General features: G+C 32.7%; 19 protein-coding genes, 2 long non-coding RNA genes and 1 pseudogene across 33 annotated transcripts; 18 read left to right on the forward strand and 4 right to left on the reverse strand.

Moving 5' to 3' along the window:
• The first annotated feature begins 15,654 nt into the window (after nucleotides 1-15,654).
• On the forward strand, nucleotides 15,655-22,742 carry LOC135133641 (transcription factor HES-4-like). Its single transcript, XM_064062095.1, has 2 exons — nucleotides 15,655-16,108; nucleotides 22,018-22,742. The coding sequence occupies exons 1-2, from the start codon at nucleotides 15,834-15,836 to the stop codon at nucleotides 22,496-22,498; spliced, it is 756 nt and encodes a 251-aa protein (XP_063918165.1). The 5' UTR covers nucleotides 15,655-15,833; the 3' UTR covers nucleotides 22,499-22,742.
• An 11,270-nt stretch (nucleotides 22,743-34,012) lies between these two features.
• Nucleotides 34,013-34,772, forward strand: LOC135133680 (10 kDa heat shock protein, mitochondrial). Its single transcript, XM_064062154.1, has 3 exons — nucleotides 34,013-34,163; nucleotides 34,218-34,379; nucleotides 34,434-34,772. Exons 1-3 carry the CDS (start codon nucleotides 34,161-34,163, stop codon nucleotides 34,575-34,577), a joined length of 309 nt encoding a protein of 102 aa, XP_063918224.1. The 5' UTR covers nucleotides 34,013-34,160; the 3' UTR covers nucleotides 34,578-34,772.
• A 103-nt stretch (nucleotides 34,773-34,875) lies between these two features.
• LOC135133679 (NADH dehydrogenase [ubiquinone] 1 alpha subcomplex subunit 7-like) lies at nucleotides 34,876-35,351 on the forward strand. Its single transcript, XM_064062153.1, has one exon. The coding sequence runs from the start codon at nucleotides 34,968-34,970 to the stop codon at nucleotides 35,277-35,279; it is 312 nt and encodes a 103-aa protein (XP_063918223.1). The 5' UTR covers nucleotides 34,876-34,967; the 3' UTR covers nucleotides 35,280-35,351.
• A 5,372-nt stretch (nucleotides 35,352-40,723) lies between these two features.
• LOC135133478 (D-3-phosphoglycerate dehydrogenase) lies at nucleotides 40,724-50,412 on the forward strand. The gene is made up of 5 exons (XM_064061899.1): nucleotides 40,724-40,988; nucleotides 49,331-49,482; nucleotides 49,531-49,750; nucleotides 49,819-49,951; nucleotides 50,007-50,412. The coding sequence occupies exons 1-5, from the start codon at nucleotides 40,860-40,862 to the stop codon at nucleotides 50,360-50,362; spliced, it is 990 nt and encodes a 329-aa protein (XP_063917969.1). The 5' UTR covers nucleotides 40,724-40,859; the 3' UTR covers nucleotides 50,363-50,412.
• Nucleotides 50,395-51,571, reverse strand: LOC135133477 (small ribosomal subunit protein mS22). The gene is made up of 2 exons (XM_064061898.1): nucleotides 51,419-51,571; nucleotides 50,395-51,361 (listed from the first exon to the last, which is right to left on the reverse strand). Exons 1-2 carry the CDS (start codon nucleotides 51,543-51,545, stop codon nucleotides 50,442-50,444), a joined length of 1,047 nt encoding a protein of 348 aa, XP_063917968.1. The 5' UTR covers nucleotides 51,546-51,571; the 3' UTR covers nucleotides 50,395-50,441.
• Nucleotides 51,572-51,591: 20 nt separating this feature from the next.
• Nucleotides 51,592-53,149, forward strand: LOC135133479 (splicing factor 45). Its single transcript, XM_064061900.1, has 3 exons — nucleotides 51,592-51,680; nucleotides 51,753-52,334; nucleotides 52,386-53,149. Exons 2-3 carry the CDS (start codon nucleotides 51,848-51,850, stop codon nucleotides 53,057-53,059), a joined length of 1,161 nt encoding a protein of 386 aa, XP_063917970.1. The 5' UTR covers nucleotides 51,592-51,680; nucleotides 51,753-51,847; the 3' UTR covers nucleotides 53,060-53,149.
• Nucleotides 53,150-61,154: 8,005 nt separating this feature from the next.
• LOC135133506 (zinc finger protein OZF-like) lies at nucleotides 61,155-62,844 on the reverse strand. The gene is made up of 2 exons (XM_064061943.1): nucleotides 62,627-62,844; nucleotides 61,155-62,565 (listed from the first exon to the last, which is right to left on the reverse strand). Exons 1-2 carry the CDS (start codon nucleotides 62,750-62,752, stop codon nucleotides 61,345-61,347), a joined length of 1,347 nt encoding a protein of 448 aa, XP_063918013.1. The 5' UTR covers nucleotides 62,753-62,844; the 3' UTR covers nucleotides 61,155-61,344.
• Nucleotides 62,845-73,077: 10,233 nt separating this feature from the next.
• LOC135133645 (chymotrypsin-1-like) lies at nucleotides 73,078-82,297 on the forward strand. The gene is made up of 3 exons (XM_064062100.1): nucleotides 73,078-73,142; nucleotides 73,192-73,369; nucleotides 81,727-82,297. Exons 1-3 carry the CDS (start codon nucleotides 73,085-73,087, stop codon nucleotides 82,241-82,243), a joined length of 753 nt encoding a protein of 250 aa, XP_063918170.1. The 5' UTR covers nucleotides 73,078-73,084; the 3' UTR covers nucleotides 82,244-82,297.
• Nucleotides 82,298-85,309: 3,012 nt separating this feature from the next.
• On the forward strand, nucleotides 85,310-86,029 carry LOC135133629 (uncharacterized). Its single transcript, XR_010281182.1, has 3 exons — nucleotides 85,310-85,403; nucleotides 85,616-85,835; nucleotides 85,898-86,029. It is a non-coding gene; the product is annotated as an uncharacterized LOC135133629 (long non-coding RNA).
• A 1,455-nt stretch (nucleotides 86,030-87,484) lies between these two features.
• Nucleotides 87,485-88,437, forward strand: LOC135133579 (chymotrypsin-1-like). The gene has a single exon (XM_064062029.1). The coding sequence runs from the start codon at nucleotides 87,922-87,924 to the stop codon at nucleotides 88,435-88,437; it is 516 nt and encodes a 171-aa protein (XP_063918099.1). The 5' UTR covers nucleotides 87,485-87,921.
• Nucleotides 88,438-105,445: 17,008 nt separating this feature from the next.
• Nucleotides 105,446-113,765, forward strand: LOC135133581 (chymotrypsin-1-like). Its single transcript, XM_064062030.1, has 3 exons — nucleotides 105,446-105,503; nucleotides 105,553-105,730; nucleotides 113,203-113,765. Exons 1-3 carry the CDS (start codon nucleotides 105,446-105,448, stop codon nucleotides 113,717-113,719), a joined length of 753 nt encoding a protein of 250 aa, XP_063918100.1. The 3' UTR covers nucleotides 113,720-113,765.
• Nucleotides 113,766-119,280: 5,515 nt separating this feature from the next.
• Nucleotides 119,281-119,805, forward strand: LOC135133582 (chymotrypsin-1-like). The gene has a single exon (XM_064062031.1). It carries the CDS (start codon nucleotides 119,281-119,283, stop codon nucleotides 119,803-119,805), a length of 525 nt encoding a protein of 174 aa, XP_063918101.1.
• Nucleotides 119,806-127,479: 7,674 nt separating this feature from the next.
• LOC135133583 (venom prothrombin activator hopsarin-D-like) lies at nucleotides 127,480-131,436 on the forward strand. The gene is made up of 4 exons (XM_064062033.1): nucleotides 127,480-127,537; nucleotides 127,587-127,764; nucleotides 131,145-131,217; nucleotides 131,281-131,436. The coding sequence occupies exons 1-4, from the start codon at nucleotides 127,480-127,482 to the stop codon at nucleotides 131,434-131,436; spliced, it is 465 nt and encodes a 154-aa protein (XP_063918103.1).
• A 179-nt stretch (nucleotides 131,437-131,615) lies between these two features.
• Nucleotides 131,616-135,067, forward strand: LOC135133584 (chymotrypsin-1-like). Its single transcript, XM_064062034.1, has 3 exons — nucleotides 131,616-131,648; nucleotides 133,433-133,538; nucleotides 134,652-135,067. The coding sequence occupies exons 1-3, from the start codon at nucleotides 131,616-131,618 to the stop codon at nucleotides 135,065-135,067; spliced, it is 555 nt and encodes a 184-aa protein (XP_063918104.1).
• Nucleotides 135,068-142,122: 7,055 nt separating this feature from the next.
• On the forward strand, nucleotides 142,123-146,233 carry LOC135133585 (chymotrypsin-1-like; annotated as a pseudogene).
• A 1,389-nt stretch (nucleotides 146,234-147,622) lies between these two features.
• Nucleotides 147,623-150,704, forward strand: LOC135133638 (chymotrypsin-1-like). The gene is made up of 3 exons (XM_064062091.1): nucleotides 147,623-147,774; nucleotides 147,825-147,993; nucleotides 150,159-150,704. The coding sequence occupies exons 1-3, from the start codon at nucleotides 147,717-147,719 to the stop codon at nucleotides 150,673-150,675; spliced, it is 744 nt and encodes a 247-aa protein (XP_063918161.1). The 5' UTR covers nucleotides 147,623-147,716; the 3' UTR covers nucleotides 150,676-150,704.
• Nucleotides 150,705-160,301: 9,597 nt separating this feature from the next.
• On the forward strand, nucleotides 160,302-162,501 carry LOC135133586 (chymotrypsin-1-like). The gene is made up of 3 exons (XM_064062035.1): nucleotides 160,302-160,359; nucleotides 160,409-160,586; nucleotides 161,985-162,501. The coding sequence occupies exons 1-3, from the start codon at nucleotides 160,302-160,304 to the stop codon at nucleotides 162,499-162,501; spliced, it is 753 nt and encodes a 250-aa protein (XP_063918105.1).
• A 110-nt stretch (nucleotides 162,502-162,611) lies between these two features.
• LOC135133531 (trissin receptor-like) lies at nucleotides 162,612-426,424 on the reverse strand. 4 transcript variants are annotated; one of them, XM_064061976.1, is made up of 8 exons: nucleotides 426,363-426,424; nucleotides 233,125-233,468; nucleotides 215,583-215,727; nucleotides 214,355-214,514; nucleotides 199,725-199,919; nucleotides 190,179-190,316; nucleotides 179,164-179,468; nucleotides 162,612-163,136 (listed from the first exon to the last, which is right to left on the reverse strand). In XM_064061976.1, exons 2-8 carry the CDS (start codon nucleotides 233,321-233,323, stop codon nucleotides 162,953-162,955), a joined length of 1,326 nt encoding a protein of 441 aa, XP_063918046.1. In that variant the 5' UTR covers nucleotides 233,324-233,468; nucleotides 426,363-426,424; the 3' UTR covers nucleotides 162,612-162,952. The 4 variants fall into 4 exon arrangements, with proteins under 4 accessions (XP_063918046.1, XP_063918048.1, XP_063918045.1 ...); XM_064061978.1 differs by lacking the exon at nucleotides 426,363-426,424 and adding an exon at nucleotides 353,690-353,824 and having other exon boundaries at nucleotides 233,125-233,463; XM_064061975.1 differs by lacking the exon at nucleotides 426,363-426,424 and adding an exon at nucleotides 353,690-353,824.
• LOC135133587 (protein regulator of cytokinesis 1-like) lies at nucleotides 304,876-306,904 on the forward strand. Its single transcript, XM_064062036.1, has 6 exons — nucleotides 304,876-304,913; nucleotides 304,964-305,305; nucleotides 305,353-306,066; nucleotides 306,127-306,400; nucleotides 306,448-306,792; nucleotides 306,854-306,904. Exons 1-6 carry the CDS (start codon nucleotides 304,876-304,878, stop codon nucleotides 306,902-306,904), a joined length of 1,764 nt encoding a protein of 587 aa, XP_063918106.1.
• A 1,057-nt stretch (nucleotides 426,425-427,481) lies between the features above and the next one.
• On the forward strand, nucleotides 427,482-482,217 carry LOC135133777 (RB1-inducible coiled-coil protein 1). 9 transcript variants are annotated; one of them, XM_064062296.1, is made up of 13 exons: nucleotides 427,482-427,769; nucleotides 428,107-428,225; nucleotides 452,284-452,498; nucleotides 460,216-460,510; nucleotides 460,580-460,790; nucleotides 460,840-461,022; nucleotides 461,070-461,438; nucleotides 466,626-467,095; nucleotides 467,257-467,296; nucleotides 473,584-474,619; nucleotides 474,675-474,967; nucleotides 480,323-480,738; nucleotides 481,392-482,217. In XM_064062296.1, exons 2-13 carry the CDS (start codon nucleotides 428,158-428,160, stop codon nucleotides 481,447-481,449), a joined length of 3,654 nt encoding a protein of 1,217 aa, XP_063918366.1. In that variant the 5' UTR covers nucleotides 427,482-427,769; nucleotides 428,107-428,157; the 3' UTR covers nucleotides 481,450-482,217. The 9 variants fall into 9 exon arrangements, with proteins under 9 accessions (XP_063918366.1, XP_063918360.1, XP_063918365.1 ...); XM_064062290.1 differs by having other exon boundaries at nucleotides 461,079-461,438; nucleotides 467,257-467,383; XM_064062295.1 differs by having other exon boundaries at nucleotides 427,483-427,769; nucleotides 467,257-467,383; nucleotides 481,169-482,217.
• Nucleotides 482,218-484,411: 2,194 nt separating this feature from the next.
• LOC135133836 (uncharacterized) lies at nucleotides 484,412-485,350 on the forward strand. The gene is made up of 3 exons (XR_010281207.1): nucleotides 484,412-484,484; nucleotides 484,541-484,808; nucleotides 484,859-485,350. It is a non-coding gene; the product is annotated as an uncharacterized LOC135133836 (long non-coding RNA).
• A 6,100-nt stretch (nucleotides 485,351-491,450) lies between these two features.
• Nucleotides 491,451-508,229, reverse strand: LOC135133643 (transcription factor glial cells missing-like). 2 transcript variants are annotated; one of them, XM_064062098.1, is made up of 5 exons: nucleotides 508,088-508,229; nucleotides 500,143-500,483; nucleotides 499,838-500,097; nucleotides 492,699-492,795; nucleotides 491,451-492,649 (listed from the first exon to the last, which is right to left on the reverse strand). In XM_064062098.1, exons 1-5 carry the CDS (start codon nucleotides 508,096-508,098, stop codon nucleotides 491,772-491,774), a joined length of 1,587 nt encoding a protein of 528 aa, XP_063918168.1. In that variant the 5' UTR covers nucleotides 508,099-508,229; the 3' UTR covers nucleotides 491,451-491,771. The 2 variants fall into 2 exon arrangements, with proteins under 2 accessions (XP_063918168.1, XP_063918169.1); XM_064062099.1 differs by having other exon boundaries at nucleotides 491,453-492,649; nucleotides 499,838-500,088.
• Nucleotides 508,230-576,716: the final 68,487 nt, after the last annotated feature.

The following is a 576,716-nucleotide window of genomic DNA, read 5'->3' on the forward strand; positions in this document are numbered from 1 at the left end:
GCTTAATCTTTGTTTTTTTTTAATATATAGTATAGAGTTTTTTTTCAACAACAGGATAGTTAAACATGTTTTCAGTTTTTTGTTGGAAAAAGAAGACTTCGCATATTAAGAAAAAGTGGACAAAATATAAGCCCCGCCCACCCACCCCTTCTCAATTGTGATGAATACTTTATTCATCGTTAGCTGAAGGGCGGAGTTTAATTGTAAAATCCTCATTTCTCTACAGAAATGACCATTTGAAATATGTTCTTAAAAGGGTAGAATTTTTTAGAGAAATATTGATGTTACAATAATTAATCTTTGCCTTTCGGTCTAATTAAGAATGAAAAACTCATTACAATTGAGATCGGGGCGGGTGGGTGGGGTCTAATCTTTGATTTGTTTTTTTAATATATGGAGTTTTCTTTCAACAACAGAATAGTTAAACATGTTTTCAGTTTTTTGTTGGGAAAAAAGACTTCGTATATTAAGAAAAAATGGACAAAATATAAGTCCCGCCCACCCACCCCTTCTCAAATGTGATGAATATTTTATTCATCGTGAGCTGAAGGGTGGAGTTTAGTTGCAAAATCCTCATTTCTCTACAAGAAATTACTGTATGAAATATGTTTTTAAAAAGGTAGAATTTTTTAGAGAAATATTGATGTTACAATAATTAATCTCCGCCTTTCGATCTAATTAAGAATGAAAAACTCATCACAATTGAGCTCGGGGCGGGTGGGTGGGGCCTAGTCTTTGATTTGTTTTTTAATATATGGAGTTTTCTTTCAACAACAGGATAGTTAAACATGTTTTCAGTTTCTTCTTGGGAAAAAAGGACTTCGTATATTAAGAAAAAATGGAGAAAATATAACTGAAAAATCTAAAAATTGGAAAATAAAAAACTGAAAACTCGTGAAATTTCAAATCGAAAAATTTCAAAATCTAATAGTTGAAACGGTAACGAAAACTGGATATTTTAAAAATGAAAACTCGAAGAGATATCATAAAATTAAAGAAAAAAAAAAACGAAAAACTGACGAAACAGAAAATTGAAAAAAGTGAAATTGAAAAAACAGAAAATTATAAAATCGGAACATTGAAAAATTGAAAAACTAAAGAAAATAAAAAACTGAAACGAAAAATTGCAAATGAAGAAATTTAAAAATTGAAAACTTGAGAAGCTCAAATCGAAAAATTGAAGAAATAATTCTGGTCAAATAAGCTACTTTATAGAGGTTATCACTTATCAGAAAGCAAAAATCGCAAAAAGAATTATAATTTTTCAGAGAAGTGGGATTTATTTGGCTGCACTTCAGGGGCTAGGGAAGTTCTGTTGAAATAACCTTCGACCAATTTTTTCTACTGACAAAGTAAAACATTCACAAATATGCATATGTTCAAACTGACAAAATATGATGGACCGTCAAAATCTGCTTATATGTTTTCTTGTCAAACGAAATGATCAGGTCAGGTCAGATGTTAATGGAATATTTAATAAACAAGAAAAATCATAAGGTAATAGTTGTTATAAACACAAATTAGCTTGCTACATTTCAATTTAAAAACAAAATTTTTATTCAGTTATTACGAAACGAAAACATTGTGCTTTTTTCCAACTGCACGAATAAAATACGAAGCTTTATTTTCAAAATATTTTGCAAAATTAATTTGATGTGAATCGTTGCAACAATTACACAACAAGTAAACAACTTTCTGTATTATTAGTACTGAGAGTAATTTGAGCCATTGGGGGGTTTATGAAGTGGCAGAATATAAAATTACCTCCTTTTGGTCGTCGCATTTCCTGTTGATTTATCTGCGAAAGTTAGACCATCAACACTGTGGGGGAACATTAAATGTTGAAAGCAGTTTTAAATATGAAACATGAGATCGATATCGGAAAATATATTAAGCTTATAGTATATTTGAAAAGTAAATTTCACGGATGTGGTGTCAAAAAGTCGGAGACGGCTACTAAGAAGAAATTAATCGTTTTTTTTCTGAAATCTTAACTTAGTAGAGAAAACAAGAGTTAAAATAAAAATTAAATATATTTTCACGTTTATCCATAACGAGAGGTAATGCAGGGTGAGTACATAGGCTGTTGCTATTTCTGACTTTTGTTAATGACCTACACCACAATCAACTATTAGAAATAACGAAACGTAAAGAATGGTTTGACAAAAAACAGCTCCTGTGACGCCTTTTAACTTCGAAGAGTCAGCAAAATTGGTAGTTTTATATAGAGATTCAAAATTAAACGTGAAAATACACAGCTAATAAGATTTCACAAAACATTTTTTTGTGAAATTAAAAATATTAAACACAGAACACAAAAATATTCATGAGGCACTTATTTCTCGAAAAATGAGACCGAAAACAACGCCAAACTCAATACAGTACAATTTTAATCTGTGACTTTTCCTCCCGTTTTTGGCAACAATTGTTAAGAATTTTTTATAGTTACCGGTTGCTATATAGAAAATATATCAGTCTCTGGCTACTTGATATTGATACATCAAAGATTTATTTTATTACACAAGAAAGTTGCAGGCAACCATAAATCATCACCTACTGTTTACCCAGATTTGCCGAACGTCACAGGATACACTGGCCATTGTTTCCAGCGAACGTCAGCCACATTACTAATTCATGCAGGAGTTGAAAACTACGCATGAGAATTAATAACAAATACCACAATGTTAAAAACGACAGCTGCTAACAATGAACCAAACACTTTAGTAAAAAATAACCAGACCCCAGTTCCTCTCAACAATCCACAGGCATGTAATTTAATAGGTAAAAACAGTTCGGAAAAAAATGTTTTCTCTTACAAAAAATTCATTTTCAGACCTCGTAAATTACCCGACCTCGTTTGATGTCGTCCGGCAATGCTCTTGCTTGTCTCAAAAACAGGCACTTTTAACACTAGTGGAACAAATAACTTACGAATTTAATATTTTATTAGCTGTCGTGGTAATGATGCGATTACATCAGAAATCATTAATTAAATACATTGGGCGGGTGGGCTGGGCTAGCACTTGTTATGTTAAGAGTAATTTTTTCAAATGATGTGGTCTCCAAGAAAATAGAGGGCGGGTGGGGGGGGGGGGGGGGCTAGTACTTGCTTAGATAAGACTGAACAATATTAAGAGTAGTCATTGAAATGAAGAGGGAATAGGTGGGCAGGGCTACTAAGATTTCAAACAAAGTAAAAAGTGGCTACCCCTATCCCTTTTTGATCATGCATTCTTATTAGTTCTGAGGAACGGAAGTTGGATTTTAAACTTATAAATAACAGAATCTAGGATTACATTTTTTGTTTTATAAAATTTAATTTTTACAAAATTTTTTTTTTTACAAAACATTTTCAGTATCGAAATTTTTCAATTTCTAATTTTTCTAGTTTTCATTTTAAATATATAAAAATATTCAATTTTATGATTTTAGAATTCTTCCGTTTTTCAAATTTTGGATTTTAAAACTTTTTCGTTTATACGAATTTTCAGTTGTGATTCTTCATTTTTCCATTTTCAGTTCGCAGTTTTTCTTTCGATTTTTTTTTCTTATTTTTAAATTATTGTATTGTTTCGAAAATTCATGAAGGTGTTCAAAATTGCCAAGGCTGCCAACATTATTACGTTCTCAATTAACAGGCCTATACAGGGTGAGCCACTAAGCGCGCGGTCCTCCATCTTTCATTAATTATTATTAGAGATCGAAATAGTGCAACCAAAGTTGTGCGTTTTTTTTTATTATTTTTTTTATTTTGTATATAATATTCAACAATAGTTTATATTCAACAATTGTTTTAATTATAACAATTTTCAAATATCGATATTTCAGTTTTTTTTTTCAAACAGAATAACAAACAGAAATAAAATACAGGCTGTTTCATTTGAAAAAAGTGAAAAATCGATATTTGAAAATTGTAAAGTTTTAGATATTTTTATAAACTTTCTATATGAAAATTTGATTTACTGGATACCACAAAAAAGCGCGTATCTTTTTTTATGTCTCCACAAAATGTTAGATTTTAAAAATAACCCTACTGTCATTTTTTGTGAACCATTTCATTGCTAAAAAATTTCAAGAAAATTGGAATAACATGGCAACGTCGCATTGAAATTTCAAAAATAAACTGTCTAGGAAGAGGTCAATCAAAATATATAAAGTTATACAGGGTGTTTCATTTAAAAAAAATCTGTGTTACGCCTTAAAAACAGAACACTCTGTATGGTTCAAAATAATTTTAGAGAATAGCCCTCAAAGAACCTTATAACTTTGATCTTTGACTTTTTTTTTCTATTTCTAATAAATCAATAAGATATCAAATCGTATCGTATTAAAATAAAAAAAACCTTAATAAAATCCCGAAAAAATTGTTGCCTAAATAAATCTAAGACGAGTTATGGAATGTTCTTTAAAAACTTTTTTTTACAACTCCTGGACGTATCAAAAAAATCAAAACGTGCAAAATTTCACAGTAATCGGTTTCGCAGTTTTTAAATTAAACTGTAATATTCTGATATAAATTTTGAATTTTTTCCAAAAAAACTCCGTGCATAGTATTATACTAGAGGTGGATTAATAATAAATCACGGATAGATTTTAAACAGAATTTACTTAGCAAAATTTAAAGATGACGTCATTAAATTTAGCCGTCTACACAATATTGTTAAAATAGGTATAAAAATTTAAAACAATCAATTCAGTAGTTTCGACTATCTAATAAACAGACAAGCGATAGATGCCAGACAAATAAAAACGGGAGACCTATTTTTTTTTATTCTAGGAGCTATGAAACGTTGATAAAAATTCAAATTAGTCAATATAATTAATTTTAGTAAACGAATAATTAAAAAACATCGTGCCTTTCCTAGATTTCATAGTTTTTATGACTTATAGCGTTACTTTAACAAAGGAGAAAACATAAACCACCAATCCTTTTCGGACAATACCTTGCCCACAACACGCCACCCACACCCACTCCCTCCAATCGCCTAAACGCGAAACTGCTCTTAATTCCCCCCAAGAACTCCCAAACCGCATAACCCCAAGACGAAGTATCAAAAATCCCACCGCCTCGCTTATCTCGCCCCCGTCCTCGCCGCCCCTTCCCATCCATATTCAAGCAAACCCTTTTCCGTTTCCGCGGCTATCGGTCGATCCGGTCCTGACCAATCCTAAATATTGAATATTGACATGATGGAGTATTTATAGTGCACGAGGACGTGCAAACTGGCCAGCACCGGCGGCAGTCAAAACACTCCTTCGAGATGGAACTCACGTCTGCCGCCGCCGCCGCCGCCGCCGCCCAGAAAAACTCCCCGAGACCGAATAATGAATCTCGCGACGTGCATCTATCCGAATTTAAAATATGAGTCTGGGCCAAGGCATATTTAGCTGCAGCGCGCCGCCGACGACGGTGGCCTCAAACCGGCTCAGCACGGCAGCACAGCGAACAGGTTGGCCGGTAAATGAGCAATAATAAAGCTGGGTAGCGTCGCGACGCTGCGGTGTGGACGAGGCGGCGCGTGTCTGACGCGTCTCGTGTCTAACAAGCGACCCACCCGGCGCCCCGCGTCAACCGCAGCACGGTGACGCTCAAAATGTGGGGCCCTGCGACGCAAAAGGGGCTTTTTGGGGGGATGGGGGCGGCGTGGGGCGGCACAGAGCGTCGATTTTGCGGATATGGTTAAGGGTTATTGTGGGACCCGGGTATTTTGGCGCTGTGGGCTCGGATAATCGCTGTAGAATAATTACTGCGTAAATTGCGATATCAACACAACGAAATTCAGTTTTGTAAAAATTTTGCTAAAATTCTTTAAGTAGTGATCATAGTAATATATATTCAAAACGAACTTCAATTGCTTCACCGTTATTTTTTAATTTCTGTGAACGCCGCCCTTCGGATTTTCTTTTAAGTAAAAAACCAAACCTATTAACTTCAGAGATCGTCGTCAATGATTTTTAAATTATTATTCGAAAAACTCTAAAGTTATTAAATAATTTTGTTAATTGCACGCAGATTTCCATAAAATTTACAATTGTCCATATAGGGGGTTTAGACCATAAATTCCCTTGACCACTGAACCGTGGCTGAAATTAAGTATAGGCTAAGGAAGTATTGTAATAAGGTAATGTTTTCTCGAAGTTCTATGGCCCCTAGAATATAAAAAAACAGTCTCCCGTTTTCGTCTATTTGTCATTGTCGTCTATTTGTCGTCTGTCTGTCTGTCGTCTGTGTCGATTTTTATTCGACTGATAATTTCCGAAACTACAGGCCCGATTGTTGTCAAATTTTAGACGTTTGTTAGGAATACCATGAAGGTGAATAATTTAATAATGTCACCAAAAAGTTTGCATAGTAAACGCCATTTAAATTTTATAAAATAACATACTCATGCTAATAAATAACATACTAAGGCAACTCCGTTCTTTTTATTGTTATTACTCGTTGATGTTAATTTTATTGTTCTGTATCTAATAATTTCGTAAAAGTTGAGTGAAATAGATTAGACTTATAATGTCATGAATCCTATGAACGTATTTACTCATGTACTTGTAGTTTATAAGTCAGCCTTCAGTTTTTACCCTAGGCATCCTGATTTTCCGAAAGAAAAATCGAAACTGTATTATATTATAACGTTTTATAGAAATATAAGAGAACAATCAGTGATGCCCCTCACTGCGACTGGTATTACATATCTATATTTATTCAACTTACAGGGGTTATCTTAAAATAAATAAAATTTCTCAAAATCGTATTCGGTCAAGCCAGGTGAGGTGAACTCAAAATATAAAATTTTGTAAAAACAAATTCATAATTCATCAGAGAGGTCACTAAGAATATGTAAAAATAGTAATGTGCTCTATTAAAAAAAAAAACAGGTTTAATAATAGAAAAAAAATACATTTTAGTTAATATTAAAATATTACATTTTAGTTCATATTAATGTAAAGTTTCCACGAAATCCAGAAACAGAGCAAAAACATGAGGATGAAATTTTATTGGTCTTATCTCAAAATTTTTGTTCACTGTGAATTTCTTAATAAAATCAGGCAACATTACAGCGAAATAGACGGAAAGAGAAAACTCGTGTTTTTGTATTTTTCGACCTGTAAAGCTCAAAAACGCGAAAAAACACATCTTGTTAATATATTGATTATTATTATTAATCGTCATTTATTTGTATCTATTTTTACTTTTTACTGTCCAAGCGAAGCAAGCATTGTACTAGGGTCTATGAGGCGACTGACTACTTTCAGGTTTTCACCATATTTCATAACCCTTGAACGCTTACCAAAATGTGTTTGCTCATGACAATCAACGATTTGATTACGGCACCTCAAAAATTTGCGTGATAAAGGGTATTTAAATTTTATAAAGTCACATATTTGTGGATAATGAATCCGTCTTGATTTTTCCCTATTTTCCCTAAATTCAAATTTTATAATTTAATTTTTCTGTACACCAGGGACGAGAAATTTTCTGTCTAAATAACCCTTTGAAAATAAAAGTTATTCATTGTTTTACCAATTAATGATTGTTTAATTCTTACTTACAATCATTAATAATTAACAACTTGCTTCGTTCACAGACTAAATTTGTCGGCTTAAAGATCAATTTTAAGTTGATTTTTAGTCACCAAGAAATAAATTTAACCAAATAGCAACACCAAGTTTCCGTTTATCTGTCTGTCGTCTTTCTGTGTCGATTTTTATTAGATAGACAATCTCCGAAACTACTGCACCGATTGTTGTCAAATTTTATATATGGTTTAAGAACATCGCGTAGATGGTAAAACGCTAACCAAAATTTGTATAATGATCCCCATCAACAATTAAATGGCGTAGACCCACTTTTTAGATAATAATTCCTATTTATATTTTCTACAACAACATATTCCTTTGGTTTATGAATCCGCCTTGAATTTAATCACAATTATTTTGGACGTGTGGATTTTTCCACGGTTTGTGAACTTGAGCTCTGCTCGTGTTGGTTCGAATCCCAACTTTGTCTACATTTTTTTTTTTCTAACACATTGAATATTTGACTTCATAATAAAAGAAATTATAGAAATGGTTGATTTAAAAAAAAACAACACTTTTTAGAGACATTAAATGTCCACTCTGTATCTATGGAAAATTTCAGTTAGCTGACATTAGACAAATTCCATACTTTTATCTTGCACTGTATATTTGTTTTTGTTTTTTTTTTAATTAAAGTAAAAGCATTTGAGTTACCAACATTTTAGAAAGAAATCGTTTCGTACTTTCTAAAATAAAATGCAAAATTTCAATTTTTCAAATAATTTATGTGTGTACAGATTAGAAGTGAAATTTACTGAATACAGATTTAAGCTGACGTCATCAGGTGTTTGAAGGAGATAATAAATAATAAAAATTAAAAATCTTGTTTAGCTAAGTTAATTTTTTGCGTTAACCCCTATATTTTAAAACAAAATAAAAGTGGATGACTAAACAAGCAGAAGAACTTGTAGTAAGTAAAATGTTGTTAATAATTATTGGTTATAACGATGTCATCAACGTTGTGTGGAGACATATAAAAAATTATAAAACACCTTAAACCTTATACTTAACACCAAAAGAATGTTAAAAAATTGGTCGAAATTTTACCCTTTTAAAAATATATTTCATATGGTAATTTCTTGTAGAGAAATGCGGATTTTGCACCTAAACTTCGCTCTTCAACTCACGATGAATAAAATATTCTTTACAATTGAGAAGGGGTGGGTGGGCGGGGCTTATATTTTGTCCACTTTTTCTTAATATACGAAGTCTTTTTTTACCAACAAGAAACTAAAAACATATTTAACTATTCTGTTGTTGAGAGAAAACTCTATATATTAAAAAAAAACGAAGATTAAGCCCCACCCACCCGCCCCGATCTCAATTCTGATGAGTTTTTCATTCCTAATCAGACCGAAGGGCGGAGTTTAATTATTATAACATCAATATTTCTCTAAAAAAATCTACCCTTTTAAAAACATATTTCATATGGTAATTTCTTGTAGAGAAATGAGGATTTTGCAACTAAACTCCGCCTTTCAGCTCACGATGAATAAAATATTCATCACAATTGAGAAGGGGTGGGTGGGCAGGCCTTATATTTTGTCCATTTTTTCTTAATATACGAAGTCTTCTTTTCCGAACAAGAAGCTGAAAACGTGTTTAACTATCCTGTTGTTTGAAAGAAAATTCTATATATGTATTAAAAAAAATTAAGACCCACCCACCCGCCCCGATCTCGATTGTGATGAATTTTTCATTCGTTGTTAGACGGAGGGGCGGAGCGTAATTGCAATATACATATTTCTCTACTGATTTGAATGAATTTGTCTTCTCAAGCAGAGAACTAAAATTATTAATTAAACCGCAAACAAAATGTTATGAACAGAGAGATAGACAGAACCGAAATTCTTTCATTCTTTAGTTATACTATGTGTAAATTGCAGAAAATACAATTATATTTTTAACATTTATTTAACTTTTTTTTTTCAGATAACAGCAAATATCTGGAACGGATAAATGGATCAGTTTTAGTTTGTATTTGGCTAAAACTAATTGAACCTTAGTTCTTGCCTAAAAATTTGATAATATGGTAATTGTCGATTGGTTGAATTTCATTTTAGAAATTCTATTTTTACTACACAAAAAAAAATATTCTTACGTTATTAAAGCCTATATCTCGAAGAATGTTTGAATGACTCTATCAAGAGAAAGTCACATTTTGGTATTCTACATTAAACGTCGGGAAAACACAAAATTGCGGTTTCGTCAAAATGGCTTAACTTCTAAATTTTAAATAATTTTTGACCGAAAAATCTGACATTATGCTCAAAGCTAGTACAATTTAATGGATACTCTTTAAGTAAGCATTTAATTTAAAATTTGCATCGTAATGGACCAGGCATCATTTTATTTGTGACAATTAAAAAAATTCAGACGACGTTTACCAAAAAAAATTAATTAGAACAATTTAGTTAATTTGAATTACTCTAAAAGCTAGTGCAAAATATAAATGTATCTTAGTCACAGTTAGTACATTTTTATAAAACTTAAAGCTAAGTAGCAGTTCTGGCGTTTTTAATTTCTGACGTCAGTCCTATTTTAACCATTCCCTGCATTTACTAAACCCTTTTATCTGTACTGCTCCTGTATTCATAGAACAGATTTTTACAAAGATACGCTTTATTAAAAAATCAATAACGACTCTAATGAAGAGATAACTAAATCTGCCCAAAAATCCCTTTAAACTCATAATCTGGTGCGATAATTCCTGTAAGTTGAGTTAATTAAACAAATCAGCAGCAGAACACTTAAATCAAATAATTAGAAGCAGCGGTGAAACATACATAACTGTCAGTTTAACGGGATTAAAGTTAAACTTTGAAATAATATTAGTAACTAATGAATATTTGCATTCCGACAAAACGAAAACAGGAAATGGGAATCATTTTTTTTAATATTAGTGTTAAATGAAACAGCTTTAAAATATTTTGTAATAAATCTTGTAGGCAAAGAGCAGTCACTCTATTATTATTTATTACTCCTGGATCACAATATCCAGCAGTAGCATCAGGGTGAAGTGACAGCACGAAACACGCGCCAAATATTATTTTCCAAAAATCCATACTCTCGAGTAGAAAGTACGCCGTTTTCCCTCAAAGACGACTCACTAAGGAAGCAACACAAGGATATATTAAATTAGTTGCAGTGCATCTTGCATGCACGCTTTTCTAGAGAAATTAAAACATAGTTGACAACACTGAGGCAGACTAAGCTTAATCTAAATTACACTTGTCATAATAACGTGCTGTAAGATAACAACCCAGAAATGAAATCTGGAATCTTGTTACGAGATATTAGCTGCTGAAATTTTGAGATTTTCATTCAGCAGTTCCTGCCCCGTTTCCACATTCAAATAAGAAGAAAAGGCTGCAGCGTTAATTTTGAAATAATCACGGCGACGGGTACAAACGGCAAACTGTAAATTAACATTTTAAATACCATTTCGTTAAATTTTCGCGAATGATTTGATTGTGCGCTGCAGAAATGTCATTGGTATTTAATCTGTTCGAAGCCTGTTCTTATTTTGGGCGCAGCTAAAAAATATTGCGATTTTCTTGCCAAAAAGTTTCAAGAAAAGTGGAATACCGTGGCAACGTCGCATCGGAATTTCAAAAGTAAACTGTGGTTGTAAATCATCAGAAATGGCCAATCAAAATATAGAGGGTGTTTCATTTAAAAAAATTAAATTGTGTGCTCGCTCACCTGTATATATAAAATAATAATAAGCATTTAATCATAAATTAATAATAATACAATTTTGTGATCTTGTTAGTGTCTTTTACAGACGATGAAGTCTGCGCAAATTTCAGGGTTGTATTTAGGAAGGTATTTGGCCGTGAGGGATTCGGCTAAATACTGAGACAAAACAATTTCATCATGTTAAAATTGAACTACATACGACCCACAAAAACAAGTTAAGTTTCTATTAATGTAAACGATTTTTGCAGACACTCCGGTTAAATTCGTACGCAATAAATCAAATCCGCCCCTGTTCAACATCTGCCCACCTCTGAACTTCCACTGGGGTTATGAAATTTATAGTTTTACGATTATTACAACTTCTAGATCGTAAAATTTTATCCTCCAAACTTCTTTTATTCTCAGAACTTCCCTAACCTTTGAAGTACAATCACACAAATCGACTTTCTAATATAAATTATAAAATGGATTCGATTTAACAGTTTCAAAATGAATTTTTTTTTTCAAAAAAACTGACTGTTTAAGGTAAAAACTCAATACGGATTCATAAACCACAAATAGAAAGAAATTTAAATGACATTTAATAATGTAAATCTGATAGATGACGTGATCCTATTATTGGTGAGGATGATTAGAAAAATTTTAGTTAGCGTTTTACCATCTGTACGATATTCCTAACATACATGTATAATTTGACAACAATCGATCCAGTAGTTTTTAATAAAAATGACAAAATCTAATTTTGCGAATTATTTTTTTTAATGATAACCCCTATAAGTTAAAGTAAAAATATATGTGCATTAGTAAATTATAAATAGAGAAGCATGCTATCTATACGTTTCTAGTGAGTTTTTTCATATACAAATTTTGTGCTGACATCATTGACACTTTATCAAGAACATATGCGTCAATTTGATTGAACAAGTACAGTATAATATCAATAATAACAGTATACTCAAATTTTCGAGAAAACGGAATGAGTCGTTCTTGATTTAGTTAGTAAAATACGTAGATTGCTTCATTTATTAATTTTTTTGTCACCCTGTGTAAGTAATTTTAATAAGTTTGAATGAATTCATAAACCATAAGCATAGAGTCATAATATTTTACATATTTTACGAAGGATTCGATTTAACAGTTTCAAAATGAAAATACAAAATATTGTTATATAATGTTTTTTTCAAAAAATCTGGCTGTGTAAGGTAAAACCTCAACACAGATTCATAAACGACAAGTGCACGAGTATCTTATCCTATAAGATTTAAATAACATTTAGTAATGTAAATTTGGTAGATGATCCCATTATTGGTGGGGATGATTAGACAAATTTTAGTTAGCGTTTTACCATCTACACGATATTTCTAAAGTACATGTATAATTTTACGACAATAGGTCCAGTAGTTAGGGAAATTACCTGTCTAAATTGACACCGACGACAGACAGATAGAATACGGACAGACGGACACGAGACCGACTTTTTCCCCCTTTTTGACGTTTTTTTTTCTCGTCTACTTTTTGTCTCTTTCTTTTATAATTTTTTTTCTACAATATTTTTTTTGTATTTTTGTTTCAATTTTTTTTCTTGTCGTCTTTTCTTTTTGTTTTTTTTTTGCGCCCTTCTTTTTTCACTGTTTTATTGTTCGTTCTATAATCGCTTTTTTTCGCCTTTTTTTGTCGTGTCTAACTTGCCATCTGTTATCACAAAAAAATCTAAAATTTGTAGAATTAAATTTTATATTTATTTAAAAATCTGAAATTGCTTAATTGATTATTCTTTAGGGACAAGGGAAGCTCGATCTAAACAAATTTTGAGACATTTTTTGGTATGTAGTTTTAAGAACTCTTATTTTTACTTACGTTTATTGTGATAATTCATCCGGAGAATAGCTACTTTCATGTTTTCTCGATTATTAAATTAAAAAATAGGTCTTCAGTTTCAGTCTATCTGTCGCCTGTTTGTATCGATTTGTTTCCAACTTTTTTTGTTAAACTATTTTTGTTCCCTTCTTATAGTAGCTTTATTGACGGATTTTTTTATCACCTTTTTAATTAACCCTTTTTCCTAGTTTTTTAGTGAATGATTTTTTGTAATTTTTATACCACTTTTTTCTTTTTTGTGGCCTTTTTTGGCGCCTTTTTAGTTTCCATTTTCTTGTCTCCTTTTTTAGTGCTATTTTGTTTTTATTGTTCGTTTAGTTCATGGTTTTTTTTTGGATTTTCAGTTTTTCAATTTTTTAAATTATATTTTTTTTAATTTTTCCTTTCTTCAATTTTTGGTTTGTAATTTTTCAACTTTTCATCTTTTTGGGTGAATTAATAATTATATTCTTTTATATTTTCACTTTCTGAATTTTTCTTTCTTTGTATTATTGGATTTTAAAACTTTTTCATTCATTAGTTTTTTCAATTCTTCGATTTTTAATTTTCTTGATTTTTCGATCTTTCAATGTTAACAGTTTTTCGAATTTACAGTTTTGACGAATCCCAATTTCTCGGTTCATCTTTTTTTTGCTATTTTCCACGTCTCCGATTTTTTGCTTTTTCGAATTTTAATTGTTCGATTTTTCAATTTTTCGGTCTTTCAACTGTTCGAATAAAAAAAATAAAAAAATCGCAAAATTGCAAAATTGAAAATCAAAAATGAAAACACGAGAAAATGTAAAACATGACTCTGAAAAATCCAAAAATTAGAAATCAAGAACTTGAAAAATTTAAAAATCAAAAAAATAAAGAAATCGGGAAATCAAGTATGTTGAAAAACCAAAAATTGCAGCTTGATCAATTTAAAAACTGGAAAATCGGGGAATTAAAAAATCAAACACTGAAAATTTGAAAAATTGAATATACGAAAAATTAAAAAATCGAAACATTGAAAAAATAAAGGAAATGAAAATTCGAAAAATTGTGATATAAAATCGAAAAAATGAATTTAAAAATCCGGGAAAATGAAAAATAAAGATCAAGAACTTAAAAAACTGAGGAAACGAAAAATTAATTTGTTGATCGCTTTTTTTGGCTTTTCAGTTTTTAGATTTTTCAAATTTTAGATTTTTCACTTCTTCAATTTTTCCATCTTTCAATTACTGGATTTTAAACCTTTTTAATTCTTCGATTTTTAATTTTTGATTTTTCGATCTATCAATGTTAACAGTTTTTCGATTTTGCAATTTGGACGTAGGGTTCATGAAACGGCGAGGAAACATGAATGTAGCCACTCGTCGATTGGACCCAATTACAATACTTCTTAGCTTAAGCTCAAAAAGTAAAAATATTAATTCTTTGAGAAACTCGAGCACAATTTTGAGATAAATTCAATTTAAATTGTAAAATGTTGTTACATAATACAATTTTGATTTTTTCGCCAAATTAAAATATCCAAGGTGAAAAATAAAGGCGGATTCATAAACGACAAGTACAGAAGTGTTTTGTTTAATAAAATTGAAATAGTATTTACTTTGGAAATACTAGACGTCTAGACGATATTCTTAATATACACATAAAATTTTATAACAAACCATTCAGTTGTTACAACAAAAAATATCTATTGAACGCACATAAAACACCTACTTTATTTTATTTGAAAGGAAAATACCGTGTGATCAGAAATGACTGAGTCTGTTGGCAATCCTAGATTTTTAGTTGAAATTGGTATCATAATGTTGTCAACTGTCAAGATTAACAGATTATTGACATTTTTAAGTTTGCAAAATGTGTTCACAACTTAAATTTAACACATGTCACAATTGACATAGCTGTCACAGAGTTATTTAAAAAGTACTACGAACACACTCGATCATTTCTGAGCACACGGTATATCATTTCCGGAATACTGAAAGTCTGATAACTCTAATCGCAAATTCATTTTTTAGATTTCTTGGAGCTGATTAATCATTCTAAACTTCAAACTTCTATCTATTAAAATAAGTGAAAATAAAATAACTGGACCAATTAAAATGAGACACCTGGTATAGTTTGAAAGTCCATATTTCTTCAGTAAGATTTCTTTTTTTTTTTATTTCTTTACATTACGATAATTATCAAAGTATTGTACAGTGTGTTAAAATAACTGAAACAAATTTGCTAAAAAAAATCATGAAATCAGTTTCAGGAAAATGATGGTAAAGATTAAAGGATAAACTTTAAATTTCTTGAATATGCGACTTCAACCCCCATTTCCAGCCTTATTTCCGCGCCCCCAGCTCGCGGATCAAAATCCCACCATCCTCTCATCCGCCCCCGTCGTCCTCCACCCCGCCCCCCCGATTCCCCGCCTCGCCCCGCCGGCCCCGTCCCAAACATTTTGACGTCCACCGATCGGATCCGTTGGTGTGATGTGGCGGTGTCGGCACGCGACTAAAGCAGCGCCCGTCCCCCGCACTCGATCCTCGCTACCGCACGCGCCACCACCCCCCGTTACTGCCACCGCCGCCCGCCTTCCTGCTCGCAGCTCACACAACTCGCCCACTCGCCTCATTGCACGGCTCGTGCAGCACCAGTTCGCCTGATCCTCTCCGACGTCGCACACTCACGCGCCACCCATGACACATTGAGTTATGACTGCCAAGAACAAGAGAGCCTCCGAACCCAGAAGAGCCAACAAGCCCCTGATGGAGAAGAGACGCCGGGCGCGGATCAACCAGAGCCTCGCCGCCCTCAAGACGCTCATCCTGGACTCGGCCAAGGCGGACAACACCAAGCACTCCAAGCTGGAGAAAGCGGACATCCTGGAGCTGACCGTGAGGCACTTCCAGAGGCACCGCAGCCTGGACGTCAAGGGGGTGAACCAGTACAAGGCGGGGTACTCGGACTGCGTGCGGGAGGTCCAAAGGTACGGTAAAGCTTGAGTTCGGTGTGCGTGATGACTTTTTTTGTTTCGGAGTTTTTGTTCCAACGCCCAAAAACAAACTGATTGCTAAGCCGGCTAAAATAGAGTTGACTTTGTTTTTCTTGTCAGTTTTATGTTTCCCTTTTGATCAAAAGTGTGAGCTATTTGCCAGAGTATACATGCGGAGGTGTCAGGGTGCGATTTATGTCAGTACTGTAAACAGGAAATAGAACTGGAAGTAGAGTCGACCCTTGCGTTACTCCCATATTTGCCCCTTCGCGTTCTTAAATACTATTTACGGGATTTCAATAGTCGGAAAAGTTTATTTAAAAAAATCAAGCCCTATTTTACCAACAAATGAGATTTTTTTTATGAAAGTATCAAAGCTACGATCGATTTATCCCTCCACTGCACGGGTGGGGTCTACGAGTCTACGCAAAAATAAATCATTGGTTTAAAGTTATTTAGACGAAACTTCTCTGGCCTCTGAACAAATCCAATTACTTTAATAAACTATAAAATCTGTGCGTTAAAAGTAGAAGCACTCCATTATGGGGTGCCCCAAGGCTTAATCTTTGGCCCTATTCTGTTTTTAATTTACGTTACCGATTTCGATCGATCATAAAATAACACCTCCAAATTAAACAAGCAACAAAAAAGTAGATTTACTGACCCTTGTAGAAGACTGGTTTTTGCCAATTAATTAAATCGAAGTCCTGCACAGTTCATTTTATTTTGGCCTGAATTTTATCGACGTTTTAGTTGTTGCAGTTTTTCGGTGATTTTTTCCAGTTTTCGTCTATTGTTTCGTAAAATCTAATAATAGATTCTTTGATTGAACGCCACTTTTCTGTGAATATTCTCGCCACACTTCATCTATTGTTTCACAAAATAGAATCGATTCTTTGATTACCGCTACCTTCGGCGGCTGATTGGATATTTTGCGCGATTAATTACGACGAAATTATGTAACATACAACTGAAGACTTTCAACCCGACGTAAAGAAATAATTAACGACGTAAAAAATGCAAACTAATATCAAAATTTATGTATAAAACTGTGCACGGAATAATTTTGTGTTTATCCTAATCAAAGAATCAATGACGTCATCGCGAAAAATTGGTAACCAAATCTGTAATAAAACTGTCCGAAAAAATATCGCCGAGGTGTTTGTTATGCTTTCGTGATAAGCGTAAATGTGTTAATTAATAATGATTAATTAATTATTTGTACAGGCTATAAAAAATATGTTTTGCCGATTATCATTGGTATTATTTAATAGCTTTAAACTCCTTCTGGGAAATACAATTACAATGTAATTAGTGTAATTTCTACGACCAAACAGCGAAAAAACATATATAAGTACTTATGTGGGCTATTCTGGGCAAGAAGTACATTTTTAACAATTTTATACGTTTTTTTACTACACAAAATGAGTATAAAAGATTGTAGATCAAGTTGGCTTTGCAATTTTGTAAATTTTGCCACCTCGTCATCGCCTGTCAAATGTCAATCACAAACTAATTTTTTTAAGTTTTACCTTTGGTAAAATGATGAATCGTATGGGATTTTCGGTACACTAAAAAAAAATCCGCAAATTTATAGGAAATTTTGCTAAATATCAGTTTTCTTTTGTATTATTAAAAAAAAATACTTTTAAAAAGATTAGTTTGCTTTATTTTTGGATTTATTTCCAGCTGTTTAAAATTAATCGGAAGAAACACATTTTTCCTTTTTTAAATTCTTATTAACTTTCCAGGTTCTAAATTTCGTATTCTCGGGCTTGTTTCCCAAATCGCGACATTCCAGTTTTCAACTATTAATTTCTGGTTTCGGAATTCTTAAATATCAATTTCCAAATTCTAAATATATATCCCTAATGCGAAAATTTTTACATTTCCAATTCCAAATTCCTAAATTCTGAGTTCTCAATTCTCAGATTACATTTCACACCGTGAATTCTCAATTTGCCGGCTTCACTTTCAAATTCCAAAATTTTCAAGGTACAAGTTTGATTTTTTTTAATTTTAAGGACAACTGTTTCGAACTCCTAAGTAATAAGAAACTTCGTATTTGAAATTCCATTTTTCTGTTTAAAATTCCTATTTCCCGAATTTTTAAGTCTCATTTCCCAAAATCTCAGTTTCAAAATTCTTACTTTTCCAGTGTAAGATTTTTAAGTTGTTAATTTCGAATTCCTGAATTCGCACCTTACACTGCTTAATTTCTAGTATTTGCGTTCCCAAATGCCTCATTTTCAATTCCCAATTCCCAAAAATCCTGTTCTCAGTAATAAGTTATCAGGTTCTAAATCCTAAATTTTCAATATTCAGTTTGCAAATTTCGAAATTTCCAATTCTTGATTCTCAGTTTTCAGATTCTAATTATTGAATTACAGTCAGTTTTATTTTACAATTTCAAATTGCCAGTTACCAATTTCCGAATTTCATTGATGATATCTCTTTTCAGTTCCACAATTTTTAAATTTCAGATTATAAATTCTCAAATTCTCAACTCGTAACTCTTTTAATTTTTCAGGTTCTCAATTTCCTTTTCTCGTTTGACGTTTCCCAAATTTCGTAATCACAGTTTTTGAATTATTAATTCCGGGTTTCCGAATTCTCAAATCTCAATTTCCAAATTCTCATTACATATTCCTAATACCAAAATTTTTACATTTCCAATTCCAGATTCCGAAATTCTGGGTTCCCAGTTCTCAATTATACATTTTTCATTGTGAGTCCTCAATTTGCGCTTTTCCAGTTTAATTCTGGCCTCAATTTCATCAAATTTCCAGAATTTTCAAGTTAGAAGTTCGAATTTCTGTTTATTCCAAATTCTAAACATTTTTTTTTTTATTTTTAGCACTATTGTTTCGGACTCCTGAAGAATACAAATCGTCGTATTTGAAATTCCAAAATTGTGTTAAAATTCCTACTTCCCGAATTTTTAAATCTCAGTTCTCAATTTTTAATTCCCAGTTTCAAAATTCTCACTTTTCCAGAGTGTAAGATTTTTAAGTTCTTACTTTCTAGTTCCCGAATTGACAGCTTACACTATTTAATTTCTAGTATTCGCGATCCCAAATGCCTAATTTTCGATTCCCAGTTCCCAAAAATCCTATTCTCAGTAATAAGTTACCAGGTTCTAAATCCTAAATTTTCACTGCTCAGTTTGCAATTTCGAAATTTCCCATTCTTGATTCTCAGTTTTCAGATTCCAATTATTGAATTACAAATAGTCATTTTTATTTCCGATTTCAAATTCCTGGTTACCAATTTCCAAAATCCACAGATATCTTTTTTCAGTTCCAGAATTTTTAAATGCCAGGTTATAAATTCTCAATTTCTCAATTCGTAACTCTTAATTTTCCAGGTTCTCAATTTCCTTTTCTCGTTTGACGTTTCCCAAGTCTCGATGTTCCATTTCTCTATTATTCATTATTATTTGGTTTCCGAATTCTCAAATCTCAATTTCCAAATTCTAAATACATATTCCTAATACCAAAATTTTTAAATTTCCAATTCTAAATTCCTAAATTCTGAGTTCCCAATTCTCAGATGTACATTTCTCATTGTGACTTTTCAATTTGCGCTTTTCGTGTTTTATTCCGGCTTCATTTTCAAATTCCAAAATTTTTAAGTAACAAGTTCGAATTTCTAATTATTCCAAATTCCAAACATTTTTTTTTAATTTTTGGAAGTACTGTTTCGAACTCCTGAGGAATAAGAATCTTTGTATTTGAAATTCCAAATTTCTGTTTAAAATTCCTACATCCCGAATTCCGACTTGGGAATTGAGAAGTCCCACTTCTCAATTCCCAAATTCCCAGTTTCAAAATTCTTACTTTTCCAGTTAATATTTTTAAGTTCTTAATTTCGAATTCCTGAATTCACAGCTCACACTATTTAATTTCTGGTATTTGCACTCCCAAATGCCTAAATTTCGATTTCCAATTCCCAAAAATCCTATTTTCAGTAATAAGTTACCAAGTTCTAAATCCTAAATTTTCATTGTTCAGTTTGCAAATTTCTCGATATTCCAGTTCTCAGTTATTATTAGTTTCTGGTTTCCGAATTCTCAAATCTCAATTTCCAAATTCTAAATATATATTCCTAAAGCCAAAGTTTTTACATTTCCAATTACATATTCCTAAATTCTGAGTTCGCATTTCTTATTAGGTATACATTTCTCATTGTGAGTGCTGAATTTGCGTTTTTCGTGTTTTATTCGGGCTTCACTTTCAAATTCCCAGAATTTTCAAGTTATTTGTTCGAATTTCTATTTATTCCAAATTCAAACATTTTTTTTTAATTCTTAGCACCACTATTTCGAACTCCTGAAAAATAAAAATTTTCGTATTTGAAATTCCAAAATTCTATTTAAAATACAAACGTTTCGAATTTTAAATCTCAGGTCTCAATTCCCAAATTCCTAGTTTCAAAATTCCCACTTTTCCTGCCTAGGATTTTCAAGTTCTTAATTTAAAATTCCTAAATTCGCAGCTTACACTGGTTAATTTCTAGTATTTGTATTCCCGAATACCTAATTTACAATTCCCAATTCTCAAAAATGTTATTTTCTAAATCCTAAATTTTCATTGCTCAGTTTGCAAATTTCGAAATTTCCAGTTCTTGATTCTCAGTTTTCAAATTCTAATCATGGAATTATAAATAGTCATTTTTATTTTTCAAATTCAGATTCTCAGTTACCAATTTTCAAATTTCAGAAATCTCAATGTTCAGTACAAGAATTTTTAAATTCCAATTTAGAAATTCTCATATTTTCAACTCGTAACTCTTAACCTTTCAGGTTCTCAAGTTCCTTTTCTCGTTCCCAAATTATTCATTTCTGCTTTCATTAATTATTACAAATAGAAAAAACCAAAAAGAACGCCCTCTATTTTTGCATCTTATTCTGGTTTTTGTTCTCTTTCTTTTTGGTTAAGTATTTTCTATAATTAAAGTTGAAAATAAACAAGGTTATAAAATCTAGGGAGACAATATTTAAAAATATATAGGGTGTTCTGTTTAAAAAAGCTAAATTATGGCACCATACAATCGAAAATAAAACGAAGTAGAGTTGGCTATTGCCACCAATTATGTAGGTGGTACTACTACCCTTAATTTAACGTAAATCAGTAGAACCTTATTTCTTTTTTGTCATTGGGTGTTGATAATTGATTTTTGACATTAACAGGTGACAGAATGTTGTACAGTAGTACCACCTGTGTAACTAATCACAGCCAACTCTAATTCGTTTTATTGTCCACCGCACACTACGAGTTTTCAACTTAGGCTTAACCGAGATTCACAATGGAATAATTTTACTTTTATTTTTATTATATTCCTATTTTTAAGAATCTTGGATTCGCCTTGAGCTTGATGAGCCCTTGACATATTTTTTCAAAGTACCTCAAACGTTGCAAGCTTTTTTCCAGCGAAATTACAAATTTTAAATTTATCGTGAATGTTCAACTTTGTATTAAAAGTTTATAGCTTTATAATTCGAATATATTGCAAATTCAGGTCGAGATCGGTCGTTCATTTGATTACTTTTGTCGTGTCGGTGGCGTTATAAATTCGTATGGTGTATTTATCATTTCAGTTGTTACGAAACCAAGTTTTGGTAAACTTTATTTGGTTGTATTTAATTAATGTAAAAATGTCAGCAGTTTCTGTATTAACAAATCAATAACAACAATAATTTTAAACAAAGCATTACAAAAACTTCGTACTTAATTATTAATTATATCATATTAAATTGCCATAAACTCAGCATTCTGTTAATTTTAACGATGACTCAATAATTAATCCACGAGGCGTTCAGCCGAGTCGCTAAATCCCAGGAGTGAAAAAATCTTGTACATTTATTGTAATAAATCTACAACCGTAATTTTCTTACGTTGCAGATATTTGGACACCCCGGATGCGCAGACCATGACCATCATCGACGCAGGAGTGAGACAAAGACTTTTACGCCACCTCGACAACTGCGTGGCTGAAGTGGACATGGACATCCGAAACGCCGCCGTCCCGCCGCCCCCGGAAGAGCGACTGCAGCCCCCCGATTCCAGCACTTTGGAAGAAGTCAACAACAACCAAAACCGCCTAGAAATACCCAAAGAAGCCGAACCTGTTCCTCCCCCGAACAAACTCGTCAAAAACTATGACGGGAATTTCGTCCTGCTGCTGCCGGAACATTACCTGCAGCTTGCGAATGCCTTGGGGGTTAACCTGCGACCGAACGAGGCAGGGACGGACCCAGGACCGGGGAGCTCGTCAGGGGAACCCGAAAATTGTCCGTCCAAACAAGACAGGATAAACAACGGGGAGAAACCTCTGGATTTTAGTAAAAACAATGACAGTTGTGATATGTGGAGGCCATGGTGATTTGGTAGTCGGTGTTGATGTACAAAGTATGTTACCATAGATTTTTTACTTTGTGTGTTGAAATCGTCGCAGTCTGACGGTTGTCCAGTTCTAGTCACCCGATTTGCAATCCTGCTTTGCTGTATTTATTATTACAAGTTGCTTTGTTACTGATAGACTGTATTAATGTAAATAAAGTTATGAGAGAATCGTACTGACACTTTTTTGTCTTTCAAGTTGTAAATTTGTAAATGAATTTATTGTAGATATTATTTGTAATCGAAATAAAATATCCCAAAAATGGATTAGTGTTGTTAATTGTTGCTGTTGGGGGTTTGGTCGATTGTCTATGGAAATGGGCAGGTACGCCATGGTTTGAAATATTAACGAGGATCTTTAGTTAGTTTTCTTTCTTTTTTGAATTTATAGTTACTAGAACAGTAGCTCGATTTGAATAAATATTAAAATGAGCATAAAAAACAGGAGTAATCGATAACTTACAACCTAACGTGTTTATGGTTGTTCGATACTAACCTTCATCTAATATTGATGCGACGTATTATTTAATTTTACGCGGAATTTTACAGAAACCTTCTAAACTCGAATGGAACAATGTAAGTTTAGATATTACTAAAGTTACAAAATTGAAACCCATGATTCATTAAGACTTTTGTGCGGTGGGAGCAACGCATCCAATAAATAAGTTTATTAAAATTGCTGAAATTGCAATATGTAAAATTTCGTTCTAAGTTTTAAAGTCCGCAGAATACGATGTTTTTTCTTGTGTCGTCAGCGTTAATTAGATTTCTTTAAAAACTTTATCAGCTAGAATCTTTCGTTTCTCTGTTGCTGCCTACGTATGTAATAAACCCAACGCCCGAACACCGTGATTCTGGAAATGGATATTCGCCTACGCACCGAAACTTTACTTTTCGCTCTATGGAGTCTTATTTGGTATCCTATAAATAATTGATGGGTACTTAGTTTTTTTTTTATGTAAAGTATAACCAGAAATGACTAGAACGTCAACGAGAAAATTATAAAATAGTAAATTCCATTCAAAAGTCTGTAAATTTGCTAAAATCGAACGTTCCTCACCTCTGACGCATATCTAGTACCACGTGCATCTTAATTGTCTTTTTTAAACCATATTTACTTAACTATTTTCGAGGGAACGTCATCAACTTTTTAGAAGAATGAAACAAATAAAATTTACTTAATATTGTACAATTGTAGACATAATTTAGTTCAGTTTTAGTGCAGTTTATTAAATTTTAGTGACATGCAAAAAAAGAAAATTTTTGACTGTCGTCTGTTTGTCATCTGTGTTGATTTTTATTAGACAAATAATCGCCAAAACTAGTGGACTGATTGTTGGCAAATGTTATATGTATATCCATTAGGATAGATGATAAAACGCTAAGCAAAATGTTCAGCACCTTTTTACTTCTCGAGCGTAAACGACGGAAGTATTGTAATCGAGTCCGTGGGCCGACTCTCTACTTTTACATTTTCTCGACCTTTCATGGCTCCTAGAGTACGAAGAAATTGGTCTCCTGTTTCCGTCTGCCTGTCTGCCTTTCCAAATTTTTATTAGACAGATAATCTCTAAAAATACTGGGCCGATTGTTGTCAAATTTTGTTGAAAAATTTGTAATCAAAATAATTATATTTACTTTTTCCCTCCAAAAAATTGATATCGTCAGCTCAAAGTTTTGCCGAATAAATCGTATCTAAAATCTACAAAATATGATGAGTCTGTACTTGTGATTTATCATTCCATTCATATTTTTAGGGTTTGCTTATACAGGGTGACTGAAAAAAAAAATGAATGAATACGTGAATTTATTTTATTGATTTAATCAGGAACTACAAAACCAAATGCTTTGAAATCTTGGAGATGTTTTAAAGTTATCAAGCATGGTGAATTTTTATTCAAAATGTATTTGCTCATCCCCCCTAAAAATTTGATGACGTCATCTCCAAATCTTAAATGTACAAAATTTGACGAGTCTATACTTGTGATTTACCACTGCATTAACATTTTTTAGATTTGCTTATACCGGGTGTCTCAAAAAAAATAATTGAGTCAATTTATTTTATTAATTAAATCAAGAATTGCAAAACTGAATACTTCGAAATCTTGCAGACGTTTTGAAGTTATTGTAAGCATGGTAACTTTTTAGTCAAAGTGTATCTGTTTATCAACCCCAAAAATTGATGACGTTATCTCAAAATTTTGTCAAGTAAATTCTACCCAAAATGTGCAAAATATGAGGAGTTGTTACTTGTGATTTATCATTGTATTCATATTTTTTAGATTTGCTTAAACAGGTGGCTCAAAAAAATTAATGAATGAGTCAATTTATTTTATTCAGTAATTCAAGAACGGCTCACTTTATTTTCCCAGAAAATTTTGGGAATACAATTCTGTTATTTTTCAAATTTCATTTTGCACTAAATAAAATAAGTCAGTGAAATAGAGAAAGGAGGTGGACGGGGCTAAATTTAGCTTTTTTCTATTTCAATAAGCAAGCAGTAGCCCCGCCCACCCACCCCTTCTTCGTTCCAGTGACTACTCTTAATATTGTTCAGTCCTATCTTGGCAAGTATTAGCCCCGCCCATCCACCCTTTTTTCTTCTCAGAGGATATCTCATTTACCAAAATTAATCTTATCTTAGCAAGTACTACACTGTACTAATCCAAGTTCATATGTATACGTGTCCTTGCAAAAATGTTGAAATAACTTTCGACCAACTTTTCTTACACTGTGACTGGAATTTTCTTCCAAAAAAACTGGATTTGCTTGATTGTACTTCACTAGCGAGGGAAGCTCTGTGTAATAACACAGTTAGATTGTACAGTCTTCGAAAGTTCTGACAAAGCAACAACAACTCGCAGAGAAACGACAGACAGATGAACGATAAGGGGAAACCTGCATTTTTATATTGTACACATTATGATAAGCTTACGTAAACGACATTTAATAAAATATCATTATTTTGACGTTTACCGTAAACAGAAAAATAACTTCAATATTGTTAATTAAGGAAAATTTATAAATCAGTGCGATAAGTGATATTTGGATATAAAAACGGTGCAAAAATATGTTTAAATATTTGTGTGACAATCTTAACTTAAAATTCGTGGAAGACATAGTATGTTATTTCTACTGCAGATTATTAATAAACTTCTAAAAACGCAGCCAACTCAAATTCCTTTTTTTTTCGGTGGCACGATATAAACTCTTATTCAACAAAAAATATTTCTTTACAATTAGGAAAATTTGATATTAGTATTCTTAGTATTAGAAATATGTTAATAACTGATAAATCAAGAGGACTAGAAATAAAAAAATATACAGGATGAATCACTAAACACGCGGTCCGCTTTATCTCATAAAATTAACAGAGAAAAAAATCAGAAAGAAAAGTTGTGCGGCTCTTTGAGTGGTATACATTACATTATTTTCGACTATACAGAGTGTTTTGTTTTTGAAGCATAGCACGCAACTTTTTTTTTATAGAACACTGTGTATATTTTTAAATATTCTTATTAGCCTCTTCTTACACTTTATAACTATAGTTTATTTTTTAAATTCCGATGCGATGTTGCCACGTTATTCTATTATTTTATTCTCGACGTTTCGTGACCCTTAGAGTACGAAAAAGTGGTCTTCCGTCTGTCTGTCTGTCTGCCTGATGTCTATATCTATTTTTATTAAACAAGTAATCTCCGAAACTACTGGACCAATTGTTGTCAAATTTTGTATACATACATGTTAGGGATGTAAATGGTTAAATGCTAACTAAAATTGGGCTAATCATCCCCACCACCAATGGGATGACGTCATCTCCAAAATTTATAATAAAAAGTTTTTTGAAATTCTTAATCTAAATATTTGCCTTTTTTTTTTTTATTTTTTTTTTCATATTTTTAATTCTTGAGCGTTAGCTAAGGAAATATAGTAATCTAGTCCATCGGGCGACTTCCACTTTCATGTTTTCTCGACGTTTCATGACCTCTGAAATACGAACAAAGTGTGTCTGAATTTGCAATAATATAGTTTTTTAATTCATAAAATAAGATACTTCTCCACTTGTGATATATGAATCCGTGTTGAGTTTTCATTCTAGACATCCAGATTTTTGGAAAAAAATCAAAATTGTATAACAACATTTTGTAATTTAACTTTGAAACTGCAAAAACCGTTGCAGACGTTTTAAAGTTACCGTAATCGTTGTAAATCGTTAATCATAATTTATACGTTTATCCCCTCCCAAAAAATGTATGACGTCATCTTAAAATTTTGTAATGGAAAATAAATCACTTGAAACAAACGCGTAGCTTACTTCTTTACAGTTGTGTTAGCATTACGTACATATCTTTATTTTAACTTATAAGTGTTATCATAAAAAAATAAAATTCGCAAAATCAAATTTTACAAGTTTTCGAAAAATCTGGATTTATTTACCATGGACTAGTTTGTTGGTGTTACAGTTTTTCATTTTTCGATTTTTCAGTTTCGCAATTTTTAGTTTTTTGATCTTTCATTTTTTGGTGTCCCCAATTTTCTTTTTCATTTTCCCGATTTTTTTTTATTTTTATGTTCTGAAAAAACGAAAAATTGCAAAATAAAAACGTGGAAAAGCGAAAAATTGCAAATCAAATAACTGAAGAAACGAACAGTTGAAATATTGAAAAACTAAAAATCGAGAACCTTAAAATTTAAAAAAAGCTAATGAATGGAAAAATTCCAATAAAACGAAGAAATAAAAAAATGATTTAAAAAATTGCAAAACACTAGTATTTACTTTGTAAAAGGTTATCAGAATAAAACAAAAATTCCAAACAGTTTTAATAATTTTTCGAAGAAGCGGGATTTGTTGAGCTACACTTCAGCGGTGAGGGAAGGTCTGTCGAAATACCCTTCGACCGATTTTTATATTTTTAAGCAATAAAAGGGTTCACAAAAAATCTCAGTAATGTTATTTTTAAGATCTGTGTTCCAATATTTTATGGAGAGATACGCAAAAGTACGCGTTTTGTTATGGTGTCAATTAAATAAAATTTTAATATACAGGGTGTTTAAAAAATTCCAAAACGTTACGATATTCAAATTTCAAGAAAATTGGAATCATTTGGCAACGTCGCATTGTAATTTCGAAAATGAACTACGGTTATAAGGCCTAAGAAGAGGTCAATCAGACAAGGAAACGTCATTTGTGTCATAATTTTGAGGGGATTCACTTGTAGGTAAGTGAAAGAAAATGTTGCTGCCCCGGTGGGAATTGAACCACACGTTTCCCGCATGCCGGACGGGTGCCCTGACCACTAGACTCCAGAGCGGCTTATCTTTCTTCACTTACCAACCTGTTATTGTGCCGCCTGGCATTGACTTTTTGTAAACATTAAAATTTTTATATTAATTCTATAATTTAATCAATGACTGCTGACAACGCGGAAATGTTAATTATATACAAATTATTAAATACAGGGTGATAAAAAAATGACGTATAAAGGTACGTTGTTAAGAGCGCTCTGAAGAACTCGAAAAAAATGGTTAAAAAATACCTGTGCCAAACTTTTGAAAACATTATTCTGATTTATTTTAATGGACTGCATGTCTAATGGACAGTAAATAATAATTAGTTAATAATAATTTCATAATAATTTGATAGATTACGATCCACAACGTCATGTTTTACTATTGAAATATGTCATTTATGACAATTTTTATCGGAATTTTAGACTGCCAATTAAATTTACATTAAAACGTAGCAGAATTACGAAGTTAATTCTTCAAGATTCAAGTTTAATATTTTCAAAAATTTAGTTCAGGGATTTTTCTATTTTTTTTTCGAGTTCTTCAAAGCCTTTTTAGCCTTTTAGTATAAGCCTTTGAGCTTGTACGTTATTTTTTCATCACCCTATAAATGCGTTTTTAGCAGGCTACATTTTGTTCTATCAAAAAAACAACGTCAACTTGATTTTTTTTAATAATTTGCAGAAGTAAAATTAACTATAGATATTTATCTTACGTGAAGATTAACTAGGTAAAATTCTGAGATGACGTCATTAATTCTTTGAAGGTGGCGAATGAATACATTTTCCAATGCGCTTAAATTTCGTAGTAATCGATACGGTTGTTGATCACTGAGTCACAGTAGTTTCAAAACATAGCCGGAAACGTAAAATCGAGAAAAGAAAGAAAAAAGACAGAGTAATAATAATAATACCAAGAGAATTCAAAACGTGAAAATCCCCAAGTTTTCCCTCATTCTGATAACTTCTCCATCAAACAACTTAAAAGTAAGTAAATAAATAAGTTAATGAAGTCATTTTAGCACCTTTAAGCTTCACGCCTCCCTAACCCCCGTTATGAAAAGTATAGTTGGATACAGACAAATTAAAAAACGATTTATTAGCTAGGGGCTGATCCGAGACCGGAGATGATTAAATTACAAATTTGTTGAATCCTCGGTCGAAGAGCCCTCGCGACTTAATCAACCCCGAGGACGTTCGCCGGGTCTGCCGGCACTGTGCCAAATCAAGCAAAAATTTCGCTGGGGCGTTCCACATCCGAGATTATTTAGATATTTTTAAAAACGTCGACTCGTTAAGGATATGCGTTTATTATTTTGTTTTATTTGCGGCCGCCGCGGCCTACATTGAGGCGGTTTAATTAAAATCGACCTTAAAAGATTCCGGGGGTGTTGGTGGTCGCGTGCAATTAAAATAAATAATGGACCGTCATCTTCTGCAATAACTTAAAATTATAAATTGTGGCGGGAAGTGTTAATATGTTTTGCTTAGGAGCGTTTCATTAAAACGGCGCGATTAAAATGGGAGTCGAAATTAAAAAAGAGAATGATGAAATAGTGTGGTTATTGACGCGGCGTTTAATGGCTGATCTTGAATTATTAAGTGGGTGCATATCGGGCGTTATCAGCGTGAGTGTTACCCATTTATATTTTAGATATGTTTTATTGATGGTGTAAAAGCAACGGTAAATAAAGGAATATCGCATACTGTATTCTACAAAAATCGATAAGGGTAAGATTTTTTCTACGACAGTGCGGTAAGTAGTAGTGCGATAACATAATTATTATTCTATTAATTAAATAAGTAATACGAACGTCACAGAATATTAATATTAATGACGGATTTAAAAACGTTATTTATATTCAAAAGATCCGCTGAATTCGTGTCACTCAAGTAGATGAATCGTCAAATTTTCTGTCTACTTCTCCTATAAATAATTCCAAATAGAAGTATATTTTTCAGTATTTAATTTTAACTAGTTTCGATATCAGTCTTTTTACAAAATTAGAGTGCCATTCTCTGTCAGTTTTAAATTCATAACACCAGCGTCAAGCAAGAGTGTTGCGGATATCCTGCAAAAACAGTGGTCAGTGTACTTATTATGCTTGGAAAGTCCAGGTAAGTTGCTAATTAGCATGGCAGAATCTTTTATTTTTCCCATATATTTTTAACACCTGGCTTCGATGCCGCTTGTCTTAATTAATATGTATAGGATGTCTAAAAAAAAACGGCTGAATAATTGTTCAAACCCCTAACAATTTGTTACCATGATCCCAAAAAATTAAATTACTTCAGATATATAATATTTATCGAGAAAAAGTCCTCTGGCAACTTTTGAAATTCAGTGTCAACACGTTCCTTGTTCCTGTTAATTATTACTTTTTTACAAATAAATAGAATAAACATTATAGTTATACTTGTGGTTTATGAATCCGTCATGATTTTTTACCCCAGGCTGGATTTGTTTGATTGTACTTGAAGGACGAGGTAACTTCTGCCTAATAATAATAACAACATAAGACATTTTTACTTCCCGAACGTATTTTTACTAAGCTAAGAGAGTAGTCGAGTCCATTGTTACTTGCATATTTTCTCAATGGAAGTACGAAAAAACAGGTCTCCCGTTTCTGTTTGTCTGTTTGTCAGTCAGTCTGTCTGTCTGTCTGTCTGTATGTATGTCATTTGTACCGATTTTTGTCAGAGGGATAATCTCCAAAACTTCCGGACCGATTTTTGATATTGATATTCATAATGTAGATAGTAAAACACTAACGAAACTTTATCACCAACAATGTAATGACGTCAACTCAAAATTGTACATAGTGAATGGGTTTTAATTAGTATAAAATAAGATCTATATATGTAGTTAAGAATCTATGCCGAGTTTTACCAGGATATCCAGATTTTCGAAAAAAAAATCAAAATTGTATAACAACATTTTGCAACTTAATTTTGAATCTGCCAAATCTTGCAGACGTTTTAAAGTTGTCGCAGGCATGGTAAATTTTAGTCAAAATATATGTTTATCCCCGCAACAAACTGATGACATATCTCAAAATTTTGCCAAATAAATCCTCTCTAAAATGTGCACAATATTTTCTAGAAGTGTTTATACAAAGTGTCTCAAAAAAAGTAAGGAATGGTTCACTCCATTTTCTCGAAAATTTGGGAATACAATGCTGTTATTAGTATTATTGCACTCCACCTATCCAAATTGATATAGGTGTCGTTGAAAAAATGTTGATGAGTTAGTTGTCACAAAATTTTGTAAAGGAAAAACTCATTTGAAACACACGCATAACATGCTTCTTTACATTTATTTAACATTATGCAGGTAAGCGAAGAAAAATTGCTTCTCCGGTGGGAATCGAACCACACGGTTACCGCTTGCTGGGCGGGTGCCTTTACCACCAGACTACGGAGGAGCTCATCTTTCTCTGCTTACCAACCATTTTTTTTTTTTTTTTGATAAAATACAATAAAAGAATATTTCAATAAAAATATTGCATCTTGGGGCTTAATTTTTACCCAACTTTTGTACTATCGGATTCTAAAGAAAACAAAAATTGATTGACCGTAAAAACACTAGTAATCTGTAATTATGACGTCATAGTTTGTGTTGAAGCGTCCACTATTGGGAGACTCCACAAACCTGTTACTCTATGTGGTGTCAGAAGTGGGATCTAACGAAATGTATTAGAACGTATGGAGGAGAAAAAATAATATTCTATGTGGAAACAAGAACAGTTAGAAAGTGGGTTTCAAAGAATTTCACAAGAATTCTGTTCTCTAGAAGGGAGAGATGAATTTAGAGCTTATTTTGTGATTGTAACATCAGAGACGGACTTGAATCTTGCCTCTGTAGTGTACGCAAAACTGATGTCGTTTAATATGTGGGCTGCCTGTAATGCAACTCTTCGAATTTTTCAAAAAATCCATTTTTCCATTAGCAACTTTTGAGTTTTCAACTTTTGGATTTTTACTTTTGTTTGGAATTTTCCGTTCCGCGATTTTTAATTTTTCCTTTCTCCAATATTTTGATTTGCAATTTTTTGAGTTTCCAGATTAATTTTTGGATGTTTTTAATTTTTCGTTACTTCACCTTTGAGATCTGCAATTTCTAAATTCCACAATTTTTCTAAATATTTTTGAATTTTTCGGTTCTTCAATTCCTCATGTTGAATTTTTTTTTGAAATTTTAAATTTAAAATTTTGCTTTTTCAATTATTCCAATTTTCAGTTTTTTGATTTTTAATTTTCGTTTCCTCAATTTTTTGAGTTTCCATTTTAAATTTTTAAATTTTTAGATTTCTCAATTTTTCGATATTTTATTTTTTGTCACTTCAGTTGTTAGATTTATAATTTTTTGATTTTTTATTTTGGATGTCTCCATTTTTCGAAGAAACATCGAAAATACAACAGGAACATGAAAAAAATTTTCAAAATCGGAAAATCCAGAAATTGCAAAATCGGAAAACTAAAGAATTTTTAAAAACTCAAAAATGGGTTTGTAAAAAAAATGCTCAGCCAACACCAAGTAAAGAAACGCAGTAAAACCATTTAAAAATTAATTAGTTAAATACAAAAATTGAAAAATCCAAAAACTATGAAATCGTCAAAATTTCAGTTTTAATAAATTTGTTCCTTGTGATTTACATATTTAAATTAAAAATAAGAATCTGGGAAAGTAAAACATTAAAAAATTGAGAAGCTGAAAAATTTTAAAGCTAAATTAAAAATTGAAATCTCGATTAATTGAAATAAGGAAAAATTACAAATTGAAAAATTGAGAAAGTGCAAAATTGAAATACTGAAAAATTTCAAATAAAAAATTAAAGATTGAAAACGAGAAAACCTAAAATCGGAAAACTGTAAAGTCGAAAAAGTGAAAAAACAAAATTCACACATGGAAAATCTGAAAATCGAAATATTAAAAATCAAGAAACTGGAAAATCCTAAAACTGATAAACAATCTAAAAATTGACAAAAAGCTAACTGTAAAATCGAAAAATTGTAAATTTAAAAATTGAAAAAATCAAAAATTGATTAATCAAAATTTTGACAAACTAAAAATTGAAAAACTGGAAATCGTCAGTCAATACGATGTAAATAAACGTGGCGAAAACAACAACATTCGAACGACACCGATGTGCTTTGTTAATTAAATTAAAAATCATAAAGTTAAAAACTCTATATACTAAAATTAAAAAAAAAACAACAAAATCGTAACACTGAAAAATTCAAAAGTTTAAAAACCGAAAAACTGAAAAAGCCAAAAGTTGAAAATACGAAAAACTGCAAAACGAAAAATTGAAAAACGACAATTTGAAAAATCAAAAATTAAAAAAAAATCAATATTGATTTATACATTAGACGTTTTTTGACTTATTTAGTGTTTCTAAAATTCCATTTTTTGTCAAAAAATGTCTATTAAAAACGACAATGTATATCATTTTTTCAATATTCAGATTTTTGAACATCCTGTGCTTTGCCTCAACAACTTCTCAACTCATGAATTAGAAGCTAAGAAAAAAATAATAATTTACACTTTTTAAAATAAAGAACGTTATTGGAATTTATCAAGTCATTAGAAAGTTCTAGGTGCAAATGAAGAAAACAAGAACTGAATTTGGAGTTAAGGATGGAAATTAAGAGAAAAAAGAATACATTAAAAAAAATAGACATAGAAACCCGTCTAGAAAATCTGAATTTCCACACGTTTTGTCCTCGAAGTACTTCGTGTTTCTAATTGTAACGATTAGAATTAAGGGCTGGCAAAGGTATTCTAAAAAGGGCTTAAGCAAAAAAAAAAAAACAGTCAAGGCGATTTTGATAGAAATAGCCTAAAAACAAATGATAAGCCACTCAATTGATGCCCAAAATTTGACTTTGACATAAGGATGCCATCATAAAATTTTAAATATGTTACCAATCTCACAAAAAAAATCACAAACATTAATAGTCACTCGGTATATATATACAAATTAGAAAATTAGCAGCCCTTTATCATTGTCTGGGATTTTTAAAAATCCGACCGTCTTAACGATGATGCGCCCTCTCACGAACAATAGATAATTTACACCTATTTCACTAATAATCCCTGCATTACCGACAATTATTCTAGAACGATTCCCGACATTTCATTAATGCTAAAAAAAGACAGCCATATGGACTCCCCATTGTACAAAAAAAGATAGACGAAACAAATACGTTCAATAATTCTGTCCAAAGACCTCGTGCGATTTTGATAACCTCCACATCGGTTACAGCTCGAACTCGTGTTTGCCGGCAACTTCTCGAAAGTTCCACCCCAATATATTTATATCCACTTATTGTAAAACCGACTAAAGCACAAAAATGGTAAGTTCGCGCTTTCAAACGAAATTAAAACACCTTTTGACGTAAAAATTTCAGTCTGGTGCCGCCAAACGTCTCATCCCCCTGTTCGACCGTGTCCTCATCAAAAAGGCGGAAGTTGTAACCAAAACTAAGGGAGGAATTGTCATCCCTGAGAAAGCTCAAGCAAAGGTATTGAAAGGCACTGTGGTGGCAGTGGGACCCGGATCTCGAAATACCGTAAGCCATAATTGTACTTGGTTTAAGTCAAATCATGTAAAGCGACTTTTACAGAACGGTGAACACGTCCCATTGACTGTGAAGGTCGGGGATGATGTACTTCTTCCAGAGTACGGTGGCACCAAAGTTGAACTCGAAGAAAATCAGGAGTACCACCTCTTCAGAGAATCTGATATTTTGGCAAAGTTGTCCATTTAAAAAGACTTTTGTATTTTTATAATTCCGTTACATTCTCTGTGAGAACCCGTCCCGTAATAGCCAAGTTATCAGTAGGCTCGATTTTGCTACTTTATGATCTGTGATAACTTGCTATTACGGGCCCAACATCAGCAACGTTGGTCATGTTATTGCTGAAAGTGTGGTTGTTTTGGTAGTCTGTTAGGTAGGTTACATTGTGTATAATTCAATATATTTGTAAAAAAAAACGTGTTTTTGTTTCAATTGGGTCCATGATGGTCAAATTCCAATAAGACCCACTTCATTGCGCAAACTCCATTATGCAACAAATTCGAAGTGTCAAACCATCATAACCTCACTTTTGTTTAAATACCAGTTTGTTTTATTTGCTTCATGAAGAATTGATCAAGGATGAGTAAAAATATCCGCGATATTTCGCCGTTTCTGCAGAGCATTCGGAATTTTCTGTTCGGACGCCCCCATCATTTAGCAGTGAGGTTTCAGGATGATCTGGCTACAAGATCTCCACCTCTGCCTGATCTCCCCGACGGCCCTTCGCATAGTCTGAGTGCCAACTATTATTGTAGCAGAGATGCAAGACGTGAAGTGGCCCCTCCCGAAGTTGTGGCTGGGGAACCAAAGTTGATTGAGAGTGGTGAAGAAGCCCCAGCTCCGAAACCTGTGAATACTCGTACTCCGGGAAAGGTGTTTCTTTGGGACTAGACGAGAAGCAAGTGTAGTTTAATGTTATGTAAATTATTTTGTTTGAAGTTTAAATAAAATGATAAATATAAATTTAATTTGATTTGATTTCAGTTATTTGCCTGGTTATTTTCGATGGATAGAAACTGCCAGGATGTATAATTATTTTGAAATATATATAAACCCTTATTTGATTAAAGGAATTATAGGGTTTGTCTAGGTTTTTTCACCTAAATGAATTTTCTTAACAAATTTGGCTGAATAAAAAGTAGTTTGAAAATAGTTAAATTTATTAGGATTTCTATTTGTACGTTAAGGAGGTGTATTTATACAGAAGGTCTTATAATATTATATGTATCTGAAAACTGATTTTTTTTATTTCAGCACGTCTTAAACCTGAAACGTGCGATAAAAGTAAATTCATTTTTAATTTTTACATGTTTATTATTATTACCATTTAGTAATTAATTTAATGATAAGAACATTCTTTCTAAAAAATGTAACAAACTCAGGCGGTCACTAGTCACATACTGTGATGTTTGCGATTGTTTTGTCTAGTTGGCAACCTATTTAAAATTTTATGTCTGTTAAAGTCAGAAATGACTCGTGTCAAAATTAACAGTTGTGAATTGACGTACTAACAAGGATGCCAATAATTAAGAATTGCCAACACAAAAATTTGCTTCAATCATTAATAGTCAGCCGGTACTTTTTTTATAAAATCAAAAATTTCAAACACAGAATATGCAACCCTACCTACAGTGCTGCTACTCGTGAAGCATATTCTAAAACTTAAAAATTAAGCCAAATGGCAATTTTTATTTATGTACAGAATTTAAGCTTCTAGAATAAATAATATAAACAATAGCCTACGAAGCGATTATGATTTTTTGGACTATGTTTCTTGCATCATTATTCTATAAGTTCCAAAAGTAAGATATTATATGTACCGGGTGTCTGAAAAATGGCGGGTTAGCTCTTCGCTCCACTATATTAAAAAAAAAAAAAAATTAAGCGCCACCCATCCGCCCAGATCTCAATTGTGATGAGTTTTTCATTCCTAATCAGACCGAAGAGCGGAGTTTAATCGTAACATCAATATTTCTCTAAAAAATTCTACCCTTTTAAAAACATATTTCATGTGGTAATTTCTTTTAGAAAAATGAGGATTTTGCAAATAAACTCCGCCCTTCAGCTCACGATGAATAAAATATTCATCACAACTGAGACAGGGTGGGTGGGCGGGGCTTATATTTTTTCCATTTTTTCTTAATATACGAAGTCTTCTTTTCCCAACAAGAAACTGACACATGTTTAACTATCCTGTGGTTGAAAGAAAACTCTATATATTAAAAAAAACACAAAAATTAAGCCCCACCCACCCGCCCCGATCTCAGTTGTGATGAGTTTTTCCATACCTAATCAGACCGAAGAGTGGAGTTTAATCGTAACATCAATATTTCTCTGAGAAATTCTACCCTTTTAAAAACATACTTCATCTGGTAATTTCTTGTAGAAAAATTAGGATTTTACAACTAAACTCCGCCCTTCAGCTCACGATTAATAAAATATTCATTACAATTGAGACCGGGTGGGTGGGCGGGGTTTATATTTTGTCCATTTTTTCTTAATATACGAAGTCTTCTTTTCCCAACAAGAAACTGACACATGTTTAACTATCTTGTTGTTGAAAGAAAACTCTATACAGCGTGTTACAGAAAAAAGTACATTAATTTTAACTGGTAATAGAACTAATACAAAGCAATTAAATTTGTAAATAACATTTTGTGGTAAACCCTCTCGTGATTGAGTTAAAATTAGTCAAAGATTTAATACAAATTCACCTACCCGGCCATGGCTAACAAAGCAGTTTCTTGCGGAGGGGGATAAGAAATGAACACAACACGGAACAAAAAATGTAAACATTTGAATGCAAGGCTGTAATAGGTAATAGAGGCCTACTTTGAAATCGCCAAAAACTTAATAATAAATGTTCAAAGTGGCCACCATTATTGTCTAGACAACACTGAAGACGACGACGAAATGAGTCTTTGACTCTTTGTAACATAATTTCATTGTTTCGAATTGTTTCAGCAGCATGTATCACTCGTTCCCGCAAAATTTCATGAATATCAAAATTTTTTATGCTTGCACTGCATTTCCCTGGGCTTCTCCATACACTAGCACCATGTGGTTTAAGAATCATAGATTCTCTAAAATATAGCAAGTTTGCAGGATTTTTAAGATCTGTAATAAATATATCGAGTCTTTGAAATTTCTGAATCTCTGGAATTTTTTAATTCTTTATCTAGAATTCTTAGATTCTAGGATTTAATATCTCTGGAATCTTTAAGATGTAACATTTCTAGATACTTTAGAATCGCCAGAATTTATAGACCTTTTAGAATCTCTAAAATTTTCAAGATCTGGATGACCACAAATATATCTATGACGTCTTCTGCAATTTATAGAAAGTAAGAATCTCTGAAATCACTGTTTCTCTAGAATTTTTAAATCCTCTGAAATTTTCGGAATCTTCACGATCTATAAACTCTGTAATATAACTAAGATTTCTAGAATTCCTACGTTTCAAGTATCTAAAATATTTCTAAAATTTTTGAATTTCCAAAATTTCCGTCCAATCGTTGGAATATCTAGAATTCTTAGAATCTCTAGAATATAGAGTCTCAAAGTTCTCAGTGATCTGTGGACTTCAGTTGTCTCGAAAATTTCAGGAATCTCAAAAAGCTTTTCGCTTTCGTACCGCAAATATGTCTTAGAGTCTCTTCTTCCATGATATAAGAGTCTCTGAAATCTTTGAATCTCTGAAATATTTGAACTTTCCACCTAGAAATCTTGGAATATGTATAGCTTCTAGGATCTAGTATCTGTGGAAACTTTAAAATCTAGCATTTCTATGCACTTTAGAATCTCGAGAATTTATAGAATTTTTAGGATTTCCAAAAGCTTAAGGGTTTGTATAATCACAAATATGTCTATAATGCCTCCAAAATTTTTAGATCCTCTGAAATCTCTAAGATCTATAAAATCTTTGGTATAACTAAGATCTCTAGGATTTCCAGATTTCAAATATCTAAAATATTTTTAGAATTTTTGAATTTCTAAAATTCCAGCCGAATCTGGACATCGGTTGTCTCGAGAATTTAAGGAATCTCAAAAAACTTTCCGCTTTCTGACATGTAGAGAAAATATAGAACTTTTAAAACGCGAGGATCACTGAAAACTCCGAAATTACTGGAATTAACAGTTTCTATTTAGAATCGTTGAAATATGTACTTAAATTATTTACGAACTAACGGTATCAAGTATCTGAAAGTTTGGAGATTTTAGGATTCGTAGACTCTTTAAAATATCGAATATTTATACGATTTTTAGGATCTTTAAATTCTAAAGAATTTGTGCCACCGTAGATAGGTTTACAATCTCTACGATCTCATAAGAATCTTTAAATCTTTGGAATTTTCATGATCTGTAAAATCTGTACTGCATCCTTCAATAAACGTAAATACAAAATTTGAAAAAATCGATCGGAAAATAAATGAAATAAGCACTGAAAGGCACATTTATACACATTTAGATTTTTTTATGAAGAATATTCATCAGTCTAAATTTATGCGTAAAAATTAGTCGAAGGTTATTTTGACCGAACTTCCCGCGCCCTTGAAGTGTAGTCTAACAAATCTTAGAAGGAATTTGGCAAAATCAGTCTATCTTAACAAATACCCCACAAAATCAAATCTTAATAATTTTTCGAAAACGCTGAATTTTATAAGGTATACTTCAGGAGTGAAGTTCTGTCGAAATAAGCTTCGACAATTTTTTTATGATAACTCCTACAAGTTTTTAACTTAGTTACTAAAATAAACTGCTTCATTCATTAATTTTTTGAAATAACATGTATAAGCATTTTTTAAAAATGTGGATACACTATTATACCAAGTACAAGGCTAGATAAGTACACATTTTAGATAAAATTTATCTATTAAAATTTTGAGATGCGTCATTAAGTATTTAAACGAGATAAACATAAATTTTAATTATCGATTTCCCATCTTTACGATGCATATCTGTCCAATACGAATGATAACAGCAGACAAGACAGAAACGGCAGATCTACTTTTTCGTATTGCAGATGCTATAAATTGTCTCGATAAAACATTGTGAAATATAATTGTCCACAATATACACCTAAAATTTAAACGATTACGCCAACTTGATGACTTTTTTTTAGATATGACATACTAATTATAAGCTTAAAAAAAATAACGAAAAAATTTTGAATACATTTTTCTGGAAAAATATGGGTTATTGTGTACAGTACTCGTAGGGAAGCTTTGTAAATTCATTTACAGACTTATTTCTGATTAAAATCACCCTATTATTTTTTAAACTTATTTTCACTTTTATAAAATCAATATCTATTTGTACAATTAATGAGATAATAAACTTTGAAACTCAAGTATGTATTTTCAAGTCGTCATAAACATGAAGTTAAAAAATCCTGTTATTCTCATCAGTTTGGTCTCTAATATCCTTTAAACACTTATTTAATGACTATATTATACAACTTATCCTCAACTTTCACTACCTACATAACGCGAGAACAGTTTTTAAAAGAATATGCAGTTCTTTCTTTTTAAATATTGATCAATCAATGTCAGTTATTTATGAAAATTTCGAAAAATAGTTTTCACCACTGTTTTCAGTTTACAAAACTATAGAAAGCATAAAAGAAACATCGAGAAAAGAAAAGAAAACTCATGAAACAGCGACATAAGGCAGTCGTTAACACACTTTCTACTTCGTACAAACAACCAAACTACCTATATCCTATAATCTTGCAGATTTTTTGATAAGAAAATACTCATTAAATGCTTCAGCAATGAATTTTACCTAAATTACTTCCTTTACTATCACTATCAAACCATAATAGCTTCTGCTTAATTGCACACACAAGACCAATTTACTCTATCACAAATCTGATGGAAATATTTCTAATTTAAATGAAGAGTAATTAAAATAAATTAGTTCCGTGTTACAATAAGTGTGTATACCCAAAATCAAAAATCTGCGTGCTTGCAGGTGGCTACAAATGAGCTAAAATTCTTAAAACAATTATTCCGATTACTTGATTGTTTGTTACACATACTACTAAAGTTGCTTAACTTGAGCGTATGTGCGATTGATAAAAATTATTACGAAAGAACTAAATCACGAGACCGTGAGGCAAGAAAACTGCACACGACTAAAGTTCATTATCTCCGATTGTTACAAACAGGAAAATAACCAAAACCGGGACTCCAATTCAGTTGGTTTATTTCGGCAAAAATGATACTTTTTCATTCAGGTACCGTTGCGATGCAACTCCTACGGAAAATTTTCTTATCACCCGAATAATGTACCGATAAACTAGTTATTGTCTTATTTGAATTCAATGAGTTTGAAGCAAACAAGAGTGGGGCAGGAGTGAAGGTTACCAATAAATCCGTGGTGAGCCTTCCTCGGTCTTCAGTTCATTATTTGCTAGTGACCGATTTTGGGTATTATACTATACAGAACCAGTGTCCAACAGTATTCGGCATGGAAATTCAAAGAGTTTTAGTAGCTGATGCCGTAGATTCGGCCTGTGTTAAACTTCTGGAACAGCATTCCATTCAAGTGGACTGCAAGTATAAGCTTCCAGCCGACAAGTTAATTGCAGAAATTAAGGTGAGGGTAATTTTTTGCCTGTCTAGACTATAGCATGCAGAGGAATTTTCTTCGGAATTATTCCTGCACTGGTTTAAGTAAAAATGTTTTGTTGTTCTACGTACAATAAAATCTACTAGGTAGTGCTTTTTTATATCCTCGGTAAAAATGATACTTTTTGATTAAATTTTGGACATTCCATAAAAAATGTATGAAAAATACTTATTTGAAATTCTGAAGTGATATCAGTTTTTTAATAACGAGCCACTTTAAGAGCGCTGATTTCAAACGTACGTTTAAAAACGCATTTGTAAAAAAATTCCAAGTTCTGAGTATCGAATGACTAAAAACACTAGAACTTTGTAAGATTTGATCTTCGCAAAGATAAGTATCACAAGAGGGTCAGCACCTTTTATCAGATCGTAATAAATAAGTGCTATAATAGTAAAAACATATTTTGCTAAACTGATGATTTTGATCAAAATACTTCAGAATTAAGATAATGAAAAATAGGCACTTGACATTTTGAATTGTCTTATTTTTTAAAATCGCATGTTTCCGCATGAATGAGATTCACTTATCAGTACTTACTATTACGAAAAATAAAATTCCACTGACCACATGGAGCTTGTCAGAAGTGCGAAATAAATGAGTTAGGCCTGTTATGACGTAAACAATAAAGAAATTCGCGACAAAATAATCAGCAATCCGTTTAAAAAATTCAAAGCACTGAGGTTTAGTGTTACATTCCAACAACAGTTTGTGGTCAAAGTCCAGATGAGAAACAATTCCGACTATCATATTTGTGCGGGCATACTTTTACTTATCACATGATCGCATTTATAGTTTCAATCACCGTGTTATTTAAATCGGAAAAAACCCGAAACACTAATTTGCTTTGGCTAAAATTGCAAGGCGAAAAATAGCTACAACGGTCTTTCATTTGCAATCATTCAACTTTGATGTGGTACAAGTTCTATAAAATTGGAATTTTGGAATTGAGAAAGCAAAATTAAAGAAGATATATTAATGTGGTGTCTTGACTCTGAAATTTAAATTTCGCGCTGAGAAAAAAATTGGAACTAACTTCCCTCGCCCTTGAAGTCCAATAAAACAAATCCAGCTTTTTCCAAAAATTATAAAATTTGATTATGCGAATTTAATTTTTTATGAAAACCCATATAAATTAAAATAAAGATATGTATGTAACCCTAAAATAAACGTCATCAGTTTTTTGGGACGGGATAAACGAATAAGTTTTATTTAACGATTTACCTTCATTTTGATGATCTTAATCAGAGTGAAAACACGTGTTAAAATTAATGATACGTCTAATTTGTTCGTAAGTCCCACAAAAGTGGATTTTTTTTTAACAAAAAAATTTTTTTTTTTTTTGTTGTATTGATGAGGCTGATACGTGTTTAAACTCCATATTAATTTTAATAATAATGAAAAAACTTTCAGAGTTTAAATAATATATTTGTAGTCACTGCTACACGTGTTTCTCTCCCCAGTTTCTCTTCTGCCTGAAGACGGTACTGTGTACCGAAACACGTGTAGCAGTGACTACAAATATATTATTTAAACTCTGAAAGTTTTTTCATTATTATTAAAATTAACAAAAATTAATCGCGTTCGACGCTACGGTCCCCTTGAACGAGCGTAATTAGTGTAATATCAGCTTAAAGATTTTCGAATTTGTAATCTGTAATTTCAAATTCACAGTTCGTGTTAGGATTTTTAACTGTTTCTAATTCTAATAGTACAATTTAACAATAATGGAAAATGTTCCTGTAAAAACACGGGGCAGGAAGTTCACTATTCAGCCTTAACCCAATCTCTTAACAATTTATCTAAAGGTACTTTATGTTTTTACTTAATTATTATATAATCCATACTTTATAACTTCTCACTCGTGACTTACAATATTTCATCGATATCATTTAAGGTCGATTTATAAACTTACCGCTGACGTTGCCATGGTACGCTAAATGCGCAGCGAAAGCATTCGTCGTTTGTCATCCGTTGACGTTGCCGTTGACATTGGGTTTTCAACCAATCAAATTGCACTAATATTAAGCCATTTAATCACCTGTTCACCGAAACACTCATATTTTAAACAGCTTCCTGTCAGTACTTATGCATTGTTGAAGATAGTTCTCGACGTGTAAATCAACAAGATTTATTCCTATTCGTTTCAAAAACAGATTCTTTTCACAACAAGAAAGGTAAAACATGTTTGAAATGGTAAATTTTTGTAGGAAAGTATCGATTTTGGTATTAGGCTCCGCTCCTCGGTCTGACAACGAATGAAAAATTCATTACGATTGAAATCGAGACGGATGGGTGGGGCTTCTCTTTTGGTTTTCTTTTTTAATTAATACATTTAGTTTTCTTTATATAACACGATTACTTAAAAAGATATTTAACGCGGTAATTTCTCGTAGCAAAATAGAGATTTTTCAATTAAGCTCCGCCCCTCGGCTTACGACGAATAAAAAAAAATCATCAGAATTGAAATAGGGTGGGCGGGAGGGGCTTATATTTTGCCTTTTTTTTTCTCAATATACATAGCATTCTTTTCACAACAAGAAACTTAAAACATACTTAAAATGGTACATTTTTCAAGGAAATATGGATTTTGCAATTATGGGGCGGCGCCTAATGGTAAAATCGATATTTCCTTATATTTTCCGTTTTAAACATGTTTCTATTTCATGTTGTGAAGAGAAGCCTACACATATTAAAATAAAATAGCAAAATGTAAGCCCGCCCACCCTCCCTATCTCAATTGTGATGATTTTATTATTCGCCGTGAACCAAGAGGACGGAGCTTAACTGCAAAATACTTATTTCTTTTCAAGAAATTAAAAACATGTTTTTGAGTATCGTGTTGTTGAAAGAATACTATATCATTAAAGAAAAATGACAAAATATAAACCCCGCCCACCCACCCCATCTCAAATATGATGATTTTTTTTTATTGTTAGAAACTTAAAGCACGTTTAAAATGGTAAATTTTTGTAAACAAATATGGACTTTGCAATTAGGCTCCTCCCCTAGGTCTGCCAACGAATGAAAACTTCATTACTATTTAGATCTAGACATAGCATTCTTTGAACAACACGATACTCAAAAACATGTTTTTAATTTCTCGTATAGAAATAAGGATTTTGCAGTGAAGCCCCGCCCCCTTGGCTCACGATGAATAAAAAATATCATCACAATTGAGATAGGGTGGGTGGGCGGGGCTACGTTTTGCTTTTTTTTTCTTAATATGTGTAGACTTATTTGGACAACAAGAAACTCAAAACAAAACATGTCTAAAATGGTAAATTTTTGTAGTAATCAACTTAAATCCGCCACTTGGCAACGGAGTTTACAAATGACAATTTTCAGCTCTAAAAGCAACGTCAGTGGGAACAGCAACTGCAACGGTAACTTCAACGTCAACAGCGAGTTTGACTCAAGGGTTTAAATATTTTCAGGACGTAGTATCTCTGTTATTAACAGACCTTATGTTATGAAATTTTAAATATAACCTGTCCGCATTTTTCGCTATACTGAGTGTCTGGAAAATAGCGGATTAACTATCTTAACGGTCGTAACAATCAACTGGTGAGTCTGGGAAAAATAGTCAAAAAATTCCTTCTCACATTTTGGTGGAGGTATAAAAATTTTAAAATTGGTTCCTTTGCTACGTTTAACAAACAACAAAACAACACATCTATTATCACAATCACAAATAAACCTTTTAGTTAATATTTTTCTCGCCCAGGACTACGTTTAATTACGATTTCATTTAGAATGTACAAAAATATGGTTGTTGTTTTTGTAATAATTTGATAAAATTCCATTTGGCGACAATGTTTGCCTGATACGCAGTTAAAAATATTTGACGTATCAAAAATTGTCAAAATTTTCAAAACCTTATGTTTAAAAAGTTGGCAGTTAATTTTAGGTCCCCAGGACCCGGTTTATAGAAAGCGAATTAGTTAATACGCGATTAACTTTCTTTTAATTGAGGTCCGTTGCTACGCAACGAGCATGTTTTAACCAATCACGAGCCCAAATTCTGCATTTTAACCCTCTGTTAAATTAATGGAGGATTAATAAATAATTAATTCGCTTTCTATAAACCCGCCCTAGAGGTTCCAAAGCACTTTCAAATTCTTTTCAAAATTGTTTTAAATTAAAAAAAACGGTCTCAAAATTAACTCCAAAACAGGGAAGGCTAAAATTTTCCAAAAACAAAATTCTTTTCAATAATTTGCAAAAAAAATCTCCACTGACTTCCAAAATAATACACCATGGGTACACAAAAATCTCCCGAATTAAAAAAAAAAACACTCCGACAGTGCAGACTTTCAGATTCATAAAAAGTAAAATACTAAAAGCTCAAAATACCCTGATGTTTTATTTCCTGATAAATTTGAGGGAAATCTGGTGTTCTGTTGCTGGATGAACTTGAAAAAATCTTTTGAGCTTTTAGTGTTTTATTTTATATAAATTTGAAAAAGTCTTGTTTGTCAGTGTTTGTTTTTTGTTTAATTCGGGAAACTCTTGTGTACCCATGGTGTATTATTTTGGGAGCCCATGAAGATTTTTTTTGTAAATTATTTGAAACAATTTTGGGAAATTATCATCTTCTATTTTCGGAAAATTCTAACCTGACCTGTTTTTGAGTTAACCGAAACAGAAAATTGCAAATCGAAAAATTGAAAACTCAAAAAATGGCAAATCGAAAAACTGAAGAAACAATAAAAGATAAAAATTCAAGTCAAAAAAATAACCTTCGACAATTTTCGTCTATTGTTTGATGCCGTCGAAAATTGCCTGCAGGATTTGTTTTTTGTAGATTTCGACCTCTGGAGTTATTTTCGGTTTCCGAAAGCTCCATTTTTCAATTTTTCATTTTTAAGAAATTTTCGTCAATATTACGATCACCTTAGAAATTTACCTAAAGAATTTTTTTTTCTATTTCGACTTCTAGAAGTTATTTTCGGCTTTATTGTTTCGAAAATTCTTACCATTTTCCCGAAATCGTCAAAATGAAATATTGCAATACATTATATGTAAATATTTAGAATTAAAAAAAATTGATTATCAGACTGATTATTTCGAAAATATTGCTCTGGGACTACAAACAATATATTTTTACAATCAGTACTCCACGATCTATACACCTGATTTTTCCGTGGATTTTTGGGTAACTTTTCCGAAAGTACAATTTTTCAATATGAAAGTTTCGTCTATTTTTCAATCACCATCAAAAATTACCGGAAGGATTTTTTTTTGTAGATGTTGACCTCTAAAAGTTTTCTTTTTGCTTCATTTCTTCGAAAATTCCTTCCACTTCTCCGAAATCGGTAATATGAAAGATGGTAAATTTTAGAAAAAAAAAAAAATTGACTTTCAAACTGAGTATTTCGAAAATATTGCTCTGCAATTATAAACACGCTATGTTTTTCGAATCAGCATGTCAAAATCTGTAGCCCTTAATTTTTTTGTGGAAGTAATTTTTCCGAAAGCTCAATTTTTCAATAGGTATATTACATTGTATGAAATTTTTGAGGATTCTTCGATCACTTTAGAAAATTACCAAAAGGATTTTTTTTAGATTTCGAATTCTAGAAGTTATTTTCGACTTTGTTTCTTCGAAAATTCTTACCGTTTTTTCGAAATCATCAGTTTGAAATATGAAAATTTTTAGGATTAAAAAAAATTGATTTTCAGACTGAAAATTTCGAAAATGTTGCTATGGAACTATAAATACTATATTTTTAGAATCAGTACTCCACGATCTAGATACCTATTTTTTTTGAGGATTTTTGGGTAACTTTTCCGAAAGTAACATTTTTCAATATGAAATTTTTGTCTATTTTTCGATCACCTTCGAAAATTATCTGAATGCATTTTTTTGTAGATTTCGATTTCTAAAAGTTATTTTCGCTTCAATTTTTCGAAAAGTTCTGGTGTTTTGTTGCTGGATGAACTTGAAAAAATCTTTTGAGCTTTTAGTGTTTTATTTTTTATAAATTTGAAAAAGTCTTGTTTGTCAGTGTTTATTTTTTGTTTAATTCGGTAAACTCTTGTGTACCCATGGTGTATTATTTTGGGAGCCCATGGAGATTTTTTTTGTAAATTATTGGAAACAATTTTGGGGAACTTTGGTCTTCTATTTTCGGAAAATTCTAACCTGACCTGTTTTTGAGTTCATTTTGAGACCCCATTTTTTTTTTTTGAAAAATTTAAAACAATCTTGAGGTTCTAGGTACTCCTGTTGCGAAAAAATTTGGAAGTGCTTTAGAAGCTCTAGTGTCTCTCCTTATAATAATTTATGGAAATTTCTTAGAGGATACCTCATTTGCTAAAATCAGTCTTATCTTAGCAGGTACTAACCCCACCCACCCGCCTTCTCTTTTCTTAGAGGGTATCTCATTTACTAAAATCACTCTTCTCCTAGCAGGTACTAGCCCCGCCCACCCGCCCGCTCTTTTCTTAGAAGGTATTTCATCTGCCAAAATCACTCTTCTCTTAGCAGGTACTAGCCCCGCCCACCCGCCCTCTCTTTTCTTAGAAGGTATCTCATCTGCCAAAATCACTCTTATCTTAGCAGGAACTAGCCCCCCCCACCTACCTTTTCTTTTGTTAGAGGGCATGTCATTTGCCAAAATCAGTTTGATCCTAGCAGGTACTAGCCCCACCCATCCACCCACTCTCTCTTTTCTTAGAGGATGTGTCAATTGCCAAAATCAGTCTTATCTTGACAGCAACTGGCCCCGCCTACCTACCCTTAAAATTCCTGCCTTTTGCATATAAGTAAGCTCGTAATGTTTCCAAATTTTGATCATTTTTTGTGCAAGTTTAGTTCAGTACTTGCTAAGATAAAAATGATTTTGGCAATGGCATACCCTCTAAAAAAAGAAAGGGTGGGTGGGCGGGGCTAGAAGCTGCCAATATAAAAGTGATTTTGGCAAATGACATACCCTATAAGAAAAGAGAGGGTGGGTGGGCGGGGCTACTACCTGCTAAGATAAGACCGATTTTCGCAAATGACATCATATTTTCTTTAGTACTCCCGAAATACCCGTACATAACGTATTGAAGAGTTAATCCGTCATTTTCCAGACACCCGGTGTTACGCAAGAGCATTTTTTTTAACAGTTTATCATCATGTTTTGGAATTTTGGTGAAATTTTTCGTCACGTATCTTTAAAAAAAATATGACTATGATTTATGGTAATTTCATAACGCTGTTTTCAGCTTACAGAACTCTATATATATTTGTTATTCTCAATTTCAATGTTTTTTTTTTGTTTTGTGGGTTAAGTAGAATAGCTTATGCTAGATTTCGCCCATATATTTTTTTCCCTGTCTATCTCTTTTTGTTTTAGTAACGATCTTTATTATTATTATCACTGGGCGGAAAAATATCTTACGGATGCAATTCCCCAGTTGAAGCAAGGTGTGTTTTACGGCGAGTAGCGGGGACGCTTTGATCTGGTCCACAAGGTCGTAGCCAGTGCGTCGCTTGGAGTGTTTACAGCTTGTTAAAAAACTACTTCTATATTACTATATTACTTCAAATAAAAATACTCGATGCCCTTTTTAATTTTTCAAACACATGACCACAGATTTGTGATCTTGAAATGTTATATTATGTTGATATAGTCCAAAAGAAAAATATATTTGTAATCAAACTATCGCCGCGACAGCACTGGATCGAGCGTATGAAACACAATTCCGCGCGTTGATTATTATACGTTACCTGGGAAACGCTGTCGATTTTTTTGTTGGAAATGAAATACACTAAAAAGAGCTTGTGTCGAAAAAGCTGATTCTGCTGTAGGCTCATTTTCAGCAAAAGAAAACGACAATGTTTTCCACGTGATGTATGTAGCTTTATAAGCTGAAAACAGTGGTAAAAATAATAATTCGGATATTGAATTTTTAAAATAAAAAATCATGGTAAACTGTTTTGAAAGAAACTGCCGCTGCGTTATGGAAAATAAGTTCTGAAAAATTTATATTTAAAATTTCATAGCAACAAGTCTTTTAATAACGGAGATATTACATTCTGAAAGTATAATTAACGTCCTGCAAGTGAAAAAGGCCTTAACGTTGATCCATTTTAAGAGAAATGATACGACCTTGGAAATTATCATTAGTCAAGTTAATAATGTTATTACTAGCAGTGTAAAACGACAAAAAAATACTTATTAATCTCTCTATATTACATAAAAACATGATGAAAAAACAGTTCTCATGTGACGATCATTATCTCCGCGATTATTAACCTTATCGTTCCACTCTAATAAAAGTCAATTGATGAAACATAATCGTTTTTATTCTAATTTTAGAACTACGATGGCCTTATAGTAAGGTCAGACACAAAAGTAACAGCTGATGTAATCGCCGCCGGCCAAAAGCTCAAAGTTATAGGAAGAGCCGGCGCCGGAGTAGACAACATCGACATCCCTGCCGCCACCGCCAAAAACATCCTCGTCATCAAGTAAGTATGCGAAGTTTTCTAATTTACAAAACGTAACAAAAAATTTAGCACTCCAGGAGGCAACGCCATTAGCGCGTGTGAATTAACGTGCGCCTTAATTACGAACTTGGCACGAAATGTGACACCGGCTGCGGCCTCCCTGAAAGCCGGAAGATGGGACAGAAAATTATATGCCGGCCACGAACTAAGCGGCAAAGTTTTGGCTATATTGGGTCTGGGGAGAATCGGGCGCGAAGTTGCCCTGCGAATGCAAGCGTGGGGAATGAAGGTATAACGACTTTTTAATAACGCAAAAAGTAACATCGCTGTTATATTTAATTATAATTTACATTGTAGACAATTGGATATGACCCAATCGTCCCCGCGGAAGAATCCAAAAAATTCAATGTAGAGTCGTTAACTCTGGAGGAAATCTGGCCTCTGGCTGACTACATCACCGTTCACACGCCTCTGATTCCAGAAACACGAGGTAAAACTAAACGAAATTTTGATTATTTTTTTTATTATTGTTATTATTTTTGTAGATTTAATTTGTGAACGGGTTTTCAAATCGTGCAAGAAGGGCATCCGCATCGTAAACGTTGCTAGAGGCGGTATTATAAACGAAGTTGACCTACTACAAGCCCTCAAGGATGGTCAGTGTGGTGGAGCCGCTTTAGACGTTTTTGAACAAGAGCCACCAACTAACCCCGTCACTTTGGAACTTATTCAACACCCCAAAGTTGTAGCAACCCCTCATCTTGGTGCCAGCACAGCTGAAGCGCAAGTACGAGTCGCTGTGGAAGTCGCTGAGCAATTTATTGCTCTGACTGGCAAGAGTAAAGAATTTACAACCACACCGGGAGTAGTTAATCATAGCGTTTTAAAAAATATTAAGTAATTATTGTTTTTGGACTTAATAGAATAAACACATTTTTATATTTGTACAAATTTATTCTTAACTATATGGTTTACCTAGTTCAGCTGAGACCATGTGCTCTCTTAATACCCTCCTCTACTTCTCCTTTCCTTTTAGCTGCATTTTTGTAAGCCTGAAACGCCAACTCCAAAGCCGCTTTCTTGCTGGCGTGGTTTTTGATGTATTCATCAATTTGTTGGAGGTTTTCTTTAGATTCATATTTAACTTGATGGATGTGGCTATAAAGCTCAACCAAAGCTTTAGCTTCTTCAATGTGCTCAGATTCAATAATGTCCAGTAATAAGTTGTCAATTAATTTGTTCCAAGCTAAGAAAAAGACAAAACTACCAAAATGTCTGGTAGATCTGAGTTCATTAAAATGATTATTATCATTGACACATTGGTAAGTTATGGACACAATTTTCTGATATAGGGGGTCATTCGGGTCAAACTGTAAGCAAGCTCTGTCCAAAATAAAGTTATATTCGCCCCTTTTCAACAAATCTTCTAAGTTACTATCCTGGAACATTTTTGGTGTCTGAATTTGTCTTTGTGCAACTGGAAAATACAACTGGTTGATTCGGTCCCGCGTTTCCCAGTCTGCTTCTCTCAAAGTGCCGTCAGTCTCTCTCACTAGTATCATACGTTCGGAGTCACGCACCCCATATGATATATCCGTGAAAACAAACGCCGAAGTGTCCAAACCTTGTAAAGCTGGATCTTTTGACAGAACTTTATCTTTAGGTTTTCGTACGGCGACAACTGGAGGTATCTGAAGAAACGTATCTACTTTTTTTTTCGCTTCTTCATACGCTTCCTGAAGCTGCTCATCTGTCATAAATTTGTACACAGGTTGCTGGAGCTGCGTCTCACCGAACCGTCGTTTTTTGAAAACTTTTGCAAGATCTACCCTTGTTAAGGTTCTCAGGAGAGTTTGTACTTCTTTTTTGATAAAAACGGGGCCCGGGTCGGGTTTGCCATCTACAAATAGAAAGTATAACCTCACTTTTTTTAACATGTGTTTTTTTGAAAACTTACCGTAGTGGATTGGCTGGTAACTTAAAAAACGGAGACAAACTGAACAATGGGTATTAATTTGTAGCTTTATGTCTGATTTGAAAGTATTTAAAACCAGTTTTCTTGAAAAATGTCTAAAAACCGACATGTTTAAATTGACATAACACAGTTGCAGTCGTGCCACTACAATTTCACACGTGTTTTATTGGGTGCCTAAATTCACCAGTTTTTTTTTATTTTTTTTTTATTAAAAGACATTAAACAAAAAACCGATTTAATGTAGGTAAGAATAATTATTAAACATAACTTTAGTCACGATATTCTACATTTAACTGTTTTTTGTTTTGCAAAATAGCGCGATTGAAAACATAACCTCACTTTGTTTGTTGACATTTCAAGTTACCGCAGTTTTGATGAAAGGTGTCTTGAATTATTATATTTAAATGAGAAATGTCTCTGTATGACGACCTCGACGTCAAAGCCAGAACCACAGAAAATGTTTCTGGGTGGTCCTCTGGCATAAAACTGCTGCAGTCCCAGCTCCAGCTCAAGAAAGCCACCGTGACACAACCCAAACGTGAACAACAACGTAAAGTGAGCTTAGCCCCTGTCATAGACCTGAAAAGTAAGCGGGACGATGACGACATATATCCAACGTTCACAAAAGTGAAAAACGAGCCCAGCTTACCCACTCTCAGTTCGTCTGTGACTTACGGAGTCGAATACGACTGGAACGTAGACGACGAATATGACCCCCTATGGCCAAACGAGTTCGACAAAGTCGTGAAAGAACTCCGCGAAAACCGGGAGCGAGAAAACGACAAAGAAGAGAAACGCAGGGAACGTAAACGAAAATCGCGATTTAGCGACCCCGAGGAGCCCCTGGTGATCCCTACGCCACAAATAACGCAACCACCTGTGGCCAGCGGTTTTGCAGGTGCTATTGTCGTTGACTTTTACCGTTGTTTTTATTATTGTGTGTTTTTAGGGCGCTGGGCTGATGAAGATGAAGAAATGGAGCCAGTTCAGCCTAAACCGCGACCGTCGGGGGGCGTTGCTATTGCACCTCCCCCAAGTCTGCAAGAGCCTGCAGAGGCATCACCGATTTTTCCACCCAAGCCTGCAACCCCCTCTTCAAATTTCGGGTCTTCAGTTGCTGCTAAAATTATGGCTAGGTATGGGTTTAAGGAGGGGCAAGGGTTAGGCAAGCAGGAGCAGGGGATGTCGAGTGCGTTGCAAGTGGAAAAGACGTCGAAACGGGGGGGTAGGATTATTCACGAGAAGGAAATTTTGGCTTCTATTCAGACACCATTGGATATGAGTCCTGTGAACAGTCAACAAAGCATAACTGACATTATTAAAAATCCTAGTAAGGTTGTATTACTGAAAAATATGGTGGGGCCAGGTGAAGTTGACGACGATTTAGAACCAGAGGTTAAAGATGAATGTAATTCTAAATATGGGGAGGTTACTAGTGTTATAATTCATGAAACTCAGCTGGAGAATCCAGAAGAGGCTGTTCGCATTTTTGTCGAGTTTAGGAGAATAGAGAGTGCTATTAAGGCAGTTGTGGACTTAAATGGGCGGTTTTTTGGGGGCAGGCAGGTTAAAGCAAGCTTTTATGATACTGATAAGTTTGATAATTTGCAACTAATGGATTAGTTCACATTTTTTTTGTTTAAATTATTTAAGTGTCGATGTAAAAAATCTAATAAATGGTCAGATCCCTTGAAATTTTTTATGTATTTATAAGTGACGTGTTTTATTTTAATCTGATCTTTAAATTTCAGGAGTCTACATTTTATTGCCGAGTTAAAAGTATTTTTTAAATGTTGAGATTCAAGGATAAAGGACAATTTTGGGAACACCGCGTGCCGTTGTGTCCTTTTTTCTTATAATTTTTTAAATTATATAATGTAATACAAAAGTATTTGCTATTGTTTTCTATTAATTGAATTGACTATATCTGTCATTGGATCAACAGCCTGACGTCATCAAACTCGAGTACTTGATATTAAATGGAATCATGTATTTTTCTTTCTTTAATTTGGACCACCTTTGGACTTAAGTTTTACTGAAGTTAACTTCAGATTTGGATTTGAATTTATGTTTTACTGACTCCAATTGAGGCCAGTTGCACTGGACCAGAAAAAACCCTTAATTTTAAATTTTAATTAAGAGTTTATGTTTATTAGCGAAGACGTAATGTTAGTTGCATACTTTTTGAATTTTAGCAGTGTATTGATTTTTCGTTTTAAATTTAAAACTGAACAGAGCCCTATTTCAAAGATAAAAAACTCGGTAGGTGTACGATTAGGTCGCACTAGAAAACCGGAAATACGTTCAAAATACAGGGTCATCAAAATTGATTGAGAGAGTTGGTACCCCCTGTTTTTGTCGTGAAGTTTGTCAACCTTATGACAGATTTGTTTAAGGTTATATGGCAATGAATTCAGTGGCGTGACAAAAATTAGAAACTTCAAATTTGACAACTAATGTTTTTACCAAAAAAAAAGTCGAAAAAAGACGCCACTGAGTTTTGAAATTTGAAACTTGAAACTTCAAATCTGACAGCTAATATTTTTATACAACTTAATAAACCAAATTATTCAAGTTCAGGTTTACCAACTCTCTCAATCAATTTTGATGACTCTGTATATTACACACTTTTTACTTCCTCTCTTGTATTTAGCTCTGCTCGGTTTTTACACCTGCCCGAAAAAGATACTGTGTACAACATATTTTAAATTCAAAAAGTATATATCGCACTGTGAGAGCAATACCCACGTAAGTCAAAATTTGCCGAATTCTTAAATTTATCATTAATGCATAAAAAAGTTAATGTAGTTTTAGTATATAAAAGTATAAATGGTTTTTAATAGTTACGCAATGCTCAAAGTCATCAAAATGTTTGTATTGCATTTCCGAACATTACGTGTGCGCTTAATGCAAGACTGCCGTATCTCAAAACTAAGTGAAATGCACGTAAGCTATGAAGCTATGAGATTTCAGTCGATGTTGATAATCTGATACTCCTACTAATTTAGGTACAAATTGAACACAACAAATGGACAATGTCTTCTGATATAGTTAAAAATTGACCGAAAACATGGAAATCAATTTTTCTTTGAATAGGAAAGGTAGGAAAGTTAATTAGAGCGAAATGAAAAAATTAAAATTTGTGAAAAACTCCGTTGGAATTTTGTAACTTCGTATAGAAAGGAAGTATAAAATATATCAGGAAATAATAGTCAATCAATTCCCGAACATTACGACAATGGCGCATCAGACTTAAATGAAAATGATTAAACAATATTTATGAAGGTCCTTTAGCAATACGTAAAAAAATTCGATGGACTGAATCAATTATGTATAAAAAAACGAAATAAATAAAATTATAACACATTTTATAACAATTTAGCCATAATACACTGACCGGCAAAAAAACCGGCCACCCTGAAATTTCGCAAAACGAAGCTTTAAAAATTATTAATTTAACTAGTGCTCGTTATTTTATTAAAGAACCATTCACTATTGACATATAAGGTATAAATTAGCAAAAAAAGACGCCAATTAAACGCAGAATTAAATTTAATTTAACAAAATAACAGAAACAGAGCGACGAAAGACGTCTGTAAGAGTTAACGGAATTATTTTCACGTGAAAACGTTTATTAATTGCCAAATTTATAATCAAACGATGAAAAACACAATTTACAACAACAGCCTCCTTTATTGTTTTTTTTTTTTTAAGAAAATATCGTACTTGGTCTGTTTCTGTTATTTTGTTAAATTAAATTTAATTCTGCGTTTAATTGTCTTCTTTTTTGTGCTAATTTGTACATCATGTGTCAATAGTGAATGATCCTTTAATAAAATAACGATCACTAGTTGAATTAAGTTTTAAAGTGGTTTTGCGAAATTTTTCAGGGTGGCCGGTTTTTTTTTGCCGATCAGTGTAGATGTTGAATTAATTAATACTGTGATTGTTTTGTGTTTTGTTACATTTTTTTCATTACAATGTGTTGCTAGTTTGCTCTTGTCTTAAATTTATTAACACGCAAGCCAAAATATTTGATATGGTGTAGCAGTGCAATAGTCACGTAAGTCAAAATTTCTTGTTTTCTATAACGAGTAGAAGGGTCTACTCTAAAGGAATAAAAACACGATTAATAATAGATTGACAATACGACTATAATGTATTTCGAAGCCATTGGTATTTAAGATACAAATAATATATAATAACTTGGGAATTTTAAATCATCATTACTCGAAACACGCTGGTTTTGAGTTACGTGAGTATTGCTCTCACAGTGCGATATTTTTCTTAATTTATTTGTGGTATCCCAGTTTGAATTCAAATTTCGCGCCGAGAGGAAAAAAAACGTCGCGAAATCGCATTTGAACAATTTGAATTTGAAAAATAAATTAAGAAAATAAGTTAGATAAAGGCAATTTTGTGCAGCTTTAGTTAGGGTGGTAGAGCAGCTTTCAACACAAAAGGGTACAGGTGGTGGGAGTGCGCAGAACATTGTTTTGGTTTGGCCTTACAAATATCGTGCAAGCAGTGGCAGCGGCGATGAATATTTCGATTTTGAAATATTAAAATATTATTGCGGTTAATAAAAATATCACTTTTCTATTTTATTAGCGTTGACATTATAGAAAAAGAATTTAAACAATTATTAGTGCTGTATTTGATGTATGAGTTGAATAAAAAAGTAAGTAAAAGAAGTAAAAAGGTAATTTTTAGTGAGCAATAATTACTGTTAAATTACGGTACAGTCGAAGCTCTAGTTATAAACGAATGCTAGAATACGAACTGCGATTATTACTTCAATGTTAAAGACAGAAAACGTTAAGCCTTATTATAATCCGACTTTACGGTATCGATAAATTGTGCCAGAAAATTAAAAACCATATAATTATAGTCATAGGTTGCTTATTCTCAGAGTTTTAAGCCCGCTTTTATCTAAAGATTTAACTGTTGCTTTAAGACTAGTCGACTATAAAATAGTATATGATACTGGTTTATAATGAGGGATTCGTGAAATTTTTTACTCATGCTATAATCCCTCACATTATAAACTCGTTTAATAATTAAAAATACCAAATTTTGTGTGATAGATTATCATAATTTATTGTTACGTAAGTCTATTTTTTTACCAAACAAATAAATTTATTTTTATTAAATGGTTGTCTGTATTCTTTTGTGGAAATTGCTCTATTTTTAATTGTTTTTGAAAGAAATGTAACTCAGCCGAAACTTCCTTCTCAATACATCGATGTTACGCCACTGCTAGCCCGACTACAAGTGGCGCATCTTAAGCTCCGCCCCTGTACCTTTTCCTGTTGAAAGCTGCTCTACAACCTCGTCTAGGAAATGAGTGAATGTCAATCTTTAAGTTGGTAGTTGGTGAGGGGTTGGTAATGGCTTTGTTTTTGTTTGAAAATTCATTGTTAATGTTAAGATTTTCAAGTGTTCCTGGTTCTAACACAATTTAATAGCCATGAAATTGTTCATATTGTGATAACCTAAAAAAAATTCAAAAATTTGGCCTTGGCTGTGACCGTCAGACAAAATGGAACCTACGTTGTGCTTTTTTTGTGGCGCAATGTGTTCAGATGCAAGTGGTGGACCCCAAGGTTGGAAAAGTACCGCTAAATAAAACACCAAATATATAGAGGATACAAACAAAAAGTTGAAGACCTTCTTAGTACTCAACTAAAAAAAAATTTTCAAAACTTTAAATGAAACCAAATTAAACGTTCTGAATCAATCCAAATATTTGAATATCACAAATTTAGTAAAAACAAAGAAAAATCTGAATTAAAATAACTGGATGCAAATACACAAGGTATTAAACCCGCCCACCCACCCCATTTCAATTGTGATGATCTTTTTTTATTCTTAGAAGCTTACAATACGTTTAAAATGGTGAAAATAACACGATACTAAAAAACATGTCTTACATGGTAATTTCTTGTAGAGAAATAATAAGGATTTAGCAATTAAATTCCGCTCCTTTGACTGTCGACGATTAAAAAAAAATCATTACAATTGAGATAAGGCGGGTGGGCGGGGCTTATATTTTGCCTCTTTTCTTAGTATACGTAGTCGTTTTGTCAGGACAAGAAACTTAAAACATGTTTAAAATGGTACATTTGGAAATATGGATTTTGCAATTATGGGGCGGGGCCTGATTGCAAGATCGATATTTCCTTATACAAATTTTCCAATTTAAACATATTTTAATTTTTATATTGTGAAAAGAAGTCTACATATATTGAAACAAAAAAACAAAATCTAAGACCGCCCACCCGCCCTATCTCAATTGTAATGATTTTTTTTATTCGCAGTTAACCAAGAGGGCGAAGCTTAACTGCAAAATACTTATTTCTTTAGAAGAAATTAAAAACATGTTTTTGAGTATCGTGTTGTGCATAGAATAGTATGCATTTTAAGAAAATGGACAAAATATAAACCCCGCCCACCCACCTCATCACAATTGTGATGACTTTTTTTATTGTTAGAAACTAAAAAACATGTTTAGAATGGTTTATTCTTCCAGACAAATATGGATTTTGCAATTAAGCCCCCCCCTCGATTTGACAACGAATGAAAAATTCATCACGGTTGAGATCTAGACGGATGTGTGGGGCGTCTCTTTTGGTTTCCTTTTTTAATTAATACATTTACTTTCCTTTGTATAACCCGATTACTTAAGAAAATATTTCACATGGCAACTTCTCGTAGAAAAATAAGGATTTAACAATTAAGCTCCGCCCCTCGGCTTACGACGGATAAAAAAAATCATCAGAATTGAGATAGGGTGGGTGGGCGGGGCTTACATTTTGCGGTTTTTTTTCTTAATATACGACATAGCCATCTTTTCACAACAAGAAACTTAAAACATTATTAAAATGGTAATTGCAAAATCTATATTTCCTTATACAAATTTTCCATTTTAAACATATTTTAAGTTTTATGTTGTGAAAAAAGTCTGCACATTTTAAAACAAAAAGGCAAAATCTACATATCTAGTGAAATTACTAAATTATAAAGACTCAAATTCTAAAAAAAAAAAACAAACAGAAAAATTAATAATAAAACAAAATAAAGCAGTGATACACAGAAAACAGTACTTCAGCTAAAACTAAAAAATACTAATAAAAATTCTTAGAAACTTAAAACACGATAAAAATTAATTTCGGAGACTTCACTTTCAGAATCAATACATGATCGTTTTCTGGGTTGGAACCGTGTAAATTGAGTTTTTGGGCTCAACGTTTCGCACATTTTCGTAAGTGGCATCTTCAGGAGCAGGGTTAACAATAAGGCAAAAGAGCACGGTAATTCAGTATGTTAACCATACCAGAGGCGAAACTCTTTTTTTTGAGTTCTCCAATTTTTCAACTCATTAAATATTTTCGCTTCTTAAGGGTCTCGATTTTCCACTTCTTCGATTTTGCAATTTTTCGTTTTTTCAGTGTTTTCCAATTTTTAGTTTTTCGATTTTTAATTCTTGATTTTTCAACTTTTCGAATAAAAAAATGAAAATTTGCAAAATTGTAAAATTTAAAAATCAAAAATGAAAAATGCAAAACGGAAAAAATGAAATTTTGAAAAATTGAAAAACTGGAAAATTGCGGAAATGAAAAATTAGAAGATCTGAAAAATTGAATAAAAGAAAAATTATAAAATCTAAAGAAACATTGAAAAAACAAAGGAAATGAAAAAACAAAAATTTGTGGTATAAAATCGAGAAAATGAAAATTAAAAAATCGCGAAAATGAAAAATAAAATCACGAATTTGAAAAACTGAAAAATCGAAAAATAAAAAATTGCAATCGAGGAAATGAAGAAACCAAACATTTTCAAAATGGAAGTCGAAAAAATGAAACATTGAAAAAATTAAAAAAAACCAAACACGAAACATTGTGATATAAAAAATTGGTCCAAGGTAAATAAATACACCTTTTTCAAAAAATCATAAGACTTGATTTCGAGAATTTTATTTTTTATTATATGATTTTTTATGCTTTCTCGATTTTGCAATTTCTCGTTTTTTCTGTTTCGCGAATCAAAAAATGAAAAATATAAAATGAAAACTTTAAAATATCTAATAAAAAATCAAGAACTGGAAAAATAAAGAAACAAAAAAATTGAAACATCGAAAGATTCAAAATTCAGAAACTCAAAAATCAAAGAAACGAAATATTGAAAAATTTTAAAACTGGAAAATCGAGGAATTGAAAAATTATGATTGACGATTTGAGAAATTGAATAATAGAAAAATTATAAAATCTACAGCGACATCGAAAAAATAAAGGAAATTAAAAAAACAAGACCTGCATCTTTTGTGCAATGACGCGGCCGCCAGCTCGACAAGGAACCGCGCACTCCGCTTCCGCTACGTGTTTCTGTGTTATTTAACCTAAATTCCATTTAAATATTCAACTTCTATAACTCCGACATTAAACTACACCTGAACAAGTATTAAAGTTTCAAAAAGAGCAATAAACAACATTTAAATTCGCCTACACTCTTGTGAAATTTAAAGCGGCAAAGAATTCTTATCTGAGATTAAGATTGAATAGCAGACAATTTTATGATGGAAGCATTAATCAACAAAATATTTACAAAACAAAAAACTAGCAAAGATTTATTATAAAAACAAAAAAAAAATTGGCATGAAATAAAACTTGTGCAAACAAAAAAATTACGCGAGGTTAGAAACTGCAGAGCATGAAAATTTACGTTCAATCTAAATTATACAACAAAGAAAAATTACGGAAGTTAAAATTGTGAGTGTAACGGGCGATAAATTTACTTATTTTTGGAGATGTTGGTATAAATCAGAACAATCGTCATTATCGTAAAAATCAAGGTTGTCCTTGTGAAACTTGGATTTTATGATTTCACACCATTCTAATCAAGGTTTATAATTTCACAGTTAAATATTGGCGCCGTTTGGCTGGACACGATGTCTTTGTCCAGTTTTATAATTTCATGGTTTAAATTTGTTAATTTTAACAAAAAGCACATTTAGCCACTAAAAATCTTCATATTAGAGTTAATTAAGCCTAATTTGGTGGAAACACAAATACTTTTACGACTCCCCAAATAAACTAGTAACTTGTAAACAATTTTGCGAAAACAACTCCTTTGGAGGAGTCTTTACTTATAAAAGATCGAAAGATCCAAAAAAGACCAGAGTCCTCTACAAATAGCTAGTTGCCTGTGTAGTGTGAATTTCATGAAATCTCCTAGCAGGTACTTTTATCTGGTCAAACTTATGACTGCTAAATTGTGTTACAACCAGTTAACGATTAAAATCCTAACATGAACTGTGAATTTACAACTAAACTTAACCTGGATTACTCACCACGTGGTTTTCACTCACAACAACAAACCAAAAGTGAAGGGTCGCGATGCTCTACCAAGCAAAGCCAACTTCTTGCCACCAACCTTCTAACTAAAATTCCCTAGCAGAACTACGAACTACCAAAAAAAGAACTAAATGTGCACATGGTTGCCTATGTTTGACGAATTTTTTTTTCAAATTCAAATTATTCAAATGCGATTTCGCGCCGCTATTAATTTTTTCAGCGCGAAATTTTAATTCAAATTCGGTCACCGCAATTTAAACCAGGCGTTAGGAAACTGACTTATTCAGGCTTCCCTATTTTGTTTATCAAGTTATAACTAAAAAAACTTATTTTTATTTGACAGCTCGCAATTAATAAAAAACAACTTTCGTAATTTTTATTATTCACTCTTCCACTGAAAAAAAATCTATAATCATCTATCGCATGCATCGAGCTTGACCCAAAATTCATTTTTGCTCCAACTAAAATCTCACTGGAAATCAAACGTCCACCAATCGTCACAACTGGGTGGGTAGTGTCACATGACTATACATCTTTGACCATTTAACCCATCCCTCATCCATTAGTAGCCGTCCCATGAATCTTCATATGGGTATTAAGTGTATTGCTTTGAGTAAAACTCATCCCACAAAGTTTACAACTGTAAGGTCTCTCCCCTGTATGAGTCCGAATATGTATCTTCAAGGTCGACGACTCTCTGAAGGCCTTCCCGCAATACATACAGCAATGATTTTTTTCTCCAGTGTGAATCCGTCTATGTGACGTCATATGAGAAGAAGCTCTAAACTTTTTCCCACACAAATCACACTGATAAGGCCTTTCATCCGTGTGTATCCTCATATGGATCCGCACCTCTGCAGGAGTCCCAAAACTCTTCTCACAAACACTGCAGGTGTGTTTCAAGGGCCGCTTTTCACCTGTATGGTGTCTCAAATGATTTTTCAACTGATCTTTCGTAGGATACGCTTTCCCGCAATCATTACACATATACGGACACTCGTGTGTATGTTTTGTCCTCACGTGACTGTCCAAATTCACCTTTTGTGAAAACGACCTTCCACAATCACGACACACAAATGCCCGCTCTCCCCTATGTATTTTTTTATGAGTTTCTAGCGACCCACTGTAGGGGAAAGCCTTATTGCAAATGTCGCAATTGTACGGTTTGTCTCCAGTGTGTGTCTTCATGTGGATTTGGACTTGCGCTGGAGTCGCAAACGCTCGCGAGCACACCTTACAAGAGTACGGTTTTTCCCCTGTGTGAGTTCGGATATGTATTGTCAGTTTGTTGCGTTCATAAAAACGCAGGCCGCACTCGTTACATTGGTGTTTTTTGTCGTTGGTATGCCTGCGTGCGTGTTTTGTGAGATTCCCCGGTTCTGCAAAGCTTTTACCACAGATTTTGCAAGTGTGTGGTTTTACGCCAGTGTGGATTTTCATGTGGCGGCGTAACGAGTGTATGGTTTTCACTTCTTTTTTGCAGATATCACACTGGAAAGTTTGGGGAAGTTGCGGGTCAGACTTGTACAATGTGTCATCGTCGTTTTGATCACAGTCTGAGTTTTCACTTATGTCTTCGTGTTGCTTTTTGATTTGTCGTAACGATTCAGTATTGTCTTTGTTGGTGTGATTGTTGCTACAGTTTTCGTGCTCTTTCTGTATCGAACGCAGGGTTTTGTCGCTTTTAATTACTTGGAGTTTGAAGGAGTACCATCGGTTTACTTCGTGAACACAGTAATTACATAATAAATTAGGCAAACCGTCGTTTTCTTCGATCTAAGGAAGTCGGTTTTGTTACTACACATGACGACTACTATTAATACCAGTGATACTGTACCTGAATTGTTGCTAATTCTTTTAATTTTTCGAATAAACATTCCTCGAATACGTGTTTCATTTCTTCGTTTTCGTTCAAACATACTCGACAGATTCTCTCGATTTGTAAATTCGCGGGATTGTACATTGTTTAGATGATTTCATCGACAGTAGTTAAATTGAATTTTTCGATAATAGCAATAATTGATAACATAAAATGAGGTTAGTTTGCTTTGACAGCTGTCATCACAGCCGTGGCTGTCACTTGTGGCTGTCATGTTCCGTGCGGCGACAGGGTCGCACTCAGACAATTTCTTTAGGGTTCCGGTTCGATAAATAACACATTAACATTGTTATTGTCTGAACGGAATATTCTGGAACATGAGAATGAAAAGTAAGAGCAGTGAATCGAACAATTACTTTTAAAAAGTAATACATTACTTTAACAAGTACTTTTTGCACTTTGAAAAATTTGATGTAAGACACAATTTTAGATATTTGTTGTGTGGGTCCAAAGGGTCAAGAAAAAACGTGTTAGAATGAAAAAGGCAATAACTGATTTATTTTACTGACGCATTTGTTACACATTCATATTTGTAAATAAAATAAAACAAATAAATACTTCACGCAGGAGCACTATATTCTTTTAAATTCAATAATAACTGACATTCAAAATTTTCGTCAGCTAAGGCATGACGTTTTGTCTTAAAAACATCCACTGTGGCGCTAGATGTAGTTGTTGTGGGGCATGTTACATATTTTACCAAAAATTGAAGAGCCGATTCTTTTGAACCTAATTTCATTCCACTCTAGTCACGAATAAAAAAAGTTCGATGTCAACTACAACAACTTTTAAACAAAAATTTGCATTGGTGGGATTGGATTGGATTTCAAAATATCTTAGTGGCTACGTGTAAACTTATCGTAAATATTAGTCCACCGATAATTATCTGCGGATGCAAATGTTTTAATCTTTAAGAAAGGGGATGTTGTTAAATGCTTAGAAGGGGGCTACAAGATATTGTAAACTTAAAAGTCTGTCTTTAATTGCCTCTGACTGAGTTGTGACTTACAGATTAAACTCTCATAAAATTTTATTGTCGGATTATGAGGGGTTTAAAAGGACGGGTTCTAGCGGTTACCTGTTATAGAATTGAGTGAACCAGAAAAATGGCTAAAGTTTGTTTGGCCACAAATTTTAAAAATTTTGCGCAATGGATTTTTTGATACAATTTCTACTAATGTACCTCTTTGAAAATTTAAAATTGATCCACAAGTAGCGAAAACCTGATAATGTCATATATCTCAATTTTAACGCGTTGTAGTTTTTTTTGACAACAAAATTTAAAAAACAGAAAAGCAGTCTGGGTAGGGTTTTTTACGCCCATTTCAACTGTCTGAAGTTTATTACAATCGGACGTATACTTTTGGCAAAAACTTGGGTAGAAGTTGATATGTATTTCCCTATGCTGGAATATGCTTTAGCTCACCCTTAAAATGATGACGAGATTATGTATATTATGTTTACCTGGTTTCTTAACAAATTCTGTGCTAAACTCGTTTTAGATTTTAACTCCCTACTGGGTTAATCTTTTCTTTGTGGGGACGAAACAGGTATAATATGCATTAAAGTAATTCAGTTTAAGTAAAGATACTTGCCCAAATTAATCCTGCATCAATCACGCCAAGTCAAAAATTCAAATTTAATTTTTTATAAATAAACTGGTATGAAAGAAGTTTTTTTTTTCAAAAATCTAGACATCTAGGGTGAAATTCAAGACGGATTCATACATAATAAATGAAGCAGTGTCGTATTTTATATATTAAAAATTATATTGGGATGACCGAATTTGAATCAAATTTTTGCGCTGAAATTAATTAACAGCGGCGCGAAATCACATCTGAATAATTTGAATTTGAGAAAAAAAAATCAATTAAAAAAAATCGTTAAACATAGGCAACCATGTGCACGTTAGCGCTTTTGGGTAGTGTGTAGTCTACTTGAGATTTTAGTTAGAGGGTTGGTTAGAAGAGGGCCATTTGGTAGAAGATGGACGCTTGGTAGAGAGGTGAGAGCGTCATTGTTGTTTTCGTTTCGTGACTGAGAGCATCGTGAAAAGACGCTGTAAGTTAAGTTAGCTAAGTTAAATTGGTTGCCTTGGTAGTTAATAAAAGGGAGGAAGCTTTTGTTTAACGACAATTAATCGTACGACGGCGACGCCACGGTTTTCCCCAACACGCGCAGCTAATTCTTGTGACGCCAACACGTGTAAATTTAATTCATTGTTTGTAAATTCACAGTTCATGTTAGGATTTTAATCGTTAACTGGTGTTAACACAATGTAACAGACATTTGCTAGGAGTTTTCATGAAATTCACTTGGTCAGGATCCGTTTGATTTTGTTTGAGGTATTTTCTCGCAACGTTAAAAATTAAATCACTAAGGCATTTCCTCGCAACGCTGACTGCATATTTTTGTGTTTATTACAAAGCTAATTGTTTTAAGTAACCAATCACCTGGATCAAGGCATCAGTTAACATAACTTAAACTCTTTGTTTGAATCGTTGATGAAATGTGGCATAATTTAACATAATGCAAACTCTGTTTGAATCGTTGATAAAGTGCGCACAAGCTTTAATATCATGTAAATTTGTTAGCTTTGCAATTTTCACCTCAAACAATATTTCTCTATCTCACAATTTTAACTTCAGTAATTTTCTTTGTTGTATAATTTAAATTGAACGTAAACTTTCATGCTCTGCAGTTTCTAACCTCACGTAATATTTTTGTCTGCACAAGTTTTATTTCACACCAGATCTGTTGTTTTTAGAAATTTTTGTTAGTTTTTTACTTCCCGGGCGTAAGCAAAGGAAGTATTGTAATCGAGTCCGTCGGCCGACTCTCTACTTTTACGTTTTCTCGATCTTTCATGACCCCTAGAAGACGAAGAAATAGGTCTCCCATTTCCGTCTGTCTGTCCGTCCGTCTATCCGTCTGTCCGTCTGTCCGTCTGTCTGCCGTTCCGGATTTTTATTAGACAGATAATCTCCGAAAGTACTGGACCGATTGTTGTGAAATTTTGTAGTTATATTAGGAATATCATCTAGATGGTAAAACGCTAACCAAAATTTGTCTAATCATCCCCACCACTAATGTGATGACGTCACTTCAAAATTGTACATAGTAAATGGGTTTTAAATTGTATAAAATAATATAGTCCTAAACATGTACCTAGTTTACGACTTCGAATTGTGTTTTTACCCGAAACGTCCAGATTTTTGGAAAAAAAATCAAAATTATAAAACAACATTTTGCAATTTAATTTTGAATCTGCTAACCCGAATGTTTTGAAATGTTCAGATGTTTTAAGGCTCTAAAGGGCATCATAAATCTTTAGTCAAAATATATTTGGTTATCCCCTCCAAAAACTTGATGACGTCAGCTCAATAGTTTGCCGAATAAATCCTATCTAAAATGTGAAAAATATGATGAGTCTGTACTTGTGATTTATCATTCCATTCATATTTTTTCGATTTGGATATATAGGGTGACTGAAAAAAATTAATGAATGCGTCAATTGATTTTATTCTCTGTTTGACTCTAACGTATGCTGTTACGCTTGTCATCTTAAATTAAGAATGCTTATACATACACGATTTTCAGTTCCCTCTCACATTACACGCCGGCGCCGTATACGTGAGTAAATTGTTTCGTTATTTTATTGATTATAACAAATCAATATTCAAAACGACCCAATTCATTTTCCCGAAAATTTGGGAATACAATAATTTTATTCTTAGTATTACACTACATCTATCCCAACTGATATACGTGTCCTTGCAAAAATGTTGATGACGTCATCGCAATTTTTTTTAAATTCCCACTACAAAAATGTAATGAGAAAAAAAACACAATAGGCATGCAGTCATTGCAGTCGTCAAGTTTCCGACAGCGAGGGAAGTACTGTCTAAAGTCTTTAGACCAATTTTTTTAATGTAAATATTCTTTTGATGAATATTTCGGTCATATAAATTAATTATCTGATGTTCAATCTTAATCTCAAGTAAGAATTATTTGTTGTTTAAAAGTTCACAAGATTGTATGGCGAATTTAAATGTTGTTTATTGCTCTTTTTGAAATTTTGACACTTGTTCAGTTGTAGTTTAATATCAGAGGTATAAGAGTTGAACATATAAATCGAATTGAGGTTAAATAACACAGAAAAACGTGTCAGAAGCGGAGTGCGCGGCTCCTAGTCGAGCTGGCGGGATTTATCGCACCACTTGCACAAAACATGCAGGTTAAAATAGAATTCAGGGGCGGTCGAGATGATGTAACGCTGTCGATAAGTTTTTTTTTTGGAGCTGAGAAGCGACTGTGATTCGGTCCCCATTGGGCAGCCTGAGGGCAAGTTACGAGTCACCCTCGCATGCAGCTTTTTTTTTGTCAGTGGAGGAATAAATAATTTGTGTCCTCCATAAATTTGGTGTTTTATTTTGTACTTTTCCAACCTTGGGGTCCACCATTTGCACCTGAACGCATTCCACCATTTTTCAAAAACACAACGCAGGTTCCATTTTGTTAGACGATCACAGCCAAGGCTAAATTTGAATTTTTGAATTTTTCGCGGGTGTTCATTTTTTTTTTCACATGTCAATTTAAGACGGTATGTTTGGGTTATCACAATGTACATATTATTGTAAATTTTGGAGATGACGTCATTCCATTGATAGTGGGATTGATTAACAAAATTTTGGTTAGGAATCTAGTTACATGATTGCCATTCTTAATATACATGCAAAAATTGACAATACTCGGTACAGTAGTTCTGAAAATTATGTGTCTAATAAAAATTGATACAGACAACAGACAGACGGAAACGAGAGACCACTGTTTTTGTACTCTATAGAGGTCACGAAACATCGAGAAATTTTGAAGGTGGCAAGTTACTATACTTCCTGAGCATAATAAGCGTTGAAGTTGTATTTTTTTTTTATATAAAAAATTTTGTTATTTCTGTTTAAATTCTATATATAAAATATAAACATACATATTTATTAAATGAAAGAATAGGACACGACAGAAGGTGTATATTTGGTTGCATAACCTAATTTATATTTTCTAATTTTTAAAGATGGCTCGCTTCGCTCTCTCGTGTAAATCATTAACTAACTCGAATATATTTGATTTTGTTGAGAATACATTGATTTTTGTGCTGCAGTAAGTTAAAAAAAGAAACAAACAAAGCAAAAACCAGGCAAACGAATCAAGTTTGGTTTCCCTTCGGTGGATTTATTATAATTTATTAAGACAGTCATGCAGAGAGCGATAACCGGTGTGAAGACAGCAACGATTTACCAGCAACTATTTTAGTTCGAACCGTAATTTCATGCAGGCGGCACACACATAGAAATACATATAGGGCTATCCTGTAATTCGCTTATCAGTGGTTGTGCCACGATGTAATTCAGTGTGGGAGATCTTTAGAATTTATAACGAATTGTGGTTTGAAAAAAATTTAAAATTTTAGGGGATGAGGGTGTACACGGTCATACGATACAGGGCACCCCTGTAATTCGCTTATCAGTGTTTGTGCCACAATGAAATTTAGAGTGGGAGATCTTTAGAATTTATGATAAATTATGGCTTGAAAAAAATTTCAAATTTTAGGGGTTGAGGGGGTGCACGGACATACCATACATATAGGGCACCCCTTTAATTCGCTTATCATTGTTTGTGCCACGATTAAATTCAGTGTGGGAAATCCTTAGAATTTATGATGAATTATGGTTTGAAAAAAATTTCAAATTTTAGGGGATGAGGGTGTGCACGGCCATACCATATAAGACACACCTGTAATTCGTTTATCAGTGTTTGTGCCACGATGAAATTCAGAGTGGGAGATCTTTAGAATTTATGATGAATTATAGTTTGAAAAAAATTTCAAATTTTAGAGGATAAGTGTGTGCACGAGCATACCATATGAGATATGAGGCACCCCTGTAATGCGTTTATTGTAATGCGCCTCTAATTGTAATGCCGACGCGTGTGAATGGAAATCACTGTACTTTGGCTGGTGCAAATATTCCCAATAAAGAATTTAAATTTTTTAACCCCGTTAGAACGACTCTTGGGGCGCCTTTATATTTGGTTATTAAATCACATGATTTTTCAGATGAGTTTGTCCCTTCAAATATCATTGACCAGCCCACCACGTGATACTGATTTTTATGTGAATACTTTACACTGCTACAATCCATACTTATGATATAGCTCATCTGAATTGACACTACACAGACAGTATTTACATTTTGGTGACAGTTGATGTTAAGGTTATTTTCAAAACCTTGAATCTTCAGTTGTAAAAAGAGAACACAGCATAATTTCTTTTTGATATTAACTTGTGAACCTATATTTTATTTGAGATGTCGGTAAAACAGATCACAAATATTAACACATCAGAATAGACACCGTTCTATTCCTTGGAACCGTCAACACTTCAACATGATTTTCTGTGTGACTGTCTTTAAGACAAGTTCCTTATGATAAAATCACTAGATATAAACGTAAAATTTTAGCGTATGACAAAAATCACGTGACTAATCATGTGATTAAATCACATAATGTAAAGGCGCCTTTAGTGATATTAATGACAAATTTAAAACATTTTCGAAAGAATATAATCCCGTATCGAATAAAAAATTCCCGTAACCAACTGGCATGCATAAGTTAGTGACAATTATAACAGGCAGTAAGATAGCTGCATCTGCGGAATTATAATAATTCAGTTATTCCATAATTTTCTTTAAAAAAATCTTCTGAAATCACATGCTGGCCAAATCTGTACAGAAATGAAATGAAACAATTAATTATTAAAAATTCCGACAATATGAGTGACTACTGTCTATATCGTGGGATTATAGAAAAAGAACAAACACTGATAAGCGAATTAAAGGGGTGCCCTATATGTATGGTATGTCCGTGCACCCCCTCATCCCCTAAAATTTTAAATTTTTTTCAAACCATAATTCATCATAAATTCTAAGGATTTCCCACACTGAATTTAATCGTGGCAGACACACTGATAAACGAATTAGGGGGGTGCTCTATATGCATGGTATGTCTGTGCACCCCCTCATCCCCTAAAATTTGAAATTTTTTTCAAGCCATAATTCATTATAAATTGTAAAGATTTCCCACACTGAATTTCATCGTGGCACAAACACTGATAAGCGAATTACAGGGGTGCCCTGTGTGGTATGACCGTGCACACCCTCATCCCCTAAAATTTTAAATTTTTTTCAAACCATAATTCATCATAAATTCTAAAGATCTCCCACTCTGAATTTCATCGTGGCACAAACACTGATAAACGAATTACAGGTGTGTCTTATATGGTATGCCCGTGCACACCCTCATCCCCTAAAATTTGAAATTTTTTTCAAACCATAATTCATCATAAATTCTAAAGATCTCCCACTCTGAATTTCATCGTGGCACAAACACTGATAAGCGAATTACAGGGGTGCCCTGTATGGTATGACCGTGCACACCCTCATCCCCTAAAATTTTAAATTTTTTTCAAACCATAATTCATCATAAATTCTAAAGATCTCCCACTCTGAATTTCATCGTGGCACAAACACTGATAAACGAATTACAGGTGTGTCTTATATGGTATGCCCGTGCACACCCTCATCCCCTAAAATTTTAAATTTTTTTCAAACCATAATTCATCATAAATTCTAAAGATCTCCCACTCTGAATTTCATTGTGGCACAAGCACTGATAAGCGAATTACAGGGGTGCCCTGTATGGTATAACCGTGCACACCTTCGTCCCCTAAAATTTTAAATTTTTTTCAAACCATAATTCATCATAAATTCTAAAGATCTCCCACTCTGAATTTCATCGTAGCACAAACACTGATAAACGAATTACAGGTGTGTCTTATATGGTATGCCCGTGCACACCCTCATCCCCTAAAATTTGAAATTTTTTTCAAACCATAATTCATCATAAATTCTAAAGATCTCCCACTCTGAATTTCATCGTGGCACAAACACTGATAAGCGAATTACAGGTGTGTCTTATATGGTATGGCCGTGCACACCCACATCCCCTAAAATTTTAAATTTTTTTCAAACCATAATTCATCATAAATTCTAAAGATCTCTCACACTGAATTTCACCGTGGCACAAACACTGATAAGCGAATTACAGGGGTGCCCTCTATGGTATGACCGTGCACACCCTCATCCCCTAAAATTTTAAATTTTTTTCAAACCATAATTCATCATAAATTCTAAGGATTTCCCACACTGAATTTAATCGTGGCAGACACACTGATAAACGAATTAGGGGGGTGCTCTATATGCATGGTATGTCCGTGCACCCCCTCATCCCCTAAAATTTGAAATTTTTTTCAAGCCATAATTCATTATAAATTGTAAAGATTTCCCACACTGAATTTCATCGTGGCACAAACACTGATAAGCGAATTACAGGGGTGCCCTGTGTGGTATGACCGTGCACACCCTCATCCCCTAAAATTTTAAATTTTTTTCAAACCATAATTCATCATAAATTCTAAAGATCTCCCACTTTGAATTTCATTGTGGCACAAACACTGATAAGCGAATTACAGGGGTGCCCTGTATGGTATAACCGTGCACACCCTCGTCCCCTAAAATTTTAAATTTTTTTCAAACCATAATTCATCATAAATTCTAAAGATCTCCCACTCTGAATTTCATCGTGGCACAAACACTGATAAACGAATTACAGGTGTGTCTTATATGGTATGCCCGTGCACACCCTCATCCCCTAAAATTTGAAATTTTTTTCAAGCCATAATTCATCATAAATTCTAAAGATCTCCCACTCTAAATTTCATTGTGGCACAAACACTGATAAGCGAATTACAGGGGTGCCCTGTATGGTATGTCCGTGCACCCCCTCATCCCCTAAAATTTGAAATTTTTTTCAAGCCATAATTCATTATAAATTGTAAAGATTTCCCACACTGAATTTCATCGTGGCACAAACACTGATAAGCGAATTACAGGGGTGCCCTGTGTGGTATGACCGTGCACACCCTCATCCCCTAAAATTTTAAATTTTTTTCAAACCATAATTCATCATAAATTCTAAAGATCTCCCACTTTGAATTTCATTGTGGCACAAACACTGATAAGCGAATTACAGGGGTGCCCTGTATGGTATAACCGTGCACACCCTCGTCCCCTAAAATTTTAAATTTTTTTCAAACCATAATTCATCATAAATTCTAAAGATCTCCCACTCTGAATTTCATCGTGGCACAAACACTGATAAACGAATTACAGGTGTGTCTTATATGGTATGCCCGTGCACACCCTCATCCCCTAAAATTTGAAATTTTTTTCAAGCCATAATTCATCATAAATTCTAAAGATCTCCCACTCTAAATTTCATTGTGGCACAAACACTGATAAGCGAATTACAGGGGTGCCCTGTATGGTATGACCGTGCACACCCTCATCCCCTAAAATTTTAAATTTTTTTCAAACCACAATTCGTTATAAATTCTAAAGATCTCCCACACTGAATTACATCGTGGCACAACCACTGATAAGCGAATTACAGGGTAGCCCTATATGTATTTCTATGTGTGTGCCGCCTGCATGAAATTACGGTTCGAACTAAAATCGTTGCTGGTAAATCGTTGCTGTCTTCACACCGGTAGAGCGATATAGCTGGAAACTTACATACTTATACGTACTTCATGTTTTATTTTATACATTTCCAAGTGTTATTCCGTGTTTATGGCACTGCAATATTGATTACTTCCAGTCTTCTGGGCCTACTGTAGACAACCTTATCGTAAATCATATTTCAGGTACCTACTCGGAGGCGGATCGTCTTATAGGGTCAATTCGCTTTCAAACTCGGTGTGCAACAAACCAAGGTAAATTAACATTTATGGTTGCTAGGGGCTATATTTTAGAACTAAAGTTGACATTTCTATAAAGAACATAATTTGTAATAGAGTCATCTTTGGAAAGGATTTAGGATGTCGGTGATTAAATCACACTGATGTGTCAAAAATGACAATCGAAAATCAAAAATGGCGGGTACTTTAAACAAGATTTTTAATAAAGTAAGTGTGACGATACAATTATTATAAATAATTTAATATCTTGTATGTTAATAAATACTTATCAAATAAATAAACTAACATTTGTAATTGTATTGCACCATACGTGATATGTTAATGTAGATGTGATTATAATAGAAATCAAAGATACATTGTCTTTTTAGGGTACCAGAACTTATTTAATCACCACATTTGAATTATTTTAAATTTATCAATGCAAAGTAGCCACCAACTGTGTAAATTTCTGGAGCACTACATCACTATCGATCGCACTATCAGCAATTTGTTTGTGATTTATCCATATAAAAGCACTTCTTCGTAGAACAATATTTACAGTAAAAATGAGCGCAACAGGTATTTTCGCTTTCTTTTTCACTTGTGTACTAACTTACTCGTTAGGTAAGGAGAAAAAACTGAAACTCGTTCATTGCATACAGTACACTTCCAGCTTTTTCGCCTAGTCACACCGACGACGAAGGTGAGGCCAGAATTGTTGGTGGTTTCGAGGATAACAAAGAAGATTATCCTTTCGTGGTGTCTTTGAGAGGTGCAAAGAATAATCATTTTTGTGGTGGCACGCTTATTAACCATGAGTACGTCATTACTGCTGCGCACTGTGTAGTAAGGTAGGTAAAAAAAATATTTGTCGTGAAGCCATAAAATTCCAGTGATATATTTACAATGGACTCAAAATTTTAATAACGTTGGGGCGCAGCTTGTCGTTATGGAGAGTGCTATAAAATTTAAATTGGATGAATTGCCAAGGATACGCTGCGTCAGCTTGGAGGTATCAACAAATGTTGGGTCTATTATTGTAAAAATTTCACTCGGAATTTATAGCTTTACTGACGCGATGGGACAGAGTGAATTAGGCTTTATGATGATGTACATACACTAACATTGTCGTGAAATTTTCATGTTTAGTACTCTCTGTACTAACATCTACTAATTTATTTCTTTAATCAGGACGGCTTTCGCCACTAACGCTAAAGAGAAACAGAGAAACTTTATATTAAATTTGTCCCTAAATTATTTATCTTTTTATTGGTGGTTTATTCACTCAGTTTTCTCCGATTCAATAAAAGCTCGAGCAATATTGAATTCTGCACAATATAGCCGTGTTGCAGCCTATATTGCTTGATTTTTTGTTCCCTTCTTCCACAATGTACGTATAGAAACGTAGTTCTCCTTCTTAAATTCTATCCTGCAGGAAATTACCAGGCTATATATTTTTTAAATTTTGTTAATTTCTCAAGGGGTACATTACATTTGAACGGACAAAGGGAACATTTTCTGGGGTTTTCCCATTCGATTTCTTATAGTTTTTTGGGTATTGGAGTATATTTTCAGCTATGTACCTATGTCCGTTTAGAATCCACATACACATTTATCGGACAATGTCATTTTCGGGAGATTTAAATATCAAAAAAATAAATAAAACGAAAATCAGGGGCCTTTCTACAATTTTTGTGGCCCTAGAGTCTTATTCAGGAGGTTCGAATTAGGGAAACTGATTGAAAGAAAAGACCATCTGAAAATTTTCTTAAAAAATAAACATGTTTCAATATTTGTGAAATTAAGTTTTTCGATTCGTATTGAGTGCGTTTTTGGGATCGGTTCTTGAAAATGGAAGTTCCGAATTTTTCACGGTATTTTAGAACTCTTCAAATTTCGAGCACTTAGATTATTATTTGTGGGATCAATATTTTTTTATTTTTGCAAGTTTTAAGTTTTTATAATTCCTGAATTAGAACTTTCGTAATTTTTGCTATTTTTAAAATTGCGTTAGTCGCTGGATTTTTCAGAAAATATGAACCTTTTTTTAATTTTTGGCGTCATGAAGTTTTAGGAATTTGTAGAATTTTTTATTTTAGATTTTTTTTTGTTTATCGAATTTTTGAAATTTCTAAGTGTTAGTTTTTTACTAATTACCACCCTTCGGGAATTTTTATCTATTAAAAAAAATGTTGAAATTTAATTTTTGACACTTCGGATTTCTGCAATTTTAAAGTTTCTAGATTTTTGAGACATTTGGAGGTTCTAAATTTTCTAGAATTTTTAGAAATTTTCAACATTTAGGCTATTTGTGGAATCTATGAAGTGTTCGATTTTTGATAGATTTTTGCAATTTTTCAGTTTTTACAAGTTCTGTATTTTCAAAATTTTTCAAATCGTTTAAATCTCTACATTTTCCGAAAATATCAATCTTTTCGTATTTTTTGGTATTAAGAAATTTTAGGAAGTTGTAGAATCTTTAAAGTTTTTAGAATTTTTTAGTTTATTAAATTTTTGGGGTTGTCAGAATTTTTGAAATTTCTATGACTGACTGGAGTTTTCCAGTTTTTGTTTATTAAAAAAATAGTTTGATATTTATAAAATTTTTAAAATTTTTGACATTTTTGAAACTTCCGATTTTTTGGAATTTTAAAGTTTCTAGTTCTTTGAGACTTTTGAAACTTCTGAATTTTCTAGGATTAAAAAAAAAACAATTTCAAGCATTTGAATTTTTGTGGAATTTGTGGAGTTCTCTAAGTATTGCAATTTTTTGTATAAAATATATATTTATAATTTCTGAATAATTATGACTTATATGACGCATATTTTGAAATTGCTTGACTCTCTGGATTTTTGGAAAATATGAACCTTTTTTTCACTTTTGACATTACGAAGGTTCAGAAATTTGTAGAACAGTTAATGTTTTAGAATTTTTTGGTTTACTGTTAAGTTACAGTTTTTTTTACAATTAAGACGCTTTTCGAATTTTGCCAATTTTTATTCAGAAAAAAATAGTTTGCAATTTTAAAATTCCTAGAATTTTTGACACCTTCGGTGCTTCTGGATTTCGAAAATTTTTAAGTTCCTAGATTTTTGACACTTTTGGATGTTTTGAATTTTCTAAGATTTTTATTTTTTTTTTAAATTTCAAACATTTTGAATATTTGTGGAATTTGTAAGTATTAATAATTTCTGTTTAGGTCTCTATATTTTCGGAAAGTATGAATCTTTTTGTATTTTTTGGCATTATGATGGTCCAGGAATTTATACAATCTTTAAAGTTTTTTAGAATTTTCTGGCTTATTGAATTTTTGAAATTTCTGAGACTTACAGGTGTTTTACTATTTATGACCCTTTTGGAATTTTCGAATTATAATGAAAAAAAAAATTAAATTGTTAGTTAATTTTTGCAATTTTTTAATTTTTATATTTACTGAATTTTCGGAAACGATGAACCGTTTTGTAATTTTTGGCATTATGAAGTTTTAAGAATTGTAAAATCTTTAGAGATTTTAGAACTTTTGTGTCTATCGAATTTACATTCTTTAATAGATTTTTGCAATTTTTCATTTTTTATAATTTCTCAATTAAAACGTCTGTATTTTCGTAGTTTTTGAAATTGTTTAAGTCTATATTTTCGGAAAAAATGAACCTTTTTGTATTTTTTCGCATTATGAAATTTCAGGAATTTGTAGAATCTTTAAAGTTTTTAGATTTTTTGGTTTATTGAATTTTTGGAATTGACTGAATTTTTTAAATATCCAATTTTACCATTTATGACCTTTTTGGAGTTTCTGAGTGTTTTTATTTATTAAAAAAAATGGTTTGATATTTTAAAATTGTTAGAATTTTATATAGTTTTGAAATTTCTGGATTTTTGGAATTCTGAAGTTTCTAGATCTTTAAGGCTTTGGAAAGTTGTAAATTTTCTAGGATTAAAAAATTATAATTTCAAGCATTTAAACTATTTGTGGAATCTAGAATGTCCATTCTTCCATAGATTTTTGCAATTTTTACTTCCCGAGCGTAAGCAAAGGAAGTATTGTAATCGAGTCCGTCGGCCGACTCTCTACTTTTACGTTTTCTCGATCTTTCATGACCCCTAGAAGACGAAGAAATAGGTCTCCCATTTCCGTCTGTCTGTCCGTCTGTCCGTCTGTCCGTCTGTCCGTCTGTCCGTCTGTCCGTCTGTCCGTCTGTCCGTCTGTCCGTCTGTCCGTCCGTCTGTCCGTCTGTCCGTCTGTTGTCACGGATTTTTATTAGACAGATAATCTCCGAAAGTACTCGACCGATTGTTGTGAAATTTTGTACTTATATTAAGAATATCATGTAGATGGTAAAACGCTAACCAAAATTTGTCGAATCATCCCCACCACTAAAGCGATGACGTCACTTCAAAATTGTACATAGTAAATGGGTTTTCAATTGTATAAAATAACATAGTCCTACACATGTAGTTTACAACTCTGAATCGACTTTTCACCCGAAACGTCCAGATTTTTGGAAAAAAAATCAAAATTATAAAACAACATTTTGAAATTTAATTTTTAATCTGCTAACCAGAATGCTTTGAAATGTTGCAGATGTTTTAAGGCTATAAAGAGCATCATAAATCTTTAGTCAAAAAATATTTGCTTATCCCCTCCAAAAACTTGATGACGTCAGCTCAAAAGTTTGTGGAATAAATCATATCTAAAATGTACAAAATATGATGAGTCTGTACTTGTGAACTATCACTCCATTAATATTTTTTGGATTTGCATATACAGGGTGACTCAAAAAAATTAATGAATGCGTAAATATATTTTATTGATTTAATCAGGAACTACAAAACCGAATGCTCTGAAATCTTGCAGATGTTTTAAGGTCATAAAGAGCATAATAAATGTTTAGTCAAAATATATTTGCTTATCCCCTCCAAAAACTTGATGACGTCAGCTCGAAAGTTTGCCGAATAAATCATATCTAAAATGTACAAAATATGATGAGCCTGTACTTGTCATTTATCACTCCATTCATATTTTTTGGATTTGCATATACAGAGTGACTCAAAAAAATTAATGAATGCGTAAATTTATTTTATTGATTTAATCAGGAACTACAAAACCGAATGCTTTGAAATCTTGCAGATGTTTTAAGGTTATAAAGAGCATAATAAATTTTTAGTCAAAATATATTTGGTTATCTTCTACAAAAAACTGATGACGTCAGCTCAAAAGTTTTCCGAATAAATCGTATCTAAAATGTACAAAATATGATGAGTCTGTACTTGTGATTTATCATTCCATTCATATTTTTGGATTTGCATATGCAGGGTGACTCAAAAAAATTAATGAAGGCGTGAATTTATTTTATCGATTTAATCAGGAATTACAAAACCGAATGCTTTGAAATCTTGGGAATATTTTAAAGTTATTATAAGCATGGTAAACTTTTGTTCAAAATGTATTTGTTCATCCCTCCTAAAAAAATTGATGACGTCACCCTTAAATTTTGCTGAATAAATCCTATCTAAAATGCAAAAAATACGATGAGTTTGTACTTGTGATTTATCATTCCATTCATATTTTTTAGATTTTCTTAAGAGGTGGTTCAAAAAAATTAATGAAGTCAATTTATTTTATTGATTAAATTAAAGGCAACACTTATTATTAGTATTACACCCCAACCAACCCAATTTGGTAGACACAAAATTTGTTAAAGGAAAAACTCGGTTGAAACAAGGGTAGCACGCTTATTTACATCGACTTTAACATTACAGACCTGCATTTGTTTTATGCGTTCACTTGATTCCGCGAATGTGAAATAGACATGTTTATAATCAACCAATTGTGAATTTCACCGTCAAGAATTAAAATAAAACCCAATGTTTTATATAATAAGCGGAAGTCGAAGCAATAAAACCGACGGTCGTTTTGTTTACAGTTTCTGTGTTTGGCTCTCACGTATGCTGTTACGCCTGTCATCTTAAATTAACAATGTTTATACATACACGATTTTCAGTTGCCTCTGATACGTAGGTATACGTGAGTAAATTGTTTCGTTATTTTATTGATTATTACAAATCAATATTCAAACGACCCAATTCATTTTCCCGAAAATTTGAGAATATAATAATTTTATTCTTAGTATTACACTACATCTATCCCAACTGATATACGTGTCCTTGCAAAAATGTTGATGACGTCATCGCAATTTTTTTTTAAATTCCCACTACAAAAATGTAATGAGAAAAAAAACACAATAGGCATGCAGTCGTCAAGTTTCCGACAGCGAGGGAAGTACTGTCTAAACTCTTTAGACCAATTTTTTGGTTTACTGTTAAGTTACAGTTTTTTTACAATTAAGACGCTTTTTTATTCAGAAAAAAATAGTTTGCAATTTTAAAATTCCTAGAATTTTTGACACCTTCGGCGCTTCTGGATTTCTAAAATTTTTAAGTTCCCAGATTTTTGACACTTTTGGACGTTTTGAATTTTCTAGGATTTTTATTTTTTTTTTTAATTTCAAACATTTTGAATATTTGTGGAATTTGTAAGTATTCATAATTTCTGTTTATGTCTCTATATTTTCGGAAAGTATGAATCTTTTTCTATTTTTTGGCATTATGATGGTCCAGGAATTTATACAATCTTTAAAGTTTTTTAGAATCTTCTGGCTTATTGAATTTTTGAAATTTCTGAGCCTTACAGATGTTTTACTATTTATGGCCCTTTTGGAATTTTCGAATTATAATGAAAAAAAAAAATTAAATTGTTAGTTAATTTTTGCAATTTTTTAATTTTTATATTTACTGAATTTTCGGAAACGATGAACCGTTTTGTAATTTTTGGCATTATGAAGTTTTAAGAATTGTAAAATCTTTAGAGATTTTAGAACTTTTGTGTCTATCGAATTTACATTCTTTAATAGATTTTTGCAATTTTTCATTTTTTATAATTTCTCAATTAAAACGTCTATATTTTCGTAGTTTTTGAAATTGTTTAAGTCTATATTTTCGGAAAAAATGAACCTTTTTGTATTTTTTCGCATTATGAAGTTTCAGGAATTTGTAGAATCTTTAAAGTTTTTAGATTTTTTGGTTAATTGAATTTTTGGAATTGACTGAATTTTTTAAATATCCAATTTTACCATTTATGAGCTTTTTGGAGTTTCTGAGTGTTTTTATTTATTAAAAAAAATGGTTTGATATTTTAAAGTTGTTAGAATTTTATATACTTTTGAAATTTCTGGATTTTTGGAATTCTGAAGTTTCTAGATCTTTAAGGCTTTGGAAAGTTGTAAATTTTCTAGGATTAAAAAATTATAATTTCAAGCATTTAAACTATTTGTGGAATCTAGAATGTCCATTTTTCCATAGATTTTTGCAATTTTTATAATTTCTGAATATTTAGGAGTTTTGTAATTTTCACAAATTTTTAAATTGCTTCAGTCTTTGGATTTTCGGAAAATATGAATCTTTTTATAGCTTTTGGGCTTATGAAGATTCAAAAATTTATAGAATTAAAGTTTTTAGAATTTTTTGGTTTACTGAATTTTGGAATTGTGTGAATTTTTGAAACTTCTAAGTATTGCAGTTTTTTTATTATTTGCCACCTTTTTGGAATTTTAGAATTTTTATTTATTAAAATAAATAGCAATTTTAAAATTCAGGATTTCTAGAATTTTAAGTTTTTTTAGAAATTTTCAAAATTTCGGGCATTTAGACATTTTTGCAATCTGTAAGTATTCAAATTTCTGTTCTTTAATAGATTCTGCAATTTTTGAAATTGTTTAAGTCGCTGCATTTTCGGAAAATATGAACCTTTTTGTATTTTTTGGCATTACCAAAGTTTACGAATTTGTAGAATCTTTCAAGTTTTTCCAAATTTTTTGGTTTATTGAATTTTTGAAAGTTCTAAGATGTTTTACTATTTACGAGAATTTTTGACACTTTTGGAACTTCCAAATTGGGTAGGAACAGTGGGAATTTCATAAAGATTTTTTAGAAATTTTCATGGTTTCAGGCATTTAGACTATTTGTGGAATCTGCGCAGTTCTCGAATTTTCATTCTTCAACAGAATTTTGCAATGTTTTAATTTTTATAACTTTTGAATTATTAGAACTTTTTTAACTAAGATAATTTGATATAGTCTCAATTCGAAAATTTGCTCAAAATATAAACATGTTTGAATCTTCCTGAAATTAAGTTTTCAAACTAATTTGCCCCAGCTGAGTGCGGGATTTTAAAATTAATTTTTTTTTTCCATGTGTAGCACTGTCATTTTAGTAAATGTCTGATTTCATGTTTTATAGACATTTCACAGTTTATGCAATTATGTCTTTCTGTCTTTGTCGTCTTTCGGTGTCTGTCTAATAAAATAACTGCCAGATAATATTCGAAATTACTGGACTCATAGCTGTGTAGTTCGCAATCAAAATTTATTTGTTCATCCTGGCAAAAATTTTAATTACGCCATCAAATTATGGGCGGGGATAAACAGATAAATTAAAATTAAAATAAAAACTAGCACACAATTTTATGCTAAATTTATGTTGTTTTAAATAAATGTCTATGTCTATATTCATATATGTATATAAAATTTATCTCTTTTGAAGAAAATTAGTTTCATGTGCTTTGACGTATTTTTTTATAAATCAAACAAATCCAGCATTTTAGAAAAAAAAAGTACCAGTCACATGATGAGATCGAACCCACAGCATTCGTGTTATTTTCATAGCAGTTTGCCTTTTTGTTTTAGATGGGTAAAAGCTCAAGATAGATTCATAAACCACAAGTACAGGAGTAAATTTTGAGGTGACGTCATCAAATTATTGCAAAATGTTTGAGTAAAGTTAACTGTGTTTAATTTACTCCTATTTTGAACATTATAGGTTAATGTAAAAAAATAAAAAAGTACAGTTTGGTTGACGCACGTAATGACCTCCTTTAAAACCTTGGTAACTTACGTAAGTCCATGAATACACTTCAGTAAGTGTTTTTATCTTAATTAGAAACAGAAATGCACAGAATAAAAGATAAGTAAAGAACTAGACTAACAATTAGAAAGCCATCAAACTTGGTTTAAAGTGTATAATATGCATGTTATTTTATAAAAATAAAATATAAAAAAATTTAAATAGCTTTTCTATTTAAAATTTTGAGGTAACGTTATAAATTGTTGGTAGAGATCGATATTTCTGGCTAATTCCAGCGATAATTTCCAGTGGACACGAAAAATACGTGGTTATTGGCAGCGACTCCCTGGACCGAGGTGGAACCCTTCACAAAGTAATTTCCATACATGTGCATCCAGACTACGACCCGAAGTTGGTCAGAAATGACATAGCAATACTACAAATAGAGAAAGAAACGACTTATAAATCTTCATTTCCTGCTAGAATGCAAACCAATTTGTCGGATTACGAAAATCCGTGCTACGTAATGGGCTGGGGTTTGACTGAAGCAGGCGGCAACCTATCGAATAAATTTAAAATAGCACCAGTGCAACCTGTAAATCCGAAAAAGTGCGAAGAAGAATGGAAAGAAATGTATAATCCACGTCTAATCTGCACCAGTAGCGAAGGAAACGCGGCGTGTCACGGGGATTCTGGAGGACCTTTAATCTGTGAAAATAAGTTCGCAGGAATCGTGTCTTTCGGCAAACCATGCGCTACAAGGAAACCTGACGCGTTCACAGCCGTCAGTTGCTACAACGATTGGATTGATTCAATAATACATTAGCTTATTTCATTAGAGGAATTTGATGTAGTAGCATAATAAATATAAAACGAAGATAAAAACACACAAGTTTTACTTTTATTACAAAATAATTTTTTTACAGCTTTTTAACAGGTAGGAAAATACATTAGGTTAATATTCACAAATACCAAGCAATATTTCAGCAAGTCCGTTTATTGCAAAAATTTGCATTAGTATAAATTTAATGAATATTTAACAGTTATGGTCTGACAGCACTCTTGTCTTCCCTTATCTCACATAAACATATTTATTGTTTTGTTTTGACTATAATCTGTCAATTTTGCACTATTAAATGGGGGAACGGACACGACCATAACTGTATATTTGGTTGCATAACCTAATTTTTATTTTCTAATTTAAAGATTCCGATCATCGAAAAATATTGTAACAACACGTTGGTTAAAAACTAGTTAAGGACGTCTCTTTGATTGCACTAATTTTTGTGGTACAATAAGTTAGAAAAAAACAAGCAAATACCAGGGAAACGAAACAAGTTTGGTTTCGCTTCGGCGGATTTATTACAATTTATGTCAAGGAAAGAGCGGCAGAGCTGGAAACTTTGAATACATAGTTCATGTTTTATTTTGTACATTTCCAAGTGTTATTCCGTGTTTATGGCACTGCAATATTGATTACTTCCAGTCTTCTGGGCCTAGTATAGATAACCCTGTCGTAAATCATCTTTCAGGTACCTACTCGGGGGCAGATCGTCTTATAGGATCAATTCGTTTTCAAACTCGGTGTATAATAAACTAATTAACATTAGGGTTGCTGCATCGCTTGTAGGGGCTATATTTTATAAATTGTAATCGAGTTATCTTTGGAAAGGAATCAGAATGTCGGTGATTAAACCACACTGATAAATGTCAAAGAATGACAATTGAAAAGCAAAAATGGCGGGCACTTTAAACGAGATTTTCAATAAAGTAAGTGTGAAGATACAATTATTATAATTAATTTGATATTTTGCATGTAAATAGATACTTATCAAATAACTAAAGTAATATTTGCAATTTTATTTCACCACACGTTTTAGTTTAGTTGGTTATAGGGTAATATTCTAATAGAAATGAAAGATACACTATCTTTATGGGGTGCTAGAACCTATTTATTCAGGATACTTGAATTACTTTAAATTTATCAATGCAAAATAGTCACCAACTATATAAACTTCTTGAGCACTAGCTGCACTATAACACTATCGGGTCGTAGTAGCAGCAATTGTTTGTTGCTTATCCAGATAAAACACTTTTTTCTATAATAATATTTATAGTAAAAATGAACGAAACAGGTATTTTCGCTTACTTTTTCACTTGTGTAATAATCTATTCTTTGGGTAAGGAGAAAAAATTGAAACTCCTTCGTTGCTTACAATATACTTCCAGCTTTTCCTCGTATCTACACCGACGACGAAGTTAAGTTCAGAATTGTTGGTGGCACCGAGGGTAACAAAGAAAAGTTTCCTTACGTGGTGTCTCTAAGAGATATAGATGATCACCATATTTGTGGTGGGTCGCTGATTAATGACGAGTACGTCGTTACTGCTGCGCACTGTGCAACAGGGTAGGTATTTTAACAAAAATTAGTCGAAAGTTGTTTCCACATTTTCGAAAAATTATAAAATTTGATTTTGCGAATTTTGTAAATATTTTTAATAATTTCAAAAGTGTGTGTTACAAATCGATGAAAAAAGCAAAATAAGAATGAAAAACGATATTACAAACAAAACTTAGGAGGCACCACTTTATGCACAATCTCGAAATCATATGTGTCAACAAAAGGTCAGTTGCAGACGAGATCATATTTTTGTAATAACCAAATTAAAAACAAATAAATTTTATTTTCCATTACATTTAGGCCAGAAGGGGTTCCTTAACTTCGGGGACCTGATGCTCCAGCATCACAAATATATCCGCATAAGTCGTCTCTGCACAAGTACGGACATTGTAAAATATATTTACAACACATTATTAACGGGAAAAGTGGTCTCAGCAATATGCGTAGTGTTTAAAATGTTTATGTAGACATTTGTTTAATCTGAATGAGTTTATCGCCTCAAAAAAGATGACTAAAATTGTGAATAAGCCGCAATTGAACAAAATATTCTGTTCATTCCCGCAAAAATTTTTATTTGCCCCATTAAATTGTTGGCGAGAATGAACAGATGAATTACAATAATAAAAAAATAGCATAAAATTTTATACTAAATTTATGTGTGTGTTCGAAAATCGAATTTTGTTTTTTAGAGGTAGACACATATATAAAACTAGTGGGGGACTAAATTTTGAAGTGACGTCATCAAATTAATGGTGACATCATCTGTAAAATTTTTGAGTGGAGTTAATTACATAGGTCGTATTAGAAGTACATGGTTTTATTTGTGCGTTAATTTGCTTTTTGAACGTCAAAAGTTAATGTGGAAAAATAAAAGTTTACAATTAAAATTACCTATTTAACTTTGGTAACTTATCTAAATCTATGAATAGACGTCACTAGATAAGTGTTTTTATCTTAATTAGAAACAGAAATGCACAGAATAAAGCATAAGTAAAGAACTAGTCTAATGATTAGAAAATCGTTAAACTTGGTTTACGGTCTATAATATGCATTTTTTATCACGCTTTTTATTAGCTTGGGTTGTATGTATCTATCTATGTATGTAACGGAATCTTTGAGCTTAATTTTCATCGGTTTCTAAAAGTCTGATCATCTTGAAACTTTGTACACGTCTCAAGGATCGATGACAATGCAATAATTTGATAACAGTTTCCCATTATCCTTATTAGGACCGCCAGGATTTATAAATTCTTTTATGGATCCTGTGTAGTGGAGTAAAAGAGATAAAGCTAGCGCGCGATCTGCGCATGCCTGTAGTATCTGGTTTACTCTTCGTTGTAATTATAGTCTTGATTAAAATACAAATAACGGATATTAAATGAAAAAAACAAGAACGGACTTTTAATTAACTAAACGTGTGCAAAAATGGCTGATCCCATCTTAATTAGCCAAATACACTGACGTCATCCGAGGTCATCAAGATGGCAGCGTTTGACAACTAGCTGGTTTCCTCATAAGAGTCAATGCTAATATTTTCGGAATTCATTTAAATTTGAGAGTGTGTCAACTGTGTTTTTATAGTCTGGTAAGTTTGTTACAGTTTCTAGACTGTGTAGATATCTGTAAAACGCACCATAACGTTTAAATATCCTTAAAAAATAATGTTTTCCAATGTGATGTACAGGTTAATTTCGCTGCATCTTATATTATTTGTTTTGCAAATTAATTCTGTGTTAATGTACATCAATGTTTTTTAAATACACTAGCATCTTAATATTATAATGTTTTGTATTTTAGGAGAAAATGCCTAAATTTTGTGCTGTTGTGGGTTGCGCGAATCGAAGCACCAGAAATACGGACAAATTTTATTTTCCTTTCCCAGCAATTAGCAACAATACAGGTAAATATGTACAGGATGGGGAAAAGGCGGAAGCTTTGGTTAAAAGCCTTGAAACGAGTGGATTTAACGAAGCCAAAGTAAAGTATTCCTATATTTGTTCGGATTATTTTATTTTAGGTACAGTAACTACCTATTAGGTTTACAGTTTCTAATAAATTACTACATTGATGCTGTTTTAGGTAAACCTGCAGATTTGTCGGATGTGGACCAGCCTGATTATGTTCCATCACAAAATTTAGGATATCAAAATAAATTCACTCATAATACTTGTAATGTTGAAAGACACAGTCATTTAAAAAAGAGAAAACTGAATAAACGCCTCTAGACTTTTGAATGCACGAATTTCATTGTGGGTTATTTTACTTATTCCAAAAATAAAAAAGTTTAGAATGGTATTCATTGTTATGGTAGGGACATCGTCTAAACACAAATTAAAATCACTTGCACTCATTATATAAGGATTTACGCCGTTTAAATTACCCATACTTTAAAAACAAACCACACATCTTCATTTAAACCCGTTACATTAACCTCAAACGAAAATATTAATTTCCGATTTACCGCTTAAAACACACGGATGTATTTTGGGTGACGAGGAATTCAGACCAAAACAGCGTTCTGTATTTTTATGGTTATTATGTATTTCTAAACTCAAATCGCCAAAAAAAGCACCCTGATACACAGAAAAGATATGAAAGAAGCTACTGACGTGTTTATTTTCTAGATAAATATCCACACTTTTAAATAAAATGCGAAAATGTTAACATTGTCGCTTACGAAGTTTCACGGCGCTTGTCAAACGCTGAGTTCCCGCCACAGCGTGACGTCACGTGTTATTGGCTAATTGTGTCAGTATATACCACGGTTATCTCTCTCCGTGTCGATTATACCGATCTATACCGATTATTTCTGTTTCAAGGACAATTTCTGCATAGCTTTGGTTCTACAGTCGGTAAAGAAGGAATTAATTATAATTAAAACATATCTAATCATGAATTCTCACCAACTTAAATAAAGATAACAAATTTTGATTCAGAAATACAAACATGGAGGAAAATTAACTATTTGGGGGGTAAAACTAACCACAATGATGAATTGTGTCCCGTTGGTCCGTGAGGGCGATTGATTTCGAACTAATTCCCGTTGATCGATCATACGGAGACCACTGAGTGGTTCTTTCTAGAAAAATCTAAATAAGTAATTAATTCCCCAATTTATGAATTTGTCGCAGACTAAAAAATGAAAAATAAATAATAGTTTAAAAAACTAAAAAAACACGCTTTTATTGCTAATCGAACTAAAAACTAGAAAATAATTTTTAATGACAGAGTTTAATATTACAGTAGTAGAAGATCAAACAATCAATCATAATAAATCACCTCAAATTAAAATTATAATAAAATTTAAGTTATTAACAGAATAATTCAATTCAGAGTAAAAAGCGTGGGGTGCATTTTACTGCGGTTCATAACTATCCTCTCATAGATAGTTGCCAATAGAATGATTGTAATATTTAAAATATCAAGCACCCCACGCTTTTTACTCTGAATTGAATTATTCTGTTAATAACTTAAATTTTATTATAATTTTAATTTGAGGTGATTTATTATGATTGATTGTTTGATCTTCTACTACTGTAATATTAAACTCTGTCATTAAAAATTATTTTCTAGTTTTTAGTTCGATTAGCAATAAAAGCGTGTCTTTTTAGTTTTTTAAACTATTATTTATTTCAAATTCTTAGCTTGAATAGTGGCTGAAATTTATTCAACTTCAAATATGTTTTTTTAATCTTTTTGGAGATTATCTCAGGACTTCCTAGGCTTTTCCTGGTCTATAAATGGCGATATAAAGTAAACTAAAAAGAGTATTTTGTCCTAAATTCAGTGATGTGTCATATTTGTATAATTTTTAAATTTTGGTAGTGTTATGTAGATGGTTTGCAATAGTACAAACACAACTTGAAGTGATGCTCTAGAGTGATATGCAACTTAATTTTTTTGCGAAAATCTGAATGTCTAGGGTAAATAATGAAGGCGGATTCATACACCACAAATATCCACAAGTACAAAAGTATGTTATTTGATAAAATGTGAATAGCATTTACCATATAAAATTTTGAGGTAACGTCATCAAATTGTTGATAGAAATCGATATTTTTATTAACTCGTTCTTGCTAACTCCAGTAATAATTTCCAGTGAAATGACAGATTCCGTGATTATTGGCAGCACCTACCTGGACAAAGTTGAAACCCGTGCCAGATCACTCTACGGACATGTGCACCCAGACTACGATAAGCGTACGCTCGTACATGATATAGCTGTACTGCAAATAGACAAACAAACGAGTTATAACTCTTCATTTCCTGTTAGATTGCGAACCAATTTCTCGGATTACGAAAATCCGTGCTACGCGATGGGCTGGGGTTGGACTAAACCACAACCACCATCATCGAATATATTCAAAATAGCGGTGGTGCAGCCTGTGAAACCGAAAAAGTGCGAAGAAGAATGGAAAAGGGCATATTATCCACATCTAATCTGCACCAATAGCACAGGAGACGCGGTGTGTCGTGGGGATTCAGGAGGACCTCTAATATGTGACAATAAGTTAACAGGAGTGGTGTCTTTCGCCAAACTTTGCGGTACAGGGAGACCTGACGCTTTCACAGCCATCAGTTTCTACAACGATTGGATTGATTCAATAATAAATCAATAATAAATTAGTTTGTTTCATTAGTCGAATTTGATGTAGTTACACAATAAATATGAAACGACTATAAGAATACACAAGTGAACTTTTACTTTGATTATAAAATACATTTTTACAGTCTTTTAACAGGTAGGAAAATAGATGAGGATAATATTTACAAAAACCAAGCAACATTTCATGACCGCACACCGGCGAGGTTTGGCGTTAAACGTACAGTCCATTTGTGCATCGAACGCATCACAGCAAGTCCGTTTATTGCAAAAATTTGCATTCATTTAAATTTAAAGCTTCAGTTAATGTATAGTAAACCAAAAGCTATAAGGTTATATGGCTTCTTAAAATTATCCCATTCTGTCGATGTCAAGTTGTTTACAATAGAAAAGGTTTTAGGGTTGTAAAAACCCAAACTTCCCGCCTTTAAATTGACCTTGAAAAAGTTTGAAAGGCCCGCGAAAAATTTAAAAATTCAAAGTTTGGCCTTGGCTGTGATCGTCTAACAAATAGGAACCTACGCTGTGTGCGTTTTTTTTTTGGTTTTGAAAAATGGCGGGAAGACGTTCTTTCATACAAGTGCATACACTGCATGTGAGTTGAGAGCGCAAGAAATTATAGACAAAATTTAGGGAGGGGCCACAATGGGACCCTTCCTTAGTAGGAAAAGAAACGAAGAGCGAAAGGGACTCAGCGTGCCCTTCTGGTGACTCCGCAGGGCCAAAGCGTCATCGGTCTTCATTCCCCAAAACCCCCTAGGATTTTATTCACCGAAATATTACATTTCAAACACCTTAAGATCTATGAAAGAAAACACCCGCGAATTGACAGATATGAAATATATGAAAAACGAACAAACGTAAAATTCTATAGATCTGTTTAGAATCAATGCAAATATTTGAATATCACAAATTTAATAAAAACAAAGTAAAATCTGAATTAAGTAACTGGATGCAAATACACAAGTTATTACAGGTGTGTGGCGGCAGATCTTTTTTTTTAAGTTAGGGCAGTTAACAGGAGCACAACAAAAGTACCCCTGAGGCGTTGTAGCATAAGCGGAGTTTGGGGCTACCGGTCTGGGGCTGTTCTCCCCCCACGACGGTGATTCCATCTATCACAAAGCCTACCCCACATCCATATCTCCATTACGAACGTGCCCTGCGGAACTAGGCCATTACGGTCACCAGACTCGCAAGAGGATCTCGGCTATGGACAGAAGCCGAGAACTTTACAACATCGGCGGCCGCCCCTGAATCTATCCAAACCTGTGGACTTGTACAGGTGACACGATCAATCTCGCCAGCTCGACTAGGAACCGAACTTTGCTTCTGCCATCTTGTAAAATTTTGAACAACAAATAATTCTTATGCGAGATTAAAATGGGACATCAAATAATTTAGATGATAGAAACATTCATCAACAAAATATTTACAAAACAACACTTAGCAAGAATTTATGAAACAAAATATCTGGTGTGAAATGAACTTGTACAAATAGAAATATTATGTGAGGTTAAAACTGTAGAACATGAAATTTACGTTGAATTAATATTATACAACAAAAAAAACTACTGCAGTTAAAACTGTGAGATTGCGAAATATTGTATGAGGTGGAAAATTGCAAATTACCAAAATTTACAGGAGATTGATATTTGCCACACTTTATCAACGGTTCAAACAAAGAGTTTACATTGTGTTAAATTATGTCTTGATCTAAGTGATTGGTTACTTAAAAAAAAAAAAATTACTTTGAGATTTTAAAATACCGCGAACTGGTTACCCCAACAAAACACATAATAAACAAACACAAAAATATCCAATCATAGCTCCGAGGGAAAAAGCGTCTCGGTGATGAAAATTTTAAAATCGTGCCTTGATAAATTAATAAATCTGTAGCGTTGTGAGGGCATGCCTTGATAAATTACTCAATCTGTAGCGTTGTGAGGGCATGTCTTGATAAATTAATCAATCTGAAGCGTTGTGATGGCATGCCTCGATGAATTAATCAGTTTGTGGCGTTGTGAGTGCATGCCTTTATAAATGATAATAACGATGATAACCTTATAGCTCTTGGGCTACTTTACCTACAACAGATATGGTCTCGCAGCACTATTGTTAAATATGGCCATATTTACAGACTTTTACAGAAATACAACATAAATACAAAAAGAGTTCCTATCTACACAGACTTTGGCGATCTGCTCCTTTAACTGTATTTCGAACAGTAGAAACAGGAAGCGAATTTTCATACATAGTGAGAACATTCCGAACTGCGGTCATTGTTCACTACGGTCACAGTGGCTGCATTGGCTTTGACTGTTGATCTTGCGGAAGCGTGTCTCTGGAGCCCTACATGCAAACTTAGATGGTCTCGATTGCTCTGCTGTCTCCTTCAGCGGCACGAACAAAGCAGGATTTCTTTCATGCCCCTGAAAAGATGAAAAATGTTGATGAAACTTTGTGTATCTTTCTGAAAAATGTTGAGTAAGGTTAAAAACTATGTTCTTTAAAGACGTGACTCAAAACGTTCCGCAAACTAGGTGCGTTGCTTGATTAAATTTGATTACGTTTTTTGTTATGAGTTATTTCATCTAAACGGAAAACGCTGGCTTGACGCTAGGTCAAATGTATATCTAACTGACTAAACGCACTATACATTCATGTATGTTCAAGTTGTATTTTTCAAATAAATTGTCTTTCCTTATCTCACATAAACATATTTTTTGTTTTGTTTTAATCCTATTTAATTTGTCAATTTTGTACTTTTAAATGGGAGAATGGGACACGCAGTAGTGTATATTTGGTTGCATAACCTAATTTTTATTTTCTAATTAAAACTGAACAGAGCTCTATTTCAAAGATAAAAACTCGGTAGATGTACAATTAGGTCGCACTCGAAAACAGGAAATACGTTAAAAATATACTACACACTTTTTACTTCCTCTCTTGTATTTAGCTCTGCTGGATTTTTACACTGCTCGAAAAAGGTACAATGTGTATTTACAACATATTTTAAATTCGAAAAATATATATTTTTCTTAATTTATTTGTGGTAACACAGTTTGAATTCAAATTTCGCGTCGAGAGAAAAAAAAACAACATTGCGAAATCGCATTTGAACAATTTGGATTTGAAAAATAAGTTAATAAGAAAATAACTTAAACAAAGGCAACTTTGTGCAATTTCAGTTAGGGTGGTACAACCTCGTCTAGGAAATGAGTGAATGTCAATCTTTAAGTTGGTAGTCGGTGAGGGGTTGGTAATGGCTTTGTTTATTGTTTGAAAATTCATAATTTATGTTAAGATTTTCAATGTACCTGGTTCTAACACAATTTAATAGCCATGAAATTGTTCATATTGTGATAACCTGATAACCCAAACATCCCGCCTTAAATTGACATGTGAAAAAAAATTGAAAAGCCCGCGAAAAAAGTTGAAACCTTCTTGGTGCTCAGCTAAAAAAAAAACTTTCCAAACTTTGAATGAAATTAAATTAAACGTTCTGAATTAATCCAAATATTTGAATATCACAAATTTAATAAAAACAAAGAAAAATCTGAATTAAAGTAACTGGATGCAAATACACTATAGTTATTACAGACGTGTGGCGGCAAATTTAAATTGTGGCAGTCACCAAGAGAACAAAATTGTTAATGAAAAACTATGCAGCGGCAGCGGTACTAGAGCGCTATATGAGTGTGTGGATCGAACTATCTTAATTTCCTTCTAGAGCACAGCAGAATTACCCACAGACGTTGCAGCACGAGCGGACTTTGGGGCTCCTGGTCGTGGCTGTTCTTCCACCGCGACGGTGATTCTATTCTATCGACAAGCGAAGAAACGTGCCGCTCTAGCCAGGCTGTTACGGTCGCAAACTCATCATCCCGACTGTTTTATTTCTAAATATACACATCCATGTTTTCACAACAAGAAATTTAAAACATGGTTAAAATGGTACGTTTTTGCAAGGAAATATGGATTTTGCAATTATGGGGTGGAGCCTAATTGCAAAATCTATATTTCCCTATACAAATTTTCCATTTTAAACATATTTTAAGTTTTATGTTGTGAAAAGAAGTCTACACATTTTAAAACAACAGGGCAAAATCTAAGCTCACCCACCCACCCTATCTCAATTCTACAAATTTTTTCTATTCGCCGTGAACCAAGAGGGCGGAGCTTAACTGCAAAATACTTATTTCTTTACAAGAAATTAACAACATGTTTTTGAATATCGTGTTGTTCGAAGACTACCATGCACATTAAGACAAAAAACAAAATATGAACCCCACCCACCCACCCCATTTCAATTGTGATGATCTTTTTTTATTTTTAGAAGCTTACAATACGTTTAAAATGGTGAAAATAACACGATACTAAAAAACATGTCTTACATGGTAATTTCTTGTAGAGAAATAATAAGGATTTTGCAATTAAATTCCGCTCCATTGACTGTCGACGATAAAAAAAAAATCATTACAATTGAGATAAGGCGGGTGGGCGGGGCTTATATTTTGCCTCTTTTCTTAATATACGTAGTCGTTTTTTCAGGACAAGAAACTTAAAACATGTTTAAAATGGTACATTTGGAAATATGGATTTTGCAATTATGGAGTGGGGCCTGATTGCAAGATCGATATTTCCTTATACAAATTTTCCAATTTAAACATATTTTAATTTTTATATTGTGAAAAGAAGTCTACACATATTAAAACAAAAAAACAAAATCTAAGACCGCCCACCCGCCCTATCTCAATTGTAATGATTTTTTTTATTCGCAGTTAACCAAGAGGGCGAAGCTTAACTGCAAAATACTTATTTCTTTAGAAGAAATTAAAAACATGTTTTTGAGTATCGTGTTGTGCATAGAATAGTATGCGTATTAAGAAAATGGACAAAATATAAACCCCGCCCGCCCACCTCATCACAATTGTGATGACTTTTTTTATTGTTAGAAACTTAAAACATGTTTAAAATTTTTTTGCAATTAAGCCCCGCCCCTCCCCTCGATTTGACAACGAATGAAAAATTCATCACGGTTGAGATCTAGACGGATGTGTGGGGCGTCTCTTTTGGTTTCCTTTTTTAATTAATACATTTACTTTCCTTTGTATAACCCGATTCCTTAAGAAAATATTTCACATGGCAACTTCTCGTAGAAAAATAAGGATTTAACAATCGTACAAAACCCTGGATTACCCAGACCTTTATAAAACGTGCAAAAATAAAAAACAAACTATGGAATAAATACAGAATGTCGGGTGCTCAAGAGGATTACGACCTACACCGCAATTTTTCCAATATGTTAAAAAGTGACTTGAGATTAGCAAAAAGTCGTTTTGAGAATAACGTGGTGAAGAGCGGTCCCAAAGCCGTGTACAAATTTATGAGAAATAAAATTCTGTCGAAAGTTTCGGTCCCTATTATCTGCAGCAACAACTTATTTGCAAAAAATGAACAAGAGTCAGCCAACTTTCTAGCAGATTTCTTTGGGAGTGTATTTACTAGTGAACCCAAAGGAAATTTACCAGCATGTCCTGCACCTCGTGCAGAAGCTTCGTTACCAAATATTGATTTCACTGATGAAATAGTTCTGAAGGAACTTGATAACCTTCCTGATAAAAGTTCGCCTGGTCCAGACGGCATCACATCACATGTTCTCAGGCGATGTAGTAGTAATCTAGCTCGTCCGCTATCACATATCATGGAGCGTTCATTTCAAACATCAAAACTTCCACCAGTATGGCTTCAAGCCCATATTACACCGGTGTACAAAAAAGGTGATAAAACAATGGCGGAGAATTATCGACCCATTAGTCTGACATCAACCTGTTGTAAAGTTATGGAACGAATAATTTGGAGACATCTTCTCCGATTTTTATATGATCACGACATTATTACATTAAATCAACATGGCTTCTTGCCTAAAAGGTCCACTGTCACTTGCCTACTTCAATGTCTTAATGAATGGACGTTGTCTTTAGAAAAAAATATTCCAGTTGATATAATTTATTTAGATTTCGCAAAAGCTTTCGATAGAGTTCCCCATCGTCGTCTTATACACAAACTTGAAAACAGCGGAATTCGTGGGCTCCTATTGCAATGGATTAAAGCATTCCTTTGTGGTCGCAATTTTAAAGTAAAAGTAGGCTCAGCTTTTTCAAATAAAAAAGACGTACTGTCTGGTGTGCCGCAAGGGTCGGTCTTGGGCCCTGTATTGTTTCTTGTCTATATATCTGACCTGCTAACTTCACTCAACTCACATCACGCTTTTTACGCTGACGATGGTCGGATATACGGTAATTCCTTTTCATCTTCACGAATCATCCAACAAGATCTTCATACTATGTATACTTGGACGCACGTATGGTTAATGCCTCTAAATCTCCAAAAATGTTTTGTACTTCGCTTGGGTAAAAACAACCCCAACATTGCATACACTCTGAACAACTATGTTTTAGAATCCGTTCAGCAGATCAACGATTTAGGTGTCATACTTGACAAAGAGCTATCTTTTTCGGAGCATACCGTTCACATTGTAAAAAAAGCCAATGTCAGAAGTTATCTGTTGCAAAAGACGTTTACCAATCCGGACGAAGTTCTGTTAAAAACACTTTTTGTATCGTACATTCGTCCTATCGTAGAATACGCGAGTGTAATCTGGTCTCCTGCCCTAGTAAAAGATAAGCAATTAATTGAGAAAGTCCAGCGTCGTTTCTCTAAGTACGGCCAATCTCTCAGAAATAAATCTTATGAAGATAGACTTTCGACACTGAAACTCCCTACCCTCGAAAAACGGCGTCTCTTCAATGATTTGGTTTGTACTTATAACATCCTCTCCAATAAATTTAGTTTCAGCCTTGCCGACATCTTTGTTCTGTCGGATATTTCCCGTCTCCGGGGACACTCGTTGAAATTATACCATGAAAATTATAAAACTAAATGGCGTCAAAATTTTCTGACCAACCGAGTCTTCCAGATCTGGAACGGCTTAGCCGTAGAAATCGTTGAAGCAACTACAACTGCTTCCTTTAAAAACAAACTGGGTATATATTTGTACCAGTCATCTTAACACCCATCTGACACCGGAACTCTTCCTATGTGAGAAGCAGCAATAAATTGTAGTTGCTGGAAAATTGTTTTCGGCGGATGGGCATAATAGGCTCTGCCTCTGCCCAACGTTTTCAATAATAATAATAATAATAATAATAATAATTAAGCTCCGCCCCTCGGCTTACGACAGATAAAAAAAAATCATCAGAATTGAGATAGGGTGGGTGGGCGGGGCTTACACTTTGCGTTTTTTGTTTCTTAATATACGACATAGCCATCTTTTCACAACAAGAAACTTAAAACATTATTAAAATGGTAATTGCAGAATCTATATTTCCTTATACAAATTTTCCATTTTAAACGTATTTTAAGTTTTATGTTGTGAAAAAAGTCTGCACATTTTAAAACAAAAAGGCAAAATCTACATATCTAGTGAAATTACTAAATTATAAAGACTCAAATTTTAAAAAAAAAAACAAACAGAAAAATTAATAATAAAACAAAATAAAGCAGTGATACACAGAAAACAGTACTTCAGCTAAAACTAAAAAATACTAATAAAAATTCTTAGAAACTTAAAACACGATAAAAATTAATTTCGGAGGCTTCACTTTCAGAATCCATACATGATCGTTTTCTGGGTTGGAACCGTGTAAATTGAGCTTTTGGACTCAACGTTTCGCACATTTTCGTAAGTGGCATCTTCAGGAGCAGGGTTAACAATAAGGCAAAAGAGCACGGTAATTCAGTATGTTAACCATACCAGAGGCGAAACTCTTTTTCTTGAGTTCTCCAATTTTTCAACTCATTAAATATTTTCGCTTTTTAAGGGTCTCGATTTTCCACTTCTTCGATTTTACAATTTTTCGTTTTTTCAGTGTTTTACAATTTTTTGTATTTCGATTTTTAATTCTTGATTTTTCAACTTTTCGAATAAAAAAATGAAAATTTGCAAAATTGTAAAATTTAAAAATCAAAAATGAAAAATGCAAAACGGAAAAAATGAAATTTTGAAAAATCGAAAAACTGGAAAATTGCGGAAATGAAAAATTAGAAGATTTGAAAAATTGAATAAAAGAAAAATTATAAAATCTAAAGAAACATTGAAAAAACAAAGGAAATGAATAAACAAAAATTTGTTGTATAAAACCGAGAAAATGAAAATTAAAAAATCGCGAAAATGAAAAATAAAATCACGAATTTGAAAAACTGAAAAATCGAAAAATAAAAAATTGCAATCGAGGAAATGAAAAAACCAAACATTTTCAAAATGGAAGTCGAAAAAATGAAACATTGAAAAAATTAAAGAAAACCAAACACAAAACATTATGATATAAAAAAATTGTGAAATCGAAGAAAAAGGAAACACGAAAAATTGTGTTATGAAAAATTGGTCCAAGGTAAATAAATACACCTTTTTCAAAAAATTATAAGACTTGATTTCGAGAATTTTATTGTTTATTATATGATTTTTTATGCTTTCTCGATTTTGCAATTTCTCGTTTTTTCTGTTTCGCGAATCAAAAAATGAAAAATATAAAATGACAACTCTAAAATATCTAATAAAAAATCAAGAACTTGTAAAATAAAGAAACAAAAAAATTGAAACATCGAAAGATTCAAAATTCAGAAACTCAAAAATCAAAAAAACGAAATATTGAAAAATTTAAAAACTGGAAAATCGAGGAATTGAAAAATTATGATTGACTATTTGAGGAATTGAATAATAGAAAAATTATAAAATCTAAAACGACATCGAAAAAATAAAGGAGATTAAAAAAACAAGACCTGCATCTTTTGTGCGGATGACGCGGCCGCCAGCTCGACAAGGAACCGCGCACTCCGCTTCAGCTACGTATTTCTGTGTTATTTAATCTAAATTCCATATAAATATTCAACTTCTATAACTCCGACATCAAACTACACCTGAACCCAAAGTTTCAAAAAGAGCAATAAACAACATTTAAATTCGCCTACACTCTTGTGAAATTTAAAGCGGCAAAGAATTGTTATCTGAGATTAAGATTGAATAGCAGACAATTTTATGATGGAAGCATTAATCAACAAAATATTTAAAAAACAAAAAACTAGCAAAGATTGATTATAAAAACAAAACAAAAAATGGCATGAAATAAAACTTGTGCAAACAAAAAAATTACGCGAGGTTAGAAACTGCAGAGCATGAAAATTCAATCTAAATTATACAACAAAGAAAAATTACGGAAGTTAAAATTGTGAGTGTAACGGGCGATAAATTTACTTATTTTTGGAGATGTTGGTATAAATCAGAACAATCGTCATTGTCGTAAAAATCAAGGTTGTCCTTGTGAAACTTGGATTTTACGATTTCACACCATTCTAATCAAGAAATCAAGGTTTATAATTTCACAGTTAAATATTGGCGCCGTTTGGCTGGACACGATGTCTTTGTCCAGTTTTATAATTTCATGGTTTAAATTAGTTAATTTTAACAAAAAGCACATTTAGCCACTAAAAATCTTCATATTAGAGTTAATTAAGCCTAATTTGGTGGAAACACAAATACTTTTACGACTCCCCAAATAAACTGGTAACTTGTAAACAATTTTGCGAAAACAACTCCTTTGGAGGGGTCTTTACTTATAAAAGATCGAAAGATCCAAAAAAGACCAGAGTCCTCTAGCTAGTTGCCTGTGTAGTGTGAATTTCATGAAATCTCCTAGCAAGTACTTTTATTTGGCCAAACTTATGACTGTTAAATTGTGTTACAACCAGTTAACGATTAAAATCCTAAGATGAACTGTGAATTTACAACTAAACTTAACCTGGATTACCCACCGCGTGGTTTTCACTCACAACAACAAATCAAAAGTGAAGGGTCGCGATGCTGTACCAAGCAAAGCCAACTTCTTGCTACCAACGCTCTAACTAAAATTCCCTAGCAGAACTACGAACTATCAAAAAAAGAACTAAATGTGCACATGGTTGCCTATGTTTGACGATCTTTTTATTGACTTTTTTTTCAAATTCAAATTATTCAAATGCGATTTCGCACCGCTGTTAATTTTTTTCAGCGCGAAATTTTAATTCAAATTCGGTCACCACAATATAAACCGGGTATTAGGAAATTGACTTATTCAGGCTTCCCTATTTTGTTTATCAAGTTATAACTAAAAAAGCTTATTTTTTTTTAAGTTTTTTCACCTCATACAATATTTCTCTATCTCACAATTTTAACTTCAGTAATTTTCTTTGTTGTATAATTTAAATTGAACTAAACTTTCATGCTCTGCAGTTTCTAACCTCATGTAATATTTTTGTTTGCACAAGTTTTATTTCACACCAGATCTGTTGTTTTTACAAATCTTTGCCAGTTTTTTTTTATGTAAATATTCTTTAGATGAATATTTCCATCATATAAATTAATTATCTGATGTCCAATATTAATCTCAAGTAAGAATTATTTGGTGTTTAAAAGTTCACAAGATTGTATGGCGAATTTAAATGTTGTTTATTGCTCTTTTTGAAACTTTGACACTTGTTCACTTGTAGTTTAATATCAGAAGTATAAGAATTGAACATATAAATGGAACTGAGATTAAATAACACAGAAAAACGTGGTAGAAGCGGAGTGCGCGGTTCCTAGTCGAGCTGGCGGGATTTATCGCGCCACCTGCACAAAAGAACCGGGTTAGAATAGAATTCAGGGGCGGTCGAGATGATATAACGCTGTCAATAAGTTTTTTTTTTGGAGCTGAGAAGCGATTGCGACTCGGCTCCCATTGGCCAGCCTGAGGGCAAGTCACGAGTCACCCCCGCACGCAGCTTTTTTTTCTTTTTTTGTCAGTGGGGGAATAAAAAATTTGTGTCCTCCATAAATTTGGTGTTTTATTTCGTACTTTTTCAATCTTGGGGTCCACTATTTGCATCTGAACGCGTCCCGCCATTTTTCAAAAACACAACGTAGGTTCCATTTTGTCACAGCCAAGGCCAAATTTTGAATTTTTTAATTTTTCGCGGGTTTTCAATTTTTTTTTTCACATGTCAATTTATGGCCGGATGCTGGGTTATCACAATATGAACAATTTCATGGCTATTAAATTTTTAAAAAACGACGAACTTTGGAAACTCGAAACAACAGTTGTTCAAGACTCGAATTCAAAATTTCTTGTGACTATTAAGTCGTCTTGAAATAAATAAATAGAGAATATTTACAACTGTAAAAAATGAACAAAAGACGGTATTAAATTTAATAAGTCAGTAGTAGTAAATTGCTTTCAGACCTGTTGATACTCCATATAACCGATTTTTCAACGCCTGCAGAAATAATAATAGATGTTCAAGGCAGCCAATTCTAATTAACACATTTTCCAAAATGCCTTGCCAAATAGAGACATTTTTGAAATTAGAGCAACCGCCTTAGTATACTGGACTTTGTTTTTGGCGGTCTTCTACTTCAATATTATCATGGAGGCTGTTGAAAACTACGTACCTATAAAATAAAGTGAAGTAAATTTTGTGATAAATTTCCAGGAGACCTAAGATATAAACTTGAATTTTTTAAAATATCGTGGACTCGCTGATATTTATCTAAACCTTGCTGTACTTTGAAGAACTGTACAATTACAAACCGAATAAAAAATTTTCAAAAAAATTAATAAGATCACACTCATGCTAGGATAGATTTACTAAAGTTGTTTTTTTCTAATAAAATTTTGTTATTTCTCTTTAAAATCTATACAAAATATACATATATAATATTTATGGCTTTGTTTTGACTGTAACTGACTCTAATCTGTCAACTTGGACATTGGAATGGAAGAATAGGACACGACAGAAGGTGTATATTTGGTTGCATAACCTAATTTATATTATCTAATTTTTAAAGTTTCGATCATTCTGGATTCTGGATTCTTAAATTATGGGGGCTGACCGTAGCCAGCCGGCACTTAGGCCTCGCCTTTGGGCCCATTGTACCTTCCCCAAGTCCATATCAGGGTGTTTTTCCGCTCCTCTACTCGTCAAGCCACCCAACTGCTTGAATGTACTTGAGTAATGCAGAGGGTGGAAACTCCCTGATATTTGCCATACTAGGCCAGATGTCCCCTAGTATGGATTCCCTGTAGGAGGCTAGGGCTGGACACTCACGAAGAATGTGCTCAGCTGTTTCCTCTTCTTCATTGCATCCACGACAGATTGGGTCTGTTACCACCCCTATCGTATGTAGATGTTTGTTAAACTGGTAATGTCCCGTAAGGAATCCTACCAGTTTACGCAGTTTGTCCCTTGAAAGTGAGAGATAAAATTTCGTCAACTTACGGTCTGGTGTCGCCATACAAGCTCTACTATGCCGACAGCTGCTCAATTTCACCCATATCTGCTCATGGCGTCTCTGGGTATATTGCTTTACGAGTTCGTTCGAGAGGGCGACCGAAGGCGTGATTGCCGGTTCGGGTCCCCAGAAGGGCATGCGCGCGGCTCGCTTCGCCATCTCATCTGCCCTCTCGTTTCCTTCGTTGCCACTGTGTCCTTTGATCCAACAAAGTTCCACACTATTCCTCTGCGTTACATACTTTAGCATTTGTCTGCACTCCCAAACCAGCCCGGATCGAACCATACAGCTGTCCAGGGCTAGTAGTGCAGACTTGCTGTCAGTAAGTATGCGTATTGATTTGTTGCCGATTTCACGTTCAGCAATGATTCTAGCTCCCAGCATTATTCCCATCAGTTCTGTTTGTAAGACAGACGTCTGGGTGCCGAGAGGTACACTGATTTGTGCGTTCAGTTGTTCGGAGTAGATTCCGGCTCCTGAACCACTATCTGTTTTGGCACCATCGACATAGATTTCTATGTCGGCTCGTCCTTCTGAATTATCATTCATTGATATTCTATATGCCTTCTCATATATTAATTTTGTGCCCATTCGGTCACACCCCATCCTTAACAAGGGTATTCTGTTGAACGCCTCCGTTAAGATCCGAGTGTGCTTCGTTGTGCGGCCTTGCTTGTTCCATACTCCCAGAGAGTGAAGTCTTAGAGACGCTTCCTCTATGTAAAGATTAAGAGGTGCTAAGCAAAGAAGAGTCTCCAGAGCCGCTGTGGGAGTGGTCCTCATTGCTCCTGTAACACTGAGACACGCCATTCTCTGAACGTGTTCAAGTTGCAGGGCTGTTGTTTTTTGTCTGGCTCTGGGCCACCAAACTAAAGCTCCATAGCACAGCATCGGTCTGACTATTGCCGTGTAGATCCAGAGGGCGATCTTGGGATTTAAACCCCACGACCTTCCCACCACCCTACGACATTGCCAAAGAGCCGAGCGTGCCTTTTCTACTTTATCATCTACATGCTTCTTCCAATTCAGTCGCCAGTCCAATACAACTCCCAGGTATTTGACTTCGTCCGAAAGTTAGAGCGTTGTGTTAAATATTTTTGGCATCTGTAGTGTACCAATTTTCCTTTTCCTGGTGAACAGGATTAGTTTCGTCTTTTCTCCATTAACGGAGAGGATATGTCTGCTGCACCATTCCTGGACTATTTTTACTGCAGCTTGCATTATCTCACATAATGTATCTGCGTTTTTTCCTGTTAGCAGAATGACTAGATCGTCCGCGTATCCAATTGTGTGGTAGCCAAGATCATTGAGGCGTCGTATCAGGCTGTCAACGACAGTATCCCACAGTACAGGAGAGAGAACTCCTCCCTGAGGACATCCCCTGTCTACAACAGCCTCGATCTCAGTGCCACCTACATTAATCATTACTTCCCTGTTCCTCAGCATACCGGCCACCCACCTACTTAGGGTAGGGTCCACGTCGTGCTCTATGCTTTTGAAGGTCGTTTTATCAAACGCTCCTTCAATATCCAAAAACATTCCTAAGGTGAAGAGTTTGTTCTCCATCGCCCACTCTATACGGTTTACAACTGTGTGTAGGGCCGTATCGGTGGATCTTCCTTGGATGTAGGCATGTTGGTTCGGATGTAGAGGTTGTTTGCTCAAAGCAGTCTCCCGAATCTCTTTTTCGCTTAGTCTTTCTAGCGTTTTCAGCAAGAATGATGTTAAGCTAATTGGTCTGTAGGATTTAGCCAAGGTGTAATCTTGTCGTCCTGGCTTAGGTATAAAGATAACCTTTACTTTTCGCCATGCATTCGGTATGTAGCTGAAAGCCAGACACGCTCGAAGCATTGGCAACAAAATAGGGCGTAGTCTGCTCATTCCCCTCTGCAGGAGGGCGGGATAAATACCGTCAACTCCTGGAGATTTGTATGGGGAAAAGCTGTCCACTGCCCACTCCAGTCTTGCCTCCGTGACTACCTTTGCAGCCAGCGCCCAGTCCTTCGGGGAAGGTTGAGTACCGACTACATCCCTTTTGGAATGGGAGGTAGTCCTTGTGCTGCCTGGAAACATGGTCTGCAGCAAAAGTTCTGCGGACTCTTCTAAGGTGGCTGTAAAGGTGCCATCTTCTTTCTTTAGGAAACCTAGTTGATGTGTGTGGTCCTTCGAGAGAACTCTCTTCAGCCTTGCGGCCGAAGCAGTCGACGTTATGTCGCTGCAGAAGGATCTCCACGTTTCCCGTTTCCTCTTTCTTAATTCTTTCTTAAACTCTTTCCGGTGCTCTTTATAGGCTTCCCAGTCTTCAGTTTTCTTAGTGTTTTTTGCTCTATTGAAAAGTTTTCTTAGCCCCGATTGAAGTAGGCTGAGCCTTCGGTTCCACCATGGTGTACCTTTGCCCAGACCTTCCTTCTTTAGGGGGCAACTTTTCTCATACGCTGACATTAGAGAGTCGTTGATAATGGTCAAGGTTTTCTCTATGTCTTCTGTCGATCTGTATTCTATTGGTATAGACTGCACGGAGGTCCCCAGTCTGTCGTCCAGTTCTTCGTTGTATAAAGCCCAGTTCGTCAGCAAGTTTCGATCATTCGATCATCGAAAAATATTGTTAAGTAACACGTTGGAAATCATTAACCAACCCGAATATATTTGATTTTGTTGCGAATACATTGATTTTTTGTTACAGTAAGTTAAAAAAACAAACAAAGCAAATACTAGGAAAACGAAACAAGTTTTCTTTCCCTTCGGTGGATTTATTATAATTTATTAAGACAGTCATGCAGAGAGCGATACAGCTGGAAACTTTGAATACATACTTCATGTTTTATTTTGTACATTTCCAAGTGTTATTCCGTGTTTATGGCACTGCAATATTGATTACTTCCAGTCTTCAGGGCCTACTGTAGATAACCCTCTCATAAATCATCTTTCAGGTACTGTTACGATTCGAAAATAAGGGGTTGCCTAGATAATAGAGAGTGAGGCGCAAGTGAGAGACTGCGGTGAACGAGTGGCGTTTGGAGCAGGGATAACGCGATTGGTCGCCTAATCGGGAATTTCCGCAACTCATCCGACGGGATCGTGTTCAAAAAGAGTCGAGTAACGGTCGGCGGCTGACGCACAAAATAAAGGGTTGTGACGTTTGGGGAGCGACAGCCCGGAAAAGTTACACCGGGGGTGAGAGTGAGAGAGAGAACCGTAAGTAAGTCACCCTTGCGAGATCCCGTATAAACCAGGTTTTCCCTTGCCACAGACAGCCAAGTTTTCGGTTTTTTTTTCTTTTTTTTTACAACTTTTTTCCTCCTCGACGTGGAGTGCTGCTTATTTCTTTTTGGAAGAAGAACGGAAAACCTCATTGGGAGGCCGTAAAAATCCCTCAGGCCTCCGCACCTCCCGACTCGTCCCACTGAGCCGACAAGGGGCGTACCGAAGACGAGAGGAGCTGCCGTGCCAGATTTCCCCCCACGAATCCTCCCGCAGGACTTGCATACAAAGGAGGGAGGAAATAACACCGTACCAGAGAACATAGAGAAGCGACATAGAGGCTGATTTTGCAAAACCACCCTTATTGACATTGGAGTCCTCAGCCGCCAAAGGCAAGCGCCAAATTTAAATAGTCGATGCCAATAAAAACCTTGGTTCACTATAATTGTAATTCGTGTGATTTGAATGAAAATGAAGGAAACAGTAAGCAGCTTGTAATATTCTGGTAAATCTAGTGTCAATTTGTCTTTATTCCTAGTTAGAACCAAACACTGCTGCCAACATAAATTGCGGAGTCCTCAACCGTCATTTAATTTAAACTATGGCGCTTCTCTGTGTTCTCTGACCGTACTGTGGTAATCTGTATCGAGAAGGGCGCTGTGTTGCGTCCATCTGTATTCATGTTATATTAAAGTGTATTTTGGTAATCTGTGATTTGAAGGGCGCTGTGTCGCGTCCATTTGTACTTCCGGTCACATTAGATGTAAGAAAGTTACCGTTTTTTTTTTGTATACCCCATCTCCACCAGAGCATAGGTCGGTCGGCACAAAGGGTGCCGTAACAGTACCTACTCGGAGGCGGATCGTTCTATAGGGTCAATTCGCTTTCAAACTCGGTGTACAACAAACCAATGTAAGCTAGCATTTATGGTTGCTAGGGGCTATATTTTGAAACTGAAATTAACCTTTCTATAAAGAATATAATTTGTAATACAGTCATCTTTGGAAAGGATTTAGAATGTCGGTGATTAAACCACACTGATGTGTCAAAAAATGACAATTGAAAAGCAAAAATGGCGGGCACTTTAAACAAGATTTTTAATAAAGTAAGTGTGACGATACAATTACTATAAATAATTTCATATCGTGTACGTAAATAAATACTTATCAAATAATAAACTTACATTTGTAATTGTATTCACTACACGTTTTAGTTTAGTTGGTTATATGTTAATACAGATGTGATTATAATAGAAATCAAAGATACATTGTCTTTATAGGGTACCAGAACTTATTTATTCACCAGATTTGAATTATTTTAAATTTATCAATGCAAAGTAGCCACCAACTGTGTAAATTTCTGGAGCACTACATTACTATCGATCGCACTATCAGCAATTTGTTTGTTGTTTATCCATATAAAAGCACTTCTTCGTAGAACAACATTTACAGTAAAAATGAGTGCAACAGGTATTTTCGCTTTCTTTTTCACTTGTGTACTAACCTACTCGTTAGGTAAGGAGAAAAAACTGAAACTCGTTCATTGCATACAGTACACTTCCAGCTTTTCCGCCTATTCACATCGACGACGAAGATGAGCCCAGAATTGTTGGTGGCGTCGAGGGTAACAAAGAAGATTATCCTTTCGTGGTGTCGTTGAGAGGCGCAAAGAATAATCATTTTTGTGGTGGCACGCTTATTAACCATGAGTACGTCATTACTGCTGCGCACTGTGTAGTAAGGTAGGTAAAAAAAATAGTTGTCGTGAAGCCATAAAACTCCAGTGATATATTTACAATGGACTCAAAATTTTAATAATAATATTGGGGCGCAGCTTGTCGTTATGGAGAGTGCTATAAAATTTAAATTGGATGAATTGCCAAGGATACGCTGCGTCAGCTTGGAGGTATCAACAAATGTTGGATCTATTATTGTAAAAATTTCACTCGGAATTTATGGCTTTACTGACGTGATGGGACAGAGTGGATTAGGCTTTATGATGATGTACATACACAACATTGTCGAATTTTCATGTTTAGTACTTTCTGTGCCAACACCTAGTAATTTATTTCTTTAATCAGGACGGCTTTCGCCACTAACGCTAAAGAGAAAACAGAGAAACTTTATATTAAATTTGGCCCTAAATTATTTATCTTTTTATTGGTAGTTTATTCACTCAGTTTTCTCCGATTCAATAAAAGCTCGAGCAATATTGAATTCTGCACAATGTAGCCCTGTTGCAGCTTATATTGCTTGATTTTTTGTTCTCTTCTTCCACAATGTACGTAGAAACGTAGTTCTCCTTCTTAAATTCTACTCTGCAGGAAATTACCAGGCTATATATTTTTTAAATTTTGTTAATTTCTCTAGGGTTACATTTGAACGGACAAAGGGAACATAATCTGGGGTTTTCCCATTCGATTTCTTATAGTTTTTTTGGGTACTAGAGCATATTTTAGCTTGGTATCTATGTCCGTTTAGAATCCACCACAATTTTTTGGCCCCAGAGTCTTATTCAGGAGGTTCGAATTAGGAAAAGACTACCTGAAAAATTTCTCAAAAATAAACATGTTTCAATATTTGTGTAATTAAGTTTCTCGATTAGTTGAGTGCGTTTTTGTAGTTTTCGCAATGTTTGAAATTTTGAAGTCTATGGATTTTCGGAAAATATGAACCTTTATGTATTTTTTTGCATTATGAAATTTCAGAATTTTTGGAATTGTCTGGATTTTTGAAATTTCTGATTCTTACTGATGATTTACTAACTATTTACTTCCCTTTTGGAGTTTTCGAGATTTTATTTATTTAAAAAAATTGTTTGAAATTGTTACAATATTTAACACTTCAATAGATTTTTGAAATTTTTAATTTTTATAATTTCTGAATTATTACAACTTTCGTAATTTTTGTAATTTTTAAAATTGCGTCAGTCGCTGGATTTTCCAGAAATATGAACCTTTTTTTAATTTTTGGCATCATGAAATTTTAGGAATGTGTAGAATTTTTTAAGACTTCAGAATTTTTTTTATCGAATTTTTGAAATTGCCGGAAGTTTTGAAATTTCCAAGAGTTACAGTTTTTTACTAATTACAACCCTTTTGGAATTTTCGAATTTTTTTCTATTAAAAAAAAAATGTTTGAAATATTAATATTTGACACTTTGGATTTCTGAGTTTCTAGATTTTTGAGACTTTTGGAAGTTCTGAATTTTATAGAATTTTTAGAAATTTTCAACATTTCAAGCATTTAGGCTATTTGTGGATCTATGAAGTGTTCGATTTCTAATAGATTTTTGCAATTTTTCAGTTTTTACAATTTCTGTATTTTCAAAATTTTTCAAATCGTTTAAATCTCTGCATTTTCGTATTTTTTGGTATTATGAAATTTCAGGAATTTGTAGAATCTTTAAAGTTTTTAGAATTTTTTGGTTTATTGAATTTTTGGAGTTGTCTGAATTTTTGAAATTTCTATGACTGGAGTTTTCGAATTTTTGTTTATTATACCAATAGTTTGATATTTTAAAATTGTTAAAATTTTTGACATTTTTGAAACTTCTGAATTTTCTTGGATTAAAAAAATACAATTTCAAGCATTTGAATTTTTGTGGAATCTGTGGAGTTCTCGAATTTCTATTTTTCAATAGATTTTTGCAATTTTTTGTATAAAATATATATTTATAATTTCTGAATAATTATGACTTCTGTGATTTTCGCATATTTTGAAATTGCTTGACTCTCTGGATTTTTGGAAAATATGAACCTTTTTTTCACTTTTGACATTACGAAGGTTCAGAAATTTGTAGAACAGTTAATGTTTTAGAATTTTTACTTCCCGAGCGTAAGCAAAGGAAGTATTGTAATCGAGTCCGTCGGCCGACTCTCTACTTTTACGTTTTCTCGATCTTTCATGACCCCTAGAAGACGAAGAAATAGGTCTCCCATTTCCGTCTGTCTGTCCGTCTGTCCGTCTGTCCGTCTGTCCGTCTGTCCGTCTGTCCGTCTGTCCGTCCGTCTGTCCGTCTGTCCGTCTGTTGTCACGGATTTTTATTAGACAGATAATCTCCGAAAGTACTCGACCGATTGTTGTGAAATTTTGTACTTATATTAAGAATATCATGTAGATGGTAAAACGCTAACCAAAATTTGTCGAATCATCCCCACCACTAAAGCGATGACGTCACTTCAAAATTGTACATAGTAAATGGGTTTTCAATTGTATAAAATAACATAGTCCTACACATGTAGTTTACAACTCTGAATCGACTTTTCACCCGAAACGTCCAGATTTTTGGAAAAAAAATCAAAATTATAAAACAACATTTTGAAATTTAATTTTTAATCTGCTAACCAGAATGCTTTGAAATGTTGCAGATGTTTTAAGGCTATAAAGAGCATCATAAATCTTTAGTCAAAAAATATTTGCTTATCCCCTCCAAAAACTTGATGACGTCAGCTCAAAAGTTTGTGGAATAAATCATATCTAAAATGTACAAAATATGATGAGTCTGTACTTGTGAACTATCACTCCATTAATATTTTTTGGATTTGCATATACAGGGTGACTCAAAAAAATTAATGAATGCGTAAATATATTTTATTGATTTAATCAGGAACTACAAAACCGAATGCTCTGAAATCTTGCAGATGTTTTAAGGTCATAAAGAGCATAATAAATGTTTAGTCAAAATATATTTGCTTATCCCCTCCAAAAACTTGATGACGTCAGCTCGAAAGTTTGCCGAATAAATCATATCTAAAATGTACAAAATATGATGAGCCTGTACTTGTCATTTATCACTCCATTCATATTTTTTGGATTTGCATATACAGAGTGACTCAAAAAAATTAATGAATGCGTAAATTTATTTTATTGATTTAATCAGGAACTACAAAACCGAATGCTTTGAAATCTTGCAGATGTTTTAAGGTTATAAAGAGCATAATAAATTTTTAGTCAAAATATATTTGGTTATCTTCTACAAAAAACTGATGACGTCAGCTCAAAAGTTTTCCGAATAAATCGTATCTAAAATGTACAAAATATGATGAGTCTGTACTTGTGATTTATCATTCCATTCATATTTTTGGATTTGCATATGCAGGGTGACTCAAAAAAATTAATGAAGGCGTGAATTTATTTTATCGATTTAATCAGGAATTACAAAACCGAATGCTTTGAAATCTTGGGAATATTTTAAAGTTATTATAAGCATGGTAAACTTTTGTTCAAAATGTATTTGTTCATCCCTCCTAAAAAAATTGATGACGTCACCCTTAAATTTTGCTGAATAAATCCTATCTAAAATGCAAAAAATACGATGAGTTTGTACTTGTGATTTATCATTCCATTCATATTTTTTAGATTTTCTTAAGAGGTGGTTCAAAAAAATTAATGAAGTCAATTTATTTTATTGATTAAATTAAAGGCAACACTTATTATTAGTATTACACCCCAACCAACCCAATTTGGTAGACACAAAATTTGTTAAAGGAAAAACTCGGTTGAAACATAAGGGTAGCACGCTTATTTACATCGACTTTAACATTACAGACCTGCATTTGTTTTATGCGTTCACTTGATTCCGCGAATGTGAAATAGACATGTTTATAATCAACCAATTGTGAATTTCACCGTCAAGAATTAAAATAAAACCCAATGTTTTATATAATAAGCAGAAGTCGAAGCAATAAAACCGACGGTCGTTTTGTTTACAGTTTCTGTGTTTGGCTCTCACGTATGCTGTTACGCCTGTCATCTTAAATTAACAATGTTTATACATACACGATTTTCAGTTGCCTCTGATACGTAGGTATACGTGAGTAAATTGTTTCGTTATTTTATTGATTATTACAAATCAATATTCAAACGACCCAATTCATTTTCCCGAAAATTTGAGAATATAATAATTTTATTCTTAGTATTACACTACATCTATCCCAACTGATATACGTGTCCTTGCAAAAATGTTGATGACGTCATCGCAATTTTTTTTTAAATTCCCACTACAAAAATGTAATGAGAAAAAAAACACAATAGGCATGCAGTCGTCAAGTTTCCGACAGCGAGGGAAGTACTGTCTAAACTCTTTAGACCAATTTTTTGGTTTACTGTTAAGTTACAGTTTTTTTACAATTAAGACGCTTTTTTATTCAGAAAAAAATAGTTTGCAATTTTAAAATTCCTAGAATTTTTGACACCTTCGGCGCTTCTGGATTTCTAAAATTTTTAAGTTCCCAGATTTTTGACACTTTTGGACGTTTTGAATTTTCTAGGATTTTTATTTTTTTTTTTAATTTCAAACATTTTGAATATTTGTGGAATTTGTAAGTATTCATAATTTCTGTTTATGTCTCTATATTTTCGGAAAGTATGAATCTTTTTCTATTTTTTGGCATTATGATGGTCCAGGAATTTATACAATCTTTAAAGTTTTTTAGAATCTTCTGGCTTATTGAATTTTTGAAATTTCTGAGACTTACAGATGTTTTACTATTTATGGCCCTTTTGGAATTTTCGAATTATAATGAAAAAAAAAAATTAAATTGTTAGTTAATTTTTGCAATTTTTTAATTTTTATATTTACTGAATTTTCGGAAACGATGAACCGTTTTGTAATTTTTGGCATTATGAAGTTTTAAGAATTGTAAAATCTTTAGAGATTTTAGAACTTTTGTGTCTATCGAATTTACATTCTTTAATAGATTTTTGCAATTTTTCATTTTTTATAATTTCTCAATTAAAACGTCTATATTTTCGTAGTTTTTGAAATTGTTTAAGTCTATATTTTCGGAAAAAATGAACCTTTTTGTATTTTTTCGCATTATGAAGTTTCAGGAATTTGTAGAATCTTTAAAGTTTTTAGATTTTTTGGTTAATTGAATTTTTGGAATTGACTGAATTTTTTAAATATCCAATTTTACCATTTATGAGCTTTTTGGAGTTTCTGAGTGTTTTTATTTATTAAAAAAAAATGGTTTGATATTTTAAAGTTGTTAGAATTTTATATACTTTTGAAATTTCTGGATTTTTGGAATTCTGAAGTTTCTAGATCTTTAAGGCTTTGGAAAGTTGTAAATTTTCTAGGATTAAAAAATTATAATTTCAAGCATTTAAACTATTTGTGGAATCTAGAATGTCCATTTTTCCATAGATTTTTGCAATTTTTATAATTTCTGAATATTTAGGAGTTTTGTAATTTTCACAAATTTTTAAATTGCTTCAGTCTTTGGATTTTCGGAAAATATGAATCTTTTTATAGCTTTTGGGCTTATGAAGATTCAAAAATTTATAGAATTAAAGTTTTTAGAATTTTTTGGTTTACTGAATTTTGGAATTGTGTGAATTTTTGAAACTTCTAAGTATTGCAGTTTTTTTATTATTTGCCACCTTTTTGGAATTTTAGAATTTTTATTTATTAAAATAAATAGCAATTTTAAAATTCAGGATTTCTAGAATTTTAAGTTTTTTTAGAAATTTTCAAAATTTCGGGCATTTAGACATTTTTGCAATCTGTAAGTATTCAAATTTCTGTTCTTTAATAGATTCTGCAATTTTTGAAATTGTTTAAGTCGCTGCATTTTCGGAAAATATGAACCTTTTTGTATTTTTTGGCATTACCAAAGTTTACGAATTTGTAGAATCTTTCAAGTTTTTCCAAATTTTTTGGTTTATTGAATTTTTGAAAGTTCTAAGATGTTTTACTATTTACGAGAATTTTTGACACTTTTGGAACTTCCAAATTGGGTAGGAACAGTGGGAATTTCATAAAGATTTTTTAGAAATTTTCATGGTTTCAGGCATTTAGACTATTTGTGGAATCTGCGCAGTTCTCGAATTTTCATTCTTCAACAGAATTTTGCAATGTTTTAATTTTTATAACTTTTGAATTATTAGAACTTTTTTAACTAAGATAATTTGATATAGTCTCAATTCGAAAATTTGCTCAAAATATAAACATGTTTGAATCTTCCTGAAATTAAGTTTTCAAACTAATTTGCCCCAGCTGAGTGCGGGATTTTAAAATTCAATTTTTTTTTCCATGTGTAGCACTGTCATTTTAGTAAATGTCTGATTTTATGTTTTATAGACATTTCACAGTTTATGCAATTATGTCTTTCTGTGTTTGTTGTCTTTCGGTGTCTGTCTAATAAAATAACTGACAGATAATATTCGAAATTACTGGACTGGTAGCTGTGTAGTTGGCAATTAAAATTTATTTGTTCATCCTGCCAAAAATTTTAATTACGTCATCAAATTATTGGCGGGGATGAACAGATAAATTAAAATAAAAATAAAAAAATTGCACACACTTTTTGCTAAATTTATATTGTTTTAAATAAATTAGTTTCATGTACTTTAACGTATTTTTTTATACAATCACACAAATCCAGCATTTTAGAAAAAAGTACCAGTCACATGATAAGATCGAACCCGCAGCTTTCGCGTTATTTTAATGGCACTTTGACTCTGACAATTTAGATAGGTAAAAGCTCAAGATAGATTCATAAACCACAAGTACAGGAGTAAATTTTGAGGTGACGTCATCAATTATTGCAAAATGTTTGAATAAAATTAACTATGTATCAAGCTTCTTTATTTGTGGTTTAATTTACTCCTATTTTGAACGTTATATGTTAATGTAAAAAAATAAAAAAGTACAGTTTGGTTGACGCACGTAATGACCTCCTTTAAAACCTTGGTAACTTACGTAAGTCCATGAATACACTTCAGTAAGTGTTTTTATCTTAATTAGAAACAGAAATGCACAGAATAAAACATAAATAAAGAACTAGACTGACAATTAGAAAGCCGTTAAACTTGGTTTAAACTGTATAATATGCACATTTTTCAAGTTCTTACCTTGAGTGGCTAAAATTTATTCAACATGAAAGATTTTTTTTTTATTCATTCTGGAGAATATTTCAGGACTTCTTAAGCTTTTTTCCTTTTTATTTTTTTTTTTTGATGGTCTTATGTGGAAAATTTAGTTTGGCGTGACGTAAAATTAACTTAAAATTGTGCCCTAAGCCGACATACAACTTAAATTTTTTTGCGAAAACTAGGATAAACGATCAATGCTGATTTATAGACCACAAGTACAGGAGTATGTTATGTTACAAAATTTAAATAGCTTTATCATATGAAATTTTGAGGTAACGTTATAAATTGTTGGTAGAGATCGATATTTCTGGCTGATTCCAGCGATAATTTCCAGTGGACACGAAAAATACGTGGTTATTGGCAGCGACTCCCTGGACCGAGGTGGAACCCTTCACAAAGTAATCTCCACACATGTGCATCCAGACTACGACCCGAAGTTGGTCAGAAATGACATAGCTATACTACAAATAGAGAAAGAAACGACTTATAAATCTTCATTTCCTGCTAGAATGCAAACCAATTTATCGGATTATGAAAATCCGTGCTACGTAATGGGCTGGGGTTTGACTGAAGCAGGCGGAAACCTATCGAATAAATTTAAAATAGCACCGGTGCAACCTGTAAATCCCAAAAAGTGCGAAGAAGAATGGAAAGAAATGTATAATCCACGTCTAATCTGCACCAGTAGCGAAGGAAACGCGGCGTGTCACGGGGATTCTGGAGGACCTTTAATTTGTGAAAATAAGTTCGCAGGAATCGTGTCTTTCGGCAAACCTTGCGCTACAGGGAAACCTGACGCGTTTACAGCCGTCAGTTGCTACAACGATTGGATTGATTCAAAAATACATTAGCTTGTTTTATTAGAGGAATTTGATGGAGTAGCATAATAAATATAAAACGAAGATAAAAACACACAAGTTTTACTTTTATTACAAAATATTTTTTTTACAGCTTTTTAACAGGTAGGAAAATACATGAGGTTAATATTCACAAATACCAAGCAATATTTCAGCAAGTCCGTTTATTGCAAAAATTTGCATTAGTATAAATTTAATGTATCTTTAACAGTTATGGTCTGACAGCACTATTGTCTTCCCTTATCTCACATAAACATATTTATTGTTTTGTTTTGACTATAATCTGTCAATTTTGCACTATTAAATGGGGGAACGGACACGACCATAACTGTATATTTGGTTGCATAACCTAATTTTTATTTTCTAATTTAAAGATTCCGATCATCGAAAAATATTGTAACAACACGTTGGTTAATAACTAGTTAAGGACGTCTCTTTGATTGCACTAATTTTTGAGGTACAATAAGTTAGAAAAAAACAAGCAAATACCAGGGAAACGAAACAAGTTTGGTTTCGCTTCGGCGGATTTATTACAATTTATATCAAGGAAAGAGTGGCAGAGCTGGAAACTTTGAATACATAGTTCATGTTTTATTTTGTACATTTCCAAGTGTTATTCCGTGTTTATGGCACTGCAATATTGATTACTTCCAGTCTTCTGGGCCTAGTATAGATAACCCTGTCGTAAATCATCTTTCAGGTACCTACTCGGGGGCGGATCGTCTTATAGGGTCAATTCGTTTTCAAACCGGTGTATAATAAACTAATGTAAATTAACATTAGGGTTGCTGCATCGCTTGTAGGGGCTATATTTTATAATTTGTAATCGAGTTATCTTTGGAAAGGAATCAGAATGTCGGTGATTAAACCACACTGATAAATGTCAAAGAATGACAATTGAAAAGCAAAAATGGCGGGCACTTTAAACAAGATTTTCAATAAAGTAAGTGTGAAAATACAATTATTATAATTAATTTGATATTTTGCATGTAAATAGATACTTATCAAATAAATAAAGTAATATTTGCAATTTTATTTCACCACACGTTTTAGTTTAGTTGGTTATAGGTTAATATTCATGTGATTTTAATAGAAATGAAAGATACACTATCTTTATGGGGTGCTAGAACCTATTTATTCAGGATACTTGAATGACTTTACATTTATCAATGCAAAATAGTCACCAACTATATAAACTTCTTGAGCACTAGCTGCACTACAACACTATCGGTCGTAGTAGCAGCAATTGTTTGTTGCTTATCCAGATAAAACAGTTTATCCTATAATAATATTTATAATAAAAATGAACGAAACAGGTATTTTCGCTTACTTTTTCACTTGTGTAATAATCTATTCCTTGGGTAAGGAGAAAAAATTGAAACTCGTTCCTTGCTTACAATATACTTCCAGCTTTTCCTCGTATCTACACCGACGACGAAGTTAAGTTCAGAATTGTTGGTGGCACCGAGGGTAACATAGAAAAGTTTCCTTACGTAGTGTCTCTAAGAGATATAGATGATCGCCATATTTGTGGTGGGTCGATGATTAATGATGAGTACGTCGTTACTGCTGCGCACTGTGCAACAGGGTAGGTATTTTAACAAAACTTAGTCGAAAGTTGTTTCCACATTTTCGAAAAATTATAAAATTTGATTTTGCGAATTTTGTAAATATTTTTAATAATTTCAAAAGTGTGTGTTACAAATCGATGAAAAAAGCAAAATAAGAATGAAAAACGATATTACAAACAAAACTTAGGAGGCACCACTTTATGCACAATCTCGAAATCATATGTGTCCAGCCCCGTAGCTAGAACACTTATTCAGGGGGGGCAAGTTTGTCGACAGAGGGGGCTTCATGTAAATATACAGGGTGTCTCAGAAATAAGTACATTAATTTTAACCAGTGGCAGGACTCGTGAAACGGAACAACTTTTTTATATAGCATTTTTTCGAAAATTCAAGTCGAATTTCGAATTTTCCCACTCATATATTCACGAGCCGTCTATGTTCACCTTAAATAATAACTTAAATAATAACAACACTACAACAATGAAAAAGGTAGGTACCCTACCAACCGTTTTGACACTGACGATCATTTTTATGTCAAGTGTATATTATTAAACGTTGTCTCTTTAAAGTTTGTTTGGCACAGATTTCTAATTTATAGCCGAAATGTGTTGAAATGGTTTTATTTTCAAATCTGGAATGCACCGACATCGTTTTAAGGTACGGTGAAACTCGGGGAAACGGCACCCGCGCCCTAAGAATGTTTTCAGAAAGCCTCCCAAATTGTCGTCTGCCAAACGTGCGCAGTAACATTTTCCAGAATCGTCAAATGAATTTTACCATTTTCAGAATTTTCTTAAAAATTTTGACTTTGAAAGTGAATTTTTTGAAGATGATATTCCCAGTTCATCAAACCACCAATATGTTTTTCGATTCAGGTCGTCGAGTTCTATTGTTCAGAAATTTTTGTGGATTTTTAAGAAATTTTTTCAAAATCCAAATTTTAAATACAGAATTGTAGAATTTTTTTGACCATTTTCGAGATTTTGGGTTACATTTTAACTTCCAAAAGTTATTTTCAGCTTCAGTTCTTGAAAAATTCGTAACATTTTCTGTAATCGCCTAATGAATTCAACGATTTTTAGAATTTTCTTAAAAATTTTGTCTTTGAAAGTGAATTTTTTTAAATTATTATTCCCAGGTCATCAACCCACTATGTTTTTCTATTCAGTTCCTCGAAATATTCGTTATGGAATTTTTGAGAATTTTTAAGCAAATTTTTCAAAATCCAAATTTTCACTACAAGGTTTTCTACAATTTTTTAAACATTTTCGAAAACAACAGGGATTTTTTTAGATTTTTGCCTCCAAAAGACATTTTCAGCTTCATTCCTTGGAAAATTCGTAACATTTTCTGTAATCGTCTTTTCCCATTGCTTTTCGATCTATGAGCACCTGATTTACTCATCTTGTCCCGTTTTTTCTGAAACCAGTTGTAAGTGCGATATTTTTTTAGTATTACACTCATTTTGCAAAATTACACACAACAAGAATTTTGACGTAACTTCTAAATGTCATTTAAATTGTGACACATGCCTACTTGACTAATAAATCATCAAATCCGATTTTTTCAACTCGTGTAATAAGGGCAGTACAGATGCACGTTTTATGTGAAAAATGGCAATTTTACGATATAAAATTACGTGTAGCACAAAAATGTGGCGTGATGGAAAAATTTGGAGAGCAGATTTGAAATCTACATAAAAAACTGCATTCAGTGCACACATTTTTATTAAAGGAGTATTTAAGTTGTTGACTAATAGTTATTAGTGGATGACTGAGGATCCATGGGTGGGTAACCTTGAGTGGGATAAAACTTTAACAATTTTTAACTTGATAATTAAAAAGTTCTTGACAAACTCTATTAAAAAAAGTTGTTGAGTTCGATGAGCTCTATGACTGATTAAAATTAATGTACTTATTTCTGAGACACCCTGTATATATCAATAATACACTCAGAAAACTGCTTTATTTTTTCATTAAAACAGTTGCAAACGTCGTTTTTCCGCTATTAAATTTTGGTAAAAACCTGTCCAAGTCCAAAGAATTGGTACGGTACTTTTGAAACGCCAGAAAAACCAAGTTTGCCAATCTTTGATGCGTCATTGCGATCTATTCAGAGAATGTAGATTCACAAACAGCTGTACTGCATCTAAAAATTCGTATATATTGCCAAATAACATACCCTGTAAGAAAATAGTAGTAGCTACGGGGCTGTATGTGTCAACAAAAGGTCAGTTGTAGACGAGATCATATTTTTGTAATAACCAAATTAAAAACAAATAAATTTTATTTTCCGTTACATTTAGGTCAGAAGGGGTCCCTTAATTTTGGGGACCTGATGCTCCAGCATCACAAGTATATCCGCATAAGTCGTCTCTGCACAGGTACGGACATTGTAAAATATATTTACAACACATTATTAACGGGAAAAGTGGTCTCAGCAATATGCGTAGTGTTTAAAATGTTTATGTAGACATTTGTTTAATTTGAATGAGTTTATCGCCTCAAAAAAGATGACTAAAATTGTGAATAAGCCGCAATTGAACAAAATATTCTGTTCATTCCGGCAAATATTTTTATTTGCCCCATGAAATTGTTGGCAAGAATGAACAGATGAATTACAATAATAAAAAAAATAGCATAAAATTTTATACTAAATTTATGTATGTGTTCGAAAATCGAATTTTGTTTTTTAGAGGTAGACACATATATAAAACTAGTGGGGGACTAAATTTTGAAGTGACGTCATCAAATTAATGGTGACATCATCTGTAAAATTTTTGAGTGGAGTTAATTACATAGGTCGTATGAGAAGGACATGGTTTTATTTGTGGGTTAATTTGCTTTTTGAACGTCAAAAGTTAATGTGGAAAAATAAAAGTTTACAATTAAAATTACCTATTTAACTTTGGTAACTTATCTAAATCTATGAATAGACGTCACTAGGTAAGTGTTTTTATCTTAATTAGAAACAGAAATGCACAGAATAAAGCATAAGTAAAGAACTAGTTTAGTGATTAGAAAATCGTTAAACTTGGTCTATAATATGCATTTTTTTCAAATTCTTAGCTTGAGTAGTGGCTGAAATTTATTCAACTTCAAATATGTTTTTTTAATCTTTTTGGAGATTATCTCAGGACTTCCTAGGCTTTTCCTGGTCTATAAATGGCGATATAAAGTAAACTAACAAGAGTATTTTGTCCTAAATTCAGTGATGTGTCATATTTGTATAATTTTTAAATTTTGGTAGTGTTATGTAGATGGTTTGCAATCAGAGATATGTAAAAGACTAGATACAGATATTTAATGTTCTCGTGGACATACGTTTAAGCCCAAGATGTCACTGTACGTTTATATCTCCCTCTTTTTCTCTAACACGTACAATGGTAACCCGATATCTGAAGGTCTCGCTCTGTACGGCGCAACCAATCAGTTGGCGCAACGTTTGTCGTTGATGCCGTTCTTGTGTTTGTGCCGGTCCCTGTCAGACCAATCAGACTGTGAGTGGTTATGATTATTTATAATTGCCGCCATCAGAACGGGCCAATAACAAGACAACCACCTTTTAGAGAGTGATCGATGTAGCCTACACTTGGCAATCCATAGTACTGGTGCTGATATAGAAAAGGATAGGCGACACAAAGTATTGCTACTCTTAGATCATAGATGTTGGCCCTAGATCGGGAAAGCTATAACCGCATCTGTCTTTTACATATCTCTGTTTGCAATAGTACAAACACAACTTGAAGTGATGCTCTAGAGCGATATGCAACTTAATTTTTTTGCGAAAATCTGAATGTCTAGGGTAAATAATGAAGGCGGATTCATACACCACAAATATCCACAAGTACAAAAGTATGTTATTTGATAAAATGTGAATAGCATTTACCATATAAAATTTTGAGGTAACGTCATCAAATTGTTGATAGAAATCGATATTTTTATTAACTCGTTCTTGCTAACTCCAGTAATAATTTCCAGTGAAATGACAGATTCCGTGATTATTGGCAGCACCTACCTGGACAAAGTTGAAACCCGTGCCAGATCACTCTACGGACATGTGCACCCAGACTACGATAAGCGTACGCTCGTACATGATATAGCTGTACTGCAAATAGACAAACAAACGAGTTATAACTCTTCATTTCCTGTTAGATTGCGAACCAATTTCTCGGATTACGAAAATCCGTGCTACGCGATGGGCTGGGGTTGGACTAAACCACAACCACCATCATCGAATATATTCAAAATAGCGGTGGTGCAGCCTGTGAAACCGAAAAAGTGCGAAGAAGAATGGAAAAGGGCATATTATCCACATCTAATCTGCACCAATAGCACAGGAGACGCGGTGTGTCGTGGGGATTCAGGAGGACCTCTAATATGTGACAATAAGTTAACAGGAGTGGTGTCTTTCGGCAAACGTTGCGCTACAGGGAAACCTGACGCTTACACAGCCATCAGTTTCTACAACGATTGGATTGATTCAATAATAAATCAATCCAATCAATAAATTAGTTTGTTTCATTAGTCGAATTTGATGTAGTTACACAATAAATATGAAACGACTATAAGAATGCACAAGTGAACTTTTACTTTGATTATACTTAAAATACATTTTTACAGTCTTTTAACAGGTAGGAAAATAGATGAGGACAATATTTACAAAAACCAAGCAACATTTCATGACCGCACACCGGCGAGGTTTGGCGTTAAACGTACAGTCCATTTGTGCATCGAACGCATCACAGCAAGTCCGTTTATTGCAAAAATTTGCATTAGTTTAAATTTAAAGCTTCAGTTAATGTATAGTAAACCAAAAGCTATAAGGTTATATGGCCATCTTAAAATTATCCCATTCTGTCGATGTTAATGTTGCAATATGTCAGAATTAGATACGCTCTGGCCCAGTACCGGTGCGACACTTGTGTGGTTGAAAGTCTGGACCCTTTTGTCTTTGTCGGCGTTTCACGGCAAATCGACGTCCAGATGTCGAGACCTTTTTTACTAAGTTAGTTTTCACATATTGTACATATCTAAGTCAGTTAATAAATACCTTCGCTAGTGTTAACATCGTTGGCCTTTTATTTTTCGCACTTTAAATACGCACATAAATTAACAGGTTATGGGCCCAGATTACGTATCGAGTATTGTGCAATTAGTATTTTGAAAAAGTGCAATTAGTGGAATATCAGCGATTAGTTCCTATTCGAAGTTGTGATTTGTAGTTGGTCAGTGTTCAAGTTCGGTTTCGCGGCCAATAGTAGCAGACACATCGAAAATGGATAAGTTCGCGATAGCTAAGTTTAACGGCAACGATTTTGCAGTATGGAAGTTTCAAATGCGCGCCTATCTGCGGTATCACGAATTGTTAGACGTTGTCGAAGGTATGAAAGCTCGCCCTGATTCGGGAGGTACGTCCAAGGAACAAGAAGAATGGGACAGAAAAGACGAGAAAGCTCAATTTGCGTTATCGTGCGCTCTAGAGACGAATGTTGTGCGTCATATAATGAATATGAAGACTGCAGCTGAAATGTGGACACGACTGGTGACTATTTACGAACAAAAGAACAAGACGTCGATTCATATTTTACACCAAAAATTTTATAATTATCAAATGGGACCAGGCGCAACAATTACTGAACATGTTGCTGCTATCGAAGAGCTGGTGAGACAGCTGGAAGATCTGAATCAGAAACCCACCGATGAACAAATAATCACCAAAGTACTGTACACATTACCACAGCAGTATCAGCATATAGCAGCGGCTTTTGATATGCTTCCAGAAAAAGAGCAAACCATGGTCAACCTTCTTCCTCGGTTATTAAAGCCGGAAACAATGAGAAATGGAATGGTCGAGATTAAAAACGACGAAGAAGACAACTCAGCCCTTTACACAAGCAACGGCAATCGGGGACAACGCCAAAATTATCAAAGAAATAGAGGTGGTCGTTATCAAAATCAGCAGCGACAGCAATTTACAAAACAGCGATTTAGTGGGAAGTGTTATAATTGCGGTAAAACGGGACATAGAAAGATCGACTGCTACAAACCCCAAAACACTCAAAACAATGGCCAAGCGAATACAGCATCAAACAGCGGCGCATCGAGTGCGATGATGTATACAGCCGAAACGATGGCTGTCGGTAACGCGGGCGAATTATGGGTCGCGGATTCTGGTGCGAGTAAACACATGACTTTTCGGCGCGACATTATTACAAATTATAGGGAGTTTAGTGCAAGTGAGAGAAAACCGATCACAGTGGGCAACAATGAAACTATTTACGCGGAAGGTGAAGGAGATGTAATGATTACTTCGTACGTTAATGGACAAGCACTGGAGCAAGGCATGAGTGAAGTGTGGTACGTGCCTGAAATTGGGAAAAATCTGTTCTCAATAAGTGCAGCTAGTAATCATGGTGTTAACGCATTATTCAGCAAACACACGTTACAATTGTTTAGTCGTGGCAAAGTGGTAGCCACCGGACAATTGGCTAAAAACGGTTTATTCGAAATGAATATTCGCGCGCGGGCAACGGCAGAGGCTATGATCGCAAGTGCAAGTGCTCAAAACGTTCGAGTGTGGCATGAACGGCTTGGACATGTTGCATTTAAAGTGGTTCGCGAAATGGCCAAAAGTGACGCGATAACTGGCATGAAAGTTATGGACTCGAAAGATAGTGCGGACAATGAGGACACATTTTGTGAAGACTGTGTATACGGCAAGCACGTGCGACAACCGTTCCCGTCCTCAAATTCGCGGGCTGAACGGCCAGGAGATCTAATGCATTTTGACACGATCGGACCATTGAATGAATCGTTAGGTGGTTCGCGGTTCGCAGCTGTATTTACAGATGATTGCAGTGGTACGATCATCGCAGTTCCAATGAAAACAAAGTCCGACGTCGTCGACGCGATGATTAGTGTAATAGCTGATGCAGAAGCGAATGGACATAAAATAAAACGCGTGCGATCGGACAATGGGGGTGAATTTTTGGGCAGTGAAATGAAGGCGGTGTTAACCAAGAAATTTATTAAACAAGAACTGACCACACCGTACTGTCCACAACAGAATGGGCGGGCCGAACGATCTAACAGGACATTAAATGAAATGGTGTGGTGTCAACTTGCAAGCGGAAACCTGCCCCAAGGACTATGGGCGGAAATGATTAGAAACGGGGCTCACATTAGAAATAGAATACCACGTGCCCGTCTCGAAGGGAAAACCCCCTACGAACTCTGGACCGGTCGAAAGCCTGATTTGAGTCATTTGCGTAAAATTGGTAGTACTGCATATGCATTAATTGACGAGTCGAAACGGAGCAAATTTGAAAAGAAGAGCGAACGGCTCATCTTAGTTGGATATGAATTTGAGCAACACGCATATCGACTTTGGCGGCCAGGTACAAAAGTAATTATTAAGAGTCGTGACGTAAAAATTGTCGAATTACCACCAAAAAGACCGCTTCAATTGTTACCTGAAATCGGTACAAATGAAGAACAATCAACACCAACACGAGCGGCGTACTCGAAACGCGTGGTACCTTCAGATGAAAACTCCATCGTAAACAACACCCGGTCTAAGACGAAGAAAAGGATGGAAGAAAAAGATGAAATGACCGAAGTTCAATTTGCAGCCCTCCTGACTGAAGGTGAGAAACTAGTGACTAAAACACCTGAAACTCTCGCAGAAGCGTTAGCCACGAATGATTCGAAACAGTGGGAGCTTGCAATGGCTGATGAATTGGAGTCTTTAGCCAAAAATGAAGTTTGGGAATTGGTGGAGCTTCCAGCGAACAGACGACCAATCCAAAATAAATGGATATTCAAGATTAAAACCAATCCGGACGGCAGCATCAATAAATACAAGGCACGGTTGGTCATTAAGGGATGTTCGCAAAAAGCGGGCATCGACTACGCGGAAACGTTTTCACCCGTTGCACGGTTCGAATCAGTGCGTGTATTGTTGGCCATCGCGACGGCCAAAGATTATGAACTCTTTCAGATTGACGTAAAAACTGCTTTCCTTTATAGTGAACTAAAAGAGGAAATATATATGGTGCAACCGGACGGTTTTGACGACGGTAGTGGCCGTGTGTGTAAACTAAACAAAAGTTTATACGGACTGAAACAGGCACCGTTAGTGTTTCATGAGAAAATGGACGGAGTGCTAAAAGAATTCGGCATGAACCCTACTCGGTTTGACCGGTGTGTGTACGCGTCTGACAATAACGAACTTTATTTCGCGCTGTACGTGGATGATGATCTGGTAATCGGTCGTTCCGTGGAACGTGTCAACAGTTTCATAAACAAACCAAAACTGAATTTTGAAGTAACCGGTGACGTGGCAAACTGTATGCAAATAGTGCGCGATCGTGGGACAAAAACGCTACACTTAAAGCAAACTGCTGAACATTTGGTGCGAAACCCTGTTCACCATCGACGCACCAAACACATCGACGTCAAGTTCCACTACACACGTGACGCCTATCAACGGGGAGAGATTGATATCAACCACGTTGGGACAACGGAACAACTGGCGGATATGTTTACGAAACCGCTAAGCCGTGATAAATTTGCCAATAATTTAAAATTGTTGAATTTACATTCAGTTTAAGACTTATTCTCTTAAGTATTATTTTATTTGTGTGTTCTAATTTTTCTTGTGTTTGTTTATTTAGTTCATCTGACCAGAGCGAGTGGGAGTGTTGCAATATGTCAGAATTAGATACGCTCTGGCCCAGTACCGGTACGACACTTGTGTGGTTGAAAGTCTGGACCATTTTGTCTTTGTCGGCGTTTCACGGCAAATCGACGTCCAGATGTCGAGACCTTTTTTACTAAGTTAGTTTTCACATATTGTACATATCTAAGTCAGTTAATAAATACCTTCGCTAGTGTTAACATCGTTGGCCTTTTATTTTTCGCACTTTAAATACGCACATAAATTAACAGTTAAGTTGTTTACAATAGAAAAGGTTTTAGGGTTGTAATAACCCAAACTTCCCGCCTTTAAATTGACCTTGAAAAAGTTTGAAAGGCTCGCGAAAAATTTAAAAATTCAAAGTTTGGCCTTGGCTGTGATCGTCTGACAAATAGGAACCTACGTTGTGTGCGTTTTTTTTTTTGGTTTTGAAAAATGGCGGGAAGACGTTCTTTCGTACAAGTGCATACACTGCATGTGAGTTGAGAGCGCAAGAAATTATAGACAAAATTTAGGGAGGGGCCACAATGGGACCCTTCCTTAGGAGGAAAAGAAACGAAGAGGGAAAGGGACTCAGCGTGCCCTTCTGGTGACTCCGCAGGGCCAAAGCGTCATAGGTCTTCATTCCCCAAAACCCTCTAGGATTTTATTCACCGAAATATTACATTTCAAACACCTCAAGATATATGAAAGAAAACACCCGCGAATTGACAGACATACACATATGAAAAACGAACAAACAGAAAATTCTATAGATCTGTTTGGAATCAATGCAAATATTTGAATATCACAAATTTAATAAAAACAAAGTAAAATCTGAATTAAGTAACTGGATGCAAATACACAAGGTATTACAGGTGTGTGGCGGCAGATCTTTTTTTTAAGTTACGGCAGTTAACAGGAGCACAACAAAAGTACCCCTGGGGCGTTGTAGCATAAGAGGAGTTTGGGGCTACCGGTCTGGGGCTGTTCTCCCCCCACGACGGTGATTCTATCTATCACAAAGCCTACCCCACATGCATATCTCCATTACAAACGTGCCCTGCGGAACTAGGCCATTACGGTCACCAGACCCGCAAGAGGATCTCGGCTATGGACAGAAACCGAGAACTTTACAACATCGGCGGCCGCCCCTGAATCTATCCATAATAATTAAAATTATACAACAAATAAAACTACTGATGTTAAAACTGTGAGATTGAGAAATATTGTATGAGGCGAAAAATTGGAAGTTAACAAAATTTACAGGAGATTGGTATTTGCCACACTTTATCAACGGTTCAAAGAGTTTACAATGTGTTAAATTATATCCAAGTGATTGGTTACTTAAAAAAAAAACAATCTACTTTGAGAGTTTAAAATACCGCGAACTGGTTACCCTAACAAAACACATAATAAACAAACACAAAAATATCCAATCATCGCTCCGAGGGAAAAATCGTCTCGGTGATGTAAATTTTAAAATCGTTGCGAGGAAAAAGCGTCTCGGTGATGTAAATTTTAAATCGTTGGGAGGGCATGCCTTGATAAATAATCAATCTGTAGCGTTGTGATGGCATGCCTCGATGAATTAATCAATCTGTGGCGTTGATAAATGATAATAACGATGATAACCGCCTTAGGGAAGAAAACATTAACTGCCGTAAATGAACTATGAGCAATCTTGTGTGAAGAATTTAGAAGTGTTATAATGTAGCACTTACGTATATGCATCCAGAAACCTATTCGTAACTAAACAAGGTGTTTTTCCTGACTAAGTGAATTTCATGAAATCTTCTAGCTAGTGGTTTATTTAAATAATGCTGATTGTTAAACTGTGTTTGCCCTAGCTGACTATTAAGAAAAACTAACTTGATTGGTGAATTTACAAACAATGAAACAAATTTACAGCACGTGTTTCGCGTTGACCGGAAGTCCACATTTCTCCGATTAAAAGGCTGCAAGAATTAACCGTGCGGGTTGGGGACAACAGAGTGACGTCAGTTACGATTGATTGTCGTTAAGCAAAGGCTTCCTCCCGTTTTATTAACTACCAAACCAACTAATTTAAGCGCTTACCACGTGGTTACACTCACACAAGCACATCCAGAATGAATCTATGCCATGCAGTTTCTGTCTCTACCAATCAATCAACCCTGTAATTAAAAACTCCTTAGCGATACCAAGCCGTCATGTAACTCAATAATCATGCAAAACTACCCCTAAGCGCTACGTGCATTTTTGGTTGTCTATGTTTAACGATTTCCTTTTTGTGATTGAATTTTTTTTTTCTTTCAAATTCAAATTATTCAAGTGTGATTTCGCGCCGCTGTTAATTAATTTCAGCGCGAAAACTTTGATTTAAATTCGGTCACCACAGGGTCGTATAATGTTGCTTGATTAAATTTTATTACGTTTTTTATTATGAGTTACTTCATCTAAACGGAAAACGCTGGCTTGACGTTAGGTCAAATGTGTACCTACTGACTGAACGCACTATACATTCATGGATGTTCAAGTTGTATTTTTTTAATAAATTGTCTTTCCTTATCTCACACAAACACATTTTTTGTTTTGTTTTAATTTTAAGGTGTCAATTTTGTACTTTTAAATGGGAGAATGGGACACGGAGGAATGTATATTTGGTTGCATAACCATATTTTTATTTTCTAATTTAAAGATTTCGATCTTGGAAAGATATTGTAACTAGTTAACACCTTGGTTAATAGGTAGTTAAGCACGTTTTTTTTTAATTCCACACGCTCGTTTCGCTCTCTTGTGTAAATCATTGACCATCTCGAATACATCTGATTTTGTTAAGAATACACTGATTCTTGTGCTGCAATAACTTTAAAAAAATAAAGCAAATAACAGAGAAACGAAACAAGTTTGGTTTCGCTTCGGTAGAATTATTACAAACCAAGGCACAGTCGAAGTGATGGTGAATCAATCAGACAAATATTTAAAACGACGGAGCGACGTCAGGCGATAAATTTGGCTGGCCGACCATGCAGTCTGAACGTCAGTGGCGTTTGGTGCAATTCAGGGATTACTGAAGTTAACTTTTCAATAAAGAACATAATTTGTAGTCAAGTCATCTTTGGGAAGGATGTAGAATGTCGGTGATTAAACCACACGAATAAATGACAATTGAAAAGCAAAAGTGGCAGGCACTTTAAACAAGTTTTTAAAAAAAGCAAAAGTGAAGATACGATTGTTATTATTAATCTAATATCTTGCATGTAAATAAATACTTAAGTAACATTTGTAATTGTATTTCACCAAACGTTTTAGTTTAGTTGGTTATTTGTTAATATACATGTGATTATAATAACATAACCCATTTATTCACCCTATTTGAATTACTTTAAATTTACCAATGCAAAATAGTCACTAAGTGTGTAAATTTCTTGAGCACTACAACACTATCGGTCGGAGTAGCAGCAAATGTTTGTTGCTTATCCATATAAAACAGTTCTTTCGAGAATAATATTTACAGTAAAAATGAACGCAACAGATATTTTCGCTTTCTTGTTCACTTGTGTAGTAACCTATTCTTTGGGTAAGGAGCAAAAATTGAAACTCGTTCGTTGCTTACAATACACTTCCAGTTTTTCCTCGTATCCACACCCACGACGAAGTTAAGTTCAGAATTGTTGGTGGTGTCGAGGGTAACAAAGAAAAATTTCCTTACGTAGTGTCTTTAAGAGGCGAAAATAATAATCATCTTTGTGGTGGCACCCTCATTAAGAATGAATACGTCATTACTGCTGCGCACTGTGTAGCAAGGTAGGTAAAAAAATTGTCGAAATTGTTTCGACAGAACTTTCCTCGATCCTGAAGTACAATGAAACATATCCAGCATTTTCGAAAATGATAAAATTTCATTTTGCGAATTTTATATTTTTGTTAATTTTAAAAGTTTGCGGTACACTTTTGAAATTATCGAACGATCACAAAAGCAAAATGGGAATAAGAAACGATAATGCAAACAAAACTTAGGTCATAAATTACTGGAACGCCCGGAAATTGCCAATTTCGCATTTTGCGCAATCTCGAGATCATATATGTCAACAAACTGTCAGTCGCAGACGAAATCGTATTTTTGTATTAACCAAATTAAAAAACAAATACATTTTATTTTCCGTTACATTTAGGCTAGAAGGGGTTCCTTAAGGGTGCCGTCTGGAGCCAAAATATCTGCCTGGTCAAAGTGAGAATAAAACGACCCGGGAGATGCTGCCTCCTGTTAGTGAATTGCTAAAATGTGAATAAATGCAGCACCGATCCGTAGAATTCTACATTTTACTGTACGGAAATAAGTTTTAGTACACAAGCCGCAGTGCCTGTCTAGCCATAATAGTTGCAAACAAAACCCGGGTACCTGAATTTACCCTTGACCGTTCAAAACCGGAAAGATGTAAAACTCACTGATTCATTTTCCTATTTTGGCTACAGTTAATTCTTTCCAGTTATTTATTTTGTTTCCGTACTTAAATTGTTTTCGGTAAATATATTAAATATATGTAAATATTAAAGTACCTCCTACTGTCGGGGAATTATCTGCAGATATGTGATTTATTCCTATCAAGGATGTGTTGTTTGTCTGAATTACAGGAACATCATGTAAAGCAAAAATTGGTCGCGCCAAGGTACTATTTACGAACGGGACGGATTTTCCACATTTGTAGGCCAAACTTGAAATAAGAGAATTAACAATATTTCCGGTATAAGTAAATATTTTTATTATTTTCCTACTATCTGCACTGTCGGACATGCCCATTCATTACAAATAGAATATTTTTGGCGGAAAATTTTTCTTAAACTTAATAATGTATAAGAGTTTGGTTTTGTTATTTACTTTATCGTTTGCAACAAAACAATAGTAATAAAAATAAAAATATATTTACCAAGTAAATAACAATAAATTGTTAAAATTATTAGCCGCAATCGTTTGAAAATGAATAATAACGTGTCCTTGAAGCTATTAGCCACATAGCAAAATTTTTTACTTTCTTCAACGTAAATCATTAGTACGTTGTGTGCAAGTAATTCTAAGCATTCAACGGTGGTTTTTTATGTAAGTACTAAAATATTCATGTTAATTATTTTGGCGGCTAACTGCATGGCAGAAGGCAGTTTGTTTAAAAATTTGACTTTGCTTAAACTGTTTGTTAGTATATCGTTTTGTAAGGATTTAAATAATTAATTTTAAATTTTTAATAGAAGCAGCTGCTATTTTTTATGCATATTAACTTTGACTTGCATTTTTAATTTTACGTATATCATATGCTTGCGCATCGTAAACCTCATTTTTTTGTATAAGGTGTAAATATTTTTTGTTCACTACATATTTGTCATACTGTTTCGGAAAGATTTAATTTTAAATTTTAGGCTTGAACAACAGCTTGAACGTAATTTTAAATTCGGAAAAAAATTGTTACTCAAATGGAGTCGAAAGCGTGTACAAGGGATAATTTCAGTCCGCAATACCAGTCCCACTTCCGGTGACAAACAAAAGTTGTTAAATTTATTGTAGGTGGTTGTTTACATCTGGCTGGTAGAAATGGTAGAGTCCTATGAATGTAATTGTTTGAAATGCACGTAAAGTACCTTTTTTCGGCAAAACTCAGTTTTGGAACAGTTGCCAATGTTACTACCACTTTGTCAGTGTCTGCCTAAAACATAGTTTCGGTCGTCCACTTACAAATTATTTGCACTATATTTTTGTTGTTACACCTTATTTTATAATAATGGCTCGTGACAAATTTTATCTACGCAAAAAAAAACAAAACGTGCAATTAGTACAAAAAATTGTACAAACAGTAAAAAAACACATAAGTTTATTGAATCCATAATTTCTGAAATTGTAGAAAATGTTGAAAAAAATAAACAATCAACTAAAGATTCAATATCATAGACTCAATAAACTCGGGTTTTAGCGACAGGCACCGGCGGTCGAAAATGCAGCAGCATCTGTTTGTAATAAACCTGTCGCAGTGTCGCAATCCCATTGTAGCAAATCTAACACCCCATGTAGTAAATTACCAATCTTTATCCGACAAAAGTATGACTAATTTATGATGCAAGACAACAAAATACTTAAATTTTGTCCTCAGTTCTACAGTGAAACTTCATGCTGTAATAAAACGTGAAAAAAAAAATCAGTTTCAGTTGTGTTTTATGAAAATTTTCGTATTTTCAAAACTATTTTAATTTTGTACTTGTGGTGCTTTTTTGGAATAATAAAATATATCTGACGTATGTTACAACTAATTTTTTAAGTAGAAAAAAAACTGGACTGGGAAATTATTATAGAATGAAAAAATATCGGAAAAACGGGAAAATTATTCGTCCTTTGACAGCTTCCGTTGCTTACGCTGCGTATTAAACGGTTAAAGTTACATAAAAATCATGTATGATGGAATTGTTCCCTTCTAAAAGTTCTAAAAAAAAGTCCGCGACAGCATACGTCAATCTTTTAAGGTCGACTCAGTATAACCTTTTTTATGGTAAAGAATTTTTTTCTAAAATAATCTAATATAAAATTCTGGTGTCACAGTGTTTGTAACCAATCTCCTCCGAAACGCCTTGACCGATTTTTATGAATTTTTTTGTGTATATTCGGTAGGTCTAGTAAACTATTTTTTAAACCCCTAAGTGATAAGGGTGACCCACCAAACTTTTTTTATTTTTTAGACATTTTTTATTTTTATTTTTTTAAGATTTGCCATCAAAAAATACATATAACCCTAAATTTTGACCCTTCTACCACCAACCCCCATTTTTTAATAACGATATGAGTATCTTTGCTTTCATCCACAGATGCGCAATAGGGTTGCAAGATGACCATTGAATATAATCATTGTCGTACGATAAATTTTTATGTATTTATTTTAATTTAATTTTTTATTTAACTGTGTACCAAAATATTCACTAGAAATGCCAAAACAACGTTTGGCGGGTCGGCTAGTTTCTAATATTGTATATATTTTAATTATATTTCTTCAGGTAATTATTGTATTTTATTTTTTTAATTCAATGTTTCAGGTAGAATGATTTTAATAAAACGTTAGCGCTAATTGCAATCTACTCATTCTTTACTCATTATACTCGTATTGTTAAATATTTTTATTTCGCTGTTCATTAGGGGTCCCACAGTGTTGTAGAACACAGGCCCGCAGTTTGATTGTTACGCCACTGGATGGATACGTTATTTTGTCACTTCTCAAAACCGAAATGGTATTGTAAAATCGGAAATGCGATATCAAAATTTTATTCCGATAAATCGCTGAGTAAAAACAGCTCCCCCTGGTGGACAAGGTCCACATTAAATTAAGTCTGCAACCAAACCAGAATCTAAGTAAACCTGTATTCTACTACGGCATCATAGCGCGTTTAATGGCGATTTCTCGTTTCAACAGATTCTGTCTTTTCGAGAGTTATTTACCTCAGTCGTGAATTTTTTAGGATTATAAATGGTATCAAAAGAAAGCTGACACTTTTCCCCAGGGGACCTCCTATCTCAGAATGCAAATCACTTCAGCACTTCTTCAAAAAATGCATCAATGTACCGGTTAAATCTGGTGTAAAAATTGGTCAACTTTATAATTTTTTTTTGTAAAAACTGCGGACTAGACATGAATATAAATATGGAGGTCCCCTGGACTCAAGTTTGTTAATTCGAAATATAATTTTTTTAAAGCGATATATCCCGTATTTTTAAAATGCAACTCCGGAAACCACGACGATGTTTTCAATGTATTTAGTATAGGGCGAAACCGATCCAGACGCGAGCCTTAACGTGTCTGTACTGACCACGGTGTAAAATAAGTTAGGTGTTCCGACGAGCGCGTGAAACGTGTCCCCAACTAGTCACAGATTTGGAGTGAGAGAAACAGAAGAGGGCGGCCATCATTTAATCGCACTGACGGGAAAGAGACGGGAGAAGTATTTGTTGGAATTAAATCCATTTAGATCCAAAAATCATCAAAATTAATTATCCGTTGTATTAAAATAAAAACTTTCAACATTTTTAAAATAATAATTTATTTAAAAAGATGAATGTAAACTCGTTGTTAAAGATTGTTCTTTTCGCCTTCACATATTATATTAGTTTCACTCACTTCTGTTCGTTTCACAAGACAACTAAAAAATATCCATTAACCATTATCTGCTTTACTGTTTGAGAAATAAAAATTTACCATTATTACGTAGTTTGTAATCGAGACTCTTTTCTTTTTTCTGCACATGTCTTGGTTGTTTTCTCTTGTTCCTGTTTATAAAATTGTTTAATTTGCATAATTGTGTAAAAATATATTGCCTTTGAAAATATTTCCATTCTATGCTCTTCACAAGAAAAAGGAAAGTAAATAGTCATAAAAATTTTTGTTGCGAATAGCTCTTCAATTGTTGCATCGAATACATCCACAAAATCGATATATTTCATAAGTATCCCTTCCACCCATCGGAACATATTAAACATTAACAAATCTGGATGGTTTAACCACCCCCTGGATTTTGTACTAGTAAATTCAGATGTACTAGAACATGGATCTTCTTTGTTATATAACTTATATAACTGTTCACGGCAAATATTACATTTTGAAGTATTGTACAATTTTTTTTTTGCGACAAATCCAGCTAAGTAATAAATGATGTTGTCAACAATTTTAGTTGTAGTGACATCTTCAAATAGTTGTTCGTCTATTTCGTTAATCGGTGAATCTGTATCTAAAATATATTCAATTTTCCTTTTTATTTTCTCAAGATGATTTTTCCCGCATTCTGGTATTTGTTTCAAAAATATTTTTGGAGTCATTAAATGATAACGAATGATTTGCATTACTATTTTCCTGCATCTGTGTGCAATTACCAAATTTCGGAGGTTTTAATAATTTATAAACCGATAACATTCGGTATAGCTGCAAAGAGTTATAGATAAGGGATGTCCATTGGCACAACCTGCTTGTCGAATTGTGCCGAAAAATCTCTGCAAAAAGTATAGTTTATGTGGAATAAAGAAAAAATACATATCGCATTCAAAAACCCTCTGAAAATAAACATAAATTCTGTTTCTTGAATGTTAAAACACAACACATAACCGATAAAAAGGGAGTATGTAATTGTTTTAAGTAAAAATAAAATTCAACATAAAATGCCTACTATTACTATAGCGACGACCATTATTTTTTAGTGCAAAGTGTTGTTCAAAAGCAGCAGTTCACTACTGCAATAAAAGTGCCATTCCAGTAATCTGTCTTTAGGTACCCGAAACACCGACACTTTTTCGGGATTACCATTGTATCCGCTAGAACAATTAGGCACGACACATTTTCTACCCATTTTTATTGATAAATCAAAAAACAAGTAAGAAATCGCAGAGAAAACCTAGCAAAATCTGACACACCTAGAGAGGGAAAAAGCCCGCTAAACAGATCTAAGTGAGAGGTTACAGGCCGCCGCTGTCTCTCTCTCTCGACCGCTCATCGTGACTAAACCGGCGTCAAGTCGATGCACGGTGAATACGCTTCGTCGTAACACCCAACTTATTATACACCGTGGTACGGACATTATAACATATATTTACCCGTAGGAAAAGTGGTTTCAGCAATATGCGTAGCGCTTAAAATGTTTATGTTTATATGTACTTCGGAAGAATGTTACGTAGACATCATCTCAGAAGAGATGACTAAAATTATTAATAAGCCTTGAACAAAATATTCTGTTAATTCCCGCAAATAATTTTAATTACGCTATTAAATAGTTGGCGGGGAAGAACAGATAAATTAAAATAAAAAAATAGCATGAATTTTTATACTAAATTTATGTCATATCTGTTTGAAAATCGAATTTTATTTTTTCGAGGTAGATCCATATACCACTAGTAGAGGAGTAAATTTTGAGGTGACGTCACAAATTATGGTGACATCATCTGCCAAATGTTTGAGTAGAGTTAATTACATACCTCGTATGAGAAGGGCATGCGTCTTTATTTGTGGTTTAATTTGCTTTTTGAACGTCAAAGGTTAATGTGAAAAAATAAAAATTTACAATTTAACTTACTTATTTTTTTAACCTTGGTGACTTATCTATGTCCATGAATAAACTTCAGTGGGTAAATGTTTTTATCTTAATTAGAAACAGAAATGCACAGAATAAAGCATAAGTAAAAAACTAGTCGAATGATAAGAAAATCGTTAAACTTGTTTTAAAGTGTATACGAGTAATATGCATTTTTTTTTATTCTTAACCTAAGTAGTGGCTGAAATTCATTCAATGTCAAATATATTTTTTTAATTCCTTTTGGAGAATATCTCAGGACTTCCTAAGCTTTTTCCTGGTCTATAAATGGTTATATAAAGTAAACTAGAAAGAGTATTTTCTTTTAAATTCACTGATGTGTCATATTTGTATAATTTTTTAATTTTGGTGGTGCTAACTGGCAAATTTAGTTTGCAGTTGTCTAAAAACAACTTGAAGTTATGCCCTAGAGCCGTACAACTTAATTTTTTTGCGAAAATCTGGGTGTCTACGGTAAATAATGAAGGCGGTTTCATACACCACAAGTACCCCCAAGTATGTTATTTTATAAAATGTGAATAGCATTTACCATATAAAATTTTGAGCTAATGTCATCAAATAGGGATCTTGCTAACTCCAGTAATAATTTCCAGATGGAACCAGTGCCAAAGTAACATTCACACATGTGCACCCAGACTACGACAACAAGTGGCTCAGAAATGACATAGCTGTACTGCAAATAGAGAAAGAAACGAGTTACAATTCTTCGTTTCCTGCTAGAATGCAAACCAATTTCTCCGACTACGAAAATCCGTGCTACGAAATGGGCTGGGGTGGAACTTCAAAAAGCGGACGCCCATCGAATATATTTAAAACTGCGGCGGTGCAACCTGTAAAACCGGAAAAGTGCCAAGAAGCATGGAAAAAAGGGTATTATCCACGTCTAATTTGCACCAAGAGCAAAGGAAACGCGACGTGTCACGGGGATTCAGGAGGACCTTTAATCTGTGAGGATAAGTTAACAGGAGTCGTGTGTTTTTGGCAACGCCTGCGCTACAGGAACACCTGACACTTTCACAGCCATCAGTTACTCCAACGATTGAATTGATTCAATAATAAATTAGTTTGTTTCATTAGTCGAATTTGATGTAAGTAGTTACACAATAAATGTAAAACGACTATAATAAAGAACACACGAGTAAATTTTTACTTTTATTATACAATACTGTTACGTTGATAGGTGGTTACAGTCATTTTGTACAAAATAATTCCGGCGCAACTTCATTGGACTCTTTTCACTCAACTGGCTGAATAATAATCGTTCCCGACGGTGACCTCTATTTAAACCGATACGTTCTTGTCGATGCTTCGAGGGTTTTCTGGGTCCGTCGCGACATCCCCTTCCAGGCTTTCCTTTAACGAACGCTGCGTTGCCCGGACGATGAGTTATACTACATACTAGACGAAACACATACATACTAGACGACCCATAGGCGTCGTACCTGGGCGACGGATGGGTTTATTTCGTAACATTGCCCCCTCCTTAGTTCTGATCGTTCCGATCAGAAACGAGCGACAGTAACACCGTTGTACTCCATGAGACGGCCTAAGTGAACAATCTTCATTTTCCTCTTCGACCCTCGTCGAATCCTGTAGACGACATCATTGATCCTCGTCGGGACAGTATAATAATAATAATAATAATAATAATTTTATTATCCAACAGACGAAGGTCCAAAAGGATAAATATAAACTCACAAATTAATTAATTACTAACACTAAATAGAGTTAAAAAGAAAAAAAAACATAACTATGACTTAATCACTCCTATACAACAAAACACGAAAAGACTTAATACTAGAAGTAACAAAAATATCTACAATTGGGGCTACATCATTATAGCAACGACACATGTTGTTCAATGGCGAAAAATAATGTTGGTTGGTCCTACTACAATTTATCATGAAAGTGCCTGAATACCGACAATTTAATCGTGGAACATGAAAATTTATTTGACTAAGTAAGTTTTTGCTAACAGTGTACCCATGTATTAATTTAAATAAAAAGTAAATCTTGGCGAACGTCCTTCTTTCTTTGAGCGACAGCAAATTAAAATCACTTAATAACATTTTGTTAGGGAATGATCGTGGAGGATAAGTATAATATTTTACATAATATAAGTATTTGCAGAATCTACGTTGTATGCGTTCGATTGCCATAATATGGATGCTATAGTACGGGTCCCACACTACAGAAGCATATTCTAATTTTGTTCTGACATATGCGAAATATAACGTTAGCAAAGCATCTACATTTGTAAAACTACTTGTGTTTCTAAAAATAAATCCTAACATTTTTATAGCGTGTCCACAAATATATTGAATGTGAGGAATAAATGACAAATGACAAATGATGATCCAGTATAACACCCACGTCTTTTATTTGGCTAACTCGCTCAATTTGAATATCATTCAATGTATAATTAAAATTAATATTGGTCATTAATCTGGAAAATGTTATTGTTTTGCATTTATTTTCATTTATCTTTAGTTTGTTTAGCGTGCACAATTTACTAAAGTTGTTTAAATCATTCTGTAACAAACGACAATCCTCTGTGCTAGACACGTATTTTGCGATTTTTAAATCATCAGCATAAACAAAAATCGGACATTTAAATTGTGCTAATATATCATTAAAATATATTAAAAATAACATGGGTCCTAGGTTGGACCCCTGTGTTACACCACTAGAAGTACCATATGCATCCGAACAGTAGCCCAGGGCCGGCTCTAAGGGACCAGGCGCCCCGATGCAACTTACTGTTCAACGCCCTTTAAAAATTGTTTGTAAAAAAAAACATATATTTTTGTAGAGAGATACTTTTAATTAACAAACATACATAAAATTATGATGAATCAATTTTAATATATAAAAGTGTTTGTCCTGACTGATAGACTAACTGATTCATCAACGCATGGAAAGCCTGAACTACTGCAACTACAAACATGAAATTTGGACAGTAGGTTCCTTTTGTGTCATAAGCACCCATTGAGGAAGGATTTTTGGAAATTCCGCCCCAATGGGACAAAATAGGAGATGAAGATTTATCTAGGAATCTCGTGAGTTTTTAAGTTAGACGGGGGGCGAATGGGACGAAAAATGATGTGTCCAAACCCACACAAACGAGCAACAACTCTTCTAGTATAAGTATAAAAATCTTTATATTACAAAAATTTTTCAATTTTTAATATTGTAAAATTGATACGATTTCAAAGTTATTTTTAATTTAGACTTACCTCAATGTTATTCGAAATTAAAATTTAACCAAATTCGACTACGAATCAGAACAGTGAAAAATATAATAAAACTGAACAACCACCACAACCAGCCGAATAGACTTGGAAAATAAAATTTTTAAGTTTGTGCCGACAAGGAGTTTTATGGTACAAACAAACGTGACAAATGTTAGAAAAACATCTGGTTTTGGTCATACCGCTGTCTCGTCAAATTGTTACCCAGATAATGGCAATCATAAATCCGGTATTTTTTGTCGGTATTGATCTAAAGGTCCAATCACCCAACCCAAAAGCACACTCTTTTTCAATTATTACAGTCAGAAAGTGCCAGGAATTGACTTCTTATGACCTATTTTGGTGAACCACTCCCCATGGTGGAATGTTAAAATGTATTTTTTTTCTGAAAAGTTTTCGATGGGCGCCTTTGTCTGTTCCGGCTATAATATTTTGTACGCAGTGAGTCAATGCAAATCTAATACTCCTATTAATTTATTTCTATGGAGTTAACACAAAAGCATAGGCGGCGCCCGCCGCCCGGCGCCCCTTGTTATGGGCGCCCCGATGCGGTGCATCTTTCGCTTACCGTGTTAAGCCGGCCCTGCAGTAGCCACAAAACTCAACATACTGGATACGATTAGTTAATAGCGATTTAAAAAGTTTAACTAGATTATCACATACACCAGCAGAACTTAATTTGTTTAACAAAATAGAATGGTTAACAACATCGAATGCTTTAGAAAGGTCTGTGTAAACCACGTCCACTTGCATTCGAGATTCTAAAGCATTCGATACAAACTGAACAAATTCGCAGAGATTTGTGGTGGTCGATTTACGTTGTACAAAACCATGTTGATTAGTATTAATTTTACTAGACATATGACTATACAAGGTTTTGGCCAGTACAGATTCAAATGACTTAGCAAAGTTACATATTATTGCGATGGGCCTGTAATTTTCGATATTATTTCTTTGTCCAGATTTGAAGACAGGAATCACTTTTGCACTCTTCCAGACGTTGGGAAATGTAGCTTTGCGTATAATCAAATTGTATATAAAGCATAATGGCTCAATAAGACATGTGGCGCAATCTTTTACAAAAAATGCCGGAATGTTGTCTGGTCCCATGGTAAAATTTGCTTTTAACTTTTTGATGGCACATAAAATATCACATTTGTTTATCACAAAATTATGAAGAACGGTAGAAATATCACAGTTGGTATCACAGTTAGAGATGTTATCACAGACAGTATTACTAACAAATACAGAACTGAAATATGCTCCAAAGCTATTAACAATTTCCTGAGGCGAAGTTACGTCATTACCTTTATAGGCCATATAGGGACCATCTCCGTCTGATGACAACTTCGGCAACAACCATTCCTTCTTCGGTCAATGGGAGGGGATCCACTACGTCTCCTGCGGTTCTTCTAAAAGGCGAACCGATGTTGTGTGACTGTATCGACCCTGTGGCCTTAATCTTCGGTGCTTTAACCATCGCACAGGTCCTACAGTTCTTAGATCAGCTCGCGACGCCTTGCTGGCAGTAGAATCGCTCCCTAATTTTGGAAAGCGTCTTGGTGATTCCAAAATGAGCACCAGGACTCCTATTGTGCATCTCTCGAAGTACTTCCTTGATTCTGGTGGCCGGAACCACCAACCGCATAGTGACATGCGTTCTACTTTCGGGCTTCGCTCCAATACAACGTTGATTCAGCTTGAACTCTTTATTTTCAAGACGTATGACTTCCCTCACTGGATCAATTGTCAATCCATGGCGGATAATCAAATCCATTCCATGCTAGCCACAAGAACCCGATGTCTTATTTTCAGCTGACCAATACAGATCTCTACCGATGCTTCGCACATGATCGGCGTCGACTCCCCAGTTACAGTTTTCAATCTGCTTGTTTCGGGTATAGCTTCTATATCTTCAGCTCTCACGAGTCCTTTACGCACAATTGATACCTCACTGCCAGTATCGAAGGTGATTGCTGCTGAAACTTCTTATTTTCACTTCGCTGGCGGCCTTATTCTCACCAGCGAACCTATTACTCAGAGTACCGACTTCTTTTATAATTCGGTAAGATCTCTGTTGTCTGCTTTTTCTTGGAACTGGTGACTGAGCACGACAATCCCGTTTGAGATGTCCCTGGCACCCATACCTATAGCATTCCGTGTCTTGCTGTGTTATTCCGTGTTTATAGCACTGTAATATTGATTACTTCCAGTCTTCTGGTCCTAGTGTACATAACCCTGTCGTAAATCATCTTTCAGGTTGTGGTGACCGAATTTGAATCAAATTGTCGCGCTGAATTTAATTAACAGCGGCGCGAAATCACATTTGAATAATTTGAATTTGAAAGAAAAAAAATCAATCAAAAAATCGTTAAACATAGACAACCATATATGCATGTTAGCTTTTGGGGATAGTTCTGCATGTTTTAGTTAGAGGGCGGTGGTCGGCTTGGTAGACAGAGGGCAGCATGGCGAAGGATCAGTGTGGGTGTGTTTTTGTGAATGTAACCACGTGGTAAGTAGCTAGGTTAAATTAGTTGGTTTGGTAGTTAATAAAAAGGAGGAAGCCTTTGTTTAACGACAATCAATCGTAACGCCGATGGCGCGCAGTTTTTCCCAACCTGCGCAGATAATTCTTGCGGCCTTTTTAAATTTGTTTTATTGTTTGTAAATTCACCAATCAAGTTAGTTTTTTTTTTATTCGTCAACTAGTGCTAATACAATTTAACTATCAGGACTACTTTTAAATAAACCACTTGCTAGAAGATTTCATGAAATTCACTTAGTCAGGATAACACATTTATTGTTTAATTACGAATGAAGTTTCTGGATGCATATACGTAAGTGTTACATTATAACACTTGTTAATTCCTCACACAAGATTGCTAACAGTTCATTTACGGCAGTTAACTTAACAAAATTCATTGTACTGTGAACTGGTGGGGGGTTAAAATAATTTCTTCCCTTAGGAAGTTGTCGTCTTTATTATCATCGTTATCATGCTTACATCACTGAGGCATGTCCTCGCAACGCTAAAAATTGATTACATCACTGAGGCATGTCCTCGCAACGTTAAAATTTACATCATGGAGGCGTTTCCTCGCAATGTTAAAATTTACATCATCGAGGCATTTCCTTGCAACGGTAAAATTTACATCATCGAGACGCTTTTTCCTCGCAACGATGACTGGATATTTTTGTGTTTATTTATTATGTGTTTTGTTGGGGTAACCAGTTCACGGTATTTTAAACTCTCAAAGTAAATTGTTTTTTTAAGTAACCAATCACTTGGATGATGTCATAATTTGGCATAATTTAAACTCTTTGTTTGAATCGTTGATAAGGTGTGGCAAATATTAATCTCACGTAAATTTTTTTGCCTTTGCAATTTTTCCACCTCATACTATATTTCTCTATCTCATATTTTAACTTCAGTAATTTTGTTGGTTGTATAATTTTAATTGAACGTAAATTTCATGCTCTGCAGTTTTTGTTAGTTTTGTTTTGCAAATAATTTTGTTGATGAATGTTTCCATCGTATAAATTGTCTGATGTCCAATTTTAATCTCACATTAGAAGTATTTGTTGTTTAAAATTTCACAAGATCGTATGGCGAATTTAAATGTTGTTTATTGCTCTTTGAAACTTTGACACTTGTTCGATTGTTGTTAATATCAGAGTTAAAAGAAATTGAACATTTAAAATGGAATTGAGGTTAAACAACACTGAATCACGTAGCAGAAGCGGAGGGCGCGGCTCCTAGTAGGGGCTAGCGGGATTTGTCGCGCAATCTACACAAAGCGTGGACGATGAGACGTTGTCAGCTTATTGTTTATAGCCGTGACTTCTGATCTCTAGTTTTCGGCCTGTTCGCCATGGAGAGATGCTGTGCGGTAGGCTTGCGCTAGATAGAATCACCGTCGCGGGGGAGAACAGCCGCGGTTGGGAGCCTCAAACCCCGCTTATGCTAGAACGCCCTATGAGTATTTTTTGTTGTGCTCCTGTTAACTGCCGTAACTTGAAATTTGACGCCCCACGCCCGTAATAACTTGAGTATTGGCATCCAGTTATTTTAATTCAGATTTTTGCTTTGTCTTTATTAATTCTTTGTCTTTATTAAATTTGTGATATTCAAATATTTGCATTGATTCAAAACATAAACGGTTCTCTTTCTTTCATATTTTTATGTGTTTCATTTGCGATGTATTATTTGTGGGTGAATAAACCATACGGGGTTTTTGGAACTGAGGAGTCAAGGCGAGATGGCAAGCCACGTGTCGCCCTCGCTCGCCGGTTCTTTCCTCCTGAGAGGGGTGCGATTTCTAACCCCCCCCCCAAAAATTTTGTCTATTATTTCTCGTGCTCTAGACTCACACGCAGTGTATGTTCACTTGTATGAAAGAACGTCTTCCCGCCATGTTTACAAAAAAAAAACACACACAACGTAGGTTCCATTTGTTAGAAGATCACAGCAAAGGCCAAATTTTGAATTTTTGAATTTTTCGCGGGCCTTTCAAACTTTTCCAAGTGTCAATTTAAGGCGGGAACATTCGTAATTGTATTTTACCACACGTTTTAGTTTAGTTGGTTATCTGATAATACAGATGTGATTATAATAGAACTCATTATCTTTATAGGGTCCTAGAACTAATTTATTCACCATATTTGAATTATTTTAAATTTATCAATGCAAAATAGACGCCAACTGCGTAAATTTCTGGCGTACTACAACATCATCAATCATACCATCAGCAACTGTTTGTTGCTTGTCCCTATAAACACACTTCTTCCTAGAATAACATTTACAGTAAAAATGAGCGCAACAGGTATTTTCGCTTTCTTTTTAACTTGTGTAGTAACCTACTCCTTGGGTAAGGAGAAAAAATTGAAACGCGTTCGTTGCTTACAATATACTTTCAGTTTTTCCTCGTATCCACACCGACGACGAAGTTAAGTTCAGAATTGTTGGTGGCGTCGAGGGTAACAAAGAAGAGTTTCCTTACGTCGTGTCTTTAAGAGACGATCAAAATAGACATCTTTGTGGTGGCACACTCATTAATAAGGAGTAGGTACGTCGTTACTGCCGCGCATTGTGTAGCAGGGTAGGTAAAAAAAAAATTGGTCTAAAGAGTTTAGACTGTACTTCCCTCGCTGTCGGAAACTTGACGACTGCATGCCTCTTGTATTTTTTCTCATTACATTTTTGTAGTGGGAATTTAAAAAAAAATTGAGATGACGTCATCAACATTTTTACAAGGACACGTATATCCGTTGGGATAGATGTGGTGTAATACTAAGAATAAAATTATTGTATTCCCAAATTTTCGGGAAAATGAATTGGGTAGTTTTGAATATTGATTTGTTATAATCAATAAAATAACGAAACAATTTACTCACGTATACGACGCCGGTGAGAGGCAACTGAAAATTGTTTATGTATAAGCATTCTTAATTTAAGATGACAAGCGTAACAGCATATGTGAGAGTCAAACAGAGAAACTGTAAACAAAACGACCATCGGTTTTATTGCTTCGACTTCCGCGTATTATATAAAACATTGGGTTTTATTTTAATTTTTGACGGTGGAATTCACAATTGGTTGATTATAAACATGTCTATTCCACATTCGCGGAACCTAGATAGCGCACAAAACAAATGCACGTCTGTAATGTTAAAGTCGATGTAAATAAGGGTGCTACCCTTATGTTTCAACACAGTTTTTACTTTAAAAAATTTTGTGTCTACCAAATTGGGTTGGTCCAATGTAATACTAATAATAAGTGTTGCCTTTAATTTAATCAATAAAATAAATTGACTTCATTAATTTTTTTGAGCCACCTCTTAAGAAAATCTAAAAAATATGAATGGAATGATAAATCACAAGTACAAACTCATCATATTTTTTGCATTTTAGATAGGATTTATTCAGCAAAATTTAAGGGTGACGTCATCAACTTTTTTAGGAGGGATAAACAAATACATTTTGATAAAAAATTTACCATGCTTATAATAACTTTAAAACATCTCCAAGATTTCAAAGCATTCGATTCTGTAAATCCTGATTAAACCAATAAATTAAATTCATGCATTCATTAATTTTTTTGAGTCACCCTGTATATGCAAATCCAAAAAATATGATTGGAATGATAAATCACAAGTACAGACTCATCATATTTTGTACATTTTAGATAGGATTTATTCAGCAAAATTTTGGAGTGACGTCATCAATTTTTTAGGGGGGAAGAGCAAACACATTTTGATAAAAAATTTACCATGCTTATGATCACTTTAAAACATCTCCAAGATTTCAAAGCATTCGGTTCTGTAATTCCTGATTAAATCAATAAAATAAATTGACGCATTCATTAATTTTTTTCAGTCACCCTGTATATGCAAATCGAAAAAATTTGAATGGAATGATAAATTACAAGAAGAGACTCACCATATTTTGTGCATTTTAGATAGGATTTATTCGACAAACTTTTGAGCTGACGTCATCAAGTTTTTGGAGGGGATAACCAAATATATTTTGACTAAAGATTTATGATGCTCTTTATAGCCTTAAAACATCTGCAACATTTCAAAACATTCGGGTTAGCAGATTCAAAATTAAATTGCAAAATGTTGTTTTATAATTTTGATTTTTTTTCCAAAAATCTGGACGTTTCGGGTAAAAACTGAATTCAGAGTCGTAAACTACATGTGTAGGACTATGTTATTTTATACAATTTAAGACCCATTTACTATGTACAATTTTGAAGTGACGTCATCGCATTAGTGGTGGGGATGATTAGACAAATTTTGGTTAGCGTTTTACCATCTACATGATATTCCTAATATAAGTACAAAATTTCACAACAATCGGTCCAGTACTTTCGGAGATTATCTGTCTAATAAAAATCCGTGACGGCAGACAGACGGACAGACCGACAGACGGACAGACGGACAGACGGACAGACGGACAGACAGACGGATAGACAGACGGACAGACAGACGGAAATGGGAGACCTATTTCTTCGTATTCTAGGGGTCATGAAAGATCGAGAAAACGTAAAAGTAGAGAGTCGGCCGACGGACTCCATTACAATACTTCCTTTGCTTACGCTCGGGAAGTAAAAAGTCGAAATTTGTTTCGACAGAACTTTCCTCGCCCCTGAAGTACAATGAAACACATCCGGCGTTTTCGAAAAATTGTAAAATTTAATTTTGCGAATTTTATTTTTTTAGTAATTTCAAAAGTATACAATCTCTAGATCATATATGGCAATAAACGGTCAGTCGCAGACGAAATCGTATTTTTCTATTAACCAAATTAAAAATAAATAAATTTAATTTTCTGTTACATTCGGGGGCCTGATGCTCCAGCATCACAAGCATATCCGCATAAACATTCTCTGCACAAGTATGGACATTGCAAAATATATTTGCAGCACATTAGTAACGGGAGAAATGGTATCAGCAATATGCGTAGTGCTTAAAATGTTTATGTTTATACATCGGAAGAATGTCACATAGACATTTGTTAAATTTGAATGAGTTTATCGCCTCAAAAGAGATGACTAAAATTATGAATAAGCCTCAATTGAACACAAAATTCTGTTCATCCCCGCAAATAATTTCAATTACACCATTAAATTTTTGGCAGGAATGAACAGATGAATTAAAATAAAAAAGAATAGCACATAATTTTATACTAAATTTCTGTTATATCTGTTTGAAAATCGAATTTTAGGTGACATATGAGAAGGACATGCTTCTTTATTTGTGGTTTAATTTGCTTTTTGAACATCAAGGTTAATGTGAAAAAATAAAAATTTACAATTTAATTTACTTATTTAACATTGGTAACTTATCTTCAGTACGTAAGTGTTTTTATCTTAATTAGTAGAAACAGAAATTCCCAGAATAAAACATACGTAAAGAACTAGTCTAATGATTACAAGATCGTTAAACTTGGTTTAAAGTGTATAATGTGCATTTTTTTCAAATTCTTACCTTGAGTAGTGGCTGAAATTTATTCAACGTGATTTTTTTTTTGGAGAATATCTCAGGACTTCCTAAGTTTTTTTTTTGTCTATGGCGATATAAAATAAACTAAAAAGACTATTTTCTCTTAAATTCACTGATGTGTCATATTGGTATAATTTTTTAATTTTGATGTTGCTAGGTGGAAAAATTTAATTTGCAATAGTCTAAAAACAACTTGAATTTATGCCCTAGAGCCGATATACAACTTAAATTTTTTGCGAAAATTCTAGGGTAAATAATGAAGGCGGATTCATATACCACAAGTACCCACAAGTACAAAAGTATGTTATTTTATAAAATTACCATATAAACTTTGAAGGTAATGTCATCAAATTGGTAGGGATCAATATTTTTATGAACTCGTTCTTGCTAACTCCAGTAATAATTTCCAGTGGACATATAAAATCCGTGGTTATTGGCAGCGCCTACCTGGACAAAGGTGGAACCCGTCTACACATGCGCACCCAGACTTCGACAAGAAGGGGCTCAGAAATGACATAGCTGTACTGCAAATAGAGAAACAAACGAATTATAAATCTTCGTTTCCTGATAGAATGCAAACCAATTTCTCCGATTACGAAAATCCGTGCTACGTAATGGGCTGGGGTTGGACTAAAGCAAAAGGACAATCATCGAATATATTTAAAACAGCGGCGGTGCAACCTGTAAAACCGAAAAAATGCGAAGAAGAATGGAGAAAAGCGTATTATCCACGTCTAATCTGCACCAGTAACAAAGGAAACGCGACGTGTCGCGGGGATTCAGGAGGACCTTTAATCTGTGAAAATAAGTTAACAGGAGTCGTGTGTTTTGGCAAACCTTGCGGTACAGGGAGACCTGACACTTTCACAGCCGTCAGCTACTACAACGTTTGGATTGATTCAGTAATAAATTAGTTTGTTTCATTAGTTCAGTTTGATGTGGTTACACAATAAATATAAATCGACTATAAAAACATACAAGTGAACTAGCAGCCATGAAGCGTGCAAATGTCGGCTCATTTAGAGGTAGCAAATTCAACTTTTGCGACTACGGGTTCAAAAAGAAGATTGAGGTTATGTACGCAATACTTGATGTGATTATTTCTTAAAAAATTAATAAATGTGTGCTACTAACATTACTTGAGTATACGCATGGTAGGTGGTAGACGGTAGAAGATAAAATGATTAATTCAGCGTAAACGGTTTTCTTTGTGTTGAAGATTTAGGTCAAGTTTAATTAGAAATCAAAACAAAATCATGGTACGTCAAAAAATCGAACGTTTATTTTTTCAATTTATTGTCTTATGGTTTCTACTAGTGAAAAAAATAGTATATTAACCACGGTTGCAAAGCCACTTCTAGACCTGGCGCTTCAGAGCCCTCGACGCTGCGCCTCTCGGGTTCTAATTTGCGCTCGGTCTAGAATGCTTGGCTTTGCAACCTTGGCCAATAATATACTATTTAAAGTCTTTTAACAGGTAGGAAAATACGTGAGGTTAATATTTACAAATACCAAGCAACATTTTATGACCCCAGACCGGCGAACTTTGGCGTTAAACGTACAGTCCATTTGTGCATCGAACGCATCACAGCAAGTCCATTTATTGCAAAAATTTGCATTAGTATAAATTTAAAGCTTCAGTTAATGTACCTTCAACAAATATGGTCTGACAGCACTATTGTTAAATATGGCCATATTTACAGACTTTTACAGAAATACAACATAAATACAAAAATAGTTCCTATCTACACAGACTTTGGTGATCTGGTCCTTTAACTGTATCTCGAACAGTAGAGACATGAAGCGCTTCCTCATACATCGTGAGAACATTCCATACTGTGGTCATTGTTCATTATTGTCACAGTGGTTGCATTGGCATTGACTGTTGATTTTGTGGAAGCGTGCCTTTCTATTAAGAACATAATTTGTAATCGAGTTATCTTTGGAAAGGATTTAGAATGTCGGTGATTAAACCACATTGATAAATGTCAAAAAAATGACAATTGAAAAGCAAAAATCGCGGGCACTTTAAACAAGGTTTTCAATAAAATAAGTGTGAAGATACAATTATTATAATTAATTTAATATGTTGCATGTAAATAAATACTTATCAAATAAATAAAGTAACATTTGTAATTGTATTTCACCACAAGTTTTAGTTTAGTTGGTTATATGTTAATAGAGATGTGATTATAATAGACATCAAAGATACATTATCTTAATGAGGTGCTAGAACTTACTTATTTACCATATTTGAATTATTTTAAATTTATCAGTGCAAAATAGACACCAACTGTGTAAATTTCAGAAGCACTACAACGCTGTTGACCGTACTATCAGCAATTGTTTGTTGCTTATCCACATAGCTCACTTTTTCCTAGAATATTTCCAGTAAAAATGCACGCAACAGGTATTTTCGCTTTCTTTTTCACTTGTGTAGTGACCTACTCCTTAGGTAAGGAGAAAAAAATTGAAACTCGTTCGTTGCTTACAATATATTTCCAGCGTTTCCTGGAAACGACGAAGTTAACTTCAGAATTGTTGGTGGCATCGAGGGTAAGAAAGAAAAGTTTCCTTACGCAGTGTCTTTAAGAGACGAAAACAATAAACATGTTTGTGGTGGCACGCTCATTACTAATGAGTACGTCATTACTGCTGCACACTGTGTAGCAAGGTAGGTAAAAAAATTAGTGGATAAAACATATCCAACATTTTCGAAAAATAATAAAATTCTCTGCACAAGTACGGACACTGTAAAAAATATTTTTTGCACTCATGACCTTTTTTGATAGCTTTCGCGCATTCACCAGAGTGCGGGAGGTCGAATTTCCCGCACACGTGCATTTAACTTCCCGTTGCCATGGTAACCTTAAAATACTCGGGTAGTGTCAACATTGTGACGTGTTGACGGCGCTGTCAATGGCGTTGTTTATAAATAACTCACAGTTAATCTCTTCAGTTTAAAGGTTTATTCGTCGCAAAAAATATTGTACACAACACGTTCGTGAGCCTGCTTCCCGCATTCACGCAAATGCGGCACTCCCTTCGGTCGTGCCTCAAACAAGCGTTCATGCGGGAAGCAGGCTATCCCGAACTAGTTGCGTAAATTACTATTACAGCTCATTACCAACGGGAAAAGAGCGTATTGCTTAAAATGTTTATGTTTATACATCGGAATGAACAGATAAATTAAAATAAAATAAAAATCAAATTTTATTTTTTGATGGTAGATAAATATACCAGTAGTAGAGCAGAGTACCTGGTATGAGAATGACATGCTTTTTTATTTGTGGTGTAATTTGCTTTTTGAACGTCAAAGGTTAATGTAAAAAAATAAAAATTTACAATTTAACTTACTTTATTTAACTTTGGTAGGTCTATGAATAGACTTCATAAGCAAGTGTTTTTAAATCTTAATTAGAAACAGTAATACACAGAATAATGCATGAATAAAGAACTAGCCTAGTGATTAGAAAATCGTTAAACTTGGTTTAAAGTGTATAATATGCACTTTTTTCAAATTCTTACCTAGAGAAGCGGCTGAAATTTATTCAACGTCAAAATTTTTATATTCCTTTTGGAGAATATCTTAGGACTTCCTAAGCTTTTTCCGATATAAAGTAAACTAGAAAGAGTATTCTCTCTTAAATTCAGTGACGTGTCATTTTTGTATAATTTTTGAATTTATGTGGTACTATGTGAAAAATTTAGTTTGCAATAGCCTAAAATCAACTTGAAGTTATGCCTTGAAACGGTATAAAACTTAAATTGTTTTGCGAAAATCTGGATATCCGGGGTAATGAAGGCTGATTCATACACCACAAGTAGCCACAAGTACAAAAGTATATTCTATAAAATGCGAATAGCATTTACCATATAAAGTTACTAGCTGACCCGGCCACGCGTTGCTGTGGCTAAAGTTTTTGTTATATTACATTATAGTAAACAATCTAAGAGGAACAATAAGAGAACATCAGTCACGGAGTCCACTATGCTTTTTCACACAGATGGTATTTGTAAAACAAAATGGTGATCTCCTTATTTGACTTTCTACTACTATAACCCTTTAGTACAATGAAATTATTTACGAACAAAGACGAAAATGTTGATGTTGGTATACAAATTCACTGGATTGAGATTTGAAGGGGAAGTACGTTGAACACAATATTTCGTTCACTACAAAATAAATTTAATTAATTTTATAGCGTCAACAACACGTGGTAATTATGCTGTTAAAATGTAGCTTATATGACACGTTCGTAGATTTACCATAGCAGCGCCATCTATTGATTACTTACTCAACCCAGTCGAAAGGTATCGTCATCTGTTAGAATCATTTGGAGTTAACAGATAATTGTGACTGTCAAATAATAACAGACACGTTCACTACAAAATAAATTTAATTAATTGTATAGCGTCAACAACACGTGGTAATTATGCTGTTAAAATGTAGCTTATATGACACGTTCGTAGATTTACCATAGCAGCGCCATCTATTGATTACTTACTCAACCCAGTCGAAAGGTATCGACATCTGTTAGAATCATTTGGAGTTAACAGATAATTGTGACTGTCAAATAATAACAGACAAATAATTAGCAATAAATTAAAATTGCGACTATAATTTGAGATTTAAACTATCCTATCTCTCAAGTTGGATCGAACTGCACATGGTGTGCGAATTTTATTATAATCTGTTAAGTGGTTTAGGAGTCCATTGAGGACAAACATTGTGACACGAGATTTATATATATTAAGATAAGGTAATGTTATCAAATTGTTGGTAGGGATCAATATTTTTATGAACTTGTTCTTGCTAACTCTAGTAATAATTTCCAGTGATGAGGAAATATCTGTGGTTATTGGCAGCGCCTATCTAGATCAAGGTGGAACCCGTACCAAACCAATTTCCACACATGTACACCCAGACTTCGACAAGAAGTGGCTCAGAAATGATATAGCTGTACTGCAAATAAAGAAAGAAACGAGTTATAAATCTTCATTTCCTGCTAGACTGCAAACCAATTTCTCGGATTACGAAAATCCGTGCTACATAATGGGCTGGGGTTGGACTCAAGCAAGAGGAGAACCATCAAATATATTTAAAATAGCGGAGGTGCAACCTGTGAAACCGAAAAAGTGCCAAGAAGCATGGAAAAGTGCGTATTATCCACGTCTAATCTGCACCACTAGTAAAGGAAACGCGACGTGTCGCGGAGATTCAGGAGGACCTTTAATCTGCGAAGATAAGTTAACAGGAGTCGTGTGCTTTGGCAAACCTTGCGGTACGGGAATACCTGACACTTTCACAGCCGTCAGTTACTACAACGATTGGATTGATTCAATAATAAATTAGTTTGTTTCATTAGTTGAATTTATTGATGTAGTTACACAATAAATATAAAACGACTATAAGAACACACAAGTGAATTTTTACCTTTATTTTAAAATTTATTAAATAAACAAGTATTATAAAAAAATAGTAAGCACTGAAGAACACCGAAGCCGTTATTGTTTTGTAATTTTGTCAGGTATCTTAAATATTAAGCGTTTTAAAAACTAAATTCGCGTTTCTGGAAATGGCCAAGTAGAATCTCGCCGGACCTGGCGCAACATACGTTGTGCTCCTTTAACAGTGTAGTAGACAAAGAGAACGATGAAACCGTAAGCGGATACTAAGTCGAAACATAGAGCATTATGCATTTGTGGATACGGCGTGCCGAAAAATCTTGCCGGGTATACTGCCACATACGTTACTTTTCTTTATAGTGTGCTTAACAAAGACAACGATGAATTCGTACGGGGATATTAGATACCGAACTGGTCAAAGTCCATCCACCCTCGACCTCATTTTATCTTCTGACAACACGTCACTAGCTAATTTAGATTATCTCCCTCCTATTGGCATCTCAGACCACGTGATATTAACGGTGGATTTGCTCTATACCTTCTAAAAAGAGGATTGACACATTTAAGAGATCAATTACAGATTATAAAGCTATATGCAGGTGTTTAACTGAAGTCGACTGGAATAACTTGTTGAGTGATTCTTCAGTCTCTAATATCTGGAGTGCCTTTAAACATATTCTTAATGTTCAGGTAGAAAAACACACAACCACCTCTTTCGTCAAACGTTCTTCTAAAAAACCTTGGATCAACAATTCCATCCTAAAATTAATTAAAAGAAAAAGAGCTCTGTGCCGTGCATTCAGAAGAACAGGTCTTGAGGCTGATTATAAGAGTCACAGGTCTTTCTCAAATCGGTTGTCAACTATAATTACAGAAGCCAGAATAACCTACGAGAAGTCTATAGCTGATAGTAAAAGCACCAAGCGGTTGTATAAATACATTCGAACTCAATTGCCCGGCGCAGTTGGAATTAATTTACAAATAAAAGATGACACTATTTGTCATTTTTTTTTCTAAAATTTTCGTACAAGAACCGCCCAATGACAATATGCCTAATGTCCTTGGAGTGCCTAATGTAAATGTTATCGACGATGTTCTTTTTTCTGTCCGTAAAAAAATTGACAAATTGAAGGTGTCCAAGTCACCTGGCTCTGATTTAATCACAGCTAAACTTCTGACGACGTGTTCTTCTATTCTTTCGTATCCCCTCAGAATTCTGATGAGCCAGTCTTTTAATTCTAGCTCTCTACCTGCCGACTGGAGAATAGCAATTGTGCGACCAATCTTTAAAAAAGGTGAAAAATTTGATGTCACCAACTATCGACCTATAAGCCTTACGTCCCTGATTGTCAAAGTCATGGACTCCAGTATTTACGACCGTGTCATCAAATTTTTGTTTGATCATCAGATAATACCCTCCCAGCAGCACGGCTTTCTTCCTGGTAAATATATCCAATCAAATCTACTCTGCTGCCTATCGGATTGGACGAAAGAGATAGATGTAGGCAGCCCAACTGATGTCATGTACCCAGATTTTTCCAAGCCTTTCGATCACGTTCCTAAGCGTCGGTTGCTGCATAAGCTTCAACATCTTGGCTTAAGAGGAAACCTGTTAAAATGGATTGGTTCTTTTCTTTCTGAGAGAACATTTCGAGTTAAAGTGCGAGATGCTTATAGCCGTACTTTTTAAGTTATGAGTGGAGTCCCCCAAGATTCGGTACTGGGACCGTTACTTTTTATCGCTTATACTGCCGATCTTAAGAGTAGATGATACCAAATTGTACAATTTAAGCTCACAAAATCAAACTCTTAAACAAGATCTTATAGGTATTCAAAAATGGTCTAGTGACTGGGTTCTCCCACTTAATTTCGATAAATGTAATGTCATTTACATTGGAAACAAGAATCCCAGAATGCCGTATTACATGGACGGACAACGATTAGTCTCTTCTGACTATTGTTGTGATCTTGGTGTCCTTGTAACTTGGGACTTGTCTTGGTCTCAGCACATCGCACATGTCAGTAAAAAAGCCAATTCGACACTGTTTCTTCTGAGACGGGTATTCCAAAAATGTAGCCCTATTATCTTTGCCAAATTCTATAAGACATTTATAAGACCCATTCTAGAATTTGCAAACAGTGTATGGTGGCATATTTTACAAAAAGACATCATTTTGCTTGAATTTGTTCAACGTAGGGCTACAAGAATACCGTTTGATAGAGTGCAGCCTCAATACCATGAAAGGCTCGCAATGATGAAAATTCCAACTTTATCAGACAGACGGGCTAGAGGTTATCTCATCACGACATTTCAAGCCATGTCCAATAAGTCGTCTCCGATACACAGCTCGTAATAATAATAATAATATGTTCTATGCTAAAGGTACATTCAAACTTTGTTTCTTTTTTTATTTTCTAATTTAAATGCTTAAGTACTAAGTATTTTAAAATGCCACTGGTGATACAATTATTATAATTAATTTAATGCTTTGCATGTAAATAAATACTTTATTTAAACTAGTACGTTCCTCTCGATGGATCGAGAACGCCCCTTCGAGGTTTTTCTGGGTTGCCCATCGCGACTTCCGCTTCCAGGCTTTTCGTTTGCGAACGCCGCCCGGCCCATGAGTCATCATTGCCGTACATACTAAAACCCATAGGCGCCGTATCGGAGCGGCGTATGGCTTTCTTTCGTAACACTACCCCCTCCTTAGTTCTGATCGTCCCGATCAGAAACGTCAACGGTGTCATTGTTGTACTTCATGAGGCGGTCTAAATGAACGATCTTCATTTTCGCCTTCGGCCTGGACCTTCCCATTCTGGTGACAACATCGGGCAACGACCTTTCCTTTTTCGGGGATTATAAAGCATTACCAAATTCTGTGACTGGAATTCTGCTGAGGTACCCTTAAGGTCGTAGCTTGTTTTCATTCTGTCACTCACCATCCGGATCTTGTGGCGCACCGTTTTGTGAACGCGCAGCAGCATCTCCTTCAAGTCATCCACATAATCTATGACCTCTTTTGGTTCTTCATTCGGAGAACCGAACAAGATGTCACAAGGTAGACGAAGTTTTCTTCCGAAAACTATCCGTGCCAGTATCTGACCCGTCGTGTTATGGACAGCTGAACGATATGTTGTTTCCCAATCTTTCTGATGTTCGGCCACCACCTTTGAAAGACGTTCTTCCATGGTACGATTGAACCGTTCTACCATCCCATCTGACTGGGTGCAACGGCGTAGTCCGTGTCTTCCGTATCCCTAGGACAGTCACCATTTGGAACAGGTTCCACTGGAACTCGAAACCTGCTAATCTATTTGTCAATCAGCGTTGTTGCAACCGTCGGGGCTTCTTAGTTCCGTATGGCATAAGCTTCAGGCAAATAGCTGAAGTAATCGCTGACGACCATTATATACTTATTGTCGTCTTCGGTCACCGGAAAAGTACCTGCTAAGTATGTTCATTGCAATTATTTCGAAAGCCGAACCGACGTTGTATAGTTGCATCGGCCCTCTCGCTCTAGTTCTCGGTCCCTCGACCGCCGCGCAGGTCGTACATTTCTTGCACCAGCTCTCGATGTCGCGTCGTCTCGGCAACGCACCGAGTAACATCTCTCCTTAATTTTAGACAGCGTCTTATAGATTCCAAAATGAGCACCAGAACCCCCAATGTGTATCTCTAGAAGTACTTCCTTGATTCTGGTGGCCGGAACCATCAACTGCATGTATGTTTCCCATTTGGACTCTCCCAAGCTCGCTTAAACAATCCGTTCTCGACACGCAGGGAGGTCCACTGAGCTCATAACGCTTTGAAAGAGGGTGACTCGTGTGATATTTCCGAGCAAGCTGGTCGTTCTACCCCATCTTCTTTCCATTTGAGCATGGCCCGATATCCACGTCCTTCTCTTGGTCTTTTCTAAGCTGGGCTGTAGTCCATTCTTCTTTTTCTATGACTGCTGTTCTCCCACAGTTGAATGACGTTTTACACTCGTCGATCTTGTCGCAGTGTATGGAGTTCTTACACGGTTTTCTCGACAAAGAGTCTGCATTATTGTGGAGCTTTCCAGCCCTGTGTCGAATTTTGAAGTGATACTGTTGGAGTCGTTCAAACCATCTAGCCACTTATCCTTCGGGATTCTTCATCTGAAGGAGCCATGTGAGGGCTGCGTGATCGGTTCTAATCAGAAATTCGCGTCCATAGAGATACTTATGGAAGTGTTCCACAGTCCTGATAATCGCCAGCGACTCCTTCCTCGTAGGCACTATAGGTCTTCTCGAGTATCGAAAGTACGATGCTGAAGTACTCGATGACTTTTTCTTCCTTGTCCTGCACTTGTGACAACACAGCACCTATTCCGATGTTGCTCGCGTCTGTGTCAAAAATAAAGGTCCCCGATGACTGAGGATAGGACAAAGTAGGACTAGAGCATACATTCAGCAGTTCAATTAAACTGAGACTTCAAATCCGTCAGCCTGTGCAGAGGAGCAACAATATCAGCAAACCTGTTGACAAACCTTCTGTAGTAGGTGCAGAATCCCAAGAAACTCCGGGCTTCGTGCTTATGTCTTGTTCGCGGCCAATCTCTTCGTTCCGGTACTCTTGATCCCGTTTACCGGAACAGTACCTCAGAAATTCTACTTCTTGGAAGAGGAGGCATATCTTTCCCATTACCATGATGTCGTCTTAATAAACCAAACACGTTTTCCATGTTAGCTTTCATAATACCATCTCCATTAGTCTCTCAAAAGTATCCGGAGCATTACACAGTCCAAAAGGCATCACTGCAGATTGATGCAAGCCGCTCCCGGTAGAAAAAGCGGTCTTTTCCTTACCTTGTGGATGAATACCGACTTGCCAATAGCAGCTTTTAAGGTCCAACGTGGAGAACCAAGCAGATCCTGATGATGTTGTGAGCGTGTCACCAATTCGTGGAAGCAGGTAACTGTCCTTCTTGGTTACATCGTTTAGCTTCCCGTAGTCTACGCAGAGTCGCGTCGATCCGTCTTTTTTGGTGACTAACACTACAGGCGAAGACCATGGACTATTTGACTTCTCTATAACGCCTTCGTCCAACATTCTTCGTACCAGTTCCTCGGCTTCCTCTTGGTTTGCCAAAGGTAGACTTCGCGGGGCTTGACGGATCGGTTGCGCGTTTCCAGTGTTTATCTGATGCTGCACTATGTTTGTGCGCCCAGAGGATTGTCCAGATGCAAACATACCGTTGCGTTTCTGTAGAAATCACCTTGCCACTTTTCTCTTATGTATTGCTATCAGAAAGATCTTCGTTGTGATGAAATATCTTTGTGACTGGTTTACAGGGGAAAACATTTGCGATGCGTACAGGTGCGACGAAATTCAGGTGTGACGGACAGTGACGACGTGTGGTGGCTGCGTACTTGGGTGCCAATCTTTGGGCCGACTAGTGTCGCTGATATAACAAACACCTCTGGTCGACCTAAACTTATGCGGCGACCTTCACGCCGCCGGAATTGGCGCTCGAGCGCCAGCTCCTTCTCCGGGGGAGGAACCGCCGGGGTTGCTCCAAAGCCGGAGACATAGATAACAGGTGGTGAGCGCCCGCAAAAACGAGAGAATAAAATAAAACGGCAAGGAATAAATCGGGTTTATGCCCTGCGACCAGCTACACGGCTAAGATAATAAAACTTACGGCTAATCTTAAATAAAATTACAAAACGGTTTTACAAGAAAAATATAAACACGTCCGACACGGTCGTTCCTCCTGGGCTGCGACTTCCTTCAGGACGGGCTCCTCCTGGATTTGGGGGCGGAGACCTTGAACCTGGAAATCGCGCGAAGACGGTACGGCGACCCGGGAGGGGAGCGCGGTGACGGTAACGACGCGTGCACGACGGTTTCGATTTGTGACGGTGACGACAAAAAAAACCCGGTGACGGTGGTACGGTTTTTCGCTCGGGGGCGGCGATTCCAAAAACGGGTACTTAAACGGACAGACGACCCAAAAAGGTACTTACGGTGGTTGGAGGGTCTAACTGTACACTTCTCATTTCCAGAAATAAAAACCCAGCCACAACAGAGACAACACTCCTTCTCTGCCGAAGACTTCAGGCAAGAATCCTCTTTCGCCGCGGCTCTCGCGGTACGCGTCACGGTTCCCGGCCCGCGAAAATTCGCTTCGTTACACAGGTATGTCACAATCGGTATTAACTAAGGCACTCACAATCATGAGGTTCTTCTTGGGGGTGTACGGTGGTTGAATAATGCCGAGGGTAAATCAGGGTTTGATTTCTGTTCTAACTGGAACAATCGTTTCTACATTTCCTCTGACTTTCACATTCTGGCACGCGATCAGTCTTGGATTCAGTACTGCGCTGATTCAGGATAAACTCTTCATTGCCAAGATGTAGGACTTTCTCCACTGGATCGACCGTCAGTCCATGGCAGGTAAGTAATCAAATCCATTCTCAAAATAAACTCGTCTTCAATGTTAGCCACGAGAGCCCGTTGTTTTATGTTGAGCTGACCAATGCAGATTTCTACCTCTGCTTCACCCATGATTGACATCGACTCTCTAGTTACGGTGTTCAATCTGATTGTTTTATGAATAGTCCTTAGATCTTTAGCTCTCAAGAGTCTTCTACGTAGGATTGAGACTTGGGGGCTTTATTCTTACCAGCCAGCACATTCCCCAAATTGCTAGCTGTTTTTAGTTTTCCTGCACATTTCGTCGAGGAGATTTGTGTTGTGTGCTTCTCCTTGGAGCTGGTGATCGAGCACGACAATAGCGTTTGAGATGTCCCTGGCGCTCACATCTATAACACGCCATGCCTTTCTTAGGAGGCGTACCTTTGTCTCGTCCTTGAGCTAGGACATTTATTATTTGCTCTGAGAATTTTTCTAACTTGTCGTTTTCTTCCGTCTCTAATTCTGCAACTCTAACTTTGTGGCACGTTCTTGAAGAATTGTACGCCGCCTCCACTTCCAGCACGTAATCGTAACGACAACATCACAGTTTTATCTAATATGCGCAGTTAATTCTTGCGGCCTTATAATCGGAAAAAGTGCGGACTTTCGAACAACGCGGACACGTGGTATGAATTTGTTTTATTGTTTGTAAATTCACCGATCAGATTCGGATTTTAATCGTTAAGTGGTGCTCACAAAATTTAACAGACATTTGCTAGGAGTTTTCATGAAATTCACTGAGTCAGGACCCGTTACATTTTGTTTGTCTAATGATGAATAAGTTTCTTAATTCTTCACACAAGATTGCTAATAGTTCTTTTACGGCAGTTAAATTACCTACATAATTCGTACTGTGAACTGGCGGGGGTTTAAAAGAATTTCTTCCCTTATCATCGAGGTTTTATCATCGTTATCATCATTACACCACCGAGGCATGTCCTCGCAACGCTAAAGATTGATTACATCTTCGAGGCGTTTTATCGCAACGCTAAAATTTACATCATCGAGACGCTTTTTCCTCGCAACGATGACAGGATATTTTTGTGTTTATTTATTATGAGTTTTGTTTGGGATAAACAGTTCACGGTATTATAAACTCTCGAAGTAAATTGTTTTTTTTAAGTAACCAATCACTTGGATCATGACATAATTTGACATAATGTATCCCATGTAATTTTTGTTAGCTTTGCAATTTTTCACCTCATACATATTTCTCTATATCACAATCTTAACCTCAGTAATTTTCTTTGAACGTAAATTTCATTCTCTGTAGTTTAAACCTCACATAATATTTTTATTTTGCACAAGTTTATTTTACACCAGATCTTTTGTTTTCCTAAATCTTTGCTAAGTTTTGTTTTGTAAAGACTTTGTTAATGAATATTTTATCTGATGTCCAATTTTAATCAAACATAAGAATTATTTGTTGTTTAAAATTTCACAAGATTGTATGGCGAATTTAATTGTTGTTTATTGCTCTTTTGAAACTTTAATACTTGTTCAGTTGTCATTAATATCAGAGTCATAAAAATTGAACATTTAAAATGGAATTGAGGTTAAATAACACCGAAACACATACCAGAAGCGGAGGGCGCGGCTCCTAGTAGGGGATAGCCGGATGTGTCGCGCCATCTGCACAAGGGATGCAGGTTTTGGATAGAATTCAGTGGGAACGGTCTGGACGACGTGACATTGTCAGCTCGTTCATAGCCGTGACATCCAACCACGAGTTTTCGAACATAACGACCTGCTTAGGAGGGCATGTTCGTCATGGAGGTATGCTGTGCGGTAGGCTTGCGATAGATAGAATAACCGTCGCATTACTTTAATTCAGATTTTGCTTGTGTTTCATTTGCGATGTATTTTGTGTGGGTGAATAAACCATAGGGGGTTTTTGGAGTTGAAAAGCGATTGCGATTCGCCCCCCCCCCCCCCATTGGGCAGCCTGAGGGCACGTCACGAGTCACCATCGCTCGTCGCTTCTTTTCCTCCTAGAGAGGGGTGCGACTTTTAGACCGCTTCCAAAAATTTTGTCTCTTACTTGATTTACTCTCCATTCGATCTGCCATACATTCCACTGATTTTTCTAACTCACTTTTTAACTGATGCTCCATTGAGACCATTTTTCGTCCTACAATATTTTCCACATTTTCCAAATTTGTTTGTACGTCCTTCATTTCTTCTGTGATTTCTTCTATTTCATTCTTGTTTGCTTCGGTGATCCATAGCTATCTGAGGTTAAACCAAACTGATACCGGTGTAACGAAAAAAAAATCTTGTTTGCTTCCACATCCTTCTGGAATTTTTCAGTTAGGCTGATTTGCTTATTTATTTTCACGTCCATCATTTCCACTTTTCCGTTCGCTTCTTCTATTGTTGCATTCATTTTACATCTCTTGCATCCATTTTTTGGTCCATTTTTTCCATTCTTGTGCCCATTTTCTCGTCCAATTGTGCGACCATAGTCATCATCTGCTTTACTCGTTTGTCGACTTTAGCGGCTTGAGCTCTAGGCTCAAGAGGTATAAATTCTCCAGAATTCTTGTCCAATTTGCTCCGAAGTTGTCGTAAAACCAGTTATTAATCTCAAATCTCACTTCCGACACCAGTGCTACGACGATCGGTGATTTAAACTCGGGGTGGGTAAAACTCAACAATTAATTTCTCCATAACTCAAAATTACACGACTGATTAGTGATTACACACCAATTATGTACAAAATAAATCCGGACAACTTGGCTGTACTCTCGTGGACTGGACTGAGTGAAAAAAATTATCGTTCCCGACGGTGGCCTCCATTTAAACTAGTACGTTCCTCTCGACGGATCGAGAACGCCGCTTCGAGGTTTTTCTGGGTTGCCCATCGCGATTTCCGCTTCCAGCCTTTTCGTTTTTAGCCGTCGTACCGGGGCGGTGTATGGGTGTATTTCGTAACAATACACTATCTTTATAGGGTGCTAGAATTTATTTATTCACCATATTTGAATTACTTTAAATTTACCATTGCAGAATAGTTGCCAACTGTGTAAATTTCTGGAACACTACAACACTATCGGTCGTAGTAGCAGCAATTGTTTTTTGCTTATCCATATAAAACACTTTTTCCTAGAATACTATTTACTGAAAAAATGAACGCAACAGGTATTTTCGCGTTCTTTTTCACTTGTGTAGTAACCTACTCCTTGGGTAAGCAGAAAAATTTGAAACTCGTTGGTTGCTCACAATACACTTCCAGCTTTTCCTGGTATTCACCCCGACGACGAAGTTAAGTTCAGAATTGTTGGTGGCGTCGACGGTAACATAGAAGAGTATCCTTACTCAGTGTCTATAAGAGATGAAAATAATGGACATACTTGTGGTGGTACGCTCATTAATTCTGAGTACGTCATTACTGCTGCGCACTGTGTAGCAAGGTAGGTAAAAAAATAGTCGAAAGTTGTTTCGGCAGAACTTTCCTTGATCCTGAAGTACAATGAAACACATCCAGCATTTTCGAAAAAATATAAAATGTGATTTTGCAAATTTTATTTATTTTTTTGTAATTATTAAAATTATTAAACGATCAAAAAAGCAAAATAAAAACGAGAAACGATAATGCCATCAAAATTCAGGTCATAAATTACTGGAACGCCCGGAAATGGCCAATTTTGCATTTTGCGTAATCTCGAGATCATATGTCAACAAACGGTCAGTCGCAGACGAAATCGTATTTTTGTAATAACCGCACTAAAAACAAATACATTTTATTTTCCGTTACATTTAGGCCAGAAGGGGTCCTTTAACTTCGGGGGCCAAATGGCATATCCGTATAAATCGTCTCTGCACAAGTGCAAACATTGTAAAATATATTTACAGCACACTACGAACGGGAAAAGTGGTCTCAGCAATATGCGTTGAGCTTAAAATGTTTATGTTTATACTTCGGAAGAATGTTACGTAGACATTTGTTTGATTTGAGTGAGTTTATCGTCTCAAAAGAGATGACTAAAATTACAATAAGCCTCAATTGAACAAAATATTCTGTTCATTCCCGCAAATAGTTTTAATTACGTCATTAAATTGTTGGCGGGAATGAATAGATGAATTAAATTAAAAAAAATAGCATACAATCGTATGACAATGACACGTGTCTTTATTTGTGGTTTAATTTGCTTTTTGAACATCAAAGTTTGATGTGAAAAAATACAAATTTACAATTTAACTTACTTATTTAACCTTGGTAACTTATCTATGAATAGACTTCAGTAGGTAAGTGTTTTTATCTTAATTAAAAACAGAAATGCACACAATAAAGAATAAGTAAAGAACTAGTCTAACGATTAGAAAATCGTTAAAGTTGGTTTAAAGTGTATGATATGCATTTTTTCAAATTCTTACCTTGAATAGTTGGAGAAATTCATTCAACCTCAAATATTTTTTTTATTCCTTTCGGAGAATACCTCAGGACTTCCTAAGCTTTTTCCCGGTCTATAAATGGCAACATAAAGTAAACTTGAAAGAGAATTTTCTCTTAAATTCAGTGATGAGTCATTTTTGTATAAATTTTGAAATTTGGTGGTGCTATGTGGAAAAAATTTAGTACGCAATAGCAAAAACAACTTGAAGTTATGCCCTAAGGCGATATACAACTTAAATTTCTTTGCGAAATTCTGGATGTATAGGGTATACAATGAAGGCGGATTCATAGACCACAAGTATCCACAAGTACAAAAATGTTATTTTATAAAATTTTGAGGTAACGCCATCAAATTGTTGGTAGGGACCTATATTTTTATGAAGTCGTTCTTGCTAACTCTAGTAATAATTTCCAGTGGAAAGGAAAGATCCGTGGTTATTGGCAGCGCGTACCTAAACAATGGGGGGACCAGTACCAAACCAGTCTCCACACATGTGCACCCAGACTTCGACAGGTTGTGGCTCAGAAATGACATAGCTGTACTGCAAATAGAGAAACAAACGAGTTATGAATCTTCATTTCCTGCTAGAATGCAAACCAATTTCTCGGATTACGAAAATCCGTGCTACGTAATGGGCTGGGGTGCTACTACAGCAACAGGATACCCATCGAAAATATTTAAAGTAGCGGCGGTGCAACCTGTAACTCCGAAAAAATGCCATGAAGCATGGAAAGGAATATATTATCCACGTCTAATCTGCACCACTAGTGAAGGAAATGCAACGTGTGTAGGAGATTCAGGAGGACCTTTAATTTGTGAAAATAAGTTAGCAGGAGTCGTGTGTTTTGGCGAACCTTGCGGTACAGGGAAGCCTGATACTTTCACAGCCATCAGTTACTACAACGATTGGATTGATTCAATAATAAATTAGTTTGTTTCATTAGTCGTATTTTATGTACTTACACAATAAATACAAAACGACTATAAGAATACACAAGTGAACTTTTACTTTTATTATAAAATACATTTTTTACAGTCTTTTAACAGGTAGGAAAATACATGAGGTTAATATTTACAAATACCAAGCAACATTTCATGACCGCACACCGGCGAACTTTGGCGTTAAACGTAGTCCATTTGTGCATCGAATGCATCACAGCAAGTCCGTTTATTGCAAAAATTTGCATTAGTATAAATTTAAAGCTTCAGTTAATGTACCTTCAACAGATATGGTCTGACAGCACTATTGTTAAATATGGCCATATTTACAGACTTTCAATACAGAAATACAACATAAATACAAAAATAGTTCTTATGTACACAGACTTTGGTGATCTGCCCCTTTAACTGTATCTCGAACAGTAGAGACAGGAGGCGCATCCTCATACATCGTGAGAACATTCCGAACTGTGGTCATTGTTCACTATTGTCACAGTGGTTGCATTGGCTTTGACTGTTGATCTTGTGGAAGCGTGTCTCTGGATCCCTACATGCAAACTTAGATGGTTTCGATTGCTCTGCTGTCTCCTTCGGCGGCACGAGCAAAGCAGGATTTCTCTCATGCCCCTGAAAAAATGAAAAATGTTGATGAAACTTTGTGTATCGTTCTGAAAAACGTGGAGTAAGGAAAAAAAAACTATGTCTTGATGTTTGGTTACATTTTATTACGTTTTTTGTTATGAGTTATTTCATCTAAGCGGGAAACGCTAGCTCAAATATTTACTGATTGAATGCACTATACTATATATACTATATTCATGTTTGTTCAAATTGGTGTGCCACCTTTTTAAAATAAGGGATCTAAAATTTTGAGCAAGTCGTGGCACATATAGTTGGCATTTAACGATTCTGTAATCTAATAAAGCTCATTATAGCCACTCTCTGTGTATGTTACACGTAAGCTCACGTATTATTATTGCACGCCTGTGATTACATAATGCGACGTTCCTAGTAAACTTTACGCTTAAATATATCACAATAACACTATTATGTCACATGTAAATTAAGTAAATGGTACTCCAGTGGACTCTGAAGTAAGAATAAAAGCTTTACCACATTCGACTTTGTCTGTTTTTTGTATAAAATCTTGTTTTGGCAAGCTTTCAGTTTTCGGTTTTAAAACGTTTTTCCAAGTAAAAATTAATTTTCTTTCGCTAACTGGTTTGGATAAACTTTAACACAATATTATTGATGGTTTTGCGCAACTATCATCTCTAATTAGTAAAGGAGCTTTCCCAGAACTCAAGCTGTCAGTAACATACGGTGCAAAACATGGTATTAATGTTTCATTTATGAGTTAATTTCTGTTGCCCTGCAGACCTTTACCCTGAGAGCTCTGTTGTCTGGACGTGAGATTTTTGTCAAATACGAGTATTTGCGATATAATATTCTGTCGCATAGGCTGCATTTTGGATGTTTTAATTGCGATTGTTATTTAGATATTTTAGTAATAAAACAAAAAAAAAAATGACAGCACTTCCCTTTTTCCTGACGTGAAGCCCAAGAAATCCCGTTTTTTTTTTGAAAAATTATAAAAAGTTTTTGTCATTTTTGTTTTTTGATAACCTCTATAAAGTAAAAACCGTAACTTTTTTGATTTACAATTTTCAATTTTTTTTCTTGAATTCTTCGATTGCAATTTTTCGATTTTTCAAGTTTAAATTTTTCAGTTTTTCAATTTGAATTTTTGAATTTTTAGCTTTTGCAATTTTTCGATTTGAGTTTTCATTTTTTAATTTTTTAATATTTCGGTTTGCAGTTTTTCAATTTTCTTTGTTTCCTCGTTTGCTTCTTCAATTTTTATATTTCCCAGTTTTCCGATTCACCAATCCTTCGTTTCTTCAAATTTTCGATTTGCAATTTTTCGTTTCTTCAGTTTTTCGATTTGCAATTTTTCATTTTTCCTTGTTTTTTCGTTTCTTTTCTGTCCGTCTGACCGTCTGTCTGCCCTCCCGGATTTTTATTAGACAGATCTCCGAAAGTATTGGACCGATTGTTGTCAAATTTTGTATTTATATTAGGAATATCATGTAGATGGTAAAACGCTAACCAAAATTTGTCTAATCGTCTCCACCAATAATGTGATGACGTCACTTCAAAATTATACATCGTAAATGGGTTATAAATTGTATAAAATAACATAGTCTTACCCAAGTAGTTTATGACGTCGTGTTGAGTTTTTACTCAAAACGTCCAGATTTTTGGAAAAAAAATCAAAACAGTAAAACAGCATTTTGCAATTTTTGGAAATCCATTCTTGTTCAAGTGTACTTTATTTGGAGTTGTTTTTCCGTCTCTTGAACGTGTGAAGTTTTTCAGTAGAAAGCTGATTGATTACAACATGTTTCGACTTTATTGAATATCTAAGTCATCTTCAGTTTATTACAAGCTAGGATATGAACAGTAACATGGATATTAAAAACAATGATGAAATTACAATAATTAAAATAATAAAAAACCCAAAACTTCCACAAAGTCGTCCGTAAAAAATCACACCACTTTTTTCCCCAAGAAATCACACGACTCTGTGGAAGTTTTGGAATTTTTAATTATTTTAATTATTGTAATTTCATCAATGTTTTTTTAAAATATGTAAGTTAACACGTTCAAGAGGCGGAAAAACAACTCCAAATAAAAAAAAATGTAACATTTTCCAATTTAATTTTGAATCTGGAATGCTTTGAAATCTTGCAAATGTTTTAAAGTTATGATAAGCATGATACATTTTTTGCTTATCCCCTCCAAAGAATTGATGACGTCAGCTCAAAATTTTGCTGAATAAATCCTATCTAAAATGTTCAAAAATATGATGAGTCCATACTTGTGATTTATCAATCCATTCATATTTCTTGGATTTGCTTATACAGGGTGCCCCAAGAAAATTAATGAATGAATGAGTCAATTTATTTTATTGATTAAATCAGGAACGGCTCACTCCATTTTCCTATATTTTTAGTATTACACTGCACCAATCCAAGTTGATATACGTGTCCTTGCAAACATGTTGATGACGTCATCCCAAAATTGTGTAAAGAAAAAACTCAACTCGAAAATGCTGAATATGTTTCATTGTACTTCAGGAGCGAGGGAAGTTCGGTCGAAACCACTTTCGACCAATTTTTTCTATTTAAAATCTTTCAATCGTTTATTGTTTTCTTTCTTGAATTTTAGAATTTACAACTCTTCGAGTTTCCATTTTTAAATTTTTCAATTTTTCGGCCCTCCAACTTTTGGATTTTTCAGTTTTTAGATTTTACAATTTTTCGATTTACAATTATTATTTGTTTCGTTTTCTTATTTTGTTTATTTTTTCAATTTTTTTCCTTTTCAATATTCTGATTTTACGATTTTTCTTTTTTCCAATCTAAAAATTTTAAGTTTTGGGATTTTTCAATTTTTCCATTTTTAATTTTTCAATTCTCGAAATATAATTTTTCAATTTTTCGATTTTTCATGATTACAGTTTTTCGACATCGCAATTTTGACGATTCTATAATTTTTCGATTTTACAATTTTTGGCTTTTTCAATTTTTCGCTTTCGCGTTTTTTCTTCTTTTCAATGTTTCTTGATTTCTAGTTTTCTAATGTTTCAAATAAATGTTCGTTTCTTCATTCTTCGATTTGCACTTTCTCGATTTTCTATTTTGAGATTTTTCGGTTTCGCAATTTTTGCCGATTTTTTAGTTTTTTGCAAAACTGTAAACAAGAAAAATCAAAAATGAAAAAACGAAAAAGAGTGAAGTGAAAACTTGAATGATAAAAATTGAGAAAGTTAAAGATCGTAAAAGTGCACAACCAAAAAAAAAACGAAATATTGTAAAATCGAAATATTGGAAATGAAGGAAATCCGAAAATCGTATAATTGAAAAATCCAAAAATGGCAAAATTTAAAAAATTAAAAATTGGTAAATTGACAAATTGAAAAATGAAAGATTGAAGATTTGAAAAGTTGAATGAACGAGAAATTATAAAATGTAAAGAAACTTTGAAAAAGGTAAAGGAAAAAACGAAAAATTGTGATATAAAATCGAAAAAATAAAAAGGACAATGAAAGACAAAAATCAGGAACTTAAAATATTGAGGAAACGAAAAATTGGAAAATTTGGAAGTCGAGAAATTAAAAAATTGAGAAACTAAAGCTGACAAAAAAAGAAAAATTAGAAAACCGTAAAATCGAAAAATTTAATTTTGATTTGAATGTGATATCAAAAAATTATGAAATCGAAGAATAAGGAAAAAAGAAAAATTATCATATCAAAAAATCGTAAAATTGAAAACTTGAAAAATTAAAAATCGAGAAAATGGAAAATTATAAATTAAGAATTTGAAAAATTGAAGGAATGAAAGATTGAAAAATCAAAAAATTGTAAAATCGGGAAGTTGAAAAATAAAAGTCAAGAACTTGAAGAACTGAAGAAATAAAAAAAAGGAAAATTGTTATATTAAAAAATTGTAAAATTGAAAAATTTAAAGATTAGAAATCGAGAAAATGAAAAATTATAAATTATGAGAATCCAAAAATTGTAAAATTGAGAAGTAAAAAAATAAAATTCAAGAACTTAAAGAACTGAAGAAATGAAAAATTGAAAAATCAAAAAATTAAAAACTGAGAAACAAAAATCGAAAAAAGAAAGAGCAAAAGAACCAAAAATTGCAAAAGTGAAAAATTTCACCGAAACATTGAAGAAACGAAAAATTGAAAAATTGGAAAAAATAAAGTTGAAAAAACGAAAAATTATGCAACCGAATCATTGAAAAATGGAAACACTGAAAAATTAAAGAAAATGAAAAAACGAAAAATTCGGAAAATTATAAGATTTAATTATTGTTACGAAATAAACCCATATAGCGCCCCGGTACGCTATGGGTTCTAGTATGCACGGCGATGATGACTCCTGGAAGCGGAAGTCGCGATGGACAATCCAGAAAGACCTCGACTGCGGAACTTCTAGAAGGGATTATTCATTCAGTGAATCTTGCGCTGGAATTATTTTGTACATAATCGCTGTGTAATTAGTCGTGTAAATTTGAGTTACTAAGAAATAAATTGTTGATTTTTAAATACCCGCTCAACATAACATTATGTACAAAATTTTGTGATGACGTCAGGAACATTTTTACAAGGACACGTATATCAGTTTTGATAGATAGTAATACTAATAACAACACTACTCCCAAATTTTTGGGAGAATGTAGTGAGTCGTTCTTGATTTAATCACTACAATAAATTGCCTCATTAATACCTTTTTTATTTTTTTATTTTTATTTTTATTTTTTTTATTTTATTAATTACGTCCCCCAACAGGCACTGAGGCCCAATTACAGGGGAACGATACGACGTACTAACCCCTTTTAACTCACTCTGTATAAGTATTTCTAAAAACTATAACTATAATTATAAAATTTAAATAAAATTTACTAACATAAATTTTGGAGGTGACGTGATCCTATTGTGCTGGGGACGATTGGCGAAATTGTATGTTACTCTTTTACCATCTACTCGATATTCATATTATACATATAAAATTTGACAACAATCCATCCAGTAGTTCTGGATATTTTCTGTCCAATCAAAATATGGACAGACGGCAGACGGACAAACAGATAGACAGACGGAAGCTTGCGTTCAGGTATTAAAAAACTTAGGAAAACACTTATTTATATCAGTCTTATGATGAAGGTACACAATAATGCTCCTTAATTATTTTGTTGTTGATGGATAATTTGTGATATGTCATAGCAAATTACCAGTTGTCATAACATTTAACTGATTACAAAAACAGAACTGTATTAAGCTGTCCGCACTGTAGAAGAATTCGTATTTGCAGATATTTTAAAATTCCGTACAGCTTTTATGTCAGCTAAGAAATCAATAAGACAGAAATTACAGAAACCAATCATTTCCCATTTATAGTAGACGCACGTTCAGTAGTAAAAGTTCATAATGGTATTTTCTTGAGATTATCACCACTTATCAAAATTCTTGACAAGAATATCTAAAATTTTAAACAGTGGCTGTAATATCAAATCAAGCTAAATTTTAACACTGCTTTTATTACATGCATGTAACTAGAAGCAACATTATATATAAAACAAAGAACACACGATAAAATGGCGTAATGATATTGTACACGCTCACTTATGCGGGGAAATTTTTTATACATTAATTAACGAAATTAAACAAAAATAAAACAGTAAACATGCAAATATGCGGATTTTTGAAACAATGGATTATACGAACCGGATTTTATTATAAGATTAGAGAAACAATAACACAGTTGAGTTTAAAATATTTTTTACTGGTGCAACATGCTTCGGTACACACGACCCGGAAACATTCAGTTCTATGTAGGTTCACTTGCCTGATGAAGGAAGGTTTTGTGTCCCGAAACACGTGCATGTAAATTCAACTAAAGTTTAGTATGGTCTTTATTGCAACAAATTTACAACAGAAAAAATTATCTGAATAAGAAGCTAAAATTTTAAGCCGCTCAAAATATTTAATACAGCCATTTTTAGGTAGTTATTTAATCCCCAGAGCATGTTTTACACAATTTTATTCTCTCTAAATTTGGACTAAACGGTTAAGAGTCCTTCAAAACACAACTTTCAATACTGCGTCTCCTGTTTTTGAAGCATTATACTCACGATCGGATTTAAAGGAGTACAAAACACGCAGCTGCCCTAAGCACGACGTTTGAAGGACCCTGAAGCTCGCGGGTAAAAAGGCCCACCTGAAAATTTGCTGAAAAATATACGTTTTGTTTTATGTTGTATTAAAATTTTGGTAATAAGCTCTTTATTGCAGCGTTAGTACAAGGTTTTGCGTTGCATTAAATTCAGCTCTGATGTTTATTTTTAGTTGAAAAATATTAACTAAACATCACCTAATACAAAAATATGGACTTTTTAAAAATGATTTTTAACGAAATTAGACACAAGTGGTACTTAATTGTCTACTATAGATGTTTTTGGTTCTTTCAAATTAAAAAAAAAAATGGTTGTAGAGTTATTACAAAAATCACTTGAAAAAAGTTCTAGAGAGAAAAATATATTAACAAACTTTGATAATAATGAGACACTTTCAAATATTAAATTTAAATAAGTATAATTCTTTTTTACATTTGAATAGCAAGAAAGCTCCGCTCATTTCACGAACTTTTCAAACAGTATTTGTTCGATTTTTCGCTGCCACATACTCTGAACAAAATACTTAAGTTAATACTTCGCTCGCGCTGTTTTCAGAATGGAACACTACACGAGTGGAAACTTTTCTTGTAAGACTCGGTATGTAAGTACGGCTTCCATCGTTAGGGAAAATGTTCTTTAGAGGATATTCGCGCTGCGAATAATTGAAGCGTTCTTCAAAATACAGTCAAAGTCAAATCCTCATTGTAAGAATTGAATTTCGGGAAGATTTATGCTCAACGGAATTATATTATCAAACAGTTAAAAAAACAATCAAATAAAATTCGCATCAACTCAGAGTTTAATCTATTTGAAAAGGAGCTCAGCGATGTTTTCGTCGGGATTGAGTGAATGCAGCAAATTTCAGAAGGTAGTCTTTGCAGTTTTTTTATTAATGTCTAAAAATGTTAAATCTGTACAAAGAGTACAATCCAGAAAGGTTGAAAAGGGCAGAAATCTGGGTCGATTGCTATTGAGGCAAGAAATTTTACGTTTCCTTCGATAAGCTCGCACTAATTCCGTCTCCAATTTCAACATCAGCAGATGTAAGCTCAGGAGGGCAATTGACTTTTTCTATCAAGGGGCTGTCATTTTTTACCTATTTCCGTGCTTTGTGTGATTTTGTATATATGTTTATAGCGATATAAAATTAAATTACCTCAAACTAAAGGGACTTGAAGCTGTTTTCAACAAAACACGAATTGTATCTTTCAAATTTTTGATACAACTACCATTATTAAAATTATTAGAGAAATAGTTGGATTTAAACATGTCAATTAATTATACAGGGTGTTCCCACCGTACGGTGGCAAAAGATTCCGCACCCTATATTTTTCTTTTCTTCATGAAAAATGAAAAAAAAAAACGTATCAACTACAAGGTCATTAAATGTATAACGTGTTAGTCTCTCGTCTTTTTCAAATGGAACATCCTGTATTTTATAATATTTTCGAAGTTTGAGTAAGCTTTCACTGAATATTAGGTGTGCTGGTTGTTGGTACCACTGGTACCAACGCCATTTTCTACCCCCACCCGTTTCACTGTTCAATTCAATGTATATTTCGAACGGACTAGGAATCTGTCTGTAACCGCCACCCAATAAACGATACATAATTCAACAAATAGTATTTTTTGGGTTGTACCTTCGTACACTGGTGTTTATCATAGCAACAATTTTCAAAAAACTGGTGAGACAAATTTCAACAAATGTTGGTAAAAAAACTTAGAGGTAGGCTTGACAGTGTTATAAAATACAGGATGACAGATTTAAATAAATATTAGGTTAGATAGTAGGTCATTTGCCAATATCAGTCTCATCTTAGCAGATACCAACCCCGCCCACCCACCCTCTTTTTTCTCAGAGGAATTTCATTACCTAAAATCAGCCTTGTCTTAGCAAGTACTAACCCTCTAAGTCTAAGAAAATAAAGGGCGGGTGGGTGGAGTTAGTGCTTGCCAAGATAAAACTGATATTGCCAAATAACATAACGCTTTAAGAAAATAAAGGGCGGGTGGGTGAGGCTAGTACCTGCTAAGATAAAACTGATTTTGGCAAATCACATACCCTCTAAGAAAAGAGAGGGTGGGTGGGCGGGGCTAGTACCTGCTAAGATAAAACTGATTTTTGAAAATCACATACCTGTTAAGAAAAGAGAGGGTGCGTGGGCCTGCTAAGGTAAGACTGGCTTTAGCAGATGATGTATTGTCTAAGAAATTTAATTAAATTATTATATGAAAAGACACTAGAGACTCCAAAGCTCTTTCAAATTCTTTCCAAAAAGGAATACCTAGAACCTCAAGATTGTTTTAAATAAGAAAAAATGGGTCCCAAAATTAACTCAAAAACCGGTCAGGTCAGCGTTTTAACTTCAAATGTACATTTAATCACTGTGTATAAATAAGTTATTAAAACACTCCTCTTATATTGAAATCTTTTGACGAAAACACTTTTTTTAATAAGGAATTTAAATTTGTAAACATATATAGGGTGTCACGCTTAAAAAAATACACCTATAGTGTGTAACTTTCACACGAAACACTTTGTTTCTAGTAATTGACAGAAATGCGTAATCTTACATTTATATGTATACAAGGTGAGTCAAGAATGGGTTTCTGAATATTTACATTAAAGTTATATAGTTTTTTTGAGTAACATACACTAAATTTTTTTTAACTATGTAGAGGTGTAACGTACAAAGGTTTTTTTTAATGGAGCAGCCTACTCGTATATACATTTAGATACTTTATAACTATAGTATATTTTTGAAATACCGATGCAGCGTTGCCACGTTGTTCCAATTTTCTTGAATTTTTGAAGATATCAAGGATTCGTAAAAAAGTCACAATAGAGTTATTTTTATAATTTGTGTTACAATATGTTGTCGGGAGATATCGCAGAGACACGCGCTTTGCTGTGGTATCAAATAAATTAAATTTTATTGTACAGAGTGTTTAAAAAAAAATCTAAAACAATTCCGTTTTCAAATAGTGATGTTCCAGTTTTCTCAAATAGGGTACCTTGTAATTTATTTCTGGGTCTAACTCTATTTTTTGTTCGTTTTCTTTCAATATATCGGTGTATCTCTTCAAAAAGTAAACAATTATAAAAGGTACCAACTTTAAATAAAGAAAATACTTAACAAAAAAGATATAGAAAAGAATTGGGCGAAAGTTATTTCGATAGAACTTCCCTCGCTTCTAAAGTAAAGTTCAATAAATGCTGCTTCTCTGAAAAATGATAAAATTTGATTTAGCGGAATTTTATTTTTTTGTGATAACCTGTATGGACTAAAAATAGAAGTTATTAATCAGAGTGTAATAGAAAAAAAGAAGGTTTCCCTTTATTAAAAAAATTGGTCTAAAGAGTTTAGACAGTACTTCCCTCGCTGTCGGAAACTTGACGACTGCATGCCTATTGTGTTTTTTTTTCTCATTACATTTTTGTAGTGGGAATTTAAAAAAAAATTGCGATGACGTCATCAACATTTTTGCAAGGACACGTATATCAGTTGGGATAGATGTAGTGTAATACTAAGAATAAAATTATTATATTCTCAAATTTTCGGGAAAATGAATTGGGTCGTTTTGAATATTGATTTGTAATAATCAATAAAATAACGAAACAATTTACTCACGTATACATATCAGAGGCAACTGAAAATCGTGTATGTATAAACATTCTTAATTTAAGATGACAGGCGTAACAGCATACGTGAGAGTCAAACAAAGAAACTGTAAACAAAACGACAATCGGTTTTATTGCGTCGACTTCCGCTTATTATATAAAACATTGGATTTTATTTTAATTTTTGACGGTGGAATTCACAATTGGTTGATTTAAAACATGTCTATACCACATTCGCGGAACCTAGTCAGCTATGTTTCAACCGAGTTTTAACTTTAAAAAATTTTGTGTCTACCAAATTGGGTTGGTCCAATGTAATACTAATAATAAGTGTTGCCTTTAATTTGATCAATAAAATAAATTGACTTCATTAATTTTTTTGAGCCACCCTTTAAGAAAATCTAAAAAATATGAATGGAATGATAAATCACAAGTAAAACTCATCATATTTTCTGCATTTTAGATAGGATTTATTTAGCAAAATTTAAGGGTGACGTCACCAATTTTTTTAGAAGGGATGAACAAATACATTTTGAACAAAAGTTTACCATGCTTATAATAACTTTAAAATATCTCCAAGATTTCAAAGCATTCGGTTTTGTAATTCCTGATTAAATCGATCAAATAAATTCACGCATTCATTAATTTTTTTGAGTCAGCCTGTATATGCAAATCCAAAAATATGAATGGAACGATAAACCACAAGTACAGACTCATCATATTTTGTACATTTTAGATAGGATTTATTCAGCAAACTTTTGGGGTGACGTCATCAATTTTTTAGGGGGATGAACAAATACATTTTGATAAAAAATTTACCATGCTTATAATAACTTTAAAACATCTCCAAGATTTCAAAGCATTCGGTTCTGTAAATCCTGATTAAATCAATAAAATCAATTGACGCATTCAATAATTTTTTTCAGTCACCCTATATATGCAAATCGAAAAAATATGAACGGAGTGATAAATCACAAGTACAGACTCATCATATTTTTCACATTTTAGATAGGATTTATTCACCAAATTTTAGGGTGACGTCATCGATTTTTTTAGGGGGGAAGAGCAAATACATTTTGATAAAAAAATTACCATGCTTATGGTAACTTTAAAACATCTCCAAGATTTCAAAGCATTCGATTATGTAATTCCTGATTAAATCAATAAAATAAATTGACGCATTCATTAATTTTTTTCAGTCACCCTGTATATGCAAATCGAAAAAATTTGAATGGAATGATAAATCACAAGAAGAGACTCACCATATTTTGTACATTTTAGATAGGATTTATTCGGCAAAATTTTGTGGTGACGTCATAAATTTTTTAGGAGGGACGACCAAATACATTTTGATAAAAAATTTACCATGCTTATGATAACTTTAAAACATCTTCAAGATTTCGAAGCATTCGGTTTTGTAGTTAATGAGTAAATCAGTAAAATAAATTTTGCGCATTCATTAATTTTTTTGAGTCACCCTGTATATGCAAATCCAAAAAATATGAATGTAGTGATATATCACAAGCACAGACGCATCATATTTTGTACATTTTAGATAGGATTTATTTGGCAAACTTTTGAGCTGACGTCATCAAGTTTTTGGAGGGGATAACCAAATATATTTTGACTAAAGATTTATGATGCTCTTTAGAGCCTTAAAACATCTGCAACATTTCAAAACATTCGGGTTAGCAGATTCAAAATTAAATTGCAAAATGTTGTTTTATAATTTTGTTTTTTTTTCCAAAAATCTGGACGTTTCGGGTAAAAACTGAATTCGGAGTCGTAAACTACATGTGTAGGACTATGTTATTTTATACAATTTAAGACCTATTTACTATGTACAATTTTGAAGTGACGTCATCGCATTAGTGGTGGGGATGATTAGACAAATTTTGGTTAGCGTTTTACCATCTACACGATATTCCTAATATAAGTACAAAATTTCACAACAATCGGTCCAGTACTTTCGGAGATTATCTGTCTAATAAAAATCCGGGACGGCAGACGGACAGACGGACGGACAGACGGACGGACAGACAGACGGAAATGGGAGACCTATTTCTTCGTCTTCTAGGGGTCATGAAAGATCGAGAAAACGTAAAAGCAGAGAGTCGGCCGACGGACTCGATTACAATACTTCCTTTGCTTACGCTCGGGAAGTAAAAAGAGACTTGGAAGCCTCAAGAAGAAACAATATTCTTAACAGAAGACACTTTGGGCCCCAGAGAAAGTTTCGTTTTCTTAAAAAAAAAAAAATTGAGACACCGGAGAAGGTTTCATATTCTTAAAATAAAAAATTTGAGGCCCCAGAGAAGGTTTCACATTCTTAAAAAAGACATTTGGTGCCCCCGAGAGAATTTTACATTTCTGAAAAAGACAGTTGGGACCCCCGAGGAGGTTTCACATTAAAAAAAAGACTTTTAGCGCCCCCGTGAAGGTTTCACATTCTAAAATAAAAACATTTAGCGCCCCCGAGGAGGTTTTACATTTTTAAAAACATTACCATTTTCCAAAAGCGGTCTTATTTTAGCAGGCACTAACCCCGCCCACCCGTCCTTTCTTTTTGTAGAGGGTGTTTGCTATGTCATTTGCCAAAATCATCCTTATCCTAGCAGGTACTAACCCCGCCCACCCACCCTCTCTATTCTTACAAGGTATCTCATTAGCCAAAATTAATCTTATCTTAGCAGGTACTAGCCCCACCCACCCACCCCCTCTTTTCTCACATGGGAATGTCATTAGCCAAAATCAGTTTTATCTTAGCAGGTACTAGCCCCGCCCACCCACCCTCTCTTTTCTTAGAGAGTATGTCATTTGCCAAAATCGGTCTTATTTTAGCAGGTATTACACGCGCCCACCCGCCCTTTATTTTCTTAGCGGGTATGTTATTTGCCAAAATCGGTGTTATTTTAGCAGGTACTAGCTATAGTGTTTACAAATTTATGTTAAGTAAGGGAGATTTGTTTATTTCGGTTTGGTCGTTCATTATTGTATTAAAATTATATCCTCTAAGAAAATAAAAGGCGGGTGGGTGGGGTTAGTACTTGTATAAATAAGACTGATTTTTGCAAATGATATACACTTTCAGAAAATAGAGGGTGAGTAGGCCGGATTTGTACTTGCTATGTAAAAACTGATTTTGGCAAATGATATACCCTCTAAGAAAATAAAGGGCGGGTGGGTGGTCCTAGTATTTGTAAAAATAAGACTGATTTTTGTAAATGATATACCCTTTAAGAAAATAGAGGGCGGGTGGGCGGGGCTTGTACTTGCTAAGATAAGGCTCATTTTGTCTTTTTTAAAAAATAAAAGATGGATTTCAGTCACCATTATTACTAAGAAATCAGAAGGTAAGCCTTAGGTATTCACGTATTAGGTGCATGCAGTGTTGCCAATTTTACTTTTATAAAATTACGTTTTTTCGTAGTCTACGGTAAAAAGATTTTTTTATAATTTTTTTGGGACTCCCCAAACCCTAGTACATAACGTACTGAAGAATTAATCCGCTATTTTCCAGACACCCTGTATATAGGACTATATTGTTGTATAACAGTTAAAGCAAATAAACATAGAATTCTTGGGAATGACGTCATCAAATTGTTGGTGGGATGATTAGCAAAATTTTAGTTAGGATTTAACCATCTACATGATATATTTAATATATGTATATACAAAATTTGACAACAATCGGTCCAGCAGATTCGGAGATTATAGACATGGTGTATAGACACCAGACAGACAGACAGACAGACAGATAGATGGAAACGAGAGACAATTTTTTTCGTACTCTAGGGTTCATGAAACGTCGAGAAAATATAAAAGTGGCCATTCGTCCGATGGACTCGATTACTATACTCTCTTAGCGTACGCCTGGGACGTAAAAACCAAAGTATGATGCGGTAACAAAATACAGGTGTTAAAAAATTAAATTTATTTGATCTTTGGAAATTGTAATATTTTAAGTTTGTTTTATAAACACTCTGTAATTAAGATTCAATTTAATTTAGTCTGCAATAAAGCGCGTCTCTTTGTTTATCCTTCCACGAAATATTGTATTACTAAAAGAATAAGTAAAAATATATAGTGTGTTCCATTAAAAAACTAGTTGTATGTTGCGCCTCAAAAATACAAAGTTGAAAATAATTTTAGTGTTTGCTAATCAAAGAACCGTACTATTTTTTTTTAATTTTCAATAATTAATCAAAATATTGTGGAAAGTGCGCTTAGTGATTCACCCTGTATATTAATTCCTGAAGATGTACAAGGCTTAGCTCTTTGAGACCCTGTTATTAGTTAATAAAGTAAGATTTTTTTGATAATTTTGTATTTAAAACTATCGAGTTTATATTCATCAAGCATTTTTTTTTGACTACTAGGTATAGGTAGTGTTTCTTCCAAATCCACCAGCAAAGTTGCTGAAGTCCTTTTGTAGAAACGGCTGGTGTGGTTTTAAGATCGGAATTAAGTCTGGAATTTTTCTTCAGAAATGCGAGCGATTATTGTTGGTATTTAACGTAGAATACCAAGGTTAAAAAAATAAATAAAATCATAATTTTCTTTTTACTTCATCTGTCTTAATCTGTCATATGGACGCCATATTTTTTTTTTGATTTGCTTGAAACGAATTGGAGACTATGAACTTTATCTTTTATTATAACGGGAAACAACAACAATTTTCTGCATGACGTTTTTGATTGTTTATTCAAGGAATGTTTTGATTAATTTCGAAAAAACGAACTTTTTCATGTGTGTGGAAAAAGTTCAATATGAACACATATAATTTCGCTGCATTTTTGTGGTAATTCACTCTCCATATGATAAAATATTACTTTCCTCATTTGTTGCATACACAACTATTTTATACCGGGTGTTTCTTTTATTTGATACAACCCCTGTAACTTTTTTGTTCTTAAAGATAAACGTGTGGTTCTTTGAGCAAAGTTGTATCATTTTAAAAGATCTATGTGATGGCAATCTCACATTCACGTTGTGAGATTGCCATCACATTAAGTTGACGTCATTTCCGGTAGAACCGGAAATGACGTCAACTTAATTTTTTTTATGGAACACTTGGTATATTTTTTTATAGATGGAAAGATTGATTTTTTGTAAAAAATATAAAGCAACCAATATTCTAAAATCACTACTTGAAAATTTATTCAAAAAATAAATGAAAAATTCTTATCTATTAATAACAATCTAGTAGCTTGAAAAATTGACACTCATGTCATTTATTCACACAAGTGATCTTTTAAAATTATACAAATTTGCTCAAAAAACTATATGTTTATCTTTAAAAATAAAAAAAATATAGGGGTTGTATCAAATAAAAGAAATACGTGGTATAGTCTAAAGAGAGGCAGTTAAAACTAAAAACCACATGGTAAGCAGTGAAATGAAATGTAGCAGTTCTATTGTAATCATATACAGGGTGAATCATTACTCGCGCGCATATATCTGTATTTTATTGCTACTCTACTAATGCAGGACGTCCTTAAAAAAATTAAAATAATTTGAATAAAATTTGACTTGAATAATTGGAATAACGTGGCGACATTGTGTGGTCTAAAGTTATTTAGACAGAATTTTCCTCGCTTCTGAAGTACAGTCCAACAACTTCATCGAAAATTTTTATTTATATTATAACCCTTATGAAAAAATATTGACGAGAATGGGATTCGACCCCACGTGGGTAGAACTCACCCACGTAAGGAACGCTCAAGTTTAACGCCTTATTATTAGCCACTGGGCCACGACGTGCTTATTCCCTGCGTAAGCCAGACATTGGCTACGTGAACCAAGTAACAGATATATTTTTTTAATTTATATAATAAACATTTTTGTAAAGTAATCGTGATAAAAAATCAACGTAGATTCATAAACCACAAACACAGGAGTATGTTATTTTATAAAATTTAAATACATATATCATAGCAAAAATAAATTCTGTATGCCGACGCTACTACAGGGATAACTTCCGCGCAATATAAATATATTAAAAAATACTTTATATGGAAATTCAATTTTCCACGGTGGAATACGTCCAATTCGTTTGTTAGTAAAAAATATAGGTCAACGTAATATCCACTCCATAGCGGCTAGAACTATTTACAGCAAGGCAAACAATCCATTCTGTATACACAGGCCACCCCGACCAACTCTATAAAGATAAATACCGAAAATGCCCCATAAAACCCGAAACGCGTAAAATAATATCTTCCATATCCCCTCGAGACATTGAATCAAGCAATTAAACCCACAACAAAACACAACTTTTACCTTCTGAAGTTTTTCGACAGGAAAGCGTAGAGCAGCGGGTTGACCCCCGAGTTGAAATACGTCGCTAGAAAAGTTAATGGAGTGAACAGAGCGCTGAAGTTGGAGCCTCCATCGTAGTCCGCAGACCTATACTGCCACATTTTTCGCGCGTGGAACGGCAAATTGCACACGGCGAAGGCGCAAACGACAATTATCAGCATCTTGATGACGCCTCTTCGTGCCGCCAGCACGTTCTGGCTGGAGTTTGCGTTTGGCATGTTGGTCGAGGACGAGTTCTGGAGCAGCTTGGCGTCTCCGTTTGTCACCTGGGAAAGTAATGAATTTGAGAAATTCGGTTGAAGGTGAAAGCTCGCGATCAATTTCCGCCGATGCGGTTTGAATCAAGAGCTTTCATGTAGGTGAGTTAGTGGAGACGTGTCAGTTTGCAAGAAAATGATCCCGAGAGGGCACTTTTATGGGGGTAAGGTTACGGGTGTATTTTTAGAATCGAATAAAGAGCTTTTATTGTGTTGCACTTTTGTAATTTGGAGGGAGGTGTGGGAAGACAGGAAAGTTTTCGAGAAGGGTGGAGTTGATTGGGAGTTTCACTTTATCAATTAGGACGAATGCGGTCAATTTGGATTAGGTTCTATGAGGTTTAATTTATGGGGAATACGTGAGGCACGAGTCTAGTTTCAGAGTGAGTGTTTACAAAATAAATTCTTTCATGTATATAAAAAAAATACTACTTCCCATCTAAAATCTGCCCCTGATAACTTTATTAAATAAATATTCATTATTGGAAAAAAACCACACTAACTACTACAGGAAATTTTGATCCTTGTCTACTTTATTCTACCTAAGTGTTTAGAGATCATGGAAACCCGGAGTGAGGAGGCGGAGCAGTCAAATAGCCCTAGCTGCTGGGTACATTTATATTTTGAATTTTATTCACATAAAAAAAAAACAAACTGCAGTTAGAACTACACATATTAAGAAGAGAAAAATATTAAATATCTATTTATAACTTCTCACACTATAAAGCTAACTTTACATAAATAAACCACACAAAGAGCTACAAGTTTAGGAATTCCTTTACGTAAGACATAATCGTTTCATTCACCACGTTAAGTGCAAATGACAGCTTGGGTGAACGCCCTCAGTTTAGATTACGTTACACCTTTATGCTTTCATTTTGTTTGGATAATGTTAATAAGGTACGAGCTTAACTTTGGTGCTCTAGATTTCTATCGAAACCATATTGTAACGAGGTCTTTTTTCAGCTTTGACGGCAGGTAATAAGCTCACAAACATGCTAATCACTATTACCCTTTCTTACTTGGATATTATTTTACTTTTATACAAAATAAGGACGTACGGAATGAGTTAAGGGGTGTGTCTAGGAGGCCAACCCTTATTTCAAACATCCCCGTGAGGTGTTTTCGTTTCGTAAATTCAAGCTAACAAATTACAAATTGAGATATGTAATTTATATTCATACCTACAATGTTTCCAAATGAACACACAACATGTAAAAACTACGGTTTTTAAGAGTTTTTAGTGTTTTTTAAATTTTCAACGTAAAATATCAGGTGTGTTTTTGAACCAAATGGTAATTTTGTAAAAAAAATGTAATAACTAAACAATTATAAAAACGCTACTTAAGTTATTAAGAAACTTCATTTTAAAATAAATTCTAAAATTTGATCCCTTTTAATTAGCCACCATAAAAATGAACGCTGCAAGTGATAATTACTGTGTCCTTTTTTTTGGATTTATTTAGAGAAGCAGACGTATTTGGAAGACAAATCAACGGTATTTTTCTTTCTACGTATTTACTTTTAAAGAAAAATTTAAAAGCACTTGCTTTAGTAACAAAGACACTCCAAGAATAGAAATAAAAATAACTCTGTTATTTGTAACTTCTGTCGATTCGATATCGACTCGGCCTGTCTTTGATTCAAGCTTTGAAACTGATTGCCTTTAATGGAGCCATTAAGTTAAATTTATGTCAGTAAAATTACTAAATTGTAAAATTTCGTTGTACAATTTTCTTTTTTGGAAGGATAACTCGTGAAGCTAAAGTTAGAAACATGGATGTGAAATTAAAATCTCAAAATAAGTTTCGTAAGTTATAATCTCGATAATCCGTATTCATTGGGGAAAAGGTGTGTTCGGATTGGCGATTTGTTCAGATCAACGAATTTCCCAAAAATCTGAACGGTAGTTGAATAACAACTTCATACATTGCTAAAAACAAACTTCAAGAAATAAACCTTAATTATATTAAACAAAAATAAAGTTTTTTTTAAGCAACAATGGATAATAGATACATTCGTAACTCTATATTTTTTGAAATCAGCATGTCGAGATCTATAACTCTGAAACTTTTAAGAATTTTTCGACAACTTTTTCACAAATGAAATTTTCCACTATGTCCCCACTTATGCAAATTTCGACCCATTTTCGACGATTTTCGAAAGTTAACTAACTTTCTTGTAGATTTCGGATAGCAGAAGTTACTTCCGGTCTCATTTATTCCATGACTCCAACCACTTTTCTAGAATCGCTGATTGAAATATCGCAATTTTTAAAAAAATCAAAAAATTCGAATTTCACACCGAATTTTTCGAAAATGTAGCTCCGTGAAACTTTATATTTTTGCAAGCAGCACGTCGGGATCTATACTCTTGAATTTTTTTCGAAATGTAACTAAATACATTTTCTTGTAGATTTTAGGCTGCAGAAGTCACTTCGGGCCTCATTTCTTCGATAATTCCAACCGTCTTTCCAGAATCACCCATTGAAGTATAGCATTATTTAAAAATTTTAGAAAATTCAAATTTCAAACCCAATTTTTCTAAAATGTTGCTCCGGTACCTTCAACACGCTATACTTTTGGAATCAGCACGTCAAGATCTATAACCCTGAATTTTTTGAGAATTTTTAGATGACTTTTTCAAAAATGAAACTTTTCACATTATGCAAATTTGGACCCATTTTCGACGATTTTTTAAATTTAATTCAATATATTTTCTTGTAGATTTCGGGCCACAGAAGTCATTCCCGGTCTCATTTCCTTGATAATTTTAACAGTTTTTCCAGAATCGCCGATTGAAATATAGTGATCTTTAAAAATAAAAAAGAAATCAAATTTCACCCCGAATATTTCGAAAAATTGCTCGATGACCCTAAACACCCTATACTTTAGGAATTAGCACGTCAAAATCTATAACCCTGAATTATTTGAGAATTTTTAGATGACTTTTTCAAAAATGAAACTTTTCACATTTATCCCGCTTATGCAAATTTTGATCCATTTTCGACGATTTTTTAGATTTAACTGAATACATCTTCTTGTAGATTTCGGGCCACAGAAGTCACTCCCGGTCTCATTTCCTTGATAACTTTAACAGTAGTTTCCAGAATTGCCGACTGAAATATAGTGATTTTTAAAAATTAAAAAAAATCAAATTTCACCCCGAATGTTTCGAAAAATTGCTCGACGACCCTAAACACCCTATACTTTTGGAATTAGCACGTCAAAATCTATATCCCTGAATTTTTTGAGAATTTTTAGATGACTTTTTCAAAAATGAAACTTTTCACATTTATCCCCCTTATGCAAATTTTGACCCATTTTCGACGATTTTTTAAATTTAACTGAATACATTTTTTTGTAGATTTCAAGCCACAGAAGTCATTCCCGGTCTCATTTCCTTGATAACTTTAACAGTTTTTCCAGAATCGCAGATTGAAATATAGTGATTTTTAAAAATTAAAAAAAAAACAAATTTCACCCCGAATATTTCGAAAAATTGTTCGATGACCTTAAAAAGACTATACTTTTTCAATTAGCACTTCAAAATCTATAACTCTGAATTTTTTGGAAATTTTTAGATGACTTTTTCAAAAATGAAACTTTTCACATTTATCACGCTTATGCAAATTTTGATCCATTTTTGACAATTTTTTTAAATTTAACTGAACACATTTTCTTGTAGATTTCGGGCGACAGAAGTCATTCCCGGTCTCATTTCCTTGATAACTTTAACAGTTTTTCCAGAATCGCCGATTGAAATATAGTGATTTTTAAAAATTAAAAAAAAAAATCAAATTTCACCCCGAATATTTCGAGAAATTGCTCGATGACCCCAAACACCCTATATTTTTGGAATTAGCACGTCAAAATCTATATCCCTGAATTTTGTGAGAATTTTTAGATGACTTTTTCAAAAATGAAACCCTTCACATTTATCCCGCTTATGCAAATTTTTGATCCATTTTCGACGATTTTTTAAATTTTCTCGTAGATTTCGGGCGACAGAAGTCATTCCCGGTCTCATTTCCATGATAATTTTAACAGTTTTCCCAGAATCGCCGATTGAAATATAGTGATTTATAAAAATAAAAAAAAATCAAAGTTCACCCCAAATATTTAGAAAAATTGCTCGATGATCCTAAACCCCTATACTTTTGGAATTAGCACGTCAAAATCTATAATCCTAAACTTTTTGAGAATTTTTAGACGACTTTATCAAAAAAAAAATTTTCCACCGTGTATTCAAATTTCCACGATTTTCGAAATTTAACTAAATACATTCTCTTTTAGGTTTCAGGTCATTTCCGGCCTTATTTCTCTGATAACTATAACTGTTTTTCCAGAATAACCAATTGAAATATAGGCAAAAAAATTCGAATTTCGTACCGAATTTTTCGAAAATATTACTCCGTGACCCTAAACACTCTATATTTTTGGATCAGCACGTCAAAATCTATAATCTTGAGCTTTTTCACAATGTTTAGACGACTTTTTCAAAAATGAAATTTTCGACTATGAAAATTTCGACCCATTTTTGACGATTTTCGAAATTTAACTAAATACATTTTCTTTCAGGGTCCGGGTCCAGAAGTCACTTCCGCCCACCCACCCTCTATTTTTTTAGCGGGTATGTCATTTGCAAAAATCGGTCTTATTGTAACAGGTACAAACCCCGCCCATCCGCCCTTATATTCTTAGGGGGATCTCTTTTGCCAAAATCAGCATTTTCTTAGTACGTGCTAGCCCCGCCCACCCACCCTCTCTTTTCTTAGAGGATATGTCATTTGTCAAAATCAGTCTTATCTTAGCGGCTACTAGCTCCACCCACGCATCCTCTCTTTTCTTAGAGGGTATTTGCCAAAATCAGTTTTATCTTAGCAATAGCAACTACTGGTAACCAACTTTTATAAAAAAAATGATCAAAATTTGGAAACATTACGGGCTTACTTATATGCACAAGGCAGACATTTTGAACGTTCTTTTTAGTGTTTAGTTGGTTAAGCTTTAATGGATTTTTCTTTTGTTGGTTTTGTTTTTGTTTATAATTTGTAAGATTCGACTGATTTTTGCAATTGATATACCCTTTAACAAAATAGAGGGCGGATGGGCGGAGCTTGTACTCGCTAAGTAGAGTGTGATTTTGGCAAATTATATACCTTCTAAAAAAAAATAGAGGGCGGGTGGGCGGGGCTAGTACTTGTATATGTAGGTAAGACTGATTTTTGCAAATGATATACACTTTAAGAATATAGAGGGGGGTGGGTGGGGCTTGTACTTGCTAAGTAAAGACTGATTTTGGCAAATGATGTACCCTATAAAAAAATAGAGGGCGGTTGGTGGGGGGCTAGTACTTCCTACGATACGACTGATTTTGGCAAATGATATACTCTCTAAGAAAATAGGGGACGAGTGGGCGGGGCTGGTACTTTCTAAGATACGACTGATTTTGGCAAATGACATACCCTCTAAGAAAATAAAGGGCCGATGGGTGAGGCTAGTATTTGTAAATATAAGACTGATGTTTGCAAATGATATACCATTTAAGAAAATAGAGGGAGGGGGCCCGGGCTTGTACTTTCTAAGATAGGACTGATTTTGGCAAATGACATACCCTCTAAGAAAATAAAGGGAGGGTGGGTGGGGCTAGTACTCGTATAGATATGACTGATTTTTGCAAATGATATACACTTTAAGAAAATAGAGGGTGGGTGGGAGGAGCTTGTTCTTGCTAAGTAAAGACTGATTTTGGCAAATGATATACTCTCTAAAAAATAAAGGGTGGGTGAGTGTTCCTAGTACTTGTAAAAATAAGACTGAGTTTTGCAAACAATAAAAGTACCTTTTAAGAAAATAGAGGACGGGTGGGCCGGGCTTTTATTTGCTAAGATAATACTGATTTTGTTTTTTTTTTTGGTTTATTTACTAATGAAAAATAATAGCATGTTAAAAAAAATAAAAGGTGGATTTCAGTCGCTCTCATTACTAAGAAATCAGAAGGTAGGCCGGAGGTTGGTGCGTGCAGTATTGTCAATTTTGCTTCTAAAAAATTAGGTTTTTTTTCCTAACCTACATCATAAAGAATTTTTTTTTTATTTTTTTGGGACTCCCCAAACCTTCGTACATAATGTATTCGAGATTTAATCTGCCTTTTTCCAGAAACTTTGTATACACTTCCCTTATGCAAATTTTGACCCATTTTCGACGATTTTCGAAATTCAGCAAAATACATTTTCTTGTAGATTTCAGGCCGCACAAGTCACTTCCGGTCTCATTTCTTCGATAACTCCAATTGTTTTTCTAGTGAAATATCGCAATTTTTAAGAATTTCAAAAAACTCGAATTTCACACCCCGTGTTTCAAAAATATCGCTCCGTAACCATAAACACGCTATACTTTTGGAAGCAGCACGTCAAGATCTATAACTCGGAACAATGTATTACTCTATATTTTTTTAAATCAGCATGTCGAGATCTATAAGTCTGAATCTTTTGAGAATTTTTCGACAACTTTTTCACAAATGAAATTTTCCACTATGTCCCCACTTATGCAAATTTCGACCCATTTTCGACGATTTTCGAAATTTAAGTAACTTTCTTGTAGATTTCGGGTCGCAGAAGTCACTTCGGGTCTCAACCGCTTTTCTAGAATCGCTGATTGAAATATCGCAATTTTTAAAAAATTCCAAAAATTCGAATTTCACACCGAATTTTTCGAAATTGTTGCTCCGTGAACTATACACATTATATTTTTGCAAGCAGCACGTCAGGATCTATACTCTTGAATTTTTTGAGAATATTTTGACGACTTTTCAAAACTGAAATTTTCCAGTATGAATACTCGTTATGCAAATTTCGACCCATTTTCGACAATTTTCGAAATTTAACTAAATACATTTTCTTGTAGATTTCGGGCCGCAGAAGCCACTTCCGGCCTCATTTCTTGGATAACTCCAACCGTGTTACAGTGCTTTGAGTTTTGAGATAGGAGCTACCTTGAAGAAAAGCTTTGAAGTAGACAACTCCAGAAATCGTATTTGGCAACTAAATCGGAGAACCACCATTTTAGTAGCGTTGATGTGATACACAGGTCTTCGGTCGACTTCGGTTCCCGACGTTTTAGTACGTAGTGTGGTATAGTTTTGGAAATTTCATTCTACCCTATAAAATTTTATTGGCAATAATGAGACGGACAGTAGTACAATAGCAAGAGATATTTACAATTTAAGTTGTCGCGTGCCGGTAATCCCCAGATGTTAGAAAGTTACTCATCAAATTATAGATAACGTCATCAAATTTTGGGGGAAAAACAGAAAATTTTATAATTGGTCCAGAAACCATACAACCGATTATTAGAAAATTCTGCTTACATTTTGAGGTCGTTGAGATTAGAATTTCTTTGCTAATCTCTAAAAGCTTGACAACGTCATTTTTAAGTTTGGTAAATATTACTTGTTTGGCTTAAAAAATAAAGAATATATAAATCGATTTATCGAGAACAGTTCTGTTTATATATTTGTTGGTTTGTTCTTCATTTTTATATTTTACCGGTATTGAGTTTGTTATCTTTTACGAGAATTCTAAATACGACGGGAAGGAATAAGCGGGGTAAAAACAGTAAGTATAGTAGAATTCTTTTAATTTTGGCAAGGTGTTGTAAAACGGGATGTTTCCGTATCGGGCCCTAAAATGCTGAGAAGGGTGGACATTCTGTACCTACTGTAAATACAGTGTATTTAACGAAGACAGAAACAGATTTATTGATATTTTTAATAGGGACAAAAATTTTAGGTCTTCTTATGTTTTCTATGTCTTCTATGTCTTATTTAGATTTGTGAACAGCAATAAACTTAGCAATTCAGTATAAAAATGAGATATTTATGTCATCAAATAAAAAAAGACTTACTTTTTCTTGTATGGTAGACCATATTTCTCCGCGACTTCTTGTTTTCTGTTAATTTTGAATAAACACAAATTAACAAAAAGCCACTTCAAACTACAGTATATTGAAAACAAGCAAAATCTAGTAGAAAAACCTGAACAAACATTCTGCTTGTTAATTTACAGAAATTATTTTAATAACATTTTTACCCTGGCAACAAATAACTGACATTTTATATAGTTTCGTTTGCATTTTTTTATGACAATGGAAAAAGAAACAATTAATTAATTTTTTACATATTATTATTAATAGTAAAAATAATAATTATTTCATCATACATCTCTGGGACCTTTAGTTTAAAAAACTTTCGTCAACTACCAAAATTAGCGCCCTTTAAATTAAATTTATCAGTTAACTTTGCATCACTTTCTGATTTGCTTTCATACAGTATTTGCTTATTTTTCCTTAAAGGCGATAATAATTTTCCTATATTTATTTATTTTAGAAACCATAACTTTCTCAACATAAATACATAAACACTTAATCAGCAGGAATCACAAAAATGTGTACTGAAAAATGATTCTTCCATGCGAGTGCGACGTGTATACTACACCTTCCCAGCAACCCCGATTTGCAAGTCTAAATTTAATTTTCTAATAAATGACCGTAAAACAGTACAAAAATACTTTCTTACAATTTTTTTAACATTTGAGGAAACTTTATAAACAACTTTTAAAGCGTCTTTATTGAAACGAATCTAAAACTCATTCACTTTTGTGTGTAAGAAGCAGCTTTCCGAGCAAAAAAATCAATAAAATAAAAAGTACACCGTGTGCCAGCGATTTGGCGAAAACTTGAAACGGAAACAATTTGTCGCTATCGACAAATTCACTGTTACACTAATGATGAATGACCGGAATTTTCTGGCGTTTTGTCCAATTTTAAACTACATACTGGTCAAAGCTCCATTTTACGTACTTCGTTCATTTAATTTAGATTAGTTCTGCTTGAAATCAGTTGTAAACAAATCGGGAAGCTTTAAGCATTGTACAAATAAATTAGAGTTGTGGTTCCTAAAGGACATTGACCTCGTACTCACTCAAAAGAATTTTAGCCTCCCTTAATTAAACAACCGCCATACAATTAGTTTCAACGTAATACCCAACTAATCTTGGTTTGATTATATGCTTTGAGCTTTTACGATTTAACGCAGTGCGCCCTTGGGCTGATACACAAAGACTTTAAAGGGAAGGACATTCACAGATTTTGCTCAATTGATTGCTTCCTATAATATTAATAGGGTCTAAGGTACGACGTCGAATAATATGCTGAAAGCGGTAATAGTAATATGGATCAATAAATTGTTGTCTAAGAAATTATTTTAATTAAATCTTGAGACACTTGGATTTTTTAGTTCGCACTTCGCTTTCATCGAGAAAATTAATAACAATTTTGAGAAATTTAACGCTCCACTACTTACTTTAATTACCGTGAGATGAGTCACTAAATTTGTACTAACAGATGGAACATAAAAAAGTTTTGCTTTAGCTCAAAGTGAAAAGAAACAATTCGAGTTTGTGAAGTTTGTTCATTAAAACAACAATCTTGACCAACATGTTTCCCATCACGGTGAAATGGCTGTTTTTGTTCAGTTTGTTAATCTGAAGAAAAACTCTAATGTGAAAATATGAACTTCATTGTTTCTGAAAATGACTTGGTATCGTTTTGTGTCAAAAGCCACTCTTGACGGGAAATCACTTTCCACCGAGTGTCTGTCTTATCTATTAATAACTGATTAATTCCAAGTTGGAAACAGTGACATGAACTTTCCGGTGGATTATTATCCTTCGTCCTTTCAGAGTTTATCTATCCTGTTTGAATGATCGATTAGTCTTAATGAAGTGGGGGATCAGGCTGGGACTAGACACCTGATATTACTACCTGTTTTGACCTGTCATACTTTGTTTACGTCGTCAATTACTGAATAAGTACCTGAATGACAAACAATTTAGATATTTTATAAATTAAATAATTTGTGTTTAAAAAAATGTTTTGTTGCGCGTAATTAAAAGAAAATATTTTTCCAATATCTCACTTTTTCCGCTTCTTTTGTTGCCATAGTTTCACATCAAAAACTTTTTGAAGGACTATCGGTTAAAGCGATCCTGTCTCAGTTACGAACTTCAAACAGTCATTAAAAAGTAATAACAAACAAGAGCCATCACCGAAACTCGTAACATATGTCTTCTATGACAGTTCTCAAATATTTTTCAATTCAGAAATTAGTTTGATAAAAAATGGCCACAATACAGAAACTATAAGTCGTGGGGGCACTTTTCGTGATTACAACTTAATAAGGATTTAAGTAGTCTGGCGAAAGCCATTAAATCTTGTAAGATACTCTACTTACATTTGGTGTGCAGCTCCACACAAGAATTATTCGATTTTGGTGTCTTTTTACCGAACAGCTTAACGAGAAAGCATACTGAGTAAAAAGAATAATTGCTTTAGATTTATATCTTTTATCGTAAAAGCTTCCAAACCCCCAGTTTATTTGCCCTCGTAAAGTGGTACTAATGGATAAAATTTCCAAGAAGAGCAACTTTTTAATAGCATTGGTCCCTTTTAATTAGCCACCATAAAAATAAACTACGATTCTGCAACTCCACTACAGTGGTCATTACAGTTATGTTTGTATTTTATTCATTTGACAGAACTGGATTTACGAAATCAATTGTTTCCACTCTGTTTACCTTTAAAATTAAATTTGAACCTAGAGCGTTGATTTAGCAACAACACTTCAAGAACAGGCGTAAAAATAAAGTGTTATTTTTACCTTTTTGTCGACACGATATCGACTCGACTGTCTTTGACACAATCCTTGATACTGATTGGCGTTGGTGGAGGCGTTAAGCTGCTTCTTTAGTTGCTGTGAACTGTTCCAGAGGCATATGGCGATTCTTGAGTACAGCAGCTGAAATATAGAATTCAAGAAAATGTTAAAAGAAGGATAAAACGTTAAATTAGGTTTATGTCGTTCCAATGTATTTGGACAAAAACTGAAAGGACGTTTCATTGTTGTTTTACTAAACACTGACATTAACAAAAAAGACAGGAATTGGTTCTTGCACAAATGTTGTTTCGTGGGAACGTGACTTCCAGTGCAAGTCTCTACTTAGAAGGAAATGTGAGTATGAATGGAATGTTAAAGTTAGCTCTTGTTTGTTGTTCTGGAGGCGTGGAATATTAAAGCTACCGAAAACAGAAGAAGAATATTACTAACTGTATTACTTGCATTTATGTGACACTTCTTAGACATTTCAACAACTTAATTTTTTTATTTTTAAGTATATACTGTAATTTAACAAATCAAGAAAACAAAAATCTACACATAGGAAAAAATAAAAACGTATTAGTTTTAATAATAAACTTTTCTCTGTTAAAATCTTTGGTTTTTGGTCGAGTTCTCAGCTTAGCCATTTCCCTTGAGACTAAAATAAATGATAAGTAGTCTCGTCGGGTCAGTGTACGATGTTTTGTTGAGCAGATCCATGAAAGATGAGTTCTAATGAATTACTTTGCGGAAAAACGTGGTTCTTGTTTTTACAGAGTTTTTTTTTTCTAAAAATGAAAATGTATTACTAAAATTACTCAAATACTCGTATAAAGTCTAAATAAAAATTAAAATTTGACGACAGTTTTTTTCACTACCACTTATCCTGTTGTAAAGATGAAGGCTTTCAAAATGAGCACAGCTTTAAACTTCATCGTGGGTAAAACGTGAAGGATTTTTGTATCAACTGGTCTTATCTGGATTTAGAAATGTATGAGTCTGCACAATTTCTAGTCTTTGTCATTCTGTTTCTGTTTATTTATATTATATTCGATTTGTATATTGTCACGGAACTGCTAGTTGCCCTAGTTATGTAAAGATTGCCTCATGCCATGCTTGTGGGATGTCAGCAAAAACCTCTTTTTGCTGGCATTACGGAAGCTTAGGTGGGGGGCAGTGCGGACTGACGAAAGGGGGCAGTCGGTACTAACTAGGGACAGGGGGAAGGAAAAAAGTGAGAGAAGTGAAGTGACGCACCGTACCCCCTAAGGATGGAATTTGTAATGTAAGTTGAAATATATTTAGTTTATTTAATGTATTTGGGATTTTTATTCTTAACGTCGGATCGGGTAATTATCCTTAGCTCTACCAATCTCTCCCCCGACCCGGTCGTGACAATATATTTAATAAAATTTCGTTGTAAGCTGCATTTTTTTTTCGTTTTTTCTTAATTTCATTAAATTACATTTTTCTGTTATATTATCACATCATATTTTAGACATTATTCAAAATTTTGTCTTGGTTTTCTCATTATAATATAACTCTCTTAAAAAAAAAACATTCTGTTACTTCTACAAAATCTGCATTGAAATTTTCAACACGTGAGTTTTTTTTTTGTAATTAAAGGTTTTAAAGTCGATTATGAACTGAAACTCGCTTGCTGAAAATTTTGAAATACGTTGTGTGCAGGTAACAACAGAAAGTTTCTTTTAAACAAATTAAAGACATCAATACGATATCAACCTTAAATATATTCTGAACTATGACGAGATCAGTAGCAAGAAAAAATAATTTAAAAAAGTATCAATATTCAAGAAAAAATACTATTTACCATGAAAATTTACAAATTGGTTTAAAGTTATTTAGATCGAACTTCCCGAGCCTCTGAAGTACATTCGAACAAATATTCTTCTTCGAAAAAATAAAAAAATGCAAATTTTAATTCGTTTTTATGACAGTCTCTCTAAGTTCAACTAAAGATATGTGTGGACTGTTAAAGTAAGAATGCGGCAATTAAGCACGTAGCAAGCTGTTCGCACAGCCAGAGAATACTTACACAAAAATCACTCTGCAAAAACATACAAAAAAAAAATCGGGACTGTAGACAGACGGACAGACAGACAGACAGACAGACAAACGGAAACAGGAGACCCATTTCTTCGTACTCTAGGGGTCATGAAAGGTCGAGAAAATCACGGACTTCATTACAATACTTACTTAATTTTGCCTTTTTTTTAAGATACTTAGCTATCATAACGAGAAACTTAAAATATGGTTAAAATGGTTTATGCAAGGAAATATGGGTTTTGCGATTATGGGGCGGAGCCTAATTGCAAAATCGATATTTCCTAATACAAATTTTCCGTTTTAAACATGTTTTAAGTTTCTTGTGAAAAGAAGTCTACAGATATTAAAACAAAAAGGCAAAATATAAACCCCGCCCACCCACCACATCTCAATTGTGATGATTTCTTTTATTTTTAGACATTTAAAACACGTTTAAAATGGCAAATTTTTGTAGACAAATATCGATCTATCAATTAAGAATTTAGATCTTCGGCTTTATTTTTTCTTAATATACACAGTATTCTTTGACCAGCACGATACTCGAAAACATGTTATTAACTTCTCGTAGAGAAATAAGGATTTTGCAGTTAAGCTCCGTCCCTTTGACTCACATTGAAAAAGAGAGGAAAGTAAATTTTGATAACGTCATTGAATATTTTGCACAAATAAAGACCCGTAAACACCTTTAGTATTTGTTGTTTTGTTGTTTTATTATTTAGGGGGGGGGGTACAGCTACGCCGCCACTGTATTTTGGATATGTAGCTTTTATTGTGATAATACTTATTTCATTAATATTAAATATAGGCGGGCGCAACAATACCCTATTTATTTTCAAATTTTCGAGAAAATGGGGTGAATTGTTCTCGATTTGATCAATAATAAAACGATCTAAATTTACAGAACTTTCTCGTCTGAATTTTATTTTTTTATGAAAACCCCTATAAATTAAAATAAAGACATGTGTGGAGTGTTAAAGTGCAGGTAAAGAAACATGCTATGAGTATTGGTGTTAGTGAGATGTTAGCTAAGATTCTAGATGCCAAAATTCTAGAAAGTGTCAAATTTTTGAATTCTATGATCCAGAATTCTTTATGTGTTATATATTTTCAGTTCTACGTTTTAGTTTTGAAATTCTAAGCTTCTAATTACAAGATTCTAGATTTTAGAATCCTAGATTCTAAGATTCTAGATTACGAGTTTCTAGATTCCAAGATTCTAGATCCCAAGCTTCTAAATTCCAAGATGCTGGATCAGAGGATTCTAGATTCCGAAATTCTAAGTTCAGAGATCCTATATTTCCAGATTAAAAGATTCTAGATTCCAAGAACTTAGATTCCAGGATTCTATATTCCAAAATTCTAGATTCCAAGATTCTAGATTCCAAGATTCAGAGTTCCGTGATTCTAAATTCCAAGATTCCAAGATTCTAAATTCGAAAATTCTAAATTGTTGAACTTCTACGGTTCTACCGTTTTGAATTATCAGATCCAGAATTAAAGAAAGTACATCTTAAACCCAAAGTTCATGAATTCCATGATCCAAATTTTTAATATATACTATATTTTAAGCTCCAAGTTTTAGTTTTGAAATTCTAAGATTGAAAATAGATCCTAAGATTCTGGATTTCAAGATTATAGATTCCAAAATTCTAGATTCCAACATTCTAGATTTCAAGATTCTACATTCCAAGATTCTGGCTTCAGAAGTTCTAGGTTCCGAGATTCTAGACTTCAAGACTCTAGACCACAAGATTCTAGATTCCGAGGTTCTAGATTCTAAGATTCTAAGTTCAAAAATTTTAGATTTCCAGATTAAAAGATTGTAAAATCCAAAATTCCAGGATTCTAGATTTCAAGATTCTAGCTTTCAGGACTGAATTATGGATCTCAAGATTCTAAATTTCAAGAATTTAGATCACATGATTCTAGACTCCGAGATTCTAAGTTCAGAGGATCCTATATTTCTAGATTAAAAGATTCTAGATTCCAAGAATTTAGGTTCCAGGATTCTAGATTTCAAGATTGAATAATAGATCCCAAGATTCTAAATTTCAAGATTCTTGATCACAGGATTCTAGATTCCGTGATTCTAAGTTCAGGGATCCGCTATTTCCAGATTAAAAGATTGTAAATTCGGTGTAATTAAACACTTTGCATGCTATGAGTATGTTTCAAGTGAGTAATCACGTCATCAACATTTTAGCAAGCACACCTACTTATATAAATCTGAATAGATGCAATGTAATAGTAGTAATAACAGTATTGTACACTCAAATTAATTAATGTAATATGTTGATATGATATGTTTTAGATTTTGTTCCAAAAATCTGCATGTCAATGGTAAAATCTCACCACGGATTCATAAATCACAAATGTAGGGGTATGGTATTTTATAAAATTTAAATACGATTTACTATTGGAGATGACGTCATCGGTTTTGGTGGGGACGTTTAGTCAAAAAGCGACACTGACAGACATACAGAGAGACGGAAACGGGAGACCAATTTTTTCGTAATATGGGGGGGGAGGGGGCATGATAAACTCGATTACTACACTTCCTTAGGTTACGCTCGAGGAACAAAATTGTGGCCCATGAGTTAATCGAACTAGCGACCTTCAGGTTAATAATTCAACATTTTTACGGCCCGACCGTCGAGATTACAATACGTCAATGGTCTTACAGTGGTATAAAATGTGACGACACAAATGTTTGTTTTTTTTTTGCGAAAATCTGGTTGCCTAGGGTAAAAAATCAACACGGATTCATCAATCACAAGTACAAGGATATCTTATTTTATGAAATTAAAATCGAGTTTAGGAGAGGATGTCATCAAATTTTTGGGGGGATCCAAATTTTGATTTGGCGTTTAACCATTTACACGATAGTCCTAACATACAAAATTTGACAACAATCGGTCCAGTAGTTTCGAAAATTATTTGTCTAATAAAAATCGACAGAAAGGCAGACAGAAACTGGGGCTTTATCTGTTCGTATTCTAGGGGTCAAAAAAGTCCGAGAAATCATGAAATAGCCAGTCGCCCCATAGAACTTGGTTATAATACTTTCTTAGATTATTTTCTAGTTTACTAACTACAAATTATTTATTATATATAATAGTTACTTTTTCTTTTTAGCGTCTTTTTGTAGTGACTATTTTATAAATAGCCTCGAAAAAATATTACATTTTCGTTGAGCATAAGCTAAGGAAGTATTGTAAGGGGACCTATCGGATGACTGACTACTTTAATGTTTTTTCGACGTTTTATAACCCCTAGAGGACGAAACAATAGGTGCCCGTTTCCCTCTATTTGTTGACTGTGCCGACGTTTATTAGGCAGATAATCTCCGAAACTACTGGACGGATTGTTGTAAAATTTTGTGTATGTTTTGGGAATATCATGTAGATGGTAAAACGCTCACCAGAATTTGGCTAATCATCTCCACCAATAATTTGATGACATCATCTCAAAAGTTTCTACATTAAAATGATTTAAATGATATACAATAATGTAGTCCTACATTTGTGGTGTATGGATCCGTTCTGAGATTTTACCTCAGTTTCGTCTAGGTTTCCAAATTTTCGCAAAAAAATCATAGAGCATAACCCTTTACGAGCAACTTTCTTTTCTTTTTTATCTTACACTGTAACTAGTACCGGGTGATTTTTTAATTTCTGATATAGTTTTCGTCACCAAATTGCGTAGGTCGTATCTTGGAACATACAACGTGTTTTGTGACAAGCTCGCGTTTTAACATAATCTGAACTGTTTTTTACCAAAAAATTCTTGGAGGAGTAGATCAGAAATTAAAAAAAAACACCCGACATTATTGTTTTAGAGAAAATTGTGTTAAAATAAGTATGTAGAAAATAGTTTTTTCACGTTGTACTAATATTTTCATCATCATCATTACTATTGTCTAAACATTTGTATCAACCTTTGATCACCTTTTTGTTGTTTTATTAAAATTTTATTTTAGTCTAGAGCTTTTACTAATATTTTATGTCTAGTAGGCCACGGATTGTTAAGATCATTTGGTACTTCTTGCGCATCATTGCGCACTCCCCTTAACCTAAAATTCCAAAACGTCAAATATCAAATGTAAGAGTGAAACACTTGTATCCAAACTTATTGTAGTAATAACATTCGAATAAAATAACAACAAACTTTGAAAATGCTATCCCCAAAGAGCTAAAGACAGATTGTCCATTATATTGTAACTAACGTCAAACTTAAAATTGAAGTTGGTAATCTGTCAGTAACACCAACCTATTAATTGACTTTTATAGTGTTTTTACTTCCCGAGCGTAAGCAAAGGAAGTATTGTAATCGAGTCCGTCGGCCGACTCTCTACTTTTACGTTTTCTCGATCTTTCATGACCCCTAGAAGACGAAGAAATAGGTCTCCCATTTCCGTCTGTCTGTCCGTCTGTCTGTCTGTCCGTCCGTCTGTCCGTCTGTCCGTCTGTTGTCCCGGATTTTTATTAGACAGATAATCTCCGAAAGTACTCGACCGATTGTTGTGAAATTTCGTACTTATATTAAGAATATCATGTAGATGGTAAAACGCTAACCAAAATTTGTCTAATCATCCCCACCACTAATGCGATGACGTCACTTCAAAATTGTGCATAGTAAATGGGTTTTCAATTGTATAAAATAACATAGTCCTACACATGTAGTTTACAACTCTGAATCGACTTTTCACCCGAAACGTCCAGATTTTTGGAAAAAAAATCAAAATTATAAAACAACATTTTGAAATTTAATTTTTAATCTGCTAACCAGAATGCTTTGAAATGTTGCAGATGTTTTAAGGCTATAAAGAGCATCATAAATCTTTAGTCAAAAAATATTTGCTTATCCCCTCCAAAAACTTGATGACGTCAGCTCAAAAGTTTGTGGAATAAATCATATCTAAAATGTACAAAATATGATGAGTCTGTACTTGTGATCTATCACTCCATTCATATTTTTTGGATTTGCATATACAGGGTGACTCAAAAAAATTAATGAATGCGTAAATATATTTTATTGATTTAATCAGGAACTACAAAACCGAATGCTCTGAAATCTTGCAGATGTTTTAAGGTCATAAAGAGCATAATAAATGTTTAGTCAAAATATATTTGCTTATCCCCTCCAAAAACTTGATGACGTCAGCTCGAAAGTTTGCCGAATAAATCATATCTAAAATGTCCAAAATATGATGAGCCTGTACTTGTCATTTATCACTCCATTCATATTTTTTGGATTTGCATATACAGAGTGACTCAAAAAAATTAATGAATGCGTAAATATATTTTATTGATTTAATCAGGAACTACAAAACGGAATGCTCTGATATCTTGCAGATGTTTTAAGGTTATAAAGAGCATAATAAATGTTTAGTCAAAATATATTTGCTTACCCCCTCCAAAAACTTGATGACGTCAGCTCGAAAATTTGCCGAATAAATCATATCTAAAATGTACAAAATATGATCAGTCTGTACTTGTGATCTATTACTCCATTCATATTTTTTGGATTTACATATACAGGGTGATTCAAGAAAATAAATGAAAGCGTAAATTTATTTTACTGATATACTCAGGAACAACAAAACCGAATGCTTCGAAATCTTGAAGATATTTTAAAATTATCATAAGCATGGTAAATTTTTGATCAAAACGTATTTGGTCGTCCCCCCTAAAAAATTTATGACGTCACCACAAAATGTTGCTGAATAAATCCTATCTAAAATGTACAAAATATGGTGAGTCTCTTCTTGTGGTTTATCATTCCATTCAAATTTTTTCGATTTGCATATACAGGGTGACTCAAAAAAATTAATGAATGCGTAAATTTATTTTATTGATTTAATCAGGAACTACAAAACCGAATGCTTTGAAATCTTGCAGATGTTTTAAGGTTATAAAGAGCATAATAAATTTTTAGTCAAAATATATTTGGTAATCTTCTACAAAAAACTGATGACGTCAGCTCAAAAGTTTGCCGAATAAATCGTATCTAAAATGTACAAAATATGATGAGTCTGTACTTGTGATTTATCATTCCATTCATATTTTTGGATTTGCATATGCAGGGTGACTCAAAAAAATTAATGAAGGCGTGAATTTATTTTATCGATTTAATCAGGAATTACAAAACCGAATGCTTTGAAATCTTGGGAATATTTTAAAGTTATTATAACCATGGTAAACTTTTGTTCAAAATGTATTTGTTCATCCCTCCTAAAAAAATTGATGACGTCACCCTTAAATTTTGCTGAATAAATCCTATCTAAAATGCAAAAAATATGATGAGTTTGTACTTGTGATTTATCATTCCATTCATATTTTTCAGATTTTCTTAAAAGGTGGTTCAAAAAAATTAATGAAGTCAATTTATTTTATTGATTAAATTAAAGGCAACACTTATTATTAGTATTACACCCCAACCAACCCAGTTTGGTAGACACAAAATTTGTTAAAGGAAAAACTCGGTTGAAACATAAGGGTAGCACACTTATTTACATCGACTTTAACATTACAGACCTGCATTTGTTTTATGCGTTCACTTGGTTCCGCGAATGTGAAATAGACATGTTTATAATCAACCAATTGTGAATTTCACCGTCAAGAATTAAAATAAAACCCAATGTTTTATATAATAAGCGGAAGTCGAAGCAATAAAACCGATGGTCGTTTTGTTTACAGTTTCTCTGTTTGACTCTCACGTATGCTGTTACGCCTGTCATCTTAAATTAAGAATGTTTATACATACACGATTTTCAGTTGCCTCTGATACGTATACGTGAGTAAATTGTTTCGTTATTTTATTGATTATTACAAATCAATATTCAAAACGACCCAATTCATTTTCCCGAAAATTTGAGAATATAATAATTTTATTCTTAGTATTACACTACATCTATCCCAACTGATATACGTGTCCTTGCAAAAATGTTGATGACGTCATCGCAATTTTTTTTTTAAATTCCCACTACAAAAATGTAATGAGAAAAAAAAACACAATAGGCATGCAGTCGTCAAGTTTCCGACAGCGAGGGAAGTACTGTCTAAACTCTTTAGACCAATTTTTTATTACTCTCTCGGTAGTACTTATATATATTATTAGAAAGGAAAAACAACGCTCGACCATTTTTTTTTTATTGAAAAAAAGCAACAACATTTACCAATAGCTGAGTAGGAAAAACTATTTTTTCTTACAACTACGTTTAGCATTACTCTACTGTAATTTGATTATTGTTATATATAAATATATAGACCATGTTTCTATGGTTACACTTATCTAAAAATAAAAGTATTTACATCAAAGCTTTGTTATGAATTCTGGGTTACTGCAATCATAAAATAACAACGACTAGTCGTTTGTTCGTACGTAGCTTTTTGTCAGTACAAATTTTCAGTAAACCACAATGAAACATCCTGTATTAGGTTAGGTACTTAAAAGACTTCCTACTGCATGAGTGCAACTTACCGACATGATGATCAGAGGGATGTTGTAAAATAACACAAAGTGAATGACGTCGAAAAGTTCCGAATTGTATTTCTTCCTGTTGGGAATGCACATTGTTTCGTTGACGTTATTAACGTTTACAGTAATGGCGTCACTCCAATAGAATTTCGGAGAGCTGTAGAGGATGCAAGTTATCCAAACCCCCAGAATGATAAACTGTAACAAACAAAGCTGTTTTAGTACAACGATAATTAGAAAACATGTGTGCTTATAAAAGATTAACTTATAGCATAACTGAACTTTTTAAATAGCTACTATACTGTTAGTAGGCGGTTTTTTACGAAAAAATAAAAATGTACGACCATAAAATAGTTATTTGTATAATTAGATCAATAAATATTTCTTCAAAGCATATACAAAATGATGTTTAATAAATTCAGTACGAAACTATTTTGAGCTCATTAACTATTTCACTACTTGAATGATTAGAGTCAAAAGTTGTGCAGTGGATTATACATCTTTGTTATAAGTATAACGTGGAAAATTTTCAGATTCTACGAAACTCTTTTCTCGGTGTAATTTGGTCCGAAAACCTCCTGCCGAATGCATTTGGCGCTTTCACTCCATGCCTTAATTTGTTAATCCGTACATCAACCTGGAAGGCCAACGGCTGTTTTATTAATAAATGTCTCCCTTTACATCGACTTTATGTAAATAATGGATGTTAAAACAGCTAACGGCATGTGAGGTAATTCATTAATATCCCATTTCATGCGATTTACGACGTGCAAGAATACATTTCCCAGCGACCGTATTCGTTTCATGTAAACGGAAATCTCACTTTGTGAAAGTGTTAAAGTTGAGTTATAGGTCTTCCATCAGGAATAAACATTCATGAGCTTGAATAAAAAAATTATTTGAATACTGAAGGAGTTTTCCGAGTTGTTTCCCGTTATCTGCTTCAGCACTGAGGGTTATTTTCCCGGAAAATATGAAACGTCTGAATAAGTAAACATGCAAAGTTGTAGTAAGAAACGCGTCATCGTTGACGTAAATTCTTCCTTACTAATTTTTTTGTAGTAGTAAGGGCTCAAGTTTCCGGGCGTTTGATTAAAACGGTGCAATTTTTCATGCAAATTGGGGGATTATGTTGCAATTTATTTTTGCACACAAGTTAAAATTTTGATGATTTCGTCGGCGTGGTGAGTTAAATGCGTAAAAGTTAATTGTTGTATAATGAAACAATATTTGGTCTCTTTTGATTAATGTTATACATATTATGTATGTAAATTTTCTGGGTTTCCTATTGTAATAAATTTTGTTTCACACATATGTAGTAAATTCTGGGAGTTTCCTATGTGTAATAAATTTTGTTTGTCATAGTAGTGGTGGTAGTATGAGGAATTAAATTCATGCAGCATTTTGGATGTTGGGGATGATTCAGTTGTTTGTTCTGTTTTGCCAGCAGTTAATTTGTTATAAAAAGTGTTCGATTTTATTTTTACTTACTAAAAAAGTCTGGTTTAGAGTAGGCAATGAGGATATATTTATTTTTTCAAGTGTTATCACGAGTAATATTTTGTGGCGGCGTAAGCCTCGTTTACATTTAAATTAGCGAACGCAACAGTTAAATATAAAATTAAAATACACAGTTGGTTATGGAGCTATTCATAACGAAAATTAGCTGAATACATTCAACGTATTATTTCTGTACCCACTTTTAGAGACACATTAAAACACAGTTATTAAAGCGTGAAAAATATTCGTTGGTGAAATAGCTAAAATGAAATTAAAAATTAATTAAATTTATACGACAGAGGCGCTTTTATCAGACCGAAAAAAAAAACTATAAACCGGTCTCCAAAAAAACGGAGTCCAAAGTAAATGTTTGTATACGTATACGTATTTGCATACCTCGTTCTAGATGTTTTCTAAAGATAAACACTTCAAGTTATAATTGCTGAGAGGTCATTTTTCCATAAACTAAGGAATTATAGGAATCGTTTGAGAGTTAGAATTAAGCAAATGTGAATTTTACTTAATAAGAGTGATTCGGTTATTGCAAGGAAAGTTTTGTCGAAATTGTGGTATAAAAATATGTACATCTAATTTTTTTTTTTTTTTTCTCTCTTTATGGAAAAAAGCCACTGTGGTATAATTTAAAGTTGATTTTGAATTACGAGAGGGCTAGCGACGTAATTTATTATCTCTACAAACGAAAATCTGTCCCGTAGGACCAATCACAGTTCTTTGGAAATGCGCCAAACCACGACATTATATTGTGGCAAAAGTTACTTACTAACACTGCAAAGCTCATTCGGTTGCCCTCAACCGTGACTTAATTTGGTATCAACGGGCACAAACTAATGAATACAAATACAAACCAACGAGAGATAAAACTGGGTGAAACAGTATCTTATTTTTAATTTTTGTGACTTAATTTTCCATGTTTATATTAAAAAAAAATGTACACTCTTTTAAAAAACCTACTCCACATTTGGCTGAGTCAGTTTGTTTAAATACCATGGAACCATCATTAGCAAATATTCTTTCCAGTTATTATACCGTGATAGTTGGCACACTGGAGCATCGCGCTGCCTTAATCGAGACGGCAGGAAGTTCGGCTTTTTATTTAACGATATCATTAATTCTCTCTAAATGAATCATTTTGGCATCGTTTTTCGTCAGAAATGTATCCGACATCCTCTTGATTAACTTTTGATGAAAAAATCATTCTTTTACCCGCTTCATCTTCACACTGTAACATATAACTGAAAGTCTGGCAAATTTCATTTCTGAAGCTGATCGTGCCACGGAGTCTACTATAGCAGAATTTAATTGAATAATATGTGTGTGCGTTTTTAATCAAAATATAATCTTTATGTTTTTATGCAATTATTATCAATCCGTCTCTATTTGTTATCCTAGACATCCAGATTTTTTCGAGAAAAAATGTCCTCTCAATAGTAATAGCATGGTTAACTTAGAGTGTTTATGTTTAAAAACTTGAGTAGCGTGTTCAGATACCAAGCATCAGCGGTCGCATCCATTTGTGTTAAAGGAAAATGAAATTTAATTGATTTTGTCCCCTTAAAGCAGAGGAGAGGACTAGGAATTACTTGATTAATTAATTAAGCTGCAATGGGGAAAAACGGTTCGAACATTATTTTTATTAAATATAGGTGGGTATGACATTATTGCAATTTTCGAGAAAATGGAGTGAATCATTCCTGATTTGATAAAAAAAAAATTGAAATGCTGTGAGCTTCAACTTTAAAAAAAATTTAAACAATAACAATTATAATAGTAAACAAAAACAGGGCAGATTTATAAAGCACAATTGCAGGAGTATCTACATTTTCTTTTGAAATTTAAGTTATGCTTATTGTACAAAATGTTGAGAGGTTGCGATCACGTTGTTGAGGGACAATTAGAAAAATTTTGGTTAGTGTTTTACCATCTACATGAATTTTTTAATTATAATATAAAATTTGACAACAATCGGTCCAGTAGTTGAAGATTATCTGTCTAATAAAAATCTGGGTAGACGGCAGACAGACAGGCAGACAGACGGAGACGGGAAACCTATATTTTCGTACTCTAGAGGTCACGAAATGTCGAGAAAACATGAAAATAGCTAGTCGCTCGATAAACTCGATTATAATGCTTCTTTAGCTTGTGCCGGGGACGTAGAAAGAAATGAAAACGAAATCAAGGTACCTGACTAAACGGGGCAGTTTTGAATCCTGGGGAGGCGGCGACGCTGCAATGGAGACGGTACGCCGAAAGGTACAGTTTTTGATTTTTTTTCAAGTCAACGCTTGAAGAGGAACAATGAATAGGCACGAAAATGACGAAAGACGAAAAGGACGAAGGACGCAAAGGACGAAGGACGAAGGACAAAGAATGAAGGACGAAAAGGACGAATGACGAAAAAAGGACGAAAGATGAAAAAAGGACGAAGGACGAAAAAGACGAAGGACGAAAAGGACGAAGGACGAAAGAGACGAAGGACGAAGGACGAAAAAGGATGAAGGACGAAAAGGACGAAGGACGAAAAGGACGAAGGACGAAGGACGAAAAGGTCGAAGGACGAAAAGGACGGAGGACGAAAAGGACGAAGGACGAAAAGGACGAAGAACGAAAAAGATGAAGGACGAAAAGGACGAAAGATGAAAAAAGGACAAAGGACGAAAAAGATGAAGGATGAAAAGAACGAAAAAGGACGAAGGACGAAAAGGACGAAGGGCGAAAAGGACGAAGGATGAAGCACGAAAAGGACGAAGGACGAAAAAGGACGAAGAACGAAAATGACGAAGGACGCAAAGTGCGAAGGACGAAAAGAACGAAGGATGCAAAGTACAAAGGACGAAAAGGACGAAGGGCTAAAAGGACGAAGGACGAAGGATGAAAAGGACGAAGGACGAAAATGACGAAGGATGCAAAGTACGAAGGACGAAAAGGACGAAGGACAAAAAAGACGAAGGACCAAAAAAAGGACGAAGGACCAAAAAGAAGAAGAACGAAAAGGGCGAAGGACGAAAAGGACGAAAGACGAAAAGGACGAAGGACAAAAAAAGGACGAAGGACGAAAAGGATGAAAAACGAAAAGGACGAAAAGGACGAAGGACGAAAAAGGACGAAGGACAAAAGAGGACGAAGGACGAAAAAGAACGAAGGACGAAAAGGAAAATGGACGAAAAGGAAGAAGAACGATAAAGGACGAAGAACGAAAATGACGAAGGACGAAAAGAACGAAGGACGAAAAGGGACAAAGGACGAAAAGAACGAAGGACGAAAAGGACGAAGGACGAAGGACGAAAAGGACGAAGGATGAAGGACGAAGAGGACGAGGGACGAAGGATGAAGGACGAAAAGGACGAATGACGAAAAAAGGACGAAAGATAAAAAAAGGACGAAGGACGAAAAGAACGAAGGATTAAAGAGACGAAGATCGAAGGACGAAAAAGGACGAAGGACGAAGGATGAAAAGGATGAAGGACGAAAAAGGACGAAGAGCGAAAATGATTAAGGACGCAAAGTAGGAAGGACGAAGAGAACGAAGGACGAAAAAGACGTAGGACGAAAAGGACGAAGAACGAAAAGGACGAAGGACGAAAAGGACAAAAGCTGAAGGACGAAGAGCACGAAGGACGAAAAGGACGAAGGACAAAAAGGACGAAGGACGAAAGAGACGAAAGACGAAGGACGAAAAAGGACGAAGGACGAAAGAGGACGAAGGATGAGGGACGAAAAGGACGAATGACGAAAAAAGGACGAAAGATAAAAAACGACAACGGATGAAAAAGACGAAGGACGAAAAGGACGACAGACGAAGGACGAAAAGGACGAAGGACGAAGGAGGAAATGGAGGAAGGATGAAAGACGAAGAGGACGAAGAACGAAGGATGAAGGACGAAAAGGACGAATGACGAAAAAAGGACGAAAGATGAAAAAAGGACGAAGGACGAAAAAAGGACGAAAGATGGAAAAAGGACGAAGGACGAAAAAGACGAAGGACGAAAGGAACGAAGGACTAAAGAGACGAAGATCGAAGGACGAAAAAGGACGAAGGACGAAAAGGACGAAGGGCGAAAAGGACGAAGGACGAAGGATGAAAAGGACGAAGGACGAAAAAGGACGAAGAATGAAAATGACGAAGGACGCAAAGTACGAAGGACGAAAAGGACGAAGGACGAAAAGAACGAAGGACGAAAAAGACGAAGGACGAAAAGGACGAACGACGAAGGACGAAAAGGACGAAGGACGAAAAGGACGAAGAATGAAGGACGAAGGGGACGAAGGACGAAAAGGACGAAGGGCGAAAAGGACGTAGGACTAAGAACGAAAAGGACGAAGGATGAAAAGGACGAAGGACGAAAAGGACGAAGGACGAAACGGACGAAGGACGAAAAAGACGAAGGACGAATAACGAAAAGGACGAAGGACGAAAAAAGGAAACAACTTAAATTTAAAGAAAAAGATGAAATTTCTTCATTTATTTTAAAATCTAGAGGTGGTGTTGACAAGAACTTTTATACTTTGTATCTTTACAATTAGTTCCTCAGGAATTTTTTCATAGATAAGTATATTCTTATTTTCGAAGCCTGATAATTATAATTCATAAATCTTTTTATTTAACTATATTAAATAAAGTTGGTCACTTCGACTTCACCGTGTATTGATAATTTTTGGGAACATGAAGATTTTGAATAAAATTTTTGATGTACTTACATATATTCCAATTTCATATTTTTCTTCCAAAAATGTAAATCGTCTTCAGTATCATCTACAAAATTTACAATAGTAGATTTTATTTAAAGTTAAGATACTCCTGCACTTATGGTTTATGAATTCGTGTTGATTTTTTAGTCTAGACGTTGAGATTTTTGAAAAAAAATCAGCGTTGAATAACAACGTTTCACATTTAACTTTGAAATTACAAAACCAAATGCCCCGAAATCTTGCATTACGGTTATCGCTTAAATTTTGTCTAAAATAGGCAAATTATTATAACTTTTTAGTCGTACTTTACCGTAAGGATGAAATTGAAAACGCCGTTTTGCCTTATTTTGGCATGTTTTAATGATTGTGCGGAGGAGTCATAATTATTCTCATTTAATATTGAACTTGCAGGTACGTGCTAACTATAAATGAATTTAGTTCAGTGGTTTCAATAGGAAGTGCAACCAACTTGTAGGTGTAGAGTCCTATTGTATCACCTACGTGTTTTGTCTGAAATGGATTTGTAATGTAGGTTAATAATGTGTTATCGGGTATTAAATATCTGAGATCTAGACCGTATCTACAGAGCGTGCAATTGATTACCGTTTTGAATGCGTAATGATAGAAAAGCCATACATTTTTTTTTATCAAATGTTGTAAGAAATATTAATTAGTTATACGCTGTCTGGACTAATTTTTAGCTTACTTAAATATAATTACTTAATTATATTTGTCCAACAATAAACCTTGAACTTGTACTGCCAGTTCAGCTAGAAAATTTCATTAAAGTATTAACTTGAAGAACATGCCTCTACCGTAAACTTTCAGAATTAAGCAGCAATCAAATCGAGTGCTTTTTGTCTTATGCGTATTGTCGAAACCTCACCGTTACCAAACCTAAATTAATTATCAACTTGTTAGTCTAGAATCCACCATGTTTTATGACTCCGCCAATCTCTTAAGCTCCAAGAAGGTGAATGTTTAAAGGACTTCATAACTTCCAAAAGGGTTCTAAAGCTGAGGTTATTACCCCCGACACACTTTTTGTTTCACAGATTAACCAAGACTAGATAATGACAAGCAACTAATCAAACTTTTACTTTTTAGCTACGTCGCCTCCGTCAGACTTATTTGTAAATATTTATATCCCTTCTATTTCTAAAGAATTTGATGATTAATTTTCAGACGAGAATCGTCACAAGATTGTTATAATAAATAAATAATTGAAGAATAACAACAGGAAGCAGCATTCCCCAAATGCCTCCATTATCGATTCGAACATGCTAAGCGTACAGTTGCTGCTTCAGCACTTGCTGAACAAATGAAATTGGCATTAAGCACGACCGTGGAACACCCTCAGAATAAAATATTCGCTGTGGTAAATCAACGGTGTTTAAGGGCGCAAATTATTTTTATCGTCCGTTTTAAATTATCTCATTTGTGCGTAATCAAGATAAGAAATTTATGTTGACATCTGAATAAACACGTGAGTGTTTGTAGAGGTCCGCTATACTACGAGGTATAAACTGAAATTAGCAAACACGATCTTCGTATTATTAGACTGAGTTGTCAGCGTTTTTGTTTGAAAGATAAACCGGCTTTGATTGTCTGGAAAGTTTTGTTTATCTTCGCGTAAAAAGAATTAGAACGAGGTTTTGGATCTCTTAGTTAATTTATAAGAGGTTCTAAATACGCTGATGATAAAAGTTAACTTGTGATTTGTGGGCTCATAGACACGGAAGATAATGGTGAAGAATGATGGGGAAGTGGAAGTGCGCGCTTGAGCAGGTTGAAATAAACAAGAAGCAAAGTTTGAATTTTAGCAGCAGCTTTGCGGATTTGGGGGTTTAAAAAGTTCCCGATTAAATTATTCTCTTTCATAAATAATAGCATAAAAAAGTTGGATGGAAAAAGTTAACAAAAGCAAAGTACAATAATTGCAAAATGTAAAAAAATGCCCTTAGGCTATAAAGAATGCAATAAGAAGTTCGTAGCGAAGAAGCCCAGAACTTCTCTCAAAATTTGTTCATAATAATATTGTTTAAAAGCTTATTCAAACAATATTTAATTCTTTCGTTATTAAAAATAAAACTCAGTTTAACAAGAAATATTGTAAATACAAAAATGGTGTTTAAAAATTAAGTGAAAAAAAAATTGTGAAAATGGAACGACAAAATTTAACGTAAAATATTGCTTGTAATATTTAACACCCAAATTACGATATTATTAAATCCGAAAATTCAGGGTTATTCAACTTTATCGGGCCAGAAGTAGCACTAAGTACCTCGGCGCAATTTCAGTAAATTTGCGCCAAACTGATGAACCTTTTTACAAGAAATTTAGTGCTATTAAACGTACGTTTGTCTCAGTCGGTGGCCATTTAAATTCTTCCCTTTATAATTAGTCCTACTCTAAATTCATCCCCATTTCTCTGTTTGTTGTAAGTGTTCAAGTGGAATATTTTCCAGTAAATTGAACTTAACCGATTTTAATTTTTGATCTCAACCAACCGTGTGTATAAAGAGAATCTGGAATACTCCTGCAGTGACAAAGTTTACCTATTTTTATTATTCCTGGGGTGTGGATAATTTATGTAATAAAGTGATTATTTACATATGCAGCTTCATTATTTATTTAAGCCGAAATTTGTAAATTGATAGTGGTTTTATTTAGCTTGTTCTCGGAATTTGACTAAATATGTGACGGCATAATACAAGATGATATAAATAAAATATAAGTAGGTAATAAATCTATTATTCGAACTGAATTATTGGTTGCCTACCTATCAGGTCCTGTTAAATTTTGAAACTTATGTTTATTTTAAAGTTTTAATATAACTGCAACCAGCAATTCTTTCTAAAATCTACCTCAGCTGAGATAGATGAGTAAAAGATATTAGGGAACATGGGTCATAAAACCATCATAAATTGATATTGAACAATGATAATTTATGACAGGCTGCCGACAATTTAAAAAGATAAATCATTTTCGCCATCCCTTTTAAATATTAGAATTAAATTTGGGTTAATATAAATCTAATAATTATATTTTATTTTTCTTCTTCGTATCTACGCACTTATTAGAACATTGACTAATAAACCATTTGCTAAAGAAAGATCTATGAAGTAATTGTCAAAAGTTGGTTACTGTCGCATTTAAAGGGTTTGTCGGTACCTACCAGGGAACGGTATTAGATTGCTCCGCCTCCTCACTGCGGGTTTCCATAATCCATAAACACTTAGATATGATAAAATGGATAAGTATAAAAATTTCCTGGTTTGATTACAGAAAATTTTGAATTCGAAAGGAGAACTATTATTCTAAACCAAACACTAGAGTGATTTTGTTTAACAATAATGAATGCTTTGAATTTTTGAAAACTTTTTAAATGTTATCGTAAGTATGGTAAAAGGTTAATCAAAATTTATACGTTTATCCTCTCCGAAAAAATTAATGACATTATAAAATTTTGCCAAAATTTTATAGAATAACATACACCTACACTTGTGGTTTATAAAATCAGTGCTAAGTTCTTAGCCTAGACATCCAGATTTTTAGAAAAAACTTAAAATTGTATAACAATATTTACACTCCTCCAGTTGTGTTTTATGAGTTCGTCTTCAGTTTTTACCTTTGATATTCAGATTTTTGAAAAAAAAAAAACAAAACTGTATAGCCACATTTTACGATGTAAATCTGAAATTACAATACCGAGTGCTCTGGAATCTTACAAATGTGTTAAGGTAATCAGGAACATGATAAATTGTTCATCAAAATTTTAATAATAAAAAATTATGCGATTATGGTTTAAATATTTCAGATAATCATGACATGGAAACTTGAATTTACTGGAAGTATGGCTTTTATTATTAAACACTTCCCTTCTGGGATCAGTAGCAATTTTAGTTGCTGATATGTCTTTAACAATGGTTATGTAGTTTTATTATTAACAACGCAAAACACACAATAAAAATATTACAATAAAGTTGTACTAATAGTAAAATAGTACGTACATTCTTAATGTACCATGGACTAGAAATGTTAACAATTATATAACCTCAAATCTATCAGTTTCTAACATAATAATCGACACAATAGCATTCATTCTTCCGGACATTGGCATTTTGAAAAAATGATATTGTTTTTGGAATTTTAATGATGCTACCAAGAAAAACAAAGATTGTAAAAAAAATTGGTCGAAAGCTTCTTCCATAGAACTTCCCACGCACCTAAAGTACAGAGTGAAATATATCCAGCATTTTTGAGTTGAGTTTTTACTTTACAGAAATTAGTTTTATCTTAACAAATACTAGGCCCGCCCACCCGCCCCCTACTTTCCCAGAGCATATGTGATTTGCCGAAAGAAGTCTTATCTTAGCAAATACTAGCCCCGCCCACCCACCCTTTACTTTCTTTGAGGGTATGTCATTTGCCAGAATCAGTCTTATCTTCCTAGTACTAGCTCCGCCCACCCGCCCTCTATTTTCTCAGACGATATGTTATTTGCCAAAATAAGACTTATATTAGCAAGTACTAGAAACAACCACCCGCCCTTTATTTTCTCAGAGAGTAGTACTTGCTAGTACTTGCTAAGATAAGTCTTATTTTGGCAAATGACATATCCCCTGTAAAAATAGGGGCGGGTGGGCGGGGCTAGCACTTGCTCAGATAAGACTGATTTTGGCAAACGCCATACTCTCTCAGAAAATACAGGGCGGGTGGGCGGGGCTAGCTCTTGCTAAGATAAGAGTGATTTTGCCCCTACTAAACTTGTAAAAACTTGTTAAATTTAAAAGATGTTAAATTGCATATTTCCATAGTAACGAGTTAAATTCCTAAATCTGATTGGATATTTATTTTTTTTCAACTCAGTAATTAATTTTTCTCAGACATCGTGTATAAACAAATTTCCAAAACATTAATTATATATTAAAAATTAATCACAAGTATAGATTCATCATATTTGATAGGATATATTCAGCAATATTTTGAGGTGACGTCATCAATTTTTTAGGGGGGATGAGCACATACATTTTGATAAAAAATTTACCATGCTAATGATAACTTTAAAACATCTCTAAGATTTCAAAGGATTCGGTTTTGCAGTTTCTGATTAAATCAATAAAATAAATTTACGCATTCATTATTTTTCGTCAGATGACGTCATCAATTTTTTGGAGGGGATAAGCAAATATATTTTGATTAAAAATTTATTATGCTTACCATAAATTTAAAACATCTGCAAGATTTCAAAGCATTCAGTTTGCGAGATTCAAATTTAAATTGCAAATTGTTGTTTTATAATTTTGTTTTTTCCAAAAATCTGGAGTTTTGGGCAAAAACTCAACACAGAGTACATGTGTAGGACTATGTTATTTTATACAATTTAAAACCCATTTTCTATGTACCATTTTAAAATGACGTGATCACATTATTGGTGGCGATGATAAATTTTGGATAGCGTTTTACATGTTCTAATAAAAATCAGAACGGCAGACAGACGGACAGACAGGTAGATGGACAGACAGACGGACGGAATCGGGAGACTTATTTCTTTGTACTTTAGGGGTCATGAAAGATCGAGAAAACGTAAAAGTGGAGTCGGCCGACGGATTTGATTATAATACTTCCTTCGCTTACGTTCGGGAAGTAAAAATTGTGGAAGGATAGAACTTCCCTCGCTCTTGAAAAATGATCCGATAAATTCCCCTTTTTTTAAAATGTTAAAATCAGTTAAAAAATGTAGACATTCTCAATTTCGCAGTATATGCTTAACTTCAACTGTTTATGTTTATACTTGGACCGAATTCAACGACTACATGCACAAACATCAGCGAATAAAAGAAAATGAAATTTGGTTGATTTTGTGTCCTCAACGCAGAGGACTGGTACTCATAAATTTGAAGAAATTCGGCAAAAATGTAAGATGACAGACAAATTTCTACTAACAATTTACCATGTTTCAACTGATCTTAAAATATGCACGATTTCACAGCATTCGGTTGTTGTAGTTTCAAAGTAAAATCTTGTTATGCAATATCGATTTTTTTTTTTCAAAAATCTGGATGCTGACGGTAAAACGGTTTCATAAATCACATGTAGGAATATGTTATTTTATAAAATTTAAAGATCATTTGTGAGTACATTCGCTTTTGCAATTTTAAAGTTAATGTGTATTATACAATTTTGAATTTTTTCCCAAAAATCTCGATGTCTAGGGAAAAAACTCAACACGGAATCTAAATTACACGTACATGAAGCATGTAGTTCTATGCAATTTAAGAAACATTTGTTATACAAAATTATAAAATGACGTCAACATTTTTTAGAAGGCTATAAACGAAAAAAATTTTCATTAACGATTTACCATGCTTACGACAATCTTAAAAAAGTGTCCAAAGCATTCGGTTTTACAATTTCAAAGTTAAATTGAAAAATGCTAAAAAATTTTGATTTTTTTTCAAAAAAATCTTGATGTCTAGGGTGAAAACTTGACACGGATTCATGAATCATACATGCAATCTTATAAAGTTAAATATGTATATAATACCAAAAAGAACGGGACAGATTAGTAGTAGGTAAAGTGGTATCTTTCACCTTTTTTAATATATTATAAGGTGCTTTATAATTTTTTTTCACTAGCAGCCATAACGCATGCAAATGTCGACTCATGTAGAGGTAACAAATTCAACTTTTGCGACCACGGGTTCAAAAAGAAAAATTGAGGTTATGTACGCAATGTTTGATGTGATTATTTCTTAAAAAAAGAACAAATGTGTGCTACTAACATTACTTGAGTATACGCATGGTTGTTGGTAGACGGTAGAAGATAAAATGATTAATTCAGCGACAAGTATAAACGGTTTTCTTTGTCTTGAAGATTTAGATTAAGTTTGATTAGAATTCAAAACAAAATCATGTTGCGTCAAAAAATTGTTGTCTATGGTTTCTACTAGTGAAAAAAATAGTATATTAACCACGGTTGCAAAGCCACTTCTAGACCTCGCGCTTAAGAGCCCTCGACGCTGCGCGTCTCGGGTTCTAATTTGCGCTCAGTCTAGAATGTTTGGCCTTGCAACCTTGGCTAATAATATACTATTTTTAAACAGGCCAATTTTGACGTTGAAGTGCTTTTTTTATTTTTTTGTAAAAATCTCAAAGTTAGCAGTTTCTATATGGATCCTCTGGAATCAGGGCCAAGATCTTTAGAAATCCACAACTTTTTAAAAAACAAACTTAAAAATGGGGTGAAGTGTTAAAAAAATGCATAAAAAAGCGTCTCGACAAAAATTGACTTTTTTTTATAAAAAACTTCAACGTCAAAAAAAGAAACCAAACCCATTTTTTTCAATAATTGTTAGTTTTTGCTAATAACTCTACTAAGGTCTGTATCACTAATTTTCCAGAAATGCTCCTGTTAAAATCATTCGACGTATATTGAATTAATTTATGGTATATTTTAATTTTAATACAGACATTATTGTTTAAATAAATTGTACTACTAACAAATATTTAATATGACAGGGGTCTTGAAAATACGTTACTTTATCAGTATGAGGATTTTCAAGCAATTCTGTGGTTTAACACACAAAAAAGAGGAAAAAACAGAAAACAGTGAGGCTTTTTTTTACGATATTTATTTTCTCTGTCACATTTTTTTGGGTGATTGAAATGTTTTCAGGGACTTAGAACATGAAAAAAGTTACAGTTTGATGTAATAATAAACACATTTCCATTAATATCATTTTATCAAAAGTAAAAGTAAAAAAAATATAAACGCACTACATTCCAACAATAAATAATTCCAGCCCTCAGCTTGTTGAAATAGTAACTGGATATATTTACAGCAAATACCGTCCGTGCTGTAGCTTTGCATACATTAACTCATGTGCAAATAAAGGATCCAAAGTAAATTATGTCAACAACCACTGTACCGACACCGAGCTTTGTACAAAATGAATTCAGTATTTAAAACTCTCTTGTTGTGATTACACTGCAGTGAAACGTGTTATTTCTTTAAACGTCGCACCTCTTAAGCATCCTTTTATTTAATTCCAGAATTTAAATTTACTTTATCTGCTGCTCGTCAAAGAAAGCTTGTTACGCAAAGTGCATTAAAGCTCCTTAAACTACACGAAATGATTAAAATTCCGTTTTAAAAATTGCCCTACGATGCAGCACAGAATAGCTTCATTAAAAACTGAATTAATTCCAGACGAGGCAGATTTCTTAATTGGAACTTCTGATTTATGCGCGAACAAGTTCGAATAATTGTAAAACCGTTTCAGACTAACTAAAGGCTGTTTGTTTTAAATTTGAGCCTAATTTTGCGTTAATTTTACAAACGATTCAATGTGTTTCTATGTTGTGTCGGTGTTTAAATGTTCTATGCTAGTTAAAGTAACTTAAGCGAATTTGTGTCTTACCCTAAGCCTCTTGGGGGTGAGGATTTGTTTGCAAGTTATGGGGTAAATTATGGCGAAATACCTCTCGATGCATATGATAACAAGAATGAAGATGCTTGCCGTGTTGCTCAGTTGTTGGATGAACATGTACATTTTGCAAAGGAATTCCCCGAGCATCCAGCTGGAATAAAAGGAGTTAGGTTAAGTTCACAGTGAAGCTAGACATCGTGTAGTTTAATTTTAATTTACACTCGGAACGAAATCAAAAATTTAATAGCACGTTTGTTGTGGTCGTTCACCTCGACATTACTTTGAGGAAACGGAAAATGGCAACTTGGGAAAAATTAATTTTGCGTCCCGTCTGAACTTCAATAAAAGATGATTCGTCAAACATTCATTGTAAAAGCCGTTCATGTAGCTTTTCTCGTGTATTTGCTTCTTTAATTGAGGGTTATATTTAGCTACTTTTTCAAAGAAAAGACCCAATTCAGCAAAGTTCTTTGAAAATTAAATCCACAGCGACGGTGGTTGCCATTGTAATGTCGTGACGTAACGCTTTTAAAAGAAAATAACACAAAGAAACAAAATAAGACATAAAAGTCTTGCGAAATTAACATAATAAAGTAATGATTTTTGACGAAAAGATTGCGATTTATAAAGCAACAATTGTCAGAGCTAAATATTAGCACAGGGGTTAACTAAACCGCCATTTATCTCTAGCTATCTTGTCCCGTTTTTGTGAAAAAGGACACCATTTCCGTTCTTGTTCCAACAATCCTGAATGATTTGTGGCTCTAATAAAATCGCAATCATCTGAAATTATTATCTGGGTCTGTCCTTTAACGTGTGTTTTCACTTTATGTGTATCTCCCTTTAAACGAACAAAAACTTCCACAGAAAAAAAATGTCCGGCTTCTTTCTATAACGCGCCTGAATTTGTCAATGTTGAAGAAACCCAACAAATGTTATACTTCTGTATAAATAAAGGCAGTATTTAATGCCTCAGACGTAGCTCGATGTCAACTGCCGCAAATTTAACGAGCGACTTGAAAAAAATAGTTCTGGTGAATTGTGTAGCACAGATTTTCCTATATCCTGGAACTATTTTTTCTTCGCACATTAACCGCGATTTATGCATAAAATCACAAAAATATTTATTAGAACTCTGTTTAAAATTCGGATGTTCGCGTAATAACTTGTGTTTTATATAGTCACTGTGTGAATAAAGCTTGTAATTGATCACGCTTACCTGTCGACGAGGTAGATAAACAGATTTTGGTAGACGCAAAATATGCCGACGCAGAAGTCGGCAACAGCTAAATTGGCTAAGAAGAAGTTGGTGATGGATCGAAGTCGTCGACTTAACGTTACCACCAAAATAACCAGAAGATTCCCTGCAAAAAATCAAATCAACGTGAATGAAATGGTGAATGGGCTTATTTCGTTTATTAGTAAATAAACTTTCGTGTTTGAAGTTTTTTATTCCGGGCGTTTGGTGAAATCGCCGAGCTGAGGAAATTTTTAGCTTCATTAAGGAATGCGCTTTGAACATTTATAAATTGTGTAACAGGTGGTGAAGTAATGGATGATTACGGCAAATTGCGAAAGATCTTTTGATTAGAGTAGGTAGTAAAATGGAACATTATTCTTTATTTGTTTCCTTTCATCTTCGATGTTTTCATTTACACAGGCTCGGTTTGTTTATTTCGGCGAAAGAGAAATGATTGCGACATTTTTTCCGATATAGCGAAATTGACATTGGATTGACTAGAAGGATTAGATGATAAATAAGTAATTTTTGTGGTATCCTTGAACGTCTATATAAAGTGTTTTACGAACAATTCGTGACTCCGGTGTATATTTCAAGTTTCGCTTTCAGTGGCTCTTATTCTGATTGGACGCAACTTTCTATTAAAACGTTAAAAACTGTATCCACTTTTATATTAATTTTAGCGATCGCGATTTTTACTCCTTCGTGTCTGATGAATGTTGATCCAAAAATAACCTATTTCTTATCTTTGGAATACGATTATGGCAACGATTTATCGTCATTTTTTATCTTCATCTTGATTTATGTGATTTAATGCTGGGACGGAGATTTATGTTAGCAAATTTTTGGATTTAATGTTTTAAACATTTGTTCACAATGCTATTTTTTATTTGGAATTTATAGCACAGGCATGTGTGCAATTCGTGTTCAAAGCACTTGAAAACACGAATTTAAAAAATATTTGAAAGTTGCACTACAAAAAAGGGCGATAAATTTAAACGCTCTAACTTTATTTAGTATTCTCCTTGGAAAGGATCCTGTCCAAAGCTTTTTATGGACCATCAAGCTCATGTTTTATGTGTTTCAGAAACTTCCGCGATAGTTTTCAAGAGTATTGTGTTTCACAGATGTACTCGAACACTTCTATTGTGTCTAGTTGGTCGATAGAGCAAATCTGACACATAAAGCATCGTATAAAGGACCAGTGCTACAACTCGAGGAGTATTTCTGACTAGCTCGCTTATCTGAAAAGTGGGAAAATAAATAATCTGGGTTTACGTGGTGAGAAGATATATTTACATTACGTTTTTCTGTATGAGCCTGGAAAATTGCGAGACTTATTTTGAAAGCTTTAGCTTCACAAAGCTTAGTCAAGTTATTTTCGTAAGTTACGTCAATGGATAACCATGGTGCTAAATAAAATATTTCGTGTATTTTGATGCCTATTTTTCTGTGCTTTTGACATTTTCAACTTTGTGTGGGATTTAATTTAGTAAAGCAAGCAAGAAATTTATAAATTGTTATTTTAATTTAGCTTTCGGTAGTGTCCTCCCTTTTTGTATCAACGCAGATGATTTTTTATTAATCTGCTCTGACTATTTTAAATCATTAAAAAATTATGTGGAATTTTAGGCATATTTGTTGATAAACCTTCAAGCCTATAATTTTTTAATTTAAACTTAAAAGTGTGAATTTTACATATTAGTTTTCTAGTAAACTCCAGGTGTGTTTTCATTTCTATTTGATGTTGTGGATATATTTATTTTATCACATTTTACAAAACAAACAGCCATATGACCTATAATGTAAAAATAGAAAAAAGTTAAATATTAGGAGTATTATTTTTATGTTGATTGATTACGAAGATTGATTACTTTTGGCCTCATTTTAGATTAAAAAAATGCATTCCAAACTGAATATTTATAAAATTTGACTCCCCTATATTTTAGATGTAGTCAAAATTTTTCAATATACTTATAAAAATTTCGAAATTTTTCAGCCATCTTCGAAACTTAACTAAAGACAATTTAATGTGCATTTTGATCTCCAGAAGTAACCTTTGTGTTCATTTCTTTGATAATTCCAGAATTTTTCTAGAACAGTCCATTGAAGTATAACAGTATTTTGGACCTTATATTATATTTCATACTGCATGTTTCTAAAATTTTGCCTCGACGCTGTAAAAACGCTATATTTTTGGCAGAAGTACTTCAGAATTTTTTGAGGTTTTTTAAATAGTTTTTTTTTCACAACAAAAATTTTTCACTATCTGTAATGTAATGAAAGTTTCGGAATATTTTGATGCTTTTCGAAACTTAATTAAAGGCATTTTCTTGTACATTTCGATTTCCTGAAGTTGTTTCAGGCCTCCTTTCTTCGATGACGCCTACCATTTTTCCAGAATCGCACACTGAAATTGAATTGAATTCAATTTTCTATTTCGCATAAAAAATCATGCAAACCGAATATTTCTAAAATTTTGCTCATAGTCCATGAAAAGCTATATTTTTGCCATCAGTACGTTGAAATTTAGGAGCCAGACTTTTTTGAAAATTTTGATACAACTTTTTGAAATCCAAAATTCTTCCGACTGATAAACATTTGAGAATTTTTCAACCACCTTCGAAACTTAACTAAAGACATTTTATGGTACAATTTTATTTACAGAAGTTACTTTCGACCTGATCTCTTCGATAACTCCTACCATTTCTCCACAATCGCCCATTGAAATTGAATTGAATTTTTTATTCGATTGTTTTTCTAATTTCATCCAAACCGAATATTTCTAAAATTTTGCCTACAGTCCATAAAAACGCTATATTTTTGGAATCAGTACGTAGAAATTTATGTCCTAGAATTTTTGCAAATTTTGAGCCAACTTTTTCAAAACAAAAATTTTTCAAAATCTAAACTTACGAAAATTTTAGAATCTTCGAAACTTAACAAACACTTTGTACAATTTTATTTTCACAAGTTACTTTCGGTCTGATTTCTTCGATAACTTCTACTATTTTTCCAGAATCGCCCACAGAAATATAACAGTATTTTAGACTTTTTAAAAAAATCTCTAAGAATTTTTTGAAGATTTTTAGACTACTTTGTCAAACCAAAATTTTTCAACTCCTTATGAACATTTTGAAATTTTTCGATCACCTTTGAAATCTAAATAAAGATATTTTCTTGTATATTTCTCCTCCAGAAGTTACTTTTCTTTATTTCTTCGATATTTCTCACCATTTTTCTATAATCAGTAATCACCCATTGAAATATGACAGTTTTTTGATCTTTTTTTTTTAAATTGCATTTCATATTTCTAAAATCTTGCCCCGAGACAAAAAAAACACTATATTTTTGGAAGTAGTGTGTTGAAATTTATATCCTAGATTTTTTTCAAAATTTTCAAGCAACTTTTTCAAAACTAAAATTTTTTGATTTAAAAAATACATATGTAGGTATAGAAATTGTTTTGAAAATTTCGGAATTTTTCGACCATCTTCGATACTTCGATAACTCTTACCATTTTTCTAAGAATTGCCTATTGAAATATGACAGTATTTTGGATTTTTTTACAAATTGGATTCCTTACGGAATACTCCTAAAATTGTGTCTTGCGACTATAAAACGCTATATGTTTGGAATCAGTACATCGAAATTTATACCTTAGAATTGTTTCAAGATTTTTACAACCAAAATTTTCAGTATTCTTACGAAAATTTTGGAAATTATTGACCACCTTCGAAATATAACTAAAGACATTTGCTTGTGCATTTTGACCTCCAGAAGTTACTTTCGGCTTCATTTTTTCGATAACTCCTACTATTTTTCCAGAATCGCCCACTGAATTACGACAGTTTTTTTTTTTGTATTTTTTTGTTTTAAATTGCATTCCATACCGAATATTTCTAAAATTTTCTACCGACATAATCAAAATGCTATATTTTTGGAATCGCTACCTTGAAATTTGTGTCCCACAATTTTTTGAAAATTTGAAGACAACTTTTTCAAAACCAAAATTTTTCACTATTTAATCTTTACTTACATCGCACATTGAAATTGAATTTAATTTTGAATTTAGTTTTTTTTTTATTGCATTTCAATCCGAATATTTATAAAATTTTGAAATTTATATGTCAGATTTTGTTGAAAATTTTGAGACAACTTTTTGAAAAACAAGATTTTTCAATATCTGACCTTACGAAAATTTCGGAATTTTTTGAGCATCTTCGAAGCTTAATTAAAGACAGTTTTATTGTACAATTTGATATTCAAACGTTACTTGGGGCCTGATTTCATCTCTAACTCATACCATTTTTCCAGAATAGACCACTGAAATGTGACTGTAATTTTGACTTTTAAAAAATTGCATTTCAAACGGGATATTTCTAAAATCTTAACCTAGGACCATAGAAACGCTATATTTTTGGAATAAGCATAAGCAAATTTATATCCCAGAATTTTTAAAGATTTTCGGACAACTTTTTCAAAATCAAAATTTTTCAACACCTTATGAACATTTAGAAATTTTTCGATAACTAAAAATTCTTCTTTATATCAACCTCCAGAAATTACTTTTCTTTATTTCTTCGATATTTCCCAACATTTTTCTAGAATTAAAAAAAAGTACATTTCATACCGAATATCTCTAAAATCTTGCTCTGAGAAAAAAAACACTATATGTTTCGAATCAGCACCTCAAAATCTATATCCCAGAATTTTTTGAAAATTTTGAGTCAACTTTTTCAATTCCAAAATGTTTCAATATAAAAAATATCGAAATTATGAAAATTTCGAAATTTTCGAAACTTTACTGAAGACATTACTTTATGTATTTTGATCTACAGAAGCTATTTTTGGAGGGATTTCTTGGATGAAATCTTATCTTCCGACTATAAAACGCTATATTTTTGGAATAAGCTTGTAGAATATTAAATCCCACAACTTTTTGAAACTGTTTAGACAACTTTTTCAGCGAAATAACTAAATAATAACAATTATATGTAGAATAAAAACACAGACCATTATATCAAAAAATTTTGAAAAATACAGTTTCATATTTGCAATGCTCAAAATTATTTTCAATTTAAACAAGTTTTGTATTGCCTTGGATGAAAAATGTTAAGAAAATTTTCGTGCTATTGTCTAAATCCAAAAATCGGTGAGTGGCTACTTTCATGTTTTCTCGAAGTGTTATGACTCCTAGGGAGAAAAATAGATATCCCGTTTCCGTCTGTTTGTCGTCTGTCCGTCTCCAGATTATTTGGTTTAGTTTAAAGGGAAACTTCAGCTGAGCAAACGGTTGCAATCAAAATTGTGAGGCTAATTTACAAAATTTTGATTAATATCGGTCAATGATGGTTTTGGCTTTTGTGGAAAGGATTTCAGAAATCCACGCCGCGGGGACTTTTTATTGATCGACGATTTTAAAGGATTGCCTTTTTATAACTTCCGTTTGAGTAAAATTATCCCGCACACCGAATTGTTAAAACAAAACCGTTAAATGTCAAAGAACTAGAAGTCTGTTTGATCAAAACTCTTTAATCTTGTGCTCATGCAGAGTTTCGTCGAAGAATGCTTAATTAAAACTTCCGCAGTCTAGTTATTTAAATAATAGCGAACTTTACATTTCCAGAAAAGCAAAGAACAGTACTGAAGTTTAACGAATTTAGTGAGGACGTACGGAATGTGTAGATTCCGTAGTTTTTCGTATTCTCACAATTTTCAGGGGCAAGGCTTCCACTGTCGACATTAAGTGGTTTATGATGATAAAATTTCGTCATGTTATTGATGTCGTTTGCACTATCAATAGATTGTTATTGGATTTTTTTATCTTGAGATCCACTCTAAAGCTGTAGCCACTTTCTCGAAAGTAGCAGGAGATTGATCTTTACGTTGTTAAGTTTAAGAGAGTTATCTCGTTTAGCTTCAAGAGACCGAATTTTTGCACAAATTGGGTAAAAGCGTTCGAACATCCTTGCAGGGGTTGCAGGAAATTTCGATACGTTGGAGTCGGGGCTGGAAAATCATGATCATGAAACAATTATCAGAATGACGTTATTATTCTTAAAATACGAAAACTTTGTGCTGAGTTTAGAGCTTTCTTTGGACTTACGAACAGCTGACCAAACAGTGTTAGACTAAAACCAATGGCGTTTAAGGGATGTTTCTATCAGTTATGTTCAGCGTTATATATATATATATATATATATTTATCCAACCACTGTCAACAATTGTAAAAAATAATAAACAACTATTTCGTTTCTACCACGCATAACTTAACAAGAAGTAGCACGTAAAATAAAATTACAAAACAACTGTGTTGTTATTGTCGTATATTAATTGTTGACCTTCCATTTTTTGTGGTGCTCTGATTTTTGTACTTGAATATGAAATGAGCGTCTGACATTGCAACAACAAGCACGTTGGTGGTCTTCACCACGAAATTCCAAAAAAATTATTTGCTTTAGTTGATTGCTTGTTTGCCCACAATCATCGCATTTGCTAAAATTAATTTATTTCATTTCAATTGTGGACAAATTCGAGTTTTTTTTTACCGATTTTCAGAGCACTCGTTTCGATTGCCTTCGTTAAAAAATCACTCCTTTTATAAAAAAAATTCAGCGGGCTTTTTGATCCGTTCAACCGTTTAGTAATTGCATTGTAAAAGCGAATCTTCATTTTCATTTAAATTGTGTAAGGTACTAGACGAGCGTGTCACCGGTGTGTATTTCAATATAGATTTATTATTTTCCGTCCTTTGTATGTATTGGTAAAAGCCGCACTCTGAAACCAGGTCAATTGAACCGTCAGTATGCAATTTAGAGGGACCACGAGGGCGTAATTGAAATCGTTTTCAGGTCGGGCATTAATAAAATGGATTCATTAGTAAAAAAGACTTACGGCCGGAAGGTATTTTTCTTTGGAACATAAACTTTAATGATTCATTTAAAGCATTTTTAGAAACGTAAGAATGGTGTATTTTTATTCATGAAATATTCGGGGTAATGGGCGTGTGGGTTTAGGGACGCTAATGATCATTAGCTTGTGATGGTTTGTATGAATGAGCAAAGTTGTTTCAATGAGTGTTATCATGTCTGACGTGGTCGTTTGTTGATGGTTCTTAACACGAAACAGATATCGATAAACTCGTTTGAAATGACGTCAGAGCTTGTCTGTTCACGGAATAATATTTTTTATATGTTTTTCTTTCTTCTTTTGAAACTATTTTTAGTGAATAATTTTCTCGGTGTAATGATACAAAATATTATAAACAACGTTATATTCGAATTTGTTTTTCCAACTATGTATATCGTAAGTACATTTCGTTAGCAGAGTGGTGTGATAAATACAAATTTTCGTGAGCAGATACGTTTATCCTATAATATTTGACCATCTATATGTAGCTGGAATTGGTTTATCTACCTTGGAAAACGATATTTTTCCAAAAAGTGGGGTTTAAATATTATTTTTTAAATTAGCATTCTCTTCTCGGGTGGCTTTTAATATGCTGTGAATTTATTTCACAGTAAATCTATTTATTGTACGAAATATAAACACAGAAATTGAAAAAGTAGGTCCCCTTTTACATCTGTTCGTTGGTGATTTTTCCATTCCCACCAAAAATTTGATGACGTCATGTCGAAATTTTGCTGAATAAATCCTGCTTAAGGTGTGCAAAATAATGATGCTGTAACCGACTATCAAACTCACTGTGTAAAAATACGTAAATATATGGTGGGTGGGATAGGAAATGACTACGATATAAAATTTGATTTGTGTTTGTGTATTTAAAAATACCGAATGTTTGACGTTTCTGGCAAGAAACTGTTGCAATCATATTTTTATGTTTTAAATTATTATTTCTTTCTGGTATCAGTAAGATTTCCAACAATCGAAAATATTTTCTCGCCCAATTACGAATTTGATTTAAACGTAACTTGTACAGCGAAAAGCTTTTGTAGAAAATTAAGAATTAAAAGAAATCTATTTCAGCTTTTCTTTGACTTCATTTACTTCTTAAATGTAACAAAAATAAAACTCAAATAAAATCACTTTGCGAGTTTAATTTATCAGGTTCATTAATTTTTTTTTGCAGTTTTGGCTTAATTTACAACAGAGTTCATTTTCTAATTAACTTAACAGTTCGTAAAGTATTCCTTAGATTTTTTGGGATAAATGTGGAAAACGTTGAGTCAACATACTACAGAAAATTTCACTCTGGTCCTATTTTACAAAAAAAAAAAAATCTGCATCTAATAAGCAAACCAGAAATCATTTTTTCAAGTAAAGTCAATAGATATTTGTGTTTCTACAGTTCTAGAAATTTAAAAATACTGTCTTTGCTAAATGCTATACTTTTTCCACAATAGCCCAAATTATATGCGTTAAGTTTTGGTGTATCAGAAAATAGTTTTTTTTTTACTGGGGGGGGGGGGGGTATTTCGAAAATCAGTTGTATCAAGTTTGGATTATATCCTTAACAAAAATGCAAAGAGTGCCCTAGAATTTTCAATTTTCTCGTTCAGTTTTAGCGCCGGACCATCAACATGCTATATTTTCCAATTCATCTCGTCGAAATCTATCTTCCAGAATTTATTGTGAATTTTTAGGCAACTTTGCCAAATGTTCAAATTTTTAATTTTCAAAATTTTCAATCATTCTCCAAGCACCGTTCAAAATTCTCGAAAAATGTTCCTTTGTTGGTTTAATCCAATTGCTACCATTTTTCCAGAATCGGCGAAATAAAGTGTGACAAAATTTGAAATAATTCAAAAATTTGAATTTCAAACCGAATAAATTTCGAAAAGTATTGTATCGATTTTGTATTTTTTTTTTGATAGAATTTTACCCGGGACCACCAAGATCTATTTCTGGATTCAGTTCGTGGAAATCAAACTTCCATAACTTATTGTAGTTTTTTAAGCAACTTCGCGAAAAATTCAAATTTTCGATACTCGGGTTTCGCAATTTTTGATCTTTCTCCTAGCTTTTTGAAATTTCAAAAAAATTTACTCTTGTTAGGTTCGGTCTACAGAAGTTTCCTAGTGTATCAATTTTTCTCTAATTACTACCATTTTTCCAGAATCGTCTAAATAAAATGTAGCAAATTTTGAAATTGTTTAAAATTTTGAAATTGTATATGAGTACCCTTCTTATCCTGTTGACTATTCGTTTCCTCGAAGTTTTCTTGTCCTAAGGGAGGATTTTCAGACTGGATATTCTAACCATTTAGTCTAAGAAAAAAAAATTGTATGTGGGATGGGTGTCATTTATAAATCAATAAAAAAATCAAATTGAACAGGATATAACTCCAAAACGGTGTAATTGTTGGTCTTGTGGTTGTCAGCATTCGATTATTCGAAATTTTCTGGTCTTACAACCTGATTTTTGGACCGAATAGTCTAACTGTTTAATATGGAGAGAACAATATAAATGGTGTCATATATCAACAAAAAAACAGTTTTTCAAATTTTAACGGGACATAATTCCAAAACGTTGTGATTGTCAGTCTTTGATTTCTCTAAGTCTCTACTTATACGGATTGGTTTTCAAATACGATTTTCCACCCGTTTAGTATGCAGGGAACAATATAAATGGGACTGGTATCATTCATCCATTAAAAAAAATTGTTCCGAAATCTAGCGGCACATAGAGTTATGGCATAAGTTTCAGACCAGACACACTGACTGTTTAGAATGGACAGAAAAATATTATATGGGACGTGTGCCATTTATGGATTAATAAAAACAAATTAAATATAATGGGACGTAACTCTAGAATGGTTTTAGTTTCGCTCTTGTGGTTGTTAGCATTCGATTCCTCGAAGTTTCCTGATCTTAAGACTCCACTTTCAGACCGGATACACTAAGTGTTTAGTATGGAGGAAACAATATAAGTGGGACTGGAGTCACTCACAAATTTAAAAACAATATTTGAAATTTTAGCGGGACATAACTCCAAAACGGTTTGTGGTTTCCAATTTTCGATTTCTCGAAGTTTTCTAGTCATACGACCTTATTTCCAGATCTGATACTTTACCCGTTCACTATTGAGAGAACAGTATAAATGGGACGGGTGTCATTCATAAATAACAAAATATTGTTTCAAATTTTAGCGGGACATATCTCCAAAACGGTTTAAGTATTTGTTTTGAGGTTTTCAAGGTTCGATTCCCGAAGTTTTCTGGTCCTATTGGCCTACTGTTAGACCAGATACTCCAACCATTTAGTATGGAGAAAAAAATATATGCGGAGAAGTGTCATAGGCGGATTAATCAAAAGAAATCAAATTTAACGGGACTTAACTACAAGACGATTTTAGTGTCGGTCTTGCGGTTATCAGCATTCGATTCCTTGAAGTTCTTTGTGGTCTTACACAGATTTTCACACCGAATAGTCCAACTGTTTAATATGGAGAGAAAAATATAAGTGGTACTACTGACGTACATGAATTAAAAATAATTTTTCAAAGTTTGGCGGAGCGCAACTCTAGGAAGGTTTAAGTAACCGCTTTGCGATTGTCAGCATTCGATTTGTGGAAATTTTCTAGTTATCCGGCTTGGTTTTCAGATCGGATACTAGACCCGTTTAGTATGCATAGAACAATGTAAACGGGACGGCTGTAATTCATGAATTAAAAAAGTTGATTTCGAATTCTAGCGGCACATAACTCTAAAACCGTAAAAGTATTCGTTTTCCGGTTTTCAATATTCGATTCCCTGAAGTTTTCTGGTTCTGGGGACCGAGTTTCAAACCAGACACACTAACTGTGTCCGGTATAGACAGAAAAATATTATATGGGACGTGTGTCACTTACGAACAAATAAAAACAAATCAAATATAATGGGACGTAGTTACAGAACGGATTTAGTGTCGGCCTTGCGGTTGTCAGCCTTCGATTTCTAGAAGTTTTTTGATCTTAAGACCTGATTTTCAGACCGGACGACACTCCACCTGTTTAATATGGAGGGAAAATAATAAATGGGATTGGAGTCACTCATAAATTAACTAAAAGACAATTTTTCAAATTTTAGCGGGATATAACTTCAAAACGGTTTGTGATTTCCACTATTCGATTTCGCGAAGTTTTTTGATCCTAGAGGCCGAATTTTACACCAGACACTCCACCCGTTTAATATGGAGAGAAAAATACATACGGGACGACTGTCATATTTAAATTAATAAAAAAAAAAATCAAATTTAACGGTACATAACTAAAAGACGATTTAATTATCGATCTTGCGGTTGTCAGCATTCGATTCCTCAAAGTTTCCTGATCTTAAAATCTGATTTTCAGAATGGAAACTCTAACTGTTTAATACTGAGAGAACAATATAAATGGGACCGATATCATAGATGAAATAAAATCAATTTTTCAAAGTTTGGCGGGCCGTAATTTTGAAAGGGTTAAAGTATCCGCATTGCGACTGTCAGCATTCGATTTGTAGAAATTTTCCAGTTATCCGGCTGAGGTTTTAGATCCGATATGCTACCCGTTTAGTATGCAGAGAACAATATAAATGGGACGAGTGTAATTCATGAATTAAAAAAGTTTGTTTCGAGTTCTAGCGGCACATAAATCTAAAACGGTAAAAGTAACTCGTTTCCCGGTTTTCAACATTCCATTCCCTGAAGTTTTCTGGTTCTGGGGACCGAGTTTCAAACCAGACACACTAACTGTGTCCGGTATAGACAGAAAAATATTATATGGGACGTGTGTCATTTACGAACAAATTAAAACAAATCAAATATAATGGGACGTAGTTACAGAACGGATTTAGTGTCGGCCTTGCGGTTGTCAGCCTTCGATTTCTAGAAGTTTTTTGATCTTAAGACCTGATTTTCAGACCGGACGACACTCCACCTGTTTAATATGGAGGGAAAATAATAAATGGGATTGGAGTCACTCATAAATTAACTAAAAGACAATTTTTCAAATTTTAGCGGGATATAACTTCAAAACGGTTTGTGATTTCCACTATTCGATTTCGCGAAGTTTTTTGATCCTAGAGGCCGAATTTTACACCAGACACTCCACCCGTTTAATATGGAGAGAAAAATACATACGGGACGACTGTCATATTTAAATTAATAAAAAAAAAATCAAATTTAACGGTACATAACTAAAAGACGATTTAATTATCGATCTTGCGGTTGTCAGCATTCGATTCCTCAAAGTTTCCTGATCTTAAAATCTGATTTTCAGAATGGAAACTCTAACTGTTTAATACTGAGAGAACAATATAAATGGGACCGATATCATAGATGAAATAAAATCAATTTTTCAAAGTTTGGCGGGCCGTAATTTTGAAAGGGTTAAAGTATCCGCATTGCGACTGTCAGCATTCGATTTGTAGAAATTTTCCAGTTATCCGGCTGAGGTTTTAGATCCGATATGCTACCCGTTTAGTATGCAGAGAACAATATAAATGGGACGAGTGTAATTCATGAATTAAAAAAGTTTGTTTCGAGTTCTAGCGGCACATAAATCTAAAACGGTAAAAGTAACTCGTTTCCCGGTTTTCAACATTCCATTCCCTGAAGTTTTCTGGTTCTGGGGACCGAGTTTCAAACCAGACACACTAACTGTGTCCGGTATAGACAGAAAAATATTATATGGGACGTGTGTCATTTACGAACAAATTAAAACAAATCAAATATAATGGGACGTAGTTACAGAACGGATTTAGTGTCGGCCTTGCGGTTGTCAGCCTTCGATTTCTAGAAGTTTTTTGATCTTAAGACCTGATTTTCAGACCGGACACTCTACCTGTTTAATATGGAGGGAAAATAATAAATGGGATTGGAGTCATTCATAAATTAAAAGACTATTTTTCAAATTTTGCCGGGATATAACTTCAAAACGGTTTGCGATTTTCATTATTCGATTTCTCGAGGTTTTTTGATCCTAGATGCCGACTTTTAGACGAGACACTCCACACGTTTAATATGGAGAGAAAAATATATATGGGACTAGTGTCATAGGTGAATTAACTACAAGACGATTTAAGTATTGGTCTTGCGGTTGGCAGCATTCAATTGAAGTTTTCTGGTCATAGGTTTGCAGACCGGTTAATATAGAGAGAACAATATAAATGGGACTGATGTCATACATGAATTAAAAAACAATTTTTCAAATTTTAAAGGGGGCGTAACTCTAGAACGGTTTAAGTATCCGCCTTGCGATTGTCAATATTCGATTTGTGGAAGTCTTCTCGTTATCCGGTCTGGTTTTCAGATCGGATACTCTACTCATTTAGTATGCAGAGAACAAGATAAATGGGACGGGTGTAATTCATGAATTAAAAAAGTTTGTTTGGAATTCTAGCGGCACATAACTCTAGAATGGTATAAGTATTCGTTCTGCGGTTTTCAACATTCGATTCCTCGAAGATTTCTGGTTCTACGGATTGATGGTCCGACTGCATATTCTAATCGTCTAGTATGGAAAGAAAAAATATATGGGACTCGTGTCTTTTATAAACAGAAAAATATATCAACTTTAAAGGAACATACTTAACTCTAGAATCGTTTAAGTATTCGTTCTGCAATTTTCAGCATACGATTTCCCGTCCTATGGCCTAATTTTTAGACCCGGTTAGTATGGAGAGACAACTATGTTTAGGATGGATGTAATTCCTGAAATAAACAACAATTTATTAAAGTTTAGCGGGAAATAAGAGGGCTTCCCTTTTGGTTTTCTTTTTTAATTAATACATTTAGTTTTCTTTGTAAAACACCATTACTTAAGAACATATTTCATATCTCATCATTCTTCGAAAAAAAAAGGATTTTACAATTAAGCTCCTCCCGTCGGCTTACGACGAATAAAAATAAATCATCAGAATTGAGATAGGGCGGGTGGGTGGGGCTTATCTTTTGCCTTATTTTTCTTAATATACCTAGCCATCTTTTCACAACCAGAAACTTAAATCATGGTTAAAATGGTACATTTTTGCAAGAAAATATGGATTTTGCAATTATAGGGAGGAGACTAATTACAAAATCCATATTTCTTTATTAAAATTTTTCATTTTAAACATGTTTTAAGTTTCATGTTGTGAAAAGAAGTCTACACATATTAAAACAAAAAGGCAAAATGTAAGCCCGCCCACCCACCCTCTCTCAATTGTGATGATTTTTTTTATTCACCGAGAACTAAGGGGGTGGAGCCTAACTGCAAAATACTTATTTCTTTACAAGAAATTAAAAACATGTTTTTGAGTATCGTGTTGTTCAAAGAATACTATGTAGGTATATCAAGAAAAAAAGGAAAATATAAACCCCGCCCACCCACCCAATCTCAATTGTGATGATTTTTTTTATTCTTAGAAATCTAAAACACGTTTAAAATGGCAAGAAAGTATTGATTTTGCAATTTGTTCCTCCCCTCTATCTGATAACGAATAAAAAATTCATCATAATTGAGCTTGGGATGAGTATGGATGGGACTTAATTTTTGGGCTGTTTTTTTCTTAATATACATACTATTCTTTGAACAACACACAACAAAAACATGTTTTTTAGTTTTTGTAGAGAAATAAGAGTTTTGCAATTAAGCTCCGTACCCTTGGCTCACGACGAATAAAAAAAACATCAGAATTGAGATAGGGCGGGTGGGCGGGGCTACATTTTGCCTTGTTTTCTTAATGTGTGTAGTCGTCTTTTCAGAACAAGAAACTTAAAACATGTTTAAAATGGTAAATTCTTATAGACAAATATCGATCTTGCAATTAAGCCCCGCCCCTCGATCTGACAACGAATGAAAAATTCATCACAATTGAGAATTGAGATCGGGGCGGGTATGGGTGGGGCCTAATCTTTGGCTCTATTTCTTTCTTAATATATACATAGTAAGTATTCTTTGAACAACACGATACTCAAAAACATGTTTTTAATTTCTCGTAGAGAAATAAGGATTTTGCAGTTAAGCTTCGCCCCTTTGGCTCACGACGAATAAAAAAAAATCATCACAGTTGAGATAGGGCGGGTGGGCGGGGCTACATTTTGGGTTTCTCTCATAACATGTGCAGACTTAGTTCGACAACAAGAAATTTAAAACATGTCCAAAATGGTAAATTTTTGTAGTAATCAACTTAAATCGGTAATTTCAACATCAACAGCAAGTTTATGAATCCCACTGTAGTCTTCATATCGGATATCAAGGCGTTTAGTATGGAAAGAAATATACATATGGGATCGGGGTTATTATTATTATTATTATTATTAGAGTAAGTTGGTCAACAGGCACTAGTCCCAATTACAGACCAACAGATACATACAGAAGGTATAGATGTATAAAAACTACTGTTAAATTCATCACGCAGCTATAAATTACCGCCTGACCCAGAAAGGTTAAATTATGACAATAGGACAATTAGACCGTTGGAAGAAACGCCAGAGAAAGTAGTTATCAGTGTATCACATGAAAACATCGAAAGTATTTTGATGTTGATTGTACAGGGTACACATTTCAAATATTGGAGAGTGCTTTTCAATGTCAATACGAGGAGTTGGTAAGTAAAATGAGTAATGGTACCGGGACGAAGGTCTCGGAACAGAAAATGACAATTTACTAAGGAGATGAGGACAATCAATTTGAAAGTGTATTAGTTTATGGAGAAAATTTAAAGAAGCCCTAATGCGTCTTGTCTGTAAGTCGTCAAAACCAAAACGTGCCAACAGTGTGGAATGGGAAGAGCCCCTTACGGGATACACGCCATCAATTTTAAAAACCAAGAAGGTTATGTATATATATATTAAAAAAAAAGTGCCTCTAAACAATTTATGTAGTAGTTCGGAGATTTCTTGTCTAATAAAATCCGATGGACCAAAAAAAAAACAGAATAGGTGACAGACAGACGGAAACAGGAGATCTTTTACACAACAATATACATCTTTTGGATTAAAACAGTGTTGTCTAGTTCAAATTAGCTACTTAATTCATTAATCTTCTTGATGAAAGTGTTTACTAAACAGCGCACATGCGGCAAAAACAACCATTTCAAATGATAATTGATGAGATTTGATTAAGATGAAAACACTCCCTGATCAAACTGAGGTATTTTATTAATTAGGACAAATTTTTAGCCAATCGTTTCAAAATTTTGCGTCATTTTTACTATTTTTTGAGTTGCAATAAGCGCCCGAATTAATCAAGTAAATTCCTGCGAGATTTAACGAGTGTATAGTAACTTGGGGCAAACTAATGACGGTGACACAGTGCATTAGCAGTAAATTGTTGTAGGGATATATTACGTGTTGCTGAAAAGTATTCGTATTACGTGGAGTATATTGCTCACTAAGTGGTTGAACTCCACTATAAATTCCGTTGTACTTAGTAAAACGACCATATATTTTGTTTAATCTAAACAAGGTAACCACAACTTCTTCATAATATACTTTTACAACATTTCGCGTTAAATGAAAATCAATACCGTCGCCAGTTTGAAATAAGTAGACATTGTTGAGGAAACAGTCGTTAACACAATTTCAATTTCAAATGACTTGAATATAAATTTTTCTCCAAGTACTTTTGACTTTGTAATATTTCAAACATTAGCGCTACACAGTTAATTTTCATTATCGGAAAATAGCGACCTTTATTGAAACTAACGCTGATTTACGGTAATGGAACACTAATGAGTGTGTTTATTGCTCCCCTCTAAAACGCTGATCACGTTACCTCGAAAAATGTTATATGAAAGTTTATTAAAAAACAAAAAATTTAGTGAAGTCTGGAAAGATTTCATCATATTGAATCTATTTATAAGATCAAAAGCGTGTAGTTGCTCTAAATGTTAATGTACTCACTGGAGGTTACACAGTGACGTGAAAATATTCCATCAATTTCAGCAAATGATGGCCACAGCTTTTACCTAGTTAAAATTTATAACCCTCATACAATCGGGGCGTAGATTAAATTTAATCGTCTTCCTGATACATAAGCCACACTTCCATAATTCCATAAACTAATATTTTACGGACTGATTTTCCCGGACAGATTATTAGGTCTACTAAATCTTTACGACTCTAATTGTGGCCGTTGGAAGTTATGGCATTAGTGTGGCATCTCCAAGCAGATTAAAGTCGGAAAATCGTCTAACATTTCCTGCACAAAGAATAAAATGCCAACTTCTCCCTTAATTAAAAAATGGAGTGCAATTTTGGTGGATGCGCCGGGGATAATAATACTATAATTAAATTAACCCGGCATGCTAAAATTACAATTTAATATTACGATTATTGTAAACAAAGAGTAATAAGCGTACCTCCTAATTAAACAATATAAAATGAGCTTAATCCTGTTTGACACAAATTGGATTTTGGGCGATATCAGAATGTAAACACACTGTTATTTCTTTATTTAGCTCGTCGCGAAATGCACAGGAAGCTCTTTATCTTTAATTAAAAATCCGGTAAACACATAATTCGACTTTCCGAAAATCGTACCTCAGTTATCGACGTTATCAAACGTTTCACAAACAAGCGCGCAATAATTTCGTTACAAACAAAATTAGACTTACCGAAGAAGCACAAACAAAATACGACGGTGTAAAGAGAGATGAAGATAATCCTAATGTAAATTTCGTCGTATATGTAGTCCCTTTCAGGAATGAAGTTCGTCCCGTTCGGCAGGTCGGAGTCGTTCTGCGAAAGGTAGATGGGAGTAGACATTGTGTCTTCCGTTGTGAAATTACTGTTATTTTCGTCGAATTCAGTCATGATTGATTTTCTAGCTAAATCGACTATTTCGTGTCTCTAAAGTTGGCGAGTACGGTGAATTGTGGCAAGCTTGGGACGAAAGCACAGGCGCTTCATTTTGTTGATCTTGATACTTGTCCGGGCATTATTCCGGTCGGAGTCTATTCTGGAACAGAAACACATTACGGATGATGCATGTGCTTTAGCTGGGTGTTTGGATAATGACTGATGATGATGAGTAAAATGTCGATGTAATTTGTTGTTTATTACACATCAATAATTCATAAAGTTCATTCGGTGGGTGTACAACACGTAATTTATTTGTATTACCAGATTCAACTTATCTACGAGAAATATTATAGTGTAAAAAGCAAATAACTTGCAATAATAATTGTCTTTGTTGTAGAACAGCTAAGTTTTCCCACAATATGGAACTAGGGTGTGTTTTGCATATAAATCGAATGTAAATTTCTTGTTAGTAGGTCACAATTGTCGAGCGAATAACGAGCTTAATATGCAATTTTATATAATTCCCACTTTAAACTATATAAAAATCACGGTTTTTGTATTGCGACACTTTCCGAATGTAAGATTAATGTAAAAGAACTGAATTAGGCTTAGAGTATAAGAAAATTCTTACCTCCACACGTTATTCCAATTTTTTGATTTTTTTTAGCATTACAAACGTTCGTAAAAAAATCACAATAGGGTTATTTTTAAAATCGAACAAAGAACAGAGTAAGTAATAACATACTGTCGTTCTTAGAAATTACTACCATAGTGAAGATGTGTTAATTAAATCAGAAAATTATTTTTAATAAGTCACTTCAAATTTTCTCTTTAAAAGTGATCTAGAACCCGCACTATATACCTGTTAAAAAATATTCCTGTTTAAAAGTTAGAGTCGTTAGGTTAATTAATATAAAAAATTGTTTTACAAGTTTTAATTAGCGAGTAACTTCATTGTAAATATGACGTGTTGTTGTCTGAAGTTTTTGTATATTTTTGCGGTGAAACTGAATGGTGAAAGGGGTGTGCTTAACCGGAGTTTATTTCCTTTTTTGTTTTGACTTTTATCGCAAATTTGAAACGCCCACATTTATTTTATGAAAATAATAAAAGCAAACAAACAAAGCAACGAAACAAAGTGTTTTCGGTCTTTTCCGACCTGCGTGTTTTCAAGTTGTGGAGTATCATAATACAACACCGAAAATGTAACCTTTGTAACCTAAATGGGGTATTATTAACTTATTGTGGGGAAATATAGGAAAAATAAACAAACACGAATGATTGCAGTTACCGGAAGTACGTAATTTTATATAATATCTCTGTAAAGCGTAATAGAAAGCATCAAAGTGTAAAGAATTCAGCACATCATTTCGTCTAGTAGTCTCTTGGCTTAAGGCAACACGACAATGTAAGCAAAGTTGTTCCCAGAGAACTAGCAATAAAACTGAATTGAATTGTCGACGCTGTGTCTTATTACAGTTCCTGCTGTTTCAAAACACCTACAAAGTAAACTGAGATAAAAGAATTTTCAGGCTATTGGTGATGAGGGATGCGTAACCATAAAGAGAGGACTTAAACTTAAAACGACTAACACAAATAACTATAAATCACCACCGACACTAAAAATAATGATAACAACAATAAACGCGTCGGGTTAGCACAGCGCACGTTAGATCAGACTTATGGCAATGGGGCGATTATTTTAGGGTTAGGGTTCGACGGGTTTCCCTGAAATGTTTAAAAATAATTGCAGCAACTTTTTGTAATTTGTCATTTTTTGAAGTAAAAGCTTAAAGTTCAAAAAATATATTTTTTAAATGCACTGCAGTTTAATTAATTGCAATGATAACGCCAACGATGATTATCGTCTGCATAATTTTCCCTTTTGTAAAAAGACCATTGGAAAGAAAGTTTGAGGCGTCCAAAGTGAAAAATTGGTTCTAGTTTAAAAATTTGTGAACTACTTATTTTTGTGAAGTCCTTTCTTATGTATTTTTAAAATTATAATTTAAGGTACACTTTGATCAAGAAGATTTGGTCTATTATTAGCCCAGAAGAAACAATCAACGAAAAAATATCAAGATCCTAAATTTAGTGTTCAGTGAAAAACAATTATTAGTGCAAATGGAGTGTTTAGGAAAGTGATACGAAAATTCATTGCAGCAGACCTAAGACGGAATTTATTGTTTAAAAAAGAAAAAAAATAACATTTTAAATTTAGAGAATTCAAAAATTAATGACAAACTGGTGATTGCAGGTAAATTTGGAGTAAACGAATAAGTGATTGCAAATGTATTTAAACAAAAAAAAACTGAGGAGGTGGCGCCTCGCGACTGTAGAAAAAGCACTGTCGATTAAATTTTCTTGCGGTTCTTCAGGCTGTGAATTTTTATTAAAATTAAATTATTTGTTGCCATCTTTACGTACATTACGTCGGAAAATAGAGCATATCAAATTCTACCCAGGTATATTACACGAATTTTTTTATTATTTAAATTTAAACCTTAAGAATTTTAAAGGTTATGAAAAAGAATGTTGTTTATATTTAGATGAAACGACTTTTACACCTAGAAAGCAATATGTACACTTTCCTCTACCATACGAAACCTCGGAAAAATTTTCAGTAATATAATTATTGTTTTATTTAAAAATGTCAATATTGGAAAGGGGGGCTATTGGAAACCAATATAAACAGGTTTAATTTTGCCAACAAAAACTATCTTAGATTTTCAGGGGTACTTTTTAAATGTTAGACGTTATGAATTTTTGTATGCATCAAGATGCGTTAGAAAATATTTTCAGTCAAATAAGATTGAAACAAGAAATACCGAACACTTCAGTTTAGGTCACTTCTTAAAAATTTATGTGTAATTCAATGCTTCAAAAGTGTGCACAGTAGGGGAAGCTATGCAGTAGCAAATGATCAAAATTATAAATTAGGAATAAAAGATTTACCACCTTCGAGTAATGTCGTTTATATAATTATTATTGTTATTATTACCAAAAAATTGTCTAGCCCTTATACGAATTTCGTTTGTCAAAGAGAATTTAAAGTTAATACACTAATAACATATCTGATAGAACTTGTGTTAAATTTGTTTTTAATCACCGAAAAAATTTTTGAAAATTTGAAAAAGGTAATTCCTGAAAAATCTTAATCTAAAAACTCTGTATTTAATTTTGCGGTCGTCGTTGTAAGAGTACAAATTTACTAAAACGTTTCAGTACTTTTTGTGCAAAACAGTTGGCAATCATACGAATATTTTAGAGAAAATTTTCTAAACCCGTTATGTATCTTAGATCTTTTGTTACAGTGTCTTTTTTAAAAAGATTTTGAAGGAATCTCGAGAGCCACAAATGTCTATTTAAAACGATTTTGCCACAATCTCGACGGCCACGAGTGTCTATTTTAAATAATCACGATACAATCTAGAAGGCCCCAATGTTTTAAGAATCGCGTTGTTGAAAGACCACTATATAATATATTAAGAAAAAAAAAAACAATGATTGATTAAGCCCCACCCACGCGCCCCATTCTCAATTGTGACGAGTTTTTCATTTGTTGTCAGATTGAGGGCGGAGCTTAATTGCAAAATTCATACTTGTTTATTCTTTGAAAAGATTATTAAATAATGTCTTTTTTAAGAAGATTATGAAGGAATGTCGGAGGTCACGAATTTCTGTTTTAAATTATTATGACATAATTTCGGGGGCCCGAATGCTTTAAGTATCGCTTTGTTGAAAGAAAACTATATAATATAAAAAAAAACACGAATGATTAATCAAGCCCCACCCACCCGCCCCATTCTCAATTGTGACGAGTTTTCCATTTGTTGTCAGATTGAGGGCGGAGCTTAATTGCAAAATTCATATTTGTTTGATTCTTTGAAAAGATTATTAAAGAATCTCGGGCGTCCTGAATATCTTTTTTAAGGAGATTATGAAGGAATCTCGGGGTCATGAATGTCTATGTTAAATTATTATGACACAACTTCGGGAGCCCCAATGCTTTAAGAATCGCATTGTTGAAAGAAAACTATATAATATTAAAAAAAAACCCAATGATTAATTAAGCCCCACCCACCCACCCCATCTCAATTGTAACGAATTTTTCATTTGTAGTCAGATAGAGGGCGGAGCTTAATTGCAAAATTCATATTTGTTTGGATTTTTTAAAAAGATTATTGAAGAATCTAGGGGGTCACGAATTTCTGTTTTAAATTATTATGACAATTTCGGGGGCCCCAATGCTTTAAGTATCGCATTGTTGAAAGAAAAGTATATAATAATAAGAAAAAGTAACCAATCATTAATTAAGCTCCGCCCACCCGCCCCATTCATTCATTTTGTGCAAAAACTAATTATCAGCACTTGCTAAGAAAAACTGATTTTGGCAAACGACATAGCCTCTAAGAAAAGAGAGGGTGGGTGGGCGGGGTTAGCAGCTGCCAAGAAAAGACTGATTTTGGCAAATGAGATACCTTCTAAGAGAAGAGAGGGCGGGTGGGCAGGGCTACTACATGCTAAGGTAAAACTGATTTTGGCAAATAAGATACCTTCTAAGAGAAGAGAGGGCGGGTGGGCGGGGCTACTACCTGCTACGATAAAACTGATTTTGGCAAATGAGATACCCTGTAAGAAAAGAGAGGGTGGGTGGGTGGGGCTAAAACTTGCTATTAGATAAAGAAGAGCATCATGATAATAGAAACTAAATTATTCAGGTATGTACATGCATCTTATAATAAAATAAAGTAACTTGACAACTACATACTTTAAACGTTAATAAGTATTATAGTCCTGAATTTGTGCTTTAGGAATCCCGGTTGAATTTTTATCCTCGACATTGAGATTGTTCGATTTTTCGGCTTTTCGATTTATTGCTTTTTCAATTTTCGAATTCTCAATTTATCAAAATTTCATTTTTGGGATTTTTCAGTTTATTTTTGTTATTCAGTTTTTCGATTTTACAATTTCTCAATTTTTCAGTTTCACGATTTTCAATTTTTCACTTGGTCTTCGATTTCTCGATTTTTAAATATTTCGATTTTTCAATTTTTCAAATTTGACATTTATAAACTCTCAGATTTTCGATTTTTCATTTCTTCAATTCTTCAATCTTTCAATTTTTTAAGTTTTTGATTTTTCAAGTTTTTTATTTTATAAAGTTTCGATTTTTCGACTTCAATTTTTGACTTTTTGATTTCGCAATTTTTCCATTTTTTAATTTCTCAATTTGTGGATATTTCAGTTTTGAGATTTTTTAATTTTTCAATTCTTCAATTTTTCTTTCATTTTCCAATTTTTCGAAATTTCAGTTTTGGGATTTTTCAGATTATTGATTATTATTTTTCAATTTTATTATTGCTCAATTTTTCAATTTCTCTATTTTCAATTGTCCAATGTTTCTGTTTTACGGTTTTTCAAATTTTCTCCTTTTCAATTTTACGACTTTTAAATACTTAAATTTCGATTTTTGATTTTTTAATTTTTGACTTGTAAATTCTCAATTTTTCGATTTTTCAATTAATAGATGTTTTGATTTTCCCATTTCTTGACTTTCGAGTGATTCGATTTTTCTGTTCTTCAATTCTTCAATGTTTCGATTTTTAAGGTTTTAATTTTTTGACTTCACTTTTTTGAGTTTTCGATTTCTCAATTTTTCAGTTTTGGGATATTTTTTAGTTTTGGGATTTTTCAGTCTCTGTATTATTCAGTTTTTCTTTCATTGTTCATTTATCAGTTCTTCAATTTATAAATTTCGATTCTTTATTTTGGTCTATTTCGGTTTCTCAATTTTTCCATTTTTCCGTTCTTCTATTTTCTGATTTTAGATTTTTCGATTTTCCAATTATTAAGCTTTTAACTTTTCGTTTTTTCGATTTTGGTCTATTTCGGTTTCTCAATTTCTCGATTTTTCGAGTACATGATTTTTCGATTTCTCAATAATAATCAATTCTTCAATTTTTCCCATTTTAAAATTTTTGATTTCTCGATTTATCGAGGTTTGGATGTTTCGATGTTTTGATTGTTCAATTTTTCAATTTTTAACTTTTTTCGATTTTTCGATTTTGGTCTATTTCGGTTTCTCAACTTTTCGACTTTTAGACTTCTCGATTTCTCGATTTTTGATTTTTTTGATTTCTCAATTTCTCAATTTTTTAATTTCTCAGTTTTTGGATATTTCGGTTTTAAGATTTTTCAGTTTCTCTTTCATTTTCCAATTTATCGAAATTTCAGTTTTGGGATTTTTCAGATTATTGATTATTCTTCGATTTTACAATTGCTCAATTTGTCAATTTCTCTATTTTCAATTTTCCGATGTGTCTTTTTTACGTCTTTTGAATTTTTCTCCTCTTCAATTTTACAATTTTTAAATATTTTTATTTTCGATTTTTCAATTTTTGACTTCTAAATACTCAATTTTTCGATTTTTCAATTAATAGATGTTTTGAGTTTTCCATTTCTTGACTTTCGAGTGTTTCCATTTTCCTGTTCTTCAATTCTTCAGTGTTTCGATTTTTCAGGTTTTTGATTTTTCAATTTTGCGATTTTTTTTAGGGTTTTGATTTTTCGACTTCATTTTTTTGACTTTTCGATTTCTCAATTTTTCAGTTTTTTTAGATTCTCAGTTTTTGGATATTTCTGTTTTGGGTTTTTTCAGTCTCTGCATTCTTCAGTTTTTCTTTCAATGTTCAGTTTCTCGATTTATCAGTTCTTCAATTTATAACTTTTCGATTTTTTGCTTTGCCCTATTGCAGTTTCTCAATTTTTCCATTTTTCCGGTTTTTTTTCCTGATTTTAGATTTTTCGATTTTCCAATTTTTTAACTTTTAACTTCTCAATTTTTCGATTTTTCGAGTACATGATTTTTCGATTTCGCGATCTTAGGATCTGTCTATTTCACAATATTTCAATTTTTTAATTTTTCCATTTTTAAATTTTTTTGATTTCTTGATGTATCGAGGTTTGAATCTTTCGATATTTTGATTGTTCAACTTCTCTATTTATCAATTTTTCAATTTTTAACATTTTTCGATTTTTCGATTTTGGCCTATTTCTTTTTCTCAATTTTTCGACTTTTCAACTTCTCGATTTCTCCATTTTTGATTTTTTGATTTCTCGGTTTTTCGATTTATCAATTATGCGATTTTTCAATTTTTCGATTTTTTAAATGTTGGGGTTTCAACTTTAAATATTTGAATTTTTATTTTTTCCATTTTTTGACTTTTCGATTTTTCGATTTTTATTCCTTCAACATTTCAGTTTTTCAATTTTTCGATTTTTTAAGATTTACATTTTTCGATTTTTCAATTTTTCGGTTGCACGATTTTTTTATATATCGATTTCTTGACATCTTGGTTTTCGATTTTAAAAATTTTTGCATATTTAGATTTCTCGATTTTTCAGGTTTTTGATTTTTCAATTTTTCGATTTTTTTAGGGTTTTGATTTTTCTACTTCACTTTTTTGACTCTTCGATTTTCCAATTTTTCAGTTTTTTTAGATTCTCAGTTTTTGGATGTTTTTGTTTCGGGATTTTTCAGTCTCTGCATTCTTCAGTTTTTCTTTCAATGTTCAGTTTCTCGGTTTATCAGTTCTTCAATTTATAACTTTTCGATTTTTTCGATTTTGGCTTATTTCGGTTTCTCAAATTCTCGATTTTTCGAGTACATGATTTTTAGATTTCTCGATCTTAGGATCTTTCTGTTTCACAATATTTCAATTTTTCAATTTTTACAATTTTAATTTTTTTTTAATTTCTCGATTTATCGAGGTTTGGATCTTTCGATGTTTTGATTGTTCAATTTCTCTATTTATCAATTTTTCCATTTTTAACTTTTTTCGATTTTGGCCTATTTCGGTTTCTCAATTTTTCGACTTTTCAACTTGTCGATTTCTCCATCTCTCCATCAGATTCATCAATTGTGCGATTTTTCAAATTTTAGATTTTTTAAATTTGGAATTTCGGTTTTAGATATTTGAATGTTTTATTTTTTCGAATTTTTGATGTTCCGATTTTTCGATTTTCATTCCTTCAACATGTCGAATTTTCAGGTTTTCGATTTTTTAAATTTTCGATTATTTTAATTTTTCATTTTTTTTTCTCAATGTTAATAACAAACAATGTATCGAAAAAAAACACAAAAATGGTCACTAAAAACATTTAAAAATCCACACAAAGTACATAGAACACAATGTTTCAAAAAGAAAAAAATAACTACATTTTCCCGAAAAAATGGATTATTTTATTACGATTTCAATAATATTGTTAATTTAGATGTTTTGCTAGTATAACATACAATTAAAGAACTAATTCTTAGTTAAACAAAAAAATAGCAGAAATTATAGTCCAAACCAATCAAATCACTTCTGGACCCATAGAGTCGACACTGGCTTGAGCGAGTTCTGGTCTGTAGATCAAACAAGTTCTCAGGCGACGATATTAAGAAATAAATTAGGAGTAAAAAAACTTTGTAGAAATTGCTAAACAGGAGTAATTTATAAGTGTCCCTCATGCAACCATTCGGGAAATTTAAATTTTTTTCTAAATTGCTTCAAATGTCATGGTTTTCGTGTTTTGAACACATTTACTGAAGGCTGTTTTTTATGCAATTCAGTACTTTTGATTAAAACTAGTAAACTGTTTCTCTTTCCTCCTACCGTATTCGCTGAAAAAATAAACAGAAATCCACGAAGCGGAGAATTTTTTAAATTATTTCAACTCACGAATTGAATTTCCCTTAGGAGAAGGGTGTTCAGAAAGCAATAATTGTTAATAAACCTAATATTTTTATTTGATAAATCACCGGTAGTGGGAAGAAGATTAATCGATTTTGGGCACCGAAGATGAATTGGCTTGACTTAAAAACACAAAGTTGTAATTTCTATTTTTGCTCAGTTCAACACGAAAATCATGAATTTATAGTATGACGTCTAATATTCCAAGTTATGTTACAGATTTTTACTGCAACACTTTTAGTTAATTTTTTGCTCGCGTAAACCCGCCTAGTCAGAAAATGAATCAATAAATTAAAAAAAATCACATTACCTCCCAACTTTGCGACTAAAATGAACGTAAAACCATGATTTAAAGTCCATAAATAGGCACATTTTTTAATTAAAATTCTTTATCAAAGTGAGTCATATAATTATATTTCTCCCCCTCATATTAATTAATTAAATGATCTTTAGCCATGAGTCTAAATATCGTTTTATGAAACATCATCTTATTAATTTAGAGCTAATTCTCCAGGTTACTACAGATAACTCAATTATTTCTTTTTCAGATAAAATGAAAGTACGGATTAAGGGACGAAATCCCATTCTCTCCTTTTAGGTAGCACTGGTGCGTCCGTCATCATCCATCAGCACCTTCTTTTACGTGAACTGATGGTTCTTTCGACAGTTAGCGAGCTTTTTTCGTCGCATAAAAGTAATGTTTAATTGCATTACTTCACTCTTAATTAAAATAGTTAATGGTGTCTGCTACACTTGCGAAATTTTATACCCAACTTTCTATATTTAATCGTCAATGTTGTTAATTCGTTTTGTGATTGAAACAGAGTGATTTGATCAATTTAGGATTAAAACGCCCAAATTAATTACGCTAGGAAATGAATAAATATTTGTCTGTTGCAATGAAACGATGGAAACTACTAATGAAAGATTTGTGTGGGATTAATAACCCATTACATGTACCGGAACCGCTGCCAAATTTATCCCTTGGTTGTTTATTTTTTGGCAAACGACCTTTTTTGGAATTTGCTGTTAGCGCTCAGAGACACATTTGGCGAATTTAAATAAATACAATACGAACAATTCTTTACTGAACCCAAAATGAAACGGAATGTACAAACACGCGTTCCGAATTTTTACGACGCCATAAAAGCTCGAACTTGTTGTGTATTACATATGCAAAACATTATTGGCTCTATATCGAAACCCCAGAGGGTGAAAAATGTTTAGTATCTTCGGTTACATTTATGTTGATAAAGGCATGCAACACATAGATCAACGACACATCAGAAAGCGTTATTTTAAAAACGTCTCGCCACTTCTATTCTGCCAGGAATCCCTTTGTTAACATGTCAAAGCGCATATTTCGTAGGTGCACGTGTCAGACATATTCGATTAAGCTGTCAAGCTCAAACATGTATTGTCTAGGATGGGTAGGAAAATAGATCAATGTTTCAGACACAATGATTGCCTAATCTATAGTGAGCGGATTTATAAGCACAAAAAAATTTAGAATAAGCGCTTAAATAAGCACATTTTCAATAAAAAAGTTTTATTTTAAGCAAAAAAGCATTAAATAAGCATAACACTTTCATTAAAAAAGTTTTATTTTAAGCAAAAAAGCCTTAAAAACATAATCATATTACAAATCAAAGAACACTTCTTAGAACTTTGGAGAAAATATTATTACAATAATCCTAGACTTTATATTTTACTTTTATTTATGATTGTAATATGTTCCAAGTTGTCCACTGGAAATTTTTTTCGCCGATCATTTAAAATGTGTTTAAAATTGGAGAATGTGTGTTCAACATCCACACTCGTTGGCGCAAATTTGAATTTTGCAACTAATGTTGAATCTAACTCCAAATTTTCCACCTTCTGGCCTTGTAAAACACGAGCAACGTCGGAAAGAACACCGAAACCTGCATTTTTATTTAACACTTCGTCAAGTTTTTGAGATACTCTAGTACCAATATCACCCCTTACTGCGTTTGCTTGTTGTTTAAATTCTTTCACTAAGTTTATGGCATCTACCAACAACATGTGGGGTTTTTCTAACTTTTCTATTGCCTCACCTACGAATTGATAATTGCTTCTTAGAAAAGCTAGATCTTGTCGCAAATCTTTGTTTTACAAAATATTTATGCAATCTTTAATCGATTGAGAAGAATCTTCGCTAAACTCCGTAACTACTTCCTCAAATTCTTTAATATATTTGTCATAATAAAATGTGGACTGTAACCATGTTCCCCACCTCGTTATAATCGGCTCTGAGGGCAATAGTATGTTTGGAAATTTTTCCTTAAAATGTTGGACTCTTAGTGGGGCTTTAACAAAAATCTTTTTAGCATTTGCCACTAATTTATTAACAGTAGGAAACTGCAAACGTATTCCTTCAGCAACTCTGTTTAAACCGTGGGCAATGCAATTAGAGTGAATTAAATTGGGGTACTATATTTTTAGATTATTCCCTGCTTTCAACATATAACGAGCTGCATCCGAGATCATCAATAAAATTTTATTCGCCGCTACGGCATTTGGCAAAAATAGTGACGTAAGACTGTCATTTACAAATCTGGTAATCGTATTGCCATTTGTTTTATCTAACATTTTCAAACTTATTACATACCCTCGACTAGGGAAATTTTCATTTAAGATTCCAACAATTAAACTTGCTACGTATCTTCCACAACTATCGGTTGTTTCATCGACAGCGAACCATAAATAATTATCTCCAATGCGATGTTTAATTTCGTTGTAAATTTGCTGAAACACTGGGCCTACATAATTTTTTCGGAGAGTACTTTCAACCGGAATATGTCGATTGCAGTGTTTTTCAAGGAATTCTTGAAGAGGGCGTTTCTCCAATTTTTTTAAAGGTATATTAGACTGGATCATAATTTTACATAAATCGAAATTAAACTGAAACTGCTCATCTTTTTTGGAAGTAGATGCAACAAAGATGTAGTTGTGGTTTGTTAATTCGTTTTTTTTTAATTTTTATTTTAGACCTTTAAATTTTTGGAAAAAAAATCAAAATATTTCGAAAAAAGCGAAAAATTATCTTAAAAAATACAAACCACGCTACTTTTAAATCTTACAAACGTTTTAAGGTTATCGTATCAATAAAAATCGTTTGCAAAATTTATCTCTCTTCCTCTCAAGAATTAGCTGACGTCACCTCACAATTTTATCAAGTAAATAAATCTTTACAAATTTTATGAAAAAAAATGCTTTTGCACTTGGTTTTTAATTCGTTCATATTTTTTTACCTTGGCCTCTTAAATTTTTGTAAAGAAATTCAAATTTTTTCAAAAAAATTTGAAAATTTGACTTATAAAAAACGACTACTTTCAAAATTAAAAAAATGACGTAATCTCAAAACTTTACTATCTGTTTCTCCGTGCCAAGAATTAGATAACGTCATCTCAAAATTTTACGAAATAATATGCTAAAATTTTACAAAATATTTACTGCATTTCTGTACTTGTGTAATTCGTTTTTTTTTATTTGTATTTTACACCTTTAAATTTTTGGAAACAATTAAAATATTTCGAAAAAAAATTAAAATTATCTTAGAAATCACAAAACTCACTACCTTTAAATATTCCCAATGTTTTAAGGTTGTCCTAATTGAGGTAAATTGTGAATCAAAATTTATCTCTCTCCTATACAAAAATTAGATGATATCATCTCACAATTTTACCAAGAAAATCGTATTTAAATTTTGCAAAATAATATGTAGTTGTGGTTTATTAATTCGTTCTTATGTATTACCCTGAACCTGCAGAATTTTTGACCGGAATAAAAAATTTGTAAATTTTTCAAAATACATAATTAGAAAATCTATTTTAGAAAATACAAGACCGACTGCTCCCAAATTTTGTAAACGGTTCAAGGTTATCGTAATAGTGGTTAATCAAAATTTATGCATGTGTCTCTTCCAAAACTAGTTGACGTCATTTAAAATTTTACCAAGTAGATCCTGTTGAAATTTTATAAAACAATATGGTCCAGTCCTTGTGGTTTGTTAATTCGTCTTTATTTTTATCTTGAACCTTTAGATTTTTGGAAAGAAATTTAAAATTTTTCAAAAAAAATCGAAAATTTATTGTAATGTATTTTCCAAAACACAATTCTGACCAGTTTCAAATCTTGAAAAACTTAAGGTTATCATAGAAATGGTAAGGCTTTAATTAAAACTGATCTGTTTGTACTTTGAAAAAGTAGATGACGCTTTCTCAAAATTTTACCGTGTGATGTTTAAATTTTACAAAATAGTATGCTTATGTACTTGTGGTTCATTAATCCGATTTTACAACTTTTAACTTAGGCCTTTAAATTAAAAAAAAATAATAAGAAAAATGTTTCCAAAAAATTAGAAAAAATCCTTTAGAACATAAAAACTGACTACCTTCAAATCTTAGAAAAGTTTTAAGGCTATCGCAACAATGGTAAATCGTGAATCAAAATTTAACTGCTTCTCCTCTCCAAAAATTAGATCTTCAAATTTTGCTAAGTAAATTGTGTTTAAATTTTACAAAATAATATGCTTTGTGTGCTTGCGGTCTACTAATTCGTTTTTATAATTTTGATCATAGATCTGTAAATTTTGAAAAAAAAATCAAAAATTTTCAAAAAAAAAATCAAAAATTATCTTAGAAAATAACCATGTGCTTTCAAATCTTGCAAATATTTTGAAGTTAACGAAATAGTTCGCAATCGAGAATCAAAATTTATCTGCTTTCCCTTAGATCTCAAAATTTTACCAAATAAATTGTGGTTCACAATTTTACGGAATAATATGGACTTGTGATTTATTCATTTGTTTTTATGATATACTTTGGACTTTGGATTTTTAGAAAAAAAATCAAAATTAAAAAAATATTTTACCTTAGCACCTGCTAAGGTAAGACTGATTTTGGCAAATGAGATACTCTCTAGGAAAAGAGAGGGTGGGTGGGCGGGGCTAGTAGCTGCTAAGATAAAACTGATTTTGGCAAATGACATACTCTCTAAGTAAAAAGAAGGTGGGTGGGCGGTTCTAGCACCTGAAAAGGTAAGACTAATTTTGGCAAATGAGATACCTTGTAAGAAAAGAAAGAGTGGGTGGGTGGGGATAGTAGCTGCTAAGATAAAACTGATTTTGGCAAATGACATGCTCCCTAAGAAACGAGAGAGTGAGTGGGCGGGGCTAGTAGTTGCTAAGATAAAACTGATTTTAGAAAGTACTAGCCCCGCCCGCCCACCCTCTCTTTTCTTAGAGGACATCTCATTTGCCAAAATCAGTCTTATCCTAACAGGTACTAGCCCCGCCCGCCCGCCCACTCCTTTCTCAGAGGATATCTTATTTGACAAAATCAGTCTTATCCTATTTAGTAGCTGCTAAGATAAAACTGATTTTAGACGGTACTAGCCCCGCCCACCCACCCTCTTTTCTTAGAGGAGATCTCATTTGCCAAAATCAGTCTTATCCTAACAGGTACTAGCCCCGCCCGCCCGCCCGCCCTCTCCTTTCTTAGAGGATATCTTATTTGGCAAAATCAGTCTTATCCTATCTAGTAGCTGCTAAGATAAAACTGATTTTGGCATATGACATACCCTCTAAGTAAAAAGAGGGTGGGTGGGTGTGACTAGCACCTGATAAGGTAAGACTAATTTTGGCAAATGAGATACCTTGTAAGAAAAGAAAGGGTGGGTGGGTGGGGATAGTAGCTGCTGAGATAAAACTGATTTTGGCAAATGACATACTCCCTAAGAAACGAGAGAGTGAGTGGGCGGGGCCAGTAATTGCTAAGATAAAACTGATTTTAGAAGGTACTAGCCCCGCCCACCCACCCTCTTTTCTTAGAGGATATCTCATTTGCCAAAATCAGTCTTATCCTAACAGGTACTAGCCCCGCCCACCCGCCCTATCTTTTCTTAGAGGATATCTTATTTGCCAAAATCAATCTTATCCTATCTAGTAGCTGCTAAGATAAAACTGATTTTGGCAAATGACATACCCTCTAAGTAAAAAGAGGGTGGGTGGGCTAGCACCTAATAAGGTAAGACTAATTTTGTCAAATGAGATACCTTGTAAGAAAAGAAAGGGTGGGTAGGTGGGGATAGTAGCTGCTAAGATAAAACTGATTTTGGCAAATGACATACTCTCTAAGAAAAGAGAAGGTGGGTAGGCGGGGCTACTAGCTGCTAAGATAAAACTTATTTCAGCAGGTACTAGCCCCGCCCATCTGACTACTATTTTCGTAGAGAGATCTCATTTGCCAAAATCAGTCTTATTTTTAGCAGCTACACAACTTTTTACATGAAGAGTCGTTCTGACATGTTGCGTCACGTTATATTTTTTATCACTTTGAATCTAAAACAACGTACATATACAGGATTAACAAAGGAAAATAGATAAAAAAAAATTAGTGGGCTTACGGTTTTCACACAAACTCTGCAGAATATTTTGTTGTTTTCTAATTTTAATTCTGGAAAATCCTTTATCCGCTCATCCGGCGTCGATTTTACTTTCGGCATTCTTTTAAAATATTAGTAATATTACCAAAAAGAACTCAACATGTGACAAGGGAGAACCACGTATAACACTGTACTACGACAGATGCGATAGACTGATGGTTGTGAAATAAACGGTTCATTTACTTAAAAGTTTCCATTAGAAAAATTTTAAGGTAGGTAGTTGGGTACAATAATCCTTTTTTCTAGAAAGTCTTCAACGGTCTTGCCACAAAATGCCGAAAAAGAACATCTGGTTAAAAGCTTTAATTCATTATCAACGGAAGTAAGGATCTAAAGTCATAAAATCTATGGAGGATTTTTCCAATCCTATAATAAAATTGTATTACCCAAACGACCGGAACCTATTCACAGAAAGGGTCTTGAGTAAGTGTACTTCAATGGTCAAGTAGAGGTAAAATGCATACGGTACGCCTAACTAACAAGTATTTGTCATCCCGGCAAGGCCGGCATTTGAACAAAATATGCATTAAAACTCATATTCGTCGAAAAAAGCATTAAATAAGCATATAAGTTTTAATATGCATAAAATTGAAAAAAAAGCAAATAAGCATAAAAAAAAAAATGTGTCAAACGACTCCAAATTGTATCATAGTAACAGATATAAAAAAGTTTTGAAGTGCTTACATTTTTCACACAAAGCATTAAACCTAGAAATCCGCTCTCTACTAATCTACGTTGATTTGACGAAGTTTAAACTCTAATTCCGTTTTTTTTTTCGAAAATATACGAGTTTAATCATATTTGAGACTAATGTCGCCATCAATATTCGGAAGTTTCGCCTCCAATTAGCTCGTATTTCCACGTCGAACATGCATTTGACGTCATTTACTACTTACCACTAAAAGCTGTCACCGTTCATTTAATTATTCTTCAGTTAATGATAAGCACTATTACTCATGGGCAAATAACCGATTTTTCCATCCATCACTCTAATGAAAAAAAAAAGCTCTTCGAATAAAAGCTCCAATCATTAGCGAGAGCCATTATCAATTCTAATAATGCTCCCGGAAGGTGAAAAGAACTGATGGCTCACTAACTTTTCCTTTTCCAAAGTTGGAAGGTAGGGATTTCATTGGCGGATTAAACTTCTCTCCAAAGAAAACACCTTGAATCAAAAGATGTTCGAGGAACTTTTAATTTAGACGTGCAAATAAGTCGCCATCAATATTAATTGAATTGAATAAATGTGTCAGTGGGAATCGTATCCCGATTACTCGTAATTACGACAGACAATCAAGACCCACATAAACCGTTTTTGTGCCGAGTTAATTAGGCCAAGTTTAAGAAAGTTATCCTTCTGAAACAAAGCTTTTAAGTTGGAGCGGTGTAGGAGGGAAAGCTAGTTGAGGGACGACAAGAAACACCGAATTAAAGTGGTCGACGTTATTTGATTTGGAAGTGTGTAGGCAGAGTCGATTCGGAGCTGCTGATTACACCGATCATATAAATGTTTGTTTCCAAGTCGACATGAAATTACATTTAACGGGGCTGTTTGAAGAATTAACGACTTGGTGGTTTTTGGCGCTAAATATGGCTAAATAAATGCTGGAGTGGTGTTTACCAATATTCACGGGCTATGTTTAAACCGTGTTTGTTTTGTTTTCTGTTAGCTTAAAAGCTGTTACAAAAAAATTCTTTGAAAAATTATAAAAATTGTTTGCGATTTTTGTTTTCTGATAACTTCTATAAAGTAAAAACCAATCTCAGCCAATTCGATTTGCAATTTTTCGAGTCTTTACATTTAAACTGTTTAGTTTTTCAATTTATTGATTGAGAGTTTGTGGGGTTTTCAATTTTTAATATTTCAGTTTTTCGATTTGTAATTTTTCGTTTCCGATTTTTTTTTATTTTTTGAGTTATTCGATTTTTCAGTGTTTCGAGTCTATAATTTTTTATTTTTTCGATTTTAATTTTTCGAGTTTCTAGTTTCTTCAATTGTTGATTTGCAATTTTTAATTTTTTTTTTGTTTCTCAAGTTTTTAGATTTTGCAATTTTTCGATTCAAAATTTCTCGAGTTTCCAATTTTTAATTTTCCAGTTTTAAGATTCTTTAATTTTTCATTTCTTCAAATCTTCGATTTATATATAATTTGTGGTCTCGTTTTCTTGTTTTCTTTATTTTTTCAATTTAATTTTTTTCAAATTTTCATTTCTTCAAATTTTCGATTTGTAATCTTTAAAATTTTATTTTTTTCTTCTATTTTACGATATGTTTTCATTTTAAAATTCTTCAGTTTTTCAGTTTTAGAATTTCTTGACGTTTCAATTTGTAGATTTTGCAATTTTTCGATTTTTCAATTTTTTCCAGTTTTTTTGTTCTTCGATTTTTAATTTTTCGATTTGCAATGTTTCGGTTCCGTTTTTTATGTTCTTTATTCTCAGTTTTTCGGTTTTTCATTGTTCTAATTTTATAATTTTCGATGTCAATTTTTTCAGTTTTGAATTTTTCAATTTTTTGGATTTTAGTTTCTTTATTTTTCAATTCTAGACCTTTTAATTTTTCGCTTTTTCAATTTTGCATTTTTCAGTTTCTCGATTTTGCGATTTTTAGTTTCTTCAATTTTTATAGTTTTCATTTTGAATAGGTATATAATAATTTTAAACATTTTTCATTTTTTCAATTTTACGATTACAAAATTTTTCCATTTTTCAATTATTGGATTTTAAAACTTTTTCTTTTATTCGATTTTCAATATTTCAATTTTTCTATCTGTACAATTTCGATTTTATCATTTTTGGGTTTTTGGATGTTCCAGTTCATAAATTTTTTCAATGTTTCAGTTTCTCGATTTTTAATTTTTTCAGTGTTTCAATGTTTTGTTTTTCAGTTCTCCGGATTTCAATTTTTCTATTTTCCATTTTTTTGATTTTGCAATTTTTCGTTTTTCTAGTTTTTCCGACTTTTCATTTTTTCGATTTTTCATATTTTCAATTTTTCGATTTGCAATTTTTCGATTCGTTTTTTTTTGCTTTATTTTGTCAATTTTTCAGTGTTCTTATTTTATAATTTTTCTCTTTTACAATCTGAATTTTTTCAATTTTTGATTTTTCAATTTTACGTTTTTCAGTTTCTCAATTTTTAGATTTTTCCTTTCTTCGATTTTTGATTTACAATATTTCTAGTTTTCATTTTAAATAAGTAACGATGATTATAATTTTTAAAATCTTTCACTTTGTCAATTTTCCGATTTTAGAACTTTTCCATTTTTTAATTATTGGATTTTAACACTTTTTGTTTCATTCGATTTTCAGTTTTAGACTTTTAAAAATTGCAGTTTTACGATATTTAATTTCTCAATTTTTCGATCTATGCAATTTTGATGATTTTATTATTTATCAAGTTTTCGATTTTATAATTTTTGGGTTTTCGAATTTACCGTTTAATTTTTTTTTTTTTAGATCTTTAAGTTTCTCTATTTTTAGTTTTTCAATGTTTCAATGTTTTGTTTCTTCACTTCTTCGATTTTCAATTTTTCGATTTTCCATTTTTTCGATTTTGCAATTTTTCGTTTTTCCAATTTTTCGATCTTTCAATTTTCCTCCAATTTTTTAGAGTTTCGATTTTCAATTTTTCAGTTTTTCGATTTTTCAATTTTTCGATTTTTCGATTTGCAGTTTTTTGGTTCGGTTTTTTATTTTCTATATTTTGTCAGTTTTTCGATTTTTCAGTGTTTTGATTTTATAATTTTCCTCTATTTCAATATGTTTTTTTTATTTTAGATATTTCAATTTTTCAGTTTTCAATTTTTCGATTTTTCAATTTTAGACATTTTAGTTTTTCTTCTTTTCAATTTTACGTTTTCCAGTTTCTCAATTTCTTGATTTTTCGTTTCTTCGATTTTTAATTTGGAATTTTTCAAGTTTTGATTTTAAATATGTAACAATAATTGTGATTTAAAATTTTTTTCACTTTTTCATTTTTCCGATTTTAGAACTTTTCAATTTTTTTAATTATTGGATTTTAAAACTTTTTGTTTCATTCGATTTTCAGTTTTCGACTTTCAAAACTTTCAGTTTCACGATATTTGATTTCTTGATTTTTCGACCTTTGCAATCTTGATGATTCTATAAGCTTTCCGTTTCATTTTTTTTTTGATTTTTAAGTTTCTCGATTTTTAGTTTTTCAATGTTTCAATGTTTTGTTTCTTCAGTTTTTCGATTTTCAATTTTTCGATTGTCTATTTTTTCGATCTTTCAATTTTTTCCAGTTTTTTAGTTTTTCGATTTTCAATTTTTCAGTTTTTCGATTTTTCAATTTTTTGTGTCTTCAATTATTCGATTTGCAGTTTTTTGGTTCGGTTTTTTATTTTCTATATTTTGTCAGTTTTTCGGGTTTTCGGTGTTTTGATTCTATACTTTTTCTCTTTTTCAATGTGATTTTTTTTAATTAGGGATTTCTCAATTTTTCGGTTTTCAGTTTTTCCATTTTTCAATTTTAGACATTTTAATTTTTCTTCTTTTCAATTTTACGTTTTTCAGTTTCTCAATTTTTTGATTTTTTGTTTTTTCGATTTTTAATTTACGATTTTTCAAATTTTCATTTTAAATATGTAACAATAATTATAACTTAAACATTTTTTCACTTTTTCAATTTTCCGATTATTGAATTTTTTAATTTTTCAATTAATGGATTTCAAAACTTTTTCATTTATTCGATTTTCAAATTTTCGTTTTTTAATTTTTCAATTTCTCGATATTTAATTTCTCAATGTTTCGATTTTTACAATTTTGACGATTCTATAACTTTCCGATTTTACAATTTTTGAGTTTTCGAATTTTCGAATTCATAATTTTTTTTTTATTTCCAAGTTTCTGGATTTTTAGATTTTCAATATTTCAATATTTCAATATTTCGTGTTCGATTTCGGTTTGGTTTTTATTTTCTTTATTTTGTCAGTTTTTCAGATTTTCAGTGTTCTGACTTTATAATTTTTCTCTTTTACAGTGTAAATTTTTTCAGTTTCGGATCCTTCGGTTTTCAATTTTTCGATTCTTCAGTTTTAGATTTTTTAATTTTTCGTCTTTTCATTTTTACAATTTTCAGTTTTTCGATTTTTCGTTTCTTCGATTTTCGATTTTTTTATATAAAAAAATCGCTTTTCCATTTTCTGATTTAAGAATTTTTTCCATTTTTCAATTATTGGAATTTTCATTTATTCGATTTCTCAATTTTTTGATTTTTACAATTTTGACGATTCTACCTACAATGTCCCGATTTTACAATTTTTGGGTTTTTGAATTTTCCATTTCATTAATTTTTTTTGATTTTTATGTTTCTCAATTTTTAGGTTTTCAATGTTTCAGTGTTTCGTTTCTGCAGTTTTTCGATTTTCAATTTTTGATTTTTCATTTTTTTAATTTTTTAGTTTTTCGATTTTTAATTTTTCAAATGAAAACTTCGGAAAATCTACAAACTGGAAATGAAGAACTTGAATAATTGAAGAAATGAAAAATTAAAAAATCGAAAGATTAAAAATAGAGAAACGGAAAAATCGAAAAAGTACAAAATTGAGAAAACGACATATGTACAGGGTGAGTCAAGCTAAAAAGGGAGTTTATAAATAAAGACGAATGAGTTCTATGTAGGTATTATTATTTATTATCATAGGATAGAAAGCGCAGTAATAAAAAGAAATCGTTTCAATTTTTATTTTACTGTAAAATTCAGAAAAAATACTCATCTTTCAGTTTCTCGATATTTAATTCCTCAATTTTTCGATCTTCAGTTTTGACAATTCTATAACCTTTCCATTTTATGATTTTTGGGTTTTCGAATTTTCCAATTCACTATTTTTTTTCGATTTTTAAGTCTCTCGCTTTTTAGTTTTTTAATGTTTCAATGTTTCGTTTCTTCAGTTCTTCGATTTTCAATGTTTTCGATTTTGCAATTTTTCGTTTTTTCATTTTCTCGATTTTGCAATTTTTTGCAGTTTTTTAGTTTTTCGATTTTTAATTTTTCAATTTTTCATGTCTTCAATTTTTCGGTTTGGTCTTTTATTTTTTATTTTTCGGTTTTTCAGTGTTCTGACTTTATAATTTTTCTCTTTTTGAATGTGAATTTTTTCGATTTTCGAATTTTCAATTTTTCGGTTTTCAGTTTTTCTATTTTTTAAATTTTCGATTTTTCAATTTTACTTTTCTCAGTTTATCGATTTTTTTATTTCTCTAGTTTTCATTTTAAAATATATAACAACAAATATAATTTAAACATTTTTTCACTTTTTCAGTTCTTCGATTGTAGAATTTTTCCATTTTTGAATCATTGAATTTTAATTTTTTTTCATTTATTTGATTTCCAATTTCATAATTTTTCTGTTTTTCATTGTGATTTTTTTTTTCGAATTTTCAGTTTTAGATTTTTTAATTTTTCGTTTTTTCAATTTTACAATAATAAAAAAAATCGTCTCAATTTTTATTTTACTGTAAAATTGAGAAAGAATACTGTGCCAAGTTCAGTATTTATTACTTTTGATAATTGTAAATTCTGCGAATATTGAATTTTTCAATTTACTGACTTTAATTTTGAAATTTTCCGTGTTTACGATTTTTGGAGATTTTAATTTTTAGTTTTTCCGATTTTTCAGTTTTAAATTTCTTAATATCCCGATTTTTAATTTTCCAGTGTCTGGATTTTAAATTTTTTATATCAGTATGGATATGTTTCAAGTGAGTTTTTCCATTACAAAATTTTGAGATGACGTGGTCAATATTTCAGGGTTTATAGCCCCTTACGATAAACTTAAAATGTTTGTAAGAATCCACAGCATTCCGTTTTGAAATTTCAAATTGTGTAAAATGTTAAAATTTTTGATTTTTTTTCACATCAGTATGACTAGTGTCAAAAATCAAGACAGATTCATAAACCACAATTGTAATATCTTATTTCATAAAATTTAAATCACATTTACTAAGCAACATTTTTAGGTGATGTATCACATTATTTGTGAGGATGACTAGACAAATTTTGGTTAGGGTTCTACCATATAGACGATATCGCTAAAATACGTATGAAATTTGACAACAATCGATCCAGTAGTTTTATCTGTCTAATAGACGATAGACAGATGGAAACGGGGAACCTATTGTTTCGTACTCTAGGAGTCATGAATCGTCGAGAAAAACATGGGTGCCAAATGCATGTTCGGGCGCATTTCCAATATAGATACATCTAATTATTTAGCAATATTTTTAGATGACGTCATCGACTATCTACCATCTACTATTAATTAATATCGATATTTTTTTTAAGAAGTTGCATCGAAAAACAATAAAACATTGAACTGAGTACATGGAAAGTTCTTGTTCCGTGGATTTTAAGTTTTGGATATTTTCTGAAAGTGTGGATAATTAAATTTATTATAATTTTAATCGTGTCGGTATCACTGTTAAAAAATCACACAAACAAAAGTGTTTCTTAGCTTCATCCTTCGGGTTTTATCCTAAAATAAAATGAATATTGAAAAATCAGAGATTAAAGTTTTGAAAAATTGAGAAAACGAAAAATTATAAAATCGAAAGAAACATTGTAAAAATAAAGGAAATAAAAACCTAAAATTCTGATATAGAAACAAGAAAATGAAAATTAAAAAATCGGAAAAATGAAAAATAAAAATCCAGAACTTTAAAAATTGAGGAAACGAAAAATTCAAAAATCGAAAAATTAAAAATTGAAATACCGAAATATTGCAAAATTGAAAAATCGCTAAGCGATTCTTAATTTAATTAATAAAATAAATTGCCTTATTCATTGATGTTTTGAGTCACCCTGTATAAGGTGAAAACTGTGACTTGAACCAAAGTTAAATACTGCAAAAAATATTATTATAAATTTTGGAGATGATGTCATCAGGATATTGACCACGCACTACTACTGACCTGAAGAAAGTTGTTGGAACGAAACCACATGTAAATATTGCTGTTTCGAAAACAGCTCATTATATGCGTGTCAAAACTCACTATTGGAGCATTTTCGTGAGACACGACTACAACTTCATTTTTGTTAACTAACATCCACATCAACAATATTAAATAAGTGATTAATTTATTTTTGTCGTTTCCCAAAATATCTACTCCATCTGTTGAGCGAATGAATGAGCTCGAAAACTGAAACAATAAATGCACGCAAGCTTGGTCACGACTTTCAGCACAGTCGTGGGTTTTGTGGAGACCAGTAATTTAAATAACTGGTCTTCAGCATAATCATCACTACTTTAGGAGTAGAGCTTTCAGCAGAACTTTCCACGTTGTTCATAATTAAGCTCACAAGCACACGCACCCAATTAAGGTAATTCCAAAACTTACAATGTTTGACCCTGTTTAGAATTTGTCTTATTTATACCGACATTTGAAGCAATTTTGTTATCAGAGTCACCCAACTGTGACTTACATTTATATGCCTCAAAGGTACTTTTATTTGTCGAGAGTGCAAAAAAATAATGTGATATTTCGCTCGATCCCGTCTTTTACACTCAGGGTTAACAGACGGTCGTTTCGTATGGAATATTCTACTTGGTTAATCCTCAAGGGTTTCTTTATTTATTTATTTTTTTATTTAGTAAGCCTCATGTTTAGTAATTATAAATTTTTATTTGTTTAAATTTATCCAACGAACAAAATCCGCACTAATCACGTATTGAAAGCTCACCCTTTCAAGGAAAATTCAGAGCGTGCAGACACGGAGCACGAATAGGATTTGGCCGGGCAATTCAACATGATTTAAACAATTAATTGTTGATAAAGCTTGAATTATAAATGAGCAACAGTGCGATGAAATATTAGGCTCCGTCTTAGCAGAAGTGGAGTTTTGTGTCTTTCATAACCCTACGACGGCTTACAAGATCTATGTGCTTTGTCAGAAGGGTGATAAACGATTCAGGCGATGTCAAGTGTATTTGACTCGGTTCCAAACACGTTTACTTCTTAATCTCTAGGCGATGATGACGGAAAACCGTTTTATTAGAATTGTTAGGAGGATGTTTCGTGTTCCTTCCGACATATTTATTTAAACAAGCATGAAAGCAAGGTGAGAAGTTGATTTTAATATGAAAAGTTTATGATGAGAATTCGATTCGTGTAAAGCTGGGAGGAAATGGTTTAATTAGCGACTTCCGATTATTTCAGATTGATCATTTTCCGCGCGAGCGTTTTGATTAAAACCGTCAAAATTGGTCGCAGTCTATTTATTTTAAGGTTTTGGTTTTTGAGCTTCTGGAATTGCTTGGGAGTGAGAGGAATCCAATATCGGCGAATACTTGCCTGATGTTTTTGGTATCACACACGTTGTCACTTAAAGTGGATTTTTCCTTAATATAATGTGAAATTTCAACATGGCTGGTTTAAATTTAAAAAAGATCCAGTTATGACAAGCGAATCGATCTGTTTTCGGAAGTTATAAGCGTTATTTCCCTTGATAGAACGTTCAGGTGGTATGAACAATCGTTCGAAATTTTCTCCGAAGCCATTTGTCTACCGCTCTAAATGAAATCCTGTCTGTTTTGTTCTTAGGGGAAGGCGGGGCAAGATGAGTTACTGGGGTACACTTTTGTTCCTACCTCTCCCTGTCGCTCTGAAAATCTGCAGTATTGCCCTAGAACTGTCCAATTAAATTTTCTAAATGGCTTCGCTGCACTCGCAAGCGCACATTTAAAATCGCGCGGATTAAATGAATGACCACAATTTAGCTTTAATGCACATTTTCGCACCATATTTTAGATTTACGGCGATTCTCGTCCTGGAAAACACGAACCACCTGAGTTTCTTGCTCTTCGAAATGTGTGACAGAACATGTCTTTGTAATAAAGAGATTGAATGGAATCTCTTCACGTGTATCGGAAAGGGTTCGCTTGCACGATATGTGTCAGTCGTTTCCCTGAAATTCTGAATAGTTGGGATTGTTCCTGGGTCGAGGGAAAAATTTAATAAGAGAGGTTTTATTTGTCGGGGAATCACTGGGGATTTCTTTATTTTTGATTACATGGGTATTCGTGTCACGAGAATGACTTACTGTGGTACCGACATTGACACACTGTAACGAAATATTAAATTTACATGAATTTTGAATTTTCATTTTATAAACAGAACAATTTGAGGTGTAAAACTCAAGTTGGTGGCGACAAAAATAAAATTGCATTTGCATAATTATATCTATGTATACAATTTCTACAAATATACGCTTTATTGCGTAGTATACGATGTGCAATTTCGTAATTTGTTTTATCAGCTGTAACGAACTAATAGTACGAACGTTCTGATTGTTCAATTTAGATTCTATCGGCAAACTAAATAAATGGGTTTCACGGTAGAATGCAGTGTTAAAGTTTTCAGTTATAATATAACAAGTGATATGATTATTATCGATAATATTTCGAGTGAAACCGAGCTGCAGATTCAACGAGTGCGAAGCACGAGTTGAATGTGCTGCTTCGGTTTCACGAGCCATATCTTCGATTATTAATCATATCACGAGTTATATTCAACATGAGAATATAATAAATGAACACATTTTTTGATAATAGAGTTGATTTCGTCGTTTTGAGCTTGCTCCCAACGTTGGCAAGCCATAAAAGACAAAAAAAATTACGAAATTTTAAAATTTGTCAATTTGACAGTTTTTAAATTTAGATAGCAACAGACCACAATAAGGCAATAAAATTATTATCGCTGTGATAGACATGTAACTAAGGGCATGAACAAATTCTATTGGACGAAATGGGGTCATGTGATTCATGAATTATATTCTCAGTGTAATGAATTCAATTTGTTTTTAATATCCCCCATCAAATCATCTACTAGCGGAAAATTGTTGAATTAACGTGTTGCATATAAACAGCTTTATAATAGTCTCTAATGTGGAATTTCGTGTTTAATAGCTTTCACAAAATTATTACTGACGGTTATTTCACATTGATGTTTTATTTTATTCAGTTCATGTCCACTTTTTTGTTGTAAAATATTTTACATCAAATGATGCCGCATTAAACAATTGCGTTTTAAAGTGTAGTAAAAACATTACTAAATAAAAATGTAAAATCAATTAAAGTGTGGCGGAACAATCTGTATCCGGCATGTGAAAAAATGTTCAGTGCAGCTGTGTAGTAATGTCAACGAACGCAATTACTTGAGGAGGATATCGATTGCGTGTCAGAGGGTGATTTGTTATGCTTTGCTCAAGTAATAAATATGTATAGTGCTGCAATTGCTGGTTCGTTTTTATGACTCTATCCTATTGTGAAGGAGTTAAGTGTTCCACAATAGGCCTCTGCCGCAAGTAATCCAGCGGTTATAAACCATCAAGGGACCAACTGTCTACACTACACAGGGCCGTATGCTCCCGTAAATCTTTAAGATGATTTATGGCACGGCTATTTACATTTTCAATACAGTTCCTAATACTTGCGGTAACTAAGATTGCAGTGCCATAAAAACGAAGTCAGAGTTGGACCACTATAACAGGAAATCAATTTAATTGATTAGTAAGGCTTGGATAATATGCAAAATGCATATTTAACTATTTTTTTGTATTTTTATGCATATTTTAAAATTTTTGCTGCATTTTTCGTGATAATTGGCGAACATCTTAATTTTAATACAATTTTAACAGAGGTGGTTATTGGCAGTATGCTGACCTTGTCTAGTAATGTGGACGGGTTTTTCCAAGACTTCATTTACGGGCACCCTCAATTAAGCGTATTATTGGAATTCTTTACTTAAAGGCCTCTAAGCCGGATGTTGTGAACATAGATATTTGCAAATGTATTTAACGAGGAGTTGGAAGAGATGGAGAACCTAGAATGGATTTTTAAGTACTTCATTCTTCGATTTCCAAATTCATTCATCATTCAACTTCAATTCAAAATCGATATTTCCTTATACAAGCTTTCCATTTTAAATATATTTTAAGTTTCTTGCCGTGAAAAGAAGTCTGCAGATATTAAAATTAAAAAAAAAAAAACAAAAGTAAGCCCGCCCACCCGCCCTATCCTAATTGTCATGATTTTTTTTATTCGCCGAGAAGTAAGGGGGCAAAGCTTAACTGCAAATTACTTATTTCTTTACAAGAAATTAAAAACATGTTTTTGAGTATCGTGTTGTTCAAGAAATACTACGTATATCAAGAAAAAAAGGAAAAATATAAATCCCGCCCACCCACCCAATCTCAATTGTGATGATTTTTTTATTCTTAGAAATCTAAAACACGTTTAAAATGGCAGGAAAGTATCGATTTTGCAATTAGGCTCCTCCCCTCGGTCTGACAACGAATAAAAAAATCATCACAATTGAGCTTGGGATGGATATGGGTGAGGCTTAATTTTTGGCTTGTTTTTTTTCTTAATATACATACTATTCTTTGAACAACACACAACAAAAACATGTTTTTTAGTTTTTGTAGAGAAATAAGGATTTTGCAATTAAGCTCCGTCCTCTTGGCTCACGACGAATAGAAAAATCATCAGAATTGAGATAGGGCGGGTGGGCGGGACTACATTTTGCTTTGTTTTCTTAATATGTGTAGTCATACTTTCACAACAAGAAACTTAAAACATGTGTAAAATGGTAAATTTGTGTAGGGAAATTTTGCAATTATGGGGCGGAGCCTAAATGCAAAATCGATATTTCCTTATAAAAATTTTCCATTTTAAACATGTTTTAAGTTTTTTGTTGGGAAAAGAAGTCTACATATATTAAAACAAAAAGACAAAATGTAAGCCCGCCCCCCTCTCTCAATTGTGACTATTTTTTTTTTATTCGCCGAGAACCAAGGGGGCAGAGCTTAACTGGAAAATATTTATTTCTTTACAAGAAATTAAAAACATGTTTTTGAGTATCGTGTGGTTCAGAGAATACTAAATATAACAAAAAAAAAGGCAAAATATAAACCCCGCCCACCCACACAATCTCAATTGTGACGATTTTTTTATTATTAGAAACTTAAAACATGTTTAAAATGGTAAATTTTTGTAAGGCAATATGGATTTTGCAATTAGGTTCTGCTAACTAATGAAAACTTCATTACTATTTAAATCAGGGACGATACTCAAAAACATGTCGTATATGGTGATTTCTTGTAGAGAAATAATAAGGATTTTGCAATTAAATCCGCTCCTTTGGCTGTCGACGATTAAAAAACAAATAATCACACTTTCGATAGGGTGGGAGGGCGGGGCCTACATTTTGGCTTTTTTCTTAACATACATAGTCGTCTTTTCTGAACAAGAATCTTAAAACATGGTTAAAATGGAAAATTCTATGGATCTAAGCTCCGCCCCTCGATCCGACAACGAATGAAAAATTCATCACAGTTGAGAATTGAGATCGGGACGGGTATGGGTGGGGCCTAATTTTTGGCTGTATTTTTTTCTTAATATATATGATATATTGTTTGCTCATGAGACTACAGCAATACATAAACTTGACTCCGCCCACCTCTTTTCTCCATTTCACTGGCTTATTTTATTTACTGTAGAATAATAATTGAATTCTGATTTGATAAACGGTGGAATCTAAGATTTAAAACAAAGTCAAAAGTTACCCCACCCACCCACCCCTACTTTATTTTGACAAATAATAAAATCTAGGACTAGATACTCTTTAATACAATTTTTCTTTCTTTCTAGATATTTTATTTACAATTTATCGATCTTCTCCCCAACGATTTGACAGATTTGAGTAGGATTCTAATAAGATAATAATGCTGTCATTAATTAACAATATTAAGGATTATCACTAGAATAAAGAGAGGGTGGATGGGCGGGGCTATTGCTTGCTCATAAGACTGCAGCAATACATAAACTTAACTTCGCCCACCTCCTTTTTCCATTGCACTGACTTATTTTATTTACTGTAGAATAATAATTGAATTTTGATTTGACAAACGGTAGAATCTAAGATTTAAAACAAAGACAAAAGTTGCCCCACTCATCCGCCCCTACTCCATTTTGATAAATTATTTTATTGGTTCCGAGACGGAAGTTGGATTTTATTTTCACAAACAATAAAATCTAGGACTAGATACTTTTTAATATAATTTTTATTTTTATTCCAAAAACCACTTTGCCGTCCAGCTTTACACAGAAATGTTTAAAAATTGTGTAAAGTGAGGTAGAACTATAAATGCCGCCCACTTCTCCGGGCCAATGAAATAATTTATTAAGGTGGAGCTTGTGGGAGTGGGAGGAGCTTTAGCAATATTGTGTTTTAATATAGTTCTCGCGTCTGGTATGCTTATTTATCACCAGCTGAATTCTTTCTAGATATTTTATTTACGATGTATCCATCTTCTCACCAACGATTTAACAGATTTGAATAGGATTCTAATAAGATAATAATGTTGTCATTAATTAACAATATTAAGGATTATCACTAGAATGAAGAGAGGGTGGGTGGGCGGGGCTATTGCTTTCTCATAAGACTGCAGCAAAACATAAACTTAACTCCGCCCACCTCCTTTCTCCATTTCACTGACTTATTTTATTTACTGTAGAATAATAATTGAATTTTGATTTGACAAACGGTGGAATCTAAGATTTAAAACAAAGCCAAAAGTTGCTCCACCCACCTACCCCTACTCCATTTTGATAACTTATTTTATTGGCTCCGAGACGGAAATTGGATTTTGTTTTCACAAATAATAGAATCTAGGACTGGATACTTTTTAATACAATTTTTATTTTTATTCGAAAAACCACTTTGCCTTCCAGCTCTACACAGAAATGTTTAAAAATTATGTAAAGTAGACACAATGAGGTACAACTGTAAACGCCGCCCAGTTCTCCAGGCCAATGAAATAATTTATTAAGGTGGAGCTTGTGCAAGTGGGAGGAGCATTAGTAATATTGCGTTTTAATATAGTTCTCGCTTCTGGTATGCTTATTTAACACCAGCTGAATTCTTTCTAGATATTTTATTTACAATTTATCCATCTTCTCACCAACATTTTAATAAATTTGAGTAGGATTCTAATAAGATAATAATGTTGTCATTAATTAACAATATTAAGGATCATCACTAGAATGAAGAGAGGGTGGGTGGGCGGGGCTATTGCTTTCTCATAAGACTGCAGCAAAACATAAACTTAACTCCGCCCACCTCCTTTCTTCATTTCACTGAGTTATTTTATTTGCTGTAGAATAATAATTGAATTTTGATTTGACAAACGGTGGAATCTAAGATTTACAACAAGGCCAAAAGTTACCCCACCCACCTACCCCTACTCCATTTTGATAACTTATTTTATTGGCTCCGACACGGAAGTTGGATTTTATTTTGAGAAATAATAGAATCTGGGACTAGATACTTTTTAATACAATTTTTATTTTTATTCGAAACACCACTTTGCCGTCCAGCTCTACACAGAAATGTTTAAAAATTATGTAAAGTAGACACAATGAGGTACAACTGTAAACTCCGCCCACTTCTCCGGGCCAATGAAATAATTTATTCAGGTGGGGCTTGTGCGAGTGGGAGGAGCTTTAGTAATATTGCATTTTAATATAGTTCTCGCGTCTGGTATGCTTATTTATCACCAGCTGAATTCTTTCTAGATATTTTATTTACAATTTATCCATCTTCTCACCAACATTTTAATAAATTTGAGTAGGATTCTAATAAGATAATAATGTTGTCATTAATTAACAATATTAAGGATCATCACTAGAATGAAGAGAGGGTGGGTGGGCGGGGCTATTGCTTTCTCATAAGACTGCAGCAAAACATAAACTTAACTCCGCCCACCTCCTTTCTCCATTTCACTGAGTTATTTTATTTACTGTAGAATAATAATTGAATTTTGATTTGACAAACAGTAGAATCTAAGATTTAAAACAAAGCAAAAAGTTGCCCCACCCACCCACCCTTACTCCATTTTGATAACTTATTTTATTGGCTCCGAGATGGAAATTGGATTTTATTTTCACAAATAGTAGAATCTAGGACTAGATACTTTTTAATACAATTTTTATTTTTATTCGAAAAACCACTTTGCCGTCCAGCTTTACACAGAAATGTTTAAAAATTATGTAAAGTAGACACAATGAGGTACAACTGTAAACGCCGACCAATTCTCCAGGCCAATGAAATAATTTATTAAGGTGGAGCTTGTGCGAGTGGGAGGAGCTTTAGTAATATTGTGTTTTAATATAGTTCTCGCGCCTGGTATGCTTATTTATCACCAGCTGAATTCTTTGTAGCAATTTAATTTACAATTTATCCATCTTCTCACCAACGATTTAGCAGATTTGAGTAGGATTCTCATAAGATAATAATGTTGTCATTAATTAACAATATTAAGGATTATCACTAGAATGAAGAGAGGGTGGGTGGGCGGGGCTATTGCTTGCTCATAAGACTGCAGCAATACATATACTTAACTCCGCCCACCTCCTTTCTCCATTTCATTGATTTATTTTATTTACTGTAAAATAGGAATTGAACTTTGATTTGACAAGCGGTCAAGCAAGATTTAAAACAAAGTCAAAGTGGTGACAATATATTCTAAGGCAGTTTTTAAAAACACTAGGTACCTGTTCGTTCCCATTAAAGAAATTATGTTCCAACACTCTGGTTTAGTAAACCTGGATTCGACTGTGTAAATGAACGAGAATGAAGCTTTGATTGAACTAATAAACATAGTGATTGTTATTACAAGAGCTGCACAATCAGAACGGGATGTTAACCAAGTAATCAATCCTAACACCCGTCGAGCTATGCGAACTACACAATGTTCGTTCGTATTAATCAAAGCTGAGTGATACTCAATGCATTTCATTTTTATTGGACCAATTATTATTTATCCTTCAAAAAAAATTAAATTTGTTACACACTTTACGGACAACTGTACATACAAGACAGATTTTCATACGGTGCTTCTGAAATTGCAGTACACTCCACATCACATCATGAAACATTCTCCAGTAATCTTCAAAGTTCTTAATACTCAATTCCACAGCAATACGCTTTTACATTCAGTTTGTGAAAAAGCTTTCCTGCAAATCGGAGGCACGATGTCAAGTTTCCTTCGATATGCGTGGATTTCCGGTGGGCGGATGTTAGGATTTACAAAGGGTTATCCCTTTAGCACATAGATCTGCGCATCCACGATAAATATGGCATAAATGATTATTAGCACTGACTAAAATCAATAAGTCTAAAAGTGTAAATTGTAAGTTCATTTATTGCCACAGTTATGAAAGTCGTTTGTAGGTTTGGTATTTACGAGTGGAACTGTGTCAAACACGAGGAGCTGTCTCGGGTTTCGGGGTTAGACGGAACTGCCTAAAGTTCGCTTTTTCATTGCGGTGGGGCGTTTAATTTGGTGTCCTTTGATTCGACAAAGTTCGCAACTTGTTTGCTTGTTTTATTTCGTAACACTTGTTAAGGCAGTTCATAAATATCGAATTAGGTGGGAATCCGGGACAGTTTTTTGTGGACGAGCATTTAATAGCGTCGATTCTATGATTTGTGTCGACAGTATGGATAGGAATTATATATTTTTACAAGGTCATTGTCACACTCCTTTGTAAAAACTTTGTTATATTATTTTCGAATTTCGTTGTTTGTCAACATTTCAAATGCCATTTTCGTTGTGAAATTAAAAAAAAAAGTTAAAAGTGATATTTGGTACGTTCGAGTTAAGTAACGTGAACACTAGAATTTTGTTTATTATAAATAGTAATACTACAACTTCTAAATTTAGCACTATTAATTCATTCTGACTTTTGTACCGTTTGTAGGCCATTTTATACGGTTCCTTGTACTTCAATAGAAATTTTTAGAATTAACAGCCGAGTTCCTATTAAATTAGAAAAAGTCTTGGATGCAATGTGAGGCAAAATTGTCTTTTATCATTCACCTCGATTGGCAAATTGCATGTCTCCTGATAAAATATGTTTGCTTCTTATGTCATAACTACTTTTAATTAAAGCTCCATTCGTGTTTTTACTGCAGGAATAATAAAATAACTTAATGTTCACGTTAATTAACATAACATTGTTATTAATACTTACTCATTTATTATAATAATGCTTTCATTACTTATAAGACTATGAAACACTCTTTGTTTCCTAAATAATGGCTAAACTCGGGCACAGTCTACTGTAGTTTTGTTTAGCAAAACTTCTTAGAAGTTGCATAAAATAGTTATTCACGGGCTGTAGGAAAGCACGCTAATTAAAATAAATTGGAAACATATCAAAACAGTTTTGTTTTCGTGTCTTAAAGTTTTTACTTCCCGTAAGCTAAGGTATAAAACAATGGGTTTCACGTTTCGTCTGTCTGTCTCTGTTGTCTGTGTTGATATTTATCAGACAGATAATTTCCGATACTGCTATATTATATTCCCTCAAAATTTTGTACAATAAACATACCTTAAATTTCATAATCCTACACCTGTGTTTTAAGAATCCGCTTTGTTTTGTTTATTATTGTTATAACTCCTGTTGTGTAACTTTTCTTGTTCTTTAATAATATGTAGCCAAGTAAACCAAAGGTCCTAGGGAGGAATGTCTGGTTTATAGATGAAAGTCAGCAGTTCAAACCAACGGAATTTCTACTTTTTACTTCCCGAGCGTAAGCTAAGTAATCAAGTCCATCGGACGAATGACCACTTTTATATTTTCTCGATGTTTCATGACCCCTACTGTTCCAAAAAAGTAGTCTCCCATTTCCGTCTGTCTGTCTGTCTGTCGGTCTATCTGTCTGTATTCATTTTTATTTGACACGTATTCTCCGAAACTGCTGGATCGATTCTTGCCAAATTTTGTACATATATTAGAAGTATCATGTAGATGGTTAAATACTAATAAAAATCTTGCTAATCATCCCCACTAACATTTTTTTCTCGCATTGTGTGCTATCTATATTTGTGACGTCATAGCAATTTTTATGTAGGTGAAATCACCCCATCTTTTCGAAAAGGTGAGAATACGCTCGTCTTTTTTAATAAAAATTATAATAATAATATTCAGAACATCCTGTGCGATTGTGACTGTATAAATAATTTTAGTCCCCTGTTTTGAGGTGACAAATTCATTCAAATTAAAACAATTTTTATTTCCCGAGTGTAAACTAATTCTTGTGTTACAAACCCAAGGAAATATAGTAATTGAGACCATCGGACTAATGGCTAATTTAGATTTTTTTTTGTCTTGCATTGGTAATCGCTTTTTACTAGTATTATGTACGCCATCACAGAATTGTTGTTGTTCATCAAATTAAGAATGAAGCCCCCCATTTTCTTGAAAATAGAGAATGCGTCCGGCGATATTTAATAATGATAATATAATCATTGAAATTTGCGTTCCCATGGCGCAGGAATTGGGGGGTGCTATTGACGCCGGTTTATCCGTTCAAGAATCGAAGAATTTTGATGGTTTTGTTTGTCTAGTTGGGTCCTCAAGAAACCCCAGATGTGCGGCTTACAATCTGTTACGTACTTAACAATAACACTTAGTGATTTCGAAAACTACACAACAAAAATGTATCAGTCGTACCTGCGGACTCGTGCTGAATGTGCGACGAATAATTAGAGCACAACTTTTTGTACCCCTATACCTAATTTCAATTGATTTGTACAACTGATTCTCAAGATATTTAACCTAGAGACCCTGTATAAAGGTTATCATAAAACAAACATTTTTTATATTTATTCAAAGAAACGGAATTCGTTGGACTGTACTTCAAGGGCGAGGGAAGTTCTGTCGAAGTAACCGCCGATGCTTGCTATCTGAACGTGCTAATCCTAAAGTTCTTTGTAAGTATAAATATAAACACCTGAAGTTAAGCATGCCATTATTAGTGAGAGGACATTTTTTCCGTTGGTTATTAGCTTTAAATATATTTTATATTGTCTGCATTTGCGCCCTCTTGAAATTTGCGCCCCACGTCGACGTATCTTGTGTATTCTGAACGCCATACATACTCTATAATGAGCGAATTACTCCGTAATTCTAATTTAGAATTGCTTAGACTCAAGAAAATGAATGAGTGAGTGAAACATTTTATTTTATTTGTTAAATCAAAAGCGAAGATTAGCTTATAATAAAAAAAATATAAAATTAAATTTTATACATTTTCGAAAAGGCTCGATTTGTTGAGCTGTACTCCAGGAGCGAGGAAAGTTCTGTTTTTAGACCAATTTTTGACGAAGTCAAACAAACACATTTTTTACTACTTACTTTCACTATCTCACGTTTATGACTTGAGGTACCACATAATCGAAAAAAAGGCCTCTAGGTGGACTATAAAATTTATTTTTAAAATAATGATGATAATGTTGATTTTTATTTGACAGCTATTTGACCGCAATTGTCAAACTAAATAAGAAACGCCATAGTGTTGCTAGAACCATTATTAAAAAAAAAAATTGATGGCCTACTAGAGGACTTTGTAAATAGTAAAAGCTCGATTTAATGATAAAGTTTCTTTTTTCGAAACGGTGTGTCATTATTTGAACGCACTGAACTGTCATATGATGTAATATTTTTGCGTTTCTAGATGTTTATGTTTGTTGAAAATTTTTTGGAATTATTTTCTCCGAAACTATAGCACCGATTACTTTGAAATTTTAAGCGTACTTAAAAATTAACGTTAAATCTAACGCTACTTCAAAAACTTGAAATTTTGTTAAATTAACTTGAAAGTTGGAGGGTGTTCCATTGTTTTATCCGTATTTTATAATCCAGTCTTACTTAAACATAGATAAGATGGGTTAATTGAAAAAAAGTTACCAATGTTATATTTATTTTAGGAACTAAATACCAAATTTGTTCGCTCTTCTGGTGAAAACAGCATCATTTTAGAGATTAAAGTAATGTAACTTAAACATGAGATGAGCCATTGTGTGTATTTTTAGTTTTCTTTCACATTTTTATAAAATACATAAGATATGACCCGACCTCTTTCATTAGTGTCTAATTCTAAAATCACAATAATGATCGGATTAGTACACATTAAAATATCATCATTTGTATTAATACAACCGCATTATTCTAAGAAACCATAAACTCAAGACAGGAAGCGGAGACGACCGACCGTCACAATTTACGATGGTTTCTGCTTGTTTGAAAACTTGCGTAAATTTTTAGGTTAAAAAAATATTTTCTAGTGCATATTTTGTAGTTTTTCGAGATTTTCTTAATACGAAAAATTGATCGAAGGTTGTATCGACAGAACTTCCCTCGCCGCTGTACTACAATGTAACATCCAGAATTTTCGAAACATTTTAACAATTTTGATTTTTTTCCAAAAATCTGGATGCCTAGGGATTCACACACCACAAGTGCAAGAGTATCTTATTTTATGCAATTAAAAACAAATTTACTATTGCAAATTTTGGGGATGACGTCATCGCATTGGTGGTGGAGGTGATCATCCGAACGATCGGTTTAGTAGTTTTTGAAATTACATGTCTAATAAAAATTAATGAAAGAAAAAAGAAAACGGAAGAAGTGGCGAAGCTTTGCATCGAACGCGCGACCGCAGGTCAGCGTTCTCCGCGGAGAAACTATAAAATAAAAATAATCCTTATAATTTAAAGTAGAGATGTATCTGATATTCGTAAAATACGTATAAAATTTGACAATAATCAACCCATTCCATAAATAAATAAGTAAACAAATAAATAAGTTGTTTAAAAAACTGAGACGCAAACTTTTTTGAAAATTTTGTGTTACTTATGTTTTGTCAATACAGTATAACTTCTATAAGCCAAACCCACGATTATGCGAACATCCAGTAATCCGAACAGAGGCTAGTTGAAGTCGATATCTCTTTAATCCGAAGAAAAACTGCAATCCGAACTGAACTTGAAAACATGCACCTACTTGTAAAAATGACGCAAGATCTTTCTGTACGTGTTGTATTGAATTTTTCGAAATTTTTAAAAATTGTGATGTTTCAATGCACTGTATTAATTATCTAATTCTGGAAAAAAGGTTGAAGTTAACGAAGAAATGAGGCCGAAAGTGACTTCTGCGACCCGAAATCTAGAATAAAAAGTATTTAGTTAAATTTAAGAAACGGTATTAGCCCCGCCCACCCACCCTTTATTTTCTTAGAACAGTGGGTCATCTGCCAAAATCAGTCTTATTTTAACAAGTACTAGCCCCGCCCACCCACCCTTATTTTCTTAGAGGATATGTCATTTGCCAAAATCAGTCTCATCTTGTTAAGTACTAGCCCCGCCCACCCACCCTTTGTTTTCTTAGAAGAGTGGGTCATCTGCCAAAATCAGTCTTATCTTGATAAGTACTAGCCCCGCCCACGCACCCTTATTTTCTTAGAGGATCTGTGATTTGCAAAAATCATTCTCATACTTGCCAAGATAAGACTCTTCTAAGCAAACAAAGGGTGGGTGGGCGGGGCTAGTACCTTTTCTTAGAAGAGTAGGTCATTTGTCAAAATGAGTCTTATTTTGGCAAATACTAGCCTGGCCCACCCGCCTTTTATTTTCTTAGAGGGTAGGTTATTTGGCAAGTACTACCACAGTGTAAAATTTCATTTTTGAAAAAGTTGTCTAAAAATTCTGAAAAAATTCAGAGAAATATTATACAGCCTGTTATCGAAAGGTACGTACAAAATAAAATCGGCAATTGGTCTCGAAGTATAGGTGCTAAAAGTTAAAAAAAGTTCAGGTAAAAGTGTTCTCCTTTTAGAGATAAAAATTATTAAAGTTTATGTCCAAATTCGTTGTACGCCTCTGATAAAAAGATCATCTTTCGTTTCTGTAGCAACGTTTAGTCTTGACAAAAGTTTTATTGTTACCGTTGCTAGGATTTACTAAAATAAATTAATTTTACCTATTTATCCTTCAGTAGCGTCTAAAAAGGTTGGATAAGGGTTAATTTTCCCGTTATAATTTTGATAACACAAAATAAGTTTTTCCGACTTCTTAGACTTTGCGAAGAACTGTCTATTTTGTTGTACGTACCTTTCAATAACACCCTGTATATCTCGAGTTTCTGATTACAAAAATATAGCATGTTTATGATAATATTTTCGGAAAATTCGGTATGAAATTCGGATTTTTTGAAATTTTTGAAAATTGCGATATTTCAATGGACGATTCTGGCAAAACGGTTTAGTTAACGGAGAAATGAAGCGAGAAGTGACTTCTGTGGCCCAAAATCTACATGGAAGTATTTAGTTAAATTTCGAAAATCGTCGAGAATGGGTTGAAATTTGCATAAGGGAGATAATACGAATACATAATGGGAAATTTCTTTGTTGAAAAAGTCATCTAAAAATTCTGATTAAATTCAGGAATATAGATCACGACGTGTTGATTTAAAAAAAATCGTATGGTTATGGTCACGGAGTAATATTTTTTTCTGTTTAATAAAAGTAAGGTTTATTTCTTGAAATTTGTTTTCAGCAGTGCATGAAGTTGTTGTTCAATTCCCTCTGAGCTTTTTGGGAAATTCGCTGATCCGAACAAATCGGTAATCCGAACACACCTTTCCCCACTTAATTCGGATTATCGAGGTTATACTGTAATTTATTTATTTTTCACATTTGTTCTATACGCTGTTTTAAAAAAATTTCATGCATAAAATACATAATACATATCGATCGATGTATTTTATGTATTATGTCATCCCATTTTCCTGATAGACAGATTCATAACACGGCGAAAAAGCTTAAGAAAGTTAAGTTATGATTGACACTTGTGACAGAGGACAAGTAATCATCCATCATCACAACGAGGCGGCAAAATTCGCGAAATTTCAAAGCCAGCTTAATGTACGATTTTTAGTAATGTAACGGAAACAATGCAAGTCCAACAATAAGTACACCAGAATTTCGTACATTACAAACATATTTGTAAAGAAAACAAAAACAGCTTGTATAATGTGATTCAAAGCTGACCCTAAAGAATTTTTTATCTGTAGTAAATTAAAACTTCTCGAGAACATTTTTACGACTAAAATAATTAGAGTGTTCGTACCACATAATACCCAATTAAAAGTTTGGGTCATTACTGAGAGATTTCAAACAAATCAGAAAGGCAGAATTAATTGCAATTTTTTCGGTTTTCTGCACTCAGCAGCTGATTAAATCATGTAAATATCGAACAACAATGGAGATACTGGGTGACGGGAAGTCGATAACGATGTTTGTTACTAGGTACCTTCCTCCATATGTAAATTGATAACTTGATGTGGTTTAGACACATTACGTAAGTAACTCTGGATTTTCTGTGCTGTGGTGGCTGTTTTAGAAACAAACATTTTAGAACACATTTATAATTCACGGTCTTGAAAAGGCACAGAGAAAATTCTGAAAAAATATAAAACTGGAAATGGATCTGAAAGGTGACACTCATCTCGTCGAAAAACGTAATTCGGAAGTAAATAGAGCATGCAGCAGAACGACAAAAGCAAAAGTAGCAGTAAACAGTGGAAATGCCTCGGATGGAGTATTTAGAGTTTCCAAGAGACACTGGAAATTGTAGTCCATAAAAATTTGATTAAATTGTGTCAAAATAACGTGGTGAAAAAGTCTTTAATTATACGTTTCAAAAAAAGCAAATATTGTTTATATATTCAGGATTAACTTATTTGATCTTAAGCATTCCGTTACAACGTCGCTTTAAATCATCCAAAGCAAAGTTGAAATCTTTGAAAGTTTCGGGAGATTGACCGGCTTTATTTGTTTAACCTCCCTTTGTTCCTATCCGGTCCTTCTCCCCTTGTTTCCTGTCAAAATTAATTTTTCTTACATGTTCAAAGAGAAGGTCTGTTTTCGCAAATCAAATGAAAATAACCTTTGTCGCGTGCAAAAAATTGTTTTGAGGAAAAATGTGATTTTTAGAGTGACGTTTCAAGGTAATATCCTTCACGAAATATTTGCCAGTTCAACAGGAAGTTTCATAAGTTTGAAAAATCGTCAGCACCTCTTGTACTTAAAACAAAATTCTCTGATTAAAGTTTTAATCTTGTGTTAGCGCTTCTTTTAATCTTCTTTACTCTCCAAGTGCCCGGTTTGTAAAGCGTAAAAGCTTCAGGAGTTGCAACAAAGTAACTAATCGGTTTCTTTAAGTAGAACAAAGTCTAATTAAGAGTCATTTAAGACACTTTTATTTGTTATTTGCCTTTTATTTGTCTTAGGGGAGACTTAACGAAATTAAATAGGGCATTCTTCGGTCACTTAACAATAAAACTCCTGGCTCTGTCGGGATAAATAATCAGGTTGGGGCCACTGTTCAGCGGACAAAACTCATTACTTTAGTAAATGGAAAATCTTTCACTGGAAAATACGCATCAACCAAACTTTTTCTGTCAAAACAAAACGTAATTCGTGTTAGTAGGTGCTTGTGCAAAACGAACGTGACTTTTCGCAGGAATATATATTTTTATGGCGATTTTATTGGATTCTTCTTGAAAAATATTAAAATATAAATCATGCAGATTTAGACATATGGCTATACGGAAAACGCTTCAACCTTCTTGACCCACTTCTGTGTTTGTGTTTTCATGTTATTGGTTCCCACTGCGTTTCGAGAATAATAAAGTTTTTTGACACACTGAAGTTTATTTTTCAATCATTTGAAGCGAAGGCTTGTGTTAGTCCACGGGATTCGACGGAGAATAAAATAGATCTGAAAATAATCATCTGATTAAAGGACGAATTAAAGAAAGTGGCCAAGGTGGACTGGATTTATTTTTTTACAGTAAAGAAGGTTTTCTGAAATGTGATGAAGTTTATAAAATAGGAACCCTGTCTAGAGGTTTTTGCTACAGTATTAAATAATTTATTCCAGAATAGAATTAAAAAAAAAGACAATTAGCGCTCCCGAGAAGTTTTTACATTTTTAAAAAAGATAGTTGGGGTCCCGAGAAGGTTTTATATTTTTAAAAAAGACGGTTGGGACCCCCGAGAAGGTTTCACATTTTTAAAAAAGACAATGAGGACCCCCGAGAAGGTTTCACATTGTTAAAAAAATACATTTGGGGCCCTCGAGAAGGTTTTACATTTTTAAAAAAGACAGTTCAGACCCCAAGTAAGGTTTCACATAAAAAAAAAGACAATTGGAACCCCCGAGATGGTTTTACATAAAAAAAAAAGGATCAGTTGGGACCCCCGAGACGGTTTCACATTAAAAGAAGACGATGGGACCCTCGAGAAAGATCCACATTTTTAAAAAAGAGAGTTGGGACCCCAGAGAAGGTTTCACATTTTTAAAAAAAATATTTTACGCCCCCGAGAAGGTTTTACAATATTAAAAAGACATTGGGACTTCCGAAAAGGTTTCACATTCTTAAAAAAATACATCTGCCGACATTAAATTTACTTTTTCAAAAAAGACAGTTGGGACCCCCGAGAAGGTTTTATTTATATTAAAAAAAAAAAAAACAATTGGGAACCATTTTTACATTTTTAAGAAGGGAAAGTGGGGTAATTTCATCAATCGGATTTTATAACGATAATATGTTCACTTATGAACATTTTTGGTACATATTTAGATGGTTTTATTTACAAATATTCACATGTTTCACTCGATTTTGAAATGCAACAAGTTTTTTGTTTAGCTAAGAATTAATTCTTTGTGTTTTATACTATCAAAACGTCTTAAATTAACAACATTGTTGAAATCGTAATATCCAATGGATTTTTTTCGAGAAAATATAGTCATTTTTATGTTTTCGAAACATTGTGTTCTACTAAAATTTAAATGTTTTTAGTGACAATTGTTTTGGTTATTTTCGATACATTGTATAACATTAAAACTGAGAAAAAAGTGAAAAATTAACATAATCGAAATTTTGAAAAATCGGAAAGCTGAAAAATTGAGAAATCAAAAAATCGAAAAACCAAGATGTCAAGAAATCGAAGCATAAAAACTCGTAAAAGCAAAAAATCGAAAAATTGAAAAATAGAAATATCGAAGAAGTGAAAATCGAAAAATCGAAATATCAAAAAATCGTAAAAATGGAAAATTCAAAAATCGAAAATTCAAAACCGAGAAATCGAAAAATCAAAAGATCGAGAATCGACCAGTCGAAAAGTCGAAAAATTGAGAAACCGAAATAGGCCAAAATCGAAAAGTTAAAAATTGAAAAAGTGATAAATCGAAACATTGAACAATCAAAACACTGAAAAACATCCCGATCAAGATAAATCGAGATATCAAAAAATTTAAAATTCGAAAAATTGAAAAATTGAGAAATCGAAAGATCAAAAGATTGAGAAAGCGAAAAGTCATGAAGTCGAAAAATTGAAAAATTGAGAAACCGAAATAGGCCAAAATCTAAAAAACGAAAGTTAAAATCAAAAAACTTGAAAATCGAAAAATCCAACACCGGAAAAATAAAAAAACGAAAAAAACGGAAAAATGGAAAGACTGAGAAACCGAATAGGCCAAAATAAAAAATCTCGATAAATCGAGAAATCAAAACATTGAAAAATAAAAAAATTTGAAAAATAAAAAATAAAAAAAATTTAAAAATGAAAATTAAAAAATCGAAATTTTGAAAAAAAAAAAATTGAAAAACGGAATATCTAAAACCGAGAAGTGGAAAAATCAAAAAATTAAGAAATAGAAACATTTGAAAATTTCGAAAACTTGAAAAATTGAAATATCGAAGACCTGAAGTGAAAACGAAATTTAAAAATCGAAAAATTGAAAAAACGAATTAGTAAAAAACTCGACACATCGAAAAATTCAGAAGTCAAAAATCGAAAGGTGGAAGAATCGAAAAATTAAAAATCCCAAAACCGAAATATCAAAAAAATCTAGAAAATTGAAAATTGAGAAATCGAGCAATCGAGAAATCAAAAAAGTGAAGTCAAAAAATCGAAACCTTATATAAAAAAATTGAAAAATTGAAAAATAGAAATATCGAAGAAGTGAAAATCGAAAAATCGAAATATCAAAAAATCGAAAAAATGAGAAATTTAAAAATCTAAAATTTAAAAACCGAAAAACGAAAAAGAGAAATCGAAAATCCAAAATTTAAAAAATCCAAAAACTGAGAAATCTAAATATCAAAAGATCGAGAAATCGAGAAGACGAAAAGTCGGAAAATTGAGAAACCGAAATAGGCCAAAATCGAAAAGTTAAAAATTGATAAATTGATAAATCGAGACATTGAATACTCAAAACACTGAAAAACATTCAAATCAAGATAAATCGAGAAATCAAAAAATTTAAAAATTCGAAAAATTGAACAATTGAGAAATCTGAAGGTCAAAAAATCCAGAAAGCGAAAAGTCGTAATAGTCGATAAATCGGGAAATCAAAACATTGAAAAATAGAAAAATTTTAAAAATTAAGGAATAGAAACTTTTGAAAAATTCGAAAACTTGAATAACAGAAATATCGAAGAAACGAAGTGAAAATTCGATAAAATCGAAAAATCTAAAATTTTTAAAATTGAACAATAGAAAAAACTGAAATTTAAAAATTGAAAAATTGTAAAAAGCTAAAAAATTGAAAAATTGGGAAATCGAGAAATTAAAAAAGTGAGGTCAAAAATGGAAACCAAAAAAAAATCGACAAATTGAAAAATCAAAAACCTGAAAAATCGAAAACTTGAAGAATTGAAGAACTGAAAAATCGGAACAGTCCAAGGTCAAGAAATAGGAAAGTCAAAGCATGGATTGATTGAAAAATCGAAAAATCGAGAATTTAGAAAAGTCAAAAATTGAAAAGTCGAAATATTTAAGAATCGTAAAATTGAAGAGGAGAAAAATTGAAAAAACGTAAACCTGAAAGATCGGAAAATTGAGAAATTGTGTAATCGAAATAATAAAAATTGAATAATAAATAATCTCAAAAATCCTAAAACTGAAATTTCGAAAAATTAAAAAATGAAAGAAAAACTGAAGAATAGAAATAATGAAAAATCTCAAAACTGTAATATTCAAAAACTGAGAAATTAAAATATTGAAAATTTGTGAAATCAGAGTTAAAAAAATTAAAGCTGAAAAAGTTAAACTTTAAAAAATTGAAAAAGTGAAAAATCAAAAACCTAAAAAATCGAAAAATTCAAGGATTTATTGAAGAATCTATAAAAAATTGAAATATTTAAAAATCGTAAAATTGGAGAAGATAAAAATTAGAAAAATGTAAAATTGAAACATCGAAAAATTGGGAAATCCAAATATTGAAAATCTTTAAATTGTAAGATCGAAAAATTGAATAATAAATGACTTGAAAAATACTAAAACTAAAATTTCGGAAAATTGAAAAATGAAAGAAAAACTGAAAAAATCTCATAAATTGAGTCGAAAAATCGAAACCTTAAAAAATAGAAAAATTGAAAAATCAAAAACCTGAAAAATCGAAAAACTGAAAAATCGAAACAGTCGGAAGTCAAGAAATGGCAAAATCAAAACATCGATTAATTGAAAAATCGAAAAATTGAGAGTTTATAAGTAAAAACTTGTAACAGAAATATTTAAAAATTGTATAATTGAAGAAGAGAAAAATTGAAAAAAGGTAGGTAAAACTGAAACATCAGGGAATTGAGAAATCGAAAAACTGAAAATTGAAAAATCTCAATGTCGACTATAAAAATTCGACGCGGATGCTTAAACCACAAGTTCAGGACCATGTACTTTTTAACATTTAAAGTAGTTATTTTGTTTTATTATAAGATGCATGTATAGGTATATGTAATTAAATAATTTGTTTTCTATTGTCATGTTGCTCTTCTTCGAAACCGGTTAGGATGTGTATCAGTTCACGAAACGTAGCTTATAGATCAACTCGTTTCTGAACGCTTAGAGTCGACATTGGCCTGAAAGCGCTCTGGTCTGTAGATCAAACAAGTTCTCAGGCGACGATCGTGCATTGTTTTTGCAAAAATTTGGACGACTAGGAAAAAACTCAAAACGGATGATTCGTACACCACATTTATTGTTGTATAACAGTAAATAAAATAAACATAGAATTCTTTGAAATGACGTCATCAAATTGTTGGTGAGAATGATTAGCAAAATTATGGTTAGCATTTAACCATCTACATGGCATTACTATTATATAGGTATACAAAATTTGACAACAATCGATCCAGCAGTTTCGGAGAATACGTGTCTAATATAATAGATACAGACACCAGACAGACGGAAACGGGAGACTACTTTTTCGTACTTTAGGGGTCATGAAACGTCGAGAAATTGTAAAAGTGGCCATTCGTCCGCTCGGTAAGTAAAAAACTATAAAACCTCACTTTTTATTTAATAATTTTTGAAAAAGTTGGTATCGAGTTTTTGATGTCAATCAAAGAAATAAAATTACGTCAATGTTTTGTAATTAGCCGACGCTGAAATTTAATACGCATGATTAAAAATAAGTAAATTATTTTGAATTCAATTTACTCAGCAAAATTGTAGATAACGTCATGAATTTCGGGGGGAGGAAACGAAAAAACTTACAGTTGATCCAGAAACTACACAATTGATTATTAGGAAATTCTGTACGCGAATTGAGGTTATTGTAACTAAAATTTACGTGCTAATCTCTAAAAACTTGACAACGCCATTCTAAAATGTGGTACTTGTTTGACTTATTAGTTACATTTAGGGCCGGTTTATAGAAACGCCAGTTAAATATTTAATCCTCGATTAATTTAACACTGGATTAAAATGTGGAATGGGAGCTTGTGATTGGTTAAAACCTGCACGTCGCCTAGCAACGAACCTCAATTAAAAGTTAATCGCGAATTAACTTTAACTTCGGTTTCTACAGGGTTTTCATAAATGATTATAGGGTCGCAGTAGGTTATGGATGTGTGCCGCCTTTCGCTTTATGTGTACTTTACTAAATGTGTCCTTGGGCACGACAAGCACCACATGCATCTGTATAACTGGTTGCCTAAATGCTTCATGATTAAATATCGAAAACGCATGCGTCAATACACATGTGACTAACATAACAAGGCGATACTGGCGATAACAAGTGAAATTTTTGGTTGGCTGTTGATGTTAATATACACACGCACAAATTCCAATAACTAAATCATCCACGGAAAAAGAAGTTCCACGTTTAGGAGTATATTTGTAATGAAGTGCAGGAGGCGAAGCGCCCGTGTGTCCTTTCAAAAAGTTAGCACGCGTTGGTGACCATAAAAAGTTAGGTTATGTTAGCAACGGCTGCAATGCTGCAATTAAAGAATGCACGAATGCGAAATTTAACAAATTTTTGTGGCAAAAGGAAGCATTTGCATAACATTTGAAGATGAGGAACGTGATTAAAAGATGCTGTAGAAGAGCTTTGCACAAACAGTTTGTGCGAAATCGAGAAGCGCGTGTTCTGCGCGATGTTACGGAGTTAGATAAGCGCAAATGTAGTTCATTTTCAAACTGTTTTTCAGAAGTTGAAGGCGCATTGATGACCAGTGGGACCAAGGGCCTTTGGTGGTTAAATATGCCTTTATATACATGGACACCAGATGCATGTGCCTAAAAAGATGATTTTTGATTAAGAACTCAGAGCAAGAGTATCTTTAATGGTGTATACAAATTTGACAAACAACGCATTTTAATGTCTGATAACTACATTTCCTATCCATCAGTTCTACTTCATGAAAGTTAGTTTTGGTTTGTGAGTGCATTAAATGTTTTACAGCAGATTCTTTAGCTACATTATCAAAACTTATCTGGGTGGCAAGTTTATGGGACTTACTGACCAAAAGGTCATGGTGAATAGCTGTAAGTCATAAAGTAGATGAAATTCTTGACCAAGATGTATCCTTCAGTAGTTTCTTCAAAGTGTCTAAATATGTTTCCAGCCCTCTATTGGTTTACCACCAAAATATTTGTATTTCAAAGATCTGTGCAAAGATTTGGCGTGCATGTTGGTGTTAATGCCTGCGTTCTTTTGATAACACTGGGCCCATGACTTCATGCGCTCTTTATTTTGAAAGTAGTAAGTGTTTAAATAATTCACAAATTTACTTTTTACCAAAAATTTAATCAGCTCTTGCTTCAGTCTTATAAATTTATTTTCATCTGTTTCTTTTAATACAAAATCTAATTTTGTAAGAATCTGATTTATTGTTCCAGGCATTCCAATATGTAGCTGTAACTATCATCTGTCATGAAATAATTGGGTACCAAAACCGATATTAATGATTTTATTTCACCAACCAGAACCTCTTATATGTTGGTGTCCTTTCAGTTGGACAGAATAAATGTTACTGGATAATCAATATTTTTATCATCTAACACATGGACTTGTGGTCAATTCAATGTCATAGAGGTTTGTCCCATGTGTGCCATCTACACAAATGATTTTGGCGCCATATTTTTTTAACATATACTCCAGCCCACTGTACATGGAAGCTAATGCAGTCATTTTTGTGCAATTTTTCATGTTCTGATGCACAACAAGATTTTCCTTACTTCATTTACCAGATATATTATTTTTTCTGCAATGTGGGGAATGTCTTTCATAGTCAGAAGATTAAATCTGGTACATGAACTGAGTTCTAGATTTTTAACAGTTTCAATTATTTTTTCGTGTGTTACACCAGTGCGAATTTGTTCAACTAGATATGTCGTTTCTTTTGTAGTCAGGGGTTGACAGCGAAGATCATTGTGATGAACAACATGAATAGCAATAAACTGAACAAGTACCACTGAGGAAGAATGATCAAAGTGAGCTGTAATTCGTGAAGGACAGACTCCTTGCATTTTGATACTGCCACTAATTTTAGGAGCTCGTATATTACATTTACTAACAGAATTTGCTAGATTACTTCTGACATTCATAGTAGAAAATAATAATTCGTCATATAAAAGAATTAGTTTTTAACTCTAAATCTGCTTTTTGTGTAAAAAAAAATCTTCCGTTTTCTTAAATTGTAGATCCTTTACTTCCAACTCAATGTTATAAACGATGTTGAAATGATTCGTTAATAAGTGAAAACGCTGAAAGTTTTCAAAGCATAGCGGACAAATTATTCTGCTAGTTTTTAATATTTTTGAAATTGTCGCCGTGAAAATATCTTAGATGTCGATTTGTACTTGAAATTATTTCACACAATAAGCACATTTTGTTAACAATTCAAACTTTTGGATGCTCATACTGAAATATGTTTTGTCATGTCTAGTGCTTGTTTTTACTTAATAAAATAATAGAACTTTATCTGTCCATTGTCCTTTTCATAAAAATTACACGAAATTCTTTAATTAGCCACAAAACAATAGTATATTACAAAATTAATATTTCACTTCCCGCCACAAAAGTACATATTCAACGAAAATGTATAAACGTAAAAGATAAAAATCCAAATATAACTTTGACTGCTGGGTAGCTTCTAAACCCTCATCGTAGAGTCATATAAAATCAAGGACCACCAGATGGGTGAACGGACACGGATAATCAGAGTTTTTACGGTTTGAGATTTCATTCAGTTCTATCAAAAATTTTATTGTACATAATAAATAGGTATTTAGAACGTAGTGTGATTTCATTTTAAGTATCAAGCTTCAAAATATACTTTCGTTGCTAATTTTAAAGACTAGTTTTTGATTTTTGTTGTTTTTTTTTGTGTACAGATTCGTTTCAATGCAAAATTAGGTCACCCACATAGAATTTGAACATTTGAAATTACGCGGGCGTAATTTGTTACCCTCATGCGCGGAACTCCTACATTCTTGATAGTCAATTTGTTGTTAAAAATAAAAATAATTCATAATGGAATAAACAAACAAATTTATTGTGGTTAAACATCACAGTAAATGTTGAAAATGTTCACCATTTAGTTCAAGGCACATATTCACTCTCTTTTTCTTACTTTCAAAAATGTTCTGTAACATCCGTCCATCAATGCTTTGAACCCATCGTTCAATTCCATGTTGCAACTCTGCCAAGTTATTCATTTGCCGTTGAAACACTTTGTCTTTCAAATATCCAAATATTGAAAAATCCAATGGCGTAAGATCTGGGGAACGTGGTGGAAATGCATGCTGCACTCCTAAACTTATTACACGATCGTCATAATGTTGTTGTAAATATTCCAATGTAGCACGTGCAGTGTGTGCAGTCGCGCCGTCCTGTTGAAAGTACCCTAACTGCAGCTCTTCGTCATCAAGTTGTTGAATAAATGGTTCCAAAATCTGTTGCCTATACCTCTCTCCAGTCATAGTATCATGAAAGAAAATAGGTCCATATATTCGTCTACGAGAAACTGCCAACCATACTCCAATTTTTAAAGGATGAAGAGGCGTCTCTACAAAAACATGTGGATTTTCCGCGGACCAAATTCTAAAATTTTGCGAATTGACATAGCCAGATAAATGAAACCATGCTTCATCACTAAAAAATGTAAGATCCAATAACCCGTCATCATGAAAAGTATTCTGAAACCAATTGCAATATTCTACGCGGCGTGGAGGATCTATTGGTAAAAGTTGTTGCACAGTAGTTATTTTGTAAGGATGCATATGCAATCGTTTTTTCACTACTTTGTGACATGTGGTTACGGGAACTCCTGACTGTTGAGATAATCTTGTCAAAGATGTTTGGGGATTCTGCTCGAGTCTTTCTCTCAAATCATCAACAACTTCCTCAGATACTGCAGGTCTCCCAGAAGATTTCCCTTTGTTGACATTGCCAGTGCGAACAAATTTGTTGATGACATCTCTAATGTGAGCCTCTAATGATGTTTCTTGAATTTCCAAATCAGGGTAATTGGCCAGATATTCTTGCTTACAAGCGGCTATAGAATACAGCCACGCTCCGTCTACGAATGTCCCATTGCGATAATAAGACATAACGATGAAAGTGTTTTGCTCAACCGAATAAACCATTTTCACGGTCTTCGCTTCGAGCACAAAGTTTTCGCACGCAAGCACCAAGAGCTTTGAGAAAGGCTATTTTGTAGTTTTAAACTTGGATCAACGAGAATTACTGTAAATCACACTTGGAAAGTGGTAGAACAATAAAAGCGATGATTTTAAGTGACAGGTTACAAATGACAAGCACAATGACAAGTGAGAACTGTCAAATGAGACAATTTCAGCAAAGCGGCATTTTTGAAATCCATGGCCAACTACGCCCTTAGAATCATTTATGAAAGCCCTGTATAAACCAGGTCTAAATGTTCAAAAATAATTAATTTAGAAATCCATTTATCGAGAACAGTTTTGTTTATATACAACGAAAAGGAATAAGCGGTATAATAGAATTCTTTTAAATTTTCGCAAGATGAGGGTCATTTATTGATATTTCTCATCAGGACAATTTTTTTTTTGTTTTAATTTTTTTTTCTATGCCTTGATGGTTTCAAGATTCTTCGTTGATCTTGATTTTTTTGTGAACTTAAAATTCAGTTTCTTGCAGTATTTAAGTAATTTATGATTAACCCAGTTCAGTAGATGAATTTTTGTGTTCGCAATTTTGACTAGACTTATGTAGGTACTGTATAAGTATTTGTGTCACAATAAACTTAAACTTAAACTTATTTTTTGGGTTTTTGGGGGTTCATGGACGAGCTGCCACTGGAAAATGTGAATTCAACGAAGCGTAATTTTCTGTTATACTTCTAATAAATATGGAAATTTGGTAAGTCAAACCCAAGGCAAAAAACACATTAGTTATAAAAAATTCGGAAAGTGCGCATCGTTATTTTCCTGACTTGATATTTTCATAAAATTTTAGAAAGAAAAAACATTGGATATTTCAGCTTAATACAAAAATTGTGTATTAACGGAGGTGTTATTAGTTAGATCCTTACTGTTTTTGTACAACGAATTTAATATGTTATATACAAAAAATGAAGGTTTAACATAATTCCATTAATTTAAAAAAGCTTATATTGAATTTAATATTACTCCTGTGGGAAAGCAGAGAAAAATGTTGTGCCTCGGTGGGATTCGAACCCACGTCTCCAAGCAATCCGGGCTGGTATGCTAACCGCTACACCACAAGACAACTTATCTTTACTCTGCTTTACCCGCGTGTTATTGTGCCGCCACAGTACTCCCCCCCCAGCGACACAGCGCGCGGTCGTGCTGGGGTGCGAAGGAGATAGTTGCTGGCGTCGCTCCTGCCACTCTTACGTTCGTCGTTCGAACCCTGGCGATGCTGCGGACCCCGAACACAGCGGGCACAGGGCGGTGGCAGAAGGATGTTGCGTGCGCGTTGCCTGTCGGTGGTCACCAATGTGGGAAAGCAGAGAAAAATGTTGTGCCTCGGTGGGATTCGAACCCACGTCTCCAAGCAATCCGGGCTGGTATGCTAACCGCTACACCACAAGACAACTTATCTTTACTCTGCTTTACCCGCGTGTTATTGTGCCGCCACACTCCTAATACTCCTTGACTAAAGTGTTAAAAGCTTTCACGGCAAACATATTTTTTTATTCAGCCTTCGAAATTCACATTAATGGAATCTTTTACAGCAGTCGTGACCGGTTTTATTAATTTTACATAAAACGTAAAATCACTATTGACACCAGACAACTCAATCCTCGATCGAGATTGATGGATTGTACATCAAGGATATGAGTAAACATCGATTTGATGAAGTTTATAGCTCTTAATTAAATACACCACAACTAGGCAAAAGATCAACAACAGCACCAACCAAATACGAAATTCTTTGTTGTACTTTCACAAACTGTTAAAATGAGATTACCGTAAACATACTGACATATCAGTTTTTTCTAAGATTTATCGAAGGTCTGCGTTTTTGGCGGTCTGGGTCTTCCCGATTTTATCACCGCCTTTAACACATCGCCCGCCCCATTCGACACCCACTTTACAAAATATAGTCAGTCTTATGGGTCATTTAAGGAACAATGTTGGATGAAAAGTCTAATAAATCATGTTTTATCGCTTCTGAACATGCACGTTGAGCTTCATGTCGTGAGATATTAAAACGGTCGTAAAGGACGACACCGCATTTGTTTATTAACGTGGATACACAAGAATTCAAATTAGAAAATGAAATTGATGCAATACTACGTTCACAAAGAGCGAAAGACGGGAAAATGAAAGCAAACGCGTATTTTCTACTTTTTGACGAAAACAGTAATTATATTTATTCACATTTCTGGTGGATAAAAGCGCGCAAATAATAACCCTCGTTCCACGTGTTTTTGCGTTAGTTGTAAAAAAATTTTAACAAAAGTATCAAAAATTGTTCATCCCACGAAAATGTTGCGAATTAAAATTACCATCCTTCACAAAAGTGAAAAGCTTGACTCGACTTTCACAAAAAAAAGGTATCTTCAATCGCTTTGAAACCCGAAAGCGGGATTGATGTTTTTGCTACCGTGGTTCTAAAATAAAAACATAATAAAGTCGTCTGATGGATCGATTACTATACGCTCAATAAATAAAAATGGTCTCTCAGCAATAACTTGAAGTGTTTATGTTTATACATCGGAATATCACGTAGAAATCTAGGGGTCATTACCCATCGAGAAAATATGAAAGTAACCAGTTTACGCCGGTGTGGGAAGGAATAAAATTAGTTCCTGATTTATGTTGAATGATACTGTGAAAAATATCAGCATCTATATTTCACCTCAAGGGATTAGGTAGAGATAATTACTACAGAGAAAATTGAATTATAGCAGGCCGTAATTTCTACATTATAACAATATTTCTGAGATTGGTTGGAAAAGGGAAGGGTTAGACGTCGAATTAACAAGAATGGCAAGTACATTAAACTTAAGTTTAGTATCTCAATTAAAATTTCAATTCGTTAGTGAAACCGCGCGATCGAGGGTTATTGCAGTCAAAATTACTTGCTGAAGTACTGAACTACGTTGACTACAAATTTTATAAAAATAAATCACAAATTTTAGCCGCACGGCACCCGGCCATTTTATCGATGTTTTTTATTGCAACGATAATGTTTACAGTAAAATAAATGTAATAAAAATAAAACGGCGAATAATGGGTGAAAGTCGGACTCAAGATGTATGCAAAAGTGGGCATTTTTAAGGTCTGATTTATGGGGCAGTAAAACTCGGTTTTATTTTGGTGCTGATAAAAAAGGTTATCATGGGAAAATATTTTGTTAACTCTTGAACCACAAAATTTAAATGTATGTAAATACACAATTCGTACATTTATCGATTTGAAGGGTAATTTTACTTTGATGAAAAATATACGACGTCGCGTCGGCGTATTTATTTCTGGAACAGTCTAAACATTTTGAATTTCAGGTAGGACACGTCAATTGGGTCAAGAGTTTCAATAAGAAATTCTTTTTGTATTGTTGGATTTAACTAAATTTTCCACAAATGAGTGATATCAAAAGTGAAAGCGGACAAATTTTTAAATGGAGAGCTGTGAATGATCGTACTAATGGCTTTCCATAATATGTGAGTTCAGTTCAACGACAGAACTGAAATATTACACACTAATTAAAATGATTAAATACTTTTTGCGGATCCAGATTTCACAAAACATATTTTTTGTACATTTGTATGACCATTTAATTCCTAAAGTTCCGTAACAAAAGAACATATTGTTAGATAAACTTGCTCCACTTTCGGTGGAAATTGTATGAAAATGTTTTTTTCTCCAAACGTCGGATAAACATGACATTTTGTAACTTAATGCACACAGTTAGGATTTACTTTTTGCCGGTGGAAGCAGTTTTATGGCCGGCAGCTACCTTTTGTAGTCTGACCCCAGACACTAAAAGTATGACCGAATCAATAAAATTTCCTGTGTTAACCCCGTATTAACCGTACAATTATTGGTATAAGGATTTAATGAGGGATCCTAAGCGTTAAATTAAACCAATAAATCAGAGTATAAAGTCTGTCTACGATTAGTATTAAGCTTTGAACTAATGAAATAATGTCACGTTCAGTCGGTTTTATAAACGTGTTTTTTTGGGATATTAGCGGCTTTCGTGACACTTGTACATCTCTGTGGTCTGTGGAACAAATTTGACTGATAAAAAATTTAGGACATAAACGCTCGGGTAGATTTTGAGGTTTACAGCTGTTACATCGCAGAAAAGTTTGAAATATTTTATCCTAGTTGTCACAGTTAAAAGTATGACGTTATAATTTTTCACAGTCCTTTTTAATAAACGTTAGAAAAGAGAAGAAGAAAACGAATTATTAAATTTTTTTAATTATTCATTTTTTCTTACATACTTTTAATGTATCAATAAAGTCCCACTGAAAAAATTGATGACTGACACTCAATTAAAAAGAGCTAAATTTGTTTCTAAATATAGTTCGTAAAAAAATTGTCTGGCATATTAATTTTTATGCTTATCGGGAAAGATATTAAAGAACTGAATTTTTTACACCAACTTATCCTCGACTTTTTGAGACACAATTTTGAATGAATTAAAATGTTAACACCTTTTATATCTACACCAACACGTCGCCCAACGCCGAGAATTACGGCAATCTCAGACTGTTAATTTATTATTCTCTCACCGGGCCATTTTGTTCGTCGTTTTCGTAAGCGAGCTGCCGGTGCTTTTTTAACGGTTTCACTACAAAAAAAGGAAAAACAGACTGAAAACAGAAGACGATTTTACAGCGAAGTTGAATGTACCTGTGAAACTTCGGGTGAACTTGCGACGGTACGTGATTTATTTTTAGGAGAATGTAGGGAATTTTCTGAAGTAACATTGTAAGGAATTGAATTAGCTGAAAGAATGCTAACAATTATTAACATTTTCGTTTATTTTTTTGGAGTTATATTAAGATTTTAATTGTTTATGAATCCAGAATTGTACAAAAAAAATGCCACGTGGGCAAAAAATACTCAGTTGTTTGGGTTTCGAAGTTTGCTAGTTAAGTTTTTGCTCAAGATACACAATTTACAAGAATATAAACAACAGTAACTAATGTTTGTAAATATTAATTCTCATTTGTCCTGCAATTGGATGCAATCCTTTTGAAAAATAAATATTACCTATTAGGTACCTGTTATTAAAAAAAAACTTATATAAAGTAGCGACGTTTAATGTGAAAACACCAAATGGCTGGATGTTTTTTGATTTTGATGAAAAAATTGAGCATTATCGTTTGAGCATCAAATACGAAAAATCGTTGTTATTTATTTTTTTTTCACTTTTCATTTTCAGTCGGCACCTATTAGAAGCTTTTAAGTTGTGCCATTTCTGTTGTTATGGTTTTTTTTTCAAATTTAACGAGATACAACTGCAAAACGACAAAAGATACCGCATTGCAATTTGAAGCACTCGATTTTCTGAAGCTTTCTAGTTCTAGAACAAAATTTGCAGATCAGATGCTCGATCCATTTAGTATGAAGGTGTCATTTTTGAGCTAAAGAACAGCCTTTTGTTTCAAATTTACTAGACGTAACTCTCAAGAATCCACATTTCTGTTTGAAACATTTGATTTCTTGAAGCTTTTTAGTTCTATGAGTAAATTTTCAGATTGAATGTAAGGCAAGAGGTCATTTTTAAGTTAGGGAATAGAGTTTTTTCAAATTTAGAGAAACATACCTTCTAAACTGTACAATATATGGCATTTTGGTTTAAAATATTTGATATCTTGGAGCTTTCCAGTTCTAGGAACAAATTTTCAGACCAGTTACTGAATCCATTTGGTTTCCAAACACCAATATGTAAAAAGGTGTCCTTTTTGAGTTAAAGAACACCTTTTTTTCAAATTTAAAGAAATATAACTCCAAAACGGCACAAGGTACCCCATTGCGATATAAAGCATTCGATATCTTGAAGCTTTGTAGTTCTATGTGCAAACTTTCAGACCGATTACTCGATATATTTGGTTTCAAGAGATGAATATGTAAAAATGAGTTAGTTTTGAGTTAAAGAACAGCCTTTTTCCAAATTTAAAGAGACAGCTGGAAAATCGCACAAAATACTCCATTATGGTTTACGGAATTAGATTTCTTGAAATCGCACAAAATACTCCATTATGGTTTACGGAATTAGATTTCTTGAAATTTTCTAGTTCTATGAGCAAACTTTCAGACCGGGTACTCGAACCATTTGGTTTGGAGACACCAATATGGATTATGGTCTCATTTTTGATTTAAAGAAAAGACTTTTTCCAAATTTAACTAAACATAGCTCTCAAACTGCATAATATACGGCATTTCGGTTTAAAACATTTGATTTTTTGAAGTTTTCTAGTTCTATGAACAAATTTCCAGATTGAATATTCTATCAGTTTTCTACGGAGAGAATATAAAGGAAGAGGTAATGTTTAAGCTAAAGAACAGATTTTATCAAATCTAATGAGTCATAACTCACAAACGGCACAAGAAACTGCATTAAGATTTGAAGCATTCGATTTTCTGACACTTTCTAGTTCTATGGGCAAACTCTTGGACCGGTTACTGAATCCATTTGGATTTGAGAGGCCTATATGTAAAAACATTCATTTTTGAGCTAAAGAGCAGCCTTTTTTCAAATCTAAAGTGACATAATTCAAAAAATTCCCAGGAAACCATCGTTCGGTTTAAAACATTTGATTTCTTGAATTCGTCTACAGTGCACTTTCAAACCGGTTGATTAATCCATTTGGTTTCGGGAGACTAATATTTAAAAAGGTGTCATGATTTGAGTTAAAGAACAACTTTTTTTCAAATTTGAAGAGACAACTCGAAAACGGCATAAGGTTCCACATTATAGTTAAAAGAATTTGATTTCTTCAAGTTTTCTAGTTCTATGGAAAATTTTCAGACCGTTTATTCAGTCCATTTGGTGTCGAGAGACCAAAATGTAAAAAACGAGCAATTTTTGAGTTAAACAACAATTTTTTTTCAAATTTAACAAAACATAACTTTTAAATGGCACAAGAAATGACATTTTGGGTTAAAACATTTCATTTCTTGAAGCTTTCTAGTTCTATGAGCAAACTTTTAGACGGGCTATTCAATCCATTTGCATTTCATTTTTGTGTTAAAGAACAGCCTTTTTTCAAATGTATAGAGACATAACTTGAAAATGGCCCAAGATATTGCATTAAAGTTTAAAGATTCGATTTCTTGAAGTGTTCTAAGTCTATGAGCAAACTTTGAGACCGATTACTCAACCGATTTCGAGAGACTAATATGTAAAAAGACGTCATATTTAAGTTAAAGAGTAACGTTTTTTCAAACTTAAAGAGACATAGGCCGAAAACGGCACAAGACACCCGATTACGGTTAAAAGAATTCGATTTCTTGAAGTTTTCTTGTTCTATGAACAAAATTTCAGAGAAGTTACTCGATTCATTAAGTTTCAAGGGACTAATACGTACATAAAAATGAGTCATTTTTGAGTCAAATAATAGATTTTTCTCAAATTCTTTCAAACTGCACAAGGAACGGCATTTTGGTTTAAAAAATGTCATTTATTGGAGCTTTCTAGTTCTATGAACAATTTTTTAGATCGAATACTCGATCGGTTTAATTTGGGGAGACGAATATAAAGGAAGAGGTGATTTTTGATTTTAAGGACAGACTTTCTAAAATTTAAAGAGACATAACTCCCAAATTTTACCAGATACGGCATTTTGGTTTAAAACATTTGCTTTCGTATAGCGTTCCAGTTCTAGGAACAAATTTTCAGACCAGTTGCTAAATCCGTTTGGTTTCGGGACACCAATATGTAAAGAGCTGTCATTTTTGAGTTAAAGAATAGCGTTTTTCCAAATTGATAAAGACGTAGCTCGAGAACGGCACAAGGTACCCCATTACGTTTTAAAGAATTCGATTTCTTAAAGCTTTTTAGTTCTATGAGTAAAGTTTCAGACCGGTTATTCGACCCATTTAGTTTCGAGAAACCAATACGTAAAAATGAGTCACTTTGAGTCAAACGATAGATTTTTTTCGAATTTAACAACACATAAAGTCCAAAATGCATAAGAAACAGCATTTCGGTTTAAATCGCTACTTTTATGAGCAAATTTTCAGATCGAATACTCGATCAATTTAGTTTGGAGAGACAAATGTATAGGAAAAGGTAATTTTTGGACTAAGGAACAGACTTTTTCAAATTTAAAGAGACATAATTCCCAAACTTCAGCAGATACGGCATTTCGGTTTAAAACGTTTAATTTCTTGAAGCTTTCTAGTTCTATGGAGAAATTCTCTGGTCAATTACTAAATCTATCTGGTTTTGGGACACCAGTATGTAAAAAGATGTCATTTTTGAGTTAAAGAACAGCTTTTTTTCAACTTGGACTAGACATAACTGACAAACGGCATAAGATACTACATTGAGGTTGAAGCATTCGGTTTCTTTAAACTTTTTAGTTCGATGAGCAATATTTTAAAGTGGTTATTCAATCCATTTAGATTCGAGAGATCTGTATGTTAAAAGGTGTCGCTTTTGAGTTAAAGAACAACCTTTTCTCAAATGTAAAGAGACATAACTCGAAAATGGTAAAATACACCCCATTATGGTTTAATGATTTCTTGAAGTCTTCTAGTTCTATGAGTAAATTTTGAGACCGGTTACTTAATTTATTTGGTTTCTAGAGACTAGTATGTAAGAAGGTGTCATATTTGAGTAAAAGAACAGCGTTTTTTCAAACTTAAAGAGATATAGCCCGCAAACGGCACAAGGTACCCTATTATGGGTTAAAGAATTCGATTTCTTGAAGTTTTTGTAGTTCTCTAAGCAAGTTTCAGACCGATTACCCGAATTGTTTAGTTTCGAAGGACCAATACGTAAAAATGAGTCATTTTTGAGTCAAACAACAAATTTTTCTCAAATTTAAAAATACATAACTTTCAAACTGCACAAGAAACAGCATTTCGGTTTAAAGCATTTGATTTATTGGCGCTTTTTACTTCTATGAGCAAATTTTCACACCAAAAACTCAATCAGTTTAATTTGGAGGGACGAATATGAAGAAAGGTGTCATTTTTGTGTTAAACAACGGCCTTTGTTCAAATATATAGAGACATAACTAGAAAATGGTCGAAGACACCCCATTATGGTTTAAAGAATTCGATTTCTTGAAGTTTTCTTGTTCTATGAGCAAAGTCTCAGATAGGTTACTCGATTCATTTACTTAGTTAAACTAAAAATGACTCATTCTTAAGTCAAACAGTAGATTTTTCTCAAATTCTTCCAAACTGCACAAGAAACAGCATTTTGGTTTAAAACTATTAATTTATTAGAGCTTTTTAGTTCTATGAACAAGTTTTCAAATCGAATACTTGATCGGTTTAGTTTGGAGAGACGAATTTAAAAGAGGTCATTTTTGAGCGAAGGAACAAGGATTTTTTCAAATTTAAGGACACATAAATCCCAACTTTCAGAAGATCCGGCATTTTGGTTTGAAACATTTGACTCCTTGAAGCTTTTTAGTTCTATGATCAAATTTTCAGACCAATGACTGAATTCATTTAGTTTCGGAACACGAATATATAAAAAGGTGTCATTTTTGAGTTAAAGAAAAGCGTTTTTTCAAATTTTAAAGGACAGCTCGAAAACGGCACAAGGTACCCAATTATGGTTAAAGAATTCGATTTCTTTAAGTTTTCTAGTTCTATGTTACTCGATCCATTTGGTTTTGAGAGACCAATATGGAAAAAGGTGTTATTTTTGAGTTAAAGAAGACCCTTTTTCGGCATTTCGGTTTAAAACATTTGATTTCTTAAAGCTTTCTAGTTCTATGAACAAATTTCCAGATCGAATACTGGAACAGTTTTCTTTGAAGAGACGAAAATATAGAAAGGGGCAATGTTTGAATTAAAGAACAGTCCTTTTTCAAATTGAACGAGTCATAACTCACAAACAGCACAAGATACTGTGTTGAGGTTCGAAGCTTTCGATTTTTTTAAACTTTCTAGTTCTATGAGTACGTCTTTAGGTCGGTTACTGAATCTATTTGAATTCGAGGAACCTATGTAAAAAGGTGTTTTTTTTGGTTTAAAGAACAGTCTTTTCTCAAATATAAAGAAACATAAGTCGAAAACGGTACAAAATACTTCGTTATAGTTTGAAGATTCGATTTCTTGAAATTTTCTAGTTCTATGAGCAAAGTTTCAGAGCGGTTACTCAATCCATTTGGTTTCGAGAGATCAAAAGGTGATTTTTGAGCTAAGGAACAGATTTTTTCAAATTTAGAAGATTTGGCATTTTGGTTTCAAACATTTGATTTTTTCAAGATTTCTAGTTCTATGAACAAATTTTCACATCAAGTACTGAATTCATTTGGTTTCGAGACACCAGTATGTAATATTTGAGTTAAATAAAGAACAGGGTTTTTTGAAATAAAAAAAAAGTTTTAAAGTTTTCTACTTCTGTGAGCAAACTTTCAGATCATTTAGTTTCGAGGGATCAATATGTAAGTAAAACCGAGTCATTCTTGAGTTAAACAACAGATTTTATTCAAATTTAACAAGACATAACTTCCAAAAAACTAAAATAAAATATTTGATTTCTTGAAGCTTTCTAGTTCTATGTGCAAATTTTGAGGAATCCTCGTTCAGTTTAGTTTGAAGAGACGAATAAAAAGGGAGAGGTCACTTTTGAATAAAGGAACAATTTTTTTTCAAATTTAAAGAGACTTAAGTCGAAACCGGCACCAGATATCGCATTTCGACCTACAACATTTAATTTCTTGAAGTTTTGTAGTTCTACGAACAAACTTTCAAACCGAACACTCGATCAGTCTAGTATGGAAGTTGCATCCTTGTGTTAAACAACAGCCTTTTTTCAAATTTAACGTGAGATAACTTCAAAATGGCAAAAAAAATTACCTTGTAGTTTGAAGCATCCGTTGCTTGAAGCTTTCAAGTGTTATAAGCAAACTTTCAAACCGGATACTTGATCCATTTGGTTTGGAGGGAGCAGTATATAAAAAGGGGTTGTTTTTGGTTATTTTTTTAAATGGTACAAAAAATCGCGTAGCAATTGGAAGCATTCTAGTTTTATAGGCAAATTTTCAGACCATATATGAATATTACCTATATAATGTTATATATAATAATAATCCGTCTTTTAAAAAGCCTGGACATTTGTAAGCTTGTGTAATACCAGTGAATTAGTTATTTTCTCACGTCACTAAGACTTGATAAATGAAGTAGCGAAAAGACACCAATTCAATTCTACTTTGTGAATACAGCGCACGTTTTACTAAAGACTCCAGTCGTTCACCTTTGTTGTAACATGAACAGGAGTGAAATTGAAACCACTTTAACTGCTAACTACGTACAACAACGAGTTTTCCTTACACAAAACGTGTTGGAAGATCTCAGATCAGTAAAAACACAAGCCAATCATTTAGCGGAAGCGTGTCCCTACAACGTTCCCTGAATCCCGATTTTGTTAAATGAGAGTTTGTGATACAAGTGTAAAATAAATTGTACCACAGTGTCAGCGATCGCTGCGGCATAAACCTCAATTTAAAACCATTTCGTTTCCTTCAAAAAGAGCAAGTGATGCGTTGCAAACGCTACAGGTTTATTTGAAAGCAAGCTATCGGGTGAATAATTGCTACAGAACGAATTTCACCGAAAATAAAAATCACCGTCAACGGATATTTACCTTTAAATATGCAAATGATATGTTTTGCCAAACTAATGAAGTCGTTACCAGCAGCCTCGCTTTTTCTGAAATAAAATGTCGGCAGCTAATGGCGTTACACACCTTCCACTTGAAAAACATGGTGCTTATTTTCCTGCTCAACGCCTCTTTTTGACAGGACCCTCATTCACATTAAATTATGATTGTGGAAGTTTAAGAAGGAAGTAATCTAAAAATATAATGGCGCGACTCCTTCCTTAATGTGGCAGTATCCTGTTAATAACAAACAGCTGACGCAGAAACTCTTGATTACATATTTATGAGTGTTTTAATTAAAGGATGTTACCGCTCCGTGTCACATTCAAGAAAATCAACATCCATCTGCACTTTGATTAATTCCGCCACTACTTTATGCAGAACCGCTAATTTTGTTAACACGGACGAGTGATCGGGTTTAGATTTCGAATGACAGAAATAACCGCTCAATTTTGAGCATCGTTGAAAAAAATCGATTAAACGTTTTGAAAGAGAAGTTTATTTTTAGCGAGACGCGATGAAAGCTTTTGATTGCGTGCCTCATGACATATTGTTTGACAAGCTGCTTTATTGCAACATTTGTCATTAATTAAAACTGGTTAGAATGATATAAAGTCAGAAATTGGGGCTCGTCGATCCCGTTTTGCCTGAAATTGCCATAAATTTTGAAAGGTCGCAGAGTTTATTTGACATTGTGCCGCTGTCTTTTTGATTTATGCAAACACTAATTGGATATTTAGAAGCGACTGTGTCTTAATTTTGTATGCAGATCATAATTCTTGAGAGTTTGATAGAAATATGTGAGTGTCGATAAATAAGGTTTATGCTGGGTGCTTGTAGCAGCTGCTCTGCACTTCGTGCATCTTTACTGAAATGGTGAGCCATTCTCATTCGTTCTAAATTCAATTTTGGTGCATTAAGCCACAAGAGCTGAAAGTAAAGTAATGCGGAAAACGTTGTGCCAGGAGTGCCATTTACCAGTTCATTATGTGACATTATTTGTTCCTTTTGTGTTAGAAAACTAGGGACGTATATATCTGTGATGTGATGTTATGCAAAGAGGAATTGAGGAAAGTGCTTACAGTGAAATTTAATTTAAAGAACTGAGATAGTACTGCAATTTATCCAGAATTTAAAGCAGTTTGTTACGTGCCTTACTGTAATAAATGTTAATTTTTTTTGTCATCCTGTGTACGTGACTACCAAAAACAAAAAGAATATTATAAAACAAACAATACGAAATACAAGGGTATATTTTTAATAAATGTTTATTCAATAGTGTTTTGAGATGACGTCATCAGGTACGTGGAAGGGGATAAATGTTCTATAATCACTAAATGAAGGTTAGCGTCTTACTAAATTGTCAAAGGGGACCAATGTGTAAGTTGAAGACCAGATATAATATTTTCTTATTTTTATCCCAACATAAATTTCAAGGAATATTTATTTAGAAAAACTTTGTCATTATCAAAATTTCCAGTCCAGTAGTTTAGTAAAAGACAGTCAGACAGCGAAAAACGGAAGCCCTATTTTTGATGATCTAAGGAATGCAACGTCGAGAACGTAAGATGTAACAGAATCCATTCGATGAATGGATACTTTCGTATTTTTCGACGTTTCATGCCTACTATTGCATGAAAGAATAAGTTCAGATAAAAATCTTTGTCCCTTGTTGTTCTATTTTGGAAAAAAATGAAACATTATCAGCGGTCCCTGGTGTTTTATTTTTTCTCTTATAAGATGTTGAAAAAATCTTGGGCGCCTTTGCTGTTCTGTTTTTGGAAGAATTTGAAAGAAGCTCGGGGGCCTCTAGGATTTAATTATTTTTTTAAGAATTTGAAAGAATCTTGGGGGCCCTTGGTGTTGTGGTTTTGAAAGAATGAAAGAACCTCGGGTTTCCCCAGTGTTTAATTTTTTCTTTTTTAAGATTTTAAAGCAATCTTGTAGCCCCAATTTTTTTTTTCAAAGGAATAGAAAGAATCTAGAAATACCCCTGTGTTATTTTTGAAAGAATTTGGAAAAATCTTGGAAGTCCCCGATGTCTTATTTTAGAAGGAATTTGAAAGAATTCTGAAGGTTTTCGATTTTTCAAAATGTTTGAAAGAATCTTAGCTGTTCTTGTTTAAAGAAATTTAAAAGAATCTTGGGTGGTCTTTGGTGTTCTGTTTTTAAAAGAATGTGAAAGAATCTCAGGCGCATCTGGTGTTTAATTATTTTTTTAAGAATTTGAAAGAATCTTGGGGTCCTTGTTGTTGTGGTTTTGAAAGAATGAAAGAATCGTGGGTTTCCCCAGTGTTTAATTTTTTCTTTTTTAAGATCTTGAAGCAGTCTTGGAGCCCCTATTTTTTCTTTAAAGAATCCAGGAAACCCTAGTGTTTTTTTTGAAAGAATTTGGAAAAATCTTGGAGGTCCCCGGTCTTTTATTTTAGAAAGGATTTGAAAGAATCCTGAAGATTTTTGGTTTTTGAAAATGTTTGAAAGAATCTTAGTTGTTCCTGGGGGTCTTTTCCAAAGAAATTTAAAAGAATCTTGGGCGGTCTTTGGTGTTCTGTTTTTAAAAGAATTTGAAAGAATCTCAAGCGCATCTAGTGTTTAATTATTTTTTTAAGAATTTGAAAAAATCTCGGGGCCCTTGGTGTTGTGGTTTTGAAAGAATAAAAGAATCTCGGGTCTCCCCAGTGTTTAATTTTTTTTTTTTTAAGATTTTGAAGCAATCTTGGAGCCAATAATTTTTTCTAAAGAAATTGAAAGAGTCTAGGAAAACCTGGTGTTATTTTGAAAGAATTTGGAAAAATCTTGGAGGTCTCCGGTGTTTTATTTTAGAAGGAATTTGAAAGAATCCTGAAGGTTTTTGGTTTTTGAAAATGTTTGAAAGAATCTTAGCTGTTCTTGGTGTCGTTTCTAAAGAAATTTAAAAGAATCTTGGGCGGTCTTTGGTGTTCTGTTTTTAAAAGAATTTGAAAGAATCTCAAGCGCATCTAGTGTTTAATAATTTTTTTTAAGAAATTGAAAGAATCTTGGGGCCTTTGGTGTTGTGGTTTTGAACTAATGAAAGAATCTCGGGTTTCCCCTATGTTTAATTTTTTCTTTTTTAACATTTTGAAGCAATCTTGGAGCCCCTAATTTTTTTTAAAGATATTGAAATAATCTAGGAAACCCTAGTGTTATTTTTTAATGAATTTGGAAAAATCTTGGAAGTCCCCGATGTCTTATTTTAGAAGGAATTTGAAAGAATCCTGAAGGTTTTTGGTTTTTGAAAATGTTTGAAAGAATCTTAGCTGTTCTTGGTGTCGTTTCTAAAGAAATTTAAAAGAATCTTGGGCGGTCTTTGGTGTTCTGTTTTTAAAAGAATTTGAAAGAATCTCAAGCGCATCTAGTGTTTAATTATTTTTTTAAGAATTTGAAAGAATCTTGGGGCGTTGGTGTTGTGGTTTTGAAAGAATGAAAGAATCTCGGGTTTCCCCAGTGTTTAATTTTTTCTTTTTTAAGATTTTGAAGCAGTCTTGGAGCCCCTATTTTTTTTTAAAGAATCTAGGAAACCCTAGTGTTTTTTTGAAAGAATTTGGAAAAATCTTGGAGGTCCCCGATCTTTTATTTTAGAAAGAATTTGAAAGATTCCTGAAGGTTTTTGGTTTTTGAAAATGTTTGAAAGAATCTTAGCTGTTCCTGGTGTCGTTTCTATAAAAATTTAAAAGAATCTTGGGCGATCTTTGGTGTTCTGTTTTAAAAGAATCTGAAAGAATTTCAGGCGCACCTGGTGTTTAATTATTTTTTTAAGGATTTGAAAGAATCTTGGGGCCCTTGGTGTTGTGGTTTTGAACTAATGAAAGAGTCTCGGGTTTCCCCTATGTTTAATTTTTTCTTTTTTAACATTTTGAAGCAATCTTGGAGCCCCTAATTTTTTTTAAAGATATTGAAAAAATCCCTAGTGTTATTTTTGAAAGAATTTGGAAAAATCTTGAAAGTCCCCGATGTTTTATTTTAGAAGGAATTTGAAAGAATCCTGAAGGTTTTTGGTTTTTGAAAATGTTTGAAAGAATCTTGGGCGGTCTTTGGTGTTCTGTCTTTTAAAGAATTTGAAAGAATCTCATGCGCATCTAGTGTTTAATTATTTTTTTAAGAATTTGAAAGAATCTTGGGGTCCTTGGTGTTGTGGTTTTGAAAGAATGAAAGAATCTCGGGTTTCCCCAGTGTTTAATGTTTTCTTTTTCAAGATTTTGAAGCAATCTTCGAGCCCCTAATTTTTTTTTTAAGAAATTAAAAGAATCTACGAAACCCTGGTGTTATTTTTGAAAGAATTTGGAAAAATCTTGGGGGTCCCCGGTGTTTTAATTTAGAAGGAATTTGAAAGAATCCTGAAGATCTTTGGTTTTTGAAAATGTTTGAAAGAATCTTAGCTGTTCCTAGTGTCGTTTCTAAAGAAATTTAAAAAATCTTGGGTGGTCTTTGGTGTTCTGTTTTTAAAAGAATTTGAAAGAATCTCGGGCGCATCTAGAATTTAATAATTTTTTTAAGAATTTGAAAGAATCTTTGGGGCCCTTGGTGTTGTGGTTTTGAAAGAATGAAAGAATCTCGGGTTTCCCCAGTGTTTAATTTTTTCTTTTTTGAGATTTTGAAGCAATCTTGGAGCCCCTAATTTGTTTTAAAGAAATTGAAAGAATCTAGGAAACCGTGGTGTTATTTTTGAAAGAATTTGGAAAAATCTTGGAGGTCCCCGGTGTTTTATTTTAGAAGGAATTTGAAAAAACCTGAAGGTTTTTGGTTTTTGAAAATGTTTGAAAGAATCTTAGCGATTCCTGGTGTCGTTTCTAAAGAAATTTAAGAGAATCTTGGGCGGTCTTTGGTGTTCTGTTTTTTAAAAGAATTTGAAAGAATCTCAGGCGCATCTAGTGTTCAATTATTTTTTTAAGAATTTGAAAGAATCTTGGGGCGTTGTTGTTGTGCTTTTGAAAGAATGAAAGAATCTCGGGTTTCCCCAGCGTTTAATTTTTCCTTTTTTGAGATTTTGAAGCAATTTTGGAGCCCCTATTTTTTTTTTAAAGAAATTGAAAGAATCTTGGAAACCCTAGTGTTATTTTTGAAAGAATTTGGAAAAATCTTGGGGGTCTCCGGTGTTTTATTTTAGAAGGAATTTGAAAGATTCCTGAAGGTTTTTGGTTTTTGAAACTGTTTGAAAGAATCTTAGCTGTTCCTGGTGTCGTTTCTATAAAAATTTAAAAGAATCTTGGGCGATCTTTGGTGTTCTGTTTTTTAAAAGAATTTGAAAGAATCTCAGGCGCATCTAGTGTTCAATTATTTTTTTAAGAATTTGAAAGAATCTTGGGGCGTTGTTGTTGTGCTTTTGAAAGAATGAAAGAATCTCGGGTTTCCCCAGCGTTTAATTTTTCCTTTTTTGAGATTTTGAAGCAATTTTGGAGCCCCTATTTTTTTTTTAAAGAAATTGAAAGAATCTTGGAAACCCTAGTGTTATTTTTGAAAGAATTTGGAAAAATCTTGGGGGTCTTCGGTGTTTTATTTTAGAAGGAATTTGAAAGATTCCTGAAGGTTTTTGGTTTTTGAAACTGTTTGAAAGAATCTTAGCGATTCCTGGTGTCGTTTCTAAAGAAATTTAAGAGAATCTTGGGCGGTCTTTGGTGTTCTGTTTTTTAAAAGAATTTGAAAGAATCTCAGGCGCATCTAGTGTTCAATTATTTTTTTAAGAATTTGAAAGAATCTTGGGGCGTTGTTGTTGTGCTTTTGAAAGAATGAAAGAATCTCGGGTTTCCCCAGCGTTTAATTTTTCCTTTTTTGAGATTTTGAAGCAATTTTGGAGCCCCTATTTTTTTTTTAAAGAAATTGAAAGAATCTTGGAAACCCTAGTGTTATTTTTGAAAGAATTTGGAAAAATCTTGGGGGTCTCCGGTGTTTTATTTTAGAAGGAATTTGAAAGATTCCTGAAGGTTTTTGGTTTTTGAAACTGTTTGAAAGAATCTTAGCTGTTCCTGGTGTCGTTTCTATAAAAATTTAAAAGAATCTTGGGCGATCTTTGGTGTTCTGTTTTTTAAAAGAATTTGAAAGAATCTCAGGCGCATCTAGTGTTCAATTATTTTTTTAAGAATTTGAAAGAATCTTGGGGCGTTGTTGTTGTGCTTTTGAAAGAATGAAAGAATCTCGGGTTTCCCCAGCGTTTAATTTTTCCTTTTTTGAGATTTTGAAGCAATTTTGGAGCCCCTATTTTTTTTTTAAAGAAATTGAAAGAATCTTGGAAACCCTAGTGTTATTTTTGAAAGAATTTGGAAAAATCTTGGGGGTCTCCGGTGTTTTATTTTAGAAGGAATTTGAAAGATTACTGAAGGTTTTTGGTTTTTGAAACTGTTTGAAAGAATCTTAGCTGTTCCTGGTGTCGTTTCTATAAAACTTTAAAAGAATCTTGGGCGATCTTTGGTGTTCTGTTTTAAAAGAATTTGAAAGAATTTCAGGCGCACCTGGTGTTTAATTATTTTTTTAAGGATTTGAAAGAATCTTGGGGCCCTTGGTGTTGTGGTTTTGAACTAATGAAAGAATCTCGGGTTTTCCCTATGTTTAATTTTTTCTTTTTTAACATTTTGAAGCAATCTTGGAGCCCCTAATTTTTTTTAAAGATATTGAAAGAATCCCTAGTGTTATTTTTGAAAGAATTTGGAAAAATCTTGGAGGTCCCAGGTGTTTTATTTTAGAAGGAATTTGAAAGAATCTTGAAAGTTTTCGGTTTTTGAAATTATTTGAAAGAATCTTAGCTGTTCCTGGTGTCGTTTCTGAAACAATTTAAAGGAATCTTGGCGGACTTTCGTGTTCTGTTTTAGAAAGAATGTCGCTAATATTATGACACGTTGTTAAGAACTGATTATTTAGCAAAGAGAAAATAATTTAAAAAAACGAAAAACTTAAAAATTGTGCAGAATGAATCTGGCAACTAATTTTGTCATGATTTTATTCGAACTTAGATTTGTAAATTTAACAATGAGTTAATGCGCCAATTTAGGATCTGTCCGATCCTCAAAAATGTTGAAAATGTAGATATTTTCTAGAAATCCAGTGATCGATTTCTTTTTCAAAGTTTAATGTTCCCATTTACTATACATTAGGCATTAACCCAATTATTCGGTGAAGTTTCATTGTTCACAATAATTTAATTTAACATTTTTAATTAAGTTGCTAAGAAATGTCGCGAAATTAATCCGATTTCAGCTCTTAAGAAGCTTTGAATCGAATTCCAGCCCACACGAACTGTAAACGAAGATCAATAAAATAATAAAATTTTCAACATTTTTGTTTATTGTAGAGTGGAATCAGATGTTTCAAGACTCTGAAAAGAACTTACTTACTGTCAGAAATTTAGGGTGTATTAGTATAATTTAATTTTAAACAGGCGCTTTAAAGCTCCGTACAAAGATTATAATATGAGGAGTGTTAAAAATTATTTATAAATGTACACGCAGACCCTTAAAGGTATTTTTCCCCTGTACAGTACAAGATTGTTTCTATGACTCTGCTACAAAACAAATTAAAATTAGAATACCAAGCGAATAAAAAATTTAGTGCTACCAAAATATTTTCTTGAATTGTCTCAACAAATAAAGCCATTGACATGCTCCTGGTTAGAATAATTGACACGCTGAAAGAATATAAATAAATATTTCCAAGTATTTGAAAATAATTTAATTTTGAAAGCAAATTCCAGAAGGTGATTGACCTAAGTTTTAACAAACGCACAAATTAACGAATTCCTGAGAAATGCCACTACCAAATCTTTTTGTAATAAAAATATGTATAAATATAAATTTCTTTACTTGGATGATGATATGGTATGCGGATACAGATTGTTCTAATATTTGGAACTGCGGAAGCATGTCGAGTTCGCGAACGACGTCAGATCACATCAGAGGGGTATAAGATTCAGGAACGTCGTTGATGGTGAAAATTACTGAAACGAAAAATAACGTACAATGGAGATTCTTTGTCAGTGGAGAATATCTGAAATTTTGCAGAAGTTATGTAGCCATTTGTCCAACAGCTGCAAAAGATCGTTTCTTTCCACGGATAGTACAAAAAAACCAAATAAATCAAGCTGAAATTTTAAATCGTTATAAGCACATGAAAATACAAGAACTTATCATAAAATATGCACATGTGCACCTCAGTGTATGCAGATTTGAAAATCGATGGCAATAACGAGAAGCCCGTGCTCTGCTGTGCTCCTTAAATTTACCGATATTACAGAGAGCTTCTCAGGATTCTTTTTGTCCTATTATTCGTTCCTTAATAAATCTCGGCTTATAAATATCCTTCTGTTGGAACGTAAATTTAATTTAAAACTAAACAGTTAGTCGTTTAAAAGTGTCTACAAGTTTTTTCGTTGTACACAATATTTTCAACGTTTCGCTATTCTTTGATGTTGGGTTTCTTTTAATTCCAGGCAATTCAAACAGAATTTTTAAGCTGTTACAGTTTACATTAAGATAAGGATAATATAAATCACGGCGTAGACGGCAAAACGTGAACATTTTTATATTCCGCCGGAACCTGTGGCAAGAAAAAAGCAGCGTGACTTCATAGAGAATTTTTAATGGTTGTGTATACGTTACAAGTGGTTTTTTTATTTAAGCTAGTTAAATGTACATAAAAGGCACTTAAAAAGTGAAAGCTTTGTTCTTTTGTCCTCAACGAATCGGTGACTATAAAGCATGGGATAATGTAGTTTCGAATAACTTCTTCCTTGGCGAAAAACTACTAAACGAATTTTAAGACAAAACGGGGTGGACTTTTTAAAATATTCAGTAAAACAATAATAAACTAAGAAAATCGGAATATTTAAATAGTGAGTAGTAAAGAAGGGATACTCATCTGAGGATAACAACAGAAAGAGAGAGGAAAGAAAAGGAGTAAAAAACTGATAAGGTAAGAACCCCGAACAAAGATAAGAAGACCAAAAAAATTGATAAATTGACGGAAATGAAGAAATTAATAATATAACAAAAAAAACGGTGTCAAAGGAAAAGAGTAAGGGAAGAGAAATCAAAATTAAGTATCAAAAATTGTCATAAACGGAAAAAAGGACCCAAATAATTAATCAGCAAAAGTAAGACAAATGGAAATAAAAAAAACACAAAAAGTAAAGAAGATAATAAAAAAAATAAACGCAATGATAAAGCCCCACCCACCCGCCCCGGTCTTTTTTCATTTGTTGTCAGATCAAGGGGCGGAGCTTAATTTCAAAATCCATATTTGTGTACAAAAATTTACCATTTTAAACATGAAATATTTTGTTGTGAAAAAAGAGTACGTATGTTAAGAAAAAAAAGGCTAAATATAGGCCACCCCCGACCGCCCCCATTTCAATTGTGATTATTTCTTTTTATTCGGCGTGAGACGAGGGGCGGCGCTTATTTACAATGTTCATATTTCTGTACAAGAAATTACCAAGTGAAACATATTTGAGATCTGATAGTATTGTTGAAATTAGACTGTTTTGAGGAGAAAAAGGCAATAAATATTCTTATTTTCTCAGAAGTACAAGGAGATATCGAAAGGGAAAGAAAAAACTACTGTACATAATCGGTAGATTTGTCAACCCTGGTGACGTTTCACATGGCAATTTCTTGTACAGAAATAGAGATGTTGCATTTAAGCTCCGCCCCCCCAGCTAATGACGAATAAAAAAATTCATCACAATTGAGATAGGGGTGGGTGGGTGGGGCTGATATTTTGCCTTTTTTTCTTAATATGCTCTCAATAAGTAACTTGTTCATAGTGTAGCTAGTTTTTTAGAATGAGGTTTTTACATCAGCAAGAACAAAAAGTCAGGAAAAAATTATCACTTTCAGCAACCGTGACGGCCAGCAATTTGTGATTTGTGAGAAATGGAAATCATGTGTGACAAAAGTCCCTCAAAACCGCTGTATGTTTAAACAATGGTAACAATCACATACTAATTTAATTAATTTCTAGATTCAACGAATATCCATGGACTCGTACAGTCCATGATGATATTATTACCACCGTTAGCAAATCTGTGGTACAATGGCTCGAGGTCGTAATTGCAGTGGATAACGACCAAGAAGCAAACGCAGACCACATCCAAATGGTACAGGATGAATTAAAAAGGACGTGTGAAGGTTGGATTATCACAGCCGAAAATATCTACGATAAATATATTGATTTAATGGGAAAATGTGTAACGAGGATAGAGGAGCTGGTATCCATATTAGGTGTGGACTTGTTCGAAGAAAACCAGAACAAAGACATGCCTCTAAGTAAAAACTACAATTGGTTGAAAACAAGATTGCAAGAGTAAGACCTTCTTTCATAATTTTCTTAATAGTCTTTGCGTGTTACAGACTGGAAATCATATATGAAAAAAAACAAAAAGAAGCACGAGAACTGGAGGGCAAATATGAACTTTTGGCGAAGAAACTAGGGCAATCTTTCAGAACTCTTCCAGATGTCATGTCTCCGCTATCGGAAGAAAAAATCAAACAAACAGTAGAATCCTTAGAGCAAAGAGCTGTTCTTAATGAAAAGGAATTTAGGACGAAAATAGCTGAAATTCGAAGCATCATTCGAAATTATGGTGTTCAGTTGGATGAAGCCCAACAGGCTAAATTTTTGGAGTTGTCAGACGAATCATTCGTTATCACCAGCGAAGCAATTGACTCACTGAATGAAATTTACGAGTGTGTGGTGATCAAACAGCAGGAAACTGACACGCGCATTAATAGTTTGAAAGAACAACTAGAAAAATTATGGAATAGTCTTCATTTTTCAGCCAGCGAAAAGATATCTTTTCTAGAATCAATGGAAATTGACCAGAGGGAACTCGTGCAGCGTCTTTCTGACGAAATTGCAAGATTAGAAGCCTTTAGAGACCATAATCTGGAAAATTTAATCGAAGAATGTAAAGCAACGTTGACCGTTCTTTGGGACCAGTGTCACTGTGGTTCAAGTATACGGAATGATTTTCCAGAAATTTACACAAACGATTACAGTCAAGCGGTGCTTGATCATTGTAATGAAGAAATCAAGAAGTGGGAAGAGTTCTATGCCCAAAATTAGTAAAATTTTTATAAACTGTTAGTTGTTCCTACATTAAGTCATTTTTAATTTATTTTTAGTGAAATTATTATTACGCTGAACACATACAACAAAATTCTGAAAGAGGCAGAAGAACTGAGAATAAACAGAGATCCGAGGTCTTTTTATGCAAACAGAGGTGGCAAAATGGCGGAGGAGTTGAAAAAATTGGGCATTTTAAAAAGTCGCATCAACAAAACTGAAGAGAAACTCTTAAAATTGTCGAATTATTTTTCGCAGAAACACGGAGAGCCGTTTCTGAGTTTTGATCGAACTATTGAAGCTCTGATTAAGACCAACGTTAGTCTGAAGAAGGTATGTATTTAAAAAATATATATAGAAGATCATGTGTCTTTTTATAGTATGTTACGAAAGATACAGTGGATTCTACTAAGTCACCAAGAACACCTCGATTGTGCACACCAAAAAGTTCTCCTTTCACACCAACCCCTCAGAAAAGTACAGGGAAAAAGAAAGCAATAACCCCACGCAGTCAACAAAAACGCTCTTCAAAAAAAGGTTCTTTCGCTTTTTTTAATTTACGAGTCCTGGAAATAATAGGAAGTATTTTAGAAATGCCCAAGTTCAGACCACTCGAAGGAAAAACAAATTCACCAAAGAAGTGTTGGAGGCCATCTGTGGTGAGTTTAAAATCGGCCAAAGACTCGGATGATGAATCGTGGACGTCCGATTTTAGTGATTTCGAGGTAAATATAACAGAGACAAAGTAGTAATCTGGTGTCATTTACCTAAGGCATGACCTTTCAGAAAGACATCAAAATAAAAAACGTTCCACGAAGTTCGAGTATTTTGAAATGACAAGAGATGGCAGATGTTAAAATTTATGTTAATTTTAATAATCAACTTAGTTTTATCTATGTTATGTTATCGAAATTTGAAAAATATTTTTTAGTTACGCAATTTAAGTTAGTTTGTATAGAATTTATGTTATTTAAAAAAAATAACTTCTAGTAAGAATTAGCATTTTTGTTAAGTTTTACTTTCGAAAGATTTTGGAGGAATCTTAGAAGGTCGTCACATTTATTTTTCTTTTATTTTGTTTTTTTAAGAATTTCAAAAAATCCTTAAAATAACAATTTCGTTTGAAACAGTCGAATTTTACACCGCCTAGGAGTTTCGTAATTTCAAAATAACGCATCTTTCATGAAACGTTATTTTAAAATTTTGAATTTTTAGAATTTCTAAAAAAATGAGTTGAGTCCCGAATATTTAAAAAATATTCCGTTAACCTATATTTTGAGACTCAGCATATGGAGACCTCTATCTAAGAATTTTTTAGCAACTTTTACAAAACCTTAATTTACAGTACCTACTCTCTTACGAAATTTTCGACACTTTTTTGAGTATCTTCGAAAATTGCCTAAAGAAATTTTTTTGTAGATTACGATCTCTAAAACTTTTCATCTCCTTTCCGATTTTTCAATATCACCAAACGAAATATTGCTGTTTTTAAAATTAAAAAAAAAGATTTTAAAATCAAATAATATGTATTACGGAAACATTTGTCGAGATTTATATCCCAGAGTTTTTTCTATTTTTTGGCAAATTGCTAGATGAAATATAGCAATTTTCAGAACCTATAAAGATTATGAATTTGAAGCCTAATAATTTGAAACTCTTGACCTGGGACCAAATCAGCTCATCGAGATCTACATCCTACAATGTTTTGTGGATTTTTACAACTTTTCCAAAAACGCGATTTTTTTAATATTCTTTCTTTTGAAATTTTCGACTCTTTTTCGATTATCTTCGTAAATTACCTAACAAGAACTTTTGTAGATTTTGACCTCCAAAACTTACTTTCGGCTTCATTTCTTCGAAAATTCGTAGAATTTCCAAAAATTTGAGCTTGAAACCGAGTACATACCCTCAATTTTTTTCTTTTGTAATTTACGCCCTTTTTAGACTACTTTCGAGAACTATCCAAAGAGAAGATTTTGTAAATCTCAATCTCCAAAATTTAATTTCGACTTCATTATTTCTTCGAAAATTCGTAGCATTTTTCCAAATCGTCAAACGAAATACTTCAATTTTTAGTATTACTAAAAAAAAATGATTTCGAAACAGAATACTTCGAAAATCTGTATTGGGAAAAGTCAATAATAATCTGTATTTTGAGAATCGGCATGTCAGGATTTGCATCTTACCAATAAAAATCCACAAAAATTGAAATTTTTGACTCTTTTTCAAAAATTGCCGAATGAGTTTTTTTTTTGTAAATTGCAACCCTCTGAATATTTCGAAAATCTGCATTCAGAACGATGGACAAGCAAATTTGAAAATCAACATGTCAAAATCCATATCCCAGGATTTTTTTATGCAACTTTTCTTTGGTACCTTATGAAATTTTCGACCCCTTTTCCACCACTTTAGAACAATTACTGGAGGAGATTTTTCTGTAGATTTCGACCTAAAAACTTACTTTTGGATTCATTTCTTCGAAAATTCATAGAATTTTTACATAGTCGCCAAATCAAATATAGCAATTTTTAGAATTTCCAAAAAATTTAAGCTTGAAATCGAGTACCTACATATTTCGAAAATCTGCATCCAGGACCATCGAAAAGCTATACTTTGAGAATTAGTTTGTCGAGATCTACTTATATCTCGGAATCTTTTGTGGATTTTAGGCAAATTTTCCAAAATCTCATTTTTTTTATTTTGTATTTCACGCCCTTTTTTAGACTACTTTCGAGAACTATCCAAAGAGAAGATTTTGTAAATTTCAATCTCCACAATTTAATTTCGACTTCATTATTTCTTCTAAAATTCCTAGCATTTTTCCAAATCGTCAAATGAAATACTTCAATTTTTAATATTACTAAAAAAAATCATTTTGAAACAAAATACTTCGAAAATATGTATTGGGAACAATCAATAATAATCTGTATTTTGAGAATCGGCATGTGTGGATTTGCATCCTACAATTTTTTATAATTTTTGCGCAACTTTTTTTGGAAAAAAAAAGAAATTTTTGACTCTTTCAAAAATTGCCGAATGAGTTTTTTTTTTTATAAATTGCAACCCTCTGAATATTTCGAAAATCTGCATTCAGGATGATGGACACGCTAAATTTTTAAAAATCAGCATGTCGAAATCCATATCCTAGAAGTTTTTTATGCAATTTTTCCAAAACTTAAATTTTTTGGTACCTTATGAAATTTTCGACCCCTTTCCACCACTTTAGAAAAATTACTCGAAGAGATTTTTCTGTAGATTTTGACTTCTAACACTTACTTTCGGCTTCATTTTCGAAAAACCATACCGATTTTTCAAAATCGCCCAAATGAAATATGACTGTTTTTACAATAAAAAAAAACAAATATATGTTTTGAAAATTTTGACCCATGACCATCATATTTTGGCCTTTTTTCCTTAATATACGTAGTTATCTTTTCATTACAAAATCTTAAAACATCTTTAAAATGGTAAATTTTTGTAGCGAAATACGGATTTTGCGGTTACGTTTCACGCTTCGGTCTGGCAACGAATGAAAAATTCATCACGATATTAAACTCCACCCATACCGGCCCCGACCTCAGTGCAATTTTCATTCGTTGTCAAATCGAGGGGCGAAGCGTAATTGCAAAATCCATATTTCCTTTCAAAAATTTACCATTTTGAACAGGTTTTATGTTTTTTGACTAAGAATAGTAAGAAAAACAGGCAAAATGTAACTTTAATTTGTAATAAGTATAAATAGGTTCAAGAAAGAATTATTTGTCTCAAGTTTACTGATTTTGGCATTTATGAAATTTTCGACTATTTTTCAACTTCTTTCCAAAAAAATTTGAAGACATTTTCTTGTAGTTTTCGATATCTAGAAGCTATTTTTGGCTTCGTTTATTATATAAGTTTTTTATTAGCTTCCACTCCCACTCGACAGAAGGACATAATTAGCACCACCCACCCACCCTGTCTCCTTCTCAGTGATTGATGGATTTGATCCGAACTAAATGAAATCAATGATTTTATACTGAACAGACATAAAATTAGTCGCCAGAATGAGAAGAGGGAGGGTGGGCGGGCCTGGTACTTGCTGAGGTAAGACTGATTTTGGCAAATGACACACGCTCTAAGAAAATAGAGGGCGGGTGGGCGGGGCTAGTATTTGCTAAGATAAGTCTGGCTTTGGCAAATGATATTTCCTCTAAGAAAATAGACAATGGGTAGGCAAGGCTAATATTTGATAAAACAAGTCTATTTTTGGCACTTTTGACGTTTTCTACCATTTTTCAACTATTTCCGAAAATCGGTTAAAGACATTTTCTTGTAGTTTTCCATCTCCAGAAGTAATCTTCGGCTTCGTTTATTATATAAGTTTTTTATAAGTTTCCACTCCCCCTCGACGGAAGGACATAATTAGCCCCACCCACCCACCCTGTCTCCTTCTCAGTGATTGATTGATTTGATCCGAACTAAATGAAATCAATGATTTTATACTGAACAGAAATAAAATTAGTCGCCATAATGAGAAGAGGCAGGGTGGGCTGGCCTAGTACTTGCTGAGGTAAGACTGATTTTGGCAAATCACATACGCTTCAAGAAAGTGGAGGGTGGGTGGGCGGGGCTAGTATTTGCTAAGATAAGTCTGAGTTTGGCAAATGATATATCCTCTAAGAAAATAGACAGTGGGTAAGCAAGGCTAGTATTTGATAAAACAAGTCTGTTTTTGGTACTTTTGACGTTTTCCGCCATTTTTCAATTATTTCCGAAAATCGGTTAAAGACATTTTCTTGTAGTTTTACATCTCCAGAAGTAATCTTCGGCTTCATTTATTATAAAAGTTTTTTATAAGTTTCCACTCCCTCTCGACAGAAGGACATAATTAGCCCCACCCACCCACCCTGTCTCATTCTCAGTGATTGATTGATTTGATCCGAACTAAATGAAATGAATGATTTTATACTGAAGAGATATAAAATTAGTCGCCAGAATGAGAAGAGGGAGGGTGGGCTGGCCTAGTACTTGCTGAGGTAAGACTGATTTTGGCAAATCACATACGCTTCAAGAAAGTAGAGGGTGGGTGGGCGGGGCTAGTATTTGCTAAAATAAGTCTGAGTTTGGCAAATGATATATCCTCTAAGAAAATAGACAGTGGGTAAGCAAGGCTAGTATTTGATAAAACATGTCTGTTTTTGGCACTTTTGACGTTTTCCACCATTTTTCATCTATTTCCGAAAATCGGTTAAAGACATTTTCTTGTAGTTTTCCAACTCCAGAAGTAATTTTCGGCTTCGTTTATTATATAAGTTTTTTATACGTTTTCACTCCCACTCGACAGAAGAACATAATAGAGATCTGTATTCCAAAATTTTTTCTGGATTTTGAGGCGAAATTTTCCGAACACATAACTCTAGATTAAAACAACCAGAATCTATTTTCGGCTTCATTCTTCAAAAATTCCAGGATGCCAAATGAAATATGGCAATTTTAGAACTTTTAAAATCTGAATTTAAAAAAATATTAGGATACTAATATTTGCTAAAACTTACCATAAATACGCTATATGTATTTTTCGAATTAGCTTTTTGATATCTAGAACCGTGTTGGAAACTTTTATGATACAAAAAATAAGAGTAGAACTAGAAGTCAGAGGCGATCAAGATTGGACCGAAAATGTATAAGATAGAACTAGAAAATATGGGAAAGACACTTGATAATTACAAATAAAACTAAACTAGAGACAATCGAAAAGAAAATAACGGATCAATTAGACAAGCTAATGAATGAGATGATAGAGGAAATAAAAATACGAAAATGACAATAAACCTCGAAAACCTCTCAGGGGAAAAGAAAATACCTATCGTAATATTCCAAGGAACGATTTAATACAAACCAAAATAAATCAAGAAATAAATGAAAGAGTGAAGAAATGTGTGAGTTCAAATAAAATCCAATTTTATTTTATTTTTATTTATCTTTGGATTACAATGTTTTATTATGTGGATACATTACCGTTTCTGCTGTGGTAATAGTCATTTACGTCGTGAGATAAAAGCATTATTTTCTACGAGTGTAAAGTTTGTCCAATTGTGAATCACACGACCACGATAATAAAACGTTAACCCATATGTGACGTACAAATTTTATCTACGACTTCGAAACTTGTTTAAATCATTTCAAATAAATCTCGTTTACGAGGAAAATGGAGAACAACTACTGTGTCTGAAAATAATGGTATTTATTTATGACTTATTGTGCGCCTAGAAAGTTTTACATTTATATATAATAGCCCTCGTTCTATTAGCCTGTTTGTAGTTAAATTAAAAGTAAAAGGTAGACAACGCTGCATAGATACATTAAATTAGCACTAAATTAAATTGAGCTTAGCTTTCACAAATTCAGCAAGAGCTTTTAAAATTTTAATTCATATTTTGTTTCAATATGTTGTATCACACAATGGTTCATAAAATTGAATTTTCGTTTCTTGCTTGAAATATTTTACGATATGTTGCTGAATGTCGTGTAAAGCCACATTTTAAAATGTGAACGTATTGTGTTGCATTTCCCCTTTACAATGTGAATGGCAATCTTATGCAATGCACAATATTTTGTTATTCTCATCGAGAGAACCATAAAACCAAATATAAACGGCGTAATATTTCACCTTCCTAACGACGTATGAATAACAATGAAGATAGAAGTGCACAAAAGAACCGAAAAATATCGAGAGCAGTGAACATTTTTCACGAGCGAGTGTGAACATTACTTCTGATTTTACTAAAAGACGAAATAGATTTCCACACTGACATATTGTTAAACATTCGTAATAATTTGGCGAACTGGGTCAAAAAGCACAAGCGGATTAAAGAAAATTTCATTAATTTAATCAAAAGTTTGGTGCTTTCTAGCACGACATTAGAGGCGCTTTGAGGAGAAACGGTTTAATTAATCTCCTGGGAAAATTTAATTATTGACGGAAGTTATTCTCTATAGGTCAGCCCAATTTAGTAGATCTTGGAAATTATGTACTTGGTTAAGCCGCTTTACGCATTCCCAAAGTAAAATGGGAACGTCAAATTTGCCGTTGTTTTACGCTTTGGGCTCCAATTCCACGCCAACCCCTAACATTCCAATTTATGTTTCGTATAGAATAACATTTTAGAGGAAATAAAGAAACCGCGATATGAAATATTCCATAACTCAATAAAAAATTTACTGTGTCGAAAGCTGGGCTGAAGAATGAAAAGAATCCTTGCAGGTAATTTTTTTACTGAATGGGTAAAGCTGAATGCGATAAGGTGAGGGCGTTTTTGCTTGACGAACGATTTTTGATGAGGGAGATGAAATTTAACTTAATTGACAATGTAATTAAGTTTATGGACAGAGATATCGTTGGGCGAAAATGGAATTTTCAGTTATTTAGGCAAGTGCTAATAAGGAAATGAACCACTTGTAGATCTAAACGTGTTATTTGGTCGTTACGGTAGTACTATGAGTATAAGCAACTGCATGGATTAGCTCAAGCTTAACGTGAATCAACATTGTCAACAAAGCATTTGCTGCAGCAAATAGTTTGTAAATGTAGGTTATGTTTGTATGCAGACGGCTTAAAACAAGATATATTTAATGCGTGAAAACAACTTTTGTATGATCTAGGTGGTTAAGGTGCTTAAAATTATAACTGATACTCTCAACCAAATCTCTGAAGTTAGAGTCATCTCTAAATGGAAATATTACTGAAATAACTTTATTAATTGTTGTGTCACCACAGCAGAGAAATCTTTTGAGTTCAAACGGTTATTTTTTTATTTCTCATTATGCGTGGGAATAGTGTGTAGGTTCTAAGATTCTCTTTGTACAAGTAAGTTCGAAAACGAGCAAAATCGTTTTTGGACGTAAATCTCCACAAAAAGTCTACAATCTTGTTATCTAAACCGACAAAAAGACAAACAGTTTGCGTTAGTGGGTTTTAAGGGTAAAAGTTAGCATAGAAGGTGACACCGAATGTAAACATCCTTTTTCTGCTAAATCTGATTGTGGTGGTTAGCACAGGTTTGCAGTATTAACCGCAATTTAGACTTTGTGGAGTCAGACGAATTGGGGCCTTAATGAAGTTAACGCCACATTTATTTTTACACTTAAGTAATTATTGTGTGTGTTCAGGATAATTCTAATTCTCTCTCTGCTTAACACTGTCAATATGGTAAAAATAAGATTAAAAGTTAATCGTGGTCCAAATAGAAAAACCATTTATTTATACAAAAAAATGGTTATAAATTAAAATCATTTTTTCTAATTTTTTCAGGTTCTAATTTGCTGAATATCTTTATGGACAATTTTAATTTATAACGAAAATGAATTTTTCTAGAAAAGAAACTGTTTTGATTTTAATTTGTAACGAAAATGAATTTTCCCAAGAAAGGAACTATTTAAATTTATATAGTATTATAAAACTTTTAAACCAATCACTTGTTTTTTACGAAAATCAGGATACCTGGGGTGAAAACTCAAGGCGGATTTATAAACCACAAGTACAGGAGTAAACGTTACTTTATAAAATTTAAGTAAAGTTTATCATGCAAAATTTTGAGGTAGCGCCATGAAATTGTTGGTGAGGATGATTTTGGTTAGCGTTTTAGCATCTAGACAATATTCCTAAAATATCTATAAAATATGACACTTCGTTGTATAAAAAAATGCCAGCACAGCGGGCACGTTCAGGTTTTACTAAAAGTTCCCTTAAATTGGGAGGCATTTTAACGCTGATAAAGAAAATAATGATAAAAAATTTATAGTTTTCGAACACAACAGAGAAAGCCGATATAATGGAGAAAAAAATAAATTATATGATATGACGAATAAATTGTCACACAAACATTTTATGTCAGGATTAGAAACACTCTTTTGTCGTATACAGGGTGTTTTGTTCCAACATTGTCTACTTGATTGTGGCTGACGTCCGTCATTTTTGTTTTTTTGGATTATCAGGCAACTTTTAGAAAAGCTCGGCTTTCTGAAATGTGACCTTTTTCGATCAGTTTCGAATTTTACTTGAAGAGGTCTTTTTATACGTTTTTTCGCCTTTTTTTAGAATAGAAGAAATCGATTTTAAAACCACATATTCGGTTTACAAAAATGTTGCTCCGATTTTATGCCCCCGAATCTTTTCTGTGTTTTTGACGAAATTTTCCAAAAGCTCAATTTTTCAGTACCTTACTCCTTATAAAATTTTTGAACTTTTTTAGACCATATTCGAAAATTAGCTAGAATTTTTTTTGTAGATTCCGACATACATAAGCTATTTTCAGCTTTTTCTTCTTGCCATTTCTCCAAAATCGCTGAATGAAATAAAAATTTGAATTCGAAGCCCAATATTTCGAAAATCCTAATTTGACATCATAAACACGCTATATTTTTCAAATCAGCTGATCGAGATATATATATCCGAAATGTTTGTGAATTTTTAGGCACTTTTCCAAAAACTCATTTTTTTTAATACTCTACTAAAATTTTTTACTCTTTTCCGACTAACTTCGAAAATTACATACAAAGAACTTTTTTAGGTTTCAACCTCCAAAACTTACTTTTACAAAATCGCCAAATAAAATATGGTGGTTTTTAGAATTTTTAAAAAATTTGAGCTTGAAATCGAATATTTCGAAAACCTGCAATCAGGACAATCGAAAACCTATACTTTGAGAATTAATTTGTGGAGATCTATATCCCAGAATATTTTGTGGATTTTTAGGGAAGCTTTTCAAAACCTCACTTTTTTTTAATTTTAGACTTTTCTACTATTTTCGAAAATTACCTGAAGGGAATTTTTTGTAAATTTTGATCTCCAAAATTTCCTTTCATCTTCATTTCTTCAAAAATCGCCAAATGAAATGTGACAATTTTTATAATTTCTAAAAAATTTGAGTTTGAAACCGAATATTTGGAAAATCTGTATCTGACATAATCAATAAACTATATTTTAAGAATTGGCATGCCAAGGTGTGTATTTTACAATTTTTTGAGGATTTTAGGCAACTTTTTTTGGAAAAGTTTTCTAAAAATTCGCAAAATATTGAAATATTTTAACCTTTTTCGACCATTTTCGAAAATTACCGAAAGGGTTTTTATTTGCAGATTTTGAGTTTCAAAACTCACTTTGGGTTTCATTTTTTCGAAAATCGGTAGCATTTTTCCACCTTTTTTCGACTACCTTAGAAACTAACTTAAGAAAAGTTTTTGTAAATTTCGATTAAAAAATTTTACTTTCGATTTCATTTCCTCGAAAATTCTTAGCTTTTCTCCAAAGTCTCCAATTGAAATATGGCAATGTTTAGAACTTTTAAAGATTTAAATTTGAGGCCGAATATTTCCTAAAAACCCTCAAAAAAATGAAATTTTTTACCTTTTTTGGACCATTTTTGAAAATTATCCATAGAGAACATTTTGTAAATTTCGACCTCCAAAACTTACTTTCGGCTTCATTTCTTCTAAAATTCGTAGCATTTTTCCAAAATCGCCAAATGAAATGCGGCAGTTTTGGAAATTTCGAAAAAAATTTGGGTTTGACACTGAATATTTTGAAAATCTGCATTCGGGATGATGGACAAGTTTTATTTTTAAAATCTGCATGTCGAGATCTATATCCTAGAATTTTTTATAGGTGTTTAAACAAGTTTTCCAAAACCTGTATTTTCGAAAAATTACTGGAGGAGATTTTTTTGTAGATTTCGTCATCCAAAACTTACTTTAGGTTTCATTTTTTCGAAAATTCGTAGCATTTTTCCAAAGTAATCAAAGCAAATGTTGCAATTTTTGAAAATTCAAAAAAATATGAGTTTGACACTGAATCTTTCGGAGATCTGCATCCGTGACCATCGACAAGCTATGTTTTGAAAATCAGCATGTCGAGATCCATATCCTAGAGTTATTTAGGCAACTTTTCCGAAACCTTATGAAATTTTCGACTCCTTTTCCACAACTTTAGAAAAATTACTGAAGGAGATTTTCTTGGAGAATTTGACCTTCAAAACATATTTTCACCTTCATTTCTTCAAAAATTTCCTAGCATTTCTTGAAAAATTTCTTGCATTTTTTCAAAATCGCCGATTGTAATATGGCAATTTTTAGAATTTCTAAAAAATTTGAATTTGGAACCAAATATTTCAAAAATCTGTATCTAGGACAATCAATATGTTACAATTTTTTGTGAATTTTTGGGCATCTTTCTTTCGATAAGTTTCCTAACAATCCACAAAAAATGAAATTTTTGACTCTTTTTGAACCATTTTCGAAAATTAACTACAGAGTTTTTTTGTAGATTTCGACTTCCAAAACTTACTTTCGGCTTCATTTCTTCAAAAATTAGTAGCATTTTTCTAAAATCGTCAAATTTGGCCATTTTTGAACTTTCTAAAATATTTGAGCATAACTCTGAATTTTTGGAAAATCTGCATCCGAGATGATGGACAAGCTATCTTTTGAAAATCAGCTTTATTTTTTTGTAGATATTTAGGCAACTTTTCCAAAACGTCTATTTTTCGGTACCTTATGAAAGTTTCGACCACTTTTCCACCACTTGAGAAAAATTACTGAAAAATATTTTATAGATTTTGACCTCCAAAACTTACTTTTGCTTTCATTCCTTCTAAAATTCCTAGCATTTTTCCAAAATCGCCAAAAGAGTTATTGTAATTTTTAAAAGTTTAAAAAATTTGAGTTGAAAACAGAGTATTTCGAAAATCGGCATCTGGGACCATTAATATATCATCTTTTGAAATCAGCGTGTCAGGATCTACACCTTACAATTTTTTGTGGATTTTTTGGCAACTTTTTTCAAAACTTCAATTTTTTTCTTTTGAAATTATCGACCTTTTTCGATTACCTTTGAGAGTACCTTATGAGAAGTTTTTGTAAATTTCGATCAAAAAATTTACTTTCGACTTAATTTTTTCGAAAATTCCTAGCGTTTCGCCAAAATGTCCAATTGAAATACATATGACAATTTTCAGGATTCGTAAAAGATTTAAATTTGAGACCGAAAATCTGGAAAATCTGTATGGAACAAACGATATTTTGAGAATTCAAATGTCAGAATCTGCGTCTTACAATTTTTTGTGTCTTTTTGGGTAAATTTTTTGGATAAATTTCCTAAAAATCCTCAAAAAATGAGTTTTTTTACCTTTTTTTCACTATTTTTGAAAATTAACTAGAGTTTATTTTTTGTAGATTTCGATCTTTAAAACTTACTTTTGCTTTCATTTCTTCGAAAATTCCTAGCATTTTTCCAAAATCACCAAAAGAAATATTGTAATTTTTAAGTTCTACAAAATTTGAGGTGGAAAGAAGAGTATTTCGAAAATCGGCATCTGGGACCATTAATATACCATCTTTTGGAATCAACGTGTCAGGATCTACGTCTTACAATTGTTTGTAGATTTTTCGGCAACTTTTTTCAAAATTTGTTTCTTTTGAAATTTTCGACCTTTTTCGATTACCTTCGAAACCACCTTAAGAGAAGTTTTTGTAAATTTCGATCAAAAAATTTACTTTCGACTTCATTTTTTCGAAAATTCCTCGCGTTCCTCCAAAATCTTCAATTGAAATATGGCAATTTTCAGGATTCTAAAAAAATTTAAATTTGAGACCGAAAATTTCGAAAATCTGTATGTAGGACAATCAACAAACTATATTTTGAGAATTTGAATGTCAGGATCTGCGTCTTACAATTTTTTGTGACTTTTTGGGTAAATTTTGTGGATAAGTTTCCTAAAAACCCTCAAAAATTGATTTTTTTTTTACATTTTCTTGACTATTTTCGAAAATTAACTACAGAGTTAATTTTTTGTAGATTTCGACTACCAAAACTTACTTTCGATTTCATTTCTTCCAAAAATTCGTAGCATTTTTCCAAAATCGCCAAATCAAATACGACAATTTTTAAAATAAAAAAAAAAAATTGGGTTTGAGACTGAATATTTCGAAAATCTGCATCCGGGATGATGGACAAGCTATATTTTGAAAATTAGCATGTCGAAGTCTACATCCTAGAGTTTTTTATGGGTGTTTAAACAACTTTTGCAAAACCTGTATTCTGCGGTACCTTATGAAATTTTCGACCCCTTTTTCACCACTTTGGAAAAATTACTGAAGGAGTTTTTTGCGTAGATTTTGTCCTCCAAAACTTACTTTCGCCTTCATTTCTTCGAAAATTGCTAGCTAATGAGTTCGAGACCAAAATGGTTCTAAAATCTGCGTCTGCAATCATCAGTAAGCTGTATTTTAAGTTACAATTAGAATTACAATTACAAGTTTTTGTGATTTTTTAGACAAACAAATCCTCAATTTCCTTTTTCGATCACTTTCGAAAATTATTGGAAGAATTTTTTTGTACTTTCACCTACATTTCTTCGAAAATTTCTAGCATTTTTCCAAATTACCAAAAGAAATATGGGATTTTTTTAAATTTGTAAAATATTTGAATTTGAAACAGCATATTACGAAAATCGGCATCTGGGACCGTCAAGAAGCTCCATTTTGGAATTAGCGTATCAGGATGTAGGTACATCTTACAATTTTGTGGATTTTTAGGCAACTTTTTCGAAACCTCTATTCTCTTCTTTTGAAATGTTCCACCCTTTTTCGAGTACCTTCGAAAACTTGCTTAAGAGAACTTTCGGCTTCATTTCTTCGAAAACTCCTAGCGTTTTTCCAAAATCGTCAATTGAAATATGGCAATTTTTGGAATTTTTTAATATGTAATTTGAGTTTGCGACCGAATACTTCGAAAATCTGTATCCGGGAGCACTAAGAAGTTACCTTTTGAAATCGTCATGCCTAGATGTATATCTTACAATTTTTTGTGGATTAGACAACTTTTCCAAAAGTTTACTTTTTCAATATCAAATTTTAGACTCTTTCAGTCAGTTACAAAAATTATCTAAAGATATATTTTTGTGAACTTTGACCTCCAGAAGTTATTTTCGACATCGTTTTATCCAAAATTCATACCATTTTTCCAGACTCATCAAATGAAATGTGCCAATATTTCCAAAATTTTCGTCCAACACTATCAAGAAAATATTTTTTGAAAATATATTTAAAATTTAAATAGGATCTAGCGTGCAAAATTTGGAGGTGACGTCATCAAGTTGTTGGTGGGAATGCAAGACCAATTTTTCTTCTCTAGCGATCATGAAAAGGCTAGAAAACATGAAAGTAGCCGTTTGAAGAATGAATTTTTGTTAATTTAATGAATGTTTCTTGTATCATCTTTTTGATTATTAAGATGAATGAAATTTTATCAATTTCTAGAAAACTGAATGTGTGTTTTGTGCGTTTATTTGTAAAACACGACTTTATCATTATTTGAAATTTATTATTTATGGTGCTAGTAACACATTAGACACCACATAAACAATATTTAAATTGAAAGTTACAAAAAGCTAAAAGAAATATTTCATGGAATAATTATTTACCTGAATTAACAACGTAATTGTATTTTTTTTAATTTTATTGTTCACTTCAATGAATAAACGCATTCTCTGTAATCATATCAGTTCATATTACATTCGACACAAAACCTGTTCATAACAACACGTCTTGAAAATTTTTCTAGATTCAAATCCATTCTTCACCTCACACAATCCGCGCCTCTTCCATGTCGTCCTTAGTATAAAAAATTCTTCTCCCACGTTTTTGCCCACTGTTTTAAGATTCAAACCTTCAGCCCCGACCGATATTGGAATCGCATACTCAACATTTTTAAAGCTTATGCCGTTTCGAATAAGCACCTTTTATTCATCTGTTCCCTGTTTGGCGTTTTTTCTTACAAGAAATTTAGCTGTGCTATAATAAGTTCGAACGCCTCCAAAGAGAACACAAGCTTACTCCCACTGCGAAAGCAAATAAAAGCAATTATGTGACTCCCCGAGCAAAATTATTCGTGTGACCTTATTAATTTTTCCCGTGCTGACTCTGAGTACAATCGAATCAGCCTGAATTTTTGATTAAGTTGCTCGAAATAATTAAAATGTATTTTATTCAAACCTCAGATGCTTCAATTTTTTTCTGATGTCTTTGACGTATTAAATAATCTTTGTCGGTAAACTGCTTCATGAATAAGAATAAGGGGAATGGAATAATTCTGAAACAATTTATTGGTCGATTTCAGTCTTATTTTTGAGAATTGTTCCACGTCATGTGCTTGGTTGAAATAAGATTTTAGGTTTTTATCGAAGCTCCGGTTTTGGATGCATTACAGTGATATAAAACATGACGAACTGGATTTGTTGTTTTGAGTTAGGTTCAGTTTAAAGCTAAAAAGAGCAAAGCGGCAGTTCTGAACAGGATACGTTTCAGCGAAGTTGTCCTGTTTTGCCTGCACTTCGAATTTCAACAGTTCCTACGATAAACCACTAATTATGGCGACAATTCCGGTACGCCACGGATGCTGGGGAACACGTTAACTTAATTTCTTGTGATATGGCTAATGCAATTCTCCAAAATGTAGATATGAAATAATTTAATTACGAAATTATCACTATTTGCCCTTTTGTGTTCATTAGTTCAGTTTTGCTAATCTGAGGATCTCAACAATAGCAACCAAAAGCTTTGTACGTTTCAAACTACGTTAGCAGATTTTACACATAAGTAGGTTAAACCCTTAAGAGATAGTGCCCGACTTCCTCTTTCAACAGGAAGTTTACTGCAAACATCCCTCTTAAAAGGAGTATGTGGTTGCAACTGTTTTTCTGAAAAGGAACGTCAGTTGCAACACACAGTTTCGACTTGTAATAACACACATTTTCATTCGTAAATATACAATTATGTACTTTATGAAATAATCCGCTCTTGTAAAATGTCTAATTCTCTGTTTTGACTAGAAATCGTTTTTTTTAATTTTTTAATTAAACATTGGTGCCTGTTTTATTTTAATATTTACCCGTTACAATTAGGTACAACAGAATGGTGCGAGAAATTTTGTTTATAATCTGGATTCTCCTGACAGATCTGTAGTACGAAAAACTTGTGTTTACTACGTTTACTACGGTCTAGTGTTTAATATATATTTACTATTAATGAAATTTTTGGGTCGGGAACTTTTAAAATCGTTCTTGAAAGTTAATAATAAAATAAATTGAAAACATATGTTTCGAAAATGTTTTTAGGTTTGTTTCCACAAAACAGCGTGTTATATAGGATAATAGTGCTTGTAAATGGTATCTACATATGTTGTTGTAATAAATATAATTTTGAAAATAAATTTTATAGATTACGTTTTTACCGCAATTCATCCCCTCCCGTGACAATTTTGTCCGGACCCCCCTACAATCTTACATTAACGGATTACCGTCAAAAAGAAATTTTTAGAGTATAGTTATTGTACAATTTGTCTTATACCTTATTTATTATTCACTCCTTCTCAAAAGTTGAAGTAAACGTAAAAAATTATTAAATAAATGTTCGTTAATAATTATTATGCTACGAAATTTAATGTTGCTGTTATTAATATGACTTTAATTTTTAAGTTGTTTACAGAAAATGGGCTGAAAATTAGTTTTCCCAATTTCCTCATTTAATTTCTCAAAATCTTCAGAGTTTATGTGCTTAATTCTCATTGTAAATATCAAAACCATCGAATTTTAATAAATCTTGATTGAAAAATACGGTCTAATGCACATTTGGTATTGGTTGTGCTACAAAGACGAAGGAAGTTCGATGTAACTTTTGTAGAGAGTTTTTTATTCACTGACTAAAGTACAGTTTAAATATTTAAGTTCAAAACGCAACTAATTTGTCGTTTTTTTGTGGTTTTGAGACAACTGTTTGGAAATCAACAAAAAATTTAAATTTTTGACCCTTTTTCAACCATTTTCGAAAATTACCGGAAGTGCTTTTTTGTATATTTTAACTTCCATAATTTAATTGCGTCTTCATTTTTTCGAAAATTCCTAGCATTTTTCCGAAACCGCTAAAAACGTACGTTAATTATTAGAATTTATATAAAATTTGAGTTTGAAACCGAATATTTCGAAAATCGGCAACTGGGAGCATAAATAAGTTATATTTTGGGAATCAGCATGCCAAGATCTATATTTTATAAATTTTTGTGGATTGTTAGGCAACTTTTCCAAAACCTCAATTTTTTCCTTAAGAAATTTTAGAATTTTAGAGATTTTTTTAATACAACTCGACTTTCAAAATTTACTTTTGCCTTCATTTTGTCGAAAATTCCTAGCATTTTTCCAAAAAAACTGAGTTGAAAGTAAGTGTTTGAGAATCAGTTTTTTAAGTTAACTTCTAACGATTTGTTTGTGAATTTTTAGGCAAATTTTTTAAAACTTCAATTTTTTTTCTTTTGAAACTTTCGGTCCTTTTTAAATCACTTTTGATGTTATTGAAAAAGATTTTTTTGTAGATTTCGACTTCCAAAATTTGCTTTTGGCTTAATTTTTTGGATAATTAACAACATTTTTCCGAAACCGCTATAAAAATATACTTATTAATAGAATTTATAAAAAATTTGAGTTTGAAACCGAATATTTTGAAAATCGGCAACTGGAACCATCAATAAGCTATATTTTGGGAATCAGCATGCTGAGATTATAATTTATTATTTATTACAATTTTTTGTGGATTTTTGGGCAACTTTTCCTAAACGTCATTTTTGTCCAAATGAAATTTTCGAACTTTCTTTGACCGCTTTTGAAAACTACCGAAGGAGATTTTTTTGTAGATTTCGACATTAAAAATTTACTTTTGCGTTCATGTTTTCGAAAATTCCTAGCATTTTTCCAAAATCGCCAAATGAAAAATGGTAATTTTTAAATTTTCGAAAAAAAAATTCAAGATGAAACCGAATATTTCAAACACTGGCATTTGGCACCACTAATATAAACTATATTTTGAGAATTAGTATGTTAAGTTAACTTCTTACGATTTTTTGTGAATTTTTAGGCAAATTTTTTAAAACCTCAATTTTTTTCTTTTGAAATATTTGACTCTTTTTCGACCACTTTCGAAATTACTGAAAGAGATTTTTTGTAGATTTCGACCTTCAAAACTTGCTTTCGGCTTCATTTTTTGGAAAATTGGAAGAATTTTTCCAAAATCGCCAAATCAAATTTCTAAAAAATTTGTGTTTGACGTCGAATATTTCGAAAATCTGCATCCGAGATAATGCTTTGAAAATCAGGATGTCGAAATCTATATCCTAGAATTTTTTATGGATACTCGGCAACTTTTCCAAAACTTCTATTTTTCTGTACCTTATGAAGTTTTCGACCATTTTCCACCACTTTGGAAAAATTATATTTTGACTTTCGTGTTCATTTCTTTCAAAGTTCGTAGCATTTTTCCGAAATCTCCAAAAAATATGTTAATTATTAGAATTTATAAAAAAATCGACTTTCAAACCGAATATTTCGAAAATCGCCAACTGAGAGCCTTCAATAAGCTATATTTTGGGAATGAGCATGTCTATATCCTACAATTTTGGATTTTTATGCAACTTTTCCAAAACCTCAATTTTTTTCTTACGAAATTTTTGAACCTCTTTCGACCACTTTTGAAAATAACCGAAGGAAATTTTTTTGTAGGTTTCGACTTCCAAAATTTATTTTCGCCTTCATTTTTCCGAAATCTCCTAGCATTTTTCACAAAATTGCCAAATGAAAAATGGCAATTTTTAGATTTTCTAAAAAAAATTGAATTTGAAAGCGAATATTTCGAAAACTGGCATTTGGGATCATCAGTATAAACTATATTTTGAGAATAAGTACGTTAATTTAACTTCTGACAATTTTTTGTCAATTTTTAGGCAATTTTTTTAAAACCTAATTTTTTTGCTTTTGAAATTTTCGACCCTTTTTCGACCACTTTCGAAATTACTGAAAGAGACTTTTTGTAGATTTCGACCGCCAAAACTTGCTTTCAGCTTCATTGTTTCGAAAATTGTAAGCATTTTTCCAAAGTCACCAAATCAGATTTGGTAATTTGTGGAATTTCTAAAAAAATTGAGTTTGACGTCGAATATTTCGAAAATCTGCATCACGTCGGGGTCACCAATGAAGGTAAACGAAGAAAAATGATTGCTGCCCCGGTGGGAATCGAACCACACATCTCCCACTTGCCGGGCGGGTGCCTTGACCACTAGGTCACAGAGCGGCTTATCTTTTCTTCGCTTACCAACCTATTATTGTGCCGCTACAATAGACAAGCTATGTTTGGAAAATCAATATGTCGAAATCTACATCCTAGAATTTTTTATGGATACTTGACAACTTTTCCAAAACTTCATTTCTCTGTACCTTATGTAATTTTCGACCGTTTTTCCACTACTTTAGAAAAATTAGATTTTGACCTCCTCGTTTTCACATCTTCGAAAATTCCTAGCACTTTTCCGAAACCGCTAAAAAAATATGTTACTCGTAATTATTAGAATTTATAACGAAAATTGAGTTTGAAACTGAATATTTTGAAAATCGGCAACTAGGAACCATCAATAAGCTATATTTTGGGAATCAGCATGTCTATATCTTACAATTTTGGATTTGTATGCAACTTTTCCAAAACTTCAGTTTTTTTCTTATGAAATTTTTGAACCTCTTTCTTTTGAAAATTACCGACGGCGATTTTTGTAGATTTCGACTTCCAAAATTTACTTTCGCCCTCATTTTGTCCAAAATTCCTAGCATTTTTTCAAAATCGTTAAACGAAAAATGGTAGTTTTTAAATTTTCAAAAAAAAAAAAAATTAGTTTGAAAGCGAATATTTCGAAACCCGGCATTTGGAGCCACCAATATAAACCATATTTTAAGAATTAGTATGTCATATTAACTTCTTACGATTTTTTGTGAATTTTTATGTAAATTTTCTAAAACCTCAATTTTTTTTCTTTTGAAATTTTCGACCCTTTTTCGACCACTTTCGAAATTACTAAAGGAGATTTTTTTGTAGATTTCGACCTCCAAAACTTGCTTTCGGCTTCATTTTTTCGAAAATTTCTAGCGTTTCTACAAAATCACCAATTGAAATATGGCAATTTATAGTATTTCGAAAATCTGTGTCCGGGACCATCAAGCTACCTTTTGACGATAGATATCTAAATGTATATCTTGGAATTTTTTGAGGATTTTTAAACAATTTTTCCAAAACTATCTAACTAAATCTGACAGCAAAGCTATTTTTATTTTATTATTTATTTCCTTTTTTTTTAATAAAGTTGTGACTACGCAAAATGTTGAGGTGACGTCATCAAATAATTGGTGACAGTCATAACATCAGATAAAATTTGACAACAATCGGTCAGATAGTTTCAGAGATTGCCTGTTTTATAAAAATCTGCACAAATATACGTCAGACAGACAGATAGACGAAAACCGGAGACCTATTTTTGGATGCTTTAATGATGATCATGAAACGTCGAGAAAACATGAAAGTAGCTATTCACCGAAGTAGTCTATTACAATACCTCCTTAGACTATATGTAACTAAAAAAATTTCTGTTAACTAATAAACGAATGTTCACACAAAAATCGAGTTATTAAAAAAATAATTCATTAACAATCACCATCTTGATCTAAATTTATTAACTGAACTGCTTACTTTCCGAGCGTAAGTGAAGTGCGAAAAAAGTAGTCTCCCGTTTCCGTCTGTCTGTCGTCTGTGACGATTTTTATTAGACAGACGATCTCCGAAACTACTGGATCAATTGTGGTCAAATTATTTGTATTTTTTCAATAAACACGTTTTAAATTTTATAAAATAACTAATTCTTGTACTTGTGGTTTATGAATCCGTCCTAATTTTTTACTCTAGGAGACAAAATTTTCGCAAAAAATCAGATTTATATAACAAACTATTATAAGCGACAATGAATATGACGATTCATTGATAACCGTGATGGAACTAGCCTTTCTTTTTTTCTTACACTGTTACTGCTATTATTTATTTATTTTTATGTGTAAAAGTTATCACAAATAAAATATTATAATAAAAAATTATTAAAATATTGAAAAAAATCCACTCTCCTTTTTATTTCCAAATGATGTCTGACCGATGACACTATTGGTGAGATCAATATCATAAAATATTGTTATTTATTATTATATATTTTTCTACGAGTAGTAGTTTTTGATGACTACATACACTAGGCTTAGGTATGCTTTTCATTATAATTTTTTTATCAGCACAAAAACATAAGCCGAAAACTAAACAATTACGTATTATCATAACTGACAAAATGGTATTCATGTATGACTAAAAATCTTGTATGTACCCGTAGAATAATACCTGTGAACCTGTGATATATGAACATCGGAGGTCACGTGTATATCTTTAAACACTATGCTGTCAAGAACAGTGAGTGAACTCTCTAATACCGTACAATGATGATCCTCATAACCCCCACACGTGTGTATGTTACATGTGCCTTTAACACATCACTAATTGCTTCTAATTAACTGTTTAATTAAATTTAATCCTCCTAATAGGAGCATAAATTTGCAGCTTATCACCATTACTAAACAGTGACATTGCAAAAATGAATACGAAAAACACAGCTTTAATTTCATAAATTAACGACATCGCTAAAAGCTCGAAAGCTCGCTGAAAAATGCTCACTCACTGAGAAAAAACCAAAATCACTAGTGGGATTATCAAACATTACGGCATTTGCTAATGGTAATTGGCGTTTTAGTTGCCATAAAATTTATTTTTAAAAAATAAAGCTTGAAATTGGTGTTAACAACACGCCGTTACACACAATCCGTGTTTTTGTTGCTGGCATCCCCCAAATAGAAAATTAATTCAGGAAAACTGTGCTGGTGTTGTTATTTCACGATGGTAATTTATTTAGATATTAGAATTTCATAACATGGTTTAATTAATGTAAGCACGTAAATATTCTATTCTGGTGTCTAGTGTACCATTAAACCACTTTATATCGCACGTCGATGCTTAAATAACATGATAATATCCCAACAAGAGCCGGCTATCGGAAATCTGACCAAACAACCGGCGATTATTTAGGGTTTCGCTAAAAATCTTACAACAAATCTGCCTCAAATGTTTGTGCTCGCTCGTATTTTCCAGCCGACAGAACAAATTTAAAAATTAGTTTCACTCTGAATTTTGACGATTTGCAGGTGCCAGTTCTCGTGTTATATACACAAAGATAGAGCTCCAGAAACGTACAAAAAATAAATTTCCCTGTAGTGTTGCATAATGGTGAGTATAAATAGATGTCTTGTGGGCTGTATCGTGTTTGCAGCTCGGGGGTTGTGGGTTGATATCACTCGATGAGCCAATAGTTTAAGACAAATTAAGACGAATGATTCTACCAGATATTGGACAGGATGGTGGATGTTGAAATTTGGTGAGACTAGCTCATGCGAATAATATGGAGCTTATGTCGATAGGTAATCGATAAACAGCCCCAGCTGAGCGATTTTTTATTTCTAATATTTGCTAGTGCCATTAGCGGTTTAGCTTCCCACATTTGGTTATGTTGCAACTTTTTTACTCGTTGCTTTTAAAGTTTTTGTTTTCTGACGATTGTCGTAGTTAAAAAATTGGTCGACGGTAGCTGTCCCGAAAAATTATAACTTTTGATTTTGCGAATTTTATTTTACATAATAACCCCTAGAGGTTAAAATAAATATGTGTATGTAATGTTTAAGTAAAGGTACGCCATTAAATTTTCGATAAAATCGAGTGAGTCGTGTCTTGAATCTTGATTTAATCAATAAAATAACGAAACAGTTTAATAAAAGCATTTATAAGTCAGGGGTGGCTGGTGCCAGAGGGCACAAGTGTACGTGCAAAATAGTAATTTTCAATATTAAAAAAAATATCCGGAAATTCGTATCATAACTATGAAAACTAATTTCTTTATCTGGCTCCATTTGTATCAAATGTATCAAAACTTACATGTACAGATGTTGTAAGCGGAGACCGAGACCAAATCATGACTCTAGTCGCTATGTTTGGCTGGAATCGGGTCTTGTTTGAACAGTCACGCTTGCAAAAATTCAGTTTTAAATAAAAATAATGGATTCAGTCGAATATTTAATACAAAGTCGTCCTCCGTCTTATGACAATAAAATTGTAGTGAAAAATTTAGGCAGAGCTATATTATATAGCGACATAACACGTTTGATAAATTTCTGTGGATGTGCGGTTGTCAAAAATATAACAAATTATTCATTTAGTGGATTACAATTTTCGTGGGAATACGGATATTCGGAAATAACTAGACTATTTTAACAATATTCGGACACATAACGCAAAGGTCAACAAAAATCGCCATATATTATTAAATAACAAAAACAGGAGATTAGATTTGATTTATAAACAAAATTACATTCTAGTGATAGAGTGGAAGAGAGAATAAAATAAAAACTTTAAGATTATTGTGTATGCATTAATGTGACTTGTATTTTTATAAATTCTTGGATTCTGTGAAAAAATTAGACGTTTCAACTTCCTATCAAGATGTAAAATTTTTACAGAAGGCAAAAAGGTATGTGGTAATAACAGTCTGGTTTATATCTTCATATTTAAATCATTAATCAAATTGTCTCCCTCCATTTCAAAAGATCACGAGCCGCCACTGTTATAAATACTAATAATTTAAGACAAATAGCTATAACGCTTGTTGAGATTGAACACATGCGAGTGAAACAGAGAAACTAAACTAAACGACATTTTCTACGAAATGCAATAACCAGATCACAATACGATGGTCTAGACATTTTATTACTTTTTATTTTGATTTTCGATGTTGTAATTCACATTTGGTTAATTATAACTTGTCTAGGACTAGGGTAGGCAAACAATTTACCAATATAAAATTGATTTTGGCAAGTGCCGTATCTTTTAAGAAAAAAAAGGCGGGTGGGCGGGGCTACTATTTGCCAAGATAGAAGACTGACATACTTGCCAAATTGCATACCCTCTAAGAAAATAAAGGGCGGTTGGGCGGGGCTAGTTCTTCCTAAGATACGACTGATTTTGGCAAATGACACCCTCGAAGAAAATAAAGGGCGGGTGGGTGGGGTTAGCACTTGTAAAGATAAGATTGATTTTGGCAAATGATATACCCCTTAAGAAAATAGTAGGGGTAGGCGGAGCTTGTTTTTGTTAAGATAAAACTGCTTAAAGTGTACATTAAAATAGTTTCAGCTGTACAGAGCTTTCTATTTTTGAAATAATGATACGATGTTGCCACGTTATTTAAATTTTCTTGAAATTTTTAGCATTGCAGGAGCTAAAGTACGATATTATAATAAAGTACTTTGGCAAGGACCACAGAAAATTGCAGAAGGATTATTTTCAAGATCTATTCTATAATATTTTATGTACCGAGTGCTAAGCTGTATTTTTCAAATGCATGCCTATATTTGATTTTTTCAAATAGAATATCCTGTATTTTCAAACTATATCTTTGAGTTTTTTACTCTTAAACACACTTATAAAATGAAAATGCAACACTCTGTATATTGGCATTTCATTTAAGTGATACCATAGAATATTGAATGAATACTTACAATTTTTGAACCGACAAGTAAAAATTATGAGATAAGTGATTTAAGCGAAACCAAAAAAAAAATAAGAAAAAGTTTCGAAATTTTGAAATCATTAAGAACATTTTCGAATCAGTCAAAAACTATGTCAACTTTTAAAACAATTAATAGAATTTTGACTTAAACTATGACTAAATTTTGAATTAATTAACTAACATAACTTTTGAAATCGATCAAAATTAAAGCTAATTACGTCAAAACTCCTTATATAGTCGAAATTACGAATTAAGAAATTGAAATTATAGTAAATTAAATCGAAATTTTTACATATTCTACCCATTGTAAATCAAAATAAGTCAAAATTTCGCTATATCACGAACCTTCGAATTCATGAGTCGAAAATTGTGTTCTATGAAGTCAGAATTACAAGATGAGCAATTTGTAATTAATAAGCCAGAAATTATGTAAAATTTCTTCAGAGTGACTAAGAATTAATGAATAAAACAACTTATTAAGACAAAAATTGATTTCACTGTATATGTCAAGGTGAGTCATTATAAACTCGCATTCCTCGATATATGTCTCATCATTAGAAAAAAAGTTGTACGGTTTTTTAGTGGCCATGAACGTCCAGACAGACTCCTTAGCTTACGGTCAATAAGTAGAAATGGCCTTTCAATAATAACTTCAAGTGTTTATGTTTATAATGTCACGAAGAATGTCACGTAGAAAAATGAATTTGATTTGAAGCGGATTAAAATTATTAATTAAACCACAATCGAACAAAATATTCTGAATATTACTAAATAAAACGTGCGTATTGTCATATTTTCGAGAAATTTTACTAAATTTATTTTATCCAAGGAAAAAGGGGGGTAGGTTAGACAGATATACTTTGATTAAAAGTTTACTATCTTTGCGAAAACCTTGAAACGTCTGAAAGATTTCAAAGCTTTCGTTTTTTGCATTTCCTGATTTGACTCATTCAATATCTTTTCTGAATCGCCCTTTATATGAAACTCTAAAAATATAAAGTTAATGATAAACCACAAGTACAGGGTTTTATAAAAAGGGTGTAGTTTTTCATGGATTTCAAAAATCCCGCTTCACTGAAATTATGACTTACACTTGTCATTAGTGTCATTTGTAACCTGTCATTTAAAGTCATCGTTTTTATTGTTGTTGTGCATTTATGCAACCAGTTTTACAGATGGGTGTGGGATTTGGGGTACATCCTTGGGCATTTGGTAAAGTCTAAAACTGAGAGGCGGCACGTTTTCATAATCTACATCGACCCTATAATCATTTATAGAAACCCTATATAAGACTCATATGTTGCACATTTTCGATAGGATCTACTTCGTAAAATTTTGAGATGATGTCAGCAATTTTTTGGGGTGGGATAAACAGATATATTTTAGTTAAGTATTTACCTTGCTTATCATAACTTGAACTAACTCTTTCATTATTTTTTTTGTGTCACCCTATAGTTATAAACAATTCTAACAAATATCAATCTTTTCATACGTTGCATATTTTGCAAAATCGGATTTATTCGACAAAATTTTGAGGTGACGTCAGTTTTTTGAGGGGGATAAGCAAATAAATCTTAATTAAAAATTTACCAAACTTATGATAACTTTAAAACATCCTCAAGATTTCAAAGCCTTCGGTTTTGCAGATTCAAAATTAAATAGCAAATTGTTGTTGTATAAATTTGATTTTTTTCCAAAAATTTGGGCGGATTTATAAACTAGACGTATAGGATGGGTGAGACTTTGTTTTCTGAATATGTGCAGTTTTCTTTTAACAACACGGACCCTTAAAATTATATACATATACAGAAAACTTGATAAATTAAGCCCCACCCACCCGCCCTTCTTAATTGTGACGAATTTTTCATTTGTTGCAAAATATTTTATTTGATCCTTTAAAAAGATTATTAAAGAATTTCGGGGCTTCTGGGGGGGGGGGGTTACAGTTTGAGGTTAGAATTATGTCCAGTTGCGTCAGCAGTGTTGCCAGATCTACCGATTTGCTCGACAAATTTACAAAAGTCAAGTTGTGAATACTAAAATTTTTCTTGTTGTCTAGTTTTTTCCTTCTTTCGAACTCCAATAATATTTATCCCTTATTTTTCTAAAATAGTCTATTTTCTACAATATGATGCCTCAAACATATGGACTTTGCAATTAAGCTCCGCCCCACGATGTCATAACGAATAAAAAATTCATTACAAGTGATATTGGGCGGGTGGGTGGGGCTTAATTTTTGATTTTTGTTTTCTTAATGTGTGCAGTTTTTTTTTCAGTAACACGATACTTAAAACGTGTGTCAATTTTAAATGATTGTGACACAGTTTTCGAAGCCACAAGTGTCTATTTTAAATTATTATGGCACAAATTCGGGGGTCCAAATGCTTTAAGTATCGTGTTGTTGAAAGAAAAGTATCTACATATTAGGAAAAAGAAGCTCTGATTAATTAAGCACCTATAGGACTGTATTACTTTATACAATATAAAACCCATTTATTGTGTGCAATTTTGAGGTGACGTCATCACACTATTGGTGGGGGTGATTAGATGGTTAGCGTTTTACCATCTACATGATATTCGCAATAATTATAATAATAATAATTTATTGTCCAACAGAACAAAGAACTCTAATTATAGGACAATATAATAAAATAATAAGCTAAAATAAACCAACAACAAACCTAATATGTAACCTAAACAGTACCGGTTAACACCGAAATAACATACTAAATAAAATAAATTCTACATAAAAATTCCATGAAAACCTAATTAACACCAAAATGTTCATGTTTTGCTATTTTAATATCGGCCACCTTACAGTTAAATAGAGGATGGTCCAAATAAAACGGAACAGATATAATGCATTTTTCATATAAGCAAGTACAACGTCTACGGTCCCGTCTGTTTCGTTTTATTTGGGCCACCCTGTATATCTACACCACATTCTTTAAAAACCAATGCACAAATTATATGCCTTGAAAATAATGAGTTTAAATTAATCAGCAGTATAGACCCCGAGTCAGAGATATAACTTAACTTCGACGACATTCAGCCAAGTACGATTCCAAAACCTTGACATTGGATAAATTATGGAATAAAATTTACTCTGTCAAAAGCTTTGGAGTAAACAACATAAATAACATCCAATTGACCTCTGATGTCTAGTGTTTCGGAGAGCCTGTGACATACAGGTGAGGTTAAGCTACTTAGTGATGTCCTGTGGATCACAGTCTTTAAAAACATGTACTTATTTTAGCTTTTTTCTAGGCTGTAGGAAATTTCGTGTTACTTAAAATTAAATTAAAAATAAACCTATTCAAAATGCACATACAAAATTTGTCAACAATCGGTCCAGTAGTTTGCATATTATCTGTCTAACAAAAATCGTCACGGACGGCGGATAGGCAGACAGACAGACGGGAGACTCATTTTTTCGTACTTTAGGGGTCATGACCATCGAGAAAAGTAACCAGCTGAAGTAAAAAGACAATGATTGTCTTTATTATTTAGTATTGGGGCAAATTGCGTATCTTAAGTAGCTAAAATAGCCAATTAAAATGGACAAATCGCCTTGCATTTGAGGAACAAAAAGTTTTCTTTACTGACTACCGTGCTTTTAAGATTTGCTTTGTAAATGTTCCAGGAATACAATAGGAAAGTTTTTATTTGAATCCTTATTGTCCTTTCTGGAATGTAAACAGTGGAACTTTTTAACTACCCCAGGGAACAAAATTCCATTAAGTCTTCTATTTCTTTCTTTTAGTCTTAATTCAATAAACTTAGAAATCATGCGGAATCAGATAACCCACGTGAAAAATTATTTTTATTCCAGTGAATCAGCCCTAATGTGCTGTTTATATTATCTCGAGAAATATTGTGTATCTCGTGGACGTTATAAAGCGAAGTTGCGCCAAAAAAGGGTCGTTACAATTTGAGCACGACACTTGTTAACGCGTCCAAATTAAACTTTCGTGTTTGAATGTGTAATTTTACGACTTTGGGAGAAAATGAACTTCAGAAGCCCGGTCTCACGCTAATAATAAAAATCGCATAATTTGTCTATTAATATTCATTTTATTAAGCAAACGTTCTTTTATAATTCTTATCTGGCTAATAAACCTAGTGAAAATAAATACACTATTTGAATCCGCACACCCGTAAAACTTTATTGCGTTTCCTTTGGAAAAAAAGCCCCTATAAATCATTATTATATAAAAATTATAAAATGTTATCTAAATATTTACGCGGCGTGAAATCTGCCATTTTTCCGAAAGCACGCAAAACTCATTTGTATGCAATTTAAAAACGCGCTTTACCGGCCCAGAATTAATTAAAAAAATTATTTTAATAATGGTCATGACGCGGCGTGATGAATGGGCAATTACCCATCCGAACTAGCGCATGAAAATTTTGTGCGCAATTGTTATCTGATAAGCGCGACGCAGATTAATTCGATAAACAAATTAGCTTAACACTACTGTTGGCCGTGTAAATATGTTTACGAGGACCGATTTCCTTTTATCGGTACATACTTGTGTTACATCTGTCGCCAAATAACAGCACAGTTTTTGTTTTAGCGGTGATCCATCAAATGGATCTCTTTGTGGTAACTCATCAAGCTTTTTTCGCGAGGAGATGCATTTGCTTATCGCCGCCTCGGGATTTATTAAAGCTATTATAATTTCCGAATTAATTTTTTATCGGAATAATGCTAATCGAAAAATCGCAAATTGAATTTTGATGTAAGTACTGGGATTATTAGTTTCTTTTGTCGCATTTCTTGAAATTTGGCGAAGGTTGGGAACAATATTACTTTATTTAAAGTTTCTGAACTGTAAGTAGGTCGAATAATTTATTGTGTAGTGTCGGATAGTCGGACTTAACAGGAAAAGTTTGTAAATTGCACTTCTATGCCGTATAGATGTCGCAAACTTTGTAAAGATATGCAGGCTACAGCTTGGGTATTGCATCTGAAGTTGTTATTGATGAGAATGCGAATCCCGCAGACTTGACATTCTTGATTAATTCGAGTCAAAACCAGACCGTTTTAATTCTATTCATTATTATACTTATATTTCAAGCGTTTATTCATGCGAAAAAGAAGTGAACAAATAGTGTGGAACAGCTAAATTAATTACAATTAAGGTATCTTCGGTTGGCACTTTAATTAATTTTTACTTCCCAGGCGTTGGCTAATTTCACGTTTTCTCTCTACTCCTAGAGTGTGAACAAGTAGGTCTCCCGTTTCCGACTGTCTGTTATCTCTTTGTCTGCCGCTCTCTGTCTATCTGATTGTTTTATTATGTTAAACTGTGAAAAACAAGCTCTAGAAGAATTCTAAAATTAGTAGTGTGGAAACACATGTATAGGATATTTGATTTCTTACACTGTTACTGGTATTACTGATCTATATTTGTTTCAATGTATAAAAGTTATTAGAAATAACAGTTCGCAAAATCTTTTTTTCTAATTTTTTTAAAGACGCGGAATTTATTGGACTGTACGTCACTCCTATCGAAATAACCTTCGACCAATATTTTTGACCATATTTTATTACAAGTATATGTATATTATTAACATTTGTTGGAGTAAAAAACAACAAATTAAAGACACACTTTCGATTCGTTCCAGTTAGATAATGAGTTACATTATCGTATTAGGATAATAATGTCGGATTACTTCACTCGTTTAACTTATCCTACCCAAATGAGAGGGATAAGTTGGATTATCACACATTATTACAGCAGCAAAAATAAGTGTGTTCATTAGTAAATTGTTTTTTGGTACCAAAGATTTATGTATCGAAAAATTGAAAAGTGGATAAGTCAAAAAATTTCAAAAATCGAAAAACCGAAGTGTCGAGAGATCGAAAATCCGAAAAATTGAAAAATGAAATAATTTAAAAATCCGGAAAATTGAAAAGTTCGAGAAATTGGAAAGTCGAGAATTCAAAAAATTGAAAAGTTGGAAAATCGAAAATTTATAAATCTAAAAATTGAAGAATCGAAAAACCTAAAACCGAGAACTCGAAAGTTCCAAAGAGCGAGAAGTCGAAGCTTTAAAAAATGTAAATTTTAACAAATCGAAAAATTGAAAAATCCTAAAACTGAAATGTCGAAAAATCTAAAAATTGAAAAATCGGGAAATTGAACAATTGAATAGCCGAAACGTTGAAGTCACGATAATCCAAAAAAATCAAAAAACTGATAAATCAGGAAATTGAACAATTCAAGCAATTGAAAAATACAAAAATCGAACTGAAAAATTTAGAAATCCTAGAATTAAAATACCCAAAATTGAAGAAAAAAATCGAAAAATGGAAACGTCAGAAAATGGAAAAATTTGAAATTTAAAAAAATTCAAAAATGGAGAAATTAAAAATCCCTGAATCCAAATGTGGAAAAATTTAGAAAGTCCAGGAGTTCAACAATGGAGAAATCGAAAAATCTAAAAATTGAAAATCAGGAAACTGAACAGTCGAATAATAATTGAAAAACCTAAAACTGAGAACTCGAAAAATCGAAAGACTGAGAACTCGAAGCACCAAAATATTGAAAAGTCTAAAATTTAAAAATTCGAAAAATTGAAAAATTAAATAGCTGAACTGAGAAATTGAGCAATCCTAAAAATAATATATCGAAAACTCAAGAATCGAAAAATCGAGAAATCGAAAACTTAGAAATGCCAAACGTTAAGAAATTGTAAAATCGAAAAATTGAACAATCGGAAAATTGAAAAATCCTAAAACTGAAATATTGAAACATTGAGTAACAGAAAATTTAAATTCGAGAAACTGAAAAATCGAAGAAATAATAAAATTAAACATCGAGAAATCTAAATATGAAAAAGTTGGAAAATCGAAAAGTCGAGAAGTTGAAGCATCAAAAAATTGAAAAACCTAAAATTTAAAAATTCCAAAAATTGAAAAATAGAAAAGTCGAACTGAAAAATCGAAAAATCGTAAAATTAAAATATCGAAAATTGGAAACTCGAAATGTCGGAAAATGGAAACATCGAAAAAATCGAACAATTGACAAATTTAAAATGGAAAAATGTGAAATTTAAAAAGCTCAAAAAATTGAAAAATCAAAAAATCAGAAATCGAAAAATTCAAAATTTAAAAAAGCGAAAAAGTGAAAAATTTGTGAACCGAAATATCGAAAAATTTAGAAATTCCAGGAGTTTAACAATGGAGAAATCGAGAAATCTAAAAATTGAAAATCAGGTAATTGAGCAATCGAATAACAATTGAAAAATCAAAAAATCTAAAACTGAGAACTCAAAAAATCGAAAGATCGAGAACTCGAAGCCGCAAAAAATTCAAAAATTCAAAAGTTGAGCTGAGAAATTGAGAAATCGTGAAATTAAAATATCGAAAAATTCAAGAATCGAAAAATCAAGAAATGGAAACATTAATGAAACATCGTGACACTGAAAAATCGAGAAACCGAGAAATGGGAATATCAAAATCGAAAAATTAAACAATCGAAAAGTTAAAAAATCCCAAAACTGAAATATTGAAAAGTTGAGTAATCGAAAATTTGAAAATCGCGAAATTGAAAAATTGAAAAGTCCAGAAATTGGAAAATTCCCAAAATTGAAATGTTGAAAAACTGAAAAATCGAAAACTTGACAAATCGAAACGTCGATGAATTTTAGACATCGTAAAAGCGAAATGTCGAGAAATGGAAAATTTGAAAAATTGTAATACGAAACAATGTAAAAATCGATAAAATGCAACATCAAAAAGTTGAAAAATCGAAACATTGAAAAATTGGAAAAAATAAAAATCGAAAAACTAAAAAATCAAAATCCGAGTAAGAGGAAAATTGAAAAACTGAAACATCGTGAAATTGAAACATGAAAAGATTGAGAAATTGAAACACGAAAAGATCAAAATATCGAAAAGCTGAGAAGTTGAACAAAAGAGAAATCGAAAAATTAAAAAATCGAGAAACTGGACAATCGATTAATTTCGATAATTGAAGAAAAATAAAACACTGAAAACCGAACAATCTAAAACTGAGAACTCGAAACGTAGAAAGATCGAGAAGTCGAAACATCAAAAAATTGAAAAATTTAAAATTAAATAAACTTGAAAAATAGAAAAATTGAGAAATGGAAACATGAAAAGATTGTTAAATCGAAACATGAAAAGATCGAGAAATCGAAAAGTCGAAAAATTGAAAAATCTGGAAGTTGAACAATCGCATAATCTCGATAATTCGAAAAAAATAAAAAAATTGAAAAACGGAAAGCCCTAAAACCGAGAAATCGAAAAATTGAATGATCGACAAGTACAAGCTTTAAAAGATTGAAGGTCTAAAATTTGAAAAATTGAAAAATAAAAATGTAGAAAAACTGGAAAACTGATGAGAAATCGTAAAATTAAAATATCGAAAATTGATAGAATCCAACAACGAGAAATCGAAACATCAGTGAAAAGTCGAGAAATCGAGAAATAGGAATATCAAAAAATCAAAAATAAAAGTTTAAATATCACGCAATCGAAAATTAAGAAAAAAATTCTCAAAACCCAAATATTGAAAAGTTGAGTAGTCGAAAATTTGAAAATCGAGAAATTGAAAAACCGACATGTCGGAATATAGAAAATTAAAAAAATCGAAATATGAAACAATGTAAAAATCAAAAAATCGTAAAATCTAAAATTTAAAAATTCAAAAGAATTGAAAAATAGAGAAGTCGAAGTACTGAAAAATTGAGAAATCGTAAACTTAAAGTATCGAAAATTGAAGACTCGAAAAATCGAGAAATGTAAAACTGATAAAATCAAAAAACTGAAAAATATTAAATTAAAAAAAATCGAAATATTGAAAATCCAAAAATCGAAATATCGCAAAATTGATAAATTGATAAAGCGATAAATCGAAAAATTGAAAAATCGAGAAACTAAAACATCGAAAAGTCCAGAAATCGAAAATTTAGAAACGCCAAAATTTAAGAAATTGAAAAATCGAAAAATTGAACAAACGGAAAATTGCAAAAACGTCGAGAAAACATGAAAGTAGCCCGATGGACTCGATTACAATACTTTCTTAGCTTACACTCGGGAAATAAAAAGAGCATCTTCCTTATGTGAATAAAAAATAATTTTAAGAGGGACTTAAACACATTTAAAGTTTGTCGGTTATTAAAAAATCAAAATACCAACATCAACTTCGCTGGACTGATTATTATCATTTGTAAAACAATTTTATTTAATTTATAATATCCCATACAAAGTAAAAAATATAGAAAATACAGTGTAAGAAAAAACAGTAACCCTATTGAGCTAATCAGCCATTACCCTGTGTTCCTCTTATACTGTTATAAAATATTATTATCCAATCACAAGAACAGGAACGTTTTCAAATTGTTGCAAGAAAACATGAAAGTAGATATTTACGGGATGGGCGCTACTGAGTTAGTTCTCTATGTAAATTACTCTTATTTAACCATTATTTTGCATGGAGACGCAAAGAATAAAATTTATTGTGGATTTTACCGCAGCAGCACCAGGTTTTCGCTGGCTCCTAATTGATAAACACCACAGTTAATTTTCTTAATAGAACTGTTCTGTTCTTCTTTAATCAAGCTAAGAAATTACGTTTGCTCCAGACTACTGAACAACTGCGCGTAGTTTTAAAACACTAGACTTTTAATAACATGATTCTGTTTGGGTTGCGACATTTGTAAAATAGTTATTTCTTTCACTGAAACCGTTTCCGGAGCATTGTACTTCACACGTCAAACAACGAATTATCATGTTGATGTGATTATAGAACTCGGCTTGCGCCTCGTTGTAAGTAAATAATATCATCCCACATTTGTAATCTGAGTAAGCATTATTAAAGCAAATGGTATTAAATACAAATCATGTAAGTAATATACGTATTTACCTGAATAGTGCAACTAATATATTGATTGTTTGTAGCACCTGCTGGATCATGTGTCTTGTGCCACGTGGGATTTGGTATATTCCAAACGGCATACAGTACATTATTATTGCATATATATTGCTGCCTGTGTCTGCAGCTGCCGCTTCATAAATAATCAGGAAAAGTTGCTCTCTTATACAGTTTTTTTAATCTCACCACTGACCTGGTTTCAAGAATTTAAAACTTCCAAATAACCAAGCGTTTCGATTATTTTTCTGAATCAATCGTACATCTCAAAAGTGAACAGAATAAATTGTCGCATACATGCATCTAGAAGAAACGCTAGCGTGTAATAAGACAATTTATCATTTTTTTCTAGTTTAAAAGAGACTTTTTCGTGAATAGACGTTCAAACAACCTCAACATCCGCAGCTGTCGAGTGCAATAAAAATTGCATTGTTATTGCTAAAGTAGCAAGCGTACAGATAAGGCCAACATTTCTGCAAACGGTTATTACAACTGTTATCTAGTTTCATGTGACTACCCATGTTATTAAAAGTCTTGCGTTTTAAAACTACGGACAACTTTTATTAGTACGGCAAATGTAATCTCTTAGCTTGAGTAAAGAAGAACCGACAGGTTTTATTAAGAAAATTAACTGTGGTGTTTATCAATTAAAGACCAACAGAAAACTGTAAACTCCACAATAAATTTCGTTGCTTGCATAAGAAGCAATAGCAAAATGAAGACATGTCATATTTACATAGAAAACTAATTTAGTTTTGCACCATAAACTATTAATATTGATTAAACTAGATTTACATAAAAAATAAAGCTTTATAATCTGTGAGAATTTTATAATATGACTGTATGTGGTTTTTCTGAATACCACTTTCCGAAGTTATTTAGACGGAACTTCCTCCCCTTTATTTAAATTTCTTTCATAATCTGAGATTATGCCATTAATTTACCGAAGAAGTTGATAATTAATATTTTGTAACCCTTAAATTAAACAGGAATTTCTAATAAGTCCGCTATAAAACTTACTGTAAATATTTGCGTCTAATTCTACTTTTATTTAATTTTAATCCAACTCAGTTAAATTATCCAATTGTTGCTTTTATTTTGAAAAAACAATTCAAGTAAATTAGCTTTAAAATTAATTAAATTGCCGGTTCGTGCTAGCATGAAATGCGTTTTTAAACATTTCGCAGAAGTTTAAAAATTTATTCAATTTTAAAACAATTGTGCAGCAAAAACCGCGTGGAATAATTGCCACACAAAACAGATTATTGTCCGATCATCGTACGCTTGCATGCCAGAATTTGGAATTTGTGGCGAATGTGCACCACTTAATTACCACAGCATTGTTACAGTGGCTTTGTAGGTTCAACTATGGCCAAGTTCAGACTTAATAACTCCTATTTACTGAAGTTGTTTAGCAATTAATAATTAACACTACTGACGTCACGATGGAGGCCCGCCCATGTTCCAACCACAACAAAGAAAGAAAGATATTTTAATATTTAGGTCACTCGAGCAACGTACACAGTGTGGACGATTTCTTACGTTACGTTACATACTCGTATATGTATAGAAAGTTGGTGGCTAATTAGTTAGTTATACATTAATTGCAAAAAAAACATCAACTAGGTGTTGATTCTAAACGTATTAATTAAGCTTAACACAAGTAAGGAGCAACTTTGAGCTAACTATTCAGTAAATTGTATAATGAATTGCGTTATTTTGGCGAGGAAAACCACGTGTCTCCACGTGCTGCGTAGTCTTGCGGACGAATTTTAAAATAAAATAAGGAAGTTGAGATGTAACTGCAATGTATAAAAAATAAACATTTTTCGGGTTGCTTGTTTTCAGTTCGATTTGCTAGTTTTATTATTTTTTTTATGGTTACATTGACTACCGGTCGGTTTTTCGGAATTTTATACAAATTTTATGAAATTATTTTTAACTTCAATAATTTTTCAAATTAAAAATATGAATTTTGAAAAACTAAAAATATGGCAGTTATTTTCGTTATTGCTTCCCCGGCATGAGCTACTTAAGTATAGTAATCGAGTCCATCGGGCGAATTGGTACTTTCATATATTCTCGACGTTCCATGACCCCTAGAATACGACAAAAGTGGTCTCCCGTTTCCGGTTCTCTGTAGTCTGTTAATCCGAAATAACCTTTCGATCATTTTTTTTTAAATTTTTTTGTTTCTTTTTTGTGACCTTGTTTGACTCCCTTCTTTTAGTTGGGTTTTTGGCCACCATTTTTAGTCACTTATACCGTATATTATATTATATTGTGACCGTTTTTGACATTGTGACATTGGCGACATTTTTTTGTGACTTCTTTGTCGCATTTTTTAGTTTTTTGTCACCTTTTAGTGCTCATATTTTCTATAGATATTTTCTCGCGTTTTTTTGGCTTTATTGGTGTCTTTTTTGAAACTTTTTGTGGTCGCCTATTTCTATGACCTTTCTAGTTTTTGTCAATTTCTAGTGGTCACCTTTTTTGTAAACTTTTTGTGGCGTTTCATTGTCTTTCTTTATGTCTTCTTTTTGAGATTTTTTGTATCCTTTTTTTGTTATCTTATTTTTTATAGACATTTTTGTCACGTTTTTTGATTTTCTTATGGCCTTTTTTTGTCATTTTTTGTGTTCGCCTTTTTCTTGTCTCCCTTTTTTTTGACTTCCTTCTTCTTGTCGCATTTTTTTTGACAAGTTTTTGTCCTCTTTTTGCTCATTTTTTCTCGTGGCTTTTTTTTACTCATTTCTTTAAATTTTTTTCTGTTCTCGCCTTATTTGTCGCTTTTTTATATTTTTTGTGATTTTTCTTTTTTTATGATTCTTTCGCTTTTTTGTAGCCTTTTCTGTGGATTTTTTTTTAATTATTTTTTTGGCTTTTTCGTCGCCTCTTTTTGCGTTCCCTTTTTTTAGTGTATTTTTTTAAGCTCCATTTCTAGTTATGTACTAATTGTTGTCTTTTTTTGCATTATTTTGTGATATTTTTTGACTCCCTTGACATTTTGGTGACATTTTTTGTCGCTTGTTATTAGTTTTTTGTTACTTTTAATGCTCGCGTTTTCTATAGAATTTTTGGCGCGTTTTTTAGCCCGTTTTCATTAGTGTTTTTTTACAATTTTTGTGGTCGCCTTTTTTGTGACCTTTTTAGTTTTCTCTCAATTTTTACTAGTCGCCTTTTTCGCAAAGTATATGTGGCGTTTTTTTTCATTTTTATCACCTTGTTTTTTGAGATTTTTGTGTCTGCTTTTTTTGTAATCTTTTCTCATCATTGTTATTAGTTTTTGTCACCTTTTAAGGTCGCCTTTTTTGGGTAGGCTTCTTTCTCTTGTTTTTTTGATTCCCTTCTTTTTTGTTTTATTTTTGATATGTGCTTGGTCCCCCTTATTACTCACGTCGTGGCCTTTTAATTATGCACTTTTTGATGAATTTTTTGTCCTCCATTTTCGTCTTCTTTACCGCCCGTGGGATATTTAGTCTTTTTTTCTTACTTTTTTTCGCTTTTTATAGTCGTTTTTTTTAAGTTTTTTATCATTGTTTGTAGACGATTCTTTTAGTAACATTTTTGTGGACTTTTTTGTTCCGCTTTTTTGGCGTTTTTTCTGTGTCCATCATTTTTTTTGTCCTTTTTTTGTAGCTTTTTTTGTAGCATTTTTTTGTAACCTTTTTTTGTCGCCTCATTTGATTTTCTTCTTTCAGTAGCATTTTGTTTCACACTTCTTTGGCTACATTTTTTAGCAATTTTTTACTGGATTTTTCCCTCGAGTTTTGTGTTTTTTTTTGTCTTGTATTTTGGCATTTTTTGTCGCCTTTCTTGTAGGCGTTTTGCACGTTCTTATTTATCTTTTTTCGAAGATTTTTTTCCTTTCCTCAAGCTTTTTTTGTTTTTTTTTTCTTTTTTGTGGTCGTCTTTTTGTGGCCTTTCTTTTTGCGTTTTTTTTTTTTGGTGTTTTAAGTATTATCGCTTTTTTTTGTCACTTTTCGTCGCGGTCTTTGTTTTAATGAAATTTTTTGTTCTCCGTTTCCGCGTTTTTTTTTCGTCTTTTTTTTTAATTTTTGTTGTTTTTTTGACTTTTTTCGCTTCTTCTAGTCGTTTTTTTTGTGTTTTTTTTGTCACCTTTTGTAGTCCTCCTTTTTTTAATGCATATTTTGCAGAAATTTTTGTTCACATCTTTCTCTTGTTTTTTTGATTCCCTTCTTTTTTGGTTTATTTTTAATATGTTCTTGATCCCCCTTATTACTCACGTCGTGGCCTTTTAATTATGCACTTTTTAATGATTTTTTTGTCCTCCGTTTTCGTCTTCTTTACCGCCCGTTGAATATTTGGTCTTTTTTTACTTTTTTTCGTCGGTTTTTTGAAGTTTTTTTATCATCGTTTGTAGTCGATTCTTTTAGTAACATTTTTGTGTACTTTTTTGTTCCGCTTTTTTGGCGTTTTTTCTGTGTCCACCATTTTTTTTTTTGTAGTCTTTTTTGTAGCATTTTTTTGTAACCTTTTTTTGTCGCCTCATTTGATTTTCTTCTTTTAGTACCATTTTTGTCACACATTTTTGGACACATTTTTAGTTTTTTTTAGTGGCTTTTCCCTCGATTTTTGTGTTTTTTTTGTCCTGTATTTTTTGGCATCTTATGTCGCCTTTCTTGTGGGCGTTTGGCCCATTCTTAATAATTATCTTTTTCGTAGATTTTTTTTAACCTTCCTTTTCTGAAACTTTTTCTTTGTTTTTTGTCTTTTTTTGTGGTCGTCTTTTTGTGGTTTTTCTTGTTGCGTTTTTTTTGGCATTTTAAATATTATCGCTTTTTTTGTCACATTTTGTCGTGGTCTTTGTTCTTAATGAATTTTTTTGTTCTCCGTTTTCGCGCTTTTGTCGCCTTTCTTTTGGACTTTTTGTTGTTATTTCTGTGGCTTTTTTGCTTCTTGTAGTCGCTTTTTTTTTTGGCTTTTTTTTGTCACCTTTTGTGGTCCTCCTTTTTTTGATTGCATATTTTGTAAAATTTCTTGTTCCGTTTTTTTGTCGTTTTCTTTTTGTAGTCACCGCTTTTTTGTTGTTTTCTTTGTCCAGTTTTTGTAGCGTTTTTTTGTAACCTTTTCTGTCGCCCCTTTTAGTTGCTTTATTTTAGCTGCATTTTTGTCGCACTTTTTTGGTTACCCTTTTTAGTAATTTTTTAGTGGGTTTTCCTCGTTTTTTGTGTTTCTTTTGTCCCCTATTTTGGCATTTTTTGTCACCTTCTTGTGGACCTTTTGTTCATTATTAATTATCTTTTTTGTTGAATTTTTGTAACCTTCCTTTTCTCAAGTTTTTTTTGTTTCTTTTTTTGCTTTTTTGTGGTCTTTCTTCTTGCGGTTTTGTTTGGTGTTTTATCATTCTTTTTTGTCACTTTTACTTGTGGTCTTATTTTGTGGACTTTTTTGTAGTCACTTTTAATTTTGTTGTTTCCTTTGTACTTTTTTTGTTGCCTTTTTTTGTGTACTTTTTTGTAGCATTTTCTTGCCGCCTCCCTTCTTTTAGTCACATTCTTGTCACACTTTTTTGAGTACTTTTTTTTTGGTTACTTTTCGTCGTGGCTTTTCTCTGGTTTTTATGTATTTGTGTTCTCTATTTTCGAATTTTTTGTAGTCTTTTTTGTGGACCTTTTACCCGTTTTTAATTGTCTGCTGTTGAATTTTTGTAACTTTCCTTATTTGGACTTATTTGTTTTTTTTTTGTCTGTTTTTGTAGTTGTTTTTTGTGGTCTTTCTTGTCAAGTTTTGTTTTTTGTGTTTTGTTAATTTCCTCTTTTTTGTCAGTTTTTGTAGTCCTTTTTTGGCCCCTTTTTTTACTCTTTATTTATGTATTTATTTATTTATTTATTTATTTATTTATTTAATTAAAATTGTGGGCAGGGGGCAAAACTCTTTTATTGTTATTATTATTATTTTAGGACCCACCACTGACCTGGAAATGACCCGAATTCAGGCAAGACTCGTATGGTATTAACCTCTAATCTCATCCCATCCCCAAGAGCCTAACGTAACTACTCTGATCTACTGGTGCTAACGTATTCTGACTGACATGACCGGATTATTAAAAAAACTTACTAACAATATGACATGTTCCTAACAAAACAGGTTTATTATTATTATTAGTGGACTTTTTCTTTTTTGCCCACTTTTTATAGTCGTTCTTTTCTTCCTTTTTAGTCGTTTCCTTGACCTGGCTAAATAAAATTTATCACAAGATTTTATTTTGAAAAAGTCACTTAAAATAGTGTCATAGAATTCTTCTTTACTTATGGTTTAACAATCTACACCATTTTTTTTTAACTTTAAAGGTAATCATAAAAAAGAAATTCTCAGAATTAAATTTTGTAATAAGTGATCTAAAAAACCGAACTTGCTTGATTATCCTTCAGGGACGAAAAAAGTTCTGTCCAAATAATGTTTTCGACTAATTTTTTTCATCGCACTGAGTCACCGGTGTCGTATATCCATCACAAAAACTGATGTGTAGCTTGAGGGCAATAATACAGCCCATAAAGTAAAATAATAAACATGAGTATATCCCGACATAAAACAAGATAACTCTAAAGAGCATATTAAGCCATCTGTTATTTCCATTTATTAACAGAAAAAACGAACAAATATTTTTTTCTAACAATAGTTTACGCTCCAGAGGAAAATCGAACTATTAATTCAGCACGTGATTTACATTGTCTAGTTTTGTCTTATATCTTGACGACTTGAACAACGAACTCACTCAACTTTAACAGGAAATGAAGTAAAACAATGGCATCGTAATTACATTAAATTACTTCCTGAAACCCCGCTGTGATAAATTTGCATAACAATATATTCAATTCCCACATAACTACAAAGATCTATAAAAAAATGAGCAGTAAATTGTGATAAGAACAAAGCGTAGCGTAGCTGTCATAACTAAATCAATCATCTAGCGAGTACCTATTGTACAGGGTGTCTCGAACTTAAAATCTTCATTTAAAAAATTATATTAGATAATATAGATTAAATCCGGAATTAGAAATGTTTTCGTGTAAACAGATACAAAGTGAACCATTTGATCTAACTAACTAACTAACGCATTGTTGGAACTGCATTAATTAACTGACTTCGTTTAAACGGTAAAAGACGACAAGATAATTGAACCTCCGGGGTGTACATTACGCAGTACGCCTAGTTTTTCCATCAAAGGTAAATACCTACTAGCAAAAATAACTATAAAATCGATGAATATATATAAAATAAAAAATGAAAAAAATCGTACACTGAAATGGCACTTAATTAACCTAGTGACAACACAGCAGAAACTTATTTTATCCCTTTTGTGTCATTTTTTAGTCACATAATTAACCGGTGAAAACACTACACTATTTTACAGGGGCTAATTGCTTCGGTTTTACAGACAAAATCGAACCTTTACAGCCTGCTTTAAACCGCAACGTAATATTTTATCGTGGTTCCTAAATCAGCGAAGATTCCAATTCCGATGTGACGTAAAACGCTCACGTAACTACATCGTTTTTCGAAAATTTCATTAAAAAGCAGAAATGAACCGTGACAGCGGATAAAATTGGCGGCCACAGTTACAACGAAATAAATAAGAGCGAAACAGAGCACCCAAATAAGGGTTTACATGAATGGCAACTTCTCGCAACAAACCAAACGCAAGAAACCGCCACTTTTTAATTAAAGCTCGCAATTTTTCAGTGGAACAAGGAAAATTTGTCGTTTCGGTTGAGTGCGGCGTTTGATTTGTCTTCTGATAATTGTGTTTAAGCTGTTTGTTTAATTTAGCAGTTGTGAGTCGTACTTGAAACTGTAAATAATCCGCGTTATTTGCTTAGGAGAAGAGCTTTTTCTCATTCATTTGCATTTAAAGGAGAGGAGAAAATGAAAGTGTCGGGACGATCGATTGGTCATTCTCGAGACGATGCAAAATTTCAAGACTTGTATAAGTTTCGTTAGAGTAGGAAATCCGCAGCGTCTCAAGTAATAAATTACTCGTCTGTCCTGCGGTAGTGTAAAACACGTTTTGAACAAGCTGGATAATTTACATTAGTGTGAAGTCAGGTATTCTGTGTACATTGTCTCTCCCCTTTTCTTCTGTTTAAAGAAATGCTTCGTGCTATTTCCGGAATATTTATTTACTGTGGACTAATAAAAACGTAATGAAAAGTCGATTTTTCGTGCTTTTGCTACGAGATCTATCACTGTTTATTATTTTAAAATCGTATTAAAACTATTTGGACGTTTCCGTTGACATCTGATTTTCCATAAATCAGGTCGAAATATGCATACAAATAATAACAAGAATTTTCGCTGCACTAAAATAATAACTAAATGAGATATTTTCGTTTTTTGTAAGGAATTACGTTTGATGCATGTTTTTATAAAGTTATCAAAATATACACATTTTGTAAATACTACTAGGGGTTATGTATTTTTAATCCTATTTCAAGTAACTTAATAAACACGATTTTGAGTTAGAACCTGGCACCAGACCTTTTAGATTTTCTTTTCACTTACCTGACTATTTCGATGTATAAATATGTGAAGTAATAAGTAAATGCAACATTGAAAACTGAGGTATTAAGTATAAACAAATTATTTCCCACTAATAATTACTAAGTAATTATTTCTAAAAAACGGGATAATTATTAATTAAGACTATTTCATTAAAAAACTATGCATATTTCAGCTGAACTTATCAAGATCGTAGTTTAATTTGCCCTCTAATTAAGAAATTTGACACGGCATTAAGTCCAACTAGATTAAATTTCCTCTCTAAATACTTAGACTACCGCTCTCAAGCTTAATGCATTTATAATTAAATTCTTGCAATTATGCAACGGATAATTTCTTCCTTAACCTCTGAAAGGATAAAGCGTTTAATAAAGTGCTAGTTGCATAAAAACTTGGCAAACCGAGCAATAAACTTAATTTGAAATTTTAATTGAACTGAAACTTAAGCTAGAGTTTTAATAGTGCTCAGATTTTATTTTACGAGTAAAGTGGCCAGCAATATGTACAAAAGTAATTTATTTTTAGTAGATTTTGCGAATTACTTTGTTACGCGGGAATGTGTTAGAGGTTTGTGTTTATTTGCCGCTATAACAATAACAGGTAAAGCACGAAGAAGGATAAAAGCGCTAGAGTGGAAAATAATAATAAACAAGTCAATATCTGAAAATATCCCCAATAATAATATTTTGGTGCTTGCTGAACAACCGTGGAGAGAAATCTGAAACCATGTTTTAAATTTTGACAAATAAATCAATATACTTAAAATGAGATAAATAATTTCTTACTGAGGGTTTTTCTAATTTTAAAAGCTAGAAATGAAGGTTTTATTTTTTAATTTCTCAGTCTAATTTTGGATATAGGGACTCCCACAGTCGTTTAACATGCATAATTGAAACCTTCGCTGAATTTTAGTGCCAACAGTAAAATAATTATCCATTTGATTATACAGACGAAGGAACTTTTTAAATTTGTAGTATGAGACGTTATTTACAATTCGTCGCAGGTTCTCTGTCGATAATCTAGTAAGAGCTTCTGCCTTCGACATTATAAATGTCATCTTTTAAAACTATTTGATTTGCATTTCTATAGAGCTTTTGAGACTCGGCTCAAACTACGACGTTGGAAACCAAGTCCTTTCGGAGCTGTAATTCCCACGTCTAGTACTTCAACTGCTCCTTCATGCGTTATCTTGCAAGAATTTCGTTGTCCTTCTAAATTCATCGTTTGGCATTAACACAATTTATTTGTGATCGAGAATCAATCTTCTCATAGGTGTTTTGTTTTAGCCAAATTCGCGCCAAAGTGTTTTGTATCAAACCATTTTTCATGAGCCGTTTGATTGATTTGCTTCTAGTCCGAGAGCAAAAAATTTTGGGGTCGAACGCTTTTCAATTAAAAAGGTTTCAGCAAAGCAAATTTTCTTGCAGGATTTCCTATTTTCTCGTTACAGTTTTCTATTTGTTTCATTATTAGAAAGTATGATTTTCATTCCATAGTTCAAATTGTGCACAATTTTTCCCTTTTCAATTTAATTTCAATGGTCAATATTTGCTTTTATAATTTTCATGTCAATGGTTAATTGTTTCACGTAGCTAATAAATTTAAATATTGATTATGTCCTGGATTCGTCACGTAAATTTTTAATTCTTATTTTAAAATATTTGGGTTTTAGGTTTAGGTAGCTGGGTTGAAAAATTATAGTTGTAATTAAATTAAACGAAGCTTCAGAGTGAAAGCAAAAAGGTAATTAGCAAAAAAGTAAAGCTTGTGTTGGCTTGAAAAACCTTTCTCAAGAGTCTTACGAAAAAGCAGACTTATAATTTTTATTTTATTGAAAAGTTAATTAACAAAAGCAGTAATCGCTTCAGAAGATTTTTTTTCTAGTTTTATATTTTCTGGCTTCGATGTTTCAGGAAAAGTTGAATTCCCAGTTTTGGATGTTTATCCGGTTTAGGGTTTCGTTCATACACGAAGTTTATTTGCAATTAAAAGCAAAACGTGTAAAAATTTTTCCAAGGAATGTGTTTCCAGGAAATAACTCGGAGCAACTTCCTGTGAGGAAGTAGAGAAAAGTTTCTCATAAAAATCGGAAAATTCTATGATTCGCTGTATTAATTTAATAAAGCAAAGTAATTAGCGTCTACACAATTTTTTGACGATTTTAACGCGACTTCTCAGATCAATGAGAGGTATTTAACAAGGGTGCTTTTAAATCGCATTGTTGTGTTTCCTGAAAGAAATAAAAAACAAAAACAAAGGAAGCGGATAATCTGAAAAAGTTGTCTTGTTTAAAGTTCTAAAAGCCAAGGAAGTAAATCTTAACGAGACTTCACCTACATACACGTTCAACTTCTGCTGATAATACTTGTGTTTTGTCTCATTGTTGATGTTATTTAACATTAATAATTTTTTTCTATCGTTCTTTAAATATCTATCACAATTTTGCTTTTGCCTACAAAGTTGTCTAGATTGAAATACGTTTTCTATTACAGACGCTTTGACACAGAGAAGATTTCTGCCCTCATTATACTGAGCTCTGTTCAATCTTTAAGCACAAACAAGTCATGCAAAATTTTTGTTACGAACAATGTTACTTTGTAATGTTGATTGGATGCTTTCAGCTATATTCTGGAGATGAATAAATAAATGTTAGTTAAAAGCACGATACGTCGGACTGGCAGAGGGTTGATGCAGAGTAAGGCATTAAACTAATTTAAAAAATTAGTAACCCTCTTACAGTGTAAACATAAGATCAAAGCTCCAAAGAAATCTAAAGCCCAACTGTCAACAAGACGGGCTCTTCAACGTCATTAGGTTGCTGAATTTTATTGCAGCCACTTCATGTTGTGATTCTAGAACGTAAATAGAGATTTTAATTATTTCTTCATTCAGCGCAGTCAGACGACAACAAAATTACAAAATTGGAACCTTGTCTGAATTTCTTCCGGGTTTGGTTCATTTGTCTATCTAATCTAGTTGAATTCAATATGAAAAGCTGTATTTGTTATCACTCGTAGAAATGAGTGACAGAAATTTATAACACCAGGTACTAAAACAATATTGTGCTTTCAATGATCGTAATCACTGAATCAACATTAGAAAAAAAAATCGCATTAAATTATTAAGTGCTTTTGTTCTAAATTAAAATTAAACAGATGTAAATTCTATGGAAAATCAAAATTAGCCTTTGTTTACCAAATTACGTTTATTTTTAGTGTTCACCCGTGAAGTGAATTTTGAAAACAACAAAAACTAATTTAATTTAATGAACTGAAATACAGGTATTTGAATGACAGCTATTGTGAGTATGAAATTAATTTTAGCCGAACAAATGCAACCTGTGTGCTTTTTATTAAGCTGATTTTATTTATTCAGTCACACATAATAAAAACACACGTTACGTTCAGAAATTAAATTATCATATGTACCCACTAGAAAATTAAGTTTTTTTGTTTTTAAAAACCAAAAACAGAAAAACTGAAGGATTTATATCTTTGTGGACAGAAATTAGGTACAAAAAACATCCCAACTTGTTGATTTTTCCCTTCTAACACGGGTCTACTGCGGATATTTTACACCGTAGAATAAATACACGAGAAGCTTTCAATTGTAGCTAAAAATGTTCCTTCGAACATTTTAGAACATCAAACTGCCGGGGGTAAAACACGTTTTTTCTCCTTTATTTGCCATCAAAGTCATAATTATGGCTTTTATTTAGTTACGCAAAAGTAAATTTTGTGGTAGCAACACAAATCCATTTTTATATCATTCTAAGTGTTAACTTTGAAATCAAAAAACACGAATATTTTCATTTTTGAGCAAAACAACTAAACACAGTCAGTTGGCGCGAGTTTCACTTGATTTATTATTCCCCGAGCTGTTAATAGCAGGTGAAGAAAGACAGAATTTTTTCGTTTGCCAAAATCTTATAAAAACCATTAATCAAATAAACAGGAACTCCATTCCGAAAAGCGAGTGGAAAACTCCCCGATTATAAAATAAAAATTTAGAAGACACAATCGTTCTAGCAGAAAATGCGAAACAACCGAATAAATTTCCGAAATAGAAGAAGAGTTTAACCGTTCCAGTTTTTTCCTGAGGGGAAACTTATTATTATTTTATTTTTATCCCCGATTCGTGAAACTCGGAGAACATCCCTAAATCTCATGGTAATGCCACGAGCTTCGCAAAGATTCACTTCAAGTCGAATTATCGTCACATTCGACTCCTGCATTGTGAATTCATTGTTCAAAGATTTAGTTGGGGTCAGCGAGCTCTTTGCTGAAAGGTGCCGTGGTTGAAGTCCGCTGAATGGATAGGAAGGGTAGTTTCCAAAGCAACTCTAATTAGTTATACATGCAAATGTTAATTAGGGGCGACTGTGTCCTTAATAGTGTAATTAATACCGAAAAATTCCTACACGGAATAATTTAACCCAGGTTCGTGTAGTTTAGCATACACAAACAATAAAATTTGATTAGGAGATAACAAAGTTATCTTTGCGTAAGTGAAGCTGGGGCTAAATGATCACACTAAAGAGAAATCTTTCTTAAATTTTTAATTGTAATTTAAACGCTTTGTTGGATTCAATGTGGATGATCGAGTGATTTTTTTTTTCAAGAAAATCGTATTAGGATTCAGAAAAAGACTCACCGTTTTTTACATCTTGCGATGTGGCACAAAATCACTTTCGAATAACCGCGGTGTGTTAAAAAGTGCTACTTTTGCTTGAGTTGAAGTCGCAAAACGAGCGCGAAGTTGACGCACAACTGCTGGTCTTTAGCCAGAAGGAGCGACGCGCATACTGATAGAGAATACTGCCGTCGCGGCGACCCTTGATATTGATACTAGATACTGGTTACCCCCACTCGGAAGGGGTAAAAGTCGGTAGACGGACTAGTTCTTATTTCATTCATATGAATATAGGTGAATACTGGCTAAAAATAGGCACCTTTATGACTTATTAAACCCAAACCTTGAACGTCATCTGTATACCTAGTTTATGAATGAAACTCCGTTTCAAGAAACTACTAAAAATTATCAGATAATTAATACAAAGTTAGTACGTGTTTAGTTTACGAATTTATTAAGCACGTGTTTGAAGCCGTTTTGGCCGGTTTTGTTTATGTGTGATTTTTTTTTATCGTTTTGGTGAGCGCTGCAATGAGGGTTATTTAGATTATGTTTATTATTTCATTCAGCGTGGTTGCCATAAAATGATGAAAACATTAACGCGTTAATCACTGGAAGTATCTGAAGGAATTTTGCGATTCGATTTTTTTGAAAAATAATTACCTTGTTAAAATACTTCAAAGAACTAATCTGTATTTACGGTAGACGTGTAGGATTGAATGTGCTTTGAACTCAAGTTTACATCAAACGTAATAATAGGGGTTGGTGCATGTTTACACAAGCTGGACTTTATCGATTTATTTGCAAAAAATGTGAATTCGACCGAGATTTTCCATTAGAAATTTTCCGAGGTTTTAGTAACTCTGATTTTGATTTTTAAATGTACAAATTATTATGTTGTTATAACACATTGGAACTGGAAATATTACTAAAGGCAATTTATCACGAAGACTAATGTTAGTGCCGAAGCTATTGAAGATCTGAGCGAACAAAGCTCCACTAAATCTCGAACAAAGTTATCTCTTCAAACTGGAGTTGTTGCACGTGCCACAAAGAAGAAAAGTTTTGTCAACGATTTTTGTTTGATTTTTCTGGTGAATTTTGCCGTATCCTCGTTTGAAAAAGGTCCACATTTTGTGTTTTAAAACATTTATTTAGGTCTCAGCTGCGACTTTTTTATGTTTTATTAATGTTATTGTGTGTTTGATCCTTTACTTGCTTTGTTATCTGTGTTAAAAATTTATTATTAAATCTCGTTGGGTTCATCCGGAAAAGTGAATTTTGTTGTGGACGTACACACGAAAAAAAAATTATTGTGGCGTTCAGTGACAATAAAATTGTGATTACGTTAATCATTTAATTAGTGGGAGTTTAAGATGACGCTTCTGTTGATGTTTACCTGGAATGTTTTGTAAAAAATGTACTCATTTCAAACGATTTGAAAGAACCGATTTGTGTTTACGGTGGGTTTGTAGGATTGGCTTTGCTTTTAACTGAAATTTACATAAAACGTAATTTAAAACATTCGCGCGTTTTTACTCAAGCTGTACTTCCATCGATTTAGTTACAAAAACAAAAAAAAAAACAAAAATGGGGTCAGAATATAATGGTTTGAGTGAGAAATTTCCGACATTTTTGTCCATTAATTTACAATATTTACATAACGTCTGAAATAGTTTTGAAATTATTGAATATAATTAAGGAGAATAAATTGGAATTCTTCACAGCGGATTTATATGCACAAAATGCCCAATTTTTCGATATATGCAAATTTTTTTCTAAATATTCACAGTTTTGTGCACCTATGCAATTAATTGTAAAATTCTGTCTTCTATCTATCAATTATTTTGTATCGAGAAAAACTTCTATCTGGAGATGTATTTGGTGCGTATTTTAACGCACTAATAATACCGGGACTTAATTCTACATTAATATCTAGTAATTCGCAGCTTAAAGTTAAACTTATGTTTTCTACTAGCTCGTAACCAGTATTTTTATTAATCACTTGTTTTACTTTTTTATTTACAGAATCACTTATTTTTCTTGAAATATTCAAAGTATTGGTTTGAAAATTTTTAATTAACTCCACAGATTCAATTAAAGGCATGTACTTTGTTTTTAGTTTTGTAATCGTCGTCGAAACAAATTGATAATTCGCTAAATAAATGCTAACTCGTTCAGTAAATATTTTTTTTAGTACACCTTTTATCGCTTAAATAACCTATCAGTAGATTTGCAAATATAAGTAAAAGTGGTTTTTTTACAGTTTGTTTAATACTGGATAAAGTCTCATTGTAAATATCTGGTACATATTTTTTTCTCAGCGTACTTTCATCTACAATATTTTTTAAAAACACTTTGAAACAAGGATCTTGCGGTTATTTAAAGGGAATATTGGCACTATAAGCGTCGCTTTACATATGGAGATTTTGACATTTCTTTTTATGCTGTGTTCAAAGATGTTGCGATATTTGAAAATTGCGTTCATGTGTTATTATTTTCTTTTATTTCATGACAAAAATAAGTTAAAAAGTCGTATTAAAAATGTGCAATATAATTTAAAAAAAAAGCATTTACGATTTCCCACATGCTTTGCAGAAAATATTTTCGTTGGTTGAAATAAGTTCAGGATAATTTTTGATTCATGAATTTTTTGAAGAATTAGAAATATTTTGTCAAATTATTCTCCCCAGTTTCACTTGCCAATATTAGGTATGAAATACTGTATGCTCAGTCGACATGTACCTAGTTAAACTGTCATGACTTAAGACAAACCACTCTTATAAATCAAACTGATTAAGGTGAACTGCAACAAATAAATTTTCAGGTATATTTATTTAGAAAAATGCCAGAAAAATCCAAATAGATATTCAAATGTTCTTAGACTTTCGCCAAACGGAAATTATAAATAATTTTTTTTGCCTCTAATAAACAAACCATTTACACCATAGCAGACCTAAGTTCGAATTTTACGTTGCTCTATGTTAATGAATACATTAATATTTTGCTTTTTGGAATATTTTTTACAAAAGTTCGACCAATTGCAGGTAATCAAAAAAAATCAATTGTCCAGATTTTTTTGTCTGGTGTTATATAAAGTAATAAAAATAAAACAATAATATTGGAGATGGAAACAAGTTTAGAAATAACTAGAATCAAATCAATAATAAAGCAATAATTATTTAGAAAATGTTTTAGCTGAAAAAAGTGCCCAGACACCGAGTTTCAAACCCGGGTCTTTCATTTTCACAGACCAGTTGCCCGAAGTTCGTAGTTAGGAAGAATTAAACAATAAAAATTGTGATAATAATAAAAAAATTAAGGCAAATTCATAAACCACAAGTACAAGAGTACATTATTTTATAGAATTGAATGATCCTTTGCTTCCATAAAAGTTGGTTAGCCTTTTACAACTTATATAATATTCATAGATACACATGAAATTTGATAACAGTCGATGCGGTATTTCGAAGATTATCTGCTTAATAAAAATTGACATAGACGACAGACAACAGACGACAGGCAGACAAACAGATAGACAGACAGACCGACGGAACCGAGAGATCTATATAATTTTTCGTATTCTAAGGCTTATGAAACGTCGAGAAAACATGAAAGTAGGTAACCCCCCGATGGCGATGGACCTTATTACACTATTTCCTTAACTTACGCTCGGGACGCAAAAAGTTAACTTCAGCTATTGATCAAATTCTTAGTTTTTTGCTAAAGGATTATCAACCGGTATTTATTCCACCCCTTATATTTAGTTTAATAATATCTATAAACAACTATACCAAAGTAGTTGAAAACATCGTATATAAAAAATAAACATCCTTCCACTGCTGGTAAATCATTGATTTCTACTTTACAATATGGATTCATGCAAGGTCTTGACACCATACAGACTTCCTCAAGGCATTGGATTCCACAAGTCATTATACGAGTACTAATAAAAAAATTTCGTTACATGTGTCTCAATGATATGTTAATAGAACTTGTCATATCCTATATCAGACGCAAACATTTAGTGCGTTTATGGCTTCACACGAATTTAACTCCCATTATGGTAAAAAAAAGCCATCAACGCACTAATTGTTTGCGTGTAGTATACTAGTATACCTGATCAGTCACTCCAACATCTGGTGTACTTCAGGGGTCTAACTTGGAACTTCTGTTATTTTCAATATTTATGAACGATATAACAATTTACTACATCGAAAAACTGTAGTAAATGATAAGCTATTTGATGAGAAATTGACTTTTACTGAACACCTTAATTATTATTGCAGTAGCTGCTTTATATAAAAAGTAAGGGCTGGTAAATTTTGAGATACAGATTTCGTAGAATTCTTCATATATTATTCTAGTGAGATTAAAATTTGGATAGAGTCTCCTACTTTGATATTCTATTTATCAAGTTTATGTCCATCAAATACTAAATGTACCTAGAAAATTTCCGAAGTATCTTGCGTTTAAAACAAATAGTCATACTTAATTGCTCAAATGGTTTGAATTGGAGTCTTTAAATTGTGCGTGGTACGCCGACAAAATATTTTTTCCGTGTTTCAATGTTTGGGTTTCATAAGTTTTCGTTTTTACTTCCCGAGCGTAAGCAAAGGAAGTATTGTAATCGAGTCCGTCGGCCGACTCTCTACTTTTACGTTTTCTCGATCTTTCATGACCCCTAGAAGACGAAGAAATAGGTCTCCCATTTCCGTCCGTCTGTCCGTCCGTCCGTCTGTCCGTCCGTCTGTCCGTCTGTCCGTCTGCCCCCGGATTTTTATTAGACAGATAATCTCCGAAAGTACTCGACCGATTGTTGTGAAATTTTGTACTTATATTAAGAATATCATGTAGATGGTAAAACGCTAACCAAAATTTGTCTAATCATCCCCACCACTAATGCGATGACGTCACTTCAAAATTGTACATAGTAAATTGGTTTTCAATTGTATAAAATAACATAGTCCTACACATGTAGTTTACAACTCCGAATCGACTTTTCACCCGAAACGTCCAGATTTTTGGAAAAAAAATCAAAAATATAAAACAACATTTTGAAATTTAATTTTTAATCTGCTAACCAGAATGCTTTGAAATGTTGCAGATGTTTTAAGGCTATAAAGAGCATCATAAATCTTTAGTCAAAAAATATTTGCTTACCCCCTCCAAAAACTTGATGACGTCAGCTCAAAAGTTTGTGGAATAAATCATATCTAAAATGTACAAAATATGATGAGTCTGTACTTGTGATCTATCACTCCATTCATATTTTTTGGATTTGCATATACAGGGTGACTCAAAAAAATTAATGAATGCGTAAATATATTTTATTGATTTAATCAGGAACTACAAAACGGAATGCTCTGACATCTTGCAGATGTTTGAAGGTTATAAAGAGCATAACAAATGTTTAGTGAAAATATATTTGCTTATCCCCTCCAAAAACTTGATGACGTCAGCTCGAAAATTTGCCGAATAAATCATATCTAAAATGTACAAAATATGATCAGTCTGTACTTGTGATCTATCACTCCATTCATATTTTTTGGATTTGCATATACAGGGTGATTCAAGAAAATAAATGAAAGCGTAAATTTATTTTACCGATTTACTCAGGAACTACAAAACCGAATGCTTCGAAATCTTGAAGATATTTTAAAATTATCATAAGCATGGTAAATTTTTGATCAAAATGTATTTGGTCGTCCCCCCTAAAAAATTTATGACGTCACCACAAAATTTTGCTGAATAAATCCTATCTAAAATGTACAAAATATGATGAGTTTGTACTTGTGATTTATCATTCCATTCATATTTTTGGATTTGCATATGCAGGGTGACTCAAAAAAATTAATGAAGGCGTGAATTTATTTTATCGATTTAATCAGGAATTACAAAACCGAATGCTTTGAAATCTTGGGAATATTTTAATGTTATTATAAGCATGGTAAACTTTTGTTCAAAATGTATTTGTTCATCCCTCCTAAAAAAATTGATGACGTCACCCTTAAATTTTGCTGAATAAATCCTATCTAAAATGCAAAAAATATGATGAGTTTGTACTTGTGATTTATCATTCCATTCATATTTTTTAGATTTTCTTAAGAAGTGGTTCAAAAAAATTAATGAAGTCAATTTATTTTATTGATTAAATTAAAGGCAAACACACAAAATTTGTTAAAGGAAAAACTCGGTTGAAACATAAGGGTAGCATCGCTTATTTACATCGACTTTAACATTACAGACCTGCATTTGTTTTATGCGATCACTTGGTTCCGCGAATGTGAAATAGACATGTCTATAATATCAACCAATTGTGAATTTCACCGTCAAGAATTAAAATAAAACCCAATGTTTTATATAATAAGCGGAAGTCGAAGCAATAAAACCGATGGTCGTTTTGTTTACAGTTTCTCTGTTTGACTCTCACGTATGCTGTTACGCTTGTCATCTTAAATTAAGAATGTTTATACATAAACGATTTTCAGTTGCCGTATACGCGAGTAAATTGTTTCGTTATTTTATTGATTATAAAAAATCAATATTCAAAACGACCCAATTCATTTTCCCGAAAATTTGGGAATACAATAATTTTATTCTTAGTATTACACTACATCTATCCCAACTGATATACGTGTCCTTGCAAAAATGTTGATGACGTCATCGCAATTTTTTTTAAATTCCCACTACAAAAATGTAATGAGAAAAAAACACAATAGCCATGCAGTCGTCAAGTTTCCGACAGCGAGGGAAGTACTGTCTAAACTCTTTAGACCAATTTTTTCAACTTGAAATTTTTCAATTTTTTCAATTTTTCGAATTTGCAATTTAAAATTTTTCATTTTTCGATTTTCCAGTCCCTAAATTTTTAATTTTTCGATTTTTCATCTGTTCGTTTCCTCCATTTTTTTAAGTCTTTTTTAATGTTTTGCTTTTTTGTTTTGAATTTTATTTTTCATTTTCCCAATTTTTTTCAATCTTAGATCACAATTTTTCGTTTTTTCGTATCCTTTATTTTTTCAATGTATCGATTTTATAATTTTTCGTTTATTCAGTTCTTCAAATATTCAATCTTCAATTTTTCAGCTCCTCAGTTTTTCAATTTTTAAATTTTTCAATTTTGCACTTTCTGGATTTCTCAATTACTCGATTTTCCGATTTTCTGGTTTCTTTCATTTTCAATATTTCGGTGTTTTTTCGATTTCGCCGTTTTTCGATTTTTAAGGTTCTCAATTTTTAATGTTTCGTTTCTTCAATTTTTCAAATTTTTGATTTCCAATTTTTAGATATTTCGAAGTGTTCATTTTATCCTGTCTCGTTTTCATTTCTGATTTTTCAGTTTTACAATTTTTCCATATTTTTTTTTTTTGATTCGATAAGTTGGGCAAAATAGGAAAAGTGAAAAATCGAAATACTGAAAAAAAAAACGAAAAATTCAAACATTGCAAATCGAAGAACTGAAGAAACGAAAAATCAAAACATTGGAAAACTAAATATTGAAAAACCAAAAACGAGAAACTTAAAAATCGAACGTTTTTATATATGTGTTATTCTAGTGAGATTAAAATTTTGATACAGGTCATTAGTTTGGTATCCTATATATGAAATTAATGTCCATCAAATACAACATGTACAGAGAAAATTTCTGAAGTATCTTGCGTTTTTTTAAAGAGATTGTCATGTAGGTAAGCGAAGAAAGCTTCTCCGGTGGGAATCGAACCACTAGAACACGGAGGAGCTTATCTTTCCTCGCTTACTACTACGTATTATTGTGCCGCCACAGTCATAATTGCTCACTTGGTTTGTTTGAATCGGAGTCTTTAAATTGTGTGTGGTACTCTGACAAAATAGTTCCGACAAAACAGCTCCCCCGAACAGACCAAAATTAAAAAAAATCCAAAAGTGAACTTTTCTCTCCTTTCTCTCTCTCTCTTTCATGTTCGCATTTCATTTTCATTATTGTCCGTAGCATTCTTCCTGTTCGTTCTTTAGTATCAACCCAATCATATTGTCTGCATTCACACTTTTTCCCAGTTCCACTTTGCATTCTTCTTTCACCCTCGTCCATCTGTCAGATTTAAAAATTGCATGTTCTACATTTTCTTCCACCCCTTCCTCGCATGTCCACTTTCGCTTTCCCTTTACATGCTTCTGAAGGGACCGAACTCGGTTCCCGCATCCTTTCATTCTTCCTTCTGTTCGATTCACGAAGACGTTCTTCCGTCAGCAGGTCAAACGAAGGGACCCCAGCTAGCACGCACATTGCGTCCCCGGACACCGACATCTGTCTATACCTCTGTATGTGGTATCCATCGATCCGCCCCATTCAACAAAATTCCATGGACATCGTCCTTCTTCCTACCAAGAGTACCGCTTCGGTCTTATCGGGTGCAAGTGAAAGACCATTGTCCCCCATCCATACACCCACGAGCCGCAGTGCCTCTTTGGTCCTTTTTCTCAGGTCCTTTTCATCCTTTCGTATCACTATCACCGCCAGATCATCCGCGTACCTGATGAGCTTTACCCCATCAGATACCTCCATTGTAATAAAATATGTTCTACAGGAGCGGACCCAGGACCCATCTCCGTTTGAACCACTCTATCGCTCAGGTAGGACCGCACCATGTTCACGAGGTACGGTTCCACCCCCATGCTAACCAAGCGTTCCAGAATCCCCCTTCATGATACCGTGTTGAAGGCATTTCGGACGTCCACAGTTACCATCACACAAAACCGCCGGGTACCCCATGTACCCATATTTGCTCCTCTAGCATACTCACGTGCATCCAAGATGGCGTCGATCGTCGATCGACCGGTCCTGAATCCACACTGCGTCTACGCCAAGTCCTCCGAACGTCCTTCCTCAGTCTCTCGGCTAACATTCCCTGATACAACTTGCCCATCCCATTCAGCAGGCAGATGGGCTTATATTTCGCTTTCTCCTTCCTTTCTTTCTTTCTTTCTCCAATTCCAGTCTTGCCACCTTCCATTCCTTGGGAACTTGCCCTTTCTCCAAACACCTATTCATTACCTCCAGAGATTCTTTCTTTCTTTCTTTCTTTCCACTCTAGACACCCTTGCTCTGGAAAAAGCTTACGTACTTCCTCCATAATACTCTCTCCACAGGCAATATCTTTCATTGATCTTCTTATCCATTTCGTTACAATCTTGTACCCTTCTCCCCACATATTCCTATTACCTCCTCGCATACTCTCTTCCACACCTTCTCCTTCGCTCTTTGTGTCATTAGTTTTCGGTGTTTTTTCTTTTACTTGTATTCTTTCCCTTTCTCCGTCGATAGTTCATTGTCCCTTGTCTTCTTCTGGCACCTCATTCTCAAGCATTCCTTCCTTTTATCCGCTGTCTCATCCGTCCTCCTTTCCTCTTTCCCATGCATCTCCTCTTTTTTAGAACCCTATCACACGTTTCCTCTAACACTCTCGTCGTCTCACAAACCAGACTCTTTCCTTTATCTATCGTCTTCACTCTCTCCTTCATCACTTCAGCCAGTTTTTCCATTTTTTTCTGCCACTCTCTATCCCCAGTCCTTCTTTCTGCCCTCTCCTCTCGTACACTCTCCTGTCGTACCTAGCATCCATACGATGATCACTCAAATTCTCATGCTGTAACACTCTCCATTCTTTCATTCTTCTAGCCACCCCTTCCGTGCTGAGGTACACGGCGACATACGACTTCTGAGAGCCTCGCAGGAAGGTGGAGGTATTTCCACACTCTAGTACTCAAATATACTACCTATCAAATCATTCACTATCTGGGACCCTTACAGGGGTGACTTCGCATTGAAGTCCCCTGACCTGACCTGACCTGACCTGACTTGACCTGACCTGTCTCTCATCTCAAATACCCTAATTTTAAAAATTTCTGAGAGTAAATAAAAATCAAGAAGTATATTGTTACGTTGAACGGGTGATTCAAATCGGCGTGGGTTAAACTCAACAATTTATTTCTCAATAACTCAAATTTACACGTCTGATTACAAAGCGATTATGTACTAAATAAATCCGGCGCAACTTGACTGTATTCTCGTAGATTGAACTGGCTGAATCATGATAGTTCCCGAAAGTGGTCTTTATTTAAAGCCATACCTCCCTTCTAGAAATTCAGCAGTAGAGATCTTTCTGGATTGCCCATCGCGACTTCCGCTTCCAGGCTTTTCTCCGGTCGTCGTCACCAACAATGAGTCATCATCGCCGCACATACGAGAAGCTATAGGCGTCGTATGGGTTTCTTTTGTAACGATATCCTGAAAGAATAGTATTTTGTCAAACAAAAATTAACTGGGCTATTTTGTCTGAGCTTTTTTGACGGGGATACTTTTTCGGAGTTATTTTGATGGATCACTTTTAGTTGTCGATAATATGGTAAACACACATATTATGTTACATGTCAACAACATATTATCTTTATAGTCAGTGAAATCGACTGGAAATTCATGTAGACAGACTTTTTCTGTTTTATTCATAAAGATCTAAAAATAAATATATTTATGATTCATGAAACTGGAAACGTTGAACATCAAGCCTATACTTGTTTCATGAATGAAACGAAACTTACAAGTCTGATAAAAAATTAATCAGTCGGAAAGTTCATGATCATGAGCTTTCCTTAAAAGTAGACCGAAGCGTTACCACGAAGCTCAAAAGAAATTTGTTATTGTGTTTAAACTGGTGGCAATGAAACCGCCAACAATGAACGTTCTAATTATTCCAAATCCCTTTTCGTAATATTTATCTTTTGCCCCAAAAAATACACATTTAAAACGCTTAAAAGAACTAATTTGTATTTACGGTGGATTTGAAAGTTTGGTGTACTTTGACCCCAAATTTACATAAAACGCATGTAAAACACCCGTGCGTTTTCACACAAGCTGGATCTTCATCGATTTAATAAAAAAAGAGCGTGTGGGTAGAGTGTGACCCTAGACCTTGGGACTCTTGGGAGACGTTTATAATTTTACCTTTCATCCTTTTTTTAAATTTATTCTGAAATATTTTTAAATAATTAAAAGCAATTTCCGGGAGACAATTTTTGGGGGCCAGGACGTGCGAACACAAGCAATAAATAAGTGCAGACCCTGGCCCATGGATTCGTTTCCGCGTTGATCTCTTTTCTTTATTGATACCCATTTGGTAGCTGGCACCCTAGACGGCTGATATTTCTAACAATAGATCGATGGAGCTCTTGAGAATTGACTTTACTTACAACTGCAGCAACATCTTCGTGTGGAAATTTACATAAATGTTACACTTTTTGTTGATTTTACTCATGTTTTATTGCAGGGATTTTTTGTGTAGTTTGTATTTATTGTGTTTTTAGTGTTTCCTGGGGGTAAAAACCATGCGTATGTTATGATATCAGCATAAATCCACAATGGACAATCATTCTGCAGACCCATATCCTGCCACGTGCAAGATGCGCTTCCACACTTGCATCAATATCAACATGAGAACTTCGACTCTGCAGTTTTCCTCCTTATAAAAGGCATCGAAATAATTCATTTTCTAGTTCAGAAGCATCCGCCATCCGCGTAACTAAGAACAGAAGCCGCCGCCGTGAAGTCATTTAAGCCCGTCATAATCGAGTTCTCCCAATAAGTTGTAATAATTTAAGTGAATAATTGTGAAGTAGAATTAAGTGAATAATCAAGTAATTGTGAATAATCAATCAATAATCAATCAATATAAAAATAATCCAATAATCAATAATCAAGTGTAATAAAAATATTTGTCAATAAAAGAAAAGTTAAACTTTAACTTATAATAAACTTAACTGGCGCAGTCGTACAGATCGTGTTAAGAAACAAAAATCGTTCGAGACCGATTCCGAAAAAGAACCATCTCAACCGCGAAAATCTCGGACAAGCATCGCCGAAACTTCGCATCATCTCCGCATCGCCTTCATACCGCAGAATTTCGGACAAGCATCGCCGAATTCTCCACAATCGCCACAGGACTCCTGGACAAGAATCGCCAGACTCCTACTTTGTTTCAAGAAAAGAAAAATACAAACACACTTCGTACTGACGTCAATGTAAGTAAAAACTCGTTCCTTTCTCAATCAAATCCCTTGCATGAACGATTCCATTGAGGATCTCGTACAATTAATCGAACGGTTGTTCACTGAAACCGAAGACAATCAAAACAATCAAAATCAAAAAATGGCGGAATTTCATTCATCGCTTTTGGACATCATTCCCAAATACGCTGGAGAAACATCTGAACTGGCTGACTTTCTTTCTGCTTGCGAATTAATGTTCACACAATTTCAAGACGCAGCAAATCCACAAGCATTCATAAACAAATTCCTATTAACCGCGATAAAAAACAAATTAACCGGACAGGCAAAAGTAGTAACGGGATCAAGAGAAATTAATACTTGGAGAGCTTTAAAAAACATTTTACAATTAAACTTCGCAGACCAAAGAGACGAAAACTCGCTCTCGTGAGATTTAATGCTATTAAAACAAGAAAACGAAACCCCGGAACAATTTTACATTCGCTGTCAAGACATGAAAAGTCTTCTTCTTTCAAATCTTGCAGTAACAGAACCCAATGAAGGAATTTGAATAGTAAAAAGAAACATATTCGACAATTTAACCCTCAAATCATTTTTAAGTGGTTTACGAGAGCCACTCGGTTCAAAAATTCGATCAAGAAATCCACAAACGCTGGAAGCAGCACAAGCACAAATACTCAATGAAGAAAACATTTTATATGTAAAAAATCGGACAAATTAATTATTTAATTCAGAACAAATCACGTGAATTAAAATCAAACAACAGTCCGATGCACTTCATAAATAGAAATGCAACTTCAACCTTCACATCCGAATCAAGGACGCACACGGTTCCACTCGCGACCTCAACCTCAAATGCAACGCATACATCAGCAAAATACCGGACAAAGGAATATCTCAAACAGATTTCCGCGACAACCAATTTATCATCAAGTTCCCACAATGCCGAGCTATCAGCAAAATTATCCGCAAAATCTTCAGCAAAATCAATACCCGAATCTCAACCAAAATGCGAACCCGAGAAATTTTCAAAGAAATGTATTCACACCAAATCCAAATGCGAGACACAATTTTTCAAGACCAATTGCAATGGAAACACAAACAATAAGAAATCAAGTTGTACCAATGGACACACAGACAGCCAGGTCAACTCAAAATTCAAATCAAAATCAAAGAAGAAAATACACCTTCGAACAATTATATCACAACGACAATGACTCACCTCAAACAAGTTATCTCCCATTTCCGAATGAACTTGAAGAAAATGAATCAGATGAAAATTGCACATTTGTACAATTTCAACGACAGACTTTCACAACAACTGATTCCAATGAAGCTGTTATACCCGAAGAAATTTCTCCAAATCAAAATTTTTGGCTAACCCCGCCTCTCGAGGACCAGACTTAGCATTTCGCCCACAACAGCCTACAATCGAACTCAACATAGACACAAACTACATTTCAAGATTGCCATACATAAGGACAGCGGAATTAAATTTAAAATTAATGATAGACACCAGATCAGCTAGCAGTTTGCTACTCCCTCAAGTCGCACAACAATTTTACCCTTCTTACATCAGAGAAGATGCATTTCAAATACATTCAGTTCACGCAACCACTCCACATTCAGAAAGCGTAACAATCCCAATTCCGCAAATTTGTGGAAGACCAGACATCAAACAAAAACATTTTCTATTTGACTTCAATCCTAAATACAATGGATTAATCGGAATTGATTTCCTACGTTCAATAAATGCATGCTTAGACTTTGGAAAAAATCTTTTGATAACAGAAAAAGCCATAGTTCCCATTTACTTTGAATGTGATGAAATAAAAAGAAGAAAACCAGTTTTTGAAATGAATCTTCAACCAAGAACTGAACAAATCATTCAAATACCTGTTGACAAAGATATCACAGAAGGAATCTTACACCACCAAAAATTCGACGCAGCCGAAATACCAGCCTCATACGATACGTCACCGTCAAGGACAAAAAAGCAACGATCACTATAATCAACCCAACGGGTCAAGAATTGACCTTCACATTATTCAAGCCTTTAGAAATCAATACGGTCAATACATACGAATTCAATCCACAACCACCATTATGTCCAATTCACCCGAATATTGACGAAATCTTAAAAGACAATCTATACAATCTTCCGACTAAAGCACATGAACACAGAAGAAAAAGACGCAATTTGGAAATTATGCATGGCATATCGAGACATCTTTCACACCGGACGTTTACCCCTAACGTTTAACAACCAAATCAAGCATCAAATAAGAACCAAAGATGAAAATCCAACTTTTACAAAATCATACAGATACCCAGAAGTACACAAAGAAGAAGTACGAAAACAAATATACTCAATGCTAGGACAAGGAATAATTCGATCTTCAATTTCACCTTGGTCATCACCCATATGGATCGTAGACAAGAAAATGGACGCTTCAAAAGAAAAGAAGTGGAGACTCGTAGTAGACTACCGAAAGTTAAATGAAAAAACAATCGACGACAAGTATCCATTACCAAACATCAATGACATTTTGGACAAGCTAGGAAAAAGCATGTACTTCACCACACTCGACTTACCCTCAGGATTTCACCAAGTAGAAATGCACCCTGACGACATAGAAAAAACAGCCTTCAGCACAGGAAATGGACATTACGAATTTCTACGTATGCCCTTTGGATTAAAGAATGCCCCAGCTACATTCCGACGAGTCATGGGCAATATTCTAAGAGGAATACAGAACGAAAAATGCCTCGTTTACCTTGATGACATCATCATATTTTCAACATCACTTGAAGAACATATCTCACGACTAAAAGAAGTCTTTGAAGGATTAAGAAAAGCAAACTTCAAAATACAATTAGACAAAAGCGAATTCTTACGTATAGAAGTAGCATATTTAGGACACGTTATCACACCCGGAGGAGTAAAACCAAACCCAGACAAAATAAAAGCTGTCATGAACTACCCATTACCGAAAACCCAGAAGGAAACTAAAGGATTTTTAGGACTACTCGGTTATTACAGAAAATTCATACCAAAGTTTGCACAGCTCACAAAACTTTTGACAAAATGCTTGAAGAAAAATGCCAAGATAACACACGACCAACAATTCATAACAACATTCGAGACCTGTAAGAAAATTTTGATCAACCATCCAATTTTACAATACCCAGATTTCTCAAGACCATTCATCTTAACAACAGACGCATCAAATGTCGCCCTAGGAGCAGTCTTATCACAAGGACAACTAGGAGAAGATAAACCAATTGCTTACGCATCAAGAACACTCAATGAGACTGAACAAAAATACTCAACTATCGAAAAGGAATTATTAGCGATAGTATGGGCAACAAAATATTTCAGACCCTACCTATACGGAAGAAAATTCACCATCTATACAGATCATCGTCCACTTCAATGGCTATTTTCACTCAAAGAACCCAATTCAAAATTAGTACGATGGAGATTAAAACTAGAAGAATACGATTACGACATCGTCTACAAAAAATGAAAATTTAACACAAATACTGACGCACTCTCAAAAATACAAATTTATCCTCTGGACTTTGACGCACAATCAACTGCAGTTGAACCAGATGAAGAACTAGAACGATTACTAAACGAGCTAATACAAGAAAATGAAAACCAAAACACAGGATTAAGAACCCCAGAACCAACAATCAGCAACAACGACGCACTTCCCATTACAAACTTGATAGACTTCTCACCAATAACTCCCGAAGAATTTTCAATACCAACATTTAGAATGCCAACACCAAACAATACCCCAAGACATTCACCAACAAGCAGTTCACCAAGAAACTTATCACCAAGTAATTCATCAGACATAATATCAGCAATTTTAGGAACAAACCCATCCGACACATCAAATTCCAGACAAACAGGAAATAACCAATCGAATTACAATCGATCAGAAATTAGTCAATCTGAAAGTACCATCACTAACACAATAAACACACCATCAGTAACCTCACGACGAGAAAACAACGAAACACCAAGAACAATCAACATCTGTGAAGATGCAATCGACCGAAAAGAAAGACAAATTTTTATAACCACAGTTTTTGCAAACCCTTCGTCAAGACCAAAAATTATAAAGGAAAACGGAATGACAATAATCAAAGCTCACATCCCTCAAGACAACAATAATCAACAAATCAAAGATGTTTTAATAGATTATTGCGAGCCAAAAAGACATTATTATTGCTTTTTCGACACCGAAAGAATGTACAGAGATTTTTGCAAAGTATACAACGAAACATTCAACGCCAAAGCACCAATTCTCAAACGCTGTACCAAAAGAATAACTCTAATCACAGACAAAAACGAACAAAAGGAATTAATAAGAGATCACCATGAAGGAAAGACCAATCATAGAGGAATACGTGAGACATACACCAGATTACAACGCTTATATTACTGGCCAAAATTAACCAAAGACGTAGCCGATTACATCAATAAATGTGAAATATGCAAAAGGACAAAATACGAAAGACATCCCCCCGAGATTCCACTAAAACTAACAGAACAAGTTGACAGACCCTTTCAACAAACAAACATGGATCTATTTACAATCGAAGGAACCACAACAGTTATTGACGCATTCACGAAATTAGCCCAAGCATATCAAGTTTCAAGCAAAAACGCTATCGAAATTTGTGACAAACTATTAATCTTTTTCCAACACTATGGAGTACCAGAAAAAATTACATTTGACTCAGGATTAGAATTTCAAAATGACACCGTGCAAAAACTTTTGGAAACCCACAAAATCAAATCTCACTTTACAACACCAAGACATCCGCAATCAAATGGTTTAATTGAAAGACTACATTCAACTCTCACAGAACATTACCGAATTCTGAAACAATACTTCAAAGACCCACCGATTACCACCATGGCTTACGCAATTATCGGATACAACAACTCAATCCATTCAGTCACCAATTATACTCCACTCGAATTATTATTAGGACACACAACGTCACGAAACCCTTTTGATATTTATCACGACACCCGATATTTCCAACAGTACAACATCGATCACAAAAATCGAATGAAATTAATCTACCAGAAAATCACTAAAGATATGCAACAACACAAGGAGCATGTAATCGAAAGACGAAACAAACAACCCAATCAAACTACATTCGTACTAGGACAACAAGTTTACGAGAAAAACCCCCAAGCTGACCGAAATAAATCAAAGAATCGATACATAGGACCATACATCATTACTGCAATCAATAATGATAACACCTGCATGATACGCTCGCAAGATCAACAAACCAAGAGAGTACATATGGATAATTTAAGACCTCCTGTTCCAGGATAATCATCAAAATCTATGGATCCAACCAACTTCAACCACAGATAACAAAAATCACCGAAAACTCTGGACTACTACCCCAAAAATTAGGTATTGCCAGAAACATAATCGATCATTGGACATTCATAAGAATATTCGACATAGAAAAGCTTATTAGTGAATATGATATTCTCCGTAGACACGCAAAAGAATTAGAAAATAATTTCAATAATACAATTAATCCCACACGTTTACATAACGAAGTACACAGTTATAAATCAGTATTGGACCAATTATTCACGCAAATAGAACAACATATAACTCAGTTATTTCCCGAAACAATATCAAAAAACTATCGAAGAACCAAAAGAGGCCTAATCAACTTCTTAGGTAGCACAGTAAAAGCAATCACTGGAAATTTAGATAGCGAAGACGGACAACGCTATGAAACCTTAATCTCCCAAATTCAAACCCAGCAAGATAAACAGAAAATTCTCCTTGATGAACAAATCTCCCTAACTACCACAGCAATAGAAAAATTCAACGAAAGCATCGCCAGATTAACGATCAATCAACAAATATTCAAAAAGAAGATCACCGAAATCGAATCAATCATCAATCGAACTATTTCCGCAAAAATCGAGATTTACCCACTTCTACATCTGCATACAGTTTTTCTCCAAATGATCACCATATCGCAGGAAATATTAAGAATATTAGAAGAAATCGAAACAGCAATCAGCTTCGCAAAATTGAACACACTGCACAATTCAATAATCGACCCAAAGGACCTGTTAAATGAACTAAAAATAGTAGAGAACAAACTCGACAAAGAAAGCCTCGCCTACGAAGCCAACGAAGCAAACCTTTTAACCAAAAAAGAATAATCCAAATTAAGGCTTATCAAAAAGATCTGCAGATCACGTTTATTTTTGAGATACCTCTTACCGAACCTCATAATTACAATTTTTACCAATTATACCCATTTCCCATTCAGCATGACTCCAAAACTTACCAAATAATTATACCATCCCACAAATACCTCTACCTTAACGAGCTTTACTTCAGTTTGAACGACGATAAATGTAATGAAGTCACCCCTGGAGACTATATCTGCAATTTACCACAAACCAGTAAAATTTCCAAAGAAGCACCTTGTGAAATTCAACTACTCAAATTTTCAAAAAATTACCAGCAGTGTAAAATCATCAAAGTCAACCTTAAAAACACAAAAATCAGAAAAATCGACAAGAACCAATGGATTGGAATATTCCCAATTGAGCAACCAGCCACTTCAACATGCGGACAATAAGAAGAACACTTATCAGTAAAAGGAAGTTACGTTATCACCGTCCCAGATGGATGTAAATTAAGAATCAACTCAACGACCCTTCAGAGCTACCAGAATCCTGAATTCAAGAAACAGTCAATCCAAACACCGAAATTAGAAATCTCATCAGATATACCACTCAAGGAACAAACCTGGAAACAAGAACCGTTACAACTCGAAACAGTCGACTTGGCAGACATCGACCCAATTTACCACAGGAAGCACGAAATACAACAGGATCTTCAAAAAGAGGACCACGGTGCGTCACATACTCCACTAATATTTGGACAATTTTAATTTGTATATTTTTCATTGTTACAGTAATCTTTTTCATTTGGCACAAGTGTATCAAGCCCCGAATTCATAAATATCGTTCCCGATGGTTGTCAGGCCCACCACCGGAAGACTTTTGAAAATATTGCATCAATATCAACATGAGAACTTCAACTCTGCAGTTTTCCTCCTTATAAAAGGCATCGAAATAATTCATTTTTTAGTTCAGAAGCATCAGCCATCCGCGTAACAGTTCAGAAGCATCCGCCATCCGCGTAACTAAGTTCAGAAGCATCTGTCATCCGCGTAGTTTATAAGCCCGTCATAATCGCGCTCTCCCAGTAAGTTGTAATAATTTAAGTGAATAATTGTGAAGTAGAAATAAGTGACAAATCACTTAACAATTTATCAAGAACAATCCAAAACCAAATTAACATCACAGATAATCTACAAAACACGTACTACAACAACGAAGACACATTAATCAAAACTGTAAACAACAATTTTAAATTTCACATTAATTTCCAAAATGAAATTGAAGACCAATTTAAATTAACTTTCGAAACATGTTCCAAATTAAAACCAAATGATAGAGATTCACTTCCCCGCCAGTGTTATTCTAAAAAGTTTCTGGCAATTGTAGAAATAATGAACTCCTTCATTTTACCAAAATATCTCACAAACTCGATCTCTTTTGAAAAACTTCATACAATTATCTACTGTGCAGCTTTAACTTGTATTCAAATTAACACATGTAAAGATAACATAATAAATACAAACACCAATCGTATACCTTCCACCTCTCATTGTGAAACACGGTTAAATTATAAAATTAATAACATTAGAAAACAACTAGGTCAAATAACACAGTACCTTAGAGGAGTTAAAACACCACATATCATGACATGTATGCATTCGATACTGACCAACAATAATTTTCATCAAACTGATTACAGTGAGTACAACACAACATTATCCCAAATTAAAGATACCCTATTACAAAAACTTTCCTTATATAGCAAACGACTTAAAAGATACAAACAATCACATCTCAGAAAAATTCATAACACTAAATTTTTAAACAACGGAAAACTATTCTATCAACATTTAACTAATTCGAACAAAACTCAATTCTCCGGTGAACTTCCAAGTTCACAGGATGTAACAACATTTTGGTCAAAACTTTGGTCTCAAGAATTTGAATTTAACCAATCTGCAAAATGGATTCCTCATATATCCCATAAACTATCCACAGTTACAGCAATGAATGATCATCAGATAACACTTGCCGAATTGATAAATACCATCAATAAGACACACAACTGGAAATCACCAGGACCAGACAAAATCCATAATTTTTGGATAAAAATATTAAATTGTGTACATATTCATTTACTACATCACTTAAATCAGTTCCTTCTTGACCCATCCTCCTTTCCAACATTCTTATGTCATGGTGTAACATACTTAAAACCTAAAGATAACGACACAAAAAATCCATCAAAATACAGACCTATCACATGTTTACCGACAATCTATAAAATATTAACCTCATGCATTACACAAAAAATCTATCAACACTGTTTTAACTCTAACATCATTAATGAAGAACAGAAAGGATGTATTAAAGGATCCTTTGGTTGCAAAGAGCAATTAATCATAGATTCCATCATCTGTGAACAAGCTAGAAAAGAAAATCGAAACATATATACTGCTTTTATTGATTATAAGAAAGCTTACGATTCTGTCCCTCATCCCTGGCTATGCAAAATTCTGGAATTATACAAAATTGATACTAAAATCTGCACTTTTCTCAAATGTTCCATGGAATTTTGGAAGACCACCCTCCAAATAACCTTAAATGAACAAACAATTTAGTCAGATCCAATAATGATCCGAAGAGGAATTTTTCAAGGCGATTCTCTTAGTCCGTTATGGTTCTGCTTAGCAATAAATCCCCTCTCCGATATCCTGAACAGCTGCAATTATGGGTTCAATATAAGAATTAACAAACAAAAAGAAAACAGAATAAGTCACTTGCTGTATATGGATGACATAAAAATATATGCAAGTACACAAAATCAGTTAACAAACCTATTAAATCTGACTGAACAATTTTCCGGTGATATTGGTATGTCTTTTGGTATTGAGAAATGTAAGACCCAAGCAATCAAAAAAGGCGTCCAACACCAAATACCGCATATAACCCAGAATAACGAAATAATCGAAGCCCAAGAACGAAACGATACATACAAATATCTGGGTTTCTGTCAATCATCCCACATCAATCATACCAAAACGAAAACACAGTTGAAAGATCAATACCTAGCGAGATTAAAATTAATATTGAAGACACAGTTAAATGGAAAAAATTTAATGAAAGCAGTAAATACATTCTGCGTTCCACTGGTAACATATTCATTAAATGGTCCAAAACTGATCTTGAACATTTAAACATCACAACAAGGAAAATCTTCACACAGTATAGAAGGCATCATCCAAAATCGTCGATTGAAAGATTCTCATTACCAAGACAGAATGGAGGAAGGGGTTTCCAGAACCTAGAAAACTTATGTCAGAGACAAATCTCAGATTTGAAGAAGTAAGTAACGAGCGGAAAGAAATGAAATGTTTCGCACCATCACAAGAGCAGATTTGAACCACACACCCTTAAATCTGTCAAACACCGAAGAAATCCACACCCCCCACACAATAGATAAAATAATAAGTGGGCTAAAACAAAAACAACGACATATAAAATTCTACAAAGACTTAGAAGAAACTCATGTCAATAAGAAGATGTCATTGATTTGGTTAAAAAAATCAGGTTTGTATGCCGAAACAGAAGGATTTGTGTTTGCTATTCAAGACCAACTAATCAATACCAAGAATTACAAAAAATACATCATCAAAGATCCGAACATAAGAAACGACTGCTGTCGCCTCTGCAAAGCAAAACCTGAAACGATCCAGCCCATAATCTCTTCCTGCAGCATCCTAGCACAAACTGACTACAAAGCTAGACACGACAACGTCGCCAAAATCATCCACAAAGAATTAGCAACACTTATGAACTTAATCGAAGATACGACACCCTATTACACTTGCATTCCATCTCCGTTCCTTGAAAATAACAAATACAAATTATACTGGGATCGCACAATACTTACAGACTTAAACATTACAGCTAACAGACCAGACATCATACTTATCAAAAAACACACGAACGAAGCCATTCTCATTGGCATTGCTGTTCCTAACACAAACAACATTATTCAAACATACCACACCAAGATTTCAAAATATCTACAATTATCGATAGAAATGAAATCCATGTTGAATCTTAAAAAAATTTCAATTCTACCCCTAGTTATCTCTAATGTAGGTGTAGTTCCAAATAGCTTAGTTGAGAATTTAAAGTCTTTGCATTTGAATGATTCAATAATTATCAAAATTCAAAAAGCTGTTTTGTTAGGAACATGTCCTATTGTTCGTACGTTTCTTGAACAGTCTGATCATGTCAGTCAGATTAGATTAGCACCAGTAGGTCAGAGTAGTGTAGGTCACTTTCCAAGTGATGAGCGGATAAATGGTCGGTAGTTACGCTAGACTTTTGGGGATGGGGTGAGATTAGAGAATAATAGCAGACTAATTTGTATGCTGTAATTCTAGAATCTCGAAAGTTATTCTGTTAATTTAATCAATGCATATCATTACTTGGTCTTAGTACCCGTAATGATAGAAGTCTTGCCTGAATGCCGGTCATTTCCGGGTCAGTGGTGGGTCTTAATAATCAAGTAATTGTGAATAATCAATCAGTAATCAATCAATATAAAAATAATCCAATAATCAATAATCAAGTGTAATAACAATTTGTGAATGAAAGAAATGTTCTTTTTAAAAACAAGTTTATTAAACCAATAAACTTAACTCGTGCTCGGTATAACAAAATTATTGTTTTATTGTAGAAATAACGAACTCTTGTATGGGAACAATTTTTTATTTCGTGTAGTCAAACAATCGCGCAGTACGTGAAACTTTTTGTATTCCTATTCGCTATTTCTATTAATCCAGAGTACATCAAATGGAAGTATTCTTCATATTTTCCGATGTAAAAGTAAATTTAAAATAGAAATACAATACAAATTCTAATCCACTTTGTTTGTTAACAACTGTTCGCGTTTTATTGTGAAATGGTCGGTTTTAAAATATCTCGTGTACAGTTTATTTTGTGTTACTTTGTAGCGTGATTACGTAACGTAAAAAACTTGCTTATCGTTGAAACGTTCTATCTAGGAATGTAACCGTAAAAACGACCATAATTTAACCTAGTGTCAAGCTAAATGCATTAACTGAATATTTATTAAAACCCACGTTGCTTTATTTGTACACAAATGAAAAAATAGCAACATCAAATTACATTACATACTTTTCTCCAGGGGTGTTTATTGACTGAAAAAACAAACACTTAATCAAGTTTTCCTTTAACTTAGTCACACGCTGACGACCCCGCTTTCACCAAACGTAAAAACATATCTTTACTCTGGTCTTTGATCAATGAAAGTGAAATCAGATGGAGATATTTCCGGTAAGAAGATTACTAGAGGCCGAATCGACGATATTTTGTCAGAGCTGTTCGAGCTTGAAGAAACAGCCACAGAAACAAATGCGGATTTATTACCGAGTGCTCTCCAGTTGGATCAGAATTTGTGCGCTACTCGTGCTGCATAAAATCCTGGAATAGCTCATGTTCGAGATGAAAATTATTTGATACAGTACGAAACTCGAAGTTTTATTTGCATTTTGGGGCTAATATTTGCACTGGAAAAAACAACAGGAAACTGATAACAGAAATCGGCTGAAATTCAACCGAAAAAAGTGTAAACACTGTCATTGTGACAAAAGCTAGATGGAATGTTTGCAAGGTTTTCAGCGGAATTCTTAGCTTTAAAGCCCGGGAGAAAGGTTTTACGCGGAATCAATTTTTGGTAGAGGAAATCTCGGTAACTTGTTATCTGTTGTGTGAAATCGTGCTCGTGGCTTTGAAAAGTTTATTTTTTGTTGATTAGGTTACCTGTGTATATTTTACGAAGGCATTTTTTTTATTCGAAACTCCTGGACGGATTATTGCCAAATTTTGTATGTATATTAGGATTATCATGTAGATGGTGAAACGCCAACCAAAAATTGGCAACTTATCCCCATCAACAATTTGATGACGTCATCTCCAAAGTTGCATTGATAAATTTGATTTTATTTTAATAAAATAAGATACTTTATAAAATATTATGATTGTGCTTTATACTCAAGGAATTACTTATACATCGTGACTCAAAAAAATTAATGGATGAGGTAGTTTATTATAATTATGTATTAATTAAATCAAGAACGGCTCATCTCCGAAAATTTGAGTAACACAATACTGTTAGTACTAGTATTACTAGTTAGTATTTGTTAGTATTTTATTATAATTTTTGGATATCACTATTTTCCTTTGTTCTTTTTTCCTCGATTTTACAAATTTTTGATGTCACAATTTTTCGTTTTTCCAACTTTAGTATTTTCAGTTCATTTTCTCGACTTCCAAAATTTCCCATTTTTCGTTTTTTCAATGTTTCAATTTGCCATTTTTTAAATTTTGCAATTTTTCGATATTACAATTTTGATTTTTGGGTTTTGAGTTTCTCAATTTTTAATTTTTCGGTTTTTCAGTTTTTCGAGTTCTCGACTTTATTTTTCTTTTTCCCAATTTTTTAATTTTCATTCATTTCATATCACTATTTTGTGTTTTCATTTCCTTTATTCTTTTAATGTTTCTTTAGGTTCGATTTTTCAGTTCCTCGATTTTCCAATTTTCAAATTTTTCTATTTTGCAGTTTTTGGGTTTCTCATTTTTCTCTGTTCTATTTTCTTCGATTTTACAAATTTTTGATATCACAATTTTTCTTTATTCTTTTTTCTTTGATTTAACGAATTTTAGATATCGCAATTTTGTGGTTTCCATTTTCTTTGCTTATTCAATTTTTCCATTTTTCACTGTTTCGGTTTAATAATTTTTCGTATTTTGCAACATTAGTTTTTTTCAATTCTTCATTTTCTCGACTCCCTAAATTTCCCATTTTTCGTTTCTTCAATTTTTCGATTGGAATTTTTTGAATTTAGCATTTTTTCGATAATAGAATTTTTAATTTTTCGTTCTTTCAATTATTCGAGCCTTTAATTTTCATTTTTCATTTTCTCAATTTTGTATCACTATTTCGTTTTTTGATTTCTTTATTTTTTCAATGTTTCTTTCGGTTTTATAATTTTTCGTTTATTAAATTTTGTAAATTTTCAATGTTCGATTTTTCAGTTCCGTGATTTTTCAATATTCAAATTTTTCAATTTTGCAGTTTTTGGATTCCTCGATTATCGGATTTTTCGATGTTTTTAATTTTCAATATTTCGATTTTAGAAGATCTCGTTTTTTAGATTGAAGAAACGAACAACCGAAACACTGAAAAAGTAAAACTGGGAAATATTAATGATTTGATATACTAGAAAGAAGAAAAACGAATCGAATCGAAAAGCAGGAAAACCCAAAAATTGCAAAATTGAAAATTGTAGAAACTTGGAAAATTAAAAATCGAAAAATTGAAAAATTGAACGAAAAAGTTTTAAAATCCAGTCATTGAAAATTGGAAAAATTTTAAATCGTAAAATTGAAAAAGTGCAAAATTCCAACAATTTTTTGAAATCACAATTTTTCTTTGTTTTTTTTTTCGATTTTACAAACTTTTAATATCACATTTTTTCATTTTCCTTTTTCTTAGATTTTAAGAATTTTTGATATCGCAACTTTTCGTTTTTTCACTTTCTTTGATTATTATTCAATTTCCCCATTTTTCACTGTTTCGGTTTAATAATTTTTAGTTTTTACAATTCTTCATTTTCTCGACTTCCTAAATTTCCCAATTTTCGTTTCTTCAATTTTTCGATTGTAATTTTTTAAATTTTGCAATTTTTCGATATTAGAATTTTCCATTTTCGATTTTTCAGTTTCTCAATTTTAATTTTTAGATTTTTCAAATTTTCGTTTCTACAGTAATTCGAGTTCTTAATTTTTATTTTTCGTTTACCAATTTTTTAGTTTTCATATTCTCAATTTTATATCAAACGCTTTCGGTTTTTCATTTCCTTTATGTCTTCAAACCTTCTTTCGATTTCAAAATTTTTCGTTTATTCAATTCTGCAAATTTTCAATCTTCAATTTTTCAGCTCCCCGATTTTTCAATTTTTTAATTTTTCAATTTTGGATTTTTTTGATTTTTCAATTATCCGATTTTTTAATTTTTTTTTAATTTTCAATATTTCGATGTAACAATATTGCGTTTTTCGATTTTTAAGATTTTCAATTTTCTGTTTCTTCAATTTTTCGAGTTTTTTCATTTTCTTTACTTTTTCGATGTTTCTTTCGAATTTATAATTTTTTGTTTATTCAATGCTTCAAATTTTCAATCTTCAATTTTTCAGTCCTTGGATTTTCCAATTTTAAATTCCTCAATTTTGCAATTTTTGGATTTCTTGATTACCTGATTTACCAATTTTTTTATTTTTCAATATTTCGCTCTTACAATTTTTCGTTTATTCGTTTAGCGTTTTTTGATTTTTAAGGTTCTCAATTTTTAATATTTCGATTTTTCAAGTTTTTGATTTCCAGTTTTTAGATTTTTAGAAAGCTTCATTTAATGATTCGTTGTTCCATTTTTGATTTTTCAGTTATACAGTTTTTCCATTTTTATTATTCGAAATTTAAAAAATCGAAAAATGGAAAAATTAAAAAATTAAAAATTCTAAAATTTTCCGCATTGAAAAGAAAAATGATTAAATCAGAACATTGAAAAACTGGAAAATTGAAAAAATAAAGAAAAAAAAATCGAAACGAAACATTGAATGAAAAATTGAAAAATAAAAAATGTATATCTCGTCAAGGGCAAATCGAAAATTTGGAAAATCGAAAAATTGAAACACCCAAAATTTGGAAAATTGGAAAACTAAAATATTTAAAGATGAAAACTCTTTCCTCGAACTGAAGAAACAAAAAAAAATGAAAAATTGAAAAAATCGAAAAATTATAAATTCGGAACATTGAAAAATATAATATCCGAACATTCTAAAAATAAAGAAACTTAAAAACTGAAGCAAAAAACTGAAAATCTAAAAATCGAAAATCTAAAAATTCAAAAATTAAAAATTAAATACTTCTGAAATTACAAATGAAAAACTGCAAATCCTAAAAATCAAAAAATCAAAGTTAGAAAAAAAAATTGAAAAATTGCAAATCCAAAAATTGATAAAATTGAAATTGAAAAAACAATCAGTTATAAAATCCGAACAGTGTAAAATCGAAAAATTGTAAAAATAAAGAAAAAAGCCGAAACGAAAAATTGCAAAACGAAAATTTGAAGAAATGGAAAATTAAAGAATTGAAAAACTGAAAAATTAAAAATTGAGGACTCGAAATTTTAAATGGAAAAATTGCCACATCCAAAAATTGAAGAACCAGAAAAATAAAAAATTGAAGAAATAAAAAATTCAAGTCAATAAACTACGGAACTGCTATTTACACCATTTGATTTTACTTTACGGAGCTTATCAGAAAACAAAAATTGCCAAAAAAATATAACTTTTCAGGGGCGAAGAAAGTTCTGTCGAAATAATCTTCGACCAGTATTTTGATTTGGTAAGAAAAATGTTGCCTGGAAAAATAATAATCCTCGAAGGCACGTCCCCGAATATTTATAAAAATTTCAGTTTATAAAAATTCAGGTTATTTCATTATAGTCCAACGAAAAACATTAAAAATGTTGAAACCATTTCTGCAAAAAGAAAACGTTTCTGTATTTTTGTCTCTATTATTACATTTTTTGTACGTCTTATATTTTATTTTTCTTATTTTTCGGTAAAATGAAATAAAAATGTTACCCTCAAACTTAAAATACTGTACACTCATTTCATTCTTATGGTTGTGGGTAAAATTGTTAAAAATGTTGCTGCATTTTACACATAAACCTCTTTTCGTTAAATCTTTAACAACGAAATAATTGATATAATTTGACGAAGTCTTCCGCTTAATGAATAAGACACACCGTTAAAGATTTATATATTCTGACTTTATCAATATTTACTCCGGTCGACTTTAGAAGATGCTATCAAGAATGGCCGGAAATTTACGGCTCTCCCTGGAGAATACAAATAACCTCCCATTCAGGAAGTTGTGTAGTAGGAACCACCATCTCCGACTGTCCAGGACGATTCAGTCCAACCAAATATTTGAAGATCAATGGGGGTCAATGCTTCGTATATATTTTTTATTTCAGATAAGACCTAACGCGGCCAACATAGTGTCAACGTAACCATCCGAAAGAGCCGCAATAAATTCGCTCTCTTATTTCACTTTCGCCGAGTCGATATTATAAGGCGGCCGGGTAAAATTTAATCCACCAAATTTAATATGGCGGTTTTAATAGATACCATCTCTACAGCCGTTTCAATCTGATATTACACAACCATACGTGACTATATTTCACTTCCACCTCGAGATTTTTCGTATAATTGGCGTTATTAGGGTTTGTTAAACGCTGGTAACATGAGGTCCTCAATCAAAAGTTCTTTACGATTATTTTTCTCGTTTATCAAGTTTTGCTGATTTATGACGAGCGTCATAAATCCGGTGGGAAATGTCCACTATTGCACCCGGCGCCTCCACCAATATTGATTGCTCATGATTTGTATCGCAAAATTAAATTTTATGTGGACATAAAGGGTCTTCTAGGAAGATAAAAGACTCGGAATACCATCACTTAGAGTAAAAGAATAATTTATCGCGCAATCAAAACTAATTGTTCTGTTTGTGAATCCAGAAAACGGACGTTAGAATGAACAATACAAACATTCCGAGTAAAACATTTCTGCTGTAAGTGAGCAAGATTAAATAGTAGAGATAAAATGTTAACGAAATAATAAGGAAAATACCGGCGCTTTAATCACACAGAGTGACGATAAAATAAAGCAACAAACGCAATTATGCGTACAAATAAAACAAACAGCAGAAACGGTCGATAATTGTTAATAAAATCGGTATATTCCACAATTGTTGTGTTTTTATTTTATGCAAAAATATGTTTCACAAAGAGAATTAGGTCGGAAATTATGTTGTATTTGCATATGTCAGTTTGTTAGCTTGACAAGCATAAGTTTATTGTCGCTAGTATTTAATTACATGACAATAAACAAAAAGATAACATTTATTAAAATATAGAGTGACATTGTTTGATTTCGGCTATCTCTTTGTCGTATATAAATAACAAATGTAATTTACTCAAATTATATCCACATCTGTGTGAATATCACATTTTACAAAGTAATTATAAATATTTGAATAACATAATTCAATGAAGACCTGAGTTGAAAAAATATTAGCAAAGTTACTCCAATTATTTGGTTGTAATAATAATTTTGTCCACAGTGTTATTCCAAATATTTGTTATTTCTGACAGAATTTGTTATTATATGGTTACTGAAAAAGCAGCTTCAAGAAATCTCTTTTTTTAATAATTTTATTTAAATTGATATCCACAACATACGTGAAAAAAATTATAATTTTGAACTAATACAACTAGACGTTAAATAATTGTTTCATTTATCAAAAAGTTCGATTTTTCCAAAATCCCTTATGATTTCTTTTTCATGAAAATTGGAAATTTCAATTTTTTAATAATTAGGTAAACCTCTTTTCTTATGAATTGATACTAATAAATGTCAATAATTAATTGATAACATATTATCTGTTCACGAAATATCACTGAGAAGCAGTGTCAAATTTTCAAAAATCAGGGTGTACCTAAGAAGTTATTTAGGGTTTGATAAATATTTATTATCAAAATTTTTACGGATGTTGCGGTTACTGGTTTAAACTCCATTAATTCACTTTTGCATTAAGAATATTACTGAAGTACCTTCTTCAGGTAGAAACTCACTTTCTTAGATGTAGTCTTGATTTTTTACCCTGCATATTCAAATTTTTAGAAAAAAAATCACAATTTGAAGTTGTTAATCCAAACCACGTGTTATGAAATTCACTTATTCAAGCTTCACTCTTTGTTTATCAAGTTATCGTTAAAGTTTCTGGATGTTTTTACTTAAGTATTACACTGTAACATACTTAATTTCTCACTCGTGAATACTTCATCAATGGAATTTAAACTGATCTGAACATTGGTCAATTTTGAGAGAAAGAGCTTTGAAAAGTTACCGTTAAATTCGTACTCTCGTGGAATCAAAAAACGGTAGGTTGTTAATATTTTCTTACAGGTTTAATAGTTTGTTAGAAGTGTAATTATTCACTTGCAGATTTAATAATGTGTTTGCGTGTTGAATTCAAACATTTGTAACATATTATATGATTTCGAAACATAAATGACAAACAATATCAAATTTTCAAAAATCGAATTGTACCCAGGGAGTTATTTAGCGTTTGAAAAATATTTATTAACAATATTTTTTCGGCTGTCGCTGTTACTTGTTTAAACTCTGTTAATTCACTTTTATATTAAGAACTTACGTACCGGGTGATTATTAATGATTGAAGCAAAATTTTGTGTTGGCAATTCTGAATTATTGGCAGCCATGCTAGATGTCAGTTCACAGTTATTGTCAATTTTGACATGAGCACGCCTCACGTACGTGTTGATTGGTGGACACGATGGCAGTTACTGCTATCAATGTCAGTTATCCATCTTAATTTTAATATGTTGCCAACATGACAACATCACAAACAATAATCGTCACTAGGTATTTATCGCCATATAAATTTGATATGTTCACCGAATATATTAAATTTAGTTTATTTTGATTTTGCAATTATGCTTCGCCCTTTGGTCTGACAACGAATAAAAAATTCATCACGACTGACATCGAGACAGATGGGCGGGGCTTCTCTTTTGGTTTTCTTTTGTAATGAATACATTTAGTTTTCCTTGTATCACACAATTACTTAAGAACATATTTCACATGGTAATTTTTCTTAGAAAAATAAGGATTTTATTATTAAGCTTCGCCCCTCGGCTTACGACGAATAAAAAAAATCATCAGAATTGAGATAGGACGTGTGGGCGGGGCTTATATTTTGCCTTTTTACTTCCCGAGCGTAAGCAAAGGAAGTATTGTAATCGAGTCCGTCGGCCGACTCCCTACTTTTACGTTTTCTTTAGAAGACGAAGAAATAGGTCTCCCATTTCCGTCTGTCTGTCCGTCTGTCCGTCTGTCTGCCGTCCCGGATTTTTGTTAGACAGATAATCTCCGAAAGTACTGGACCGATTGTTGTGAAATTTTGTTATATTAGGAATATCATGTAGATGGTAAAACGCTAACCAAAATTTGTCTAATCATCCCCACTATGTGATGACGTCACTTCAAAATTGTACATAGTAAATGGGTTTTAAATTGTATAAAATAATATAGTCCTAAACATGTAGTTTACGACTTTGAATTGAGTTTTTACCCGAAACGTCCAGATTTTGGAAAAAAAATCAAAATTATAAAACAACATTTTGCAATTTAGTTTTGAATGTGCTAATCCGAATGATTTGAAATGTTGCAGATGTTTTAAGGCTATAAAGAGCATCATAAATCTTTACTCAAAATATATTTGGTTATCCCCTCCAAAAACTTGATGACGTCAGCTCAAAAGTTTGCCAAATAAATCCTATTGTAGCTGGTTCAGTGAGCCGAAATTCTTTTATTGATAACAATATATACACAATATCTCAGGGGTTATTAACAAGTTATTGTACACAGAATAATCCGTAAACACAAAAGTCGTTGCACATGAAAATAGTCCTTAAACACAAGAAAAGTCCTTAAACGCGAAAATAGTCCTTGAGCACGAAAACACGAAAATAGTCTTTGAACCCGAAAAGTCTTTGCACACCGACACTAAACAAACGCGACTCGTCGACCCGGTGGGACCCCTCTGGATGCGCCACTGGATGTTTGACTAACGCGTTTCGTAGACCCGGTGGGACCCCTCTGGATGCGCCACTGGATGCTTAACCCGTCCAAGAAGCTGTTCACTCCCGACCACCAAGACCCCTAGGATGCAAGGCGATGCTGGGATGAACAAAATGCTATCGAGCTTTAGATTACTCTAGCATGTACTTCTTGTTGGTTTCAGATGATTTCAAGAGCTTCTTTATAGGGTAGACGGGCGGAAGTGGTGCGAGGGTGTTAGCCGACAGCGCTGCCTTGGGGTGAATTCAGGTAGTGCCTGAGGGTAAATGGTACTGCCTGGGGGGATGCCTGATGCGTGGGTGCGCTAGAGGGCGTTATGAGTATTGTTCGTGTCGCCGGGATGAAAACAGGCAACTAGCGGGGTGCGCAATGCAGGGATGCGCGAGAGGGCGCAGGGGTTATCATTCGTGTTGTCGGGTGAAAACAGACAGCTGGCTGGGGTGCCAGATGTGTGGGCGTGCCAAAAGGAGCAGTTGATCCGAACTTTGTTACACTATGTAAAATGTACAGGGTGACTCAAAAAAATTAATGAATGCGTAAATTTATTTTATTGATATACTCAGGAACTACAAAACCGAATGCTTTGAAATCTTGAAGGTGTTTTAAAGTTATCATAAGCATGGTAAGTTTTTGATCAAAATGTATTTGCTCATCCCCCCTAAAAAATTTATGACGTCAACACAAAATTTTGCTAAATAAATTGTATCTAAAATGTACAAAATATGATGAGTCTTTTCTTGTGATTTATCATTCCATTTATAGTTTTTGGATTTGCATATACAGGGTGACCCAAAAAAATTAATGAATGGGTAAATGTATTTTATTGATTTAATCAGGAACTCCAGAACCGAATGTTTTGAAATCTTGCAAATGTTTTAAGGTTATAAAGTGCATAGTAAATTTTTAGTCAAAATTTATTTGGTTATCTTCTACAAAAAACTGATGACGTCAGCTCAAAAGTTTGCCGAATAAATCCTATCTAGAGTATACAAAATATGATGAGTCTGTATTTGTAATTTATCATTCCATTCATATTTTTTGAATTTAATAGACATGCAGTCGTCACGTTTCCGACAGCAAGGGAAGTACTGTCTAAACTCTTTAGACCAATTTTTTTTCTTAATATACATAGCCATCCTTTCACAAGAAGAAACTGAGAACATGGTTAAAATGGTACATTTTTGCAAAGAAATATGTAGTTTGCAATTATGGGGCGGAGCCTAATTGCAAAATTGATATTTCCTTATACAACTTTTCCATTTTAAACATGTTTTAAGTTTTATGTTGTGAAAAGAAGTTTACACAGATTAAAACAAAAAGGCAAATTATAAGCCCGCCCGCCCGCCCTGTCTCAATTGTGATGATTTTTTTTATTCGCCGTGAGTCAAGGGGGGTGGAGCTTAACTGGAAATTACTTATTTCTTTACAAGAATTAAAAACATATTTTTGAGTTTCGGTTGTTCAAAGAATACTATGTATATTAAGAAAAAAGGCAAAATATAAACCCCGCCCACCCTCCCAATCTCGATTGTGATGATTTTTTTATGCTCAGAAACTTAAAACACGTTTAAAATGGTAAATTTTTGTAAGGAAATATAGATTTAGCTATTAGGCTCCGCCCCTAGGTTTGCCAACGAATGAAAACTTCATTACTATTTAGGCAGGTATGAGTGGGGCTTGATCTTTGGCTTTAATCTTTTCTTAATGTATGTATACAGTATTCTTTGAATAACACGATACTCAATAGTTTCTTGCAAAGAAATAATAAGCATTTTGCAATTAAATTCCGCTCCTTTGGCTCTCGACGATTACAAAAAAATCATCACAATTGAAATAGGGAGGGTGGGCGGGGCTTATATTTTGCCTTTTTTTCTTGATATACGTAGTCTTTTTTTCAGAACAAAAAAAACTCAAAATATGTTTCAAATGGTAAATTCTTGTAGACAAATATGGATTTTGCAATTAAGCGTCGGCCCTCAATCTGACAACGAATGAAAAATTCATCACAATTGAAAATTGAAATCAAGGAGGGTATGGGTGGGGCCTAATCATTGGCTTTATTTTTTTCTTAATATACATAGTATTCTTTAAATAAGACGACACTCAAAAACATGTTTTTTCACTAGTAGAAACCATAAGACAATAAACTGAAAAAATAAACGTTCAATTTTCTGACGCAACATGATTTTGTTTTGATTTCTAATCAAACTTGATCTAAATCTTCAACACAAAGAAAACCGTTTATACTTGTCGCTGAGTTAATCATTTTATCTTGTACCGTCTACCAACTACCATGCGTATACTCAAGTAATGTTTGTAGCACACATTTGTTCATTTTTTAAGAAATAATCACATCAAACATTGCGTACATAACCTCAATTTTTCTTTTTGAACCGGTGGTCGCAAAAGTTGAATTTGCTACCACTAAATGAGTCGACATTTGCATGCGTCAAGGCTGCTAGTGAAAAAAATAGTATATTAACCACGGTTGCAAAGCCACTTCTAGACCTCGCGCTTCAGAGCCCTCGACGCTGCGCGTCTCGGGTTCTAATTTGCGCTCGGTCTAGAATGCTTGGCTCTGCAACCTTGGCTAATAATATACTATTTTAATTTCTCGTATAGAAATAAGGATTTTTCAGTTAAGCTCCGCCTTCTTGACTCGCAACGAACGAAAAAAAATGATCACAATTGAGATAGGGCGGGTGGGCGGGGCTACATTTTGTCTTTTTTCTTAAAATAAGTAGACTTATTTCGACAAGATGAAACTTGAAACATGTCTAAAAGGGTAAATTTTTGTAGTAATCAATTTTTTCTGCAACCTCTTTAAATAGGGCAAAATTTGAACATCAAAGTTACTATAAACGGTAACTTGGTAATGGAGTTTATAAATGACAATTTTCAACACTTAAAGCAACGTCAGAGGGAACACCAACGGCAAGTTTATAAATCCCACTTTATGGTAATAACGGAACATATTTTCCAACAAATACCACTTCTTTGAGAAATTATAAAATTTGATGCTGGGATATTTTATTTGTGATAACCTCCATACCTAAAATTAGATAATACAGAGTACCAATAGTGTAAGAAAAAAATGAAAGACTTTTTTGTGAAAATTTTGATCGCTAGGGCAAAAATTCGAGGTGGATTCATAAAATACAAGTATATGAGTATGTTACCTTATAAAATTTAAATGGGGTTTAGGAAAAAAATTGAGGAGACGTCACTAGATTTTTGGTGGGGATGTGTGATGCTTAAAATTTGACAACAATCTGTCCGTAGTTTCGAAAATTATCTGCTTGACAAAAATCGACACAGACAACAAACAGACGGAAACAGAGACCTATTTTTCCGTACTCTTGGGACCATGAAACGCCCAGAAAACTTGAAAGTTGGCAGTCGTCCGATAGATCGTGTTGCAATACTTCTTAGCTTATGCTCGGGAAGTAAAAAATTTCATAATACGGCAAAATCATTCTCTAAAAAGATTTCTATTAATTCACTTTCATATTAAGAAAAACGCCAAAGTCCCTTCTTCAGGTAGAAACCCAGTTTCTCAGGTGTGGTTTATGAATTCGTCTTGAGTTTTTACCCCGGACATCCAGATTTTTAGGAAAAAAAATCATAATTTAACAGTCATAAAATTATTAATTTAAACCACATATTACGAAATTCACTTAATCAAGCTTCACTCCTTGTTTATCTAGTTGTAACAAAAGTTTCTGGATGTTTTTACTTAAGTGTTACATTGTCACACTTAATTTCTCACTCGAGGTTGCTAATAATTCATTTATGGCATTTAAATTTAATTTTTGTCTTACATGTTTAATAATATGTATGCGATTTGAATTCAAACGTTTATTCTCGCCGTCCGAGACCAGCTGTGGCATAACAAAAATTTGTTAAATAATTAATAGATGTTGTTAATTAACTGGTAACATATTATTTGTTCACGAAACATACATGACAAACAATATCAAGTTTTCAAAAATTGAAGTGTACCTAGGGAGTTATTTAGGGTTTGAAAAATACTTAGTAATAAATTTTTACCGATGTTACGGTTACTTGTTTAATCTCCATTAATTCACATTTTCATTAAGAAAAATACTAAGGTTTGGTTTATGAATCCGTCTTGATCATTTACCCTGGACATCTAGAATTTTCGAAAAAAAAGTCACAATTTAATAGTTAAGAAGTTATTCATCTAAACCACGTGTTAAGAAATTCACTTATTCAAGGTTCACTTGATAAACAAGTTATCGCATAAGTTTCTGGATGTTTTTACTTAAGTATTACATTCTAAGACACATAATTTCTCACTCGTGATTGCTCATGCTTCATTTATGGCATTTAAACTGATCTAAACATTGATCCACTTTGAGAAAAAGGGCTTTGAAAAGTTGTCGTTAAATTCCTACCTTAGTGTACTCGAAGAATGTGGGGATTAATATTTTCTTACAGGTTTAATAATGTTTTTGCGGCTTGAATTTAAATATTTATTCTCCACAACTCATTTTAATCTTGATCGTATTGATGTGTTTATTTTTGTTATAACAATAATTAATAACTTGAAACAACACATAATTTACCCCCAATGTAAATTTTTCGAATTTGTTGACAAAGTGTGGCATAATTTGGCTTCATGTAACTTACTTCTTGTATAAAATCTTGATACAGTGTGGCACAACAGAAATTTGTTAGCTTTGCAGTACAGTAATTTATTTACTCATAATTAGAACTTACAATTAGAGTACAAATTTCAGATTAATGCGGTCACTTGTAAAACAGATGTCAACGGGGACAGCTTTTTAATTAAAAATCAACAAAAAAAATTAGTCTAAAGAGTTTAGACAGTACTTCCCTCGCTGTCGGGAACGTGACGACTGCATGCCTATTATGTTTTTTTTCGCAGTAGATTTCAAAGTATTCGGTTTTATAGATCCTGAGTAAATCAATAAAATAAATTTACGCATTCATTATTTTTTTTGAGTCACCCGGTATATGCAAATTCAAATCATATGAATGGAATGATAAATTACAAGTACAGACTCATCATATTTTGTACATTTTAGATAGGATTTATTCAGCAAAATTTTGTGGTGACGTCATAAATTTTTTAGGGGGGACGACCAAATACATTTTGATCAAAAATTTACCATGCTTATGATAATTTTAAAATATCTTCAAGATTTCGAAGTATTCGGTTTTGTAGTTCCTGAGTAAATCAGTAAAATAAATTTACGCTTTCATTTATTTTTTTGAATCACCCTGTATATGCAAATCCAAAAAATATGAATGGAGTGATAGATCACAAGTACAGACTGATCATATTTTGTACCTTTTTGGATATGATTTATTCGGCAAATTTTCGAGCTGACGTCATCAAGTTTTTGGAGGGGATAAGCAAATATATTTTGACTAAACATTTATTATGCTCTTTATGACCTTAAAACATCTGCAAGATTTCAGAACATTCGGTTTTGTAGTTCCTGATTAAATCAATAAAATATATTTACGCATTCATTAATTTTTTTGAGTCACTCTGTATATGCAAATCCAAAAAATATGAATGGAGTGATAAATGACAAGTACAGACTCATCATATTTTGCACATTTTAGATATGATTTATTCGGCAAACTTTCGAGCTGACGTCATCAATTTTTTGGAGGGGATAAGCAAATATATTTTGACTAAACATTTATTATGCTCTTTATAACCTTAAAACATCTGCAAGATTTCAAAGCATTCGGTTTTGTAGTTTCTGAGTAAATCAGTAAAATAAATTTACGCATTCATTAATTTTTTTGAGTCACCCTGTATATGCAAATTCAAAAAATATGAATGGAGTGATAGATCACAAGTACAGACTCATCATATTTTATACATTTTAGATATGATTTGTTCCACAAACTTTTGAGCTGACGTCATCAAGTTTTTGGAGGGTATAAGCAAATATTTTTTGACTAAAGATTTATGATGCTCTTTATAGCCTTAAAACATCTGCAACATTTCAAAGCAATCTGGTTAGCAGATTAAAAATTAAATTTCAAAATGTTGTTTTATAATTTTGATTTTTTTTCCAAAAATCTGGACGTTTCGGGTGAAAAGTCGATTCGGAGTTGTAAACTACATGTGTAGGACTATGTTATTTTATACAATTGAAAACCCATTTACTATGTACAATTTTGAAGTGACGTCATCGCATTAGTGGTGGGGATGATTAGACAAATTTTGGTTAGCGTTTTACCATCTACATGATATTCTTAATATAAGTACAAAATTTCACAACAATCGGTCGAGTACTTTCGGAGATTATCTGTCTAATAAAAATCCGGGGGGGCAGACGGACAGACGGACAGACGGACGGACAGACGGACAGACGGACAGACAGACGGAAATGGGAGACCTATTTCTTCGTCTTCTAGGGGTCATGAAAGATCGAGAAAACGTAAAAGTAGAGAGTCGGCCGACGGACTCGATTACAATACTTCCTTTGCTTACGCTCGGGAAGTAAAAAACGAGATGAAGTTCTTCGGTCAACTGTGGCAGTGTTAGAAGAGGAGGTTATTGTTACCTAAACTTTTTCAAGTTTGTTCGCCTGGTGTACCTACGACCCAAGGAATGAGTGGGCCGTCTGACCTGGCGATAGTCCATGAATTATCTAACAGTTTTGTACGGCGAGGGTGAGTTGGAGCCCGAAAATTTCCAAACTATTACTCCAATTTTACTAAGTTTTTATAATTTTTTATTAATCTTCAGCCTTTTGCCACAATATCTCAGTATTAAAAACTGTTACTCTCAAATAAAAGTAAACTGTTTAATAAAACTAGTCTGACGTATCTCAGACGTTATTATTCAGTATTCATGCGCAATTTTACTGATAATTAAGCCCAGAGATAGAAAAACAAGCCAAAATTAACCAGATTTACTGGTAAATTTTTGTGAAAAGCACACTGTACTTCTCATTTTATTGATCTGCGTAAATACTTGCTGCAATGTTCTATGGTTGTTTATGGTTTTACTTTAGAATTAGGTCAGCGAATGTTTAGATGCGGAAATAAAAACCGAAATTAATTTGTAAATAGTCTACTGAAAATACGAAATATTTGTGCAAGTGTGTAAATAAATCGCTTCCAAGTAGTTTGCTTATTTTAATTTGCAAACATTAATTACATTTATTTTGTGCTTTTTGCTGCTCCAAAAATGAAACGTAATGATAATTTTGACTGTAGAAATAAACTTTTTGATATAAGTTTTTTTTGTAAACTGCTAATCATGATTTTAGCTTAAACGTTCAGGAAGTGAAGAAGAAAAAAATGAGAGAGCTGTGAGAAATTTCTATTTTTTCGCAATATTGAAATCTATTTATCACTTTGAAACAAGTGATAAATAACTTTTTCAAATAAAAAACCTACATGGACATGTGTACTTCGCTGATTGTTAATTTCAATTTTTCGATCAATATGTACACACGAATTTTCATTTTTTAGCTGCTGTTCGGGTTCTGTTAAGCCAATTAACTTTGCAAATTCACATTGTCGGATGTTTTCTCTTTTAGTAGCAAATAATTTATTCGCAGGGAACTGAATTGCCAACTGGGTACATCATTCATACTCCTCACTGTATTCAAGATAAATAACCTTTAACATCAAAAGCAATGATTTCACTCCGCTTCCATTTGAATATTAGGTTTATTTTTGTTATACAGTCGCAACTTTTCGAGTGTTGTATTTTATGTGGACCGAGTTTATAACGTCACTATTCAATTCATTTGCCTGGACCTTAGAACTCTACAGTCAAAACTAACTTTATTATTTGCAGTCCGCAGGAAGTCTGAAAGCAAGCCAACCACAAAATTTAAAACACACGAAACACTTCATCTCACTAAAGAAAATAGCGTTAGGAAAATTGTCGCTCGAACGTAATTTTTCAACTTTAGTGGGGTTGCGGCTTTAAATTAACTTTAAAACTAAGTAAACCCAATAAAAGTGATTGTGTGCGCTTTTTCTTACGTAAAGAACTACATATTAAAGCCGGAATACGTTTGCATTCCAAGTTTCTGCGTGTGCGTCAATCCCCGTTTATTTATACTACTGGATCTAGGGATTGACACAGTTTTTCTTCCAACAGATTTTAAATGTTTTAAAACCAATTTAAAGAAAAAGTTGCAAAGTATATAAGCTTTATGAAATCCAAACTGGCCGAAATTAGAGCTCATAAATAGTTGATTACGTGTTCCTTTGATCATATAAAATGTATTTGGAAAAAACCATTTACGGCGATTTTAAGCTATTGTCGTTCTTTATCTTAAGGAACGTGAAAGCGAAGAAATTTAGGGCTTATCTGTTGCTTACACTCGTATTTCTCGCGGAATTTTATATCGCTTTTTATTCGAGGGTGAATCGAAAACGATGAGGGTTGTTTTCAAACTCCTTAACATCGTTCTGCTTTCAGAACTACTTTGCTTAAATATTTTTTGTCCAGGCGATAGGAATTCGATTTACAACAAAAAACAAAATTATGTGGTAATAAAATATGAGTGTGTATTGAACAAAGTACTTTAGATAATATTTTATGGAAGCGAATAAAATGTTTGTCTGTAATTGATAATTTTTCTTGCTAAGTTTTTTCAAAGGCCAATTGTGGATTTCATAGAAAGGGTACCAAATTATTAACTGCTCTATATTCGGATTCAAGTATTAATAGCGTATTAATACTTTGGTAGAAATTCCATATTTGTCTTTTGGTAAAACTATAAACGATGACCTTTACCCATTATGTGACCAATGTGTTCATCACAGGAAAGTTGTAAATCAATAGTTATCCTTAAATCATTCATACGGTTTACTCGATGTAAAGTTAACATTATTGGTTACATCCTCACCTGGAAACCTTTTTCTAGAATGATGTGAACGTTACCAGGACAATATTACGACTCTCCAGGAAAATGTAATGCAAGGATAACAGAAACTGACTTCAAATTTTGATTTTTGTTACATTATTGATCCTAGAATACACATATGTACATTCGTGATATTCACCTCGAATGCTTATAAAATTAATTTATTGGCTTTAACTATGCTAACTAAAAATGTATTGGTAAAGTTTTACCGTAAATCTAGTAAAAAATGCCATAAAATATACCGATTAGTTGGGAGCTATAACTAAAGTTTTCCAAGTTATAGATCTTTCTGTACAACTTCTATCGCAGAAAAGTTACATAAGTTTCGCCAATTTAAAAGCTCGTATTGGTTTATTTTGTGTCGTTAAGGCTGACAGAAACCTGATTAACTAAAACTTTTCGTAAAACGAAAAAAATTTTAAAATACGTACAAAGTTTTCACATACGGGCTGAAAAACAATTTGGGTATGTAAGTTTATATAGGGTTTCTATAAATGGTCGAAGTACGTCATGGACGGGTGCCGCCTATCACTTTGTGCGGATTTTACTAACTGCCTAATGAAAACAGACTACACTAAATTTTGTAACTCTCAAATTCTGCAATTTTTGTAGATATAGACAATTATTTTCCAACTTGTGTTTTTGTTGTCAAATAAATCTATTATACTTACAAAGTCAGAAATTACGGTTCTATTTAGGAATATTGACAAAATTATCAATAGACCCATTGTTTGCTGATAAATATGGAAATTATTTCAATCTAACCCGATTGATTACTAAATGACGCCCATTACCCATCATTGTTAGACAGTCTGCTTAGTACTTTTAGTGTAAATAAATAATATTACACGAGATATCTACAAATAAGGGTTAATGAAACAATAGTTAAGGTCTGATCATCTTCAAAATAACCTAATCAATTTTTCTGAAATTGTAGATGTGCTTAATGAAGCAAATCCGATATATTTTTATATGAATATCGCTTTAAAAGTCAAGTAAGTGTACTATGGTGGAACTAATTCACCTGACTGAAAAGACTCCTTGATGAGTCGACAGATGGGACGAGAAAGATTGTAGCATAACTTTTAAAAACTTTGGCAGCAACTTTATCAGCGTCGGGACACTTTGTGAATTTCATTTAAATAGTTTTTCGAGTTTTATTATCCGCATTACGTTTTTCGTAGATGATCTGTATGATGTATTTCTCGTTCATTTAAAATTCCTCCAAGTGCTCCTTCATTCTAATTAATTTGAATGTCTGGATGTCAATCCAAGGTTTTGAAAATGACGAGTTGGAAGTGATATTATCTAATTAGGTTTTAAACGTGCTCCAGTTTCTACTAAACATAATTCAAATCAATCAACTGCGAGCTAAATTGATTTTTTTATCTTTTTAATTCTGCATTGTGATGTGAAAAAAATCTGTAAATCAAGTTACGGTTATGTAATCAGATTTCCCAGTGGAGTCGAGATATTCTAAACTCTCAAGCGAGTTGTTGTCAGATATTAATATTAAGCCAAGAATTGATGGCTGTTGATTGATTCAACAGTGAATTGGTTGTGTAATAAGCTGATTTAAGTTAGTTCCCAATATCATGTCTATTAATCGTGGATAAGATGGATTAGAAGAGCGACAAATGTTTAAAACTCAAGTTAAAGCAATCGTTTTAATATAAATCATCAAACACTAATACATTGTCATTGGTATAAACAAACTATCATTAATATTAATACTTATAAATGATTATGCCAGATTCCGTTTATCAATGTTAAAAAAAGCAGTTCGTTGTTTTCTATAGGAATACCCAGTTGTGTTACTGAGAAATCTGAATAAAAAAATTGATAAATATAGATCTACACTTTCAATACGCCTGGATTCAAATCTGGATTCTAAATTTTACGGAGGTTTTCCCGCTCCTCTACTCGTTAAGCCACCCAACTGCTTGAATGTACTTGAGTAATGCAGAGGGTGGCAACCAGACCACATTGGTAGGTATAATTTTTTGTCAGGTTTTTCCTAATTTTCTGAACAAGATTTTTAATACTTGTATGTGTTAAGAGATGAAAATTATCGTACAGTATCGAAAATACTCCTCCTACGGTATCTACGAACGCTTTTGCCATAAACTTTGCGGTATGTGAAAATATAACTATTGGACACTGTTCAGTGTAGACTGTCTCGATCAATTACTCTTTGAGGATTTTATTGCTGCCTCGTGGGTCCCCCAAAGATCGCATTTAGGGCCTGTTCTATTTTTGCTTTTCATTAATGACATCAAAAAGCATTTTTAAGCATGTATCTGTCAAACTGAACACAAAGGACCGAAAAATCAATGATCAGCATAAGCAGGTTGACGTGGCCTACCTAGATTTTTCAAAGGCTTTTGATAGAGTTGATCATAAACTATTGATAATGAAGCTAGAGAACTTTGGTCTCTCAAACGACTTGTTGAAACTCATCTCCTCTTACCTTTGTAACAGATGTCAGTTTGTGCAATACCGAGGATTTCGTTCTGATACCTTCGTTCAGCGTTCGGGAGTGCCTCAAGGGTCAGTCTTGGGCCCATTATTTTTTAACATATTTATAAATGATTGTACCGATTATTTTAATGTTCCATTTTTATTGTACGCTGATGATTTGAAATTATATAATATCATTACAACACCTGAAGATAGTGAAAAACTACAATCAAACATTGCTGTTATTTTAAACTGGTCATTGAATAACAACCTCATTTTAAATACAGATAAATGTTGTGTAGTGAGTTTTACAAGAAAATTGAACAGTTCTGTTTTTGAATATTCAATGGATGGATCAGTTCTAAAGCGCTCTAAAACGATCAAGGACCTGGGTGTCATGTTTGACAGTAAAATGTCTTTCTGTGACCATTACGATAGCATCATAGCGTCATCCTATAAAACATTGGGCTTTGTGTTGCGAAATGGTAAACTTTTTAATTCAAATGAAACATTCTTAATTCTGTTTAAAACTTTTGTTAGATCTCAGCTAGAATATGCAAATTTTATATGGTCTCCAATATATAATATCCATACAACTTCTGTAGAAAAGGTGCAACGTCGATTTGCAAAGTCTCTATTCTATTTTCGTACTGGTTCATATCCGCCCAGAGGGTATGATCATAGCTTTCTCCTTAAGGATGTTGACCTCCCATCTCTATCCAGCAGGCGAGAATACTTCTCAATCAACTTTCTTCACCAGCTTGTATCAGGAGTTGTTGACTGCAGTGATCTGTTGTCCAAATTGTTCTTTCAGTTCAAATCGTTCAATTTTCGAAATCTGAATGTTTTTCAGCTACAAACACCAAAATCTAACGCACTGCAGATGTCTCCTGTGTATAAGATGATAAAAAATTATTCTCGCATTGAACAAGATGGTCTTGATATATTTTGTTGCAGCAAAGCTGACATCAAAATGATGACTTTCAGATATGCTTAATTCAAACCGAAGATTATCCTTGTCCTATAATTGGGTTCGCCTGTTGGACATTGTAATTCTTAATAATAATAATAATAATAATAATAAAACGTGACCTTTGGACAGATAGCTCTTGTGACAGTCACGATGAGATTGCAAAAATTATTTTTCATATATTATTATATATATTTAAACAAATTGCTTTGTTTTTAATACCATCGTGTTTTTAGTAACGCAGTTTTCGGTTTGATTATCAAATATTAATAGTTATCTTCCATTTTTGAGCATTATAGATAATATTAATTATGTCTAAATTTTGTTTAATTATATCGTGAAAATGTATAGCTTTGACCGATCAACTTCAACCGTTTCGAAATTTTTTCCAAAATTTAAACATTGTCGAGTAAACGAAACATGGAACCCGATAAATTAAAACTGAAGTCGTACTTACCCCGTTTTCAGTCCTTTTCGGAAAAATATCCATTTTCTTTCGTGTTCACAGCACCAACACAACACATTTTCACTAATATTTATTAATAATAAATTAGAAATCCGCGAAAAGAGCCCTAATTTTAAACCAAACCGGAGCTCCAATATTGCTGCCATCAGAGCGAAATCTAAACTGAACACAAGGGACCGAAAAATGCGACCTTTGAACAGCTCACGTGACACTGACGTCATCGTACGTCACGATGAGATTGCAAAAATTATTTTTCATATTTCGGGCGGGAAATTGCACATTTTCGGGGTTAATTTAATATTATTTAAACAAATTGCTTTGTTTTTAGTAACTTTGTATTTTTAAGAAAACGGTGTTCGATTTAATTATCATATATTAATACGTATCGTATTTAAACATTATAAATAATATTAATTATATTTAAATATTACTTAATTAAATCGTGAAAATTTATAGCTTTGATCGACCAACTTCAATCCTTTCGAAAATTTCCCCAAAATTTAAACTTTGTCGAGGAAACGAATCACGGAGCCCGATAAATTAAAACTGAAGTCGTACTTACCCCATTTTCGGCCCTTTTCGGAAAAATATCCATTTTCGTCCGTGTTCACAACAATAACACAACACATTTTCCCTGATATTTATTAATAATAAATAAGAAATTCGCGAAATTGCTCTACTTTTACGCCAAAAGGACGCGACGATCTTGTCGCCATCAAACAGAAATTAAAACTGAACACAAAGGACCGAAAATCGTGACCTTCGGACAGGTAGCTCACGTGACAGTGACGTCATCGCACGTCACGATGAGATTGCAAAAATTATTTTTCATATTTTGGCCGGGAAATTAGACATTTTCAGGATTAACTTAACAATATTTAAACAAATTGCTTTGTTTTTAATAGCATCGTGTTTTTAGTAAAACGGTTTTCGGTTTGATTTATCATATATTCATAGTTACTTACCATATTTGAGCATTATAAATAATATTAATTATGTCTAAATTTTAATTAATTATATCGCGAACATGTATAGATTTCAACCGTTTCGAAATTTTTTCCAAAATTTAAACATTGTCGAGTAAACGAATCATAGAACCCGATAAATTAAAACTGAAGTCGTACTTCCCCGTTTTCGGTCCTTTTCAGAAAAATATCTACTTTCGTTCGTGTTCACAGTACTAACACAACACATTTTCAATAATATTTGTTAATAATAAATTAGAATTTCGCGAAAAGAAGTCTACATTTACTTTAAACGTGTTTAAAACAGGAAATATGGATTTTGTAATTACGCTCCGCCCCTTAGTCTGGCAACGAATGGAAAATTCATCACTATTAAGAACTGAGATCGGGGTGGGGTTTATCTTTTTTTATTGTTTTTTTTTTTTTAGTTAATACATATAGTTTTCTCTGAGCAACAACGTGACTGAAGAACATGTTTCACATGGCAAGCAATTCTTGTAGAAAAATAGGGATTTTACAATTAAATTCCGCTTCTTTGGCTGTCGACGATTAAGAAAAATCTTCACAACTGAGATAGGATGGGTGGGTGGGGCTTATGAAGTAGAAAAGTGGCAATCCAGCTCAAAGCAAATGTCAATCAAACTACTGACAGACAAAAAACTAAATCATCAAATCAGTTTATCCAACTTAAAGAAAAAATATCAAAGCCTACTTTACTACACAAAGATCGTGAATGTATAATAAAACTAATAAAGTGCAGGAATTTGTTTCATATTTTAATTTAATTATAGTCGAGATTTTTTTAAATTTTATAAAATAACACACACTTATACTTGTGGTTCATGAATCCGCTTGATTTTTCACCCCAGGCATCCAAAGATAATGAAAGCTCTAGCTCATCATTTGGCTGAATATAACTGTGTCTCCTGAAGCTTAATACATGATACATATTCATTGCTTAAATTTTTAAATAATTTGCATTATTTTACATGTTTAGTATTTTTTTAACTAGTCAGTTTAAAAAGCTTAAAAATGAAACTCATTGTCGATATTAATTCATCGTCCATAAATTAAATTAACACAGGATTACTTTTTCTTTTTTTAGAACAATAAGCTCAGAAGCAATAAATTGCCCATAAAATGTATTTGCATTTTAGTAAATGCGTTGCCACGGGCAGTCGTTCCAGAATGAAACTAACTAGCTCCTGTGTGAAACTTTTAATTAAAACCATTGTTCCAGGACATGTAGTAGCAAAGTACGCTTAAAAAGTATGGTAGTTAACGTGATTCCCACTAAAAAAAAAAACAGAAAATGACCAAACTTTTTATAAAATTTATTAAATTCTTGTCGCACGTTGATAGTTGGTAATGCAGCACCTGTTCCACGTGCATCACCGTGAGCTCCTTTTAAATTTATTTCCCACTGATGGCTAGACACGAGATTCCAATTCCACGAAGACCAGCGAATTCTTACCTTTTTCTACAAAACCGAGCTTCACCACGGCAACGCGCTTAAAATTAAATACAGCGCTATTCTAAGTCAAGGTTGGTGTTGTCAGGATGTTCTAAGTGCGTGGGTTGTTGAAAACAGGTGATGAAGAAAGTAAATGGCTTTACGCGATCGGTTGAAAACTTGAACAACGTTTTCGGGATTCAGTTTGCCAAAGTAACGCTTGTGGAAGTATTCCACTTGATTATATTCGAATAGCGCAAAGAAAATTACACCCTTAATTATTTAACATGTTTCACTGAGGTACAATTTATTTAACGTTGTCGAATTCTTTCAGTTATTAAAACGGTCTGAAACAGAAATGATTATTTGGTGCAGTGAATTGGAAATTTCATTAAAACTTAGAAAACTGTTTTAGATAATTTTACTCCTTTTTCGTCGAATTAAATCTTAAACAGAACTGTAGCGGCTCCGGAGTAATTTTTTATAGCATTTGATGAGAACGAGAGTTGCTAAAGAGCACCTAAAAGTTGAATTTTTGTCTGCGTCTTCACTTCGTTTCCTCAGAAACGGCGCTAATTAATTTTTTTTTTTGATAATGGAATTATGTTCAGCTCTAATAATTCTCAATGTGTTTATTGACGAGGGAATTATTGAGACAAGCTGAAGAATAGTCATGTTTTAAATTAAAGGAAGGCCAAATTTTCGATGTGGAGACTTCAACGGATGTTACGTTTAAGGAAACTCGCTAATAATTTTTTTCTTTTACTAGGAAAAAATGATAATATAGATGTATTAAACAATAAACTGCAACTTTTTCACCCAAAAAAATCACTATTGTTTTCTGTTTTCTCCTCTCTTTTGTGTTTTAAACATCATATTTGTTAGTAGTACAGTTTATTTAAATAATAAGGTCTTTATTAAAATCAAAATATACCATAAATTATTTTAAGATACGTCAATACCAGGAGTATTAATGGAAAATTAGTGATGCAGTTCTTAGCAGAGTTTGGTTTTAGTGGTTAGTTTAAGGCCTTGTCGTTAGGCGACGATATTTAAACTTGTTAGCCGGACAGACGGGCAAAAACGTTTCTGAGAAGGACGACAACACTAAAGTATTTATTAGCGTTCTCGGCTGACTTTTCTAACTTATGACAACGATTATTATCCTGGGTCTTTTTCAAATTGTCAATATTCGTCAGTTTTTTCGATTGCTCACTGGATCAAAAATACTACTTCTCATTTAAAGTCTACCCGTAATAAATTTATTAAATAAAGATTCATTATTATTAAAAAATCATTCTCTTCTTTGATTTAAAATATTATCCTAAAAAGTTCTCGTTTCTAATTCAAAATTTTCTATGATCAAACCAGGAAATCTCGATCCTTGTCAACTTTATTCTGTCTAAATGTTTAGGGATTACGGAAACCCGCATTGAGGAGATGGAGAAGTCTAAAACTCCTTGCTGCTGGGTACCGACAATAGTTTTGCGGTAATAAAAGAATTTCTGTCAATAAAAAGTAAAAAAATATATGTATTTAGAAAAAATAAAATAATTGAATGTTATTCATATTAAAAAAAAAAACAAATTGCAGTTAGAATTAAACAATTTTAGATACATCCATTTGACGTATAATTAATTAATAAAGTGCTGTAACCGTGAAATTATATTTGAAAAGAAAAATCGGCGTGATATAAGCTTTGTAACATTAATGCAAATTAACACCGCAATAATGCAACAGAATAATCAGTTTTACTACACAATTTCATTTAAATTAAATTAATTAACCCGGCGCATCCACCAAATTTATATGTTAGTTATAAAGAGGATTTGTAAACTAATATTAATTATAGTTGTTTCAAACAGATAATTTTACGTTCATTTTTAGTTTCAAACTTTGTAGTATTTGCCTAGCTTTTTACTCCCGAACGAATTATAGTAAATAATTTTCGTACAATAAAATTACTATCGAATTATTTTTCCAGCTTGTTGATAACGTGTTTAAAACAGACCAAATCCTCTCCACGATGCAGGCGTGAATTTTCACCAAATAAAGATATTATTTTTTACGTGCTGCTCACATTTCTCGTTTTCCGTCTCGGCAGTAATTTAAATTTTAAATTGATTTCGACATTCGATATTTTCATTAGGATTCATTACATTACTTGAAATTTTTTATCAAGGCCGTGTAAGTCAGAAAAATTGGTATCGATTTCTTGCTTAAACGCTTAGAGTAAATTAGGCTCAAATGGTTTTCCATGTATTCGACCTTATAAAAGACGATGTAACAATCAATCTTCTTTTTCAGAACTGGTTATATATGAGTTTTTTATATTGTAGATGGCAAAAACGAAGCTTCGCACTCAATGACTGAGATAAATAGAGGCTCTAGGGAATTTAGAGCCAAGGATTAAATCAACCGACATCCTCCTTTGGGCCACTTGAGAACTTATCTGAATAGAATCCATCATGCCCAATAAACCTCAGGTCTATTCGAGTTGGCTCCTAGGTGGATCTCTACGAAAGCGGAAGAAGAAAGAGTGTTTGTTTTTCCGTCTAATTTGAAGCAACAACTGTATATATTTTTGTGTTAAAAATTAAAAGTGTTCTTCTAGTTTTTCGTTACACTTTAGTGCGTAATAAAAATGTCTCATCAGTTGTTTCATTTTTCATAGAACTTATATCATTCCATTTTATTTTCACATTATTTCTGTTGTATGCTGCATTTGATATATTTTATTTCTAGGACATATCCTGCAATATATATCATAAATCAACGAGGTATTTCTCTATACACTGCGCCTTCGTTATCTGCTAGTTTCTACACATAATAAAAATAAGTCCTCGTACAAATGATGGTGCCTTAAAGATACGCCGCCTGGTTCAAAATAAATCATACACATTTCATAAATACGTATATCATAGAGCTAAAACTTTCGGGTTTTCACGGTCAAGCGAAAACGCTGAATTGTAGTTTTTATGGGGTTAAACCAGCCGTGGAGACGTAATGTATCCAGCCCCAAATTATGCTTAACCGTGTATAAATACATATAAAATTTCCAAACACCCAATTTGTCGAGGACATATTCAAAGCATTTTCTTTTCATTGCACGACTGAAATATTTTGCTTTTTCAACTTGCGAGGTATTGTTGACTTTGATATGTTAGAATTCCAATCTCGTATAGAAGCCAAATATTTCATTATGTAGATCTTTTGCAAACAGGTTCGGACTGTTCAATCCTGATAAGCAAACATTTATAAAAATCGGGTTCGGAGGAATGAAATTAATTGATTAGAATGGAGGGCTTTGCTTTGTAAATGTTGCCAGAAATGTCTGTTTATTATAACTAGCTTCCAGTTAATTCCAGTTTTTGTTTATTCGGAAGATTGTGTCAATAATTTTGCGTTATTAAAGCAATTTCGTGTAGGGATTTTTTCTCTAAAAAATATATAAAACATTGGAAAATTAATAACAACAGTCACTCATATATTAATTATTCTTGTCTTGTGGATGTTGATTTAAGTTATGTATTTTTTCAGAGAATATTATGAAAATTGTGTAGCACTTGAAATTTCATTCATATTTTGCTACGTTGTGGGTATTTAAAATGTTCTTTTATTGCAGAAACGTCGTAAATTTTTATTAAAACGAACGTGTTATGCATGTGAAGTGATATTTATTGCTTGCCGGGTTAAGATCTAAAATAAGCTGCAAAATATACGACTTTTGAAGTATTTACCTGCATAAACAACACATAAATCTGGTATGGTCAGACGTTTTCATTTTTAGAAAGCTTTCTAGTTGTTTTTATTCAGTGAGTTAAGCTGTTATTTATTGTTATAATTTATTTTATATCTAACATAGTTCAAAAAATTGGTCTAAAGAATTTAGACAGTACTTCCCTCGCTGTTGGAAACGTGACGACTGCATGCCTATTATGTTTTTCTTCGCATTACATTTTTGTAGCGGGGCATTTTAAAATAAATTGAGTATTAATTTTCTCAATTTTGACATTATTTGGCATTGACATCTTTGTCGTTTTTCTTCTGTGATTGCTATGATTGCTTATTAAAAAAAAAAATTAAATTGGACGAAGTCGTATCTGGGGTGTATAATATGTTGCCTATGCAAAAATTGTCAGGTGTGAAAATAAAAAATGAACCCCTAGCTACGGCCTTATGAAATATCGAGAAAATCTGAAAGTACCAAATTGAGCAAAGGATTCCATTACTGTACGTCCTTAGGTTATCCGCGATAAGAAAAACAACTCGAAAGTGTTTATACATCGGAAGAATATCACGTAGAAATTAGTTTGATTTGAATGAGTTCGTCCTCTCAAAACACAGGATCAAAACAATAAACTAGCAATCGACAAAACGTTCTGAATATCATTATTATAATTTTTATTAAATAAAGACATTTGACTTTTCACATTTTCGGAAAAATGGGGTGACTCGTTCTTAATTTGATCAATAAAAAATATGAATGCTCTGATGAATCGCAAGTAAAAACTCATCATATTTTGCACATTTTAGGTAAAATTTATTCGGCAAAATTTTGAGATAACGTCATCAATTTTTTAGGGGAAATAAATAGATATATTTTGATTATCAATTTATCATGCTTACAATGACTTTAAAACGTCCGCAAGATTTCAAAATATTCAGTTTTGCAATTCTTGCAGATAATAAAATAAATTGACTCAGTCATTCATTTTTTTCAGACACCCTGTATAAGTAAATCTAAAAAATATTAATGTAGTGATAAATCACAAGTATAGGCACATCATTTTTACACATTTCAGATAGCACATTTTTTTCAGCAAAATTTTGGAATGGCGTCATGAATTTTTTAGGCGGGATGAGCAAATACATTTTGATCAAAAATTTTCTATGCCTATTTTAATTTCACAACATCTCCAAGATTTCAAAGCATTCGGTTCTGTGTGAATGGAGTGATAAATCACTAGAAGAGACTCATCATATTTTGTACATTTTAGATAGGATTTATTCAGCAAAATTTTGGGATGGCGTCATCAATTTGTTAGGGGCAATGAGCAAATACACTTTGATAAAAAATTTACCAAGTTTATGATAAATTTAAAATATCTCCAAAATTTCAAAGCATTCGGTTTTGTAGTTCCTGATTGAAACAATAAAATAAATTCACGTATTTATAAAATTTTTTGAGCCACCCTGTGTATGCAAATCCAAAAAATATGAATGGAATGATTAATCATAACTACAGACTCATAATATTTTGCACATTTAAGACAGGATTTATTCAGCAAAATTTTGAGGTGACGTAATCAATTTTTAGGGGGGAGGAGAAAATACATTTTGACCAAAAATTTACCATCACTATGATAACTTTAATACATATCCAAGATTTCAAAGCAATCGGTTTTGTAGTTCCTGATTAAATCAATAAAATAAATTCACGCATTCGTTAATTTTTTTGGGTCACCCTGTATATGTAAATCCAAAAAATGTGAATTTTAATGAGAAATGACAAGTACAGACTCATCATATTTTTTACATTTTAGATAGGATTTATTCGGCAAACTTTTGAGCTAACGCCATCAATTTTTTGGAGGGGATAAGTAAATATATTGTGATTAAAATTTTATCATGCTTATCATAACTGCAAACCATCTGCAAGATTTCAAAGCATTCGGTTTTGTAAATTCTAAATTAAATGTCAAAATGTGATTTCCTAATTTTGATTTGTTTTCCAAAAATCTGGACATTTCGGGTAAATTCTCAATTCGGAGTCATAAACTACATGTATAAGACTATGTTATTTGATATAATTTAAAACCCAATTACTATGTACTGTTTTGAAGTGACGTCATCACATTAATGGTGGGGATGATTGGACAAATTTTGATTAAATTTGACAACAATCGGCCCAGTACTTTCGGAGATTATCTGGTTAATAAAAATCCAGGATGGCAGACAGACAGCCAGACAGACGGACAGACAGACGGAAACGGGAGACCTATTTCTTCGTACTCTAGGGGGTCATGATAGGTTGAGAAAATGCAAAATTAGAGAGTCGGCCGACGGACTCGATTACAATACTTCCTTTGCTTACGCTCGGGAAGTAACAATTAATAAATTTGAGAAACTTTTAGGAATATATTTTAGCAAATTGTTCTAAACTATGTACCGTGGGAAATTAATGATATAAAGCTTGGATTTTTGTGGAAAATATTTTTCAGAATTAATGATATTCTAAGCAGTTTTACTCAGGTGATTATTCTAATTATACATCTCTACTCGTGGTTAATGAATCTACTTTGATTTTGTTTATTGTTTATATTGATCAAATTTTCCCAAAAATTTGAGCATTCAGTAATGTTGATAACGTCATCACAAAATTTGTTATGGAAGAACTCACTTGAAACATATATATAGAGCATGTTTCTTCACGTTTGACAATCTACATATTTATGTCTTTATTTTAACTTATAGGGATGATCCAAAAAAAAAAATCGCAAAGCTAAGTTTATAATTTTTCTTATTTTTATTGATCTAATTAAGAACGAGTCGCCACACTTTCGCGAAAATGTGAAAATACACACCTCTTTATTTAATTATGATAAAATAAGCATTATACTAATAATTTTAGTACAATGTTTTGAGAGAAATTCGTTAAAATCAAACAGATTTTTACGTGACATTCTTTGGCCGTATAAACATAAACACTTGAAGTTAAGCGTGTTATTAATAATTTAGCATAATTTAATTTAACTTAAAATTAACAATCCGTGCAACAGTCTTGAATCATTATTAGTTATTTAAAGGATAAATTAATTACTCCACTAATAAGAACATCCTTCGACGCAGACAGACAAAAATGCGGTAACTCTGTTAGCACACTAATTAGCAAATTTCCTCGGTGACACAAAACTAAAACTCCTAACTTATCCAATCTTGCTTCCAGCACTACTTCCCAAACATTAAATTTCAAATTATCCAGTCCCAGTTGTTCGCAACACACATATTTAAACCACTTTGTAAACATTTTTTTGTATCTGTGCAAACTTTGTTTCAGCCAAGTTTGTGATAAAACTGTAAATACCTTCGTTTCATAAAATATACAACTGAAGTCGACTAACCGCGACACAGCGGTTGTCGTCTTTGCGGTGACGAAGTTGCTGAAAATGCTAGCGGTTAATTTTAAGTATCATATTCTCTGGAGATCGGTTCACATTAAGACCGTCAGGCTATTTTACCGCCTGGAAATGTAGACTTTATTAAGGTTGCTGTTCGGGCCAATGGAAGTAAATCTTGAAACAAATTTACTACGAGGCTAAGGAGTGTTATGGCTTTAATTGCTGTAGATGGCTTGCTTTTGTGCTCTTTTAGTTGGTGCAGCTTTGACGCAGTGTGAAGTGATTTATTTATCCCCTCTAAAAAGTTGATGACGTCATTAGAAAATTTTATTAAAAAAAAAACCTATTTAAAGAATAATTAATAAGTAATGTTGATCTCCCTAACACCAAAACTTCCGCCACTTGAAATCTTACTAAATTTATTCACCCAATTAAAACTTCACAGTACTGACAATGAGTATTAAATCTTAACAACTAAAACCCAGCTGAACATTAAACTGAAAATTCATCCAATTTACTGAAAGGAAATCACACCGATCCGGCATAATTTATTACCATTGTCATGCAATGCGCTTTTCTTTCAGTAATTAAAACAGTTCGTCAATTTTGCGCAATGGAAAAAATAAACCACGATGAAAATCTCCCTTCGAACGGGATGATTAATTCTTTTCATTAAAAGCATATAAATAATTTTAAAAGCGAGATTGTCACGGAAGACCACAGTGATTATGGACAATAAAACCATTAATCATCCCGCGTTCTGTTTAAAATTCCAAACATACGCCTTTTCTGCGTAAACAAAATTGTGCTAACTTATACGGGATAAAGTCAATTTATTTTGATTTTCGAAGTAACTGCCTGTGGTGCCTAAAGGAACGTGGAGCGTTACACCGAAAACACGTCTTTGTTCCTTTCAACTTTAATAATCTGTTCTCAAATAAAGTGATTTGCCACCTACTGGAATTAGACGAACACTTCATTTACCGTCGAGATTACGTCGGAAATAATTATTTTAATAATTGAGATCCATTATTTATAGTAGGAACAGTTTTGAGGTAAATACATTGAGCGAGTGAAATGATTCGGATGTAGTAAGGGTAACTCGAGAATTTTAGATAGTGTTGGGTTTCAGCTAATGCGTTTCGTAAAACTATTGAAATTAATTGTATGCTCAGTTTGACAAGAAATATCACTAAATTGCGTTTCAGTCTGAGTTTGTAGAAGTGAATTCAAAGACACTAAACAAAAATAGTCCCAATTTGGTTTTAAAGTAGTTAGCATAAATTTTTTCATTTTTAAGGAAGACATATAGCAGATTTTAGTAATCGGTTCATAATTTCTGAGATTGTCTCTCTAATCTATTGCCAAGAGGCAGACAAAAAGCAGATGACAGACAGGCGGAAACGCGAAATCCGATTACAATATCTCTGGCTTAGTTTACTTAGATACGCTTGGACAGTAAGAAATATTTCCCTTAAAACGTTAAGAATATGGGATTTATACCGAACTTTTCAGGTGTTGCTTCCTTTATTGAAACTTCAATAAGACGACTTAAACATTTCGGGTGACTTTATGCATAAACGTGTAGAAATTCAAACAATAAATGTTTATTAAAGAATTACAGTCACATTTAAGTGGAAAAGAACAGGTTAGATTTACTGTTAATTAATTCTATTTTTCATAAGTAATGACGCCTTTTTTAACAAACACCTATTCAATTAATTTTCTATGATGACACTACTTGCTTCCGATAAATGAATAAAGTTATAAAGCAATCATGTTTGTAGTTTCTATGTTAAATTTTAAATACTTATATGTTGTTCTTAACTTTCTTTATATAACGGAAGGGCAATTTTACAAAAAATAATTTGTGATCATACTTTTCTTTTAATTTTAGTGAAATTTTTACATAACGTATTTTTAAAAATCAATATCTCAATTATTAAAGGAAATTTCAGAACACAGTTTTCAGCACTGTTTTCAACTTGCAAAACTCAAAAAATCGTACCAGATATATCGTCGACTTTTTTTGTTAGAAACCATACACAGTAAAAAAAAGCTTGTGTCGTACAAGTTGCAACTTTTATTTTTACTATATGTAAATCCCAGCAAATAAAGTCAAAAACAGACCTGGTAAGCTTTCTAAAGGTTCGCAAGCTGAACGCAGTGGTGAAAACCCCGCTTCAAAATTTCCATAAATAACTGAAATATTGATTTTTTAAAATAAGAGATCCAGAAATTTCAAAAAGTTACATTTAAAATTTGATAACAGTAAGTGTGTTAATAATGGAGATATTACATTTTGAAAATATATTGACATCATAAGAGCTAAACGTAGCGACTCCTCCTCGTAAAATTTAAGTTTATTTGTTTATATTTTGCACATTCTAGATAGAATTTTTGTTTCTATAATCTTAAAACGTTTTCAACATTTCGGCGCAATCAATTTTGCATTTTCTAAGATAATTTTAAAAGTTTCTCGCATAATTTGTATTTCTTTTTTTTTTAAGAAATCTGAATATAGTAACAGTAAGTGATTTTTTTGTCAAAAAATATTTTGCACATTTTAAATATGATTTATCAAAATTTTGAGATGTCATAAAATTTTTGAAGAAGTTTAACATATACATTTTTACTAACGATTCACCACGTTTCTATAACCTTTAAATGTTTCCACTTTTATATCTTTTAAAATAAATTATCAAATTTTCTTCCAAGATTTTTAATTTTTTTTTTTTTAATCTAGATGTACAGGCGTTTCTATAAATGATTATAGGGCCGCAGTAAGTCATGTAAACGTGCCGCCTCTCAGATTTGAAATGTACTAAATGCCTAAGGCCGCATGAGAAAGACCACACACATCTGTATAACTGGTTGCCTAAATGCTTCATATCTTTTTAAAAAATAAAACTAATTCATTGCAATAAAAAGAAACAAATTTATTGTGGTTGTACATCACAATAAGTGTTGAAAATGTTCACCATTTTTGTTCAAATCGCATGTCCACTCTCTTTTTAATTTCAAAAACGTTCTGTAAATTTCTTTCGTGAATGTTTTGGACCCATTGTTCAATTTCCTGCTGCAACAGGATTGCTGAGGAAATTTTGTCAAAGATGTTTGCAGATTCTGCTCAAGTCGTCTCAAATTAGCATCAACTTCCTCAGATACTGAAGGTCTTCTACGAGATTTCTCTTTGCTGGCACTGCCAGTTCGAAATATGTTGATTACATCTCTAATGTGAGCCTCTAACTTGAATTATTAAATCATGGTATTTGGCCAGATATTCTTGCTTACAAGCGATTACAGAATACATAAACTCTTCGTTTGCGAAGTCCCATTGCGATAACAATGAAAATGTCTTGTTGAACAGAATAAACTATTTTCACAGTCTTCGCTTCCTAGCACAAAAATTTTCGTACGCAATCATCCAGAGTTCAGAAAATAATCGTTTTGTTGTAAAAACGTTAGAACAATAAAAACGATGGCTTTAATTGATAGGTTACAAGTGACATTAATGACACATTAATGATAAATGAGAACTGTCATTATAGTATAATTTCAGGGAGGCGGGATTTTTGATTTTTAGAATTATTTAGAAAAACCTTGTGTTAATAGTAATAATAACAACATTTATGGTCCGATGGTATTGTAAGGTTAGAAATAAAGGCCGGTACACTTTATGGGAGCATATTATTTGATTATTTAAGTAAATTTAATTCGTATTTAAATGGTAGAATTTTGAGATGACGCCATCGAGTTTTTGGAGGGGAGTAACACATATTTTTTTACGATTTACTATGTTTCTACAACCTTAAAGCGTTTCCTAGATTTCAAAGCAACCAGTTTTTTAATTTCTAAGATACATTTTCCAATTGTCTTACATGATTTGTTAGAAATCTATATCAAGTTATAATAAAAACAATACTTTTATTGCTCAAAAGTAAGTAAAATAAGAAATAAAGGCGGACTACAATAATATAAAAATATTATTTGATTATTTAAATAAATCTATATAGCATTTACCTAGCAAAACTTCAAAATAACGTCATCGAGTTTTTGGACGGGATTAACAGATATATTTTCATTTACTATTTACAATGTAGCTGTAATTTTAAAAAGTTTGCAAAAACACATAGCAACCAATTTTCTATTTTCTAAGATAAATTTTCAAATTTTTTTTCACGATTTTTATATTTTTCAGTATACTATACAGGGTATTATTGAAAGGTACGTACAAAAAAATTGACAGTTCTTCGTGAAGTCTAAGAAGTCTGAAAAACTTATTTTGTGTTATCAAAATTATAAGGTGAAAAGTAACCCTTATCCAACCTTTTTACGCGATACTGAAGGATAAATAGGTAAAATTAATTTATTTTAGTAAATCCTAGCAACTGTAACAATAATAGAAAAAATAAGAGACCCTTTTGTTGCTATAGAAACGAAAGATGGCCTTTTGGTGAGAGGTGTACAACGAATTTGGACATAAATTTTAATAATTTTTGTCTCTAAAACGAGAACAATTTTAGCTGAACTTTTTTTTAATTTTAGCACCCATACTTCGAGACCAATTTCAATAACACGCTGTATAATACTTTTATTGCTCAACATTAAATAAGGTAAGAAATAAAAGCAGACCACAATTAAATCTATAAGCATATTTGAATATTTAAATAAATTTAATAGTATTTACCTAGCAAAATTTTGCCATGTCATCATCAAAATTTTGGCGGAAATGGATAGTCTTTTGTACATTTTTATAGGATTTATTTAACAAAATTTTGAGACGACGTCAACAATTTTTTGAAAGTGTTTGCCAGCTATATTTTCATTAACGATTTACAGTGTTTCTATCATCTTAAAACGTTTCCAAGTATTTAGAATATACAATTTTCTAATTTATAAAATAAATTTTCAAATTTTCTTGAACAATTTTTATTTTTACCAAATATAGTGTAATAAAAATTTACATATTAAACACCTAGCAAAATTTTCAGATAACGCCATCAAAATTTCAGTGGAAATAAAAAGATAACTTCTAGTTAGGGTCAGTTTCTGTGATATATAAAATTTTGGCCTTTGTTAGCCAAAAATATTTTGCACGTTTTAGACAGGATTTATTTAGCAAAATTTTGAAATGGCGGCTTCAAGTTTTTTAAAGGGATTAACAGATACATTCTATTAGCGTTTTGTTTTGTTTTTATAAACTTAAATAGTTTCCATGATTTCACAGTAACCAATTTTAAATTTTATAATAAATTTTCAACCTTAATTCCATGATTTTTATTTTTTTAGAGCAATAAAGACACAAACCATGGATTTTTGATGAATTGCCTTTAATAGATTTTTCGTTTTGTTAGACTGCCGAAAATCTTTGAAAATTTGAGTTAAAAATCCAATAATCAAAGACAAATCTTTCAAAGTCCATGGCTCTTTGTTAGTAGTAATAATAATGTTACTTTTGTTACCTTAGAACTTTAGAACTTTTCCAAGATTTCTAACCAATCAATTTTGCATTTTCAAAAATAAATTTTCTAATTTTCTTAAATCACAAATATCACAACAATCGATAAAGTGTTTCAAAAATCAAATGTCTAACAAAATTGGCAGGGATATTCAAATTTGGTATGTGGAGTTTAACACTTCAGTTGATTAAATTCTTGCCGACCTTTTACCCTAAAAGTAAGACAGAAACCTTAATATATCTATAATAAAATTGTCAGCGAGAATGATTAGACAAATTTTTGTTAGCATTTTGATCAGTCTATTAGTTTCAGAAATTAGATCTGTCTAATGAAAATCGACACAGACGACAACCGGAGACCTATCTTTTCGTACTCTTGAAAGATGGTCGAATAGCTTCCCATAGATGATCTAGTAGCGTCCCAACATTACCTGAGAGGGCACAGCATGCGGTATTGACGAAAGTGAGAATTAGGGACTGTAGAACTGGTATTTACAAAAAGCTCAAAAACTAAGTATTTTTAACTTTATAATTTTAAACCTAAAGTCGAATTGAAAAAACAGACCCGTTTGTTCAGGGCTAACTGTAGCGACGTCCAGAATTTAATCTGTTTTGATTTTAGGTTAGAAAATAGGCTGAAACCTTCGAATTATTAATTCTTTTAACAGAAGCCGTAAAAATAGGGAAAATCGCTAAAATTTTACTTTTTAATAGAAACCGTAAAAAGTTGAAACTTCCGTGTCGTCAACAGGCCAGTGAATCGGCTGAATACTCATTCGTTCCAGTTATGTCTTAACGCATAATTAATGGGGTTGTCTACATAAATCATCTTTCACGTTCGTAATAAAATTGAGAATTGGAAATCGATATAGCATCTACAGGCAATACACGCTCTAATAAAGATTTATTCTATTAAAAAAGCAATTATAGGACGCAAAAAATGCAAGGGATGCTTACAGAGAGATTGACTTTCCCTCGGCTTTTGCATAGTGTAACGACCCCGTAAAGCTTTTGCAAAAAATTCATTTTAAATGGATCGGTTTCGATGCAACTTTAGTTTCTATAAATTTTTCAAAGTAAGGACACCGATAATTAACGATTTAGACGCTGACAGCTGTATCTGTAAAATTCATATTTGACAAATAATTCGTTAAGCAAAAAAAAACTTGTATGCGTTATTGTTGTGGAATTTCTGCTCTGATCATATACGGAAGGAACAAAAATCTTCTACTAATAACTGTGTGAATCTTAATTAGCGCCCTCTGCTGGAAAATTGGAAAATGATGAAACGTTGCTAGCCGGAATCAAACCTGTTTTCGGCTACTACACCACAACACAGCTAATAAAACGGTGGTCCTGGTTTGCTACCCTTACAAATTGTGTCACAGGAAAGGTCTGATTCTTTTAGTCTAAAAATTACTCAAGTATATATATATATATATATATATATTTTTTTTTTCAATAAAAATTGCAGGCTAGATATGAGTACAAATACGGATCTAATAGCAAACCAAATGTGCACTTTCTCACAATCTAATTTACCGAGTATCTATCGTGTTGTATTATTCAGCTATTGATTAAAAATAGAAAAACCCGTCGAGAAGAAGCAACAAGCTTCCCGTCTAGCAGATCTGTGTTGAAAATGCTAAAGCAGGAAAGATAAATTATTTGTTAGAGGAACTGTAGAACCGGTAAAACTGTTCTGTTGGTAGACGTTCCACCTTTCCTCCTATTCAACTCGTTCGATTCAAGTTGTTCGCTTGTAAAGACAAACAAAATTGAAAGCCAACATTTGAGAATGTTAGAACATAAGTGCTTCACTCGTTTAACAATAAACTAATAATAAATAATAGTGATTTCCAGTATTTAATTTAAACAATTGTTTCTGTAAAATGTTTATTAACAAAAATTGCAAATAAATTTAATTTTTACTTCCCGAGCGTAAGCAAAGGAAGTATTGTAATCGAGTCCATCGGTCAACTCTCTACTTTTAAGTTTTCTCGATCTTTCATGACCCCTAGTAGACGAAGAAATGGGTCTCCCTTTTCCGTCTGTCTGTCCGTCTGTCCGTCTGTCTGCCGTCCCGGATTTTTATTAGACAGATAATCTCCGAAAGTACTGGACCGATCGTTGTGAAATTTTGTACTTATATTAGGAATATCATGTAGATGGTAAAACGCTAACCAAAATTTGTCTAATCATCCCCACCACTAATGCGATGACGTCACTTCAAAATTGTACATAGTAAATGGGTTTTAAATTGTATAAAATAACATAGTCCTACACATGTAGTTTGCAACCTCGAATTGAGTTTTCACTCGAAACGTCCAGATTTTTGGAAAAACAATCAAAATTATAAAACAACATTTTGCAATTTAATTTTGAATCTGCTAACCCGAATGCTTTGAAATCTTGCAGACGTTTTAAGTTTATAAGGAGCATAATAAATGTTTAGTCAAAATATATTTGCTTATCCCCTCCAAAAAATTGATGACGTCAGCTCGAAAGTTTGCCGAATAAATCCTATCTAAACTGTACAAAATATGATGAGTCTGTACTTGTTATTTATCACTCCATTCATATTTTTTGGATTTGTATATACAGAGTGACTCAAAAAAATTAATGAATGCGTAAATTTATTTTATTGATTTACTCAGGAACTACAAAACCGAATGTTTTGAAATCTTGAAGATGTTTTAAAGTTATCATAAGTATGGTAAGTTTTTGATCAAAATGTATTTGCTCATCCCCCCTAAAAAATTTATGACGTCACCACAAAATTTTGCTGAATAATTCCTATCTAAAATGTAGAAAATATGATGAGTCTCTTCTTATGATTTATCATTCCATTCAAATTTTTTGGATTTGCATATACAGGGTGGCCCAAAAAAAATAATGAATGCGTAAATGTATTTCATTGATTTAATCAGGAACTACAGAACCGAATGTTTTGAAATCTTGCAGATGTTTTAAGGTTACAAAAAGCATAATAAATTTTTAGTCAAAATATAGTTGGTTATCTTCTCCAAAAAACTGATGACGTCAGCTCAAAAGTTTGCCGAATAAATCCTATGTAGAATATACAAAATTTGATGAGTCTGTACTTGTAATTTATCATTCCATTTATATTTTTTGAATTTGCATATACCGGGTGACTCAAAAAAAAAAATGAATGAGTAAATTTATTTTATTGGTTTACTCAGGAACTACAAAACCGAATGCTTTGAAATTTACTGCGAAAAAAAAACATAATAGGCATGCAGTCGTCACGTTTCCGACAGAGAGGGAAGTACTGTCTAAACTCTTTAGACCAATTTTTATTTTTACAATTTAATTGAGTTAAAGTAGAGATTTGCTTTAGGCCGTACTAAATAAATAAAGGACTGTAAAAATTACCAAAAATATTTTCCCTTAAAAAAATTAACGAAACTATTAACTAACAGCAAAAATCCCAGCTTTCTAGTGAATGTAGTTTCCATAATAAACAGTTAAATTGACGTGAGATTTCAACATGTTACAGCAACATTCGAACGATTTGGGATGTGGGACGGAAAATTGGATAAAATACTGCCGCTCTTCCTGCTTGTCAGATCCTCCTTTGAAAACTATTGTAGTGATATTGTATTCTCTATTCAGTTTTATGCGAACATATGGGATTAAAGTTCAGAAATAGTTTAAAACTGCAATTTACAGCTTCAACCTATATGCACACGAAGCATGTCGTCGGTCTGCACTGATTTGTATATCATTTGCCTGTGTGTTTTCTAACACCCAGTTACCGTAATTTCGACTTGACTGTCTGGCAGGTAAAATTTACCGAAATTCCCCAACCACCTGTATTTTAAGCTAAAACCGATTTCTTAATCCTTTTCCAATAATTAACACGATTTACACTTTGTGCTGCCCTTCACACAATTTGCATCTCCGTCAACGACTTTCCCTTTTATTCAACAACAGTCTTTTCCAATAGCTCCACGTGCACTCACTCAATTTTATTTCATTACAAGTAGCTGCCGAAAAGACGAACATTCCGTAAAAGTGCACCTTCAGATAATTAATGCAAATCGTGTTTAGGGCGTGGGACTGGCAGGTAGACGGCTGAACTCTTGGTCCCACTTTGTATAGCGTACCGAGAAATACAGTGGATTTACGACTTTGACCCCTTCACTACCGCTGTCAACTAATAATGCAGCGTCTTAGATGCAAATTTATGACTCCGTTTCAAATTTTAGAAGCGGTCTATGTTGTATTTGGCCGTTAAGGTATCTTTAGCAATATTAGTTAAACTAAACCACTACCTGATAGATTATCTACTTCAAGTTAATGACCTTCTCCAATTGTTACTTTTGGGGTTGCACACATTGCAAATTCAGTTGTGCTGCGAACAGTCTGTGGCTCGTTTAGTGGTCTTTCGTGTGAAGGTGAAATTTATTCAATTACGAAGTAAGTGCAAATAGTTTTGCGAAAAATTCAAGACAAGTTCGGGTTTTATTAAGGTGTAGGTTATTACACGGTCAATTTTTTAAAAGTTAGAACGGCTTTATTAATGGTAAAAAGTTTCCATTGGATTTTAATATCTGCCGCACGTAGTTGCTAGTTGTACAGCTGCTCGTTGTACTTATAAAGGATTTGCTTTTTATGCTTGTTAGAAAGTTGATATTTTTTAAAAAGTAGACGTGAAAGATAAAACTTAAGAAATATTTTTAATGAAATGTGCCTTCTTACAGAGGTAAATTACACACAGAGAAGTAAAACGTTGTGTTGACGGTAATTCCTTTTTAATTTAAAAATAATAACACAAAATAAATGTATGTTTACGTACACAGATATCGAGCTGTATGTTTAACAGTTATTATAAGTATACCTAAACATTATTTCACTAGTGGAAATAATAATGGTCTCTAACAGGACTAGATTGTGCAATCTACAGAATCATATTTTGTTTACCTTTACCCTATAATTAGAAATCTGCTTTAAAGCTCAGGATCCCAGTTGTATTTATTCAGATATAGTGAGTATGTACGTTTTCCGTCCTTTCACCCACGCAGATTAAAATTAATCCTGTCCAGTAGCGGCCAAATCTAGGACGAACGAGTTTATACTCTAAAAAATTCTCTAGGAAACGAAACTATTCATTTGCCTTATTATTAATCTCCTTGAATTATATAATATACAGGGTGAGTATTATAATAACGGGAGCCTGACGAATTTTCAATGCAACACAACATACATCTATCAGTTATTGCCAGATTCTAAAATAAATAAATACGTTTTAGGATCAACGTAGGTAATCTTCGTACTAGTTGTCACTGTTTCTGAAATAAATCAATCAAAATTTCACAAATGAAATATTAAAAAAACACCAATATATTAATTCAAAGAAATGTAATAAATAAATTGAACAATTAAATAGATTTAACTGGCGTGCCCCGTCCTCCAGAAACCACAGCTCTTGTCGGATGTTGAAACGAACATTTTCTAATAACCCCGGAAAATCATTTCCCAAAAATTGTCGATACCTGTGTCCTGTTAAGTTGCCTTCGAAGAAGTATGGGCCAATTACGTAATCTGCAATAACACTAGCCCACACATTTATGGAATAAACATTTTGAAAATGAGCTGTCCTAATCCAGTATGGGTTCTTTTGGGAGTAATAGTGACAGTGGTGCCGATTAACAACCCCGTTATTGCCAAATCTTGCTTCATCGCCGAACAAAACTTTGAATAAAAAATTGATGTCCAGCTCTAGTTGATGTTGCATAAAATTGCAAAATTGTATTCTTCTAGGAAAGTCTTCTTCTTTTAGATCTTGTACTAATGTCACATGGTCTGGGTGGAACTTCGCTCTCAAAATTTTTGAAACCGAAGATTGAGATATTCCTACCTGTCGTGCCATAAATCTCGGATATCAACCTTTTCATCGTTCGTGTATTTAACCCTCATCTTATAAGTCGCGAAGACTAAAAACTTATCGGAGCTCAAAATTGACAAATAGAATTATTACGAAAGTCAAAATTAACTACCAGGTGACTGTGTTTGTACATTTTAGAAAAATAAAATATAAAAAGAGTTACATGTGAAATATGTATTTTGTGTTGCATTGAAATTTGGTTAGGGTCCCGTTATTATAATACTCACCTTGTTCATATACCATTTTATTAAAATAAAAGCAACAGAAAGTAGAATAATTACTTTATTTTCATCAATAAAGTTGTAATAACTCATATAATTTTAATTATCCCGGCGCATCCACCATTTTTATTTATTAATACAATACCTGCAAAATTTAATCCAGAAAGTACTCTTTTTGGCTAAGATAAAATATTTTTGCAAATAATAATTAATGGGGTTGTAGAATTGATATCGGCTTTACTTGACTCGCCACGAGGACTCTAAAGGAGGAATAGGTAGCCTTTGTTCCTTTACGGATAATTGTCTAGCGTCTTTACTGTCGAATGCAGTGGTTCATATTTCCTGCTAATATTCTACTATTGTCGATAATTTCACCGCTTCGAGTTAGGTGTAACAAGCAGATTAAAATGTTGACTAATAAAATCCTTAACTTGAATTTTATCCGTCTAGGTTTTTCAAAATTTTGGAACACATGTGTGAATTTGTGATGAATTTTAATAAATAAATTGATGCATGGAAGACCAGGTTTAATAAAAGAAAATATTAAAGTTATTATCAAAATTACATGCGGACCCATCAAAAATAAATAAAATTGAGTTTCGAAAAACGAAATAGTTACACAAAGTACTAATTGAAAAAAAAAATCACGGCGTGTGAAAATTCAAGGTAATATGAAATTAGACTTTGGTCATTATTATTAGAGACAATTTCTTTGCCGGGAAGTCATCCGCAAAGTTAAAAGTTTGTTTGTTTACTTTTTCTTATTATTAACTTATAGACTTCAGAAATATGAATTCACTAAGAAAAGTTTACACCTCAGTTTTACATCCATAATTAGATCAAATTCGTTACGTGTCTGGGTCGTAGAATATAAAAATGTAGGGTTTGCGTTTCTGTGTTTCCTTGTTAGAAATTTTATTAGACAGATGTATAATTTCGTGGTTACTAAGGCAATCATTTAAATCTTTAGGCCTTCAAGTGTGTGTTGAATTAACGTAAAGATTGTCTGTTGGTTGTTTCTAAAGAATGTGCATCAGTGATATGTGATTTTATATTTATTATCCCACCCGGTTTCAATTGTGATGATTTTTTTTATTCGTGTTGAGCCAAGAGGGCGGGGCTTAACTGCAAAATCTTTATTTCTCTACGAGGAATTAAAAACATGTTTTTAAATATCGGTTGTTCAAAAAATATATGTACATTAAGAAAAAAGGTAAAGTATAAGCCCCGCCCATCCACCCTATCTCAATTGGGATGATTTTTTTTTTAATCGTCGAGAGCCAAAGGAGCAGAATTTAATTGCAAAATCCTTATTATTTCTCTACAAGAAATTACCATATAAGACATGTTTGTGAGTATCGAGTTATTGTAAAAATACTCTGTATATTAAGACAAAATTAAAGCCAAAGATTAAGCTCCACCCATACATGCCCTGATATAAATAGTAATGAAGGTTTCATTCGTTGGCAGATCTAGAGGCGGAGCCTAAACGCAAAATACATATTTCCTTACAAAAATTTGCCATTTTAAAGGTGTTTTAGGTTTCTAAAAGAAAAAATAATTTATATTATAAAATTAATACATTTAGTTTATCTTGTATAACACGATTGATTACTTAAGAATATATTTCACGTGGTAATTTCTCGTTGAAAATAAGATTTTACAATTAAGCTCCGCCCTTCGGCTTACGACGAATAAAAAAAATCATTAGAATAGAGGAGGGCGGGTGGGCGGGGCTATTGCTATCTTATAAAAGATTCTGTAGGAAAAATTTAAATTTGGCCCCGCCCACCCACCCGTTCTCTGATTTTTTCTGCAGAAATGAGAAATAAATGTTACAGAAAATAAGTCGTATTACGATTAACGCTTTTTTTAACATCCTACGTTTTATTAGTTCCGATTCTCACTTTACAAAAGAACATGTAGGGTGTTTCTTTTATTTGATACAACTCTTGTAAATTTCTTATTCTTAAAGATAAACCTGTAGTTCTTGGAATAAATTGGTATCATTTTAAAAGATCTATGTGTTGGCAACCTAACATTTTTATGACCACTTCCGGTAGAACCGGAAATAACGTCAACTTTATTTTTTTTTATAAAGCACTAGGTATATTTTTTATAATTGGAAAGATTGTTTTTTTTGTAAAACCTCAAAAATAACTAATATTCTAAGCTCATACTTAAAGAGTTATTCAATAAAATAGACAAAAAATTCATATTTATTGATGACACTCTAGTAACTTGAAAATTTGACACTCATGTCTAAGAAAATAGAGGACGGGTGGGTGGTTCTAGTCCCTGTTAAGATAAGATTGATTTTGGTAAATGACATATCCTCCAAGAAAAAAAAAGGTGAGTGGGCGGGGCTAAAACTTGCTAAGGTAGGACTGAACAATACTAAGAGTAATCAACGAAATGAAGAGGAGGTGGGTGGGCGGGGTTATTGCTTGTTTATAAAAGATTATCTAGGAAAAAGTTTATTTTAGCCCCACCCACCCACCCGTTCTCTCATTTTGTCTTCAGAAATAAAAAATAAATGTTGTAGCAGATAAATAGCATAACAAACCAATTAATAAAACTTGCTAAAATAGGACTGAACAGTATTAAGAGTAATCACTGGAACGACGAAAGGATGGGTGGGCGGGGCTATTGCTTGCTTATAAAAGATTCTGTGGGAAAAAGATAAATTTAGCTCCGTCCACCCACCCGTTCTCTCATTTTTTGATGTTGATGTTGGTAAATGACATGTCCTCTAAGAAAAAAAAAGGTGGGTGGGTGGGGCTAACTGATGGTAAATCTCTATAGGAAAATATCGACTTTACAATTACGCTCTGGCCCTCGGTCTGACAACGAATAAAAAAAATCATCAGAATTGAGATTGGGCAAGTGGGCGGGGCTTATATCTTGCCTTTTTTTCAGTATAGATAGTCATATTTTCATACCAAGAAACTTAGGGTTAAAATTCGATATTTCTGTATACAAATTTTCCATTTTAAACATGTTTAAGTTTCATGTTGTGAAAAAGTCTACACAAATTAAAACAACAAGGCAAAATGATAATTTATCATTTCGATCGAGAAACAAAATCCCACCCCATATTTCTGTTTACTTTAGTTAAAATGTTTTCAATTTAGTTGTATTTTTCTAAATTCTGTAATAATTTAGTTTCAAATCAAAAATTAATATTTCTTGACGTCATGCATTTTTGGATGGGATGAAACGTTAAGTTTAGGTTAGCATTTTAAGATTACATAATAGTCTTAAGATAAAGTTTGCTATTATCATTCGTAAGTGGAACTAACACATATTTCATATTATTCCCAACTAAACACGTGCCTCGGCGTGGTTTTCAGTTAAAGTAGAGTCCCCCAAATAGTGAAAATTGACAGGATTATGGTAATGACAAGTTACAGCCCTGTACTCCTCTTCACCTTTTTACCTGAAATAACATAGGTTATATGAATCAGATAAAGACATTTTAGGTTGTAATGGTCAACGATGTTTCGACGTCTGATCCACAAAACGTTTAATTGTTTTGGACAAAGAACCCAAAAGCATTGCTATTTTAGAGATCGGAGTATACTTTTTTAAATTTATTGATGTAGATTAAGTATTGCATAACTTGCATATTTTGACGATCCATCGCATATTTTGTCGGTATGCATATTTGTCTGTATTCTACTTTGTCAGTTGAAAAATTATCGAAACTACCTCTTTTCCCAAAATGCTCGTAAAATCCAAAGTTAGGTCTGTTGTTGTCATGGTCAGCATTTATTAATACAGGTCGCCGTAAATGATTTATTAGGGGGCAATAATAGTTATTTAAGTGTCAGGAGCATAATTAGGGAGATTATGGCAAGAGGGAATATTTAAAGTCCGACGAAGGAGGGTTTTTAATATCCCGAGCGCCGCAACCGACAATTATGCCCGTGGTCCTTACAATGTTTTATTCTATTTTAGTTTCTACAAAATTTTTAACGAAATATTGAGTATTTCCGGCAAGATTGTACCTGGCTACTATTTTGATGTTGTTTATTTGTTAAATAATTCGAATTTCAACATGCTGAAGAAGTGGAAAACATTTATTCAAAAGAAATGTTAGAAGAATTTGAAGTCGACCAGGGAATGATTTGATGGAATATTATTTACCCAACTTTAATAAAAATATCCAAGCTTGTTTGAGTAATTAATTAATGTAAATAAATGATCAATCGTTGAACATTGTGATTCTAAAATAGCATAAAATTTATTTATGATTCTGTTTGGCGACAGTTAAGACCATCTGAACATATACATATACATATACTGCCAGACAAAAAACAAGTTAGTGTTAAAACGTTTTTAACTTCTTTCTATTTCCACATGTGTTTTAAAAAGTTATGTTTTCTGTTAAGGAATACATTAATGTTTTGCGTTTTGGTTTTTTACAAAAGTTCGACCAATTGCATAAAAAATTCAAGTGTCCGGGTTTTCGGTATACATAAATTGAGGATCAGTAATCTTTTAATCTTTTCGCACATGTTTTACTTGCGAAATTTTTAGAAATTTTTCCACCCTTCTTAAATACATACATATTTTGAGGTACAACGTGACAACACCGCAAATGTACAATGTGGTGAGTCCACCCAAAATTGTGGAACCAATCAGAACTCGAGGCATGTAGGTAATAATTTTTAAAATGCACAAATTAGCACTACTGTTGTCCACTATTTTTTTCCTATTTTTTATTTTTGATTGTATGTTAATTTCTATTATCGGAATTTTTTATTTTTAGGTTAGAAAGTAATAAATAATATCATTAGATACTGTCTGTGGCCAATGTCGGTACTCTTCCCAGGTAGGCACCTAAGTAAGTTCTAATCTCTTACTCAGTTCACAATTTGTGGATCCCTGCAGAATTAGTCCTCAATTTAGGTTCACCGGTTTTTTTTCTGGTAGTGTATATAAAAAAGGGGCAAAATATAAGCCCCGCCCACCCGACCTGTGTCAAATGTGTTAAATCGTCGTGAGCCGGAGGCGGAGCTTAACTGCAAAATTCTCATTTTTCTACAAGAAATTAGCATCTAAAACATGTGTTTAAATAATCGTTTGATTAAAGAAAACTAGAAGTATGTGTTAAGTAAAAAAGAAAGTCAAAGATTAAATCTCATCTATAACCGCCCCGATTCCAATTGTGATGAATTTTTGATTCGTTATCAGAATGAAGGGAGGCGCTTATTTTCAAAATCGATATTTCTCTATAAAAATTTACCAATTTAAACACGTTTTAAGTATTTTATTACGAAAAGAAAACGTAGGTATACTAAGAAAAAAAAGCCAAATATAAGCCAATGTCTCAAATGTGACTTTTTTTTAAATCATCATGAGCCGGGGGCAAAATCCTTATTTTTCTACAAGAAATTACCATCTGAAACATGTTTTTAAATAATCGTGTTGATAAAGACTATCCTGAACTTATTTCAACTACCTAACGAAAATATTTTCTGCGGAAGAACGGTGTTTTTTTTTTTTATATTTCATGTTTTTTAATACGACTGTGAGCGCAAGCTCCAAGTATCATAACATGTTTCCACACAGATTCATAAAAGGAAGCGTCAAAATCTCGACGAATTAAAACTGTCGCAAATTTCCTTGAAACAATCTCTTCAAAGCAAAATGAACAACAAGCAATTAATTCAAACTTATGTAAAACGATACTTAGTGCCAATATTCTCCTTAAAAAGTTGCTTCAAAGCGTTTTCAAATAAGAAATTTGTTTTTAGAATTCTCAAATAAGAACTGGAGTGACATCGCAATATGTCATGAAATTTTCAAAAAACTAACTGCGGAACGAATTAGCATTTATTAAAGCCAATTAACAATTTGTTTCGGCAACGATTACAAAATCAGAAACAGCGTATATATATGCTCTTAATTGAATCTGTGGAGTTAATTAAAAATTTGTAAACCAATAATTTCAATATTTCAGGAAAAATGAGCGATTCTGTAAATAAAAAAGTAAAAGAGGTAATTAATAAAATATTGGATACAAGCAATTAGCGCGTTAAAATACATACACACCAGTTATAAAATGTGTAATTAATAGCGTAATTATTCTTTATATAAAAATATGTTCTCGTGTTTTTGTTTGTATTTATTGTGTACATTTCGCTCTTTAACTCTTATACACCTATAATCCTGAGCAATTTGTTGGAAACTAAAGTCGATGTTCACTATTCGGAAGGCTCTATTTTACGTAAACTACATTCTGTAAACTTATTAAAATTTAAATTCCAAGTTATGCTATTTTATTCAGTAATATGTAAGGAACAGATATCCTTTTTCCCGCCAGTAAAATAAGTTGATGTAACGTGTTCTCCTGCGAGCTCCAGTTTCAATAAAAATAAAGAAGACATCTGCCGCATCGAAACAAAATCATCTTTATTTTCCTTTTATTGTTAAAAGTTTTCAGATTTAACTTGTTTGCAATAACAAAACGTAATGGAGGATTTCAAGTTTTCGATAAAATGGTTTTTAATTTAGAATTTTAATTTACCATGTCTAATAGGTCTATTCTTAATCTTTTTTTCAGGACAACCAACAATCAATAAAAGAAGTTGTTAAACATAATTGTGTAAGACGATTCCTGGCCAGATAGCGGCTTTAGCGCAAATTATCAACAAATATTCATTATCAATGACGGTCAAACGGCTACAGCCAATTGCAAACTACAGATTCACTCACCCCTTACATGTGACGCTCTAGTACAGGTCCGGCCCCGCGACAATTCGGCCCCAATCACGAATATGAAAACAGACACACCTGACTTATCTGTCGCTAAGGATTAAAATGAGGTCACTCACCGGGGGGTCTCCACCCCCTAGCCCACTCCTTGTAGATCAGCGGTTCCAACTCACGGCGTCATCTTCAGCGCGCAATCTTCTGGTGATGTTGTCGAGTTACCTGTAATCGCCCTAGCCGTACAGTTTGGGATGTACTGCCCGCCCACAGCCCCCTCAGAAGGAGCGCTGTCTTTGCCAAAGTGGAGAGGACACCTCCACATTCATACGTCACTATATTTCCTCCAGAAACCGGGTTAATCTCCCAACCTAACCAGCAAACGTATTCTCTGTTGCATTCGGTTGCCACCACCGCCACCACCGGTCGGTCAACAGCCAGGACACCCCTTTCACGGCTTTCGCCAACCTGCTGTGTCATGAGCCAAAGGCGCCCCACCTGAGTACGCCCTCAGTGCTCAGGTACATACCATGGTATCTGCCGGAGATTTTACGCGTTCACATTACTCTCGTGGCCCCAGGTTCACACTAACCTGCCACCTTCTCTTATCAACACCTTAACACACAACTCTTTGCCCTTAACACTCAACCCGAGTCCGGCCCTGTCACCACACAGCTGGGCCTTCACGCCCACCGCTATTTTACACACTCTCACGGACTCTGACTAACTCGGACTAACTGCCCTCAAAATGCACCCTCTGCATCTGAGATATGTGTCTTAAGTGGGGGTTAATTATAAAAACTGATTGGTTTGTCGCCTTAAAGACCTGCACTAAAAATTCCGCTTACAATTGTTTATATTATTAATTTCAATAGTGTTAGTAGGGCGGTAATTATTTAAGAAAAGATGTTTGACTTATTCATTGGGGGTGGCCTTCTGCTGGCCACCTGTGCATTTATGTGATAGATAATATCTACACGTGTATTGTTAGTTGCATACATATTGTTAATTAGTTAGCTTGGATACGGTGTAGTGTTCTGTAATGTAATATTAACATAGTTCATGTAAGATGTCGCTAGTATCGAGAACTGCGTATCTGCGTAGATGTCGCTTCGGTCGCTTTCAAACTCGTTTCGTCAGGAAGTGTCCTTGGTTTTTAATGAATTGCACATCGTACACGAGTTTGCAAAACAGATCGGACTTCCTAGTCAGCTGATGGTCAAATTGCGTTTTGGCCAACATGTCTGATAACGGACAGAGACATTCGCTTCAAGTAGTGTAACCGCCGTGAAAATGCTAGTGAAGAAAATTCGCAGTGTTTGTCAATATCAGCTGTGAAAATGTCAGATAGCTGTTCAGGCAGCTATGGACAAGAAAATCGTTGGGAAATCGTCGTAAATTCCATGTCAGCACGTACGTACACCCCGCAAAAACGCACACCCGCCTCCTGCGCCAAAAACGCAAAAATCCCGGTTTGTTGCCCCTTCTGGAGCCTTTCCACCCAATCTCTTTGTTTACCTATTTGTGAGCGTAAACATGCATCCGATGATAATGACGTTCTGTTGACTTTATTTATAACTGTGACTGCTTATAATTCACCTATTGTAGGTGTCGACTTGTCTGCCGTCACCTTGCACTTGCACCGAATCTCGCTTTCGGAAAAATCGACCTAAAAATGTACGCCGATAACGCTATCAATTAGCCAAAACATCTCGTCTAGCCACCACACTGAACTGCGTATTTGTTCCAGGTACTTCTAATTTTGGACTACTCTCGAAGCTCGTTCCTAAATTGCCTTAAAATGCTGTTCGTATTCCAAGTGGACACTGGCCGAATGATGACTTTCGATATGAGCCTCGCTCTAGAAAGGTTAGTCTTTTGTTGGTCAATATTTCACAGGATTGCGGAGGTTATGTTTACGCAGCCATGAGAGGAAATCCTAATCGAACCCAAGGTTTATTTACACCGCGTGTTTACACCACCCATGTCAATAAACAATTAGTTCCACAAGCTGTGCGGAAAACTCGCTTTCCACTCTTATGTGCTAAAGAAAAATAAATCGAGACGGAACCTTGCACCCTGCTCCAGGAGCCACCCATTTGTGTGCTTTCCTATTAAAGCCATTTACACCAGCTATAAATAGCATGATTAACATCTGCATATTTTTAACAACAAGATTAAACCTGTCTAACAAAGTTAAACATGCAATTTATCACGTCTGAGTTTCGCTGCAGTATACGGATTTGTTTGTTCCTTGGATGTGTAATGATGGTCATAAAAGAAAATACACAGCCCAGATGCCCGCTTCTCGTAAAATTCACGAGTGTCATCATATTTTGCCATTTTTTTATAGATAAGTAATGAGTCACCTGCTCAATTATTAACGTGTTTTGCTTCAAGTAGACGCAGTGGCGGCTTATGTAGTGTAATGGATACAATTTTCATTGTAGCTCATTTATTTTCATATATCTGCTCTATTAAACAAGTCTTAAGCTTTTAACACCTTTAATCTCAGCATTAGGTCTCGTGGAAGTGTGATAAAATTATTTTCAGTCAATTAAAAATTTATAAATGTCAGCGTAATGACTACGTGCATAAATAGAACCGAGATCAATTTTCTGTGTATTCTTCAGACGTACTCGCTTGTGACATCATCGGTTTTCCAGTTAAAATATGTTAAAAAAAAAATAGAGTAATGAATCATGAAACGTAAGAATTATGCTTGATTTTACTGAATTATTTTTTCTTGAACGATATGTGAGATAAGTAGAGAAAATGCAAAAATAGATCTCCCGCTTCCGTATGTCTATCGTGTGTCTGTCTGTCGTTTGTGTCGATATTTATTAAATAGACGATCTCTGAAACCACTGAATCGATTATTGTGACCTCAAAACTTTGCATGCTAAATGTTATTTAAATTTTATAATACAATGTACTCCTGTACTTGTGGTCTATCAATCTGCCTTGATTTTTTAACCTGGACGTATCATCTTAATCGGAGAACACGATACCAATTACAAGGGACCCCTATAAATGGATAAAACTTTTCTCCCAAGGTCTTGTTTAACTTAAATATTTGAATTAAAACTTTGAAGATTATTCAACTGGAGTACCAACCAAGGTGCGAAAATCAAAGCAGAATTATTATAAATAAATAAAACTTTTGGTCCGACAGGTTTTCAAATGCGCGGGACAGCGAAAAATATTTTTTATTAATGATTTGTTGCACCTGTTCCTAAAAAAAAAATTGCTCGAGAGGATTAGGTAACACTTCGCGCTCTTGAAGTATAGTCCAATAAATACAATTTCTTTGTTAACTTTTATGATAGTCTCTGTAGGTTAAAGATCGAGGCGGATTCATCAACCACAAATTCATGACTATGTTACTTTATAAAATTTAAATAGGTGATACAAAATTGGTCGAAAGCTGTTTCGACAGAACTTCCCTCGCACCTAAAGTACAGTGAAATAGATCCAGCATTTTTGAGCTGAGTTTTTACTTTACAGAATTTTGTGATGACGTCATCAACATTTTTGCAAGGACACGTATATCAACTTGGTGTGATGTAGTGTAATACTAAAAATAACATTATTGAATTCGCAATATTTTCTGGGAAAATGGAGTGAGCCGTTCCTGATTTAATCAATAAATTGACACATTACTTAATTTTTTTTGAGCCACTTGCATAAGCAAATCTAAAAAATATGAATGCAGTGATAAATCACAAGTAAAAACTCGTCATATTTTTAACATTTCTCGTAGATTTAGGAATTTGACTCGTTACTATGGCAATTTGCAAGTTTTTACAAGATTAATAGGGGCAAAATCAGTTTTATCTTAAAAAATACTAGGCCCGCCCACCCGCCCCTCTTTACTCAGAGGATATATCATTTCCCAAAATCAGTCTTATCTTACCAAGTACTAAGCCCACCCCTTATTTTTTAGAGGATATTTCATTTGCCAAAATCACTGTTATCTTACCAAGTACTAGCTCCGCCCACCCGCCCCCTATCTTTCAGAAAACATGTCATTTGCCAAAATCAGTCTTATCTCACAAAGTACCAAGCCTACCCACCCGCCCTCTATTTTTTCAGAGGATATTTCATTTGCCAAAATCAGTCTTATCTTACCAAATATTAGGCCCGCCCACCCGCCCGCTAGTTTTTCAGAGGATATGTCATTTGCCAAAATCACTTTTATCTTACCAAATACTGCCTCCGCCCACCCGCCCCCTATTTTCTCAGAAGACATGTCATTTGCCAAAATTAGACTTATGTTAGCAAGTACTAGCCCCGCCCACTCGTTCTTTATTTTCTCAGAGGGTAGTACTTGCTAGTACTTACTAAGATAAGTCTTATTTTGGCAAATGACATATCCTCTGAGAAAATAGGGGGCGGATAGGCGGGGCTAGTACTTGGTAAAATATGACTGATTTTGGTAAATGAAATATTCTCTGAAAAAATAGGGGGCGGGTGGACGGGGCTAGTATTTGGTAAAATAAGAGTGATTTTGGCAAATGATATATCCTCTGAAAAAAGAGGGGGCGGGTGGGCGGGGCTACTACTTGGTAAGATAAGAGTGATTTTGGCAAATGACATATCCTCTGAAAAAATAGGGGGCGGGTGGGCGGGGCTAGTACTTGGTAAAATAAGAGTGATTTTGGCAAATGAAATATCCTCGGAAAAAATAAGGGGCGGGTCAGCGGGGCTAGTAATTGTAAGATAAGAGTGATTTTGGCAAATGACATATCCTCTGAAAAAATAGAGGGCGGGTGGGCGGGGCTAGTACTTGGTAAGATAAGAGTGATTTTGGCAAATGAAATATCCTCGGAAAAAATAAGGGGCGGGTGGGCGGGGCTAGTACTTGGTAAGATAAGAGTGATTTTGGCAAATGAAATATCTTCTGAAAAAATAGGGGGCGGGTGGGCGGGACTAGTAATTGGTAAGATAAGAGTGATTTTGGCAAATGCAATATCCTCTGAAAAAATAGGGAGCGGGTGGGCGGGGCTAGTACTTGGTAAGATAAGAGTGATTTTGGCAAATGAAATATCCTCTGAAAAAATAGGAGGCGGGTGGGCGGGGCTAGTACTTGGTAAAATAAGAGTGATTTTGGCAAATGACATCCCCTGGGCGGACGTAGTATTTGTTAAGATAAAACTTATTTTGCCCCTATTAATCTTGTAAAATTTAAAGGTGTCAAATTGCAAATTTCCATTGTAACGAGATCTAAATCTGGTTGGATATTTATTTTTTAACAACTCAATCATTAATTTTTTTAAGACACCCTGTATAAGCAAATTCAAAAAATATTAATTATATATTAAAAATAAATTAGTATAAACTCATCATATTTTGCACATTTAAGATAGGGTATATTCAGTAATATTTTGAGGTGACGTCATCAATTTTTTAGGGGGGATGACCAAATATATTTTGATCAAAAATTTACCATGCTTATGATAACTTTAAAACATCTCCAAGATTTCAAAGGATTCGGTTGTGCAGTTCCTGATTAAGTCAATAAAATAAATTCACGCATTCATTAATTTTTTTGAGTGACCCTGTTTAAGCACACTGATCATATTTTGCACATTTTAGATAGTATTTATCCGGTAAAATTTTGAGATGATCAATTTATTTATGGGGATAAACAAATATATTTTGATTAGAAATTGATTATGCTTACCATAAATTTAAAACATCTGCAAGATTTCAAAACAACTAAATGTTGTTTTATAATTTTGATTTTTTCCCAAAAATCTGGACGTTTTGGGTAAAAACTCAACACGGAGTCATAAACTACATGTACAATTTTTTAATGAGGTCATCACAATATTGGTGGAGATGATTGGTTAGCGTTTTACCATCTAATATAAATGATATTCCTAACATAAATACAAAATTTGACAACAATTGGCCCAGTACTTTCCGAAATTATCCGTCTAATATAAATCAGGACGGTGGACAGACGGACAGACAGACAGACAGACGGACGGACGGAAACGGGCGACCTATTTCTTCGTACTCTAGGGGTCATGAAAGATCGAGAAAACGTAAAAATAGAGAGTCGGCCGACGGATTCGATTACAATACTTCCTTCGCTTACGTTCGGTAAAGTAAAATTTTAATATGGTGATATGATAAGACAACTTTTGGTTAGTGTTTTATCATCTCCACCATATTCTTTAAATACAAATAAAACTTGAGAACAAGCATTCCGATAATTTCGTAGATTATTTGTCTAATAAAATCGACACAAACGAGGTACGACAGACACAGAAACGGAAGACTAAATTTTTCCATGCCCTAAAGTGGACAGCTTGGGAAATTGAACATCATAAGAAAATTAGCGTTTTATTTTCTTGGAAGCATTTAATTCTAGTCAGTGTTCAATTGATTTTGATTTATTACTTCCCGAGCATAAGCTAAGGAAGTGCAGTAATCAAGCCCCTCGGACGAATGGCCACTTATATATTTTCTCGACGTTTCATGACCCCTAGAGTATGAAAAAAGTAATCTCCGTTTCCGTCTGCCTGTCTGCCTCTCTGTGTGTCTGTCTGGTGTCTGTATCCATTTTTATTGGAGACATATCTCCGAAACTGCTGGACCGATTGTTGTCAAATTTTGTGTGCATATTAGAAATGTCAGATAGAATTTTATCATTTTTCAGAGAAGCAGTGTTTACTGGACTGTACTTTAGAAGCGAGGGAAGTTCTATCTAAATAATTTTCGACCATTTTTTTATTTAAAAAGCCATAATGTGCATATATTTTCGTAATTTGATAAGAAAATTAAAAAAAGCGAGTGATTAAATTAGTGATTTTTTTAAACAATCCTTGACTGTCAGTGTAATGAAATTTTATGATACCACGTGAAACTGCAATTTTAAGTTGTCTTTCTACTTATTCGGATAAAATAGTAAGCAATAGGTCAAGTGTCCAGTTGATATTAATAAATTATTTCGTCAGAATGTATGTCGATTTTTTTATCATCTGGTTATCCCGAATCGGTATGTTGTCTGTACTATGTCACTCGTAGAAATGGCTTAAAATTTTCACACGCTAAAATAAGGTGGTTTTTACCGCTACTATTCGATATTTTTTTCGCATAATCTCTACAATGTACAAAAAGTACGAATGCGTTGATAAACAATAAACTGATAATGTTTCGCACATTTTAAGTGGGATATGTTGGTCAAAATTTGGCGATGATGTTATCAATGGGGGGACGGGAGAGATAAAGTTTCATTAAGATTTACCATTGCGATAACCTTAAAAGGTTTCTGAGATTTCGAACTATTTGCTGTTCCAAAATTAAATTGTAAAATGTAACAATTGATTTTTTAATAAAATAAAAATTAAGACGGATTCATAAACCACTAGTGTAGGAGTTAATAAAATAATAAAGCAACGAGAGACCTACTTTTTCATATTCTAGGGACGTAAAATGTCGACGATATGAAATTATCGTCACAATTATTCTCTAACTTACGCTTAAATCCAACAAGTTGTGTTTTCGTCATTATTTTAAGCTTTTGAATTAAATTTCACAGAATGTCAATACGTTTTCTCGTTAACAAAATAAATGAAACATTGCCAAACGATGCATTAAATAAAACATATTTGGCGAGTTGTACGTTGGATTACAGCTTGATGACGTTATCAAAACAAATGAAAACGTGAAATATGACGGGAAATTGATTTAGTAGTTGACTTTTCCATAAACCATTTTGAAATTTTAATGTAGCTTGTAGAATTAAAATATTTTTCTGACTAAAAACTATACACGTCATTTTAATTTGACAATTTGTATATGTATTTGTGTTTTTAAAAGTAAGACGTTTGTCTGCCGGTCAAAAGTCGTAGGATATCCTATAACGGAACAAATTGGTATCGAATTGAAGGATGAAATATGACTGCTTGAACAGGTTAAACGATTTTTCACGCCGACGATGTTAGGAAATTTGAGATTTTTCTATTGGCGGTGTCGATTGTTCGTCTGTTTGTATTCATCTTGAGTAACCGGCAGTGCGATAAGGAACAACCGTAAACAAACAACAAAGAGATTCTATCACCGATAGTGGTAATGCTTGCTGTTAATTAAGTCCGTTCATCAAGATTTTCAGTCGTCAGGTGAATCAAACGTTAAAAAATAAACAGTAGATTAAGTTTGGTTTTTAAATCTAAATCGGGAGTGACGAAAAACTGGCAAACTTAGTCGAGTGTATCATAGTTTCAAATTTAGTTTGGCTGTTTTGAAATAGATTTTTTTCTGTCGGTTTTGTATGCATTATGATGCCCCTGAAAAAAATTTAAAGACGCCTGTCATAAATATTTGTAGTACAATTTATTTAAATAAGAAAATCTTAGGGATTATGGAAACCCGCAGTAAGGAGGCGGAGCAATCTAATATTCCTTTCTGACAATAAAAAGAATAAAAATTGCGGTTGAGTATTTCACTGTCTTCTCGTTTGATGTTAATGAACACTCCAGTAATTAGTTTTCGGAATTCTCTGTATCTGTAAATTTCCAACAAATATATTCTCAAACAAACGACACTGGAAACTTGTTGTGTTCTACGAACTGTGAAACGTCAGTGAACACGAAATCAACATATTTTTTGAAGTCCTTACCTGCTGTGGCGGCTTGTGGCCTTTCACAGATAACTCACGAGCCGCCACTGGCAGGCACATTTTCAATAAGAACTTGCACGCGCTGAAACCGTGCTGAAGCATGCACATGAAGAAGTGATAACTCGCAGCGACTGCAACTAGAGTCGTTTTTAATAAAAATGAGAGTGGAAAGAAACCGTTCACTCGATTATAGCGGTCAACATTATTTCTATATTTTTTTCTACCATAACTGTAATTATTTATTTCCATTCAAATGGGAGTCGAAACCACGGTGATTACTCATCGAATGCAAAATTCATTATTGTAGGATGATCCTTTGTGTTTTCATTCCATAAATATAGTAGGGTACGAGTTTTGTCTTTGGAATTTTTTGATCAGTTGAACGTGCAAATTTATTCGTGTTTCGCCAACATGGGTGTCAAATTGAAACCGAAAAGTAAAACAGAAGGCGTAAATTGCATTGGCATTTACGAAGTGCATATTGTTTATCAGGATCTACTGTTACAGAGGTCGTAAAATTTGTTTATAAATAAATTTCAGGTGTTGTTGGTTACGTCAGATGGCAATGTGTATTCACACGCTGAACGAAAATTGTACACTTATCTAGGTTACAGACAAACTGCGAAGCTTATTTTGTTAAATGTATAACATCCATTTCGGATCAGTGGATTATTATAAACTTGTAACTTTCCGGTTTACTTAGCTTGAACTCGGACTGTGTTTACGATTTTACGGTTGACCAATGTAGTTATTACCTGACAGATGTTCGAAAACAGAGATGCATGAACTTGGTCATACATTCAAAACCGAAATATCGCAGCAGAAATATAAATTCGGTTATCGCAACCAAGTTAAATTTACATTTCCCATTAATAATGTAAAAACAAACTACTGTAAACACAAGGCGATCGATAAATTTGTCATTAGTGTCATTTTGAAGTTGGTAGTCTAAATCCAATCGTTGTTGGTGAAAAGCATCAATAGTCAATCGTGTCCACTGAGCATTTGTGGTTGAATTAAAACTTCCCAATTTGAACATAAAATACACGAACTGCGTTCACGTTTCACGTGAAAAATGAAGTTGTCAAAAACGAGAATAAATCGCCTTGGAGTTGTCGACTGTTCAAATTAGTCATAGCAGCCGCATTTCCACGATGCGCTCTATCTAGAGTCAGACTAATTGACGGCGCTTTTTCACAGGAGAAGTTCATCAGATTGTGGAGACTGGTAAATTCGCCGCCATGTAAATGACACCTAGGTGTAAAGATCAATGATGTTACTGACACAAATGGATAAGTTTATTCCAGCTAAACAAAGAAAAGAATAGATAATTGGGATGTTTTTTACCAAGTTGAACGGACTTAGGTAGAATGTTTATGTTCACCTTGAATCTTTCCACTACTGACAAATAAAAATTATCTCACTTTCACAATATGTACAGCGTGAGGTGCGCAAAAGTGACACGCAGTATTTTCACAGTAGTTTTTGTTTTGTTATCAGTCGGATGTTGTTTCGAGGATTAGTGTAAAAATTGTAAATAATCACTTTCTTTTCAGTTTAATTGTGAATGTGGTAAATAAAGGAGTTTGTTGTCCTTGAAGCACGATGCAGACTTTAGATATAGGTGTTTTATTTACGACCCTAAGCCACAAACAGATTTTTTTACTGTTTTTATAGTTTAAGATATTGGTAATCTTTGCAAGGTGTATGAACTTTGAGAAGATTTACGTCGGCTTTTGCGCAACTTCAAAAGTTTGAATAAGATTTACGGTGCACCCGAATTTATGGAGATTTTGACACCGAAATCGAGTTTATTTTGGATTTTTTCAGCTTTGACTTGATAATATAATGAGAGTGTGGATTTTTTGTGTAATTATTTGTAGATTTTTTTGTGGTAATAAAAAACCCCATTTTTGATAAATCCTCTAAATTTTTTGAAGTGTTGTCATACTTTTTTATAAAAATTTCATTGCTCGCTTGTGATGGTGATGTCATTAACTTCCTGGACGCATTAATCAGTTGCTGGTGTCTTAATAGAGCTCGTGCGTAGGTAAATTCATTTTTTTTAGTGTAATCAGTATGTGCAAGGTCAAAAATCGGCACATTGATAAACCATTGTTATGAAAACAAGGCATGCTATAAATTCCGAGTGATTATTTACTTTATAAAATTTTCGCATGACGTCGTCAATTTTTTGGAGGGCATGGTAGGCTAATTTTGTCTGTGGTAACACCCGACGATTTACAAGATTAATGATTGTTCAAGAATTCAAAAATATGTCAGTTGTGTTCGTAAGAAGAAAATAAAATAAAAGTAATAGTTGTGAATTCAGATTTTCCATTTTTGTGTGCTTGTCGGTCTGTCTATCTGTCTGCTTGTCTCTGTTTGTTTACGATTTTTGTCAGACAAGTTATTTGAGAATCTAGTGGGCAGATTATTGTATTTTAGACGTATTTAAAGAATATTAGAGAGTAAAATCTAACCAAAATTTGTTTATTCTTCCCTACTTAACATGTGATGACGTCATTTCAAAATTTTGCCGAGCAAAGTAATGTACTTCTAAACCTTTATTAATTCAGCCGTATTTTTAAACCTAATTTATCTTAAAAGCGACACAATTGATTCCTCTGAAATTTTGTACATCTTTTAAGTGGAAAACTCTCAGTCTCCTTTGAAAATTCAGAAAAATGTGCTTATGTACTTCATACACTTTAATTTTTTGGAATTGTTTATTATAAAGGTGTCAAAAAAGGTACGAAATGAAGCCGTTTATTGGACTGAAACATTATTTTAGCACAGCTCTTAGATATACATAATTTTAAATAGTTGTTAAACCTAAATTACAAAAATAATATGTATTTCCAAAAAATAATAACGATAAGTCGCATAAAATCGCTGAAAAAAATTGGTCGAAGGCTATTTCGACAGAACTTCCCTCGCCTCTGAAATACAATAAAACGAATCCAGCTTTTTCGAAAAGTTAAAAAAATAATTATGCGAATTTCATTCATTAATTTTTATTAGTCACCTTGTATAAGAAATTTAAAAACTTTTAATGCAGTAATAAATCACAAGTATAGACTCATCATTTTTGCACATTTTGGATCAGCAAAATTTTGAGATTACGTCATCAATTTTTTGGGAGGTGATAAACGGTTTGGGATAACCTTAAAATATTTAGAAGATTTCAGAGGATTCGGTTTTGCAGTTTCAAAGTTATACTGGTTGTCTGGAAAATGGCGGATTAACTCTCCGCTACGCTCTTAACAATCAACTGATGAATCTGGGAAAAATAGTAAAAAAAATCCTTCACATAAGGTATTTTGGTGGAATTATAATAATTTTAAAATTGGTTCGTTTGTTACGTTTAACAAATCATTTGCCAAAATCAGTTTTATCCTAGCAGGTATTAGCCCGCCCACCCGCCCTTCGTTTCTTGAGGGTATCTCATTTGCCAAAATTAGTGTTATCTTAGCAGGAACTAGCCCCTTCCTCCCTCTCTATTCTTAGAGAGTATATCATTTACCAAAATTGGTCTTATTTTAACAGTTACTAGGCCCGCCCACCCACCCTCTCTTTTCTTAGAGATATGTCATTTGCCAGAATCTGTCTTATCCTAGTTAGTAGCTGTTAAGGTAAAAGTAATTTTGGCAAATGACATACCCTCTAAGAAAAGAGAGGGTAGGTGGGCGGGGTTAGTTTTTGCTACGATAAAACTGATTTTAGCAGCTACTAGCCCCGCCCACCCACCCTCTCTTTTCTTAGAGGGTATCTCATTTGCTAAAATCAGTTTTATCCTAGTAGGTATGAGACCGCCCACCCGCCCTCTCTTCTTAGAGGCTATCTCATTTGCCAAAATTAATGTTATCTTAACAGGAACTAACTCCGCCCTCCCTCTCTATTCTTACAGGGTATGTCATTTACCAAAAATCGGTGTTATTTTAACAGTTACTAGCCCCGCCCACCCACCCTCTCTTTTCTTAGAGGTATGTCATTGCCAAAATCTGTCTTATCGTATGTAGTAGCTGCTAAGGTCAAACTGATTTTAGCAGGTACTAAAAGCCTTTTGCCTTTTTGTTTTAATATGTGTAGCTTTCTGTACACAACAAAAAATTTAAAACATGTTTAATATGGAAAATTTGTACAAGGAAATATAGATTTTAGAATTAAGCTTTTCCCCATCATTGCAAAATCCATATTTTCTTGCAAAAATGTACCATTTTAACCATGTTTTAAGTTTCTTGTTACGAAAAGATGGCTTTGTATATTAAGAAAAAAAAGCAAAATATAAACCCCGCCCACCCACCCTGTCTCAATTCTGATGATTTTTTTTATTCGTCGTGAGCCGAGGGGGCGGAACCTAATTGCAAAATCCATATTTCCTTACGAAATTTACATGTTTTAAGTTTCTAGGAATAAAAAAAATCATCACAATTGAGATGGGGTGGGTGGGCGGGGTTTATATTTTGGCTTTTTGTCTTAACATACGTAGTATTCTTTGAACAGCACGATACTCAAAAACTTGTTTTTATTTTCTTGTAAAGAAAAAGTTAAGTTCCGCCCTCTTGCTTTACGGCGAATAAAAAAATCATCATAATTGAGATAGGGCGGATGGGCGGGCTTACACTTTGCCTTTTTGTTTTAATATGTGTAGATTTCTGTACAGAACATAAAATTTAAAACATGTTTAATATGGAAAATTTCTACAAGGAAATATAGATTTTGCAACTAGGCTTTGCCCCATAATTGCAGAATCCATATATCCTTGCAAACATGAACCATGTTTTAAGTTTATTGTTATGAAAAGATGGCTATGCATATTAAGAAAAAAAAGGTCAAACATATGCCTCGCCCACCCGCCCTATCTCAATTCTGATGATTCATTTTTATTCGTTGTAAGCCGAGGGGCGGAGCGTAATTGCAAAATCGATATTTTGCTATACAAATTTACCATTATTTGGTTTTGTAGTTTCAGAGGTAAATTATAAAGTGTCGTTATAAAATTTTGATTTTTTTTGCAAAAATCTGGATGTTTTGACGCGAATTCATAAAGTGCATGTGTCGGAATATGTTATTTTATAAAATTTGAAACATATTTACTATGTATAATTTTGAGATAACGTCATTACATTGTTGGTGGGGATGATTACACAAAGTTTGGTTAGCGTTTGACCATCTACACTGACCTAACCTGACTTGATCTGACCTGACTTTTTCTTAACCTGATGATTTGACCCGACTTAAATGTAGATTCGTGAAAAGTGTAACTTATTAGGACCATATTGTATTGGAGATTGCGTCATCCTATTGATGGTGGGGATGATTAGCCAAATTTTACTTGTATAATAAAAATGGATACAGACACCAGACAGACGGACCGACAGACGGAAACGAGGACCACTTTTTTCGTACTCTTGAAGTCAGGACACGTCGAGAAAATATAAAAGTGGCAATTCGGCCGATGGACTCGATTGCTGTACTTTCTTAGTTTAACGCTCTGGAAGTAAAAATGGGAAACGTTTGCATCCTTTCTTAACATAATATTAAAATTTTAATTTAATCACTAATATTACCTAATTTTGGGTCTTTGACACAAATTTAAGTCGTTTCACAATTCTTAATTTCTTGGAAAAAAAAATTAAAAGAATAATATACAGGGTGTGTCAATGGATGAGTCGTGGAAGATCTGTGCAAACATAATCCTTACATTTACACAATAATTAGTTGTTTGACTGAAATTAACAAAATAATATACAGATCCTTCAAAATGTAAAAAAAAATGTTGAAAATTTGAGTTTTTTGAAAAATTCCTCAATGGCCGTTGCGGAACCAGCGACTTTTTAGTGATCAAGTATCGGTTTGCGATTAAAACTTCCGCATGGTTTTAGGTTCGACTCGATCCAAGGTCCAGGGGCTTGTCTAAGTGGTTCCCCCTTTTTTCTGATAAAAAGTACAGATGTTGAAAAATAAATATGCTTTCGAAACAAGATTAAATTTAACCAATAAAATTACCTCTAAACCAATCTCGAAAATAATAGTATACAGGTGACCCATAGATGAAAAATCTATTAAAAAATATTTGGGCACACCCCTATATTTTTGCACGTTTAAATTCCTTATAATAAAAAGCAGGATAGTAGAATCTTTTAGCTCATAATTTTCATAATAATCGCATTTGATTTCAAAAAATAACTACTAAAAAAATCACCATTCCTCCATTTTAATTATTTGGTCACGACAGACTCAAAAAATAAACAGTTAAAATTTTAAATCACGTACACAGCGTGACCAAAATTTCCAATTATAGTTTCTTAATTATCTTCAAGTGGAACAACCTGTATTTTATAACTGCTTCGAACTTCCTTGAAGTTGGCGTCTTGGTGACAGGTTTTGTGTTAAAGTTTTTAGTTTTGCGTGAGCTTAAATTGTACCAACACGGTTGCAAATATCCCCACTAAAAATTTAGTGACGTCATTATAAAATTTTATTTACCAAATCTCGCTTCTACAATTTTTTTTTTTAGTTACAGGGTAGCAGGAAATATATACTAATTAGTTTCCTAGTTGATTAGAGATCTTAAAATTTTGACTTATTCGAATGACTTGCTTGTCTCCGAGACCAAAAAAGAGTTATTAATTTATTCAAAGAAAATGAAAGTTACATGCTTCCTTGGGTTATTTGCTGATGCAACTAGCACCCAATTTTATTTTAATTTTTGTTGATTTATTTTATTTGTAAATATCGATACGCGATATTAAGTTTATGGAATATTAGTCACACTCAAGACTATTCTATTAACATACTTCCTACAAAACTTGAGTGTAGATAGCGACAGAAAGAGTTGAGATGAATGTAGAACACAATCTCATGAAATATAGGTTATCGATGTAAAAGAATCAGAATCGTCTAATTACAAATTTTTAAGAAAATAATTTTTAGTAACACGTAGAAAAATTCTCGTGGTGAAAAATTATTATCGACGGTGGCACTATTTTTAGCAAATGGTGCAATGGCTTTGGCGAATAATTTATGATTTGCTTTTTTAATGCAGGTGACTTGTTTATGATAAAAGCAAAAACATGTATTTGGGCTTTTAATTATCTACCCTGAATACTGTTTTCTGAAAGAATCAAACAAAGACTGATGTTACAGTGAATCATCCGATTTCAGTGTATTTCACAACGTTTCACGTAAGTAATAATGTTGGCGCAGAAAATGATAATCGTTTAATTGAAAAGCACTATGTTGTTTTTAAACAGTTCTTCCTGATAAGTCTAATACTGGTAATTAAGATCGTGTCGTAGATATGAAGTTGGGAAATGAACTCATCGTTCTGAAAATCCTGCAAACAAAATACTTGCTGAATTGTAATTTTTTGCACTTCGCGATTAGTTTATAAACTGGTGGACGAAGTACACGTTTTCCAGCAGCAGTTTTCCAGTTATTCTAGACAAGCCAGCTTACAATAATAAAAAATTCATCGCCCACGTGAATAAAAAACGACAACAACGTACATTAATTATGTATTAAAACAAGCAGGAGTTTTATATTTTTCACTTGATTTCTGCATTTCAGTTAGGCGTACCCCAAAGGGAAATCAGATTTATCTAAACGATAATATTCCCTGTTGTTTAATCTCGTTATTGAAAAAATGATTGTCATTGCAGGTGAACGCTCTATTTTGATCGTTAATCATTAATACTCCCACACCGATATCGACATGATTTTATTGAAAGAAAAAAGCTGGATTACTGCCAATTTCGTATTTGCAGTCGACGTAAAAAATACTACCGAGCGCGTATTAGGGGTCTTACAAAAGGTACACTGACATTTAAAATTGGCAATCTTGCGGTCGTCGACCTTGTCAGCCGACAACTCGTAATTATCCCAGTCAATTACTTATTTTTATTCGAACCGGGAACCGCGATAGAAAAGAACAGATAGCCCTTTGATTAGATGAATAATCGCCGGTGATTATTTTCCGAACGAAAATACTCGCTATGGAATCGATATTTCTAAATGTACAAAATTCAGGAAGGTCAGAATTGATCGCCGGAATGGGAATTTCGAATAAATTTACGTTCTCGAAAAGTTTCAGCGATAGGGTGCTTTTCAGGAGGTCCGAAGCCACGCGAGGAATTTTTCAGCGTAGGTGGTATTTACATAGTTTATTTGCTGTAAGTGATAAGAAAATTCAATAGGAACTGTCAGTTTTTAATGTTTGTTTAGAATTATCGCCACCGAGTTCCACTGTGCTACTTGTATCAATATCAGTAGTTTTTTATAAACATAGTTATAATTGTTGCGTGATAGTGTTGCCTACTTTTTTTTAAATATAGAAAAAATGATAATCAGCTTCGTTGCATCGTCGAAACCTCGATTTTGCTTTCACTGTGTTTATTTGTTTAAATTATTCATAGTTTCGTAATTTTTTTTCGTCAAGTAAAGTAAATCGGAAATCACGAATGCACAAAGTTAACTATTACAAGGTCAATTGAGCACAATGCAACTGATATTAGATTAGTAGGTTTCTTTGTAATATTTATGTCGAGTCAACGTCAGCGAAAGGTGGGAGCGGAGAACAGCTTCGAAATTTCATTTCGAAGGAAAACTCAAGATAGCGGAACAAGCGCGATGGGGTGATAAATTTGAAATAATTTACGAAATAATGGTTGTTCTTGTGTTCGAAGTAATCTTTTTCTTGTTAATGGAGGAGAAATTGAAATTCACCTACGGGAGAAATGGCTTGCCGGAGGACTGTGTTATTAATGTTGTATCATGAAATTTCACAATAACCGATTTATGGCTTTTATGTAATTTAATTGTGGTGTGATAGTAAAGGTAACGAAATTAGAAATGTTCGTGCTCTCACTTCCTAATGATCCATCAGAAAATGGAAAAAATTTAGAATGGGGTTTAGAGGTAGCAGGTTTTAACGGTTTAGTAAAATACGACATATAAAGCGCTTCCACTGATTGCTTTTCTAATCAACACAGGATTGACATAGCGCCAAGTTAGCGCAAGTCCTCGAAATGTTTCCTAGTTTTTTTGACATGTCGCCACCTACCTCAACAAATTTCAAATTGCGCACTTTGATTAGTTTAAAATGCAGCGTTATAGTTAGATTTTTTTGTCCTCGCTAGTTAGAAAGTAAATGTTAACACCAAAAAATCAAGTTTATGTAATGTCATCAAAATGTTGCGAAAGTTGTTGAAGGGGTCGAATTAAATTCAACTAAATTACTTTTTTTTGTATGCCTGTACCTGTAGCTTAATTTATGTGGACTAATTCTGCTAAAATTTTCGATGTAGTTTAAGAAAAGTCACTAGAAACTAGGCACAGCCTTACCACTCCAAATGTAAACAACTTAGCAGAGTGTGTTTTCATAATGCAATGCGTTCGAATTGCGACAGTGGCGGATTGAAGTGTGATACATTAATAAAGTTCGCAATTTTGTTTTTATTTCTTTGGAGTCCATTATCTTTAAATTAGTAACAGGATAACGAAACTGTCGGCAAAAAATCGTGTTTGTTGTTCGAGTTGTCCAATATCCTGGTTATCCTGCCACTAATCAATTTTTTAAATTTTCAAATAAGCGGGATTTGTTGGACTGACTTCAAGAGCGAGGGAAACCAATCGATATAACCTTCGACCATTTTTTTTTTATTTTGCTGAGGTACCAACATAGATTTAATGATTACTGAAAAACGATTCAAATTTATTTATTCGTCCTTGCAGTAATGTGTTTTTAATTTTTGTCTGCACGGGACCTGAAAAAATTAATGAGTCAGTTGATTTTATAGATCAAATAGAAATGGTGTTTCATTTCCGTCTGGCTGTCGTCTATCTGTTGTCTGTGTCGATTTTATTAAACAGACAATCTAAATTACTGGACCGATTGTTGAAACTTTGTAAGTATTTAAGGAATAATGTGTATATGGTAAAGCGCCAACCAAAATTGATCTAATCGCCTCTACGAATAATGTGATGACATCATCTTAAAATTTTGCATAGCAAATATTACTAAAATTTTCTAAAATAACAGATCCCTATATTTGTGGTTTATGAATCGCCCTTTTGTTTTGTCCTTTTTGTTTAGCCACATAATACTAATAATAATTTTTAATTATCAAATCAGGAACGAATTACCCAATTTTTTCCAATTATGAAATAATAATCAGTGTTCAAAACGTTTTGTTTTTTTGTAGCTTAATTAATAGTAATAATCAGTCTCCTTCTCCGTTTTGGGGAGACAAAAGTCACTTAAATTTAGTTTCTAGTTCAGCATCTACTGATAATATATTTTTTCCCGTATTGACCTGTGCTTCAATAGTCCCCATATATCTTTATTTCAACTTATAAACTTCAGTCCGTTATGTACTTCAGGAGTCCCAAAAAAATAAAAAAAACGTAATTTTATAAAGGTAAAATTGGCAACACTGCACGCACCTAAAAACAAAACCAACAAAAGAAAAATCCATTAAAGCATAATCAACTAAACATTAGAGATGATGTTCGAAATTCCTGCCTTGTGGATGTAAATAGACTCGTAATGTTTCCAAATTTTGATCATTTTTTGTAAAATTAATAGTTATGAGTACTTGCTAAGATAAACTGATCCTGGCAAATGACATACATATAAGAAAAGAGAGGGTGGGTGGGCGGGGCTAGGAGCTGCTAATATAAAACTTCCGGTATAATTCGTAAAATTAAATTTTATAATTTATCGGTGATATGGGACTTATTTTATTGTGCGTTGGGGGCGAGAGAAGTTTTGTGTCTGTGAAAATAATTGAAAACCAAGTTAAGTGGTATCCAAATTTTCGAAAATTTTAGTGTTTTTTTGTTCTCTTTCAAAATTCATGAAAAGAGATTACAATTCAAAAAAATGTCGGTGGCGTCTTTATCGTCGATAAGGCCAAACATATTCTTCAATTTGCTTCCATAACGTCGACTTGTATCGACATTGTGAAACTCCACAAAAAATCGTGTGACCTGGATTTTTTTGAGAATCCACTGATTCTTTTGGTCGACTGGATTCGAGACCGTGCTTTATAATTCTAATAGAAAAAAGTTATACTTTATTCACACCTTTGTTTTTTCACGTCTGAAATATAGATACCTCATTGACCGCATTTGCTAAGGTAGCTTTTTTAAAGAATGGTTTCAAATGACGTTGAACTTTTTAGTACCATTTAATGCTACTGTAGAAATAGTATCAACAGTGTCACTATTACGTTCCCAGAAATTTAGCTCATTTTTAATTTTTTTAAATATTAAGGTACTTGTGATTTATGAATCTACCTTGATTTTGTTTATTATCATTATTATGTTTCAATATGATCCTGTTCTGCCACAGTAATAACCCTTCAACTTCACAGACATTACTGTTTTTATTAGTACTACACTGCACCTATTAAAATTAATGTTAAGTGCCGTTAAAATGTTGATGACGTCATAACAAAATTTTGTTGACAATATCGCACCGTGACTGATTTACCTGTAGTTTACCGATTCATACATAGTTCTACTTTAAATTATAAGGGTTATTTTAATTTTATAATTTTTCGAAGAATTTAAAATTGTTGGGCCAGTTTTTTTGTTTACAAAGTGCTAGGATTTTTTTTTTTTTTTTGGATTCAAAAAATTTAGGCAGGTTCTCAAACAAGCAGAAACAATTGTAAATAATTGTGATCGCAGTTTCCTGTTCTGAGTTTATGGTTTCTTGGAAAAATGCGTTTGTGTCGATGCAAAATCTAGTCCTCAATAGCAGCCGCTAAAAATTCACTGTTTTCTTTAATATTTAAATTTGGCAGTTGACATACCCTCTAAGAAATTTAATTAAATTATTATCAGAAAAAACACCAAAGGCTCCAAAGCACTTTCACATTCTTTCCAATCAGGAATACCTAGAACCTCAATTTTTCAAAAACGGGGTTCCAAAATTGATGGTCAGAATTTTCCAAAAATGGAATTTTAAACTATGCAAATTTCGACCCATTTACTTCCGGTCTCGTTTCTTCGATGACTCTAACCGTTTTTCTATAGTCGCCTACTGAAAAACCGTAATTTTTAGAAGTTTTCAAAAATTTGCAATTTTTACGGAATCTTTCGAAAATGTTTCTCCGTGACCATAAACACGCTATATTTTTGGAATCAGCACTTAGATCGACATCGCTGAATTTTTTGAGAAGTTTTAGACAAGTTTTTCAAAAATGAAATTTTAAACCACTCATGCAAAATGCGACCAATTTTCGACCATTTTCGGAATTCACTAAATTCATTTTCTTCTAAATTTCGGGTTGCAGAAGTCATTTCCGGCCCTGTTTTTTCGATGACTGCAGCTGTTTTTCCAGAATCGACCATTGAAATACCGAAATTTTAGAAATTTTCTAAAATTCTTATTTCTTACCGAATCTTTCGAAAATGTTGCTTCGTGACCATAAACATGCTAAATTTTTGAAATCAGCACGTCGATATCTATATCCTTGAATTGATTTTTTCAAAATCGCCCTTTGAAATACCGCAATTTTTTTAAATTTCCAAAAAATTGGTATTCCAAACCAAATCTTTTGAAAATGTTGCTCTGTGCCCATAAACGCGCTATATTTTTGGAATCAGTATATCGAGATCTAGCTTCGCCTACCCGCGCTTTCTTTTCTTAGAGGGTATGTCATTTGCCAAAATCAGTCTTATCTTAGCAGGTACTATTTTTACTTATATTTTGCCTTTTTTTTCTTAATATACATCGCCATCTTTTCACAACAAGAAACTTAATACCTGATTAAAATGTTATATTTTTTCATCTTGTGAAAAGAAGTCATATATTAAAACAAAAATGCAAAATGTAAGATAGTCCACCCCACCCACCCTAACTCAATTCTGATGGTTTTTTTGATTCGCCGTGAAGCAAGGGGGCGGAGCTTAACAGCAAAATATTTATTTCTTTACAAGAAATTAAAAACATGTCTTTGAGTATCGTGTTGTTCAAAGAATATTACATATGTACGTTAAGAAAAAAAGGCAAGATATAAACCCCGCCCACCCGCCCCGTCTCGTTTGTGACGATTTTTTTTATTCTTAGAACTTAAAACACGTTTAAAATGGTAAATAAACATTTTCTTATTTAGAGTTGCTTATACAGAATGACTCAAAAAATGTATGAATGAAGCAGTATATTTTATTGATTAAATCAATAATGGCTTCCCCATTTTCCAAAAAATTATTGTTGGTATTACACGTCCATGCTAGAATGTTGCTGACGTCATCACAAAATTTTATAATGGAAAAATTTACTACCTTTACTACACACATATCGTTACTTTTACTTACAAAAAAAATCACGAACATACATTTTATAAATTTTCGAAAAAAATGTGTAAGTTGTAATGTACTTCAGGGGCAAGGGCAGTTCTGACCATCGATTTTTTTTTTTGAAGGGGGAATGAAGGATCACTAAACGTTGATATTTTACCAACATTTCAGAGGTCTGTTTAATCTTAAATAAAACAGTTAAAGAAATAATACATTATATTAAAAAAAAAATTAAAATAGAGTCCGCCAAATAGTGAACATTGGCTTTCTGCTTATTGCAAACTAGCACTAACCTCTTCGATTGCTTGTCTGAAAGGAACAAAAGTCAATGAATCAGATGTACATGGACATATTTTATCTTATAATTTAATCACCGCCAAGCAACCTAAGCAGGCAATTGTACATCATCTTCTGGAAACAGAAAATCAATGTTCACTGTTTGGCGGACTTTACTATACAGTAAAAAATTATAACTTATAAGACGTTTCAACTTAACCACACCTTCAGGCTACGACCAAAGTAAATAAACCAAGTACACAAAAATAAAATTGCCGCCCTTTTTCGTGTTTTGTTATTTATTAATTGACGTTACCTAACTCAATCGAGTGAAGCTAAATTTATCCCTCGTAGGTAAATATAGCTTTCCCGTACAGTTTTTGGCTTAGAGATGTGTTCTTATTGCATCATTTAAATTCGAATATAATTAGTGGAAACCATTTACAAGTGCCGCTTCCGCATTTTAATTTTTTTATGTTGAAAATTTGAGCTTATTAACTTTATTTTCGTAACCGGATTCATAAATCTATATTGATTCTTCATTCTCGAATAGTATTTATATATATTCTCATAAGGACTTGCTTATCATTTGTAAATAGTAGAAAGCGCGATAAAAACGTTAGTTTTATTATTATTATTCATACAAAACAAATGTGTTATTTCTTTGTAGGTTTTACTAGTATAATGCGTTATCGTGTGTGTGCAACCACATGAGTAATACACGTGAACTAGTAAATATTTCCAATGATATTTTTAACAAAACAGTCTAAATTTAAAGTATATACAAAACTCGGGAAACTTAACACACATGAAACGAATTTTAGTCAAAAATGCTGTCTAAAATCTAAATAATGGGGCCAAATTTAAATAAAAATTTTTGCCCTCTGGACAGTGTCCTGAAAACTACGCCGGGGCGACTTCAATGAAGTTAGTCATGCGTTGCCAAAAATTGCATGTAAAAATTATGTAAAGCTAAATAATAGAGTTTAGCCTCCCAAGATTTTCAACGTGGAATAATAATCGTGGCCTTTCTAATTTAGTATTGTTGCAAAAACGTTTTAAAACTATCACAGCTATTAATCTTGACACTCCACTTTTAAAATTTTTGGCAAACAATTGCAGTTTGTACACGATTTTAAATTCAATTTTTATTGTATATTTTTGGTACCTTGGCGTACTTTGCGGAAATATTCTAATAAGATTCTTTGGCGTTTTATAGCTCCTAGAATATAAATAAATTATGTCTCAGGTTTCCGTCCGTCGTCTGCCGACTGTCTGTCTGTCTGTCTGTCTGTCTGTCTGTCTGTCTGTCTGTCTGTCTGTCTGTCTGTCTGTCTGTCTGTCTGTCTGTCTGTCTGTCTGTCTGTCTGTCTGTCTGTCTGTCTGTCTGTCTGTCTGTCTGTCTGTCTGTCTGTCTGTCTGTCTGTCTGTCTGTCTGTCTGTCTGTCTGTCTGTCTGTCTGTCTGTCTGTCTGTCTGTCTGTCTGTCTGTCTGTCTGTCTGTCTGTCTGTCTGTCTGTCTGTCTGTCTGTCTGTCTGTCTGTCTGTCTGTCTGTCTGTCTGTCTGTCTGTCTGTCTGTCTGTCTGTCTGTCTGTCTGTCTGTCTGTCTGTCTGTCTGTCTGTCTGTCTGTCTGTCTGTCTGTCTGTCTGTCTGTCTGTCTGTCTGTCTGTCTGTCTGTCTGTCTGTCTGTCTGTCTGTCTGTCTGTCTGTCTGTCTGTCTGTCTGTCTGTCTGTCTGTCTGTCTGTCTGTCTGTCTGTCTGTTTACACCCATTACGTTAAGTCTTTGCAACGCTCAAGGCTGATGTTGAATTTGCTCAGTTTCTAATTACCGTTGTACAAACTTACTTTATGGCACCATTTTGTAATATCTTCTAAACAATTCTAACCTTGCAGTTTACACCAACATTGTTTCTATTTGCTTAATGTTCCACATTATGAAAACTGTAAAACAAAGGTTTTGACATTCAAACTTGAAATAAAACCGATATAAACTAATTATAGGTGCAAAACAAATATATAAAATTCGTTCGAAAATGACCGACATTGAAATAATAGATTCAACGGACTAGACTGTTGCACATACGTGTATCTATTTTGCAATCGACCTTAGAATTGTGTAGGTGAAAATAACGTATGCAAAGCAATTGCCAGTGGTTTTTAATTGCTTTCGATGTTGGACAGAAGTCGAAGAGTTACTTTAACATGACACATGTGGAATATTTTGTCTGAATTAGAAAAAATCGAGAAAGTGGAGAAGCGGTAGCGTGCTATTTTATTCAATCCAGAGATAAATTAGTAATAAGATGTTTGACCTTTCGGGTCGTTCTTGGACCATCAATAACATAAAATAATTCGTTGAATTCTAAATCAAGCAATAGGGAGGATACGTGGAATTTTATTTTTTGATGCTTGTTTTCAATCTCGGGTTTAATCGCAGATGACAGTGAAATATGTATTTTACACTACTTTTATCGGATGTATAGATTTATGAGATCACCAACCAATATAATAAATTCCTAGAGGTTAAATTGTTCCATCGTGAATAACCGAATTTGTGTTTCAGCTGTACTTTAAATCAGATATTAATACAATTTTGCGATTTAATTTATCATTTTAACACAGAGGTGCGTTCTAAAAATTAAAAAACCCGAATTTAATTTCGCATTTTAATGTAATTAGGTCACTGCAGGATAAAATTCAACGATAAATTCAAAAATGCTTCACTGACTATAAATCACGTTCGTAAACAACTGCCAAGTTGCTAAAAAAGCAGCAAGGGCACGAAACGTGTAGTTGTAGCGTTTACAATCCGGAAGAAAAAAGCGTTGCGTAGTTAGAGTATAAGTGAAGAAGTCTTGAATTATTTTCGAACGTGGTATTTTTAAACAACGATATTTGTCTGGCGCTTATCTCTAACTATTGTTTACTATAAAGTGTATACAAAAAGAGTGGCACTGATTGATGATCTGGTGCTTAAATGAGTGGTGGAGATATTTTATCGATTCTTTGATACGTCTTTGGAATAAATTTGGGTTTGCTTTCTTAACAGAACCGACAAGGGCAGTATTTCTTTCGCGTACATAATTTAAATCTTTTCATTGGAAAGTAAACACTCGCTAATAAAATATTGTGTTAGACAACCAGAACAGCTTGTTTTACAACACGTCCTGAGATAAAATCGTCTGATTTCTTGTCGGTACATATTATGTCGTTGTTGATTTTGTAGAGCGCGTTGTATATACTTTTTTCGCTGTTCTAACAAGAAATCAACTATTACAAGGCTAATTAAACATAATACGGCATTTATGAAGTTAAACAGAGTTATTAATATTAATTTCCAGTAAAGTTCTCTGTAAAGTTTCGCGTATTTATCGAAGCGCAACGTTTCGTTATGCACACAATGTTATCCTGAAAGATCTTCAATTAAAACGAGCGAATTCCAAGATAATTCATCCAAGAGCGACAAACGCGCATTTAAAACAGTTCTAATACTATTCTTAACAAGAAAAGTCAGCTTAATTGCGATCGAAATTGTTGGCAAGAAACACGTATCACAATTGCAAGGTTTCGTCTAACTCTAAATAATAGAACACATCAAATACGCCGACAGCTCTAAAGTGTCGTCCTTGAAAATTTACGCGATTAACGCTGTTTATTCGATATTAGAAATGTGGGTGGTTAATGTTTTTTTTTGTTGTTTCAGCGTGCAAAACCTGAAAATTCACGTGGAAAGCGCGTTCAAGATCCCCGTCGATAAGCAAGTCCTTCTGATCAGCGGTGGTGAACATTTGCGTCCCGACGACAGGGTTTGCTCGTATCCGGCTGGGACTGATACGAATCCGATTTTTCTATTCAGCAAGTATTTGATCGAACGTGATCAACCGCCTGCGGCTAGCGTTGATTATGGATCCGAGCATGGTAAAATTTTTGGTTTTTCGATAGCACGTTGAGCCCATTCGTAGATTTGGGGAGGAGGAGAAGTGGGGTTTTGTCGTGACGTCATGGAGGCGTTCGGCCGATTCGGGATGCGGTTCCAGAATGTGTAACAAAAGGGTTGTTAAAATGACGAACGAGCTTTTGTTTGGAAGGCAGATTTCATCGTGTTGGAGAAACCGCGATCATGGGTTCATTTATCAACGAAATCTCGCTTTAGAGATTTTCTTGACATCTAGCGAAGACAAATAAAAGTAATCCGTTCTGATGTTTTATAGCTTGCAGGGGACTTTCAAAATTAAATAGAGCGGAGATAAATCGCGGAAAAAATATGTCATCTTGAATTGATGTTTCGCAGTCTCCGCCAATCGGTAAAGAATTGGCGCAGGTGGAGTCGGTTTTCCACCAAAGGTGGCGTTAAAATTTGTACGTCAAAAATGGGAAGAACAGCCCGAAAATCGTAGCTTTTTGTTTTGAGTTAGAGAAGATTAAAAAGACGAGAAATTTCTGTGTTGTGTTAAGAATGCACGATCAATTATTTTTTTCAATTTTTCATTTCTTGTTTTTAATTTTTCCAATTTTTATCTTCTGAATTTTCCGAATTTTTGTTTCTTCAATGTTTCGTCTTTTGAATTTTTCAATTTTTCGTTTCTTCTTTTGACGGGAGTTTTTATTTTTCGATTTTTCTTTTCAGTTTTTCAAGTGTTCGATTTTTAGTATTTTGACTTTTCAAATTTTTCGATTTTTCAATTTTCCATTTCTTCTTTCCGATTTGAAGAAATCGAAAATCGGATTTCATTTCTTCGAATTTGTAGATTTTACTCTTTCTACTTTTCAAGTTTTTTTCGTCCTTTGACTCTTGCACTTCACCTTTTTATCGATTTTTCGTTTTTTGAAATTTTAGATTTTTCGTCTTGAATTCTTCGAGTTGACGTTTCCTGAATTTTTTATTTCTTCAATTTTTCGTCTTCGGAATTTTCAAATTTGTCGATTTTCCACTTCGTTTTTTGAATTTTTAGAATTCACGTTTCTAGAATTTTTATTTCTTCAGTTTTCCGGCTTTTCATCTTTTCACTTATTCAGTTTTCCGTTTCAAGTTTTCGATTTTCCTTCTTCAGAATTTTCGAATTTTTCGATTTTATAATCTTTCCACTTTGCAGTTTTTTTTTTGTATTTGGACTTTCCAGTGTTTCATTTCGACCTTTTACCGATTTTTCATTTTTTAAATTTTTGGAGTTTTCGTCTTCTGAATTTTTTGATTTTTGATTTTCCATTTCTTCTTTTCGATTTTTCATTTCTTTAAATTGTCGATTTTACAATCTTTTCACTTTTCAGTTTTTTCGTCTTTTAACTTCTTCAATGTTTCATTTCGCCTTTTTATCGATTCGTTGAATTTGTCGATTTTTCGTTTTTTGAATTTTTCGATTTTACGTTTTTTGAATTTTTATTTCTTCAATTTTCCCACTTTGCATCTTTTCACTTATTCGATTTTATAATCTTTCCACTTTGCAGTTTTTTCGTCTTTTGATTTTTTCGTGTTTCATTTTGCCGTTTTTCGAATTTATAATTTTTTAAATTTTTCGGCCTTTCTGAATTTTTCATTTATCCAGTTTTTCGATTTTTTATTTCTTCAAATTTGTGAATTTTACAATCTTTCCTGTTTTCAGTTTTTTTCGTTTTTTGACTTTTTCAATTTTTCATTTTTTGAATTTTTCGATTTTTCGGTTTTATAATCTTTCCATTTTGTAATTTTTTCATCTTTTGGTTTTTTCAATGTTTCATTTCGCCTTTTTTCGATTTTTTATTTTTTTAGATTTGTCGATTTTTCAATCTTTCCACTTTTTAGTTTTTTCGTCCTTTGACTTTTTCAATGTTTCATTTCGCCTTTTATTGATTGTTTGAAATTTTCAATTTTTCGTCATTTGAATTTTCCAAATTAACGTTTCTTGAATTTTTGTTTCTCCAATTTTCCTACTTTTCATCTTTCCAGTGATTCATTTTTCCTTTCAATTTTTCGATTTATGGTCTTTTCAATTATTCAGTCATTCCTTTCAGTTTTCGATTTTTCGTCTTACGAATCTTCAAATTTTTTGATTTTTGATTTCATTAAATTTGTCGATTTTACATTGTTCCCACTTTTCAGTTTTTTCATCTTTTGAATTTTCGAATTTTTCTATTGTGTAATCTTTCCATTTTGTAGTTTTTTCGACTTTTGGCCTTTTCAATGTTTCATTTCGCCTTTTTTTCGATTTTTAATATTTCCGTTTTTGGATTTTTCATTTGTTGATCTGCCCACTTTTCAGTGTTTTCATCTTTCGAGTTTTTCAATGTTTCAATTCGTCTTTTTACCGATTTTTTTTATTTTTTGATTTTTCGTCTTTTAATTTTTTTCGACTTTACGTTTCTTGTATTTTTTATTTCTTCAATTTTTTGTCATCCTTTTTTAATTATTCAGTTTTTCGCTTCAATTTTTCACTTTTCGAATTTTTCATTTCTTCAATTTGGTCGATTTTACAGTATTTCCGTTTTTCAATTTTTCGTTTTCAGATTTTTCGATTCTGCAATTTTCTATTTCTTCATATTTTCGATTTTTCATTTCTTCAATTTTGCCGATTTTACAATCTTTCCTTTTTCAGTTCTTTTCGTCTTCTAACTTTTTCAATGTTTCATTCCCCCTTTTTTCGATTTTTAATTTTTTCAATTTTCCGATTTTTCATCTTTTGAATTTTTCGATTTTACTTTTCTCCAATTTTTTAATCTTTCGTCTTTTGAATTTTCAGTTTCTTATTTCCTTTTTAGACTTTTCAGTTTTTCATTTTTTCAATTATTCAGATCCGCGATTATTTAAATAGTTGAATTTCTCATCTTTGAAGTTTTTTGATTTTTGGTTTCTTCAATGTTTCGTCTAGAAATTAAAAATCGAAAAATCGAAGAACTGAAAAATTGAAAAATTTGAAATTGACCACTCAAAAAATCGCAAATTGAAAAAAAGAGAAATGAAACATTGACAAAGTCAAAATACAAAAAAAAAGTGAAAAAGGGAAAGAATGTAAAATCGGCAAAATCGAAGAAATGAACAATCGAAAAGAAAAATGGATAATTGAAAAATCGATAACTTTAAAAATTTAAAAGACGAAAAATTTAAATCTGAAAAGTTGAAAAATTAAAGAAACGAAAAATCAAAAAATGCGAAATAATACATTGGAAAAGTCAAAAGAGGAAAAAAAACTTTACAATGGAAACAGTAAAATCGACAAAATTAAAGAAAGGAAAAACTGGAAAGAAGAAAGAATAGAAAATTAATAATGGAGCAACTGAAAGTGGAAGAATTGCAAAAACGTAAGTTGAAATATCTACAAACTAAAAATCGAAAAATCGAAGAATTGAGAAATTGAAAAAGAAGGAGGAAAATCGAAAAATTGAAACATTTGAAGTTGACCACTCAAAAAATCGCAATTCGAGAAAAGGCGAAATGAAACATTGAAAAAGTCAAAAGAGGTAAAAAAAAATTAAGATGGAAACATTGTAAAATCGACAAAATTGTAGAAAGAAAAATTGAAAAGAAGAAAATAAAAAATTAATAATGGAGCAACTGTGTTTCGTACATATGTTTATGGTTGCGAAAGATAGGCAAGCAGCAATTCCTGTCCACCCCCTTATTGCCTACCCTTAACTACCACCCGCCTATAATCCCCACCCACACAAGAAAGCCGCCCTCTGGGAGAAGAAAATTTAAAAACATTTTGTAACGAATTTTCATCGTTGTTCGCTAACCGTCGAAGTGAGAACATCTCGTGGCGGCCCGTTGTTATTGTTGTTTGTTGTTTCATTTTCGTTGCTGCAAGAGGCCCCAGCGCCTTTTCTTCGTATCTACAAAAGGCCCAGGTGCCTTCAATCGAGAGAAATCGTCGAGGAAGATCGTTGCAATCAGGGTGAGTCCGTTGTCCATCTTCCTTATATTGTTGTTTTGCTTATATGACTTGCGTCGTAAACAAACTGGAAAGTAGAAAAATTGCAAAAATGTAAAGTAAAATATCTAGAAATTAAAAGTCGAAAAATTGGAAAATCGAAAAATTGAAAAATTTGAAAATGACCACTCAAAAAATTGCAAATCGAAAAAAGACGAAATGAAACATTGGCAAAGTCAAAAAAACTGAAAAATGGATAAAATCGACAAAACTGAAGAAATGAAAAATCGAAAAGAAGAAATCGAAAATTGGAAAATCGAAAAATTAAAGGAACGAAAAATTTAAAAAGTCAAAAAAGGAAAAAAAACTTTAAAATAGAAATATTGTAAAACTGACAAAATTGAAGAAACGAAAAATTGAAAAGAAAGAAAAAATTAATAATCGAGCAACTGAAAAGTGGAAAAATTGCAAAAACGTAAATTAAAATAACTAGAAATTAAAAATCGAAAAATCGGAGAATTGAGAAATTGAAAAATGCATAAGTTGGAAAATCGAAAAATTGAAAAATTTGAAGTTGACCACTCAGAAAATCGCAAATCGAAAAAAGGCAAAATGAAACATTGACAAAGTCAAAAAAAAACTTAGAAATAGATTTAAAAAATCGTAAAATCGACAAAATTGAAGAAACGAAAAATCGAAAACAAGATATTGACAATTGAAAAATCGAAAACTTTAAAAATTCAAAGGATGAAAAACCAAAAAAATGCGAAAGGAAAAAGTCGAAAGAGGAAAAAGAAACTTCAACATGGAAACATTGTAAAATCGACAAAATTGAAAAGAATAAAGAATGAAAAATTAATAATTGAGCAACTGAAAAGTGGAAAAATTGCAAAAACGTAATTAGATTAAAAATCGAAAAAAGGCGAAATGAGACATTGGTAAAGTCAAAAAACTGAAAAATGAATAAAAAGATCGTAAAATCGACAAAATTGAAGAAATGAAAAATCGAAAAATTCAAAAAACGACAATTCGAAAATTAAAGAAACGAAAACTTTAAAAATTCAAAAGGTGAAAAATCGAAAAAAGGCGAAATGAAACATTGAAAAAGTTAAAAGAGGAAAATGAGAACATTGTAAAATCGACAAAATTGAAGAAAGGAAAAATCGATAAGAGGAAAAAATAAAAAGTTGATAATCGAGAAACTGAAAATTTGAAAAATTGCAAAAACAAATAAAAATATCTACAAACTAAAAACCGAAAAACTAAAAAATCGAAGAAAATTAAAATTCGGGAAACTCAAAAATTGCAAAATAAAAAAAACCGAGAAATTTCATTATGAAAAAGTTGAAACATCGCAAAAATTAAACACGATGAAAGCAATAGAATTCGATTAGGGCCGCCCAAATGCTCAGCTGTGATTGGTCAGCACTACTCGTTACTTGTCCCCACATCAGTGTATACTTCTGTTAAAATCACCAAGATGTGACACAGAAAGCTTGAAAAAAAAAGCTGTGTTTGCTATTTTAATCAGAAGTGGGACTAAAATTATTCCTTGAGCTGATAATTTGATTCCAATTTTACTGAAGTTGACATAAAATCAGAAAATTTAAGATGAATCATAATAATGGAGAAAGATTGTTCATAATGCTTGAACTAAATTTTTAGTTTTATAATATTATAATTAATGATGAGTAATTCTTAGTAAATTAACTAGAATTTTTTTTTTTGTAATTATTCCAGATGTACTGTAGATGTATTACCTCGTACGCGAGCATAAAATTGAATCTTTTATTAGCTGTTCCAATTGCAAAAACATCAACAAATCGTTCTAGTAACCTTGCTTGCAACTAAACTCCGTCTGTTATTAGTAGTTTTAATCGCCATAAAACCAAGAACATTCTTATTATCAGTATAACGATCGTATAGGTGGAGATTACTGTTTGTTACGAATGTTATTCTTTGACTCTTAATTGATCAAGGCTACATGCCAAAGGCAAATTGAAATTTGGCATACCATAATAATGATGATGCAAAAATTGGTCATGTTTATTTTTTATTTATTATATCAAAGTCATTTGTCGACTTCGGTGCTCGTTAGGAAGGAATTTTGTCGCAATTTTTTGTGATACATTTACTAGAAATAATAATAAAATAACAAGATACAATTAATTTAAATCATTGAATGCTGAATTTTAACGAGAAACTATGTTCGATTTGAATGAGGTTTACTATTGGCAATTAAAATTTAAACAATGAAAGTTTTCGCATCAAACAAAACAATAACAATTGTCGCAATCAAACTAATATATCTTGCTTTCGACTTATTTTGATTTTGAAAAAGATGTAATAAAATTTACTTTCAATCGCTTTTTTCTGAGCTCTAAAGACTGATTTGATTGGTGTTTTTTCAGCCAATTAATAGGGAAAATGTGAGAACTAGAACAGAACATAAATTTCTGTCTCAGATCCAGTTTTTTTATTGTTTTTTTTTTTCGTGTGTTAGTGGACCGAACAAACTACTTGGTAGCTTTTATGGTGCAAAGGTTGGCTAAAAATATTAATTTATCTTACATTTTAGCACATAACCCAACTTTATGAATTCATCCTAAATTTCGACAGCGTCATCTAAGTTCTGCAGCAATTTGATCCATCCATATTCGGGTAGCTTCTAATTCTTATTTTTTACGAGTTCCTTAAAATAAATCCAGCAGGAATAATTCAGTCGTAAATTCACAACACCTATTTTCCGATGGCAAATAAACAATACAATGTGCTTTTCCATGTTCCAGTAATTTATTTGCACGTCAATTGTTTTTTAGCCACCAGCGCAGCTAATTGTTAAGTAAACTGAAATTGAGGTCCACTATTGATTAAATTTGATTTAGAAAATGTGATTTATAGTGTTTACATTTATAAGTGAATTAATGTTTTTTCTAACAGTGGCTAATCACTTTAGCACTTTGGACTACAAAGATAACGTTACGTTGATTAGCTTCTTAAATGGGTACATGCATTTTTAACAAGAAAATTAAACATAATGGAACACAAATCAAAAGCAAATTGCATCGTTAGTGAAGTTTCGTCGTAATATATGTGAAGATCTTAACACACTATACAGTTTTAACGCATTAAAAACCTTGGTACGTCTGCACAGCTTCAGAATATCCTAAAATAAAACAAAACTGTGTAGGGCTCCGTATAACTACTTAATTTTCCTGGCGACTTAATTTACTCCACTAAGCAAAGTAAATAAATTTAAAATTATAAATTCTGGCGCGTGGGAGTTAAAACGCCGGCAAACAAAGTCTTAAACAAAGCCCAAGTGACTGTCATTATTCAAAATTAAATCTGGAAAAGGTAGTCTACTGGAGGGTACTACGATGTTCCAAATGATGCTTCTAATATAACAGACAACGAAAATACAATTATCAACTTGTATTTGAGTTGAGGTAACAAAAATGGCGCAGTCAGTAGGAATCGGTTAGAGTTATCGGTATGAAATTAATGTTTAATGTCATTCACAATCGCTCTCCAAGCTTTCTTTCATCTGAGACCCTGAAAAGGAATCACTAATGTCTTGTATAAAATTACGTGAATCTATTTTGGCACCCCATTTAGAATGTTTGTTTTGTAATACAAATAGTGGAACTTCGCATGAATATATGCAGCTTCAAGCCTCCACAACATCCACACAAAGCTGGCTAGATTTACAAAGAGACGAATCACCATTTCTCCTCTTCCTAATCATGCAGTTCCATCGCTTCATGTTCGCCCATATTCAATGCATTATCAAGCTATGTTCATAGATTTTACCGCCAAAGTGAAAGAATCCAGCGACCTGCCACCCACATACAACACAGTACAAAGAAGAGCCCAACTAGCGCGACAATTTTGCGAAAGCAGTCAACTCCAAATGGGACTATGCGAAAGGCTGGTTCATGAACAACACCTACAGCAGCAAGGATGGTCGGCCGTCATAGCAAACTTAGAGGATTTAAGTGTCGAATTGAGACACCGCTGGAAAGTGTACCAAGAGTCGTTCAACGAATACATAGCAAAGCGTGACTCGTATATGGATTTTTTGAACCAGTGAGTATTAATCGTTGCACGCACATAAACTTTTGTTGCAGGGTACTTATTATCGTGTACTGCTTACAGATTCAAAGATGATCTCGTTAAATTAAAAAAAATTCCTGTGTTACCTGCCCTTATAGAATCACAAAAATTAATAGTACCTGAGCAAGATGATTTCTCTGAGGATCAACAAACCGTGAGTGTCAGATCTGAAGTGTCGCTTATGGATTGGATATCTGAGAAGGATAATTTTATGGATTGTTTGTTTGAGGATTGTTCGAAAGGACTTACACAGGTTCGTTTTATAAATTGCTTGAGTTAAACAAGTGACACTTGTTTTGTAGACGGACAAGAACGAGTTCGAAATGTTAGAAAAAGAAATAGAACGAAATTTAGAAATGACTGAGAATATAACCATGAAAGAAATTAAAGGACTGGGCGATAGACTTTTCGGTTTGGAGAAACTAATGCAAGATGCGAAACGATACGTTAGCGAGCAAGTCAAAATTGCCGAATCGTTTCAGAGGGTGAGTGAATGTGTGCCGAGTGCGCATGCGCCAACTTTGCACTTAAGTTTTTTCAGAATCACAGTAGGACGGGTCAATTCAAGGAGCAATCGGTGTTGCCAGATTTGTGCGCTACTCATTTCCACCAGCTGAACGTTCTTCTGGAGAACTACAACCGTTTACGTGACATCACGCGCCGGTGTATTAAGTGCAAAGACGAACTCAGTTCTAATCTGTATCACAGACTTAAATGGATTGTGTTCATGGAAGATACTCTATCCGAATTCGACAATAAACTAGTGTTCAGCTATCATAATTTGTTGAGTTTGCAAAGGGAGTTGGAGATTCTAAAACAGGTCCACACGGCACCGGCTACGTATTTTGCGTCGATTGTTGAAGTCGTTCGAAGGCGGAAGGTGTCGCAGTCTTACTTACTGGTGAGTATAAGAGGCGAATTTTACTTTGTCGAGTTGTGTGGTCTGTTTACCGAACAGATGGAGCGATAAGTAAAGAGTTCTAGAAAAACTGACAACTTCTTAAAAGTAGAGAAGTTGGAGAATTTGTAAATTTGCTACTTTTCTGCATCGTTATTTTTAACAGCAAACAAATTTCTTGAATATTCCTGAAACACGTTTTTTCTTTTATTGTTGCAACAGAGTTACCTTGGAAATGCCATTTTTTTTCCACACATTTCTTTGGTAACGTTTAAAAATTGAACGAACTGTTACCAGAGTGTTACAACAAGAATCGTTTTCTAATAATTAACTACCGCAGAAAGTAATTTTGATCATTTACGAAGACTCCTCTAGCCGCCATATTTTAAAAGAGTTAACCATCCTATTATTAGTATTATTTACTTATTTTCTTCCGCCATAATTCGCCATTAAAATTATACAGTAGTGATGTGAATCACACTGTATTGTCATGCGGATATTTTTATCACCTAATATATTTTTTTTTAATTAGTAAAATTGACAGTAAAATTGACGAGTTTTGCTGTTTTTTTTTTTTTTTGACTCTTTTGTCTGCCTTTTTTTTGGTGCCTTTTGTTTTCGTTTTTTGTTGTTTTTTTATTGTAGATTTTTTTGTATTTTTTGTTGTCAGTTTTTCATAGCCACCTTTGTCACCTTTTGCCCTTTTTTTTTTCTCGTCTTTTTTCTCCACATTTGTTGTGCACCTTTTTTTGGCGCCTTTCTGTTACCCGTATTTTTGTCGCTGTTGTTCGTGCCTTTTTTTAACACTGTTTTTTCCGATTTTTTTTTTATTCTCCCTTTTTCGTTTTTTTTTTACCTCCTTTATTTTCGTTTTTTCCCTCCCTTTTTCGCTTTTTTTGTTTCCGTATTTTCACTTCTTTCTTGTTGCGTTTGTTACTTACCCTTTTTTTTTTTATTCTTTTGTTCCTCCTTTTCGCCTTTATTTTGTCGCTTTTGTTATTCGCCCGTTTTTGTTGCCTTTTTAATTTGTTAATTATTCATATTTTAGTCACCTTCTTTTGTTGCTTTATTCCGTAATTTTTATTCGCTTTTCTTTTTTCCGCTTTTTTTTGTTCTGTCTTTTTAGCCTTTTTCGTCATTTTACCTTTTTTTATCTCCCTTTTTATCGCATCTTGCTTGTCGCGTTGGTTCCTTCTCTTTTTAATTTTTGTTATTTCTTTTTTTTCAATTTTTTTACCCGTTTGTCGCTTTTTGTTTTTTTTTATCAATTTGTTGCTTTTGTTGGGGAATGTTTATTATTGTCTTTTTTCTTGCCTTTTTTTCGTTTTTTTTAGTCTGTCTTTTTTTGCCTTTTTGTCTCCCTCTTTTGCCTCTTTATCGCGTTTGTGCTTGTTTGTCATGTTTTATTATTGTTTTTTCTTATCGCTTTTTATAGTATTTTTGACACCGTTTTTGTTATTGTTTCCCGCTTTTGTCACCTTTTTTTCGTTTTTTGTCTTTGTTTTTTTTTGTCTTCTTTCTTTTCGCCTCTTTTGATGCGTTTGTTCCTTCCACTTTTTTTGAAAAGCTACTTTTATAATTTTTCAAAGAATCTGTATAATATTTGCCTGTATTTCAAGTTCTGTTAAAATATCAGTTTTTGTCTTTTTAATTGCTTTTTTCCAATTTTGGCTTTTTAAACGCTTTTTGTACTTTTTTGTTTTTTTATCGTAATTTTGTCGTTTTTGTTGTTTTTTTTTTGGGTGTTATTATTCACTTTTTTTTTGTGGGCTTTTTTGTTCCTCGTATTTTTGACACATTTTTTGTTCCTTTGTTTTCTTTTTTTTTTTTGTTTTTTTTTTGGCCATTTCTGCCTCTTTTTTCGCATTTTGCTTTTTTTGTTTCCCATTTTCACTTTTTTTTTTTTGCTTTTAGAAATATTTTTTTATATTTTTGTGATCTTTTATCATCATTTTTGTCGCATTTGTTAGTCTTCCTTTTTCTGTCATGTTTTGTTGCTTTTTTCCCTCTTTTTTAGTCGCTTTTTATCCTCTTCTTTTTATCATCGTATTTTTTCCCTCGCTTTTCTTTCTCACCTTCTTTGCGCCTTTTTTTCCCCCTTTTTCGTGTTTTCGTTAGTCGCTTTGTTGTCATCATTTTTGTCGCTTTTGTTGGTGACACTTTATTATTGCCCTTTTTGCTTTTTTTGCCTTTTTTTACCCAACTTTTTCGCCTTCTTTCCTTTTCTCCTCTTTTTTTTTTTTTTGATTGTTTTGTCTTTTTTGACGCCTTTTTGTTACTGGTATTTTTAACAATTTTTTTGGGTTTTCTTTCTCACTTTTTTCCGTTTTCTTTGTTCTCCTTTTTCGTTTTTTTGGTCTACCTTTTTTCTCTCGTTTTTTGCCTTTTTGTGTCTCTTTTTTTGTCTCGTTATTGCGTTTGTTCTTATTTTTTATATTTTTTTTCTTATCGCGTTTTATAGTGTTTCTGACGCCTTTTTTTCATTTTTTCTCGCTTTTGTCACCCTTTTTTTTTCGTTTTTTTTTTGTTTTTTTTTTCTTTTCGCCTCTCTTGTTGCGTTTGTTCCTTTCACTTTTTTTGAAAATCTACTTTTATAATTTTTCAAAGAATCTGTCTTTCAAGTTCTGTTAAAATATCGATTTTTGTCTTTTTAATTGTTTTTTCTAATTTTCGCCTTTTTTAAAACGCTTTTTTGTTTTTTTTTTTGTTTTTTCGCCATTTATGTCCTTCTTATTGGACATCTTTTTTTATTCGCTTTTTTTTGACGGTTTTTTGTTACTCGTATTTTTTGACACCTTTTTTTTTAGTTTTTCTTTTTCTTTTTTTGCCTCTCTTTTTTTGCTTTTTGTAGTAATTTTTGGTACTTTTGTAATTTTTTATCATCGTTTTTGTTGTGTTTTGTTGCTTTTTTCCTTTTTCGTCACTTTTTATCGTCTTCTTTGATGCCTTTTTATCATTGTATTTTGTTTGCGACCTTTTTTGGTTATTTTTTCCCTTGCTTTTTTCTTTCTCGCCTTTTTTCCGCCTTTTGTTCCCCCTTTTTTCGTGTTTTTATCGCATCTTGCTTATCGCGTTGGTTCCTTCTCTTTTTTTTTTATTCCTTTTTTCACTTTTACCCGTTTGTCGCTTTTTGTTTTTTTATCATTATTTTTGTCGCTTTTGTTAGTGACACTACTATTGCTTTTTTTCTCATTTTTCTCACTTGTCCTTTTTGTTTTTTTTTTTGTCTTTTTTTACTAAACTTTTTCGCTTTCTTTTCTTTTGCTCCCTCATTTTTTTTTTCGTTTTTTTTTGCCTTTTTTTTTGTCACTATTTTTTTCTCTTGTGTTTGTCGCGTTTGTTGCGCCCTTCTTTTTCTTTTTTTTTTTTGTCTCCGTTTTTCACTTTTTTTGTCGTTTTTTGATACTTTTTCGTTTTTTTCATCGTCATTTTTGGCACATATTTAAGATCGCCTTGCTGATTACCCTTGATTACCCTTTTTTTTTGACGCCTTGTTATTACTGGTATTTTTAACAATTTCATTGGCTATTCTTTCTCACTTTTTTCCGCTTTTTTTGTTCCCCTTTTTCGTTTTTTTGGTCTGCTTTTTTTTCTATCCTTTTTTGCCTTTTTGTCTTTTTTTTGCCTCTTTATCGCGTTTGTTCTTATTTTTTTTCATCTTTTTTATTGTTTTTTCTTATCGCTTTTTATAATAATTTTGACAGCATATTTTCTGTGTTTTTTTTTCGTGATTCTTTCTTTTCGCCTCTCTTGTTGCGTTTGTTCTTTCTAGTTTTTTTTGAAAATCTACTTTTATAATGTTTCAAAGAATCTGTATTTGTTTGCCTCTATTTCAAATTCTGTTAAAATATCGATTTTTGTCTTTTTAATTGCTTTTTTTAATTTTCGCCTTTTTTAAACTTTTTGTACTTTTTTTTTATAGCCATTTTTGTCGTTCTTATTGGACATCTTTTTTTTATTCGCTTTTTTGACGGCTTTTTGTTACTCGTATTTTTGACGCCTTTTTTTTTTCGATTTTCTGTTTCTTTTTTGCCTCTCTTTTTTCACAATTTGCCTCTCTTTTTCGCATTTTGCCTTTGTTACCTCCCATTTTCACTTTTGTTTTGCTTTTTTTATCATCATTTTTGTCGCTTTTGTTAGTCTTCCTTTTTTTGTCGTGTTTTGTTGCTTTTTTTCCTCCTTTTCGTCGCTTTTTATCGTTTTCTTTGATGCCTTTTTATCATCGTATTTTTTTGCCACCTTTTTTGGTTATTTTTTCCCTCGCTTTTTTCCTCACCTATTTTCCCCGTTTTGTTCCCCGTTTTTCGTGTTTTTTTCGCCTTTTTTTCGTTCACTCTCCGGTTTTTTTTTTATCTTTTTTTTTGGCTACTTTTTATTTTTTACCTTTTTTGTCTCCTTTTTTGTTGCATTTGTCCCTTCCACTTTTTTTTTTTACTTTACGTTTATAATTTTTCGCAGGTGGAAGTTTTCTCAAAATACCGTTTGTTCCTTTTTTATGCCCTATTTTCATTTTTCTCTTTTTTTTAACGCTATTTGAACTTCTTTTGGTTTTTTATTGTAATTCTTTGGGCGCTTCATTTTAGTCTATTTTTAGCGCCTTTTTTGTATTTTTTTTTTTTGTTTTTTCACGTCATTTTTGTTATTTTTTGTTGTAATAAATTTTGACATTAATTAAATATCACTGTTAAGCGTGTCCGTTTTGACAACAGGAAGTAAGGTAAAGTGACAGGTTTACCAAAATTTCAAGCAAAATTCATTGATACTAACCAACTGAAACGACATTTACTGACCCCGGTGTAAAAATAAAATAATAAACAGAATAAGATGGTGTAATAAAATACATCTAACTTAATAGAAATATTATTTATTAATACATACTTTATAAAAATAAAAAAAAATACAATTTTATCCTGATTTCCCGATTTATTAAGTTTGTTTTTACAAATAAAAACATCCATCATTATTATCATTAAACTAAATACTAAAATCGGGATTTGGTTCCTCCAGATTCATCATAATCAAACGCATAATATACGTATTTTTTATCCAAATGTTAGGAAAGCCACAGCAAGGTAATCCGCACCCTTTTATGATAATGCGCAGGCGCACTATCCTGTTAGAGACATAAATTTTGTCGCATTTCCAATCTTTTAGAAACGCTCGGTTTTCAAGAATTTTCCTTTTTTGCAGTGGGCTTCAGACGTCGCTTGCCACATGTTCACCCTTTATAATGACGAAGTCGCGAGGCGGAAAGATTTCCAAGCTCAAATCGATGGTCACTTTCTCAGTTCTCTCTTCCCCGGCATGGACGATGTTCCTCCAAATTTTGCCACTCAAGCGCCATCTATGTTCGATTCGGGCTTGCCAAAACTCTCCGAAGAGGACATTCATGGGTTGAAAGAAACGTTGCCGGACATGGCTGACTATTTACACATACCTGATACATCAGCAGTCACGAATTATTTTATGCTGAAAGACGCGAAAGAAGATCTAGATAAGAATGTAGATAAGACGGTGGAAGATAAATTGATTGAAGTCGTCGCCGAAGCTGGGTTGAGTAGCAATTTAGACCAAAATATATTGAAGGCGATTGATAACGAGCCTCAGGAGCCTCAACAGACAACGTCGCACGGACTTCCCCATCTGAAAGATCTGGACAGGTGAGGAGGGATAATTTTTATGGGTGGAGTAAAATCCAGTTGTCTGTTCATATTTTAAAGATGCATCACCTGCGTTTAAAAATATCAGAAAATTGCGGTGTTGGTGAACATGTGAACAGACAATATACTAGTATGTTTTTTTTAAATGTTATGTTGTTTAGGGGTTGCGAGTCGGAGACGGACACAGAAGAGTTTGAAAAGGTGGGTCAGAGTCCTTTCGACTTACATTTTGATAAAGGAATCCCGTCCCCGCGGCCCGGCACTCAAGACGCCTCCACTTTAACCGAGGTTGGTGAACGAACTCCTCTACCGCCCAAAAAACCTCCCCGTACCTTCCAAAAGCCCCACATCCAAACCCAAGACGACGTCGCCCCCACCACCCTCACCACCACCAACAATACCGCCCTAATCAACTCCTCCCTCCAACGTACTCTGAGCATCAGCGGCAGCCAGAGCAACACCGAAAGCTTCACTAACCTCAAAAATCCCTCTCTCGAGTCGATAGACGAGCTGTCGTCACTGAAAAACTTCAGTTCGAACACGGAGAGTTGTTTCAATTCGCATCACCAACAGATGCAGGGCTATAATTCGACACTTGTATTTCGATCCAAATCGATCTCCCCTCACACACCGCAAAGCCCAAAAGATATCCAAGGAGAATCACCCAATTCACCTGTTATGGGCCACCAACAAAACGATTTCGTTAACGATGAGTTTTACATTGACGAAAGCCTGCCGTCGAGCTTGAGTATCGAAACTGGACAGAGCCAAGGCGAATTCGTTAAGCAGCTCGATACTGCAAATAATGTTGTGGCCTTGTTGCAGGTACTTGAGTCATTGTTGCTAATGTTGCAGTAATCGCATTATTCGTACACTGTTTTTAGTTGGTCCAGATTAATTTTTTGGTTTGCTATTTTTTCGTCGACATTTTTTTTTAATAACGTTTTGGTTTTATGTTGCATGTATCTGTTTATTTTTTTATTATTATTTTAGAAACATGCCCAATCGTTCAAATTTTAGGAATTCAGTAGAGAAATGTATTTGCGTTGCAAAAGAGAATGATTTTTGATTTCGTCGTATATTTTAATACTGTAGATTTAATTTGTTTCCAAGTGTGACAAGCACAACAGAAAACCGTTCCCTTGTTAAAATAAGGACGACATGAGTGTCCAAATTTATCAAAAATAATATTATGAATACTTACAAAAATTCACTTTCAAGAGAGAAATATTTATTAATGAACAGTGCACTGCGAGTGTGTTTCAATATTATTTGAACAACTTAAAATTTTGTGCTTTATTTGCATTGTTATTTTTTATTGTGACTGCAACGTATTATTTTAAAGAAAAATTGGCATCTCCTAATTGGAATGTGAATCCATAACCTATAAGATGTTATGCGCATGCGTTGACGTGACTGCGCATGTCCTTATACTACATCCTGGTTAAAAAGTAAGACATTCATTTAGTAAGTTTTTGTTGGTTAATGTATTAGATGACAATATGAACAAATAAATTATAAGAAATACGAATATTAGTAAGTGTTGTTAAACCTTTATTGCAGACTATTTGTCATGGAATTTTATTTCTAATACATAATAGTTTTTTCCATTTAAATATTTTTTTAGGTTCATGATATAATTAAATTAAAAATTATATAACAAAAATCATTACTTGCGATTTTATAAAGGCTATATGTTCCAAAAATGTATTGAAATTTCTGACATATCCGTTTAAAATGTTTAGCTTTTATTAATTACGGCTCCACCTTGGGTCTATTTCTAACTCTCGGCTTCGCCTCGAATTTATTTGCGACGTTAACTCGGATGCCAAACATGTTTTCTTAAAGAAAGTATTTATGTTAGTAACAATCCTTGAGTTCTTTTCATATAGAGATCCCCACTTTTTGTTACTTCGCTTCTATTAACCGTCTAATATACAGGGTGATTCAAAGCCAGAATTGTACGGTTCTTTGAGGACTACTTTAAAATGATTTTTAACTATACAGAGTGTTTTGTTTTAAGGCGTAATACCCAACTTATTTTTTTTTTTTTAAGAAACATCCTATATATTTTGATTAGTCTCTTTTCAGGTTTTACGACTCCAGTTTATTTTGAAATATCGATACGCCGCTGCCACGTTATTCCAAATTTCTTGAAATTTTTACTTGCACAGTATTACTGCACCTTGTTCTATTTTTTTCTCTTTCTTTTTTATTAAATATTTTCTAATTTTAAAGTTGATAGTTACTGCAATTTTTTTACTTTAAGAGACACATCGACGTATTAGAAGAATCGGAACAAAAATACGGGAAAATACAGTAGTAAAACACTGAAAGAACCAAAATATTGATATTTGAAAATTGGTAAGATTTAAAAAGCACCCTGTATATTAAAATTTGATGCAATTGATACCACAACAAAGCGCGTACCTTTATTTATCCATTCACAAAATATTGTAAAAATATATAGGGTGTTTCATTAAAAAAAGAGTTAAAAACAGAACACTTTAAAGTTAAAAATAATTTTACAGTATAGTCCTTGAAGTACAACTGTGATTTTTGACTTTTTGTTGTATCTTTAATAATTAATAAAATATGGAGCCCCGCGTTCTCGGTAACTCACCCTGTATATTTCTTTCCAAATTTCAATGCATATACAAGGTGTTTACTAAACCTGCGGCAAAAATTCAGGAATTGTTCCTTGGATTATTTTAAGATTTCTTTTGACTTTGCATGATTTTCGGAAACACGGTTTGTTTCGAAGATATGAGGCGATAAAAATAAATAAAAATCTCATGGACATCTTTGATTTTTATTTATTATTGGGCTATTTGAAAACATTTGTGTACTTTCACTACTTCAGTAGAAAATTAGAGATTTTTGAGAAATTTTTTAAAGCTTATATCGCCCTGTATCTTCGAAACAAATCGTCTTTCAGAAAATCATCCGAAGACAAAAAAATCTTAAAATGACTCAAGGAATAACCCCCTGAATTTTTGCAGCATGTTTATTAAACACCCTGTGTATACAAGGTGAGTCACTTGGCACGCACTCTTCGATATCTCATTCATTATTAGAAATAGAAAAAACCCAAGGCCAAAATTGTACAGTTTTTGACGACCGCATGCCAACCATATTTTCAAATATACGGGGTGTTCTGACTTTAAGGTGTAACACACAATTTGTTTTTTCAAGTGGAAAACCCTATGTATTTTTATATATTTTGATTAACCTTTTACACTTTATAATTTTAGAAATTCCGATGCAACGTTGCCAATTGTCTAGATTTTTTTTAGCAACGGAAGGGTTCATGAAAAAAAACGCAATAGGTTTATTTTTTTCATCTAGGTTACAATGTTTTGTGAAAAGATAAATAAACACACGCTTTATTACGTTATAAATAAAATTATATACAGAGTGTTCATAAAAAATTACAACAGTTTTCAAATAACGATGTTTCAATTTTTCAAATAGAACATTTGTTTATCTACTAAAGTTGGTAGTTCTTGAGATTTTTTGCTTTTTTAAGGAACACATTGACATATTGAAAGAAAGAGAAAAAAATGAAATATCGGTATTGTCTTTTTTTTAGAAGTACGTGTATTAAAATTTTATTTGATTGATACACAAAACACGTTTATCTCGTCATAAAATATTGCAACACTAATCTTAAAAATAACATGGCAACGTTGCATCTGAATTTCACAAATCAAGAATATATAGGGTGTTTCATTAAAACAATCTCTTTCATATTATCTCTATATTTTGATAACCTTCTTTATTTATTTATTTTTCCTTGTGTAGCACTTTATACTGTATTATGTACCGGGTGTTCCGATTTCACTGTAATACTTTATTTGTTTGAAAAGTTTCGTCTAAACTGTTATTTGACACAAGAAAAAGTATAAGATGATAGTAGGATTACATCACTTTCGATTTTATCAGAAATGCCATCAACTTCGTCCGTTCAAATAAACCTTGCTAAGATAGAACTGAACAATATTACGAGTAATCACTGGAATGAAGAAAGAGTGGGTGGGACGGGTTTTTGCTTATTTATAAAAGACTGTAAGAAAAAGTGAAATTTATCCCCGCCCACCCACCCGTTCTCATTTTTTTTTCTTTCGATATAAGAAATAAATTTGATGGCAAATAGTATATCAATAAAATTAGGATTCTCTCGATTTCAGTGATTCATTCTATCTAGTCCAAATGAAAGGTGTATCTCAACTGAACAGAGATACAATCGTTAGAATGAGAGTAAACTGTGTGGGCGGGGCTAGTACTTGCTAAAATAAGACTAATTGTGGCAAATGACATCCCTTTTAAGAAAATATAGGGTGGCTTGGCGGGGTTAGTACTTGATAAGATAATACTGATTTTGGCAAATGACATATGCTCTAAGAAAATAAAGGGTGGGTGGGTGGGGTTAAAATTTGCTCTGATATAACTGAAGAATATTAAGAGTATTCATTGAAATGAAGAAGGGGTGGGTGGGCGGTACTACCGTTTGCTCATAAAACTAGAAACAAGCTAAACTTAGGTCCGCTCACCTAGGATCTCCATTTACTCACTTTTTACTCCCAGTTCTTCGGCCGACGCTCTACTTTTACGTTTTTTCGACCTTTTATGACCCCTAGAGTTCGAAGAAATCGGTCTCTCGTTTCCATGTGTCTGTCTCTCTGCCGTCTGTTCGAATTTTTATTAGGCACATAATCTCCCTAACTACTGGACCGATTGTTGTCAAATTCAGTTATTTTTCTTTGCCTTTTAGTGGTAATACTGACACGATATAAACCAAAATTGTCTGTTTTCCAGATTAATAAATGTATAGGGTGTTTCATTAAAAGAAATTTTCATATTATGTCTGTAACTTGTCCATCTTCTTTATTTATTTTTTCTTTCATAGCACTTTATGCTTTATACTCTATATGTACCGAGTGTTCCGATTTCACTCTAATGTGTACTTTCGTTGTTTATAAGGTTCGTCTAAACAGTTATTTGACAAAAAAAAAAGTATAAAATGGTAATCAGAAATGCCATCAACTTCTTTTGTTCCAATACAGTGGAATGGAGAGATGCCTCAAGTTTAGTTACTTTTCTTTGTCTTTTAGTGGTAATATTGACACGATAAAACCTAAAATTGTCACTTTTGTATATTATTTTTTTATATTTTTTTAGTACATTCTTGTTAACGAATTTTTTTAAGTTTATTCTCCGAATTTTATTTAATCCCTTGTATTTGTGTGTTTTTTGTGGATTACTGTTATAATAAATAGTGAAAAAAAAAACACTACTTTTGTTAAAAATATATTTACGAATATGTTCTCAAATTTGTTTACAGTTGTTGTTTAAATCTAAAATTTAAGGGCGTTTATACAAATTTAAATATGTTTTTTGTTATTTTGGAAAGCAGAATGGCTTCACGGATATAACTTAAGTCACTTTTCTAAATCAGGGGGGTATTCTAATTTGACATCAAAATTTGGGAAAAAGTACTCGGTATTTATTTAACAGAGCGTTAAATTGGTAACTACTACATCTATGCTTAAAATATTGTCGAGTAAAACAGTTTTAAATAAAAGATAGAAAATCTAGAAAAGTTGCATTAACAAACGAAATAAAATGAAGAGATTTTTTTTAATGTAAATAAATACAATTTTTTAATTATACCCTCTTTGCACGAATAGATACGAATTGTGCAGCAGTAACATTTTCGATTAAATTGGAATTTAAAATCATTTTATGTCAACGAACGGAGCAAAATACAGCAGAAACTTGCTCGGAATGTTGGAATTTTTTCGCCGAGTTGCATGGTAACAGAGTTCAAAGCATTGTTGCAAAAGAGTTTTTAAACCCATTCGAATATTTTGTCGTAATAAATTCAACGTTATTGCATTTAGGAACTAACCTTTCAAAAAAAGAGTAGTCCCATTCAAACTGTAAAAGCTGTCTGAAATTGCTACGAACGGCATCTTTTTACCAAATTTATTTCGCACACAGGTAGTAGTTTTGGAGTAATAGGGTAATTCGAAGTGAATTACCTTTTGTTTAATACTTTGGGAAAAGTGCAGTTTAAAAATAAACTCAATATGCAAATTGTTAGCACCGCTTTGTGAATAATTGACGATGACAGAAAATATTAACCAGTCGTTAATTTCAGTATGTTGACCTTACAGGTCCATCGCATAATGAATAGAACACGAAACATTGAACTTCTGGCAAGGTTATTTTGCAACACTTGACATAAATCAGAAATCGCCCAACGACAATCAAATTTTATTTGTTAATAAAAACCGCACTTGGAAACTCATTGTTAGTACAGTCGAATCATTCTCATTTGCAAAAAGTATTTTCATTTCTTAGAACTTAGCAAGTTGGTGGTCCAAAATTAATCCCCGAACGTTCCCGCCTTCATGATGCATGTCCCTTGTTACACCCAACCCTCATTAGTGTCGCTTAACTCTAGAAGTTTGTATTAATTTTAGGATAATTTGCAAATCTCGAGGTCGGAATACGAGAAGTTGAGGACAGTTCTTATTAAGTTAGCGCAAGTCGGACGGCAGTTTAATAGTCAGCTTAGATCAGAGCTGGCCGAAACGAAAAACCAAATCTTACAAGGAAAAGTATTACTGGAGGAAGCTTGCGGGATTTTGAACACGGATATCAATAACACTATCGTTGAAAAAGAGAACAGGCAGCGTGAAGTAATCCAACGACTAACTGTTGATCACGAATTAGAAATTAGCGACTTTAGAAAAATAGCTCAATCTAAGAACGAAGAAATTAAGAGTTTGCGTGACGAGAACGCGACGTTAAATACCGAATTGAAAAAAGCGACGGAGGCGAATAACGAATTACAGCGGAAGATGGAGGAGATGAGTGATCAGAGTTCCAAAGACATGGACGATTTGAGGAGGAGAGTAGACGAATTGATGGTGGACAGAGAAAAGAGTATTAAAGATTTGACTGAAAGGCTTAAAAGTGAGCACAAAAGTGAGCTGGAGAGTATTAGAGCACGGTTTAAATTGATGACTATGGAACGAAGTCCGTCGGAGAACAGTCTGGAGAAAATCGAACGAGGAGATTATTCTAGTATTACTAACCACGAAGCGCTTTTGTTACAAATGACGGAGAATTTTGAATCGGAGAAAGAAGTGGCTGTGAGTGACGCGATCAGTAAAGAGAGTCAGAAATGGCAGAAGATCTTGGACGATCGAGTCAAACAACTGGAAAACGAGTTCCAGCAACAGAGGGTGTTCCTCATACAAGATATACAAACTAGGATACAACAAGACCAAGAAAAACAGATCACTGAGTTACGGGAACAGGTTAATAATTTGAATGTAGAAAGCATAAAACATAAAACAACGATACAACAACTGACCGACTACCGAGGGGATAGTGGCAGTGAATTGATGCAGAGAATTGACAACTTGGAAAGAGACAAAGCGGCTTTGAGAACGGAGTTAGAGAGATATAAGAGTGATACGACGATGGGGGCGTCGGTCGCTGTTTGTGAAGGTATTTACTGGTTTTTTCGGATTTTATTTTCACATATATGGCGCCTTTTCTTTAGGGGCATCCACCACTGACGCGGCGACGAGTCCCGTCAAATTGCGCAAGCGCAGTGAGGTGTCGTCGCCCAAAGCTGGTAAATTAAATATAGAGTCGTGTAAAACTGGCGATATGGTATTGGTAGTGTGGGACCTAGCCCATCAAAATTTCAAAATTTTACAAGAAAGTAGCTCGTTGTACTTCCTCAATGCCGACTGTTTAGAATCTCTGGGACTGAAAGTTGTTGATGGTCAACCAAACAAACTTTACTGTTACGCTGAAGTCGTTGAAAAAGAATACTGCCATGCTAGGAAGGTAAGTTGGGTGTAGGTGATTGTAGGTGATGAGTGGTACCACCACTACGAGTTTTCAGTATTTTTGGTTTAAGGTTTTTATTCGCGGAATTAAATGTTTTGTTTTGTTTTTATTAGTTATCTACCACACATACATTAACTGTACACTCACACAGTTCTCATTCTAATCTGAAGCACAATTTTCTTCTACTCCACTGTGTAACTGATTTTTCTGCCTGAGTATTCGTTTTAATAAAGCATCTCCCCTACTCCAGATTTATCCACATAGTTGGGTTTTCTTTTAACATACTTTCAAACTGAATAATTGGTTTAACAAATCATGAATGTTTAAATTTAATAACTAAATTAAATTAATTAATTAATAATAAAAACGTAATCGTTCGCATCTTAAATTTTGTCTGTAAGAATATCTCACAAAATGACGTCCAAATGTTTCTAAAATTGTTTTCAATATGATTTTTTTTATGAAGATAGTGATATAAATCGTAAAGCACTAAAGGTGACCTCAACATTTGCATAGTAAATATTTTTGAAATTTTATAAAATAACATATTCCTGTACTTGTGGTCTATGAATCCGCGTTGATTTGTATCACACTTGCTTTAGAAAAGTTTTGTGAAATACTTGCCAAGTGCTCTACGTAACCGATGTTTGGCAACGTTTGTGATTAAAGTGCTGAAATGTAAATGTTCTAAATAACGTTAGGCCATTTTTTTTATTATAACGTTTCACAGTTTACAGGAATCGAAAAAGCAAGTTTCTCATTTCCGTTTGACCATGCCTTTAATGATTTGATTATACAAATAATCATCGAAAAAATTGTTGACGACGTCTTAATATACCAAATAAATTACTCTTTGGGCAACATACATCTACGTAGTTTTGTATAACGAATTGTTTCCTCTAAAAAAAATCTGACAGCCAATTTTACAGTTTATCTCACCTATTAGCTAACGAATTTTTTAGATTGGGTAGCACACTACATTAATTAATTTTATTTAATCTTTCCCAGATTATTGTGAAATTCTATGTATACTTTAGAATTAGCTTGTAGGTAGGTAAATATAAAGCATTGACGAAAATTTGTTCATCCTTATGAACAAATTGAGGATTTTGAAATTTCTATAGTGAATTCTATTTAAAATAAATAACAATCATGTATGTGGTTTTATGAAAAAATTCGGAAATTTTAAAACTTCTTGCAAAAATAGAACACTAGGGGCCATAACATTCATTCAAAACCGTTTAAAAATAAAACACTAAAGATTCTAGAGATTCTTTTAAATTCTTTCAAAAAAAACACCAGATTTTGTAATTCTATTAAAAAAAAAGATGTCAGCCCCAAACTTTCTTTTAGAATCTTAAAAATAAAATATCAACGGTTGGAGATTTTTTCAGATTCTATAAAAATATACACTAGAGCATATAATAACATATTTTGGAATCTTTTAAAAATAAAACAGGTGGGCCTAAATTTTTTTTATTTTATAAAAAAAAAGGAATCCAAAACACTTGGAATTCTCAATATTACATTAAAATATAACACCAGATGGACCCAATCTTTGTTAAATCTATAAAAAAGACTCAAGATTTTTTCAAATTCGATAAGAAAAAACACCAGGGACTTTTAATATTCTTTTGAAATTTTTTAAACAAATTTTCAAAATTCTTTCAAAAATAAGATAGCCTCAAATTTTTATACGGAAATAAAATGTCCCTAACATTCTTTAAAAAAAATAAAACACCAGATGGACGCGATTTTTTTTAATCTAAAAAAAGACATCAACAACTCCTACTTTTTTGGAATCTTAAAAATAAGATACTAAGGGCTTTCGAGATTTTTTCAGATTCTATGTATAAAAAAAAGTTACCAAGGGCTTGTAACATCTTTTTTGAACCTTTTTAAAAATAAACCATGGGAATTCTCAAGATTCTTTCAAAAATAAAACACCAGGGGGGCATTCTTCTAATTCTGCAAGAAATACATCAGGAGCTCCTAATTTTTTTAGAATCTTTTAAAAATAAAATACCAAGTATACTTGAGATGATTAAAAATTCTATAAAAAAAAAACCTCTAGCGACTCTTAACATTCTTTTGGAAGCTTTTAAAAATAAAATTCTTATAACTTTTTTTTAGAATCTTTTAAAATGAAGTACCAACAGTTCCCGATATTTTTTCAAATTCTATTGAAAAAACACCAGCGACTCCTATGTATTCAATTGGAATGTTTTGAAAGTAAAACACTAGAGATTCTCAAGATTCTTTCAAAAAACAGAGTACCAGAGCCCCCTAAAATTCGTTTAAATTTTTCAAAAATAAAACACCATGTGGACCCTTAGAGCTTTCGAGATTGTTACAGATTCTATAAAAAGTGACGCCAGAGGTATCCTAACATTTTTTTTTTGGAACCTTTTAAAATAAAATACCAAGAAGGGCATTTTTCAAAATTCTTTCAAAATTAAAACAGCTCCAAATCTTTATAATAAAATAAAATGACCCCAACACTCTTTAAATTCTTTAAAAAAATAAAACACCAGATGGACCCATTTTTTCTTAAACCTAAAAAAAAGACATCAATAGCTCCTACTTAATGTTTTCTGGAATCTTAAAAATAAAATACTAAAGCCTTTCGAGATTTTTTCAGATTGTGTGTATAAAAAAAAGATTCAAAGGGCTCCTAACATCTTTTTTGGACCTTTTAAAAATAAAACACTGGGAATTCTCAAGATTCTTTCAAAAATAAAACACCAGAGGGTCATGTTTTTTTAATTCTATAAGAAATACACCAGGAGCTCATACTTTTCTTTTAGAATCTTTTAAAAATAAAATACCAAATATACCCATGATTTTTAAAAATTCTATAAAAAACACTTTACATTCTTTTGGAATGTTTTAAAAATAAAACACTTGAGATTCTTTCAAAAATAAAATGCCAGTGTCCCCTTTAAAAAAATAAAACACCAGATGGACCCATTTTTTTTTTATCTATAAAAAAATTATCAACAGCTCCTCCTTTTTTTGGAATCTTAAAGATAAAGTACTAAAGGTTTTCGAGATGTTTTCAGATTCTATGTATAAAAGAAAGGTACCAAGGGCTCCTAATATCTTTTTTGAACCTTCTTAAAAATAAAACACTGGGAATTCTTAAAATTCTTTCAAAAATAAAACACCAGTGGGGTATTTTTTTTAATGATATAAGAAATACATCAGGAGTTCCTAATTGTCTTTTAAAATCTTTTAAAAAGAAAATACCAAGTATCCCTGAGATTTTTTCAAATTCTAAAAAAAAACTAGCGATTCTTGACATTCTTTTAGAATCTTTTAAAAGTAAAACACTTGATTTTCTCAAGATTCTTTCAAAAACAAAATGGCAAGATTCATTAAATTCTTTCAAAAATCAAACACCAGGAGGTTCATTTTTTTTGTCGTAATTTATAAAAAAGACATGCTCCTAACATTTTTTCAGGATATTAAAAATGAAATTCCAAGGATGCCCATGATTTTTTCATGTTCTATTTAAAAAACACCATCGACTCGAAATAGTCAATTGGAATCTGGAATCATTTAAAACTGAGCTTCTCAAGATTAAAAAAAAAACGAAATACCATTGTGTCCTAAAATTCTTTTAAATTCTTAGAAAATAAAACAGCTCCAAAGTCTTAGCAATAAAATAAAACGCTCTCAGGACTCTTTTAAAATTCTTTCAAAAATGAAACACCGGGTGGACCCATTTTTCTTAATTCTATAAAAAAAAAAATTAGCAACTTTTAATATCTTTTTTTTTAATCTTTTAAAAATAGAATATAAAGGGCTCTCGAGATTTTTTTCAGACTCTATAAACCTTTTAAAAATAAAACACTAGGGATTCTCAAGATTCTTTAAATTCTTAAAAAAATAAGACACCAGGAGCTCGTAATTTTCTTTTAAAATCTTAAAAATAAAATACGAATTACCCCCGAGATTCTTTAAATTCTGTAAAAACAAAACCCCCAGCGACTCCTAACACTACTTTGCAATTTTTTTTAAATAAAACCCTTGAGATTTCCAAAATTCTTTCTGAAACAAAATGACAAAGTCCCCAAGATTCTTTAAATTCTTGCAAAGATAAAATACCAGGGGGGGCATTTTTTTTTATTTTATAAAAAATGGATATCAGGAGTTCCTAACTTTCAGAATATTTTTAAAATGAAGTACCAAGTGCTCCCGAGATTTTTTAAATTCAATAAAAAAAACACCACCGGCTTCTAACGGTCTATTGGAATCTTTTAAAAATAAAACAGTAGAGATTCTTAAGATTATTTAAAATTCCGTCAAAAACAGGACCAGGGTTCTCATTTTTTTTTATTTTAATTTTTCAAAATAAAAACTCCCAAGTTTTAGTAATAAAATAAAACGCTCGCAAGACTTACGATTCAAAATTAATTTTTTATTTCCATTAAAAATGACCTGGTAAAAAAGATTGAATTAAATTTTGTTAGGGATTGGTTGTTTAACAGGCGAGGAAAGTTCTATTAAATCACAGTTTTTTTTATGTATGTATCAAAATAAAATTTTTCCCACACTTTTTTGTAGACAGAATTTTTCTCGCCTCTGAATCTTACTAACAAATCAACTCAGTTTCTTCGATAAATTATAAAATTTGATTGTAGGCATTTTTTTTTAGTGATAAACGATGTTAAAATAAAAATAGGTATGGATTTTTAAACTAACCACAAATAGAGAAGGCCAAATCTCTAAAGTAAAACATAAAATTTAAATAAGATTAACATAATTAATAAAATAATAATTTTGCGATGATGTTATCAAATTGTTTATAGGAAAGACCACAGAAATTTTGGTTAATGTTTTACCGTTTACACGATATTCCTAAAACACACCTAAACTTTAATAATAATCGATCCCCTAATTTCGGAGATAATCTGCTAATAAAACCGTTGACAGAAAAGGCAAGCGAAAACGGCAGACCTACTTTTTCATACTCTTGGAGCTTTGAAACGTTGAAACAGCTTGTGCTCGGGAAATAAAAAAATTAATAAATTCGATCGACAACAATTTCTTCAAATGGGTATAAGTTGAATCATGTTCAGTGACAATTTTATGTGAGAGTGAAAGTTTTTGTCAATGCCGGTAGAACTGTCATTTAATTAAACACACCTTTTTGCCTTGTTAGTGTACAGTTGACTTAAGAAATCAAATTTACTGCAAACTCTGAAATGTATGTAGCTTCTTGGACGAAATTGATGCATGCGTGAACCTTATAGAAACACTAACTTTAAATTTCAGGGTCGTGGCTTACTAACCCATGTCAGTCATGCTTTCTTTTATTGAAAAAAAACCTTTCGACTTCTTTTCTAGGATGAAAACTATAGTGTCGTTTTTCAGCCTGTCAACCGATTCAGGGTGCCTCAAGGCACGAAATTTTTCCGCGTCAAAGTGAGACCGCCCCCTCCACCGAAAGAAGTCGTCCTGTCAATGCCGGCGGGACGCGTCTATCAATCCTCAGCAAGTGCATTACCGTCGAGCCACATGTCGCAGAGTCAGACGACGACGAGTTCGCACGTGGCTGACGTCATCGCCTCGTCGGGTCCATCACACTCTCTGCCTTCCAGCCCCTCGCGGAGCAACTGGGAGAAGTCGGAGTCGCAGGAGGCGACGATACCCGAAGAGAAGGGCGAAGACTCGGCGAGCGGGCCGAGGAACGACGAAGAGATCGAGAAGGGAACGGAATTGACGGAGAATTTCAATGTTGATAATCAGTCCAGTATTGATCGGTAGGTCTCGTTGGCTACTAGTTAATTTTTCAATATGATAGTTTAATTTGAAGCAGTTTATTATAGTTAAGTTGTTCTGATGTACATAGTTCACTTACCGCATATGCTGACGAATTGTGAGATTAAATTCGACTTGTAGTGTGATTTTTTTAAGTCAAAATTTGGAGAGTCGTAAGCAGGGAACTTTCAATCGATTTCGTTCGAGTTCGAATCACGGTAAAATGTTCCTTACTTTATTCGCAAAAACATCGTAGAAGGTTAGAGGTTTAAGTTAAAAGCAGAAATTATATATAACGAGTTAAAGTAGAAACGGGAGGTGTGCAACGTAAAATACACGTGGTGTTCGGACGTGTTTGTTACGTTGCGTCGTACCGTCACCGTAACGTAGGTTTTACCGACCGAGTTTGTAAATAGGCTGTATTTCTTGCAGATCACAAATTTGTGTAGTAGTATAGTAGTCCGAGGTACTTCGTAGGTGGTAGGTAAGGTAAAAACGAGTGGCTTTTAATGTGTCCTCAATCTCAGTGCATCGATGTACTGATGCATCGTCACCTAATTCTAATTAATCTAGTTACAGTGTAAAGTTATTTTACTAACAGTCATTTAGAACTAACAGTATCCAAAATTTCATCACATCATTGGTTTAATTTCAGTTTGGATTATTGCAGGATTGAAGAGATTAGCTGCTTACCGCTCTCCTCTCAAAAGTAAGAATTTTCCTTAATTTGTGTTAATCTTAATCAAGAATTACTTTATGTGATATTTTAATATTGTAAATAAAACATTAGTCCATCACAACTATATATGTGATTCTGTGGTTGTTTTAAGTAAACAAATGGGTATTGGTTCAGGTTACCGTTGTATGTTTGTAAGAATTTCCTTTTGGATTATATTCGGAAACAAAAATGTATTGTTGACAGAATAGTTATTTTATTCTTACTCCATTGGTTCACTTACATTTCCACGTTTTCTACATAATAAAATAAATATTCTGTCGTTGTATTATGGCCTTACGGATTTTTGAATCAAAATACTAGATATTACTTTCAAACATAGAACATAGTCTAGTTTTGATATTTATAAATAATTTATTTAACCATATATCCCATCTCACTACTTTTTAAAATTTCAATCGCATAAATTTAGACTAAGTACCTACTAGAAGGTTATTGCAATCAGAAATTATTGTGCCCATTTCTTTTCGTTTTTATTACCTATTAGTGTTTCGATTGTTTTAGTTTTACTTATTTCGTGGTGTGATAAGCGCAAGGACGAGTATTGATTGACATTCTTTACCTTAGTTGAGTAAATTTGGAAAATGATTACTATTTCGTTTCGACTTAGAATTTCGTTCATAAATTAGAATAGTGTATGTGTTTTTTAAGCTTGCAAGTGAGTTTCTGAACATTAGTAAAATTAACGTAATATTTACAAATTTTTTATAAGGAACGCAGTGTGCAATAAAGATATCCAAAATTATTTTTTTGTTTTAATACAACCCACCTTCTGTTTGATACTACTTCAATAGTATTTTTTTTAACATAATTTCGACGACGAACACTAGCCCACAGGTCTTAAATTGTTATTTGAATAAAGTTTGATTAATCGGGCTTTTATCCCAGTACTCAACTTTGGTAAATTGGTTCATACAAAAAATCGCAAACTTAACCAGTTTTTACCATTATAACTGGCTTGCGATTTGGTATAGTGTACCAAGGAATTTAGTGGTTTTACGACTTTGCGTCCGTCACTACTTCAACTAACTTATTAGACGCAAATTTGTGATATCATCCCAAACCTGAATAGCCGCTATTTGTTGCATTTGGCTGATACGATTTTCGTAAACTAAGGGCTTGGAAGTCAAAATCACTGTATCGCTCGACACACTACTACCCTCAAGGACCTACGAGACAAGTGTCAGCTTTCTTGTTGATGATTAAATAAGCCTGGATTAGATTCTAAAATTTACATATTCACAACTCTCAGAATGTAGTAAAGATCTTGTGAGTGTCTTATAAACTTGAAACATTTCGCGCTAATCAATTTTTTTTATGTTTACACAAAATATCGCATATCAAGTTGCCTTTGGAAAATTTGTCACGGTAAAGAAGAATTTGCCGCTTGCATGAAATGACAAGCAAAATTTATCACCCAGCCTGAATTATTGGTTGCCTACATCTTATAAAACAAACATTGAAAAAAAGGCCATGGAATCTTCGAAATCTATGAAGAAAATTTGGCTGTCATAGAAATTAGTAAACTGTTGAATCCAACTGACATTTTAACAAGCAATGACATTGTTCACTGTTGACGTTATTTAGTTGTCAATTCGCGCGCCATCTTTTAGATTATTTACCTTCTTTTGAAAGTTATACCAATTTTAATAAAAATAGTTAAAACTGTGACTGGAAAAAGCAAAAATACTTTAATTTTACAATGTTAACGGGCCATAGAACTTACCTGTGATACTGTGAAATGTTTCATAGCCTAATTAATAACATAGGTACATAATATCATATGTATGTAATTAGAAAAAACAAAATATAAAAACTTACGGGAATAAAAGAAAGAAAATTTAAAGTTGTTAAAAAAAAAAAATGAAAACCTATCCTATGTTTTAAAAACCAATAAAACACTTTAAACGTCACACAAAACTGATTGGGTTTGGTTTATGATCTGCCTAGTGGTGACCGAATTTGAATTAAAGTTTCGAGCTGAAATTAATTAACAGCGTCGCGAAATCACATTTGAATTGAATTTGAAAAAAATCGTTAAACATAGGCAACCACGTACACGTTAGCGCTTTTTGGGTAGTTGGTAGTCCTGCTGGAGATTTTAGTTAGAGGGTTGGTTGCTCACTGTTTTCATGAGATTCAGGTAGTCAGGATAACACCCTTTGTTTACAAAGTTACGAATAACGTTTCTAGATGCTAATACTCAAGTGTTACATTATAACACTTCTTAATTCTTCACACAAAATTGACCGCAGTTAAATTAACCTAACGGTGCCCCACTTTGGAAAAAGACCGTAAAATTCATAATATCGTGGACTGCGGGACGGGAGGATTAAAGATATCTCTCCTTGTGCAGTTATCATCGTTATAATCATCGTATCATCATTATATCACCGAGACATTTTATTTCTTGCAACATTGGACAATTACATCACCGAGGAGCTTTTCTCGCAACGCCTGATGGATTTTGTGTTTCTTTATCATGTGTTTTGTTTGGGGTAAACAGTCCACGATATAAAACCTCAAAACGAATTGTTTTAAGTAATCAATCACTTGGATTATGGCATTGTGTAACATCACATAAATTCTTTGTTTGAATCGGTCATAAAGTGTAGCATAATTGAACAGAATGTAAACTATTTGTTTGAATTTTTGAATTTTTCGCGGGGTTTCAACTTTTTTTTCACATGTTAATTTAAGGCGGATGTTTGGATTATCACAGCCTCTAATAGTGATTTATGTACCAAGTGAAACTTATACCCATAGGCGCTAATTGTGCCCGAGGTTCATGCAATGTTTTATGTACGACAGGGAGAATTGAGATGTCTCATTAAACTTTGGCATTTTTCAAAACTTTTGTTATCTTACTAAGTTTAATCTTGGATATAAAATTAAATTAAAGTAAATAACGATGACAACAGCATAAACAAGGGTAGCCATATTGAAGACAATCAGAAAAGTTGTTGCCAATTTATCACAGAAGCATGGCATGATACCTTCCTAATGACTAAGGTAATATGTGTTAATATTGTTAATTGTTTTATTAATAATGTGTATTATTATTTTAGGTTGCATTAATTCTCGCTGTCGCCGGAGCGTGCAGACGAGAGGAATTGACGACGCAAACAGTGGACGACATTGTGAATTTGGGATCTGCACTAATTATAAAAATTCCAAGGAACTAAGACAAAAATTACAAGAAAATTCACAGTTGTAAATAACAGTGAAGATTTTCTCAGAATATACTGCATCAAATACGCTGCACTCCGACCACCGGACCTAAACCATAAGCGGTTTTCGATTTCCTTTAGAAATAGAAGATATTTCAGACAACTTGTGGGTGAAAATAATAATAATAATAATAATAATAAACGTCTTTATTTCAGATACATATACAGTACCTCTCGGAGGCGAAGTTTAGCTTATAGCTATTCTTACACTTAACCTCTTACAAAAATAACCTACAGTTTACACTACAAATATATAACAGAAATTCTAGAAATGAGATAATTATAAGAGAAAAGAAAAATAATGAGATAAAAAAAATTATAAATTTACAGAAGCTTATATGAAAAACAACCACATGATTCATTAATACGTGTATAAGATAATCTAATACGTAACCTAATAGTTTAAGAATTGTTTTTTTTTTAAATAAGATTTGAATAAGGTGGAAAATACATATTTCTTAAATCGGGCAATGGGAAGATCCTTAATGTTACAGTCTACAGCATTACATATCATTATATATTGTAACTAAAACAGCGTTTAAATTTTTTGACAAATCGTCGTGTTTTCTGATATTCGACATAAAGTGATAAATTTTGGATCTTTTGCAGTCTACTTTTATGTATGGGATACAAACAAAGGTGATAAACAGTAATGTTGTAAAATAAAACCGAGAAAATTAATGATTCCGTTAATTTTTTTTTTTTAATTTTGAAGTTTAGGAGAAACCTGGAAGCACATATTTTAACCTTAAGTAGACCGATTTAAATAAGTAAGAAATATGTGATATAAATTGTAAATCATAATCAAAGTGAAATGCCTAATATTCGAGCAGAATCAGTCTAATTTAAGACATTACCAATAAGTTTGACTGTTATTACATTTTTGACCCTTTATTTGAATTATTACGTAGTATCTTTTTTTGAATTTGTTTTGAATCTGTCTTAATCAGGCTTGTGGGAACTGTAACTATATTAGGTGAAAAGTTAGTGACATTGTTTTCAATGTTTAAATTGTTTTTGGTCGGAAATACTTCATCAATATTTACCGTTCTATCTGGTGTCGTTGTTGGCGGAGTACTTTTTGACTTTATAAAAATGCATTTGGACTGCGAAAATAGCCGAATTTCTGAAATTGCCAATTTCTTCTTGTTATGTTGGTCACTGTTTTCGGCGCTCGTGAGTAACGCTTGAAGGTAAGCGAAGAAAAATGTTGCTGTCTCGGTGGGAATCGAACCACACGTTACCCGCTTGTCGGGCAGGTATCCTGACTACTAAACCACGAGGCCGCTTATCTTTATCCGCCTACCAACGTGTTATTGTGCCGCCACACGCTCTTGGCTGATTCGGGTCCGAATATTGCAGATTTGGAGCGACGTGGAGGATGGAAATCCTTAAGTGTGGCAGATTCTCTTCAAAATAAGTTAAACACTACTAAAAAAATCCTTGTCAATGGAGCAGTTACTTCTATGGCATCAGCCCCAATCAACAAAGGAAATACCTCCATGGGATTAGCTTCAACATTGAATTTTTCTGAGCAAAACTTAGTAAACATAGACGTTGAGCAAAAAAAAGAAAAAAAAAAGTTGCAGCAAATGTTCTCTCTATTCATAGTAGCAATTGTAAGAATTGTAAAATTGATGTAGATATAAAATTTGATTAAACAGTAATTTAGTATGTTATTGGTGGCAAGACTGAGCGGGCCGTAAAGTGACAGTTTAAGCTCTCAAATGCGGACAAGAAAGTAATGCAAAGAGCCCGGTCGTATATAGTATTTTACAAAGTATCGATAAATAAATCTAGTATCAAGAGTGGCTCTTTTCATATTTCAAAGTAGGCCTTGCGACCAAAATCATTTATAGATACTCTTTATATAATATCAGGAAGTATACAAAATATTAACATATTAATAATAATAAAATTAAAAAGTTAATAACCGAATAATCCCAAATATTACAGCCATCTCGTTTTTTTTGGGGTCCACCAGAATATTAATTTAACAGATAATAATTTCCAAGGCCTTTTCTTTCGAAATGGATCAGCGTTTAAGAGTGGTTTACTATTGTTAGATTGTATTAGAACCACGAACGGTTAAAATTTTTAACACGAGCTGTGAGTTTACAAACAATAAAATAAAATTAATGTGTTCACGAATTCGCCAAAGTTTCATACATTTCAGATTAAAAATTAATTCATAATTAATTACGCTCGTTGAAGGGAAATCGTTGCGTCGAATGTGATCCATTTTCGTTTAAACAATTACTCCTTTATTACAAACCAAATTTTACACTCACAACACCCCAAAACAAGAAGTGACAAAAATCTACCCAATTCGCATTCCCAAACCCCTACGCCAAATCGAGGATGACATTCTTGTACTTCCCTAAATGCTGGAGAACATGAGTGATGGCCCATGATGTTCTGATTTTTCTTATTTTTAAATTTTCAAATACGGTTTCCCGGGTTTTTTTTTTGCTCAGCGCGAGATTTAAATTTCAGACCTAGACACCACAATATATTTGTTTCATCCTCACATTTTATTTGAGGGAACAAAAAACTGCTCTCAGTCTCAGTTCTGCTTTGGAAAAAAAAATGTACGACGGTGTAACTATTCTGCGTGGTAATGGAACTATGATTAACATACCTATAATGAATTTTTAATTTTCAAAAAGTTGTTTGAGGAATAGAGAGTAGTTACAATAATAGTTTATTTGGCCAAGTTATGCAACACATAATACACGTGTGTTATCATGTAATTTTCTTAAGAAAAACGTAAGGACTTCAATCAAAATTCAGGAATGCAATTTGATAAATGCAAACAAAAATTCATTCAAATTCGTCCTTTTAATATGAACTTTTTTTCATTTTAACCTAACAATTGACGTTTATTCCAAATTATCAAGACCAAACTATGTTTAACTTAAAACAGAAGTAATGGTTAATATCAAAGACTGCTATGAAATTGGACTATTGGTTGCGTTTTGAAATTTTTAAACGTGAAACTTTTCGTGAATAATTCTAAATACTGTGGTGACCAAATCTGAATTAAAATTTCGCGCTGAAAAAAAAAACAACGGCGCGAAATCGCATTTGGATAATTTAAATTTAAAAAGAATTTTCATTAAGAAAATCGTTAAACATAGACAATATGTGCAAGTTTAGTTCACTTGTTTGTTAGAGGGTATAAAACTTCTTAATTTCTCACACAAGATTGCTAATACTTCATTTATGGCAGTTAAATCAATTTAACATCATGTAAGTTCTTTGTTTGAATCATTGATAAAGTGTGGCATAATTTAACATCATGTAAGTTCTTTGTTTGAACCGTTGATAAAGTGTGGCAAATATTAACCGCATGTAGTTTTGTTAGCTTTGTAATTTTTCACCTCATGCAATTTCTCTCAGTCTTAGTCTTAGTAATTTTCATTGCTGTATAATTTAAATTGAATATAAATTTTCATGATCTGCAGTTCCTAAACTCAAGTATTTTTTTTATGTCTGCACAAGTTTTACTTCACACCTGATCTTTTTTGTTTTTATAAATTTTTGCTAGTTTTTTGTAGCACGTAAATATTTTATTAATAAAAACTTCCATCGTAAATTGTCTGATGTCCAATCTTAATTTCAGATAAGAATCCTTTGCCGTTCAAAATTTCACGAGAGTGTATGGCGAATTTAATCGTTGTTTGCTGTTCTTTTTGAAGCTTTAACACTTGTTCGATTGTAGTTTAATATCAAAGTCGTAGAAATTAAACATTTAAAAGGAGTTGAGGTAAATAACACAAAAATACGTGGCGGGAGCGGAGTGCGCAGTTCCTTGTTGAGCTGGCAGTCGCGCCATCTGCACAAAAGACGCGGATTTTGAATAGAGATCAGGGAAGCGGTCGGGATGATGGTCGGTATTTCCAACCACGAGTTTGCGATCGAGACGGCCTGCTCGCGCGGCACGTTTCTTCGTGATAGAGGGGTACTGGGTGGTATGTGTATGCCGATAGAATAGAATCACCGTCGTGGTGGGAGAACAGCCACAACCAGGAACCCCAAATTCCGCTCGTGCTATAATGCCATCTATGGGTAATTCTGCTGTGCTCTAGAATGACATTGATATAGTTCGATCCTTATACTCTTAAAGTGACCCTAGGTGTCCCCGCAACTTCTGGAGTCATAAGGATTCACGAGGAGGCGCTCTGGTGCCGCTGTTGCTGTGCGTAATAATTTATGTATTTGCATCCAGTTAGTTTATTTCACTTTTTTTTGTTTTTATTAAATTTGTGATATTCAAATATTTGCATTGATGCAGAACGTTTAATTTGATTTCATTCCAAGTCAGGCAAGTTTTTTTTTTGTAGCTGAGAACTAAGAGATCTTCATCCTGCACACCTTAGCCGTACCTTTTTTTTTCATTATTTTTGTCAGTGGAGGAAAAAAACGTTTTGTGTTCTCCATATATTTTGTGTTTTATTTAGCGGTACTTTACGTACCTTGGAGTCCACCATCTGAACGCATTCCGCCAAAGAAAATGCAAACACAATATTGGGTTCCATTTTGTTATAGACGTTTACAGTCAAGGCCAATTTTTCAAATTTTCGCGGGTTTTTCAATTTTTTTTTTCACATGTCATTTTAAGGCGGGATGTTTGGGTTATCACAGTATACAAGAAAAAAAAAGACGTTTCGGAATTGTGCTTCTTTTTTGGTATAGATTATAGATGGCACCAAACTATAACCATTCATAAATTGACAAACCATTTTACAAAAGATTATTTCAAAAAATATATTGTCTATCTTTGAAGAATATATTCAAAATTTTTTTGTACAGTGCTGTAGGTACAATGAAAAACGTTCCGGTGTTCTTCCCTTGTGGAATAGACGACAACACATTAAGTATTTATGCATAATTGTTAAATAAAGTAATAATTTTATAATATTTAAATATGAAGCATAATACTATTCCAGAGTTGGTTGTTAAAATGTTGAAACGTACACTTTTCTTATTTAGTTCGGTACCTCTCAGTGGCGGCTCGTGACTGTCTGATGTGGTGAGGCGATGATAGAAGTTTGACAATAATATTATCAATAATAAAATTAATTAAATTAATGTGATTAATGCATATTACTTGGTCTTAGTAGTCAGTAATGATAGAAGTCTTGCCTGAACATCGTTCATTTCCCCGTCAGTAGTGGGTCCTAATAATAGTAATAATAATAATAATATTAACACCCATAACACATTTCATCAACAATGTTTTTACAAGTCAAAATTTTGTTTAAACTAGCACTTTCTTGGAGGGATTCGGCAATTGTTGTGTTCCTTTCTAAATCTTTTAAGCCCATGAAATTTTTAATGTGTACTTTGGAACTTTTATGTAACTTTGCACTTCGAATGAAATTCTTTAAATCGTTATATCTCGGAGACGTCGTCCATGTGTTTTTTACATTGCCTAAGAGTAGACACGGCCAACAATATAGACTTTCAGCATAAATATTACGGCTACGGCAGAGCCGTTTATGTTTCGTACCAGGCTGGTTTAAAAGATCTGGAGTACTGATGACATTGTCGCTTATCAATGGAAGTTAACGGTTTTGACTGTTCGATATTTAGCAAAATTTACCGACGTTCTAACTCGGTTCGTCGTGAAAACGGCGTTTCAAGAAGCAACATGACAATATCGTACTCGGGATTCATGTTTCACTCACCTGTACCCTGTACCTATGAAAGAGACTAAAACACGAAACACCAACTCCTGGACTTTTATTCACGTTTATGCTAATTACCCACGCACCCTGCATCCCTTCTATTCTGTAAAATAAATGGGAAAATGGTTTAATGGGTCCGCCGAAATTGGCCGAGAAGCATCGAAGATATCGCCTCAGTTGCGAGCGAATTCATGTATAGGAGTATAGCAGCTGAGTCATGGAAATCCGTGTCTGTGATTGGGCTTCATTGGCTCAAGTGAACCGACGCTCTGGCCGCTTCAGTTAAAGAATTCGGGGCATGGATCGTACAGTATTCAACGGAAAATGTCCGCAGAAAGTGTAAAAATAAAAAATCATCTACAGATTTACCATTTCAACATATTTTTGTAACTAAAAATGCATTGAAAGCTCTTTTTTAATTATAAATTAAATCAATCTGTTCTTAAGATATATGCTGTGAGGCGCCGCCTCACTTGCCTCATATGACGAGCCGCCACTGGTACCTCTTTGTATAGCTTCATTGTTACCGTGTTTGGATCTAATATACAGGATTGTTCATGAGAAGCTCCACCCTTAAAAATTCAAGACGCAACCAGAAATACATTTTTAAAACCATCTTTGATATTTCATACCATTTTTTTTTTTAATAAAACATCGGTGTCTGTTTCGTGTAAGAAGTGTCATGTTAAAATTGACATTTTGTCAGAAGTTCCTAAACACCTAACAATGTTTAAATTAAAACAGAAATAATGGTTAATATCAGACTTCTATGAAATTGTACTGTTGGTTGCGTTTTGAATTTTTCAGGTGTGATATTTTTCGCGAATCATCTTGTATGTTTTTTTAATAATTCCGCTTCAAACACTCAAAAAGTGCTACTGCACGAGCAATATTCATATATAATAATTACGTCATCAGTTTTTTGGGAGAAATGAAAACACAAATTTTGAATAGCATTACTATGCCCATGATAATGTTAAAGTAAATCTACATACTGGAAAATTATGTTTAGGTATGCGTCTATTAACATTGGCTTGTCTTTTATACAACAATAGTTATTTCTCTATTTATTTCTTTATGGCCAACACTCGCCTCAGCTTAATTATAACCTCGAGTAATTTAACGTGGTATGCACTTTTATTTCTCTATTATTTCCTGTCTTCGCACTCCAAGTAATACTACACGTTCGAACATAAAATTCATTGCTTGAAACCTACAAATTAAAGCCCACTTAACTGAGCTAAAATATCACAAATCTATTCTTTATTTATACATAGTATATACAATGTGTACAACAGCAATATACTCTAACATAATGAAGATCATTGAAAGCAATTAGTGTACAAGGCACTCAAAAACGTGAAAACACTGCTTAATTACGGATGCGAAATAAGATCAAAATTTTCGTGACTATAGTGTAAACTACTTGCACCTGATACACAATTGTTAATTCGAAAATCTAGATCACCAAACATGGCACTATCGTTCATTTTATTACCATCATAAACCGAAAGAAAGTTATTGTACTCCGCATATTGCCCCAAATCGATATACTTCTCCTGATAATTCGGTTTATAAGTCTTTGGATTTTGGAACGCTTCAAAATTTTGCATATTTTCGTCGAAGTAGACCTTATTGTCGGCGATAATCTCGAAGTTGGGTTGGGTTTTGTAATCTCCATCGAGCATGGTTTGCTGGAAGTAGCTCTGCGCTGATTTGTGCACACCATACAAATCGTCAATTTTCGCGCTTTCCATGTACTGGTTTTGGTTTATGGCAGGAACTAAGTTGTTGTTGAGACTTAGACTATTATCGGGGGATTGACTTAGATTGAATCGACTGCTGCCGCTGTTGTTGCTGTCGTCGTTGATCATGGTGGTGATGTTCTGGCTCCAGTACTCTTCCGACTTGAACTCCCTGTGGATGGTACCGCTGCCCAAATCCAGCAACGTCGAGGGCGATCTATTAATGTCGCTGGTCGAAGTCGCGACGAAATCGGGCTTGATGGGTTGGTCCAGCTGGAAGATCTCCTCCGGCTGGAACAAATCCGCAGGAATGTTGGTGAAGTCGTACTGCTGGTTCAGAGTTGCGACGTCTGGGTACGACTGCGCTTGTGCCGGTTCTTGCGTCCAGTACGAGTCGAGAACTTGCGGCTGTTGGTAGGTAGGTGAATGGGGGTTGTATTGTTGCAGAGTTGTGGGAAGAACTGGCTGGTAATTACAAATACACTCAAAAGGCGGGCAGGAACAATAACCTGCAACGTACCAACTTTAATCACTTTCTTGCAATTAAAATTCTATTACCTTTGTCTTGATCGGCGATCAGAGGAGGAGGGTTGAGGTTCCGCGGGCCTGAGGTCAGATCGCGACACTGGCGTTTCGGCTCTCGCAGCGACATCAGCTGGAACGAAAAAGTACTATCTCAATCATCTAAGTCCAAAACGTAATAAATTGAGTCTTGAGAATGTACCCAAGGGGTCCGATAATGAGAGGTTTGTCTAACACATGATTAAGCATCAGCAATCACCAATATTTCGATACAAATAGAGTTACGGCTGATAAATCGACCACACGTATGTAATTACATGGTGAGGCCGACGATTTAAGAAGAACAAACCCGTAATTAATACTAGTAATCCACTGGAAAATGTGGCATTGACAGAAACATATGTCTTCTTCGTTTTACATACCAATTTAATTAAATATACATTTCCGTCTGCGTTGGGCCCATATTTCTTGACTCGGTGAATGATGTCATCGGATGCATCAAGTAATTTTGATTATAGACATTTGAAATTTGATTCCTTAAATTAGCTGTCTGTGCACCACGGCCCAAAATCGTATTTTAATGCACGAGAATTAAGTGTTTTTGACGAGGCGACACGATGTAGACGAAAGCTTTTAATTTGTCATTTAGTACGAAAAATTAGTCTCCCGTTTCCGTCTGTCTGTCTATCTGGCGTCTGTGTCCATTTTTATTAGACACGTAATCTCCGAAACTACCGGACTGACAAAAAACGTCTTGTCAGTATTTTCTAGGATTTGTTAACATGCTGAATAAACATATCCTGCTAAACATTTCGCATTTCTAATGACTATGCAAACGGAAGCGCAAATTGAACTCATTTCCATGAACTTCGGCTCGCTAAAAATTCAAGGATCAGCTGCCTCCATTTTTACATTTCAGGTTTTCTTTTTCTTTTTGTAGATCTCTAGCTGTCAGTATTAATAGTGAAACGTGTCTGCTGACAGTAATGAGCGAAATTGCAATCATTTGATCGTTATCTGGAGTATCGATTGGGTTTTTAAATTGTAATAATACTTAGGCTGTCGACTAAGTAGCTGCTTACAAGGCGATAACCTTCACATCAAGTCGGTCTAACGCTAAGTTAATTGTTTTTCACGATTTAATAAAATTTTATTTCATCTAGAACAATAAAAGTACGAAGTGCTGGTGCCGGTGTTTTGAAAGAACTGCTTCAGCTTGCGCTAGTAAAACTGCTGCTACTAAAAGTAAGTAACACTTGTCTTGTAAACATTTATGGGAGAAGTGTTGACATGAGCGAGAAATTTTTACCACGTTATTTTTTTCAGTCATTTATTACGTCCTGGAATGAATTTAAGAGAAAATTTATTAGTTTCTTTTTTTGTTCCAGAAACGTAAATGACGATCTCAGTGAGCACGTGTTTTAAAATAAAACAGATTTCGCCACATTATTACCAGTCAGATTACTTCTAACGTAGCGATCGTAACAAAAACTGGATAGATGATATCAAGGTATTTTGTACCAAAAAAAAGAAAAATTGTTTAAAAGTTGCATTTCTGAAGTTTTTGAACGAAGATCTTGAAGCTACGAACACCATATCCCCAATCGTCTCCTTTTCGCAAAATAAGTCAATTCTGTCCTGTTTTATGATTTACAATGTTTTTCTACCAATTCTTGCCCCCGCGGAGCTTGAAAACCTCAAGTGAACCGCAATTTTATTCATATTGCTGTTGAAATTTATGAGCTATATTTTTGGGTGCAGAATACGCAAACTTTTGTGTATTGTTGGTTACATAAATAAAACGTTTGCATTTTTTTTTAACTAAAAGTCCACCTTCTAGCGCTTAAAAATGCACAGAATTCCTTGAAACACATTAGAAATGTAAATTTCAAGCCTTTTTTGTGTTTTCTAGCGTTTCTGGTACCCGACGGCCCCGAAATTACCTGGAAAACCATCAGGGTTTCGCTAGAAATCATATTTTTGTCAAAATTTATTACTTCTGAGCCATATTTCGTCTACTTTTTCCGAAAAGAGTCAATCAGAATGCTTAGACATCATAAATTTCAATAAAAAATTCATTTATAGCTAAAATTTATAGGTTTTTTTGGTATTTTCCAGCAATTAAAAGTGAATTTAGAAGAAAATACGAATATACCCTGCAGAATATTTTCGAAAGAAAAGTCTGTTACCGAAAACGGGAGATTCCATAATAGAATAACAATACTCAAAACTGAGGAAAGAATACAAGAGTGTATGCCGATAGTCTAATTACGACGAAACGTTGAAAGATAAAAAGGAGAGAGCAGAGAAAAATAATGAGCGAAGAACTCCGAATATGTAATACGAATAAATGCTGGAAGATTTGGAAACAAGGAGCTCAGAAGACAAAACATTAATAAAAAACACGAACAAAGACAGCCATGAATTTTTGAAGATTTGTCTTTGAATGTGGCAGGTTCAAATTGACGGTCGCCGGAAAACACGAAAATTCTATCAAAGACAAATCTTCAAAAATCTATAATTAATATATTTGATCATGTTTTTATTGTTCTCTCGTTGAATTTTTCAGTGATGATAAACTGCCATTCAAAAAATAATAATTTTCCAAATATTTGATGCGACCTATATTTTTCCCTTAGTTGGTATATTATGCCCTTTTCTAATTAAAGTAAAGACTTATGCATTTGTTACGTATTGAAATTATAAAAGACACTTTTTTCATACTCATGTACTAAAAAAGAAAAAAGAAAATTAGAAGTACTTTAATAGTGTAAATTATCTGATAAACACGGAAATAAGGGAAATTTTGAAACATTTAATAAATTATGCGTTGAGAACAATAAATTCTTAAAAAAATCATTATGCATTTTTTAAAAACAAATTAAATACATGGAGATAGAAAATCTAGTAAATTCCGTGACACTGAAAACGTTTTAAAAGATATCACTTAATAATTTTTACTTTCTAATGCGACTTCTGGAATTTTAAATTTTTAAAAAGTTGTTTTTTTCATCTACAATGCTCATGGTAAAATTCAAAATTTTGAAGGTGATTATTATCAGATTAATATTTTGCATTTTCCAAGTTTGTGAAAGAAATCATACACGCTAGAGAGATTAAGTTCATTAAAGCTTTCTTTTTCTCGAAAAGCTTGGAATTTCTAAAGTAAAAGTTAAAAACTTTTAAAAGAATGTTTTATAATTCAGTGAATCCAAAGTTTCTTCAATTTTTTCAGAAGCAAAAACTCAGTTTTCTTAATCTCAAAAAACATTAAGAATTCAGATATAAATCGAAGGTTTTTTTTCCAAGAAAATCTGAGTAAATAGCCCTTTGCAATTTGAAAAAGTTGTTTTTCTAATTTACCCCCCTATATCCTTTCAGCTTTTCCAAGAAAACACCAGGGAACCCCGAAGTTTTTTCGTCATTTACATAAAAAAATATTACTTGGAGTCCCCGAGATTTTTTCAAAAAAATACTTGGGACGTCAAAATTCTTTCGCCTTTTGGTAAAAATAACATTTGGAGCCCCTGAGATTCTTTCAGCTTTTCCAAAAAAAATTACTTAAGAACTCCGGAATAAATTCCCCTTAAAAAACACTCAGAGCCCCCCAAAATTCTTTCATATTTTATGTAAACATTCTAGGGGACATCAAGATTCTCGGATATTTTAGAGAAACAGCATTCTAGAAGTCCCCCAGATTCTTTCAGTTTCTCAAAAAAAAAAAAACACTAGGGAAACTTAAGATTCTTTCGCATTTTAGAATAGAATAAAACTTGTGGCCCCAAAGATCCTTTCAGCTATTTAAAAAAAAAAAACTAGGGGGAACTTAACTTGAGATCGATTATTTTGGCTTTTAGAAAAACATAAAACCAAGGCCCCCGAAATTCTTTCACCTTCTCAAAAAAAAAAAGAAACAAACACTAGGCAACCCCAAGATTTTCTTGTAGATTTTGACTTGCAGAAATTATTTTCAGTTTCATTTCTTGGAAAATTACAACAATTTTTCCAGAATCGATAAAATAAAAAACTAGAATTTCCAGACCGATTTTTCGAAAGTCTTAGTCCAGGACTAACTAACACTAAATTCTTAAGAAAAATTATTACGTTTTTTTTTAACAAATTAAATACATGGAGATAGAAAATCTAGAAAATTCCGAGACACTGTAAAAGTTTTAAAAGATATCACACGATAATTTTAATTTCTAATACGACTTCTGAAATTTTACATTTTTGAAAAGTTTTTTTTTTTCACCTACAATAATCATAATAAAATACAAAATTTTTAAGCTGATGATTATTATTATCAGATTAATATTTCGCAATTTCCAAGTTTGTGAAAGAAATCATACAGGTTGGAGAAATTAAGATCGTTAAAGCTTTGTTTTTCTCGAAAAGCTTGGAATTTCTAACGTAAAAGTTAAAAACTTTTAAAAGAAATTTTTACAATGCAACAAATCTTGAATTGTTTGAGAAGCAAAAACTCAGTTTTCTTAATCTTAACAAAGATTAAGAATTCAGATATAAATTGAAGGTCCAAGGTCCAAGAAAATCTGAGTAAGTAGCCGAGAAAAAGTGATTTTTCTAATTCGGTGTTTTTAGGGGACTCTCCTTAAAAAAAATTAAAACTTGGGCCCCCGAGATCCTTTTTGATTCTCCAAGAAAAAAAAGAGCATCAGGGGACCCCCAGATTTGTCGCCTTTTAGAAAAAAAGTAACACTTGGGGTCCCCGAGACCCTTTCAGCTTCTCCAAAAAAAATACCAGGGGTCCCTAGATACTTTCGCCTAATAGAAAAAAAAATACTTAGGGCCCTGAGATCCTTTCAGGTTCCCAAAAAAAAAAGAAAAATACTAAGGGACTTCGGAATTAATTCGCCTTAAAAAAAATAACACTAAGAGCTCCCCAGATTCGTTAAGCTTTTCTAAAAGAGATACTAGGGGACCCCCAGACTCTTTCATACTTAATGGAAAAAATACTAGGGAACATCAAGTTTCTTGGGCATTTTAGAGAAAAATAACACCTTTTAGAATAACAGCAATTGCGACCTAAGAGGTCATTTTAGATAATTCAAAAAAAAAAAACTAGGGGAACTTGGTATTGATTATTTCGCCTTTAAGAAAAAAAATAACACTAAGGGCCATCGAGATTCTGTCAACTTCTCAAAAAAAAACACACCTTTTACATAAAAATAACACTTGGAGCCCCCGAGACTTTTACATCTTCCTAAAAAAATACTAGGGGACTCCAGAATTAATTTGCATTTTAGAAAAAAATAACTCTTCCGAGTCCCCTAGATTGTTTCAAAAAATACTAGAGGATATCGAAATTATTTCGCCTTTTGGAAAAAATAATGCTTGGAGCCCCTGAGATTCTTTTAAATTTTCAAAAAAAAAACACTTAGGAACTCCGGAATTAATTCGCCTTAAAAAATAACACTAAGTGCCCCCGAGATTCTATCAGCTTCTCCACAAAAAACAACACCAAGGGATTTCCAGATTCGTTCGCCTTTAAAAAAAATAACACTTGGGGTCTCCGAGAACCTTTCAGCTTCTCCAAAAAACACCAGGAGACCCCGAGATTCTTTCCTCTTTTAGAAGAAATAACACTTGGAGTCCCCGAGATTCTTTCGCAATTTAGAATAACATAACACTTGGGGCCCCAGAGATCTTTTCAGTTACTTCAAAAAAAAAAAAAAAACTAGGGGAACTTGGTATTGATTATTTCGCCTTCAAGAAAAAATAACACTAACTGCCTTCGAGATTCTTTCAGCTTCTCCAAAAAAGATAGTACGGGACCCCCAGATTATTTCACATTTTATGTAAAAACGCCAGGGGGCACCAAGTTTCTTGCGCATTTTAGAGAAAAATAACACTACAAGCCCCTGAGTTGCTTTCAGCTTCTCAAAAAAAAAAAACACTGCCAACACCAAGATTTTCTAGTAGATTTTGACTTGTAGAAATTATTTTCAGCTTCATTTCTTCGAAAATTACAACCATTTTTTCCACAATCGATAGAATAAAAAAATTACAATTTTCAGACCGAATTTTTCGAAAATCTTAGTCCGGGATCATTGGCAAGTTAATTTTTTGAATCACCTCGGCAAAATATATTTCATATATTTTTTTGAGGATTTTTAGGCAACTTTCAATTTTTGAATAGATCCGTAAGAATTTTTGCACCATTCGAAAATTATCTCAAGATCTCTTCTAGTAGATTTTGACTTACAGAAATTATTTTCAGCTTCATTTCTTCAAAAATTTATCAATTTTTCCAGAATCGATAAAATAAAGAAATATAGTTTTCAAAATATTTAAAAATATTAATTTTCAAATCAAATTTTCGAAAGTCTTGGTCTAGGACCCTAATAAATTGATAAAATATAATCAACATTAATTTAGTTATTATCAAAATAACTAAATTAATGTTGATATTTTTTTAAATAAAGCTTTTAAATGTTTTCATTGTTGTACACGTTCTTTGTAAAAACTCGTTGCAAAGAGTTCGTTTTACAAACTCGAACTCGTGTGATAATAACGGGCTTTATACAACAAATAAAAATATATAAAGTTTAAATTTAGCCGTTGTTTTTTTGACATCTGTAAAAACGTAAATGTTAGACATAAGTACATAAGACAAATGTCGCACCATAATAGTGTTAAATTGTTTATTAACTTTTTTCTAAAAATTTTTCAAATATAATTTTGACTTTTTAACAACAATTTTTAAAATTCATAATTTGATATTGCTTCTATTTTTCTCAAATGAGATAACTTAGGAAATAATGTGTGAAGAACATAGAAAACTAGAGTAAAGTAATGTATAAAATTAAAAAATATATATATAAAAAAATCCTAAATGGACAACTCGAAGCTTTACGTTTCAGTACATTATATGGTAAATACATTATCATATATTTTATAGTTTGTGAGATTGTAATTTCCAGAAAGACCTCTTTTACTGTAATTTAGAGATAATATTGAGTAAACATTTTTCTACATTATTGTTTGTCGAAGAAATTATATAATTTGCTGTTTTTTGTAAAGATTATTGCAGACTTTTTCAATAAAATGCACCTCATCATTAATTTTTCGAAGATTGTAACTAGAAGGGCGCGAAATGGAGGACCGACATGTTCGAATTCTACAAACCACAAAAACTCAAAATTCCTGTGCCTTACCTTATTGCCAAGTGCCGCCTCCTTCGCTAACAGCACCGCCAGCCCCCTCACTCTCCTCCCGCTCCCCAAGCTCCTTCTAGCCTCCGACGTGCTCTTCGCCTCGGGCCTGGGATGATCGTGCACCCCCTTCGCTTGAAAGAAAATCGCATGATCCGTGTGCCTCCAAAAGTGCGTCACCGGATACCCGCAGTGCCCTCGACACGCCAGAATTTCCAACCTTCCCGTGCACTGCCGATTCGGGCATGGTTTACCTGTCGCACCTTATTTTTTAAAACTTTTAGACAAATTAGCCCGAACCACTATACCTTGCTGCTTCTTCCGAGCTTTATCACAAATCGCTGGCCTCAAGTGGACCCTGTCCCCGTTCGGCAAGGTGCAGCGCAGCGAGCAGACTAGAACTCCCAGGCAGCTTTTTTTGAGGATGTGCACGTTGTGGTTGTTGGTGTTCCGCATTGCCCATCCGGAGGAGTGTCTCTTGGCGTCTTCGTTGTCGGCTCTGTAGACCAATCGGCAATGGCCGTCGGCCCATTCAGAAAATGTGTCGAACTCGTTGATTCGGGGTATCGCGCTGTCGTTGATGTCCCAGTCGGAAGAAGAGGAGTTAGAGTAGACCCGGCACGACATGCCAGGGGAAGACGGGGTATGCCTGGAAGAGAAAATGCGTGGGTGGATTTTTGTCAAAGGGAAATAAATTGTTTGTGTCAAGAGTTGCTGCAGATTTGGGTATAAAACAGGGTTTATTTTTTTTAAATAAAGTCTAGTGTGGGTTGTAAGGGTTGACGATCACTGTAAGCTATGATTTGTACCCTTAAATAAATAAATAAACGAGAAATCCGGCTTACCAGGTGAATGAGATCGTAATTACCTCCGTAAACACACGCTTTTTATTTCTGTTAATTTGTTTCGATGTTGGCACGTCAACTTTTTTGCTTTTGAAACCAGTCTATTTCCGTTTCAATAGTTTTTCGAATTTTAAATATTCCGTGAGAAAACGTTCATCTCGTCTTTGCTATAACACCTATTTATTTCATGGGAGCTAAGTAAGCTAAAAAAATATCCTAGCTCCTAATCGTTATTTTCCAGTCTTGGCCAGGTCCTGTGTCAACCAGTTTAATTTACTTTAAAGTTCGTTAAATAGTGGCAGAAATTTCTGTTACTTTTTTAATTTTTGTTGTCCTGCATGACTTATGCTGTCGAAAATGATTAAATTTTTTAATTCTGGAAAAACTTTACTATGAAAAAACTGGCTCGGCAATAGAGGTCCTACTACATGGCCAGCTCGCAGTCTAGATTTAACCCTTAGATTTCTTTTGGTGGTGATTCATAAACGATTTCGAAAATTTGCGACCTTTGCTTGATTTGGAAGATGAAAAAACTGAATTAGGAATGTATGTGTCTCTGTGTGTATGAGTTATTTGGAAAATAAAGTGGTAATCATTTATTTCATTCAACTTTCGTTTTTTTTTTACTTCCTGAACGTAAGTTTCACGTTTTCTCGACGATTCATAACCCCTAGAATACGAGAAAAGTGATCTTCCGGTTCCGTCTGTCTGTTTATTTGTCTGATCTTTGAAACTATTGGACCGACATTAACCAAAATTTGGTTAATCGTCCCCACCAACAATTTGATGACGTTATTTCAAATCCTATTTTAAAATGAATTAAGTGTTGTACAACATTATAAACAAACTCAATCAAATTTCTACGTGCCATTCTTTCGATGTATAAACATAAACATATGAACTGAAGCTTATTGTTATTGCTGAGAGGATATTTTTTCCTGTTAATTATCTGCCTTAAATATATTTTACATTGTTCCTATTTGAGAGCGCAAATTCTTGGCGTAGGGTTATTTATGCCACTGGTTTTTACTTTATAGAGATTAGCACAAAAACGAAAATCGCAAAATCAAATTTTATAATTTTTTCAAGAAGAGGGATCTTTTGGTTTAAACTTGAAGGGAGTTCTGTTGAACCTTTGATCAGTGTTTTCAATTATCGTATCAATCGTAATTTAATAATCGATTTCATTAAAATGTACTAAATTAAACTTCCCCCATCAAGCTAAAAGCAATAGTATCACTACTGCGAGAGAAAAAATAATAATCATAAGGTACTGGAAATGAATACGAATTTTTACAAAAACAAAGGATTGAAAAAAAGACATTCTTCTGGATAAAATTTAGTTAAAATACAATTATTAAAAAACAATGACAAGTTGAAACTAGTTAATATGTGATTTCAGAATTAATTTATATACAGAGTGATTCACTAAGTGCGGTTTTCGATATCTTGTTAAATGAAAAAAAAAAAAAATAGAAACAAATATTAAGAACTAAAATTATATATCCAGTTCTTTAAGTAGAATCACTAAAATTGTTTTCGACTATACCGAGTGTTCCGTTTTTGAGGCATTACATATAACCAGTTTTTTTTTAATGAAACAGTCTATACATATATTTTTACATACTCTGAATGGCTTCGTTGTAGGTTTAATAACCGAAATTCTGATGCGCCGTTGTAACCCTTAGTTAATTGTCTTAAATTTTTGTAGTAAGACAATTATAGTATTCACAAAAAAAACAGGGTTAGGTTCTTTATGACGTAGATTACAAAAAAAACGTAATTTTATAAAAGTAAAATTGGCAACACTGCACACACCATATGCGTGAATACCTTTGGCTGACTTTCGGATTACTCGATGGTGACTGAAATCCACGTTTTATTTTTTTTAGGACAATAATCATAGCAACCAAGTCATTAATACTTGTGCATTATTATTAATAAAACAAGCTATTATTTTTCATTAATAAATAAACCAAAAAAGAAAAAACATTTAATAAGACATTTATAAATTAGAACGTTATTTTTAGTATCTGCTAAAATAAGACCGATTTTGGCAAATGCCATACCCTCTAAGAAAAGAGAGGATGGGTGGGCGGGGCTAGAGCCGCCAAGATAAGACCGATTTTGGCAAATGAGGTATCCTCTAAGAAAACAGAGGGTGGGTGGGGGGGGCTAATACTTACTAAGATAAGACTGATTTTGGCAAATGACAAACTTTCTAAGAAAAGAGAGGGTGGGTGGTCGGGGTTAGTACCTGTTAAGAAAAGAGTGATTTTGACAAATGAATTTTTGAACGGTATTTAATTTTTTTGAAATACAAGACACTGTCTTTGATTTATACAACTTACTGTACTTTATCTCTCAAAAAAGTGAAAAATTATAGAAACTATCATTTTTAGACATACAAAAATAATAAAAAGGAAGTGAATGAAAAACGGACTAAGATGCAGCAATAGAACATGGTGTTCTACTTCGAAAAAAACTAAAATATCGATATTTGGAAATTGTAATCATTTTATAAACATTTTGTATGTTGATTTTTTAATTTAATTCAGATCACAGAAAAGTGCATACCTTTGTATATTTCCCTACTAAATATTGTAACGCAGGTTTTAAAATTAACTTTGTTGCGATTTTTTTGTGAAACTTTGTAATATCAAAAAATGTCAAGAAAATAGGAATAACGTGACAACGTGAAACGAAATTTCAGAACTAAACTACGGTTTTAAAGCCAATGAGAACCTGTAAAATTACATAAATGTTCTGCTTAAATAATGTATAGTTGCGACCTTGCGACTTTTGTGTAATTTTCAATAATAAAATTAATTTAGCGACTCACCCTGTAGATTTTTTTTAATAGTGTGCTCACTAACTCTGTGACACGTTATCAAGGATTGTTTATTGAGCAAAGAAAAAATAATTTAAAAAATTCTTACAGGCAAATGTCTGTCAAAATTTAATTTATCTGATAAATATCCAACAATATTTTAATTCACTATATTATGTTGGCTGTGTGAATTCGACCGGATTTTCATTATTTAAAAGAATTTTTAAAGCATCATGTTTTTATCTACAATTTTTCATTTTATAATGCAGGATGTTAATAAGTGTTTTAGATCTAGTGGGTTATGAAACTAATTTATTAATGTGCCGCTTCATTTGAATTTTTCCGAAATGAATTATTCTGTCAATTAGTTGACAAACTTTGAAGTCAAATTTTGTTGTTGTTATACTCAAATTCTGCCGTCAAAAAAAATGTATTTTCGAAAGCGGCAAATCGTGTTCACGGCCCTCTAGATGTATACTAAACTCACTTGACATACACCTAGTAAGACTTTTGACCTAAACGGCTTAAGCCTTATAAGTAAAACTTGCTATTGTAAGCTTTAGGAACCCGAACCGCAAGGATTATTACTGTCAATTGTTGCCACAATGAAGGTGTAAAGTTTTACTGGGTGTATGTCAAGTGAGTTTAGCATAATCAGTTATTAACAACCTTTCTTATCGTTATTATTTTTGAATCAGCCTCTACGTGTATTTAAAAATTTTTGAAAAATTCGTGGTAATATTTTATCGTTATGAAATTTTATATTCCTAAAAAATTCTAGAGTCACGTTTGGAAACTAATTACCAGGAAATTTAAGAAAAAAATTGTGTAATTGTAACGGGGGGCCTCTGGATACAACAGAAACTGTGATTGTCATATTAAACTGACATATACATATTAGATAACACATTAACAAGGCAATTTTGGAGTTGTTTGGTGCCAACTACAATAGAAATTTATTATCCAAAGTTAAGTTCCCTAATAATAAATAAATAATAATAAAAATTGAAGGTTATAAGATTTTACATTTTAAATATTATAATTTTTTATGTTACGAAATCAGAATTATGAAATTGTTAAGATTCGAATGAAGCCTTGGCCGCCTATAATTTTAATTAGCAAAGTAAAATAGATGTTAAAAAAAGAAATCAAAATTGAAAAATGAACTGAAAAAATTAAAACCTAAATTTCAAAAAATTGCCTTTAAATTTTAAAAACATTTACATAGTTTGTGCAATTAATAATTGTTTTTGAGATTTTTCGAAATAGTCTGGTCAGATATGATATTCACAACACCTTGTTAATGTTGACAAATTCTTGCAAATCAGATTATTATTTTTTTAAACAAATCTGTGATGCCCTAATTTTAACATTCTCAACTAATCATTTTCAAATTTGTTTTTAAAAGGTATTTTTTGTGAAACATTACACCATACCTGTCAAATTTTATTTCAAAATAATTTTGTCTATTTAACATACTTAACTAAAATAAAATGAATTTTTTGTCATAAATCAATAAAACACTTTTGAAGATGAAACTTTTCGTTGTGAAAAAGAAATCTGGCCATTCTTCAAATGAGCAAATTCGGTACTAATTATTTCTTTAAAAAATTAGTCTAAGGTAGTTCTGACAGAACTTCCCTCGCCCCTAAAGTACAATAAAACAAATCCAGGTTTTTGGAAAAAATATAAAATTAGATTATGCGAATTTTCATTTTTTTATGAGAACACAAAAGTTAAAATTAAGTTATGTATGTAATGGTAAAGTAAATATGAAGGAGCGTGCTGGGCGTACGTTCCAAATGAGTTTTCTCTTAACAAAATTTAGTGATGACGTCATCAATATTTTGGGAGGGGATAAAGGAATAAATTTTGCTTAACGATTTACCATGATGACGATAACCCTAAAATATTTACAAAATGTCAGAGCATTCGGTTTTGCAGTTCAAAGTTATGTTGCAAAATATTGTCATCCAGTTTTGAATTTTTTATAAAAATTCTGAATGTTTAAGGTGAAAATTCAACACGGATTCCCGCGCCACAAGTGCAAGAATATCTTATTTTATAACATTAAAAAAAAACTTTTTATTGTTAATTTTGGAGATGACGTCATCCCATTGGTGGTGGGGACGATTAGTCAAATTTTAGTTAGTATTTAACCATTTACATGATATTCCTAATACACATACGAAATTTGACAACAATCGGGCCAGTAGTTTCGGCGATTACGCTTACGGTCGGGAAATAAAAATATGTTTATCAATAACGTCATATTTATAATTTTAACATCAACTTGAAAACATCCTTTTTAAAGCAACTTTAAATAAAAATTCTGTGCATGGATTTTTTTTAATGGCGATTTTGTTAGAGCTTATAGTGATTTTTTTTTTGAAGAATATAATTAATTACGGGTTGATTGTTATTTAAGCTATAATTTTTCTACGTCGCTAGGTATATTTTTAGTTTATTTTTGTATTCTGTGTAATATATTCAACAAAAAAAGTAGATATGTGAGATCATAATTCATAACACAGCCACTCCCAAAACGAAAAATAATGCTAAACTGAACTGTGTAACAAATGTGTGACCATTTTTATGGGTTCCCCAACACTAGAAAGTATAAAGAAATGTTTTGGTTCTAGCTTGCATATGTTGAGTTGTTTTAAATGATAAATTTTCAAGAAAAAAATTATAATTTATGATCCTGTTTGCAAAAGTAATTAAAATGCATATTCAGTTTCGTTTGTTATTTTTTTGTTTGCTAGCATAAAATATTGGACTTTTTTGATGACATAGTAAAATAAACAAATACACTAAGATATATGTGTTTTAAAAATATCTAGAAACTCATAGGTAGGTATATTGAGACAAATGTTTTTTTTTAAATTTCATATGACAAATCCACCTTATTTAAGAAAAGTTCGGCTAAAGATATAGTGCGGTCATACGGTTATGACAGCGACTTCATAAGGATCCTTCATAAAATTGAATAAATTAGACAGACATTTAGGTAGTGAACGCGCAATATTCAAATCATTTTTATTTGTCATTCTTACAATAGGACTAGCAATTAAGCCATAAGCTCACTATATCTTTAAACGAGCTATAGCATCAAGCGAACCACATTATTTTTTTTAAATACTTAATTTCTTATTTTGATCATTTTTGTTTAGTTTGTTTTTGTTGTTTTATAGGTACATATTTTTTTGAAAATGGCATATGTTTTTTCTGATGGTTTGTATAATAAATAATGAAATCGCAACTATTTAATACGGAAAAGCAACTAGGTATATCTACCTAAAAATGCTACACATAAAATTATAAGTAGGTATTAAGTATAATTGTGAATATGACAAAAAAAATCATTGCTGATTATGTTTGTAAAGAAACTGTAGGTAATAATGTATTTTCTTTACCATAACTACTTAATTAAAAAATGAAAATTAAGCAAGAAAATATATTTGCTAACATTATTGTGTTATAGGAATAAACGGGGTTATAAAAGTTGATGTTATGTTGCACTTATAAATAAAGCTCGACCGGTTTTGCGTGATATGGATCGATCATGTTTAGTTTACATAAGAGTTTTTCATTTTACTCTATTTTTAATCTCATTCTTTTTAAACTTAGGTCATCGTGTTCCCATAAAAATTTGAATGTGCATAATTTCAGCAATAACTAAGTAACAGTTTTGATAATTTGAAATATGAAAAAGAAATCTTATTATCTTATTATAATTACTACGTACTTTCTATATTACACTCCGCGCATATTATCGTCATTAGTTAGCTTTTATTGTGGTCATAAATCTTAAAATTTCCATGAGTTAATTTATGGCTTTCGAAGTCGGTTTCGCGCGTTATTGCACGTTGAAATCTCCGCAGAAATACCTGCCGTATCTAAATCCGTGTTTATCTAAAGACAATCATTAATGACACACGCCAGTTTCACACCACTGGAATGTCCTTTGAGGAGCTGACAATCAGATTAGATAAGTCAAACACAGGGAAAGTGCGCGGCTGAACAGGACTTCAATAATGAATAGATAATGACCGCGCAACCCACGCAACTTTTGCACTGTAAAATTAAAGCGTGTAAAATCAACTAGTAATAAATTTAATCTCACTAAGTTATCGACTTCTTGGTGAATCGGTCGTAAAGTAGCCCCGGGCGTTTGGTTATTAAACAATCGTAATTTACCGTTGTCAATGGGACGGTAATTATCATGTTCGATTAATTATAAGATATCTGATTTTACACTCGTAAATAATTCACTAGTCAAGAATAGGAGTACACAGACTGGATATACGAGTCGGCTATCGGTCTTAGTTGCGCCTGAAATATGAAAGGAAGCGAATTTTTCCGTTTTCGACTTTTTTCGACTCCCAAGGATACGAAATTGTCGCATTTCCATACGAAACTAGTTCTGGCTTCAAATTTTATGCATTTTCATTTAGTACTTTATTATGCAGCAATTACTTTCAATTGATAACGTCCATAAAATTGTCAAGGAGTTTAATACCAGTTACAAACATCGCAGCAGGACTGCAAGCCATCAATTAAACATTTGCTACTTACAGAATTACCATATCTCCTGAAGACGTCCAATTAGATCCAAAACTTAGGCGGCGCCACCAAACTCTTCATCAACCACCACTTGTTACACATTCATCAAATTATCGTCACTGCGTCGTGACACAAAGTGCACCCTGACGTTAGAAAGCTGTAAGGACGACTGATCCTGAAAACGCATGTTCAACCCTGGCAATAGAAAGCCACACCCCTCATCCCTTCTCCGGGAATCTAACGCCTAGACGGCCAATAGGAATGCGGTCTATTCGAGGAAACACCTCCCGCTTTTCGGTATCTAACACCTGATACCGGTGCGTAGGTTGATTGGCGGATGGTCTAGCGGGAGTGGGTGTAGCGTAAAATATTCAATTGACACGAAAAGGCGGCGTTTCGCCCAAATTCCACCAGAATTAGACGTCCCTGCTCTTGTTTGCCTAATAGACTCGTTCCGCTGACGTCGCAGGTGGGTATGATAATGTCACAGTAATGCGAGTTTAATAACGAAGATGAAAAACGCGCAGAAATCCTTTAATGTCATAAAATTGTAAGGCGGTAAGGTATGGTAAAGGTTAGGTTTAATGGGTTCGGGATGGAATAATAACGTGCCGTATTTGTTAGACGGTTTAATTGAGCCGCCGTCGAACCCTAATTGGCTATTTAATGAATATTTGACTTACTAACGGGTTTTAGTGGGATAAAAACTTCATCTGCCTTAGTAGATACAAAGAAATTGCCTTTTGCTATTTATTAAATAAGCTAAAGCCGTCTGCTAATAAATAGTTTCACCTGCTCAACCCCAAGAAAAATCGTCGACAAGGACTCATTGATTTTAAAACTAGTAAATGTGTTCTTCCATTTGCGACCGGTTGGTCTGCTTGAATTAACACTACCATTAAGGGGACACTCCAGGTAAGCTATCAAAAAGCAATACACTTCATTTGCAACACTAGCTTTAATTGCAAATATTTTCATCCTAATGGTCTAACCAGGTGGCTTATTACGCCTAGAAATAATTTAATTACGGCCGCATGCCGCTAAAACCGTATCGGAGTCGAATCCGATTGATGGTTGTGGGCAGTTTCTTTGCTTGACTGAAATTCGATTAAATGAGTAAAGTAAATGCGGGATTGAAGTGCAGGATCGTAAAATATTAGGTTTATTGCAAATTGGTGTTTACCTTATTGGTCGTAAAAGTTTCTAGAAAAAATTATAAAATGGTTCGGTGTTTTTAAATTGCTTTATTAATTGCTAAATTATAGGATGTGTACAGTATTAACGTTAATATTTTAATCAAAGATGCTATCTAAACCGCGGTGTACAATAGCATTCTTTGGAGTAATTTTAGCCTGGTGTTTGAGGTAATGAAACTGGTTGGTGTTTTGTTTCTCGACAGAAAGTTATTCTGGACGCAGTGGATGGTTTATGATTTATTTTTATTAAGCGGTTTTTTTTAAAGGCCTTCTGATTTTATCTTCAAAATTTTTAATATTTTCTTTACTGCAATGGTGGATTAAAAAAATCGTAATAACCAGGGCTGACTAATTTGGCCCACTAGAAATGATCTCACTTACAATGATATAACTAAAAATAAAGTAAAACGTTCTTGTAACACTGGTAATAGGTACATCAAAATTTTTTTAGTTCTTAAACATTATATGTATTTGTTAAATATTTTTCTTTTGATTTCGGTTTATTCATGTACAATATGTCTGTCTCAGCGAACAACCTTAACACTCTTTCTGCGTCAGTAATAATGGCCTAATAATCTGAATAATTCTGATAAACAACATATTCAGAAAAAATTGTTGCATCTTAAATAAGAAAAGTGTTTTTAGTAAAAGTCTCAGAGGAATAAAATGAGATTTCAAACAGCTTTAAATATGCTTTTTGACTAAAAGATTATTTTGACTGCGCATAATAATGAAAAAAAGCACCTAGATACTACGAAATTTTGTCTGGGTTTTACCATATTTAGGATTTGTACAGTACAAAATGAGGTATTAAATTTACAAAATCCATAATGGTTCTAAATGGAGTTCGTTCTTTTAAAAAATTCCGGAACGACCACTCGTTACACCAACACAATGATGATTGATGACTGACAGCTGATGTTGCCAACATTATTTTTTAACATTAAATTAATTTCAATGGTTGCTAGAAATTTTTTTCCGATCATACCTTGCATTATGCTGTAAAAATATTGTTTTATAAAAATTTTGGAAGTTTGGAAGATACAGTTAAATCATTGGTTGTTTTATTTTGCTACCTTGGCTCCGGCAGCCCCGATTTGTCATTTCTTAATTTTAGAATTTTTAGATTTATCAACATCTAGATTTTATTTTTCATTTTTTAAATTCTTTATTATTAATATTTTTAGATTTGTTCTCTTTAGAATTTTATTTTTTATTATCTTTCGATTCTCTTCTTCAGTTACTCAATTACAATTTTTCGGTTTTTCAATTTTTCAGTTTTCCAGTTTTTCTAGATATGTATTATTCTTTTTCTTCTATTTGGATTTTTCATTTTGTGATTTTTAATTTTTTGATTTCAATATTTTAATTTTTCGTGTCTTCAAATTTTCAATTTGCAATTTTTCAATGTCTAGATTTTATTTTTCGTCTTTAATTTTAATTTTTTGATTTTTTCGTTTCTCGATTTTTAATTTTTTGTATCTTCAATTTTTCGCTTTGCAATTTTTCGATTTCGCAATTTCTGGATGTTTATGATTGTTGGATGTTTCAATTTTCGTTTCTTTAATTATTCAATTCGAAATTTTTCGGTTTTTCAAATTCAAGAAATTTTTTTCTTTTTCAAGTATTTCGATTTTTCATTTTACCAATTTTTTATTTTGCGGTTTTTCATTTTTTGATTTCCTAATGTTTTAGATTTTCGTATTTTCGACTTGTAATTTTTCAATTTTACAATTTTTAGAATTCTCAATATTTAGATTTTATTTTTTGTTTTTAAATTTTTCGATTTTTCAGTTTTTTGATTTTTCAGTTTCCCGCTTTTTCATCATCTTCAATTATTCTCCTTGCAATTTTTCGATTTCGCAATTTCTAGATGCATTATTTTTCGTTTTAAATTTTGTCAATGTTGAAATTTTCGATTTTTCAATTTCGGTGTTTTAAAATTTTTCGATTTTAGAAATTTTCGTTTCTTCAATTATTCAGTCTGCCATTTTACGATTTCTCAATTTCTAGATAGATTTAGTTCTTGTTTTTAAATTTTAAAATTTTAAAAATTTTAGCTTTTCCAGTTTTTTGATTTCTCAAATTTTGAGTTTTTTAGTATTTCAATGTATCAGTTTTCGTATCTTCAACTGCATACTCGATTTGCAGTTTTTCGATTTTTGAATTTCCATTTTCTTTCTGAAATATTGTAATTTTTCATTTTTTTAAAGTCGATATTTTATTCTTTCGTATCTTTCAATTTTCGATTTGCAATTTATTCGATTTTTCAGATTTTCGATTTTCAATTTTTGGATTTTACAATGAAAAATCGTAATTTTTAATTTCTCATGTCTTCACTTATTCGGCTTGCAATTTTGTATTTAGTTTTCGTTTTTAATTTTTTTCACTCTTCAAATTTTCGATTTTCAATTGTCCGATTTTTCAATTTCTGATTTTTTTTAAGTTTTGGATTTTATAATTTTTTCTTTCTACAATTATTCAGTCTGCAGTTTTCCGATTTCGCAATTATTTCTATATATTTTTATGTTTTTAATTTTTAGATTTTTCCATTCTTAGGTTTCTGAACTTTTGACGTTTTTACTTTTTCGTTGTTTCAATGTTCTTTTGTTTAATTATTTGATTTGCAATTTTTCGGTTTTTGAATTTCTAGTAATTTTAATTTTTCTTTTTTAAATGTTTCGACCTTTGAATTTCTAGATATTTTTCTTTTTCAAATATTTCGATTTTTCATTTGATGGATTTTTTATTTGCGGTTTTCAGTCTTTTGATTTTTCAGTTTCTGAATTTTTAATTTTTCGCATCTTCAATTATTCGCTTTATTTTTCGTTTTTATTTTTTTTGCTTCTATCTTCAAATTTTCCAAATTTCTTCGGACTTTTTTAATTTTTCGATTTTACAAAATTCTCCAATTTCGCAATTTCTGGACATTTTTGTTTTTTGTTTTTAATTTTTTTCTCTTTTCAACTTTTCGATTTTTAATTTTTCGATTTTTCAATTTCCCATTTTTTTTAAGTTTTCGATTTTATAATGTTTTGTTTGTTCAATTATTTGGTAAATTTTCCAATTTTTTAATTCTTCAACTTTTGACTTTTTTACTTTTTCTATGTTTCAATTTTCGTTTGTTTCTTTATTCGATTTCCAATTTTCCGGTTTTTGAATTTCTAGTTATTTTAATTTTTCCTTTTTCAAATATTTCGATTATTCATTTTATCTATTTTTTATTTACGGTTTTTCATTTTTTTAACTTACTGATATTTTATTATCTTCTATTTGCAATTAATCAATTTTATAATTTTTGGATATCTCTAGATCTTATTTCTCGTTTTTAAATTTTTCAGTTCTTCAGTTTTTTGATTTTTCAGTTTCTCGTTTATGAAGTTTTCGATTCTACAAGGTTTTCGGTTTTTCGATTTCGCAATTTCCAGATAGTTTTATTTTTTGTTTTTAATTTTTACATTTTCTAATTTTTTGAGTTGTCAGTTTTAAATTTCCCAAAAATTTGGATTTCTTTACTTTTGAATTTTTTAGTTTTTCGATGTTTCACTTTTCGTTGCTTCCACGGCATATTCGGTTTGCAATTTTTCGGTTTTTAAATTTTTATTCACTTTGTCAAACATTTCAATTTTTCATTTTGCGATTTTAAATTTTTTTAATTTCGATATTTTAATTTTTCGTATAGGTACTAGGTAAAATTTTCGATAAGCAATTTTTCAAAATTACAATTTTTTGGATTTTTCGTTATCTAGATTTTACTTTTCGTCTTTAAATTGGTCGATTTTTCGATTTTTTGTTTTTCGGTTTCTGGAGTTTTAATTTTTCGTGTTTTCAATTTTTCGCCGTGCAGTTTTTCGATTTCGCATTTTCTAAAGGTTTTAATTTTTTTTTGTTCTAGCTTCAAATTTTCGAATTTCTTCGGGTTTTTTTGTTTTTCTATATACGTATGTATTTTAAAAATTTTAGTTTCTTCAATTATGCAGCCTGCATTTTTTCGACTTCGCAATTTCTAGATAGTTTTATTTTTTGTTTTTAAATTTTTACATTTTAAAATTTTCCAGTTTTTTGATTTCTCAGGCTTCGAATTTTTAGTTTTTCGATGTTTCACTTTTCGTTGCTTCAACTGGATACTCAATTTGCAATTTTTCGGTTGTTGAATGTTTATTTTCTTTTTCAAATATTTCGATTTTTCATTTTGTGATTTTTAATTTTTGTAATTTCGATATTTACATTTTTTGTATCTTTTTTGGATTTGCAATTTTCAATATTACAGTTTTTTGGAATTTTCATAATCTAAACTTTATTTTTCGTCTTTAAATTTGTCGATTTTCGGATGTTTTGATTTTTCAGCTTCCCGATTTTTAATTTTTCGACTTTACCATGGAAAATCGAAATTTCAGTTTCTGAAGTTTCAATTTTTCGCCTTCCATTTTTTTTGATTATACATTTTTTAGATGTTTTTATTATTTGCTTTTATTTTTTTTTCTACGTTGAAATTTTCGATTTTTAATTTTCCGATTAGTTAATTTCCATTTATTTTTGATTTGTCTTTTTAAATTTTCCGACTTTTCAGTTTTTCGTTTTTTTAATTTCCTAGTATTTTAATTTTTCGCATTTTCAAATTTTCGATCTGCAATTTTTGAATTGTACAATTTTTTGGTTTTCGGTTTTTCAATTTTGTGACTTTCAAATTTTAGTTTGTTAGTTTTTCGATTTGACCATTTTTAGATGCATTTATTTTTCGTTTTTATTGTTTTTTTCCTTAAATTTTCGAAGTTTCAATTTCGATTTTTTTTTTTATTTTTCGATTTTACAAATTTTCGTATCTTCAATTATTTCTGGGATTTTTCGATTCTGCAAGTTCTAGATAGTTTTATTCTTTGTTTTTAAAGTTTTAGATTTTTCAATTTTTCGAGTTGTCAATTTTTCGAGTTGTCAATTTTAAATTTTCAAATTTTTGTGATTTCTCAACTTTTAAATTTTTTAGGTTTTCCATGTTTCAATTTTCGTTTTTTCAACTGCATATTCGATTTGCAATTTTTCGGTTTTTTAATTTTAATTTTCTTTTTCAAATTTTTCGATTTTCCATTATTCCAATTTTCATTTTCTCCATTTTTTGTTTTGCGGTTTTTTAATTTTTTTTCGTGCGTTCAAATTTTTGCCAATCAATATTTCAGTTTTACGATTTTTTCGATTTTATTTTTAGTTTAAAAACTTTCGGTTATCGGCATTTTTTTCTATATTTTATTTTTTTTAATTTTTCTTCTGTCAAAAAAACAACGGCTTGATGACTTTTTCAACTGAAAACCCATTTTATTTCCTAGATTTCACGTATTGTTTCCAAAATATTTTGATCCAAAAAATTTTAGTGAATAAAAAAAAATCTGAGTATTCATAAGCGTTCGATTTTTAGATAAAACAAAAATAATTCAAACAAACATAATAAAAATAAATTCTGAGAGTAGATGCACGAGATTTATAGAAAATTCTTTGGACAGTTGACTGAAGAAAAATAGCAGTAAAACACAGTTTTCAGGGTGGTCCAAAAGAGACTGGAAAGTTCGATAGTACTTTGTTAAAAAAAGCTCTGAAGAACTCGAAAAAATGGTTAAAAAATCCCTGAACAAAATTTTAAACTTCATAATTATGTTTTAGATAAATTGTCAAAAATTTCATTTGTCAACAGTAAACAATGATATTGTAGTTCATTGTTTTTCGGCAAATTATAATTAAATTATTCATAACTGTTTGTTGCATGTAATGCATTAACCATTTTTTCAATTTTTTCAGAGCCTTCTGAATAACGTACTATCGAGCTTTTCCATCATTTTTGGATCACACAGTATATAGTAATATATTAATGAATCTTACTTAAGCTAAAAATTACCATGGGTGATGCATCAGTTTCAGTAAAAAATTATATCCTGTTTTTCAAAATCTACAGAAAGCTTAAAGGATAAACAGTTTTCAAATGCGTTAAGCCATTTCGTAATTTTTCGTAATTACTTACCTATAATACCAAGGGTAATAAAACTAGAATGTAAATGCTCAACGCAAAACAACACCCACGCAAGATGTTTACGTACTTTTGAAAATAAAAAGGGAGAAATAAATGATAATGGAATAACAATAATAAACGACAAGAATCACTATTTTTATTTAAATTAAACATGTACAAGCAATGTAACCATCATTTGGAAAATGTCGAAGATCAGATAACAGCGTAAGTTCGTATATATAGAATAGCCTGTGGTCAAAATCATTTAAAACTGCGATTTGCATTTTTATCAGATCTAAATTTTTTAAATTTGCACACTCTTTTTACAAGTTTATGCAGTACAAAACAAGAATTTATTATCGATTGCTAATCAGGAATAATTTTGTCTGATTATACATTAATTAAACAAGTTTGTACAATCAATCTTTGAGCTTGTAAACACATTCATTGCTTTTAAACGAATAAAATTAGCAGTGGCGGCGATTTTGCGCGAGGTCGTGATTCTGATTACCAATCGAATTTAAAAAATGCCCTTTGATGGTGTTCGCGCTGACAACACCACCAACGATAAGAAATAAAATCGATTAAAGATCAAAGCGGTTTAACTGATATAAAAGACATAAATTTAAATACTCGGTTAATAGTAGGTCGCAATAAAATTTTTGCACTAAAACAACAAATTTTGCTTTTTTCGGCGTTAAACGAACCAAGACTGCAAGAAATTATATCCATTCATGGACAAGTTTAATTTTATAAGACGTTTTTATTACTTCTATTTTAATTCCAATTTCGCTCACAAAATGAACATTATGAGAAAGTTATTGCGATTAAAGTTGCAAGTGCGAGAGCCAAAGGTCACTTTCATTTATGGTGTGGGCATAGAAAAAATAACGCATGCAGGGAGGCGCAACTAAATCAGAACAGCTTTTTTTAATAAGTTCATCCTGTTTGCGGCATGTACTTATAATTTACAGGGTAGATAACTTTAGCGAGAGAGTTGATTTAAGGAATTCAAACTGGGGGACATTTAAAAAATATTTTTTGCCTGTAGTCAATTCATATAACAGTAACGAGTATAGTTGTAAGTGATAAAACGGTCACACGTATAATTACACATTACAAACCTGCGAATTAAATAGAACAAGCCAGTAATTACCGATGCCAGGAATACTTAATATGTAATGTTGACACAAACATAAATAATTAAAATTTTTGTAATCTGGAAGCAAGAAGCCAATGAAGCAAAGTAACGAGATAAAATCTGATCACAGACGCTGTCACCTGAAGCCACTTTTGAATTCTCGTGGACGCTGACACTCCGTATGGCCGCCAAGAATGCCTTTAAACTTGTTCTTTACAACTAATTTTACAATAAATTATGACTTATTTGAAACGTCATCTCTTAGTTTTCGCTCTCGACTGCAATTTACTACGACTTTATTTTCATAATGTGGTAGTTAATCATGGCTGCTTAGAAAAATTTAAATATATGGATTTAAGAATGGAACAGAGAAATATTAGTCGCACACGATGCAAAGTCTAGTTACTTTGATTAGATTTATGATATGGTTGTTGATGATTTATTTTTGAGAAAATTTTCCTAAGGTGATTAACGTTTGTCATCCCTTGCTTGTAAAAGGTAAACTATAAGGAATTTTAGTGCCATCACAGTCTAGAATTAATTTATTGGTACTAATAAATGTTGTACATATACTTAAAGAAATAATTAACTTTAATATGAAATAAAAATTAGATTAAAAAATTTAGAAATCAAAAATTATTTAAGAGTTCATAATCTTACCGGAAATACTCAATATTTCGTTAAAAATATTTTATAAATTAAAATAGAATAAAACGTTGTACGTAGCACGGGCATAATTGTCGATTGTGGCCCTCGGGAAATTAAAAGCCCTCCTTAGACATTCCCTCGTGCTATAATCTCCCTAATAATGCCCTTAATACATAAATAACTATTTTGGTTTCGCGAAAGTGTGGTCGTTTATATTTTTATTTCCCGAGCTTAATTTAGAATTGTAATTTTTAAAACACAATTAACGTCATACAGTAAATTAGTAGAAAATTTCTTCTAATTAATGACCCACATGTATTTGAAAATTAAATTCCTTTGAAAATATTTTTGTTTTTCGTTTTAGGTCTAGACCCAAGAAATTTTGATCTTGGCTATGATCTTGAACTTGAAGTTTGATCTTGATCTTGATGTTGAAGTTTGATCTTTACTTTGATATGATCTTGAAGTTGTTTGATCTTGACTTTCATCTTCAAGTTTGATCTTCATGTTGATACTGATCTTGAAATTCATTTTGGGGCTTGATCTTGATCTTGATCTGGAAGTTTGATCTTGTTCTTGATGTTTAAGTTTGATCTTGATTTTTGTTGTTAAAGTTTGAGCTTGATCTTGACGTTTGGCCATGATTTTGAGGTTGAAGTTTAGTCTTAGTATTGATTTTTCTCTTAAGTTTAAGCTTGATTTTGATGTTGATCTTTAAGTTTGATTTTAATTTTACTTGTAACATCGCGCTTTTCCATTATTTTGTGTTCACCAGATATGTAATATTTTCATCCAATCTTATTTACTTTAAAAATTACGAAGAGTAAAAAAACAGAGAAATGTAACGATTTACAGAAAAATGAATAAATTATAATGATTTACGCTAGAATAAAAGTGTGAAGATTGATCTTTAATCTTGATCTTGATGTAGATTTTGATTTCGAACTTGAAGAGTAAATTAGACAATGAAGTTAATATTGATCTTGATGTAGAAGTTTGAACTTGACTTTGATATTGAGGTTGAAGTTTGATTTTGATCTTGTTCTTGATTTTGAAGCTTGATCTTGATTTTTATCTTAAAGCTTTATCTTGATTTTCATCTTGATCTTGGAGTTTGATCTTGAAGTTTGATCTGATCTTGATGTTGAAGATTGATCTTGATTTTGCTGTTAAAGTTTGAGCTTGATCTTGGTCTTGACGTTTGATCTTAATCTTGATTTTGATCTTGTTTTTGTTTTTGAAGCTTGATCTTGATTTTTATGTTAAAGTTTGATCTTCATTTTGATCTTGATTTTGAAGTTCAATTTTGATCTTGATCTTGACGTTTGATCTTGTTCTTGATTTTGAAGCTTGATCTTGATTTTTATCTTAAAGTTTGATCTTGATTTTCATCTTGATCTTGAAGTTTGAACTTGATATTGGTCTTGACGTTTGATCTTACTCTTTATTTTGATCTTATTCCTGCTTTTGAAGATTGATATTGATTTCTATCTTAAAGTTTGATCTCCATCTTGATCTTGATCTTGAAGTTTAATTTTGATCTTAATCTTGACGTTTGATCTTGAGCTTGATCTCGAAATTTGATCCTGATCTTGATGCTGAAGTTTGATCTTGATTTTGAGGTTAAAGTTTGACCTAAATCTTGGTCTTGACGTTTGATTTTACTCTTAATTTTGAACTTGATCTTGTTTTTGAAGTTTGATCTTGAACTTGAATTTTCTCTTGAGTTTGAGCTTGATTTTGACTTATTATATTGTTCTTGAAGATTGATCTAGACCTTTAAGTTTGATCTTAATCTTGAAGTTTGATTTTGACGTTGATCTTGACCTCGATCTTGACTTTGATTTTGACATTGATTTAATCTTGAAGTTTGATATTGCTCTTAAAGTTTGATCTTGATCTTGAACTTTGAACTGAATCTTAAAATTTGATCTTGATCTTGAAGCTTGATTATGATCTTGAAGCCTGGATCTGATTTCGAGGTTCCATTTTGATGTTGAAGTATAATTTTGATTTTGAAGTCAGAATTTGATCTTGAAATTTGATTTTGATGTTGGAGTTTGATTTGATGTTAAAGATTGATTTCAAATTTTAAGTTTGATCTTGATTTTGATATTTATCCTGAAGTACCATTTCTATGTTGATCTTGAAGTTTGATATAGATCTTGACGTTTAAGTTTGATCTTGATGTTGAGGTGTGATCAGTTTGATCTTGATATTGCTCTTGAATTTAAAGTTTTATCTTAAAGTTCAATTTTGGCTTTAATCTTGAAGATTGATCTTGATCTTAAAGTTTGATCTTGATATTGATCTTCACCTCGAATTTGAAGTTTGATCTTGATCTTCATTTTGAAGTTTTATATTGATATTGATCTTGATTTTAAAGTTTGATCTTGATCTTGAAGTTTGGTTGTCCATCTTGATTTTGAAGTTTGATCTTGATCTCCTTGTTGCAAGATCAAGATCAACCTTAAAGATCAAAATCTAATATCTAAATCCAGATAAAACTTCAACATTAAAATCAGAATTCAAGATCAATTTCAAAATCAAAATCAAACTCAAACTTCAACATCAAAATCAAACTGCAAGATCAACATCAATCTCCAAGATCAAAACTTCAGTTTGAGCTAGATCTTGACCTTAATGTTGAAATTTGATCTTCGTCTTGAGCTTAGTTTTTAAGTTTGATCTTGAAGCTTGATCTGGAACTAGAAGTTTGACCTTGATTTTGATCTGGATCTTAAGACTTAATGAGTATTAGTCTATTTAAGATAAAGGTTCGTAGCTATTCAAGTAGTAGAGCCAATGTACTGTAGAAATATTTTTTTCAATTATTCTTAGTACATTTATTTCATCTCTTGATTTTGATCTAGAAATTTGATCTTGATCTTGAAGTTTTTCCCTCGATTTTGATGATAAGTTTGATATTAGTTTTGTTAAAGTTTCAGCTTCATCTTGACGTTGATCTTGATGTTGAAGTTTAAACTTCGTGTAGATACTGATCTTTAAGTTTGATCATGACTTGATTTTGATCTTGAAGATTGATATTGGTCTTAAAGTTTGATCTTGATCTTGAAGTTTGATCTTGATTTTTAAGTTTGATTTTGATCTTCAAGTTCCATCTGATCTTGAAGTTGCATCTGATCTTGATATTTTGGTCTTGGAGATTGATGTTGATGTTGCAGTTTGATTTGGATTTCGATTTTGATGTTGATCTTGAAGTCTGATTTTGATGCTGAAGTTTTATCTCGATCTGGATATTAGATTTTGGTCTTCAAGATTGATCTTGATCTTGAAATTTGATTTTGGTTGGATTTGGGTTACGAGTTCGATTTTAATTTTAAAATTTGATTTAGATTACGACTTGAACTTGGTTTTCGATTTTTAATAATAATAATATGTATACAATTTTTCATACCATACCACAATCTATGTAAAATTTTGTTCATTTATTATCTCTAAGAAAATTTGGTACAAAATGTTTTGAAACAATGTGTGATATGTAGGATATTATATCTATAACATCAAGCTTGGTCGTTCAAAGCTAACCAACGGGAGCTTTTTTATGTTTTTGCAAAATATCTGTAGAAAATAAAATATTTTTCTGTTTTTCATAAATAACATTGAAATGTCAAATTCTTAATATTTAGATGGCAATAATAACAATTAACTTAAATAAATAAATAAATAAATAAATAAATAAATAAATAAACCTTTATTTTCTACAGGTATTATACCCAATTACAGAAAATATACATTAACAACTATTTACTAGTTAAAGGGTCTGTAAAGTCAATGAAAATATTTAAACAGTATTCCTCCCGTTGAGGGACAACCAATATAATTTTGTATTATTTTCAATAGTTATTTTTTACATTTTGTTTTCAAATTTTAAATATTCTGGTAAAATATAGTTTTTGTTATTACAGTTTGAACAACGGATTGTTGTTGCAATAAAAATAATAAAATAATAATACCACATACTCGTCAGGACGTGTACTTTTTTGGAGATTTACATAATAATGGTTTGATTATTTTTTCCAAAATTTAATTTAATATGTATTAAAATCGTTATGAACACACCAAATCCAAACCAAAATGTGGCTTCACTTCCTTCAAAAAATTGTAACTATATTTCGAAATATCAGCAGATCTCAAATGTGTAGCATTGACAAACATTCTTCTAATTTGTTGCCAATCAATTCATCTTTTTTTAACCTTACTATAATAATATCATGGGTTATCCCAAAGTAGCAAGTTTGAACATTTTCTTTATTCCCTGCTGAAATTTAATGACGTCAAATTAAAATTGTTAAATCAATTTATACTAAAAAATTTGTTTGAAATGAACTTCTTACATAGGATATTCAGAAAAGTGGTGGCTGGCTTTTTTATGACTGGAAAACTTAGTCACAATTTCTCGAAGCTTCATAATTATTTTGTTATTTGAATTTAAAACCGGACGTAGCAGATTTTTGCATATTTAATTTTTATTTTAATTTTTTCCTAACGTCGTAGACTGAATAATATGCGGAGCGACATATTAAAATTAGTTTAAGGAAAATAACGTTGTAACGCAATTATAAATTTGCATTTAGACTCATTAGGTTGACAGTCATTACATTATAGTAAGTAATTCAATGATAGTATACTAGACTGGTTTTATGGCAGACTTAATTTAATCAGTCATTTGATTAACAAAAAAGTTAATATTTCCGATGAAAGGTGTTTGCTGAACATCATTTTTCTTCGTTTAATGAAACCAGTAGGTGTTATATTACATCCTATTTCATTTGATCGAAAACTTTGAAATTTATAGTTGGCTGCGAACGTTGCACTAAAGTTGGTAAATAAGTCATAATAATAAAAAAAAAGGTTTACGATTTTTGTTTCCAAAAGATACAACATGTGACTGAACATATTTGCTCAAAACTAGAACCAAAAACAGGCAGTTTTATAAGAACTCTTATCAGACATGGCACTTGTGTGGCGTGTTTGGTAATCATTAGCTGGAAGACTAATTTATTTTGATGATGATCATGCTGCATGTGTGGATGTCTACAACGAAATTCTTACTGTGGATTTCTGTTCTTGTATAATTGTAATTACCGTCGTTGACAATTCATTATGGTCCCACTTTAATCATTAATTTGCCACGATTATGAAAAAAAAAGCTCATTCTATCGGCAATAAGAGTGTAGTCTACACCACACCAACTGAGCACTTGATTAAACATTGTTTGTTTAACGGTGGCGGCGGCAACGTTAATTAATGTTTAAAAGATGAAAAGAGGAAATGTTTGTTCAATTAATTGTTGACAGAGGGTGGATCTGTGTGTTTTCAAAATTTTTGCCTCGTTTAATTACTAGTTTACTAGTATAAGCAACATCCTCCACTTAATTATTTAAAGTGGAGCTTCATCCGTCTCTTCATGGCAAAAATTTCGCATTTTTTCCGTAATAATTAATAAACGCACAACTGCCCAGCAGCTGATCCTAGACTAATCGGAAATTGCCTGCAACCACATTAAACTTCGCTCACAACCACGAGCTCGCGCCTGTCGCTACGAACCTAAGATTAAATCCAAACAGCGATAAATCAAAAAGGAAAAAATCTGCGATCACGTCCACCCGCTGAGTCCTATTAATTTCTAGACAGTGTAGTGAGTGCCGCCATGGGGTAATCTACAAAGAAATTACCCCCGCACTCTCCGAAATCCCTCGATAAATAGACTGTGTCATAGGCGCCGGATGGTAGGAATTTTCGTAGGAGGTCAATCATGAATTTTATTTTTTAAAACTAAAAAACATTCATCAAAAGCTGTTAACTGAGTGAACTAAATAAACCTAAATTCGTTTTAGTACTCGAGTTTTAGGCTTTTTTTAAATATTAATTTTTTCGTTAGTTACATGACTGAATATTTAAGACTAAAATTGCAATAAAACTCCTATGTCATTACATACATTTGTATTATTATAAGGACTGTCAACCCCATGAAACTAAATCCAAATCTATAATTGCTCTACAATATTATTTTCTAGAAGTTCTTTTACATATGCTGGTCAGAAAAAGAAAAAGTAGCTACTATGTTAAAAAGATAAGTGAAAAACTGAAATATGCAAGAATTTTCTTCACATAACTTCTAAAGTAGATTTTACAGTTAAAAGGTCCAAACTTATTTCGCTAGGATAGAGATTTGAATATATTATACATTTTTAGTAATATGGTCATTAACTTTTTAATAATTATTATTTTGACAAATAATAGAATAATAATTTAACAGCAACAGTTTGATCTGAAATTGAATAAATATCCCGGAATCTCGGAAAACTAAAAAAAAATCATTGAAAAATTGAAATTTATGAAAAGTTGGACAAAAATCCTCAAAAAATTCTGGAAGATAGATTTTTGCGAGCTCATTCGAAAAATATAATATGTCAATAGTCCCGGACCAAGAATTCCGAAAAGTTCGATTTATTATTATTATTATTATTATTATTATTATTATTATTAGTACTAAAAGCCAGTCTACAGATGGTGGAACCCAATTACAGACTAACCGAATGATATGTAAAGATTATGTATTTACATGTGTTACGAAAAATTGTTGACTATTCAGGCAGCTATTATTACTACCTTATCCTATAGGAAAGTTAAACAATTTTAATTGGCTGATTCTATTATGTTGTATATCAAGTTAAAATAGCTTTTTTTTAAAATTCTGGGAAGTAAATCTCGACGAACTGAGTCGAAAAAATAAAATGTTAGTGGTCCTGGACCAATAATTTCGAAAAATTCGATTTGAAAATAAAATTTTCCGAAATCTCGAAATCTCAGAAGACTGAAAACTTTATTGAAAAATAGAAATTTTTGAAAAGTTGTAACAAAATCCTCAAAAAATTCTTGAATATAGGTATATCTCGACGAGCTGATTCAAAAACATGAAGTGTTAATGGTTCTGGACAAAAATTTTTGAAAAATTTGGTTTGACAATGGAATTTTTCAAATCTTTCGAAACCTCGAAAAATTCCTGAAAATATTCATTGAAGAATAGAGATTTTTGAAAAGTTTTCCAAAAATCCTCAAAAAATTCTGGAATATAGGATTTCCGTTAGATGATTCGAAAAATATAAAGTATAATGCCCCGGACCAAGAATTTCGAAAAATGCGATTTGAAATTTGCATTTTTTAATTATCTAGAAATCTCAGAAAACTGAAAAATTCATAGCAAAATTGAGATTTTTGAAAAGTCCTCCAAAAATTCTGGAATAAAGGAATATCTCGACGAGCTAATTCAAAAACATAAAACATTAATGGTACCGAATTAAAATTTCTGAAAAATTTGGTTTGATAATGAAATTTTTCAAACCTATCGCAAAGTTGAAAAAAATAATGGTCAAAACATTTATTGAAAAATTGAAATTTATAAAAAGTTGGACAAAAATCCCCAAAAAATTTTGGAAGATAGATTTCTGCGAGCTGATTCGAAAAATATGAAGTGTCAATAGTCGCGGACCAAGAATTCTGAAAAGTCCGATTTGAAGATGAAATTTTGTAAATATCTAGAAATCTCCGAAGATTGAAATATTATCTTTGAAAAGTTATCTAAAAACTCTCCAAAAATTTCGGAATGTAGATATACTTCGACGAGTTAATTCAAAAACCGGAAGTGTTAATGGTTTCTGGACCTAAATTTTTCAAAAATTTGGTTTGAAAATGAAATCTCGAATAAAGCAGTCAAAATATTCATTGAAAAATTGATATTTTTGAAAAGTTGCCTGAAATTCCTCAAAAAATTCTGGGAAATAAATCTCGACGAACTGAGTCGAAAAAATAAAATGTTAGTGGTCCTGGACCAATAATTTCGAAAAATTCGATTTGAAAATAAAATTTTCCGAAATCTCGAAATCTCAGAAGACTGAAAACTTTATTGAAAAATTGAAATTCTTGAAAGGTTGTGCCAAACTCTTCAAAAAATTCTTGAATATAGGTATATCTCGACAAGCTGATTCAAAAACATGAAGTGTTATTGGTTCAGGACAAAAATTTTCGAAAAATTTGGTTTGACAATGAAATTTTTCAAATCTTTCGAAATCTCGAAAAAACCCTGAAAATATTCATTGAAGAATTGAAATTTTTGAAAAGTTGCCTGGAATTCCTCAAAAAATTCTGGGAAATAAATCTCGACGAACTGAGTAGAAAAAATAAAATATTAGTGGTCCTGGACCAATAATTTCGAAAAATTCGATTTGAAAATAAAATTTTCCGAAATCTCGAAATCTCAGAAGACTGAAAACTTTATTGAAAAATTGAAATTCTTGGAAAGTTGTCCCAAACTCCTCAAAAAATTCTTGAATATAGGTATATCTCGACGAGCTGATTCAAAAACATGAATTTTTCAAATCTTTCGAAATCTCGAAAAACCCTGAAAATATTCATTGAAGAATTGAGAAATTTTTGAAAAGTTGTTCAAAAATCCTCAAAGAATAATGGAATATAGGATTTCGGTTACATGATTAGAAAAATATAAAGTGTAGTGCCCCGGACCAAGAATTTCGAAAAATGCGATTTGAAATTTGCATTTTTAATTACATATCTAGAAATTTCAGAAGACTGAAAAATTCGTTGAAAAATTGAGATTTTTGAAAACTCTGGAATAAAGGAATATCTCGACGAGCTAATTCAAAAACATAAAATATGAATGGTCCCGGATTAAAATTTCTAAAAAATTTGGTTTGAAAATGAAATTTTTGTTTCGAAAACATAAAATGTTAATGGCGTTCGAAAAATTCGATTTGAAAATAAAATTTATCGAAATATCGAAATCTCGGAGGACTTAAAAATTTATTAAAAAATTGAGATTCTTGAAAGTTGTCCCAAAATCCTGAAAAAATTCTTGAATAAGTATATCTCGACGAGCTTATTCAAAAACACGAAGGGTTAATGGTCTTGGACTAAAATTTTTCAAAAATTTGGTTTCAAAATGAAAGTTTTCAAATCTCTCGAAATCTCTACTAAAACAGTCAAAATATTAATTGAATAATTGATAATTTTGAAGAGTTGCCTGAAATTTCTCAAAAAAATCTGGGATATAGATCGCGACGAATGTATTCGAAAAATATAAAATGTCAATGGCCCGCATCAAGAATTAAAAAAAAATCGATTTGAAAATAAATTTTTTCGAAGTCTCGAAACTTCAGTAGACTGAATAATTAATTGAAAAATTGAGATTTTTTAAAAGTTGTCCAAAAATCCTCAAAAAATGTTTGAATATAGGTATATTTTGACGAGCTGCTTCAAAAACATCGTCTTAATAGTCCCGGACCAAAATATTTGAAAATTTTGGCTTGAAAATGAAATTACTTTTTCAAACATCTCGAAATCTCGAAAAAGACGGTCAAAATATTCATTGAAAAATTGATATTTTTGAAAAGTTGTCTGAAAATCCTCCAAAAACTCTGGAATATAGATCTCGTTGAGCTGATTCGAAAAATATAATATTAGTGATCCCAGACCAAGAATTCCGTAAAATTTGGTTTGAAAATGGCATTTTGTAAATATCTGGAAATCCCGGAGGAATGGAATATTTCTTAAAAAATTGAGATTTTTGAAAAGTTGTCCAAAAATCCTCCACAAATTCTTAAACATAGGTATACCTCGACGAGCTGATTCAAAAACATTAAGTCTTAATGGTCCTGGACTAAAATTTTTGAAAAACTTGGTTTAAAAATGCAATATTTTCAAATATCTCTAATTTTCGACAAAACGGTCAACATATTAATTAAATACTTGATATTTTTGTAAAAAGTTGCCTGAAGATTCTCCAAAAATTCTTGGAAATAGAACTCGAGGTGCTAATTCGAAAAACATAAAGTGCCAATGGTCTCCGACCAAGAATTTCGAAAAATTCGATTTGCAATTAAAAATTTTTAGATATCTCGAAATCTCAGAAGACCGAAAATTTCATTGAAAAATTGAGATTTTAAAATGAAATTTTTCATAAATCTTGAAACCTCGAAAAAATGATTAGAATATATGTATTGTTTGTAGAAAACTAATAACTCACAAGCAATACTGACTCTCAGAATATTATATTTTTATTAAATTATACCTAATAATTTTTTAAGATTACGTCATTAATTTTCCGAAGCGACTAAACATATAAATATCATTTTTAAATGTAAAGTGTACATGTAGTTTGTAACATTTTGAAGAATTATTTAAGGATGTCAAGGAAATGTGAAATTAAACATTCTTTAAAATGACATTATATCACTCTAGTACGGAATATATAAGCAGTCTGATTAGTGTCAGATGAAGCTTCTAATTTTTCGTATGTAAAATTTTGACAACTAGTCCCCGACGGGTTCGCCCCCTACATCGTCCGCGGACTCGGCGCCTCTGCACCTTATGCAAGAATGCTCATTATAATGTATGGAGATGGTAGAATACCGGAGTTCCAGGTGCTCGTGATGGGCAGGTATGGAGTAGCCGCGCCGGGTGTGCGTCGTGTGGTCATGGGCACGAGCTAACAGTTACTTACTGAACGGTTACGCTTAGGCACACACCCGTATCGGTGTCCACGTGCCAAATACTGGATACCAACTGGATAAAGCGACGCAGTTGGAACGAATGAACGAGATACGACATCTCCGGGGACCATCTTTCAGTTTCGTGGTACTGTGGGTGGTCCCGGAACGATGACGCCGTGATGGGTTAATGACGGGGTACGCCACGGTTGTTTGATGACACTAAATCAAGAAGCTACCAGCACTAGTTTTTCGACAATTAGACGTTTGATTTTTTGGGAGGAGACAACTGCCCATGCCGCCAGGAACGATGATGTAGTAGCCATATTTTCAGCATGTTGCAATAGACTGTTTTTGAGGAATGGATTACTACGGTGGTAATTACATGAGTCACAATGATTAAAATAAACAGTTAACTGTTTATTAGTAGTTTAGTCGACACAAGCTTATTTCATTTATGACAAAACAATGTTGGCAATGTTTCCTGTGTGACTAATAGAGTTTGGTAGGCTGAAAACAGTGGTGAAAATCGCGTCACGAAATTTTCATAAATCAAGTTATTAATACGTTACCAGAGAGACACATTTCATGTGTTATTTTATACTTATGAGTAGAGAGCGGATTTATAAGCACAAAAAAATTAAGAATAAGCGCTTAAATAAGCACAACATTTTCGATAAAAAAGTTTTATTTTAAGCAAAAAAGCATTAAATAAGCATAACACTTTCATTAAAAAAGTTTTATTTTAAGCAAAAAAGCATTAAAAACGTAATCATATTACAAGTCAAAGAACACTTCTTAGAACTTTGGATAAAATATTATCACAATAATCCTAGACTTTATATTTTACACAGGTATTTCAGTTTTCTTTAAAACAATTTATGATTGTAATATGTTCCAAGTTGTCCACTGGAAATTTTTTTCGCCGATCATTTAATGTGTTTAAAATTGGAGAATGTGCGTTCAACATCCACACTCGTTGTTGGCGCAAATTTGAATTTTGCAACTAATGTTGAATCTAACTCCAAATTTTCCACCTTCTGGCCTTGTAAAACACGAGCAACGTCGGAAAGAACACCGAAACCTGTATTTTTATTTAACACTTCGTCGTGTTTTTGAGATACTCTAGTACCAATATCACCCCTTACTGCGTTTGCTTGTTGTTTAAATTCTTTCACTAAGTTTATGGCATCTACCAACAACATGTTGGGTTTTTCTAACTTTTCTATTACCTCACATACGAATTGATAATTGCTTCTTAGAAAAGCTAGATCTTGTCGCAAATCTTTGTTTTCCAAAATATTTATGCAATCTTTAATCGATTGAGAAGAATCTTCGCTAAACTCCGTAACTACTTCCTCAAATTCTTTGATATATTTGTCATAATAAAATGTGGCCTGTAACCATGTTCGCCACCTCGTTATAATCGGCTCTGGGGGCAATGGTATGTTTGGAAATTTTTCCTTAAAATGTTGCACTCTTAGTGGGGCTTTAACAAAAATCTTTTTACCATTTGCCACTAATTTATTAACAGTAGGAAACTGCAAACGTATTCCTTCAGCCACTCTGTTTAAACCGTGGGCAATGCAAGTAGAGTGAATTAAATTGGGGTACAATATTTTTAGATTATTCCCTGCTTTCAACATATAACGAGCTGCATCCGAGATCATCAATAAAATTTTATTCGCCGGTACGGCATTGGGCAAAAATAGTGACGTAAGACTGTCATTTACAAATCTGGTAATCGTATCGCCATTTGTTTTATCTAACATTTTCAAACTTACTACATACCCTCGACTAGGGAAATTTGCATTTAACATTCCAACAATTAAACTTGCCCCATATCTTCCACAACTATCGGTTGTTTCATCGACAGCGAACCATAAATAATTATCTCCAATGCGATGTTTAATTTCGTTGTAAACTTGCTGAAACACTGGGCCTACATAATTTTTTCAGAGAGTACTTTCAACCGAAATATGTCGATTGCAGTGTTTTTCAAGGAATTCTTGAAGAGGGCCTTTCTCCAATTTTTTTAAAGGTATATTGGACTGGATCATCATTTTACATAAATCGAAATGAAACTGCTCATCTTTTGTGGAAGTAGATGCAACAGATTCATGTATGGTCTGCTGTTTAATTTTAGAAACTTCAAACATTTTCTTCCTTTCTATATGAAGAGTCGTTCTGACATGTTGCGTCACGTTATATTTTTTATCACTTTGAATCTAGAACAACGTACATATACAGGATTAACAAAGGAAAATAGATAAAAAAAAATTAGTGGGCTTACGGTTTTCACACAAGCTCTGCAGAATATTTTGTTGTTTTCTAATTTTAATTTTAGAAAATTCCTCATCCACTCATCCGGCGTCGATTTTACTTTCGGCATTCATTTAAAATATTAATAATATTACCAAAAAGAACACAACATGTAACAAGGGAGAACCACGTATAACACTGTACTACGACAGATGCGACAGACTGATGGTTGTGAAATAAACGGTTCATTTACTTAAAAGTTTCCATTAGAAAAATTTTAAGGTAGGTAGTTGGGTACAATAATCCTTTTTTCTAGAAAATCCTCAACGGTCTTGCCGCAAAATGCCGAAAACGAACATCTGGTTAAAAGCTTTAATTCATTATCAACGGAAGTAAGGATTTAAAGTCATAAAATCTATGGAGTATTTTTCCAATCCTATAATAAAATTTTATTACTCAAACGACCGGAATCTATTCACAGAAAGGGTCTTGAGTAAGTGTACTTCAATGGTAAAGTCCAGGTAAAATGCGTACGATACGGTACGGCTAACTAACAAGTATTTGTCATCCCGACAAGGCCGGCATTTGAACAAAATATGCATTAAAACTCATATTCGTCGAAAAAAACATGAAATAAGCATATAAGTTTTAATATGCATAAAATTGAAAAAAAAAAACAAATAAGCATAAAAAAATGTGTCAAATGACTCCAAATTGTATCATAGTTACAGATATAAAAAAGTTTTGAAGTGCTTACATTTTTCACAAAAAGCATTAAACCTAGAAATCCGTTCTCTACTTATGAGTAAAGAGCGGATTCTAGGGCAAATGCATTTTCATTTTGGTTGTGGCAAATACATGAAAGTCGTATACAGTTTCGCTAGAATGTATGGAAACGGTTAAATATCTTGAAAACCAATTGTAGAAATCGCCTAAACTTAGGTATAGGGGTACAAGAAGTTATGATCTAATTAATTGTGAAAAGAATTTTTTTGTGCTTCATTTGTTTTCGAGATGCAAAGCCAATTTGATTTGTTTTTTGATCGTAGAGTTGAATTTACCGAAATTATTATGAACAGAATACAACAAGACAACGACAGTTTTATCAAAAGCATTTTATTTTCTGACGAAACAACGTTTTGTTTAAATGGTCAAATGAACAGACACAACTGCATGTGCTGGTCTCACACAAATCCATACTGGATGGAGTAATCCACACACAGCGTCCAGAAAACTGAATGTTTGGTGCGCTATTATTGGTTATCATGTAATTGGTTCTTTTTTTATTAATGTGAATTTAAAATCTAAGGGATACTTAAGGCTGTTGTGGGAACGTATAATGCCTAGACTTTCCTAATTACCAAAATCCGGAGTTGCCAACAGAAACTATTTGGTTTCAACAAGACGGTGTTCCACCCCATTTTGGACGTCAAGTGCCACAATACTTAAACAAAACTTTTCCTGGCAGATGAGATAGGCCAAACCGGGTACTACTGAGTGGCCTGCCAGATCACCGGATTTGACACCGTTTGATTTGTTTTTGGGCTACTTCAAGAATCGCGTTTATATCAATAGACCAATTCTCATCACTACAAAATTTTATTCAGCGTCTTTTTTACTGCTAGGAAGTAAATGGACACCATTTTGAGCATCATCTGTAGAAAACAAAAGTTTAATTTTGGTTGCGGTTGTTATTGGTTAATTTATTTATTATTTAATATTAATCAACAATTGGAGATTGAGGCGGATAAGAGTCAGGCTTAATTTTTGAATTTATTTTTTACTTAGTATAAATCGTATTCTTTGGACAACACGATATTCAAAAACATATCTTACATGGTAATTTCTTGTAGAGAAATAAGGATTTTACAACGAAGCTCCGCCTCCTTGTCTCACGAGGAATAAAAAATTCATCACAACTGAGATAGGGCGGGTGGGTGGGGCTAATACTTTTGCTTCTTTTGCTGAATATATGTAGTCATCTTTTCACAACAAGAAACTAAAAACATGTTTAAATTGGTAAGTTTTTGTAGACAAACTTGGAATTTGCAACTACATTACTCAAAAACATGTTTCACAGAGCAATTTCTCGTACAAAAACAAGGATTTTGCAATTAAGTGGGATTTATAAACTTGCCGTTGACCTTGGAGTTCCCGTTGCAATTGGTGTTCCCGCTGACGTTGCTTTTAGAGCTAAAAATTGTCGTTTATAAACTCCGTTGTCAAATTGCCGTTGATAATAACTTTGGTGTTCAATTTTGCCCTATTTAAGGGAGTTGTAGAAAAAAAAGTGAAGGATGTCGATTACTACAAAAAATTAGGATTTTAGACATGTTTTAAGCTCCGCCCCATAAGTGCAAAATCCATATTTCCTTGCAAAAATATACCATTTTAACCATGTTCTAAGTTTCTTGTTGTGAAGAGATGGGTATGAATATTAAGAAAAAAAGGCAAAATATAAGCTCCGCCCACCCGCCCTATCTCAATTCTGATGATTTTTTTATTCGTCATGAGCCAAGAGAGCGGAGCTTAATTGCAAACCATATTTCTCCATAAGAGATTACCATGTAAGGCATGTTTTTGAGTATCCTGTTGTTCAAAAAATATTATGTATATTAAGTAAAAATTAGACAGATTGAGATCGAGATGGATGGGTATTGGATAGGGCTTTTCTTTGGGCTGTTTTTTACTTAATACATATAGTTTGCTTTAAACAACACGATTACTCATCAACATACCAACTTCTTGTAGAAAAACAAGGATTTTACAATTAAGCTCTGCCCCACTACTTACGACGAGTAAAAAAAAATTATCACGATTGAGATAGGGCGGGTGGGCGGGGCTTACATAATGCGTTTTTTTTACTAATATACGTAGGTATCTGTTTTAAGTTTTTGTTGTGAAAAGAAAAATAAGGCAAATATAAGCCCCGCCCACCCGCCCTATCTCAATTATGATGATTTTTTTTTATTCGTCGTGAGTCAAGAGGGCGGAGATTAATTGCAAAATCCTTGTTTCTCTACAAGAAATTACCATGTAAGTGAATATAGTGTTGTTAAAAAAATACTATGTATACCTATTAAGTAAAAATTAAAGCCAGATTGAGATCGAGACGGATGATTGGGGCTTATGTTTTGGATTTCTATTTGACTAAATACATATAGTTAATTATATTAATTATAATTATTTATTTAATTATTGTTTAATAATTTATTTTGTGATTTCATTAGAAAAAAAGTATGATTGAATTCAGAAAAAAAGCTCTATTCAAAAATACATTAATTATATAATTGTGCTATTTAAAAAAATCACGTTAGTCTTGTATTTCGAAAATAAATGAAGCAAAAAAAAATGTATTTGACGAATAATTAATTAGAGCACAACTTCTTATAGCGTTTTACCCAATTTCAGTTGAATTGTACAATTGGTCCTCAAGATATTTAACAGTTTCCATACATTCCAGCGACTCTGTATTTTTTTAGCATTTTTTAAAGCTGATTTGAGGATTCAAGGATTCCGGGGAGCCTTGCTGGATTATCCACTGCCTCCAGAACCTGTTCTGACAAGAAACTGATTTTATCATCTTAAAAACAAATATAACTAGATTAGAGACTATTGGGCTGAGCTTAAGTAATTCGGTGGATATACATAGTAGAGCATGTGGATAAACGATTGGAAAATACCCCGGAGAGTAGGTGAAGTGGTATTAAAAAAGCTGCAAGATACTGGATAAAAAAATACCGGGTACCACGAGCTTAAACTTGTCAGCAAAGTATTACACGGGGAAAATGTAGCAAAAGCTTTAAAAATGAAACCCACTGAAATTTCTAATTTAAAAAATTGTCCTTTAACATCGTGTGATGTTGAGAGATCCTTCTGTAGGTATAAGAATGTCCTAATTTTTCTGCCAAACATTTAGAAAAATATCTAATTTGTTATGCAAATTTTAACGAATAAATGTAGATCTCAGACACAACCAGACGTTGCGTAAAATTTATTTTTCTTAAAACTTAAATCCTCCTTTTTTATCGCCTATTTTGGGGCCTATTTTGGCTTTTTTAGTCCGCTCTTTACGTATGCGTATTTACAGTTAGACGTGATATTTTAACTTAGATATACACATTGTGAAACTCCGATGTTTTATGAACACACAATACATGCGGGTAACATCTAATTATTATTTGTCATTTAATTATAACATACCTACATCTCAATAATTTCAAAAGCGTCCTTTTTCAACTTGTTTCGAAAAGCAGCTTTATAAGAAACCGATAAAAACATTGAACTTATTATATTATAACGAAAACTGTGGGATGTTTTGATAGAAATTTCATTGCAAATCAAATATTCAGAAACGATAAGATGACTTCGCTACTGCCGGCCGATACCCTGAATCAGATGAAGTTCCAACCGTAACGCTCGTAATTTATCACTGTTTGAATTAACTCCAGTCTCTGCAACATTCAAGACAATCTCGTATAATAAAATAAGGCTTACCATCCCGCCTTCAGCAGCAATTTGAAATTGTTCTAGCCACCTGTCTATTCGCCCATTAGGTAAAGGATGTTCGAGCAGCTTTCGCCTGAAACGAGCACGTTTATCTGCATCCTGAAAGCATACAGAGAATGTTAATCATTCGGCCTGATCTGGTCGATACTACTATGGATATTCAATGAAGGGTTAATTGAAGTCGCGCAAAATAGATCATGATCCTGTCGGTACTTGAATTCATAAATTGTTAATGCAATTTCACGTGCGGTTGTGTAATTTGTCGGGCTGAAACTGCTTCTCTACACTTTCAATGCCTGACTGCTCATATAGTTCGGCATTCAGCTCATTCTTCCACCAGCTCGACAAATAACAGCAGTTTCTCTGCTCTTTAATTAACTCAAAATATTTGCCGAGCTGAGACAGTGTTAGGAAATCCTTGAGGCCAGGGGTCCCCAAAAGTTCTTTTTGAGAGTGTACGTGAGGTAATATATTTGCTATTTAAAAAATATTGATGACGTCATGTCACTGACAATGATTTTATCCCCGGGAGATTTTCCGAACGAAGTTAACGCACTTTGGGATGGAACTTTCCGCAATTAATATCGTCTCACGTCTCGTAAATTTTTGCGAGCTCATAACGAATATACTTTTTGCCATTACTCCACTATCTATGGTACTCGCATTACGGTCTATAATTAGGACTCGGTTGGGTACACGTGTAATACAATGTATTTGATTTTTAACTTTATAATCATCTACCGAGTTGCGGATCTGATCAAAGTAACTCAGACATGTCGCACCTGCCGTTATTAAAAGATGCTAGAACTTGTTTACAAATAGTAAAAGCACTGCTTTACAACAACGGTGAGTAGTGTTATCTAATACTTCGATAAGACATGTTGAGAACCTCCGATCGTGAGAAAAGCAAAGGACGCGATTAAAGGAAAGGAATCAAAGGTTACTCCTCAAGCTTCGTTGGATCTACAACTGTTAGTTCTCATGTTTACGCCACGCTTCTTCTGTTTCCTACACACACACATTCCAAACTAAATACGAGAAAACTCAAAGCTTCAGAAAGAGAATTATGCGCTTAGGATCTGAATTGAGAGGAAGGAAATTACGCTTCTGTGGAATTTAAACATCCGCCTAGATATTTACCAAACAGCACGTACACCGGGTGGTTTTTTCCGGGAGCCGGATTTTTCGGAAGCGGCTTTTAAACCACAAAGGACATTTTCAAGAACTCTCTAAATTAATAAACTACCAAATTTTGATCTTTTGGAAAAACTAAATTTTAAGCGTTGAAGCGTTAATTTATATGCACAAATATTTGTCAAAATATGCATAAACAATTCTTGGAAACATGTACGATTTTTGCTAAATATGCACAGTTTTATGCACAAATGCATATTTATTATTTTTTAAAATTGTAATTATTTTTTGTTTTTTTTTCTCCACATGTATAGTTTTTTTTTATTAATACGATACTTACTTAAAAACATGGTCCCCGGGCCACCGACGATTAAAAGTCACCACAACTGAGATCAGAGCGGGTGGGTTGAATTTAATTTTTGGACAAATTTTTTATAGTACACACTATATAATTTTTTTTCAAAAACACAATAATTCAAACATGTTTCTCATGTTAATTTCTTGTAGACAAGCAAGTATTTTGCACGACGAATAAAAAAACATCAGAACTGAATTGGCGGCGGGTGAGCGATATATATTTTTGTTTTTCTTTCGAAATATACGTGGTCTTCTTTTCAACGACAAGATTCTTAAAACATGTTTAAAATGGCAAATTTTCGTAAAGAAATATGGATTTTACAATTAAGCTCCACCCCTCGGTCTGACGACGAATGAAAAATTCGTTACAATTGAGAATGGGGTGGGTGGGCGGGGCTTATATATTTTTTTCTGACTATACTTGCCCTTCTTTTCACCACAAGATACTTTAAACATGTTTAAAATGGAAAATTTTTGTAGAGTAGTATCGATTTTACAATTAAGCTCTCTCTCTCGATCTGACAACAAATGAAAAAATTATTACAATTGAGGTTAGGGTGGGTGGGCGGGGTTTATTTTTTAACTTTTTTTCTCAGCATCTTTAGTTTTTTTGAATAACATGATACTTATTTAAAAACATGTGTCACGTGGTCATTTCTTCTGGAAAAATAAGGATTTTCAAATTAAGCTCCGCCCCCCGGCTCTCAACGAATAAAAAAAATCATCACAACTAAATTGGCGGTGGGTGGGCGGGGCTTATATTTTTCTTTTTTTTTCTGAGTATACGTGGTCTTCTTTTGAAGACAAAATATTTAAAACATGTTTAAAATGGCAAATTTTCGTAGAAAAATATCGATTTTACAATTAAAGTCCGCCTCTCGGACTGACGACGAATGAAAAATTCATCATCATTGAGATTCGCGTGGGTGGGTGGGGCTTATTTTTTGACTTTTTTTCTCGACACATACATATTTCACATTTTTTTTATTCGTCGTGCGCCCGGGGGCGAAGCTTAGTTGCAAAATACTTGTTACTTTGCAAGAAATTACCATGTGAAATATGTTTTAAGTATTGTGCTGCTTAGAAAAAAAAAAGCCAAAAATTAAACTCCACTCATCCACCCCATCTCAATTGTGGTGATTTTATTATTTATCTGGAGCCCCGTGGTGGAGCGCAATTTCAAAATCCTGATTTCTTGTCAAGAAATAACTATGTGAAACACTTTTTAAATAAGAAACATGTTATTCAAAGAAAAATATATATGTTGAGAAAAAAAGTAAAAAATAAGCCCCACACACCCCAATCTCAATTGTAATGAATATTTCATTCGTCGTCAGTCCGAAGGGCGGAGCTTAATTGTAAAATCGATACCTTTCTACAAAAATCTGCCATTTTAAACATGTTTAAGTATCTTGTCGTGAAAATAATGCTACGTATAGTCATAAAATAGTATATTTTGCAACAAGAAGTGAAAGTCATACTTTTTTCGTGAGTTGAGTATTGTTCCACGAGTCGCGCAGCGACGAGTGTAACACACTCAACGAACGAAAAAATTGACTTTCAGTTCGAGTCGCAAATGCTATTTTTTCTACGACAAAAAACATATCTAACTACATATAAATTTCAGGAAATTTTATTTTGTAATACAGGGTGTTATTGAAAGGTACGTACAACAAAACTGACAGTTCTTCGGGAAGTCTAAGAAGTCTGAAAAACTTATTTTGTGTTATCAAAATTATAAGGGGAAAATTAACCCTTATCCAAACTTGTTAGACGCTACTGACGGATAAATAGGTAAAATTAATTTATTTTAGTAAATCCTAGCAACTGTAACAATAATAAAAAAATGAGAGACCCTTTTGTTGCTATAGAAACGAACGATGACCTTTTCATCAGAGGCGTACAACGAATTTGGACATAAATTTTAATAATTTTTATCTCTAAAAGGAGAATACTTTTATCTGAACTTTTTTTTACTTTTAGCACCCATACTTCGAGACCAATTACCGATTTTATTTTGTACGTACCTTTCAATAACACGCTGTATATTGAAAATTACAGTTATAATAATTATGTACAACACCTGCTGCTTTAGCATTATTTTCTTTTTTATTAATTATTGATGAAGGCACATTGTCTTCAAGTGCATGTGATGCAGGAGGAACCTCTGCTTCTGTTATTTCTGTCTCTTTAGGTGACAACGAACCCTCAATAGGTGGTAAACTTCCGATATTTTCTGTGCTAATCTGTAATGAATCAAACATTTTTTTCTCTCTATTAATTTTGTTAGTAATCGAATCTTCGATGTCTTGTTCAGCTACAGAACTCGATTTCCATCCGCCGTGCTGCTTTATTTCAGTCATGTTAGCACCCGTGTTTGCAAGAAGTGTCGTGGAAGATCTCCTTAGAGAATGGCCAGTGAATCTGTAATTGTGAATCTGGTAATTTGAAGAATTTAGCAATTTCTTTTGGAACAGATGCAAATTTATTAATTCCAATAACTTGTCGGGTGCACTTGTTGTGTTGGTAATTCAAAAAAAATCTACGAGTCGTATTGTCTATTCCTTGTGGACGAAGATTGATGTATCTCTTGCAGATTTTATAATGGGTATTAACAATTGTAAATGAACGAGGTAAATTTGTTTTTGTCTTTGGAATAGTCACAAATAAAGCGCTTCCTAAATCTTGAACATCTTGAATTTCTAAGTCTTTTAATTCATGTGAACGACAGGCCCCACAGATCCCAAATATTAGAGCAACCTTCAAATAGTCTAGTATGAAACATTATAAAACACAACCTCAACTCAACTTACCTTCGTGAACAAGAATTTTTCATCATTTGCTTTATCGATAAACAACTGAATTTGTTCCGAATTCAATACTTTTGCCTTTTTAGATTTGAAACCCGTCGACTTCCTTTTTAGAAAAGTTTTTAATTTGAGGTATTTAGAAATATCAACATCATGTTTCAGACTTATTACACTTCGTAGCATGGAATACATGCTCCATAATGTGGAGGGCTTCAGACTGTTTGACAATGTACCGAAATAAGTCATCAAGACATTTTCGGAAAAAGATGTCACTCGGTTGTCCTTCCGCCAAGTTATAAATTTTTCGTATACAAACTGATATCTCTGTTGGGATTTTTGTGGTAAGATATCATTTGAAGCGGATGTTGCTGCTTGTATCACACAAGGTGGTGTGGAACTACGCGATTCTTCTGAATCAGACATGGCTTTTCTTTTTCAATAAATTAGGAACACAATTTGAAACCTAATATGTCATTACGAAATAAAACAATCACGTAGAATTAACAATATGACTACTTGACTAGCGCTACTGGTTGCTTAGACGTATGCAGATCTTGCTGCGTCAAACATTTTTGTTTAATTTTTATTCAAATTTATTAATCAGTTTTAATCAATTTAGTTTCAATTTAAATAGGTAGTCATATTTCATTTCTTAACAGTTGATCAAATTAAAAAAAAGATACTTAAATTTTCAGTGGATTTAAACTTTAAATTCTCACTTTTCACATAGCAGTCCATGGTTACTTTCGCTTCTAGAATGAATAAGTATTTTCACTTCTAGAAGTGAAAATGATGTTTTCGTTAAGGGTAAACGATGGGAAAAAGTCTACTTTCATATATGGGAGTAGAAAAAAATATATAAGCCCCGCCCACCCACCCCAATCTCAATGATGATGAATTTTACATTCGACCTCAGACTGACGGGCGGAGCTTATTTGCAAAATCGATACTTCTCTACAAAAATTTGCCGTTTTAAACATGTTTTAAGTATCTTCCACATGGTCATTTTTTGAAGAGAAATACGGATTTTGAAATAAAGCTCCGCCCCCAGGCTCCCGACGAATAAAAGAATCGCCACAATTAAGATGGGGCAGGTGGCTGGAATTAAATTTTTGGATTTTTTTCTAATATATCTGTAATTTTCTTTCAACAGCACAATACTTGAAACATATTTGAGATGGTAATTTCTTGTAGAGAAACAAGTATTTTGCAATTAAGCTGCGCCCCTCGGCTCACGACGAATAAAGAAAATCATCACAACTAAATTGGCGGTGGGCGGGCGGGGCTTATATTTTGCTGTTTTTTTTTATTAGTATAAGTGGTCTTCTTTTCAAGACAAAATATTTAAAACATGTTTGAAATGGCAAATTTTCGCAGAGAAATATCGATTTTACAATTAAGCTTCGCCTCTCAAATTGACGACGAATGAAAAATTCATCATCATTGAGATTGGAGTGACTGGGCGGGGCTTATTTTTTGGCTTTTTTCTCAACACATATAGTTTTCTTTGAATAACACGATACTTACTTCAAAATATATTTCATATTTTTTTTACTCGTCGTGAGCCCGGGGGCGGACCTTAATTGCAAAATACTTGTTTCTTTACAGGAAATTACCATGTGAAATATGTTTTAAATATTGTGCTGCTTATAAAAGAAAATGTCAAAAGTTAAACTCTACCCACCCGCCCCCATCTCAATTGTGGTAATTTTTTATTTATCTGGAGCCTGGGGGCGGAGCTTAATTCCAAAATTCTTATTTCTCTCCAAAAAATAACCATGTGAAACACATTTTTAAATAACAAACATGTTCTTAAAAATATATATATATTTTGAAAAAAAAAGGAAAAAATAAGCCCCACCCACCCACCCCAATCTCAATTGTAATTAATTATTCATTCGTGTTCAGTCCGAAGAGCGGAGGTTAATTGTAAAATCGATACCTCTCTACAAAAATTTGTCGTTTTAAACATGTTTTAAGTGTCTTGTCGTGAAAAGAAGGCCACGTACAGTCAGAAAAAATATATAAGCTCCGCCCACCCACCCCAATCTCAATGATGATGAATTTTTCATTCGACGTCAGATCGACGGGCGTAGCTTATTTGCAAAATCGATACTTCTCTACAAAAATTTGCCATTTTAAACATATTTTAATTATCTTTCACATGGTCATTTTTTGAAGACAAATACGGATTTTGAAGTTAAGCTCCGCCCCCCGGCTCACGACGAATAAAGAAAATCATCACAACTGAATTGGTGGTGGATGGAGGGGACTTATATTTTGTTGTTTTTCAATATACGTAATCTTCTCTTCACTACAAGATACTTAAAACATTTTAAAATGGCAATTTTTATAGAGAAATATCGATTTTACAATTAAGCTCCACCCCTCGGTCTGACGACGAATGAAAAATTCATTACAATTGAGATTGGGGTGGGTGGGCGGGGCTTATATATTGTTTTCTGATTATACGTGGCCTTCTTTTCACGACAAGATACTTAAAACATGTTTAAAATGGCAATTTTTTGTACAGAAGTATCGATTTTACAATTAAGCTCCGTCCTTCAATTTGACGACAAATGAAAAATTTGTTACAATTGAGACGGGCGGGTGGGCGGGGCTTATTTTTTAACTTTTTTTCTCAACATCTTCAGTTTTCTTTGATTAACATGATACTTATTTAAAAACATATTTCACGTGGTCATTTCTTGTGGAGAAGTAAGGATTTTGAAATTAAGCTCCGCCCCCCGGCTCTCAGCGAATAAAAAAAATCATCACAATTTGAATCGGGGCGGGTGGGTCAAGTTTAATTTTTGGCATTCTTTTTTTCTTAATATATATAGTTTTCTTTTTACAGCACCGTAGATAAAACATGCTTCACATGGGAATTTCTTGAAGAGAAATAAGGATTTTGCAATTAAGCTCCGTCCCTGGGCTCACGACGAACAAAAAAAACATTACGATTGAATTGGCGGTGGGTGGGCGGAACTCATATTTTGGCTTTTTTCTGAATATACATAGTGTTCTGTTCACGACAAGATACTTAAAACATTTTAAAATGGTAAATTTTTGTAGAGAAATATCGATTTTACAATTAAGCTCCGCCCCCCGGTCTGACGACGAATGAAAAATTCATTACAATTGAGATTTGGGTGGGTGGGTGGGGCATATATTTTTTTCTGACTATATGTGGCCTTCTTTTCACGATAAGATACTTAAAACATGTTTAAAATGACAAATTTTTGTAGAGAAGTATCGATTTTACAATAATTAAGCTCCGTCCCTCTATCTGACGACAAATTAAAATATTTATTACAATAGAGATTAGAGTGGGTGGGCGGGCCTTATATTTTGACATTTTTTCTGAATATAGGTAGTCTTCTGTTCGTGACAAGATACTTAAAACATGTTTAAAATGGGAAATTGTCGTAGAGAAATATTGATTTTACAATTAAGCGCCTCCCCTCGAGCTGACGACAAATGAAAAATTTATCACAATCGAAATTGGGGTGGGTGGGGCTTATTTTTGACTTTTTTTCTCAACATGTTTTCTTTCAATAAAACGATGCTTTTCTAAAGACATGTTTCACATGTTCCTTTCTTGTAGAGAAATAAGGATTTACAAATTAAGCTCACGACGAATCAAAAAAATCAGCACAACTGAACTGGCGGTGGGTGGGTGGAGCTTAAATTTTGGCTTTTTAATAGGCGTAGTTTTCTCTTCACGACAAAATATTTAAAACAATACATGTTTAAAATAACAAATTTTTGGAGAGAAATATTGAGTTTATAATATTAAGCTCCGCCCCTCGGTTTGACGACACATGAAAAATGCATTAAAATTGAGATTGGGGCGGGTGGGCGGGGCTTATATGTTGACTGTTTTCTGAATATACGTAGCCTTCTTTTTATGACAGATACTTAAAACATGTTTAGAATGGCAAATTTTTGTAGAGAAGTATCGATTTTACAATGAAGTTCGTCCCGTCGGATTGACGACTAATGAAAGATTCATCACAATTGATATTGGGGTGGGTGGGTGGGGCTTATTTTTTGAGTTTTTTCTGGACTTACATAGTTTTCTTTGAATAACATGATACTTATTTAAAAACATGTTTATTTTTTGTAGAGAAATAAGGATTTTTAAATTAAGTTCCGCCCCCGGGCTTTCAACGAATGAAAAAAAACAGCACAATTGACGTCGGGAGGGATGGGTGGAGTTCAATTTTTGGCAGTGAGGGCACTTATATATGTTTTTTTTTCTGAATGTACGTAGTCTTCTCTTCACGACAAGATACTTATAACATGTTTAAAATGGCAAATTTTTGTAGAGAAATATCATTTTACAATTAAGCTCCGCCCCTCGGTCTGACGACGACTGAAATTCATTGCACCTGAGACTTTGGTGGGTGGATGGGGCTTATTTTTTACTTTTTTCTATAGTTTTCTTTGAATAACATGATACTTCTTGTTTAAAAACATGTTTCACACGGTCATTTCTTGTAGATAATTTCTAAAGAGAATTTTTGTAGATAAATCTATAAGTTTTGTTTATAAATCTTTGGCGTAAAAATGTTAGGGGCAGAAAAACATGAAAAATCAGGGGATTTTAAACCTTTAGGCAATTTTCTCAAATCGATTTTTTGCCAGTGCAACATGAATATTTTTTAATATTAACGTTACGCAGAAATATTTTTATTTTTACACAAAGACTAGTTAAAACTTAAAATTATTAAAAAATTTTAGGAAACAGTTTCGTCAGTTAAAATAAGTTCAGGATAATCTTTTATCTATGAATTTATTAAAGTTATTTTCACTTGGAGTATTTTTCAAAAAATTTTACTACCACCAGAATTTGGGGAGAATATTTTGTCAAATTATTCTTCCCATCTATACTTGCCAGTATCAGTCATGTAATACTGTATGCTTTCATGACTTAAGACAAATCACCCTTATTAAACAAACTGGCTAATGTAAACTGCAACAAACAAATTTTCAGGAACAAAATATTTAGATTGTCAAAATTTGCAAAATATGCAATAATTAATCTACGTCAATCAATTATTTATCAAAAATACAGGATAAGTGATGATACTTTCAAACACACCCCTGACGCGAGCCTTACATTAAATGCCTGAGAAAGTTAAAACCAAAACCAAACAACCCCCATCCGCCCTTTAAACTTCGCACCAAAAAAACCATCCCGCCTTCAAAATTAACGTCACATTAATCAATCTTCGGTCACAATGTTGCTAAATCAAACCACCCCAAATGCGTACACCCTACGCATTTGTAAAAGAAAAAACTACCAGTGTCGTTTTAATAGATGAACCCTCATTAGCTTTTTTACGGCGACAATTGAACATCAGATTCGAGCGTGTGAACGGCCGAGATTATCAAGTGGGCCCTGATGTATTTATAACTGGTGACAATTAAAATATGGAAATGCGCACACTTGATTTTTAACAGTCAGCGGGGATAGTTTCAGGAACGAGATTAACTGAGAGATCAAACTGATGGTGGACGGATAGGGTTGAGGCGATTTTGTAGGTATGCTATAATCCGGTGGATATATGGATTGGCATGGTGCTGCATTTCAGACGGGTTAATAAGGTTAGTTATTTTAAAATTGAAAATAGAGGTAGCTGAGGAAGGTAAAAAACAAAGGAACATTAAGCTTTCACTTGAAAATTTTTTTATTGAACACGTTATTTAGTTTTTATGAAACGGTTTCTACATGGCTCTGGGAAAATGCTAAGCCATTGCTAATTTTAAATGAGGTAATTATGGCGATGAATTCAGAAATAGAGAAAACCAAATGAAGCGATTAAGTATAAATTATTTCTCTAATTAAACGTAAAATGGTTGTTAGACGTATGTTGAAGAATTTTGCCCATTTTTTACAGGGACGTCCTTGCTGATGTAGACCAGTTTTCAGGTTCAATCATTCTCCGCAGGATACTTTTGATGCACTTCACTACACATTAATGGCTATACAAGACATGTCATGTTCGATACTTTAATAAAAATCGTTTATCTAATCTACAAGATCTTCTTTTTGGTCTTGTTGATTCAATGTATCAGATATTGGCGTTGTAATTATTTGGTCTTGCGTTCGTAGACTTTCAGTTATAGATCTGTAATTAAAATTACATCAGATCATAATAATTATCTCTGGTAAGTGGTGAGACGTAGTGCTCATCAGCTTGCTTACGTACATGTAAGATACAATAGGTTGCTCTTTTGCTATTTTTTGCTTAGTTTCGCATAGATTACTATTTGCTTTAACCAAGTAGTGATTAAAGCAAAAGTAAATAAACGGCGATTTAATCTTGCAGTTTGTATTAAAGCGCCCATTATGTTTCAAATACAAGAAGACGTAATTATACATGATGATCGAACAAGGAAAATGACGATAGAAATAAAATCGCCTGTCTTGCAAAAACTTAAGTAGAATGAAATTGAAACACGAGTTACGCTTTTTAAAGACGAATAAAAAATGACTACGAAGAAGTGTCTATTAATACACCTATCCCACCGCCTCTACAACTATATTTTGCTCTCTTTGATGAGTGGCTGTCGTCAAATTTTGTAGACGTGTTATTAAAACATTGTTGACTGCGATTCTTTTATTTTGAACAGGTATTCAGAGCTCCACTAAACTCGTTAGATCCATTTACAAAGTCCACTCTCAGCTCTCAATGCCCGTCATTGTTGAGATCAGACACGCGTCAACTGTCAATAATCGTCTAAACTGTAAGATAGATGGTTTATAGATGGGTCTAAATGTAGTAAAACTGATTCATGCACGTTTCTGTACATTGTGAAAAGTGAATAGGAACTCTGACCATAACAATGACCTTAACAAGCTCGGACCGTATGTTGGCTTCCGAAATTACAAATAATTTTGAGGGTGAGCCGTCAACCCACCACAAAGATGAATATTTATTGCCGGTTTATTTTGCATGGGAAAGGTACGTCCTGTGTTTTTTCAATAATAATTAGATAAGTTTCTCTGTGGAGGAGAATATTCATGTTAAATTATGGGTATATGTGTTGACGGTTTAGTGCTTATTAGAAAAATTAATGAGCCGCGAGAATATTTCTGCTATAAGTGGAAATTATATTTTACATTCAGGTTCCAGAAAGCGCCGGAATCGCATTTACGGTATAAAAGTTCGCATATCTAATAGTTCTGTTTATGAAAAGTTTAATTGACGTATTTATAAAAAAGTCATCACAACTTACTTTGAACGAAGTGGAAGTTTAATTGTGGGATAAAATGTTTAGATTTCTTAACTGAACATAAGTAAAATCTACATTACGAGATTTTATTTTATTAGCGTTTTTTCTACAAATTATGGTCTTCTAGTACGTGATTTTTTAACTTGATTTCTATCGATTCCCACGATTTGGTGTATAGAAATCCTTACCAATTGATGGATCCTGATTATTTTTAAGCTGACGTTAGTTAAGTGAAGATATTAATGAAGAACTATTTACTTGTCGAGCGCAAGCCAAAGAAGTATTGTAATACGAGTTTTCTCGATGTTTCATGATCTCTAGAAAGCTGAAAAGTAGGTCTCCTGTTTTCGTCTGTTTGTATAATAATCATTTCACCAACAAATAAACACAAATTAATTTTTTTCCTAGTAATTCCGATTTACATATTATAAAATAACATTCTCTTGTACATGTGGTTTATGAATCCGCATTGATTTGCATCGCAATTACTTTGCAAAAATGTTTGTGTAATATTTCTCTACGAACTGAACCTGTGTATTTTTCCGATCAAACTTGAGTTCTGCTCGAGTAACAGGAACTGCAAAACCGAAACGTTTGAAATCTTGGAGATGTTTTAAAATTATCATAAGCATGGTAAATTTTTGATCAAAATGTATTTGTTCATCCCCCCTAAAAAATTGATGACGTCACCTCAAAATATTGCTGAATATATCCATCTTAAATGTGCAAAATATGATGAGTCTAGGCTTGTGATTTAATTTTAATATATAATTTATATTTTTTAAATTTGCTTATACAGGGTGTTTCCGAAAAATTAATGTTTGAGTTGTTAAAAAATAAATATCCAATCAGATTTAGGAATTTAACTCGTTACTATGGAAATATGCAATTTAACATCTTTTAAATTTAACAAGTTTTTACAAGTTTAAAATAGGGGCAAAATCAGTCTTATCTTAACAAGTACTAGCCCCGCCCACCTGCCCTCTATTTTCTCAGAGAATATGGTGTTTGCCAAAATCAGTCTTATCTGAGCAAGTGCTAGCGCCGCTCACCCGCCCCTATTTTCTTACAGGATAGTTCTCTAGGATAGTTCTAGCAAGTACTATCCTCTGAGAAAATAGGGGGCGGGTGGGCGGGGATAATGCTTGATAAAATAAGACTGATTATGGCAAATGACATACCCTCTAAGAAAGTAAAGGGGGGGTGGGCGGGGCTAGATCTTGCTAAGACTTGCTAAGACTTACTTCGGCAAATGGCATATTCTCTGGGAAAATAGGGGGTGGGTGGGCGGGCCCAGTATTTGTTAAGATAAAACTGATTTTCCCCTATTAATCTTGTAAAAACTTGTGAAGTTTATAGCCGTTAAATTGCAAATTTCCATAGTAACGAGTTAAATTCCTAAAACTACCCGAAGTGTGCAAAATATGATGAGTTTGTACTTGTGAATTATCATTACACTCATATTTTTTAGATTTGCTTATATAGGTGGCCCAAAAAAAATAATGAGTGTCAATTTATTTTATTGATTATATCAGGAACGGCTCACTCCATTTTCTCAGAAAATTTTGGGAATACAATACTGTTATTTTTAGTATTACACTGCACGAATCCAAGTTGATATACGTGTCCTTGCAAAAATGCTGATGACGTCATCACAAAATTCTGTAACTCAAAAATGCTCGATATATTTCACTGTACTTTAGATGCGAGGGAAGTTCTGTCGAAACAGCTTCCGACCATTTTTTACTTCCCGAGCGTATTTTATAGTTAGTGTAGATATAATTTTGATAGATTTTAAGATTTGTCGAGTTTGATGATCAATTTTATTAAAACGAATGTTGCATAATGCTACTAAATACAGAAAATGAAAAAATAGGTCCCCCATCTTTGTCTGCCGTCTATCCGTCGTCTGTCTGTTGTCTGTGGTCTGTTGTTTGATGTTTTGGGTGGGTATTTATTAGACACATAATTTTCGAAACTACTGGATTGCCAAATTTTGTAGGTATTTCAGGAATATAACGTAGATGATAAAACGCTAACTAAAATTCGACTGATTAACCCCACTAACAATTTGATGACGTCGTCTCGAAATTTTGCACTGTAAATGTTACTTAAACTTGATAAAAAACATCCTCTTCTACTTGTGGTTTATGAAACCGCCTTGATTTTTACCCCAGGCATCTAGATTTTCGTAAAAAATTCAAAATTGCACAACAACATTTTACAATGACTTATATAGAGCGCCGTGGAAAGACCCATTAATTAGGGAGGATTAGCTCGTCGTGCGAATAACGCAAAAATCGCAGGTTCGATGCCCTCACGAACCACTTTTTTTACTTCCGAAGGTTAAGCTACGTATTTTACTGGAGTCTATCCGACTACTTTTTTTTCTTATCTGGTGTTATCTGTTTTTTTTTCTTCAAAAAAAAAAAGAATTTGTTTGATTTTACTTCAGGGGCGACTGGGCGAGGAACGTTCTGTCTAATAAATAACACTTGATCGATCGAAGTAGCAGTTTTTCATTCTTGGGAGTATTTCTAGTTTTATATGGATTTTTTTTTCAAGCTTCTTGGCAGGCATTTTTTCCTATCTTCCTGTTACATATTGAGTTTTGTTAATTTTTTCCACTAACTCATTTTATGATATATCTTATGTTTATATTATCGTGTATGTCTCTCTGGTTATTCCTTTACCCATATACGAATTTTAGTGTTGCTTCCTCTCATTTTGTTCACTTTTTCCTTCCTGACTACTAAGTACGTTATTGATTTTTCTCTTAAACTTCTCTTTATTGAAATTTCCTGTTGCATCGTTTGAAACATTGTTACAGCTAAAATTTGTCCCTGTTTTTACTTCCCGAGTGCAAGCTAAGGAAGTATTGTAATCAAAATTTTATTGGACAGATAATCTCCGAAACTATCGGACGGATTGTTGTAAATTTTTTCTGTAAGTTGGGAATATGAAATAGATAATAAAAAGCTAACCAAAAATTACAATTTGTTTGTGCACTTTTAGGTTACTTTTCCAAAAGCTCGATTTTTCAGTATGTACTCTCTTATTAAAATTTTCATTTATTTTCATCTTCGAAAATTACGAATTAGAATACGTTCTCTAGATTTCGACCTCCAGAAACTATTTTCAGTCTCGTTTCTTTGGAAAATCGCTACATTGAGAATATTTAATATCCCAGAATTTTTTCTGAATTGTCTAAAAGCTCAAGTTTTTCCTACTTTTCCTTGTAAATATTTAGACATTTCTTCGAAAATTACCTAGATTTTTTTGAAGATTTTGAATATTTCTAAAGTTCTAGAATAGTCTGTGTATTTTTAAACAACTTTTCCGATAAACTCAAATTTTCAGTACTCCTCCCTTATGAAAATTTCGACTTTTTTGGTCTTTTTCGAAAATTACCTACTACTATTTTGTCTAGATTTCGACCTCTACAAGTTATTTTCAGTCTCATTTCTTCGAAAACGCTTTCCATTTTTCCAGAATGGCCCAATGCAATATGAAAATATTTGGGATTGTAAAAACACTTTCAAAGCCAATGTTTCGAAAATTTTCTACCGATATCGATGCTATAAACACGCGATATTTTTCGAATCACTACATCAACTATAGTAATGTAGAGAATTCCAGAATTTTTTTCTAAATTTTTGGACAACTTTTTCAAAATCTCAAATTTTCACAGCCCCTTGTAAACATTTCGACTTTCTTCGACTATTTTCGAAAATTACCTAGAGATTTTGTTGTAGACTTAGAAAAGTTCTAAAGTTTTGCTTCGAAACCATAAACATTCTAGAAATTTCGAATCATATTTCACCATTCTTTGTGCATTTTTAGGTTAGTTTTCCAAAAGCTAAATTTTTCAGTAGGTACTGTCGTATTAAAATTTCGATTTATGTTGATCTCCTTCGCAAATTACTTAAAGAATATATTTTCTAGATTTCGAGCTCCAGAAACTATTTTCAGTCTCGTTTTTTTGGAAAATCGCTACAATGAGAATATTTAATATCCCAGAATTTTTTCTGAATTGTCTAAAAGCTCAAGTTTTTCCTACTTTTCCTTGTAAATATTTAGACATTTCTTCGAAAATTACCTAGATTTTTTTGAAGATTTTGAATATTTCTAAAATTCCAGAATAGTTTGTGTATTTTTAGACAACTTTTCCGATAAACTCAAATTTTCAGTACTCCTCCTTTATGAAAATTTCGACTTTTTTGGTCTTTTTCGAAAATTACCTACTACTATTTTGTCTAGATTTGGACCTCTACAAGTTATTTTCAGTCTCATTTCTTCGAAAACGCTTTCCATTTTTCCAGAATGGCCCAATACAATATGAAAATATTTGGGATTGTAAAAACACTTTCAAAGCCAATGTTTCGAAAATTTTCTACCGATATCGATACCATAAACACGCGATATTTTTCAAATGACTACATCACTACATTAACTTCGAAATGTAGAGATTCCTAGAGTTTTTTCTGAATTTTTGGACAACTTTTTCAAACTCTCAAATTTTCACTTCCCCTTGTAAACATTTCAACTTTGTTAGACTATTTTCGAAAATTACTTAGAGATTTTGTTGTAGACTTAGAAAATTTCAAAAATTTTGCTCCGAAACCATAAACATTCTAGAAATTTCGAATCATATTTCACAATTGTTTGTGCATTTTTAGGCTAGTTTTCCAAAAGCTCAATTTTTCAGTAGGTACTGTCATACTAAAATTTCGATTTATGTTGATATCCTTCGAAAATTACTTAAATTTTTCTAGAATCGCCCACTGAAATATGGCAATATTTCGAGTAAAAAAAAGTTTCAAAGTGAATATTTCAAAGATCTTGCTCCGAAGCCATAAACATGCTATATTTTTCGAATTGCTGCATCGAGAATATTTAATATCCCAGATTTTTTTCTGAATTTTTCAAAAGCTCAAGTTTTCCTTAATCCTCCTTGTAAATAAAAATTTAGGCATTCTTTCGACCACCTTCAAAAATTACCTAGAGATTTTTTTTAAGTTTTAGAGTATTTTCAAAATTTGCCCCAAGACCATAAACGTTCTAGAAATTTCGAATATTATTCCAGAACACTTTGTGTATTTTTAGACAACTTTTCCAAAAATTCAATTTTTCAGTACTCTTCGGTTACGAAAATTGCGACTTTTTTTGGTCTCATTCGAAAATTACCTAAGATATTTTCTCTAAATTTTTAGTTTTTTGAGTTTGTGGTCTTTCTTCTGAATTTCTTCATTGTATTCATACTTTTACCAAAATTTTTATGTTCTTCTGTTTCTTCTAGTGTTTATTATCTTTACTATTTCTAGTCTTATATGGATTTTTTCTCAAGCTTTTTGACATTTATTTTTTCCTATCTTCTGTTCCATCCTGAGTTTTATTCAATTTTTGCACTAACTCATTTTATAATGTATCTTATGGTTATATTATCGTGTATTTCTCTTTGGTTGCTACCTTGATCATATGCTTCCTCTCATTTTGTACACTTTTTCATTTCTTTCATTTAGCTTAAATTTCGTTTCTTTAAGAGTAATGTTTTCACTCTTATTAGTTTCTATTACCTACTTTAACATCTATTTCTTTTTTAACGTCCGTTTTAACATTAATGACATTTCAAGAACACTACACCACAGTGTTTTATTATTAGGATCACACAACACGTATCGGAACTGACATACGAGTCTTTGCTGAAATAATTTTGATTGGAACTTTTTTTTTTCAATGGGAAAACTAGAGGCATAGACTTGCTCTCTGGGTGGAATGGAGGAGAAGTGCCCTCCACACTAAATTAAACAAGTTAATAGACTGTGATTTCATAATATAATGCGTTCGAATCACAGACAGTGGCGGAGTATGGGTGATTATGATGTGATACATTAATTAATCCAGAGAGGTAAACGAGATCTACAAGATTCTCTAAAAAATATATATAATACACAAAATAAATTTTATATATTTTTCTGAGGCTTTTTTCAAAGAAGTTCATCATTTAGTTTATGAGATAAATTATATTATTTATCAAGTCAAGGCGCAGGTAAAAACAATATTAGAGAACATATTTTAGCCAAGATTTAGTTAAGAAAGCGTTGGAATGACGTCATCTATTTGTTGGAATGGACAAGTAGGTCAACTCTGATTTATTTGTATTGTTCGAACTATTGTAAAAAGAACTTCGTCAAAATAGGAACTATTAACTGCTCTACTGCAATAATTCCATTGGATTTTCGGTAAGTGGCTCATTTTGTCTAGATAAATGATAAAATTATTCAAATTTCTCACACAATTTGCAAGTCACGCCAAAACTCAAGTATCACTTTACCACAAACTACATACAGTAACAACAAAATTACAAGCACAAATAGATGAATATCATCGACATTGATTGATATAGTCTTTCAATAACCGACAAAATGGGAAAAACTTGAGGTAAGCTCACTCCCTTAAATTACTATATTTCAAAAACTAGTCGACAAAAACTTGTTATAGAATTTTTTTGAAACAACAAAATTCGAAAGGAATAATACTACGATTCGGAAATGTTTTGAAATTTTGTAAAAATCTCAGTGGTTTTACCTTCTCGAACACGAAGTTGTAGCAGAGGGATGCTCAATTGTTCGCCCCCCAAGGCCCACTTTGGTGGGAATTTAGTTTAACACCCGTCAAAGAGGGTGGCTGGGATGATTGAACGTCAGTTCCGATATGGACTGATAATTTTGGCAGTTGCCCTTTGTGTGTAATTGGTATTATTGCATTAAATTGTGGGTTGCACACTTCTGAGGTTTATAAAAAAGCCAAAGCTTTTTTATGGAAATGTCGGATAAATTGGACAATATTGTCGGTTTTGTAATATTACAAGCAATAAAAATCAAAACTCGCCACCTGGTGATTATTAGATTTCTGATTCTTTAGCTAACTGACAAAATGTGCGTAGATTTTAATCTTCTGGATATTCAGAATATTTAGTACGTAAAATAATGTAATCCCGAAAACAATGTCGTCAATTAAGAGCTGTAATAACTCTTTCCCCCGCTATGATTCCAACTTAAATTATTTGCATATGAATGAAAGGGTTAAATACCCGAGTCCACTTAAAAGTCACGTGTTGATGGTCATTCAATTTACATAATATTGTTTTGCTCTAGCAGCGAGCTTTCAGTTTCCGCAGACAATGGTCACAAATAATACAGCAGCCCGGTGACTTTCCTGAAAAGCATGTTAATTCGTTATTTTCTCACACGTTGCTAATCGTTTGCGTCACGAGCAGATCGCACAAAACCACCCTCGCAAACAGTCAAAATAGCAACGGATTTCTAAACGAGAAAATAATATACTGATTGGATTTACTCGGGACACAAACATGCATGTTGTAACGTTGTGAAGAGGTCCAATACACGCCCGACAATACGTGTTTATGGAATATAATAGCGGTTTTGCCCCCAAAGTAGGGGTGAAACGATAAACCCACCAGACACAATGTTCGTAATTATGCACCTACGAGAATTCCAAAAACGGCACGGGGGCACTCGAACAGCTGATATTTAAATTGCGTAACGTGGTTGTTTTTCCACTGGAATATGATATCGTGTGGTAGGAAATATCAAAATGATGTTATCTTTCTCTTTGGAAAATATGACGCCAATATTCCGCTATGTAGACCTATTAAAGTTAATCTACCAAGTTCTGATGATGTAATAACTTTCTTAAAAAATACCTCCAAGTTGCGTGAAATGGATAACTACAAGCATATTCGATTTTCAAGTGACCGTACTCAGATGCAGACTGAATTGTACAAAGAGATGAAACAAGAATTGGAATCCAGAATAAGTAAAGGGGAAACTGATATATCAATAAAATACGTACGTGGAGTTCCTACAATTGTTAAAACCAACTCGGTAAACTAAAAATGCCCAACTGTACTCCATCTCATCAAGACATAAATATATATTATCAAAATGTTCGGGGCCTTCGCTCCAAAACTCATAACTTTTATGTTAATAGTTCTGACTCGGCTTATGATTTTGTAATAATATCTGAAACCTGGCTATGTGATTCTATCACTAATAATGAACTGTTTCCACAATCTTACAGTGTCATGCGTTGTGATAGACGCTCTGAATCAGTTGGTCGCTCCACTGGTGGGGGTGTACTGATCGCTTATTTAAACAAATATTTCTTTGAATGTGTAAATACTTCTCATATTAATGATATCGCACCCTTAGTTGATATTGTCATTTGTAAAGGCACTATAAAAACAAATACCATCTACCTTGTAAGTGTTTATATTCCTCCAGACGTTTCATCTGCAGATATGTGTTCCTTCATTGACGCTTTAGTGCCAATATTACTAGGCAAATCATTTATTATGGTCGGTGACTTTAATTTACCTGAGTTAACAACTGACACTGCTTCTAGAGTTACGTGTTCAAAAACTCGTTGTTTTATTAACTTTTGTTCTCTTATGGGTCTCAACCAACACAATAATGTTCTAAACAGCAATGGTAAAACGTTAGATCTTATTTTAACCAATATAAAATCCATAATTAATGTTGATCGTGAAGCATTTCCATGGGTCCAAGAAGATCGGCATCATCCAGCGCTATCTATAAATACAACACTAATTGATGTTGAAACTGTGCAATCCTTTCCATCCGCTGACAATATTAAATACAATTTTAAACGAGCAAATTTTATAAATTTGTATGATGACTTCATAAACTTAAATTGGTCATTTTTGGATTCTGCAACAGACGTTAATGAGGCACTTAGTCTATTTTATGACAATATTTATAAAAGTATTGATAAGTTTGTACCAAAAGTAAAATGTTACACTTCCAAATATCCCATTTGGTATACTCCTGACATAAAAGCAAACATCAAAATAAAGGAAAGACACAGAAATAAATGGAAGCGCACCAAAAATGAAAGCTATTTATTAGAATTCAATAGACTGCGAGGACTAATCAAAACGCAGATTGCACAAGCATATCAAGCCTTCACGTTACGATCTGAGAACTCATTACTAAGTCAACCAAAGGACTTTTGGCGGTTTATTCGTCTTAAAAATAAGGACACTAGAATTCCTGGAGTTATGAAACATAATAATGATTCATATGATGATCCTCAACAAATTGTAAATTTATTCGCTTCGGAATTCTCAAAAATCTTTGCAAGCTCGTCTTCCTATAAACCAGTAGATGTTCACTCGTATTTACCTCCGGTTATATTGAGTCGTGTTTCTGAAGAAGATGTTTTCAACTTTTTACGTAGACCGCAAACAAGGAAACCTGTGGTGATGATATGTTGCCATCTTTTCTTATAAAAGACTGTAGATATGTATTTGCGCGTCCGTTGTCAAAAATTATTAATCTATCTCTACAAACGTCAACATTTCCTGAAATATGGAAGAGAGCTCGTATCGTACCAGTTTTAAAAAGCGGCAATAGGTTGGATGTAAAGAACTACAGGCCAATTGCGATATTATCCATCTTTAGTAAAGTTTATGAACAAATTCTATATGAAGTTATTTATAACAAAATTAGATCTTACATCTCTCCTTTTCAACATGGGTTTATGTCTTCTAGATCTACAGTCACCAATTAGTCATGTATAACTCAAGACATCTGTAAATCTATTGATAGAAATACTCAGATAGACGTCATCTATGTGGACTTCTCAAAAGCGTTCGACAAAATCGATCATGATATACTTCTATCAAAACTAAGTGCATTTGGACTATGCCCGCAGCTTTTAAGATTAATGACATCCTATCTCTCAAACCGTTTAAATTATGTTCACTTTAATGGCTTCACATCTTACGAATATGTATCAAAATCTGGAGTCCCTCAAGGATCAAACCTAGGGCCCCTTCTTTTCAACATATTTATTAATGACTTGGTTAATTCATTTACGTGTAAGACTTTAGCATATGCAGATGATCTTAAGCTCTTTCATTCAATTGTCCATGATGAAGACATGTTATTGCTACAGGAGAACGTTAACATACTGTTTAACTGGTGTATCCAGAACAAACTTCCTCTTAATTATGACAAATGCTGCTTTGTGGCATACACAAGAAAAATCCACCTAATTAACACACATTATGTACTTAACCACTATCAATTAGAACGTAAAGAGACGATAAAAGACCTTGGTGTAATTTTTGACAAAAAGCTTACATTTACCAGTCACATTGATATGATTTGCAGATCAGCCAACAAATTACTTGGTTTTATTATGAGAACCTCTAAAACATTTCATGACAGTAACGTGATAAAAAGTTTGTATTATGCATTGGTTCTAAGCAAAATAGAGTATGCTTGTGTAGTCTGGTCTCCACTATATCACTGTTACGAACTTCAGTTGGAAAGGATTCAGAAAACTCTTCTTAAATACATATCATTTAAGACTAATGGAGTTTATCCTGGAAGAGGCACGGAATACACACTTTTGTTAGAAAAACATTCCTTTACATCATTGACAAAAAGACGTAATCAACATGCAGTGAAATTTTTTTTCAAACTTCTTTCCAATTCTATTGATTGTCAAGACCTGTTAGGCGAAGTCTTCTTTTTAGTGCCAAGAATGGGTTCCTGTTTTTCTGTAAGCTTTTTTGTACCTAGGCCAAGGACCAACGTTCTCAGGAACTCCCCTGTTAGCAGAATGTCGCACCTTGCTAATTGTATTTAACTAGAGCATTTCACTACTGTTTTTCATTTTTCATTTTGTATGTAATACTATGTATTATAATATATTATATATTTTTAGTTTTAGTTTTAGTTTAATAGCTTTAATTACGCTATTGTTCATTCCTAGTAATTTATGTTGTCCTGTAATTGGAGTACCTCTGTTGGGCAATAAAGTTTATTATTATTATTATTATTATTATTATTATTATTAAAACGACGATCATTTAATGCTGGCCATTAATGAATAGTGTCGTAATGAATATGAGTGGCTTAATGGCCATTAAATGACAGTTGTATACACTATTGTTTCTAATACACATTACAATAATGAAAGACCTCTATTTTAAAAAATGATTCATGATTATTTATATGTTACAACTAGAAAATAAAGAAAATAAACGAATTGCAATATCAAAATATTTGAAGATTAACAGTAACAAAGACATTTTTTTTGTTAAGTAATGACATTCTGCATTGTACAGTTTTGTAATATTAATAAAATAATAAAATATGAAAGTAGCCAAAAAAAGCATTAAAATATTTAAATGGAACACTCTGTGTGTTTTAAAATACTTTTAAATTATAGCTCCTATTAGATTGCGTTGCAGAATTTTTTCTACAGTCTACATTGGATGTTTAATATTCCGCCCTTTGACTGTTGGAAAACCCACTATGAATTTATTTTATACAAGTAGGTGTTTTGGGCGAAATGGTCAAAATTTGAATTCTGTTTTATGTCATTAACCGTCAAAAAATAAAATATTTTCGAAGGACGTATTTAAAACGAGTTTTGTAATTTGTTTTTGGCGAATTGTCTGTAAAATTCGTAATTTTTTATTCATCCACACAGTTAAAATTATATTCTGCTAATGGATAATGTTGCAGTATTTTAATTGAGATTTCTTTACTGCGCGATGCGTCAATGAATAAAAACTCTGCAAAAAATGTCTGATAGATTTTTTGTTCATTTCTCGGGTTACGCATGCAAAGTAGTTCTGCCGATTTAACTTTGTCGAGGTCGTATGCGGTCTGCAAATTAGTTTGTTTAAGTGGTTTATTTTTGTTAAAATAATTTGGTTTCGGGCTTAAAGCGAAAGGTGAGTGCTTTGATGTGCCCATGAGGAAGGAGTCTGCAAGGATCAGCGCGGAAGGAAAGGAAATCCGGATTTAAAGGGTAAGTGTTGCTATTAGGCTTTATAAATCGGTCTATTATTCAATGTATTGTGCCTTATTTCTTCAGTTCTTTTATTCTAGATTAATATAAAAAAACGGATGATTTTGAGTTTTCAATTTTAGGTCCGGTTCTCAAAATTTTGTTTTATCAACATTTGATTTTTTCAAATTTTTAATTTAAATTTTTCGATTTTACAGTTAGCTCGATTTGTTTATTTATAGATCGTTTATTCAGTTGGTGGACTTTCCAGTTTCTCGATTTTTAATATTTCGATTTTCGTTACTTAACAACTTAACAAACATGTTTGTTTCAAGAAGAACTCGCATATTAATATCTCGTCAGATATTTATTTTTTAAAACTGGCCTTTTTGGAATGAAATAGTTTATTAAAAATTAGTATCTTGGTATAAAGTTTTTGTTTCATGTGTTTTTTGTTGCAGTGGGTTCGAAATGAAGACGAGGGAATTCGCTAAATTGTAGCAGAAGAAGAAGCCTAAAGGTCAGAATTTTGCATTAATTTAAAATTGGGTGTCGTTTTTTTTAACTATTTTTTTAAATTTCGGTATTCTAATCAAAGTGATCACTGATCAGTTTCTTTTCATGTATACAAAAATTGATAACTGTATTATACTGAATAAGAATTTCTTTCACATTAAATATTATCAAATTCTTTTTGGAACTAAATTTTCTACAATTTTTCGATTCTTGATTTATTTCAATTTTGTTTCCACATTAATACCTGCTTTGGGGTCCAAATTTTAAACATTTTTCTGTTTTTAATAAAAATTTTTATTTCATAAGTACAGTAAATAAGATATGTAATAATAAAAGATATATATTTTTTAATTAATAAGTTAACTGAAGAAATGTTATTAACTATTTTTTCCTGCCTTCATTATTATGTAAATAAATTAATTCCGTTTTTTTTTATTTTTGATTTTTCAATTTCTCATTTTTCAATTTTTCGATTTGCACCTTTTCGTATTTTCAAATTTTGATTTTTTAATTTAAGTATTACGATTTTGTCGTTTTTAATTTTTCAATTTATATTCTTTAAATTTTTCTAATTTTATGATTTTTAATTGAGGGTATCTATTAATTTCGACAATGACAACAAAGCATTTCCGTGTCATTTGAATGTTGTTGCTTTAATTTCATTTAGATTGGATAAAATCAATCCTTGAAAAGGAGGCAGGGTGGGTGGGCGGGGCTAATTATGTTTTTATGTCGAGTGTGAGTGGAAACTAATAATAGAATCTATGAAAGTAAAAAAAAGGCGCTAATCGTATTTTTTTATTATACTTACTATTTGCAATAAAATGTATTTTTTGTCAATTGTCAAAAATGCCAAAATCAGTCATATATTATCGAATACTAGCCCCACCCACCCACCCTCTCTTTTCTTGGAAGGTATGTCATTTGCCAAAATCAGTCTAGATATAGCAAGTACTAGTTTATTTACATTGTGTAGACTGAGGGTTTTTTTATAGCAACCATTTAAGAATTTTTAAAAATTATACCGTTTTTTGGTTTTAGGATTTCTCAGTTTTTCGATTTTTATTTCGTAATTTTTTGTACAATGTTTCGATTTGCAAGTTTTTAATTTACAATTTTTCGACTTTACATTTAGCTCGATTTGTCAATTCCTAAATCGTTTATTCAGTTTTTGAATTTTCAACTTTCTCAATTTTCAAATTATCCATTTGTGAGTTTCTTCGATTTTTCGATTTCACAGTTTTTCGATTTTAAATTTTCTAGTTTTCAGTCTTTAATTTTTCTATTTTCCAATTTTTAATTTTTTGATTTTGTAATTTTGCGGTCTCCCAGATTTTTGAAGTGCAATTTTTCGATATTTCAATTTTGCACTTCCTCAATTTTTCAATTTGTAGATATTTTAATTTTTCCTTATTTTAATTTTTAATTTAGCTTAATTTTTCAAGTTCCCAATTTTTTACTGGTTTATTTTCCCAGATTCTAATTTTTAATTTAAAATTGCAATTTTCAAGATTTTACAGGTTTCAGATTTTTCAATTTTTATATTTAAATTTTTCTTAACTAAGAATTAATTTTCAATTGCTTTTACCTCGTTTACTTCTAATGTGTTGACTACCCAATTTTATAATAGCACCCATTTTTGAGTTTTCGGATTTTGCAATTTCTCGATTTTCCGATTTTTGTTAGATTTTACAATTTTTCGATTTGTAATTTTTGCCTTTCAAGTTTTCAATTTTTCGAATTTTTAGATTTTTGATCTTGTAAATTTCCGTTCCTTCAGTTTTTCGATTTGCAATTTTCCGTTTTTTGGATGTTTCTATTTTTAATGCCTCCAGTTTTTCAATTATTCGTTCCTTCAATTTTCCGATTTTTCAATTTGTATATATGTATTTTAATTTTCTTTTATTTGAATTAAACGATAATTAAAATATCCGTGTCTTCAATTTTTTGATTTGCAGTTTTTCTAGTTTCTTCGAAAAATGGAAACGTCCAAAATAAAACATTTAAAAGACGAAAAAATAATATTTTGAAAAATTGAGAAATCTAAAAATAATAACAAAAAGAACCAATCTAAAAGGTGAAGTAACGCAATATTAAAAAATCGAAAAAATCAAAAGTGCAAAATTTAAAAATTTAAAATTTAAACTGGTAACTCAAAAAATTGGAAATGAGAAAATTGTGGAAACAAAAATTAAAAATCGAAAAACTGAAATTTCGAAAAATTTAAAATTGAGGGAGTGCAATTTTGTAGATATTTTAATTTTTCCTTATTTCAATTAATCGAAATTTCAATTTCTAAATTAGCTTTCAAATTTCTCAAGCTCTCAATTTTTTATTGTTTTATTTTCCCAGATTCTAATTTTTAATTTAAATAATTCAAAAAGAACAAATTTATTAAAAAATTGAAATTTTCACGATTTTACAGTTTTTGAATATTTCAGTTTTTATATTTAAATTTTTCTTAACTAATTAATTTTTAATTGCTTTCACCGCGTTTATTTATATTGTTTTTTAATAGCACCCATTTTTGAGTTTTTAAAGATCCTTTCTTTTTCGGATTTTGGAATTTTTCGATTTTCCGATTTTTTGTTTTAGATTTTACAATTTTTCGAGTTTATTTTTAAATTTTTCGGTTTAAAATTATTTGATCTTACAGTTTTTCGCTTTCAAGTTTTCAATTTTTCGAATTTTTAGATTTCCTATCTTGCAAATTTTCGTTCCTTCCGTTTTTTGATTTGCAGTTTTTTGTTTCATGGGTGATTCGATTTTTCAATTTGTAGATATTTTAATTTCCCTGTATTTGAATCAAACGATAACTAAAATTTTCATGTCTTCAATTTTTACTTCCCGAGCGTAAGCAAAGGAAGTATTGTAATCGAGTCCGTCGGCCGACTCTCTACTTTTACGTTTTCTCGATCTTTCATGACCCCTAGAAGACGAAGAAATAGGTCTCCCATTTCCGTCTGTCTGTCCGTCTGTCCGTCTGTCCGTCCGTCTGTCCGTCTGTCCGTCTGTCCGTCTGTCCGTCTGCCGTCCCGGATTTTTATTAGACAGATAATCTCCGAAAGTACTCGACCGATTGTTGTGAAATTTTGTACTTATGTTAAGAATATCATGTAGATGGTAAAACGCTAACCAAAATTTGTCTAATCATCCCCACCACTAATGCGATGACGTCACTTCAAAATTGTACATAGTAAATGGGTTTTCAATTGTATAAAATAACATAGTCCTACACATGTAGTTTACAACTCCGAATTGACTTTTCACCTGAAACGTCCAGATTTTTGGAAAAAAAATCAAAATTATAAAACAACATTTTGAAATTTAATTTTTAATCTGCTAACCAGAATGCTTTGAAATGTTGCAGATGTTTTAAGGCTATAAAGGGCATCATAAATCTTTAGTCAAAAAATATTTGCTTATCCCCTCCAAAAACTTGATGACGTCAGCTCAAAAGTTTGTGGAATAAATCATATCTAAAATGTACAAAATATGATGAGTCTGTACTTGTGATCTATCACTCCATTTATATTTTTTGGATTTCCATATACAGGGTGACTCAAAAAAATTAATGAATGCGTAAATTTATTTTACTGATTTACTCAGAAACTACAAAACCGAATGCTTTGAAATCTTGCAGATGTTTTAAGGTTATAAAGAGCATAATAAATGTTTAGTCAAAATATATTTGCTTATCCCCTCCAAAAAATTGATGACGTCAGCTCGAAAGTTTGCCGAATAAATCCTATCTAAACTGTAAAAATATGATCAGTCTGTACTTGTGATCTATCAATCCATTCATATTTTTTAGATTTGCATATACAGGGTGATTCAAAAAAATTAATGAAAGCGTAAATTTATTTTACTGATTTACTCAGAAACTACAAAACCGAATGCTTTGAAATCCTGCAGATGTTTTAAGATTATAAAGAGCATAATAAATGTTTAGTCAAAATATATTTGCTTATCCCCTCCAAAAAATTGATGACGTCAGCTCGAAAGTTTGCCGAATAAATCCTGTCTAAACTGTAAAAATATGATGGGTCTGTACTTGTAATTTATCACTCCATTGATATTTTTTGGATTTGCATATAAAGGGTGACTCAAAAAAATTAATGAATGCATAAATATATCTTATTGATTTAATCAGGAACTGCAAAACCGAATTCTTTGAAATTAACTGCGAAAAAAAACATAATAGGCATGCAGTCGTCACGTTTCCTACAGCGAGGGAAGTACTGTCTAAACTCTTTAGACCAATTTTTTTATTTGCAGTTTTTCTAGTTTCTTCGAAAAATGTAAACATCCAAAATAAAAAATTAAAAAACTGGAAATCTAACAACCGAAAGACGAAAAAATAATATGAATATTGGAAAATTGAGAAATCTACAAATAATAACAGAAAAAACCAATGTAAAAGGTGAAGCAACCAAATATTGAAAAATCAAAAAACTCAAAAGTGGAAACTTTAAAAATTTAAACTGGAAACTCAAAAAATTGGAAATCAGAAAATTGTGGAAATGAAAAATTAAAATCAAAAAATTGAAAATTGAGAAAGTGCAATCCTCAATTGTTTAATTTGTAGATATTTTTATTTTTCCTTATTTCAGTTAATTGAGATTTGAATTTTTAATTTAACTTTTAAATTTTTCAAGTTCTCAATTTTTTAATGTTCCATTTTCCCAGATTTTAATTTTTATTTTAAATATTTCAAAAAGAACAAATTTATTAAAACTGAAATTTTCACGATTTTACAATTTTTGAATTTTTCAATTTTTATATGTAAATTGTTCTTAATTGATTAATTTTTAATTGCTTTCACCGCGTTTACTTATATTGTGTTGACTGAGGATTTTTTTAATAGCACCCATTTTTGAGTTTTTAAAAATCCTCTCGTTTTCGGATTTTGCAATTTCTCGATTTCCGAGTTTTGTTAGATTTTACAAATTTTCGAATTTATATTAAATTTTTCAAAGTTTTTATTTATCAACTCTTGAATTTTTCAATTTTTCGATTTTATAGTTACTTTGATTTTGAACATTTTTAATTTAAAATTATTCGGTTTTACACTTTTTCGATTTTACAATTTTTCGCTTTCTAGTTTTCAATTTTTCGAACTTTTGGATTTTCGATTTTGCAAATTTTTGTTCTTTCAGTTTTTCGGTATGCAATTATTCGTTTCTTGGATGTTTCAATTTTTTAAATCTCCGGTTTTTCAATTTTTCTTTTCTTCAATTTTCTGATTTTTCAATTTGTAGATATTTTAATTTTCCTTAATTTGAATTAAACGATAATTAAAATTTTCATGTCTTCAACTTTTTGATTTGCAGTTTTTCTAGTTTCTTCGAAAAATGGAAACGTCCAAAATAAAAAATTAAAAACACGAAAAAATAGTATTTTGAAAAATTGAAAAATCTAAAAATAATAACAGGAAGAACCAATCTAAAAAGCGAAGCAAGGAAATACTGAAAAATCGGAAAAATCAAAAATGCAAAATTTAAAAATTAAAAATTTAAACTGGAAACTCAAAAAATTGGAAATTAGAAAATTATGGAACCGAAAAATTTAAAAATCGAAAACTGAAAATTCGGAAAAAAGTGCAATCCTCAATTTTTCAATTTGTAGATATTTTAATTTTTCTTTTATTTTCAAAAAATTCAAAAGTGCAAACTTTAAAAATTTAAACTGGAAACTCAAAAAATTGGAAATCAGAAAATTGTGGAACCGAAAAATTTAAAAATCGAAAAATTGAAAATTGAGAAAGTGCAATCTTCAATTTTTTAATTTGTAGATGTTCTAATTTTTCTTTATTTCAATTAACTGTGATTTGAATTATTAATTTAGCTTTTAAATTTTTCAAGTTTTCAATTTTTTAATGTTCCATTTTCCCAGATTCTAATTTTATTTTAAATAGTTCAAAAAGAACAAATTTATTAAAACTGAAATTTTCACGATTTTACAGTTTTTGAATATTTCAGTTTTTATATTTAAATTTTTCTTAACTAATTAATTTTTAATTGGTTTCACCGCGTTTACTTATATTGTGTTAACTAAGCATTTTTTTAATAGCACCCATTTTTGAGTTTTTGAAAATCCTCTCGTTTTCGGATTTTGCAATTTCTCCATTTTCGAGTTTTGTTAGATTTTACAATTTTTCGATTTTATAGTTACTTAGATTTTGAACTTTTTTGATTTAAAATTATTCGATTTTACAGTTTTTCGATTTTACAATTTTTCGCTTTCTAGTTTTCAATTTTTCGAACTTTTGGATTTTCGATCTGCAATTTTTCGTTTCTTACTCTTAATATTGTCATTTATTCTATATACTAGCCCCGCCCTTTCTCCCTCTCTTTTCTTAGAGGGTATGTCATTTGTCAAAATCTGTTTTATCTTACCAGGTACTAGCAACAATAAAATTTTGGTTTTTAAAAATTTTGGCAAAAAATTCTCGAAAAACTCCCATATAAATTTCGACATACTGATTCCAAAAGTATCGCATTTTATGGTAGCAAGACAAGATTTTAGAAATATTAGGTTTGGAATGCAGTTTTTAAAATATATTCCAATCGGCAATTGTTGAAAAAATGGTGGGAAATTTTGAAAAAATAAAGAAAAGTAACTTCTGGAGACTGAAATAAATAATAAAATGTCTTTGGTTAAATTTCGAGTTATAGAAAAATTTCTAAACGTTCATAAGGCGTTGAAAAATTTTGGTTTTAAAAAACTTGTCCAAAAATTCTGGGATATAAATTTCAATATTCCAAAAATATAGCGTTTTCATGGTCCCAGGCTAAGATTTTAGAAATATTCGCTTTGAAATGCAATTTTTTAAAAAAGTCCAAAATACTGTCATATTTCAATAGGCGATTTTGGAAAAATTGTAGGAGTTATCGAAAAAATCAAGCCGAAAGTAACTTCTTAAAATAAAATTGTACAATAAAATGTCTAGTTAAGTTTCGAAGGTGGTTGAAAAATTCTGAAGTTTAGATATTGGAGAATTTTCGTTTTGAAGAAGTCTTAAAATTTTACTGATTCCAAAAATATAGCGTTTTTATGGCATCGGGGGAAAATTTTAGAAGTATTCTGGAAAAATGATAGGAAGTATCGAGGAAATGAATGCGAAAGTAACTGCTGGAGGTCAAAATGTACATGAAAATGTCTTTGGTTAAATTTCGAAAAGGGTCGAAAAATTCCGAAATTTTCCTAAAGTTAGATGGCGAAAAATTTTGGTTTAGAAAACAGTCTAAAAATTCTGGGATTTAAATTTCGACGTACTGATTCCAAAAATATAGCGTTTCAAAAATGGTTGAAAAATTCTGCAATTTTTATAAGAAGATTGAAAAATTTTAGCTCTGAAAAAGCTGCTTTTTTCAATTTGTAGATATTTTAATTTTCCTTTATTTGAATTAAACGATAATTAAAATTTTCATGTCTTCAATTTTTGAATTGCAGTTTTCTAGTTTCTTCGAAAAATGGAAACATCCAAAATAAAAAATTAAAAAACTGGAAATCTAACAACTAAAAAGATGAAAAAATCATATATATGGAAAAATTGGGGTTTCTAAAAATAATAATAGAAAACCAATCTAAAAGGTAAAGCAATGAAGTAATGAACAATCGAAAAATAAAAGTGCAAAATCTAAAAATTAAAAAATTAAACTGCAGACACAAAAATTGCAAATCAAAAAATTGCCGAAACGAAAAATTAAAAATCGAAAAAGTTAAAATTCGAAAAACTGAAAAAGTAAAATTTTAAATTTGAAATTTCAAAAAAATTGCAAGACGGAAGATTGATGAACCGAAACATTAAAAAATGCAAAATCTAAAAATTAAAAAATTTTAACTGTAGACTCAAAAACTGCAAATCGAAAAATTGCGGAAACGGACAGCCTACATATTAAACGACATCAGTTTTGCTAACCAAAATTTATCTAATTATCTCCACCAACAATTAAAGGACGTATTTTTTTTTTCGTAGTAACTCATATTTAGACTTTACAACATAACATACGTCCTATATTTGTGGTTTATGTGTCTGCTTTTACAAAAATTTTGTACGCTGATATTTGTGTTACGGTCATAACGACTGCCGATGGACGTGTGGATTTTAGAGAGAATTTGAGTTCGCATTAGTCTTGTCTAAATGACTTTAGACCAATTTTGTTCGCTGTATTGCCCAATTAGTTGTTGCAGGTCTCCTCTAAACACATAATTTGAAAACGTATCTATTGTTTATCCACCTAATTAATGGAATATATTAATCGGAAATATGGTTAAACTACACCAGTACTTCTCAGTACGCGCTTAACTGATACACGACACTCAATAGCCCATAAATCAACCCAAGAATAAATAATCTCGCTTTTGCGGTCGCACATGAAGTGTATATTGTCCAACTCCATTGTGAACCACCAAGCTTTCCATGTTTTATTTTTGAGCTCGTCCTGACATAACTGCTGCTTCTGTCTGCCGGAACATTAGCCTCTCTTTGGTATCGGATGTCTCTTCATTATTCTCCGGTTTTAATTCTTGGATCAACGCACGTTTCACCATTTAATACTCACCCACGGTGTATTGAGTAATGCCCTTTGATGGTTATTTCTCTGACAAGCATTGTTGTCTTGTTGCTCGTAAACATTACTGCAATACTCGCAGCAATATTACCATTAAACGTAAAAAAGTCCAGTCCGTCGAACCCCCAGACACCTTCTATTTTAATAAAAGTTAATTTCGGTATTATCAACCAATCAGTGAGTGCCAGTACTTGTTAAGCTTAATTGAATGACTCATGTTTGGAGGGTTCAGGCAGATCTACCCTCGCATAACATCACACACGTGGTCATTTCTAGTCCCTAGCTTTTAATAATTATTCGTTTATGAGGAGAGGAAGCGATTGCTTAGGAAAAGCTGTAAGTGATAAAGGTTTTACGGTTCGAGTGATATGGTAATTTCAGCGAGATAACGAAAAATCGTTATTTCAACGAACGAAGTGGTTTTGGCGACACGCAGTTTATTTTTGGTCACAATTTATTATTGTATTAACAAAAAGATGTAAATAAATTCTTCTAATTTAACCCCCTGCACCTGTGAGAACAAGTCACAGAAACAAGTAAAATCACCTGCCAAATTTTTAACTCCTGGCTTACAAATAAGCTGTGGGATGGTACCTAAATGCGTACTTACGTACATAAAATGGCAATTGCACAACGACATCTTCATCCGTTTTGTTCTCTATATAAGGTGTCGTACTAATACTTTGTAGCTTAAAGACGCGCTTTAAGTATTTTTATTTATTAGAATGTCCGAAACAACTTAGAGACACGGCCAAACGTCTTGTAAGTATGTTAAGTGCGTGGTAACTTAATTGTGGGAGAAAACCCAATTTTATTGTTTCTATTAATACGCCAAAGAACACAAATGGGTGTATTTTTGCAGATTTTTTAGTCAAGTCTGCTCCCATTTACCGGTTGCTAGTCGAACTAAACGCACCGAGGTGTAATTAACTCAATCTATGCAAAAACAGTCTTTAAGAAGTAATTTATCGAGTTTCTCATCTCTACCAGCAAGTAAATTAACAGCACGTTTAAACCGAAACAATAAATAATGTCTCTAAGAAGCGTGCGATTGTGTTACATCTTTATATTTTATTTTTAGACTATAAATCTGGAGATGGTTCTTGTACGGCAATGATGGCAATAAAAAATGTGATATTGCTCATTAAGGAGATTTCTTGCGTTACGTGACGAGTGCAGCAGATGCAGTTACACATATTAGATTATAGATTATGTCCAATAATAATTTTTTATTTTTTGTATACAATTTTTAACACACAATTTTTTCAAAATTATACCAGTATCGCATAGAATTTAAGTTGTGTTTGCAGCACTGAAGAAAGCAATTTGGTTTGTTTTTACAGAAATATATTCAGTATTTTGACAAACGACGGTTTCATATCTTTTCCAATCTAATGGCAAAATTTTCTTATTTTAAATAAGAATAAGTAAAAAAAGAAAGATGTCATAGTTACTTTTGAAAATATTTTTAATTTGACATGTAAAGTGTGTCTTGCTAAAATGGTCCATCTAAATAAATGAAACTGAGAGCATAGAATTATACTAACCGACATGGAAAACCGAACACCAAGAACGAGTTGGAATTTTTTATGATTTTAACACCACATATTCACAGAGTATTTTGCAATGAAGCTCCACCCTCTTGGCTCACAAGGAATAAAAAAAATCACCACAATGGAGATAGGGCGGGTGGGTGGGGCTTATGTTTTCCCTTTTTGCTTAATATACGTAGTCATCTTTTCACCACAAGAAACTTAACACATTTTCTTTGTAGACAAACTTGGATTTTGCAATTATGCTCCGCCTCCCGATTTGACAACAAATGAAAATTTCATCACAATAGAGATGGGGGTAGCTATGGGTGGGGCTTAATCTTCTAATCAACTTTTCATTTGTTGCCGAACAGAGGGTAGAAACGTAACTGCAAAATTCATGTTTACCTTCGTACAAAATTTTATTCAGAGTCTTTTTTACTGCCAGAAAGTAAATCGTCGCCTGAGAACTTGTTTGATCCACAGACCGGAGCGCGCTCAGGCCAATGTCGACTCTAAGGGTTTAGAATAGTTATTTAGATCCTTTTATTTACAAACATAACACCACATCTCACATGTTTTTCTTGTTTAACTAAGAATTAATTCTTTAATTATGTTTGATGCTAACAAAACGTCCTAAATTAGCACTACTAGTGGAACCTTAATCATCCAATAATTTTTTTTCGGGAAACTGCAGTTATTTTTATGTTTTAGAGACATTGTGTATCTAATATTTTGTATTAATCTTTACATATTTTTAATCACAATTTTGGTACTTATTTATTTTCCATACATTGTATCATATTAACAATGGGAAAACTTTTAGCATAATTGCAAAATCCATATTTCCCTGCAAAAATTTACTATTTTAAACATGTTTTGAAGTGAAAAAAACTACTTATATTAAGAAAAACAAAAACAAAATATATGCCCCGCCCACCCACCCTATCTTAATTGTGATGTTGTTTTTTTTTCTCTCGAACCAGAGGGCTTATTTTTCTACAAGAGATTATCATCATGTTCTTACAAAATTATGTTCAATGGAAAAGACTATAATTATTAAGTAAAAAAGGAAGCCAAAAATTAAGCCCCACCTAAACCCGTTCCTATCTCAACTATGATGAACTTTCCATTCGTTGTGACACCAAGGGGCGGAGCGTAATTACAAAATCCATATTTCCTTGCAAAAATTTACCATTTTAAACATGTTTTAAGTTTTTGATTTGAAAAAAACTACTTATATTAAGAAAAACAAAAACAAAGTATATGCCCCGCCCACCCACCCTATTTCAATTGTGATGTTGTTTTTTTTTTCTCTCGAGCCAGAGGGCTTATTTTTCTACAAGAGATTATCATCATGTTCTTACAAAATTATGTTCAATGGAAAAGACTATAATAATTAAGTAAAAAAGGAAGCCAAAAATTAAGCTCCACCTAAACCCGTTCCTATCTCAACTATGATGAACTTTCCATTCGTTGTGACACCAAGGGGCGGAGCGTAATTGCAAAATCCATATTTCCTTGTAAAAATTTACCATTTTAAACATATTTTAAGTTTCTTGTAGTGAAAAAAACTGCTTGTATTAAGAAAAACAAAACCAAAATATATGCCCCACCCACCCACCCTATCTCAATTGGGATGATTTTTTTTATTTGTCGTGAGCCAGAGGGCGGAGCTTAATTGCAAAATTATTATTTTTCTGCAAGAAATTACCATTTTAAACATGGTTTAAGTTTCTTGTAGTGAAAAAAACTACTTAAATTAAGAAAAACAAAATATATGCCCCGCCCACCCACCCTATTTCAATTGTGATGTTGTTTTTTTATTTGTCTTGAACCAGAGAGGTTATTTTTTTACAAGAAATTATCATCATGTTGTTACAAAATTATGTTCAATGGAAAAGACTATAATTATTAAGTAAAAAAGGAAGCCAAAAATTAAGCCCCACCTAAACCCGTTCCTATCTCAACTGTGATGAACTTTCCATTCGTTGTCACACCAAGGGGCGGAGCATAATTGCAAAATCCATATTTCTCTGCAAAAATTTACAATTTTAAACATGGTTTAAGTTTTTTTGTAGTGAAAAAACTACTTATATTAAGAAAAACGAAAATAAAATATATGCCCCGCCCGCCCACCCTATCTCAATTGTGATGGTTTTTTTATTTGTCGTGAGCCAGAGGGCGGAGCTTAATTGCAAAATTTTATTTTTCTGCAAGAAATTACCATTTTAAACATGGTTTAAGTTTCTTGTTTAAAAAAACAAAAACAAAATATATGCCCCACCCACCCACCCTATTTCAATTGTGATGTTATTTTTTTATTTGTCTTAAACCAGAGAGCTTATTTTTCTACAAGAAATTATCATCATGTTCTTACAAAATTATGTTCAATGGAAAATACTATAATTATTAAGTAAAAAAGGAAGCTAAAAATTAAGCCCCACCTAAACCCGTTCCTATCTCAACTTTGATGAACTTTGCATTCGTTGTCACACCAAGGAGCGGAGCATAATTGCAAAATCCATATTTCCCTACAAAAATTTACCATTTTAAACATGTTTTAAGTTTCTTGTAGTAAAAAAACTGCTTATATTAAGAAAAACAAAAACAAAATATATGCCCCGCCCGCCCATCCTATCTCAATTGTGATGGTATTTTGATTTGTCGTGAGCCAGAGGGCGGAGCTTAATTGCAAAATTCTTATTTTTCTACAAGAAATTACCATCAGGTTGTTACAAAATTATGTTCAAATGAAATTACAATTATCAAGTGAAGAAACAAACCAAAAATCTAAAAATTGAATTATTGAAGAAACAAAAATTTTAAAAATCGAATAATTAAAAATCCAAAAATTGAAAAGTTCCCAAAACTGATAATGTTGAAAGAACTGAGAAATCGAAAACTTAAAAAATCCTGAAATCTAAAAATCGAAAAGTCTAAGAACTTTAAAAATCGAAAAACCAAGATGGCAAAATTAAATAAACGAAAAATTGAAAAATAGACATATTTAAGAACTGAAAAATCGAAAAATCGAAAAATCTAAAATTTAAAACATTGAAAAATTCAAATATCGAAGAATTGTAAAGAGGAAGAATCCAAACATAAAAAAATCAAAAAAATTAAATTGGAACATCTAAAACCGAAAAATCGAAACATCGAAAAATTGGAAAATTGAAATGTAGAAGAACTGAAAACTCGAGGAATCGAAAAACCTAAAATTTTAAAAATTGAAAAGTTAAATTATCGAAAACTGAAAAATTGAGAAATTGAAGTATAAAACAGTCGAAAAATTAAAAAATCTAAAATATAAAAAACGAAAAGTAGAAAATTCAAAAAGTAAAAGTTGAGAAATCGAAAAATCGAGAACTCGAAAAACTGAAAAGTCGAAATTCTAAAAGAACCCAAAACATCGAAAAATTAAAAAATAGAAGAAAAATTGAAGAATCGAAAAACTGAAAAATTATAAAATTGAACGAAATAATATCCAAAAATTGGGAAATTAGAAAATTGAAAAATTGATTAATCGAAAAACCGCAAACCTAAAAAATTGAAAAATTCAAAACCTTAAAAATCGAAAAATTTAAGAACTGAAGAACTGAAAAATCGGAAGTTTGAGAAGTCGCGAAATGGGAAAATCAAAAAATGGATTAATTGAGAAATCGGAAAACTGAAAATTCAGAAATCTCAAAATTCGGAAAATTAAAAAATATTGAACTGAAAAATCGAAAAATCGAAATGTCTAAAATGTAAAACATTGGAAAATTAAAATGTCAAATTGAAAAATGGAGAAATCCAAACATAAAATAACCAAAAAAATAAAAATTCAAAAATCAAATCTCTAAAATTGAAAATCAGATAATTCTAAAATCGGAATATTGAAAAATCGAAAAACCGACAAATCGAAACATCGAAAAATTAAAAATCTGAGACATCGAGAAATCCAAATATTAAAAGATCGAGAAATCGAGGAGCCGAAAAATCGAAAAGCTGAGAAACCGAAAAGTTAAAAATGGAAAAACTAATAAATCGAGAAATTGAACAATCAAAACATCGAAACATATATATAAATCTCGAGATCCCAAAAAATTGAAAAATCGAAAATTTAAAAATTCGAATAATTGATAAATTAAAATACAGAAGAACTGAAAACTCGAGAAATCGGAAAATCTAGAATTTAAAAAATTAAAATTAAAATATCGAACAGTTCAAAATTGAGAAATCGAAATATAAAACAAAATTGAAAAAACTAAACAAGAAACTGAAAACCCAAAAAATAAATTATCGAAGTCGAAGAATCGAAATATTAATAAATATATAAGTGGAAAATTGAAAAATCGAAAAACCAATAAATCAAAGTGGAAAAATTGAAAAATCGAAGAATTCAAGAACTGAAAAATCGAGAAATGGGAAAATCAAAAAATAGATTAATTGAGAAATCGGAAAACTGCAAATTTAGCAAAGCCAAAATTTCAAAAATTGAAAAATAGAAGTACTCAGGAACTGAAAAATCAAAAAATCCAGAAATCGAAAAATCTAAAATTTAAAACATTGAGAAATTAAAATATCGCAAAATTGAAACATCGAAAAATCCAAACATCAATAAATCAAAGAATAAAAATTCAAAAATATAACATTTAAAAATCGCAAAAATTGAAAAATCGACAAGTCGAGAAACCGAAACTCCAGAATTTCAAAAATTCAAAAATTGAAAAATCGGATAACTGAAAAATCGAAACCCGAAAAATTGGAATATCGAAAAATTGAAAAACCAAAAAGTATAAAATGAAAATCTGAGAAATTCAAAAATCGAAACATCGAAAAATTCAAAAACTGAGACTTTGAGAAATCGAAAAATTAGATGATCGAGAAATCGAGGAGTCGAAAGTCGAGAAGAAAAGTTAAAAATTGAAAAATTGAAACATCTGAATTCGATAAATCGAGAAATCAAAAAATCGAAAAATCGAAAAATTTTACAAAAGAAAAATTGGAAAATCGAAAAATTGAAATATAGAAGAACTGAAAACTCGAGTAATCGAAAAACCTAGAATTTTAAAAATTGAAAAATTAAAACATCGAAAAGTTGAAAATTTGCGAAATCGAAGTACAAAGCAGTCGAAAAATTGAAAAATCTAAAGTTTAACGGAAAACTGAAAATCCAAAAAGGAAAAAATCCAGAAATCAAAAAAAATCCAAGAGTCCAAAAATCGAAATATTGAAATACCCCAAAGCTGAAAGAAATATCCAAAAAATTGAGAAATTAAAAAATTGGAAAGGTGATAAATCGAAAAACTTTAAATTTATCTTAAGTGCGTCCTGTGCTTCAAATTGTTATATTTCATACAACAACTTTATTTTGAATGAATACTGTACACCATCAAAAACTATTCTATTCTGCTATTATGTTAAACCCATCAACTAAAAAAATGGTAAATTTCTTTTTATAAACTGGACCATTTAATTGCTTAATTAATTAAACATAATTAAAAAACGAAAAAACGGAAGGTTTAATACGAAAAAGTTTCAAGTTATAACATATCGACATCGAAATCTTCAAGGCTACTGTTATCATCATCACTTCAACTCTCACTATCATCCGAATTAATAACATTAATGATAATTTCGTTCTGTTCTGAAATATCTAAAAACTTTTTATTTTTCCAAGCACAATTTACTAAAGAGTGTATGCGTGTGTTACAGTTCTGAATTCAGAAAAAAATCTTCTAGTCAAAAATTCGCTCATTTTCGCTAATTCAAAAACTTAAATTAGAGTACTTACTGTTTCTAGTTTGCTTATAACGTTTATGTGTAGCATTTTTAACTTCCCCTATATGTCAGTATTAAAATTTAGAAAAACAACAACAGTATGAAGCTTCACATAAATTAATTCTAGAAAGAACCGCTATGATGTTTATTCGTTTTTTTTTTGTAAAAGCGTTCTATGTGCACGTTTGACTGCACTTTCTGTTTTAATAAATACAAAATTGCGCAGAACAACTTTTTTATAATCACTTAATTAGGTTAAATAACAAGTACTCTAAATAAACGCTCCTTATATCTATTGCAAGCACCTGCCCCAATAATGTATACTACATAGTCCACATTAAATCTCTATAAGCTGATTACGTGACCAATTAGCATACACGTAAGTAATACTCCACACTTTTATTACGATTCATCAACAGAAACATAATTAAAGCACTTTATACAAGTTTTTCACCTCGTTTTGGTTAAGAAAGGTGTACACACCTGTAATTTTTGCAAGAAAGTAAATCGTGCGCAATTTTCTCTGCAACATTGTAACCACTTTTCTAGAAAAATCTGTCTACAATAATTACACAGACAAAGAGTCATTGAACTGACAACAAACTCCTCGGGGTTAATAATTCATTTTTGTGCCAAGGGTGAAACTGCCGTTGTCAAAAGAGACGATAACAGCATACGGGCGATCTCCACCAAAATTATTTTTAAATTGTGTAAATTCCGTCTACTCATAAATATTCAGTGCAAACCATATTGCACAATTGAAAGTCGTAGCGTGTAAGTTTAATTGCCATGGCAATTAAAGCCGTCCCTGTACATCACCGACCCTGTGCGTCATGCGTTATCGCAGCGTTTTATCTAAAATAGATGCGTTTTAGATCTAGTCTAGATTATGCAGAGTTCTGTTGTTTTTATTTACACCAGCGGCACCACAACATGCGACAGCGGGTTACGGAAAAAAGCGATTTTGTGTGCAAATCTTGACTGTAAGGCAGAATTTATGAATAAGTTAAGGTCGTGAATCGTGGTTGTAAAAGTTAAAGCTTCCGTCACCTGCTGTGACTTTTAAAAATGGTGTTAAGATGAATTGCAAAATTTTGTAAAAATTTAAAACTTCCGTCACCTGCTGTGATTTTGAAAAAATCGTGTTAAGATAAATTTGCAAAATTACATTTTGACGTCGTGAGTTGTTAAGTATAGGTAGCATTTTTTTCTTTTGAAGATTCTTGAAACGCTCGATTTGTTGTAGTAATTTGAAATATCAAGCTTTAGATCGCTTTTTAAAATATGTTCACTAAAGTAAAAATTGGTTCTTTGAAAAATCACATTTTTTTTTGCGATTGTTTTTGTGATAATCTTTATAAACTTAAACCAAGTCGTAAACAATACTTTTGTAGTTTTTATGACTTGAATTTTTTAATTCTTCAAATTTTTTTGTTTCCTTAGACTCTTATAGACTTACGATTTGCAATTTTTCGATTTTAACTTTAATTTTTCAGTTGTTCGATTTTCTAAGTTTTGGATGTTTCAATATTTAGATCTTGCAATTTTTCGACTTGTAAGTTCTCGAGTGTTCAATTTTTAATTTTCCAAATTTTTGGTTTTATTAATTTTAGATTTTTAATTTTCCGTTTTTCCAATTTTAATTTTCTCAGATTCTCGATTTTTCAGTTATTCATATCTTCAATTTCTGATCTACAATTTTACTAGTTTTGATTTTAAATATTTTATGTTAAATAATTTTTCATTTATTTGTACTTTGCAATTTTTCGATTTTTAATTTTTTAATTTCTCGATATTTAATTGATCAATTTTTCGATATTTTAATGTTCGATTTTACAATCTTTGGGTTTTCCAATTTTTTGATACGATTCGTTTTTGTTCTTCTTTTCAAATTTTCGACTCATAAATTGTTTTCAATTATTAAAATCCTCAATTTTTAGTTTTTCAATGTTTCAATTTTTCGTTTCTTCATTTCGTCGATTTTAATTTTTCGATTTTTGACTTATTCGATTTTACGATTTCTCGTTTTTTTTTTAGTTGTGTTTTGAGAATTTGAGGAAAATGGTGTTCTGAGGATCTGAGGATCATTGTGTTCTGAGGATTTGAGAACTATGGTGTTTTGAGGATTATGGTCTTTTGAGGATTTGGGGATTATGGTGTTCTGAGGATTTGAGGATTATGTTTTGAGGATTTGAGGCTTATGGTGTTCTAAGGATTATGGAGTTTTTCGGATCTGAGCATTATGATATTTTGAGAATTTGGAGATTATGTTGTTTTGAGGATTTGAACATTCTGGTGTTTTGGGGATTTGTGGATTTAAGGATCATGGTCTTTTAAGGATTTGGTGATTATTGTCTTTTGAAGATTTGGGGATTATGGTGTTTTCAGAATTTGAGGATTATTGTGTTCTCCTGGGGATTTGAGGATTGTGGTATTATAAAGATTTGAGGATTATGGAGCTGTGAGGATCTGAAGCATTATGGTGTTTTTGAGGATTCGGGTATTATAGTCTTCCCAGGATTTGAGGATTATGGTGTTCTGAAGATGTGATGATTATGGTGTTTTGAGGATT

Source organism: Zophobas morio, unplaced genomic scaffold (genome assembly GCF_036711695.1).
Source record: "Zophobas morio isolate AGI-343-1 ecotype UQ-CSIRO unplaced genomic scaffold, CSIRO_AGI_Zmor_V1 ptg000022l, whole genome shotgun sequence".
Taxonomy (NCBI): Eukaryota; Metazoa; Arthropoda; class Insecta; order Coleoptera; family Tenebrionidae; genus Zophobas; species Zophobas morio.

Coding starts and splice junctions, on each gene's coding strand:
- LOC135133777 (XM_064062288.1), top strand. CDS start 428,158: ATGCTGTTCGTATTCCAAGTGGACACTGGCCGAATGATGACTTTCGAT. Junction 460,511..460,579: donor TATATGGATTTTTTGAACCA/GTGAGTATTAAT, acceptor TACTGCTTACAG/ATTCAAAGATGATCTCGTTA. Junction 480,739..481,391: donor AATCAGTCCAGTATTGATCG/GTAGGTCTCGTT, acceptor GTTTAATTTCAG/TTTGGATTATTGCAGGATTG.
- LOC135133479 (XM_064061900.1), top strand. CDS start 51,848: ATGTCTCTGTATGACGACCTCGACGTCAAAGCCAGAACCACAGAAAAT. Junction 52,335..52,385: donor TGTGGCCAGCGGTTTTGCAG/GTGCTATTGTCG, acceptor GTGTGTTTTTAG/GGCGCTGGGCTGATGAAGAT.
- LOC135133581 (XM_064062030.1), top strand. CDS start 105,446: ATGAGTGCAACAGGTATTTTCGCTTTCTTTTTCACTTGTGTACTAACC. Junction 105,504..105,552: donor TGTACTAACCTACTCGTTAG/GTAAGGAGAAAA, acceptor GTACACTTCCAG/CTTTTCCGCCTATTCACATC. Junction 105,731..113,202: donor GCTGCGCACTGTGTAGTAAG/GTAGGTAAAAAA, acceptor GATAATTTCCAG/TGGACACGAAAAATACGTGG.
- LOC135133584 (XM_064062034.1), top strand. CDS start 131,616: ATGAATATAAATATGGAGGTCCCCTGGACTCAA. Junction 131,649..133,432: donor TGGAGGTCCCCTGGACTCAA/GTTTGTTAATTC, acceptor GAGAGGTTACAG/GCCGCCGCTGTCTCTCTCTC. Junction 133,539..134,651: donor CCAACTTATTATACACCGTG/GTACGGACATTA, acceptor AATAATTTCCAG/ATGGAACCAGTGCCAAAGTA.
- LOC135133641 (XM_064062095.1), top strand. CDS start 15,834: ATGACTGCCAAGAACAAGAGAGCCTCCGAACCCAGAAGAGCCAACAAG. Junction 16,109..22,017: donor TGCGTGCGGGAGGTCCAAAG/GTACGGTAAAGC, acceptor CTTACGTTGCAG/ATATTTGGACACCCCGGATG.
- LOC135133586 (XM_064062035.1), top strand. CDS start 160,302: ATGAACGCAACAGGTATTTTCGCGTTCTTTTTCACTTGTGTAGTAACC. Junction 160,360..160,408: donor TGTAGTAACCTACTCCTTGG/GTAAGCAGAAAA, acceptor ATACACTTCCAG/CTTTTCCTGGTATTCACCCC. Junction 160,587..161,984: donor GCTGCGCACTGTGTAGCAAG/GTAGGTAAAAAA, acceptor AATAATTTCCAG/TGGAAAGGAAAGATCCGTGG.
- LOC135133582 (XM_064062031.1), top strand. CDS start 119,281: ATGACAGATTCCGTGATTATTGGCAGCACCTACCTGGACAAAGTTGAA.
- LOC135133638 (XM_064062091.1), top strand. CDS start 147,717: ATGCACGCAACAGGTATTTTCGCTTTCTTTTTCACTTGTGTAGTGACC. Junction 147,775..147,824: donor TGTAGTGACCTACTCCTTAG/GTAAGGAGAAAA, acceptor ATATATTTCCAG/CGTTTCCTGGAAACGACGAA. Junction 147,994..150,158: donor GCTGCACACTGTGTAGCAAG/GTAGGTAAAAAA, acceptor AATAATTTCCAG/TGATGAGGAAATATCTGTGG.
- LOC135133645 (XM_064062100.1), top strand. CDS start 73,085: ATGAGCGCAACAGGTATTTTCGCTTTCTTTTTCACTTGTGTACTAACT. Junction 73,143..73,191: donor TGTACTAACTTACTCGTTAG/GTAAGGAGAAAA, acceptor GTACACTTCCAG/CTTTTTCGCCTAGTCACACC. Junction 73,370..81,726: donor GCTGCGCACTGTGTAGTAAG/GTAGGTAAAAAA, acceptor GATAATTTCCAG/TGGACACGAAAAATACGTGG.
- LOC135133477 (XM_064061898.1), bottom strand. CDS start 51,545: ATGTCGGTTTTTAGACATTTTTCAAGAAAACTGGTTTTAAATACTTTC. Junction 51,362..51,418: donor TTACCAGCCAATCCACTACG/GTAAGTTTTCAA, acceptor TTCTATTTGTAG/ATGGCAAACCCGACCCGGGC.
- LOC135133587 (XM_064062036.1), top strand. CDS start 304,876: ATGGAAATCATGTGTGACAAAAGTCCCTCAAAACCGCT. Junction 304,914..304,963: donor AAAAGTCCCTCAAAACCGCT/GTATGTTTAAAC, acceptor ATTAATTTCTAG/ATTCAACGAATATCCATGGA. Junction 306,793..306,853: donor CCGATTTTAGTGATTTCGAG/GTAAATATAACA, acceptor ATGACCTTTCAG/AAAGACATCAAAATAAAAAA.
- LOC135133506 (XM_064061943.1), bottom strand. CDS start 62,752: ATGTACAATCCCGCGAATTTACAAATCGAGAGAATCTGTCGAGTATGT. Junction 62,566..62,626: donor AAGAATTAGCAACAATTCAG/GTACAGTATCAC, acceptor CGACTTCCTTAG/ATCGAAGAAAACGACGGTTT.
- LOC135133478 (XM_064061899.1), top strand. CDS start 40,860: ATGGAAATTCAAAGAGTTTTAGTAGCTGATGCCGTAGATTCGGCCTGT. Junction 49,483..49,530: donor AAAAACATCCTCGTCATCAA/GTAAGTATGCGA, acceptor CAAAAAATTTAG/CACTCCAGGAGGCAACGCCA. Junction 49,952..50,006: donor TCTGATTCCAGAAACACGAG/GTAAAACTAAAC, acceptor TTATTTTTGTAG/ATTTAATTTGTGAACGGGTT.
- LOC135133679 (XM_064062153.1), top strand. CDS start 34,968: ATGAGTAAAAATATCCGCGATATTTCGCCGTTTCTGCAGAGCATTCGG.
- LOC135133579 (XM_064062029.1), top strand. CDS start 87,922: ATGACAGATTCCGTGATTATTGGCAGCACCTACCTGGACAAAGTTGAA.
- LOC135133583 (XM_064062033.1), top strand. CDS start 127,480: ATGAACGCAACAGATATTTTCGCTTTCTTGTTCACTTGTGTAGTAACC. Junction 127,538..127,586: donor TGTAGTAACCTATTCTTTGG/GTAAGGAGCAAA, acceptor ATACACTTCCAG/TTTTTCCTCGTATCCACACC. Junction 131,218..131,280: donor CACTTCTCAAAACCGAAATG/GTATTGTAAAAT, acceptor GAGTAAAAACAG/CTCCCCCTGGTGGACAAGGT.
- LOC135133531 (XM_064061976.1), bottom strand. CDS start 233,323: ATGACTGAATTCGACGAAAATAACAGTAATTTCACAACGGAAGACACA. Junction 190,317..199,724: donor TCCCTCTGATCATCATGTCG/GTAAGTTGCACT, acceptor TCTATATTTCAG/CTGCTGTACTCAAGAATCGC. Junction 163,137..179,163: donor CTGTCGAAAAACTTCAGAAG/GTAAAAGTTGTG, acceptor TCATTTTTTCAG/GGGCATGAGAGAAATCCTGC.
- LOC135133680 (XM_064062154.1), top strand. Junction 34,380..34,433: donor GACCCGGATCTCGAAATACC/GTAAGCCATAAT, acceptor CGACTTTTACAG/AACGGTGAACACGTCCCATT.
- LOC135133643 (XM_064062098.1), bottom strand. Junction 500,098..500,142: donor AGCTCGGAAGAAGCAGCAAG/GTATAGTGGTTC, acceptor TTAAAAAATAAG/GTGCGACAGGTAAACCATGC. Junction 492,796..499,837: donor AGGCGGCACTTGGCAATAAG/GTAAGGCACAGG, acceptor TTTTCGTTCCAG/CTGATGTCGCTGCGAGAGCC.